The 449,772-nt window shown below is 44.6% G+C and overlaps 11 protein-coding genes and 1 pseudogene across 45 annotated transcripts; 6 read left to right on the forward strand and 6 right to left on the reverse strand.

Annotated features, from left to right (window-relative positions):
• The first annotated feature begins 3,124 nt into the window (after window positions 1-3,124).
• On the forward strand, window positions 3,125-16,454 carry LOC310836482 (uncharacterized protein). Its single transcript, XM_083721841.1, has 7 exons — window positions 3,125-3,281; window positions 6,556-6,780; window positions 8,297-8,390; window positions 11,150-11,259; window positions 12,734-12,804; window positions 13,721-13,850; window positions 14,766-16,454. The coding sequence occupies exons 2-7, from the start codon at window positions 6,572-6,574 to the stop codon at window positions 15,334-15,336; spliced, it is 1,185 nt and encodes a 394-aa protein (XP_083577967.1). The 5' UTR covers window positions 3,125-3,281; window positions 6,556-6,571; the 3' UTR covers window positions 15,337-16,454.
• Window positions 16,455-18,540: 2,086 nt separating this feature from the next.
• Window positions 18,541-33,229, reverse strand: NELFB (negative elongation factor complex member B). 2 transcript variants are annotated; one of them, XM_083721799.1, is made up of 13 exons: window positions 33,026-33,229; window positions 31,986-32,149; window positions 31,442-31,541; window positions 28,837-29,067; window positions 27,737-27,922; window positions 26,836-26,948; window positions 24,406-24,508; window positions 23,053-23,148; window positions 22,167-22,309; window positions 21,447-21,553; window positions 20,747-20,888; window positions 20,183-20,291; window positions 18,541-19,116 (listed from the first exon to the last, which is right to left on the reverse strand). In XM_083721799.1, exons 1-13 carry the CDS (start codon window positions 33,125-33,127, stop codon window positions 18,976-18,978), a joined length of 1,737 nt encoding a protein of 578 aa, XP_083577925.1. In that variant the 5' UTR covers window positions 33,128-33,229; the 3' UTR covers window positions 18,541-18,975. The 2 variants fall into 2 exon arrangements, with proteins under 2 accessions (XP_083577925.1, XP_083577926.1); XM_083721800.1 differs by lacking the exons at window positions 31,442-31,541; window positions 31,986-32,149; window positions 33,026-33,229 and adding an exon at window positions 30,696-31,425.
• Window positions 33,230-46,181: 12,952 nt separating this feature from the next.
• On the forward strand, window positions 46,182-90,777 carry CAMSAP1 (calmodulin regulated spectrin associated protein 1). Of its 10 annotated transcripts, none has more exons than XM_083721586.1 (19): window positions 46,193-46,727; window positions 48,928-49,090; window positions 68,504-68,766; window positions 68,946-69,107; window positions 70,819-70,899; window positions 71,911-71,943; window positions 75,148-75,289; window positions 76,234-76,373; window positions 76,449-76,545; window positions 77,749-77,926; window positions 79,354-79,445; window positions 80,545-80,629; window positions 81,149-83,507; window positions 85,434-85,570; window positions 85,682-85,890; window positions 85,976-86,078; window positions 87,046-87,161; window positions 87,659-87,777; window positions 89,372-90,777. In XM_083721586.1, the coding sequence occupies exons 2-19, from the start codon at window positions 48,928-48,930 to the stop codon at window positions 89,672-89,674; spliced, it is 4,782 nt and encodes a 1,593-aa protein (XP_083577712.1). In that variant the 5' UTR covers window positions 46,193-46,727; the 3' UTR covers window positions 89,675-90,777. The 10 variants fall into 10 exon arrangements, with proteins under 10 accessions (XP_083577719.1, XP_083577712.1, XP_083577716.1 ...); XM_083721590.1 differs by having other exon boundaries at window positions 77,749-77,893; XM_083721591.1 differs by lacking the exon at window positions 71,911-71,943 and having other exon boundaries at window positions 46,193-46,237; window positions 46,365-46,727.
• LOC310836479 (microspherule protein 1 pseudogene) lies at window positions 64,588-66,117 on the reverse strand (annotated as a pseudogene). The gene has a single exon. The product of its transcript is annotated as a microspherule protein 1 pseudogene (transcript).
• An 8,466-nt stretch (window positions 90,778-99,243) lies between the features above and the next one.
• On the forward strand, window positions 99,244-115,519 carry LOC310836507 (uncharacterized protein; the record flags this gene model as incomplete). The annotated part of the gene is made up of 4 exons (XM_083721896.1): window positions 99,244-99,281; window positions 105,702-105,797; window positions 107,352-107,876; window positions 115,317-115,519. Exons 1-4 carry the CDS (start codon window positions 99,275-99,277, stop codon window positions 115,517-115,519), a joined length of 831 nt encoding a protein of 276 aa, XP_083578022.1. The 5' UTR covers window positions 99,244-99,274.
• Window positions 115,520-118,106: 2,587 nt separating this feature from the next.
• Window positions 118,107-132,895, forward strand: LOC310836433 (uncharacterized protein). 5 transcript variants are annotated; one of them, XM_083721673.1, is made up of 8 exons: window positions 118,107-118,681; window positions 121,436-121,534; window positions 122,197-122,350; window positions 125,474-125,602; window positions 126,812-127,660; window positions 128,650-129,198; window positions 129,934-130,794; window positions 131,797-132,895. In XM_083721673.1, exons 3-8 carry the CDS (start codon window positions 122,317-122,319, stop codon window positions 132,597-132,599), a joined length of 3,225 nt encoding a protein of 1,074 aa, XP_083577799.1. In that variant the 5' UTR covers window positions 118,107-118,681; window positions 121,436-121,534; window positions 122,197-122,316; the 3' UTR covers window positions 132,600-132,895. The 5 variants fall into 5 exon arrangements, with proteins under 5 accessions (XP_083577799.1, XP_083577800.1, XP_083577803.1 ...); XM_083721674.1 differs by having other exon boundaries at window positions 118,107-118,478; XM_083721675.1 differs by having other exon boundaries at window positions 118,335-118,353.
• Window positions 132,896-136,260: 3,365 nt separating this feature from the next.
• On the reverse strand, window positions 136,261-332,312 carry KCNT1 (potassium sodium-activated channel subfamily T member 1). Of its 15 annotated transcripts, none has more exons than XM_083721640.1 (32): window positions 331,580-332,312; window positions 301,867-302,061; window positions 207,641-207,720; window positions 202,124-202,220; window positions 201,131-201,190; window positions 199,262-199,310; window positions 198,444-198,503; window positions 198,053-198,127; window positions 196,019-196,102; window positions 193,717-193,811; window positions 192,208-192,388; window positions 189,892-190,056; window positions 188,319-188,455; window positions 185,994-186,057; window positions 184,811-184,919; window positions 179,481-179,589; window positions 175,453-175,602; window positions 173,933-174,171; window positions 167,604-167,820; window positions 163,323-163,428; window positions 161,143-161,315; window positions 159,368-159,439; window positions 158,795-158,929; window positions 155,777-155,888; window positions 154,170-154,271; window positions 151,345-151,428; window positions 150,212-150,340; window positions 148,482-148,502; window positions 147,615-147,921; window positions 141,683-141,745; window positions 137,263-137,347; window positions 136,261-136,707 (listed from the first exon to the last, which is right to left on the reverse strand). In XM_083721640.1, exons 1-32 carry the CDS (start codon window positions 331,771-331,773, stop codon window positions 136,587-136,589), a joined length of 3,870 nt encoding a protein of 1,289 aa, XP_083577766.1. In that variant the 5' UTR covers window positions 331,774-332,312; the 3' UTR covers window positions 136,261-136,586. The 15 variants fall into 15 exon arrangements, with proteins under 15 accessions (XP_083577766.1, XP_083577760.1, XP_083577763.1 ...); XM_083721634.1 differs by lacking the exon at window positions 331,580-332,312 and adding an exon at window positions 323,675-323,828 and having other exon boundaries at window positions 147,615-147,915; XM_083721637.1 differs by lacking the exon at window positions 331,580-332,312 and adding an exon at window positions 323,584-323,607.
• A 7,383-nt stretch (window positions 332,313-339,695) lies between these two features.
• LOC310836494 (uncharacterized protein) lies at window positions 339,696-363,903 on the reverse strand. Of its 2 annotated transcripts, XR_014560093.1 has the most exons (9): window positions 363,605-363,903; window positions 361,276-361,367; window positions 358,766-358,949; window positions 350,437-350,580; window positions 349,304-349,437; window positions 347,191-347,399; window positions 345,673-345,779; window positions 339,874-343,015; window positions 339,696-339,814 (listed from the first exon to the last, which is right to left on the reverse strand). XR_014560093.1 is itself a non-coding variant. In XM_083721869.1 (8 exons), the coding sequence occupies exons 1-8, from the start codon at window positions 363,625-363,627 to the stop codon at window positions 342,913-342,915; spliced, it is 996 nt and encodes a 331-aa protein (XP_083577995.1). In that variant the 5' UTR covers window positions 363,628-363,710; the 3' UTR covers window positions 339,696-342,912. The 2 variants fall into 2 exon arrangements, 1 of the variants encoding a protein (XP_083577995.1); XM_083721869.1 differs by having other exon boundaries at window positions 339,696-343,015; window positions 363,605-363,710.
• Window positions 363,904-366,959: 3,056 nt separating this feature from the next.
• B3GALT9 (beta-1,3-galactosyltransferase 9) lies at window positions 366,960-381,285 on the forward strand. Of its 2 annotated transcripts, XM_083721857.1 has the most exons (3): window positions 366,960-367,012; window positions 376,448-376,627; window positions 379,695-381,285. In XM_083721857.1, the coding sequence occupies exons 2-3, from the start codon at window positions 376,622-376,624 to the stop codon at window positions 380,802-380,804; spliced, it is 1,116 nt and encodes a 371-aa protein (XP_083577983.1). In that variant the 5' UTR covers window positions 366,960-367,012; window positions 376,448-376,621; the 3' UTR covers window positions 380,805-381,285. The 2 variants fall into 2 exon arrangements, with proteins under 2 accessions (XP_083577983.1, XP_083577984.1); XM_083721858.1 differs by lacking the exon at window positions 376,448-376,627 and having other exon boundaries at window positions 366,965-367,012.
• A 568-nt stretch (window positions 381,286-381,853) lies between these two features.
• Window positions 381,854-397,962, reverse strand: PSMD5 (proteasome 26S subunit, non-ATPase 5). The gene is made up of 10 exons (XM_083721807.1): window positions 397,597-397,962; window positions 391,678-391,822; window positions 390,756-390,869; window positions 390,260-390,388; window positions 388,342-388,451; window positions 386,930-387,072; window positions 386,182-386,373; window positions 385,496-385,605; window positions 384,661-384,801; window positions 381,854-383,867 (listed from the first exon to the last, which is right to left on the reverse strand). The coding sequence occupies exons 1-10, from the start codon at window positions 397,911-397,913 to the stop codon at window positions 383,610-383,612; spliced, it is 1,659 nt and encodes a 552-aa protein (XP_083577933.1). The 5' UTR covers window positions 397,914-397,962; the 3' UTR covers window positions 381,854-383,609.
• Window positions 397,963-399,922: 1,960 nt separating this feature from the next.
• On the forward strand, window positions 399,923-413,507 carry LOC310836520 (protein CutA homolog). Of its 2 annotated transcripts, XM_083721911.1 has the most exons (6): window positions 399,923-400,390; window positions 402,416-402,564; window positions 409,872-409,931; window positions 410,066-410,111; window positions 410,468-410,517; window positions 412,054-413,507. In XM_083721911.1, the coding sequence occupies exons 1-6, from the start codon at window positions 400,274-400,276 to the stop codon at window positions 412,127-412,129; spliced, it is 498 nt and encodes a 165-aa protein (XP_083578037.1). In that variant the 5' UTR covers window positions 399,923-400,273; the 3' UTR covers window positions 412,130-413,507. The 2 variants fall into 2 exon arrangements, with proteins under 2 accessions (XP_083578037.1, XP_083578038.1); XM_083721912.1 differs by lacking the exons at window positions 410,066-410,111; window positions 410,468-410,517 and having other exon boundaries at window positions 399,924-400,390; window positions 412,054-412,356.
• Window positions 413,508-415,052: 1,545 nt separating this feature from the next.
• PHF19 (PHD finger protein 19) lies at window positions 415,053-449,553 on the reverse strand. 3 transcript variants are annotated; one of them, XM_083721791.1, is made up of 16 exons: window positions 449,276-449,535; window positions 438,305-438,349; window positions 438,004-438,198; window positions 437,429-437,510; window positions 435,467-435,562; window positions 434,185-434,285; window positions 433,338-433,486; window positions 431,797-431,892; window positions 431,470-431,538; window positions 429,784-429,904; window positions 427,357-427,424; window positions 426,814-426,984; window positions 424,149-424,236; window positions 422,236-422,321; window positions 421,581-421,679; window positions 415,053-420,704 (listed from the first exon to the last, which is right to left on the reverse strand). In XM_083721791.1, exons 3-16 carry the CDS (start codon window positions 438,181-438,183, stop codon window positions 420,356-420,358), a joined length of 1,755 nt encoding a protein of 584 aa, XP_083577917.1. In that variant the 5' UTR covers window positions 438,184-438,198; window positions 438,305-438,349; window positions 449,276-449,535; the 3' UTR covers window positions 415,053-420,355. The 3 variants fall into 3 exon arrangements, with proteins under 3 accessions (XP_083577917.1, XP_083577918.1, XP_083577916.1); XM_083721792.1 differs by lacking the exon at window positions 438,305-438,349 and having other exon boundaries at window positions 415,053-420,701; window positions 449,276-449,553; XM_083721790.1 differs by lacking the exon at window positions 438,305-438,349 and having other exon boundaries at window positions 449,276-449,548.
• Between the last annotated feature and the right edge of the window lie 219 nt (window positions 449,554-449,772).

Consider the following 449,772-nt stretch of genomic DNA (forward strand, 5'->3'; position numbering starts at 1 on the left):
CCAATGACGAGATGGCTGACAAGCTGAGCCACTGCTTGCAAGTTGAGAAGCACAATGGCAAAACCGAGCAACAGCCACAGCCGCCCAAGCACCACCTGGAGGCCAAGCCAGAGCCCGAGCTGCCGGTCTTGGACAGTGGCGTCAACGACAAGCTGAGCACCAAGTTGCAGTGATCCTGCGCAGCTCTCGCCCAGTGGTGGCGCCTGGCAGCGTGTCTTCAACTCCTACACCGAGTCCCCATATGATGTGTCTTGTGCACAACACATCATATGGGGACTTCCAGAGAGGAAAAATAGCGGGTGCCACGGCAGTGAGCAGCTCCTGAAGCCAACCACAGCCAACTGTGCTACCAGGCTGGCTCCATGCTGCTGAGACTGCTGCTGCTGCCACATTTCCCGGGGACATTAGATGAAATTTGGGGATGGAATTTGTCCAGGGACAAATTTGCAAATCCGGAAAACGGGGACATCTGGTAACCCTAGTTTTACATGGAAATTAGTTCCAACCCAAGAGAGCTTTGCCTGTTTAGGAGCACTTGTTGCATCAAGCCACTTGTTATATAAAAGAAAACAGTCTAACTATGCACACACCATTACATATGCCATACCTATAGTACGTATGAAAGAGTTAAGGCCTTTGCTATAATAGACTTCTGCAGTATAAACTGTAAGCATCAATACCTAAGTATTTTGGTACAGCTGTATCTATTGTGGTATGCACATGTTCATGTGCTGGCTACTTCAGGAAAACTTGAATGTACATTTGTATATTATTATATGTATAATAATGTGCTTATAATTACACAGTATTATAACAATGCAGGTAATATGCAGAAAGGGATGTAGGTGGCACTGTGGTCTAAACCATTGAACTTCTTGGGCTTGCTGATGAGAAGGTCAGCAGTTTGAATCCCCGCTATGGGGTGAGCTCCCATTGCTTGGTCCCAGCTCCTGCCCACCTAGCAGTTCGAAAGCACGTCAAAATGCAAGTAGATAAATAGGTACCACTCCAGCGGGAAGGTAAACGGTGTTTCCGTGCACTGCTCTGGTTTGCCAGAAGCAGCTTAGTCATGCTGGCCACATGACCCGGAAAAAACTGTCTGCGGACAAATACCAGCTCCCTCGGCCTATAGAGCTAGATGAGCGCCGCAACCCCAGAGTCGTCTGCAACTGGGCTTAACTATCAGGGGTCCTTTAAAGGTAAAGGTAAAGGTACCCCTGCCCGTACGGGCCAGTCTTGCCAGACTCTGGGGTTGTGCGCCCATCTCACTTAAGAGGCCAGGGGCCAGCGCTGTCCGGAGACACTTCCGGGTCACGTGGCCAGCGTGACATCGCTGCTCTGGCGAGCCAGAGCCGCACACGGAAACGCCGTTTACCTTCCCGCTGGTAAGTGGTCCCTATTTATCTACTTGCACCCAGAGGTGCTTTCGAACTGCTAGGTTGGCAGGTGCTGGGAGCGAGCAGCGGGAGCGCACCCCGCCGCAGGGATTCGAACCGCCGACCTTTCGATCGGCAAGTCCTAGGCGCTGAGGCTTTAACCCACAGCGCCACCTGCGTCCCCCAGGGGTCCTTTACCTTTACCTTAATATGCAGAAATTGTTTGAGTGGAGCCAGTGTGGGGAATGAGTTGCTTCTCACTGATATCTAGTACAAGACAGGAATGTGGGGGGCAGGGGAGTCTGTGTGGATAAGCTGGCCACAGAGATTTTTTTAAAAAAATCCCACTGCTACTCCAGATGCAGGCTGCATTTAAAACATACGAATCTCCCCACCGCCACTACCAATTAATCTTGTAGCTTTTAAAAAGTTGCTCAGAATTGTAGCTTTGTGAAAATAAGCTACACAAGATTCTCTGGGGTAAGCATTTTGCTTAAACATGCCAGATTCTTGCAATGCTTACAGCGTACTTGGAAGGTTTGTTCAGTTATTATGCCCAATATGGGAATGAGGAGGAGGGACTCAAATACAATTGTCTAGCTGAAGCACTACAGAGCCCCAGGCGACACTTGCAGACCCTTCCCATATGTTCAGCAATGTGTGTAATACGAAGGTACAGCCTGAGGTTTTGCCCCTCCCATCCCAACAGGGACACATTTGGAAGCAGATCCATGCGCTGCTGCCACCACTCCCAGCACCACCCACCTGCTCTGCCACTGCTGTTTGCCTTGCTGTGTCTGCTATTGGTAGAGCAGCGGTGCAAATTTCACGCAAGACCATGCTAATGTCAAGTTATCGCCCCAAATCGTGTGAGATATTGCACGCTCCACAAGATCTCATGCAACTTCAGTCAATATCTCAACCAAAATGAATGTGCTGTGGCCCCAAACCAGTGTTTTTTCACTGTTGGTATCAGGGCACCCACAGGGTTGCTGGAACATCAAGCCAGAGGCCTACCTAGTCCAGTTTCCTGTTCTCACAGTGGTCAACCAGATGTCCCAGTGGGGAACACTTGCAAGCAGGACCTGAGTGTAGCAGCACTATCCCCACATGCGAATCCCAGGAATTGGGCATTCAGAGACTGAAATATGCTCAGAGCCAAGAGTGGATTTCATGCTCTTTATTCAGCTCATGGTGGTGAGAAGGAATGGAAGTTCCCCCACAATATCTGCTTTATATACATTATTTACACAATGGGCTGCATGTGATTGGCTAATTCCAGGATTCTCCTGTAGGCCAATCGGGTTGTGGATTCACTTCCACCTGGAGCTGGATTGGGTGGCTCCTGCTGACCAATCATACTGCTGCATTGTTCTAGGACCAATCAGACTGCTGCATTCTGAATCCTATTGTTCTAGGACCAATCAGACTGCTGCAGTTTGGATCCTATTCAACTCAGTACATAATAGAGACCTACTGCCTCCAGTAATGAAGGGTAGAATGTAGCCATTGTGGCTGGTAGTGGAATATTTCATTTCTTTTCCTGCTTCTCCTTTTTTGGGGGTGTGGAGACTTTGTGTGGAAAGGGGGAAAGTGTTTTTTTAAATTAAAAAAATGAATCAAGTATGTGACATTTAAGTGGACCCAACCATATGCGTGGAAAGCAGATAATCCAGAGCAAAGTTTATAAACAGAGAAACAGAGTACCACATGGAAGGAAGTTAGAATCCGGTTCCCATAGCAACAAAGGCAGTTGCCAGGCTACCTGAGAAAGGTATAACTGGCAGCATCCTTGCTCCCATTGTGCAAGTGGTCCCCCTCATGGCCCAGTTCGGCCCATGGATTCTGCTGTTGTTATTAAGTCTCTCCTTCAGTCTTGGCAGTGAAAGCGGCAACCTGCCCAAGGTGAGTTTGGACAGCATCAATATTTTTTTGTTAAACATAGGAAGTGTTCTGCTGCATCACTCCAATGACCCATCTAGTCCAGCAGTCTGTTAACATAATGGCCAACCAGATGCCTTTGGGAATCCCACTAGCTTATAGAATATGATTACTTCACTGAAGTTATGCAAATGTTAAATATCACAATGGTTTGTTGATGCCTCTTCTTTTTAGATCAGGGATGGAGAAGCCCAGAGGCCTCTCTAACTGGCCCTGAGGACTCTCCCTGAGCCACATCCCTTACCAACCCCTGTTTCACACCCTCCTGTATCATTTGAGTAAATTGAACATCTGTGTGTTTGCCCTGAAGGTCCAACCCTGAGCGCACCAGGACCATTCTTAAATGTTTCTGCTTCTACTTCTGGATGTCCATTCGCTCTCACTTGGGCACTATCTGATTTTAAACTCTTCATTCTTCTTTTGAAATAGGGATGGGTGATTCATTCTCCATGTCAGTTTAGCCAGAAAGCAAACAACTTCTCTCAGGAGAGGGGGAATTGGAGTGGCTCATTTTCTAAACAAATGCAGGGGGTTTATGAAATCAGTGTGGGACAGTATTAGTAAGATATAAATGTAGGAAGATGGATGGATGGTCTTGTGATGCAACAGGTCAAGGGGACAGAATGTTCATTGTTAGAAAGCTCTACCCCACTATCTGATCATTCTGGTGCCTTTGGAAGTACGGTACTTTTTCCCTTTAAGCTGCCCCTTGGCACCCTCCCTGGCCACCTTTTCTACACATGAGAAGATGTCTGCTTCTCCGATAAGCCAGCCAATTCTGTTCCTCACAACGGATGCAATCTTAGAATGAGCAGATAGGGACTGAAAGAGTGACTGTCACTCAATGAATCTTAGCTGGTTTATTTATCGGTTGTATTCAACTAAGTCCTGCTCAGACTGAATAAAATTATTCACCCTAAGCTATTCATGCCTATTACCTTTAATGGTCTACTCCGAGAAGGAGCATCATTGAACACCCATTCATTCATTCATTCATTCATTCACAAAGCCAGCTTGCAGTCACGTAACACAGACTTCATTTGCAACAACAGCAATCACGAAACAAACATTTCATAACAGCAGTCTAACTGTGATTAGAAAAGCTAAACAACAGGAGTTAAGAATAAAACCTAGCACCGCACTTGAACTGAAAAAAACTAAATACAGTAATTAACACTGAAACAAGAAGAAATGTAGACCAGTTTTTTAAAAAAACTATTTAAAAATTTTTATTAATGAAAACTTATTTTATTACTTGTTATTTTATTATTACATCTATATTCCACCTTTTCTGCAACACACTTGGTTACACACTTCTCCCCTTCTGCCTTATATCCTCAGAACAACCCTGTGAGGTAGGACAGACTGGGAGAGAATGGCTGCCCCAAGGTCACCCAGTGAGTTTTGTAGCTGAGTGGGGATCTGAACCCCAGTCTCCCTAGTCCTAGTCCAGCACTCTAACCACCACACTGGCTCTCTTATTAATCCGTTTTAACCAATTACATCTGCATTCATTTGCATATGAATCAAGACAAGACTGTTAAGAAATAATGATACGTTCTGTGTTTTTAGACAGTGCATGTATGTCACAGCAGATGCCTGTAGAGAGGGAAGAGTGGTAATCTCTTCTGTTCCATCTGCAGTTTTCAGAAACACTTGTGTTAAAAACAATTAACATTAGCAAACAAAGGATTGCTTCCAATGTTAGTCACATTTGGAATTAAATTAATAGACATTAATAGACAATAGACCTGCCCACTTCAATTGGCCTCCTCTGAGTATAACTTAGTTCAGGGGTAGGGAACCTTTTATTGGACAGGGGAGAATAATAGAATCATAGAATGGTAGAGTTGCAAGGGATCCTGAGGGTGATCCAGTCCAACCCCTTGCAATGCAGGAATCTCAACACATGGGGGCCCATCCAATTTGAAACCATACAGGACCCTGCTTAGCTGGGTCAACTGTGGGAGGTGGACAGGGGCAACTCACTTGTACATCTTCTGACATCATGATGACATCAGGTGGCTATTGGGTGGGCAGTCCCACCCATCTGTGAAAGGTGACCCATGGAAAGTTATCAGCTTTGGTGGTGCATTGCTTGCTAATGCACAGAGACATCAGTCCTGCTCTCTGCTTTGCCAGTGCATTTCCTGCATGGGACCCACTGATGGAGCTGCACCAAGCAGGATTGAACCCTGCCCCGCCCTGCCTATCAGCCAATGTCATCCAGTAATGTTGTCTGATTGACCAATGACAAGTGAGCCTCCTGCCCTAGAGGAGTCCCGACCACCACCATCACTGACTCAGCTTAAACAAAAAAAAAATTCCTTCCAGTAGCACCTTAAAGACCAACTAAGTCAGTTCTTGGTATGAGTTTTCGTGTGCATGCACACTTCTTCAGATTTCTTCATGATTTCTTCTGACTATGGCAGACCAACACGGCTACCTATCTGTAACTGACTCAGCTTAGTACAACCCAAAAGCAACATGTTGCCTGCTGAATTGGAGACGCCCTTTGAGTTGATTACAAAGGCTTTTAATTAATTAAGTTCCATTTATTAAACATTTTGGACCGGATAAGAAGTCAATCGCCCTTTCTGTCTACCCACTGAGTTTGATTGGGTCATGGGCACAGTTCTGAGACCAAAAAGCCAGACCAGTTTTTTCCCATGCTCTCGCCCCCCATTTATGCATTTTTCACCTGTAGTCCCCTTGGAATATCCTGGGGGCCCCTAGGGGGCCATGTGGTCCCCGGCTAGGCCACACACTTATTGCAGGACAGCACAACCAGTTTGCTGAATGGTTTCAGGAGGGTTGTGGGAACCTATTTTCTCTTTCTTACTCCAGGCCCTCTACATAGCAAGGAGACATTCAACCAAACATGCAGAGGAAAGCTCCCACAGAACTACACAGCCAATCAGAGCACATGATACCTCACTAGAGATCATGCTACAAGTCCTGGCTGCTAAGCCATTCCTCCACCACCACTCCTTATGTAGTTTACAGAGAACAGAATTAATACCCTAAATTACAACCTAAACGATCCCTGCCGTTGCATTTCCAACAATAGAGAGGCTGTGAGACCACTCATTCATTCCCTGAGCCTGAGGTTCCCCATTCCTTTGTTAGAAAGCATACTTTTGCCAGAACCTCCTCTTGCCCTATTGTGCTCAGGTGCTCATTTCATTCTAACTCCCCTCCCTGCTGTGCACATAATCACTCCCATCTTTGCAAACAGGTCACTGGGTACCCAAATGTACGGAGGAAGTCAAACGAAAGTTGCCCAGAAGGCAAAAAGCAAGCCCACCACCGTGGAACCCAGCTCAGCACAGATCATTAAGCAGCCACGGAAGAAGAAGAAGTGCATTCGGAGGCGGCAAGTAAAATCCTGCGGCTCCCAACGGCAAAGGACCAAGCGCACCAGCAAGCTCAAAGTGCAAGGCAGAAGCTGCTCAGCCCTTAGGTAAAGGGCCACCTATTGTTGGCTTCTCCCCATCTACAACTCTTCAGAAGTGGCACCTAATACCTGCACCGCATCTGTAAGAACTCAATTGTATCGTGTGGCAGCACCAACCCTTTGGAACTCCCTGCCTATTGATACCAGGCAGGCACCTTTGCTGTATTCTTTTTGGAGCCTGCTGAAGACATTCTTATTTAGACAAGCCTACCCAGATGTTTTAGGGATGTGGGTGTTGCTAGGACTTGCCGATCAGAAGGTTGGTTGTTCGAATCCCCGCGACGGGGTGAGTTCCCGTTCCTCAGTCCCTGCTCCTGCCAACCTAGCAGTTTGAAAGCACGTCAACGTGCAAGTAGATAAATAGGTACTGCTCCAGCAGGAAGGTAAACGACTTTTATCTTCTGCTCCGGCAGGAAGGCATCCACCCTTCCATAATCTCAAAGTGTACCATTATCTGGGGTTTTGGCGCTCATCTCACTTTACTGGCTGAGGGAGCCAGCGTTTGTCCGCAGACAGCTTCCGGGTCATGTAGCCAGCATGACTAAGCTGCTTCTGGCAAACCAGAGCAGCGCATGGAAATGCCGTTTACCTTCCCACCAGAGTGGTACCTATTTATCTACTTGCACTTGACGTGCTTTTGAACTGCTAGGTTGGCAGGAGCAGGGACCAAACAACAGGAGCTCACCAAATCACAGGGATTTGAACAGCCAACCTTCTGATTGGCAAGCCCTAGGCTCTGTGGTTTAGACCACAGCACCACCCACGTGCACTAATAGTGCATTAGTGGTGGGTTTATACTGGACCATCCACATGTCATTCCACTGTATTAGCTGTTCCAGGATGCTTCTTCAGTGTTACTGCATTATTGTTGCTTATAAGCACAATAAAAACTGAGCAAAGTAAATAAAATAAAACGAACCAGAGCATTTGCGGTATGGAAACAAATGCAATAATTTCAGCAGGAAGTTAAAGGACATGCACCGGTTGGAAACAAAGCAGCATGTCTGTCCTGGAACATTTGCAGCTACAAACAGTATTGAGAGCGGCATCATGAGTGCATGGTAAAAAGAGTGCCTGTTGTAATGCCAGGTGAAATATACTCAGAGTCGCAAAGTGATTTCATGCTCTTTATTCAGCTCATAGTGGTGAGGAGGAATGAATGGAAGTCCCCTCAAAGTATCTGCTTTATATACGTTATTTACACAATGGGCTGCACATGATTGGCTAATTCTGGAATTCTACTGTAAGCCAATCAGGTTGTGGATTCCTTCTATCTGGAGCATGATTGGGTGGTTCCTGCCAACCAATCATACTGCTGCATTGTTCTAAGACCAATCAGACTGCTGCATTCTGAATCCTATTGTTCTAGGACCAATCCGACTGCTGCCTTTTGGATCCTATTGTTCTAGGACCAATCAGACTGCTGCAGTTTGGATCCTATTCAATTCAGTACATAACACCAGGAGTAGAGATGAGTCCTAGCAGATGTTTATATGCTTTTTGTCTCTTTTGTCTTGTACAGGCTGCCACTCCAAAGCCAAGAGAGGTGTTGCTGTTTCAAGGGGGCCATAGTCAACTTCACTCCAGAACCCAAAGTTGAAATCCTTCCATTCAAGGTATCCAAACTATATGAATTACAATTGCAGTTTCGACCCCAGAATGTCCCCTATTTTCCCCTGCCAGTGCTGCCAGCACCACAGCCCAGGGAGGAGAATGAGCCAGCGCTTGTCCCTAGCTGTGGCAGCGAGGGAGAATCCTGTGGCCTCTCTGTGGCCTTTCTACGGTTGTGCTTGCCAACTTCCTCCCTTGGGCAGCTTGTAGCAGCTCCTGGGGGGTGAGCAAGGAGGAGGAGAGGCTGCCGCTGCTGAGGCCCAGCCCCATGTGACAAGCTGGCTCTGAGGGGCAGGCAGAGGGCAGCGCTGCCCTGGGCAGGTAGAAAGGGGGAGCGCAGCAGAGGGCAAGGAGCATTTTTCTTCAACCATCTGGAGGTGGTTGGAGGATGGATGGCAGCCAAGAGATTGAGGTTGAATCCTGACAAGACAGAAGTACTGTTTCTGGGAGACAGTGGGTGGGCAGGTGTGGAGGACTCCCTGAATGGGGTAACTGTGCCCCTGAAAGACCAGGTGCGCAGCCTGGGAGTCATTTTGGATTCACAACTGTCCATGGAGGCACAGGTCAATTCTGTGTCCAGGGCAGCTGTTTATCAGCTCCATCTGGTACACAGGCTGAGACCCTACTTGCCCACAGACTGTCTCACCAGAGTGATGTATGCTCTAGTTATCTCCCGCTTGGACTACTGCAATGCACTCTATGTGGGGCTACCTTTGAAGGTGACCCAGAAACGACATCTAATCCAGAATGTGACAGCCAGACTGGTGACTGGGAGCGGCCACTGAGACCACATAACACCAGTCTTGAAAGACCTACATTGGCTCCCAGTATGTTTCCGATCACAATTCAAAGTGTTGGTGCTGACCTTTAAAGCCGTTAATGGCCTCGGTCCAGTATACCTGAAGGAACATCTCCACCTCCATTGTTCTGCCCGGACACTGAGGTCCAGTGCTGAGGGCCTTCTGGCGGTTCCCTTGCTGCGAGAAGCCACGTTACAGGGAACCAGGCAGAGGGCCTTCTCGGTAGTGGCACCTACCCTGTGGGATGCCCTCCCATCAGATTTCAAAGAGAAGAACAACTATGACTTTTAGAAGACATCTGAAGGCAGTCCTGCTTAGGGAAGCTTTTAATGTTTAACATACTACTGTATTTTAATACTTTGTTGGAAGCCGCCCAGAGTGGCTGGGGAAACCCAGCCAGATGGGCGGGGTATAAATAATAAATTATTTATTATTATTATTATTATTATTATTATTATTATTATTATTATTATTATTATTATTTAAAGCTTTGTGTGCCCACAAATAAAATCAGGATTAAGGGGGGGTTTTTTAGGATAGCGGAGGGTGTGTGCGCTGTGTCCCATTGGTGTAGTGGTGGTGGAAATGCTCTGCAGGTGTGGGGAACAAAAAATGGGGGGCAAAGAGGGTCAGTTGGGAGCAGTGAGAAATGTTCCTATCTTCATCTGATGAATGTTGCTGGGTATGATATTATTTTTTGGGGGGGTGTTGCTGCTGTTATTGATACTATTCTTTTATATCTTATCATATGTGGACATTGTTCCATTTGGTTGTGCACTTTTTGAAGTTGTTTTATTTATAGTTTATGACTTCTTTTTGTAATTAAGTTCCCCGCCGCCGCCCCCCCCCACACGTTGTAAGCTGCCTTGAGCATGGCTTTAACTATGGAAAGGCAGAAGGAAAATAAAAATACTGTATTTTCCCATGTATAAGACTATATCCCCGCCCCACATTTTTTTTAAAGTTTAAAATTGGGGGTCGTCTTATACATGGAATGTTGCAATTATTTATTTCTTAATTTTGGGCTCCAAAAATAGGGGCTGTCTTATATATGGGGGCGTTTTATACACGGAAAAATACGGTATGTATGATTTATGTATGTATGCATGTACTTTCCCTTTGGAGGGCTTTAAAAGAGGATCTGACAAATTCACAGAGGAGAAGGCTATCAGTGGGTGATGGTTATGTTCCTGTCAGAGGCAGTATTGCTTCTCAATACCTATTGCTGGGAATTGCAGGTGGGTGGGGGGTTGCTGTTGCATTCAGGTTTTGTTTGTGGGCTCCCCAGATGCATCTGGTTGGCCACTGTGAGAACAATAAGACCAGCCCAAGACATTTTGGCCCTTTAGGTGAGCCGCAAAATGGTGTCTCCCTCTCCGCAAGGGAAGAAGGGGTGAGTGAAGATACTGTACTGGGAACAAGTGGAGAACAACCATCTGCATCAGGATCTGCTGCCCCTGTGGATCCTGCTGCCTGAGGCAGTCATCTCACCTTGCCTCATAGGTGGGCTGGCCTTGACGATGCTGGAGTAGATCCAGCAAGGCTCTTCTTAAAGATTTCACCGTTAAACCATTGCTTTGTTTCGTACACAATCCATTCTATTCCAGATTAGTGACTATAATGGGCGTTGTTTCATTCTGCTTGTATGGTATAATGCATTTATATTTATGTTTTAAATCTAAGTCAGTTGGCAACCTTTGAGTAACAAGCAATTAACAAGTCTAAGTCGCAGGGATAACAATTTAATACTAAGTGTGGCAACACCAGTGCTCTGGAACTCCTGCCTATTGATGCCAGGCAGGTGCCTTGACTACATTGTTTTAGATGCCTGCTGAAAACCTTCAGCATGCCTATCCAGGCGCACAGAGCCATAGCAGCCAATCAGGCTTGAAGCTGGTTTAGATTTGTGATGCAGATGTGCTGTCCTGCTCCTCCTCATGTCTTCCTTTCCTTTGCAAATACAGGGACATTTAAACATTCCTGGGGTGAACGCTAAGGAGACACATGTGCCCAGCAAAAGAGTGGAGAGTTCTGAAAAACGAAAAAATGTTATCAGCATAAGAGAAAACCCAAGGTAATGCAACCACAATACTCTGTTTTGAATAAACGTGTGGTGCCCTCTGGAAACTATTACCCCTATCGTCCTTAGCACAGGTGCATAAGAAGCTGCCTTGTACTGAATATGACCATTGGTCCATCCAGTTCAATACTGACCACACTGCCTGGCAGCAGCTCTCTGGGGTTTCAAATGGAGGTCTTTCCCAGCACTAATTAGTGCCTGAACATGGGACTTTCTGTTTGCAATGTGAGTGTTTTACCACTGAGCTATAGCCCTTGGATAGAAGTTACCCAACAACATCTCCCTATTCTCAATGCTATTCTGAGATTTTATGATCCAAAAATCAATTTTAATATTAATTTAAAATTGCAATCCTGCATACCCAGGATGGGAATGGTGTCCCCTTTCAGAGCCCGGAATTGTGAGAGAGGTGCCTGTACTCTTGTCGCAGCAGCAAACTAAATTTCACAATGTCCAATAAAACTTTTAAAAGTCATCCTTAAAAGCTTTAAGGACATTCCAAACTTCAATTAGCTGCTGTTGTGCAAAATGTGTGTCTGTTTCTAGGTGGCTTTGCCCACAGTGTGTTGCTGTGAGGAAGGACTCTGTAGGTTAAATATTGTACCTGTCTCCTTCTGCTCCACACCCCAGGGCTAACAGCAACTTTGGGGGTGGGTATTCTGAGAAAGAAAACACCAAGGTTACGCACCACCCTCCTCTTGTGCTACAGTTTTCATCAACATCAGAGGCATCCACTGGTGCTTTTAAGATTCTAAAAGCACACTGGGATATCTGATTACAGATCACATTTAACTCACTTCTAAAACCACACATTGTCTGTTGAACCATGATTGACAGATTAACACTCCATGAAGCTGCTGATAACATAGGGAGCTTATTGAGGGTGTTATATGCAGCTCCCTGGCAGGGCTCTTAACACAAGCCTGCAGCAAGACGGTCTCCTGGAGCCTGTACTTAAGGACTCCATGAGCATCTAACTCACTGTCCCTGTGCACAACAGGATTTGCTTTACAGAAGTACTTTTGACATCACCAGCCAGAAATAGCTCTCTGGCACATTTAACACATAGTACGATTGCAAGGGTTCATTCACCTTTCACCTAGTCCTGTGCCTAGAAAGCACAGGGCTGAGTGGTTTTCCGCTTGCCGCATGCTTTTAGACACAGGTCCAAGCAGTTTTGCATTTGCCCCACAGCTTTGCCCTGGAAAACCCACTCTTTACTGCTGAATTGGAATAAGCAGCAAACCATGGGAAACCCAATTGCCATTTGGTCCACTTCAGAAGTAAACCACAGGTTTTCCTGGAGGAAAGCAGTGGCACAAGCTGAGTTGTGGATGAGCCCATACAGTCAACATCAAGAATGAATAGGTGGGCTCAACTTGAATGACAAGTCTTTCAATGTAATTTAATGCTTCCCTTCCTACATTCAATTCAATCCCTTTGTCTCCCATGCTGTCTGGACAAAAAGGTTGAAACAACCCAGCGCTGTGGAGAAGAGGCAATATCAGGCAGTCTCCGAATACCAGTTTATATATCCAGGTAAAACAAAACAAAAAGTAAACCCATTGGCTATCTATAGCTGAAACTGGAATGCTTTACAAAGACTGTCCCTGGACTTAGTATATTAAAAATGGTGATTGGCTGTTGCTGAGAAAACAACTCACAACTTAGAAATGATAAACAGAACAGGGGGGAAATGGACAAATGATACACAATATGATGGCCATTTATTCACTATGCAAATGAAACTGGTCTTTAAGATACTCTCCAAAGTATCTTTGCAGATATGGCTATACTGAGTAGTATGGCTTGAACTGTATTTCCCCCTGGGAAGAACAATTTGTAATGGATAAAACAACTTTCGTGCTGTTCTTAGGATTTTATATGCTGGATATTTGGATTATCTGTATGGATTAATAGGAATAATCTATGTTAATATGCGCCCGGATATTTGTAATGAGTGTGTATTATGTTATATATGTTACTGTATACAGTCATACCTCAGGTTGAAGACATTTCGAGTTGAGCGCGTTTGGGTTGCGCTCCTCGGCAACCCGGAAGTAGCGGAGCACGTTACTTCCGGGTTTCGCCGCTTGCGCATGCGCAGACGCTCAAAATGACGTCACGCGCATGCGCAGAAGCGGCAAAAGCAATGCGTGTGTGTGCAGACGTGCCGTCGCTAGTTACATTTACTTCTAGATACGAACAGGGCTCTGGAACTGATCCTGTTCGTATCTAGAGGTACCACTGTATGTAAAAACCAATAAAGATTGTTATATATTTTTAAAAAACCACCACCCTGTGCAGATCCTTGGATCAACAGGACATTCACATCTACCTCTCTGCTCTGTAAGACTACTAAGTCCAGAGAGTCTCAAAGTCTGCCTTGGTGTCTGACTGTTACCCTTTGAGTATGGCACCCATTATGTTTTATAAATCTGTCTTTCCTCTGCAGGAAAGTCTGTTTACTACTGCACTGGCAAAAATGAAAACCAGCAGCCTGGTAGCCCCTCTACAACAAATGCAAGACATAAGCCCTTGATCCAGAACCCTCAGTGCCAACAGGAGACAAAGAAAGCTCGAAGGTACAGTTAGGATTAGTTTCCATAACCTGAAACCCTGGGGAGCTTCTGCTTGTCAGTGTAGGCAGTTCTGAACTAAATGGACCAAAGGTCTGGCTCAGTATAAGACAGCTTCCTATGTACATATGGCTAAGTAAGGGCTTCAGCTTGGTGGTAGAACATCTGCCTTGCATGCAGAAGGTCCCAGGTTTGTTCAATCCCCAGCATCTCCAGGGAGGACTGGGAATGGCTCTGGTCTGAAACCCTGGAGAACTGCTACCAGCCAGTGTAGACAGTGAGCTAGATTTCTGATGCATTTAAAGGCAGCTTCCTATGTCCCGAAGCCTATGTAATGTTAGTACTGGAATAAAGGCATGTTCATTTCCTCAGCTGCCCCTGCTTCCATTTCCAGTACCCTTCCTCTGCTGAATTTTGGATTGTAAGTCGTTTGGAGCAGCAACTTAGAAAAGTGGCATGTGGGGGCATTGCTGCTTAGTGACAGCAATCCTTCTTCCTAAAAACAGAAGTTGGTTTGTACGGGAGGCAGTGGTGGCTGGTAGCTGTTGAAACTGGTAGGGTGGAAGATGGGGAGCCCAACAGTAGGTGGCGCCAGAGCCAATGATAGGCTGAGCTAACTAATTCTAGCTTTGCCCCATCCTCCTCCCTGCTGAATTTTACAAGAGCAACACTGACACAGAGGAGGAATCCGACACGCACCCTGGATTTGTAAGTATTTGGGCAAGTTGGGGCTGGCTTGGCAGACTGAGCTTGCTGGGATCAGTGACCTATTTGCCCTAATGGACCAGTCCCCACTGATGGGAAGAAGGCATTCTGGCTACTTGTCCTGGGCCCAAATTCAGCGAGCAGTTCACGAAAGAGAATTAGTGCAACTGTCTCTCTGTGGTCCCCACACCCCCTTGCTTCTTCCTCTACACCTAGGGGGAAAGCAAGCACTGATGCCAAATGCCTGATTGGCGGTGAGTTTCTGAGAAGCATGCCCCTGAACACCCTACCGCACGGACTTGCCAGCCTGACGTACAAAATCAATAAACTGGTGCTTGTAAACAAAAAGGCAGAGGCGTCCCCTGAAGAAAACCCTGCAAGCCCAGCAGAGCAACAGCCAGCTCCTGAAAAAGCAGTGTCCCAAGCAGACGTCTTCCATGGGTACCCTGCAAGGAAAGGGGGCAAAGAAGGATGGAGTGGAGATATGGGGTATGACCCAGACTGGTTCATACAAGGAGGTGCTAGGAATGCGCCTACTGAGTCCCACGCGTGTCCAGGGAGCCCCCCGAAGCTGAGACCCGTGTCGGCCAAGGATTGCTATGAAGGCTTTTCTCTGACCCAGCTCTTCAGCAGCAGAGAGAAATGGAATGGTGAGACTTTTGGAGAAGTGGACACCACTGGAATCCAGCCGGGCCTTGGCGCGAGCAGGAGAGCCTCTATCACTCATGCCCGGAGTGCCATTGTCATCCCATATATCAGCCAGGACTCCTCCAGCGAAGGCAACTGACACCATGGGTGCCCAGGTCCCCCCCCCCCCACCCCTGGCATGTAACCATTTCCCAGCCTGCAGTGAGGGAGAATGTGGCTGGAATTCTTGCACCCCACACCCATGAGGGAAAGGGGCAGATAAATTCTTTTAAAGTCATGAGGAGCTGGAGGTGCAAGCCCCCAAGGACTGACACCTGGTGGACTTCAGATGCAGAAATCCCAATTTCACTGTCAGATCTAGCTGAACAAGGACAATGTTGGGGCAATTTTTAAAAATATATATTCTAGACACGTGAAAGCCTTGACAATAGCAGCAACAATAAAATTTTATTTCACAAAACTATTAAAAATATATATATATATATATATATTTGAGAATGAAAGCAAGGAGTCTAGCTCAGTGGTCTTCAACCTTGGATCACTGGATGTTCATGGACTACAACCCTAACCCTGGCTTTAGGGCTAAGCTGGCCAGAGATTATGGGAGTTGTAGCCCAGGAATACCTGCAGACCCAAGGGACCAGAATAGTGGTCCACCTAATAAGAAGGAAATGGGTAGAAATAGCAAGGCTGAACATCAGGAGGGACTTCCTAGTACCACAAGATGTTTGACAGTGGAGCTGCCTACCTTGGGAACTGGAGATACTTAAACTAAAGCTGGACAATCATCTGCCAAGGATGCTATGGCTGCATCCTATATTGGCTTGTACGACTAGGAGTTAATTCTTTGCAGCTTAGCTTAGAATACTTGGCAGAGGATCATCTGTCTATTCAAGGACCACGGGGAGAGAATTAAGAACTATGGTTCCAATTGAGAGGGGTACATGGAACACTGGCAGTGGTGTTGCTTTTTGTGTTTCCTTGCCAGTACCACAAACTCACCTAGGGCTACTTCAAAGCTTGTGGGTCATGACTTTGGCACTTGAAACTGCCTTCCTGCCCTGCATCCAGGAAGATGCTTACATGCACTTCTTACTAAAGATGCACTTCTTTGCCGTTGACTTTGATACCCAAGGTATTTTCAAGGTGACTGATTTAACAGTTCTAAAATACTGAATTTGAAATGGTTGTAACCTGGAGCTGCTGTTGAAGGGCAGGTAATAAACAACACCTTCAAATAAAGGGCTGTCACATGGATGATGGATCAAGCTTGCTTTCTGCTGCTTCAGAGGGCAGGACCTGAACCAACAGATTCAAATCACATGCATGGATTTTCTGACTTAGCTTTAGAAAGAACTTCCTGGGGATCAGAGCTATCTGACACGGGAACACAGACTCCCTTAGAAGGTGGTGGACTCTCCCCTCCATTGAGGGTTTTTAAACCAAGGTGGGTGGTCATGTGTCATGGATTCTTTAGCTGCAATTCCTACATTGTAGTGGGTTGGACTAGATGACCCCTGGGGTTCCCTTCCAACTCTACAAATCCTATGAATAATGATGCCGCCTCCTCCCAATAACCCTCACATGTTTCTAGGTAGGAACTTGCTGGCAGCCTTGTCACTCCCCTGCATTTCTTGCATTTCCTTTGCTTTTTGTGTCTCTAGAGGCAATTGTGGGGATGGTTTGGCAAGAGCTGGTCAGAAATCCAAGCAAATGTTGTTGAGACCCCTGGTCCTGGGATGGGAAGGTCTGGTTCTAATGGCTCAGACAGGTCATCGGTGGTGCAGATCTCTGTTGGGAGGTCGTGCTTTGCCTCTGAGGGCACTCCAGGTCTGTGTCGCGTATTCCACGTGGCGCTTTCAGCAAAACACTAAGAGTTCCAGGTTTTTCCAGTGCAGTCTTTTTTTAATGTGAGCTATATACAGGCATTTACAAAAGAAACAGTCCATACAGAGTACTTACAAACGAATACTCTCCACCACAGCACCACCACACTACAGCACAACCACCACACCCACTGTTAAACAGGCTTTCCTTTTAAAACAGGTGATAGCCAATCACTAATCACACTCCTGCTGAGTCACTCTGACCCAGCAGAGTATTGCATCATCCTGTTGAAGCCTGCAGACTTATCCAGTATCCTGCGAATCCCAACAGTCTGGGCAGAGCTGAACCTGGATGCAGAAATCAAGAAAACCTTTTTCACTGCACCACAAATCCTGGAGGCTGTGCTATGGCCACTGATACTGTGGCACTGTGATCAGCTGTCCCCTCTCTTCATACTTAAGAGGCAAACTGCTCAGACCCAAGAGCAAGCTCCGTGATTGGGGACAGCAATGCGGCCTTAGGGTCAGCTGACAGAATGCTCAGGCAGGACGGTACTGCACCCTAGATGGCACCATGGAAGCAAAGCACAAGCGCTAGGGCTGGAGAACCCTGTAGGCATTGGACTACAACTCTCATCACCCTTGACCTCTGGCCATGCTGGCTGGGGCTGATAGGAGCTGGAGTACCTCCAGCAGTACTCGGAGGGACTGCATGTTACCACTCCGGCCCTGTGCTCAGTGGGTCAGGAGATAACTCTGGTGCATGGAAGCCACTATTAAGAGACCCTGCCTGGTACATTGAGTGGGACTCACCTCCAAACCAAAAGGGGAATTTGTGAAGTAAGAGATTAAGTAAACGGACAGCCTTTGAAACTTATTGTCTTCTCTAAAGACAATGGAAGCTAGCGTGGTGTAGTGGTTAAGAGTGGTGGACTCGTAATCTGGTGAACCAGGTTCGCTTCCTTGCTCCTCCACATGCAGCTGCTGGGTGACCTTGGGCCAGTCACACTTCTCTGAAGTCTCTCAGCCCCACTCACCTCACAGAGTGTTTGTTGTGGGGGAGGAAGGGAAAGGAGATTGTTAACCGCTTTGAGACTCCTTAAGGGGAGTGAAAGGCGGGATATCAAGTCCAAACCCTTCTTCATCATCTTCTTCTAAAAAGAGTAGCCAAGCTAGAAGAAAATGCCTTCACCCCAGTATGGCTCCCCTTTATCACATACTCAGCCCAACAAGACAATGACAAAAATCCACCAACAACATAGAAATCAGTATGGCTAACCTGATCCAAAACACCCACCCACCCAACTCACACATGAAAACAAATATCACCACAGCCTATCACAAATGAACAACCACACAAAACCCCACATATAAATAGAAACATCGCCACCAGACCCCACCCCCACCCCCTTTCCCCCCCTCCACCTCTTTCCCCCTTTTCTTCCTAATGTCTCAACAAATGAAACTGATCTGTAAAAAATGTTATTTGAAAAAAAAGAGAGAGACATTGCACACACTTTTGTAAAACAATAAAATGTTTAATAAAAAAGAGAGAAGCCAAGCTTCACAAATAATTCACTCCCATTAAATTACAAGGCTTCTATATGCAAACATCTAAAAAAAACAACAACAAAAATACACACATGGTCAGTTTCCTTTCCCCATAATACCAAATCTATTATTATGATTACAGCTATTATATTTATTTTTTATACCCCCAGAGCTGTTTACAAATCAAATAAGGACAGCTGTATCAAATTTGCCCCAGAAGGCCAATCCTGAGGGCAGAGCTGTCTTCTGGGGCAACAGTCCAGATGAGAGTTGGCAACCCCATTCCAAAAAACAGGCAAAAGGTTATGACTGGAGTGTTTCAAGCATCAAGACGTGGGTCTGGTCTCTGCTAGGAGATCAACACAACAAACTTTGTCGTATAGGCTCTGGAGAAGCACAGCCTAGAGTGAGGGTGGCGGGGCCGCTGTTGGCAGAGGCAAGTCCACAGTTGGGGTTTCGGCAGCACCTTGGCCAGGGCTGGGCTTGCGGAGTTCCAGTTTCTCAATGAGCTGGTTGTAAAGCTCCTTCAAGGCTTCTCCACTCTGCCCGACAAAAACACAAGTTTTACAAAGGTGAAGAAACCTCAAAACCTGAAGCTGTTAAATCACACTTTAACTCTAGCTGCTACTAGCATTTCTTTTCACTATTTCTTGTAGGCTGTCTGTTTAAACACATATACACACACACTTTCAAAGGTGTGTTTATCCATCAGCTGTGTTTAGTTCTTGAGCTGTGGGCCCGTGCAAAATAATGAATAAAGGAAATGGCACCAGTGAAGGCGGACCTGGAAATGGAGGAGAGAATGGTACGTCTGACAGTCAACGAAACTCTCCTTCGAGAGTGGGGGAACCTATGGATCGGGGGCACTGAATGAATGCAAATTTCACCTTTGTACATGAGGCTATTTTCTCTGCATCTCTTCCCCGCTCCTCTGTATCCTCCATTAAGGCAGGTGGCCTTGAATTTAGGTTTTGAACTCTATGGCCTGAAAGACTGCACCATTCCCTTACTCTCAAGTATATGTGGTATGGATTGCATCATGTCCTTAGTGGTACAGCATCTGCTTCATGCAGAAGTTCCTAGGTTCAATCCCTGGCATCTCCAGGTAGGGCTGGGAAAGACTCCCTGTCTGGAACCCTGGGGAACCACCGTCAGTCCGGGAAGACAATACTGAGCTAGATCTGACACAGAAGAGTGACAGAGACAGGAAGGTCCACTGGCGATAAATGCAGGCCACAATGCAAAGTTTGAGCTTGCCAATCAGGTAAGCCTGAAGTGGTACCTCCTGGATTCAGAACCCACCTCCCACCAGTCTCAGATTCTTCCAAGGTAACAGCTCCCTCTACACCAAAGTTCTCACCCCTTTCGGGACAAGTGAGCAGTGTGGTTGGTGATAGTTGTGAGGCCCATATAGAAAGACCTGAAACACCACATTATATCCCAGGGTGGGGTCTGAGGTTCCCCACCAGAAGTATCTGTGTCCATGTGTACAAATCCAGATATGGCTTCCAGTTCAAAGCATAGCATGCCTTCCAAGAAAATCATTCAGGGCAAAACAAATGACTGTGGTACTTGTGTTCACTCCATCTCTCCCACCCACCACTTTACCTGCTTGGGAGGCTCCAGTGCCTTCTGCAGGGACTCCAACTTGGCAGGTGCCACCTTGTGGTGGAGGTGAAGCAGGAGCCTCAGCACGTGTCTGTGTACATTCTCCTTCCTGTTAAGTAGCAGAAGAGATGAAAAGCCTAGAGCTGAAGGACTCTTGGCTGGGGGTTGGGCAGTCCACTCCCCATCTGTTCCCTCTAGGTACATTGCTGTAGTGGGGAGCAGGTAGCCCTTATTGTGGAGGTCAAACCCCAAACCCTCTAAAATGGCTTGCAGAAAAAAATATCGAACATTCTTAAGAAAATACTAATAAAACTGAACTTTTTTAAAAAAGGTAGATAACTTTTATGAAAAAATAGATATAACCTCAGTTTTAAAAAACCACAAAAACCATCCAAATGAAACAGCATAATCAGGTAGGCTTGCCTAAATAAACAAACAAAAGCTTTTAGCGGGCATTACAAACAGTAGATTGAATACAGCCCAGTTCGTTGACAGCACCAGCCTAACAGGAAGGCCACTCTCTGACTGAGAGCCATGTGAGGCTGTTTCAGAAAAGGACAGTACCTCAAGCAGGTGGGGAGGAAGAAGTCATCAAAAAGGCTAGTGCAGAACTCCTCTTGAACGAACTCATCACTGAGGAGGGTGAGGTTGCTGGTGAACAGGTGCAGGAAGATGTCACCGAAGGCCAGATCATTGAATGTCTCCCCTGCAGGACCAAAGCAGCAACAGAGAATCCCCAGGTGATCCAGAGAGGCAATCCTTTTTACCAGGCACATTTCTATCCCACCTTTCTCCCAGGCAGCTCAGGGAAGGGCCAAAGCATCCACCTTGCACACAGAAGGACCAAGGCGGGATCCCTCTCTTTATGTGTGACATGGTCTAAGCTGTACTGAGCCGTATGCAACCAACTCTGAGACTGCATGCTAGCTCTCTTGTATCTGGTTGTTCTGGGTTACAGCCAAAATCTAATCCTACTCAGAACAGACACACTGAACTTAATGGATGTGACTAACTCAGGCCCATTCACCGGGGTGGGGAGTGGGGTGTCTACTCCAAGTAAAACTGAGTTGGCAATATCGCTCAGCTCTGCAAGCAACTGTTGGCAGTGTTCGGCTGCCAACAGAACACTAAAATACAATAACCTATTAAACATTAAAAGCTTCCCTAAACAGGGCTGCCGTTAGATGTCTTCTAAAAGTTTGGCACTTGGCACTGGACCGAAGTGTCCGGGCAGAACGGCCAATCCTTTGGAAGGGCAACTTACCAAGGGCGGGGAGCATCCGGAGAAGAGCATTCTTGTTCCTCTGCTTAGTGATGTGAAGCACGTAGTAGAGCCCAATCTCGCAGGCGATCCGGTGCTCTTGCAGAAATCTAGGGTGCAAAAGAGTTTTAAGCTGCCGTTCACCACTATTTCCAGGAATGAACAGAGTGAATTGAATTCAAATTTTCATTGCTCTGGCTACAAACATCTTTGGAGTTTAAGAGAGAACTGGTGGTGTCCCATGCTGGTCCTACTCAGCGTAGATGCCCTTGAAAACAATGGGGAAGATTAACTCAGATGCAAGCCAGAGATTCCAAGGCCAGCCAACTGCAGGAAGCACTGGCTGCACATACATGTTAGATTCATAGAATCATATAATTGCAGAGTTGGATTGCTGGAATCACAGTGGAAAAATCCCTAACAGATGGCCAGCCAACATCTAGTTAAAAATCTCCAGTGAATGAGTCCAGCACTAGAGGCCACAGCTTCCTCAAATGTGGAGCCATCCCTGGAGGTGGGATGGAGCCTAAAGCTCTCTTCTGGATAGAGCCACAGGAAACACATTACTTCAACCCGTTATGGTCTTTTCCCTCCATAGCTCTCCACTTTCTCTAGCCACAGAGTTAGTTCCCTTCCTTATGGGTCTTTTCGGACACACCTCCACTGTTTTGCTCGCAAGGAGGACTTAAATGGCAAAACGCTTCAGTGTTTGATATGACTCACTTGGGAAATAAATCTGGGATTGTGGTGGGGTAAGTTGCTGGGCCCTTGTCTTCCAAAGGCAGCTTCTGGTCAACGGTGAACGTGTGGTCATCCACCACGAAAGACATCAACAGTGGTAGGAACCTGGTAATCAAGTCTACTTCCTGAGGAGCAGAGAAGGAAAGTGAGGGTCAATGGACAGAAAATGGAAGGCAGGGACGGGAGGAACCTGTGGGTTTCCAGATACTGTGGGACTCTTAACTCTCATCAGTCAGCATGGCTTATGGTCCAGGATGATGGAAGTTGTAGTTCAGCATCTGGGTCACATGTTCCCAACCCCTGCCCTACAGCCTGAAAACAGATGACCTTCCAAACCAATGGAGAAGCAACAGGCCCTGTAAAGCAGATTTGCTAAGTCTGGGCTGCCACTCTGAGCAACTTTTCTCATTTAGAAGCCATGCAGAAGTGTCATGTGGGGAACGGCTGTGGCTCAGTGGCAGAGCACCTGCTTTGAATGCAGAAGGTCCCAGGTTCAACCCCTGGCATCTCCATGTAGGAGTATCCCTCATCTTAAACCCTGGAGAACCACTGCCAGTCAGTACAGACAAAACTGAGCTAAATGGGCCACTTCCTCTGCTCCTATGTAGATTCTCTCTTCTCCCTCCTGATTTCCCTTGCTACCTGCCCTGTCTCTCCAATCTAGTGCTGTACCTCCAGCTTGTACACAACCACATCTCCTGTCTCTGGCCTACACAATCATTACTGATGTCCAGCCCAGACCTGGGAGAAGCACTCGCAGCCATACGTGTCTGGAGTGGTCCAGCTCTTCTACAGCCTGACACTCTAAGCGAGAATTAGATCTTAGGCATCACAGGCAGCTCAAAGTGATGCACACGGGCACTCTTACCATTCTGGGTTCCTTAAAGATCTGACTGTCAATCATGTCCCAAGCTCCCTGTCCCAGTGTCAACATCCTCAGGAGAAGCAGAAGATCAGGGCTTTCCTGAAAATTCAAGAAAAGCAAAGTAACTCATCATCACCTGTCAGGGGCTCAGGAGCAGAGGCACAGGGGAGAGAGGAAATGGAGAGCGAAGGGGAAGAATCGGAGGGCAGCTTAGGGGAGTATGACAGTGGCCCGAGAGATTCCATGAGCTTCTCCAGCGAATCAGAAGATTCCCAGAAGGGGGCGCCGATGGCCAGGGCAAGGGGGGTCCCAGGGGGGACGCACCAGAAGCAAGGGGCCAGCGGGGACTCCCAAAGCAGCAGCGGGAGATCAGGGCCAGCTCCCCCACCAGAGCGCAGTGGGGGGGGGGAAGAGTCCCATGCATCAGGGCCAGCGTCTCCTCCAGCAGGGAGAGAAGATGAGTCAGGGCTGACCACGCCTCTGTTGGAGAGTGAGGGAACGGAAGGGAGGTCAGGCCCAGCTAGCCCCCCCGAAGGGGGAAGCAGTGACAGGAGCAGTGTAACGGTCAGGAGGAAGGTTGCCGGCTGGGCGCGGGCGCCAAGTTCAAATGTACAGGCACGCGGCACAGCAGAAAACCCGGATTGGGAACCAGGTCCTAAAGCCCGCCGGAGGCAGGGGGAAGACTCAGGGGACTCAGCGTCAGAAGAGTCCAGAAAGGACAAGATCCCAGCGGACAGGCGGACCCAGAGGAGGAAAGAGCAGAGGAAGAGGTGGAGCAGGGCTAGAGTCTTAAACTGGTGCCTGGGGGGAGGAGATTCAGACGGAGCTTCAGCGGTCTAGAGTTCAAGACGTAGACTGCACGCCGCGGCTTTGAAATCAAAACTGGACTTTAATAAAGACTTTTGTATATAACAAGAACTGGCGTTGGTCCTTTGTGAGCTGGGAGCTAGGGCAGCTCTGACATCACCTTTTTCAAATCCTGAATAACTTTTAGAGTCCTGCAGGATATCAGATCAAAGGCCTTCTTGTTGGAAGGGAAGAGCATCTTTCACGCACGTAAAGGTCCCAGGCTCAATCTAAAGCACCTTCAGGTAGGGCTGGAAATGTCCTCAGCCTGAAATCCTGGAGAGCAGCTATATGTTCCCATATAGTCCAGCATCCTGTATCACACAGTGGTCAATCAGGCCAGATCCCCATTCTGACTACAGACTGCTATACAAGTCTTTTGCACATTTCTCTTGGCAACTGGGGGAGATGGAATGGTACACTCTAGTGGGATGTGTAGGTTGTGTGGAGCTGTATCCTGGGGCCTTCAGTTGCTAACTCTATCTGGGAGACCATCAATGTCTCACTCACCCTGGGTAACATATCCTGCCCAATCAGTTCTTGCAGGTGGCGGATGGTGCTCAGAGCCAAGGTGTTGATGGCAAATGGATCACACAGTATCATGGATAAATCCCTGTTGGGGTAAGGTGGACAGAAGGTAACAGAACATCAAACACGTAGGCCCACAACTGAAATAGGTTTGCTCACACAAAATTATTCTGGCTCCTTTTGAAAGCCAGAAAGCCTGTCAAATAATAATGATATTATTGTAGCCATCTACATATGTAGCCTTTGAAAATACGGAGGAAGATCTCTCTGTAAATGTGAATGTTACCAGGCGTACCTTCCATTTAATTAAACAGGTATGGCAACTGGGAGTTCTCAGACTCTTAGCTAAAAGGACACTTTTTAATCACATGTAAATGAGCTTTCTAAAAAGAGATGCTCTGCTGGCTTCTCAGCCTACTTATGGGCAATCAATGATCTTCGGCTAAAGGCCTACAGGTTAGATTGCTGCAATGCGTTATACGTAGGGCTGCCTCTGAAGACAGTTCAGAAACTTCAGGTAGCGCAGAATTCAGCAACCAAGTTGCATACCAGAGCAAGATGGTTTGAGGATATTACACAGATCCGGGTCCGACTGCACTGGCTACCAATTAGTTTCCGGGCCCAATTCAAAGTGTTGGTTTTGACCTAAAAAGCCTTAAATGGCACAGGACTGCAATACTTCAAGGACCACCTCTTCCCATATGAACCTACCCAGACCCTGAGATCATCTTCTGAGGCCCTCCTTCATGTGCCTCCTCCTCAAGAGGTCCGGAGGGTGGCAACACAAGAACGGGCCTTCTCTGTAGTGGCTCCCCATCTGTGGAATGCTCTACCCAGGGAAGTTTGCCTGGCGCCTTCATTATACACCTTTAGGCACCAGACCTTTGGTTGATCTGATTGACATCCTATGCCCTTTTAAAACGTGGGGTTTTCCCCCCGGGTATTATTGGGTTGTTGTTTTTGATTATATATTTTGTGGCTTTATATTATGATTTTGTTCTGTGAATCACCCTGAGACCTTTGGGTATTGGGAGGCACCGTATTTTTCGCCCTATAGGACGGACCTTTTCCCGTCCAAAAATGAAGGGGAAATGTGTGTGCGTCCTATGGGCCGAATGCAGGCTTTCGCTGAAGCCTGGAGAGCGAGAGGGGTCGGTGCGCACCAACCCCTCTCACTCTCCAGGCTTCAGGAAGCTATCTGCAAGCCTTGGGAGCCCATGGGAGTTCCCGCTGGGCTCCCTAGGCTTGCGGATAGCAGCCTGCACCCCGAATCCTGGGGCGCACTGAGCAGCACGCCCCGGGCTTCGGGCAGATATCCGAAAGCCTGGAGAGCCCTCGGGAGTTCCCACCGGGCTCCCTAGGCTTGCGAAGCCTGTTCTGGGGGCTGGGGTAGGGGGAAGCTCTGGCTCCCCCCGCCCCAGCCCCACGCCTGGGAGGGAAATAATTTTTTTTTCTTTATTCCCCCCTTTATTCCCCCCCACACAAGGTGCGCCCTATAGGGCGAAAAACACGGTATATAAATTCAATAAATACAGCTCAAACACAACTCCTCTCTAACAGTGGTGGCCTTAAAGATGTGGTAGGACTCCTACTTCCATCAGCCTCAGCCAGCATGGCCAGTGGGCAGGGATGATGGGAGCTGTATTATGTATTATTTGTTCAATTTATGTACCACCCTTTATCCGAAGATCCCGGGGTAACATACAACATTAAAAACATAATTACACAGAATAATAATACACAGAGAAGGGCCTTGGAAGACAAGTGTGGGGTCTGAGTCAGTTTGTAGGGGGAGAGGAGGTCCTTAAGGTATTGAGATCCTGAGCCTGGAATTGGACCTGGAAACTAATTGGCAGCCAGTGCAATCAGGCCAGGATGGGTATTATAAGCTCAACTCATTTAGCCCAGGTGAGCAACTTGGCTATCAAATTTTGCACCTCCTTATTCTGGCCTTTGACACACGAGATGTGTTTTTTTTCCAGCCCCCCCCCCCCCCAATATTCCTGTGGCTGTAGTCTGTTATAACCATTTTTAATTCTGAATTTTAAATTGTTGTAACCTGACCTGGGATTTGTTGGTGAAGGGCAGACAGTACATTAGTAATAGTCCAGGAATATCTGAAGGAGTCACAAGTTCCCCTTTCCAAAAACACGTTACTACCAAAACAGGTGGTGGAACATTGTGCCTTCTCCCCTCAGGAATATTTCCACTCCTACAACAACCCTTTTCAAAATATTAATTCCTTTAACACCCAGTCTCAGATTCGTGTGGGTAACTCAAAACCTGGTGAACCCACACTATGAAATCTGTTGGTGCTAATTAAAAGCGTTTTCCTCACTCTCTATGAAAATGGGGTGACACTCTGTACAGCGAAAGAAGCAAGGCTGGACCACCTGATTTGCAACGACTTACCCCAGGACTTGCTCTTGCCCTTTCTTCACTCCGTCGAGGAAGCCTTGCAGCTCTCTGGCCCTCTTGTTGTCCACAAACCTCTCTCTAATGCAGGCATCCAGGCACCAGGTGAACTGCCAAAGAAGCAAAAGGTTCAGCACACTCTGTGAGGACACCCACCCTTAGAGAACACACAAGTTAATTTCCTTTCCTAAGGAACAGACAAGAAACCACTGCAGCAAGGTTGTGGAACAGGGGGTGGTGCCAACATGTGGTGCCATTGAGCATGGTGGCCTTCTCAAGATGCCCACAAGGCCTCTGAAATTTTCTCTTTCTCCAAACTGTGCATTTTAAAAAACAACCATCTACTTCCAATACATTGCCTCTTACTTAATAATAATAATACATTTTTATTTATACCCCACCCTTCCTGGTTCAAAAACCGGGCTCAGGGTGGCTAACAACAAATTTAAAACACTTAATTATAAAAGCAGTATAAAATACAGTATAAAAACATGAACAATAAAATTCAAAAATCAATTTAGGGGAAATAAGCATTAGATAACCCCCAGGGCTAGCTGGCTGAATTGGTCCTACTTGGGCCAACGAGGAGACCAGGGGAGAATTAGCTGCGGAATCTCAGAGCAGGTCACTTGTCTTTTCTCTGAACTGAAAAAGCCCCAAATTTATTTATTTATTGTTTATAAAAGTATTTATGCACTCTTCCATTAAAAAATATCAACATGGTTTTCAACAGTAACACATAGAATCATATAAATCGTGGGAAATCAGACATCAATTAACATTGCCTCCTTGGGGAATTGCTCCACCCTTCTGAAAAGACAAGGAGGTGTTAAGAGGTCTTGTTTCTAACTGGGGGCACCCCCCACAACTGCACGCATCCGAGTCCTTGCACCCATACCTTATGACAGGGGTCAACCGAGCAGATCTCGCTGATATCTAGGTCATGCAGGGACATCAAGAGCTCTGCCCGCAATGTGCAGTAATGGACATTGCGTGTCCGCAGGAACAAGGTCCGCAGGAACTGCAGCACCATGTCGTAGAGTTTCACGTTCTTCCCAATCATTTGGGTGAGCTTCTGGACTACCTTCAATCCCAAAGACAGAAAAGAAACATGAGGCTGGAGCATCACCCAAACGTTCTAATGGGGAACACCGGGGCTTAAAATCAGGGCAGCAATGTTGAGTCATTTAGGTTCTCTCTCAGTAGGGAATTTGAACCCAGGTCTCTCCCCAATCCTTGTCTAGTGCTCTAATCATCTATATCACACTTTTTGAGATTTGGCCCCCACATCACTCTGCAAGCTTCAGAGCAGAGCACAAATTAGTCATTTAATTTTTAACAGGCCATCCTTCTAATCTAACTCAATAACATCACAGCAGCATATATAACCTTCCCTCACTGTATTTTATCCTCACAACAACCCTAAGAGGGAGGGTAGCCTAAGTGAGATAGGAACTGGCTGAGAGTCACTCAGGGAGTCTTGAGGTTGAAGGGATTGATATTTGATCTTTCAAATCTTGAGTCTGATACTAGGGCTCACCAGTTATTACAGGGCTGGGGAACACCCAGGGCCAAATGCAGCTCTAAGCTCTATCTGGTCCTCAGGACTCTCTCCAGGCCACACAGATACCAGCCATGCCCCTCTCCCCAGACCACACCCTTCAACTGGCCCTGCTTTGCACCCTTGAGCGCTTATACTTGACTGGAATGCGTCTCTGAACTCCGATATAGCCTTCTGCTTGCACGGATGGAGGACAGAGCTGGGGTGTGAATGTGTGAACAGAAACAAACCTACTGTGCAAAGGTAAAATTCATTGCTCCACCCACTTTTGCCTCCTACCCTGCCGACCACTAGCAAGTGGCCCCCAGAAGGCTACCTACAAGAGAATTTGGCCCATGAGCTGAAAAAGGTTCCCCACCCCCGATTTATTAAAAGAACCCAGTTTCCCACGCCCAGCCTCAATGCTCAAACCAATGCGCTGGGTGCTTGGACTTCACCTCGCCTTGGCGCCTCATTTTGGGAGTAGGGCTGAAGAAGTTGTGCAAGACAGAGAGGTCACAGCTGAACAAGGCATTCTCCTTCTCCAGGATGTACTGCTTCAGCAGAGGAGACACCTCGTCACCAAACAGGGCCTGGTTATCCTGCCAAATCTGACGCTTCACCTCCACGGCACATGCTTTGTACAGGTCCTTGTCAGCCATCACCAACTTCAGCTTCTTGTCTGGCACCTGTGGCCAGACACACAGTTAGGAGAGAATTTCAGTGAGAGTTAATCATAAGGTTGGTCCCTTCATGAGACCCTGGTAACAGCATCCTTTGCATTTAAGAGCTGGCATTTTTATCATAATGCGCTTTCAACACCCCAAATTAGTTATTACTATTACTTAAGGAAATTTGTTGGCTGACTTTCAGGAAAGAAAGCAGTTCTCCCCAATTCCTTTTGCTCCACCTCGATCACTGAGATCTTCTGATGGAGTTTGTGGAGACTGACCCATCTCTGGAACGTAATCAAGCTGAGTAGGTCCAGTAACTCAAAGAACAAACTTCTTTGCCCTTTTAAACAACCCAGTAGTAAAATCAGCAGAAACTAGGCCCCTGACAACCTTCGAAAACTTCCTCCTAACAACAAAGGGACATGGTAAAGGGATGGTATCCGCAATATACAAAATACTACAAAATCCCACCAACTCCCTAGACACAATCAAAAAACAATGAGAGGATGACATAGGGTACGAGATTAACCCAACCCAATGGACCAGAATGTGGTCTAAACCCCCCTTTAAATCCATATCAACAAAAAGAAAAGAACTCACTCTGAAAATCACCTACAGATGGTACCTAACATGAAGAAAACTAGCGCTAATACGCCCAGGAACCTCACCAAAATGCTGGAGAGGGTGCACCTTTACAGGCACATATCTCCACATGTGGTGGGTGGGAGTGTCCCAAAATCCAACTATTCTGGACAACAGTCATATGAGAAATATGTAAAATAACCAAGCAAGTATTAGAAATCACCCCAGAAATGGCCCTACTAAACATCTTCCAAGACAATAATGCCCACAAGAACTCATAACCCACCTACTCTCAGCAGCTAGAAACATCATAACCAGACACTGGAGAGACCTGTCAGGAATAAGCATGGACCAATGGTACCAAATAGTATGGGAAACAGCCTTACTAGAAAAATTAACCAATAAACTGAAACTGACACGGGGACAAATAGAAGTAGATGCCTTCACCCCGGTATGGCTCCCCTTTATCACATACACAGCCCAACAAGACAATGATGAAAATCCATACAAATCAATATGGCTAACCTGATCCAAAACACCCACCCACCCTACTCACACATGAAAACAAAGACCACCACAGCCAACCACAAATGAACAGCCACACCCTAGGCCAACCCCAACCTCTCTCACCACCAAATGAACACAAATGAACGGCAGAGAACCCGCACAAGCAACGCTGACACAAAACCCCACATATATTAAGTAAAATAGAAACATCACCACTTGACCCCACCCCCACTCATCTTTCCCCCCCTCCACCTCTTTCCCCCTACTCTTCCTAACGTCTCAACAAATGAAACTGATTTGTAAAAAAAAAATATGCGTTATGTGGGGAAAAAATACGAGAGAGACATTGCATATACCTTTGTAAATCAAGAAAATCTTCAATAAAAATACATTAAAAAAGAACAAACTTCTTTATAAAAATATTTTAAAGTTCTATTAAAGGAAATTTACAGGGTTAAAAAAAGATTTATGGTAACAGCACAAAGTAAAGTAACTTGGAAGCTTAAAAAACACCAGAGCTTTCTTATCTGGCTAACAACTGAACAAACACTTACGCAGCTACGCAGAGTATCAGTTTTCAATTCAGCAGCATAACTACAGCACGAGAAGGAAGATAACCCGTCAGATTTAAGCAAAACTGGCCCCAATCCCATGACTTGATGTAACCAATCATGATGCTCAAGTGATGGTACCTTCAAGACAGTGAACTCCCACCCCTCCTTATCTTGAGGGAGGAACCACCTGCTTCCCACCAATTTTAATTCTCTGGCCTTGGAAGATTATTAAGGGGCACCTGTGCCTGGCAAAAACTGGTCTTTGTAATACACACAAGTTTTTACTGTTAACGTTACTGACTTTTTATTGTAGCTACTGCTGTCTTTTTTTATGGGATGCAATGCCTTATTATATTTTCTATGAAAGAAACTTCTTGGCTGCCTTTCAAGACATCCCAGATATATTTGCAAAGCAGATGCTCAAGAAGAGTCACAGCACAATGGTAGAGCATCTGCTTTGTACACATAAGGTCCCAGGTTCAATCCCCAGAATCTTCAAGAAGGCCTGGGAAAGACTCTGTCCTGAAATCCTGGAGAACTGTTGCCAGTCAGCATAAACAATACTAAGTTAGATGGACTAATTCAACCAGACTCATTATAAGGAAGCTTCTTATGTTTCTGACCCTGAGCTACAATCCATCCCCATGAGAATACAGAATCTTAGTCCCAATACCAATTTCTAGGCATAGGCAGCCTTCCCCAAAATCAGGCAATGCCAAAGATTGAATGCTAGTGATTCAGTGTACCTTGGGCAGGTGTTTCATGACACACATCACCACAGGTTGGATTGATGGGGCCTTGACCAAGGGAAAGCTCTTCTCCAGGAGGTCTTCCAGCTTCTTGTATCTGGAGTGTGGGACAAGAGAGGCATGCAGAACATGTTTAAAGTTAAGGGACCCCTGACCATTAGGTCTAGTCATGGACGACTCTGGGGTTGCGGCGCTCATCTCACTTTATTGGCCAAGGGAGCCAGCGTGCAGCTTCCAGGTCATGTGGCCAGCATGACAAAGCCACTTCTGGTGAACCAGAGCAGCGCATGGAAACACCGTTTACCTTCCCGCTGGAGCGGTACCTATTTATCTACTTGCACTTTGACGTGCTTTCGAACTGCAAGGTTGGCAGGAGCAGGGACTGAGCAACAGGAGCTCACCCCATCGCGGGGATTCGAACTGCCGACCTTCTGATCGGCAAGTCCTAGGCTCTGTGGTTTAACCCACAGTGCCACATGTTTAGCGCTACTACAAAAAGAACAGGAAGATGTCCTTCCCCACAGAAGTATTCCAAACATACCTTTCATCAACCTTTCCTTCAGAGGCGATGGCTGAGACCCTCTCCAGTAGCTTCTCCCTCAGCTCGTCAAACACAGACTGGTGGAACTCAAGCCTGGGGGTGCCGTGGAGGTCCAGGAATGGCAGGGCGGACTGAAGAGTGGGTAGGAGGATGCCATTTTCTGTCTGTCAATGTCATACACAAACTGTGTCAAGGTAGCATGCTTCAGATCTCATATCTCTAAAGCAAAGGGTGAGGATCTCTATCTGGCCCTTAGAATTCCTGGGTCCTGATGGCAAAGGGTATCTGACAATGCCTCTTACTTGCCTACATATTGGAGAGGGACGTTCAAATGTGTGCAGAAACTAGTCTACTGTACAAAGGTAATTTTTACAATTTTTGTTCCACTCAGTTTTGCATCTGGCCCTGCCCACCACTGGCATGTGGCCGCCAGAAGTTTGACCAGAAAGGAAAGCAGCCCTTGGATTGACAAAGTTTCCCACGCCTGTTCGAAAGAGACTTAATTGTCAAGAAGAAGAGTTTGGATTTGATATCCTGCCTTTCACTCCCTTTAAGGAGTCTCAAAGCGGCTAACATTCTCCTTTCCCTTCCTCCCCCACAACAAATACTCTGTGAGGTGAGGAGGGCTGAGAGACTTCAAAGAAGTGTGCAAGGTCACCCAGCAGCTGCATGTGGAGGAGTGGAGATGCGAACCTGGTCCGCCAGATTATGAGTCTATCGCTCTTAACCACTAGTAGGACCTATTCCTAGGTAAGTGTGCCTAGAATTGCACCCCAAAGCAATTTTTGCATACTGGGTGTTTGTTTGTTTTGTTTTGTATGCGGTTTGCATTTAAAAACAACAACAACCGGGCATGGCCATACGGCCGTTTCCTACGCGAGAGCGTGATTGCACTCTGCACATGCTCCGAGAGGCACCTTCCTTTCTTTTTTATACGAGGCTTGCGCGGGAACACAAAGATGCAACCACACCATCTCTAGCCGGTGCCTCAAAGGCTAAGCCTCCAGGGCCACGGGAGGGACGGAGGGAGGCCCACGCACCTGGAACTGCTCGATGGCCTTCAGAGGCTCCGTGCAGTTGGTCAGCGTCTCTTTCAAGTCTTCCCCGTTAGCCACTCCGAGGTCCTGCAGCCCGGCAAACATGGCGCAGCACCCTCCTCTTTGAATGGGGTCCGCCCGCCCCCTTATGCCTGGGTCTCACATCGCAACCGGCCCCCCAGAGCGCCGCGGAGCACTCCCGTAAGGCGTCCTCCCGCAAACCGCTCCTGTAGCACAAAGGGTTCCGCTCTGGGCGCAGGCTGAAGGTAGGTCTCTCCACGCATCCCTCCAAACTTTGCGAAGGGGACTGCGGCAAGGTCTTGAGAGGGGCTCGCTCTTATAACCACCACAACGGTACCGGTGCTTTTCACTGCCAGTAATTGTCCCGTGGCTCCTTCTGTATATGCTGCCCATCTAACCCAAGTTCTCTGGAATGGTTCCAGAAACAAACACAATTCGGAATAAAACCTTGAAAAGACAACCTTCGTCTGATCTCAAACGCGCAGCCTTATTAATGTGGATTTTCTTTTTTCTTTTTTTTATATAATTTTTTATTAATTTTTCTTTTACAAATTAATCAACACAATCTTGTTCTCATATTTCCAATTTTTGAACTTCCACCAGCTCCTCCACCAATCATCCATATTTTCTATTCATTACGCATTTTTCATGACTTGCATTGCCAGTTAATAGTAACTTATCACTTATGTTTTTTTTTCTTTTACAATACATCTTTAACAATCACAAAGCCTCTTTGAAACCGACTAACGTTGTCTGTACATCACATTATTAATGTGGATTTTCATGAGCCGCCAAAAGAGTAGGATGACGGTGTTTTGTTGGCGTGAGATACACACGTTTCCTGTGGCTGGTGGGTGCATCAGAAATAGAGCCTTAAAATACAACCGTCATCTTTTTTCAAACACGCAGCCTTAATGTAGATTTTCATGAGGTGCCTCAGAAGTAGGATGGCAATGAATAGTTCCCTTGGTTAGAGCGTGGTGCTGATAATGCCGAGGTTGCAGGTTCGAGCCCTGTGGGGGACAGCTGCCTTTTCCTGCATTGCAGGGGGGGTTGGACTAGATGATCCTCAGGATCCCTTCCAACTCTACAGTTCTATGATGAATGTTTCATATGTGTGTTTTTCTGTGAGACACACACACGTCTTGTGGCTGGTGTGTGGAATGGCAGTGGTGGTGGTGAGGCAAGTAATGAATTGTAGGTGGTGCTATGTATGATTTTGTTAATGGTATAATCTAGTTATATTTTTTTAATGTGTTGCAAGTTGCTTGGAGACTTTTGAGTAACAAGGGAAAGAACTAACAAGCAACAATGAAAGTAAGTTACGTAAATGTTTACGTCTTGCATATATAGGAAGTCTGGCAATGTGTTTGCATTATTTATTTATCCTACAAAACTTATACATTTCTTGACTGTAGTAAACCCCCAAAGTGGTTTACAACAAGAAACATATAAATTATTTAAAATATTAATATTAAATATCATTTAATATTTTAAATATTAACATTAAAATACAAAACAAGAGCAGAAAACACGTGAATGTTTTTGCCTGGTGTATAAAAATATGCAGTGAAGGTGCCAGGCAACCCTCACTGGGGAGAGAATTCCATAAATGGAGAGCTACTGCAGAAAAGGCCCATTCTCATATTGCCACCCTCCGGACTTCTTCTGGGGAGGGCACACAAGTTGGGGCCTCAGATGGCGATCAAATAACAGTTAAACTAATTATTTGAAACTTACAATGCTTGATATGGAAACAATCTTTTAATAAAAAATAAAATTAAAAACAATGGAAGGAGGGACGGATTTCAGAAGGGATTTGAATATAGCAGATTGTCAGATGTCACTATGCTACACAGCAAAAGCAATCTCCCTCACACCATTTCCAGGCATTCTCAATACAGTCAGGGCTTTTTTTCAGCCGGAACGCGCTCAGTTCCAGCACCTCTTAGGTGGGTGCCATTGCTATTCTAAGAGAAGGTAGGAGGCGTTCATAGTGAGTTCTGGCACCTCATTTTCTAGAAAAATAGCACTGAATACAGTATTGTTCTATTTTGAGTTGCTATTGGTGTCGATATTTTTAATGTAATTTTTGTGGGTTTGCCACCATGCTGAGCAATCCTAGCCAGACAGGCATATCTCCTGTGTCAGTTAAGCAGTATCCTAATTGCTCCTAGCTAGGGCAACATAGATATTTCTTAATCACAGAATCGTAGAGTTGGAAGGGACCATAAGGGTCATCGAGTCCAACCCGCTGCATTGCAGGAATTTTTTGCCCAACATGGGGTTAGAACCCACGACTCTGAGATTAAGAGTCTCATATTCTACCAACTGAGCTATGCAGATATATCCCTTTGCACCCTTCCACTGACTTCTATGTGATGCCTTGTGGACTGTGTTCACATCCTATGCATATGGCACCCACCTAGCCCCTCTAGCCGCTCTGAGCCCGGCCTTGGCTGGGGTGGGCGGGGTATAAATAAAAATTATTATTATTATTATTATTATTATTATTATTATTATTATTATTATTATTATTAGAAATCTTGGGAACTGTAATTTGTGCTTCACAGAGCTACCGTTCCCAGTACCTTTAACAAAACTACAGTTCCCAGAATTCTTTGAGGGGGAATATACAGTGTGCACACTTTTGGAGGACCACTGAATAAAGAGAGCTAGGATGAAGCATTACAGTGGTACCTCAGGTTACATACGCTTCAGGTTACATACACTTCAGGTTACAGACTAACCCAGAAATAGTGCTTCAGGTTAAGAACTTTGCTTCAAGATGAGAACAGAAATCGTGCTCCGGCAGCGCGGTGGCAGCAGGAGGCCCCATTAGCTAAAGTGGTGCTTCAGGTTAAGAACAGTTTCAGGTTAAGAACGGACCTCCGGAACGAATTAAGTTCTTAACCTGAGGTACCACTGTAGAAGTAAGTGAGCTCAACGGGACTTAAAGGTAAAGGGACCCCGTAGGAATCTTGGGAACTGTAATTTGTGCTTCACAGAGCCACCATTCCCAGTACCTTTAAGAAAACCACAGTTCCCAGAATTCTTTGAGGGGGAATGTACAGTGTGTACACTTTTGGAGGACCACTGAATAAAGAGAGCTAGGATGAAGCATTACTTTTTCCATTGGGATAGTCACTCCATCCCCTCAGTCATTTTGAATGTATTCGGATAAAGAACCATCAGAAGGGAGAGTACCAGAGGCCTTAAAGTCACCCATCAGCAGTCAACTCTAAAGCACAATCTGAGCAGCTACACAGATCCCCTGCTCACTGCCTTGCCAACTGTCTATTTTTACTTTCATTATAGTCATTATCATTTCTTTTTTTAAAAAAAGAAAAAAAGGTGCCAGTACTCACAATGAAATTGTTACATTAAGTGCCACACTTTTAACATTTGGGGCAGGGGAGAAGGATGCCAGTACAGAGTACTCTTGAGTAAAAGGTAAAGGGACCCCTGACCATTAGGTCCAGTCACAGACAACTCTGGAGTTGCGATGCTCGCTTTATTGGTTGAGGGAGCCAGCCCAACTAAGCTGCATCTGGCTAACCAGAGCAGCGCATGGAAACACCGTTTACCTTCCTGCTGGAGCGGTACCTATTTATCTACTTGCACTTGACGTGCTTTTGAACTGCTAGGTTGGCAGGAGCAGGGACCGAACAACGGGAGCTCACCCCGTTGCGGGGATTCGAACTGCCAACCTTCTGATTGGCAAGCCCTAGGCTCTGTGGTTTAGACTACAGCGCCACCTGTGGTACTCTTGAGTACCCCGAGGGGGAAAAGCACTACTCAATATTTCTAAATTTGCACCTTATTTACACATAATTTAGCACATGCAGACTTTATGCAAATCTCTCTTTTTGGGGGTGTCTAAGCAGCCACCCTTCATGCACTCCTCTATTCTACCAAGGCCCCTTTTAGGCTCTGTAGAATCACCAGTGCACAACATCACGTCTGACCATTGGCCTAGAACAAAGTGGAGCACGCCAGGCATCTGGGATGACACTGAGGACAAAGCACATTTCAGGCACAATGAGGTGGGGAGAGTGGTTTTCCTCGTGACACAGAGGGGCTGGGGAAGGGAAGGCCTTTAGAAATATTAATACTCCTTCTTTCAAAGTCTGTTTAACAAGTGATTTATGCCTAGTGAGATTACCTTCGTTGTAACTAGTCTTCAGTGCTTTATCTTCCTTCCTTCGTGTCTGTGTGCAAATTAGGAGCACTAATAAATATTTCATGGCAAAATTCACAAATTAGGAGACTTGGATACAATAGATTGCTGTGCCTCTCCTCTCTCCCCCTGCCCCACTTTTTTTCTTTCGACCCAGAGGGCAGGCGTGTTGGATTGATGAGCCCTTCCACTGAACCAGACGGCTGCTCGGCTCATTTGGAAATGGGGGGAGGGGGGCAGTCCAGACAACACAGTATCACTCCCTGCCTCTCCTTTGGTGTTTTATGCAGCTCTTTTGCTCTTCTTTGGAAGTGTTATGAAATGGCATTGCCTTGTGTAATTCAACCAGTAAGAATCGGTGGTCTGTTGTTCTGTATTATTCACATGACACCTTTGATTCAATAGACACACAGGTAAAGGTGCCACAGCTGACCTGGAGTCTCCAGGTTTGCCTGCCTCCCTCCAGGTGGCAGGTGGACGGCTGCAAATTACTGCATAGACCCTGCTGGAGGGAGGTTTGCTCCTTCCCATCTCCCAGTTAACCTCATTTGTTAGTCTTTGTGTTTTCGTGTGTGCAAATAGCATGCCCTCAGTGACTGTTGTTAATACTTAATGTGCCATGCTGAACGACATCACCGGTGGCTGCTCCATGAAATCACCAGGGGTCGCCCCAAGACGTTGCTTTGGTGGTGGTGATGGTGGGACAACCACATTGAGCCCCCCCTACAATCAATTGGTCGATACATTTTATGAAATAAATATAATCACTGGGGCCAGCCCTCCACCTCAAGTCTGACCCCTGAAATCTCAGGCTCTGGAATGCACCTTTCCTGGCAATCTTACACACAGGTGGTGGGTGGGTGGGCATGGTGGGCCAAATGTGGTCCTCCAGGTCTACCTGGCCATCAAGACCACCCCAGGACATGTCCCTTGCTGCTCCTGTTCTGTGCCCCCTGCACCATGATTTTAACTGGCAATGGGAAGCAAACAAAACCTGATATTGCAAGCCTCACTCCCCCCACTTATGGCTCCCAGCAACAGGCATTCAGAGACATACTGCCTTCAACAGTATAGGCAGAGCATAGCCATTTTGGCTAGTAGCAACTGATAGCCTTATTCTCCATGAATTTGTCTAATCCTGGTACAGTGATATGGCACATTTTCCTCTAAGCAGCAAATTGCAGTTGCTGGGGGGGGGGGGGAGTGTTGTTTCAATAAGGAACGTAGTATGAAAGGGAAAGGGTAGACATCCTCACTCATGTTGCTTTGATTATAATCTAGTTAGTGGTTACTTTGGGGCCACTATTCTTTTTTCCCCTGAAAGAGTCTTATCACAACCCTCCTACATCACATCTGCTTTCACCATCATGTGCAACATTCAAATACGCCTCATACTATTATTACATTCACTCCCTTAAGGCGCAGGCCCTCTATCTCCTTTAATGAATTATTTTTTGTGTGTGAAGGTCATGGGGAAGAAGTGAATGACCAACACTTCCAAGTACAGTGGTACCTCAACTTAATTCGTTCTGGTGGTCCGTTCTTCACCTGAAACTGTTCTTAACCTGAGGTACCTCTTTAGCTAATGGGGCCTCCTCCTGCTGCTGTGCTGCTGGAGCACGATTTCTGTTCTCATCCTGAAGCAAAGTTCTTAACCCGAGGTACTATTTCTGGGTTAGCGGAGTCTGTAACCTGAAGCATCTGTAACCTGAAGCATCTGTAACCCGAGGTACCACTGTATACTGCCTACTTTCTTCTCCACTGAACCCCTTCCCACTAATATTGTATAGCCCCATCTTCCCTTGGGCCTCATTTGCTGGTGACATTTTTTTAATTTCTGAACAGTTGAGATGTCATTTAACATTTTGTAACACCTCAGCAACTCAGCCAGGTAGATAGTGCTGGGAAAGAACTCTGCTAGAAACCTTGGAAAGCTGATGCCCGTCAAGAATAGACAACACTGGACTAGATGGAGAGAAAAGTGTGACATGATGCAAGGCAGCTTCATATGACTTCTCTTAAAAACTGTATTTTACCTCTCTCTGTTTCCTCCATATGCCAAGATTTGGTGGGGTGACAAAAATAAATATTTCCCTGCACGCTGTATATGTGTCCTGCACTTTAATCCAGTCCTTCATCCACCTGTGGCTTGTGCTAACACAGTGGCAGCAGTGTCCCCGTTTGACAAGTGTAACAAGTCTGTCCTGTTAACACTCCCTGTCACTTGTAATCCCATTGCAAATGTGTCCCAGGTCAAGTTTCTTACATTGAGGAGTGTCACTTAAAGGTTAGGGCACAGAGCAGGGAGTAAGAACCTTTTGTGGCCTGGGGCCACACTCCCTTCTGAGCAACCTCTTTGGGGCCACATGACAGTAGTGGGTGGGACCAGATGCAAAAGTAGGTGGAACAACAAATGTAAATTCAAACTTTGCAGAGGTTAGTTTCCGCACCCATCCACCTACTCATCCCTAGTCTCCAGCCAGGCAAGCAAAAAACTTAGATGGCTTGAAAAGAGGATTAGACAAATTCATGGAGCAAAGGGCTATCGATGGCTACTGGCCAAGGTAGCTCTGCTCTCTTTCCATAGTTGGAGGCAGCAAGCTCTTCTTATGAACAGCTGTGCCTGCCCAGCTATTCAATAGGAGAGCATGGGGTGTGGGTCAATTGTTGAATCAATTGTTGGACAACATGGTGACGGTGACAGGTAAGGCTGTTTGTCACTGAGCTCTGTAGTCTGTTCTAGTTTTACCTTGTTTTTATTTTGTTTTTGTTTTTGAATATATATATTTTTATTGGGGGTTTTTAACATATCATTTCCAACAATCATAGAACATAACTTCATATCTTTTTTTAAAAAAATGAATTTTATTAGTATTTTCCACACAACAACACGAAAGATATCAAAAGATAACAATACACAACACACAAAAATCAACATTCGAAAACTAATATTCTTGAAATATTTCAAATTATCCTCCTTACAAAACTTCTTGCAGTCCTACTAGCATAATCTGTTCATTACCATTACTTTTCAAACAGTTCATATATTTACTCCAGTCTTCTAAGAATCTCTGGTCCCGTAGATTTCGAACCCTTCCTGTTAATTTGTCTAATTGTGCATAGTCCATCACTTTCATCCGCCATTCTTCTTTCGTCGGTAATTCTTCTTGCTTCCATTTTTGTGCCAAACACTGTTTTTATTTTGAATCGTTTTAAAGTTTTAAAGACAGTTGGCTCAGTAGTTAATTGCTACATACAGGCAAGGAGCATATCTGCCTATATCACGGTGCTGTGCCATACCTGTGCTGATTTCTTAAAGGAAACCTTTAAACCTACCAGTTGTCGGAATATTCTAGAAGAAACTTGAAAATGGTCTTGAATATGTTGCTAGGCAATGGAATATATGTGTGTGTGACCAGTGTAAAGTTTTGTAAATAATAAAGACTCTGAGAAACAGAACCAAATGGTGTTTACTCCTGCAATGGGAATTTCACTAAGAGATAGCTGGAATGCTGCTGTTGCTGCTATAAAGAAGTAAAAGATGCAGGAAACTTTCTGTAAAAGGAACCCTGCTGCAGAAAGAAATGAAAACCCAAGAATAGATACAGTGGTACCTCTGGATGCGAATGGGATCTGTTCCAGAGCCCCTTTCGCATCCTGAAGCGAACTCAACCCGCGTGTGCGCAGGTCGCGATTCGCCGCTTCCGTGCATGCGCGTGATGTCATTTTGAGTGTCTGCGCATGCGTGAGCAGCAAAACCCGGAAGTAACACATTCCATTATTTCCGGGTCACCATGGAGCATAACCTCAAAATGCTCAACCTGAAACGACTTCAACCCAAGGTATGACTGTGCTCATGCACCAACAGTTATGAGTTAGAAGGGGAGAGCTATGGCAAGGATTCTTCCTAAGACACACCCCCACAACCAGGCCCAGCTTTGCACCCTAATTCAGTGTTTTTCCTGTCTGGAATATCTGTTTCAACTCAGATGCTTCTAGCTTACCTATATGGAGAAGAGAGAGGGGGGTGTGAGCACGTGTGGAAGCACGCTTACTCTACTAGGGTAACTTTGGCAACAATTGCTGGGCAAATCTGAAACAGGGTCCACCAGTTGCTGACCTCTCCTTCTGGGCATTAACTGTTTTCTCAGTGTCAAATTCTTATTTGTCTGTAAAAAGCAGGCGAAATACTCAGAAGGCATTTGGCTGGGGCACAGGGGAAGGGCAGGGAATAGGGTATTTTATCTTTCTTCCCCTTGCCTGATGCATGAATGTGAAGCTGGGGGTGGTTGGTGGGAATTGGGATGAAATAAATTTGGGGCACACTTTCAGAAATAATGGCTAGCAACCAATGAAGTAACAAACTCTAGTTCTTCTTTCTCTAGGGAAGAGAAGGCAGAGCCAGTGTGGTATAGTGATTAGAGTGTTGAACTGTGATCTGGGAGACCTGGGTTCAAATCCCACAACCAGCCATGAAGCTCACTGGATCACCTTGGGCTAGTCACTGCATCTCAGACTAACCTACCTCACAAGATGGTTGTGAGGATGGAATGGGGAGGGGGAGAAATGTGTACACCATATTGAGCTCCTTGGAGGAAATAAGGCAATAATACTATTACTACAACTACTACTACTGTACTAATAATACATCTGGAATGTTGTCTTCATCTGCAAACAGTTTGCTGCTTTGCTCAAAACCTCTGCCACAGTATCCTTGTGAGAAGCTGGTGACAAGGGATCCCTGTAGCTTGTGAGCTGTGGTGCTGGAGTGTGGCGTAATCAACACTCGTTGCTCCAGTTCAGAAATATTGACGGCTTTCCCTCCACCTCTTATGACGTCACACTGGGAAGCTGTTGTCGGAGCTGTTGCCATGGGGATACTAGCAATGCTACTGCGCTTGCTGGCATCTGTCATGCACCTCTCGGTCTTTTGTGTGACTCAGGGAATGCATGCTGCTAGACAGCCCCCCACCCTCCCTTGCCCCATAACACACATCACTGGGCAGCTTGGCAGAAGGACATCAGTGATTCAGAAGGTCACTTGGATCGTGCAATTCCAGAACTTGCACACGAGAGGCCCAGGGAAAGACTGTAATAGATGGGGTGGGGTGGGCATTGGGAAGAACATAGATGAACCTTGCTGGATCAAACCAAAGTGCCAGCATCCTGTTCTCACAGTAACAACCAGGTGTGCCAATGGGAAGCCCGCAAGCAAGAATTGAGTGCAACAGTGCTCTCCCCACTTAGGAACAAAGGAAGGTGCCTTCCACCAGGTCAGACCTTGATCTACGTAGCTCAGTATGGTCAATACTGACTGGTGGCAGCAGCAACTCTCCAGGGCTTCAGGCAGGGGACATGCAATAGCCCATCTAGTCCAGCATCCTGTATGTTTATTTTGTGTGTCCCGATTCTTCCAATGTTCAGCTTCATTGGATAATGATAAAGAACCACCAGAAGAGAGAACACCAGGGACCCTTAAGCTGCCCATCAGCAGCTAGTATCCGACAGCAGACTAAGAAGACACACACTTCGCTTGGACCTTCCCACTATGTGTATGTCTGTTTACATTGAAGTATTTATAAATCTGCATCTAAATGCGTATGTCAGAACGTGCACTTTGTGTCAAACACTTCCTTTGGTGACATTTAAGCTGCCAGCCGAGATGCACTCATTCCTACTGACTATGGCCTCTCTAAAGCTCTGTTAATCTATGATTCTGCAGAGCCACCAGTGTGCAACATCATGTACAGGATGCACCCCTGACCAATGGCCTTGAACAAAGCAGAGTACACCAGACATTGAGGATGACATTCAGAACAAAACACAATTCATACTGTCTTGTGTGCAATGATGTGGCAAGTTCTTAGCACCTGGATAGCAGACAGAGAAAGCTCAGGTCACCTGCATGCAGTCTTTCCCACCATGTGTATTTCTTATTCAGAGTTATTACCTAAATTTGCAACTACACTTATAAATTAGCATATGCAAATTGGTGTCCTCTTTTGGGGTGTTGCATTTTCTCTTTTATTTTTTGGCAATGCATAGGTGGCCACTGAGCTACTAGTTGGCTAGGGCGGGGGAGATTGAGTGCGCAGTAAGTATGGTCTCATGAAATGTGAGCTACAAATTTCACACATCTGTAGATTTAGGATCCCTTCAGACTGGTGTTTTGTTTGTTTCCTTTTTAAACAGGTGTATTCCGCAGCATGCCAAGGGTGTTGCATTAATGGTGGAATTATACTAAACTGTCTGCACATCATTCTGTTTTATTAGCTGTCCTGTAATGTACTCCCAATGTTACTGCATTACTGTTGTCTGGAGGGGCACCTTTATGCTAAAGCACAACAAAAACACCCCTGTCCCAACCCATTTATGATATAAACCTTTACATGATTTCAGCAGGAGGTTACAATGTGTACAGCGACTGGAAATGAAGCTTTATGTCAGCCCCAAAACATCTGCGGGCACAAGCAGTATTGAAAGCTGCCCAATACCATCTTAAGTACATATTGTCATGAATGCACCATAAAAAGCACACCTCAAGGAGCCCTTTAAAAAAAAATTGAATTCCTGAAATCTATAAATCTTTATTCTAATTGCAGCTTAAATTGTGCAATGGCTCCCCCCTCTTTCCTCTCAAGGGACTGTTCACCATACCTAGAGTAAACCCACTCTAGGGGTTTAATGGACCCCCACTCTAGGGGTTTAATGGACACGACTAACCACAAGACCCGTTGAATTCAAAGGGATTTGCTTCCAGGTAAATAAGGTTGGGACTGAAGCCTCAGTGGATCTTGTCCAGTGCTTTTTTCTGGGGGGACGGGGACGCAGGGGTATGCATATCCCTAAACATTTTGTGAATCTTAAGTTTGGTCTCATTGAGGGGCAGTATTTCAGTATGAATAGGAAAATGAGAGTACCCCTAAACATTTTTTTTATTAGAAGAAAAGCACTGGTCTTTCTTGTCTGAGTAGAACTTAGTTGGGTACAAAACAAAAAAATTCCTTCCAGTAGCACCTTAAAGACCAACTAAGTCAGTTCTTGGTATGAGCTTTCGTGTGCATGCACACTTCTTCAGATAGTCTTAGTTGGGTACAGTTCATGTTTTCCTATTTTCTCTTTGCCAAATTTAAATAAAATACTCTGTGTGGGTGGAACCATGGCATATATATGATATACAAAGGAAATTTTTAATTCCGTTGTTACCTTGGTAACTTATTTTTAACATATGGATGTGTGTGCATGTATACACTCCGCTCTCCCACAATATAATGGTTGTGACCGGTTTATTTAGCAATCTGCCCTTCAGGAAGAAAGATCAGATTAACATCCCAAGGAATACGACAGTCATTATAACGCAATTATCAGACGGAACCAGGAATGGCTCTGGCAATATAACACAGTTATCCATAATTGCTTCATTCATAGAGACTGCCTCCTTCCATATGCCCTATTATGATACCTGAGAATGCCTTCATTTTGATACAATTTATGCATTGGACTCTTTCTTTAAAACAAAAACCAATGGCTATTTTCATTTTAAAAATACATACAATTAAAAATGCATATAACTGCAATTGCAATAATTATTTTTACCTGAAAGGAGGGATTGCAATTGGAAGAAATTTAACTGTGCAATCCTCTACCTGTCTCCTCAGAAGTAAACCCACTGAAATTCAGTAGAGACTGCCCTGCTCCTACATCAGGGGCTTTAGGTCTGCAGCCTGAATGATATTTAGGATTGCCTTACATATTTCTTTGCATGTTTTAATTTCATTTCAGTATAACATGAAAGAGTCCCAATTATCCGTAAGCTTGGAATATCTATTGTCCTAACAGTCTTAGAAAGGGAGTAATTTTCATCATTCTCAAAGTATGTCAGGAATTTTGAAGCCAGTCTCCCATTGCAGGGTTTCTTCTAATGCTCTGCAGTGAATATCCAAGCCATCATAAGCATGCTGTTTATCAAACACTGACCCTATTATTAAATATATTATTCCCAGCTAGAAAACTTCACGGTCCTAAGGGGACCATTTCTGTTGTTCTCTCTTGAAATTTCTAACAAAAACCTTGATGAAACATATTACATATTTGCATATGTGTCTAAGCCAGAGGTGGGGAACCTGTGGAGGCTCAGTTCCCATTGCCTAGTCCAAACACTGGGGTTCATCTCCAAAGGACTGTCTGCTCCTGCAGGGTGCTTGCCTACTTTTTGAGAACGGGTTCAAAGGCTTTGCCCTGGACGCCAGCATATTTGTGATATATGAACTAGGGCCTTTACGCTGGTGGCATCCTAGGCATGGGCGTAGCTAGGATTCTTGTGGAGGCCCCCCCCCCGGGCTTTTATGAGGGGGGCAGATCATCAGATTTGTATTGATTTTGATTGATTGTGGGGGCAGCTCCGCCGTCCCCCTACACCCATCCATGATCCTGGGCGCATCATTTGCGGCATTCAATGGAGGGCCTCTTCTCAATGCTGCAAAGCTACCCAAGGCTGTTCGCGTGCACGCGTGTGCCCAGGCTCTCAAGCTGAGGTATCCAACACCAGCAGCCTGCATGGTCGTCCTGACTTCGCTTGAGCAGGAGCTTCTGTGCTTTTCTGCTCAGTCTTTACCATACAGGCTTCCGACACCCTTGACCTCAGTGACAGATCTGGATAGTTGCATGTTACAGTCCACTATCCTCCTCAGCAGCAGCAGCAGCAGCAGCCTACCTTGCAGATCACAACCCAACCCAGGAGGCGGGTGATCCTGATTTACAGTATTAGTTTTCTCCTCTGAACTCCAGGTAAGCTAACCCTTAGTTGCAGGGCACCCCCACCCTCTCTCTGCCAGCTAATCAACCCCTAGCTGTAGACACCCCCTCCCCCCGAGCGCGTACACCCACTCTCTCTCCCCCCCCCTTTTTCCGGGCGCGCGCACGCGCGCGCATTAAAGATACTGAAGCGCGGCTCGCGAGCAGAACGTAGCGGGAGTCAGGAGAGGCGGCAGGGAGAGAAAGGAGCTCCGCGGCACGCGCACGCGCATTCCCTCCCTCCCTCTTTCTTTCTCTCTCTCACACACACGCACTCAACCCTCTACACCTACTTCACCTGGCGAGCGGGCGCATGCGCGCCCTCATTCTTCTCCTCCGTTGATCGAGGCGCGCGAGCCTCGCGGGTGCGCGTCCTCTCCTCCTCCCCCCTTTCCTCCGGTCTCGTTCCCCCCCTCCAGTCTCCCCCGCCCCCTCAGCCGAGCCAGGCTGAGCTGAGGCGACAGAGGCAGACAGCCAGCCCGCCCGCCTGCCCACCAGACCAGACCAGCCCTGCCCAGCCCAGCGGGGGTAGGTGGGTGCGGGGGTTACCCTTTGCCGTTGCCGCCGCCGCCGCGAGGCCTTGGGCCCTGGGCGCGGCCGACGTGGTAGTGGTGGGGGCTCCGACGACGCGGGAGTGGTGAGGCGGCGGCGGTTGGGGAGCTCGGCCCGGCGTTGGCATGAGGTAGCTGCGGCTCGGAAGGAGAAAAAAAGGTGAGGGGGGGCGCGCGGCAGATGATGGCGGGGGGCGGGCGGGCAGCCGCGGGGGGCGGCATGATTTGGGTCTGTCAGAACTGAGGGGACGAGGAGGAGGGAGCGCAGTGGCGGCGGCGGCGGCTTGTATGAGGGACACACGGCGTGTTGGCGGGGGGAGCGGAGAGCTGACATCTTGGACGGAAGGGCTCTGCGGGGAGGGGGGCCTGGCTGTTTTTGAGCGGGGTGTGTTATTGTGTTCTAACCTGTGTTATCATCGCGAGTGAGCGACTGAGGATGAGCAGGGACTGGGGCGTGTTCGGTGTGTGGGGTGGGCGGGCCAGGATCTTTTCATGTTTTTTTTGGGCAGGGTGGGGGTTGGGCGGGGAGGAGGAGGGGAGAAATCTGGTTACGTTGCTTGTGGTTATGAAGAGTTGTGGGGTATCTGGGAGCGGGCGGCAGAGGAGCTTGTGGGTAGAGGTAAAGCTTGGGCCTGGGGGTTTGCCCGGTTGTTGTGCGCATGGGAGACAGCCATGGGTCTTATTGCCGTGTTGTGACGGGTGGGAATTTGGGGGAGAGGAGCTCGGGTGGGGTGGGGGTCTGGTTATTTGTGCGTGGAAGTAACAGGTCATGGGGAAATCGTAGAAAAGTATAGGTTGGGGGATCAGGATTGGGTGTCTGTGGGTGTTTTATCAATAATAATAATAATAACAACAACAACAAATCTACAGTATGATAAGAGTAGCAGGCGTTGAGTGACAGTGGCTTGGACAGCAGGAGGCTGTTTGAGGGACGGGGTGGGCCAATGGGGGGTTGATTATTGTGTGGGGGGTGTGGTAGACTAATAGGAGCTACAGTGGGAGAGGCAGTAGATTGAGATGTAAGTGTGGGAAGTTTGGGCAAGGACTGGGTGTGTTGAGGGGCAGAAACTGGAAGATCAGGAGAGATGGGCTGTGAAGAGGATGAGGAAAAGGTTGAGGCCAGTATTGCAGTACATGGTGGAAGGGAGTAATCTTAATATAGGAAAGGGTAGGATATTAAACAGTAGTGTTGCTGTCTTAATCACCATTAATGTCATATTGTGCTGTGTTTATTGTCCATGCTATTTATTACAAAAATGAATTGTCTGATGGTGTCAGGTTCATGGATATGTGTAAGGCAGTGTCTGCTGTGAAAAGAGACTGGGCTGTTAAGAATCTTGGTGTGTGTTTTTGTGCAGGGAGGTGAAAGTGACATTATGGGGTGAGAACTGGAGCAGAAGCAGGGGGAACAGAAGTTTATGGGCTACTAAGGGAGATGTGGAAATGTATTGGGAAGAGGTTAAGGCAATAGGCAGCACTGGGTTTAATACTCCTACACACACATATAGTTACTGGGTAGAGTGGGAGAAGAACTGAAGGCAACTGAAAAAAGCTAGGGAGGTATTTGGAAAAGGGAGAGGCGGGTGAGACAGCAAAAAGGAAGATGTGACAGATGAGGAAGACGGTGCTGAAGGGATGTCCTTTGTTGTCTTTGTTGGGGAGCAGCACTCTGCCTGGAAAAGGTAGGCTGAGGCACCTTTTGTTTGCTACCTTGGCCCTGCCATGTGCCAGAGTGTGCTGGTGAGGAAGGGTAAGGAAGATGTTGGTGGAAGGACCTTTCTGTTCTGCCCTCTCCCTTTATCCTCTTGCCTCCAGGGTGTCTGGTGCTTCTGTTCATCTCAGCTAACCGATCATCCTTCTTAGGAGTAGGATGAAGGAAAGAGATGAGGCTATGACAAGAATGGGAAACCCTAGGCCATCTGCCTTCTGTTGCCTTCATTCCCTGCTGTGCCTCCTTCATTTCAATTGTTAGAGAAATCATATGAGAATAGGTTTTTGCTTCCAGCAATTTGCCTGGTACCTGTCTGTATTGTTAGGCTGTTAACATGCTGGAGAGGTGTCTGGAGCAAGACTATGACTACAAGTGTGATTTGTATGTTCCCTTTCATATTGTAGGGCTGAAAGAGTAGCTTTAGCATGTTCTCTCTCTCATATATATATATATATATATATATGCAGCATCAAATGAATATTAGAAGGGGGAAAGAATTCAGACTGAGATTTACTGTAATTGCAGAGCAAACCATAGCAATAAAAAACCTCCAGTGCTTCTGGGACTACAGAATTTGTACTTGCTACTGTACATATGAGCCTATTATGTGTATGAGTGCTAGACTGGGTTTCTTTTATTTTTGTTTCAGATGGCGGATGTTGATGTTTGTGCTGGTGGGGATAGCACCAGAAGAAAAATGGATGCTCTAGCAGATAGTGCAGCTGAGATCGTTCCGTTGGAGCTCTATGATTCAGCTCGAGCAAAAATAGCTGCTAATCTACAATGGATCTGTGCTAAAGCCTATGGAATAGGTAAAAATCCCCATTGAGTGATTATTCTTTTATCTCTCCCCTTTTGCTTTCCCCCTGTCTTGCTCTCTCAGCTGTTAAATGGATTTGAAATGATCTGTGTTTTACATATCAATCATGTGCCAAACCGATTTGCCTGCTTGCCCTATTCCCATGTTTTTAGATCCCAGGATATTAATAAGTGCTTGCTAGGAACCTTGTCAGTGTACATCCCTTTTCCTCATTGTGAATGGTTTGTAGAAGTGCATATAACTGTGTTTTTGTTTTTGTTTCATGAAATAGTGCTCTCTCACACAGAACCTAGACCTACAAAGGCTGAGCTCTTGAAGGCCCTTAAATCCTTATTATTGTGTGATTCATTCTGGCAATCCTGTAGATCCTTGCTGCTACCTTTTTATGGAGCATAGCTCAATAGAGAATAAGAATCTTGTGGCTTCTGTATCATATTGTAGATATTTCACTCATCTATTTTTTAACCAAGGCTGCTGTATTCTAGAACATAGCAGTGAGGCAGCATTCATTTCTTTGCATAATATTGTGGGTAATGAATATAAATAGATGGGATAGAAAAAAAATCTTGTTTGAAACTTTAGTTTTATTTCTATGGTCTTCTGAAGCACTATTGCCATCCAGTGTGTTGTATTAAAGTAGATTTTGCTTCGTCTACTTTGAGTTCTTGGTTTTTGTCATTTGTGCCAGGATTTTGGCTTCATATCGGTATTATACTTTTAACTGAAACAAAATGTAACATGTAGAAAATTAGATAGCACTGTTAATCTGACTAATTTGCCAAACTCTAATATGCTTAATGGATTAACATTAGCTTGTGTTGTGTTAGTGCTAAGTAATACACTGTATTCCTGCAATCACATGGCTTTGGTTTGTTTTCAGCGTTTAGAATGGGGACGATTGTTCATGTGGCACAGCAAAATTAGGAGCTTTGTGCAAGTTTTTGGTTCACTTCTTCTGTTTATGAAAGTATACTATAATTTCAATAAGCAGCAAAGTCATATCATAACACAAGCTGTAACTGCAGTTTAAAATTTATAACTGGACACTAAGGTAAATATCTACTATTTCATTTTTGTGGGTTTTTGAATTAGCTTATTTTGGTAAAAATAAGTGCAGCCACTAACTGGTCTACTTTGTGTAGAGCAAGTTTGTTGCATGGCCTGTGTTTGTTTAAAACCTCCATGGGAACTAGGCTTGGGCAGTCATGTGTGATGGCAAGTTCTAGACATATCCATACTTGGCTTCAATATTAATGTCAGATTCCCTTAATTGATTTCCTCACCTTTAAAAAAGTATACTAATTCTGTAAACAAGTATAGAGATTAGGCTAATATTCCTGTGTTTTGCATATGAAACCAGCCATAAGCCGGTTAATATCTTTAAATTTCAGTGTTATCCTCTAATACAAATGAGAAGCCTTCCAGTCCTTCAAGTCCTTAAATGACTTGGATTGCTTCTCAGAATACCTGGTAGTAATAAAGTATTGCCTCAAAATGAGCATACCTGTCAAAAATGTCAATTGTATACAAGGCATATTCATCTGATTTCATATATGCTTACTTGTCAAAAATGTCAATTGTATTCAAGGCATATTCATTTAATTTCATATATGCTCCATCTCATCTAATTTATTTGTAAGGCATGGGTTCTGCTTATGCTGGAGAGCACAGTTGTTCTGTGTCGCAAAGGGCATTAGCACTTAGTGGGGGTGAAAGGAAGGAGATGGAAATATGTAAAACTTGACCAGTGCTAAAGGTCTTCGTAAGTGCCTCATTCTGTACAAACTTCATTTGTATGCAATGTCATCTTCAGGTGAGGCCTTACTTCAGTTTCCTTAAGTATTTGAAGCCAGTTTTATCATTTCCCTTGAAGCTGAACCTTCTCTTTCGTGGTGCCTTTTCTGTGGAGCACCTCAAGAGAGGCCTATTCTGCTGAAGCTTTTAGTATATCTGACAAAACGAAAACATTTCTGCTGTCTTTTGGGAGATAAAATTGACCTGTGTCTTGATAATGGTGATGTTTCTATTTTAGTTAAGTTTTATGGAGTTTTAAGTTGTTTTGACTGGTTCTCTCTTATTGCAGCTTAAACTGCTTTGCATTACTAATATTTAAATTTGTAAGGCATTTTTAAAAAAAATATTTATTAAGGTTTTTTTTATAAAAGAAATACATAGATAATAAACAACATTACTTATATCATAACAAAATTTCATAACTTGTTTGGACTTCCTCACGTCTCCTGCTCCCACTTACATCGTTAAAAAGTTTTTTTCAAGCAAATTATCATCTTTTTTACAATCTTATATCCACTCATTTAAGTATAGTCTAGCAATTCTCCGAAAGGTTTATGTTTTCCTAAATCTCACTTATCATCAAATTCCAGTCTAGTTTAGTGGTGGCCAATTATTTATGATCAAGCATCCTTCTTAACATTCAACCAAATTACAATATTTTTGTAAATAAATCTTAAATTTCTTCCAATCTTCTTCAATCCTTTCTTCTCCCAGGTCTCGGATTCTGCCAGTCATCTCCGCCAATTGCATATAGTCCATCAGCTGCATCTGCCACTCTTCCAGTGTGGGTAGATCTTGTGTTTTCCAATTCTTAGCGATGAGTATCCTTGCTGCCGTTGTTGCATACATAAAAAATGTTCGGTCCTTCTTTAACACCTTCTGGCCGACAATACCCAGGAGGAAAGCCTCTGGTTTCTTAGTGAAGGTATACTTAAATATCTTTTTCAACTCATTATATATCATTTCCCAGAAGGGCAAGTCCACCAGAGGTGAAAGAATGTTCCTTCATTTCCTTTACATTTCCAACATTTATTATCAGACAAATGGTATATTTTGGCAAGTTTAACTGGGGTCATGTACCATCTGTATATCATTTTCATTACATTTTCCTTCAACGCATTACATGCAGTGAAGTTCAGCCCAGTGGTCCACAACCTTTCCCAGTCCTCAAACATAATGTTATGCCCAATATCCTGTGCCCACTTTATCATAGCAGATTTAACCATTTCGTCTTGTGTGTTCCATTTTAACAGCAAGTTATACATTCTTGATAGTACCTTAGTCTTTGGTTCTAACAATTCTGTTTCCAACTTTGATTTCTCCACCTGGAACCCTAACTTTTTGTCATTTTTAAAAACTTCTTTAATCTGAGCGTAATGTAACCAGTCTCACACTTTATCCTTCATTTTCTCCAAACTCTGCAATTTCCAATTGTCTCCATCTTTTTCTAATATTTCCCAATATTTTGGCCATTTGGCCTCCATATTGGGTCTTTTTTGGGCCTTAGCTTCCAGAGGGGAAAGCCACCTCGGAGTTTTATTTTCCAATAAGTCTTTGTATTTTGTCCAGACATTAAATACTGCTTTCCTGACAATATGGTTCTTAAAGGCCTTATTGATCTTAACTTTGTCATACCATAAGTATGCATGCCAACCAAAAGCATTGTTAAAACCTTCCAGATCCAATACATCAGTGTCTTCGAGAAGTAGCCAGTCTTTTAGCCAGCAGAAAGCTGCGGCTTCATAGTACAGCTTTAAGTCTGGCAGGGCAAAGCCCCCTCTTTCTTTCGCATCAGTTAATATCTTAAACTTAATTCTGGGCTTTTTGCCCTGCCAGACAAATTTAGAAATATCTCTCTGCCACTTCCGAAAGCACTCCGTCTTGTCCACAATTTGCAATGTTTGAAACAAAAACAACATCTTTGGCAATACATTCATCTTAATAGCAGCAATTCGGCCTAACAAAGAAAGCTTCAATTTTGTCCAACTGTCCAAGTCTCTCTTAATTTCAGACCAACATTTTTTATAATTATCCTTAAATAGACTCAGATTTTTTGCTGTTATGTTTAGCCCTAGGTACTTTACTTTTTTTACCATAGTTAATTCTGTTTCTCTCTGAAACCGTTCTGACTCTGTATCTGTCAAATTTTTTCCCAGCACCTTAGTTTTCTGTTTATTTAGTTTAAATCCCTCCACCCGACCAAAGTCTTGAATCAGTTGTAATACTCTTTTCGTACTAGATTCTGGCTCCTGCAGAGTCAAAACTAGGTCATCTGCAAAAGCTTTAAGTTTATATTGTTTCGCTCCGACCTGAATCCCTTGCACCAACCGGTCCCCTCTGATCATATTCAAGAGCACCTCCAGAACCGAAATAAATAACAGAGGGGAAATCGGGCAGCCTTGTCGTGTACCTTTTTCAATTTTAAACTCTTCTGTAACCACATAGTTAACTATCAGTTTTGCCTTCTGTTCTGAGTATATTGCATCAATCCCATTCTCAAAACCCCGTCCCGCTCCCATTTCTTTTAGATTTCCCTTCATAAATTTCCAAGAGATATTATCAAATGCCTTCTCCGCGTCTATAAAAATTAACACTGCTTTTGTATTTATGTCTGTTTGCAAAAGTTCTAAAATATCAATAATGTTCCTTGTGTTAGCAAACATGTGTCTACCTGGGAGAAAGCCTGCCTGATCTTTATGAATTACTTCATTTAAAACTCTTTTAAGTCTGCTTGCCAAAACATCAGCAAATATTTTGTAATCCACATTTAAAAGGGAGATGGGACGATAGTTCTTCAGTTGTGTCTTTTCAGTTTCTAATTTTGGTATCAATGTGATAAAAGCTTCCTTCCACGATTCCGGTGCCTTCTTTCCCTCCATAATTTCATTACTGACCTCCATCAATGGTTGTATCAAATAGTCCTTAATGTCTTATAATACTTGGAGGTCAGGCCGTCTGGCCCTGGAGATTTGCCCAATTTCATGTTCTGAATGGCTTGTTCGATCTCTTGTCGTGTTATTTTGCTGTTCAGGAGTGATCTATTTTCTTGTGACAGTTTTTTAAGTCCATTTTTTTCCAAAAATTGTTTAATCTCAACCTCATCCTGCGGCCCTTGAATGTATAATTTTTTGAAATATTTCTGAAAACACCTTCTAATCTCCACGGGGTTCTGAATGTTTCTTCCTTCAATTTCCAGGTTTGTGACTATATTTAACTCTTCTTCAACTGCCAGGCCAGCAGTTTCCCACATTTGTTTGCCGATTCAAAAGTTTTTTGTTTCATTAATTTAATCTTCCACTCTATTTCCTGGTTCATCAGTTTAGAATATTGTGCCTGATGGAGTTTAATTTCTCTCAGAATTGGCTGTGACTTCGGATTTGATCTTAACTTCTTCTCTAACTCTTTAATTTTCTCCAAGATCTTATCTTTCCTCTCATTTTGTATTCTTTTCTTTACAGCATTCTGTTGTATCAAAAACCCCCTCATCACGGCTTTGCTTGCGTCCCAGATAATTCTTTTTTCCACCATAGTGTTCATGTTTATCTCGAAGTAGTCCTTCAAAACTTTTTGGGCCTTCTTAATGGTCTCCTGATCTCTAAACAAATTGTCATTCATCTTCCATCTAAAGGAACTGGTTGGTAATAATGTCATGTCCATTTTCAGTGCATTATGGTCGGAGCAGGTCTTTGGGCAGATTTCCACTTTCCTGACCTTGGGTGCCAGACCTCTAGTTATCCAAATTTGGTCGATTCTTGTCCAAGTCAGCTGGGCTTCAGAGAAGAATGTTCCTTCTTTTCCCAAGGGGTTCTTCGTTCTCCAGATGTCAATCCAGTCCATATTGTCTGTCATTTCAAAAAAGGTCTTTGGTAGTCTGCCATCTTTCGTGACATTTTGACTTTGTGACTTATCCATATTAGTTGATACGACCCCATTCGTATCTCCCATCATAATGATGTTGTCATAGTCCAGATATTCCAGCATAGTCTCGTGCAACTTCTTATAAAATTCCAAATTTGTAAGGCATTTTAGAAGGAGCTTTTCATTGCAATAGGTAGTATATAAGAGCCCCACCCCCCAAAATCAGTAAAGTGGTACCTCGGTTTTCGAATGTAATCTGTTCTGGAAGACTGTTCGAGTTCTTAAACGTTCGAAAACAGAAAACTCAATAGCCAACAGTTAGGCCTCAGGATCTTGCACTCAGCAGAAGCCATGTGGCATGTTCAACTTCTGAGGCATGTTCGAAAACTGAAGCATTTACTTCCGGGTTAACAGCGTTCGAAAACCAAAATGTTCGTCAACGGAGAACCACTGGACAATATTGTACTCTTTGAAAGCACCTGAAACACTTTAGTTCTATATCTCAACTAAAATGTGAGGCTTAAGTTTAGTTTCGTTTAGTTTAGGTTGATCCCTTCTAATAAATTATAGAATCACAGAATTGTAGAGTTGGAAGAGACCCCAAAGGTATCTAGTTCAACCCCTTACAATGCAGAAATCTCAACTAAGGCACCCATGGTAGATGATCATCCAACCTCTGCTTAAAAATCTCAAAGAAGGAGAGTTCACCACCTCCCAAGGGAATTTGTTTCACTGTCAAACAGCCCTTACAGTTAGAATGTTCTTCCTGATGTTTAGTCAGAATCTTCTTTCTTGTAACTTGAAGCCCTTGATTTGGGTCCTATCCTCTAGAGCAGAAGAATAATTATGAAATTAATTAGTTAATTAATTAATTAGCTTAATAAGTTAACTGTTTATATTTGGACAAGTTTTCTGATGTACTTTATTAGAAGAAGAAAAATAATAATTTCCTTAATAATAATTTAAACAATTTATTTAACTAAAACAATAACATTATAGCATATGTATCCATGTTTGTTAACTGATATGGTTAAACAATTTTTCAAAAAAATATATATTTTAAGCACACATGAAAAACTGAAAACAAATCCTTATTTCCTGATGAATAGCCTTTGGACTATAATGTACAGTGGTACGCTTCAGGTTTTTTGGGGGGGATGGGGGGTTACAGGTTACAGACTCTACTAACCCAGAAATAGTACCTTGGGTTAAGAATTTTGCTTCAGGATGAGAACAGAAATCGTGTTCCCGCAGCACAGCAGCAGCAGGAGGCCCCATTAGCTAAAGTGGTGCTTCAGGTTAAGAACAGTTTCAGGTTAAGAACGGACCTCCGGAACGAATTAAGTACTTAACCTGAGGTACCACGGCCACTTATAAAAAACTATCTTTAGAAATACTTTCCCTCCAAAAGCATTTTATTTTTAAAATCCAAATTATTTATTTTTTAAAAAATCTGTTTTTTAAAAAATAAATCATTGATTTTTATCCACCCTGAGTTTGCTCCATCTTGCATATCACAGCCCTTAGGATATTTGAAGATGGCTATCATATCTCCTCTCAGTCTCCTCTTCTCTTGGCTGAATATAGCCAACTCCTACAACCATTCCTCATAAGCCTTGGTCTCCAGACCTTTGATCATCTTGGTTGGCCACCTCTGCACACAATTCAGCTTGTCAACATACTTCTTAAATTGTTGTGCCCAGAATTGGACACAGTACTCCATGTGTGGTCTGACCAAGGCAGAATAGCGGTACTATTACTTCCCTTGATTTGGACTTCTGTTGATGTAGCCTAGAATAGCATTAATTTATTTTTTGCTGCTGTATCACACTGTTGAACTATGTGATGAAGGCAGAAATGATGCTTGGCCTTTGGCTGCTTTTATGAGAACTACTTACTTGATCTGAATGACATCATGCTGGCCAGTATTTTTTTTTAAATTATGATGCGCTTGGATGTTTAGGAATGTTATACTGTGCTTTCTAGTGCAGGAAATGTAGATATTCTGCAGAAGGAAAGCAAAGCCGGGGAAAGGACAGAAAGTTGGAGAAGCAAACCAGGGGATCACTGATGATCCCCTGAAATTGTTGTTGTTATTTATTAAATTTGTATACCATCCTATACTCACAGGTGTCAGGGCGGTTCACAGGATAAAATCATAATATAAAACCACAAAATACATAATCAAAATAAAAACAAGAACAACCCAATAAACCTCCCCACCCCTCAATTGCAAAAGTGAACTTTGCTGTAGTCTCTCTTGTGCAGATGCACTGAGAACAATTTCACTTGGATATAGAGCTGGTGGATAAGGTACAAATTTTAAAATGGATAATAGAATGAGGCTAACACCACATGTTGCTGTGTATCCCTGTTGTGTATAACCTGAGGTTACAAAAAATAATAAATTAAATGCAAAATCTATGTTTATCCAACTTTAAGTACTTCATTTATTGCTCCTAACTGCTATGTTGCTTCCCCCTATTTCTTACTACATTTCTGCTTAATATGGTACGGTTTTTTTAAAAAAGCCTCATGGCAAAACCCTAATAATTGTTACACTCTAAGTATCTTTCAGTGCAGTAAGTACAGGCAACTCCCAATTTATGTGGGGGTTATGTTCCGAGGCACCATGCATTTAAGTGAAATTATGTGTATTTGAAACACCCCACTCTACCACTGTCCTGTTCTGCCCCTTTTTGTGACCTTTTCACCTCAATTCCAGTTTTGGCGCAATGCACATGTTTATGGTCACACACATATCAGACATGCCTAAAACGGTTGCTGCCTATACTGTATCTCTTTGTGCCAACATGTTAATTCTCTAGATCAGCCTTTCTCAACCTTTGGTCCCCAGGTATTATTGAAATACAACTCCCATCATCCACTACCACTGGCCATGCTAGCTAGGAGTTGTAGTCTGACAACATCTAGGGACCCAAGGGTGAGAAAGGCTGCTCTAGATGTTAATAGACTCCAGGTCCCACTAGCCACTGTCTGCATAGCTAATGGTCAGGTATAATTTTATTTTTTCAGTCCCAACAGCTTCTGGAAAGCCACACATTGGCTGCATCTTATTTCAGCTAGTGATATTGCTCACATGATATTTATCACAAGTATTTCTTTTTAAACAAGATATGCCTGTTTGCTTAGAGCCTCATTGAGGAAATAGACCTAACTCACATATAAGTGTATAAGATTGCAGTTTTTGGCTCCATTATCCTGGTTGGCTACTTCAGAAAATGAGAGTAGAAGTGTTTGTGGAAATCTGAGTTAGTGAAGCTTCAGGTTGGGACTTTATTTAAACCATATGTTCTGAGTCTCAGCTCCTTGGTTTTCACATGGTCTAGTTTAAAGTGTGCATGGGGTATAGGGGATGTTAGAGGAAGGGATATCTATGGCGGAAGACATGTCATGTTCTTTCTGGGGTAGTTTGTTCATCTTGGTCCCCACCCTGTACTAAGCTCTCACTTGTGGCTCCTAGAAGCTGTCAGCATGTGACAGCAGACACACTCCGGGAATCACTTCAACCGGCTAGCTAAACCAGGTGAGAGTAGCCGATGAGTGAGTTAGGGACAGGTTCCAGTGGACTGAGGAGATGAGAGCAATAGTGGGTCCAATGGTTATCAAGGCTGTTTCTGCATGTGCTGTAGAGGGAAGTGAGGGGCAGATGGGGCTCTTCAACCTGTGAAGGTAGCCCATCTAGGAGAAGGAAAACTGGGATCCTAAACCACTGCTGTATTGCAGGATATCTTCAAGAGAAGAAACAGTAAGAAGTAAAACCTACACAAATCTGAAGTGCAGTCCCTAAGAAGGTTGGATGGCACCTTGAATGCCTCCTTCCAGCAATTCCTGAAGCTAGGCTGGCACCAAACGTGGTGTTCTCTCTTTTTTTTGAACCACATCAGTGAGGCTGAGGGCTGGGCAGCCCAGGAGTTCCATATACAATGTCCAGGTATGTGCACCCTGGAGAGGTCACTTAGGTGCTGCTAACACAGAGGCTTGGGTGCACTCCATTGTTTCAACACAGATGAATGCGAACAACAAGAAGTTTAAAGTAAGAAGTAGATTTTAGGGCACACGGACTACAGTGCTTATTGGAAGCCTCTTCTAATTACAGTTGTATTCCTTGTAACACTTGTCTGCGCAATCTAGTGTTTTGGATTCTTGGCAGGAGATGAGATTTTGTTTTATGAAAAAAATTGGAAATATAAAAAAGAGTTGCACCCAGTTGATAGCTGCTCTCTGTAGACTGCTTTTCTTCTACTTATTAATATATTATATCTAGGTTCTGACTTCATTGGGACTTTGATAACATAAAAAAGGCTAACAGTATATAGAAGGCTTGCAGTATGTTGAATGCTGTCATATAAACAAAGATACAATAAATATCATATTTTTCGCTCTATAGGGCGCACCGGACCATAGGGCGCACCTTGTTTTAGAGGGGGAGAACAAGAAAAACAAATTCTCCCGCTCTCTGCTCAGCGCCCCTTCAGCGAAGTGGCAGGAGAAACGGAGCCCCTTCCATTTCTCCTGCTGCTTCGCTGAAGGGATGCTGCGCAAAGAGGGGGAGAATTTATTTTTCTTGTACTCCCCCTCTAAAACAAGGTGCATTCAAGTGCGTTCTGTGCGTTCAGCTGTGCTGCCCCCGAGCTTGTGGGGCTGGTGGTGGGGGGAAGCGCTGCTTCCCCCACCGCCAGCCTCAAAGACCAGGTCGGGGAGCAGCGCAGAGGTGGTGCGCCGCCTTCCCGCTGCCCCCAGAGCTTGTGGGGCTGGCGGTGGGGGGAAGCGCTGCTTTCCCCCACCACCAGCGTCAAAGATTCCTGAAGCCTTTGGAGCGCAGCGCGAGTTCCCGCTGTGCTCCGCAGGCTTCGGGTTCCTTTTGCTGAAGCTGGGAGAGCAAGACTCTGCCGGCTTCAGCGAAAGGAACCTGAAGCCTCCGGAACGCAGCAGAAACTCATGGTGCGCTCCGAAGGTTTCAGGCGGCTATCCCTGAAGCCTGGAGAGCGAGAGAGGTCGCTAACCCTAACCCCTCTCACTCTCCAGGCTTCAGCGAAAGCAACGCGAAGCCTCCGGAGCGCGGAGGAAGAGCTCCCTCTGTGCTTTGGAGGCTTCACATCGCTATCGCTGTAGCCAAGGAGCCTGCATTCGCTCCATAGGACGCACGCACATTTCCCCTTCATTTTTGGAGGGGGAAAAGTGCGTCGTATAGAGCGAAAAATACGGTATATGTTTTGGTAGCACAGGAGGATTGTTTGTTTTTAGAAACTGTGATATGTAGGACTTTTGATCCTTATTTTATACCAGTTGGATTATCATTCTACATATATTAAAGGGGAAAGAGAATTTAATCTTGAATACAAATGGAGTTCCTTTGTTGTCTTTCTAAATCAGGTCAATTCAGTTTGCTTTACTTGGTTCTGCTCAAACAATGAATTGGACCTGATAACACTTCACTCTTCAAAGGTTTATTAGGCTTTTAACATTGTTGGTAGCAATAAAGAATTAGCATGAAGACAAAATGTGCTCTACAGATATCTGAAAACTAGAATATATACTGTATTTTTCACCCCATAGGACCAAAAAATGAAGGGGAAATGTGTGTGCGTCCTATGGGGCGAATGCAGGCTTTCGCTGAAGCCTGGAGAGCGAGAGGGGTCAGTGCGCACCGACCCCTCTCGCTCTCCAGGCTTCACGCAGATGTCCGCGCCGGGCTCCCACAGCTTGCGGAGAGTTGCCTGCATGCCGAAGCCTGGGCGCGCTGAGCTCAGCGCGCCCAGGCATCGCGCAGCTCTCCGCAAGGCGCGGGAGCCCGGTGCTGGGCTCCCGCGGCTTGCAGAGAGTTGCTTGTTCTGGGGGCTGGGGTCGGGGGAAGCTTGGGCTTCCCCCGCCCAAGCCCCACGTCTGGGGGGGAAATAATTCCCCCCTTTATTTCCCCCCCCAAAAAAAACTAGGTGCGACTTATGGGACAGTGCGTCCTATAGGGCGAAAAATACAGTACTTCTTGGCTGAAAATAGATTGGTTTTAAAAGGCAATCTTGTGGCTTCATCTACTTATAGCTGAGATTTGCCTAAGATTTGCCTAAGAGGTAAGATTGGAACTTGAGACTGGTAGCTTTCAGCTTATTATCCGAACCAATGTACAGTATTACATTATCTCCAATGTGCATGATATGAGGAACTACTAAGGAGCAAACATAGATGTCTATGCTCACCTGGAACATTGACTTTCTGTGTAATTGGGCAATTAGAATAAGATGCCATTATTTGGATGCAAAAAACTTGTTTGCACTTGCCCTTAGGCTTGTTTTTGGGAAAAATATTTTCATGCTGCTTGTTTCTAATTCAAGGGAACCAGCATTCGTAATTAGCCAGGCGCCAATCACATTTTGTGACTGGCAACCAGCCTTTTGTGAGGCAGTGGAGATGTCCAGGTGCCATTGTTTGGCGCCTAACAACCTGGCTGCCATGGCACCAAAAGACATGCCTCTTTCACTGCTGCCCTGTCCTGCGATTCACCTGGTTGGTGGGGTATTAGGGCACTAGAAGATGCATGCCTTTTGGTGCTGCCGTTCCAGCTCATTGGGCTTCAGTGGCTCCCCTTCCTTCAGAAAGCTGGCACTCTTCACAGCTCCCTTGCTGCTGAAACATTTGCAGTGCCAACAACTTCCTCTTCCTTTTTTTCTCATTCAGTGGAGGCCACCTGGGCCCAATTTTGTTGGGGCAAAGGCAGTGACTCTCGAGCCCCAGAATTAGTGGGCTGCTCCTGGTGGCAGCGGAGAGCAGCAGCAAAGGTGACAGTGGAGGTGCCAACAGCCATGGCAAGAGGCGCAGCCGATGGTGTGCAGGTGCCTGACCCTCTACTGCTATAGATTGGGGTTGCTGCCTGGAGCCCCACCGACACTGCAAATGCGGAGCTGCTTTTTCTGCTGCTCCAACTTCCTAAACAGCTCCCACAGCTTCTGCAGTTCAGTGTAGGCCTGACTCCAAATAACCCTGTGACCCTCTCGTTGCACAAGGCAGCAGCAGGAGTGATACTGCTGTTGCCACCTTCTCCTATTCTCTCTCTGTCAGGTGAAGCTTCCACCCTCACTCTTCTTCTTCCCCTTCTCCAATGCTGCCGACCAGCTGTCTTCCAAGCTGGCCTAAGGAAGGTGAGCCACCTCTACATGGCTGGGTGGGGAAGGCTACTCTCACTGCCACCCTGCGGCTCCTGTCCCAGAGGCCGGGTCCAGTCAGCCAGCTGCCACAGTGTTGGGAAAAGGGAAGAATGTATTATTCTGATGCATCATTCAGTCATAATGTGATCAGCATTTTTGGACTTTGTTCTGTTATTTGAATGTAACATCAAGATACTCAGCTTGAGACATGCCTATTGATATGTGTTTCGTCTGCAGTCTTGTTTTGTATTTGTATTTTTACATGAGATGCTGCTCATAGTTTGAGAAGCAAAACTGTAAAAATGGAAACTATTTTCAAGCTTAAAATAAAATAAAATCAAGTAACACTGAGGCTCATTTCCTTTACTAATGTGGTAAAATGAGGTAGTATCCTGACCATGTGAATAATGCATAATATGGACAATATGGACTAGATAAATTAATCTGCTATATCAGGGCTTCATAAAGCTCAAGTGACTTTCTATTTCCAGCCACTCGCTGCCCCCCCCAAGCCCTGTGTAGAGTTGTGCTTCATTCATTACCACATGGCTTCTCTTCAATTTTGTGTGAAACCTAAACTAACCTATTAGTACATTTGGATTGTTACATCTCTTGCATGGAGAACTGTTTTTTTAAGATGCAATCCTAACTCCACTTATCTAGGAGAAAGCCCCGTTGAATTACTTCTGAGTAGATAAAGTTACAACTACACTGTTAGTGCTTATTTAAAACATTTATGTGCCATCATTCTACCTGATAGCAAGCATTCTAGGCAACTCAAAATGAAACATAGCATTATATTTTATCGCAGTTTAAAACATACAAAGCATTATTACCAATCCGACAATATTTTAAAATAATAGCTATTGAGCTGAGTGGTCAGATAATACTAGGTAGTAGTTGCTGATTTTGCACAGACACAGGAAAACTTGTAATATTGATTAGGTACTTCCCATCTCTATCAAGCTATACACTATCATTTTATTTTCCTTGTTTATAAAACAACTGAATAGATTTGAAAACTTTACAAATCTTTGTTAATGCTGAAAACTATTTTGAAATCTGTTGGTAGGAGTAACAAAAAATATGTAACTTGAAATAAAGTTTTAGTACTGTAACTCGAATTCCTAAAACTCAAAACTGCAACTTCCTTGGGATTTTGGAATAGTATGGATATTGTCCTGCATAGTTGTTGTAGTACTTTCATGAGAATTGGGTGATACTAAGAAGCTAATAGTTTTATGTACATAGCAGTTTCTGAAAACAAATGTAACTCACTGGTGCTTTTGCATTGTACTTATTCCTGGGAAGCTTATAGCAACTGAACACTAATAAAAATAATCTGAGAAGGATGAAATAATGTATAAAAGGTCCTCAAGCAGCAGCTTCCTATTCTTGAATGAGCCCTGCATTGGTAGACTTGGAGGTGGTGAGTCTCTCATAAAGAAATTTTGGTCAGAAATTTTCAGCAATACAGCTTGTGGATTATGCCAGCAGCATAAGAAGATCTTGCTGGATCAGGCCAATAGCCCATTTAGTTCAGGATCCTTCTCTCACAGTGACTGAACAGATGCCTGAGGGAAACCAGCAAGCAGGATTTGAGCACAAGAACACTCCCCCCTCCTGTGGTTTCCATAACTGGTATCAATCTTGTTAGATCTGACTCTGACATTTCAATCAGCGGTAGTCATTCCCTCCATGATTTTCAGAGTAAACCTCCATCTAGAAGCACTTGTAGTCTTTGCCTGCATTTTGGACTTTATGGAAGCATATAGTAATTATTTCCTGTTCCACTACAGCTCTCTAGGGCATAATCTGTTTGTTTGGTAATGGTGTGTCATTTCCCTTCAGGGTAATGATAATATAAATTATGTCTGTATATGTAAAATATGGTATCCTGGGGAAAACCCTAGGATATTCAGCTGGGCTTGTGACCCTCAAGGGGTCATTGGGTGTGCATGCATGTACCTTCAGAAGGTCATCAGTGCTGGGATTCTTGGAATGTCAATGGCTATTGAAAGACATGAAGCATGTTCTGGAATGTGTGCTCTGAAACTGCAAATAGTAGCTCTAGAAGTAATAACAGAAAGCTGCTGAATTCTGATCAAGGCTCAGATCAGTCAGATAGGCTTTATCATTTTCTGGACTAGTGGAATGATAAACTACTTTATGCAGTAAAGTGCTGTTCTCAGTGGGTGAAAGCATAATTGGACTAAAGGTATCCTTGGCAAGAGAAAGATGAGCACTTCTCCTGAAATCTCTGTCTTGTTCTGAAGATTGAGCTTTTACAGCCTGATAATGTGGACAGGACACTTGGTAGTGGGTTAGGCCTACCACATGTCATTTGGCTCTTTGTTTATCATGGTTTGTAAGAGCTAATTAAGAGGGATTGACTGGATGCTCATTGTGGGAGGGAGCAATGCCTACCATTTTGAAAGAGGTAGTGCTGTGCTCCCTCCTTAAGAGGCCTTACCTGGACCCTGAGGCGGGTTAAAAAAAAAGATTAGCAACTATTTTATTAGCTCATTTGACACACACTCCCTAGAGCTTAATCCTCCATAAAAGTTTTTGTCACTCTGTTCCAAAGCAAGGTGTTAGTTTAAGGCTTGGCTCTTTTTGTCATACAGAGATCTGCTGATTGATGAAGCAGAGCTCCTCCTCCTCTGCAAAAGAAAAGGCCCCCAAGAAGTTTCAGTCCTAGCCTAGGAAAGGGCAGGATCTTTGAAGCTGCATCGTCGTCATCAGAAAGCTTGGTGGTCTCTGCTGGCAAAAGGAGTGGGGTGTGAAAAGCCAAACAGGCCCACTGGTGCCTTTGGTTTGATCCAGGCCTCAGAGATGGGCAGTTTGGGCATCCTCTGCCTTAGTAAGCACAATCAGGTCTTGGCTGATGAGGAAGACAAGCCGCAAGCTAGCAATATCCACCATCAAGTTAATTCTGAGTTTCCATTTGCTGCCACAAAACACAGGGTGCCCATCCACGTAAATGGGTCGCTGGTCTTCATTTGCCAGGAAAAGGTCACCATTGTTTTTCAGCTTGATGATGCCTTGCTTGTGGGATATTTTCCAGGCTGGCCCCTGCAGTGCTAGATCCACATCGATCTGATTGTCTTTGGTGGCTCTGCCAAGTGTGATTCCCCAGGAGTGCCTAAGATAATGCACCACCCTTTCATGCAACACAGCCAATGTCTGGTTATCAAAATCAGGGGAAGTCATTCCTGTTATACTGTCCACCAGCACCTGCCACTTATGCAGCTCTTGCTCCAGCTGCTGGAGTTCATGCTTCTGTCTCCAGTCTGCCTTGGTCAGCTCGTGCTCCAACACCTCATCTCAGATATCATTTAGTTTGCTGTCATCTATCATGTATTTGGCATCAGAAAGTTGAGCACCTGATCCCCTTTGGGCAATAGCTGCACTGTTCCCAAGAGGTAGTACTGCTTCATGAGTTGCCAGTGTGTCGGTAGGACCTTGGCAGTGCAGGAGGGGTAGAAAACCCCTGGGTATCCATGGTGGGTTGGCTCCACTGCTTTCCTGAAGAGCACTTTACTCTGCATAGACTATGGCTTCTGGATGCAACTGCTGCATGGCCTATCAAGACAGTTTTGAAATCACAGGGTTATAGAGCAGAGCATGCCACCTCTTCTGGATCTCCTGCAGATTAAAACAGCAGTTGAACCCCCAAGTGCAAAGAGGTCAAGTCATGGTCTGAAACACAATGCTGATCAACAGCAAAACATCAGTGGGTTTCCAGCGGCCCAAATCCTTGGTGACCTTCAAAGGCTGCTTGCACTTCTTCATCATCTGCTTGGTGCTGCTGGGGTTTGGAGCTGGGCTTGGAGTGACTTGTCCAGATTTGGACACCTTCTTCTTGTCACTGGAAGAAGGCTCATTGGCAGAGTAGTGCCCTGGCTCCACCCCACTGGAGTTCTTGGCCTGGCTGGATGATTTTTCAAGACTGCTCTCTACAAGTTCATCATCACACTTCATCATCATGGCACCCAACACCTGTGAGGAGCTCATTTTTTGCCCTTCCAGAGACTTGTCTTCAGAGTGACTCATTGTGCTTGACACCATCAGTCTGGAATCCAGCATGTCATTCCCAAGTGTTATAGGAAAGACGTGCTGGATTCTCCTTTCTCTCTCTGACCTCCATCTTGGAGATGTGAACCTGAGGTGTTTTGAGAAGTACTGCCCAGTTGTGAATATCTCTTTTGAGGCACAAGGTAATTGAGATGGTGGTGGCTGGTTAATTGCAGATGTTCATGGATGAAATAGATTATCTGAAACAATTTCAGTCTGGGCCTGGTTATGGCATCAACAAAGCCTTGGTCGTGCTGATTACCTTTACCAGCAGAGAGCAGGGGAGTGCTAGAATAAGAGCTGCAGTTAGTGCAGAACATGGCTACAAGGTTGCTGAGCAGTGTAGCTAAGTGGAATTGTATAGCACAAATCCTTAGAATGCTGTGCTAGTTGCTTTAACTGTTTTCTGTTGCTTTTACATGTTTTTTATGTACACTGCCTTGATATTTTGCAAGAGCGTAGTATATAAAAACTCTTCCTGAGGCCTCGAATGATCAGATTCTATTCTGATCTAGTGAGGCAGAAATATATAACATAGTGATAGTCTAATAGACATGCAAAAAACGCAAATGGTGTGTTGCTCTTGGTGGCTTGAAGATTAGTGTATGATAGAAATAAAACATTTTGAAGACATTGTAAAGTGGTTGCAGTCTGCTAGTTCACATCAAGCCTTTACTTAGAAATGAGTTTTGCTGAGTTCAATGGGACCTGCTTCCAGTTAAGTGTGTTTAGAGAGCTTCCTGGTGCTTATTTATTATTTGGATTGGTGCTCCTCATGCATGCAGGTTTCTTCTAACTTCCCCATCAAAATACCAGTACTGTACACACACTCCCCACACCTTCATTAATCCAGATTTACCCTTTCCAGGGGAAATCCAGTAAGTGGAAAAACCCTTGCTGCCAATGTTTGTTTGCAGTGTCTCAGTAACTTAGTTGCAAATTAAGCCCCTGTCTGGAAGCACTCTCTGTTACATCAAATTAAAAAGGTTCTGTGCGTGTCGAAGCTATTGATAAACTTCTGCAAACTTTCAGTGATTATCTCTGGTGTCATTAGCAGTATGCTAATTTAAAAGATGTTAGTGTTTTAAATGTACATTTTAGATATCAAGTTATCATAGTGCAATAAAGTTTATTATTTGAATTTGTCAATCTTTACATTGTTAAATGTAAAGCATTTAAACTGTTAAAAAAAGAATAATATCGATATACTATTGGCTACAGTTACAGGTTAGGTTGCTTTTAGATACACAAATGGTCCAGGCACACGAAGTGCTGCCCAGCACTGCTGCCATGTTGTGTGCGTGTTTAGATGGCCGAAAGCAACCTAAAAGTTTAGCACAGATTATTAGTCCTATCATAAGTCTGTTTGGGTTGCCCTTTCTCTTTTTCCAACCTCTTTCAGGCAACCATTGTGGTCTCACAAGGTACCTTAGCAAATGCACCTACTCTTTCTTTGATGGGATGTTCTGTGGTTATGAGAGGTTCAAGATGACCAGAAATAATCTGATGTATGTTCTGCTAACCATTATAGATTATTATTTACCGTATTTTTCGTCCTATGGGGCGCTCTGGCCCATAGGACGCACGTAGTTTTATTTTGGGGGGGGGAATAAATAAATAAAAAATTACCCCATCACCAGAAACGGGGCTGGGGCGGGGGAAGCCTGAGCTTCCCCCGACCCCAGCCCCCAGAACAGGCTGCTGCCCGCAAGCCTTGCGAGCCCGGTGGGACCTCCCGCTGGGCGCGCAAGACTTGTGGACATCTGCCCGAAGCACGGGGCGTGCTCTGCAGCGCGCCCCGTGCTTCTGGCTGCAGGCTGCTACTCACAAGCCTTGCGAGCCCGGCAGGCACTCCCGCTGGGCTCCCAAGGCTTGCAGATAGCTTCCTGAAGCCTGGAGAGCGAGAGGGGTCGGTGCGCACCGACGCCTCTCGCTCTCCAGGCTTCAGCGAAAGCCTGCATTCGCCCCATAGGACGCACACACATTTCCCCTTCATTTTTGGAGGGGAAAAAGGTGTGTCCTATAGGGCGAAAAATATGGTATATAGTGCTGGCTGCACACATAGTGCTTTACAAAGAACAGTTGCAACAAGGCATTGCCTCAGTGGATTTACAATCTGAAATCAACACAAGGAAAGCAGAGGAAGGGGAGAAATGGAGGCAATAATATGTGATTACTTCAATTTCATGTACTTTTGCTTGGTTACAAAAAGGGCTTTCTGGGCTTTTTGTGGAGGAAGTTAAAGGAAATGCGGGAGGTGGTCACATTGAGGTATTGGATGACTGAGGGTAGTAGAGCCGGTTCACCCAAGGTCACAGAAAGGGACGTGTTGGGAAAGAAATATTTTTTTGCAGCTACTAAAGTAAGTTGCTCATCTATGTTCTCTAATATTCTTAAATGCCAGAAAGTAGTTTGCTTCTGACTGTGTGTGTGTTTTGCCTCTGTTCTCAATGAGCTTTTTGTATTCCTTATAATGAACCCCCTTGTTAGACCTCATTCTTCTTTTCTTTCAGATAACATCCCAGATGAACTGAAGGACCCATTTTATATAGATCAGTATGAGGAAGAACATATTAAACCACCTGTCATCAAGCTGTTGCTGTCCAGCGAGCTCTACTGCCGTGTCTGCAGTCTCATTCTGAAAGGGGATCAGGTGGCTGCTCTGCAGGGACACCAGTCGGTCATCCAGGCTCTGTCTCGGAAAGGGATTTACGTCATGGAGAGCGATGATACACCTGTGTCTGAATTGGATCTCAGCTGTGCGCCAATCAAAATGGTTAGTTTAAGAAAAGAAAGCTTAACTTTTCTTTCCCTTAGTACCCATTCTGTCCTTCAGAGTTTTTCACCTTAGCTTCCTCAGTTCTAGCCTGTTTTAATTAGCCAACTTACAAAAATATATATCCCCTGTTTTCTTCAAATATATTTGAATGAAACATGTTCTTATTTGTTCCTTAGAGTCCTCACATGGCAATGATTGATGCCCTCATGATGGCCTACACTGTGGAAATGATCAGCATTGAGAAAGTGGTTGCAAGTGTCAAATGTTTTTCTACATTTAGTGCCTCAAAGGAATTGCCGTATGATCTGGAGGATGCAATGATATTCTGGATTAATAAGGTAAAAAACAATGGTGTAAAACAGCATCTTTAGATGTGAGTAGATTTCAACTCTATTGCATACATTTCCTGTAGGGAAATGGTATTCAGTAGTCATTGCACTATTAATAAAAGTTATCTCCCGCATCAAACAATGAGTAATCAGCATAAACATATTTTATATTAAAGAGTCTAAATTAATAAAACAGTGCTTTTTTCTTCATTTGACCATAATGACATAAGAGCAGCCGTACTGGATAAGACCAAAGGAATCCCTAGTTAGTCCAGCTTCCTGTTTCCCACAATGGCCAACCAGAGGTCTCCAAGAAACCTACAAGGACGGCACAAAGACAATAGTCTTCTCCCACTGTTGTTCCCTTACAACTGAGTTACAGGATATCTTGGTGGTAGCGCACAGCCACCATGACTAGTAGTCCATGATAGACAAATTCATGGAGGAAAAGTCTTCTCTTGGTTGAAAGCTTTCTAAACTGGTGTCTGTCATCACATCTTGTGGCAGAAATTCAGCAGTTTAGATACGTACCGAGTGAAGTATTTCCTTCTGTTGTTCTTGACTTTCCCATGTTCTAGTATTATGAGAGGGGGGAAATCACCTCTACCCACTCATATCCACTCAATCTTTATTGTTTAATATAGTGAAAAGGATCTGCTTGCTACCAAACATGATTTTGGGGAACTTTAATAAAATTATCCAATGTGGGAGGCTTTATTTATGAGGATCCAATAAAAGTTACTCATTGTTCAGACACAGGTTAGCTCACACAGCTACTCTGCTTTATTGTGCCAACCCAGTGTGAAAATCCACTTCTCAAAATTAATTTTAAAACTGTTATTTTTGAAAATGATTATATATGAAACCAGAGATCAGCCTTAATTTTTAAAATAGGTTGGAAGTCATACATGTGAAGTAAATCAGTTGGGGTCTTTATTTAAGTCTAAACACAGCTTTTGTGTAGAGGACTTTTTCACACTAAAGATGCCTCAATTTAGCTGGATTGTGCCCATTTTGCACTGATAGTGTAGAAATCAAGATGTGGAGGATGTGTGCATTGAGGTTGAGAACTTTAAAAGGATATTAACCTTATCCTTCATGATAGCCATGTACTACCTCCAGTGTCAGGCAGTAGGCTTCAGCATGCCAGTTGCTGGGAATTGCTGTTGTGCTCAGGTCCTTGCAGCCGCCAGTAGGCATCTCCTTGGCCCCTGTGAGAACAGAATGCTGGAATAGATGGACCTTTGATCTAAGCTAGTGCAGGGTTCTTAAATTCTTAGACTGTTGGCTGTGAGCCATTTGCAGTGCCATGTCTTTGGAGAATAGCTGGTTGGGAGAGGGGAGAGTCTAGAAAAAAATAGGAAGACATTGAAAAATGAAACAAGCACAGTGTGGGAGAGAACTGACTGGACAAATCCCTGAAGCTGGAATTCCTGATACCTGCTTTAACTTGGGTGTCTGTAATATGTACTAGAAAGCAGAAATGTTTTCTACTGTTTGTTAGCACCTAGAGCCTTAAGATAATGCAAGGAAAAACTGAGTGCAGTACCATTTTGATCATCAGCATGTGAAATACTTTTATGGGTGGCCTCTGTTCCCCCTCTGGTTTGAGTTCAGAAGCATAGAAGACTGATAAGGCAAATGGCAGTTGAACTGAAGCAGTACAAATATTTTTTGGGAAAGGTATTGTAATTGTCATTATCTTTCCCCCTATTTTTAGGTGAACCTGAAAATGAGAGAGATAACAGAAAAAGAGGTCAAACTAAAACAGCATTTACTGGAAAGCCCAGGTCACCAAAAGGTAAAAGACACTTTAGATGAATCATGGATTTTAGTTTATTCACATGTATATTACTTGGAAGTAGATTGTATTACTTTTCAGCTGCCAAGTAAGCCATTGTAGGAAGGCTTACCAAGTAAGCGGTTGTAAGCTGTCTTGCACTTCATTTACATAGAATTCTGTACTGTGTGTAATGCTTCTGGTTTCCTTTCCCTGCATTCTTTGTGATAACTGCAGGTCAATTTGTGTATTGAGCTTCCAAATGCTTGTGCTTTTCCCATGTGTGCCCAGATGTTCCTTGATTTCAAAGTCAATGAGGAAGCCTGTGCATTTGGAGGCTGCTCTGGTATTTTGGATTAGAATAGTTGTCTGTATCCTGCATTTTACTCATCTCTTAAAATGTCAATGCTGTATTTTCATAATATTTATAATGTAACATATTACTTTCAGCATTTATTGTGAAGTTATTCAGGATCTTATTTGCTGTACACATTGATTTGAAGAAATTCAGGAACCCTTTCAAGTACTAATAAAGCATGTGCTAAATAGTCAAAAGAATTATCAGTGTTACATGTGCAACTCTTCCCCTCTTTTCTCCCTTTAATTATTTCAATGCACTAAAAATTGTTAATAAATGCTACACTTTCATTACTGGGGAGTGGAAGTTTTTCCTCAAATATAAATAACTTCAAAGTTGGTCTGATTTGTTGTGAATGTTTTGGCCAAACTGCACTGAGCTAAGTAGCACTAAATACTGCTGTAATGATGTTAACTGGTGCGGAGCAAAAAACTCTTTCAGTATCCTTTACTGCAGAAGGAAGCATTTAAATAACTGCCTATGAGACTTCTTAATTCGATGCTAGCATTTCCTTCTGAGGATACTGTTGGCTCAAGTATTTGCCTACTACTATTTCAAGAACCTACCATGATATGAAAGTGTCTGTGGATTGGGTGCATTTAAGTATTGCTTGTAACTTGCTCTGCTGATGTTCCTCTCCTGTTCCCACATTCCCTTCCCTGCTTCCTGAGCAGTCTCCTTCCAAATGGTATTGGAAATTAGTACCTGTAAGTGAATTAATTATATGTGACAGTTGTCATCTGCAAAACCATGGCTTTTAGTAATTCTTTTATTGGTGTTCGCTTCCATTTAAAATGCTGCTTTCACAACTTACAATATACTCTCTGCTTAAGGATTTTTTTATATTAAAAAAATGTAGATTCCATTACATGAGCCAACATACTGTATGTACAGCATACTCATCACTATACAGCATTTAAGAATTTTGGGGATTCAAAATCTTAATTTGGAGAAGCAAGGAAATCAGTCAAACATTAGGAACAATCTACTGATTGTGTGTTACTGTTCTCCTGTTCAGAAAACTCCTTTTATGCAGTGCTAAGGTGAAGCTGGTCAGTTTAAAGTAATTTGGTGCTTGTATGTCTTAGAAAATGGGTTGTGAGCAGTGCTTTTTTTCTTAAAAAAATGTTTAGGAGTACTCTCATTTTCCTACTCATATTGAAATACTGCTGCTCAATGAGGTCAAACTTAGATTCACAAAATGTTTAGGGGTATGTGTACCCCTGTGTCCCTCCCCCAGAAAAAAGCACTGGTTGTGAGGATTGACTTCCACATTTGAGCTTTAGGCAGGGTGCTGTTAAAATGTTTCCTATACAATGCAAATTTTATTTCTTGTGCTCATGCACATCATGGCCACTTGATTCCATTACTATTAATATTCTGTCTCAAAGGTATAGATGCTTAGTACTTTAACAAAACAAAACAAAATCTTCAGTACAGTGGTGCCTCGCAAGACAAAATTAATTCGTTCTGCGAGTTTCTTCGTCTTGCGGATTTTTCGTCTTGCGAAGCACGGATGCACCCTGGTATTAACAGTTTTAAGAAAATGGAAACAAACTCGCAAGATGTTTCGTCTTGTGAAGCAAGCCCATAGGGAAAATCGTCTTGCGAAGCAACTCAAAAAACGAAAAAGCCTTTTGTCTTGCGCGTTTTTCGTCTTGCGAGGCATTCATCTTGCGAGGTACCACTGTATTTTCTGTTCTGCATTCCTATGGATATGATGGATTCTTATTTTGGTTCTAGAGGCATGTAACTTGATTCATTTGTTGTTCTGATTATGTAATTAATCAGCTAAGGGAAGGCTCTGGATTTGCGCCTGCAGTTGGCTTTAAATGCTCAGGAGAGTCTGGTTGTGGGCAGTGTTGGTGATGGAATATTAAGCTATATCAAGTATTGCTTTGCCCTTTTCTGACAGTGATCATTGAAATAGTAATTCGGGGGGGGGGGAGCTGTTAAATGGGTCTTACATTCTGTAAATTCTTTTTGTGAACCACATTGAGGGTTTTTTGTTTTAAGCTATATAAAATTTTTCTGAAATAAATGAATAACTATTGCTGCAGTTCTGAAACCATATGGATATTATTGATTTTATGCTAACCAGTTCAAAGCTGGTAGCCTAATGCCCTTGATCGTATTCAAGTTGCACTGGCATGCTCTTGCGATACTAGCATAACATTCCTTGCTGTCATCATTGTGCCAGAGCTCCTGGTGCATGGACAGCAGATACCATCCTAAGCATTTATTGGATACCGCAGAAAGTCTTTAAGTGAGAGCAAATGTCCCTAGCTTGTAATAGTTTCTAAAATTGTGTAGGATTTAGCTTCCAGAATGAAGGCAATGCTAGATATCACTCAAAACCAAGGCTTTCAATTTAGTAACACTTAGTTTGCTTTGAAGTCATCCTTCTGGTATTGCTTAGGCAGTGGGGAGATGAAGGTGGGAAGTATGCTTTAAACTAACCAGATCACCTTACTATGTAAAGTAATCTGCTTGATTTGAACAATCATATTCACTACTTAATGGGTGTCAACTAGCTTGAATTTATTATATGATTCTGATTACCATCTTGTATCTTGCTATTTTTTGCGTAAGCCTGATCTGATGCATGCCCTATCGCACTGCATGCTGGAACCAGTGGAATATGCTCGTGTGGTACAGTATGATTCACATTGCATTACATATTTATGGAGAGCTTCAGGCTGGGGGAAAAGCAACTTGCATCTTGTATTTATAAATCTCTTTTAATTCAACACATCTTATATGGCCCTTGCTCATTTTGTATGATATACCTTTATTTTGCATCTTTTTTGTATAATACTAATATTGATATTTGACAAAGCTTTGATTATCCTGCTGGGAAAACTTTAAATTAAACTGAACTGAATAATTCAAAACTAATTTTGTTGCATTGCTTTTTCCCTGTCTTTGGAACTTGTAACCAAGTAATACTTGTTTGCAGAAATAATTTCTCAGCCTATGCTTTCCTCAAATATATACACGTTTCATACATAGATATGGCCTTAAGTAGCTAGCTAGCAATATTGTGTATTGTGTAATATAGTTTAGATAAAAATAATGAAATATTTTTACTATACTGTAGTGGTATAGAATAGAAAGGTATTTAGTCAAATACTATTATTGTGTGATTTATTAGCTTAATACAGTCTCCATGCAATCTATTGAATATTAGGATTATAGCACAATAAGTGAAAATGCTTTCTGTTAGACTGGTAACAACTTCAGTTGCATCTGTTTTATGCTATATTATGCAGTAGCCTTGGGCTTTAGTTAATATATTGAAATCCCTGCTACTGAAGTGGTAACTTACTGAGGTGCTGCTTTGCTTATTAAACTTGCAAGTAATTTTACTCGCTAGCAGAGTACTCTTGATACACTGTCAAAGACTATTGTGTGCTAAAGCAATTATTGATTTGGAGCACAGAAGAACCAAAGAACAGATGATATCTGTTTATGCCAACAACTCGTTACATAAAATTAGTGCATGCCGGTAGTGGAATGGAGTCTGACAAGAAGAGCCTTGTAATACAAGTACCAATTGTTTTTCAGGTTGCCTGTTGGATTTATTTCTAATTCAGCTTACAAAACTTTGGGTCTACCAGACTTAATCTTTGCTTCACTGTTTCTCTAGCATTGGTGGGTTGGTATCACTATTTCAAATTAGGTACAGTTTAACCAACTAAAAATGCCTCAAGGAATTGAGTTTGTAGTTTTGTAGACTATTTATTATGGTCAGCCAACCATTGCAATAGAATATCAGATCACAAGATCAGTGATGAATTATGAGAAGTATCAAGCTGAGGAATGGCAATCGTAACATCACTGCTTCATACTGTAATTATGACAAGACAAGTAGCTTTGCTACAGTGACAAATTCTGCCTTCCTCTATTAGGTACGTTATCGCCGAGATCACCTTTCAAATAGGCAGTTACCATTTTTCCCATTGCTTGAAGATTTGATGAAGGACTGCAGTGATGGGGCTGCTTTATTGGCTGTGATACATTATTACTGTCCTGAACATATGAAGCTAGATGGTACGTGGATAAGAAATTCTAAGTGACCTAGTTTTAAATAATGTCTGAGTAGAATGTTACGGATTTACCAAAATAGCTTTATACAAATCTAATTGCGGTATTCATTATAATCTAATTTAAATGATCCAATAACTTTTAGTCCTACTGTTTGCAGTGGGAGCACATTTTGAAAAATATATCTGAAACTACCTAGACAAAAATCCTTCACTTTGGTTGGCTCAAACCCCTGGTCAACTGTCCTTTTTGCTAATTATGTGTATCTATGATGGCATGTAAACAAGGATGGCAATGCTGCTGCTGCTTCTCAAACAAGGTTGTTGCTTCCAAGTTACCACCTTTGGGGAGTTGTGATGTGTATTCTAGGCTTGTTCTCCATGCAATACTGATCTATATCAACCCAAGAGATAGATGCAAAGCGATTAGAGAAGTGGCATTCATTAGGAAGAGCCCAGGTTGAATATGTATAATGTATGGTGAATCACATTTCTTACATCTAAGTATGGGCATGTTGTATCCAGAAACTACCACCCTTATACATGTTCTAACTTATCACTTTCCCCTCTCTCATGCCCATGATACTCATTTTATCTTTCCTGGCTGAGAATATCTCCATGCTGATACAAACTGGCCTCAGTATCCCTAGTGCAGCCTTTGCTAACCCAGTGTCCTTCATGCTGGCTAGGGCTTATGGAAGTTTTAGTACAGAACATCAGAAGGGCACCAGGTTGGCAAAGGCTGCCCCTAGTGTGCTGTTGGGACTTGGAGCTGCACAGTTCCTGTGCTGTCTTTGAATACCACTCCTGTAGTTTGACTTATAGGCTGAAGCAAAGCACTGTTGGGAAAAGTGTTGACTGTTTTTTCCTACATGATAATTGCATGAGCTGAGGGTTAATCCATTGGGCTTCCTTGTGACACTGATCCTTGATGCTTTTATCATTGGTTAGAGATCTGCCTAAAAGAGGTAACATCGATTGCTGACAGTATCTATAACATCCAGCTGCTTCGGGAATTCTCAAATGAATATCTTAGCAAATGTTTTTACCTCACACTGGAGGACATGCTGTATGCGCCTTTGGTCCTAAAGGTAAGGCATGGAGGGATTCACCCAAATTTTAAAAGACACGTAGATAGCTTATTAATGTTAAAATCCTTTTTCTAGCCCAACATGATGGTCTTCATTGCTGAATTATTCTGGTGGTTTGAGAATGTTAAGCCAGACTTCGTGCAGCCCAGGGACCTCCAAGAAGTAAAAGATGGTGAGATATTTTGAACTTCTGTAGCAATAATAATAGTAGTAATAGTAGTAGTAACAACAACAACAACAACAAAATTTTATTTGTATCCTGCCCTCCCCGGCCAAAGCCGGGCTCAGAGCGGCTAACAACAGGTAAAAATAGCACAGTGTACATAAAATCGCACAGTCAATTAATTAAAATACATTCTAGAATCAAATCAGAATCAAATTAATAGCAACCATCGGGTTAGAGTTCTATGCAGATTACAGAAGACAATTTCCCTGATGTGGCTAGAACGTTTTATATCAAAGCACTTTTTTGTTAGCCTGTGTGGTATTCCTTTGCGTCTCCAGGCTTGATTATTCAGAAGCTTAGGTCTTCTAGTGGATGCACAGAGAGTTGCTAGATGAGTGTCTTTTTTATCCTTCCAGACTAGAGCTTAGTTCTTTTTTAAAGTCTAGGCAAAATACGAGCTTACCCTACCTAGTATGCAGAGAGTCCAGCTTGTTAAGTGTTCCTACACTTGGTCCAGTACTTGGTGGCAGTGGGTGTCTGGAAACTCTTGGCACTTGATTAAAATATATTGAGGTCTGATGCAGGAAATCGAAGTGGCATTGTCCTGCCCATAAATTGACATGGGGCACCATTCATTAAGAGACAGCCCTATGCAGGTCCTGCGGAAATGGATGGAAATTGCACAAGAACATTTTATTTTGTTGACTGGCATTGTGCTCCATGGGCTGGATTTATGTCACTTCCTGCACTCCTTAATCGTTCTATTCTGTAGTCTTCAATAGCCCCCAAAATTGGCTCCTTATCCTTGTCTCATGGAAGCAGTCTATTTTTACGGTCCTTTCCCATCCTTCATTTGTTATACCCATCGCTCATCTCCTATCCTTTTGCAATCACTGTCTGCCTCCACTTCTGGACTGCCACTATGCTTTGGGAATGTTAAAACAGTTGACTTTATATATATATATATATAAGTGCAGGTAAATTTGTTAAAAAGTTTCAGAATCCTTATTAATAGGCATTCTGCTGTTCAAAACATATCTGTTTACTGTGAATTTTATATATGCTTATCTGAGTTTATTGGATTATGATACTGATGATTTGCAATGGCAAGAAATTTCATAGAATCTTACTTTGAGAGTGCCCGTTAGGGCTCTTGATTGGTGGTAGCTCATTTCTAAGGCAACACTAACACTGTAAATGAATGTGCAGCAAAAACAATGTTGCAGCAGAAGAGTAGCCGCCTGCCTGTTCCTATTTCCAACGCAACGAAACGCAGTTTCATGGTGAATCCAGCTGCTTCCAGTTCACCTGATGTACAACTCCCAGTTCAGCTCCCTTTGGAGTCTTGCAACAGGTATTCCCTGCATCCTGAAGAATTTGAGTATCTGTAAGTCTGTCTTTCTATCTCTACATTCAGTCTTGCTTTCCTTACCAGTTTGAGAGCTGCAGCCTATTACTAGTGTTACCTTTAATTGTGTCCAGCAAACTAATTCCCTCCTTCTTCCAACAATTCAAATTAGGCAGCTGTGTGGACTTTGCTCCACAGGTTATATTATTTGGTTTGGGCGAGGTACACAGGCTTACTGAAGGATCCTTATATTTTGGAAATGAAAACATACTATGAGGCCTCGGTTGTCTTTCAGTTTGGTCTGTAGACTTTTGGGATACTGAAGGCAGCAACATTTTCTTTGTTCTGCATTAGGTTCCTCCCACTTGCATGAATAAACTTGGTGAGAAAGTGCTTGAAAGCCACTGATACACGATACATTGCTTGTGATGGAAAATGTAACTCAGTTCTGGTTGGATGGCCGAATCTTGATTGTGCTGCTTATAAACCCAAGTCTCTTCTGTGGCTGAGAGTCTCCTGGCTCTTTTAGTCCCCTGCTGTGAGAAGCTATGGTGGTCAGAGTCAATCTCTTTCCCTCTCCTGTGCATTGGTGCTTCAGCCCCCTTCTCTCCTTCCCCTCCAAAGCTCTGTATAAGATTAAAGAGGGGCAACTGTTGCAGCCTCCCAGTGCAGCATCTTTAATATGGTTCTTAAGAGCATACGTGTCTGAAGAAGCAACTCTAGTTGAGTTTTAGGCAGAGTCTTAAGAGATACACATTTGGTAAAAATAATAATAAAGGAATGTATTCAAGAGCAAGAAATGTAAGAAATAAGGAAGTACAATTCTCTGCTCAGGCACTGGTTGTGGTGGGAACCTTTTGCAAAAATCTGTAAGCTAATTGCACATCCAGTATGAAAAAGATACCATTTTCTGCGACTGAGTCTGTTTGTCATTTATAGGCTTCTTTCTAGCTTTCATGGGGTCCTTTTAACCATCCATGTAAACGGAAAGCTTCTTAATGTAAATTTCAAATGTCTCCTACATTAACTATTAGTTATTCAGTAACACATTATGTACAGTAAGACAGCTTTAAAGTTTCAGTAACTTGAATCTTCCTAGTCGGGATGTAATTAAGTTCTGTAAAGGGCTCGAGACTTAAGTCTCATTATTCACCCTTCTCTTTACTCCTTCCTTCCTTCTTTTCCTTCTGTTTTTTTTCCCCTTTTAAATATGGTTTCCTTTTAAGAATGTAGTTCATTGGCTTAAGCATAGCCTCTTAATTTCAGATAGCTGGTACAATTTTGTGTTGTGAGTCACTCTTGTTGACTGGCTTAATTTTTTTACTTTGTTTTGGCATTTCTGGGCGGGGGGGATGATGGGTGTTGTGTAGTAATGTGTGTTCTTCCTATTGTTTTGTTTTTTCTCTTGCAAAAAAACCTCTCATTAATTGTGTGTGTGTGTGTGTGTGTATGTGTTTTAACAATAGCGGAAAAGGAAACCCTGCCTTCAGCCCATCCCATCCATTGCTGCCTTTGAGACAAAAACAACAGAAGTCCCTGCAGGGGGAGGACAGTTCAGGTAGGCACCTATTTCTCTTGTGAACATAGGAGCCAACTCCTAGGGGCTGAGGGGGCTTTGGCCCCCCCATAGGTGATGGGCATTTCTTTTCAAATGGTGTACTTGCACCACATCATGTGATCAGTTATGCAAGGTGGGGCTTACCTGGACCCCCCAATAATTTATTCAAGTTGATACCCCTGCTTGTGAACAACTTGATGCAAAAGTAATAGCCACAGCGCAGAACACAGTTTTGGGTATTTGGTCCCTCTGAAGTTGACAATAGAAAGGTCCTATTACTGAAAGTTCAGGGTTAGGATTAAGAACACACTGCAACTGAGTTTGCCCCACCAGGTCTCTGAGTCTCTGGAACTGCACCTGGGTCAGGCAATAGTGTGGCTAGTTTAATCTCACTTGTGAGAAAGGAAAGAGGTGGGGATAGTAGTGGGCCCTGACTTGCGTTTCCTTTCCTTCCCCTCCCACCCGTGTGATTCAATCATTGAGAACTCTATTCCTTCTCCCAAGCCAGACAGGGTACCTTGTGGTTACAACAAACTTTTGAAGCTGTTGCTCTAGATTGTTGGATGTTGCTGTGAGTATTTTGGTAGGGGAAGGATGAGCAGTTTTGGTTAATCTGAGCACCATTTGCAGAGAAAATAACTTTGATAGTGAATGCCTTTTGTGGTGTTGCTTGGGCTGATGTGGAACAATCTTCTGACCTTCACAGTTCTACTCATACTATGCATATGTATAAGGTAGAGAAACTCTGGCTGCAGCTGTACTTGGCCATTTTATATCAAGAATTCCCCCTACCAACTACTACTGAGGCTTCAGTCCTAAGCATGGTTATTTGGAATTGAGTTCCACTTAGATTAATGAGTTTTCAATGCCAATCAGCAACTCACGATATCTAGGCTTAAAAACATGTGTACTTGTCATAATAGTGCAACAATTTTGAGCTATGCTATATATGACAGCAGTTTTACACTGCCCTCTAATGGTGAAATCTTGTTAAGAGGACATTCTGTAATAATAATGTAAAAGTGTAAAATAATTAAAATCAAGAGTGTTTGAAAAGTTGTCCAACATCCTTTATATATATCTATATATATATTTGTAGATCAACGGCATCGTTCTAATTCATTGACAAAAGTAGATGGGCAGCCACGGGAGTCAATCCTTGCATGGCCAGAGAAGAAGCAAAGGTAATATATACTGGATGATATTGTATGGGAAAGGCACCTTAATATCTTTGCATGCTATTGACATGTGGTATGACTTTATTGGTAAAAATGTTGATAGTAGTGTTCATGCAGATAGCGTAGTATTATGGCCTGATAAAAATGCAGCAATCTACTGTTGATCCAGTGGTTAGGTGTTGAACCTGGTCATGAAAGAGTTTTGTGCCTTGGTTTCTGTGATGGGGAAGTGCATAGCATCTTCTTTCCAGTCTGTAAAATGGAAATAATAATGTCCTGCCTCAAATAATGGTTGGATTCTATCTATTTGAATACCAATGTGTAAAGAAGTTCTTTGGATATTAGCATATTATGATAATGAATGTCTTTAGAATTAGTCAGCTCTGATTCTTTTCCTTGAATTTCTGCTTCTTATGAAGGCCAAAATTCAATGAATTACCCAAATTCATGTGAATTCCATAGCTAAATGGGCAATTTCTGCTAAAGCACCCTTATCAGTTCTAATGGGCATTTTGTTACTTCTAGACCTGTTTCTCAGCCAACACCATTCGCACTTCATTATGCTGCAAGCAGTGATGCAGACCCCAGTTCTGGTGATAGCATTAGCTTGGCTCGGTCAATCAGCAAGGACAGCCTAGCATCAAACATTGTCAACATCACTCCAAAACAGCAGCCTCAGTCTGCACCAGTGAAAAGCGATGGGAAAAGTTTGCTGAACAATGTAGAAATAGAGGATGAGGATGAGGATGAAGAATTGATCGCAGTAATCTGCCCAGATGCTACACTGAACCATGGCAACCTGGAACTTCAGAGTGTGCCAGCTAGATCACCTAGTCAAGTTGCAACCGCATGGGCTCAGAAATCACAAAGTGAAGCCTCCAAAAGCAAGACAGATAGCTTTTTCCTTGAGCCTCTAATGCCTGCTATTCTGCGACCAGCAAAGGAAAAACAATCAATCAATAAGGAGGATGAATGTGGGGAAGGAAAGAAGAGAGGCTTTGTATCAAAGAGAGTGAGTGAGGGGCCCATGGCTTTAGTCCGTAAGAAAGCCAATAATAATCATGCAGATCACATCCTCAGCAGAACTTTGGTTGCAACTTCTAGTTCAGAATTATCAGCAGTTGCTGGTTCCAGCATGGCAGATCCGTCAGTGCACTCAGAAGTCCGAGGAGAGCCCTTCCATCCCCAGGCAATTAGTAGCTTAGATACTTTATCTCTAGAACAGTCCTCCACCAAAGCACACGAGGATTTGGCTTGCAGTACAAATGTTGGCTACATGAAAAGTCCAAATTCTCGCATTGCAGACACCTCATGGACAATGATCAGGCAAGATTCTGATTCAGACATTCTGGATATGGAGGAAGTCGAACAAGATTTAGTGTCAGACGATCATCCAATAATTGCCAAGTATATAGGAGAAGAGGAATCAGCAAAGCTGCAAGAAGACATGAAGGTTAAGGAACATGAAGATAAAGATGATGCCAGTGGACGTTCAAGTCCATGCCTAAGTACTGTTTCTCAGATAAGCAGCTCATCCGTGACCAGTGGGAGTGCCAGAATGACTAACTTTGCTGAACGGAAGTTTCAGAGATTGAACAACTATGAAACAAAATCCAGCACAAGCAGCTCACAGAAGACCACACCAGATGGATCAGAGTGTTGTCCTGCCCTGTTAACTACATGGAAGCAGAAGAGGGAGCAAAGCCCCAACAGGCAAAACAAAGATAATGTTAACCTGCTGGCTTCTGAACTGGTGCAGCTTCATATGCAGCTGGAGGAGAAGCGGAGAGTTATAGAGGCTCAGAAGAAGAAGAAGGAGGTGTTGTCGGCCAGGCAGCGGTTAAAACTGGGCAAGGCAGCATTCTTGGGTGTGGTGAAGAAAGGGAAAGGGGCTGAAGTTGCTCAGCCACTTAAGCCAGAGCACTTCACAAAGGAGTATTCAAGACACAATGGGGAAGGCGTGGATGCTACTTTGAGCTCTGAATCTGAGTCCATCTTCATGAAAGAGGAAGGGGATGAAGAGACTCTTGATGCTCTTGAAGTGCCCAAAGTAAAGGCCCAAGAAACTGTTGCTTTTGTTGAGGAAAACAATCCAAAAGAACCCACTATACATGAGATAGAGAAAAGCAAAATGATTTCTGCTGCACTTCTAGAAGAGAACATCGAATCTGCTGAATGTGATCTCCCCATTGAGAAACTAAATGAAATGATCAGTGCCCTCCGGCAAGATATCATGAAGATTTCTCGGCAACAAGAGCTTCTCATGAAACAGCCAACAGTATCGTCACTGAGAGGCGTCTCTCAGGACCAAAAGATAAAAGCACCAGTTCATTTTGTCGAACCTCTGTCTCCTACTGACATGAGTAGTCTCCCTAAGCCACCATGTCTCAGTCAAGGTCGGAGTCCTCACTCGGGGAGACCATCTGAACTGAAAGAGGGTAAGGAGCTTCAGCAAGCCATGATGCGCATCAAAACCCTGACTCCTAGCACTGACACCTCGCCACACTTAAGGCAGTTTCCATCAAACAATTCATCCAAGACCCCGACTGAAGCTACTGTCGAAAATAATTTTGACCTGGACAGCACTAGAGAGAAACAGCGAGCAGGATTTACCCTGTCCACTTCCAAAGACACAAATATCCTCTCTGAGGCTCTCAAAGATGTGAATAGTAACATAGAAGACATTAGCTGTGCTTCTTGTGATAGCTCAGGGAAAGAGAACATCCCAACAGAAGAGTCCACGAGAAGCAAAGGTAGCCTTATTGAAGTAGACCTGTCTGATTTAAAAGCTCCAGATGAAGGAGGAGAAGCTGAAAGCCAAGACAACTCCACATACCTGACTGGTGAAATTGATCAGAAGTCAGGAGTTAGTTTTTTCTTTAAGGTAAGAACAAGATAGTGTTGTTGAATCCCTGATTATTTGGTACAGCAGTAATCTCTCCTTAACACTTGCTTTTAACTGGGGTGCGCTGAATAGTTCATTTTGTACACCTCTATATTACATGTGCTGGGTTTGGTGATGTGGGTGGGTGGGAGCATCGTGCATAGTTAGATTTTTTTAAAATTTTAATAGCATAATAATTGAATGCTTAGTGTGTTGGCATCCCTTAATATCTCTCTCTGTGTGTGTGTAGATATTCTGGCAAATGTGGTTGAAGCAAAGGTGCAACAGTCAATTTGGCAGCTCAGAAATAAGTTGCAACAAGGGTGGTCAGCTGTACCCTCTGTTGTCAACGGGATACTTACGTGCATGAGAGGAAAGACCATTGTATGTTGCTTTTTGCTAACAGGCACTACCTGGCAACATGTATTATTATCATTATCGTCATTTATATACCATTCTTTATCTGAAGATCTCAGGGTGGTTTATAGTGACAGGTATTGCTGGACAATCCTACATGGGGTCAGGGGAATGCAGCAGAGGATTCATCACCCACCCCAAGTCCTGATGAGCTGTGCCGGCCATGGCATTAGGCAGTTGCGTAATTTTTCCCTTTCACTGTATCAGCTCCAACTGACTGGCAACAGTTTTGCAACCTCATTCTCCCTGTGGTGGCATTTTCTGCATACTTGTGGAGTACCTGTATGCTACATGCTCTCTTATGATGGTTTGTAATTCCCTTAGTGTTCTTTCATTACATATGTTTGATAACGAAAAGATCACTCAGTGCAGTATATGCAAGCACCTGTCTCGTTTAAGATTACATAGAACTTCTATTACAGGGTGAGCTCCCATTGTTCAGTCCCAGCTCTTGCCAACCTAGCAGTTCAAAAGCACGTCAAAGTGCAAGTAGATAAATAGGTACCGCTCTGGCGGGAAGATAAATGGCATTTCCGTGCGCTGCTATAGTTCGCCAGAAGCGGCTTAGTCATGCTGGCCACATGACCCAGAAAAACTGTCTGCGGACAAATGTCAGTGCCCTCGGCCAATAAAGCGAGATGAACTCCGCAACCCCAGAGTCATTTGCAACTGGACTTAACTGTCAGATGTCATTTTTAAAGAATTTCTCAATAATGATAAAACTCACAGGTGAATACTTTTATTTTTATATATCTTTGTGTGAGTTAATACTTTATTATCCCTTTGGCACTGCATCTTTGTTCCTTTTTTTTTTTTTTTGGTCCTTTCAGTCTGTGACTCTTTATAGTTTACATTTTTTATTCTTTGTTTTCTTGCTTTTCGTTGGCACTTTTCTTATTTTTGTAACAAATCAGTCAAAAGCATTTAACAAAAACGCAATGCAATGAAAAGACAATAGAGAGTGCCTGGATGCTTGCTTCACAGTGTCAATGATATTCAGTGGGATTATTTTATTTTGTGTTTTCAGGGCCCATCTATTCCCGTGATTGTAATATGTTTTAGCTGTTTTAAATTATCAGTTGTTATAACCTGCTCAGGAACTTGCTGTTGAAGGGCAGATAATAACTTTGATGATGATGATGATATGTGTATGTTTATATGTATCTTGTTCCTTAATGGGACTCCAAATGGAGGACTCCAAGCTGCTTTCTTACCCAAGCACTGAACAGATTCCAGACTGGCTTAGCTTTGGAGATGTTGCTGAAATCACTACCTTCAATTAACTGTCCTGGGGTCATACACTGCAGAGTTTGTGAGCTTAGCAAGAGGGCTGATATTTGTTGCAAATATGGAAAATGGCAGCTCCATCGTTAAAGCAGCCAAAAAAAATAATGTTTCTGTGCTCAGATGGAAGTCATGAGATTTTCTTCATAGCCTCATACAGCGTTTGCTATTTATACACCCCACGCTGCAAAAACACAACTTCTCACTTGAATTTTAATTTGACAGGATGGGCAGAAAGCAGAAGATGAGCTTGCAAAGAAACGTGCCGCTTTCCTCTTAAAGCAGCAGCGCAAAGCTGAAGAGACACGCCTTCGAAAACTCCAGTTTGAGGCAGAGGCTGAACAAAAGAGAGATGAAGCCCGGTAAATTCAATGTCTTGCCACACAGTATATAGATGAGTACTTCATGCTTTTATGTTCTCACTTGAGAAATTGGTAATGATGGGATTTGAAGGCTGCCCTTTGCCTTTTTAGTCGTAAAGCTGAAGAAGACCGCATACGGAAGGAAGAAGAGAAAGCCCGGAGAGAGCTCATCAAACAAGAACACCTGAGAAGAAAGCACCAGCAAAACTTGGAAGAACAAGGCCGTGGGAAGCCCAAGCCCAAGCCCAAGCAGCCTAGGCCAATATCTGTTCACCAGGAAGAATCCTATAGCAACTTGGAAAGAAAGTGTTCTTCTATCCGTAAGCAGCAGCACTCATTTTGGTTCCTATAACAGTATAATAAAGTAACTTTTTTCATTGTGTAACACCCTTTTTCTTTTGCCAGCTGATAATCTAAGTAGTGCTCAGTCTGGGTCTAGCCTGTCTTTGGCATCTGCAACAACAACCGAACCTGAAAGTGTTAATTCTGGTGGCGCACCTTCCAAACGGTAAGAGAAAGCATAAAGATTTAGGATTCTGATGTTGAAACATACTTTGGGGTGGGGAACATTGCCCAGATGCCACATCCAGCATTCAATAGTGGGCATGAACTCTCTGCAAAATAGAGATAATTGCAATTTTTAGGTAGCAATAGTGTAGTAGTGACTGTCGAGAAATTGTAATGGTGCACTACTTTTAAAGTACTCACTATTAGTGAATGAGAAATAGTCATTGGGGTAATATAAATAAATTGTCAGTGTCATGGGTACTGTAAACAAGATTAACAAGCAGTTAGGGGTAGAACTGGGATGGGAAAGGTTTGAGCTCCAAATGTGGTTGGATTACAACTCCCATTATCCTTAACAATTGCCATGCTGCTGGAGACTGATGGCGATATGGGTCCACCTATAGGCTCTCAATCCATTGGAAATAATTGTCTCATTTCAGGTGTTAGCTGCTAATTTTGCAATTATGATCATTGTCCACTAATGGAGAGTTTGTTACAGCTAACTCTTGATGGGCTTATTTATTCATGGACTCTCCCCATAAAATTGTGACACACACATAAGCACTCCATTGCTTTTTTGTGGATGTGTGGGTGCTCCATTATGTGTGTGTGTGTGTGTGTGTGTGTGTGTGTGTGTGTGTTTGTCTTTCTACACACCCACCCACCCACCCACCCACCAATTTAAGAGACCATTTCATGCTTCTGACAAAGCAGGCTCTAGCCCGTAAGAAATATTCTAAAATAATTTGTTAGTTGCAGATACTATTTTTTTTAAATAAAGCAACTTAAGCAACTTAGCATGGCTAACCCTCTGAAGCACATCTCTTTTCTGAGAGAGAGAGAGAGAGAGAGAGAGAGAGAGAGAGCACAAAATGTGGGGAGATGGAAAATTGGACACACTTGCTTTCCCCCCAAATAATCTGGTAGCTATGAACACACTGCTCATGTTCTTCTGATTCTTCTGACAGAGTGAAATCAATGGAAACCTTGCCCATATTGAGCAGGAACCCAAGTCGAAACATGGAGAGAGACTGGGAAAGCACCTCAGCAGCCTCTTCAGTTGCATCAGTAGCAGAATATACTGGTAAACCTAATACATTTTATCTGTACCTGTGTAATTAATGATCAGGATTATATAAGTCTGGTTGCCAGTATGTGGAGCAGTACAGTGCAGTCTTCATTCTGTGGTCTCATGCCTCTGAACATACAGCAGGAAGCTGCTTTGAAACAGTCAGACCACTGATTCATCTAGTTCTTCTCAGAGTAGACTCATTCTAATTAATGAACCTTATTGATGTCCATCAATTTTAATGGGTCTACTCTGAGTAGGGCTAACGCTGGATACAATCCTGTTTTATTGGACTTTTATCATGGGATGTAGAAGCTTTGCAAACTTGCAAATTTGCCTTTTTAAATATTGCTAGTGAAATAAGGAAGAAATTTCTTACTTATTTAAGTTTTTTTTTTTAAATCTGCCTTTTCATAGTTGCTCAAGATAGTTCGCAACACTGATAAAGACACATGAGACTTTCATTTTAGCTGAGTTATCAAGCCACTTGTTTAAAAATTATGTTTTATTAGGTCCAAAGATGTTTAAAGAGCCCTGTGGCAAGTCAAACAAATCAATTATCCACAATGCTATTTCCCACTGCTGTCTTGCTGGAAAAGTGAATGAGCCTCACAAGAATTCTATACTGGAGGCAAGTATCTCTGAGAACAAGAGTTTTGGAATTGGTCAGTTGCTGTATACCTTGATTTCTATGCCCATTGTTTGGTGTTTTCCAAGCATAACAGTACAAACACTAATAATATATTAAATATAATTTTAAGTATTAATGCAACTCTTTTAACATGACTGTTAGCATTGGTTTTAAATTTTTTGCTTTTTTTTAATTTTTTTTTAACTTTGTTACTGTCCCATATTGAATAACCCTGATCCCTGGGACACAGTGCATTTGCAGTGTGGATGACTTCATATGGAAAGCTCTTGAGTGGCCAGCTTACTAGTGTGTATTGCAAGTCATGCTTAAATCATAATAGTCTGGTTTATGCATAATGCTAAACTGGTTTATTAAACTGTGGCTTATATGTTTCTTAAATAATAGCTTAGTGTTTTATGTGTAAGGTTTGACCAGCAACTTATAGATTGTTTACAGCAAGGATGGGGAATCTCTGCCCTTCCAAATAGATGCTGCTCAAATTGAAAATTCAAACTCATCAGTGGCAGATCTTAGTATCTCAAATTTCAGTGGTGCCCTGTGCAATGCCAAAATCTGGCACACATCCCCTCCACCTCTTGCTTTCCGTTGGATGTCTTAGTTATGGTGCCTGATGCAACACCCCAGAAGCTCCATGCCCAGTGTAACCAAACCAGATCTTCCTTTGCTCTCTTCAGCCCCAACTTGCATGACCAATGGTCAGGGAAGATGGGAAGTTCCCCATTGTTGACTTACTACCAACAAACCATTGAAGCCATGTTTGTTGTTGGTTTTCAGACTTTAATTTAACTATGGCTTGGTGTTACATTGAATCCAGTAGTCGCTTTGTTTGGCCACTCCACTCCAGAAACTCACCAAACTACAAAAGCATGAGGCAAGAAAATACAGCAGACTTGGGAGGAAAAAGCCAGTGTTTGGTTTATCAATTGTGGCACAACTTGTGGTTAACTCATGACTTGTTTAAAAGAATCATAGCTTAGTGCTGTGCAAACCAGGTCATTGTGGCACTGCAATTTAGAAGTACCAAATGTACCGTATTTTTTGCTCCATAGGGCGCACCTAGTTTTCAGAGGGGGAAATCAAGGGGAAAAAATATGATTCCCCCCCCAGCTCTGGGAGCAGCGGACAAGCTGCAGGCAGCCTGTGCGCTTCTCCCAGACCTTCTCCCTGCTTTTGCGGGAGGTGGGGGAATTCCCTCACCTCTCGCAAAAGCCGCACACTCTTTAAAGGGTGTGTGGCTCCTGTGGGCTTTTCTATGAGGTGGGAGAAGCGACTGATGCAGCCAGTCAGTCCCTTCTCCCTCCTGGGGAAAAGCCCGCAAGAGCGCACAGAGCTTGTGTGTGGCTCTTGGGTGCTTTTCCCGCCTGCCTCCCCCCTGCATTCGCTCCATAGGACGCACACACATTTCCCCTTGCTTTTTAGGAGGGAAAAAGTGCGTCCTATGGAGCGAAAAATACGGTATTTCCTGACCTTCATCTTGGGTATGTTAGACATTGCCAGCAGTGTGCTGGGCTCATTTAGCAGTCTTTGATTTCCTGTGGTCATTGCTCTCAGAATTTTTCTCTTTCACCTCTAGGAGCTCAAGAAATGTGATGCCAAGCACTACATTATTTTGTTCCGTGATGCTGGCTGCCAGTTCAGAGCACTTTATTGTTTCAATCCTGAAACAGAAGAAATCCACAAGCTGACAGGAACAGGGCCAAAGAGCATCACTAAGAAAATGATTGACAAGCTTTATAAATATAGCTCGGACAGGAAGCAATTTAATATCATTCCAGCCAAAACCATGTCTGCCTGTGTAGATGCTCTGACAATTCACAACCATCTGTGGCAGCCTAAACAACCTGTAGTGCCAAAGAAGACTCAAACTCACAAATGACATTACAGTTCAGTGGGAGACTATTGTAGATTTCATCGCTGGGGAGAAATGAGTTTCCTCACCCTCTCTCTGGTTTGGGTATGAAATGAGCAGAACCATAATCCCTTTTTTAAAAAAAGAAAAGAAAGAGGCTTATTAAACGTGGATGCAAGGAAAGAATGAAGGAGCAGCTTCAGTGTTCTTTTTGGTTTTTTTGTATGAATGATAAAACGGCTGTTACACCCATTGATAACCAGAGAGGCTTTTCACATGAGGGAAGGTGCATGTAGCAAGAGTGGATTTCTTTTTACTTGAAGTTCTTCATTGGTACAAATTGGGACATCTTTTCTTGTTCCTCCCCTTCCCGCAATCACTCTTGGAGTTAGCATGTGCTGCCCCTCAGGAGAACAAGAAACTGGGCACTGTGGCAGGCTTTCAAGGAATATCTTTTAGACTCTGGAGACTTGATAACATACAAACATTTGGTACTTCTCCCTACTGCCAACACTAAACCAGGCTCTGACTTGTGGAAGGAAAAGGAAAATACTCCAACCCCACCCCCTTGCTGCTCAGAACCAAGTTTACCTAAAGTATCAAATCATTTTTAAAAGCACTGAAAACTGTAAAATTCGCCTTTTTAAAAAAAGAAAGAAAGAAAATGGAGGACTTATGCAAATTATCATGGCTGAACATTTCTGCAACACAATCATGAAGAGGCAAACAGGTGCTACTTGTTGGAATATTCCCAATTTGAAACTTGAGGCAAGCTGAATGGAGTACAGTCAACATTGCTTTTCTGTTTCGAGTAGTATCCTAACAGGATTTTTTTTGTCTTTTTAATAAAGACAGATTATTGAAATAGTAGAACATCTTCACTCAGAGCATGTTACTCCTGTATAATGGTGCACTTAATGATCACAAATTATAATGCTTTTAAATTATGTCCTGAAATGTAATTTAAATTGGTTTTTTCTTTTTTCTTTGAATGAGTACCATGCTCTAAAATGGAGTGTGTTTTTTGTTGTTGTTTTTTGTTGTTTCAACTTTTTTCTTTTGTGGCAAGAGTATATACTAATAAAGGAGAAAATATACCAGTTTCCATATACTAACAATTTTCAAACAAACCTGCATTTTGTTTTTGTTTTTTGAAGGCTCAGTCTGATGGTTTCAGTTTTCCTTTTCCATCTAGAAATATTAAATCTTAATAATAATAATAATAATAATAATTTATTTATACCCAGCTCATATGACTGGGTTTCCCCAGCCACTTTGGGTGGCTTCCAACAAAATATTAAAATACAGTCCATTAAACATTAAAACCTTCCCTAAATAGGACTACCTTCAGATGTCTTCTAAAAGTCTGGTAGTCGTCGTTCTCTGTGACATCTGATGGGTAGGCGTTCTATAGGGCGGGTGCCACTACCGAGAAGGCCCTCTGCCTGGTTCCCTGTAACTTGGCTTCTCGCAGTGAGGGAACCGTCAGAAGGCCCTCAGTGTCTGGGCAGAACAATGGGGGTGAAGACGCCCCTCAAGTATACTGGGCCGAGGCTGTTTAGGGCTTTAAAGGTCAGCACCAACACTTTGAATTGTGCTCCGAAATGTATTGGGAGCCAATGTAGTTCTTTCAAAACCGGTGTTATGTGTTCTCAGCGGCCGGTCCTATTAACCCGGCTAGCTGCTGCATTCTGGATTATTTGTAGTTTCCGGGTCACCTTCAAAGGTAGCCCCACATAGAGCGCATTGCAGTAGTCCAAGTGGGAGATAACCAGAATGCATCACTCTGGCGAGACAGTCTGTAGGCAGGTACGTTCTCAGCCTGCGTACCAGATGGAGCTGGTAAACAGCTGCCCTGGACACAGAATTGACCTGCACCTCCATGGACAGCTGTGAGTCCAAAATGACTCCCAGGCTGCGCACCTGGTCCTTCAGGGGTACAGTTACCCCATTCAGGACCAGGGAGTCCTCCACACCTGCCTGCCTCCAGTCCCCCCAAAACAGTACTTCTGTCTTGTAAGGATTCAACCTCAGTCTCTTGGCTGCCATCCATCCTCCAACTGCCTCCAGAGACTCACACAGGACCTTCACCACCTTCACTGGTTCTGATTTGAAAGATAGGTAGAGCTGGGTATCATCCTCATATTGATGAACACCCAGCCCAAACCCCGTGATGATCTCTCCCAGCGGCTGCATGTAGATATTGATAAGCATGGGGAAGAGGACAGAACCCTGAGGCACTCCACAAGTGAGAGCCATGGGATCTGAACACTCATCCCCCCCCCCCACCACTTTCTGAACACGGCCCAAGAGGAAGGAGTGGAACCACTATATAATAGTGTCCCCAGCTCCCAACCCCTCTAGACGGTCCAGAAGGATGTTATGGTTGATGGTATCGAAAGCCGCTGAGAGATCTAGCAGAAGCAGGAATCAGCTCTCACCTTTGTCCCCAGCCCGCTGGAGATCATCGACCAGCGCGACCAAGGCAGTTTCAGTCCCATGATTGAGGCCTGAATCCCAACTGGAAGGGATCCAAATGGTCCGCTTCTTCCAGGCATGCTTTGAGTGTTCAGCAACCACTTGCCCAAGAATGGAAGATTTGAGACTGGGTGATAGTTGGCCATATTGGCCGTGTCTTAAGATGTTTTTTTAAGAAGTGGTTTGATAACCGCCTCTTTCAGTGGGTCTGGGAAGGCTCCCTCGCAGAGAGAAGAATTCACCACCCAGTGAACCCCATCGCCCAGCCCTTCCCAGCTAGCTTTTATAAGCCAGGATGGGCAAGGATCAAGGAAACAGGTGGTTAGTTTCACTCATCCCAGCAGCCTGTCCACATCCTTGGAGGTAACAGATTAGAACTGATCCCATGCAACTTGACTAGACAGGACTCCAGCACTCTCCCGCCCCGGCCCTGCTCCCACGGTGGAGTCTACCTCTTCTCGAATCTGAGTGACTTTATCTGCAAAAAACTTTGCAAAATCATTGCAGGAGATCAGATATGACCTTAAGGCTGTTTGTTTTCCCCACTACAGAAAATAACCTGTTTGTGTATATGTCTAATGAGGGCCGTTTTGATTACTGATAATTATAAAACCTGTCTGTTCGTTCCCCACCCCCAAGCTCACTCTGACTCAGCTGCCCAGGAATTTATTTTTAGGTTATGACTCTGGTTTGCACATATTTTACTTCTACTTGAAGTGTTACTTGAATATGTTTAGTGTACGGCATCCCAGCCTGATGGGCTTGGTATAAATAATAAAATAATACTTATTATTCTTAGTACAAAGGATACTATGCCAACATTAGAGATTGAACAGTTGAAACTCCAAAACACAATACAGTGTAATTTTGTAATGAATCTAGACATAACAATAATTGGAATTAATGTGGGTTTTGTACAGAAGTGTTGAGAGAGAGGGTAGTGAATACTAACTAGAGAAAGAAGAATGAAGGTCTTCTATTGCAGTCTTATTGGTTCCATCCCCTTGCAGTACATTTAGGTCAGCTGTACATTTTATTTAATAGCTGGCTACCCTGTAAGAAAGGAGATGCTTTATTATTTCTAAAAGTATTCAGCACTGTCATGAGTGTAACTTTTTTCTGTTACATGCTTTATTTCTGACTGTTTGATATTATACAACATATTTATTTTATGGAAGCACTGAATCTTAATAAAAACCATCACTTAATTTTTGTTATTCCATGCATCATCTTTTTTTGTTTCTGTTGGACGCCTCCCTTATGCTGAGACACAGACACATAGCTTTATTGATGTGCTTTGCATTTTGTTTGAAGTGTTTCTTAAACTAGGGATTGGGAATCTAAGGCCCTCCAGATGCTATTGGACTCCAACTCCCATCCACCCCAGCCAGCATGGGTAGCAGTCAGAGTCAGGGATGATGAGAGTTGTAACTGAGCAGTATCTGAAGGACCACAAAGTTCCCAACCCTGTATTAAAGCAAAGTTCTCTTGACCTATGGGGAGCAAATAGCATGGTATTCATCCCAACTGGCGGAGCTTAAATAATGAGCTGAAAACCAAGTTGACACTTTGTTTTCCATCCTTCATCTGGTAGGACCCTGATGGGTTCCTGTAAAGGAGGTGTCTGAGTCTGCAAGAATCTAGAAAGAATTCCAGAGTTTACTCCCTGAGTAAAAGCTTTATGTTTGTTAGAACTTGTGCCTTTGGCAGATGTCCAGTATGCATGCCTCATAGTGTTCCCCTTATCATGATACAAGTCTTTGTGACATGTCCATGATTTTTACATACCTTTGTAGTTTAAACTCTGGATTCACCTATCAGCTTTATTCCTGAGCTATAATGGGTAGCTGCCCCCCTTTCCTTTTTGGTGTTTGAATTATTGGGGAAAAGTCATGAGGCATGAGTATATATTTGCAACCTTCATATTGCTTTCACATCCAAGTAAGGATTAACAGCCTATTTACAAGAAATAAACCTTTTTCGTATTTGCCTTTACAGTTCAGGTGGAATTCTTGCATGTAAAACAAAGATGCAGCTCATTTTGTGTAGTTGTTAAGCATTGTTAGATTCTAACAATGTGAAATTATTGGGTGGTCTTCGATAAACAGTCATCTCAGTCCTTCTACCATCTGCACAATGAGAAAATCTGGCCTCCTTTACAAAGGAGAACAGGAGAAGGCAACCATATTATACCTTCAGCAAGAAACTTCTGAAACGTGTAAGTGGCTACTAAGATGGCTAGCCATCTCAAAGCTAACTCTAAGCATGTTTTCTCAAAAGTCTCTAAGTTCATTGGAAGGTACGCCTTCATAAGTTCATTTAGGATTACTCTTTCTGAGTACTTTATGAACCTTGAAAACAAATGTGAAGGTGAGTTAGAGTTTTGTGTGTGAAGGCTATGTTTTTAAACACTGGTGATATTAAGTGATCTTACTCTTTGGACAGTGTGATTACTCCCTACTAAATGTCACATACCACTACTTGGTCATAGCTCAGTAGTAGAGCATCTGCTTTGCATGCAGAAGGTCCCAGGCGCAATCTCTGGCATCTCCAAGTAGGGCTGGGAAATTCTGAAACCCGGGGGAGCCAGTCATTGTAGATTGTACTAAACTAGATAGACCAGTGGTCTGATTCAGAATAAGCCTAAGGCAACTTCCCATGTACTTTTTAAAAAAACTAAGGCTGTGATATATCCTTTTATAGTAGCAACTTCTCCAACCCCCTTACCCCTCTTTTTTGGCTTTGTATGCTACATAGGGAAACTTTCTCTTGGCTTCATGGGAAGACTTCCTTCCTTTGTAGCTGCTTAACTTCATACTCACTGGCATTATTGAGAATAGGGACCATTTGAAACAAACAGTTTTTTGGTTCACAAGTATATAGACATCCAAACCACCCTGACTTAGCCCCAAGTCCTGAACACAGCACAGTGGACCTTTGAAAACTTTCTTTTAAAAAAACAAAACCTTCGAAAACCCAACCATCAGATATCACTTGACAATGCGTGTCTATTTCACCAAGGGAAAGGTTAGCTGAGTGGTTGAAAGAAGAAAAGCATGGAGATGACTCTTAGGTTGCTTATTTTGGGCATAGCCCACCATTCAACAAAATTAGGGCTGCTAACAATTACACAGTTTAAAAATATCAAGGAGCAGCCTCAAGGTTAGTTCAGATATTTCAAGTACTATTGGGAAGTGGTGGGTGGCAGGAATGGATTGCAAAGAGATTACCACGGTGGTGTAAGAAGTGGCCAGGGCTTTCCTCCCATTGAGTGCAAGCAGAAGTTTGTAAGAGCCTAGTGGCGTGTGTTTGCAATTCAATGGATGTGCACAAGTGCTTGGGTGCAGTCCTTGGGTGTTCCAAACAGTGCATCTAACCTGCCAAGTTTTTTACTGCTTAGTCCAATCGAGGACTGAATAACAGGTCCTTCATCGAGGTCCCTGAATAACAAAATTCTTCTCTTAAAAACCGGAATAGAGAACCTGTGGCCCATCACCCCTGACCGTTGGCCATCTAGCAGCACCTGAAAGGTCACAGCATTTGCCACCCCTGCTTTATAACAAAGAAAAGTTTGGCTTGCAGGAAGACTTGGCAGGAAGATCTGGTCTATGCAAATATTAAACCAGGTAGCAAAACTGTGATCAGGAAAACATTTTTGTGATACTAGCCTCCTTTAAACCTAGCTTTGCACATGAATAATTTTTCTTCCTGAACTGGACACCACTGTCATAGTTAAAGAGCTGAACTCAGCTGCCTGTTCATGAGAACCATTTCTCATTGGGACAAGTTCAATATCTCTGATGTTACAATGCATTTTTAAAATTAGTTTTTGCACCCTCACATTTCAGTTCAGGCTTGCCAGCGACTTATGCCAAGTTTGCTACTAGTGTAGAGGGAATGATAGGCATCTTTACGTGTTACATATGAAACCTAAAGGATATGCAGCATTAAGAACTTCGGAAGAGCCCTGCTGGATCAGGCCAAAGGCCTATGTAGTCCAGTATCCTGTTGTCACACTGTCAGCCAGATGCCCCACTGGGAACTCCACAAGCAGGACCTAGCTTCATGGGAAGGTACTCAGTATCCTGGAAATCTGATTCAGTGATTGTATGATTTCTAAGGCTGTCAATAGGAGATTACATTATTATTATTATTATTATTATTATTATTATTATTATTATTAATTATTATTTATTATTTGCACACAGTGGCAGCTTTCTAAAAAGAAAGTTGGCAGCCAAGAAAAAGGAGCAGCTGCAATTGGAGACTAAGAATGGGTTTGATGGAGCAGCATTCGTTTATAGATTCCAAACAAATGAATTGGTCAATGACTTAATAATTTCCTTGGTGGCTATTTGGGGTTATGGTGTATCCCTTTGAAGCGAACTGCCTGCAAAAAAGGTCAGAGTTGACATTCCCCTCTTGGCTTAGGACTGGTAGTTTGGGAGGGCAGCGACTTTTTAGCTTCTCATCACTAATCCCTTTATAATTGAGTCATTGGTCATCTGCTGAGGCCTATGCCAATGCAGAGGGCACACTGCCACACTCTGAAGTAGGGGTCACTAATCTGATGCCCACAAAAGCTTTAATTGCTGCCCCAGGGCAAATGCCCCAGACTGAATACTAATTGAAAAATAAAAGTCTCTTGTCCTCCTAGAAAGAAAGTTATGGGGCAAAATGTGCAGGTACCTTCTAAGCGCTTCTGTGAAATTAGTGTGAGTATCATGTGGCCCCCTTGTATATTTTTCCTGGTTTTGAGGAATGGTTCCTGTTGGTTTTGAGGAATCCTTCCTGTTTTGAGGAATGCTTCTGTGTGCATGTCACCAGTATTGTGTGATCTTCACAATCAGGAGCAGCAGGACACAACTAACTTCCCATGGTAAACGGAAGGTTGCGAGGAGTGGTTCGTTTCTAATTTTGTATTCTGCCATGTTCCCTATGGCAACCATTTTGTGCCCACAACACTCTCAAAATCCAAAATGTGCCCACTGGTCCAAAAAGGTTAATAACTCCTACTTTAGAGGCTCCTGTTTCTGGTATGGGCAGTGGTGTTGGGGAGCCTTTTGTACTAAAATCCAGATCTCCTTCTCCTCTGCGTGAAAAACACACTTTGTTTACAAGGCAACCAAGCCCATCGCAAACAAAACACAGCATGGATGAGACCTCAGAAACATTAATTTGTGCAGAGGTATCTACATCTATAGGGTCACAGGTGCCGCTGTGGATTAAACCACAGAGCCTAGGACTTGCCTATCAGAAGGTCGTGGTTTGAATCCCCGCAACGGGGTGAGCTCCTGTTGCTCGGTCCCTGCTCCTGCCAACCTAGCAGTTCGAAAGCACGTCAAGTGCAAGTAGATAAATAGGTACCGCTCCGGCAGGAAGGTAAAACGGTGTTTCCGTGCGCTGCTCTGGTTCGCCAGAAGCGGCTTAGTCATGCTGGCCACATGACCCGGAGGCTGTACGCCAGCTCCCTTGGCCAATAAAGCGAGATGAGCGCTGCAACCCCAGAGTCGGCCACAACTGGACCTAATGGTCAGGGGTCCCTTTACCTTTTTATCTACATCTATCACTTAGCAAACACCCATTTTCTGCAAGTTTGTGTCCTAGTCCTGCTGTTCCAGGCTCTCCTGGTCCCTTACAGTGTCCCTGTTGCCTGCATGCTGCTCTTTCCTGACATCCCTGCCTGTTTACCTGACCTCTCTAAGACTACAAACAGTGAGCGGATGCAGCAAAGACAGCCTCCACTTGTCTTGCTTTCTCCCTCCAGGTGGTGGTGCAGATTTGGCGCCAGAGGAAGAGGGCAAGTGAGTAGGCATCAATGCCCTGGAAATGAGGGAGAAGGGGATCTACTTGGGGGACCTTGCCCAAGGCCCCCATTCCAAACCTGAAGATGTAAAATAGGGATGGCAACTCCCATGCTCAGAGGCCAAATGTGGCCCTACGTGCCTCTCTTTCTGGCCCTTGGAATGTTCTCCCTAGGTCACATCCTTCATAGGCCCTATTTTGCACCACACTTGACTGTTGCTGTTTGACTGGGATGTATCTTTGAAATCTTATAATGACCCCTTCCTTGTTGTTATGTACTTAGTTGAATAGGACCCAGAATGCAGCAGTCTGATTGGTCCACAGGAGCCACCCAATCCAGCTCTAGGTGGAAGGGAATCCGCAGCCTGATTGGCCTACAAACGAATCCTGGAATTAGCCAATCACATGGGGCCCATTGTGTAAATAATGTATATAAGGCAGACATTCTGGGGTATATTTCCGAGTATATTTCACTTGCCTTGATAGAAGATAGGTCGGAGTGTGTGTAGAAACTAGCCTCCTGTACAAAGGCAAAATCTGCATTCATTGCTTCACCCACTTTTGACTCTCGCCTCACCCAGCACCAGCATGTAGCCCCCCGAAGCGAATGCACCTCTCAAGCTGAAAAGGGCTCCCCATACCTGCTGTGAAGCTCTATTGCAAAACAACATTGCAAAAAAGACAGCTGCACAGTTTCTTTTTGGGATATGATTTGGGCGGCATCAGGAGGCATGACTCAGGTTAGACACTCCATTGTGGCTGGGGAAACCCAGCCAGATGGGCGGGGGTATAAATAATAAAATTATCTATTGTACATGTGTTCAGCACGAATGGACAAGGGTCGCCCATAACCCTGTTGTCAGCTTCATTCATGACCCTCTAAATAAAGTTTGGTTTCTGCTGGACAAAAGGATCCAACTCCCAGTGACTTAGTAATGACTGAAGGACCCCAAGGCCAGACATATTCATATTTGATCTATAATTCTCTACATCCCCACGAGACTGTGCTGGGAAGGGGGAGTCTAGGAAAATGGAGCAGGGCTCTTGGTTTATCCTGTAAAATGGTTAACGTATTTACAGGTAATGGGAAGACTCCATGGCGATGCTATGGAGATGATGCTATACTAACCATGCATGAGGCCTCACGGGGGAATGTTAAGCCCCCCACCGAAGGGAAGAGTTCAACACGTAACAGGTTTCGACTTGCCTGTGTCCACCAAATGGAGGCTGCAAGCATCAGCCCTGCAGTTTTATACCTCCCACCTCCCAGGCAAGGTTGCTAGAGTGCTCACGAAGAAGCCCAAGCTGACTGCTTCTCTCGCGGAAAGGAAAAGCCTGTCCAACATGAAATGTAAGTAGGGGACTCTTAGAGTACCGTGTGGATGAACAACAAACTTTTAGTTGCAGGTGCTGTAATTATTTTATTTTGATTTATTACCCGCTCATCACCCTTAAGGTCCCACAGCTGGTCGGAGCAATGTAAAAATACACAATTACAGATGACGTAAAGCAGGCATGTCCAAAGTTCGTATCGGGGGCCTAATCTGGCCCACCAGTTGGTTTAATCCGGCCCCTGTGGCAGTTTATTTCCTGGGTTAAAATCCTAAAAAAGAACTCAGCAACTTCAATCCTTAAAAAAAAAAAGAGCTCAACAACTTGGGGGTAAAATCATAAAAAAGCTCAACAACTTCAATCCTGAAAAAACAATTTTGGTGGCCCTTTGGTCGGCCCTCACGGCCCTTCACTTCATCAAATCTGGCCCTCTTTGAAAAAAGTTTGGACACCACTGCCTTAAAGCAAATGGCAAAACTGCTCTGTATCAGGACCAACACAGCAGCATTCAGGTTGCCCAAAATATCCAGTGCAAGGAGGAAGGGATCAGGAGGGGTTTTTTTTTGGGGGGGGGGATTAGGTGTTTGGGACTGAGAGGGTTGCACTCCATGTGGTATAGTGGTTAGAGGATTGGGATAGTATATGGGAGACCAGGGTTCAAATCCCCATGAAACTCACCGGTGACCTTGAGCCAATTGCTGCTGCTGCTACTCAGCCTAACCTACCTTGTACGACTATTGTGGGGATTAAATGAGGATGATGTATGCCACCTTGAGCTCCTCAGAGAAATAGGTGGGGCATAGAGTAGATACAATAAATAAATAAGAATAGGGTGGGTCCTGAAGTATATATAACTTAAGTGTCAAAGGCTAGGATAGAGATGTTTCTTCAGTATATGACAAAAACTCTATAGTGAAGATGCCAGGAGCACTGATGCTGCCACAGATAATGCCCTCTACCGGGCTGCCACCACTCTTGAACTTCTATGGGTGGTGGAACTACTAAGAGGAACTACTAAGAGTTAATGTACTATATACATAATAGTATTAAGAGGTTAAATAGGGAGGGAGATGGTCTTTGGGGCATTTGGGGCTAAGTCATTTGGGCTTCGAATGTAACTGTGAGCACCTTGAATTGGGCTTGGAAACACAATAGCAATCAAGTGAACTCAAGCGGAGAGTTCAGGCTAGAGATGGAGAGAAAACTGATTCTGTTTACATTATAAAGAAAAAACCGCCTAACTACCACTTCGCAAACCAATCCACAAATTGAACAGCATGTATTCTTTGGAATTCACACTTTCAAAAATTTGCAGTGCAGTTCTCCAATCAGTTCAGTTCATAAGTTTATTGCTCTAGCCAAAGGCCATGGCAAACCTGTAGTAACAGCCTTAATAAAACAACATGGGTCCATAATATAAGCTAATATCCATGATGTAAGAGAGAGAAGATACCAGATACACCAACAAATTCAAATCCATCTTGATTTCAGACTTAACCTTCGAATCACCACAACAATTTGTTTATTAATTTATTTTGCCAATTATTTTTATTGATTTTCCAATATAAACCTAGTTACACAAATTAGTTCCAAATTAATACAGTTTTGTTAAGAGGCTTCTCACACACAGTTCTTGATGGATCTTTATTATCTACTATTACTGCGTTTCATATTCTTATTTATTTCCATTATTATATTCCATTTTTCCAAATTATCACACAATTAACAGTTGCACTTTTAATGATTTCTATTTGGTGTTATTTTATTATTTAACTTCCAAAAGAAAAAAGGCTTCAAGTGAGGACCCATAGCTTTTTCCTTTTCATCCTATGTCCACTACACCCAAAAGTCAGTTGTTAGTCTCTTGGCTTTATATGTCTCTCTGACGTTTTCCTCTTTCCTGTAGCATTTAGGGCTATCTCCTTACTCCCACTGTTGTTGTATTCCAGCCTGGTTGGGGCAGAGTTGAAACTTCAAGGTTAAACCCTCTTCTTTCTCCTGCTCAGCTCCTTCCCATAATACTCAAGCAGTTCCAAATCGACAACAGCAGATCCCTCCGTTCCACTAGCACAGAGTCAACAAGTTCTGAGTTCCAGAGATTTGCCATTTCTTCTTCTGGCTGGGAAAGGGGAGAAAATTCCTCTTCCAACATCCAAAAAGCCCTCATGCAACTTTTCTTTTGCTACCATAGCATTTTAATTTTTTTTTTTAAATAGGTTATATCTCAACATCTCCACAATCTCTTTCAGTCTTATTTTTTTTGGGGGGGGGGGTAGGCTCCAACTCCCAGTGACAAACTTCCAAACAAAACAGCTCTCTCCCTCTTTTAACTCCTTTCAAGCCACACACAGCTTTACATCTTCTTTTAAATCTCAATGTTACATCATGCATCAAACCATCCTCACCTGTATATCTTAAAATTCAATATTAGGAGAGGCTTGCTGAATCACAAACGTAAAATCTTCCATAAAATATAGCAGAGAGCCCCCATCTCCTCCATCCACCTCCAGCACAAGATAGATTCTTCTCCCAATTTCAAACCTCAGTTCCATGCAGCTGGTTGTTTGCAGTTATAATGTACATGTCCTCTTGTGTGTGCACCTATTCTTAATGCCAATTAAAACCCAATTACAAGGAGAACCTCTACATCCAATGGCAGTTTTGGGGGTTTCACATCAGGCAAAGTGAGTAAGCACCCAGCACCCCCACCTGTCCCTGTGCAGGGGCAAGCCATTGAGGTGACAACAGGTCTCCAGTACCTCCTGTACCTCAATAGGTTTATGTTGTTGTTTAGTTGTTCAGTTGTGTCCAACTCTTCGTGACCCCATGGACCAGAGCACGCCAGGCACTCCTGTCTTCCACTGCCTCCCACAGTTTGGTCAAACTCATGCTGGTAGCTTCGAGAACATTGTCCAACCATCTCGTCCTCTGTCGTCCCCTTCTCCTTGTGCCCTCAATCCTTCCCAGCATCAGGGTTTATAGGTTTGGTTTAACCACTTCCATTTTCTTTATTCAGCCTGTGCCTATCTCCTATGTTGAGAGAGTCGTCGCCATGGCATGGGACAGGAACTGGAAACAACCACCATGACATTTATAGAGATTTTTTATAACTCCTTTTTTCCTGATTATTTTATTATTATTTTTCAGTCAATGCATAGAGGGCTACTCTCTGTGTTATAAAGCCATTATTGTCACTCAAAAGAAACCAACCTATTTCTGCCAGGGTGTGGCTACTTGCTTATGTGAATAAAGGTTTCAGAAAGTCTCTGGATAAGAGGCAGGCTAACAGATAATGAGTGATGTCTTACACCTGAGGTTAACTACAAATGCAAACTGTGTCCGCATACATGACCTTGTTTACTGTAGCAGCCATTCAAGATTGCAATAGGCATTACTTGAAAATGCAGCTCAATAAAGGCATTTATTGAGGAAGCTGGTGAGCGTTGGAGCTCTAAAATATTCTGGAGTGGATACCAAGGGAAAAATATGGTATTTCTAATTAGTTGCAGGTCATTTCTGGATTCTGTCCAGAATCCAGATTCTGGGTTCTATCCAGAAGAGCCAGTCTCTTAGTTGACACTTATTCAAGGTCAAACCAGAGCTCAGTTCTGGAATATAATAATAGTTTAAAACATCTTGACAAGCTGCTTTCCAGGGCAGGTTATCGCTCAATTCTATATAGCACAGTGCAGGAAAAAGCTCAAAAGGCATACTAGCAATTTTTAAAATAAACTTTAACTGAGCACAGTTTGCTCTTGCCTTAATTGTTGGCGTCCCAGATTCTGAACAAAGAAGAGCTGTTGATATTCCTGGTGGTAGAGAGTATAGCTTCTAGGGAAAATAAAATATTCTGCCTGGTTTCCAAAACCTTAATGGAGTTCAAATCAGAGCCCCAGATTTCAGTGTCATAAAGAATTTGAGTAAGCACTTTACTATCAAATATTTCATGGCAATCAGCTGTTGTAACAGAACTTCATCAATGCCCCAATAGTTTTCTGTGCTTTAACTTTCACTGCTTCCATCCGAAACTTCCAAGGGAGGTTTCACTAAAGAGTACACGCAGGTATATAAATGAAGGAGTCTGTTTTATACCTTGTCCAATTCTCCATTTTTTTTAGTTTTCAAAAGTATGCAAAAGTGCATATTTAAGTGAGCAGTGTGCAAACAAGTGAATATATTGGGTGAGGGGAGAACATATAAAAATGCATATATTAGTCAAAACTGCATACAAAAGTGTGTCTGTTAAGAGAAATTCACACTCAGATGCTGATGAATTTTCATGAGGATTAAGAGAAACACAATTTCAAATTGCTGCAACAACATTTGGGGGAGGGGCTGAGTTTAAGACAAGAAGGTGACGGAAACCAAAACTGACAGATGGTGTCCACATCTCATTTTGAGAGCTGGGTAGCCAAAGTGGGGCTATTACCAATGTCAGCTTCGTTGGACTGGTCATGTTGTGTGGATGCCTGATTATCGTCTTTCAAAGCAACTATTCTATTCCAAACTTAAAAATGGAAAGTGTAATGCTGGTGGTCAACAAAAGAGGTTTAAAGACTGTCTCAAGGCAAATCTAAAAAAATGTAGTATAAACACCAACAACTGGGAAACACTGGCCTGCGAGCGCTCCAGCTGGAGAACAGCCTTTACCAAAGGTGTTTGAAGACACTTGAACTCAGGGCGCAAGGGAGAAACGTGCTAAGAGGAAGGCACGCCTGGTAAATCCGCACCATGATCAACTCCCGCCTGGGAACCAATGTCCCCACTGTGCCTCCACAGTCACTTACGGACTCATTGTTATAAATGTGTTTATGGAAGACAATCTTACTCAGCTATGAGTAATCGCCAAAGAAGAAGAAGAAGAAGATTACCAAGCAACTGGGGTGGGGGTGGCTTGCTCCTAAACCTTCCTCACCCCCAGGTTTTTAGAAATAGGGAAAAATCTTTTCGGGAAGAGAAAATGAGGGGCAGGCTAAGAAATCCCACAAAACAGCTATGTTTGATAGGTTTTAAGGATGTGACAATGAAGAGTGCATGGTTGGTTCACAAGCTGCATGAAGCACTGAACAGACACACTTTGCACTGCAGCAATTTGTTGCAGTTCCCCCTAGTTTAAATAGCACACTTTTAAGGAGGAGAGGAGAGAAAATTTCATCTAGATAAACTGTTCATATAACAATCCCCAGAGTGGAGCCCAAGATGTGTATTGTGTGATGCTTTGCAGCTTGCAACGGTGGCTGTGTGTGTTATACAATGCTATAGTCCAGTAAGACACTGGTGGATGTGTGAAATAGATACAAGTACACACCGACCCAGAGATGTCTCCCTCTAAGGAAAATGCTTCAATAATACTTGTAAGTGACAATAATGACTTAATAAGACAAACTATGGCCTGGTGGCTGGCTAAATAAATAAATAATGAAACGCTCCCCCAACACTAAGAATTTTTAAAGGCAGACTATAGTTGAATAAAATCACTTTTGATGGACTGAATAAAACAGACAAGAATCATAGAATTGTGGGGTTGGAAAGGTACCCCAAAGGGCCATCTAGACCAACCATCTGTAATGCAAGAATCCTACCTGAAGAATCCCCAACAGGTTGCCATCCAACTTGTTTAAAAAACCTCCAAGGATGGAGAGTTCACTACTTTCCGAGGGAGCCCATTCCACCACAATTCTTTACTGTCAGAAAATTCTTCGTAATGTCTTGATTCCTGTAAATAGAATCTGCTGGTTCAGGTCCTTCCTTCTGGAGCAGCAGACTACACTGAACTTGAAGCAAAATAATCAAACAGGAAAAGATTAAGGAGGAGGAGGAAACAAAAGAAGACAAAAAAACAACAGCAAGATTACACCAAAAGGAATATATGAGGAAGAACAGTAGGGTTTGAAAGAAAAGGCTGGATAAAGGGTGGGCGTGGGTTGGACTCAAGCCTTAAGGACATCTGTTTCATATCCAGAAGGTCATAGTTTCAGCCCCCAGCCTCTCCAGGTAGAACTGGAAAAGACTCTGTGCCTGAATGCTTGGAGAGCTGCTGCCAGCCAGTGTAGACCATACTATGCTAGGCAACTTGCTGTGTTCCACCAGAACCGTTTTATTAAAATTCCTGCGTAGAGACAGAACTTGCAAAAGTGCAAGAAACCCATGAGACCTAGGTGATTTATTTACTTTAACATCCCTTCCCTAAAGGACTGGGATTGGAGGGCCTGGGCAAAATCATTTCCTTTGTTTACAAGGTTGGCCTGTCAGTTGCAAACAGAGTTCTCTCTCCCTTTCCCCTCTCCCTACCCTGGTGCTTTCCTTAGATGGTAGGTTTAGAGATATTAGTTTTGCTTTTAGCAAGGACTTGCCCACTAGAGGGAGAGAGAGACTGAAGGAGTTGTATGTACATTTTTTGTGTGCGTTGGACTAACATAGCCTCTCCTTAATGTTGCAGTGCTCTTTGGACTTATTTTGGTTTGGGTATCAATAAAGCTTTTCAGGTTCCAGTGTGTCCTTGAAAAGGAGTACTTCTGCTCTTCCATTCCAAATGGTGAGTCATCCATCCTCCCAAAGACTTATCTATGCTGGGGCATGATTGTTAGAAAATTGTAGAGGGACAAGCTTCCAAAGTCATCACTTTAAGTTTGGGTTTTTAAGAAGATCCCTGCTGGGAAACTGTCTTGAGGTCACATGCCAGTGGTGGGCAGTAACAGAGGCGAATGTGTGTGGAGCAAATTTTACCTTTGTATGGTAAGCTAGTTGTGATTAAAGGACCCACCACCTGCTTGAGGATAAGAAAGACACATGGACACAGTATATTAGGTTAATGGGCTAAAAAAGGCCACAACTTTATTGATGACAGCATGTGAGAGATATTGGCTTAGGCACTGGATAAAACAACAGAGCGTGACTCCACCCCCCTCAGGGAGGGGTGAGACTATCAAGGGTTAACCACCAGTGGGAAGAGCCTGTTGATGCAAATACAACTGAAAGCTCCCCCTGATGTCACCGGGGGTCGTGCCATGGCCCTAGCCACCAGCAAGGGCATTGGACAGGATCCACAACCGCCGGATTCTTTTACCGGAATACCCATAAAATGGAGGGGTAGGTAATGGCCACACCATGCCCTCCAACACACAACCATATTCCAATGCCTAACCACCAATACCCAAAAATTGTGATGATTTGCTACGAGGTAGGCGAAAAGCCAAGTGGCCGGTGCCAATTTGCCACTTCCTACCAGGTCCATTGGGCAACCAAGGCGACCAACCACAGGTCCATAGCGATGTCAAGAACCAAGCAATGAACTTAAAAAAGAAGACAAGATCTTGTTTCTATATGCTACGACAGCTGCAAGAATTATGCTAGCACAAAATTGGAAATTAGAAGTAATACCCAACATAAGTGATTGGCAGGTTAAAATGATAAATTATGCTGAGCTTGATAGAATATCAGGAAGACTAAGGGACCAAGACAAACAGAAATTTCATGATAATTGGAAGAAATATTTAACGTATATGGAATCTAAATCTCAGGTGACACTGGCGGGGTTGAAATAACTCTAACAGCGGGAAAGGCCTATGTAAAAGAGTTAAAAAGTACGCGACTATATAATTTATTCGATACCTACCAAAGGAGTGGAGGGAAGTCCAAGGCTCAGTTGAGACTAACTCAGTTATGTATTTTATTTATGATTTGTGAAGTGGATATAATTTGTATAAGGTATGTGGTGGATTTTTTGTTTATGTTTTTCCTGTATATATGTGCAATATGAATAAAAAGTTATTAAAAAAAAAAAAGAACCAAGCAATGAACTAAGGGAAGGTGGGTGCGTGATCCGACCAGAAGCAGCAGCACAATGGCTGGGAAACACTGCCGCGGCCGCGTTTGAGCGGCTAAACCCTGCCCCCAAGCCTCCAGTCGATTGGCTGGCCATCTGGGGGCGTGGTGGGGCAGCTGGGCAGGGGGCAAAACACCCCCTGCCCATGCGGGAAACGGCTCCCACTCACAACTCCTTGAGAAGGAGAGGCTTTCCTTTCCCAACACGATCACATATAAAACATAAAGCTATCTCTCAAGCATTTTCTGTTTCTACCACTTCTAGGTTTTCCAGAAGGGTTGACCTCCATTCTCTTTGTGGTAACCAACATTGGAATTCTCAACTCCACCGTCTTCAGTAGCCCCAGCTTGGCATCAGTGTCCAGCCTCGCCCTAGCAAACAGCGGCATAACGAAAATCAAACCAGGAGCGTTCAGCATTTTCCAAAACCTCCGCAAACTAAGTTTATACCAGAACAGTGTGACTGAGGTTAAAGCCTCTTGGCTTTCCAACCCTGGGCGTCTAGAAAACCTGACAGTGGCTCAGAACCTCATTGCCAGTATAGGGCCAAAAGACTTTTCAGGGTTTTCCAACCTTACATCGCTGAACTTAGCAAACAATCAGATCTATCAGATATCCAGCAAGAGTTTTAAGGAGCTGACCAAGCTAACACTGCTTGACCTGTCCGGCAATAAGTTAACAACTTTAGCAAGAGATGTATTTGATGGGCTGATGCTCCCAGTGATGAAGCTGGGTGGAAATCCATGGAACTGCTCCTGTCAACTTCAGGATTTTGGATTATTCCTGCAAGGTAGGTGCCCAAGGTGGCTAACAACCTAGTTGTGAAAACAATACAATTGAAATTATTTGAGAGCAGCTAGAATTCTCTCTGCAACATCTCGGAGGTTACAAATGACACTTAAAATTAAATCATATTTTGATTAATTGTGGGATTTTGCAGCTATGGCCAAACTGACAGGGTTTTTTGGACCCACCTGGAAGGAAGACAGAGACAAAATAATTTGGGGGGTCAAATGGCAGACATACGTTGATTACAAAAGCAGAGATGGTTTAGAACCAAAATGAATTACCGTATTTTTCGCTCCATAAGACGAGCCTAGTTTTTAGAGGAGGAAAACAAGAAAAAAAAATATTCTGAATGAAACAGTAGATGTATGATTTTTGTGGTTCATGCTGTGGCCACAGACATGTGATCTGATGGTGAATTTGGGGTGACCCAATGCAAAATCCTGAGGATCCATGTGGACCTGTGCTTTGTAACCACGTTTTTGCACCACTGCAGCCCCAGGAAACAGTGGCTGCCTGATTTTTTTGGTGCAGGCTGTAGCCATGGACATGCTATGTGATCTGATGGTGAATTTGGGGTGACCCAATGCAAAAATCCTGAGGATCCATGGGCTTTTACCTCCCCCCTCCCAGGCAGCCTCCCTAGCCTCCCTTATCTCTCTTCCGATCCCACCAATCAGCTGTTTCCTTTCAAAACCCCTTCCTCCTTGTTTGCCTTAGTGTCTTTTCCTCAGCTGGAGCAGTTTTTTGCTCCTCCTTTTCTTCTAATTTCTCGCCTTATTACTTTAGTCTTCCTGTTTCCCCCCTTTGCAAGTTTGCTGTCTTTACCTCTCCCCTCCCAGGCAGCCTCCTTTCTCTCTAGCGTCCCTTATCTCTCTCCCTGATTGGTAAATGATCAGCAGCTTTGTTTCAACACCCACTTCGCTCTTTCAAAAAAGAAGAAGCATGAACTGCTTTTTGTTGGGGAGATGGCGGATTCAACATGGCGGCGAAGGTAGTTTCCGAGTAATTTCGCTTACCCTTATCAAAGTTTTAAGTGGTTTTAAGCGGTTTTTATCCTCCCTTGGTTTTATCTGTGAGTTTTAATGATCTGCTGGCTGTCCTTTGGTATCTTTTAGTATCCCGCTACTTGTGTTATCTTTGTTTTCTTTTTATCTGGGTTGCTCCGATGCCCGGACTTGCCGCCACGGCTGCCACCGCCTCCCTAACTGGGAGAGATAAGTGAAAGGTTCTCCTGGGCATAAATCCTCTGCCCTGTCGACCAGCTCTTTCCTTTAGCTTTTAGTTTATTGCATACTACGAAGTGAATTTTGCCTGACTGCTGGAACCGAGCTGTCTCGAAAATCCTAGGAACAAGGAAGAGGGGAAGGAAGAGGCTTGAACTGACTGCCTTACTGTGAGTAATTTTATGGCACCACTCTCCTGGAAATGGTAGTATTCTTGTAAGGAAGACTAAAGGATTTAAGGAGCTCCCAAGCACAGTGCCCACAACGGTTCTCCTGCAAAATTGATTTATGGGCCATGGAAAACGTCCAAGAGACTCTGACGAGGCATTATCCTCTCCGAGGCCTAAGCAATTAAGGAAGGGCTCACCTAAAGGAGGGAGAGGCCCCAAGGAATGTACCTACTCAATAGCAACTCAAAATCGTTTCGATCCTCTAACTGCCCTTGAAACAACATCAGAAGATGAGGCCCCTGAGACGTTACAAATTGGAAACGCTAATGGTAACACAAATGGGGATGGTCCCTATCCGAAGGAGGAGTTGGTAGCCAAATCAGACTGCACAGGATGCGAGCAACTCCATCTAATAATTAGAACTCTAAACTGTATATTTAAGAGAATTGACGGCCTATCCTCTCAGCTGCATAGCCTTCAGCAAAAACTGGATGACCAGCTGGCACAGACAGCCCAAGATGGGGCAGTAGATGTTCCATTGCGCCGGCAGAAAGCTCCACCAAACACTGATTGTATGAAGAACTGCAAATACAATCTCAACCCCGCACTGAATCGCCAATCCCTGATTCTACATCCAAGGAAGATTTCCCTAACCCTCCGGGAAAGGGACCTAAGTTGGACAACGCTACATGGGACAAAAGAGCACCTCAGATGGCTTCTAAAACTCGAGGCATCACAAATAGATCTTTGTGCTGTGCTTCCCTTAGTCCGCCAGAACAGATATCAGAGAACGATGCTGCCTTTCCACTCTGCAAAAATCCCCTCTCTTATTATTAAGCAAAAAGTTTTTTTGAATAATCTTGGTATTTTTCCAACGAGAGTTTTCATGGATTCCAAAATTAGACCCCTCCTATCGGAGGGATTAACCAAGGAGACAGTACAACCCTCCCGCCCTGAACCACAAAAGAGGGCTGAGCTGTACACCCCATGTCTGGGCCAGTCTCATAGTACCTCCACTCCTACAACTAAACACTACGAGTGTGCCAGTAACTCTTTGACACCCCAGGAGGAAAGAGAGCTTATCGCCTCCTTTGGAGAGTTACCAGCGATGGAACAACAAGAAATTATAAATAGGCTGGATTTACTTAAACTTCAGCTCCTAAGGATTGCCTGCAACGGAGTTCCTATGAATAATACCCACTCTAACTTAGCGTGCCATGCCCCATGGTGGTGGAAACAACAATTCCCCAATACCCAGCATATAAGGTGCCTTCTGCAGTAGATGGGAAGGTCCCACTGCTGGAGGCAGACTCTTCTCCTCCCCTTCACACTGATAACTCATCCCTGCTTTTAATAGACTTATCTGTTCCCTCCGTGATTAACCGATCCAAGAATGGAACTCAGGATAACACCCCCCTGGATAAATCGTTGTCCCTTCACCCCTCCATGCCGGACTTGGAATCAACATACATCGAAGACCATCCACGTCCTGAGACGGTAGTGGCCACCTCAAGTCAGGCTTCTCCACCAAAAATCCAACAATCATGTGAGGAAGACACCACAGTGCCGAGAGTCACCACGGAGTGGACTGAAGACCCAGCAGGACATAAACCAAATGATCACAAGTGGATCGGTTAGATCCCCAAAGAGGACGGCTCCAGCGGACTTGGCAGGAGCCTCTTCAGGGCCTAGTTGGGCCCGACAGCTAAAAACGTCAAATATTATCTCTATTCACAATAGCTCAAGAGGCACACCTGCGCCAAAAAGAGAGAAGTCATCTACCATTAGTCAAAGGAAAATTACTGACTTCTTTAAATTTGACAACCCACCAAGATCAGCGTTCCCCCCTTCTCCATTGTGACTACCCAAACCTCAGTCAAATCTTCCCCCGTTCTCCCTTTTAAGCTGGAACATAGCAGGTTGGAAGGGGAAAAAATCTGACCCGGACTTTGTAAAACTAATAAACTCACACCAATTCTCTTGCAGGAAACATGGGAAGAGGGGAGAGTAGATATTAATGGTTTTGATGTTACATCATTACCGGCATGCCCGTCTACTAAAGGAGGCCGGCCTAGTGGAGGATTAGTTATAGCAATTTCCTTGAAAATACAGGCAAAACTCACGCTTGTAAATGCTTCCACCTTTGCAATTACAGCCCTGGTTACGGGGAAAAACTTTGAACTTGTTATAACAAATGTTTATCTTCCTCCTGGAGGCAACATTGCAGACTTATACAATAAATGGGGAATCTTGGAGGAACATCTTACTCTTTGTCACTCCAAATACCCCAATATACCCAATGTTATAGCAGGGGATTTCAATGCTCACATTGCAACCAACTGGGAGTCTTTAATCAAAGTCAAATGGTGGATAACCCCTGCATTCATTAATGACCTCTCCCTCCATAATCAAAGACTCTCCAAAGACAAAAGGGTAAATGAAGCAGGAACCCTTCTTTACCAATTGGTACTACGTCTAAACCTAGTGATTCTAAACGGGAACTGCCCGCCTGACGTACCAGGTGAGTTTACACACATAAGCTCCTCTGCAAACAGTGTCCTGGATTATATGTTAGTATCTCATGACATATTCCCCAAATTCTCCCATTTTAAAGTTGAAAATATTCAATTGACTATAGACTGGACCCCAGATAGACATAATGACTATAGACTGGACCCCAGATGGAGACAGACACCCAACACATCTGATTACAAACTCAGTATTGCAAATCAAAAGTGTAAAATGGTCCGAACTACAGGCCCAAAAATACTCAGCATATTTCCAACAAGGACTAAAACAAGCATATTCAGGCTTAATCGAGGATCATTATGATTATGACCAAACCCTAAGACTATTCTCGAATTTGTCAGAAGATCTAACGTCTTTTTTCTCTGTCCCGACGCATAAAATAAACCGAACACAAAGGAAGATAGGTGCATTGTGGTTTAACAGTGCTTGTGAACAGGCTAGACAACTTCTTGGTATCATCTACAAAGAGTATAAAGCCTCCGGGGCAACGGTCTTGCCAAAAGAATATTTCCAAGCAAAATCGGCCTACAAGCAAATTCAAAAGGAAGCCAGACAGGAATGGCAAGTGAATCAATGGCGGGCAATCATAGAAGCCTCATCATCACGGAACTCCAGACAATTTTGGCTCCTGGTAAATAAAAGAACTAAAAGATACCCTTTGACTATTATTCCTGCCCCGGTTTGGGAATCTTACTTAAAAAATTACTTTGCCACAACTGACTGTATTGCTAACGCAAGAGATGAATTCCAAGATCAGCTTCCCCTCTGGCCCCCCACCGATCCGGAAGACATCCATGATTTGATCGTTAAACTCAAAACAGTGAAAGCACCTGGGCCAGACCTGATCCCGGCAGAAGCTATAAAATACCACGCGGACTGGTGGGCCAAAGTCCTGGCGACCATCTTCGATGCCGTTAACAACTCTGGAATGATCCCGGAAATATGGAAGGACGCTGTTATCGTTCCAATCCACAAAAAGGGCTCACCAGATGACCCGGGGAATTACAGAAATATCAGTCTGCTCTCAATAGTGGGGAAACTGTATGCCCGCTTCCTGCTGAACAGACTTATCCAATGGTCCGAAGAGAAAAAATTAATTGGGCCCGAACAAGCTGGATTCCGCCCAAAACAGTCAACAATTAATCATATTCTAATTTTACAGCATCTTGCCTGGAAATATTCCACCCCAAAGGGTGGCCAACTCTGTGTGGCATTCATTGACCTAAGGGCAGCATTCGATAGTATCCCCAGGAGCATCCTCTGGGAAAAACTCACCCGCTGGGGCATCAACAGAAGGCTTCTCTGGCTAATAATCAAACTCCATGAGAACTCAGCGGCTAGAGTGAGATTCACCCCGGAGGGTGATCTCACCAATTCAATTCCCATTAACAGAGGTGTCCGACAGGGTTGTATATTGGCTCCATTCCTGTTCAATTTGTTCATAAGCGACATGAGGACTCCCCTAATAGAGGCTCAAGAAAGGATTCATGCACCCCGCCTAGCACTTTATCGGCTGCCCTTTGTTACTATATGCGGATGATGCAGTTATCCTTTCCTTTTCTAGAGTAGGTCTCAGGAGGGCCTTGAAAATTTTTGGATCATATTGTAACGCAAATTCCCTTACAATTAATTACAATTAATTATGGAAAATCTAAGATACTAGTTTTCTCAAAGAGCCGGAAACTCCATAATTGGAAAATTGATGGGAGAGCCATCGAACAAGTCTATAAATTCCAATATTTGGGAGTTTGGTTACAACATAACCTTAGATGGAAGGCCCATGTAGCCTATGTTACAAATAGAGCCAAAGCTATCTCCTTGGCGATCTTGCGATTCTTCTTCACCGATGGGGCCCTTCATATCCCATCGGCGTTGAAAGTCTTCAAGGCCAAGGTGATTCCGACAATTGCTTATGCCATCTCAATTTGGGGGACTTTTGTCAATCTATCTCACCTAGAGGTTATTCAAAATCAGTTTTTAAGAGGGATATTGAAACTGCCCAACTGTGTAAGTAATGCAGCGTTACGCATGGAACTTAACACTGTATCCCTGGAAAACGCTCTGTGGAAGCACATACTTTGTCACTGGTTATCTCTATGGCACAATCTCCCAAACTTGTACTTGATACAATGTATGTGGAGAGATGATTTCCAGAGCCCATGGGTAAAAAATTTACAGCTGAAAATTACGGCAATGGGAATCTCCCCATCCAAATTACTAGAGCAGGACATAGTTCCAGCTAAAAGAACAGTAACCTGTAAACTAGAGGAGATGGACTTGCAGCAGAAAATGGTCTTGGGCAATGGTACCTGCTCACCTCTAAACCTTGGTTTATTACCCCTCTTAAGGCTCCCAAACTATTTGAATTCCTTAACTTCTTCGGCTCATAGATATGCCTTTGTAAAGGCAAGATTCAACACCTTCCCATCAAACGTGCTGAGAAATAGATTCTCCAATGTGATTGTAATTGTGGGGCACCGGAATCGTTGCATCACATAATTATTGATTGTGCTTTTCACTTATCGGCCAGGAGCAAGTTTCTTGCTCAATATCTTAAGGGAATTGCCGATGATACGACTGAAGCCAAACTGAGATATCTATTAAATGATGATGACCCCCTAAGATCACTCATGGTTGCCAGATTCTTGATCAGCGTCCTATCCCTAAAGAAGAGAAATGGACTCCTGTGTGGCTCGGATAATCCCTTTAAACCATGATCTATGTTTTAGGATGTAATTAGGTGATATCACCATTGATGTCTTCTATTAATTTATGAGCAGAGGGAGATGTTTATGGAACAAATTTATTGTAATGTATGATGTTGGTCTTTTGTTTTTGTTTTGCTTTGGTTCTTGTCTGTTTTTTGTAAGTTTTGGCGGTTTTAAATTTGGAGGTTCAAGTACATTATGGTGGTATGGGAAACTGTCGTGTGACGGGCCAATGGCCGTAATAAAGATCAATCCAATCCAATCCAACTGCTTTTTGTCCCTGGGCAATTTGGTTCCAGGGACCATGCATTCGCTCGATAAGACGCACGTACATTTCCCCTTACTTTTTAGGAAGAAAAAAGTGTGTCTTATGGAGCAAAAAATACGGTATGTGTTTACAAGGTGTTAGTGAATTAATGCCATAATGTTATTGTGAATATATGTGCTCTCTTAAATTAGACAACCCTTTTTGAAATTGTGCTTTTGGGAGTTTTGTAAACTGTGATCAATGTGATAAATAATATCTTTCTGTTAAATCTTTATAGTTACTGTTTGTAGATTCAACACTTAATGTGATTCAACACAGTTTAAAAGTGGGAAGTGGGCCTCTTCTAATCAGAAATTTGAGAGAGGCTGGCTTAATCCTACAGGCTAACTTTTAAAACCAATTTAAGCAATGCCTTCATTTTTATTTTAAAAAAATAATTGTATAAACCATTGAAAATATAAATGGAACCAGACACAATAGATTTCACCAGTGAATCATTTCCCAGTCAGTTTTTCCACTGTTCAAGACTGTATGTCTTTACAGAGTTGATCAATGCGTCACTGCTTGAAGATGCTGCCTCTGTCATTTGCCGAAGTCCACCAAACCTAGAAGGGATTCCTGTCTGGAACATCTCTGACTTAAACTGCCTGCCAGACTTCTTTTCATCAGCCTTTGAGAACAGCTTCCATAAAGTTGGACTACCAGCTTTGCTGGTATGTTTAGGTATGTTTCTGTGTATCTGTTAATGTTTGATAACATATCTCTGTTGACATAAGAACACAAGAAAGGTCCTGTTGGATCAGGTCCAAGGTCCATCTAGTCCATCATCCTGTTTTCACAGTGGCCAACCAGATACCCCAATGGGAAGCCCTAGATGGGTCATTGGCCTGATCAGACCTGCTTTTCTTACCTTGTTATGTTCTATCTGCTTCTTTAGGAATTCATGTACCCTTTTGAGCTAATATTTCACCTTCTTTTTTTTATTATTACTTTGGGCAGTGTTGATGTCGTTCATTTTGATGCTGCTTTTGATCTGGATGGTGAAACGCAGTAATCAACAAATCCAGCCAAGCAAAGAAGCGACTGATCTAACCACTAATGGTCAACCATCTGACTGTGTTGATTCCATGGCTGAACACAGACTGACTGATGGAAAGATCAGAGTCACAGAGACAGGGGTGATGTCTCACTCTAGGTTGTTGAGAGTTCGTGCCAAGTCTGCCTCAGCCATATTGTTGCAGGCAGAGTTCTGCCCCAGACCATGTCAGGCCACCAATTCGGCTGATAAAAAGCAAGGGCATCTAACAACTCCCTTCACACTGTTAAATGAAAAAATGCACATGAGAAGTGAGGACCTGTGCAACTTTATGGAACTGTGGTATTACCACAAGCTAGAAACAGACAACAGAAAGGAATTTCAGAGGCATTGCAATGTGAGCTCATTCCCGACTGAAGTTTATCTAGAAACTCCAGATATGAAAGTTACTTCAGAAGTGGCAACAAAAAGTTTGCAGGAAAATTGTATTTTGGGAGCATCTGAGAATGATGATAGTAAAGGCTGTGACAGTGTTGAAAATCCTGAACCCTTCTTATATTTAAGTGTTGCTACGACAACAGTTGAAGATCAAATTGATGTCCCACCTAAAAAAGATGGGGTTATAAAAGCAGGTGGAAGCTGCTCAGTTTCTTTGAAGCGCGCTTTGACATGGCCTTATGAGATAAAATGTTTGGGGCAGAGGTCTAATGTGTTAAGTATTAGAGAATCATTTAAAGGACAGTTCCTCCTGCCTACTCTGAACCTTGAAGAGAAACTGGATGTTGGGAGTTCAGAATTGCAGGAAGAGTGGCTAGAGGTTCATCCCAGGAAGGCATGTCAGCCATTCGATAAGGGTCAGCTTGGATTAAACCAACAGGCAAAGTTAGCCAAGGAAACAGAGTTTCCATATCAGCAAGAATCAAGGGCCGAAATTGCCTTAGAGCCAACAGATGTTGGAAAATCTGTATTCACTGTAGATCTGCAAAGACAGCATGACCTGAGCACATGCCCCAAAGAGGGTGATCACCTAGTCAGTGGCAGAACTGAATTAAAGACAGAGGTAAAACCAGCTAACCAACCCGAGTTTTCACTTCAGCAAGAATCAAAAGCAGCAGTTGCCTCACAGTCTGGACTCAAAACAAAAAGGGGCCCCACAGCTGTGAAAAGGAAACAGTCATCAAAACCAGTATCTGCTCAATCTAAAGTCCGTCAGGAAAGTCATCCCTCTCCACCCTCATCAGCTGATGTTGCTTCCACTAGTCTGCCCATGTATGATGAGATCTCACTTGAAAACGATGAGTATAACTATGCCAGCCTCCTGCATGAAGTTGTGGAGAATCGTGGGAGGTGGACTAGGGAAAGATGGAGACAGACCCACAGGAAACGTTCAGTGAATCAGCCCCCAACCAAAGCCAAGTAGATCACATCAGACTTCAGTTTAATGCTTTGTACATTCATCTTTGTAGTAAAAAGAGAGAGAGAGGGAGAGGAGTTGTATCTGTTTAAGTTCTACTGAGAGTAAATCTACTGGAATTAATATTCAAGTTAGCCATAATCATTAATTTCAAATCAGTCTAGAACTAATGTTGGATACAATTATATCAATGAATGAATGAGAATGAATGAATGAATGAATGAGTCAATCAATATATATATATATATATATATATATATATATATATATATATATATGCTTTCGTAGATTTTCACGGGTACAGGAATGCAGGTTTTGGTGTCCTCGGGTGTCTTCCCGTGTAAAAGTTGGGGTGTCTAGGCGACGTTTCGACGAGGTCTCACTCGTCATCTTCAGGCTGGTGCTTTCGGCTTCTTGTTACTGGAACAGAGCGGGATCTCAATGTTTGAGTTCCTATAAATACTGTAGAGGGGGTGTGGTGTCTAGCCTCCAATGTTCTGGGCAGAGAGGAAGTTCCCAGGCTAGTGTGCCTTTTCTTCTTTTGTTCCTTAATTACTTGAGAGGAACTTCCTCTCTGCCCAGAACATTGGAGGCTAGACACCACACCCCCTCTACAGTATTTATAGGAACTCAAACATTGAGATCCCGCTCTGTTCCAGTAACAAGAAGCCGAAAGCACCAGCCTGAAGATGACGAGTGAGACCTCGTCGAAACGTCGCCTAGACACCCCAACTTTTACACGGGATGACACCCGAGGACACCAAAACCTGCATTCCTGTACCCGTGAAAATCTACGAAAGCAAATATATATATATATATATACACACACACACACACACATACACATACACACACACACACACACACACATATGTATATATATATATATAATCTGCATAGCAAGAAGATGAATATGACCTTTGGGATCCCTTCCAACTGTACAGTTCTATGATTCAATGACATATACATATATAATGAAACAGGATTAGTGGACAATGCTGATTTGGCACTGGTAAAAGAGGATGCTTCCTGTGGTTTCATGAAAAAAAGGGCTTCGGAAGCTACACACAATTCCTCACAATGCCATTCTAGAATATCTTGGAGGCATTCTGCAAGCCATGTTCTTGATGGTGAGATGTCCTATGCTGAGCACCTTCAGTGCAACTTTCATGATGTTTCTTGTGATGTGGCTTTTTGGCAGGCTCAATTTTTCATCATGCATCCTTCCAAAATTACCTTCAGAATGGACAGTGAGGTTTAGCCAGCCTCAACATTACTAAAATAAGTTTAAGGGGCATGCTAGACTTCCCTCTGGGTGTGTTGAATGTAGCTGGTGATCCTGCCTGCCCCTTGCAATGGCCATCAGTGGGTATTTGGCAGGGGGAGGGCTTGCAGACAAGGCATTGTGACTAGACTCCTCTGAACAGCGGAGTCTGTGTCTGTGAGATCAGCACAGTGGTGGGTATCTACTAATTCAAATCACTCATGCAAATCTGAGCTATGTACCTAATTTAATATCCTCTTGGATATTGAACTTAGCTAATGTTATGCCCAGTGCTGCTATCAATGGCAGTTGCTCTCCAAGTGCTTCTGGAGTGGGAGAGCATTTCACCAGGGCTGCAGCATGGTAGGTGGTGGTACAAATGGTTAACTCCCTCTCCCTGAGTACTGGGGTCCAGGTCCTGATTGTCTTTCCTTCAAGGCTCCTATGTAAGTTTTAACAAACAGGTACATGAAACAGTTGGGATGCGGGTGGCCCTGTGGGTGAAACCTCAGTGCCTAGGACTTGCCGATTGTATGGTCGGCAATTCGAATCCCTGCGGTGGGGTGGGCTCCCATCGTTCGGTCCCAGCTCCTGCCCATCTAGCAGTTCGAAAGCACCCTTAAGTGCAAGTAGATAAATAGGTACTGCTTTATAGCGGGAAGGTAAACGGTGTTTCCGTGTGCTGCGCTGGTGCAGGCTCGTCAGAGCAGCTTCGTCATGCTGGCCACGTGACCCGGAAGTGTCTCCGGACAGAGCTGGCCCCCGGCCTCTTAAGCGAAATGGGCGCGCAACCCCAGAGTCGGACACGACTGGCCCGTACGGGCAGGGGTACCTTTACCTTTACCTTACATGAAACAGTTACGTGATTAATTCCTGAGGTTTATATCCCCAAACCAGGAAATACAGGGTTTAGCAGAGGTTGTTGGGTGTGTTTTTTTTAAGTTGACTATTGGAAATATAAAGGGACGCAGGTGGTGCTGTGGTCTAAACCACAGAGCCTAGGGCTTGCCTATCAGAAGGTCGGCAGTTCGAATCCCCGCGACGGGGTGAGCTCCCATTGCTCGGTCCCTGCTCCTGCCAACCTAGCAGTTTGAAAATACAGCAAAGTGCAAGTAGATAAATAGGTACCACTCCGGCAGGAAGGTAAACAGCATTTCCGTGCGCTGCTCTGGTTCACCAGAAGCGGCTTAGTCATGCTGGCCACATGACCTGGAAGTTGTCTGTGGACAAATGCCAGCTCCCTCGGCCTGTAGAGCGAGATGAGCGCCGTAACCCCAGAGTTGTCTGCGACTGGACCTAATGGTCAGGGGTACCTTTACCTTTATTGGAAATATATATTGCATCCATGGCAAAAACACCATCCAGAAAGCCACCAAAATATTTATTTGGTTTGCACTGTCTGATCTTTTGATGCATGTTGACATCACATGTTAATTTATGCATGTGATATTGTTGGCACTTAAATGATTGACTTGTGGTATAGTTGACAAGCTGCATTGACAGAAATCTTTATACACAGAAATCCTCTTTGCAAATTTTCTTTTGTGTTGGGGTGCTTCAAGACTTGCTATTTTCTGGTGAAATTCAAACAGTGGCAAATTGTTTAGGAAAGGACTGTTTCTTGGGGGGTGGGGAAGCCCGATTGTTAAAGCTGTATAAAAGTGCTTTAAGTATATGCTGTGGTCTACCATGTTAAGCATGTAGTCTACTCCTCTGTTCAGTCAGCCATAGTCAATAGACTCTTAGTCCATTTTATATTCACATGGGCTCAGTAAACACTGCTGCTTATTTACTTGATATTTTATGATGTCTTGTAATTGAGGATGTATTTTACAATGGAGATGTTTAATCTGTATCTGTTAGCATGCTTTCATGATGAAGAAATGCACATAGATATACATAAATATAGATATATATAGTGTGTTAGGGGACAAATATCTTGTGTTTAATAAAAACAAAGAATGCACAATATCCACCACCAGCATTCTGATTCACAGTTCATTTTTGTGTCTAAAATCTGGCTGAAAATCTGCTTCTTTTCATCATTTCTTATCCTGAATGTTTTTTTTCCCCTTAAAGAGGCATCAATTCAATGTTAAAACAAAGCCATGCACATTCAGCTTAGGTGGCAGAGGAATGAAATGTAGTTTGATACCTTGTTCAAGGATGCAATACGACTTTAACAGATTGGCGAACTAGACCAAAACTAACAAAATTAATTTCAGTAGGGACAAATGGAAGGTTTTTTAGACTTCGGCGGCAATCATCAGATGCAAAAATACAGGATGGTGGCTTTCACTCCTGGCTTGTAAAATGACGTAGGGGTCTTTGTAGGCCACAAGCTTAACATGAGTCAACAGTGTGAAGCAACAGGAAAAAGAAAAATGAAAAACTAATGCAATTCTCTGCTGCATCAAAAGAAGTTTAGTGTCCTGTTTAAGGGAAGTAATATAATATTTGCTCACAGCCTATCATCCAACCAGTTCAGGGCAGACTACAAGGGATTATCTCATGTCAGTGAGAGTGAGAGATAGCGACTGGTCCAAGGTTATGTTATGAGCGTCACTGATGAGTGGGAATTTGAACTCATGTCATCCCTGGCTGCATCTTAATAGAAGAAGGGCACTGGCCCTGCAGATTTTGCTGGACTTCAACTCTGACTTTTGGCCATGCTGTCTGAAGCTGATGGAAGTTGGGGTTGCTTTCCATTACCTTTCACTGAGAGCAGACACAGCTACTTCTTCAAAATTCACACTGCAACCTTTTCAATGAACCCCCCCCCAAAAAAAATCCTATCCCAATGTATAGGATTGAGGTAGCAACACTGGGGGGTAATGGGGTGGGGAAAAATATGTACAAAATTGTGTAAATGCTAAATTTGTGTGCAGACTTTTTGTTTTAATGAATGCAAACTGGTGTGGAAAAAATTGGGGTGAACTCATTTGCAGACTAGGAAAAAGAGAGACCTCAAATTGACAAGTTCGTCCATCGCTGCCTAGGAGTAAACCTCATTGAACTCAGTGGGACAAAGGACTACTCCACTGCTGGTAAGATATTGGCCACATCTGCACCGTATATTAAAAGCACTTCCTATATCAATTTAATGTCATACCTTCCTGTCAAGAACCCTCAGAAGTATAGTTTGCAGGGGTGTAGCACTGTTTGCTGGTGCCTGGGACAAGTGCACACCCATGCGCGCTTGATGGGGGTGGAGCGTGCTCACCCAGCTCTTACCATCAGGCAGGCCCTCACATGTCAGGCAGGGGTGTGGCACAAAATGTGCTCTTCACCCTCTGGGTTCCCTGCCCTCGCCACCAAAAGGCAGGTGCTCTTACACCAGGTGGTGAAGTGCCCTGGACAGCAAGCAACGGGGATCTCTGTGGGGGTTGCCTGGTTTCCAGCCCCTTCCCAATTGCGCGCTTGGGGCAATGGCCCCCCTGGCACCACCCATGCTATGCCACTGGTAGTTTAAGAGTGCCAGGAGTTGCTAGATGTCCCTATTCCTCTCAGGGAACTCTGGGAATTGTTGCTTTGTGAGGGGATAGGGGCCCCCTAACAACTCTCAGCACCCTGAACAAGCTACAGTTTTCTGGATACTTTGTGGAAAGCTATGATTATTTAAAGTAGAATGATATTGTGTGGATGTAGCCATTGCATTCAACATATTTTACCTCCAATGTTAAGTGTTTTAGTTGTTTGGTTTGTTCAGGCATTTGTTCATCAATCATGAACCTTAAATCTGGATGACTTGTGGAACTACAATCTCAGAGAGGCATAAATATTCTGGCATTTGCGAGATCTCCATCATATAGCGAAGCTGAAGTTTGCAATGGCCAAACCCACGGTACCTCCGAGGAAAAGTTGTAAGTTATTGCAGTATTTGTTTTATAAAACACATATTTAGATATTGTTTGAACGTATGGAGAGAGCTGTCCATCTTGGTCCAATAAATGTAGCCCCCCAGGATGTGTAGCAAAATTATAGAGTTTTAATCCAAGATAAAGCTCTAAAAATGCACGTACATAAGTAGGTGACATGATTCTTGGGACACAATTGACTACATCATGACAGGGATGGGCAACCATACCTAGGAAGGGCTGTGGCCAGTCAGGAACCACAACCAATGGTGGGTGAAACCAGAACATAAAAGTGGGAGGAGCCTGAGCACTGCAAGAATGCATCACTATTTTTTTCTTCCTCTTTCTGTGACACCCCAGCCCTTCTTTACCTCTCTCGTACACACATGAACCAGAAACGTATGTAATTATGGACTGCTCTGCCACAAGAGACTAGGGCCCTGTGTGGGACTTGACATCTTTCCGCAGGGCCTGCAAGACAGAGCTGTTCCACCAGGCCTTTGGTCAGGGTACAGCCTGACTCCCTCCTTTGGCAATCTTCAGGGAACTTTAGCCTAATGGTTGCCCTCAATTTGATTTGAATTAATTTTATAATTAAATGATTTTAGAATGTTGTATTATTTTATTGTTGTTAGCCACCCTGAGCCCGGCTTCGGCTGGGGAGGGCAGGATATAAAAAAAAATTTTATTTATTTATTTATTTATCATAGTGGGTGACCCAGGGAGCAAGAGTGGGTGACCAGCAGCATGCAAAGAGCCAGATGATACTGAGGGCACTGACCTCAGCAGAGGCCAGGGTGCCTTGGACAACTTCACACAGGTCTTAGGCCGAATACTACTGTTCATAAGAGCAGAGCTCAGGTGTTGCTTCAGCACCAGTTACTTTTGGACTGAGCTTTATACAGGAGCCAAGGCCCTGTCTCAGTAGGTAGTTCCCTTTTCACTCAGAGGGGCCTCTTCATTTAACGGGGGGCAGTGTCTTCCAATAGGCATTTACTTCAATAGAGTGGTATAGATTCCAATTGCACTGGAGCTTCTGAGATGCAGTCCTCAATGTGATGTCTTTGAAACTGGGGTTCTGGCTCCATGACTCCTTCAAGTACGTTAGATGCTTTTGGGGCTGGCCCTGAGGACAATCCTTCCCCCCACTCTGAATCCTGGTCTCATTCTTTGAAGAAGTCAAGCACAACAAACATTAAATTAGGGGTGCATATGTGGTCTACACATTTGTAAGAATGAGATGCTGGGCCTCTTGAGGTGGCATAATGGACTGTACCACTTCAGGCTACAGGTGAGGGCAAGTCATTTGTGAATTTAAATAAATAAATAAATCCCTGTAAGTAAAATAATCCAGCATGCCAGGCAGCAAAGTTTTGATCCAGCCCATTTCCCTGCTGTGTTTTATATGTAGGGACGTTTTCCTGCATAATGCTGCCTTGCAAAAATGAGACTCCCCACAGCTGAAGGCAAAAGTCATATAATCCAGCCTACTCTGATTTGGCTCCTTGTGTATGTAGACTGAGTTTAAGATTGCACCAGTCTGAGGGATGAGTTGTGCTTTTCCATACTGATATTGAGACCTGGGACATTATTTTTCAACTCCTGCTGGGACACTACTGCTTGTTGAGGTCAGAAATCCAAGGTCACAGAAAGCAATGGTGGCTAGTGTCCGCTGGGACTGGTGGGGCAGGGGCAGGAGGTGGGCAAAGCAACAGTTCTTTATTCTTTCTTTGGTGATCGCTCGTAGCCAAGTAAGATTGTCTTTCATGAACATGGAGCCAACTAATTCTGGTTTTGCTCCCATTCTCCTCCCCACTGCATTCTACAAGGGCAACACTGAGACTAAGTAGGAGGAAGCTAGCAGGTTGTTCTACCCCCTGTGCTGGGCTGAAAGTTAGAAGGCTGGCTGAGGATTAAGGCTGGTGTGGGGAGCTTCCCATTCACTCCAGAGGAGCAGCCTCCACAGACAAAGAGAGTCTACTTTGCAGCTCCTCCTTATGCCAGCACCATCACTCCTGGAAACCAAAGGGACTCTCTGAAGGTGAAGGGAGAAGGAAGGGTTAATAAGGCAAAGAAGCTAAAAGCTGTGGTTAGGCAGAAAACCGCAAATGCGTCAGCTCTGTAGGCCAGAAGCTGCTTCCTGTTTTCAGCTCTGCAGACTGGGAGCTGTTTCCTGTTTTGTGCTATCTGTTTTAGAAATATTTTTAGAAATGCAAGACATACATGCAGGGCATGAGAAGGATTTCTCTCTACCTTCTCTGTACCATTGTACCTTGTAAGGGTTGCTCTCAAATATTTCCTGCAGTAAATTCCTGTACTAATCCTGTTTTTGCAGTTGCGGCAGTTTAGCAAACAATGGGTGTTTGCTAAACTCAGGCAGGTCAAGAGTCCAGCTTCCTGCCTTACCAGCTAGCCAGAAAATTGCAGCTGTTTGCAAATTTAACCAGCCTGCCAAAGAGGTCTCACTCTGTCTTTTATAACATGCATTTGTTTTCATATTTCAAAACTACAAACCATGTTTGGGTGCCTTGGAAAAAAGGTGGTTTCTAGGGGGATGCATACCCCTAAACATTTTGTGAATCTAATGGAAGAAACTAATTTTTAAAACTTTTTAGTTTCTTCCACGGCGAATCATCACCATGTTTCCTGCCATACGCTTCCTGTCTTAAGTAATGCAAAGATAAGAAAAGACACGTATGGGGAAGTGCTTAGCTAGCAGAAAGACACGTATGGGGAAGTGCTTAGCTAGCAGAAAGACACGTATGAGGAAGTGCTTAGCCAGCAGATAGATGTGCCATATAAGGGAATAAGTTGAACATTTGCCAGCTGATTGGGGAAAATTTGAGGAAGGAATGGGAGGGGGGAAATGCTCAAAAGGTATAAGAAGGCTTGCTGAAATGTATTTCTTTACAGCCAGCTTTCAGGAGGTATCCTGCTGGTTGTCTCTATGTACAGATTGTCTCTGTGCATAGATTTCAATAAACTTTTTCTCCAAAGAAGATTTTGCTTTCCTGGTACTTTTGTTCCCTCCAAGGTCCGGGGATGGCGAGGCTGATGGATCCCTAGGTAAATAAGGCTTCAAAGGGACTCCACGAGAGATTTGAGTTTCCTCTGCTTTGTACTGAACAGGTATGGTGGTGTTCGGTGCATTGCAGCTGCTGCTGCTTTCCAAGGAAGCTGCCCTGCTCTGTCCTCCCCGGTGTCAGTCCTGCTCTGTATATGCAGCAAAATGTGAGCAAGTCTCAGCACTCTCAGAAGGTGAGCCTGCCCCACTCAAACCCACGCTTCCGCTTCCTCCTCCCCATCACTTCCTGTAACTGTCTCAGTGGATAAGTCGGGGACGGGGAAATTTTTTAGCACGTGGGACATGTTTCCTTATGGGCAGCTTTCTGAGGACTACATGTCAGTGGTGAGCACAGCCAGATCCAAAAGTGGGCAGAGCAATGCATTTAACTTTTACCTTTGTAGAGTAGGCAAGTTTCTACACACACTCATGTGCCTCTCCAAAGCCTCTGTCCAGGCAAGAAAGAAGCATGATCAGAATTCGAGGATGTTCCAGCCATTGAAGGAAGGTGTGAAGCAAGGCCAGTGTGGGGTGTGGCCTGGGAAGAAGATAGAGTGTGACCTGGGGAGAGTTCCAGAGGACAAGCAGAGAGGCCTGGAGGGCCACATTTGCCCTCCAGGCCTGAGGCTCCCCACCTGTGGGCTAAGCAGTTCTGCAATGCACCAAGTATCATTATCTGGTGCCTGGGACTGCCATGCACCTGGATTTTCCCGAACATTACTGGGATTTCAAAGGCAGAATTGACGTCTGGGGGGAATTTCCGAAATGCACATTTTAAGAGTATTTTGCTACAATACATTTTATTGGTGGTGGTTGTACTTCAAAAACTATTACCATGAGATCCAGTGTGGTGTAATGGCTGGAGTGTTGGATTAGGAATAGGGAAGCCTAGATTCAAGTTGCCATTCAGCCATTGTGACCCCTGGTGACTATGTGCCAGCCACACACATCGCAACACACCTCACGGTGTCGTTATGAGGATAAAATGGGAGAGAGAGGAACTAATGATATAGACATAGATATCTCAGGGCTCAGGAACCTGGGGCACTCTAACTCCCATCAGCCCAAGCCAGCATGGCCAATGACCAAGAGTGATGGGATATGTAGTTTGGCCAGATTTGGAGAGCCACAGTTGCCTGCTTCTTATGTAGATAATCCTGAGAGAAGGAGCAGAATGCAAATGTAATAAACAAAACAAAACAAAAGAGAAGCACCATTGCACATAAGCTTTTTTCTGCATGATGTATGCAAATTGCAGAATCCTGCTTCCCTCAGTGCAGAATGTGAGTTACCATACCCTGTGTATTTCCAGGAAGAAGTAGTAAGTCCAAATGTTGCTTTGCCTTGTAGTTTTCTGTCTAAGTGTCTCCCCACCCTCTCCCACCCCTTCCTTCTGTATTCAGTCTTAGTAGGTTTGTCAAGTTACACAGAGAAGATACACCTACGTCATGGGAACCTTAGTGAGATTCCTCCACTGTCCTTCACAAAATTCTCCAACCTCCAGTTCCTGTCAATCACTGGATTCCTAGTTTCATCCCTGACCAACCTCACCTTTTCCACAATTCATGCCAACCGTCTGAGGGTATTGAATCTCAGCAACAACCGCCTCCTTAGTTGCATGGTTCAGCCTATGGCTTTCTCAGGTCTTCTTCTCCTGGATGAATTGATTCTGACCAACAATAGTTTGGACATATTGAGAAGGTCATGGTTCTCAGAGATGCCAATACTCAGCAAACTCTTCCTTGGGGCCAACAGAATTGCATACCTTCCTCCAAGAACGTTTGAAAGCCTGGCCAAGCTCGATGAACTGGTTGTGTCTTCTAATTTGATCCAGTATCTTCCAATGGACACTTTCTATGGATTGCCTCTGTTGACCAAACTGGACTTATCAAGCAACAAAATCATGTTCATCAACCACGAGGTTTTTCAGCCTTTGCAAACACTCAAACATCTTCTACTGTTCCAAAACAGGTTGAGTGTCTTGCCCATCCTTCCAGGTTCTGTAAACTTCTTATTTCTTCACAAAAATCCATGGGAGTGCAATTGCCAACTGGCAAGATCTATGGAGCCACTGGTGGCCAAAATCCAGTATCTCGATGACATTGTTTGTGATAGACCCCCCAACTTTGCAGGACACCAAGTGATGAGCATCAGGCCTGGAGATTGTGTCTCTCTGTCTCCCTCTCCATCCCCAACCACACACCTCCTGCCATCAGCTCTATTGAACCTCAGCTTTTTTTATGGCTTTCTAGGTAAATGCTATGTAAGCGCATGTTTGAAAGCTGGACCTTTTGATAAATCAAAACGCTTTGAATTGATTAACTTAGTCAGTTAGTCACCTAAATGCTGCAATCCCGCCAATAACAGTAGCAGAATCACCATTCCTGTAACCATCGTTTTCTGACTAAACTATTTTTACAATATTTGCTAAACAGTGTTAGATAGTTTTTTCTTTAAATGTAGTTGAACCGTACAAAGGACATAATGCAGAAGAACATAAACAAAGCCAATGCACACCCTGCCTTACAGTTATTTACAGCTTCAGATTTCAAAATGTAGTTGCATTCCAAATATTGCCTGCACCCAACTTCAAAACAAATAGGCACCTTTTGTGTAATTGGAAGGAGGACAAGTCCGTCACCCCACCCCACTGGGACATTTTTCCTTCTGCTTTGATGTTCTTGCATCAGATAGGAACATAAGAAGCTGCCTTAATGCCAACTCAGGCTGTTGGTCCATCTAGGGCAGTATTGTCAACACTGACTGGCAGTGGCTCTCCAGGGTTTCAGACAGGGAGTCTCTCCCAGCCCTACTTGCAGAAGCCAGGGATTGAACCTGGGACCATCTGCCAACAAAGCAGATGGTCTGCAACTGAGCTACAGACCACTCCCAAGATCTTTTTTGGAAAAGGAAGAGCTGGGATTTCATACTTTGCCCAGTGTCCAAGTCCTTGTGCTTTGTTTCTTTCCTGATGGGTGGGAGGGCACCCTGAGGGCTGGATGAAATCTGCTTGCAGGCTGTGTGAAGCCACAGGCCAGGGCTTCCCAACCCCTGGTCCAGACAATACTGAGCTTGATGGAAAGATAGCCTGACCTTGTCTAGGGCAACTCCTTTCCCAATGCATGCCACTATAAGCTGCTTGGAGGAAGCCTGGGATGCAAATAGAATAAAGTAGACAAAATAAATTGCAATCATGAAGCTGACCATTCATCTCTACCATGCTTTGTCTCCATGGGTGCAGGAGGACTCCTCGTTGGTTTAATTCCAGGCCTGGTTATCTGTTGCTGCATTCCCAACTATTGTAACTGCACCCCCTTTGCAAAGCAGACTAAAGACAAACCACCGTCCCAAAAGAAATCGACCAAAATGTCCTCAAGCAAACAGAGGACCTCAAACGTGGACCCACCGAAACCTTCCAGTTTTCCCATCATGGAGAATGCTGCAAGCCATTCTGAAGGGGTCAACATTGCTAGAGGGCCATTCTGTACCTGCTTCTGTGGAACCTGTAGAGCACAAGATTTGGGACAGGCCAAATCTTTCCTCAAGAGGCCGGTGGTTGCCTTTTTATCAACGGATCCTGTGGGTAAAACTGTTGTGACTCTCCATGAGAAAGGAGACAGCCTATCTTGCTGCCTGGCACACAGGGGATGTATCAACAGGGTGAATGACACCTCTAGATCTACCAGAGCCCATGGCAGTCAGGAGCAATCATTTGCAAAGAGGGGTGCAGGATCCTGCTGCCCGTGCATCCAGCATGCAACTTTACATCAGATGGAGTGGAAGAAACATGGTGAGTGACCAACATAGAACAGAGAAACCATCCAAGACTTGTAAGCATTTTATTATACTATGGATTCCTCCACACTATACATTTTAAAGCACATGGTTTCTCCTAAAGAATCCAGGGAACTGTTGTTTATCCCTCACAGGCTATATTTCCCAACAACCTACAGTTCCTAGGTTTCTTTTTTTTGGGGGGGGGAGCCATGTGTTTTAAATGTATGGCGTGGAAATGACTTGTATCTTTACCAGCAGATTTTCCTGGATGAAACAAGCTGAATAAATAAATCAGGTTCATGTAGTTCAGGGTTTGGTGACTTTGTGTCTGTCAAGGTTACTTTAAATTGGGGGCAATCAGTCAAGGTTACTTTAAATTGGGGGCAATCAGTCAATGCTGCTGGTGGGTGTGGTCAAAGCCATTGATGGGCAGAGCAAGAGCCAAAAATCTGTGGAACTTCCCTTTGTCCAGCTTTCCCCCTTCTCTTTCTCTCTGCTACCCCCTTCTCTCCCTCTTCTTCACTGTCATGGAGAGAGAAATAGACAGAGAGGCAGACAGACAGACAGACAGACAGACAGACAGACAGACAGAGTTAGATAGAAATGCGGCTGAGGGCCTCTGGTTAATGGAGCACTCCAAACAAATTTCTCAAGTTAATTTTTATTGATGCATGTGTGCGTTCCATGTGTCACCTGTATTTGTGATGTAGGATTTGTGTTTTCTCTCTCTGTCTTTTCATGTTTTTAGAGTTGAGGGAAGGAGTCAATCCCCTATTGGGTGGACAGATATCACACCCAGAGACTCAGCTTGGAGGTGTTCAGGACTCCGAAGCTTTGGTCCATATAGATTTTCCAGATGGAAGTGCCCTCAAGATGGAGAGAGACTCTTCCATGTTTCCCAAGACCCCTTCCGAGAGAAAAGAGTTGGCTCAGAGTGGATTGAACTTCTCTACTACCCATAGTTGGCTGGCAACAAAGAAGAAGAACATGTCAATGTCTGGAAGACCTAGTCATCACTACCAGGGTGGTAGTGGCACATCTCGTAGATGCAGAAAAGCCTCTGGAGAGAAACTGTATGGAGAACGCTTCACAGAGGGAAGCCATTCTAAGCACCCAACCAGAAATGGACAGTCATCTTGGAAGACTGATATTTATTCCAAAGGCTATTCCTCCTTGCCAAGCAAGGGCAGAAGAAAACAGCAGAGGAAGCAACCAGGTGATCTGCACACCCCTCCATACTGTGGCATGACTTCCACTTCTTGCCTTTCCAATGTGCCCAGCCAGTCAGAGGATTACAGCCTCAGGTCTCCAAAGGATGCGTGTACTGAAATGCTGTCCATCGCACAGTATCCTGAGGAAGAAGGGAGCAACTCCCAATGCTTGGATACTACAACACAGGCCAGAATCCAGCAACAAGGCCCAGACATTTCCTTGTCAAGGAATGTACCCACCACCACAAGAATGTGGAAACATAGAAGCGATAGAGAGGAACCCAACCAGTATTGGATAGCTCAGAGGCGGCACACTCGACAGAGCACCACCCCTAGGATCTCCAGAAGGCTAGATAAAGCTACCCAATGGTCTTCCACTGACAAAGTCCACCTGAAAGGTAACATTGAGCATGCATTATCATTTTTCAAGTGGGGCAGTTTCGCAGCAGCATGGAGAAAAGCAGGGAGCACATGTCTACTGACCACAACAGCAGCCCTGGCTCATCCTCCTTTGATAATGTCTGGTTAAAATGAGATGCATGATGTGGCATCATTATGCAATGTCACTACAACATGGTATCCCCCCTCCCCTTTTACCAGACCTATGACTAGAGAAGGAAGAGATAAGGGGTTATGGAGGTGTTTTCAGGGGCCACAACACATTCTCCATATTGAGATGCATCTGAATATTTACTTGATTAATTCTTTGATTATGGCTGGATAGACAAATTCATGGAGAATAATGCTTTCAGTGGCTGTTAGCCACAATGGCTATGCTCTGCCTCAGCAGCTGGAGGCAACAATGCATCTGAATACCAGTTACTGGAAACCACAGAGGGGGAGTGTGCTTTTGTGCCCAGGTCCTGCTTCTGGGTTTCCCACAGGCATCTGGTTGACCTGAGGGAACAAGATGCTGGACCCAGATGGGCCATTGGCCTGATCCAGCAGGCTCTTATGATGTTCTTACATTCATCTCCATCATCAGCCTTTACTTCCTAAGTACAGAAGGAGAACTGAGATTATGAGCCCCATTCCCACCCCACCATTGGCCTTGTACTCAAGGCCAATGGCCATTTGGCTCTCGCTCTCCAAAAAGAAGAGGAGCTTAGGGCTTAATTCCCTAATTACCGTATTTTTTGCACCATAACACTCACTTTTTTCCTCCTAAAAAGGGGGAAATGTCTGTGCGTGTTATGGAGGGAATGCCTACGGATTTTCCTCCTCTAAAAACTACGTGCATGTTCTGGTCGAGTGCGTGTTATAGAGCAAAAAATACGGTAAATGTGATTGGGAGGCAGGAGCACGAGATTGTGTGCATCTCTTTATCAGTTGGAAAACTTGGAGCATCATAAACAAATGAAGGAAACATACAATCCCTAATTTTATGTTTCATCCTGCAGAACATGAAGCAGCCCTTGGTCTGCACCACAATGCTGAGAGGTCGAAGTTGGAAGATGTCTGGCAACCAATCTCTTTATCAGCCCTTCACCCTTCCTGTGGCATTCCTCATCATGGGCAGAGGGAAGGTGATTTAGAGACTCCTTCTCCTCTGGCCAACACAACAGCACTTGCCACTGTCTTTCCGCTGACTAAGAACACCATGCAATTGATTCTAAAAGGTCAGGATAGGAGCCTGGGGGTTGTGGGGACATTAGAAGCTAAGATGGTGGTTGACCACAGAGTGGACATGTACCCTCCAAGGGGTGTGAGCTTCAGAACCTTGAGTGAAGAAATCCTGGATGCAGAAGTGCCTTTAGAGTCTTTTGCCATTGGCACTGCCAATCCATGTTTTGCAGAAGGTAAAGAGGATGGTGTTGGTTCATCTTCCAAAGCAATGGATCTGAATTCCTGCTATGACACTCCTATTGGCCTCCTCTTCACGACAGATGAGAATCTGTGGCTGCTGGAGCTTCCTACATCTGATAAGAGCTGCAGCAACATGATTTATTCAAGCTTTCAAGGGGGTGGATATGAAGAGGCCGCAACTGTCACATCAAGCTGCCCTTTGGTTCAGAAAATGTGCCAGATCAATTTCCCCCTTCTGGCTGAAGAGGAAAGCACAAGCTTGCCAGGTGAGCCTACGGAGGCTGACTCAGCTGATATGAGGGAAGACTATGTGGTTGCCTATGAAAGCTCTTCAGGAAATGTTGAGGAGCAAGAAGGCTGCTTAAAGACTGAACTTGATGCCAAGTCTAAAAAGTAGCCCAGTGGGTTCCCCCACCCACACACTTGCTACCAAAGTAAAACTTTGTCAAAGGTGATGAGGCTGCAATCTCTTCCCTCAATGGAAGTTGGTTCCATTTTTCAAAAAGGAATGGATGAATGTGTCAATTTCACTGTGCTCAGTTTCTCATTCCCCCAACACTTGGTATTTTAAGTTCACATTTATGACACTGCAATTTAGAGTTCAAAACATCCCTCAAAAACTTGAACATTTTTTATTTTATTGCCATCATATTTTTTTTTTTTGTCCAAATAAAATAATAAATAAAAACCCAACCATCTCTACAGTCTGAAAAAGTTCTTCAAGATCAAAGTTTTCTGTTTGTGATATAGGGGTATAAATTGATAAACGCTCCTTATATAAATCATCACCCATATATTTGGAAATAGTACAGATAACTTGCAACTTAGGCACATTTAATTTGTGAACATTCAGCTTTAAACACTTGGCAATTAAAAAAATAAGATAAATTAAGACGGGGGTGGAAAGGGGGCAGGAGTATAGGGGGAAAACGTTGGCAATCCTATCTGCCATTGAACCCAATGTATTTCAACTATATGCAATTTTGGCTTTAGGCACAAACCCTGGAACATAACCCCAGCATAAGTGGAGAGTCACCTGTATATAATTTCATAAACAGAACAAATTTGCTCATATCATTAAAATGATACCCAAGTAAGCCAAGAATACATTTCCTTGACAGAACATTTTGTAGATAAATATTCTTCCTTTTTATGAATGTCCACTGGCAGGACAGTTACAAAAATAAAATATATATTTTACATGTGTCTCCTGATTGAAAGTAATAGAAAAATTAAACATTTGAATTCAGTAGTCCATCAGCCATTGCTAAATACATTGTTTTTCTTTGAATGTCTCAGTAGATGTAAATTTACACTTTAGAAGTAATCTATGAATTTTTTTTAAGGTGAGATGTGTTAAGCAAGTAATGTTTCATATAAAGATCGATAGGAAAAAAATGAAACCACCATAATGCCATCACTCTAATTTTAGATGCTGCTTCATCAAATTTGGGCAAGGAAGAGGGGCAAGGAATTTCTCTTCTGTTAAGTCATGTTGGTCCTTTGGAATGAGAAACAAACAAAATCAGGGATGGATAACAGGGAGGGATGGGCAAACTGGTTTCTCTCAGTTTCCCACTTTTCAGTCTTCAGTTCTCTACATTTTTGCATCAATTTGTGCATTATTATTTTTTTAAGTCCTCATGAAAATTCATCAACTTTATGCTGTGAATTTCTCCAAATGGATTGCACTTAATTCCCTCTAACATAATGCATTTTCCTGTTTTTTATTAACATAGGTATTTTTAATGCACATTTTATCCTATCAGCAAAACATTCTGTATGCCTTGCTTGGCTGTAGGAAGTGCATTGCAAAATCCAGAGGTGTGCAAATGTTGGAGAACTGCTCCAGTTTGATTCATATATTGTTTCAGGAGTACTAATTAGGTAGGCTCCCCTTTAAATGTGTACTGAACTAAATTTCTCCCCCCACAACCCCAGTAGCCGCTGGATCTGGCCCCCCAAAGGAACTTTCTCTGGCCCTGCACTGGTCCTATCATATTTTAGTCATGGTGTGACAGAGTACTGTCTCTTTAGTTTCACTCATGAGGAAAAGAAAATGCTACCAAGTTAGAACCAAATGGAATATTCCACTGTTGCAACATCACATCTCTCCTTTGGCTTTTTGCAGACTCTGATGATGTTGAGGCACGTACACTGAAAAATAGGGGATGAAAAATCTGTAGTGCCCCAGATGTTGTTGCATGCCATCAGCCTCAGCCACCATGGCCAGTATTCAGATAGTCCATTCAGTTCCTAAATTGGCATATTGGCAATAACCACAATGTGAGTTTTCTAATAAGGAGGGCTTTAGGGATGCAAGTGGCGCTGTGGTCTAAACCACAGAGCCTAAGACTTGCTGATCAGAAGGTCAGTGGTTTGAATCCCCATGATGGGGTGAGCTCCCGTTGCTCAGTCCCAGCTCCTGCCAACCTAGCAGTTCAAAAGCACGTCAAAGTGCAAGTAGATAAATAGGTACCACTCCAGCGGGAAGTGTTAATTCTTAAAGGTACATCATTAATTTCGTTAAACATGAAAATATGGTCTCTCACATTAACATTTACAGAAATTGTAGCCACCTGTGTTAGAATCTATACTGCCTCTCTGTATAAAAAGGAACTTTGGCCAGTGATTGGATTAACTGAATTAATTTTGTTCCATGTTTCTGTCATACAAGAATATGATATATAAACTTGTTGTTTAATTTGTATGTTGTGTTACTTGGTTTGTATAAGGATTATTTTATATCATGTTTGTTTAATTTAGAGTATGAATGGCTGACAAAGCCCAGTTGGGCGAAACAAGGTATCATCCTGGAATCCTTTTCACCATATTGTGGTTATTGCCAATATACCAGTTTAGGAACTGAATGGACTTTATCTCCTGACCATCCACTGGACTTTGATTTCTCTTGATATGTTCTGTTTGCATGATGTGTTGGTCTATGGAATTACACCTTGTGAGATATTATATGTTGAATTGTGTTTGAAATAGAAGTTACATAGTCAAAAACAGCCTGTTACATTGTATGTGTTGTTACCAGGATTGTATTTACGTAACGTAAGGTTTTGCAGTGTTTTGCATGAAGCCAAACCAGAGCAAAGTCACTGTTTCCTGACCCCTCACTGACGACTTGTGGGTAATTATTTTCTTTAAAACCACCACCACCACTCAGGCCATGAAGAGGTAGAGGCAGTGGAAAAGATGAACAGCAGATATTCATTCTTAGACCCTTACACACACACACACACACACACACACCACGCCAAGTACCACTTTTGAGGCTAGCAAGTTTACTAGCAAACTTCCATCTCCTCTCAGACAAATGCCTCTAAATTATATCACGAATGGTCACCAGTTCATCACTTGCAAGCAGATAAAGAACATGTGGACCTAGAGACACTGTCAGACTCCAACTCCCAACATCATGGGCTGCTATCCATGCTGCCTGGAGCTGATGGAAACCAAAAAGCATCTGAAGGCCGACAGGCTCCCCATCCCTGGTTTATAGGATGAGAATAGACACATGTTTTGTAATGGAGAGGTGCGTTCCTAACTCAAGGAAGATAACTCAATAAGATACTTAGTCAAGGCTCCTTGCAGCTTGACAGCGCTCATCCAACAATGAAGTTGTTGTCCCTTCTGTAAACAATTCTACCCAAATGGACATCTTGAGTCTCCAGCAAATGGTTACAGCCAATTCTCATGACAGTTAAGACCACTCTAATCTGATCCCTTCTGTTTACCAGATTTCCTCTTATAGGACATGGCAACACATGTCTAGAGGATAAAGATACCTAGCAAATCATAAGTAACCATCACTGGAATGCTTCATTGTTTTCAGTTTTGAAGCTCTTTTGCTTTGTACATAAGGTGGCCTTGCTTCTGGACTGGATGGGTGGCTGAAACACCTGGTGCAACAATCACCTGTGGAAACCCTCCAGTCTATGACAATGAAGATTGATTTGGTACATTTTAAAAAAACCCATCCCACCTTCCCTCTCCCAAAAAAGCATTTTAAAAAGAAATGATTAAAACTGAGACTTGTACGAATCATCCATGTCTTCGATTGGACCATGTTTCCTTTAATTCTGAAACTCTCAGGACCTTCCATTGGAAACTTTTCTGGGGGAGACACAAAGCCAGGTTGGGGAGCGGGGGGAGGGAATGTGACTTTTTCTCAGTGCCCTGCGGGTCACTCGGTAAGCTGGTCAGGATCCCCAACCAAGCGGTTGTCTTTGTCTTTTCGATGAGAAGCTCATCATCAATCCCTGCAGAAAACTGTCCATCCCCTTCAGCAAAGTTCATCCATTAAGTTCTGTTATAGTTCCATGCATGGACAAGAGGGGGAGGCAATAGTGTCCGTGCAAAAGGAGGGAGGTTCTCACAGCTGCGTCTCATCTCTCGTTTCGGGGCTACAGGGGTCCAGCTTGTTACTGCAGCTGCTCTTTCGACTGTGGGTCTCATTTTCGACATGAGCTAAAGGATCAGGTCGTATTAAATACCTAGGCAGAAATGATTATGCATTGTTGTTATGTTATTGTATTTCTTGTGCTCCCACCCTTCCTCTCATGAGAACCCAGGGCGGGTAACAATAACAGCACACCATGAAGGCAAAAGCAAAACCACAGCTACATTGGGTTGTATTTAACACAGTGCTATGTAGTGTTTTGCGTGAGCAGAACAACTCTCCTCTCCCCTTTGCACCCCCTAAATTTGGGGATAGGGTGTATGTGAGGAAAGGAGGGGAGGAGAGCCCTGTTGGGGAAATGGAGTTATTTTTCTAGCTGAATACCACCCAAAATATTGTAAATGAAGCAGTAAGATGGGTAACAATAAATTATCCATCTAAAGGCCTGGAAGAACAAATAAGCCTTACCATCTCAAAAGGGTTGGAGTTTCAGAACTGGAGTGCCACCACTGAGAAGGCCCTGCTTCCTCCAGTGGCCCTACCCAGCCGTTTTACCCACACAGAACTCCTGGAGCCAGATATGAAAGGTGTTCTATCTACTCAACTTCCACCATCAATGGTTTCAGTCAACCACATCAAAGGTACTTACACAATGTCATTGAGTTCCAGGCGTGTGTCTGGAGGAGGGTTGATGAGAACATAGGACAACGTGTTCTGATGGTCATTCATTTCGTCTGCAAGAAATACAAGGAGGACTGGTAAAACAGCAATTCCTTTAGTAAAGAATGGCAAACCTTTGAGCCCTTTGGAGTGTTTAAAGCACAACTACAACGGAAAATAAATTCTGACCTACCCACCCACCTTAGTATTTTGAGGCATGCAGGTTTGCAGCATGCAATAATGGCCATTATTATCATCCCAGGAACAGTTCTGGGGCTGACTTTAGCTCAGGTGTGGTGAACCTCAGGACCAGGGCACAAATGTAGTGCTCCAAATCACTTGACCTGACTCTCATAATTCTTCCCAGACCACACACCCCTCTCCTCACTGGCGCTGCCTTGCATCCCCCTGGGGTTTTTTCCTGGCTGGGAGATTATCAATCTGAGTGTTGATAATACCTCTTGCTTGCTTGGAGGGAGGACAGTAAGTGTAGAAATTATCCGGCTGTACGGCAGGCAAAATTAGCATTCACTGCTTCACTCACTTTTGTGCCTGTCCTTTCTCACCACTGACATGCAGCCTCTGGAAAGTTTCCCAGGAAACAATGCAGCTCTTGGGCTGAAAAATGCACCCTCCACCTCCTAAACTAGGCTAGAGGTGTAATGGCAGATCTCTAGCAACTTCCCTTCTCCCCTGGCCTTGCCTTGCACCCACCCACTTGAGCGCCCTTTGCCTGGCTAGATTGTGTCCTTGCCTGGCGGGAGGATTAAGATGGATGGGTGAGTGTGAAGAAAGTGAGCTTTATATTATTTCCTCCACCTGCTTTTGCCCCTGATCCCACCCACCATGGGCATGTGGTCCTCACAAGGCTGCTCCCAAAAGAATGCAGCCTCTGGTCTTCAAAACAAAACAAAGCAAACGTTCTCCGCCTCTGCTCTGGTTTAAAACAACAAGCACAACCCCACTCAGACTGATGAAACATGGCTTTACGCAGCAGCATCTTCTCCCCTTGGAAGTGGGTATGCTTGGCTTTGTGCAAGTCATCTGAGAAACCTGGCCTTCCACAAAGGACCTGGTTGTTCCACAACGACAGAAGCATGCATGAAAAACAGGGTGATGGAAAGGAGGGCCACACGTCGGAGGGGCAGGCCATGGGAGCATGCTCGGAAATGGTTAAAAGTCAGTTGCTTGTCAGATGGATGAATCTGGGTCATATGAATTCCTTTCAGGCAGAGCCTGTCTGTGAAATGTTTTTTTTTTTTTTTTAAAGTGTGCTGATTCATTTGAGTGATGGAGACGTTTCCCCACCAACTTCAGCCAGTCCTCCAGCTGCTGGACTTCTTGGTTACATCCACCCGAGGGGGCAGCCCTATCTGTCAGCTTCCACCTCCTTAGTCTCAACATTGCCCATGTACAGCCTGGCAGGGAAGAGAATGGGGACAAACTAGAATGAGTTGGCGCCCCCTGCTGTTGGCCTCCTTGCCTTCGGTTGCACCAGGCCTAATGGACGGCAGCCCCCAAATGACTCTGAGCACCTCTGTGTGTCCCCTATCCCCACCTGTTCTCTGCAGAAATTCATTGTATGAATGCCTGGAACACCTTTTGACACACACAACTGTGACACTTTCAGAAGGCATTCCTCCAAGAAAGGCTCCTCCATTCACTGCCCTGGCAGGAGCAGTTCTATTAGAGCCAAGCAGCAAAGGGAGGTGCATAAGGTGGGCGGTGGCGGCAGGATCTTTGGAATTGGAGGCTATGCTCAAGGCCAGATAGTAAATCTCTGTGGGTCTGATGGAGCTGCTGGCATGCATTGGCTACCCCAGGTCCAGACATTCCCTGGGAATTTGAGTGTTGTCCATTTATAGATATGGACAGAAGGATCTCTAAATTCAGGGAAATTACTCAAGCCAAGCAAAAAAGAAAGAGAAGAAAAAGAGAAAAGCCTTGATTTTAGCCATTCATCTGGATATTTAATTTGTTCCCCTGGTGACCTTGCGGAAGCACAAGTTTGTTGTGTCTCATATGCTGTGGAAGTCTTTAATTGGAGAAGGGCTACACATGTACCCATGCGGTTGTCTAATACCCTCCTCTCTCTCTTAGCCCCAGTCGCATATACGCAAAATGTTGCATATTACTGCCTTACATTATAGAGCTTTGTAAACAAAACTGCAATGACTTACATTTTTTAATGAACACACAAAAGTGCATACATTGTTTTATTTTCACTTTTAACCAATCAATATTCTTTGATGTTTTAAGAATGTTTTTGTGCTTATATTATTCTCATATGTTGTATTCCACCTTTAATTTTAAAAAAGTACAGATTATAAACAAACAAATATTTTTTATTTTTTTATTTTGGTGAGGTAAGGGATTGACACTCTGAAAACTGAACTCACTGTTGGCATATAGTATTTGCTTAGCTTCCTCTGCTCTGACTCCTGAAACCCACCCAGGCACTTTCAAGCCTCAAGAATTTGAGGACTAGAAACTTGATTTGGAGCAGAGATTCTCGAGGATGCCAAATTATATGCAACTTGTGGGACTGTATCAAACATACATGCACAGTCCTATTAATATCCATGAAGACTCCTTTGAGGCCAGGGATGTGGGTGCTCCAATCCTCCAGAAGTTGTTGGACTCCAGTTCCCATCATCCCAGCTGGGAGTGATGGGAGCTGGAGTCCAAGTGCAACCAAGCTCGGAATATTATCTCAGCTGCATCTATAACTATTCACATTGTCCTTGAAATGGTGGGTTTGACAGGACCTTGGTTTCTTCATTTTGGTACTGCCAGAGTGTGACCCTGAAAATGAGGAGCATTATGACAAAAGCCAGCTCAACAAGCACAGGATGATGAGATGAGAGCCAATGGGATTCTGAGAAACAATAACATGCATATGTGAACCAGCCTATACAGTGAGGAAGTCCATCCTAATGCCCAGCTCAGATTTCTCTCTCTGCAATTTGATCTATCATTCTTCGCCTAGAACTCAGCAGAAGGTGCAATAGAAAGGACCACAGCATTGGGCAAGTGTTGGGAACTACAACTCCCCTCAGCCTCTGCGAGCATGGCCAATGGCCAGGGATGATGAGAACTACAGTTCAGTAACATCTGGAGGGCCAAAGTTTAGGGCTACTGTATGTCCTAATTGCCATTATGTTCACTGTGTGATCTCTGAGTGGGTAGGATCACCCTTGTGGCATTTTTCATTCATAAGTTCAGTTTTCTACAGTTCCGCATCAATCAGTGTTTTCTTTGTAAAGTCCTCATGGAAATCCACCAACACTCCTAGTTTTTGTGCACAAGTTTCCCAAAGTTACTCATTTTTTGCAAAGCAAATTTCCTTACTTTAATGTGTTTCTGTGTGAACTTCACTCATATATGCATATCCATGCACACTTTATCCCAGTATATGCAATTTTTTTTACACATTACATGGCTGGAGAACTGTGTAACAAAATTAAGAGATGTGTTGAGTTCCAAAGGATGGCTGTAATTCAGTTCACATATTGATTCAGAAATTAGATACAGCCACCTTTAAAGGCAATATGAATCAAGATTCTCTCCAATCCTTAGTTGAGACATGGAAGACTATGAGAAAGAACTCTTGCATCCCCAGTCTATTTTGGTATCTATGAACACCTCCATATGACCTGTTTATTGATCACAGGAACATAGGAAGCTGCCTTACACCAAGTCAGACCATTGGTCCATCCAGGTCAGTACTGCTTAACCTGGCAAGCAGCTGCTCTCTAGGATTTAAGGCAGAAATCTCTCTTTTAGCCCAACCAGGAGATTCTGCCATATTGAACCTGGGTCCTCCTGCATGCAAGGAATGTCTTCTACCCCTGAGCAATGGCTCCTCCCAATAATCCAATTCTGATTTGTTCATGGGGAGGTTAGATGGCATTGCATCAAACAAAGGTTATCCCACATTTTCCAGCACATTTCTCCAATATGTTTGATCTTGGAAGCAGGTGGGAGTGGGCTTGATGCTACAAATCAACTTTGCCGCAAGCTGCGTTTTCTGGTACGTGATAGTCACTATCTGAAATAGTGACAGTTTGGAAGCTCCTGATGAGTTATTAGGATTTAAAAGGTCACCCCCCCCCATACAACTGACATCATTTGGAATGTGGTAATGTGGAATGGGGGGTGGATTTTTGAAGAGGAACAACGCATCGGCCATTTACCACATCCTCCTAAAAGGCCACTGAATTTTTGGTGGGTATTTTGGGAAATTTCCCCGAACCTCCCAATTGTTGTGATGATGCAAAATGGTCACCTCTGTGCCACCTCCACCCCCCCACCATGAGATGCATTTAACTTGAGCCTCTGTATGGCATGTTCTCAGTCATGCAGTTTAACCACGACTCAAGCCTGACTCTCAGGGAAAGGAGATTTACCTTGCAAATATCCAAGGTTTACACGATTCATCACATCACAGGCTGTTAAATTTGCTACATCCTCTACAGAACACACAGAGAAGGAAAAACGACGATAACAAAAAAGAAAAGGCACAGACATAAACAGAGAGAAAGAGAAGAAAGAGAAAGATCAGCAAGCAGCGATTTAGAAAGTACTTAAGAGACCAGCATTGGTGATTATATGAGCAGGAATGTAGTAAAAATATATACACACACAAAATAAATAAACAAAATAAAATAAGAAGGAAGCCAGACTTAGGTGTTCTATTCATGGCATTGTGCAGACTTCAGACACCAGCGGGTGATATGGAGTGAGGATGCATTCAGATAACCATTGAAATGATCAGTGATGTTGGTCTTAGATGCCCATCCCTCACTCACTAGGCAGTTCTTTAGGAGAGTAAGTCAGAGTCTCTATAGCAGAAACGGGCAATTTGCAGCCCTTGAACTGATTTAATACAGCCCTCAGGTAATTTCAAAAACCCTCTGCCAGTGATTGCTTCAGACATCTGGCAGGAGGAATGTGCCGCTTCCCCAGCGTAGCACAGAGTGGGAAGGAGGTGAAAGATAGAGGGAGGGAAGGAAGGAAGGAGAAAAGAAAAGAGTGAGAAGGAAGTGGTAGCAAGAGAGAGGAGGAGGAGGAGTGTTGGTGTCAGAAAGAGATAAAATGGTGTGTAAAAAGAGAATGAGAAAGCGCGCGCGCGCGCACACACACACACACACACACACACACTGAGAAACAGAAGTGGTGTCTGAATGAGAAGGAAGTGGTGGAAAGAGGGCCTTGGGAAAAGAGAAGGGGAGTTAGAAAGAAAATGGGGAGTCAGAGAGAGAGAGAGAGAGAGAGAGAAGGGGGCAGGCAGAGAGAGGGGCAGGGAGAAAACTGGTGTAGGAAAGACACTGAGAAGGGAGTGTCTGAGAGAGGAGAGAAGGAGAATTCAGACAGAGATGGAGAGAGGGGTGGCAGAAGGAGACAGAGAAGGGAGTGTGGTACAAACTCAAATTTGAGCTGGGCCAAGCTCAAATTGGGTTTTGGCCCACTTCAGATTTGGGGAAATTCATTCAAAGTGGAAGAGGGAGGGAGAGAGGAGGGGAGGGGTAAAAGGGGCAGGGTGATCTGTCTATTTTGGGTTTTGCCTGTACCTGTCGACACTTTTGGTCCATCCACCATTGCCACTCAGTGCCCCCCCTAACCCTGCAATAATGCTGCTGTTGATGGAAATCTGCCCACTCCAGTCATGCCAGTTCTCAGAACCCACCCCCAAGACACCCTAGATAGAGGAAAAGATTTTGACTCTTGCTATTTTTTCACTCAGCTCCTGTATTCTTGGTTCAAATCTACTACTGCATTTGCTGAGAGCCATCCTCTGTGTCTGCCGATGTGCTTCCTAGTTCACAGTCAATATTACACACGTTCCCTTTAGGCTAATCTTCTAGAACAAGCCCTTCTCAAATGGCAGAGATGAACAGACCTTACCAATACCTAAATTTGCATTCCTCCCTCCATTCCACCAAAATATTTGAATGTCTCCTCATAGGAAAGCCCTGGTTTGAGCCTTACTCTCCCCCTACGTCTACTCAAGTAAGTGAGGACGTGTGTGTATGGGAGCCCTAAAAAGAAATAGCAGCCTACAACCCTCTGAAAAAATATGTTGGTTATAGCTCCATATCACTTTAACCAGTGCAGTGTCCCCACAATGAATCCTGGGAATTGTAAATTTGTGAAGTTTGAGAATTTTGGGCAAGTTAGGGAAGGGGAACCTGTGATCCTCCCAATGCTGTTGAACTCCAGCTCCCTCCAGTGTCAACAATAGTCAGGGATGATGGGAGTTGGAGTCCAGTGACATCTGGAGGGCTACAGATTCGCCCCTGAAAAGTGCTTCTTAAGAATCTAGTTTCTTTCCAAAAATAAAAGTCATTGTGGATTGATTCTGCATTACCCCACAGTGTGTCCATTTGAAAACAGATGTAAGGTGGTCCCAGCAATTGGGGTGATGGCATATCCACAGCATTGTGGGTGGGTGTATACAAAGATTGTGACCACCACTTTCTTCTTCATTCACCTAATAATCATGGATAATCTAATGAAGGGGGAGGTTTTCCAAATTTATATCAAGGAGCCTATGTGGATGGCACCATCTAGTATCAAACTAGATTGAATGCAGAATGTTGAGGATGAGCACGAATGATTCCATATTGAGAAAAGCTACATTTTTGTGCAAAAAATGGGTGTATATTCAGTCTCCGTCTTTTCCTCTTATGGCTATGATCCTTTAACAGTTGCTGAATTGGGGTGGGGGTGGGGATTTGGTGGCCGTCTGTGGATACAGCCAAACAACGCAGTCTCTGGGCATTGTGAACTTGTTACTTGCTACTAAGAAAGGAAAATCACATGCATTCACTCATTTAAATATTTCAGGATGAACTTGCACGTCTCTTTCAAAGCCCCATTGGATCAGTTCACATATTACCCTCTTTAATGGGGGGAAGGGCAACGTACAGAGAAGCCTCCCTAAACCTGTAGTAGCCTCTGATTCTGACAGCTACTACAAGCAGCAGCAGCAGCTGTAAATCCACCTCCCAGCTTTTGCCTCGTCCCCTGCTCCTAGTAAGAAAGGTGAACGTTCCTGTCCGCTCCACCTTGTAGCAACACCTCAATTTTTGATGCCAGAAAAACTATCAAGGAAATTGCTGCATCAGCATTTTCATTGCTTATTATCTTATTTCTGACGGTGGCTACTCTTGCGTGCAATCTGAAGGGGGAAGAGGAGGTAAGTAAATTCCTTTTTCCATTTCTCAAAAAAGGAAAAAGGAAAAAAGAGGAACATCTGTGTAGGTGAGTAGACAGAGGACCTCTTCTGTGCAAGATTTTTTTATTTTTTATTTGCTGTGTGTGCAATATTTATGAAATATTTTTATCACACCGGGGAAAGAGCCCCATAGGCAGAACCTCTCCAGCTGTAGCCATTTGTAGGGATTATTATTACTATTATGATTTATTGAATTTATACACCGCCCTATACCCTGAGGTCTCAGGGCAGTTCACAGATCAAAATATAAAACCACAAAATATATAATCAAAAACAACAACCCAATAACCCCCCCCCCATTTTAAAAGGGCACAGGGGCTGTCAAGCCAGCAGTCATCACTACAGGCTCAGGGAGGCTCTGATATATTGGGTACTCCCTCACTAAATGATGCTTGGAAAGTAAGAGAATAGCCATCTACTGCTTCTTTCCATTTCATTGTTAGCCTGTTGCATTCTAGGCTTTTTGGGGGAGTGGGGGTGGGGGGTGTCAATGGCAAGAAAATGCAACTCCAAAGCCTGGCTGCCTAGCATGGACAGACAAAATGCTACTGAGTCTTTTAAGTCCTCCTATTCCTTTAATCAGACACCCCTCCCTCTTATTAGTTTCTTTGAATAATAATAATTAATAGTGCTCTTTAAATTAATGAAAAGGGGGGAACAATTAGGGGAAATAAGCCATCAAAGCTTTGTCCCACCCATTACAGAAACTGAAATTGAGACAATTAAGAAAGGCAATTCCAAGAGCAATCTACAAGTTCTTTGTCATGAATCCTGTGCCTACACTCATCAGGAAACAATACAGCAATGTAGACATACAAGGAGGAAACTTTTAATTAACATTGCTGGAGACCTTTATCAACTGGGACGATGGTGAGGCAACCATTCCAGGAGGACCTTTGCTACAGATAAGGCTATTACTGGATAAGGGACGCAGGTGGCACTGTGGTCTAAACCACTGAGTCTCTTGGGCTTGCCAATCAGAAGGTCGGCAGTTCGAATCCATGTGATATAGTGAGCTCCCATTGCTCTGTCCCAGCTTCTGCCAACTTAGCAGTGCGAAAGCATGCCAGCGCGAGTAGATAAACAGGTAGTGCGGTGGTGGGAAGGTGAACAGCATTTCTGTGCGCTCTGGTCCTCCGTGCACCAGTAGCGGTTTAGTCATGCTGGACACATGACCCAGAAAAATGTCTTTCGACAAATGCCGGCTTCCTCGGCCTGAAGCGAGATGAGCGCCACACCCAATAGTCGCCTTTGCCTGGCCTTAACTGTCCAGGGGCCCTTTACCTTTTATTACTGAATAATGCAGGGCTTTGAGAAGTAGTGGTGCTGAAACTTGGCTTTAATTCCCCTGCCAGTTTACTTATAGGAAAAGGAGTGCAGCAGTCACAACACTAAAGAGCTCTAATGTTGACTTACTTTGGCTTAAGGATGTGCAAAAAGACCTCTGTAGGTTTCTGGACCTCATTGAATCAAGTCTTCACAAGAGGAAGATTCAATTCTTTTGAAACACTCTTCATTCCTTTGAATACATTGGGCCTGCAGGTAGGGACCAACACTGGCACTTTGATTTGCCTGAGTTGCTTGAGATGCTTACCCGCAAAGCATCACACACCAGCCCTCAAAACTAGCATTTTTGGTTTGGAAGGTCTGGCTCTGTTTTTGGCAAAATGAATGATTAAATAAATCCTGCTTGCAAACAGGTGCAGGGAACCATTTCCTAGGCATAAGAAGGTTTAGTAAGGTATAGAGCATAAGAAGAGCAAATGGCCAACAGCACAGGATGGCAAAAAATAAATCTAGAAAGAAAGGAAAAGGAAAGAAGCAAGAAAGTTGTGTGTGTTTTAATTGTAAGAGTCTTCTTCTTTTCAATATATAGTCAATTAAAAAAAACCATTCCATTTTGTATGGATTTCCCACAGAAATAGCTCTTGGGCTTGAATGGAGTTGCCATTGGCAGGTGTGTCATTGTTTTTTTCTGGGAGAGGAAGGGCCTAAGGCAGTGGAAAGGTTGGTGTTGTGCAAACCGACCAGAAAGAGTGAAGAAGAAGAAGAAGAAGAAGAAGAAGAAGAAGAAGAAGAAGAAGAGGAGGAGGAGGAGGAGGAGGAGTAGTTTGGATTTGATATCCCGCTTTATCACTACCCTAAGGAGTCTCAAAGCGGCTAACATTCTCCTTTCCCTTCCTCCCCCACAACAAACACTCTGTGATGTGAGTGGGGCTGAGACTTCAGAGAAGTGTGACTGGCCCAAGGTCACCCAGCAGCTGCATGTGGAGGAGCGAGGAAGCGAACCTGGTTCACCAGATTACGAGACTACGGCTCTTAACCACTACACCACACTGGCTCTCACAGTGTGAGAGTGGTGGATTGGGTCTGCAGGTCTGTTTGCTTCTTGCCATCTTGCCTCCTCCCTCCTGGTAATCATCACTGACCCATCTGCCAAAGAGCTAGGGTAGCAGCTCTGTCCCACTCAGAAAGTCGCTTCTGATTTCCAGTCCTAACTCTGAGACAGCCTCATTAACCCCTCCATTCTTATGTCATGGTTGATCTCATCGCTCTCTTTAAAGCTTGGTTTCCTGAAGGCAAGGAACCCTGTGACAGTCCCCCCTCCCCCCGCCTGATGAAAAAGGTGGCTGATGGCAGAATAAAACGACCATGGTATTTGCATGGCAACAGCAGTGGTTGCATGATGGTCTGGTTTTGACTCACCGCCATCTCCTTTTATGTATTATTTCATAGAATCATAAGAGTTAGACCTAAGGGATCCTCCAGTCCAACCCTCTACAATGCAGGAATCACAGCTACATAACAACATAGGAACAGCCCTGTTGGATCAGGCCAGTGGCCCACCTAATCCTGCACCCTCTTTTTGCAGTTATCAACCTAATGCTTGTTGGAAACCTGGAAGCAGCACCTGATCAGTAGAGCACTGTCCCGCACTGTGGCTCCAGAAACTATTTATGAGTGGATTTGCTATACAGTTTCCCTGCCTTCCACCACAGAACTCAAGGCAGCGTCTGTGGGGCACAGTGGGCTGAATGTTACATCGTTACATGAAGAGGTGCTGATTGGAGATGCCACGAATGAAGCGGGCCACTACTTACCGTACCCTGTTGTGGGCAAGCCCAGATGTTTCATCCGGTTCTTCACCAGCTCTGAAAGCTCCTGCCGCTCTGATCGCCGGTAGAGGCTCAGCCTCTGCTGGTTGATCCACTCAGCTGTTTTGGGTGTGTGTTTGCTTGCTCCTTTACGACTCAACCGGCGGGCCCACTGCATGCTCTTGCGCCGTAGCAAAGGATGCTCCGATTGGTCAGTCGGGCACGAGTTCCGGTGATGAGGGGTTTTGGTGTTCCAGTGGTCCTTCACCTCTTTTGTATCCTCACAGTCTTCCACGTTGATTGAGATCTGTGACTGGGAACACCAGTAGGCCATGAGGGAAAGCAAAATATGGCTTTTGGTCCCCTGATGGGCCACTGATGTCATTCCATGGAATCATAAGAAAAGAAAGCTTTCATTTCCCCAAAACTAAAAGCAAACTTTTATTGGGAATAGATCATAGTTCGGTGGCATGACCCATTCTTTAATACTGGGGTGAGGAACTTTTTAAGTAGTAATAGTAGTAGTAGTAGTAGTAGTAGTAGTAGTATTTGTTTCTCCCCTCTTTCATTTCTTTCATTATTTTATTTTAGTTTCCTTTTTTTTTTAAAAAAAGAAAGCTGTATAAAGTGTGAGGTCGCATTGGCTGACTTGGTATGCACTATTTTGATGTTGCATATATATATATATAAAATCTTTTTTAATGCAGTTATCTTGAGTCTGCAATTCGTCAAACGCAGGTGAAAATGTTCACTAGTTACCCAAGGAAACTAAGGGCATCCTTATTCTACCTTTAGCTGAAAAGTTGTAGAGCTACAATAACTTTTCTCAGCATAAAGACAAATAAATATTTTTTGACAGAAGCCAATACTCACCTGTGTCCTGATGTCATGAGGCTGGGGTTGCAGGGAGAAAGAAAGACATAATACTTGAAAAACATAATTTGAAAAAGTGTATCATTATTTTGGCCCGGCATTCCTTTGCTGAAACACAACACTGAGAAGATTCTTGTTTAAGTGATGTTTACTTTACCTCTCTTGCTCCCTTCTCAACCTAAACTGTGTAACAAAAATAGTCACCTACTTATCAACTGTGGGCTCTAAGTCAGTGGGGATGGCCAAATCTGTCTATTTCAGTTCCTCTCAGTTACTGAAATTGACAGATTCAAGTCTTAGGTTCCAGTCTTAGGTTTAGTTCTCCACATTTCTGCATCAGGTTGTGATTTTTTTTTTTTAAAGGAAAAGTCCTCATAAAAATTCATCTGCATTTGAGTGCAAATTTCTCCCAATGCACACATTTTTGTATGCAATTTTGCTTGAAGTAATATAATGCATTTCATATATTATTTTCACTAACACATGCATTTTATCATACACGTTCCCCATAACATACACATTTTTGTACATGTTAGTTGGCTGGAGAACTGCAACACAAGACTGAGAAGTGGAAATTGCATAGAATAGCTTTTTTAGTTTTCATATTGCTTTGGAATGTGAGGAATAGGTAGGTTCGCATTAAAATCCTAACCAAACCAATTTTATTTTCTATTCCCTAATAGTCAATGGTGATATTAGTCAGGATTAGGTTTATTATATCGCTATGTCGCTTCCCACTAAAGGTCCTGAAATAATTTAAAGGTAAAGGTAAAGGGACCCCTGACCATTAGGTCCAGGTGGGGATGACTCTGGGGTTGCGGCGCTCATCTCGCTTTATTGGCCGAGGGAGCTGGCATACAGCTTCTGGGTCATGTGGCCAGCAAGACTAAGCCGCTTCTGGCGAACCAGAGCAGTGCACAGAAACGCTGTTTACCTTCACGCCGGAACGGTACCTATTTATCTACTTGCACTTTGACATGCTTTCAAACTGCTAGGTTGGCAGGAGCAGGGACCGAACCACAGGAGCTCACCCCATCACAGGGATTCGAACCGCCAACCTTCTGATCAGCAAGTCCTAGGCTCTGTGGTTTAACCCACAGCGCCACCTGTGAAATGATTTACAAGCAAGTAAAAAACCCAACAAGAAAGCTACAAAAATTAGAATAGAATAGAATACTTATTGGTGGTGGGAGGGAGAGAATCTATTTACCTGGCAGCAAAACAATGACAAGGTTGGTACTAGATGGGCCTCCCTGAGGACAGTAATCCATAAATTGGGGGGCTGTTACAGAGAAGGCCTGCTCTCTCATCAGTACACTCTGGACCTCTTTTGAAGGTAATATGTCTATTGATGGGGTAGGGGTCTTCTAGACCTGGGATGGGGCACCTGTTGCTGTCAAGAAGTTTGTGAACATTCTAGGCCACTGAATGTGTCAGTGGCAGAACCTTCACACAAGGCAGAAGGGGGTCAAATGCTCTTGGCAGAGAAGGAACAGGAGGGCATGGGAGAGTGTGGCTAGCAGAGAACAAAGAGAAAAGATAGAGGTATGGGTGGCTGAAGACAGGTCTGGATTTGATACACTCATTTCTGAATTAATTGCAGCCCTCCCCCCCCCCCCCGGTTGGGAGAAGGAGCAGTAGAGAGAAAGGAAATCTGGATTTGGGTGGGTAGATATTAGGGATTAGGGATTCTGAGGAGAGGCCAAACAGTTTGATTCTCAACTTCTTACATCCATGGTGGAAAACATGTGGGACTCAGTCCTATAGATGCCAATGGGGATCTCAGCGCTGGAGGAACATAGCTTCTGGAAGAGACGCCCGTATGTCCGGATCCACAGGTCATCCTCAGTGATTTTCATCTATCCAATAAAGGAAGGAAAGAGAGAAGGAATGAAAAGTCATTGATGCTCTTTTACAATGGGTGACAAAAACACATTCCTTTGCATTGACAAGCTCCCATCAACCTCCATGCATTGGAATATGGGATGGTGCGTTATGCTGAGGTCAGACCATTGGTCCATCTTACTCAGTATTGTCCACACTGACTGGCAGTGGCTTCCCAAAGTTTCAGACAAGAGTCTCCCCCAGTCCTAACTGGAGATGCTGGGGAATGAACCTGGGACCTTCTGCATGCAAGGCAGATGGCTCTACCACTGAGTCACAACCTTCCCTACTTCGGATCACTGAGATCAAACAGAATAGGGAGGCCTATCACCTTTAGGCATCAAGCTTTTTCTCACTGGTAGGTAAAGGTTGGCAGAAGCTGGGACAGAGCAACAGGATCTCATCCTGTTGCCCGGATTCGAACTGATCAGCAAGCCCAAGAGGCTCAGTGGTTTAGACCACATCGCCACCCGCGTTCTCCCAATGAAGAAGGAGCTTCACTAGCGAGACTAGCGAGAAAATGTTGGGGCTGAACCCTGAAGAATGGCAAATTCTAGCAACTCATGTTATAACATTTTTACCGAGCAAGAGACATCAAAGGTTATCCAGTTTGACCTCTCTACCGATGCAGGAAATCTGATGCTACAGCACTAATATACCTAATACTGGTCCCCACCACTCCCAGAGAACTCTACCCAGCACTGTCAGCTCCATCTTCTGTGTGAAAAACCTTTAGATGTGTGAAGACAGCCATAAAGTCTCCCCTTAACTTTCTTTTCTCCGGGCTAAACATACCTGGATATTTTGACCATCCCTTGTAGGATTTGGTTTCCAAACCCCATCACCATCCTGGGTACCTTCCCTGGATAATTTGAAAGGTAGATCTTCTTCGCTCAGACTGGGCTACGCAGGGAACCTACAAAGCACTATATTTGCCACTTTGGTACCACGGAAAAGAATGCAGAAACTCAACACTTACAGCACAGAGGTAGCCGGACCCTGGAGTGGTGTCTAGACCGAGAAGCAGCCTTGTGATGGTGATCATATAGTCTTTCACGAATGACTGTAAGGGAAGAACCCATCAACAATTGGGCAGCGGCCTCTACCAGGGCAATAGCATCTAATGGATTTTGTTCCTCAATTTGATTGAACAACTGAGCTTGTGAAATCTCCAATTAAGCTAACAACAGGTAAAACTCATTCCCACAGGAGGCAGTGATGATCACCAATTTGGATGACTTTTAGACAAATTCATGGAGAACAGGGCTATCAATGACAACTAGCCACAATGGCTATGCTCTGCTTCCATAGGTGGAGGCAGTATTGAATGTAACGACATAAGAAGAGCCCTGCTGGATCCAGCCAAAGCTCAACTAGTCCAGCATTCTGTTCTTATAGTGGCCAACCAGATGCCTATGGGAAGACCCCAGGCAAGATGCAAGCATAAGAGCTCCCTACTCTAGTGGTTTCCAGCAACTGATATTCAGAAGTATGACTGCCTCTCAGAGCAAGGTGCTAAGATGAAGTTGGGTGCCTCTGCTGTTTATTTCTAAGAACCCAATCTGGGGGGAGATTGGAAAAACAGGAGGGGGGGGGGAAACTTGATGGGGACAATGTTATTGAGATTTGCAGAAGCCAGAAAAAGTACATCACAAGGAACTGAAGAAATATAAATTCAGAACATTTGGGGGTGGGAAGAAGATGAAAAGAAAAGTTATATTGGACTTCCTGAGTGACAGAAGTGGAACACTGGAGACCCATGAAAGAAACTACGGAACACAGCATTAGCAGTTTGGGAGAAAAGCTGATTATCATCAACTATAGTGTCAAATTATTCTGGAATGTATATGCTACATTCCAGTTATGGCGGGTGGGGACATGGCTATTGGGTTGTTCTTGTTTTTACTTTGATTATGTATTCTGTGCTTTTATATTGTGATTTTTATCCTGTGAACCACCCTGCGGGTATAGGGCAGTATACAATGTTTATTATTATTATTATTATTATTATTATTATTATTAATAATAATAATAATAATAATTTGAATAATTGTAATACATACAATTCGCAGATAGAGACATGGAAGTACACCTCTGTTTTTCCCTTCTATGTTTTTCCTCCTCCTTTTATCTTTTTATCTTAGTTCTGTTTGTTCTCTTTTTCTCTTTCTCTTGTTTTCTCTTTGTATTTTTTATTATTTTGTACAGTATTGGAAACATTTATAAAAGGCTTTTTTGGCTGTTGGTACGCGGCAGCAGGTGGAGACGTCCTTTACCATGGACTGAGGAGGACACAAGCAGGAAGGGGACAGTTGTAGGGAGGGGTCCCTGCACGAAAGGCAGGGTGGAAAGGGTTTCCTAGGGTGAGAGAAATAGGCTCCCCAGTGGGAGATGGGAGGGTCAACCTCTCTGTATGTGGATAAATGACAGGGTATATATATGATATAAACATGGCAAAAGGCTTTTTAGGCATTTCCTCCCTCTCCTTCTCTTTTTTCTTGCATTTTTTGGTTTTTTAATATTCTTGTTCTGTAGGCTTCTTATTGATTTTTATTATCAATTTTTTTATTATTATTTATTTTTAAGAAGTATTATTGCCTCTAACAGCAGTTGCCGGAAACCAGAGGAGGGGAGAGTCGTACTCTTGTGCTTGAGCCCTGCTTTTGGAGTTCCCATATGCATCTAGTCAGCCACTGTGAGAATATGATGTTGGACTGAATAGGCTGGATGTAGCAGGATTGTCTTATGTTCTTAATATACGTTTTCTTTTTTTAAAAAATATTTTAATACATGTTCTTCTGAAACTGAAATCACCACATCACCCAAGATGCATTCTGTCCTGTGTGGAAGAGAACAAGGCGATGGAAAAAACGTATCATCTAAATGCAAAGCATTTGTGCCCCCCCTGTCCAACATGGACCCCCTTGAGAACAGTTTTCCCCCTCCTCATACATAGTGTCTACCAATCAATCCATGTACAAAAACTCATACATTAACTAACATTTCTTTAAACTGTGTGACAGCCCTGAGCGACAGCCTTCTGCCATCTGGTGGATTGAAACCTTCCATCAGTCTCAGCCAGTATGACCAACATTAAAAAATTCCTTCCAGTAGCACCTTAGAGACCAACTAAGTTTGTTATTGGTATGAGCTTTTGTGTGCATGCACACAATTCTTCAGATACACTGAAACAGAAGTCACCAGACCCTTATATATAGTGAGAGGGTGGAGAGGGGTATTACTCAGAAGGGTGGTGGGAATGGGTGATTGGCGTGGTAAACCTGCTGACGACTGTTAACGACTGCAATTGATCTTACAGGAAAAAGCAAGGGGTGAGATGGCTAAAAATAGCTATATCGTGTATAATGAGATAAGAATCCAATGTCTCTATTCAGACCAGGTCTCTGAATAAGTTTGGTAATAAGTTGCAATTCAGCAACTTCTCTTTCCAGTCTATTTCTGAAATTCCTTTGTAATAAGACAGCTACTTTGAGTATTACCAACAGTTAGGGATGATAGGAGTTGCAGTCCGATAACAATTCTACACAGAGCAGACCCATTAGAAGGTTGGGCTGAGACCTGGGAGACTGGGGTTCTAGCCCCAACTCAGCAAATTTACATTTCCATTTAGAGAGGTCCAGACAACTCTTTTCTTGAATTGGGTTCCTTCCCTTCCTGGAGATTCAGTATGGCACAGTTTGCAAAAAACAACAACAACCCCAATGCTACAGGGGATCAAATGTTACAGCTAGAAGGCCCTTCTTTTGGAACGAATGGTGGCTCCCTTCTTCCCTTCATTGTTACCTGGTAAAGCAGCGTATCCAACATGCTGATGCTGAAAACTCTGCCGGCAGCAAACGGAAGGCGGAACATGAAAGCCAAGTTGGAACCGTTCTCCCGCTCTTTCTGTGGGGAAAGCAGAGATGAAAATAATAGTATGGCAGCCTTCCTGGATTAGACCAAAGGCAATCTGGCCCAATATCCTGCCTCTAATGGTAGTCACCCCAAAGTTTGCAATAAACAATATTTATTTTTTAAAATAGCAAAGTTTGAAGGTGGAGACCAAGACAGCCCATGGAATACTTAGAAAGTTCATGGCTAGCTATCGCCGCGATCAGGTGTGCTTCACAGTGTAGCACTTTGTTGCAGGTCCCAATTTCTGTTCGACTTTCCAAGGGTTGAATTCAACACTACTCCTACTCAGAGTAGACTTATTGAAATCAATGGGCAAGACTTATTTAGGCTCTTAATTCAATGGGTCTATTCTGTGTAGGACTAGAACTGGCTACAACCTCAGCGCTCGTGGCCTTTTTTATATACTATATTAAGAGGTAGCATGGCAGTGGGCACACACACATCCACAGAACGCTGCTGGATTGCCCTGTGAAAAGAAAGGGCACAATGAGAATTGTGCTTCATCTTGAGCCTTGCAGCCCTAAAATGTCAGCATGGAATCTCATAACAAGGGAGCAGCTGGGATATGACCTGCTTGGTGGGTAGCAATGAAAGTAATGGTGACCACAATGGCATTTTCTTCAACAATCAGGGAGAGGTGAGAGGGCAACAAATCAGCATTCTTTTTAATATATATATATATATATATATGCAGGTTTTGGTGTCCTCGGGTGTCTTCCCGTGTAAAAGTTGGGGTGTCTAGGCGACGTTTCGACGAGGTCTCACTCGTCATCTTCAGGCTGGTGCTTTCGGCTTCTTGTTACTGGAACAGAGCGGGATCTCAATGTTTGAGTTCCTATAAATACTGTAGAGGGGGTGTGGTGTCTAGCCTCCAATGTTCTGGGCAGAGAGGAAGTTCCCAGGCTAGTGTGCCTTTTCTTCTTTTGTTCCTTAATTACTTGAGAGATACCTTGAGTGATTTCTTGAGTGATATCCTGAGTACCACTTAGGTGGGTCATTAGGTGTGGACTAATCCACACCTAATGACCCACCTAAGTGGTACTCAGGATATCACTCAAGAAATCACTCAAGGTATCTCTCAAGTAATTAAGGAACAAAAGAAGAAAAGGCACACTAGCCTGGGAACTTCCTCTCTGCCCAGAACATTGGAGGCTAGACACCACACCCCCTCTACAGTATTTATAGGAACTCAAACATTGAGATCCCGCTCTGTTCCAGTAACAAGAAGCCGAAAGCACCAGCCTGAAGATGACGAGTGAGACCTCGTCGAAACGTCGCCTAGACACCCCAACTTTTACACGGGAAGACACCCGAGGACACCAAAACCTGCATTCCTGTACCCGTGAAAATCTACGAAAGCAAATATATATATATATATATATATATATATATATATATATATATATATATATATAATTTTTCTCTCCAAAGTGCCTCATACCACCACAAATTAGGAATCTAATAACCAAATATACATATTTTTGTTTGTTTGTTACCTTTTCTAGTTTGGAAAGGGCCAATGAGTAGCTATCCTTTGCTCGGAACTGCATGAACCTCATGTTGGATGGATGTGTCAGCTCTGTAATGATGCTCAGGCTTGGGAAAAGCCTAGAATGAAAGTAAGGGGTGCGGGAGAGTAAGCAAATACATTTCTGTTAGACATTTCAACAAATGTAAGAATAGCCCTGATGGGTCACAGCGTGAGATTCATAATTTAGCATCATGTTCCCCAAAACTGGCCAGCTGGTTGCTTCTGGGAAGCCCACAAACAGGGCGCAAAGACAACAGCCCATCAGTAGGGATGAACCAATAAAAACCTAGAACAGCCCAAGAGTGGCCACAGAGTACTATCTTGCCATTGTTATGGAAAACACTGTTGAGATGGAAAACGAGGAAGGGGCATAGAATAGAGTGAATACCTAGCTACCCCATTTCATTTTTGTTGCATATAGAGACAGAGACAGAGATGAATTCCTGGATGCCAAGATCCAACTTTGGGGCAAGTAGTCTTTGGTAAGAGAACCCAGCAGAGATTTAAGGTCACAAAATATGCAGCAAAGTAAAGTGTGGAAGTACAAGCTGTTAGACCATTAAAATATGTTCTTCCAAGTAAATTCCAAGATTTCCTTCTCCTCCCAGCATACCAAGAGACCGAATGTTTGGTAAGTTTAAAAATGGATTACTTACAAACTCTCCAAAAGTCAAATTTATGTGCTTTCGCATACATCAGTCAGGAAAGCTGCACAGTAAGCAATACTTAGTTACAAAGTGGTAAATGTTTCTAGATTATTAGTATAAGAACTCAAGAGTGGCTTGTAAGAGCCACGTGGTTGAGCTGGAGCTGGAATTTCTCATGTAGACTGGGGGTGAACAAAGGTTTGATTTCCTATTTTCCCCAAGGTAAAGGAAAGTGACCTCACTAAGCTTATTCTATGGCCTTAACCCCTTCATGTATTAATTGCACTTAAGCATGTTGGTTATACGATGCTGGTTATCCCACAAGTTTAATTGCTACTCAGTTGGGAATTGCCAAGGAGGACAAAAGAGTCTTGCCTCCCCCACCCTCAATCAAGTCCAGCTGAGAAACAGCCTTCCCATGGCTTTAAGAGCAGCAGATGCAGCTGGAAAGGGAGAAGAGGAATATGGGGGGGAGGGAATTATTTTAAGTTATGTGATCTTGTTGTTAAATTTGATCTGTTTATATAGCTTTTACGCATTGTAATTTTGCTGTTGTTTTGTAATTTAGTAATGTTTTTTTATTTTGGGGGGTGGGGTGGGTCATGGGTGGCGTTGTGGGTTAAACCACAGAGCCTAGGACTTGCCGATCAGAAGGTCGGCGGTTCGAATCTTTGCGATGGGGTGAGCTCCCATTGCTCGGTCCCTGCTCCTGCCAACCTAGCAGTTCAAAAGCACATCAAAGTGCAAGTAGATAAATAGGTACCAGTCCAGCGGGAAGGTAAACGGCGTTTCCGTGTGCTGCTCTGGTTCGCCAGAAGCGGCTTAGTCCTGCTGGCCACATGACCCGGAAGCTGTAAGCCGGCTCCCTCGGCCAATAAAGCGAGATGAGTGCCGCAACCCCAGAGTCGGCCACAACTGGACCTAATGGTCAGGGGTCCCTTTACCTTAATGATTTTTTAAATTCTTAAGTGAATTTCTATTTAATTACTGTTGATATTATTATGTAACTTTATGCCGTCTTAATTACACCACATTGCTTCATGTGCATAGGATTGCTCCCGGTGGTGGGAATAGCTCAGGCTGCATGTCTGAGGACCCATTAAAATATGCTGTAACTTCTCAGCCTTTTCACATTTAACTCTTGCCCTAGTTCTGTCACTGGATAGCTCAGCTGGTTAGAGTGTGGTGCTGATATTGCCAAGGTTGCAGGTTCGATCCCCATATAGGACAGCTGCATATTCCTGCCATTGCAGGGGGTTGGACTAAATGATCCTCAGGGTCCCTCCCAACTCTATAGTTCTATGATATTTTGTGTGTGCTATTATATTACTTTATTTTGTATAAGCTGCTTATTCTAAGTCATATTTTTATTGTGATTTTTTTGCATTGGATCAGATTGTTATGAGTAATCTTTGCTGTATATTTTGTTGCTTCTTCAGCTTGTAAACTGCCTGGTATATCAATATATAGATATATAGAAAGGTGGTATACAAATTTAAAGTGAAACGAAATGAAATGAAAATATGAGAACCCCACATTGCAATGTCGTGTGTGTGTGTGTGTGTGTGTGTGTGGGCAAAACTGTCAATTTTGATTCTTTCTGTTTCTCATTTTTCCTGTCTTAAAATTCGGTTGTCCACATTTCTGCTGCAATTTGCGTTAAAAAAATATCTGGCCAAAGTTTATTCAGCATTTACATGTGAATTTATCCTACTTAACACATTTCTGTATGCAGGTTTGACTAACAAAGGGCATATTTTCAAGAAATTTCCTTTGATATAATGCATTTTGCTATGTTACCTTCACTAATATAGGTGTTCTTGTGCACATTTCCTTGGCTGGTGAGCAACTGATAGCATTATCACTGAATTTGTCCAGTGTTCTTTTAAAACCATCCAACCTGGAACCAGCTCTCCATTATGAGATGCAAGAGAAATAGTGGGAGGGGGGAACTGAGGGGGGAATACAGCTTGCCAGGCCTCTCTATCTGGCCCTTAGAACTGTCCCCAGACCACACCTTCCATTGGCCATGCTTGGCCCTCCAAGTGTGCTTTGCTTGGCTGGAATGTGTCCTTGGACTTTGATCCTGCTGCTTGCTTGACTGGATGGAGGACTGAGAGGTGCCTGTAGCAACCAGCCTTCTGTACCAAAAGTAAAATTGGCATTCATTGCTCCACCCACTCTTCTCTCTGGCCCTGCCTGCCACCGCCATGTGGCCCCCAGAAGATATCCAGAAGGAAATGCAGCTCTCAGGCTGAAAAGGGTTCCTCAACCTGGAGAAAGAGGGAAGATTATCATGGCCAGAGATGCTGGACCTTAAAAGCACTTTGCCTCACCTGAACATGGTTTGGACGTTGACGATGGTCTTGGCATCTGCCATGTAATCCTCTTCGGCGCTCATGGTGCTCTCCTTGTCCACCACCACCAAATTGTCAGCATAAATGATCCCACATTGCAGCAAGCTGTCGAGGCTAAAAGGCATCCCCCCAAACAAGTGAAAATTAGGAGGCTGTTGGAAGGCGGGAGGGGGAAGCCAGCTTTGATGCTCGAAATGTCTCAGGAAATTATGCTCTTGGCAATTTGCTGACAATTTTTTGTTACTGTTTTGAGATCACCCCATCCCAAATTGTTGCATTGGGCCAGCATGGGGAACACTGCCTCAGGATAGAAAATTTAGGAATCAACTTAAGGAGTGTACAAAGGCAGAACCGTTTTGTATGTTTATGGATCTGAGTATGAATTATCAGAGGGTTGTTTTTTTTTTTTAGCCCAACAAAATAAAACACCTCCAAGTTTCTGTCCCTCATGGTGGTCCCTTGGGGTTGTGCCTTGGGGCACTGAACCAAAAGAGACAGAGACAGGTGCAGGGAAGGAGAGAGAGAGAGAGAGAGAGAAAGGGGAAAGCTTACTTATCAATTGTGCCTTCCATATAATAGACCATTGGAAAACAGCAGATGGCTTCCAGGAAATGATGGTCAGGCCTGAAAAAGAGACACTCAGTTTCTCTTTTTTCCAATCTTAAGTCCAGTTTTCCACATCAGTCCGTGAATTCTTATTATGAAGAAGCGCCCATGAAAATTCTTCAGCCTTTTAGTGTGAATTTCTCCTAATGGACACATGCCTGCATGCAATTTCCCCTAAAATATACACATTTTGGCAAAGAAGCTTCCCATAATAAAATGCAGGTTGGTATTCTATTTTCACGAATACGTGCACATTTATGCACACTTTGCCACAGCATATGCATTTTTGTGCGCATCACTTGGCGGGAGAACTGCACTGCAAAATCCAGAGAAATGCGGATTTTGAAGGATGGCTGCAGTTTGATTCTTGCAATGTTTCAAAAAGTGTGAATTGGATAAGTCCACTTTGAAAGGCAAACTGAATTGAATTCCTTCCCGGCCCCCAACCACCAGCCTTGCTTTCTGGTGCTGTACTGTCCAAATCTTTCACCCTTCTTGCCACTCTGATCACGATGACACCCCACCTTCAGTCTCTGCATAGGTCTCCTCTCCTTCCCTGGATCCTGTGCCAGTTCCTCATCCTTACTTTCGAAGTTGTACTTCTCCACTCTCACAATACACCTCCGCCTGTGACCTTTGCTGGTCACAGGCGCTGTAGCTCAGTGTTAGAGAGTTGGCATTTGGAAGGTCCCTGGTTCAAGTCCTGTCTTGTCCCCAAAGTGGGCTGTGAAAGATGCCCACCTGAAACTGTTGCTGCCAGTCAGTGTTTGCGCAATCATTTCTTAAGCTGCTCTAATACGTCAAGGACCACCTCTCCCCACATGAACAGACCCAGATCCTGGTATTGCCATCTGAGGCATTTCTCTGTGTGCTGCCACCATGGAGAGGACTGGAGGGTGGCAACACCGAACAGGCCTTCCCAGCGGTAGCTCCCCAACTTGTGGAATGCTCTCCACAGGGAAGCTCGCTTGGTGCCATCTTCATTTTCAGATATGAGACATTCATTTTTACCTGGGTGTTTGGCCCTTAATTTGAAGGTTTTCATTTACTTGTGGCCTCTTTTAGAAGGCAGGATCCATAAGACTGACCTTTATTTGTTTAGGTGTTGTGTATGTGTGTGTGTGTGTGTGTGTGTGTGTGTGTGTGTGTAATTCGTGTTTGTAAATTGTAGTAGTGTTTGTGCACTGTGCTTGTAAGTCACTTTTGTGAGTAAAGCAACTGTTATGTACTGAAGTTCTCACCCTGGGCCAGCAGGGGGATACTGTAGATAGTTTTCACTCAGGTCCACATATGCAAATAAGGGATTGAAAGTGACGTTCAGTGATTGAATAGTTACAGAAAGTTGTTACAGTTACGTTGTACTGGAGCTCTATATAAGCAGGCTGGCTGAACCCTTCAGTTCAGTTCTGGCCTATGACTAAACAAGACCTGTTTGAAGAATCGCTGTGTCGTCTGATATGTTCACCCACAACTTAACAGCAACAGTATCATCGCGTACAACACCAGCAGAAGCAGTCTGAGTAGGAAGAATTTCAAAGCAGAGCATACCACCATCTTTCTTAATCACTCTCTGAGCATCGGCTTTAGTTAGAGCCTTTCCCCTAAAAGCCTACTTTTCTATTTACAGGGAGTGTGTAGGGTGTGTGGGGGGGGCTCTGATGTAGCCCCAGTATATTTGTATGTTTGTGTGTATATATGAGCTGTAGCGGGGAAGTACTTACTTGTTGTCAAGCAACAGTACGATGGGGTTTAGCTCTTTCCGTGACCGGTAGTAGGCGCGGAGAGGAACAATGAAGTTGTACAAGCCGTTCCCAGCCGTCTCTGCTGACACAATGATCAACTTGTTCTTAAAGCCGTAGGCTTTGGCGTCTTCATAACTGTTGTGCCTGCAGCCCTGGAAAGATGCCGGGAAATGTTTTATTTTACACTTCCTGGCTGGTGCTCAATAAAGGGCCAATGTCACCTATTCTCCCCATAAGAAGATAAGAAGAGCCTTGCTGGAGCACGTCGGTGACCCAACTAGCCTAGCATCCAGTCTCACAGTAGAGCAAAAATGACGCAGAGAATCAGAAACCAAAAGAATACAAAGTTGAATAATGATTGGATTAAATTCATGGCATATATAGAAGGCAATTATAGAAACCTACCAACTACAGCAGGTATATTATAAAACTTCCGATGTATAAACTAATAACCAATATCAGCTGAAAAAACGAAATCTTTAAAACTAGGAGTCCGAAATCAGGAGGGAAGGAAGTCAGATAGTGAGTGTTATGTATTAGTTTAATTTTTATTCAGTCTCACAGTAGACAACCAGATGCCCCAGTGGGAAACTTGCAGGTAGGACCCAGTCACAAGAGGTTGTGGTCCTCCTGTGGTTTCCAGGAACTGGGATTAAGATGCACTGCTGCCTCTGAGAACGGAGGGAGGGAGAACGCAGCCACCAAGGTTAAAAATCCTTCACAACAAGGTGATAAAAGCATCCGCAGCAAGCAGGGCAGTTGGTAAACTAAATCACTTTCCCAACATAATTATCCTCCCTCCCACAGTAACCATTTCCACCTCTCCTGGATATGAAGGAACCACAAAGGAACAGCCAACTGAGAGGATGAAATGAACAGGAAGATGGATGAAGTAGGAAGAAGAGAAGAGCCCCCACGTGAACAAGATGGGGGCAGGGAAGCTGCTTAGATGCAAGACCTGGGGGGGGGGAGAGAAACAAAATCTCCAGCTGTTTCACTTTTATCAGCTGCCAATGTACCAGATGTTTCCACTTTACAGAGAAACCCTGCTGGCCATTCCAACAGTTCCTCCACCATCAGAGACGGTTTGTGTGGCTTTTTAGAAAGCCCAGCCCAGGTAGCAGCTTGTGTACATGTCTGCATCTCCAAAGCTCCCATTCCTACAAACCCCTGGACATTTTGTTTAGCCTGAAGTAGCTAAGCTCTTGCTCTCTAGACACTGCTGAACTACAGCTCCCATCAGTCCTTGGCAGAATGGGCAAACGTCACAGACGATGGGAGTTGTTAGTTCAGCAATACGCAAAGGGCCAGAGGTGAGGCCACCCTGATCTAGACCTTCTCATGCTTCTGATCATTGAGCAGGCACTGCCTGCACACCTTTGCCACAGTAGGGACTAGAAACCTTAACACAAAATAAAACTGGTGATTTTCAGGAAATATTTTCAGTTTCTGGTGTTTCTAAATTAACCTTAAAAGGTAAAGGGTAAAGGGACCCCTGACCATTAGGTCCAGTCGTGATCGACTCTGGGGTTGCAGTGCTCATCTCGCTTTATTGGCTGAGGGAGCCAGTGTACAGCTTCTGGGTCATGTGGCCAGCAGGACTAAGCTGCTTCTGGCAAACCAGAGCAGTGCACGGAAACGGCGTTTACCTTCCCGCTGGAGCGGTACCTATTTATCTACTTGCACTTTGTGCTTTTGAACTGCTAGGTTGGCAGGAGCAGGGACCGAGCAACGGGAACTCACCCCGTCACGGGGATTCGAACCGCCGGCCTTCTGATCGGCAAGTCCTAGGCTCCGTGGTTTAACCCACAGTGCCTCCTGTGTCCCCTGCACCACCCATGTCCCCTATTAACCTTGGTGCCCCACAAAAGGGTAGAAAAAGAAATAACCTGTTCAGAAATGCATGCCTTCCAATATGAAGTGGCCCCTAACTGGGACACCATTTTCAGGGGCTGCACTCCTTCACAAGTCATGCAACACAAGATACCCCCTCCCCCAGTGCTTTTTTTGGGCACAGCACCCAAAAATGAGTGTTTTGGGCTGCCATGTCCAAAAAAATGTGCAACCCTAAGTTGTGCAAGATTACAGTGGGCATTTGGGCTGCTGTCCTCTCACAAGAAGGGGCAGTTGACAGATATGGAAATGTGACAGGTCCTTACCTTATCCAAGCGCAAGCAGCAGAATGGAGCTTTAACGGGCAAAAGGTGGCATAATGTGGGAGAGCTTCCAATGTAGGGAGAGTTGGGAGGGTAGCCTTTCACATACCTGTAGAACAAGGGGGAAGTGGTCAGGATTTGGCCCACCATTTTGTTTGTTGTGGTTTTCCATTTCCACACACAATGCCCCTTGCAATGGGGAATTCCAGGAAATGTAAAATGGTTGCAGCAAGCCCAACAGTATACTCTCCAACATTTCTTCAAGGAAAATAGGGACATCCTATTCCATAATAAAATAAATACTAATAATTTTACTATTTATACCTGAACCATCCGACTGGGTTGCCCCAGACACTCTGGGTGGCTTCTAACATATATAAAAGCACAATAAAACATCAAACATTTAAAAACTTCCCCATATGTGGCTGTCTTCGGATGGCTTTGGGGGTCAGATAACTCCATACCCTCCAACATTTCTCTGATGAAAATAAGGACATCCTACCACACCTTATAACATTTCTCAGATGAAAATAAGGAAAAGCAGGACATTCCGAGATCAGACCAGGATTTCAGAATACTTTGAGTCCACCCCAGGCAGTCCCTAAGGTACCCCTGACCTAAGTTGTCCAGGGCTTTGTAAATTTATACAAGGACCTTGAACCTGGCTTGGTAGTAGATGGGCAGCTAAAACGGATGCTTTAACAATTGCATCACATGTTGTCAGTCAGATGCCCCCACCAGCGTTCTGGCCACTGCATTCTGCACGAGCTGTGGCTTCGAAACCAGGCCCTAGGGCAGCCCCACGGAGAGTGCATTGCAGTCACCAAGCCTTGAAGTTTCCAAGGCATGGACCACAGTGTTCAAGCAAGGCTATTGTATATAGTAGATGCATTTGATGAACACTTTATCCTAATGTATACATTACTGGATGCATTTTATGTCTGGAGCATCACAAAATAAGGAGAAATGCAAACTTTAAGAGAGAGCTGCATTTCAGGTTATGTGTTGGAAGCACAAATTAGGTAGATTCACATCACACAATAAATTGAATTTCTTTCCCAATCCTCTATTCCATGGGTTGGCAAACTAAGGCCCGGGGGCCGAATCTGGCCCAATCGCCTTTTAAATCTGGCCCGTGGACGGTCCTGGAATCAGCGTGCTTTTACATGAGTAGAATGTGCCCTTTCATTTAAAATGCATCTCTGGGTTATTTGTGGGGCATAGGAATTTGTTCATTTCTTTTTCTTCAAAATATAGTCCGGCCCCCCAGAAGGTCTGAGAGACAGTAGACTGGCCCCCTGCTGAAAAAATTTGCTGACCCCTGCTATCCTCAACCACCTTCTGCCACCTGCATACACATACCTTCCAAGTGCCCCTATTTTCCAGGGACAGTCCTGGAACCACAGAAGCCATTTTGGTTTCTGATTTGATCCTGGAATGTCCCAGTTTGCCTTTTCTGCCCCCCCCCCCCATGTCTGTCTGTTTGTGGTGTGTTTGTTTGTATGTAGGTGCAAACACAGAGTCCTGTTTATACTGAAAATAAAATTCCTGCACCAAATGAAGGAAATGGCAAAGCAATCCCTACAATTTTGAAGCGAAAGGCCAACAATCCACTTTAAATTGTTTCATTGCAATGGTTCAGCAGTGAGTCATTTCTTAGGAAACATTTGGAGTGTTTATTCCTTAACTGTAAATGGAGTCTTGCTCTGTCTATTCAGAAGTAAGTCCCACTGTATTCAATAGAGCTCACACCGAGATAACTGAGTAAAGACCCGGCAACCTTACACCACAACCCAAAGTATTTTTTTACTCAGAACTAAGTCCCACTGAGTTCAATAGGATTTCCTCTCTGGTATGTTCCTCATTATTCTCACAGTTTCCGTTCTTGTTCTTATTCTTATTTCTTGTCTTTTTCCTCGACAGGGACTCAAGGCAAAAAAAAATTTTCATTCTGTTTATCTGTGGAAGGTGTTGTACATGACTCCTTCCCTCAAACATTTTTTTTCTTTACTTCTGTGAGATAGGTTTGGCAGAGAGGTTGTAACTGGCTCATAGTGACTGATGTAGATGTGCAGACGATGTATTTAGGTGTGAGGAGACCAAACTTGGGAGAAGCTTCCTGATGAAGAATAGAACATCCCTATTTCCATCTGAGAAATGTTGGAGGGGCTACAAAAGTCTGTGTGTATGGTAGGGTTGCCATACACCCGGAAATCCTGGACACATCCTGCCCATGTCAGCAGTGTTATTTTTGCTGATTTTACTTAGAAATAGCTGGAAAGTGTTCAGTTTTGTAGTTGTTTTTTGCAAAAATCTAATCAGATTTTGGGCAAAACAAAAAGAAGCTCAACAGCTTTTCTGTCCAGATTTTCGCTTTTTGAAATATGGAAACCCTAGTGTTTTTGGTGTTGTTTTTTGAAATGGGGGGAAGAGACATTTAACTCAGCCCCATACTAATTTTGCAAAGCATTTATGGAGTGGAGGAGACTCTTGAGAGTCCCATGGACTGCAAGAAGATCAAACCTCTCCATTCTTAAAGAAATCAGCCCTGAGTGCTCACTGGAAGGACAGATCCTGAAGCTGAGGCTCCAATACTTTGACCACCTCATGAGAAGAGAAGACTCCCTGGAAAAGACCCTGATGTTGGGAAAGATGGAGGGCATAAGGAGAAGGGGACAACACAGGACAAGATGATTGGACAGTGTTCCCGAAGCTACCAGCATGAGTTTGACCAAACTGCGGGAGGCAGTTGAAGACAGGAGTGCCTGGCATGCTCTGGTCCATGGGGTCACGAAGAGTCGGACATGACTAAACGTCTAAACAACAATAGCAATTTAGCTATTACAAATGTGTCCGGAAGATGGCACTGTGGTCTCACTTTAAGAAAACCATGGCAAAGTCCTTCACCTCCTGCTTGCTCTAGTGAGATCTAGGCAGAAAGGAATGGAATAGAAAGCATGCCACCCAGGAACAGAGCTGAAATGGAGCAGAAAACTGTTAATGGGAGGCTAATTTATGCAAATGGCCCATTAAGTGCAGGAAATAACAATAAATTTGCACGGCAGTGCTTCCACAGAACAGCAAGTTGGCATCTTGCTGGGTCCTTTAATACCCAGAACACCATCCTGGAGGCACTTTCCACTCTGCTGCACTCTAAAAGCCACCCCACTCGTTGTATGCGTGTGTCTTGGAAGCAGCATGGCTCTAATCTTGGCATTTCAGCAGAGGGATGCAGCAAACGTCCACCAGGACTTGAGAACACCCTGGTCCCAGGTTAAGAACTGTAAGGCAGGGCTGGACTGAATGATTAAAACATACAGTATACTGGCAAGCCTCTGCAATTCTCCGGCCTTTGTCATAGCATCCTGGCATGTTCCTTATGGAGGAATTAAGTGAAGCTGTTGTGCCCCCTGGCGGGTCATGCGCTTCAATGCATTTTAATGCTGCCCAGCTAGCTAGAATGGTCCTTTGTTGTGGGCAAGGGGAAGATAAGAGGAAGACAAAGGGTGACATAAGCTAATGATCTAGAATTCCCCAGAATTAAAATTCCCATGCATACACAAAACTAATGTATCAGAAAGAAAGTTAGGCTAAATGCTGCCTTCCTGACATGCTAATTGCCCAAGTGTGGGGAGCTATTTAATAAAAAAATGGGAGGGGGGGCATACAATCCGTCCAGCCGTCTAATGTTAGATTAGCTTCAACCAGAGCCAGGGCCTTTTCAACTCTGGCTCCGGCCTGGTGGAATGCTCTGTCTCATGAGACCAGGGCCCTGTGGGATCTGATTTCTTTCCGCCTGTAAGACAGAGTTGTTCCACCTAGCCTTTGGCTTAGAATCAGTTTGATTCCCTCCCCCTCTTTCTTTTTCCTTTCTCCTCCTGTGAAGAGGCTGCATCCTAATGTTTTAATGTTGTATTCTAATCTTTTCTAAATTGTATTTTAATCAACTTGTTTTTATTATTGGTTGTTAGCCACCCTGAGCCCGGTCTTGGCTGGGGAGGGTGGGGTATATATAAATAAATTATTATTATTATTATTATTATTATTATTATTATTAATGTGGTGCAATCCAAGAGCCAGATTTACTACTCTGCCACTTGCAACCAACCCTAAGAAATATATTTCATTTGTTTGTTGTTAAATGTCTATACTGGATCAGAGGATCACAGGGCAGTTAATAATATAACAACACAGAAATCCATATCATAGCAACAAACAAGAACAATACTCCCTCACACACAGAGAGTTTAAAAGGCCATAGATATGAACTAACAGCTCACTGACTCGATAACAGTGAGTCCTTCATCATCCGACTGAGTCATCTCATCCTCGGACTGGTCACTCAGCATGTCACATGGCAAGAGGGAGGAACTGTCGGCCACCTCTAGGACAGGGGCAATACTGGGCCTCCTTTTCCCAGAGCCATTTTCTGCTGGCAAGGTGAGCTTGCTGTTGTTGATGGGGCGGCACTCTGTGTTCTGCAGATCCATGGCCACCGTGCCTGTGGGGACAGAGGGAAGAGGCAGGATCAGGCACTAAAGGCAGCTACTACAGGGAAGCCAATGCCCATATTACACTTAAAAAAACACACACACCTATTTTTAATTTTTGCTCTACATTGCAAGCTGCCTACAGCAAGGGTGAGAAACAGCAGGCCGGACTGTGGCCTGACTGTGGCCCTCCAGGTCACTCAGGCCATGCTCCGCACTGGCCTCGCTTCATACCCAGAGTATTTCTGCCTGGCTGGAATATGCAATTGAACTCTGAACATGCCTCTTGCTTGTCTGGATGTGGGATAGTGTGGGTGTGGGTGTGTAGAGAAATGGGCCCTACTTTATGAAAGGTCAAAATTGTGTTTGTTGCTCTGTTGACAGGAGCAAGCCAGCAGTAAATCACACTGTACACATTGGAGTTAACTCTTTATTAGCAAGAACAGGACTTGGTGGAGTGTCAGGCCTAATGAGCACAGGAACTAATCCCTGGTAGGTCTTGCCCCCATGGATCAGGTGCCAAGACTAAAGATCCCTACCTCCTCACAGCTGTCTATGTATCCTCCTCTTCAGAGTCTATCTTTGCTCCTCTCACTACATGCCTCTTCTGGTTCTGGAAGGTTGGGGGTGGGAGGAGCTTGTCAGAGCAGGAGGGGGAGACATCCATGACTCTTCACCAGCCAAACTCATCTTTGCCTCTCCAGATTCCACCTCTGCTTCTGCTTCAGTACTGCTCTCTGCCACTGACTCTCCCAGCTCACTAAGCCCTGTTACCCTTTAAGCTTGTGATGCCTCCTCTCCCCACTCTTCTCTTTCTTTCTTCTCATTGTTGTCCTACTACCACTCCATAGGCTCTGAGCCTTCTTCCCTTGGGGATTCCCTAGCTGGTGCCCCCCATTCCTCTGCATCCAACCGGTCCATGAACATCTGCCCATTTTAGCCTCTAGCTCCACCCACCACTGGCATGTTGGAAGGTTCCCCTGAAGGGAATGAGGCCCTCAAACCAAAAACAGATTTCCCACCCCCAGCCTAGAGAGCCTTTACTATTAGGTGACCTAAAAACAACCCAGATAAAGAAGTCCATATAAATAAATAAGACTCCTGCTGGAACAGATTAAAGTTTCACCTAGTCTAGCAACCTGTTTCCTACAGTGGGGTGCCATTGGGGAATCCACAAGCAGAGCTAATAGGCTCCCCACTACCATTTTTGCTCCCCCGCAACTGGTATTCACAGGTATACTGCCTCTGAACATGGAGGTTTTCTTTAGCTGTCATGACTAGAAGCCATGGTCCTAGTCCCCATTGTTGTAGCTCAGTGGCAAAGCATCTGCTTTGGATACAGAAGGTTGCAGGGTTGATCCCAGGCTTCTCCAAGTCAGCCTGGGAATGTCATCAGCCTGAAACTCTGGAGAGGCGCTGCTTGTCTGTATTGAGTTGCAGAGAACAATGGTCTGATTCAATATAAGTCTGCTCCCTTCCCCCCAAAAAATCCTTCCACTAGTGCCCCCTCTCCCCAAAATAAGCTCCTGTGGTGTAAATTCTCCCCCAAATTTATGGTAAGTTGTTTCGGAACATCTGAGGAATGTCTGTACAGTGGTACCTCAGGTTAAATACTTAATTTGTTCTAGAGGTCCATATCTAACCTGAAACCGTTCTTAACCTGAAGCACCACTTTAGCTAATGGGGCCTCCTGCTGCCGCTGTGCCGCCGGAGCACGATTTCTGTTCTCACCCTGAAGCAAAGTTCTTAACCTGAAGCACTATTTCTGGGTTAGCGGAGTCTGTAACCTGAAGCGTATGTAACCTGAAACGTATGTAGCCTGAGCTACCACTGTATATTTATTTATTTATTTATGCCTCACATTTTCTTCAAAGGTGGTGTAAATATTTTCTCCACTCCCTATTTTATCCTCGCTACAACCCTGTGAGGTAAGTTAGGCTGGCAGACAGCGATTATCTCAAGGTCACCCGGGAAGCTTCATCATGGCTGAGTGGAGATTTGAACCAATGTCTTCCAGGTCCTAGCCCAACATTCTTACCACTGTGACACCACATTGAGCAGGATGGGTCTAAGAAACTCATTCTTTACATATTCGGCAGCACTAACATCTCCAGCAGGTGTGCGCCTGTGTGCCATTTATGCAGATCTGTTTCAGGTAAAATGCAGACTGCTCTTTATTCTGCAAAGCGACGGTAGGTGGCCCTAATTATCTGGATTGCAGTTTGACAGAAAGCAGCATGAAAAGCCCCATCGCGCCTGGACTTCTGGGTAACATCTTTGCTGAGACGGGTGAATCAGGGCTCCATGAGAAGGCCAGCAACAGATTCTAATTGGTGAACCCGAAGAGAGAAAAGGCAGATGATGAGAAGAACGATCTTTGACTCTGTTTGGAGGAGGAGAGCAGGAAGAGAGGGAGGGGGAGCCTTATAATGAGCTAACAGAGTGGGCGGCAGAGAGGCAAGATTGTATAAGGGAGGAATGATTCAGGAAAGGCATAAATAGCACTCCTGTATTTCGCCTGTGGCGCTCTCTCTGCCTTGTGACGAGACAAAGATGCAAGCGCGCATATTCAAAGGGCCCTTTCAGCTGGAGGGGAAATGCATAGCCACTGAGGATGAGGCTGTGTATTATGGGCTGCAGTGGTAGCTTGTAATCGTTGGGATCATTGGGATGCCATGCGGGGATGCTGAAGGTAGGGGGAGCCAGAGCCAGTATTGAGCAGTTTGGTTTCTTGAGTTGGCAGATGGGCCAGACTGAATGACACCTTTGAGGTCCCTTCCAGAGACTCCATCTCTTAACAGCAGCGCTGTGGTATCTATGGTGCCTGGTGGAGCCCAGCAGCGACAGAACCAGAGCCAGTGGCAGGCTGAGCCAACTAATTCAAGCTTGCTCCCGTACTTCTTCCTGCTGAGTTCTACAATAGGGTTACCAGACGTCCCCGGTTCCCAGGGACAGTCCCTGGATTCACCAATCTGCCCCCGGAATGTCCCCGGATTTTAATTAAGAAGAAGAAGAGTTTGGATTTGATATCCCGTTTTATCACTACCTGAAGGAGTCTCAGAGCGGCTAACATTCTCCTTTCCCTTCCTCCCCCACAACAAACACTCTGTGAGGTGAGTGAGGCTGAGAGACTTCAGAGAAGTGTGACTGGCCCAAGGTCACCCAGCAGCTGCATGTGGAGGAGCGGAGGAGCGAACCCGGTTCCCCAGATTACGAGTCTACCGCTCTTAACCACTACACCACACGGTGTCCCCGGATTTATGCCTGGGGACTTCCGGTGAGGCAACATGGCAGACGCCATGGCAGCAAGCAGCACGGAGGTCCCGGCCATGTCAAAGTTCCAGCCAGCCATTCCGCTGGCTGGGGGGGGGGGGTGATTTAAACCAAGGTGCGAGCCAGAGAGCTTCTTTCTGGCTCGCTTTCTCGATCAATGCTTGCCCCGAACTTGCGCAGAGCTGCCCACAGCAGAAGAGCCCACAGTGCTGAATTTAGGGGTGGGGATGGTGAGCAAGGCGCTGAGGTGGTGAAAAAGAGGAGGAGGTTAGCATAGAAAAGAGCTGTGCCATGTTGTGAGAAAGAGAGAGAGAGAGAGAGAGAGAGAGAGAGAGAGAGGGACGGGGTGTGGTGCCAGCTTCTCACGGGAACAAAGAGGCGCAAAAGTGAAGGCTGAGGGGGAAATGGGGAGGGGAGGAAGGCAGGCAGGTGAACAGGCTCCTTTGCTTTCGCTCCCTCCTCTCCCTCCAATGGCCACTGAGGAGATGGTGAGTTTAATGGGGGGCGAGGAAGGCACTGCGGTGCCCCTTGTCCCGGGCGGTGCCGCGCTGCCTTCCCACTGGGAGTGGGGCGCAGGGGTGGGGTGGGGGTTGAAACACTCTTCCCGCACCATCAGCCTCTCTTGTGAGGAGGGCTGTGTGCGAGTCCACTGTTTCTCCACCTCTGGTCACGAAACACCACCACGCCAGTTAAATCTCCATAGAGACTGCACTCGCCCTCCTGCAGTCTCGCGGTTATGGGATGCCAGTGCTTTGTGCATGTGTGTTTTCCCAAAACCAGCGTGCACCTTTACTCAATCTCCGCCCCCCCCCCCTGCAACCAACCTCTTTTTTGGGGCATTTGTGTGTTTGTACATGGGCTTCTCCACCTGCCTTGTGTCAAGGTGCATGCCCGACAACTTTGGGGTCCCCTCCTCTAAAAAAGGTCAAGAACTCTGGGCAACCCTTTCCTAAAATAAAGCATGAAATTCAAAAAATAAAAATAGTGTCCCCAGATTCCTTGAAAAAAATCTGGCAACCATATTCCACACGAGCAACACAGAAACTAAGGAAGGGAAGAAAGCAGACAAGCTGTGCCACTTCCTGGACTGGTTATAGGTAAGCAAGCAGGCAGGGGCTGGGGCTGGCTGAGAATGATGGGGAAACATCCTCCCTGAATGTTTAAACATCACACTGAGGTCCAGCTCCGAGGGCCTTCTGGCAGTTCCCTCACTGCAAGAAGCGAAGTTACAGGGAACCAGGCAGAGAGCCTTCTCGGTAGTGGCACCCGCCCTGTGGAACGCCCTCCCATCAGATGTCAAAGAGATAAACAACTATTGGACTTTTAGAAGACATTTGCAGGAAGCCCTGTTTAGGGAAGTTTTTAATGTTTGAAGTTTTACCAGTGGCAGGTGGTACCTTTTGAGGTTGGTTGGACAGAAGGCTGAGACACCAACAGTAGGTGGCACCAGAATCCAACCCTTAGACCCTTAGACCCTTAGAGACCAACTCAGTTTGTTCTGGGTATAAGCTGTCGTGTAGTTATCTGAAGAAGTGCGCATGCACATGAAAGCTTATACCCAGAACAAACTTAGTTGGTCTCTAAGGTGCTACTGGACAATTTTAGAACTCTGCATGGTGGAAGATGGGGATAAAACTAGACTTATCTGGTGCCCCCAACCATTGGGCTCTTTGCCTTCTGCCCTGCCAGCCCCAGTGGGCACCAGACAGCTCTGCTTTTATACTTTATGCTAACCATTGACTGATACAGTTATGCAACTAGGGCTTTTCTTTCCCTTCATCAACTGCCAGCTGAGTGCAGCCTCATTTTCGGAGAGATTAATCATTCTGGCACTTATTTTTTTTGTTCAAAGCACCCGTCTGAGAAGGACCAAGTGCAGCAGCGCAACACACAAGAGGCATGTAAATAGCACTTTGCAAATATATTGGCATTGTGCTGTGTGGGCAATAAACTGGAGCAGGAGATAAGACTGATGGAGGAAAAATGGGAACACAATTTGATTGGACTTTGAATTTTTGGCTGTGCCTTTGGATGGATAAGCTACTGCCTGCTTCTGCCCTTCCTGCTACTTCTGTCTGATGGCTCACATGCACTGTCTTGAGAATGAATATTGCCAGCTTTTCACTCCTCCTTCCAAGCTGCTAGCCCTCATGACAGGAGGAAAGGGTAGATGAGATAAGAAAACACAGAAAAAACTAATATGTCCTGATACTGTTTTTACAATAAAGGGCTGGATACAGATTTTGGAAGGCGGAAAAATGGTTAATGCAAAAGGCCAAACTACACATTTTCATGAAGGCACAAGTCTGTAGGGTTCTGTGTTTCTAGAACCAGGGTTTCCAGCAGAAACCAGTTTTCTGTTTCATTGCAAACCTGGTAGACTTGAGACCTGCCCTTTAAGGGTGACAGGTAGGGTGCAGATCTGGCTTGCATGGGCTAAGGGCCAACCCCTGTCCATCCAGTCGTATAGCAGTGTTAGGGAACTTTTTCAGCCAGGGGGGCATCACATTCCCTTCTGGGCAACCTTCTGAGGGCCACATACCAGAGGTGTGCAGGGCAAGAAGCAAAACCAGGCAGAAGAATGAATGCAAACAATAGACTAGTTTCTACACACACACACCTCTCTCCATCCTCCATTCAGGCAAGCAAGAGGCATTATCAAAGTTTGATACATCCCAGCCGGACAAAAACACTCTCTGAATGCAAAGCAGGGACAATATGGCCTGAGGAGAATTCTGAGAGGTAGACAGAGACCTTGCGGGCTGCATTCAGCTGCCAGACCCGAGGTTCCCCAACTCTGCTATAGGGCTATCTTGCAATGCAACCTTGAAAAGGGGCAGACTAACTCACCCATGCTGGCAATGATGCTATGGACTGGCAGCCTTGACGGCCCATCGTAGACGCCTCTCCCTGCAAATCCTTTCTTCTTCTGCTTCTCCTCCTGCTTGAAGATGAAGGCTGAGTTCTCCTCCTTTGTGATGTTGATGTAGAAGCATGTGTCGGAGGCACTCAGGATGTGCCGTGGTCCTGGGTTTAGGAGGATGCTTTTATTCTCCTCCCTCTTCACACCCATCAAGCAGACTCCATACCTGAAAGGAGCACCAAAGAGGTCTTGGATAAAGCCAACGACAGGGGTCCCTTGAGTTACAAACGCCTGAGATTACAAACGCTTCAGCTTACAAACTCTGCTAACCTGGAAGAGTTACCTCGAGTTGAGAACTTTGCCCCGGGATGAGAACGGAAATCGTATGCCGGCACTGCAGTGGCAGCGAGAGGCTCCATTAGCGAAAGCACGCCTCAGGTTAAGAACAGTTTCAGGTTAAGAATGGACCTCCGGAACGAATTAAGTTTGTAACTAGAGGTACCACTGTACTTGGCATGATCCAGTCCCAAGCTGGAAGCCCAGGTTGGTGTGTATGGTTCTCTTCTTCCTCCTTCTTCTCCTATAACCAGTGGTGGAGGAAGGGGGTGGGGGGTCTGCCCCGTGTGCCATCTCTGAGGGGGTTGACAAGAAGGCACCCCGCGGGGGCTCGCCCTGCCACCCCTGGGCGCAGTGGCGCAAGCCACCGCAGCCGCGTACAAAGGATCCCTCTGCCGTCGCTGCCGCCACGAACAGAGTATCACACCGCTGTCCGAGATCCTAGCCCAACACTCTAACCACTACATCACCTTTAAAGCAGCTTTGTAGGCATTCCTTGGCTGGAGAACTGCATTGCAATGTTCGGAGGAGTGTGCATAGGGAAAGACAGTTGCGTTTCAGCTCTTGTGTTTTTTTGGAAACTACAAATTAGGTAGGGCTGCATTTAAATCTGAGCTGAATAGATTTTCTCCCAGACCCCTACCTAGGTGAGAGACAGGGATGCCACAGGGTTAGATGCCATACCTAACCATATTTAGTGTGGGCATTTTCTAATTTTGTAATTTTATATGCTTTCAAGTGATTTTTTAAAAAAAGAAATCACTTAATCTACTTTAACGGCATGCCAGCAGCCTTATACTCAGTGCAGTTTTGAAAGGCTCAGCCCACCATTCTGATTCAAAACAGAGTCCAGCTGTATCCAAACACACATGAAAGCCTCCTCCCTGATCTCAAGAACCATCATGCAAAAATTGCTTACGGTATCTTGAGAGGTGTCCAAAAGCATAGCAATAAGTAAACAACACCCCCGAATATATAATAGATGACCTTTTGTATCAATACTTAGTTCCTCACTTTGGAAAGGGCTTTGTTCCTATGGAATCACAGAACTTCAAAGCTGGAAGGGACCTCCAAGGGTCATCAAGTGTAACCCCATGCAATGCAGCAATCCCAGCTAAATCCTGTGTAAAATAAACCATATAATATCACATTGTCAGGCTTTTCCTCTCACTTTTTGTGGGCATGGAAGGATGCATAGGTGAAACTCTTCCCTTCATACTCCATGAAGAACTTGCTGTCGCCCATCCGGATGTGATAGACCTCATTGCCAGAGCAGCGACCATACATCCTCTGCCACTGCTCTGGTGACTCCTGGCCTTCTCTGGAAACAGATCAGAGGAGGAGGAGAAGAAGAAAAACACCTCTTAGTAACTGGATGGAGTTGGATCCAGAATCCATAGCATGCTCATCATGCTTTATCTGTTTAGACAAAATAGTTTGCTTTGCCAAATGAGTAACAGAACGAATTGGGCAAGTGCAGATGAATGGCAAAACAAATGAGACCTTGAACAAAAAGGAATGGGGGGTAATGCAAGAATAGGGGGCTGTTTTTGGTCTGAGGGCCTTCCAGGAAACTTCCAGGGGCCAGAAGCAAAAACAGGCAGACCAATGAATGCAAACTTTACCTTTGTCTAGTAGGCTAGTTTCTACACACACACACACACACACACACACACACACACACACACACACATAGCTCTCTCAACCTTCCAACCAAGAGGCGCAATCAGAGTTCAAGGAACATTCTAGCCAGGCAGAAAAAGCTCAGGGGAGGTGTGAGGAAGAAGAATGAGAGGTGTGGCCCAGGGAGAGTCCTGGGGACCAGACAGAGGTCTCAGCCTGAGGTATCTCCAACCCTGATGTAACAAAATGGTCATGTTCTTGTATATCTTTATGGCTTCCAGGATAGGCACCAATGCAGAGAAGAAACTTCCTGGAAATTGTGCTGAAAGCCAAGCCGAATGAGAAGTGATGAAGACAATTGGTACAGCCACACTTGGCTAAAGACTGGTGGTATACTAGCTGGTGTTATCATTAGGCCAACCGGGCAGCCGCCTGAGGCACAGCCCTCATAACTGCACAGTACTGACCTCTGAAGGGCGCAGTTTTGTACAGATTAGTTTTTGCTTTATATGTGCTGTGAACTTACAGCAATAGCTCAAGGGCTTCCAATGTCAATGCTGCCACAAGGAGTATTTCTCTTCACATCGCAACAAAAAATTCTGGGTGTGTGCCTAAATCTTGTTTCTCAGAAGTAAGTCCTAGTCAATCCATCTCAGTGGCTGCTCCCAGACTTTGGAACTCCCTTCTTAAAGAAGCAAGACTGGCTCCTTTTCCTTCCACCTGCAGGTGAAGACTCTTTTATTTCTGCAGGGTATTGGGAACTGGCTGCTTTTAAGGAAAGGCTTTTAAGAGTGCTGTGCTGTTTTTATCTGTATTTTAATGGGTTTGTTTTTATATCCATTTAACTTTGCTATATTTTAAATCCCTTTTAAGCAACAGCTGTTATATATGTTGTTAGCTTTCTGCATTTTATTCATGTTTGCTTTAATTTTAGTGAGCCGCCTTGAGTCCTGGTTCTGGGAGAAAGGCGGGATATTATTATTATTAATAATAATAATAAGAAGAAGAAGAATAAGAATAAGAATAAGAATAAGAATAATAAGTTTCCATTGTTCTAAGCATCCTTCTCACACTTCCAGTGTCCGTGGCAAGTGGGGAACACAGTTTCTCAAAGCTCAGACATATAAAAACTTGCATGCATTCAACAATGTAGCAAAAGAGACTAGTTGGCTTGGCAACTATATCAATTAAACATGCCCAGGCATCAGCACTTGACCTGAAAGAATTGGTGACAAAATTTGTGAAGGAAAAATGCGTTCAAGGTGAGATTTTTGATGTGCGTGAAAATGAAACTTTTAAGATGCGTAAATTTTAACATCACAATTCACAAGATTATCCAAAACGATTTGTGCGCTAAACTGTTTTCTTTTGTGTTTGAGCAAGATAAGATTGTTGTATTACTTGCAATTTAAAATAAATTTAGTGGTTTCAAATTTTGTGCTTTTCATATTTTTTGTCTGTTTTTAACAACTGAAGTTAGCAACTTTTTTGCTGGGGTGAGGATGCAAGTAGTTAGCCTTGCCTAGGGCACAAAATAGCCTGGCCCTGGCCCTGGCTGTACTGTATTTTTTGCTCTATAAGACTCACTTTTTCCCTCCTAAAAAGTAAGGGGAAATGTGTGTGCATCTTATGGAGAGAATACAGGCTGCGCAGCTATCCCAGAAGCCAGAACAGCAAGAGGGATTGCTGCTTTCACTGTGCAGCGATCCCTCTTGCTGTTCTGGCTTCTGAGATTCAGAATATTTTTTTTTCTTGTTTTCCTCCTCCAAAAACTAGGTGCGTCTTGTGATCTGATGCGTCTTATAGAGCGAAAAATACGGTATATCCCTCTGTGCCATCCTGTAACAATTTGCTTTAGTTCTTCCTACCCTCAAAGCCTAGCCAGCCGAAACTCCAGAACAGGGAAAGTAACTCAAGATGTCATCATTCATAATCGGCAACAAGATCAGTCACTAAACATGTTTTATCGAAGCTTGCAATGCATGCTTGGGAGAAATTGGCCCAGAGAGTCCATGAATCAAACATCCTTCCATTGAACGTGCAGCATGAATAAGGATGCGTTTCTCTCTCAATGCCAGCAAGCTTTAGGCTGATGGTGTGACCTCCAGCAAATACTCTTTCCATTCCCAGCTATCACGCTTTGTGACAAAACACTGCTTCTTTCCACCTTTCCATTTATAAAAGAGCTTGGTGGAACAATTCAGCATGGCATCATATCAATAAGAGCAGGCATCCCCAACCTTCGGCCCTCCAGATGTTTTAGACTACAACTCCCATCATCCCTGACCATTGGTCCTGTTAGCTAGGGATCGTGGGAGTTGTAGGCCAAAACATCTGGAGGGCCGCAGGTTGGGGATGCCTGAATAAGAAGCTTCATTCCCACTTGAAAATATAATGTCCCAGTTTCAAGGAAGGGGTGTAGTTCAGGGACAAATCATACACTTCACATGCAGAAAAGTCCCTGGTTTGAGCCACAGCATCTTCTGGTAGGGCTGGGAATGTCTCCTGGTTGAAACCCTGGAGAGATGAAGCGTGTCAGTGAAGAGGAAACTGATCTGGATAGATCAATGGGTCTTACTTGGCATAAGGCAGTCTCCTGGGTGAACTAGTCCTTTATTCAGCACCATGAGAACTGGAATCACACTTTGTTTTTAGAGGAAGGGCCATAGCCCAGTGGCAGAGCGGAAAGTCCCAGGTTTGATCTACAGAATCTCTAGGTAGGTCTGGACATTTCCCTTCCTGAGACCTGGACAGCTGCTGCCAGTCAGTGTAGACATCAGTGAGATGGGTGGACCAATGATTTGACTCAATATAAGGTAGCTTCTGTGTTCCTAAAGGTTTTGGTTTGACCCCCAACATTTCTGGGTTGTATCATGCCTTCATATTATATCGTATGTGTTAGCACGTGTATAGAATCATATATTTTTATGCATATTTACATCAGGGCTAGCTAAGTTGTGGCTCAGAGACTGTATCTGACTCCCATCCAACAATTTGTTGGTAGTGAAGAATTGTCTATTTTATTAAAAAGACAAAAACAAAACAGTGAGTTGACCTCCTTGTGGGAAGTGTTGGCGCTAATCTCCACAGCCATGATGGTTTGGGTGGAGATGTTCCAAACTTTCTGCTCCAACCCTGCCTATCAGACTTATTGGACACACCCACTTTCACTTTGACCACACCCTCTGCTATCATGGGGCACTCAGGAGGCTAGATAACAGCAAATGTGAAAAAAGTTAGCCATCTTTTTGATCTCAAGAGGGTGGGTCATTTGAAATCTATCCGCTAAGGAGGGAAATGGTTTAATACACATCTATTTGCAGCATTTGCTTTCAGGGCACAGAATGCAGATAATAATAATAATAATAATAATAATAATAATAATAATAATTTATTTATACCCCGCCCATTTGGCTGAGTTTCCCCAGCCACTCTGGGCGGCTCCCAATCAAATGTTAAAAACAATACAGCATTAAAAACGGATTCAAACCACTTCCTCCCTACCAGCCTTCCCTTGGTGAGAGTGCCCATCTATCTTTACCCTACCTGACACTTGCTGGTCATTCAATTACTTACTGTCCTCTGGATGTATGAACAAGGAGGGTTATGAGCGTTGAGGTAGCTGGGCAGACGCAGTTCAGAGCCAGCATGGCGTACTTACATTCCTCTTCACACACCACGTGATCTGAAATTTAGAGAGGCCTTCCCATTATTCCCAAAGCACAAGGATTTGAGGCACCAAACACAGTATGTTTCCCCTTCCTTCCCACACAAGGGCCTCTTACCCGCCAAAGCCCCTGTTCTTTGTACTGCTGCATTTACAAGAAACCAATGGAAATACTTGTTTTAAAACTCTTCAGACAGTTTACAAGTCTTCAACAAAATTCCCTGTTGTGCTATTGATTTTCAATGTCTGGCTAAAGCTATACAGTACAATTAATTTGCTGGGAATATTTTTTTGGGGGGTAGGGTGGGGGTCCACAGCATCTATATCCTTGAAATAATTTAGCAAAATGATTGCACCAATCTATATCTCCTTCATCCCTGAGGGTGAGTAACAGGTGCATCACATGCCCACGGATACAGAAGGCTTCATAAACCATGATCAAGTGAGATTATGGGCAAAACCGGAATCTCCATTCACAAGAAGACCTGGAGCCTTTAATGTTGAGGTGGAGAATCTGTAACCTTCCAGATGTTGTTGGTTTCCATGTATCATCATATTCCTCTATTATTGTTGTTGTTGTTGTCATCAATATCATCATAAACCCACCACCACCTTCATTTAGGTTTCCTGTCTGCTCTTCACCTTAAGGTATCAGGGTGGGTTACAAGAACAGCAATAAAAAAGTCTCTGGGTAGGGAACAGCTATGGGGCTGCCATAGAGAATGCCCTCATTTGAGTTGCCACCCCAATGAACTTCTGAAGGAGGTGGAGCAATGAAAAGGGCCCCCTCTTCTTATCTTAAGACTCCAGAAGTTATGTAAGGGGTGATTTTTCAGATATTTGGATCCTATGTCATTTAGGATCTTAAATATCAGAGTGAACACTATGACTGAATTCGTTAACAAAATATATACCGTATTTTTCGCTCTATAAGATGCACCAGACCACAAGACGCACCTAGTTTTTGGAGGAGGAAAACAAGAAAAAAAATATTCTGAATCTCAGAAGCCAGAACAGCAAGAGGGATCGCTGCACAGTGAAAGCAGCCTGCATTCGCTCCGTAAGACACAGACACACATTTCCCCTTACTTTTTAGGAGGGAAAAAGTGTGTCTTATAGAGCAAAAAATACGGTATGTGCCACTTGGTTGCAATAGAACTTCAAAGTGGAAACCAGTGCAGTTGTTCTAGAAAAGGGGTCTGTGATCTCTGGATGGAACACCAATCAGTAATCTGGCCACCGAGTTTTGGACCAGTCAAAAATTCCAAATCTTCTTCAAGGGCAGGCCCACACAGAGCACACGGCAACAATCCAGCCTGGAGGTTACCAGAGCATGAAGTACAGTGGCCAAGTCATCTCTGTCTAACAGCGGCTGAAGCAGTGGCTGGTAGCCACTCACAAACTTATCCTCCTTCGCCATGCTCCTTTTGGGCTGCTGGTTCCTCATTGGTTCTCTCTCTCTCCCCCCCCCCCCCCCAATTTCTCCCTGTCTTTCTTTGGCTTATATCAATGCAGAATAACTGGCTATTTCTTCTGAATGCAATTCTCCCTTGCCATTTCCAAGATACAGGAATGGGTCACAGCATGGGATTCAGCCTGTCAGCAACACCCTCCACATGGAGCCTAGAATCTAGTTGTTTGATGCCCTAGTTCCTTTTCAGATGTTGATTACACACAGCCGTTAAAGTACATTATCTTTCTATTCCAGCCCACCCATGTTTCCAGATGATAGAAAGCAAACAAACAAACCCACCCAGAGAACAAGTGGAAAAGAGGATGAAATAAAGGGTGTGAGAGAGTGGGTGGGGGTGTTGTGGGGTGCTAAGAATTGGAAGCTGGCAAAGCAGGATGAATACCAGGGAGGAGAGAAGAGGCAAAAAGGTAGAAGGAAGATCTAGTCTGGCATAGCAAAAGCCTTATCCAACCTGGTGCCCTCCAGATGTTTTGGACTACAGTACCCATCACACTTGACCAATGGCCATGCCGGCTGAGACTGATGGGAAATGTAGTGCAGAAAAGTTCATTTTAAAGCTAAAGAATAATCAGAAGGGAGAGTAAGAGGAGCCCATAAGTCATCCATCAATAGTTAGCATCTGAGTGGCAGACAGCAAGAGAAAGAACAAATATGTAAATTTAATTTTCTTTCCATTTTGTTTTTCAATCTTGCATTAAGTTCTCCACATTATGTTTCAGTTTTTTTCCATAGTCTTATATTTATGGCATTGAATGAATAGTCAAGATTGTCAGCTATCTGTGAGATAGTCTTTAGAATAGAATAGAATAGAATAGAATAGAATAGAATAGAATAGAATAGAATTTATTATTTATACCCCGTCCATCTGGTTGGGTTTCCCCAGCCACTCTGGGCGACTTCCAACAAAGTATTAAAATACAGTAGTCTGTTAAACATTAAAAGCTTCCCTAAAGAAGCTTTTTCCTGCCTTCAGATGTCTTCTAAAAATCTGGTAGTTGTTCTTCTCTTTGACATCTGGTGGGAGGGCGTTCCACAGGGCGGGTACCACTACTGAGAAGGCCCTCTGCCTGGATCCCTGTAACTTGGCTTCTTGCAGTGAAGGAACTGCCAGAAGGCCCTCGGTGCTGGACCTCAGTGTCTGGGCAGAACGAGTGGGGTGGAGATGCTCCTTCAGCATAAATAAGAATGAGTAGCTGGAGGTCTAACACTTAACAGCACATCTGTTTACATAGTTGATACACAGGGACCATGCCTTGTCAAAAAGACCATGTTTAGTTTGCCCTTTAGCAACCCTTCTGTATTACGTTAGATGCTTGAAGGAATCAGATTCCAGCTCTTCCCTTGCCATCTCATCAGAGGTGAGGGGCAGTGGTGAACAGCATTGCAGCACTAAGGTAAAGGTAAAGGACCCCTGGATGGTTAAGTCCAGTCAAAGGCGACTATGGGGCGTGGCGCTCAGCTCACTTCAGACCGAGGAGCCAGCATTTGTCCACAGACAGCTTTCCAGGTCATGGGGCCAGCATGACTAACCCGCTACTGGTGCAATGGGACACCATGACAATGGCCAGAGCACATGAAAACGGTGTTTACCTTCCCACCGCAGTGGTATCTATTTATCTAATCGTGTTGGCATGCTTTCAAACTGCTAGGTTGGCAGGAGTTGGGACAGAGCAACGGGAGCTCACCACTGTCGCATGGATTTGAACCGCCGATCTTCAAATTGGCATGACCAAGAGGCTCAGTGGTTTAGACCACAGCACCACCCAAGTCCCACATCTTTACCTATTGCAGCATTATAAATAAGGGGTGGATGTAGATTGGCATCTATTGACCTAAGGGTTTCCCCCCCTCATGCGACTGACATAAGCATGTAACTCAACAGGTTTCATTGGAATCAATCCATGCTATCTTTCTACAAAATTAAGAAAAAAATCAGTTATTTAACTGAAACAATATTATATTCACACTTAGTTCTATTGTTTTCTATCTGTTTTGGATATAGTTCTTAAATAACCTTTTTCTATGCTCCTTTTCTATGGTTTTTTTGAAACTAGGTGGGTGTTTTTTTTTGTAATTGAGACTGTATGTGAAATATTTTATGTGATGGATTATGTGTTTGGGTTTTTTGTAAAGAGGTAAGGATCCTTCCCCTCACTCTTTTTTGTTTTTCTGTGTAGTTTAAAACTAATAAACATAGTTTTTAAAATTAAAAATACCCTCATGCAAATTTGGTGTAGTATAAGGTCCGTATAGTTAAAGCCATGGTTTTCCCAGTAGTGATGTATGGAAGTGAGAGCTGGACCATAAAGAAGGCTGATCGCCAAAGAATTGATGCTTTTGAATTATGGTGCTGGAGGAGACTCTTGAGAGTCCCATGGACTGCAAGAAGATCAAACCTATCCATTCTGAAGGAAATCAGCCCTGAGTGCTCACTGGAAGGACAGATCCTGAAGCTGAGGCTCCAATACTTTGGCCACCTCATGAGAAGAGAAGACTCCCTGGAAAAGACCCTGATGTTGGGAAAGATGGAGGGCACAAGGAGAAGGGGATGACAGAGGATGAGATGGTTGGACGGTGTTCTCGAAGCTACAAACATGAGTCTGACCAAACTGCGGGAGGCAGTGGAAGACAGGAGTGCCTGGCGTGCTCTGGTCCATGGGGTCACAAAGAGTCGGACACGACTAGACGACTAAACAACAACAAAGTCATATAACGACAGAGAAGAACATGACGGTCAATCTAGTCCAGCATCCTGTTCTCGCAGCCCTATGCCTCACTCAGAAACTTGGAAGCAGGACCTACGCACAACTCCCCTCCTTTGGTTTCCAGCAACTGGTATTCATGAGCATTACTTTCTCTGACCCAGAAGGCAGAGCATAGCCATCATGACTAGTAGTCATTGATAACCTTGTCTTCCACAAAGGCATCTAATCCTCTTTTAAAGCTAGCCAAATTGGTGGCCATCACTGCCTCCTGTGGGAGCTCCATAGTTGTCATCTCTCCCGAATCATATATAATAATAATAATAATAATAATTTATTATTTATACCCCGCCCATCTGGCTGAGTTTCCCCAGCCACTCTGGGCGGCTCCCAATCAAGTGTTAAAAACAGTACAGCATGAAATATTAAAAACTTCCCTAAACAGGGCTGCCTTCAGATGTCTTTTAAAGATAGGATAGCTGCTTATTTCCTTCACATCTGAAGGGAGGGCATTCCACAGGGCGGGTGCCACCAATGAGAAGGCCACGGCCTGGTTCCCGTAACCTGGCTTCTCACAGCGAGGGAACCACCAGAAGGCCCTCGGCGCTGGACCTCAGTGTCTGGGCTGAACGATGGGGGTGGAGACACTCCTTCAGGTATACAGGACCAAGGCCGTTTAGGGCTTGCAAGGCCAGCACCAACACTTTGAATTGTGCTCGGAAACGTACTGGGAGCTTATGCAGATCTCTCAGGACCAGTGTTATATGGTCCCGGCGCCCACTCCCAGTCACCAGTCAACTGCCGCATTCTGGATTAATTGCAGTTTCCGGGTCACCTTCAAAGGTAGCCCCACGTAGAGTGCATTGCAGGAGTCCAAGCGGGACTTCCATCATTCACCTTCATTCCCTGAGTTCTAGTCTTATGAGAGGCACATAAAAACTTTTCTCTACCCAGCTACTCCACGCCATGCATTAGTTTATGAACTTCTATCATGTCACTTCTCATGTGCTTTATCTCTAAAGTAAAATGAAACAAGAAGAAACAGGACAGTGGGGAACCCTACCAGCAAATTTTACATGAAACTTATTCTCTGGCTTCAAAATCTGAACGTAGAGAGGACAATTTGGAGCAAAGTCCTTCACTGCCCAGGCCCTCAGGATAGTCTGATGATCCTACAGAAAGAGAGAAAAACAATAATCAGAAGCCTTCCTTGCATTTATTTTCTGCACTGGACAAATTGTGTTGTGTGAGTTTCACTTCTAAAACTGCAGGGTGTACGTATGCTTGAATCGCGCAAGAATTACAAAGCTTTGAAATGTGGCTTTTCCTACTGAACGTAAAATTTCAAAACTGAAATCCAAAATGTGAATCTCAGCATTTGGAACTGTACAGCATAATTCTATACATGTCTACTCAGAAGTCAGCCCCTCTGAGTTAATTGAGGCTTACTCCCAAATAAGCAGGTGAAGGATTGTAGATGTCTTGGCCAGAAAAACACCTAGTTCCCTTGGTGTTTGTTTGTCTTTGGCAGCCATCCCAGATGAAATCTCATCCAGAGCTGTCAGTGTCACATGCTATACACCAAATGCAATCAAACCCCAAATAACACCACACAAATACAATTAAAAAACAAAACAAAAAAGAGAACAAAAAACAAACCACTTTGCCTATTGACAACTGCAATTCCTAGCTTAAAAGTACTTTGTTTAAAAGTTCTTCCACATTTTTTGATCATTCTCCTCTGAAACGACATTGTAAGAAATTATCAAGGAGTGACAGCTCATTTCCTGCAGGTGAAGCACAGCCACCAGGAGTGGACCCTCCACTCACCTAGGCTCTGTCCTGCTGGGTTCTGCTTTCTCTATTCTACGGGTCAACTATGACAACTGGATGTGATCCAGGGGTCCCCTGATGTCATCATAAGGATAACAGATGATAGACAGGTAGACGGCCCCACTCACATGTCAAAGTATGCCCTCAGGGGTTGGGTTGAGGAGTCAAATTTCTGGCCCAAGAGACCAAAATAGTTCCCCACCCCCGGTGTAGAGAATAGTTCCGGTTTGGGGAGGCTATTGAAAAAGACTATCCCCAATCTCAAAACCGTCAGGTGAGAATTGCAAGAGCAAATGTTCTTCAGCTCTCCTTTGTTTGTCCAGGTATACAAAGCCCATTTTCCCCAACAGAAACTGCTTCATCAGGAAGAGTGTTAAGCCTTGAAACAGCCAAGCTGATTGTCCAGGACTTACAGCAGCTGTGCGGTCCACCTCATTTCGGCTGCTCAGAATGAAACAAGCTTCACCATTGTCCATCCTGAAAGCATAAAAGATTCTGTCAATCAGACCCAACAGGAGGTCAAATTCCAGATAAAAGCAGGAGGGCAGAGTCTGTGTCTCAAAGTCCTTTATCCGCAAAGCCTTTGGCTTAACCTTTTAATCCCCATCCCGATAGCAACAAAATCCAAATATTTGGGTAACTTCCTTTGATCACTTTTGTTGAGCTTAAATCTCCCCACATCCTTCTGTTCTCTCCCACACCCCCACACCAAATTGGAATGTCTACATGCGTGTACAAAACGCCGGATGCAACCCACCAAATAGGATGTATTTCAGGATTACACAGTCTATTAAGTGCTATGTACATTGATGGCAAGGTACAAATAGTGGGTTGTATCCCATGTTAGAGTAGATTCATTGGAACTAATGGGCATGACCAGTGCTTTTTTCCTTAAAAAAAATATGTTTTGACTCAAAAAAAATGATCATTTTATAGTTCAAATCAGGAAAAATAAATACAGTAAATGGACAAAAGTACAAAGATTCACAAAATGTTTAGGGGTATACGTACCCCTGCATACCCCCAGAAAAAAGCACTGGGCATGACTAACTGTGACTCATTAATTTAAATGGGTATACTCCAAGTAGACCTTAGTTGGATACAACTTTCTCTCTCTCTCTCTCTCTCTCTCTCTCTCTCTCTCTCTCTCTCTCTCTCACACACACACACACACACACACACATCTTTACCCAGGTAGCAAAAGTTGAATCCAATTAAATTTTAATCAGAATATGCACATGTTTATAAATTTCAATGGGTTTACTCAGAGTAGGACTAGCACAGGATATAGCTGTCGGTGCAATTCTTCCTTTGCTGACCCCTTCCCTCCAGATCCCTCACCTTTCCTCAGTTGTTCCCTGGGCTGAACTCTAAGACTGTAAGTTTACTGGGTCAGAAACCTGCCTACTTTCACATGGATGGCACTAAGTTAAGAACAACATTACTATTAGTAGTACAGAAGAACATCAGAGGAGCCACTGTGGCCAACAAGATGCCTGTGGGAAACCTGCAAGCCTGAGCCCTCTTTCCACTTGTGATCCTCAACAACACATATACTGAAGCATCACAGCCTCCAGGTGTGCAGGCAGAGCACAGCCATCATGGCTAGTAGCTATCAATAGCCTTATCCTCCATGAATTAATCTACAGGTGAAACTCGAAAAATTAGAACATCGTGGGAAAGTTCATTTATTTCAGTAATTCAACTTAAAAGGTGAAACTAATATATGAGATAGACTCATGACATGCAAAGAGAGATATGTCAAGCCTTTATTTGTTATAATTGTGATGATCATGGCGTACAGCTGATGAAAACCCAAATTAACAATCTCAGAAAATTAGAATATTAAATGAAATCAGCAAAAGAAGGATTGCAAATAGAGCAAGATTGGACCTCTGAGAAGTGGAAGCATAGCTCGCTTTGCATGTCATGAGTCGATCTCATATATTAGTTTCACCTTTTAAGTTGAATTACTGAAATAAATGAACTTTTCCACGATGTTCTAATTTTTCGAGTTTCACCTGTAAACCTCTTTTAAAGCCATTCAAGTTGGCTATCATCATGGCTTCCCATGGGAGCAAGTTCCTTGGTTAAATTACGCACTGCATAAACTGCTTCCTTTTATTCATCCTGAATCTTCCAAAATGCAGAACTTCATTAGGTGTCCATGAGTTCTAGTGTCATGAGAGAGGAAGAAAAACTTTCCTCTATCCTTTCTCTTCATGCCATCATAGTTTTATAAACCTCTACCACACCACCTCTTTCTTGCCTTTTATCTAAACTAAAAAGTCCTAAATGCTGCAACCACTCATCACAGAAGAGTTTCTCCATCCCATAGATCCTTTTGGCTGCCCTTTTCAGAACTCTGCAATATCCTTTTTGAGGTGAGGCAACCAGAATTGTACAAGGAACTCCAAATTGCAGCCACACCATAGTCTTTCCCAACCTTACCTGCGATGCCAGGGATCGAACCTGAGGCCGTCAGCATGCAAAACATGGAGCAGAAGCCCTTCCACAAGGATGGGATAAGAAAGAGCGTAACTCAGTAATTCCAATCTTTAACACACCTTCTTCCACGTGATAAAGGAAGCATGGAAAGGGAGGCTGTCATTCACTGGACTAACACACAGGTATGCAGGTAGACATTGGCAAACAAGTTTAAGCAAAGCATCCAAATCTCACAGATCTCTTTGCGAGGCTGTGCACCTGCTAAGCCCATCTCCCCTTTCCAAACTCACTTTGCTCTCATGAGATCCTGGTCTTTCAGAGCAGAACCCTGGAGATAGATCACCCGTTGAGACCACAGTGGGATCTGCAGGACCCGACGCACTTGAATATCCATCTCTGTCGGGCACAGGATCACCACATAGTAATCCTGAAAGAGAAGCCTAGAAATATTTAGGAGCACATTTACACAAAAACTTTGGGACTGGCTTAACTAGAAAGGCTTCTCACGGGCACCCACACCCCAACAAAAAGTCTCCAAATAGTAGGTCTGCAAGGATGCTGCAATTTTTTTTGTAAGGAAAACCTTCAGATCTTTTCAAAGCTATTAGTTCAATGTGTAATTCCATTTAACACATTCATTCATTCATTCATTCATTCAAAAAGAGGATCTGCAATAGTGCCCAAGCAGGATCAGGACCATGGGATTTGGTGAAGAGGGTTAACCGCTTCTCCATGCACTGTTGTTGGGGGTTTTTTTTTGGGGGGGGGGGGTTCCCTGAAATCCAGGAGGAAGAACAGCTTGTGCATTTGGAGGGGGCAGATTTTCTAAGAATGTTAACTCTCCTCTCCACTGACTTGAAACTGATTTCCCTGATTCCATGGCAGCTACCTTAAATAAGAAGCTACACATCCATCGCAATTGTTTGTATGGGTTTATTTTTAATACTTGCTTTTAAATTGTGTTGATTCTATCTGTACTTTATTTTAAAAAATAAAAAGAAATACTTGACACTATTTTATGCAAACCGTTCAGCAATTTTTCCTTTGCAGTTGATGGACAGCCAGTTTGCTCACCCCTGAGACCGCATGATTGTGAATCTCTAGGCAGACTTTTGAGCCTTGGTGTCTCTCTCTTTACAACGGGGCTGGAGGGCATTTTGCATTTGAGGGTGACATTCAAAGGGGCCAGGTTCTAGGGGGTGGGGGTGGGGGTGGGACCAGAGGCAAAAGCAGGAGGTGAAATCTGAATACATTTCCAGCCATCCAGAAGTGGCTGGTTTCTACACACAAACACACCTCTCTCTATCATCCATTCTGGCAAGCAAGAGGTATCATCACAGCTCAAAAATGTTCCCGTCAGACAAAAGCACTTAAGGAAGATGTGAAGCAGGGCTGGCACACCCACGAGGCAAGGTGAGGTGACCGCCTCAGGTGGCAGGATCCACAGGAGCAGCAAATCCAGGCTCCAAGGAATGCATCACCCACTGCGGCAGCACACTCCTTCAAAGCCAAATCTTTTATCTTCTCAGGACCCTCCCCGCCATGCTGCCTCTACAGTGGCCTCTTGGTGAATAGGAAGCGTGGCTGGTCTCCTCCCACCCTTGCTCCCAATGTAGACCTTTATTGCCCCCTTTCTCCTGATGTAGATCTTCACTCACCCCTTACTCCCTGGCCAGGGGGACGCCATTTTGTGGTTTGTCTCAGGGGCCAAATGTCTTGGGCCAGCCCTGGTGTGGAACAAAGTGAGGGGTGTGGCCTAAGGAGAGGGGGAGTGACTGGAAAGAGAGGCCTGATGGGCCACATTTGGCCTCCAGGATTGAGGCTCCCCACCCCTGCTTTAGAAGCTGATACAAAGGTCTTCACCTGCAGACGAGGGTGGGCATAAAACTCATTAAGGAAGTCCATGAGCAGGTCAATCTTGAGGGAGCTGACACAGAGGACCACGTGCTTCTCTGTCTGGGCTCGGTGGCGACTGTAGTTCCCTCCTGATTTCTGACGCTCCATCCACAGGTACACAAGTTCCTCAAACTGCAGGGGGGGGGGATGAAGCAGGTCAATCAGTAGCATAATGGGCTTCCAAAGGCTGATCCTCCTGTGTCAACTCTGTTTCAGACAGCCCCAGGCTCATTTGAGGGGCATTAATTAAATGGGTGGGGTGAACAATTGAGAGATAGAGCTACTAGAGCTATCAGCGAAAATGTCACTTTCCCACTGAGAACATTGTGATTTGCAATCACTAGCAGTGGGACTACTCAGCCACTCAAGGGTACGCTATATGTCAAGGCAAATATGTAACAATTACCCAACTTTTTTTAGAGAGAGAAAGTTTTGAGACGTTGTGATTTTGATTGGAAAAGTGGTAGGAGAGTATGCTTTACCTTTTACCCTCCCTCCAGTTTTAATGCTTGAATCAGCACTGTGTGGAGGAAACCATGTGGAAAGAAAGAAAGAAAGAAAGAAAGAAAGAAAGAAAGAAAGAAAGAAAGAGGTGGTGGCTGGTGCCCATTAGAACTGGTAGAGTAGAAAGCAAGGAAACCAGCAACTTGTGGTGCCAGAGCCAATGACAGGAAGAACTACCCCGGTTGTAAGTAAAAAGGCAGGCATACAGGGGCTGGCTGAAAACTGAATGAGATTGTTGAGTCAGTGCCCCATTCACCCTAACGGATCAGCCTTCACTAGTGGTTCCAGTGTGCTTATTGGTGAGAAAGAAGCAGAGTAAGCACCTCAGAAGAGCCCTGCTGGTCCCCTTCTTCATCAACCTGTTCTCACGGTGGCCAAATACATGCTTACAGGAAGCCCACAAGCAGGCCCTGAGGGCAGAAGCAATTCTCCCCACTTGTGAATTCACAGCACCGGTATTCTGAGGCATACTGTATCCTGCAGCGGAGGTAGAACATGGCCCTCGTGGCTTGTAAACACTGATAGCCTTCCCTGTGAATTTACCTAGTCCTCTTTTAAAGCCACGGGAAGTTGGTGGCCATTACTACATCTAGTGGAATACCTCTGGTAGTGGATGCTGGAGGGGAGGCAGAAACAGTAGCCCCCTCCCACACAAAGCCACCACCACCTGGAAAGTGGCAACCGCCTCTTCTTTTGCTTTTGAAATCAGTCTTCTGGGAATCGCCTGCCTAGACAGCTCAAGCTGTAAACAATAAAGGCCAGCAAGCTACTGAGGAAAGTGATGGCCTCTCTTTTTTCCTCCCTGGCTCAAGATATCAGCTAGTCACAGCTCAACGAGTCTGTGACAGTTTCACAGCTGAGTGAAAACTCTGGAAGTCCTCCAGCACAGTGACTGCGGAGCAAGCTTGTCTGCCTCAAAAGGTCAACTTGGCAGCCAGCTGGTGGGCAGCCAAGGGCAACATCCCCTGGTGGACCCGTCAGCTCATAAGCCATAACGGGGAACTACGTCAACAGGTCCAGAGACTTGCACACTTCAACTGGAATATGCTGTGGCTAGGGATATCAAAGAATTCTGACAAAAATAGAAGTGGGAGGGGAGCAAAAATTGCCAATGTTCCCTTATTTGTTCCATGCCTGGCACAGAAATCAATCCAGAGAATATCACTAAACGCTGTTGTCTTTGCTTTCAGTTCGCAAATGATACATGACTGATTACACACACACCATTTATGTTTACTTTGCATTGAAAATGGAAAATGCAATGGAAAAATTACATTGGAAAAATGTAACAACAACATAGTTTTTAACAGAAGACAAACTGCAACAGAAAGAAACAGTGCTGCATGCAATGAATATAGGGCAGAGGCCAATGCCTTACTTCATTCCTAGCTGTGACTTCTCTCTATTGAGAGTTCCAGATTGTTGTGTCCTAGAGCTGTAAGTTCCCCAAGAAATGTTAGGGGTGATCATGACTGTACAACAGCGGAGTTTGCTAACTTGAGGCAAAACATCTTGACATATAAAACATGTTGTTGTTGTTTTAAGGAGCTCTGGTTAAAAAGTATTTGCATGAGGGTTGAAAAACTCAGTGCTTATAACTTACTAGCCTCATGGAACCTGAGCTGTTGAGTCAAAGCTGGACTCCTTAACAAGCCCTTTGTAACTCAGCTCTGGTACATCACAAGGTGAGCTGTGTGGTTCAACTCCTGAACTGCTTTGATTCTGCAGGCACATCTTGCTCATGACTTATCTGATAGAACGGCAGGAATCACACCTTACCTGCAATGGCAATACAACCAGGGCCACACAAATCATGATAACCACAAGCAGCTGTGAGGGCCAGATCTTGGGTGTGACATCACCATAGCCCACCGTGGAGAAGGTGACAATGCAGAAGTAAAAGGACTTGAAGAGGGAGAGGTTTTCACCGGCTCTTTCTAAGTGCTGGATGCCGCAGGTTCTGGATGAAATGAAGGAAAGAACCAAAAGAACTGATTCCACACACAGGACCAGGATTCTCCCCCCAAACTGAGGATAATTTCAACCTTTTTCAATTTCAAAGGCACAATATGCATTCCATAACTGGGAACTGGTTAAGAATTGCATTCTCAGTTGTGTCATCACATCAGGCCTCAGCAGAAAGGCTGACCATGTTTTGAAGTAAACAAGTTAATCCTAGGGCTATGTGCCAGCTCTGACTGAATCCTGAATACCAAACTGAATCAGTCCAATTTGAGTCAACCCACAATCAGGTCAGGGAGCCTCAGATCAACCTAGGTTGGATAGGAGAATCATAGAATCATAGAATCATAGAGTTGGAAGAGACCACAAGGGCCATCGAGTCCAACCCCCTGCCAAGCAGGAAACACCATCAGAGCACTCCTGACATATGGTTGTCAAGCCTCTGCTTAAAGACCTCCAAAGAAGGAGACTCCACCACACTCCTTGGCAGCAAATTCCACTGTCGAACAGCTCTTACTGTCAGGAAGTTCTTCCTAATGTTTAGGTGGAATCTTCTTTCTTGTAGTTTGGATCCATTGCTCCGGGTCCGCTTCTCTGGAGCAGCAGAAAACAACCTTTCTCCCTCCTCTATGTGACATCCTTTTATATATTTGAACATGGCTATCATATCACCCCTTAACCTCCTCTTCTCCAGGCTAAACATGCCCAGCTCCCTTAGCCGTTCCTCATAAGGCATCGTTTCCAGGCCTTTGACCATTTTGGTTGCCCTCCTCTGGACACGTTCCAGTTTGTCAGTGTCCTTCTTGAACTGTGGTGCCCAGAACTGGACACAGTACTCCAGGTGAGGTCTGACCAGAGCAGAATACAGTGGCACTATTACTTCCCTTGATCTAGATGCTATACTCCTACTGATGCAGCCCAGAATTGCATTGGCTTTTTTAGCTGCCGCGTCACACTGTTGGCTCATGTCAAGTTTGTGGTCAACCAAGACTCCTAGATCCTTTTCACATGTACTGCTCTCAAGCCAGGTGTCACCCATCTTGTATTTGTGCCTCTCATTTTTTTTGTCCAAGTGCAATACTTTACATTTCTCCCTGTTAAAATTCATATTGTTTGTTTTGGCCCAGTTCTCTAATCTGTCAAGGTCGTTTTGAAGTGTGATCCTGTCCTCTGGGGTGTTAGCCACCCCTCCCAGTTTGGTGTCATCTGAATTTTGGAAGCTGGGGAATTTTGCTGGGGATTCTGTTTCACAAAGAGGCTTCTATTAGCATGATTTACACGGCAACTCCAGTTTTAAAAACAAATATTTGCCAAGTGAGATCTTACCCAGTGAAAACAAGACACAGCAGAGTGCAGATCAAAATGAGCACCTGATTGAACATAGCCGACTGGGTTCTTTGTATCGCTCTGTGTAGGTCATTCTGGGGAAAAACACATAACCTTCATATTTACCAAAACAAGATAACAAAGCCTGCTCCAGATTATGGCAACTGGTGAACATTCCTTCATTAGATGTTTCTCAGCAGAGGCTGGATGGTGGTCTATCAGGAATCCCGCAGCAGCAGAGTCTAAGCATTGTCAGTGGGTTTGGACTAGATTATGGGAAGAGCCGTAGCTCAGAGGTAGAGCATCTGCTTTGAATGCAGAAGCTCACAGGTTCAATCCCCAGTTAGGGTTGGGAGAGACCCCTGCCTGAAACTCTGGAAAACTGAGTATCCACATTGCCAACTAATTATCAGTTTCATGCCCCATTAGAGCTCCCAGCTTTCCACAAAAGAATCCTGGGAGCTTGGTGGGGATGCTGAAATCTTTTCTAAGTCCTGGCTGCCCTCACAGAACTACAATTCTCAAAGCTCCCAGGGAGGGGTGGGAACAACTATTAAATCAATTTAACAGTTATGTGTAGAAAAGACAAAGAAGTGCTATTTACTATTTGCTTGGTAAGGATGTGGGAGAGGGCCTTTCCAGAAGCTGGATTGACTTCCTCTTTGTTGTCCTTTTGCCAGCAGGTGAAGACTTTCCTTTTCTAACAGGCTTTTGGGAACTGACTGCTTTTAATGAAAGAACTGGGGCCATGTTTCTTTACTGTAGCTTTCTGTATGGTTTTAACGGAGACTATCTATCATCTCTCTCTCTCTCTCTCTCTCTCTCTCATCTATCTATCATCTATCTATCTATCATCTATCTATCTATTTATCTGAAGAAGTGTGCATGCACACGAAAGCTCATACCAATAACAAACTTAGTTGGTCTCCAAGGTGCTACTGGAAGGATTTTTTTTTATTTTGTTTAAACAACGGCAGACCAACACGGCTACCTACCTGTATATATCTATATCTCTATCTATCTATCTATCTATCTATCTATCTATCTATCTATCTATCTATCTATCTATCATCTATCTATCTATCTATCTATCATCTATCTATCTATCATCTATCTATCTATCTATCTATCTATCTATCTATCTATCTGTCTATCTGTCTATCATCTATCTATCTATCTATCTATCTATCTATCTATCTATCATCTATCTATCTATCTATCTATCTATCTATCTATCATCTATCTATCTATCTATCTATCTATCTATCTATCTATCTATCTATCTCTATCTATCATCTATCTATCTATCTATCTATCTATCTATCTATCTATCTATCTCTCTATCATCTATCTATCTATCTATCTATCTATCTATCATCTATCTATCTATCTATCTATCTATCTATCTATCTATCTATCTATCATCTATCTATCTATCTATCTATCTATCTATCTATCTATCTATATCATCTATCTATCTATCATCTATCTATCTATATCTATCTATCTATCTATCTATCTATCTATCTATCTATCATCTATCTATCTATCTATCTATCTATCTATCTATCTATCTATATCATCTATCTATCTATCATCTATCTATCTATATCTATCTATCTATCTATCTATCTATCTATCTATCTATCATCTATCTATATATATCATCTATCTATCATCTATCTATCTACCTATCATCCATCTATCTATCTATCTATCTATCTATCTATCTATCTATCTATCTATCTATTCTAGCTATCTAGCTATCTATCTAGCTATCTATCATCTATCTATCTATCTATCGTTTAATTGTTTTTAATTATTATTTTTTCTATGCTTTTAATGGTTGTTATTTTTATCTGTAAGCTGCCTTGAGTCCCGTAAAGGAAAAGGTTGGGTATAAATTAATAAATAATGGTCTGACACGCTACCCACTAAACTAGTCACTGGGAAAGGTGGGGCACTGATTCTCCCTATCGACCAGAAATCTTATTCAGCAACTCCTCCTCCCTGTGGCCATCACCCAAAGACTTTCAAATGCATCTTTGGAACTATCTTTGGAAACCTGTATTTAAAACTACACTCAAGACCACACTGTGCTACTTGCAAGGAAACATGGCATACAGATACACGACGTAGGTTTGGAAAGGGACTGTGCAGCTGCTCTGCTGTTAGGCAGGAACTACACACGGCCTTTCCCAGATCAATCGTGACAACCCAATGCGCAGACAGAAACACAGAACAGATGGAGAATGTTAAAACAATTCTATCTGTTACAAACAAAAATTCCCTGGTCACTTACAATCATGTTTTCCAAGGCGTGTTTTGCCAGCCAGCAGTTCAGAAAAACCGGGATAAATAAATTCCGCAGCGGCGGCCAAAATATCTAGGCAGAAACATACAAACAAACAGCTGTTAACTGCATGTCTGTTGAATTGTAGGCATTTATGCATGGGTACATTTCTGTGCATAGGCAGATGGATAAAGATATACTAGGGGACCTGCACCTCTGCTTGTTAATCTCACCAACCCTGTCTATCCCTTGGTCAACCACCCTTCCCCACACCTGACCATCCCCTCACTTCATCTATCCCCTGCCCTATTCCATCACAGCTTGCCCTAGGCTCTCCCACTCCCCGCAGTTCTGCCCAGAGCTCGACCCTGCAAAATCAAAAGAAAGAGAGGGCAAATGTTCTCCTGAGCCAGTGCAGAATGCTTTCCCTCTTCACCACTGGGTAGCTACCAGAAAGTCCTGATATATTCACAGAATTATAGAGCTGGAAGGGACCATAAGGATATTCTAATCTAACCCCCTGCAATGCTGGAATCTTTTGCCCCATGTGGGACTTGAACCCACAATCTTAAGATTAGGAGTCTCATGCTCTGCTGACTGAGTTTAGATGGAGCAGCTTCCATGCAGACCTGAGTTTCACTGTCTGTATTTTCTAATCAAGCTATCCTTTTACCCTTAATCATGCAGACAAGTGTATGATTTTCACTGACAATGAGGATCTGATTGCAACCAACCTTGGTGACTGCAAAATACAAAATACAGGCTATATAATACAGTTGAAATGGTGGCTGTATAATGATTAGGTCGCAATTAGATCCTCCTTGTCAACAATAGTAATAACGCATAATTAATGCTTAATCCTTCTCCCTCCCGCTGATTTCCCCACCCATATATATCTTTCGGGACGTGGGTGGTGCTGTGGGTTAAACCACAGAGCCTAGGACTTGCCGATCAGAAGGTCGGTGGTTCAAATCCCTGCAACGGGGTGAGCTCCCGTTGCTCGGTCCCTGCTCCTGCCAACCTAGCAGTTCAAAAGCATGTCAAAGTGCAAGTAGATAAATAGATAAGGTAAACGGCGTTTCTGTGCGCTGCTCTGGTTTGCCAGAAGTGGCTTAGTCATCCTGGCCACATGACCCGGAAGCTGTACGCTGGCTCCCTGGGCCTATAGAGTGAGATGAGTGCGCAACCCCAGAGTCGGTCATGACTGGACCTAATGGTCAGGGGTCCCTTCACCTTTACTATGTATCTTTTAGTTCAATGTCATCCCACTAGAGAGCGTGTGCACGAAAGGAGCTCCAAGATTTTGACTGCCTAGGAGGCCTCTGTAGGGTGTGTGTGTGCGTGTGTGTATGTGTGTGTGAGAGAGAGAGATCACCAATGATAGGAAGAGCTGTCCTTGATTGGTCATAAGTGAGAAGGCAGGGATATGGGGGCTGACTGAGGAAAGGCTGAGGTTGGTGGAGTGCTTACCCTTCGAACTGGACCCTAAAAGTTAAGGTTATATTACATTGCTATTTCATCTGAGGATTGTTTCCTTTAAGGGGTTCAGCTTGGCGTATTCCACTCCTCACTGTTTTATCTCACAACAACCCTGTGAGGTAGGCTAGGCTGGGAAATAGCCTAGTGAGCTTCATGGCTATGTGGATATTTCAACCAGGCCTCCCTGGCCCCAGTCCAGTACTCCATATAGGCTTAAGCTCTGTCTCATCAGGTTTCAGTGACAAAGAATGGACATCTTCATGTGTTATTATGGCAGATGATTCCAAGCCTTGTCCTATAATCCTGCTGTAATCTTTGGAAGCCCAGCACCAAATTGCAGTAGGGTGGGCTATTCATTAGCAGCTGTGCTCTTGCAAAGCTCATGTATCTTTTGAGTGAGCTGTTGCTAACGAACCCTACCAGCAGCTGTTTCCTTGCAAAAATCCTTTTTTAAAAATCTGAATGGCAGTGACAACTGTTCTTCCTCTCTCTCTCTTTTTGAATGAACAGGAGGACCTATCAGCAATCATTTGTTTTAGCAATGTCCACCTAACACACACTTACGGTAATAATGAAGGGCACAGTGTTGATCATTTCAAGGATGAAGGTTACACGAAAGATCTGCTCACAAATGTTTCCCTAAAAAGAAAAAGAGATTCATATTTGTTATCCATGCATGCATGCACAACAGGCGTGCCACCTATGTGGGGCCGTGGGGGCTGAGCTCCCCCTCAGTATTTTCACTGAGGGGTGTGTGCCCCCTCAATATTCCACAGCTGGCTGGGCCCTGCCAGGCCCCCCCATGGCTGCAACTAGGTCCCACCAGGCCCAGTTGGACTTCCTCCCACCGTATGACATCACACATGTGTGCCGGGCCCTTGCAATGTTGGTCGGAACGCAATGCACCTGATGCACAATCAGTTTAGCCAACCTACCCTCAAGGCCATAATCTTACCTTGTAGCTGAGATAAATCAGAAGCATCGTCTCGAGAAAGCTAATGATCGCTACGCTGACCTGGAAGTGGTGGTAAGGGGAAAGCAGAGGGATTTTTAGCGCCGCTGTCCAACATGAATGGAGAATTCTGCAATAGTCTAACCCAGGAATGTCTGACTTGAAGGCGACTGCCTTCCTCCGTAGGGTGCTTACAAAGATACATACAATCAGGGTCTCACTGTCAGAGGTGTTTCCCCTGGACCTTTGTAATTTCTTTTGATAGACATGTCAGCCAGCAAATTAATCACCGGTCCTGGGGACACCTGTCGGACACCTGTAACTGACAAGATATACTGAACCATGAATCCAACTCTGATTCAGTTATCTGTCCTCTCCCTACCACAGGTGGGTTGTAATATTTTTATTTTTTTAAGTGATGCTATTGTACATTTATTCAATTACATGGATGTGTGTGTGTGTCTCTCTGTGTGTGTTTAAAAAGTAGAGTAAGCTTGTACTGTTTTGAAAAATTGCTCTGGAAAGGAGAAGGGGGTTAATGATAGCACTGGTCCGGGACAGTCAGTGCTGTGCATAACAAGAACTGATGTAAATAAGTAGAGTAAATTTCCTTCAGTTTTATCTTGCAGAGAAGAAGATTATGTTTAAATTACCAAAACATGGGGATTGTACTTCACCTGTAAAATTATATATGCCTGGATGAAACAAATTTGGCTCCAAGTGGCCCTATCCAATTTTAATCAAGAATATACAAAACTACGTTTCAGACCCTTGACCACTGCATTCATTGGTGTATATTAACATTTTTCTTCTTCACTTACCTGTATTGCCCATAATGGCTTGTTCCGGTCCACCCATATAACTGGAGTCCTGTACAGAATATGTAATAACAAAGACAAAAAAAATCTTGTTGGAGGATTTGATTTCAAAGCAGTGGGCTAATGTTGATTGTAGCCAACTTGTCCTCCTATTGAGCTGTTCAGACTTTGAACACAAAATGTATAAATTTGGAAACAACACTTCTGAATTTTAAATATGACATTTTATCTCAGGATTCAAAATCTGGGAGTTTTAGGCTTGCTGGCATTTCTCCTCTCTTTTGATTTTGACAGGCACAAAACGTGAACTAACAATGCAGTGTCACGGATCAAATCTCATCTAGGCTAGGAGGTAAGATAATAAATTTGCATACTGTCTATAAAATTCTATGCAGGACAAAACGCCACCACATATAAGCAATAAAATACTAAGGGCTGTTCCATGTCAATAACACAACTGAATCAAATATTAAATCACATTACATGTGGAATATAAAATACTTCCCAATACAAAATACTGCTGTATTATCAAATAATAAATACTGTTGTATTTACTATTTAATCTGTTCAGTAAAATATTAAATACATCTCAAGCCAACTATCACATACTGTCTGACACTATGCACCATTGCATGTCAGTTAAAAAACCCAAACACAATTGCATGCTAGCTCTCCAGTAAAGACAAACATAAAATGTTATTGCATATCAACTACCAAGTACTCTTAAATATCAAATATTGAAATAAAAGATCTTTAGTGTCAAATACCAATTGACTATACCAGTTGGGAAGCTGCTTGTTTGTTCCACATTTGGACACCTCTTAAGATATTGTAACCAAACTTTTCATGGTTCCTGAGATCAAGGAGCGGGTGTTTGTCTATGTTTGGATACAACTGGGTGCCATTTTGATTCAAGATGGCAGGCAGAACATTTCAAAACTGCACTACTTTAAGCACTGGTCTCTAAACCACATGGATTTTTCAGTTTCTCAGAATTCCAAAGTACACAAGATGGAGAGCAAAGATCTTCAGTGTCAAATATCAATACCACACACACACACACAGAGAGAGAGCTTATTTCGTTTCAAAAGTAGCAGTGAAAACTTCTGGGGACAGAGGTCAAGTTAGTTCAATTCTTCCTTACACTCAGTTTCACTCAGCTCTGCGAGGCGACGTTCTTCTCTTACCCGAATCATTTCTACAAATGTGCTGTCTGGTCTAGCAGTTTAGTTAAGCAGATTACTAAGTGCATTCCTCCATGGGGGAATGAGCAATTTCCAATGCCCCTCTTCGCTTGCTATGCATCCTAATATCTCACTTACTGGAATTTGCATATTCTCCCTTTTAAGCTCCAATCTGGGAACACAGAGCACTTAACAGCAGCCAAAGGTATATCTCTCCCTGATGTTCAGGCTTTGAATAGGTTGTTGCTTAAAAAGCCCTCCCTCAGAAAATCCCCTTTCCCTGGGATCATCAAGCAGCAGATCTTGTGGAGTGAGTGATAGGGGGCGAGTCCTCCCCACACTGTGAATTGGGATCTGAGGGCTTTTGTCTTGGGGAAGAGATCCACTGCCCCAAAACCTGGACAGAGACTGCCAGCTGGTGTAGGCAACATTGAGCTATTTTGACCAATGGTCAGATTCGGTAAAAGGCAGCCTCCCATGTCCTTTCTATGCACCTGCATAGAGGCTCTGTCTCACCTAGTGCACCACTTTTTGTGCCAGGAAGGGGTATTTAAAAACATTATTACGGGGTGTAAGCAACTCCCCCACTCCCCATCAACAACATGATTTTGCAGATTATATAAACTAGCCTGCCATTTGAGCAAATCCACAGACATATAATCAGAAGGGCTACTGGCCCCCTACTTACCAATTGATTTGTGTTGATGACTGGTTGAAAGTTGAGGAATTGTGTTTTTCGCATTCCCAGCTGAGTGAAAATAGTATAAAAATAAAATGCCTTTTAGAAACAGTACTCAGGCTACAGGAAGCTACAGCAGGGAGGTAGTATTTCAGAACACAGCATGTCTCTTTTAATTGAAATAAGCTATGTTAGGAGCCCTTTGGATTGGTGGGGTTTTTTTTGGAGGGGATTGTCTGCTGCAACATGCCACCGACACAACAACAGCTTACCAACAGTGAATGCATGCAGGGCCATCTACACATTATTCTACTTGTCCTGTAATGCCACCCCATGTTACCACATTAGCGCCATTGGAAGGGGGACTCTTGCATCACAGCATGACAAGGTGGAGACAAAACAAACAAATAAATAAGCCTGGGAACATTTGTAGTAGGAAAAGTTTTAGGATTTCAGTAGGTAGTTATGGCACGTGTGGTGTAAAAGGGACACACTGTGGGTTAAAGCACAGAGCCTAGGACTTGCCGATCAGAAGGTCAGAGGTTTGAATACCCGAGATGGGGTGAGCTCCCATTGCTCAGTCCCTGCTCCTGCCAACCTAGCAGTTCGAAAGCACACCAGTGCAAGTAGATAAATAGGTACCACTCCGGTGGGAAGGTAAATGGCATTTCTGTGTGCTGCTCTGCTTCGCCCGAAGCGGCTTAGTCATACTGGCCACATGACCTGGAAGCTGTATGCCGGCTCCCTCGCCCAATAAAGCGAGATGAGCGCTGCAACCCCAGAGTTGGTCACGAACGGACCTAATGGTCAGGGGTTCCTTTACCTTTACCTAGTTAGTTATAGCACGTGCCCTGAAAGCAGAGAGTCTTCCCTGAAACTTTTTTAGGTGCAAACAATATTGAAAGTGGGATCACACATGACTGCCCCAATACCATCATGAACACAAATAATCATGGATGCACAACAAAACAGGCATGCTGTAGCAGAGAGAAAGGCTCTCACCATCCTATCTGTTGTGGGTCATCAAGCAGAACACGGACAATGTAAAGGAGGCAGGTAAGGAGCTTCAGGGAGAAGTTGAAGAGGCGGATTCTCAGACCTGTAGCAAATGGAACAGATGAGAGCTATTGGGTACCTCTAAAACAAAATACACACAAACCCAAGAGTGCCCCAGACATATTCCTGAGCTTGTGACAACAGCAGACACGTCACTTTCAAGAACCATGGAGCATCCAGAACACAGAATTGTGACAAGCGATGCTAATGCCTTGGAGAAGGCATTTGATATTACCTTAAAATAATTTTAAAATACCGATGTATAATTATAAATTCTCAAAAATGGTATAAAAATAATAATAAAAGATATAATCAACAAAGACATAAAGCAACAGTCCAAATAGCATAATATTAGGTTGGGGTATGGCGGGGGAGGTTGTTGCTGTTGTTGATATTATTTGTTTCAGGTCCTATTGTGATTTATGTGGAATTTTAAAAATTTGGTTGTCTACTTCTGGATGTTTTATTTATTGCTTGTGACTACTTTTGTTATGTTTGTAATTATGTGTATTTTATGTTGTAACCCACCTTGTGGGTTAACTATAGAAAGACAGCCTACAAATAAAACTTACACACCACTTTCACTGTAATAAAAAACCTCAAAGTGGTTTACAAAAAGGTAAAACAATGAAATCAAGAAAAATCCACAGCCATATGTCACTTTACCCCAGAATATTGTGCACAGAGCTACACTGCAAAATTCAGAGAAGTGCAAATTTCAAAAGGTGGCTGGGTTTTGGTTCCTGCACCATTTTGGAAAGTGCATATTAGATAGTCCACCTTTAACTGCAAACTGAATTTACCGTATTTTTCGCTCTATAAGACGCACCAGACCACAAGACGCACCTAGTTTTTGGAGGAGGAAAACAAGGAAAAAAATATTCTAAATCTCAGAAGCCAGAACAGCAAGAGGGATCGCTGCACAGTGAAAGCAGCAATCCCTCTTGCTGTTCTGGCTTCTGGGATAGCTGCGCAGCCTGCATTCGCTCCATAAGACGCACACACATTTCCCCTTACTTTTTAGGGGGGGGGAGTGAGTCTTATAGAGCAAAAATACGGTAATTTCTCTTCCACTCCCCTTAATCCAAATACACTGCTCACAATGCGGGTGGGGGAACAAAAGGGGGGATGTTATCTCCTTATGTTAAAAATGCTTGCTTCTGGGAACATCTGCTTTCAGCAACATTTAAACATCTATTGTCACTTCATCAGGAGAAACAAACACACATAGTAATTTGTGTTGCTTAATATAGCAAGGCTGCTTAAGGATCATTTCTCTGAGCTGTGTTAGCAACAATTGCCCTGCCCCCGATAGATCGACTGCCGTCGGCCCAAGAGCTTTGTGCTGCACCCATCATTATTTATCACCTTTGTGCTTTAAATAAACAAGCACAAATATGATGAATAAAAGTAGCAGGCATATCAGCTTGTTGAAATTATTCCACACTTCATCTTCCCTGCATGGGGAAAAGTTCAGGGCAACTGTTATCAGAAAACCCAGAGTAGAAAGCTCTGAGGATATTGCATTAAATTGTTTTTCCACCCTTCATGATATGTTCATTTAAGAAACTAGCAAAATCCTATCCATTAGTTGTAATAGTAATATTAGCCTTGGTATTATTACAATTTATTGCCTGCCATCAACCTCAACGTCCCAGGACAGGTTACAACAATCAAAACACAACATCAACATTAAAATACAATATTACGCAACATGCAGTGGGGGTAGGGACATAAGAGCATAAGATGAGCCCTGGTGGATCAGAATGAGGCCTTTAATAGGGGTGGGGATCTTGTTCAGTCTGAGAGCCACAGCCCCTTCTGGGGGTCATGTGATGGAGGTAGGCGGGGCCAGAGGTAAAAACAAGAAACAAATGGAAATTTTACCTTTGTCCACCCGGCTGCTTTCTGCACACCCCTCCCTATCCTCCAAGCAAGAGGCATTGTCAGAGGTCAAGGACACATCCCAGTCAAGCAAAAATACTCAAGGAGGGAGCAAAGCAGCCTATAGAGAGGACTGGAGGCAGTAGCGGTGCACCTGAAGTGAAATTGAAAGGTGCCACCCTGTTCATGAGCCAAACAACAGTTCCCTCCTTGCTGCCCCTGCCAAAGCCTTGCTTGCTGGGGTTGTGTGGCTTCTGGGTTCAAGCAAGATCTCACAAGAGCCCCATGACATCTCTCTGGAACCCACTGGAGCTGCTTCCCCAGTTCAGGTGGCAGGGGCATGGCCACAAAGGGGCCTCTTGGTTCCTGCCTCTTGAGGCAGCAGCCTCAATCTGCAGGGAAGACTCAAAGAGTTTGGTCTATAAGCTCCCTGTACCCACTGATTCACCACCACAGTTCCTACCCCAGACAATCCACCACCACCATGGACAGGGATGTTTATTTCAGTTTTGGAGCCTTGCTTAGTAAGAGATGTTATGGGTGAGAAACAGCGTTGGTGGAGGAAGGGAGGGGTGGGGGAGTGCACCACCCACGGCACCATCGGGGAGGGAGGTACCATTGCAGCTGCCCCCCAAACGTGCCACCCCCACCACCACGCCAGGCACCACACCCCCACGGTCAGTGCCACACCCCCACAGGCGGTGTGCCACACCCCCGGGACACACATCACGCCCCCGCGGGCAGCATGCCACACCCCCGGGATGTGTGCCACGCCCCCAGGACATGCGGCACACCCCGGGATGCATGCCAGCCATGCCCCCGCCTGCTCTCTGCCCCCAGTACCGAAGCATGCAGCTTCGCCACCGAGAAACAGTAGCTATGATAATGGTTCAGTGCCCCCTCCCCTTTATTGATCCTTCCCACTAATCCTTTCCATCCGCACACTAGCATAATGAAGCAAAACTGAGTTTGTGGAGTTTTTCCTGAAGCATCAATGTGCTCCTTCATCAAGTTCCCATTATCTCTGCCTAGAAGGAAGACTGTGATTCTAGGGAAGGCACATCAAAGAGCCCTGCCCCACACCTTTAAAAGTGCTTTGGTCAGATTTGTACTAAAATTGAATATGAATTTGCAAGAAGGGTTCCACCCCCCTAAGCAAAACTGGGAGCTTCCTCTCCCCAAATGTGAAACCTAAAACGAAGAAGAATCTTGCTTCTATGGAGATTGGGAAGGGCTCAGAAAATCAGTCATCAGGGCATACAACGCTGTAGCATTTGCAACCAATAGATGGAGCCATTGTTGTCCCGAAGCAGCACTCCAGAGAAGACCTACCCTTATTTGTAAAAGGAAAAGGCTTCAGATGTCAGCAAAGCTGTATTAACAACAATGGATGGCTCAAGTTCAGAAGCAGAAATGTGTGAAAACAGATGAATCACACTCCACATTAAATGATCTGTTACTTCCACCAGCTGTTAAATCACCACCGTTGCAACCCACAATATAAATCAAATAGATCAGCATGGTCAATTCAAGCCCAGCTATTGCAGGATATTAGGGAGGGGTGGGATCTGAAATCACTTTTGCATGCTTAAAAAGCTGTTGCGTGCTTAGTGTCCTCTCTGTACGCCCTGTAGGAGTCACTAGCAATCTTCACTTATGCTGGCACCAGAGTCTGCTTTGTGTCTTGCAGCAAAATATAGACTCCCTGTGCACTCACTCCTCAGCTCATGCATCCCTATTGTCCTCATTTATCGGAGACAATCCCTGTTGTTTTTCAATCAATCAAATTCTATTATTATGATCTCAAATCAGCCACTAGAATAAAGTGAACCATTTGCAATTTTATAGTTTACAGGCAAAAGACTCTTTGGGATTAACAAAAAGCTAGGATATGAGTGTGCATCATCACACATTCACAAACACACTAGAGTGAATTACTGAGGACTAGAATGGTTGGTAGAGCGCTTTAATTATCGGGTTCCTAGCAATGCAGGATTTTGCCACATGCCACATGTTAGTGGAATCTGTCAAAGGGAAGGAAGTGTAAAAATTATCTGGTCTCCCTGGGAATTTTATTAAAATAGGTGTGATGTATAAGTAGCAAATGTCCTTATAGTATAAGCAGTAGAGTAAAACACACTCTACCATTTCAGTGCTGTATTGACAGAAGCAGACATGCTGGTTATATGGAATGTGTGAGTATTTCCCTTCCAGCAAAGCTGATAGTAAGGCATTAAAACAGGCCAGAGTGAAAGTTCTGTGGTATTTGGAAATTCCAAGTATATAAGATAATCAGCGAGTGCTGTTTTTGCTACGGTTTCCAGCTGCCAGTTCCCAATTATTTTGAGGCTTGTTCATGAGTAAACATTGCTACCCATTATTTATTTTATTTATTAAACATTTTTACAAACCACTTCATAGCATAGAGTCATCAAGACAAGGACAAAACAGAATGAAAAACTGAAATACAAGCTCTAAGAACAATAAAGTCAATTAAGCAACATCTGGATGAGTAAAATCTAATTATAAATCATTGGAAGCATTTCATCAAATCTTTCATAAACAGGAGGGGAAAGCTTTCCATACACACCCCCACACCCCACCACCCAATTATTTATTTCATTTTTAAATCACTTCCTATAAAGCATATCAAAGTAATATCACAATCTCTCTCTCTCTCTCTCTCTCTCTCTCTCTCTCTCTCTCTCTCTCTCTCTCACACACACACACACACACACACAAACCAAACATTAAAACAATTGCATATATAAAAACAATTAAAGGAAACATCACATATAACAAAACAATCACATTTATTAAAACCATTGCATATGTAGAACAACTTCAAGTAAACTTAGATACCAGGTTGTATAAAGATCTCCACTATCAATATTCCTTCTAGCAGGCACAGAGAAGACAAAAAAATGCCCCCCTTCTGATATGCAATGGGAAGGAGTTCAATGTTTGACCTGGAATGCAAAACTGGGGGTACGTGCATTTTTAAAAGCTGGGTTAATAAGCAGTTTTCCATAGCAACAAGTGCCCATTGGGACCAGTGGGGCAGAAGGCAGGGAGCCAAACTGTAGATGGCACTAGAGCCAATGAGAGGCAGAGCCAACTCAGTCTAGTCTTGTCCCCTGCCATCCTCCTCTCTGCTGAGCAAGGGCAACACTTGAGACTAAGGAGGAAGTTGGCAGGCAGGGCCACCCCCTGGACTGGATGTAAGTGGGAAGGGAGGCAGGTGGGAGTGGCTGAGGGCAGAATGAGGTCATGGGACAAAGCCTCATTTGTCCTAATGGACCAGCCTCCATTGGTTCAGTACCCCATCCACACCCTTAGTTCTCCTACAGCACTTCTCAGACTATGCGCTAGGGCCCACAAGGAGGCTACAGAGTGATTTTTCAGGGTTAGGTTTTTGCTGCCTCAGATGCCCCCTACCACCATCACCCCACACACAGAAGACTGGGTGCCTTGAATTCAGCATGAGTACATTGACGTATATAGATTGCCTCACATCAAGTATTTTAGTAGTTCTAAACCCATATACACAAAGCAGAACCCAATGGTGCAAACACTTACTTGATCTTTGGTTTTTGATGAAGAACAGCTTGAGGCGCTCCTTAAACGTGTTTTCATTCACATAAAACTCCACTTGGACCCTGCCAAGTGAGAAAGAAGCACGTGAGGAGTTATCCAGAGCTCTTACAAAATCACTACAACCAAGTTGACACTACAGTAGGGTTTGGTTGCCATACGTCTGGACAAGTCCTCTATTAGGGGGGCTACATGTCCATCCGGACAACCGTGGGGTGAAAGGGTGTCCCCCAAAAAGCTCAACAACTTTATGTGTCCAGCACCCATACACTATAACCTATCTGCAATTGCTGTGCAATGGCTAGTTTTGAGGGAAGAAGAAGAGTTTGGATTTGATATCCTGCTTTACCACTACCCAAAGGAGTCTCAAAGTGGCTAACATTCTCCTTTCCCTTCCATCCCCACAACAAATACTCTGTGAGGTGAGTGGGGCTGAGAGACTTCAGAGAAGTGTGACTGGTCCAAGGTCACCCAGCAGCTGCATGTGAAGGAGTGGAGATGCGAACCCAGTTCACCAGATTACGAGTCCACCACTCTTAACCACTACACCATGCTGGCTCTGGGAAACAGATTGACCTTCCCTCTCTCCCCCCTCCATTTATTTATTTATTTGGGGGAAGAGATGGGGCCTTATGAACAGATTTGTCTCTGGGAAAGTAGACACACATGCAACCTCTGCTGGTTCTCTTGCAATGGCCACATGCCATCCTGTTTTGGTGACAGTGTGGCAACTCTCCCGCTGAGTTTGCTGTCAGTGTCGAGGGAATGATACGGACATTTCAGTGTTACATGCAAAATCTAAATAAGAGATGCAGCATTAAGAAGACATGAAAAGCCCTGCTGGATCAGTCTGAAGGCCCATCTAGTCCAGCAACCTCCACAGTGGCCAGCCAGTTGCTCCAATGGGAAGCCCGCAAGCAAGGCCTGAAAGGCAATTTTCCCCACTTCTGATTCCCAGCAACTGGTATTCAGAAGCAGAGTGTCTCTGAAAGTGGGCAAGAACATAGCCATTGTGGCTAGTATCCATTGATATCCTTATTAATATCCCCTGTGAATTTGTCTAATCCTCTTTAAAAGCCACTGCAAGTGGGTAGCCATCATGGGTGCCCCTTCCACAGCTTTGTGAAGACGTATTCTCCCCCCCCCCCCGCCCTGAACCTCCCAAAACTCAGTTTCATTGGATGCCTCTAAGTTATATTTATTATGAGAAAGGGAGAAGTTTCTCCACACCCTTGCCTAATCTTATAGCACTGAAACACAGGGTCCTCACAACTTGCAAACATTTCCTCATAGGGTCGCCAGGGACCAGACGTTGTTCCTTCATGATGGCTAGCTACATGCAGCTCCAGGGCTATCAAGTGGCCACTCCTGCCTTGCACCAAACTTTATATATACACATATATACACAAATTTAACATGGGGAAAAATAAAGTTACACCATCAGCTCACGTCAGCAATAAGAATAATTCATCCCTCCTAATTTCCACACATATATAAGCAGCCCAAAAAGATATCCCAATGAGAGTGATGAGTATATGATACAGAAAGCACAACATTATCATACTTTGCACCAGACTTTTCAGTTTCTGCATAGTGGCCAATGAGAACTTTTTTTGTTTTTTGGCAGAGAGCCAAAAGCTTGGTGTTGACACTTTTCTTTTAAACCTTTGGTCTTATTTAGAAGATAAATAATTTCCATCCTTACTTATTGCAGATTTTTTTAAAAAAAACATGTCTTAAAAACAAGCAGCAATTCGATTTTATTCAAGCAAGAAGCAGCTCATTAGTTACAACCAGTGCTTTTTTCGGGGGGGGGGCAGGAGTGCACATACCCCTAAACATTTTGTGAATCTGAGTTTGACCTCATTGAGGTGCTGTATTTCAATATGAATAGGGAAATGAGAGTACCCCCTAAACATTTTTTTTTGGGGGGGGGGAGCACTGGTTACAACCAACATCTAAACACATCAAACACTAAAAATGAATCAACAATCTTTGTTTATGTAGCAGGCTGAGAAGGAGTGGAGAGAGTGGGGGTGAGAGATAAGAGAGAGTCCCAGACAGTTCAAGCATATTTTGTGTTGTTCCCCCCCAAACATAAATACTCACTGTCCCCCTGGTCCTGAGCAGCTGAGAATGGTTACCTTTTGATCCCTTGAAAAGTACAAGAAGCTGAAGGAGGAAGTTGGAAGAGGATTTCTTTCCCACTTCCTTTGTCAGCTCTATGTACTTTTCAAGGCTCCTATTAGTTCTACTGAGAGTGGAGAGGGGGTGCGACGCCCACAGTACCAGCTCAGAGATGCAAACAAGAGAGTCTGAGACACTTCAAATGTTCATGTAAGATGCGACCCCCCAGCTGTTGCTGCACTTCAACTCCATTTAGTTAGCATGGTCATGACCATAGATACTTCTGATCAATGCATTCATGTTGGGAAGCATCCTTTGAAAACCAAACAACCATTTTGAGCACACATCAATTGCTGTTCTGCCTTTGTCACACTTTAGCTTGGAGTACCTCAGGAGGGAGGAGACCAGTATTCTGTCACAGCTACCGCTCAACAGATTTACATTTGCTAGTCTGCAAGTGTTAAAACAGTAAAAAGGTAAAGGATCCCTGACACTTAAGTCCAGTTGCGGACAACTCTGGGGTTGCAGCCCTCATCTAGCTTTACTGGCCGAGGGAGCCAGCATACAGCTTCCAGGTCATGTGGCCAACATGACTAAGCCGCTTCTGGCGAAACCAAAGCAGCGCATGGAAATGCCGTTCACCTTCCCGCCGGAGCGGTACCTATTTATCTACTTGCACTTTTGGGCATGCTTTTGAACTGCTAGGTTGGCAGGAGCAGGGGCTGAACAATGGGACCTCACCTTGTTGCGGGGATTCAAACTGCCGACCTTCCGATTGGCAAGCCCTAGGCTCAGTGGTTTACACCACAGCGCCACCCATTCACCTCCATGAAAAATATTTGTAATAATAATGGAGAACCCAAAACAAACGAATCCTTCTCAGTTTTCAGATGGGTGGCTGATTGATGGATGGGTCCACAGGGCACTATGAAAATACTAAAGATGGATCAAAGCAAAGGACACTGGTCATCTAGGCTACAGACTCATATGTCAGCTTTTATACCAAGTTTCACATCCCTGGCTTCCACCAAAGAATGCTATAGTTTGATAAGGAAGCTGAGCAGAGTTGGCACCAGGGTTCAGAATCACTGGTCACATGCTACTGTCCACATTCCCACAGTGGGTTCTGCTGATCCTGCTGCTCTTCCTCCTTGAGTACAGCCGTACACTGGCTGTAACAGATGACAGGTGATGATGCAGCTTCCTGTTGAAAGCAGAGTTTGTTGACACGACTTATCAGCTGAGCAGTGACATCCACATATCACTAACATACCACATGGTTTGTTATCAAACTGCCTGGGCAAAAGAAGGTCTTGACATCATAGTGGTGCCCAGGGCCGTCTTACCCATAGGCACTAGGGGTGCAGGGCACCCGGGCACTGGGCTCTCAAGGGCACCAGGCCAAGAGTCCAGGGCCCAAGAGTTGAGTCTGGGGGTGAGCCCACCCATCAGCCAGAGTGCCGCGGCAGGCTCTTCTGCTGTGGGCAGCTCTGCGCCACGAGTTCATGGGTGACTGAGCCAGTGAGATGCTGAGGTGGCCAGCCGCCCTGCCCTCCTGTGCACCTGGGACTGGGCAACTGGGGGGGGGGGCACCAGGCGGATCTTTGCATCCCGACACCGCATATGCTTAAGACAGCCCTGGTGGTGCCAGTTGACTGACAAACGGGTTACCCTGGCCGTGGTCCAAAATGGTCCGAAGAGATTGGGGAAAGTAAGGATCTGGTCCGCTGACTGGGAAATGTTCTGCAGCCCTGCATAAGAGACTATTTGCTCAGATAGAGCAGTGATGTTGAAGCGATGGTTTTCTAGGGTCTGGTGGGCTGGGAGTCAGATAGAATGCTCAGGCAGGCTGGCATGGCAGCCTAGAGGGTGACTTACAAAGCAGGTCTCATTCTGCCAGTCTTGCAGAAAGAGGATGTTGGTGGTAAGATAACGAAATCCTGACTTCTGGAAGCCCCAGCTCAAAAAAGCCACCCATTGGTTAGAGTGTTGGACTAGGCCAGAGGTGAGGGACCCCTTTTCATCCCAGGATCTACATCCCAACACAGACAACCTTTTGGGGGCCACATGCTGGTAGTGAGCATGTCCTGAGACAAAACATACAGAGCAACAAATGTTATTTTTACCTTTGCATAGCAGGCTACGTTTTAGCCATGCACAATCCAGAGATTTTTACCAGGGCTATGCATGCCTCCCTTGATCTGATTTGGAGCCCAATCCAGGGCAGACCCAGATCAGGGCCTTGAAAATAGTTTTTGGGGGCTTGCACAGTATGCCCTTTTGACAGCCCCAGATCACTGGAGATGGACCTGATCTGATCCAAGATGACCCAGGGCAGCCTCAACCTGCTCCAGCCAAATCTCAGGTTGACCTGAATTGGCCCGATTCAGTTTGGGATCCATAATTGGGTCAGAGCCCTAGTGTGATGGCCTGGGAATCGGATTCAAAGGCTGAACCTGAGGAATCCCAGCCTGCACAGGAGTCCCTGCCTCCAGAACCAACTGAGCAGGGGCTGGGGCCTGAGCCTGAAGGGTTCTCACCTGTGCTGGATCCTCAGGTGCAGGCACCAGCTGAGTCTGCTGTGGCCCCTGAGGTGATGGAGGACCCATTGCCTGCAGGTGCTCCACTCTCAACCTCGTCAGGGGAAGGTGAGGTTGCCTCTGGGTCCAGTAACTAAGTTCTCACAGGAGGAGTGCTCGCCTCCAGGCCAAGAGAGGCGAGTCACCTGTGGACCGGGGCTGCCCTATGCCTCAAAGGAGATAAAAGCCAGCCAGCCCAGTCCCAGGTTGCGGGAGCAACTCTGTTGACAACCTGTTCCTGCTGGCACCCTGTCCTGCTCTTCTGCCAGAGTTCCTGACCACATCTGACTCCTTGCCTTGGACGCCGTTTCAGCCTTGACGGACAGCCTCCATACCACACCCTCCACCTTGGACTGGACTCGGACCACGCTGCACGGTAACCCCCCGGGACCAGCACACCTAGTTTCTGTGCACGCACACACATACCACTTTCCATTCTGGCCTGTAAGAGGCATTATTATAGTACAGAGCAAATTCCAGTCAGGCAAAATGAGTCGAGGGGGTGAGAGGTAGGAATGGGTGATCTTGTGCCAGTTCTGTCTCTCACCTAACCTAATCTCCATATTGTTGTGAGGATAAAAATGGAAAGGGGGAAAGCCGTGTACATCACCTTCAGCTGCTCGAAGGAAAGATGCGATACAAATGTAACCATAAATAAAATACATAAGAGGACCCAACCCTGCCTTGCATTAGCTAACATAACATACTTCTACTGATGATACCCATAAAATACATTTGCTTGCACCCCAATCTGTGCAGGGAGAGACTACATAGTTCCCAGCATTTATCTAGGGTGTAGTTTCCTAGGGATGAAGAGTGCTGGATACTGTGGAGTCTTTAAGATACATGATTTTATTTACACATATCTGCAACCTGAGAATAAGATGGAAGAGCTCACAGAAAACACTTCAACAGAACTTGCTTCCTCATTAGGTTTCTAGGGGGCGTTTCCAAGGCCATAGCTTTGGATTCAGCACACAGCAAGACAAGCTTCTGTGTCTCTTTTCCAGCTGCCATCTTCAGCCCAGACAAATGGCAAGCTCTTGTTCACCTGCCTTCATGATGATGTGGTCTCCAGCCAGGTGAGCTGTTAGAAGAAAGTCTCACCTCCTCCTTTTGGAAGCTCTGTCAACGAGTATGACAACATGACCAGCTCTTTGGACATTTAAACAAGGTGATTACAGGCCTGCTCAGAGACACTGACTTAGCTTTGGCCACTCCAGCAGTCTCTTCTACTACAAACTACAACCTTACAAATATGAATTCACAACCTTGGTTGGGACCCAGAGACTTGATCCAGCTCAACACTGCTGCCCCCAGTCCTATAGCAACACTAGCAGCTGTGCCAGCAGCTCAAACCTTAAACTGCTGGTGAGAAAAGATAGGGAAGAAAAGAAAAAAGAGCTATAAAGGAGTCATTTAATGAAGTGCTCAGAGATGACCAGCTGTTGGGAAGCAGCCAGCGGAAGGGATCCAAAATCCTTTCCTTCAGCTATGATTTATTTGTATGGCAAGAGAAAAATATCTGAGGAGTGCAGGAGTGCGGGGGGGGGGGAGAGGGAGAATAAAAGCAGAGGTGGTTTTTTGTTTTGGGGTTTTTTTTGCATATAGACACATGGCTGGGCAGGAAAGCGAAAAGAGGAATGCTTGTGGTAAACAATGTTCACACCTATTTACAATTATGCACCCCCATCCCACCTCTATCATTCAATAAGGATGCTACGTGAACTGCCTCCCCCTCCTTTAAATGGCATTGGGGAGGGAATAGGCAAGAGGGTGGGTGACGTGTTAAGAAGAGAGGGCTGGTCAAGGGAGTTAATGGGAAGTTAACAAATGGGAAGTTAACAAAGTTAACCTAGACAGCATCATAAAAAGCAGAGACATCACCTTGCCAACAAAGGTCTGTATAGTTAAAGCTATGGTTTTCCCAGTAGTGATGTATGGAAGTGAGAGTTGGACCATAAAGAAGGCTGATCGCCGAAGGATTGATGCTTTTGAATTCTGGTGCTGGAGGAGACTCTTGAGAGTCCCATGGACTGCAAGAAGATCAAACGTATCCATTCTGAAGGAAATCAGCCCTGAGTGCTCACTGGAAGAACAGATCCTGAAGCTGAGGCTCCAATACTTTGGCCACCTCATGAGAAGAGAAGACTCCCTGGAAAAGACCCTGATGTTGGGAAAGATGGAGGGCACAAGGAGAAGGGGACGACAGAGGACGAGATGGTTGGATAGTGTTCTCGAAGCTACCAGCATGAGTCTGACCAAACTGTGGGAGGCAGTGGAAGACAGGAGTGCCTGGTGTGCTCTGCTCCAGGGGGTCACGAAGAGTCGGACATGACTGAATGACTAAACAACAGCAAACAAAGAGGGAGGCAGTGTTGGCGAGCAGAGCAAGCAGGAGTAACAGTCCATCTCTCTCTCTCTCTCTCTCTCTCTCTCTCTCTCTCTCTCTGTGTGTGTGTGTGTGTGTGTAGATTGATAGGTCAATAGATCAATAAATAGATATGAGAGAGATTTAACATGAAAATGATAACATAGGCATCTGTGACCATGTACATCCCTGGCTGGCCAGTTACTAACTATAACATCTTTTGGAAAATGAGGTAGGAAGGTAGGAAATGACCAGTATTGGCCCCCAGATGCCCTGATTTGCTCCTGTTGGCCCTGGTGCTGATGAGGGACTTTTATGCTGATGCCCTCTCGGTAGTCAGCTGGAGGCCTTGCTCCAGGCTGTGCCACTTGGATTAACCGTAGATCATCACAATAGGGGGGGAAAGGAAATATGTTCATTACATAATGAATGAGGTGAGGAACAAAAGAAACCCACTTAAGGATAAATGGATTCAAAAATGAAAATCTAGCAATCACCCCAAGAAATAAAATCATTGTTAAGTACAATTCAACAAGTTACATATCTAAATTTAAAACCCCATTACAGGATTTGTTTTTATCAGTAACTACTAAAAAGAACAAGAAAGGAAATGTACAAAGCCAAGTAAAAACTAATTGAAACAACTAAATCAGGGGAGTCTTTTACATCTGCCATATATGCCAGCAACCCGTCTTTATATCGTGACATTCTTACTAAAGAGCATAAAGTATATCTCACTGGTGGAGAATCTGTAGTCCTCTGATGCTATTGTACTCCAACTCCTATCAGTCTCACTCAGCATGGCCAGTGGTCAGGGGTGATGCATGCTGGAATCCAGAAACTTCTGGAGGGCAATGCAAGTTCTCTACCCATGGTCAGTATTTTGACTAATCAGTACAATAATAACAACAACAGATCAGCATGAATTTTCTGCTCCAAAGCCTTGTGTGTAAACAAAAAGATTACACCAATGGTAAGGGATGTTCCTTGATACTAAAAAGAAAGTCATGCCCTCTGAGAATTATTATTAAGCCAGCATCTCTCCTCCTTAATTCTGAAAGCTTGGGTGCCTTCCAAATGTTCCAGGCCTGCCCCACATTTTCAGTCTGCAGCACCTGAACAGCTATTCAAACAGAAATAATGCCATGTGACATATTTTTTAAACAAATGCACCAAGAGTCAAGAACACAAACTGCAAATGTTTTGAATGCAATTGGAATCATACACACCCACATACACATCCATGCAATGGAAGTAAAATCAGTTCCAGACTACATGAGGTGCCCCTTAGGGAAAAACTATCATACCTGTGTGTTTTCCTCTGCAGAACAAAAATGGGTGAGGTTTTTATTACCAGGAAATGGGCAAAGGGGAAAAGGGTTAATATTTCCCCCCATTGTACTGCAAATCCTATCATATTCAAGCCCTCCATCCCAGGTTGCTATTAAAAGTTCTATCACCTCTGTGCAGACAGTACATAAATTGCAGAAAATCAGAAGGAGATTATTCTTAGCTATTGTTTTTAGAAGGCTACCAGGGTTTGGGAGGTGGATGTGATTTGGCTAAAGTTGTTAGGCTCATGGATTTCATTAAGGGCCTTTCTACTTTTTTCTCCATATAAATTCATGGCCTGCCCTGGACACAATAGAAATAAACATGCTGGTAGTTTCAGCACCACAGATAGTTCCAAGTGAGTGAACTGTTCCAAGGAAGGCTGAGAGCTGGGAACTAAGTCTCTGAGACTGGGAACTTACAAGTCTCTGCTTCCAGTGTTGCTGAACTGATAGTTCCTTCCAACCTCCCCGTGAAAATGGAACCCAGGTGGATACTCTGGGAGGGGGAACTAGCAGATTGCAAGAATTCCCCTACTGTGTAAACTCCCTGACCAGATATTCAACTTTCAGAACTCTTAGACCCTTCTGCTTTTAATGCTGCAAAGAACTAGTTCTGACTGTGAGTGCACAGCTCTCAGGTCCTGATAGACAAGGTGGGGAACCTATGGCCCTGTTGATTAACCATTGGCCAGGGCTTGGTAGGAGTTGCCATCCTACCGCATCAGGAGAGCTGCAGGTTCCCCACTCCTGATAGGCTAGAACAGGGATGGAGAACCTGTGGACCTTTAAAATATTGATGGGCCATTGGCCTAGGGCTGATGGGAGTTGTAGTCTTAGGCACTCATAGGAAACTGGAAGAAACTAATATGCCCATGGAGGAGACTAATGGGGCCGCTTGAAAATGAAGAGTCCAGGGCAGCATTTATTTCAAGTAACTGGTAACTGTCTGAAGTCCCTTGCCATATAGCCACATCACCACCAATTTTGTTGAGGACTTCCTTGTAAGTAAAAAATGACACATCATTGTCAAGCCACAAGCAAGGAGCCACATGCAGCAACATAATTATCCCCAGCATTTGATGAATTTATTGGACAATATTAAATCAATGAATCCCCAGATCTGCTTAACAAGGGCTACTTTCATAAATGGAAGTGGTGACATCTGTTCTCCAGCAGTTAATTGCAAACAGCTGCTTTCTCTGGGGATACAATACAGGTATACAGCAACAGCAGGCACTAGTCTTTTCAGATTCGGGGGACCATGTTAAACCACAATCTGCAAGAGATTGTACCTGGGACTTTTTGCATGCAAAGCAGATTTTTTACCACCGAGCTACAGCCCATTCATTTCAAAGAACATAGGAAACTGTCTTATACCAAGTCAAAACATTGCCCTATTTTGCTCACTGTTGTCTCTCCCAATCCTACCTGGTGATGCCAGGGATTGAACCTGCAAACTTCTGCATGCAAAGCAAATGCTCTACCAATATACTATTCTTATGCTCATTTTAGAACATACCCGCAGGCCTGAAAGAAGGGGTCAGAGATATGTAAAGTGGCTGGTCTGATGATCCAACAGACTAACTCCACTTTCAGAACTGATTTCCCTGAGATGAAATGTATTTGAGAGACCATGGTCCTAGTTTCTCCTATATATTTTTTACTTGCTGGGGCTTCAGTCAAAACCTGCAGGCTGAAATTGTTGATGCTTAGTATATATATCACAGTGCAGTACAGACATGAGTAGTCTGGCAAGACAGCTGGTTGAAAGAATATGAGCTTAAGGTTTATTACTCCTGGAAAACAAAGCCATTCTAAGTACAAGCTTTTTTAAGGAAAAAATGGAGTCATAATAACCTTGTGGCACTAACATTAAAGAAGAAGCAGGAAGGAACTAAAGTCGGAGAGCCAAAACAATCCACATAACATAATGGTATCTGAAGAATTGTGCATGCACACAAAAGCTTATACCCAGAAGAAACTTAGTTGGTCTCTAAGGTGCTACTGAACAATTTTTTTTATTTTTAAAAAATTAAATCCACATACAGTTACTCAAGAAAGAGTCAGTGAGGGAAGAATAGGTTGTCTTTCTGTCAGGTAACTTATTGCAAGTGTTGTTGCTTTACTCCCAACAGAAATAACTCCATCTTGAGGGACCATCTGAGAAATGTCCATTGTGGCTGCTGAAAAAGTGCTTGCCTGTGATGATGAATCTCCATAGGCTGGGCATCTATGTTCTCTGAGACACAGAGTTATATATTCCTTGCCAGCCCTGACAGTGAGCAGGGAAAACACACAAATTCTTTCTTACATAATGAATGTAGGCTAATGACTCGTGTGAGAGTTATAGAGGAAAAGTCACTGAAGCTACAGAAAGAAAGAAAAATTGTTGATGGGAGCATTCTCAGGAAAAACTGAGAGAAAATCTACAGTCTGTTTTATGTAAGTTTAGCCAACATGGCTTCCCCCAAAGAACCCTGGGAACTGTAGTCTGGTGATACACTCAGAGTTCATTAGTGATCTCGAAATCTCTTCCACATCATAGAACTAAAGTTGGCAGAGTCCCCCAGGGAGAGGAAATGGGAGTTTGTTTACTTAGCAAGATTTCTATAACGATCAACAAACAAACCTCTAAGCAAGTTTACATGAAACAATATGAAATACTCATTAAGGAAATGCTGATTTAATCAACAGTCTTTGAAAACAACTAGACATAACAAAGTTATCAAAATGTAAGATAAAAGCAACTGTTTAAAAAACAAATATACTGTATATAATAAAATTACATGTCTGAATAGGCTGACCTAAACAAAATGTTTTCAGCAGGTGTTGAAAGTGATGCAATGAAGTGACTGCCTAATATCACAGGCAAGAACTCCCAGAGAGTAGGCACTGCCACACTAAAAGATCCATTCCTCACATGCATGGAACAGACATTACATAACACTTGTAAAAGTCCCAGTTCTGGTTTTAATTGTTTGAAACCAATTTAAGCTTGTGGCCCCTTGCTTAAAAACTGCTCACATTCTGTCACTTTCACTCACAATCCTCGGTAAATAACCTTCAGAAGAATAGAATGTAAATGAGTTTCTCAAATCAGAGTACTGTTGCCATCTTGAAGCGCATGCAGTTTGGAGCTCACTTACTGTGAAAGGGAGGAATCCATACTGAAATCTTCGGTATGTGGCCTACAGACATGGGGCAAAAGGAGTGTTAACAGGTCAGGCACACATCAACAGAACAGTCAGATGGTTATGGGACATAACTGGTGGAACTGGACAGGATGGAGTGGTACAAAAGTCTATTGGCACTGGAAGACAGGGCATATTTCTACCTTCCTACCATAGGCAATACCACCAAGATGACCAAGGAATACTTCAATGGAGTAGCATGAGAGCAGCTTCTCCACAGTCCAGTCCCGCAACCATCTCAGTTATGAGTGTTCAAAGGTTACTAGGAGTTGGAACAATAATAGAGCCCCTTCCATTACCAAACCACAGAAGACAGGAGGTGCCAACTTGTAAAAGTATCAGATTGGCCAAATCCACATTGTCCAATCCTAGAGACATGGCTGGAGTAGTTTGTCAGGAGACTGTGGGGAAGTATCACCCATGTGGCTAAAGAAGTGCATGCCCCACCCTGAAAGTAAATAGAATTGACTCTCTACCTCAAAGAGGGAGGGCCTGTAGTCCTCCAGATGTAGTTGGACTATAGCTCCTACCAGTGCCTGACCAATGGTCATATAGGCTGGGTTGATGGGAGTTGTAGTCTAGCAAGATCTGAAGGGCCATAGCTGCTATCCCTGCTATACAAACTCTTCTTGGGACTTCTGAATATCAGGCATTGTTAATTTGAACTAGCTAATTTGAAAAGTGGTCTTCATATGTAACACAGACAACCAGAGTGAGGAACCTGTGGCCCTCTAGATGATATGGGACAACAACTCCCATCATCATCCCTGACCAATGGTTATACAGTTTGGGGCTAATGGCAGTTGTAGTCCAGCAAAACATCTGGAGAGACGCAGGTTCTCCATCCCTGGCCCACCTCAAATCATGGAATTTCTGTGACCATAATGGACATTTGGAAGAAGTAAGAAGTTTGCGTCCATATTCCTTTGTGACTTTTCTAATGCAGAGAGATCTGGGGTATGTGTGTGGACATTCTGTTTCAGATGGGACAGAGATGTAAGGGAGACAGGAAGTGTGAGGCTCATGTACTTCCTGCTTCCCCAGAATATGCCATGTTAGTATCCATTGTCTTTCAAGTAAGCCCAACCCCAAAGCTCAAATTGGGCTGATGTAGAGTTGACTGTGGAATTAATTTGTCTGATTCTATGGTTCTTCACTAGAAACTGGAAGAGGGGCAAAATAAAAGCATCTGAATTTTGATGTTCAGCATGAGCAGGGCACATCACTTGCATGACTACTGATACCAGTAGTCATATCAGCAACACAGAGAGACAGAAGGGAGTGCTCACCAGCTGCGGAATCTGATGGCTGCCAGGAGATTCTGCAACTTCTAATCCCCAATGAAGGTAGTTGAAGAGCACTACTGAAAACTCTGTAGCACTCGTGTGTGTGTGTGTGTGTGTGTGTGTGTGTATCTCTACTCACTGTAGAAATAATCTTCATAGACCAAGGAACTGCTGCTGAGAGCTGTCACATTCTTCTGCTAGGTCAGCGTGAGTACAGTAAATATTTTATAACTGTACTATGTTCATTTGGGATTGCTTTGACTATTATTCAGGCCTATTGCACTGAAGTTCATATCTCCCTTTTTAGTGAAGAACCATGAAACAGAGGGGTGAGGAACCCTTTTCAGCAGTTCAATCAAGTCCAATGGGGCTTTATTCCAAGATTACGCCCTTGTGCACTGTTCAGATAACTGGAATCTGTGCACAATCAGTGTGTTTGTGTGCTGGGATGTGAAGCAGAAATCATATCAGCAGGCATCCTCTGGGTGTGTTTCACACACTGGTCATGCCTTGCATATATCAAGAGCCTGTCTATATAAAACTGTCCTGGACACCAGAAGTTCTGCATGCAATTATTGGATCAAGGCATGGTGATCCTTGGGGAGTGGGGTTTGATTGCACAACCGACATTTGCTTGGGAAACTGATTGCACACAGCTGATATCTGTGTATGGAGGGCTGCCAAGAGGAAATGGTTTTGCAAGTTCCGTACAGATACAGATACAGGCTTAATAACAGTGGCTTAATGAAAAGTGGCTTATGGGGAACATGTGGCCTTTCAGATGCTGCTGTGCTACAACCCCCATTATTCCCAACCACTGGTTGGGGTTGATGAGAGTTGAAGTAAACAAAATAAAAATCTGGAGGGCCACAGGTTCCCCATCTATGGCTTTTGTCAAAGAGGTCACATAAAAGGTGAATTCCAAGAAGGGATTTGACAGAAGGGGTATTGGTCTTTGTATCACAAGGCTGCAGTACCATGTGAGTCAGTCTCAGGCTTCAGTTTTGGATATTTATTGTACTTTTTTTCATTTGCACAGGCATAATAGGAGGATAAGACGATTCTCCCGGTGCATTTCAGCACTTGTTTCCATAGCAATTAGCATTAGACTTGAAAGCGTAATGTGATTATCATACTCCCCTAAGGAACACTCTTTTCTTTTGTGTTCTGTGTGTTTGGGGCGCCACTTTAACCCCTTCCTCTCACTTGGTTCAGCGTTCATGTATATGTCATCTTGGATGCAATCTTAATACTTGCTTATTTGAGAGTAAGCCACACTGAACTCAGCGCGACTTAGGAACAGAGGAAGTTTGCCTTGTACTAAAGCCAGCCCATTGGTCCATCTAGCTCAGTACTGTCTGCATGGGCTGGCAGGGGCTGTATGGGGTTTCAGACAGAGTTTCTCTCTTAGCCCTTCCTGGAAATGTCAGGAATTGAATCTGGGGCCTTCTGCATGCAAAGCAGCTGCTCTATCACTGAGCTATGGCCCCATCTATCGGATCTTGCTGTCATTCTTGAAGCTTGACAATATACAGGCTCATGGAAAAGTCATGGTAGGGCAAGTGATGGGATTTGTGTTGTGGGTCTTTATATGTCCTACTCTATTGAGCTACTAAAAGTTAAAATTAGAATTTTAATAAAAATGTAAGGAGAATTACATGACTTGAAATGCCTTTACGACATTTTTTTCCAGGGAAGTGCCAAAATACACCTCCCATTCTTATGTTGTCTTGACATGGTTCTTCTCAGCAACCTTCCTCCATTTCCACAGTCCTCACCCTCATTTGCCTATGGTGCTCCTATTGGTTGAGCCAGTCCATGTGATTTTCTGACTGCATACCAATACTGGTATTACTTATATACTGAGGATACAGCCATGGGTGTAGCCAAGGGGGGAGGGCAGGGAGGCAGCTGCCCCCCCCCCCAGTCAAGTAAATCAGTACTTAACTAACTGAGGTTCTGCCCCCAACCATCATGAAGCTTGCCCCTCTAACATAAATCCTGGCTACGCCCATGGATATAGCACATATTCATAAACAAAGTATCATGAGTTGTCACATCCAGCTGGATTCAATGGTAGAGTGGGCAAGTGAGGGCAAGCACACTGAGGGGAAAAAAGGAGGAAGAAAAAGGGGGAGCCTAGATCAGGCCAATAACCCATCTAGCCCAGGATCCTGTTCTCAAGATGATGGCTAGATGGAAACCTGAAAGTAGAACCTAAGCACTTCCCTGCTTGTGATTCGCAGGAACTGGTATTCAGAGGCAAAACGCCTCTGATAGTGGAGGTAGAACACAGCCATGGAGGTTAGTAAAGGTAAAGGTAAAGGGACCCCTGACCATTAGGTCCAGTTGTGGCCGACTCTGGGGTTGCGGCGCTCATCTCACTTTATTGGCTGCGGGAGCCAGTGTACAGCTTCCGGGTCATGTGGCCAGCATGACTAAGCCGCTTCTGGCCAACCAGAGCAGCGCACGTAAACGCCGTTTACCTTCCCGCCGGAGTGGTACCTATTTATCTACTTGCACTTTGATGTGCTTTCAAACTGCTAGGTTGGCAGGAGCAGGACCGAGCAACGGGAGCTCACCCCGTCACGGGGATTCGAACCACCAACCTTCTGATCGGCAAGTCCTAGGCTCTGTGGTTTAACCCACAGTGCCACCCACATGCCTATGGAGGTTAGTAGCCACGGTTATCCTTATTTTCCATGAATTTTTCTAATGTCCTTTTAAAGCCTTCCAAGTTGCTGGTCATTGCTACTTTATGTAGCACAGTGAGTTGCACAGTTTAACTAAGTGCTGTGTGAAGAGGTCCCTTTAAATCCTCCAACATTCAGCTTCATTGGATCTAGTTCTAGTATTATCAGAGAGGTAGGAAAACTTTAATCATGCCATCCTTGACCAACAAGGTTCTTGTCTCTGATTGCTCATGTCAGGGTAATCACAGAAAATTGATGAAATAATGTTTAGTGGGGCCATTTAAAAAAAAATAATAATGGTAGAAAGGCATAGTTCCTCTGCACTAAATGTGCTACTTTGGAAGCAAATAGTGAAACACAGGAGTAACTCTCATTAACAGTACAATGGGACTTACTCCTAGGTGTGTACAGGATTGCAAGTTAAGTTACTGCATTTTTTTTAAAAAAACACTTTAATCTGCTGGGTGGGGGGGCATTCTGCTAGCATGGCAGAGGGTGGGGTTGCACCAAATTTCTTCCATGGACATCCATTTTACATCTTACATTATTTATCCGAGAGAGAGAGAGAGAGAGAGAGAGAGAGAGAGAGAGAAACAAGGAAACAGAAACAGAGACAGGGATAGAGTGATGGACAAGAGATGGATGGACATAAGAAGAAACCAGTATAATCAGAGGAAAGTTTCCATTCCAAATAGTGACAAATATATGTATGTACTGCATATTTCCCAGTGTGTAAGTTTGACAGCTGCTGACATTGTAGAAAATGTCTACTCTTAATGATATTAAGTAATTTCCAGAGAATTTATATGGCTGAGGATGCTCCCTAAAGGCAGATACACACACACACACACACACACACATTTAAATCAAACTTAGGTGGCTCCATAAAACTTTGATGTGCATTACACTGAGAAAAATGTACCAGCTTCTTGAATTCAGGCTGAGCTCTTCTGACATTCTTAAGATTCCTACTGGATCAAAGCAAAGGCCTATCTTGTTCAACTCCCTGTCATGGCCAACCAGATTCCCCACCTGCAATTCCCAACAACTGGTATTCAGCAATAGGCCGTTACCACCAAATCTATTAAGATAAGACACATTTTTCAAAAGCTATTTTACTTTCCTGAATTTACTTGTTTGAGAACTTTGTCACCTACAAAGTCCCAGGACGGGTTACAACCATTTAACCAGATAATGTTAAAAATCTAATGAAACAATTTTAAAAATGAAACCAAAAAGAAACAGAGGCCATTTTACAAGAAACTCAAAAGTAAAGAGGCTGGGCTTTCAACAAACTATGTAAACTTCATAATCAGCAGAGCTTTTTTCAACTGGAACTTGCTGGAACTTACTTCCGGCACCTCTCAGGTGAGCACCATTGCCATTATAAGAGAACAAGGGAGGTGTTTTGGCTAAGATCAAGTGTAGGGAGGTGTTCATTATGAGTTCTAGCACCCCTTTTTCTAGATAAATAACACTGATATTCAGGATCCACTTAAAATGAAGATTGTAATGCAATGAAAAACAACAATAAAGTAATTTTAAGGAGCTTAGTTTTAATCTCCAAATCTTACTGCAGCTGCTACAAGCTACCCTATGGCCAGGTCAGGTGAGAAACACAGCAGAGGTATAGTGGTAAAATTTGAAATGTATAAGCCCATCATAACAGCCCCTGTGGATTTTCCTATTTCCTCTGTGTTGTTCTCTCATGTAGAACTCAAAAGCCTCACTATCACCTCAGTCGCATGCCTATGATAATTTGTCACAAACTGTTAGTGAAAAACTTGAAAGCCTCATTATCACCTCAGTCACTTGCTAGATCAAGAGGAGTCTGTCACTGGCAGATGATGCCATAGATCTTGCTATGGAAAACAACATCAGAGCTTAGTGCCCCCTCTTCTCCACCACTGCCTCCACCACACCGCTGGTGTACAGTCTTCCTCAAGCTTATCCTGTCCCTTCTCTGGGTACACTTTCTTATATACCATGTTTGCTTTATGGCTAAGCAGAAATAATTAAAATAAGAGATCCCTCTATGATATTTTAAATACTAGATGTTTCAAAACTATTTGCTGGTTTATCTGATAAGCAAAGGCAGCTGTGTTGGTGGATAAGAGGGAGAACATACCCACCTCCCAGCTCACAGCTGGCAATACTTGTACAGTGGTACCTTGGTTCTCAAACACCTTGGTACTCAAACAACTTGGAACCCAAACACTGCAAACTCGGAAGTAAGTGTTCCAGTTTGCAAACTTTTTTCAGAAGCCGAACATGCTCCATTTTGAGTGTTATGCTTCCGATTTGAGTGCAACACTTCCGTTTTGAGTATTATGCTGAGGTCTGTCTGTTTTTGCTATTTATTTTGTGTTTTTGTGGATCTTTTTTTGTTTGTTTTGTGTGGAACCCAGTTCAGCTACTGATTGGTTGATTGACTGATTGTGTGACTGCAGTACATTGTTTATTACTTTCATTTTATGGATCAACGCTCTCGTTAGTTAGTAAAATTCATGTTAAATTGCCGTTTTAAAAATCTGGAATGGATTAATCCATTTTGCATTACTTTCTATGGGAAAGCGCGCCTTCGTTTTGGAATGCTTTGGTTTTGGAACGGACTTCCGGAAAGGATTAAGTCTGAGAACCAAGGTACCACTGTATTACAAGGGTGCCGAACTCTCGGACCTGGGGACCTAATGTGCCTCTCCGGCTCTCAGAACTCTCCTAAGGCCATACCTTTCACTGGCTTTGCTCCATGCCCCCAGTGTTTTTGCCTGGCTGGAGTATGCCCTTAAACTCTGATCATGCATATCCGAATGAAAGATAGTGAAGAATGTGTGTAGATACTTGCCTGCTGTGCAAAGGTAAAATTTACATTGTTTTGCTCTGTCCTCTTGTGCCTCTGCCTCTACCCACCACTGGCATGTAGACACCCACATACCCAGGAAGGTCACCCAGATGAGAATGCGGCCTTCAAGCATGTAAAAGAGTCCCCACCCAGCTTTATTTAGGACCAATTAAAATGTTACAAAAATAGCAAGCCAGCTGTTGTGTCCTGATTTTCTTTTCTTTTTAGATATAACTTGCTTTTGCAGGCCCTTTGAAGGTCTATCAAGGAAAAAAATAGGGCTAGAAGAAAGCTAACATTCCCCAGGCATGTAATCTTTTTAATAAAAATAAAAAGTTGTTTTATGGTATTTTTAGGGTGTCGAGCAGACCCTGTTTTGGAAGGAATGTCTGATTTTATCTCTCCCCACCTCCACCCCTGTTGTAAACCACATTGAAACCATGTGTTCAGAGGATAGGTACAAATAAATTAATATATCCCCCCCCCCCCATTCTCATAATAGATAATAGGCAGCACTAGGGCTCCACCAGGGAAGAAAGATGATACTTTTTTTTCCCAATAAAAAGTACTAATCTGAAAATCAGACCTTCCCAACCGTGATTCACAATGCTCACCATAGATATCATTTCCCAAAAAGGCATTATTTAATTTCAAGTGGGAGTTGTAGGGCAGGAGCAGGGATTCAGTGCAGAGTGCTGCTGTTCAGGATTCGAGCCTCCCACAAGTTTTCAACTCCCTCCCTCCAAACTATCAGCATTCCATGCCATCTAAGCCAGGTCAGTTTTCACTGAACTGTTTTTGGGGTTTCCCCAGGAGTTTCAGCCCCCTCTTTTTCTGTAGCTTCCTTCAAAGAATCCTGGGAATTGTAGTTGGAAATTATTATGTGACCCTTGGTCCCCTCTCACAACTACAATTCCCAGAGTTCTCTGGGAGGGAAAGATTGGTTGCTAAACCACTCTGGGAATTGTAGCTCTCCTAGAATAAAGTCTCTTAGTTGCTTAGTTGCTCTACAGCAACTTAGTTGCTTAGTTGCTCTACAGTTCCCAGGATTCTCTGGGGGAAACCACAGCTGTTTACAGTAACATGATAGCGCTTTTGGTGTATAGTGCAGATGTGCCTAAGTTCAGTTTCCCACATTTCCACATCTATTTGATTTTTTTTTTTAAGTCCTTCTGAAAATTCACCACGATTTTAGCATGAATTTCTCCTAATGAGTACAGTCATGCCTCGGGATAAGTACACTTCAGGATACGTATTTTCAGGTTGCGCTCCGTGGCTACCCGGAAGTAACAGAGCGTGCAGACAGTCAAAATGACGTCACACGCATGGGCGGAAGTGGCAAAACACGACACGCACACACACACGCAGATGTGCAGTCACGTCTTATTTTCTGTTCCTGATGCGAACAGGGCTCCGGAACTGATCCCGTTCGCATCCCGAGGTACCACTGTACATCTTTGTTTGCAAGTTTGTCTGATACACATTCCTGCAAAGCAATTCCCACCCCCCAAATAACCCACATTTTGTATGCTATTTTCACTGATATATATCTCTTACGCACACATTACCCAAGTAGCATGCATTTTTTAACACGCTACTCAGCTGGAGAACTGCACTGCAAATTTCAGAGCAGTGCAAATTGCAAAGGATAGCTGTCTTCTCGTTCACATATTGTTTTGGGAAATATGACTTAGATAGGTTAACCTGTAAGTGTGAATTGAATCAAATTCCTTCTCCCAGGGGCGCTGACTTGCCCGCCACATGGAGGGGGCACATCACGTGATGCACCAAGTGACGGGTCCCACCCCTGCCTAGCATATGAGCCCTTGTGTGCTGGGGGGGGTAACGTGCAGGCGCCCCCACCCCACCACCAAGATGCTGGTATTCATGCACCGGGTGAGGAATAGAGAGTTCAGAGCTGGGCTCCACACTTGGCCTGCTTCTCCCCATCAGGGAGGGAGGAGGTGGAGCAGGCCTGAAGGTTTTTTTGGGTGGCCCAGCCCCCTCTTTGAAAATTGAGGGGGGGGCTGAAGACACCCTCAGCCCCCACTACTCAGCATGCCTGCCTTCTCCATCCCTAGTATGTGGCCACACCTGCTTTTGCCTCACCCACCACTGTTGCATGGCCCCCAGAAGTTTGCCCACAAAGGAATGTGGTCCTCAGTCTGATTATTATGTTTATCCCAGTCTGAAATGCTGCCTTCAATTAAAACCACTTCCGGTCTGCTGTGGGAGCTATTATCAAAACTCAGAAAGGCTGAGTAGTAGCTATTTAATCCTTATGGGTTGTGGCACCCAGAAGGCCTGTTTGAACAAACATTGCCACTGGTTGTTTTGTTTTCATTCTTTGGGCTTTTATGGCTCCAGAAGCCAGTGATTATTTCCACAAGTGAATGTTGGTATTTCCATGGGCTCCTGTGCTGTTCTCATTCAGCATATTGCTCCAGGGACATGCTGTTTGTTGGTAAACAGGTGGCCCTAAGCCAATTTGGAAAGAGAGAGAGAGAAAGTGTCTCGGGGGCAACTGAACAGCAAATATGAAGCCTTGATGAAAAGAGACACTGGGGAGTTTGCAGGAATCAGGGACACAGTAAGAGAAAGAGAATGATGCACTAAGGAAACAGGTAAGTGAACTTTTAATTAGCTGTACTCACAAGCTTGTTTTGTAAATCAGATTTGTTTCTGTATTTTTTTCCCTGACATATTTTGTGTGTGTCTTTCGTGTGCTTGGTTTTCGTTAACAAAATAATACCCCTCCTGTGGTTTCCAGCAACTACAAACCCTCAAAGTGTCCCTATTTTCCAGGCGCATTCCTGATTTAGAGAAACTTTCCCAGTTTCTGATTTGACCCAGGAATGTCCTGCTTTTCCTTAGGATGTTCCTATTTTCATTGGAGAAATGTTGAAGGGTATGCCATTATCTGACCCCCGAGCTGTCTGAAGGCATTCCTGTATAGGGAAGTTTTTTTAAAAAAAAATGTTTAATGTTTTATTATGTTTTTATACGTTGGAAGCTGCACAGAGTGGTTGGGACAACCCAGTAAGATGTGTGGGATTTTAATATGGATATAGAACATAATGTTGCATGCCAGCCCAATCCCCAAGAGGTGAGAGATTCCAGGGGTTCCAGGTGCCCACCCAGGCTTTGTGTTACCTTTTGGTAATGCGAAACAGTGGAGACTGTGATGTCTTTTGGTTTGGGTTACAGACACTTCAGGTTGCACGTTTTCGGGTTTTGCACCGTGCCGAACCCGAAAATACCGGAACAGGTGACTTCCAGGTTTCGGCACTCGCACATGTGCAGAAGCTGTAAATCACACTCTGCGCATGTGCAGAAGCACTGAATCATGACCCGCACATGTGCATATGCGGCGCTACAGATTGTGAACACTGTGGGTTGCAAACGTGCCTGCCGCACAGACCACATTCGCAACCCGAGTGTCCACTGTATATCCTGAGCTTATGATAGAGGGATTCACAGCATCAAAACCCCAAAAGGGTCTAGCTTCTCCCATAGCTGCTGCCTGATTTCAAGCAGAAATCAGCCATGCCTCTCTGTGCCTTTCCAGCTTGCAGGTTTTTCCTTTAGGCCACATTACAGCAAACTCTGCCCTCAGATTACGGCTTTTTCTTTCTAACCCTTTTAGAGCTGGAGGAGGGGTCCTACTCATTTGCCATCTGGCCCAGAGGCCGCCGCCCCTTTTGCTTTCTTAATGATCCCTCAACTTTCTCTTAACACTTGCTGGGTCTAGGGGTTGTTTTAAGGTGAAGGGTAAAGGGACCCCTGACCGTTAGGTCCAGTCATGACCGACTCTGGGCTTGCAGTGCTCATCTCGCTTTACTGGCTTTATTTGTCCGCAGACAGTTTTTCCGGGTCATGTGGCCAGCATGACTAAGCCGCTTCTGGCCAACCAGAGCAGCGCACAGAAACACTGTTTACCTTCCCGCAGGAGCGGTACCTATTTATCTACTTGCACTTTGATGTGTTTTCGAACTGCTAGGTGGGCAGGAGCTGGGACCGAGCAATGGGAGCTCACCCCATCATGGGGATTCGAACTGCCGACCTTCCAAGTCCTAGGCTCTGTGGTTTAACCCACAGCGCCACCCGCATCCCAAGGGGTTGTTTTACACTTTACACTCAGTTTAATACCCCAAGCCTTAATGAAATTCCGACATCTTCTGGATCCAGGGAGTCTGCCACCCATGAACTCATAACAATATTCATCAGGGTTAGTAGCCATAGATAGCCTTATCCTCCAGTAATTTATCTAATCCTCTTTTAAAGCCATTCAAGTTGATGACCATCACAGCCTCATATGGGAGTGAGTTCAGCTGTTAAACTATGCAAAGTGTGAAGTCGTGGTTCCTTTTATCCGTCCTGAATCTTCCAACATTCATTCTCATTGGATGTTCATGAGTTCCAGTGTTGTGAGAGAGGGAGAAAACTTTTCTCAGTTCACTGTCTCCATGTCATGCATAGTTTTATGCATATTTATCATGAGGCTGGGGAGCAACAGCAGTTGGCAACAATGGCAGTGAAGGGATAAATCCAGGTCCCCCTCCTTTACCAAAGGGGTAAAATTTATGGAGCTGGCATTGCCATGGAGTCCTGGATAGTTAGCTAAATATCCATCTGAGACCACGGTTGTATCTTCTGTCCATCACACATAAAGAAGTGACATAAAGAAGTATGCAAAGCTCCCCCTCTTCTCTTAACTTCTCTTATGTTCAGCCCGGAAACTGAGATCCAACACCGAGGGCCTTCTGGTTGTTCCCTCACTGCGAGAAGTGAGGTTACAGGGAACCAGACAGAGGGCCTTCTTGGTAGTGGCACCCACCCTGTGGAACGCCCTCCCTTCAGATGTGAAGGAAATAAACAGCTATCTTCTCTTTAAAAGACATCTGAACGCAGCCCTGTTTTTAATATTTAATGCTATATTGTATTTAACACTGCCCAGACTGGCCAGTTATGTTAGGATTGTCCTACTTTCATGTAGGACCCTGGTAGAGACACATGCCCAACCGGCATGTTCTCTCCCTCCTGGTCGATCGTTTGGGAGCTTCAAAAGCTTTCTTCAGCCTGAACATCACAGCGACTGATACCAAGAAGCATCATCACACTTACAATCCTGCAGAGTATTAGCGGTTCGCGTACCAGACTCAATAGCTCAGGATTTTGGCTAATCTACTTTTATTTTACATAAAACACACTCAGAGCATTCTGACTTAGCTCCACACTGTCATGTGATAGACAACAATCTCATGACTGCAAACACGGAGCAAGAATCCTAACATCCTCCCCCTGATTCATGAATCGTGTTGTAGTTATCAGTGTAACTGCAACAACCATACAGATGTCATACACATACACTGGGTCATCCGTTCCACCCTTGGAACTACCTGCAACTGGATTAGCCTTGGGCCTTACCATCTTGCACTTTTGACTAGTCTTGGCGTCATAGCTCTTCTGACTATCAAGAGGTTTCACACCTGGCTTTGTTGGGACTTAATCCTAACAAGTTCCCCCCGCTCCTCAAATTATATCACAGTGTAAAACAAGCATAGAACAAGTACATACTGCAATATGAGCAATAGCAATGTCCAGTCAGTAAAGCATGGCACTCTTAATCTCAGAGTTATGAGTTCAAGCCCCACATTGGGCTGAAGATTCCTGCACTGCAGGGGGTTGGACTAGATGATCCTTGTGGTCCCTTCCAACTCTATAATTCTGTAATGGTATGATTACCAGGCCTACGTCTACTCGCATCACTTTTAATCTTCTTGCCAATTAACCTAGTAAAGCATGGATTCCCATAGGTGTACCGCCTTAGTCACCAACCAGCCATTATGCACACAAAAATAGTTGGGCCATGTGGCACCTAGAGCGCAGTGTTCCAAACTACAAGACTTTGCCTTGTTAGTGAAATTGCACAGGTGGCCAAGAGATCTATCCGAGATCCAAGAATGTTAGATTGCTCCTAAGTGGCTCTTTACACTCAGCACCCCCTGCCCTGGCTTCTTTTGAGTTATTAAAACTTAATTCAGTCACTGCCTAGCCATTGTGAAAGGGGAGGGAAAATCCCCTGGAGGAAAGAGATGAATGAAAATTAAAGAGCACCTGACAGATTCAGGGCCATTATGCAAGCCTCCGTAAAACACAGTGTGTCAAATCACCCAGGGAGGTGATGACCAAACTACAAAGTGCCCCTGCGACAGCCAAGTGAAGGAAATGGGAGCAGTGAGATAGAAATTACCAATTACATCTCCCTAATCTTGTTTTGCAGCTAAAGTGGCATTTCGGAGACTGGCGACCTGCCCACTTCCCTCAGCCCTGCAGGATGCCAAGCAGGAAGGAAAGTGCTTCTCAGGCTGCAGGACATCTTGTTGACAAAACGGGGCTGGAGAGAAGCAGAGCGATACTTGCCAGCCATTTGGACCACCAAATTACAGTCAAAGCATTACACCTGCGGCGTGAATATGGAGGTTTCTGTAAGCCTACCTCTGATCATTGGCAATCCTAAATGCTCTCCTGGGAGACGGGCTAATTGTTCCCGTTCTTCCACCCCTCCCAATTTTCCTCCTTCAAGGAAAACTAGCTTCTGCAGGAAAGGTGAGATAAGCACAGATAAAACAACACAGAGACAGGCAGCCATGAGTACTGCAAGGTCTAACCTAGACAGGTAGAGGAAGCTGAAGAGTGTCACAACTTCCATTCAGTGAAGAACTTTAACCCATGGTGCAGCATCTACCAAAATCTTTACTGCAACACATAGGCAAAACACTGTTCAAAGGCACAGCTGGTGCTACACATAACAACACAAGCAAAGAAGTTGACCCAACTATGACACACACCTTGCAACTTAACATAACAAGCGGTTCTGATCCTTGCACTTGAGAAGCAACCTACAATTTAGCTGACAAGGCTGAACATGCCCCCGTCTGTTCACACCTGCATTGACCTGGGTGATGGAGGAGGCACAACTGCCTCCTCAGAGGTAGATGGGACAGGTGGGGTAACCTCCTCCCCCGGAGAGGAGAGGCTGGCCATAGTTTCTGACAACTCGGAAGGTGGAGTTGGTGGTGTGATAGGCAAAGTGGAAGAGCCAGAACATGCCTCCAACACCTCCAGAGGCAGAGCCCTGGATCCCGACCTGGAGTTTTCTGTTGGTCACTCCTCCTGACCCAGCCAGCCCCCCTGCTCAGCTCTCATGTCAAAGGGGATCCTAAAGACCCTGGCACCTTTCTTTGTCTGTTGTGTATATCTGCAGAGATATTGGCTTACCTTACATTGCTGTTGTAAGGATTACTGAGAAATGCAATAATGATGCATTATCATAATTATCAACCACTATTACTATTATTAGTGGTTAGAGCAGGTGTGGAGAACCTCAGGTCCAATGGCCAAATGCAGGCCTCTCTCTGGTTCTTGCAACATTTCCCAGACAACACACTGGCATTGCTTCATAACATCATTGGGTGTTTTTGCCCGGCTGGAATGTGTCCTTGAACTCTGGGAATGTCTCTACCTTGCCTTGATGGAGGATAATGAGGAGCATGTGAATGTGTGTAGAAACTACTGCACAAAGGTGAAATTCACATTCATTGCTCCACCCTGCAACTTGCATGTGGCCCCTGGAAGGTGGTCCAGAAGGCAATGTGGACCTTCAGTTGAAAAAGCTTCCCTAAGCGTGGGTTAGATCAATAGAACAACCATGTGGCCACTTTCCTGGAAATGCAAAGTGAACAAGAGAAAAAGAAAATAGATGCCCGTAGACATTATGTATGATGATAAATTGTTATGTGGTTGAATTGTTTTTTCCCCAAAGCATTCAATCAATACCAGCCCTTAAGGGCACCAGTTTGAGGAAAACCTATTCTGAAGGCAGAAGGGGTAGATAGCTGAGGGGACTTTTGCCTGGGAGGCTGTTATGAATGGAGGATACCAGCTGTATCTGAAGCTAAGAGCTACAGGCAAAAAGCTCTGTCTGGAAAGAGTTCCTGGAGCAGCAATATGAAGGAACCCAAACTCCTAATAGCCCTTTACAGTTCACATTTAAAAAGAAAGCCTGCTTTGAATAAAGCAAGCAATGGTTTTCCAAATGCATTGCAAAACCGTAATGGCAAGGAATAAATAAATATTTCATTAACTAGGAAACGAGTCTACCACCAATCCTGCCTTGTTCTCCTTTATACCATGGCTTGTGACACAGAGGATACCCTTTCCCCCAAACTGCCTATATCACCCATGCAACTTTTCAAAACCCCAGAAGTTTACAACATCAAGGAAACATAACTAGTTCCATTGCCTACATATCCTTACATCCCGTACTGACACCTGGATTGAGGAGGAGGCTGCTCCCAGCTCTATGTTGGATGATATTATGCTTCTGCTTATGAGAAAAGTTCCTTTGGATATGACTAGGGTAGGGCAGGGAACCTCAGGCCTGTGGGCCATATGTGCCCGCCTTTGCCTCTCTCTGTTAACAGTCTTTCTCAACCTGTGGGTCCCCAGATTTTGTTGAACTACAACTCCCATTACCCCTAGCCAGCAAGGCCAGAGCTCAGGGATGATGGGAGTTGTAGTCCAACAACATCTGGGGACCCAAAGGTTGAGAACTGCTGGGTGGTAGGATATACTGAGCTGAGCTTGTGCTTCAGGTCCTGTTCATTCCTTTCTGGTATGACTGACCCAATCACAATGTACTCAATTCTAATGTCACAGGGTGCTTGACCAGATGGGCCCTTGGTCTGATCAAGCACGACTCTTATTATTTTCTTATGGGAGCAGCTGCTGGAATGATGGTCTGATTTATCGTCCTTGGGGTTTCCTTTGTCTGTTTCTTTTTTAGTGGGTTGTTGTGGTAACCTGCTTTTTCATTTCTGTTCTGCTCTTCAGCACAGTAATTGAATCTGCACCTGTAATGTTCCTAAGCTCCATCTATATAACAAAATAATCCAGCCAGCCAGCAGCAGCATAAATTCAAGGAAAAGCCAGCAAGAATAAATAGGTTTTTTTTAAAGCCTTTAAATAATTCGATGGATTGACATCTCAGTTGGAAGGGAGCTTTGTAGACATAGTTCCATCACTTGACAAGTCTTCTCTTTCATTTCTGCCAACTTGTTTGATTTCTGAGGGTCCCAAATCATATCAGGAGCCTATAGGAGTGGAAGAGACTCCCTGCTGCAGCACAAAATTAGCCCAGAACATATGGAGATTAGTGCAGGGTTCAGCAAACTTTTTCATCAGGGGCTGGACCACTGTCCATCAGACCTTGTGGGTTGCCGGACCATATTTTGAAAAATATAAATACCCCACAAGCTGGTTCCACAGCTGCCTCCTGACCTGGAGGAGGAACACACTTTGCACGTGCTCAGGAGCACATCCTGGCACCGGCCATTCACCAGCTTTGTTGGCGAGCAGCAGCCACTCCATTGGCCCATCTCCACAGAGCTCCCAGGCGGTATGCACCACGCGCTGCGGCCTGTCATCTAAGCCAGGTCAGTGGGCAGGCCACGCATGCAGAGCACCGGGCAGGCGGCGCACAGCTCACCCTCCAGCTGCTCTAATGCAGCCGCCGAGTGCGCCACCAGCAGCAGCACTGAGCCGGGTGCCAGGCATGTGGCCAGCAGGCATGCCAAGCTCCAGCTGAAGCCCCATGATGCACCTGTCGCAATGCCCATGGCACGACCCAGACCCACTGCCTGCCCACTAGCCTCTCTGTCCATGGCCACGCCAGGTTTACCTCAGCCGCAGGCGGCAAGGCTTCAGGTTGGCTGCAGGTACTTCCTCCAGCCAATCTGAAGCCGCGTCAGCGTCGCCGCCTGCCCAGAGCCGTCTGCAGCTTTGGGTTGGCTTCAGGAGCTTCGTGCAGCCAATCTAAAGCAGCGCCAGCAGCGCTGCTCACCCAGAAGCCATGCCAGCATTGTGGAAGTCAGTCCCCATGCAGCGAGGCGGCTGCAACGTAAGCGGGTGGCAGGGTCCACAGGCCAGATTTATGAGGGGCCACATTCGGCCCCCGGGCCTTAGTTTGCTGACCCCTGTATTAGTAGGTGTGTATAGAATTGCACTGTAAACCACACGAAGGAATGCCTCATGTGCTTTCACTTATGGTCAGATCAAAACAATTACTCACCAATTGAGACTAGTTTATTAGGGCAAATGGGGCACTGCCCCACCAAACACAGTCTGTCCTCAGCCAGCTCCCACCTGCCTGCCTCGTTGCTTACAACTAGCCTGGTGGCTGGTCCTGGATGCCAGTTACCTCTGCCTTAACATTACCTTTGTAAAATGATGTCATAGATGAGGATGAAACCAGAATTGGTTGAACTCCGTCTTTCAATGGCTCTGGCACCACTCACTGTTGGCCTCCCTGCCTTCTGCCCTACCAGTCCAAACAGGGGCCTGCCTCCACTGTAAATCCACATAACAGCAATCTCCTTGCCATCCTCACAATTCATCCTAGTTCTTCTTTCTGCCAACTCTTCCTAGACCTTAATAATATAAGAAGAGCCTTGCTGTATCAGGACAAAGGACCGTGTAGTCCAACATCCTGTTACACAGGAACATAGGAAGCTGCCTTACACTGGGTCAGATCATTGGTCCATCTCACTCATTACTAAGTACACTGACTGGCTGTGGCTCTCCAGTGTTTCAGACAGGGGCCTCTCAGTCACACCTGGAGATGCTGAGAGTTGAACCTGGGACCTTCTGCATGCAAAACAGTTGCTTTACCACTGATATCCTTCCCCCAACTAGATGCTTATGGGAAGCTTTCAAGCAGGACCTGAATTAAACAATACTCTTCCCACTTGCGATTCCCGACAACCTATTGACAATGTGATTTCCAGCAACCTATATTCAGCAGCCTATTGACAATGTAGAGTGGTAAGACGTAGCCATCATAACTAGTAGTCGCTCACAGCTTTATCCTCCATGAATTTGTCTAATACATCATGGAGACAAGGCCAGAGTTCCATAGACTTTGCTCAATGGGTCCCATTGAAATACATTTCTTGCAGCAGCATCTCTGGCCCAAATTAAAAGCCTTTATTTTACAGCACTTCAAATGCAAAATAAATAAATAAATAAATAATGAAAACAAAGTAATAATAAAAATGCATGCATTTGCCATTATTGCAAGTTCTTGCTGTGATGAAAGCAATTTCCTAGCAGCGAAAGGCATTAGCTTTGGAATCTTGCAGGTCAGCAGTTCAGATCAGCAGTGCTCAGTTCTCCAGGGGAATTTACATCTGAGAGACTAACTTCATACTTGGCAGGAATGGAGATTCTTGAGAGAGCTAAAACGCACTGAGAAAAATCTCCCTAGAACAGAGAAACAGCAGCAAGCCAACTGCATTCATTCTCTTAAGATACATGGAAAAAACCAACACTCAGGTTAGATTCACACATGTATACTTTCCACTTCAGGACTTCTATATCAAATGGTTGCTTGCATCAAATGCTTGAGACATCTTCCTAGCCCTAGACTAATCTAATCTAATCTACCAGTGGCATCAATACATAGGACAGTCCCATGGAAAAGAATCAATGGACACAAATTGCAGAAATTGCAATATTCAATAAGAGAACATTTAAATCCCCCAGGACTAGGGATGCAAGAAAAGGCATCATATCCCACTCCACCTTGCATCCTTTGCATGCAACACAGCTTCCATTCTACTGCAGTTCGTCTTCTGCCTAAAACCACATTATTCATCTCACTGTCCACTGTGGCAAAATCATATGATGTATAAGTTATATTACTGTTATATTCCCCCCCCCTTCATCTCAGTGCTAAAGAAACATGCAAAAGAAAATGCAATCAATTATTGGCTAATTAAACAATTAATGGCCTTTTAAATGGGGTGGGCGTGTTATTGTTTTGTTTGTTACTATGTTATGTATTTTTGTGTTTTTATATAGTAAACCACCCTGTGATCCTAGGATGAAGGGTGGTATAGAAATTTTAATAATAATAATAATAATAATAATAATAATAATAATAATAATAATAATATCACTTGTTGGCTAAAAGCAAGAGCAGCAATCCAGCATTTGCTGGGTTGATTTCCATTCTTGACATGGAATGTATAAGCAAATGCCAGCAATTTCCACTCCCAATTCTACTTTCTTTGGAATTCTCTGACATCCCTAACCAGGGCACACCGCTACTGATCTTAATGTGGCTCATGATTGGCTGGGAACGCTGAGGAGTGAGAAAAGAATGGGTAGCCAGACTGAACTAATAAGTGTTATAAGAACTTATTCTTGAACTTGCATTTCTCTCCTGACTCCTATTTCCTCAAGTGTTATGTCTTTTTAATGAGTCTGAGGACAGGGACCATTTAAGTACTGATTTTTCTGAGCTTTAACGACAGCCTTTTTGACTAAAGGTGTGGGGGATAAATTAGGGCTGTGTGCTGGCTCCAGGTGAATCTTGGATCCTGAACTGAACTGAGCTGATTCAGGTTGACTTGGGATTCAAATGGAGAGGGTTGAGGTAGTCTCAGATGAAAGCAGGTCTACCCAGAGTGACTTGAGGTTGTCAAAAGGAGGAGGCAGGCAGGCAGAAAGGAGAAGAGAAGGGGATGCACAACCAGACTGCCTGGGTAAAGGTAAAGGGACCCCTGACCATTAGATCCAGTCGTGACCGACTCTGGGGTTGCAGCGCTCATCTCGCTGTACAGCTTCCGGGTCATGTGGCCAGCATGACTAAGGCGCTTCTGGCGAACCAGAGCAGCGCATGGAAACACCGTTTACCTTCCCGCCGGAGTGGTACCTATTTATCTACTTGCATTTTGACATGCTTTCGAACTGTTAGGTTGGCAGGAGCAGGGACCGAGCAACAGGAGCTCACCCCGTCGCGGGGATTCAACTTTCTGATCGGCAAGTCCTAGGCTCTGTGGTTTAACCCACAGCGCCACCTGCGTCCCTTAGACTGCCTGGGTAGCTCACCTAAAATGTGAGAGGGAGAGGCATGCTTTGGGCCTAAACAAGATTCGTGTTTACAGGTGCATGTATCTGCCATGCAGACTGTGAAACCAGAACACACTGTCATTTCTTTTCCGTTCACCTTTGCTCTGAAATTGGATAATCAAAATGTCTGCAACACTATGGTGCTCTTGATGTAAACGAACAAACAAACAAAACACCTTAGAAACTCACAGCCTTGGATCGTGCATTGCTCATTCATGACCCTGCTGGGGATTCTTTCCATTTAAGAGGAATTATACAGCTGCATGGAACTCAACAAGCCATGTTTATGATGTGAGTGGTGCTTATGGCATCTCAGGCAAAAGCACTGACTGAGTAAGGCAATGGCATAACTTCTGGCTGACCTGCTAATCAAGCACCACCTACAAAACCATCAGAGTCAAAAGGAAATGCAGTGAGGCAGGGGTGTCACAATTTTACAGGAGGAGAAAGCAGAGGATGTGGTAAATAGGTGCAGCATTCAACAAAATCTGAGAATTCCTCAACATTCTTTTTTTTAAAAAAGAGCAAGTTACATATCCTCCAACATTTCTCTGATGAAAATAGGGACATACTATTCTATTATTGGGACATGGGTGGTCTAAACCACTGAGCCTAGGACTTGCTCATCCGAAGGTCGGTGGTTCGAATCCCCACAACGGGGTGAGCTCCCGTTGCTCGGTCCCTGCTCCTGCCAACCTAGCAGTTCGAAAGCACGTCAAAGTGCAAGTAGATACAATAGGTATCACTCCAGTGGGAAGGTAAACAGCACTTCCGTGTTCTGGTTTCGTCAGACGCAGCTTAGTCATGCTGGCCACATGACCCGGAAAAACTGTCTTCAGACAAACACCGGCTCCCTCGGCTAGTAAAGCAAGATGAGTGCCGCAACCCCAGAGTCATTCGCAACTGGATTTAACTCTCAGGGGTCCTTTACCTTTACCTTTATTCTATTATTATTATTATTATTATTATTATTATTATTATTATTATTATATCCTGTCGATCTGACTGGGTTGCCCGGCCACTCTGGGTGACTTCCAACATATATAAAAACATAATAAAATATTAAACATTAAAAGATCTCCTTATATTGCTCTCAGGTGTTTTGTGAAGGTTGTATAGGATCAAATCACAAACCAGGATGACTTCTGTAATTCCGGGACTGCCCCTAGAAAATAGGGACACTTGGAGGGTCTGAAGTTACCCTATGATCAACCAAGAGTTGGAGCGCACCCAGACAGGTGCTAAAACTACTAGGAGGCTGGTGAAGGGTGGGTTACGGCTCTCAGAGCCCCTACACAGCTCCTCATTTCCACCCAGGACTAATGGAAGAAGGATAAATGATACAGAATTTGTATTAAACACACACCCATGTATTCATTTGCTTAATGTATGCTGTCTGCGGGATTTCACGTTCCTGGAAAAGAAATTTGGTTTTGGGTTGTTTTGGCTTTACGACATAGGGATGAACCGAAGGGTGGGGGGGGTGGATGGGCAGAAGTGGCACTAAGAGATTGCCAACTGTGTGTCCCAAACTATTGGATCTTTGGGTCCTGATTCAGCAGTCCTATACCAGGCTGCAGAAAAAGGGCCAACGAGAAGCCCCAGCAGGAGTGAGATGCTGTTAGCCTGTAACACCTTTGCTCAGAGATCTGCTACTGGGACAAGTTCAAGGTGTTACTATTAGTATATAGAGCCTGGGACACGTTTAGCTGTAAAATCGCCTGTAAAACCCATATACAGTGGTACCTCGGGTTACATATGCTTCAGGTTACATACGCTTCAGGTTACAGACTCTGCTAACCCAGAAATAGTGCTTCAGGTTAAGAACTTTGCTTCAGGATGAGAACAGAAATTGTGCTCCGGTGGCGCAGCGGCAGCAGGAGGCCCCATTAGCTAAAGTGGTCTTCAGGTTAAGAACAGTTTCAGGTTAAGAACAGATCTCCAGAACAAATTAAGTACTTAACCCGAGGTACCACTGTACCTTCACTCCATTATTTCAGTCTGTGGAACTGGCACTGTTACAGGTGCCAGAGAATACCATACCCTCCAAACCCAAACGTACATACCACACCAAAAAAAAATCCGGGACACAATTTTCCAGGACTGCCTCCTCTTTTTTTCTTGCTAGAGAATGGAGTCCATTGTGTATGCCATAATTTCGTGTGATTTCATGCCATGTCCCTCCGCCCGCCCCCCCCCCCACAAAAAAGTGCATTTTCCGGCATGGCACCCAAAAACACACATTTTGGGACGCCACACAAGATTGCAGCCCCAAAGAAAGCGCCTTGGGGCATGAGGAATCGTATGAGATCACAGTGTACAAAATGGTCACCATTCTTTCATGAGGAAAAAAAAAACAGCATGACCCGTTTTCCCCCCAGGACACTTGCTTTGGAACTCCCTGCCTATTAAGGCAGGTGCCTTAGCTGTATGTTTTTTACACCTGTTAAAAACATTTTTATTTAAGCGATCCTATCTAGATAGGTAGGATGCTGATGGGTGTTTTCATCTGTTGTTGTTTTTTAGTTTATTATGGACTTTAATCTTTATTATTACAGTATTTGACTGTTTTACACATTTTAAATCATTGTTTTATCTTTTTGTAACCCACTTTGTTTATTTACAATCAAGCGGTATACAGTGGTACCTCAGGTTACAGACGCTTTTAATCAGGTTATTTAATTCCCAATTAAATGTACTATCAGGCAAGACAATCATGCTGTCAGCCCCAACCCGCTATCTGCTGGCACCCGGCCACACTCCTCTTGCTAGATCCACACTGCTCCAGTTGGACCTGTTCTGACCCAGGACAATCTAGGCCTGTCTCAGCCTGTTGTGGATGGATCCTGGGTCGACGCAAATAGGCCCACTTCAGCTCGTTACCTGGCATTTGCCAGATCTGCATTCCTAATATGTTACCATCCTCTGCTGTTGTCACTGTAAGTAATGGCCTGTTTATGCTTGCAACAAGTTTCAGATTAATTCTTATGCAGAATATAACTACTACTGTGCTTGCAATAAAATGAACAAATTGTTCAGGGGAGAATTAATTAACAATGGTACTAATGCATGAATCAAGGTGGGGATGGATGCAGTCTTTGGATAGCTGCAATCCAAAGGTGGGGAAATCCTTTTTCCTCTGGGGGCCATGTTCCCTTCAGAGTCGTAGCTACAGGTCGGGGAGGCTAACCAGGTTTCTTGCCCCGGGTGAAGCCTCCAGAGGGGTGCCATTAAGGTTCCCAGCCTGTGTGTGTGTGTGTATGCAAAAGTGCATTGGATGTGTGTGTGCCCAACTGGGTCTTTGACCCAGATGAAATATTGCCTACTTTTGCCCCTGCCTTCCTCTGGAGGCTGCATGCAAGCTTTGATGAGTATCATCAGACCTTGCCATGTGACCTGACCTAGCCAATCTTGATGGCTCTTCTCTGATGCTTCCTTTTCTATGGTCAGTATCCGCCAAGTGACTGTGTAATGCAGCCTCCCTTCTAACCTTGGACCACATCTTCCATCATCCCTGACCACTGACCATACTGGCCCGTGCTGATGGGAGGTGTAGTCCAAAACGTATGAGCACTGTAGGTCGTTTGAAAAAGGTTCCCAACCCCAGCAGTAGAACTTTCTAATATGCCCTTAGTGAAAAATGTAAGCAACTCTGCAGAATTCCTCCTGCTGGGTTAGACAATATCACTCATTAACATGCCAGCACTTTATGGCCTTGAAAAAGATAAGCACCAAGCAAGCAAGCAAGCAATAAAAAAACACCATCTCAAACAGTCTTGGAAAGATTTGAAGTTAGCTTCCAGAATAAACATTCTGGGGTTCAAATCACAAATAGTTGCCCACAGTGCTTTTTTATTATTAAAAAAATATTTAAAAATCTCATTTCCCTACTCATATTGAAATACTGCCCCTCAATGAGGCCAAACGTAGATTCACAAAATGTTTAGGGGTCTGCGTCCCCCCGTGTCCCCCCAGAAAAAAAAGCACTGGATGCCCAACACCAGCCCACAAAACCAGCATTGAAAGCAAATATGAAATTAGTAAACCATTTAAAACACATATGAAATCATTTATCTGGAAACAGAAGAGTTTCCAGCAAATAATAAAAGGAAGGGCACACCTGTTTAACATCAATAAGCAGGGGGTTCTAGAGAGCCTTCTCACACAAAAATATACATTGGGGGGACTGCAGGTGTTTTCATCTCTGCCCTTCCCTGAACACATGTTACATAGGGTTATAAACCCTGGTTAAACATGTGGTCGGAGGAAGAAAAGGAGACTCATGCAGTCCGTTTCAGTTCTTCTCACTTTCCCAATCTTACTTTTAGTGCTTCAAATTTCCACATTAGTTTGCTTTCTTTTTCCTTTCATGAAAATTCATTACCATTTCAGTACAATTTTCTCCTAATAAACACATTTCTTATGTAATTATTCCAAATGTTCATATTTTTGCAGAACAATTTCTGTATGTATTTCTGTATGTGATGTTCCACTATAATATGCATTTTTAGGCATACTTTACACTAGCACATGGGGGGAAAGGCATTGCAGATCTGCAGAAGTGTGGATTTCAAAGGATGGCTATGTTTCAATCTGCGTATTTTTTTCGGTAGGTGTGAATTGGATAGACTTGCTTTTAAATGTGGGTGTAGCAGAATTCCACACCCCCACAATCCTTACACTTCTTCCTACTCACTGGGAGAGGGTTCCAGATTTCCATGACAGGGGGGATATGATGGCAAAGGGTGGCTTGGGAATATAGAACAGGGTTGCCATATTTCAAAAAGCAAAAACCAGGACACCCCAAAAGTAGGAAGACTCCTAAAATTGCCAAGCTTTTTTTTCCTAAAGAAAAACCCGAAAGTTGGGTTGTGCTAAAGGGCTACATCTGGCTCTAAGGTTGAGTACATTTGAGCAATAAGGACCGTTTTGAGGTCCCATTTTGCACACAGAGAGAGACACACACACACACACACACACACACACACAAACAAACAAACAAACAAACAAGCCACACACAACTGCAAGGAATCCCAGAATGAGAGAAAGATGGGCTGCAGTTTCCCAGATCAAATTTCGGAAGCCCACCAAAATTGCATCAAGGCGCATAGCCATTCCCTTGCCATGCCTTGTGTGCTTTCAAACAGTCCATCATCAGGAGCAGCCCAAGATTAATCAGGCAGACACTGGGAAAATGAATCGGCAGACATCTGTAGGACTCGCATCCCACACAAAGAGCTCAATTTAGATTTGTGGCAGCGTTACAAGGGGAAGGAAACTAAAGCAATATTGAGACAGATGCAGAATGGTACTGCACACAGAAGGGGGAGAAAACTGCAGGGGGCACACACAGACACTCCCTCTTTCTCTAGCCCCTGAAGAATCTTGGTTTGGAGAAAATTCCCTAATATGGCTTCGCAGCTACAATATGCAAATTAAGTGAAATAGTGGGTGTCTTAAGTAAGACCAGAAGAAGATCCCTGCTGATTGGGGGAAAGGGCTGTAGCCCCATGGTAGGGCATCTGCCTTGCATGCAGAAGATCCTAAGTTCAATCCCTGGCCACTGTGTTAGCTGGAAATGTCCCATCTGAAATCCTGGAGACCCACTTCCAGTCAGCATATACAATACTGAGCTAAATGAGCTAATGACTCAGAGATAGGCAGCTTCCTTTGTTCGAGGAATTTATTTTCTCTACTATGTTATTTAATATTCCAAGGATGCTGCTTATGGCCTCCAACACCATTGGTTGGCATGTGTCTTTCTTCTCGGGAGACAATGGAGGAATGCTCCCTTGGGGGTGAGGTCAAGCTGTTGGAAGGTCGCTGCGCCTGCTGTGGCTGTAGAGACCAATGCAAGAGGGACATGGTCCAACACCACTCATATTGTAAATTGCTTTGGCAACTGATTCTGAAACTAATAGATAAATAGTACAAAGGAGGAGCAAAGGAAAAGGAAGATGGAAGAGGAGGAGGGAGAAGAGCCTTCCTGGATCAGACCAAAAGTCCACATAGTTCAGCATCTCTACTTCCAAAAGTGGCCAATCAGATACCTTCAAGAAGCTCCCAAGCGCTTCCACACTCCTCCTCAGCAACTTGTAGAAATTGCATGAGAACATAGGAAGCTGTCTCATACCATTTCATACCTTTTCTGGACTTTGCTATCTAGCAGGAAGGACTGAAGCTCAGTGGCAGCACTGGCGGAGGAAGAGGAGTGCATGAGAAGCGCACCGCCCCCAGCAGTGTGATCCCAGTGGGGTGCCATCGCAGCTGCCTCCCTGCCCACGCTGGGCGCCATGCTCCCGCAGGCAGTGCGCTATGCCCCCAGGACGTGCACCACACCCCTGCGGGCGGTGCGCCACACCCCTGGGACACGCGCCAGCCCCCCGCCTGCTCTCCCCCCCCATGCCAGAGCATGAAGCTCCACCACTGAGTGGTAGAGCACCTGTTTTGCATGCAGAAGGCCACAGGTTCAACATCTGCTGCCCCCAGCACCTTCAGGTGCAGCTAGGGCAGAATTAATGCGTGAAATCCTTGAAAGCCTCTGCCAGCCAGTGTAGATAATATTGATCTGGATGGACTGCTTGTCCAGCTCAGTATAAGGCAATTTCCTATGTTCCCATCTATTCCGACTAGCAGCAGCTCTCTGTGGTCTCAAGTAGATGCCTTCCCCATAACTACCAACTGGTTATTTTAACATGGTCCTTAAAAAAATAATCTGACAGGAATCCATTGCAAAGCATTCTGCATACAAAGCACATCCTCTACCACTGAGTAGTGGCCCTGCTAAATGAAGTTGAGTGCATGGGTTGTAGCCAGTGTTAGCCCTACTCAGAGTAGACCCATGACTAAGGCCCCATCTGCACCGTACATTTAAAGCAGTATTACAGACCCTCCAAGTGTCCCTATTTTCCAAGTATGTCCCAGATTTACAGAAGCCGTCCTGGTTTCTGATTTGATCCCAGAATGTCCTTCTTTTCCTTAGGGGCGTGTGTCCCAGGGGCATGGCACATTGCCCTTGGGGGTGTGGTGTGTGTCCCAGGGGCGTGGCGCACCACCGGCGGGGGTGTGGTGTCCGGTGCATGTCCAGGGAGAGGCTCCAATGGTACCCCCTCCTCGATGGTGCCGGGGGAGATGCGCCCCCTGTCCCCCCAGTGTATTCATTTCAACTGAGCAAAGATTAGTTGAATGTGACTCATTAGATGAGGGGAAAATATTTTTTTTGGGGGGGGGGGAATATGCACATTACTACCAGATGGGCAGCATCGAAATCAGATTGATTATATTCTCTGCAGCCAAAGATGGAGAAGCTCTATACAGTCAGCAAAAACAAGACCTGGAGCCGACTGTGGCTCAGATCATCAGCTTCTTATAGCAAAATTCAAGCTTAAACTGAAGAAAGTAGGAAAAACCACTGGGCCGGTAAGATACAATCTAAGTCAAATCCCTTATGAATACACAGTGGAAGTGAGGAACAGGTTTAAGGATTTAGATTTGGTGGACAGAATGCCTGAAGAACTATGGATGGAGGCTCGTAACATTATACAAGAGGCAGCAACTAAAACCATCCCAATGAAAAGGAAATGCAAGAAAGCAAAGTGGCTGTCCAACGAGGCCTTACAAATAGCGGGGGAGAGAAGGCAAGCAAAATGCGAGGGAGATAGTGAAAGATACAGGAAATTGAATGCAGATTTCCAAAAAATAGCAAGGAGAGATAAGAAGGCCTTCTTAAACAAGCAATGCAAAGAAATAGAGGAAAACAATAGAATGGGAAAAACCAGAGATCTGTTCAAGAAAATTGGAGATATGAAAGGAACATTTCGTACAAATATTTCCATAATAAAAGACAAAAGTGGAAAGGACCTAACAGAAGCAGAAGACATCAAGAAGAGGTGGCAAAAATACACAGAGGAACTATACCAGAAAGTAATGGATGTGTCGTATACCCCAGGTAGTGTGGTTGCTGACCTGGAGCCAGACATCCTGGAGAGTGAAGTCAAATGGGCCTTAGAAATCACTGCTAATAACAAGGCCAGTGGAAGTGATGATATTCCAGCTGAACTATTAAAAATTTTAAAAGATGATGCTGTTAAGGTGCTACACTCAATATGCCTGCAAATTTGGAAAACTCAGCAGTGGCCAGAGGATTGGAGAAGATCAGTCTACATACCAATCCCAAAGAAGGGAAGTGCCAAAGAATGCTCCAACTATCACACAATTGCACTCATTTCACACTGTAGCAAGGTTATGCTTAAAATTGTACAAGGAAGGCTTAAGCAGTATGTGGATCGAGAACTCCCAGAAGTGCAAGCTGGATTTCGAAGGGGCAGAGGAACCAGAGACCAAATTGCAAACATGCGCTGGATTATGGAGAAAGCTAGAGAGTTCCAGAAAGACATCTACTTCTGTTTCATTGACTATGCAAAAGCCTTTGACTGTGTCGACCACAGCAAACTATGGCAAGTTCTTCAAGAAATGGGAGTGCCTGATCACCTCATCTGACTCCTGAGAAATCTTTATGTGGGACAAGAAGCTACAGTTAGAACTGGATATGGAACAACTGATTGGTTCAAAATTGGGAAAGGAGTACGGCAAGGCTGTATATTGTCTCCCTGCTTATTTAACTTATATGCAGAATTCATCATGCGAAAGGCTGGGCTGGATGAATCCCAAGCCGGAATTAAGATCACCGGAAGAAATATCAACAACCTCAGATATGCAGATGACACAACCTTGATGGCAGAAAGTGAGGAGGAATTAAAGAACCTTTTAATGAGGGTGAAAGAGGAGAGCGCAAAATATGGTCTGAAGCTCAACATCAAAAAAACAAAGATCATGGCCACTGGTCCCATCACCTCCTGGCAAATAGAAGGGGAAGAAATGGAGGCAGTGAGAGATTTTCCTTTCTTGGGATCCATGATCACTGCAGATGGTGACAGCAGTCATGAAATTAAAAGACGCCTGCTCCTTGGGAGAAAGGCGATGGCAAACCTAGACAGCATCTTAAAAAGCAGAGACATCACCTTACCAACAAAGGTCCGTATAGTTAAAGCCATGGTTTTCCCAGTAGTGATGTATGGAAGTGAGAGCTGGACCATCAAGAAGGCTGATCGCCGAAGAATTGATGCTTTTGAATTATGGTGCTGGAGGAGACTCTTGAGAGTCCCATGGACTGCAAGAAGATCAAACGTATCCATTCTGAAGGAAATCAGCCCTGAGTGCTCACTGGAAGGGCAGATCCTGAAGCTGAGGCTCCAATACTTTGGCCACCTCATGAGAAGAGAAGACTCCCTGGAAAAGACCCTGATGTTGGGAAAGATGGAGGGCACAAGGAGAAGGGGATGACAGAGGATGAGATGGTTGGACGGTGTTCTCGAAGCTACAAACATGAGTCTGACCAAACTGCGGGAGGCAGTGGAAGACAGGAGGGCCTGGCGTGCTCTGGTCCATGGGGTCACGAAGAGTCGGACACAACTAAACGACTAAACAACTACAACCATATTTTTCACTCTATAAGACGCACCTGAACATAAGACGCACCTAGTTTTTGGAGGAGGAAAACAAGAAAAAAAATATTCTGAATCTCAGAAGCCAGAACAGCAAGAGGGATTGCTGCGCAGTGAAAGCAGCAATCCCTCTTGCTGTTCTGGCTTCAGCAATAGCTGCGCAGCCTGCATTCACTCCATAAGACGCACACACATTTCCCCTTACTTTTTAGGAGGGAAAAAGTGCATCTTATAGAGCAAAAAATACGGTATATCAGGAGGCATATGCATGAAAATAAGTATGGGTTTTCATGTACACTTAAAAGAAGTGGTATTGTGGAGTGTGCCGAACTCAATACTGGTAACTACAGGAACTGGGAGAAGCAAAACTTGACACTTCTGTCCTGTGCTGCTACACACACACAAATTTTGCAGGTGGCAAACTTTCTGGTTGAAGACTTTAGCCCTCTAGTGTAGGATAATCTAGTCTATACTCTGCCCTGCCATTTAGGATCATAGGAATGTGCCCTATTCTGAGTCAGACTATTGTCAAACCAGCTCAGTATTGTCTACACTGACTGGCAGTGGCTCTCCAGAATTTCAGGCAGAGATTTCTCCCAGCCTTTACTGGAAACGCCAGAGATTGAACCTCGGACCTTCTGCAAGCGAAACAGAGCTACACTGCGCTACAACCCTTACTTAGCCATTGGACCATCTAGCTCAGTATTGTCTAAACTGACTGGCCACAGTTCTACAGGATTTCAGGCAGGAATCTCTGCCAGTCTTACCCAGAGAGTGCCAGTGAGGACTGAATCTGGGACCTTTGCATGCAAAGAAGATGCTCTACCAATGACCTACAGCATTATCCTGAGTCTCCTCTATTTACAACACTTTTGTGCAACTTACTCCCTTTCTTTCGCCATTATGTGCCTTTAGGTGAGACATTAAAAATGTGTGGAGTGATAAAAACAGCATATGCTTTCAAACAATCAGTTCTTCTGAGTTCTTTATAGAAGAAAACTAATTTGTATTCCTGGGAGCAGTTCGCAAGATGGATTTTCTTTTCACTTCTTACTTCTATTCATCACATTAAGATTCATCTCAGTAAAAAAAAACAACCCCAAAAAAACACCTCTTACAGTAGAAGAAGCACTGGTACGCAGACTAGAGGAACTGAGCTGATCAAGACTAGAGACCTGGAGAAGCTTGATCTGGTTCACATTCAAAGGCAAACTTCCTAACCTGCACTTTCTGAAACAATATGAGAACCTAAACAACCTAAACCCTGGAGAGCAGCTGCCAGTCAGTGTACACAGTAGTGGGCTGGATGCCCTGAACTAGACGCACTGACAGCCTTGGTGCAAGGCAGCTATGTATATTACAGCATTGGAAGCAATCGGGCTGGATACAGAATAGCAAGGTGGAGGGAAGAGTGATTATATTGCCCAAAGATATACCTAGGATAAAAATCAAAATTCTATGGGGGCAGCTTCTTAAGTGCAAAACAGAGAAGTCAAAGACAAGCCTGGTTAATATGTGGAAGGAGGGAGGGAGCCTAAAGCAATAGCTAGTACACCCACCCCCTCCAACACTGAGTGAGTGTATATTTGTGAATACTGTGGGTTTTGTTGTTGTTTTTTGTATTTATGTATTTTTATGTTTTTATATTGTAAACCACTCTGTGATTCTTGGATGAAGGGTGATATAGAAATAAAATAAATAAACACAAACAGACACAGACCAGCCTCCATGCAAGCCCCTTGATTTTCCATCAGTCAGTTATTAGGGCTGAGATTAACATGGGACACTTTCCGTGAACTTTTTAGCAACTAGTGGATTAGGTGGAGGTGTCCTTCTGCCCAGCTCCCCCAGCTAAGCTGGCCTTCTGCTGGCCATCACTGCAAGAGCTCCAGCTCTGTTGGTGCACCACCTCGGCTCCTGCCTGTTAAATGCGTAGGTGGGAATATCATCACAAGAATGGCCATTTGGCAGCACAAGAAGGGGAAAGGCTGGGCTTGTTTCGCTGCCCTTGCTATCTTTCCGTGCCTCCCACTTTCTGCTGTGAGCAATGGGGTTACAGATGTGCAAAGCCCCACCACTGTGGTGGTGCGGAGAGGTAAGTTAGGATTGTGCCCTGTGAAAAGCAACTCCACTATTCTCATTTTTCAGACTGTGTTTGCCTGTTCAGAGTGACAGCAGTGCTGTGGGGCCTCATTCTCACTGCTTTTGTTCTACCTCAGTAATTGCCCTGTGAAACTAAACTTTGTTGATACTACCACTCTTTTTGTGTGATCTCTAATTGGTCGGGGCCATCCAGGAAGGAGAAGCAGAACTGGGGGGGGCGGGCGGAATGTGAGACAGAAATGGTGGCTGTTATTGGCTAGAAGCAGCAATGGGGGGGGGCTGCGTTTTTATGGAAGAGAAGATTTTGGGGCACTACTTTCAGTCCAAAAATTGAATGAGAAACTTTTGGTACAGTCCAAACAATCATTGAGCATTTGATAACTTGCACCTGAATGCATGAATGGACTCCGTTAAGTCTGCATTGATGACAAAGGCTTGTGAGAACACTGTCTCTATAATGTTAAATCTGGGATCACCCATCATACATGCAAGTCTCAACGGACCAATGCAGTAATGAGTGGTGCTGTGACAAAATTTCATTCTACCTTTTTAAACATTCTCTGTCAATTTATCTACTAGGGTGGCCACTGACACATCTCCCCACATCACTCCCCCCCCCCCAAAAAAAGAGAAAGAGGCAGAAAAGGGACAAAGATCACCATAAAATTTGCTAATTTATATGAACAGATACAAATTTTAATATAATGGGTTGTATCCAGTTAAGTTCTACTCAGAGTACACTAATTGAAGCCAATGGGTCTAAGTCTGTTAATTATTCTGAGTAGGACTGGATATAGCTCAATTACTATAATTTAAAACAAAATACTGCTGGTGTGATTTAATACATCTCACTAGCCTAGTGGGGAAGACTGACCAGGTGAGATCCTAACCAGGTGTTGAAGCAATTTCAAGGCTCCTAGTCTCCCTTTCTGATGGGTCTTTATCTTTATAAAACTGGAGTTGGATTGGAGTATCCTTCAAAACAAAGGACTTCTTCAGAGGACCATCCTCTGCCAGATCTTCAAATAGAGGTTCATTTCCTGTAAAACAGGGAGCACAGCCACCCTAATTCCTGGTCCTTCTCTGGTCACCCCCTTATTAGAACTGGGATTTTGTAAGGACAGTCAGTGACATCAGCCCGCCAGAGAGTCCGTACCTTTGGGATGCAATCACAGACAGAAGAACAGGCTGGTTTTGGGAGCCCTGCCAACAGCATATCCCTATGCCTGCCTATACCTGGGATGCACTTCCTAGAGGGCATAATGCATTAGTCATGCCTTTCCAACCCGTGTGAAAATCTTTCAGCAGCAGAGAGCTTGGATGTGACATGAATGCTTGGGAAGAGTACAAGCAATTCTAGATGCCATTGCCCTGCTCCAAAGCCCATTCACGGATTACCCCACTCTTAAGCTTATTCCTGCATCACTACACTCCTAAACCCATTCATGGCAAGGCATGTCACACCAACTGATTTCATTTAAAATATCTGCCATGCCCAAGAGGGAATTCCATCCTGTCCTGCTGGCTTGCTGAGGCTACTCAGGAGGCGAATGGGGATGTGTGGATCACTGCAGGCCCCTAACCCGCAGTAGGTCTCTGTTCCCTGCATTCAGTTCAGCTGCTGGCTTGATTAACACTCCAAAGGCCATATTCCTTTCTGTGGAACATTGGGGGGGGGGCACATGCCCACAGTGGGTGGGGCCAAAAGCAAACATATAAATGTGCATGTACAAGTATGTATGGCTAGCTCCTCCATACATTCATATGCTACTCTCTGTCCTCCATCCAGGTGAGCAAGAGACCTGATCAGAGTTCAAGGGCATATTCCATCAAGGCAAAAACACTCAAAGAGGGTTTGAAGCAGGATCAGTGAGGTGGGTTGCCTGGAGGCCAGATGGAGAGGCCTGGAGGCCTGCATTCAGCCCCTGAGCCTGAGGTTCTCCACCCAATGTAGGACTTGGAAGGGCAGCCCCTAATGGCCAGCTCCTTACATAAAGATCACTTAGGAAACCAGGAAGCTGCATTCTAACAAGTCCCACCATTGGTCCATCTAGCTCAGGACTGTCTACACTGACTGGCTCTCCAGTGGCTCTCCCAGCCCTACCTGGATATGCCATTGGGAACTGAAACAGGGGCCTTCTGCTGTTTCTCGTACTTCTTGATACTGCTAACAACAGGTGATGCAGCAGGATTTGGCATCACCAGCCCTGGACACCCAGGCTCTCTGTCTCTGCCCATTCTTGCCCCCTTGAATATGTGGCACTCAAAACTGCATGCCAATGTCACACCTTCCAAAAAGGAGAACCCAAAGAGTTAAAAAACAAGAGATTACACCAGCAAGAAAATCTACTGGGTCAAAAGTGGGAACAGTGGTCGCTATGAAGAAATGGTAGGGGACATTTTTCAGTCAGGCAAAATGGCTCAAGGCAGAGAGATGGTGAAGCAGGACTAGTGAAGCAACCTTCACATGAGAAAGGTTCTGGCCTCAAGAAGTCCCATGATGGAGATCCCTGGAAGGCTGAGGTTCCCCACCCCTACTGTAAAGCCCATAGCCCTCCAAAGTACTGTTGACATGGATTTTATCTACCCATGTTTAGCGTTGCCATATTTTGAAGAGCAAAAAAGAGGATGTTACTGCAACTGTGATTTTAAATGCCTCTTACTATATGTAGGCTATAGAAGCACTAATATATTGCAGAGGGGGCGGGCAGGAGAAGAAAAGAGTCTTCAACCACCAGTTATGTCTATATCTCTTCCAGAATTTTGGCAAATTTAAAAAATCTGCCTGGACAGAAATTTTACCCCTAAAAAAGAGGACACATGGCAACCCTACCTGTTCAGCCCAGGAACAGCATGTCTTCCAAGTAGAATCACAAGGAATCAGGCTCTGTGGGGTTATTAATTATACAGCATACTTCTTGTGCCCCATAACTTCCACCCACAAGTACATATGTGAAGTTACCCCCACTGACTTTTATGAACTTCACAGGGTGGGAGGAAATGACAACATCAGTACCACCCAGTGCATGTCAAAGCAGAATCAGGCTCAGGGTCTCCCTAAACCAGCAGTTCTCAACCTGTGGGTCCCCAGATGTTGTTGGACTACAACTCCCATCTTCCCTGAGCTCTGGGCACCCACAGGCCTGCCCTAGCTAGTATTTGAATCCACAGTAGTCTTAACAAAAGAAAGTACTTCACACAGTGCAGAGTTAAAATATTAGAATTCACTCCCAGAAGAAGCAGTGGTGGCCACCAATGGGATTCTAGTCATTTTATCAGCTTTGGTTAATATATCAGTGATGAGCCTAGATGGCTGGAGAACAGATTGCCTAAAGGAACATCTCTTCCCATACCTAAGTGTCCAGTCCTCAAGACTCTTCATGAGACAGCCTTCCCCAGGTCCACCACTGCCATCTAATGAAGTGAGGCAGTGTAGCCTCTAGGAAGTGAACCTTTTCAGTTGTGGTGTCCTGGTAATGAGATGTTTTTCCCCAACCAACCACAAATACAATTTCAGCAGGTAGAATTCCCTATTCAAAAAATTGGTGGTCACATATAATACCCTCATGAAAGTCCTGATTCATTGTGGGAGTGCAGTCTCATGGCACAATTAACACATTACATCAGATTAGGGGTCAGCAATTTGACATCTGTTGGGGTCCTTGGGCACACTTGGGGTCTTCCCTTAGTGTCTATAAAACTTGGAGCTTTCTGCACTTCACTGCCCCCTTGGTCATGAGGTATTGAGGGAACTTACCTTGTTTTGCCTTGAAAGGTACCTAGAGCTAAAGGAGAAAGTTGGAAAAGTGGTGTTCTTTCCAACTCCCTCTTTTGGGTAGATTTCCTGTGCCTCACGCAGCAGAATGACCAGGAAGGTCCAAAACTGGTGCAAAACTGGCTTACTGCATTTGGAAGTCAGTGAAGTAATACACATTGCTACCTAATGCATGGCTGACTTTTGCTTCAAGGGGGGTGAGGAGGTGGAGAGAGGAGCTGCAAGTGGTACTCAGCCCTGCTGCTGGCACCTGTCCATCGCCACCCTTGCCAAGAACAGTCCACCAGCCTCAGCTCATCCATTCAGAGAAGCAAACAAGTACCTAGGTGCCTTTTTTGCCCTGCAGAAGAAGACCTGCTATTTCCACAGCTGATTTTCTATGTGCCCCTGCTGTTCCCCCACCGCTGGCCGCCCGCCCGCAAACACACACCAGGTAGATCCCTCCCCTAACAAGGAAATACCCGCCTAATTAGACAATCCTTTTCATGAACTGCCTTGTTTACATGGAGCCCCTTCGCAGTCGGGGAATGAATAAAAGGCACCAGCTCGCCTTACAATCCAGCGATATATGCAGTACATACGGTTTTTCAAGATTTAGAGAAGACAGACAGACAGACAGACAGACAGAGCATGCCGGTAGGCGGGCTGTGGAAGGATTGATGGATATAAGAGAAAGGATGGGAAAGGGATGCCATGGAACAGAGGTAAAGCGGAGAACTCGGTCCTGCATCTATCTGCAATGCTGGGATCATTCATTCAGGCTGTGAGCCGCCCGCCCCACCGCCCAAGTGAAATGGACGGTTTCAAAGGAAATGCAAAAACACCTGCCGATTTCGGAGAAAAGGCTTGCCCATCCCTTGCCTGTTAACAGATGTGTACCCAGAAGATAGTGTTGAATTTTTGATTTGATTATTTCCCCTGGTTAATTTTCTTTTATCTGCATGCAAACCTTGGTGTGAGCGCGAGAGAGGGAAAATTCTTTACGCAAAGGGGTGTATTTTCCAAACCGTGTGCTCCTGCCTCTCCAGACAGCTTCCAAAGATGGTGCATAATAGCACACACCACAAATTGGGAAGACTGGGGGAAAGGGCTTCAGCAACCCCCCACCCCCACCCCTCGCACAGATTAACGCACACTGCAAGTTAACAGGGGCTGAAGTCACGCTTTCGGGGTTTTCAATAACTGGCATGCAGCAGTTTTGTATGTTTATTTGAATCTCATCTGGCTTTGGTTGTTTTGGAATCTTTGGTCTTAGTTAATAATGGCACCCCCCCTCCCACGGGGGAAAAAAAGAAACAGATTTGGGATGTTAAGGAGCATGGGTGTGGGTTTACAATAAAAGGGAGGGGGAATCCAATTTTCCACATTTTTGCTCCAATAAACCCATTCGGCTCCTTGCTATGTCCGAAGTCCACTACGGGGGGTGGTCATCTCCACACTGAGGCATGCAATGCTGCAGTACCTGTGTCCAGTTTCGCTGCCCAAGGACCCCAGCCTCCGCGCGGGTAGCAAGGGGCTGACCCCCGGGACATCCTCGGTCGTTGCCAGAGGCGGGATGGTTTTCTGGTGGGCATTGCTCTCGGATGGCGACTTCTTCAGCTTTGCCCTGGCCATCGCGGAGGCTTCTTCGGAGATGGGGGCTGCCTTCACTTCCCCCCTCAGCAAGAACTCTTCTCTCTTCTTGCTCTTTCACTCATAGCAATCCTTTGCTCGAAATGCAGTTGGGTCGAGAGCGGGAAGCACGTACCATTTCCCCTCTCCCAGGCACACAACACACTCGGCCCCCCCCCAGACAAAGCTGCACAGTGGAACAATCCTGCCCTTGTGGATTTATTGTGGTACTGATGAAGGGAGGCTCTGGCTGGCATGGTGGTGCAATGAATCAGGTGGCATGCAGCGGAACCGTGGCAAGATGAGAAGAGAAAGTGCTTCCCCTGGCTAATAGGATTTATGCTGGTGGCACTTCCAATGCCTTGACCAGTTAATATGATGATAGGTGATATTTTTCAGTGGCTGTAGTGGTAAAATGCTGAAGTGCAGGAGCTCATCACAGAGCACTGTACGAAGAGCCCTAGAGAACCCTATAGCCTTGCACCTGTGGATGGACCCCACATAGAGTAATAGAATTGTAGAATTGGAAGGCGGTCAAAGGGTCATCAGGTGCAACCCACAGCAAAATATAGGCAGGAATTTGGACCGTATGTGTGTGCAGTGTCATAGCTTGTACAGGCACAGGAAATCTCAGGCCCAGGTGGGTTGAATGTGGTCCTCTGATCCTCTCTATCTGGCCCCTGAGACTCTTCTCCAGGCCACACATCTCAATAGGTTTGCTCCACTTCCTTAATGACAGTGCTTTTGCCTGGCTGGATTGTGTCCTTGACCTGTGATAATGCCTCTGGCTTGCTTGAATTAAAGATGGAGAGAGGGGTGTGCTTGAAAGCCTTGTTGTCACCTCATTTTGCCAGTTACCCTGGTGTACATATACATATGGGGATGCAAGTGGTGCTGTGGGTTAAACCACAGAGCCTAGGACTTGCCGATCAGAAGGTCGGCGGTTCGAATCCCCACCACAGGATGAGCTCCCATTGCTCGGTCCCTGCTCCTGCCAACCTAGCAGTTCAAAAGCACATCAAAGTGCAAGTAGATAAATAGGTACCACTCCGGCAGGAAGGTAAACGGCGTTTTTGTGCGCTGCTCTGGTTCGCCAGAAGTGGCTTAGTCATGCTGGCCACATGACCCGGAAGCTGTACGCCGGCTCCCTCGGCCAATAAAGCGAGATGAGTGCCACAACCCCAGAGTCAGTCACGACTGGACCTAATGGTCAGGGGTCCCTTTACCCTTTATGTTTTACCCTTTATGCAACACACAAACACACACACTTTTGGCAACAGAAGCAAGCGAGACAACATGGGAATAGTTGCTAAAGCAGGAAAGGGGAAGCTGAAGCCATTCAGAAGTTGTTGGACTCCAGTTCCCATGAACCCCAGCCACTATTGGTTGTTTTTATATTGTACATCATTTAAAAAAAAACCAGTGGTTTATAAATGATATAAAATAAAATAAAATAAAATAAAATAAAATAAAATAAAATAAAATAAAATAAAATAAAATAAAATAAAATAAATAATAAAATAATAATAATAATAAATTATTAAATCTGCTTTCCTCTTCATTTCCAAACCAGCATGATGTGACGCCTATCTGCATTCATGCATGAATGAATCAGCCACCGATGCCATTAATGAAAGTGGAGTCACCTAAAGAGAATTGCCTCCTAGTGTCTACTTCGGCGGCAGCTGGTGCCTGCTGAGCCTAGTGAGGTGGAAGGCAGGAAGCCCAACAGCAGGGGGCGTCAGAGCCAATGACAGAAGGATCCAACTTGTTTTAGGTTTGCCTTCCCCCTCCTCCTCCTCCTCCTCTTCCCTGCTTGAGTTCTACAAGGGCAACACTGAAACTAAAGAGAAGGCAAAGGCTGACAGTCAGTGCTGACAACCCCTGGAATGGATGTAAGGTTCAAAAGCACATTAAAGTGCAAGTAGATAAATAGGTACCGCTCTGGCAGGAAGGTAAACGGCGTTTCCATGCACTGCTCTGGTTTCACCAGAAGCGGCTTAGTAATGCCGGCCAGAAGCTGTATGCCGGCTCCCTTGGCCAATAAAGCGAGATGAGCGCCGCAACCCCAGAGTCAGCCACGACTGGACCTAATGGTCAGGGGTCTCTTTAAGAAGGGAGGCAGGTGGGGGTGGGGTGGGTGAGCAGACTGAGGCTAGTTTAGCAGTACCACATTTGCCCTAATGGAGTAGCCTACAGTGATTTGCTCACAGTAAGCACACTGGCTTAGCTTTTAGTTAGAAATATAAATGTTTCTAGTTAGGGAAACCACTGAACCAGCCCCTCCAAGATCTACATTTTGCATGCATGCACCAACTGTCTGAGGACTTGCCTTTTTAAGGTCACAGCAGTGGGGTACTTCACACATACCCTATAATTTTGATTTAAATGCACACTTCTGCCGGATTTGCATCCTTGGGAGCAATTTAACAAACAAAAGCCACCGCCCATCATTAGAAGGGACAGCTGTCTTTCCTATATACTTTCGCATCCCCCAAGAGGATAACACACCTGAATCACAGACATAAGATAAGCAAGTGTGCCCTTGGCTCCTGGCTCCACTGATTAATCAGCTTAAAAGCTTTTAGTTGATTAATCTACTCCAGTAACTCCCAAATGGCACAAGTGAGCTAAAATGATTTACAGCCACTAAATAATGCACAATAATTCACACTGCCTAAAAGCTTTAAAAATCAGAGGTTGGGGATCTTTTCCAGCCTGGGGGCCACATTTCCTTCTGAGTAGCCTCTGAAGGGCCACATGCTAGTGGTGGGCAGGACTAGAGGCAAAAGAAGGTGGAGGAATGAATGGGAGTTCATTCACCCACCCCTCTCTGTCCCCTATCCAGGCAAACAAGGGGCATGATCAGAGCTGAAGGGCACATTCTAGATCCTCTGGGTCTGATTGCAAATGAACACCAATACAAGAGCAGTTCTAATTTTTATTGATGCGGAGAAGGCCTTTGATAATATTTCTTGGAATTTTATGAAGAAAAATCTTAAGGGAATGGGAGTGGGACGGGGATTTGAAAATAGCATAGAAGCAATCTATTCAGAACAAAAGGCAAAACTGATAGTTAATAATGTGGAGTCAGAAGAGTTTAAAATTGAAAAAGGAACACGACAGGGTTGCCCTATCTCTCCATTGCTATTTATCTCGGTCCTGGAGGTGCTCTTGAACATGATTAGGAAGGACCAGTTGATTAAAGGAATTCAGGTCGGAGCTAAACAATATAAACTTAAGGCTTTTGCAGATGACCTGGTTTTGACACAACAGGAGCCAGAATCTAGTACAAAAAGAGTTTTAGAACGGATTCAGGAATTTGGTCAGGTGGCAGGATTTAAATTGCTTTAAGCAAAAAACTAAGGTTTTGGAGAAAAATTTGACAATAACGGGAAAAAGAAAGGTTTCAGAAGGAGACAGATTTAAATGTGGTGAAGAAAGTGAAATACCTAGGGATAAATATGACAGCAAAAAATCTGAATTTATTTAAAGATAATTATGAAAAATGTTGGTCAGAGGTCAAAAAAGACTTAGAAATCTGGTCAAAATTGAAGCTCTCCTTGCTGGGTCGAATTGCTGCTATAAAGATGAATGTATTGCCAAAAATGTTGTATCTGTTTCAAACTTTGCAGATTGTGGACAGGATGGACTGTTTCAAGAGGTGGCAGAGAGACATTTCTAAGTTTGTCTGGCAGGGCAAAAAGCCCAGAATAAAATTTAAAATATTGACCGATGCTAAAGAAAGAGGGGGGTTTGCCCTGCAGGACATGAAGCTATATTATGAATCAGCAGCATTCTGCTGGATGAAAGACTGGCTACTTCTTGAGAACACTGACATTCTAGATCTGGAAGGGTTTAACAATGCGTTTGGGTGGCATGCATATTTGTGGTACGACAAGGTTAGAGCTCATAAAGCATTTAAGAACCATATTGTCAGGAAAGCAGTATTTAATGTCTGGACAAAATACAAAGATTTATTAGAAAACAAGACCCCAAGGTGGTTGTCACCTATGGAAGCTAAGGCTTTGAAAAGACTCAATATGGAGGCCAAGTGGCCAAAATATTGGGAGATATTAGAACAAAACGGAGACACATGGAGATTGCAGAGCTTTGAGAAACTAAAAGATAAAGTGCGAGATTGGTTACATTATTATCAAATTAGAGAGGTTTTTAATATGGATAAAAAAATAGGTTTCCAGGTGGAAAAATCGAAATTAGAAACAGAATTGTTAGAACCTAAAACTAAGGTACTTTCAAGAATGTACAACCTGCTGTTAAAATGGAATACTCAGGATGAAACGGTCAAATCAGCTATGATTAAGTGGGCACAAGACATTGGTCATAATATTATGTTCGCTGACTGGGAATGGTTATGGACCATCGGTGTGAAATTCACGGCATGTAATGCCTTAAAAGAAAATATTATGAAAATGATATATAGGTGGTACATGACACCAGTCAAGCTTGCAAAAGTATATCATCTGCCTGATAACAAATGTTGGAAATGTAAGGAAACTGAGGGAACATTCTTTCACCTCTGGTGGACGTGCCCAAAGGTCAAGGCTTTCTGGGAAATGATCTATAATGAATTGAAAAAGGTATTTAAGTATACCTTCCTTAAGAAACCAGAGGCCTTCCTCCTGGGCATTGCCGGCCAGATGGTGCCAAAGAAGGATAGAACTTTCTTTATGTACGCAACAACAGCAGCTAGAATACTTATCGCAAAATACTGAAAGACACAAGATTTGCCCACTCTGGAAGAATGGCAGACGCAACTGATAGACTACATGGAATTGGCAGAAATGACTGGCAGAATCCGAGACATGGGAGAAGAGCAAACGGAAGAGGACTGGAAGAAATTTAAAGACTACCTGCAAAAACATTGCAAGATATTTGAATGTTAAAATGATGCAGGATATAAAGACAATATGGCATTAGTGACATAGCTGAAAGGAATATGTGAAAATGTTTCATGAGAAATAAGGATGAAAAGTTAGAATAACATTATGTCAAACTTAAACAAAAGGTTATAAGGTAAAAAATTGGAGACATAATAGTTGAAAGGTATAATACAGAATAAGATTTGAAAAAGGATTAGGCATTGCTGAATATGATTGTGTAAAAAGGGAACACAGAAAAGGGAAATGTGAGGAAGTCGGAAAAGAAGGATATGAAAATAATGGGTAAGAAACTGGATACTTATGTTTCTTTTTAGGTCTACTTGCTTGTTTTTCTGTTTTTTATGTTCTGTGCTGTATTTTTCTGTTTTTGCTTGACTGATTGATTGTGATGGTGTGTTTTTTTCTTCTCTTTTTTACTCTTTTTTATTTTGGTTTTGAGTGTGAGGTTTGTTGTATTGTTTGAAAACTGCAATAAATATTAAAAAAAGAAAGAAAGCATCATTTCTCATGATGGAGTGGCCAGCAAATGCCTCTCCTGGCTCCAGTAAGCGATCCTCATGGATAATTCACTGCCCCCTATTCTCAAAATTTTTTGCTTGCACTTGGGAAGAGGGAGAATTGACAGGGAAGGCTGCCTAGCAGTAGGGATGGGAATTCCTATTTAGCCTCTCTTGAAATGTAGTGTAGTTTTGGGTAGGGCTTCCATTTTGAGACCCCTCTCCCCAAATGAATCTTAAACACACCCATGCACCAATGCTTCCTTGCCCTCTTGAACTCATATAGGTTTACACACATACAAACACATGGGTGCAGGGGCACTTATTTTGACTGTATTTGGTATACGGCCTTGGCCCAGTATGCCTGAAGGATCTCCATCCACATTGTTCTGCCTGGACACTGAGGTCCAGTGCCGAGGGCCTTCTGGCGGTTCCCTCGCTGCTAGAAGCCAAGTTACAGGGAACCAGGCAGAGGGCCTTCTCGGTAGTGGTGCCCGCCCTGTGGAATGCCCTCTCACCAGATGTCAAAGAGAAAAATAACTACCAAACTTTTAGAAGACATCTGAAGGCAGCCCTGTTTAGGGAAGGCTTTTAATGTTTAACAGACCACAGTATTTTAATACTTTGTTGGAAGCTGCCCAGGGTGTCTGGGGAGATCCAGCCAGATGGGCGGGGTAATAATAATAATAATAATAATAATAATAATAATAATAATAATAATAATAATATCACTTGGGTGGGGAGTAAAAGCCTCAGCTGCCCAGGAAACCTGATGCAGTCAAAATGCCATCTCCACACTGCTTAGAAACTGAAGATGATAAGCAGGAAAAGCAGGAGGATAAAGGAGTGGATATCCCAGGGAAGGGTGGAATTTGGCCAAAAGTTACACGCAACCCATGGGCAAAGGTTATCCATTCTAGATCTTAGATCTTCTGGAAATCTTTGCCTGGGTGAATTTCCATTAGAGGGGGAACTTTCAGCCCTGTAGATGTTGTTGAACCACAGCTCCCATCAGCTTCAGGAAACAGGGCTGATGCTGAGAAATTATGGGAGTTTTAGTCAAATGTCATCTAGAGGACCAGAGTTTCTCCACACCTGCATCAGAGGTTGTTTAGGGTAGCACAACCAGAGCAGTTGCATTGGGTGCCACACTGCAGGGGGTGCCAAAACAATGCTATAGAACGGAGCATGAGAGGTGGGGAGGGGCAACAAATTTTAGCATTGCCCAAGGAGCCACTGAAATATGAGAGACCAAAGTCTGCCATTACCTGCATTAGAGGACTCCGTGGTTACTGTTCTTTCGACATTGTATATAGTGGTACCTCGGGTTATAGATGCTTCAGGTTACAGACGCTTCAGGTTACAGACTCCGCTAACACGGAAATATTACCTCGGGTTAAGAACTTTGCTTCAGGATGAGAACAGAAATCGCGCGGCGGCTGTGCGGCGGCAGCAGGAGGCCCCATTAGCTAAAGTGGAATCTCAGTTTCAGGTTAAGAACGGGCCTCCGGAACGAATTAAGTTCTTAACTGGAGATACCACTGTAATCTGAGTGGATATGGAAGGGGCTATAGAAGCAAGCTGTCAGTCTGAAAGGAACATCAGCACCTTCAAAGACAAAACCACCTTGGGGATTCCCATTAACCAACTCAGAACTCTTTTAGGCCAGCCAGATCAGGTTTCTATCCCCTCCTGGGCAGGTGAATGTGAGGTGTAGCAGTTAACTAGGACCTGAGAGCCCAGGGTTCAAATCCCCACTCAGCCATGAAACTCAGTGGGTGCCGTTGGCCCAGTCACTCACTCTCAGCCTAACCTACCTCACAGGGTTGTTATGAGGATAAAATGAAGGAGGGAGGGGAGAGAGAGAGAAGAATGTATGCTGCTTTGAGCTCCCTAGTGGAAGGATGGAATAAAAATAGATAGATGATAGATGATAATGATAGATAGATGATAGATGATAGATAGATAGATGATAGATAGATGATAGATAGATAGATAGATAGATAGATAGATAGATAGATAGATGATAGATAGATGATAGATAGATAGATAGATAGATAGATATAGATAGATAGATAGATAGATAGATAGATAGATAGATAGATGATAGATAGATAGATAGATAGATAGATAGATAGATAGATAGATATAGATATAGATAGATGATAGATAGATAGATAGATATAGATAGATGATAGATAGATAGATAGATAGATAGATAGATAGATAGATAGATGATAGATAGATAGATAGATAGATAGATAGATAGATAGATAGATAGATAGATAGATATAGATAGATGATAGATAGAATTCCCCCCCCCCCACACACACACATACACACACACTGTTCAGCTGGAGAAGTGCAATGTAAAATTAGGAAAAGTGCAAATTTAAAAGGATAGTCCATGTTTCCCATTTATGCATTGTTTTGGAAAATGTGAGTTCAGTTGTGTCTCATTCAAATGCTAACAAAATCATGGATTTCTTCACTATCCACATCTGTACTCAGTCACATTTGAGAGCAAAAATAGATTCTTGCCTGAGTGCTGAGAAAGAAACAGAATTAGAATGTCAATCATTTAGGCACTCCCAAAGATATCATCATTCCCCCTTATTTGTCTCCCCTTCTCCCCAAGTTTCTGATTTTGTGATGGAGCCATTCATCCTTTTAGCACACACAGGTGCCTCTGGCACAGAGGCAAAAACCAACACACTTTACATGGATTACACACAATGACGCTTTCTCCGTCTATTTTGGAAATGAAACTGACATTCTCTTTGAGTAACCATGGTTTTGGGGACTGCAGGCACATTATTTGGAAGGGCTGAAGCTTCATTTTGTTGCTGCATCTTACAACTAAGCTAAACATCCAGAATGATCTGTGTGGCACAGGCCCCTAGGGACTGTACCATTTATGAAGATAGGGGCAGCAATCATATGTTGGCATGCTCTTCCATGCAGTGGTTTTTTGTTTTGACTCCTTGCTTAAGGAAACCTAGCATATCTGGGAGAGCAGCCTATTCCCCATGAACAGCTAGGTTCCCACAGTCAGGGAGTTTTCAGAGTGCAGTCCTCCACCTATATTCAGGAGTGATACAATCCCAGGAAGCTGTGGAGTCTGGTTCATCAGTGTGAATGGGGCACTGCTGCACTAACCTCATCATGCCCTCGCCAGCCCCCACTGGCCAGCCTTTTTGCTTACAACCAGTCCAAAGGATGGCCCTGGCTATCAACTTACTCTTCCTTTATCTCAGTGTTGTCCTTTGTAGAATTCAATAAGAAAGATGACGGGGGGGGGGGGGACTAGAATTTGTTGGCTCTGTCATCTCTGTAGCCATCTGCTTCTGGTCTCCTTGCCTTCTGCCCTACCAGTCCCAATAGACACAAGACACCACTGCCAGGAAGGCTGTAATTATAAACACATTATTCTGAACTTATAGATGCAGAGGCGTGACTTGTGCCCCACATTGGAGGGGCCCGGCATTGCATGCATGCACATGATGTCATGATGTCATGCACACGCTATGCTGTGCTCTGCACTTGGCCTCCTCATGATGCACGTGTGGCACGGCATGGCCCACCACTGCCACCCACTGCCTGCAAATGCAGGCTGGACTGCCACTGCTGCCTGTTTCCCACCACCTTTCCTCCACTGCCACAGTGATGACTGGGGCAAGGCCTCCACCTCCACATCAAGGCCTCCATTGAGGCTAGCTGCAGCTGCAGATGTACTTCTGGAAGCGTGGTCTAGCTTCTGGAAGTACGTCTGCAGCAGCAACAGGCCTCAATGGAGGCTTTGTTGTGCTGGTGCACTTGGCCAAGTCGCAGTGGTAGAGAGCCAGTGGAGAGCCAGTAGAAGTAAGACAACAGGGGAGCAGTGGTGGGTGGTGGTTCAAGGTGGTTTTGGCCACGTTTGTGGGCAGGAGGGTGGTGGTAGGGCACGTCACACGGTGCACCCATCATCAGGAGGAGGCCTCCTCTTCCCCCACAACATTGAGGCTCAGCCCCCTTCCTGCAAATATTGAGGTGGCCTAGGGGGCCTTGGCCCTGTTGAGATTGTGCCTTGAACAGGGAGGGCTTTTAGGCCATCTATGATCCCAGGGCTTGAGTGTCTCCACTCTTGCAATAAAGGGATAGAACAGGGAAATTCATTTATCCTTTGGCATAAGCAAACATGCAGCATTCTGGTGCTGGGTCCCCACATACTCTGGCAGGAGAACACACCCTGTGTACAGCTGTGTGGTACAAATCCAACAGGCATAGCTAATTTTAATTGGTAGGATGCCATAATAGGAAAATCTCCACCCCTGGAATATCTGTTTCCCACAGAGTTGTTTTAAGGAGCCCTTGCCAGAGTTTTCCTACACTGGGCCGCCACAGCCCATCTTACCCACATTTGGCTAATCACAACCTGTCACTCTTACATTGGGAGCTCAGCTCTGGAGGCTGATGTGCCTGCAGAGAGGTACAATTGCTGGCTTCCAGTTCCACTCTGCCTTAATGGAGGCAGCCCCCATGACAGTGGGAGATCGTAGGCGAAGGAAAAACAAGGATGATCGGGGGTAAATTATCCTTGTAAATTATCCTTGGGGGAGTGGGCTTCACTCACAGTTCATCTCAGTACCTGACTCTTGCTCTGGCATGAAATGTGGGGGAGGGGGGGCAGGGAAGCGCTGAGTCCAAAAGCACTTCACCCGCCGAAAACCCTCCAATGCCGCCATTAAGAAGCAGAGGTCCCCCTGTTAATTAGAGCTTAACTGGACTAAAGTACAGCCACATGTTAGAAGAGATGAGATCACAAACTGCAGAACAAACCAACTGCAAGGACTTTGATGTTTGAATTTGAGATAAGACTTCATTTGGTGCAAAAGACGATGGGGGGAGGAGCCTACGGTTTCTTTATTTAAAGTTTTCTTCTCTAAATTTATGATTCAGCAACCCTCCTCTGAATGTTAATTCAAATTATATTTATACAAGTGAGAATGGAATATAACATCAAATGGAACTGTGTGTGTAAAAAAAACACAGGAAAAGGGAAGTGAAGCTCTAATCTGCAAAGGTTTACGATGGAAACTTAGAGCTGACTCTTCCCCATCCTTTATTATCTATGAACTGAACTTAACTAAGAGGACTTGGAATTTAATTTAATTGGAAGGATAATCAGCTGGAAGGAAGGATGAAAGGAGTCTGTGAGCTGCCAAGGAACTGATAAGGTTCTTTACTAAGTCATGTGCAGTTTGACAGATCGCTCTTCTTCCCAGGCTGAGGGGAGAAAATGGTGACAACTGTTTATTTACTGTGACAGAACTGTTTTGCACCAAGAACTTTAACTGTTGTTAAAGTTCTTGGTGCAAAACAATGAAGCACAGGACAGAGCAACAGAGAAATTTCTGGAACAACAATGGGATATCAGCTCCACCCAAGGCACGACTGATAAGAGCAGCAATTGGGGGAAAGAAAGACATAACATCTTACAAGGACAGGAAGAAACACCACGGACAGAATAATTGCCACACACAGGAAGAACAAGGATATACAGTGGTACCTCGGGTTACAAACAGTTCAGGTTACAAGCTCCACTAACCTAGAAGTAGTACCTCGGGTTGCGAACTTTGCTCCAGGATGAGAACGGAAATTGCGTGCCAGCAGCATGGCAGCAGCGGGAGGCCCAATTAGCGAAAGTGCGCCTCAGGTTAGGAACGGTTTTGGGTTAAGAACAGACCTCTGGAACAAATTAAGTTCGTAACCCGAGGTACCACTCTAGTTTGAGTTCCTCACTTGAAGCTCTTTGAATCATTTAATGTGTCAACATGAATAGAAGTTATTAATATTGAAGTTGTTGTATAAGGGATTATTTTTGTGACCAGAAATTAATGGAAACTAATAAGATTTTGGAATGCAGAAATTAAAAAAAATCATCAAATCATCGAATTTAGCATGCGGGGGGCCACTTTAACTAAATTATATAATTTGGTACTTGAATGATTGGTATTAATAATTGTATTATAAACTGGTATTGTTATAATGAGGTTATTACTGGACTGTAATTGAAAACTAATAAAAAAACTATTTTTTTAAAAAAAAAAAGAGAGGTACAATTGTTGCCTCTGCTGACAGCCTGTTAACCAGATGGTGTTGAGGCCTCCATCTCACTGCCGAAGATGGCTCTATTTATTATTAACACAAGTGCTTCATAAATGCCGCCCCAGCCATTGATCTTCCACCAACAGAATTAATATCACCATCTTTTCTATTACTGTCAATATCTCGGAGAAAGATGAAGCAAGAGGGTTTGGGGGTTGTTCATTCATTGCAAGCTTACATCACTAATACTACTACTTAGGTAAAGGTACCCCTGGCCGTACGGGCCAGTTGTGTCCGACTCTGGGGTTGCGCGCTCATCTTGCTCAAGAGGCCGGGAGCCGGCGCCGTCCAAAGACACTTCTGGGTCACGTGGCCAGCGTGACGAAGTTGCACTGGCGAGCCAGCACCAGTGCCGCACACGGAAACGCCGTTTACCTTCCCGCTATAAAGCGGTACCTATTTATCTATTTGCACTTAGAGGTGCTTTCGAACTGCTAGGTGGGCAGGAGCTGGGACCGAACGACGGGAGCTCACCCCGCTGTGGGGATTCGAACCGCCGACCTTGCGATCAGCAAGTCCTAGGCACTGAGGTTTTACCCACAGCGCCACCTGCATCCAATACTACTACTTACCAGCACCCTAAATCCATCAGTTTCAAGCTGCAACCAGTCTGTAAACACAGTGGAGAAAACCCTGCAGCCAGCCTACCAAGGAGACAGCTTGTGCTTCTCCAATGTCCAGAAAAAGTTCTAATTGACAGAGAGGGGGTGTACTGTGGACCATCAAGATCTCAAGACTTTCTCAGCAAGTTTAACAGGATACATCCTTCCATGAGGTTCTAGAGTGATTGATGACTGATCAAAAGTAGCCAAAGTGATGTGGTTATATGGAGGCAACAATGCTTGCTCAGTATCAGCCAGCAATGGATGGCAGAGGCTGTCTTTTAAAAATGGATGAGGACCAGCTGTTCATGAGTCAACAGTAGAAAGCACTTAGATTTAGGGAAACACATACATACAGCAGATGCCAGATACCCCTCCAGAACTCAAACCATTCTGAGCCTTGGAATAAGATACATTGAAATGTGCTGTGGTTGAGGAGGGTGTTGTGTTTGGAGAGACGGAACAGTGGGTGCTTAGTTGATGGAACATGAAATTAAATAGAAGTTGGAAGCAAGACTGGCCTAAAACATTATGCATCCTGAGATGAAGGACAAAATGGTATCCCCAGTTCATGTAATGAAGGTGACTGGACAAGTTGCTGAATCTTTCTTCAGTGTAGGTGACAGGACAGTATCCTGCCCTGTAGGGAATGAATACACCACCCTGTCTCCCAACAGCTCATTACTGGCCCTCAGCATCTGCTGTCTGTGGCAACTACCTCGATCCGCCCAATGGTAGAGCTGGAAGGGAGCATGGCATGATAGTTATGTTGGTGACAAGACTTTGGCTGATTGACAGCTGAAAAATGGAAGAGGGAGAAGAGTAGAGTGGAGTGGAGGATGTTAGTGAGGTAGGAATGGGTTCAGAAGATGGCTGAAATTTAGAGAAAAGTTTAGTTTACAGAAAGAGAACCAGGTGACATCATTGAAATTTATAAAATTATGTGTGCCATGAAGAAAGTGGAGAAATAAAAGCTTTTCTCCTCTCATAACACTAGAACTCGTGGACATCCAATGAAACTGAATGCTGGAAGATTCAAGAAAGAGGAAAAAACTTTCTTCACACGGCTCATAGGTAAACTATGGAAGTTGCCCCCACAAGAGGCAGTGGTGGCCACCAACCTGGGTGGCTTTAAAAGAGGATTGGACAAATCCATGGAGGACAATGGCTACAAGTCATAATGGCTGTGCTCTACCTCCAGTGTCAGAGGCATTGTGTCTCTGAATACCAGTTGATGGGAAATACAGATGGGCAAAGTGCTATTGCATTCATGCCCAGTTTGCAGGTTTTCACAGGCATCTGGTCAGCCACTTGTAAGCAAAGCTGATTTGCTGTCAGGGGAATCAACAACAGTGGCACATCGCCAGTGGAATTCTCCAAGAAATGTAGTTAAAATCTCTTCCAATAATTAGACAAACAGTGCAACATCAGCATAACCATCATTTTAGCAATTAGCCTAATGATTGTCTCTAGCACAATGCTGTCTTTGGCCTGTCTTCAGATTCTGCGGTCATGGGCCAGAACACACACTGGTCACCACAACCAGACTCAATGGCAAATGCGGGCAAGCAAACTTCATTGAGATGAGCAGTAGTAAACAGGGTGATGAAAAAGGCATCAAGCAGCACTGAAACAACACAAATATGTTTCTAACATGTGTCTTCAAAAGTGATGAAAAGGGGATATGTTTTCCAATGCTGGTGAAAATGAACTGGGTAAGTAGTGTTCAACTCAGTGCTACATGAATCAGTTAGGAGCTGAGCATTCATGGCTGGAATATAGGAACATGTGGAACTGCCAGATATTGAGGCAGACTCAATGGTCCATGTAGTTGTGTTGTCCGTACCAAATGGAAGTTGCTCTCCTGGGTTTGAGGCAACAAATCTCTCCCAGCTCTACATGGAGATACTGAGAATTGAACCCAAGACTCTCTGCGTGCAAAACCAATGCTCTCCCACTGAGCTACAGCCCTTTTCCAAGGCTGCATAGACCAGATGAGGCCCAAAAGACCAATGGTTCACTACGGTGAGCTACACAAAAGCTTAGAGAAAAAAGATAATTTCTCCATTTTTGCACAGTCATTAAAAATTATTTTCATATCCTGTGTTAGGCAAAGGAGAAGCTAAGCTGGTTTGCTCTGCCAAAGACCCATTACAGAACTGACACACTGAAAAGCTCAAATGCAAGGAGATGAGTCAGCAACTCTTTCATGTATTTCTAAAATAGCCAACAGCAAATGGGGTGAGCAACCTAAATAATCATCTGAAAGAGCAGCACAATGCATCTTCATGCACATGGGTAGGCAAACTAAGGCCTGGGGGCCGGATGCGGCCCAATCGCCTTCTCAATCCGGCCTGTGGACAGTCTGGGAATCAGCGTGTTTCTACATGAGTAGAATGTGTGCTTTTATTTCAAATGCATCTCTGAGTTATTTGCAGGGCCTGCCTGGTGTTTTTACATGAGTAGAATGTGTGCTTTTATTTCAAATGCATCTCTGGTTTATTTCTGGGGCAAAGGAATTCATTCATTTCCCCGCCAAAATATAGTCCTGCCCCCAACAAGGTCTGAGGGACAGTGGACTGGCTCCCTGCTGGAAAATTTGCTGACCCCTGTCCTTGCAGAAAACCTTTTTAAGAAAGGGAGGGGAGTCAAAGTTACTCCATCGGGCACCTCCTGCCTCCAATGAAAACCAATAAATGAATAGAAAGGGAATCTACACAAGTGATGCTGATACAAAAACCTTACACATACACTAAGTTTAAAAAGTAAGTTTACCACCCACCCTCTTCCCCCCATCTCTTCTCCCCCAACCTGTGTACAACATTAATGTGTCACATTGAATGTAACTAATCTGTAGAAAAGACTCTACAACCTGAAAATAGAGACAATGCATGTATTTTGTAATCCAATAAAATCTTTAATAAAACTACTAAAACAACCACAACAACTGTTAAAGAATTGGTGGTTATGGCAGATTCTTCTCCTCTCCCTCATCATCCCTTTTCCCTCGTGTTTTTACATTATAAGCCTGCAGACAGGGACTACCTTTTTATTTTAAAAAATTGATTGCCTGGTACAAGAGCCAGTCTGAGAGCCTTTTTGACTGAGGAGCCACTTGCAAATGCTCTAAATAAATCCATGCACAGTTCCGACTGAAATCAGACAGGCCCCTCTTCTTTTGTCACTTGCTGAAAACATTTCTGTTCCATCAAGTGTTTTTAAAGAATTGGTTCAGAATTGGTTTTATAATGCCACGATATTTTAATGGTTTTATTGTAGACCACAATTGCATTATTTAAGAGCTGGAAGTTTGGAAATATGCTTTTATAAATAAAAGCCTAATTGCAGCAAGAGGCTCTTCAGATCCAATGGGTTTCTTCCCTGAAAAGAGATCATTTTTCTTGTAGAAGCCAAATGGGAGAAACCCCAGACACAGGGGAAAATAGGTCCTTCATTACACTGTTTCCTGCACTAGTGACTTAACAGCATGAGGGCTCCTGGGATCACAGAACTGAGCTCTTATCTCCCCTGGAGGGAGATTGTCTTAATTAATTAAGAGCTCTGCATTTGCTTAATTCATCTACTTCAGCCATTTATCTCTCCACTTGCTCTGCTAATTCTACTCAGACCAGCCAAAAAGGATCTAAAGGAGGATCCAAAAATTAATAGGTCTGTGCAAAGACACACACACCACACAAACACAATCTTCCCTGTGGCCCCATATTGGACCAAGCAGTCTTGAGCCAATGAAGGGACCCTGGATCTGCCCCTGGATCAATTCAGTGTCAGGGGGCTGATGTTTAAATTGGGGTTTTTTAAACCCATATTCAACATAAGATCACAAGGGGGAGGAAATGGTGTCTCTGCATCTTCTTCCCCCATCCTGGCCATGAACCGGAGGGTTTGATCCCATGGGGTACTGCTCCTTCACAACTGCCAGTCTGGTGTAGTGATTAAGAGCAACAGACTCGTAATCTGGTGAACTGGGTTCATGTCTCTGCTCCTCCACATGCAGCTGCTGGGTGACCTTGGACTAGTCAACTTCTCTGAAGTCTCTCAGCCCCACTCACCTCACAGAGTGTTTGTTGTGAGGGAGGAAGGGAAAGGAGAATGTTAGCCGCTTTGAGACTCCTTTGGGTAGTGATAAAGTGGGATATCAAATCCAAATTCTTCTTCTTCTTCTTCTTCTTCTTCTTCTTCTTCTTCTTCTTCTTCTTCTTCTTCTTCTTCTTCTTCTCCTGCTGCATGGAAACTCTTCACAAAGGAGCAGCAACCTGCACCCAAAGAATTGAACACTCTCTGTCCTGTGTTGTGGTGTGTGCATTGTGTTGGTGCCATGTGCCAGGTGGGAGAAAGAAGAAGCCAGGTGGGACACCACACTCAAAGACATCCACCACCAACCCTTACCATCTTCCAGGAAAGATGCAACCATCAATATGGTCTCACCTCTCTTTTCGGATATTCACCTTCTTCCTGCCCAAACACCTGCATCTCCTTTCTCCCTGACCCCAGCCCCCTGACAATCCAGCTTCACTTTGAGCCACCTGACCCAACTTGTGGGGATCTGGGCTTGCCTCAGCCCAACTCAAGTAACACCCAGACCCACCTCCGAATCAGTCCAATTCATTCAGGCCTCCACCAAATCTGGTGCACAGCCCTAACAATTATCGTCTCCTTAAACCTAGAGCTGGCACAGATGTTACTGCAGGGCCTAACCCTCCTGATAGTCACTGTTCACACATATGGTCTACTTGCATATCTACTACAGTCATACCTCATGTTACGTTTGCTTCAGGTTGAGTGTTTTTGGGTTGTGTCCTGCGGCGACCTGGAAGTACTGGAAAGGGTTACTTCTGGGTTTCACGGCTCGTGCATGTGCAGACATGCAAAATGATGTTATGTGCATGTGCAGAAGCGGTGAATCATGACCCACAGACGCGCAGATGTGGATTGCATTCTGCTCATGTTGCGAACAGGCCTCCGGAACGGATCCCGTTCGCAACCAGAGGTACCACTGTGCAGTGGAACAGAAAGCTCGTCCAAGAGGAGTGGGAGGAACATGTGGCCCTCCAGATGTTGTAGAACCCCCCCAATCCCACCAGTCCTTCCAGCATAGCCAATACTCATCTGGAAGGTCACTGGTTCCCCATTCCCAGACACAGAAGAGCATATATACCTGGGTTAGCTTTAGAAGCTGGCATCATTAGGCTCCTATTAGATCTATGTCCTAGTTGTGGGTTCTATGTACCTTCCAGGGGAGAAGAAGGTAACCACCCCCCCAACACACACTACTTTGTGATGTTGTAAGCAGTGAAGGGGGGAAGCATCAGATGTTTTGTGTTCAACAGAGAAGACTTCAAGAGTGCTATTGTGCCCATGGGTGCAGCGTTGGTGACCCCTTCACTAAATATATCTATGAGACAGAAAAGCAGGTGCTGATATCCTCAGGTTGTTGACTTCTCCTCACCTGCCACTCCTTTGGCTTCTAGCAGTTTTGAGGACCAGTAGCTTGCTTTCCAGATGAAGAGAGTGCTGATGTTATCAGGATGCCAAATGCTGACCACAACACTCAATTCTGCCTAGAGTACAGCTTCAGATGAAGATGCCATTTCCACTGTCACACAAGGAGGCTTGAGGTATATATGAGTCACAAACAATCGCGGTTAATGCATTAGGAATGGCATCCCAGGGAAATGATGTTGTTATTTTTAGCTGGCAGCAGACACATCAGCCTCCACTGAGTCAAAGACTGTGTGCACACTAAATTTTTGAAGTGCATACAAAGCACATTCTTAACCTCACAGAGTTATGGGCACTTTCCTTCATAAGTTTATTGTTCTAGCCAAAGGCTATGACAAACCAGTAGCAATAGCATTGATAAAACAATGCAGAATGTACATCCATTATATAAGCCAACATCCATGATGTAAGAGAGAGAAGTTATCAGAGGCACCAACAAATTCAAATCTGAATCACCACAACCATTACAGTGATTTTATCTAACTCCTTTCTCTTGATTTTTTTTCTTTTGGAAGCCTGTGCATAAATGGCTATTCTATGAGTTAGGAAGCTATTACTGTCACTCAAAAGAACCCAAACTATTTCTGCTGGGGTGTACCTGATTGCTTGTGCAAGCAAATGTTTTAGAAAGGAATCTCTTGGGTCTCTAGATGGGGGGGCAGGCTAACAGAAAATGAATGATGTCTTCCACCTGAAGTTGGCCACAAATACAAAGTCTGCCTGCGTATGGAACCTTGTTGTAGTGGCGATCCAAGACTGCAGTGTACATCACTTGGAAACAGAGCTCAGTAAAGGCATTTCTTAAGGAAACTGGTGAGAGTTTGATCAGATGCTCTGAGATGCTGTGTTCTCAAGAATGGATGCCAAGCTTGTTGAGGCTTGCTGGGAATTGTAACTGTGATGGGTAAACTGCAGTCCCAGAATCCCTGTGAGAAATAAGGTGCTTCCAATGTGTTTTAAAGTGTATGGTACAAGCCACATCACAGTGCAGGAACTGGTGATTCTCCTACCAAAGGCTCTTTCTCTCAGCAAAACATGAGCATAGCTGTGGGGGAAGCATGGAGGGGCAGCTGCCCCCCATTCAAATAAATCAATACAAAATACTTAACTAACTGCCTGAGGTTCTGCCCCACCCCAACATAAAGGCTGATGCCCCCTAACACAAATGCTGGTGACACCCATGGGCATATAATATTCTGTTTACATGGTGATTTGGCAGAGTAGACTGTCTGCCGATCTGGTCTGAGGGCTTCATGCCTGTCTTCTGCACAACATTCTGATTAAATTACACAATGAAGAGTGGATCTGACATTGGCAGCTGGCACAACGCCACTACTGTTTTCTGTGGGAGCATCTACCCACAAGAAGACAACTACAGAAAATTCCAATACCTCTGTGGGCAGCTGACTTGACCCACAGTGATGGATCTAGTCTGCTTTTACTCATTCTTATACCTGGGGGCTTTTCAAAGTGTGAAGGAAAAAGGGAAGCCTCCCGCCACCGTTAAGCTTTTGCACAAGTTGTGCAGCTTTTGCACAAGTCTCAGCATCCCCGAGAAGATGAAACAAAGCAAGTCACAGGTCGGTGACTCATGGAGAGACACAACAAGCAACTTCTCAATGGGTGATTTTGTCAGGAGGCAGCTGGATCTGCAGCCAGCTCCCCATGTGGTGACCCATTGAACTGCAGACTTCTCAATGCCTTCAGGCCCTGGACTGGTCCAACCCACCAAGGTTGACTATTGGATCCTTCTCAACAGGAAGACTATAAGAGGACTTCTGGTTCCTGCTGAGTCTTGCTTGAACAATCAGGTGTTCTGAGCTGCATCATATTCCTGCAGCCATGGTTCCAGTCTGCAGTTCGGTTCACTGCAATTCTACATGTTGTTTTTTTTTTTAAGTCCTCACAAAAATGCATCAGCATTTGATCTTACTTTGCTTTTCACCTTATGTACCCAGTTTTTCAAACAACGAAATGAATCTCCATCTGTTATTTTTCTTTAACACATGCATTATTGTGCCCACTTTTTGCTAAAATATGCGTTCTTGTCCACATTCTTGGCTGAAGAGCTGCTTACCAAGATTCAGAGAAATGCAAATTTCAAAAGACAGTTGGCAAATTAGATACATTTGCATTAAAATGTGAACTGAACAGAATTTCTTCCCCAATCCCTTAATTTATTCAAAAACATTTCATGTTCGTCTTATAGGCAGGAGTTCATATCTCTTACTTTCCCCAGCATCCTGCCCTTATGAGGTGTGTGTGTATGTGCCCTGATCATGCAAAAGGACATAAGAATGTAAAAAGAGCTTGCCTGGATTAGGCCAGTGCCCCATTTAGTCCAGCATCCTGTTCTCACAGTAGCCAACAAGACACCCATAGGAAGCCTACAAGCAGGAACTGAGAAGCACTCTCTTCACTTGCGATTCCTGGCCACCAGCATAGCAACCCTCACTGGCGCCTGGGATGGAGAGATAGGACACAACCCTATTCAAGCAGGGCACATGCGAGGGACAGTGGCTCCAGCACCCTGAAGCCACCATGCCACCCACCAGCCAAGTGCGGCTGGCACACCATGTCACCCTCCAGACCCCGTGATGCCCTATGCCCCCTCACCCCCTGACTTCCTGCGCTACTGCTCCTGGCAACTGGCATTCAGAGGCCCATCCAAGTCAGTGACCATCACTGCCTTGCGTAGGAGTGAATTCCACAGTTTAACTCTGTACTGTATTAATAAGTACTTCCTTTCGTCTTTCCTGAATCTTCCAACATCCAGCTTCAAGTTCCATTAATATGGGAAGAGAAAAACGTCTCCCTATTTCTTTCTCTGTGCTGAATATGGGGAACCTTTGGCCCTCCAGATGTTGGTCCCATCAGCCTAGGGCAAACATGGCCAACGGCCAGAGATACAGTGGTACCTCTGGTTATGTACGTAATTTGTTCCAGAGGTCTGTTCTTAACCTGAAACTGTTCTTAACCTGAAGCACAACTTTAGCTAATGGGGCCTCCTGCTGCTGCCGCGCTGCCGGAGCACAATTTCTGTTCTCATCCTGAAGCAAAGTTCTTAACCCGAGGTACTATTTCTGGGTTAGCGGAGTCTGTAGCCTGAAGCGTATGTAACCTGAAGCGTATGTAACCCGAGGTACCACTGTAGTGAGAGTTGTAGTTCACCAATCTGGAGGGCCAAAGGTTCTCCACCATTGCTCTGCACCATGCGTAATTTCATACACCTTTAGCATGCCCCTCCTTACTTACCTTTTTTCTAGGAAAAAGAAAAAAGAAAGAGATTGTAGTGGGAACAGTGGGAACCGGGGCCAAATAGAAGCAAGGCAGCAGGAGGGTGTAATCAGAACTAAAGAGGGGCATAAGCTATTCAGTAGCACACAGCAAACCCATCTCCTTCTGAAAGCAAGGCTGCACCACCATGGAATAATGACTTTTTAAGCAAACCTATTTCCCCAAACCAGCTGGGACTTCTGGCACTGAAAAAAATATACTTCATGTTCCCAGGAGTCTTCATTTCTTTCCTTCAGAAACAGACATAACCACTTTTGGCACAGAAAAATAAAATTAAGACACTTGAACGAGCCCCATTCAATGCCAGTTACTGACTGTTCGATGAAGCAAGCAGTGTTCCAAACATTACAGCCTGTTCCAGAGTGAAGGGCTCTGCTTAAGGATGAGCAACTGTCCATTTGCATACATAGCTGAATGGCTTTTCGGTCAACCAGCCAAAAGCTTCTTTCCTTCTTCACAATAATGAATTTGCACTTAGCTGCTCTTTGCAAGCAACCGTCAAAAGGCCAAGCAGAGAGAGTACCTTACTAAACAAAGCCCCTCCTGCGATATTATTTTCACAGATGGCATTTAATACCTAGGTTTAATACCTAGCAGTGGGGAGTTACCCAATCAGCAAGGAAACCAAGACCCAAGTTTGGGGCAAGCACTCTTTGGTAAGAGAACTCCAGCAGACATTTATTTTAACATCAACAAAACATGCAGCAAAGAAAAACATGGAAATATAGCAAGGCCTTGGCCCAGCACTGATCTCCTGGCATTGAAGGAACCAACACTTGCAGAGAGGAGCACCGGACTGAGCCACACTGGGGGTGCTGGAGTGGGGGCACCTGCTTCACCCCCTCCCAAGTGCCCCATCTGCTGGCCACATGACCCGGAAGCTGTACGCCGGCTCCCTCAGCCAATAAAGAGAGATGAGGCGTCCCTTTACCTTTACTTATGACTGATTATACTTCTATATCTCCTGCCTGAGGGTAGAAGATTAAAGAGGTGCTGGCCAGGGTGTGAATCGTCCCTGAGAATTTTTCTCACTCTCCTAAGGCATCGATCCCTTGCGATGTCATCTAGCGGGCTCAGGGGACAGCCCATGATATCATGTGCTGTGTTCACCACCCTCTGTAAAGACTTTCTGTCCGTGGCTGTCAAGCCAACACACCACACTGTGCTACAATATGAGAGGACACTTTCTATTGTGGATCGGTAGAAGGAGGTCATGAATTGTTGTTTAACATTGTTCTTTTGCAAGACCCTGAGGAAGTGGAGTTTCTGTTGGGCCTTCGTAACCACCTGAGTTATACATAGCTGTCAACTTACAGATTTGAAAATAAGGGACCAGCAGCCTTGAAAATAAGGGACCAGCAGCCCAAATAAGGGATCTGCAGCCTCACCTGTTCCCCTGCCTGGCTTTGCACTGCAAAGTTTGCAGCAGCACGTGCAACAAAATGGCATCCAGCATTCAAAAAACCCCTCAGCTTGCATTAACTAGCCACACACAAGGCATGCAAGCTCCACCCGCCCAGTCATTCTTAGACTTCTTATTGGGTGAGCAACCCAGCCAAGCAACACAGTTGGAGCCTCCCTCCTCCCTGGCCGGCAGGGAGGGAAGGAGAGGAGCTGCTTCCTTTGAAATTTAAGGGACATTTAAGGGACATCCATCAATAAGGGACAGCAGTGGGACATGGCGCTGGAATAAGGGACTGTCCCTTCAAATAAGGGACACTTGACAGCTATGGTTATATTGTTTTTCCAAGTGAGGTCTTCACTAAAGTAAACTCCTAGGAATTCAAAGGAAGAGACTCTCTCCACACAACCACCCCCCAGATATACAACGGGGCTGGTGTGGTGTATAAATAGTAAAATTTCCATTATGGAATGGGAGGCCCCAGTTTTCAACAGAGAAATGTTGTAGGGTATGGCATCCATCTTGTGCCGCCTTCACCAAGGCTGCGGCGAGAAAGGTTGTGGGGTCGTGACAGCCATGCACCCTCTGACCCCAACCTAGTGTGAGGCTGGGATCAAGGGGTGCATGACTGCCGTGTCCCCACAGTGCCCCCCCCGAGCGGCCTTGCAAGGCTTAAATCTGGGGAAAGCAGCACAAGAAGGGTGCCACAGCCATGCCGCTCGGGGCTGGTGTCACTCCAGCGGTGGCAGGGACTGGGTGGACATGATGGGCTCTATTTGTCCTCCACCCCTTGCCCATGCCCACCACACACACCACCACCACCACCCCAGGTGGCATGGTGACATGCTCCGCCACGGCATCCAAGTGCTCAGTAAAGCAACAGAGCAGAGCATAAAGACGTGAGATAAGGATCAAAGGCACATCTATTGCTGCATCCTGCACTCACAGTGGCCAGCCGGATGCCTCTGGGTGAACTGCAAACAGGACTCCATTTGTATTTTATTTATTTTTAAAAAATTATATTTATTGAAATTTTAACATTAAACTCAACAATAACAATAACAACAAAACCACTACACATTACAAAAATACAAAACAAGAAAGAAAGATGCACAATCAAACACGTAAGAAAAAAAAGAAAAAAGAAAAGAAAACAGCACATAAAATTATACTTTCCAAAATGTCCTTTCATTAACTTGTTCCTTTGACTTCCTCTCGCCTCCCTTTTTGCATTCTATTTTAATTTGTTGTTTTAGCAAATCCTTCTGACTTAACATTACCTGCTTTTTCATAATAATATATTACACATAATCTTAAAAACAGCTTATGCAAAAGTCAAATTGTTTAATACCTGTCTCTTTCTAAACTTCTTTAATTTTGCCATATTTCTGTAAATAGTCTTTGAATTTCTTCCAATCGTCTTCCACCTTCTCTTCTCCCTGGTCTCGAATTCTGCTGGTCATTTCTGCCATTTCCATGTAGTCAATCATCTTCATCTGCCAATCTTCCCGGGTGGGTAAATCTTGTGTCTTCCAATGTGTATTTTAATCAATTGTTTTTATACCTGGTGTTAGCTGCCCTGAACCTGGTCTTGGCTGGGGAGGGCGGGGTATAAATAAAATTATTATTTATTATTATTATTATTATTATTATTATTATTATTATTATTATTCCCAGCAACCGGCACTCGGAGGCAGACTGCCTCTGACAGTGGAGTTAGAACATAAGATGAGTATGCTGGATCAGGCCAAAGATCCCTCTAGTTCAACATCCTGATCTCACAGGTGCCTCTAGGTAGCACGTGAGCAACACAGTGCAACAGTAGCTCTCCCCAGGAATTGTGATCCCTACCAATTGGTATTTCGAGGTTCACTGCCGCCTTCCTTCCTATTTTCAGAGCACCCCAATTTGCTGTCCGCGGTGGAAGAGGCACTTCATTGTTTATGCCAACAATGCTGCCACCAGTAAATTGGGGTCAGATACCGGTGGGCAAAAAAGAAAAGAAAAAAGGATAGTTTAGCAGGCCAGATTATGTATTTCATCACCCCAGGACCAGAGGAAGGTCACAGACTGTTAGGGGATATAGTCCTGGCTCTCAGGCACAAGCTTGTTATCTTCCAAAATTCAGTTATAGCCATGACATATGCCCAAGAGGAAGACATCTGTGAAAATCAACGGCTTTCCCTTTCTCTTCAAGATGAGTTGCTAAGGGGCTCCTTAATCTCTAGAGGGCGCCATCAGAGTAGGAAACCACAGAAACCAGACAGGGATTGTATAGCAAAAGCTGCCACCTTATGGGGAAAGGTGATCGTTAATAGAAGGCTGAGGTGACTGGATGTTAGCTGGCATAGGATAGACACAGACATATAAGACAAGAGGCATGGTTTGGGGGTTTTCACAGCCAGGGAACAGGGGTAGGAGACAACATCATATTCATGTAACAGTGGGTGGGGTGAAGGGCTACAACGTTTGGTTGACTTATCTTTGGATTTATTGATTTAAAAGCATTTTGCTAGACTAAGCCTGCAATCCGTGCCCCACTTCACTGGGAGTACGCCTAGCGCAGCATCCTGTTCTCACAGTTGCTGAGCTTTTTAAAAAACAAAAACACCAAAAATTGACTTGCCTAAGATCCAGGACAAAGTGCCACCTTTGGGAAATCCTCCCCTCCCCCCAGATGTCAATTCCACCTTTGAAACCTCAGTTATGTCCAGGAGAATTCAGACATATGGTAGCCCTACCAACCAGATACCTGTCGTGAAACCAGGGAACAGCACATGATCACAAGATTCCTTTCCCGTGGTTTCCAGCAACTGGTATTCAGAAGCATTGAGATGGAGCATAGCTATCATGGATAGTAAAGTCCAGTCCTGACCGTTAAGTCCAGTCGCGGACGACTCTGGGGTTGCAGCCCTCAGGCTTACAGGTTATGTGGCCAGCATGACTAAGCCGCTTCTGGCGAACCAGAGCAGTGCACAGCGCCATTTACCTTCCCGCCGGAGCAGTACCTATTTGTCTACTTGCACTTTGACATGCTTTTGAACTGCTAGGTTGGCAGGAGCAGGGACCGAGCAATGGGAGCCCACCCCGTCGCAGGGATTCGAACTGCCTACCTTCTGATCGGTAAGCCCTAAGCTCTGTGGTTTAGACCACGGTGCCACCTGCATCCCATCATGGATAGTATCCCCACTGAATTCAAGTGAAATTGTTTCGCTTGCGCCATTTTTGAAGCAAGTTAGTTGACTGAAATGTGACTTCTTCCCAATTTTTGGCCCTATGGGTTCAAACTCACAAATTACACTATCCATTTAAAAATCACATTTCTTATATTCCCCAAGTGAAGGTCAGCATCGGGGGGGAAAGGGGTGAGTGAAGATCAGCAACAGGATGGGGCGGGGGGAGGAGTGAGGAGCCTCAACTATATATTAAAAAAGCACCCTTAGCAAATTAAAATGGGGGGGGGGGACACACAGCTCTTTCTAATTTGGCTCAGGCGCCAAATTAGGCGCCATGTCTAGGGCTGACTCTGTGTACGCCAACCCTTATGTACCACCTCCTGTTTGTGTGGTGTTCCCTTCCCTTTAGAGCAGCCTTTCTCAATCTGTGGGTCCCCAGATGTTGTTGAACTACAACTCCCATCAGCCCCAGCAAGCATGGCCAGAGCTCAGGGATGATGGGAGTTGTAGTCCGACAACATCTGGGGACCCACAGGTTGAGAACCACTGCTTTAGAGCTTCTTTCTACAGCTTTTTTTTTTTACTTGTGTAATTCTTGGGGTTCCCCCACACCTAGTGATGGCCTGCCGGCCTGCTATTTATGTAGCCCAGTACTTTCTTTGCCTCTCTGCAAAAAGGAGAAAGGAGAATCACCCAACTGCCAGTCTAATGTGGTGGTGGTGGGGGGGGGGAATTGTAGGAAACCTTCAGTAACTTCCATCTGAAACTCACATCCGTTCCCTTGGCAAGAAAGCCCATTTGGCTCTGCAGCTGCCAGGAACACCCTCAGCCGAGCAGAACAAACCCAGCTAGGCTAATCAAGGACGAGTGGCATTTTTTGCAAAAAAAATATAATTATACTCCATTCAGCTGCAGGGAAGTGGGCATCTGTCTCAGAGATGGCGGCTGCTGTCAGTTTCAATTTGAGCATTTTACATGGGCACAGCAATGGCTGGAGGACACTGAACTCCCTCTGACTCCCCAGCTGTGACTTGCACAACCACCACAACCACCACCCCTGCCAAGCCAAGCAAACCACCAGAGCCGGCCCACCCATGAGGCAAGGTGAGCCGACCACTTTGGGTGGCAGAATCTACAAAAGCAGCATATCTGGCCCCTAAGGCATGCATCATCTGCAGTCCCTGTCACTGCTGGCGGCACACTCCTTGAATGCCAGATTTGCTGCTGCTTCCTTCGGAAGTGTGTCTGCTATGCTGTCTCTACGGTGGCCTCTTGGTAAATAGGAGGTGCTGCTGGTCTTTCTCCATCTCTAGGGAGGAAATTGTGGGGGCTGCACTCTGGGATATCCTGGGCTCTCCCACCCTACTTTCCTGTAACAGCTCTTGATTCCCACTTTAATCAAGTATGGTTGCTTTTCGCCCCCCTCCACTTGTCCCTGAATAAATAAAATTTATTATTATTACTATACCCCGCCCTCCGCAGCCAAGACAAGGCTCAGGGCAGCTAACACCAGGTATAAAAACAATTGATTGAAATATAACTTTAAAAACAAGATAAAATACAACATTAAAATGCAGCCTCATTTCAGTAGAAACTCAAATCGAAAACTTTTTTGGAGGTGAAAATGTCAAGTCTTCAACAAAGCTAACTATCCAGCCTGGTCCTATGTGGGCCAGAAAAAAGCCAGGGAAGTCCCCAAATAGGAGCTCCATCACAGAAGGAGGGGGGAAAATAGATCTTCACTCACCCCTTCTTCCCTGGCCAGGGGGCATGCCATTTTGTGGTTCAACTCAGGTGCCAAAATTTATCTTGCCAACATTGACTAACAAACTGCAGGGAGTTGGGAGCCTTCTTCAGCCCAAGAGTCACATTCCTTTCTCAGCAACCTTCCAGGGGCCACAGGCCTGTGTTGGGCAGGGCCAGTTGCAAAACTGGGCAAAGTCCTCTGGTGTCACATTTTAATAACACATTAGAACGTTGTTGTTGTTTTTTAAAAAAGTCATATGGCTATATGATTATCAGAACCCCCTTTAAACTCATTTTTAGCATTAAAAACCATGAGTGTAGATGAGTCCTCTGTCACCCAATAGCATTTCTCCATCTTCTCCACGCAGAGGAGCTACTACTTGCATTTTCTTCTTCTTGCTTCAAACATGGACAAAGAAACCCTTAAAAAATTTTTTTTTAAAACCTCTTGCGCAAGCCTGAGCTCATTTTGAGCTTTGGCTCCAGGTAACAATATGCACATGCCTCAAGATCTTTTGGGGATTATGCATAATAGATGGCAAATGTAGAAAATGCAGTTGAGATGTGCACATTTCATAAGGCCTGTTGGGAATTTATATCCCTTGATCAGGAAATGTGCACAATTCCCTCTTCATAGATTATGTGCACATTCTCCAGAGGTGTGGTGAATGTACACAATGGCTGGTTTTTGTGCACATTAACCACCCAGCGTGCATTACCACTAACACACATAGAACTAAAAAAGGGGCAGAATCATTCATGGAAGAGGGTGGAGACACACACTGATAAAACAGATTATCCACTGTATTATTAGTGTCTGTATACACACACACACACACACACACACACACACACACAAACACACGTGGGGGAGGGGAGGGCATATATAAATACTGTGCCAACTGAAAAATGAAATGCTACAATTCTGAGGAGAATACAAACTTTGTAGGAAGGAGAACCAACTGAATTCACCGCATGATAAACAGCTGGAAAGCATGAGAGAGGAAAAACCTATACATGTTCTTGTTTCAGTGAGATTCCTGCTGTATTAGACAAAGGCCGTTTCCTAGACTCTGTAAAAAAACACACCAAAAAACACCCACCACTCCATATTCTTGGAATAAATGGACCCTGCTGTTCACCAGAAAACAACATCAGTGCAAACTTTAAGTGATGAAAACAGCACCTCACTCCTCCAAAATTAATACAATTATATGAGCAATCACTAGTGCCATTCAGAAGCCGTCAATTTAATAAATTTTAAAAGTCTCTCTTCCCACCTAATCGCAGGCAGACTCCCATTCTTAGCCTTGACGGGGAGCTCATCAGCTCCTACACAAATATGAAGGGGTAGGGAGGGAGAAGAGGAGGAGGAAATCAACTCAAAATGGGCCAACTTGCTATTTTATTTTATTATTTTTAAAAAAAGAGGGAGAAGGAGAAGAGAAGCATTTTCTCTGAAACCAACTAAGAACCTGGAGGTATGCCTTTCTGTTGACCAAATAAGTAAAGTAAAGTAAAGTAAAGGTACCCCTGCCCGTACGGGCCAGTCTTGACAGACTCTGGGGTTGTGCGCCCATCTCACTTAAGAGGCCAGGGGCCAGCGCTGTCCGGAGACACTTCCGGGTCACGTGGCCAGCGTGACATCGCTGCTCTGGCGAGCCAGAGCCGCACACGGAAACGCCGTTTACCTTCCCGCTGGTAAGCGGTCCCTATTTATCTACTTGCACCCGGAGGTGCTTTCGAACTGCTAGGTTGGCAGGCGCTGGGACCGAGCAGCGGGAGCGCATCCCGCCGCAGGGATTCAAACCGCCGACCTTTTGATCGGCAAGTCCTAGGCGCTGAGGCTTTAACCCACAGCGCCACCTGCATCCCTTCTGACCAAAGTATGCAACTGTTATATATATATAACTTTTACACCAGAAATAATAATGATGGTGATAAGATAGAGAGAAAACATACACACATAACATTTTTTCTGGCTATAAGGCTATAGGAAACTGCCTTAGGATGCATCTACATAATACATTTTAAAGCACATAATACTATTTTAAACAAGAATCCTGGGAGCTGTAGTTTGTTTAGGGTGCTGAGGGATGTTAGGAGACCCCAATTCCCCTCCTAGAGCTGCAATTTCTAGTTTCCAGGGAAGAGGAATTGATTTCTAAGCCACCCTGAAAATTGTAGATCTGTGAAAGGAATCTTGCAACACCACTCAGCCCCATTAAAAAAAACTACAGTTCCCACCATACTTGGGTGGAAGCCATGACTATCTAAAGTGGTGTGATGCTACTTTACATATATAGTGCAGATAGGGCCTTGGTTCAATACTGGTAACTGAGGTCCCAGGTTGAATGCCCATCATCTCCAGGTAGGTAATGTACTCTTCCTGAAACCCTATTATGCCAGTCAGAGCAGTCAATACTGAGCTGTTGTTGTTTAGTCGTTTACTCGTGTCTGACTCTTCGTAACCCCATGGACCAGAGCATGCCAGGCACTCCTGTCTTCCACTGCCTCCCGCAGTTTGATCAAACTCATGCTGGTAGCTTCGAGAACACTGTCCAACCATCTCGTCCTCTGTCGGCCCCTTCTCCTTGTGCCCTCCATCTTTCCCAACATCAGGGTCTTTTCCAGGGACTCTTCTCTTCTCATGAGTTGGCCAAAGTATTGGAGCCTCAGCTTCAGGATCTGTCCTTCCAGTGAGCACTCAGGGCTGATTTCCTTCAGAATGGAGAGGTCTGATCTTCTTGCAGTCCATGGGACTCTCAAGAGTCCTGAGCTAGATGGGACCAATTATGGACTCAGCGAAAGACAGCTGCCTGTGTTGCAGCATCTACATGAACTGGCAGCAGCTGTCTGGGATTTCAGACAGGAAAATACCCAGCCTTTCTTGGAGATGATGGGGATTGAACCTGAGACCTTCTGCATGTGAAGCAGCTGCTCTGCCATTGAACTACTGCCCATCCCTAAAGGTCCCCTTTCAAAACCTTTCTGTGGGTGAGAATTAGCACACAAAACCCGGCAATTAGATATGTGGGAAGAATAAACAAAGAGAGAGAGAGAGAGAAAAGCTCTATATTCTGCACCCAGCATGAAGACATGGAAATGACTCACGATATTCTGTTTAAGAAAGGAAAGAAAGAAGGAACCCCTCGCCTGTTTTATTTTTTGTTTTATTTTAGTTTTAAGCATCTTAATGGGTTCTATATTTACTTGGGGTGGAACTGCAATTGCCACTCATCAGGGCTGTCTTCCAAGGCACTTTCAAATGGCAAAAGACACAACAGCAGCTCTTTTCAGGCAAACAGAGGTGGGTAGAATCAGGATTGCACTTGATGTCCTTGCTGCTGACCTCTTCACCTTCACCCAAAGCTGCAATCCTAAATACACTGAATAGGGAGTCAGCAGCTTTGAACCACATGGGGTTTCCTCCAATGCAAACCTGCATAGGATTGCACTTTGTAAGTTCTGAATTAAACTGATGCACACTAAAGCCTGTTCTCCAAGATGATAGGAACATAGGAAGCTGCCTTATAGCTGCTCAGTATACATAGGAAGCTGCTCAGTATACATTGACCAACAGTGACTCTTCAGGGTTTTAGGCAGGAAGTCTCTCCCAGCCCTGCTGGGACCTGGGACCTTCTGCATGCATGCAAAGTAGATGGTTTGTGTGTGTGTGTGTGTGTGTGTGTGTGTGTGTGTGCACGCGCCGCACGCCTGTCAGCATCTACAGCAGTATACTGGTGGTCTTTGTCCAGATCTTTTGGAAGAATGCTTCGAGGATGAAGCCAAGGACCACAAATGTGATCCCACTCCTGATCTCAAACACTATTATGCTAAAAGGGGCTACTATGCTCCTTCAGCACAAAGGTATAGGTTACAGGTAGGACAAAATGGAAAACTGAGAGAAATATAAATTGACCAATTTGCTCATCCCTGTGGGAACGTTAAGGAAGGTAGGAGAGGATATTTTGTTTTGATATTATCCCTTCTCACTCATGCTAGTGAGTAAACAGAAGAGCACATTCCCTTTGCAACTTACTGGAAGCGAGTTGGCAATTCGTTAGAATCCTTTAATTAAGCAATCCAGTCTGCCTTGTCCAGTCTGGATTGTTTCTGGTAAGTTTCCCCTTTTATTTCCTTCTTAAAGTAATAACAACAACACAGTCTTCTGAATAAGAATAAAGTAAGAATAAAGTTTTTCTCACATTCAGTTCACAGCAGTAATCTGAAGGCAGGGTTTATCTTGTTGTCACAGTGAAAAGAAGTCTGAGCTACATCTCAGACTTTCTGTTTGTGGGCTCCATCCTATGTGAAGGTTGAGCCATGCGCTCACTAAAAGTCAGGAGAGTCCAAGAATGAGAGTAAGAGAGAGAGTCCAAGAGAGAGATGGTTGTGTGGCCAGCGCTTTTATCTCGTCAGCTAGGTCACGCACAGAGCAAAGATGCTCTAGAGCAGGTATGACAGGAAGTCCTCCCTGCCTGGAGCCACATTCCCCTATGTGTTCCTTCTAGGCAACAGGAAAATGTTGTACTTGACTGCTCTAGTAATAGTACATCCCACAATCCCTACATGTAAAGGATTGGTGCTGCCACACCTGATTCCGGTATAATCCTGAACTGTAGTCCAAAATGTCTGGAGAGCACCAGATTGCCAAAAGCTGGCCTAAATTAACATTTCAGGCCTTAACAGCAGGACACAATAGCCTCTCATTTATGACCAACAGTTCCAGGCTTTTTCCCTGCCAGATACCCAAAATGTTCCTGCAGACCTGTTCCCCCGCTATCTCCCCAAAAGCTGTTCGATTACCCATATAAAATACAAATTGTGCTGTGATTAAATCAGGCTGCGTTTCAATGTGGGCTGTTGTCCTGCTGATTTCCTCCCCCTGGGGGAGCAATTCTGCAAAGTGATCTTCAATTTTTCCTGACTTTTAAAATGGCCCGCATTTTGTCTGAAGTGGGGGTGGTGTGGGGATCACGAATCCAACACCAGCAGAAATAAAAAGGTCAGACTTCTTAGTCCCATAAGGAGGTGGAAATTCATCCCACCTCTTTGCTGGGCTGCAGCTGGAAAGCCACAGTTTAAAAGTTACTCTCAGTGAGAGTCACGTTGCTTATATGTGGGATTAAACATAAATTAATTAATTTCTTCCCCTCAGTCAGAACCAAAATAATTTACTTGCCTCAAAGAGCAGAGTTACCTAATTATCAAACTGACCCAACAAATCTGTTTTCAGAACCCAAGTGAAGAGCGCCTATTATGGTATGTATTTTTGTGTTTTAATATTGTAAACTGCCCTGTAATCATTGGATGAAGGGCAGTATAGACATTTAATTAATTAATTAATTAATTAATTATTATAATGCAGACCCCCCCAAGAGTGTCTCTCATTGCCCCTCTTATCACTTCAGCAAGCTGGGGCCCAAAGCAACAGTCAGGCATGGCTCCTGTAGCCTCCTCCAGCCATTGGAGTTCTCTCTCACTGCTTTCTTCTTGTTCCCAGAACTCCTTACCAAAAAAAGCACTTTCCCTTCTGTCTGCTCACACACGTTTCTCCAGTGTGACACCACTCCTCCTTTAACCTCACCCTCCCAACCCTTCTATTTCTTCTGCTAACTAACACCCAGCTGGGGGCACAGGGGGGAGGACAACACCTGCATAGTCAAGTGTTATTTAACAGCCCAGTACTTATTTTGTCTAAAACAGGGGTCAGCAAACTTTTTCAGCAGGGGGCCGGTCTACTGCCCCTCAGACCTTGTGGGAGGCCGGACTATATTTTGAAGAAGAAAAAAATGAATGAATTCCTATGCCCCACAAGTAACCCCGAGATGCATTTTAAATAAAAGGACACATTCTACTCATGTAAAAACACGCTGATTCCCAGACCGTCCACGGGCCGGATTTAGAAGGCAATTGGGCTGGATCCGGCCCCCGGGTCTTAGTTTGCCTACCCATGGTCTAGAACATATGGGGCACAGGTTTTCAACCTTTTTGAGTCCATGGTTCCCTTGACCAACTACATTCTTTCTGTGGCTCCCCTGTGGCAAAAAGGCGCTCCAAGCCTCAGAAGTCCTGTAATGTCACCCCTTGCCTGCATAACCGGCAGCCCCTCACCCTCCCTTGTGAAGTGATCCCTCAGCCTCCTCTCCTCTCCCTCTCCTTTGGAGTCTTCCAGGCAGCCACCACCATCCTCACCCAACCCCCAAAAGAGGTGCCTCCTCATGCTGCCCCACAGGGGCCTGCAAAGAGGATGCCCCCAGGCTTGGGGGCCTGACGGAGACTGGCCCAAAGTGAACCTGAGACCAGCACCTTACTCTCCTTGGAGGCAGAAGCTGGCACTGCTGGGCCTGCATGGAGGAAAGCCTCTGCTTTGGTGCCAGACACTCAGCTCTCAGGCAGGCCTTGTACACAGCAAGCGCAAGAAAGGCCAGCACAGTGCCTGCCTGCCTGGCCTCCCACTTGTCGGTCCATTCCCAACAGCAAGGGCTGGTGGACTGGCTGGCTAGGCTCCCCCACCCACTGGCTTGCTTACTCTGAGGCTGCCTCAGCTGCTGGCAACCAGCACCCCCTGGCCAGCCCCAGAGGCACCAAGGAGCGTCTCCACCCCCATCGTTCTGCCCGGACACTGAGGTCCAGCTCTGAGGGCCTTCTGGCGGTTCCCTCACTGCAAGAAGTGAGGTTACAGGGAACCAGACAGAAAGCCTTCTCTGTAGTGGCGCCTGCCCTGTGGAACACCCTCCCACCAGATGTGAAGGAAATAAGCAGCTATCTTATCTTTAAAAGACATCTGAAGACAGCCCTGTTTAGGGAAGTTTTTAATATTTAATGCTGTATTGTTTTTAACACTCAATTGGGAGCTGCCCAGAGTGCCTGGGGAAACTCAGCCAGATGGGCGGGGTAATAATAATAATAATAATAATAATAATAATAATAATAATAATAATTCACATGGGGAGCATGAGGCCAGGGCTGCTGCAACAACAGCTGCACAAGCCTTTGGGAGGCAGAGACGCAAGAGGGCATCCAAGGAGGGAGGGAAGGGAAGGGAAGAGGGATGGATATCAACAGCTGCTAGCCATGACAGCTGAGCTCCGCCTCCATGATCAGAAACAGTAATGCTTCTGAATGCCTGTTGCTGGAAACTGTGGAGGCGAAGGAAGGAGAAACTGTGGAGAGGAAGGAAGGAGAAACTGTGGAGGGGAAGGAAGGAGAGTCCACAACCTGCTGAGAGAGTCTCTTCTGTGATCGAACAGCTCTTACTGTCAGAAAGTTCTTCCTGATGTTTAGTAGGCATCTCCTTTCTTGTAACTTGAAGACACTGGTTCGAGTTTTAACCTCTGTGTCATGAGAGAGCGGCTCCCTCTTCTCAGAACAGCTTCTTCCTCACCCACCATTGATATGCAGACCCAAATTAGTTTGCTTCAAGGGAATTCAGCCCTCTGTGGGAACATGACTTAGGAGGGGAAGCATTGGGTACCCAAACCTACCTTACAGGTTTGTTGTGGAGATAAAATGAAGAGGAGGAGCAGAACCATATATGTCACTATGAGCTCCTTGGAAGAAAAGGAGTATGTAAATGTAATAATAATAATAATAATAATAATAATAATAATAATAAACAACACAGGGAGTGGGAAAATCACATATGTCATCCTGAGCTCCTTAGAAGAAGAGGAGATTACAATGTCATTTTTAAATAATACAATTCCCCCCCCCCCTGCTGAATCTGGAGCATGGATAATGTGAGAAAAGAAATAATATATCACAGTTTTCTTTAACCTAGAAATATAAATGGGGATGAAGTGTTTTTGGCTTTATTTAAAAGTTCATTTGCTTTCATAATAAAATAAATCCTCAAGGCATTTGGTTATGCAATGTCAGCAGAATCCTTCCTTCAAAATAAGGGCTGCTAAATCTGTTTGACAGAAGTTGCTTCCCTTTCGTCTATGAAAATTCCTCTCTCTCTCTCCCTCTCCAACCCTTGAACTAAAGATAAATCCTTTGTTGATTATTAGATGTTAGGAGCAAACATTTAATCAGAAGGGCATCCATTATCTCTGCCGCTATAAGTTGACCCTTGTGGTTTCCAGCTCCAGCTTCCTGGAGAATAGGGCAGATATTTAACTCAAGACAAAGGCAATGTTCCCTCTTAGACCACTTTTCCAAGAGCAGTGTATTCATAAGCCACATCAGGTTCTTACGCACAAAGTGGAAGGATGTAATTTATTTGGTCAATAAAACGAGTCTGACCAGACCATTGAGCGCTTTAAAAAAAATAAAAACTTCACATTTTGCACTGAAAACAAGCACATACCTACGTAGACTTAAATAAGTAAAACAAATCAGGCAGAATCTGGGGAAAACAGACCACAGATACCAAAATACTATCATGGGGTTTGCTAAGAGGTTTTAATGAACAGGAGTATCACAGTCGCCTGGTTTGCACATAGCACTAAACTATGGTTTATAAAACATGGTTTAGGTTGCTCGCCCAAGGCAGGCCCAGAAGTTTAACTATGGTTTACTAACCAACCACACTCATGGTTTGTGGTTAGTTAGCCTTGCTGTTAACCAGAACTTAGTGTTGCACGTGAATCCAAATATTGAGCTGTATTCAATGTTAGTTCTGCTCAGAGTAAGCCCACTGAAAAGAATGGACATGACTAACATAGATACATTGATTTCAATGTTCTGCTTGGTAGAACTTATGTAGCATAAGCTTTGGGAAAAGCATCCCAAGAGTGTTCCGAATAACTCAAGGCTGTGCTTCCATACCATGTGGATTTACTCTTAGAAGCATCAGTTGCACTTTAGAATGAGAAACTTCAATCTTCTCTCATTGCACTGACATCAGTATAAAAACAGGTCTTCATTTCTTCTACACTCATCTGTCTTCTATACAAGAAATGAGTCAAACTTTCCTGACATTCAAATTACTCTGAATCAGCCAGACTTTAATGAAGCTGTTTCATGTCGATTTTTGATTTCCAGATAGGAAAAGTTTAAGGGAAGCTCCAATGCAAGCAAATGTTTGACTTTGGGGTCTGTTCTGCTCTTACCTTGTTAAAGACAGGCTCTTGCCATATAACCCTGCCCACTACCCACTGCATTCAACACTGGAGGCTATGATATGCAACCCATCACTATGCACAATGGGCTGGGGAATGAGATGGGACTTTCTTCCAATGTCCTACTCAGGTTGTACAATCCCCTCCCTAGGGGAGCCTCAGTTCTGCAAGATGGTCACAGTTGGCCACTGGGATGCTGGACCAGATAGGTCTTTGGTCTGGTCAAGTGCAGCTCTTCTGGTGTTCTCCAGCAGGGTGGGGAGAATCTTTTTCATTCACAACTGGGCAACCTTCCAGAGGCAAGGAAACAGTGGTCAGTGCACCCAGGGGCAAGAAAGGTTGGGCAATGAATGTAAATAATTGCCTTGATATGGTAGGGTGGATGCTTTTGAATTATGGTGCTGGAGGAGACTCTTGAGAGTCCCATGGACTGCAAGAAGATCAAACCTCTCCATTCTGAAGGAAATCAGCCCTGAGTGCTCACTGGAAGGACAGATCCTGAAGCTGAGGCTCCAGTACTTTGGCCACCTCATGAGAAGAGAAGACTCCCTGGAAAAGACCCTGATGTTGGGAAAGATGGAGGGCACAAGGAGAAGGGGGCGACAGAGGACGAGATGGTTGGATAGTGTTCTCGAAGCTCCCAGCATGAGTTTGACCAAACTGCGGGAGGCAGTGGAAGACAGGAGTGCCTGGCGTGCTCTGGTCCATGGGGTCACGAAGAGTCGGACACGACTAAATGACTAAACAACAACAAATTCTAGATATGCTCACACACATCCCTCTCTATCCTCCATCCAGGAAAGCAAGAGGAATGATAAGAGTTCCAAGGATGCATCCCAGCCAAGCAAAAACACTTGAAGGTTCAAAGCAGGGCTGATGAGTGTGTGGCCTGGGAGAGGGGGTGTGGCCTTGGTAAAGTCTCAGGGGCTGTGCTGTACCACTGAGCATGCTTTAGATTTTGCATTATCTCTTTGTCTCCAGTAGGCCAAATTATCACTTCTCCCAGTTGTTTCCCCAGACTTTCCAGACGGTGTCAAGCAAACAAGGCTATTCTCCTTTCTCTTGTCCCTTCCACACACAGAGAGAGGTTTGGCACAGGTCTCTCCCTAACATTTTCTTCAAGAGCCATCAGGAAGCTCCCCCAGCTGTCACCCTTGCTCAGCAAGCCAATACAAATGCTTCTAATTATTAGGAGCTAATCACCACCATCTTGTCTTCTTCAACTGAGCATTTCTCCATGGGCCTTTGGAGTTAACTGCACTTCCATTTCAAGTAATCAGGGCATGTTCTCATACCAGGAGAACATTCAGCCAAAATGGGGGGGGGGGGGAGAATGTCGCTGATTTCTTTCTTCCTCTTGATTGGGTTTTTTAAAAATCTGAGCAGATATTTAGAGTCTTTGTATATAACTTGATCAGGCCACAGCTGGAAATTTAGAAGCGCACTCTCAGCCTTCTACATGCTCCCAGAAAAGGGGAAAAAATCAACCTCAGTTCTGCAAGATGGCCACAAATGGGGATTTTCTTCATATTAAAAAGAGGTTAGAACCGTTTTTAAAATCAGGTTCTATCCAAAAGATTTAAGGGTGGGTGACCTTTCACAGGGTTATCTGGTCTTGCAACTTTACTGCCCCTTTTATCATATCATTGATGTATCCCATTGAGGATTACACAAAAGAGGAATTAGAGAAATTCATGGAGAAGGCTATCAATGGCCTTACGAACTTACCATGATGCCTACACTCTGGCTCCACAATCAGAGGCAGTAATGCTTCTGAATACCAGTTCCTCAAAACCACAGGAGGGGAGAGTGCTGTTGTGCTCAGGTCGTGCTTTTGGGCTTTGTACAGGCATCTGCTTGCCCACTGTGAGTGCAGGATGCTGGACAAGAGGGACCATTGCCCTGATCCAGCAGGCTCTTCTCCAATAATAGTCCAACTCAAAATAAAACCATTGACATTGATGAGCTGAAGCATCTCATGTTTACTGCAATAGGCCTACTTTGGGTATTACCCATTGCTTCCTATTACCTGGTGCCATGCAAAATGTCTCAGGTTCACAGAATCATAGAATTGTACAGTTGGAAGGGACAACAAGTGTCATCAAGTCCAGCCTCAACATGGGGCTAAAACCTATGGCCCTGAGATAGTCTAGCTCCAGTGTTTATGTATGTATGTATGTATGTATGTATGTATACACACACACACACACACACACACACACACACAGCTGGTGCTATGGGTTAAACCACAGAGCCTAGGACTTGCCAATCAGAAGGTCGGCGGCTCAAATCCCCGCGACGGGGTGAGCTCCCGTTGCTCAGTCCCTGCTCCTGCCAACCTAGCAGTTCGAAAGCACGTCAAAGTGCAAGTAGATAAATAGGTACCGCTCTGGCAGAAAGGTAAATGGTGTTTCCGTGCGCTGCTCTGGTTTGCCAGAAGCGGCTCAGTCATGCTGGCCACATGACCCAGCCGGCTCCCTCGGCCAATAAAGCGAAATGAGTGCTGCAACCCCAGAGTCAGTCGCGACTGGACCTAATGGTCAGGGGTCCCTTTACCATACACACACACACACAAATCATGATGAGAGGATGGGAAAGACCTCTTGGAGAGCTCTTGCCAATCAGAGCTCACAACACTAGGCTAGACTGGCAAGCAGCCTGACTTGAGAAAAGGCACATTCCTATGTTCCAGTGTCTTACCAAGTAAATTATGAGTATAGCTATCTGGAGAGCTGTGGATAGATTTTGGCTGGCTAAGCTGATGGCTATTCATGGGCTTATAAAAAAGCGAGCTAGAATCATGGGTAGGCAGCCAGTGGCCCTCCAGATGTCGCTGGACTCCAGTTCCCATCAACTCAGCCAGCATGGCTAATGGCCAGGGGTGACAGGGGCTATAGTCCGTCAACATCTGGAAGGTCACAGGCTCACCAGCCTGGGCTAGATGGTCCTTAATGGCTTGGAATATCTCTCCAAAGTTTGTAATGGAATACCTATCAGTGTATTGGGAGTGGGCAGGGACAGAAAGACAGTGAAGGAGGAACGTTTGAAGTCTGGGTGTGGGCAGAGACTATGGGAGAGAGCTGTGAAGCATCTTTAAGGCTGAGTGGCTCTCTTCTGAATCTAAGCAGAGCCTTGCACATCAGGCTAATGTAACACCAGTGCACTGATTCCAGCAGTTATCATCCAGACACTTCCAGAAAGACAACAAGTGAATCTTGAAGGCAGCAATCTTCCCCTAGTCATTTGTAACCAGCAACTTGTATTCAGAGGTACACTGCCCTTGAATATGGATGTTCTACTAAGGGATTCAGGGTGTGGGGATCTAACCTGGTGCAGGATTGGCTATTGTGCTCCTTGCTCTCAGACTCTCACTGTGCTCCAAAGTGCTCTTGGTATATATTTGCAAAATAAAGTAAATGTAACAAAGGTGCCATAAGCTTGGAGGCTTTCTGGTCCAAAGGAAACCAACAGTGCAATCCTATGTCTAACAAGGATTACTTAAATATGTTCAGGATCTCAGCCTTGATCCTTTACCATTGCCCTTATTTTCCCCAACATGCAAAGTATTGCAGGGCATTCATCATATAATTAAACTGACCGCAGAGCAGGAAGAGATTCCCTCTCTTTCCTTAATGAATGAGCAACTGCAGCCTGCCCTCACTCTTAGAATAAAGAAGCTGAGTTTCCGAACAGGAAAATGGCAAGTCTCAAATGCATTGAAGTGAAGGAACATAAAGCACTGCATTCCACAGCCACTGCACCCTTTTTTAAAAAAAAGTCCATAAAAATACACCATACTAGACACCTTCACAAAATTAAGAGGGGAGGAAGAGGGGTGGGGAGAGAAGGCAAATAAAAAACCAAAATCTTACAATTCAACTGAACTTACTCCCTGATCATTATATACTCAGAAATAGCCACCATGATGTTCTCCAGATGTTGCTACTGGGATTTGCCCATCAGCCCTGGCCAGCATGGCCAATGGTCAGGGCTGATAGGAGATGTAAGCATCTGGAGGTACCACATGGACCACCCCAGTAGATAGGACTCTGGTCCTGTAGAATTGTAGAGTTGGAAGGGACCCCCAGAAGAAGAGTCCACCACCTTTGAAGGTAGTCCACTCCAGTGCTTTTCTTCTCGGGGTATGCAAGGGTACTCAGTACCAGTATTTTTTTCCAGATGTTAAAAATTTGGCACTTACTGCAACAACTTCATGGTGAGAACCAGCACCTTTTCCTTTCCCCCCTTTTTAAAAAAAGCACTGGTCCATTCCACTGCCAAACAGCAATTACTGCCAGAAAATATTTCCAAAGGTTTAGTCAGAAACTTTCTTATCTGAATCCATTGGTTCAGATCCTAGACTCTGGAGCAACAGAAAATAAGCTTTGCTCCATCTTCCGTGTGTGGCAGCCCTTCAGATAGTTGAATATGGGTATCATATCACCTATCCATCTTCTCCAGGCTAAACATACCCAATTCATTCAACCATTCCTCATAAGTCTTGGTTTCCAGACCCTTGATTGTCTTGGTCAACTTCCTCCACACACATTCCAGCTTGTTGATATCCTTCTTAAACCATAGTTCCCTGATTTGGACACAGTTCTCCAGGTGTGATCTGACCAAGGCAGAATCCAGCAGTGCAATACATGTTTACATGGTTGTTGGTCCCCCTGAATTCGGTGGGGTTTACTGCTAGGTGAATAGATAAAGGCCTGCAAGCTTAGTATATCTAAATCTATCCCAAGTGAAGAGGAGGAGATGCATATCATACAAAATGTTTAATATATGTTCCACAAGTACATTTCCACAAATCCATACAAGTATCTCCCAGCTGTCACTAGAAAGAGTGGGCTGGCATTTTCTCCATCTCTTGGCATAGGTCCAGTGGCTTTATTGCATTTTCCCTTTGCCTCTTCTCTCCACCTCAGAAGAGAAACTTGTAGGTGATCATCGGTGCTGGAGTCACATCCATGTAACTGCTAGATTTATATTTTCAGCGGAGGGCTGGGGACCACCATTAGTGCTATTTCTTGTCCTAGAAGTCAAACAGGAATTTAGTGCTTCTGCTGGGGGTAGGTTTCTTGACTGTTGATTGCTCTTTGTATAAATAAGCAAAAACAATGGAAAAATCTACTTTTAAGATCAACGTATTTATTATGGGCAGAAGCTTTTCTTGGTCTTCTAAGCAGGGATGAAGAACCTCTAGCCTGCTGGTCAGTGGTCAGTCTTGGCCCTCAAGGCTATCCCCCCCCCTGCAAAAAAAGAACCACATGTCCATCTGTCAATCAGTTGGCATTACTGGGTGACATCAGCTGATGAGCAAGGTGTTGCAGTTCAATTCTGCTGGGTGATGCTATGCCAGCAAGTATACTGTGGGGAATGTACTGGCAAAGCAAACCCCTCCCCCACCCCAACGTTTTATTTATTAAAAATGTCCTGATGTCATCACGACATCAGGTAAGTGACCCTGTACATCTGTCAAAGTCAGCCCATGGGTGGGGTCGAGGAGATAAAGATCTGAGCCACTAGGCCAAACATATTTCCCACCACTTGTCAAGAAAGCCTACCCCATAACAGGCATGAAGGCATGCAGGCTATATATCAGTCTTTCAATGTATGTAGGAGGTGCACACCCAATGTGTTTATTGGGCTCATGATTCCAGTTCAAAAATGGACCAATGGTGCAGTTAGGCAATTTAGATGGCAATATGCATTACTCCAAAATTTGTTACTTTACTCCTCATTCTATTGACCGGAGTCCTGGTCTTCTGTCCCCAAAGCCATAATCTGATGGTATCACTGCAGAACTAGCCACTTCCCTATTGCAAGAATTGGGGGGGGGGGTGATCTGCATAAGAGAAACAGCAGACAGGTGTGTGAGCTTGACCCTTCATTGTCCCCCCCCCCCCATCAACTCCTATTCAACCACATCTCCCTACCCACAGCTCAATGTGCCAAGAAGGAATCTGAGAATGTAGTAACTGAGATGCAGATAGATGGAGGGAAATGGACAGCCGGGGGAGGGTTAAGCATGCCATCTGGCTCTGCAAATTCTCCCCTTTGCTGCTTTGAAAGGGATAAGTTCATTTCATAAGTTTATTCTAGCCAGAGGCCATGACAAACATGTATTAAGCAATAGTACCAATAACATAATACAAAACATGCATAATATAACAATCTACAAATACTTTGTCAAGTTCCTGGGCATTAAAACAGTTTCCCTTTGTGCATCTCTTACAACTCAAATTCTAGCATTATTTCGCCTTTTTAAAATCCAATTTACCAACATCCATTATGTAAGAAAGAGAAGTCACCACATACACCAAGAAACGCAAATCCAGTTTGATTTCAGATTAAACCTCTGAATCATCAAAACAATTAATAGTTATTATAGCTGACTACTTTTTCCAGATTTGTGTGTGTGTGTGCATGCTCAGCCAGTGCATAGAGGGCCACCTATGTGTTATGAAGATACTATTTTCATTTAAAAGAAACCAAACCATTTGTGCAAGAGTGTGCCTGATTGCTTGTGCTTTGTTTCAGAAAGGAATCTCTTGGGTCTCTAGATAGGGGGCAGGCTAACAGATAGAGTGAGGTCTTCCACCTGAGGTTGACCACAAATACAAAGTCTGTCTGCATATGGGACCTTGCTGAAGCAGCCATCCAAGACTGCAGTGGGTGTCACTTGGAAACAGAGCTCAATAAAGGCATTTCTTACAGAAACTGGTGAGATAACTAGCTCTACAATGCTCTGCTTTGAAAGGGAGAAGAAGCAGTCCAAATTTTCCCTGAACACTCAGTCTGATCACCCTGTAGCAAAAATTAGTTGCTTCTTGGAGATCCACAGAACACTTCTTTGCAAGATAAATATTATCTTTGTGGGGAAATAACGTGCCATATTGCAGAACAGACCCCCATTAGCAATAGATTGCATGTCTAATGGTTATGACAACCACACATTTCACCAGAGGGCAATCACTCTGTTATTGCTGTTTGTTTTAACTGACACTTTCTCTGAAACTCATTTGCAGCTAAGCAACTGTAAGCTCACAGCTTGGTTATAACTTTGTAGGAACCTTAATAAATCATGGCAAATTGGGCAGGTGGGAGGGGAGAGGAAGGAAGTTTAAAATCAACAGCGATCCATATCCAAAACTCCACAAACCATTTTCAAATAAAATAAGGAACGTTTATCACAAACACACCCTCTCCCTCTTCAAAGGTTTATTTACATTCACTCAGACTGAGTATCATCAACCATGCAAGTCTTTTCCTATTTACACATGGCCAAGCATGCATGTCTTAAACGAATATGAACCACATTTGTCTTAAGCACAAGGGAAATTTTAGATGAATGCAGCTCTCCAGTTCGAAATCCAAGACCACAGACACAAGGGAAATTTCAGAAATTTGCAATTCTCAAAATACAAATCCATGACCCCAGACACAAAGGTAATTTCAGGTAGGTGCAATTCTCCAATGCAGTAATCATCCATGACTCCCAAAATCACCATCTTGCAAAAATGCCCATCACCACAAGAACCAACCCCTCTCCCACCCCTGAGAGCCGTTGTTGTACCATTGATTCATCCTTGCCTCTAGACTGCAATAGCAGCTACCAGGCATTAACAATTTGCCTCAGAACTTGTCCCCGCCACTACACCAGCTCTCTGAAGGAACTTACAACCCAATGGGATGTTTGACTGGGTGTAGAGAGAGCTTTGCAGTGTCCAGAGCAAGAAAACAGATGACAGGTGGCAACAGGAGCATAAAAGGTTTGGACAACAAAGCAGACAACTTGGACAAAGTCTCAGGGATGCACCCATCCAACTAACATAGAAGGACCACAGCTCAATAGCAGAGCAGCTCACAAAAAGGTCTCTGACTCAATCCCCTGATTGAAACCCTGGGGAGCCACTGTGTAGAGAAGAGTGAGCAAGGAGGACCAATGGTCTGACACAGTATAATGCAGTTTCCCATGTCCCTTTCCTACAGGAAAATAAGAGTGGCTGGTTGTTTTTTGGAGAGCACTTTCACAGCAAGGTAGCAAAGGGAGTAAGGTACAGAGGAAGTAAAAGGGAAGGGTGGTTTGGTGAGGAAAGCATTGGCATTCTGTTTAGCAAGCATGGAAGGCTTGTGGAGAATGGGACACAGTGGGAAGAACCACTCTTTGGAATGTAGCCAATGTCAGTTCTACTCAGAGAAGGCCCACTGAAATTAATGGATGTGCCTAAGTGATGCCCATTAACTTCATTGGGTCTACTCTGAGTAGAACTTCGCTGGATACGCTCCTTTGTAATCCACCTTTGAGTCTGCTTGCAGTTGATCACAGGAAGGTACCTTGTACCAATTCCGCCTAGTCTAGCAGTGTCTTTCCAGGGTTTCAGGGACACTCCCAGTCCAACCTGAAGGTGCTAAGGATTTGACCTGAACCTTCTGCATACCTGGTGGATGTTCTTCTTCTAAGGAGCTACAGCCCTTCTCCAAAACATAAGAGGCTGCCTTATATTCAGTCAGACCATTGGCTCATGTAGTTCCTATACTGACTTGACAGCTCCTCTCCAGAGTTTCAGCCAGGGGAAATTCTCAACTCTACCTGGAGCTTTCTAAACACAAATCAGATTATTCACCACTGAGCTCTGGCCCTTCCCTCAATGTGGGATATATAATCCAAAAAAAGAACTGGCACCCCAAAACACAAAACTGAGCATTTTTACATTTCAGTTTAACTGGGCACTCCTCTGCATGTTTAGTCAGAAGACCCACTAAGTTCAAGGGGGCTTACTTTACACGATCAGTAATGTCTATATTAGCAGGAATGTAATTCAGATTAGAAATTAATCTCTCTTGGGATCTTACTTTCAAAGCAAAAAAAAAAAAAAAATACAAACTAGAAAACGCAAACACGCTCCTGCGAGCAAATGGCTTGCAAGTCTCCCAAATGTGTGTTAAGTATGTGCGAAATACCTCTTTGACAAGGGAGAACGGAGGGGGCTCTTAAGTCTCGAAAGGGAGCAGTTCCGGCGGGCGCCTTTACAGCACACTGGATAGAGGAAGGAAGAAAGAAAGAAACCGGAGGGCCAGCCAGAAGGCATCCGATCCCCACCGCCACCATGCGAACAACGACGACTGGACTGAAGGTTTGGGGAGAGCGGCTTCCACGGGATCAGCACCATGGAGAGAGCTCACTGAGGGCATGAAGTAGTAACAGGACTCTGGAGCCGCTGGGAGTACAACCAGCGACACGGCTGCGCGTAAAAGCGGAACGCAGCGATAAGCACCTTGGAGAGCACCCTAGGCGCCCTCTTACTAGCTGCCGCTATTTTGTCGCCTTTTGACCCAGCAACCTCCAACCAAAAGCATCGCCATTTCGACCCCAGCACTCTTGAAACGCTTCTGTACCCATCGTGAGGTTTCCCTGTGCCCTTGGTCCGTCCTCCTCCCGCTCTGCGCTCTTACCTGTCGTCGTTTTGAAAGCTCTGATCCCCCAGGAGCAGGTCCCGGAACCGGTAGCGAGGCGGCAAGGGAAGCACCTCGGAGTCCAGCTCGTTCATGGTCAAGGAGGAGATGTCCAGGATGACCCCGCTCTTCTGCTTGTTGGCGCCAGCCGTGCCGGTGCCGCCGCTTCGGTAGCCGCCCGTTGACGACTTCAGCCTGCGAGGAAGAGAGGGGCGAAGGAGATGAGAGGATGGAGCCAGGCTAGAGACTGTGCTCTCCTTTCCTACCCGCTGGACGGAAGCCTTGGCGGAGGAGGAAGGCGACTGCCCGCCGCTCAAAGACCTCCTCTGCAAAACTGGCTCCGGAGGCGCGTTCCCCGCGGATCTAACTTAGATTTCCTTTGGGGGTTGTGTGGAGTTGATTCCCTGGACTGCAAATGAGACACCGATCTCTCTCTAACTGGGACACTCCAGCCCACCAAATAAACATGATCTCCCAAGCCCCATCCGGCTTCGCATCCTTCAACCTCCCTTTTTGGTAGAAGGAAAAACATGCTCTCCTTCTTTTAAAGGACCCTCACCAGCTTCCTTGAAGCCCAGAGGTGTATAGGCACAGTTTCTCCGGCAAAGAAAAGAATCCTTCCAGATTGACAGGCAATATCGAAGTAGGAGAGGAATTTGGGGGGGTAAGAGGGAAGGGTATGAGGCACCCGGAGACAGAGCACAGCTCTGACTGACCGTCCTGCCAGCAACGAAGAGGGATGAGAAGGAAAGATCTTGAATCTGGATGTGTGGAGTGTCCACAGAGACACACAAACAAGGCAAACATCTGGATCAGCAAAATGGGGGGAGGGCAGGGAAGAGATTTCAACAAAAGTCAAGGAGAGGTACTGGGTTGGAGCCAACTGATTTCTATTCTGAGTAGACCCAGCTGAAATCAATGACCTGAAGTCTGGGAGGTAGTGTGGGGGTAGACCAGGAGACCAGGGTTCAAATCCCCCACTCAGCTATGAAGCTCACTGGAGGACTCTGGGCCAGTCACTGCCTCACAGTCTAACGTACCTCACAGGGTTGTTGTGGGGATTAAATGAGATTGGGGGGGGGGGGGAACCATGTATGCCATTTGGAGAAAAAGGTGTGACATAAATGCAATAAATAAATTTCAGTGGATATGCTCAAAGTAGAACTAACACTGGATACAACTGCCCTTCTCTAGTGTAAGAATGTCATATATGCACATACATCATGTTCCACTGTCACCGTTGGTGCAATCAATAAGGCTGCTGCTGCCTACCCAGGGATGCATTGCAGGGGTTGGACTAGATGATCCTCGAGATCCCTTCCAACTCTACAATTCTATGATTCTATCCTGCATTACATTCACTGACAAATCAAACTGGAATCCAGCTAGACTTTGGTAACAATTTACAGAAAGGTGGCTGTGTTGGTTGTTGTTTTGCTATAGCAGAATCCTTAAGATGCCACAAGATTAACACATTTATACTGTAATGGCACCTGCTTTTATAGAGCACAGTCAGGGGAATTCTGTAGCTCAGTGGCAGAGCGTCCCAAGCTCAATCCCAGTCTGAAACTCTGGAGACCCATGGCCAACCTGAGTAGGCAATACTGAGCCAGCAGGACCAACAGAGTTGGTATAAGGCACTTACAACTGATTTGGGAGGTGGGACAGGTAACTCAGTGGTGGAAGAAGAAGAGTTTGGATTTGATATCCCACTTTATCACTACCCGAAGGAGTCTCAAAGCAGCTACCATTCTCCTTTCCCTTCCTCCCCCACAACAAACACTCTGTGAGGTGAGTGGGGCTGAGAGACTTCAGAGAAGTGTGACTGGCCCAAGGTCACCCAGCAGCTGCATGTGGAGGAGCAGGGAAGCGAACCCGGTTCACCAGATTACGAGTCCACCACTTTTAACCACTACACCACACTCGCTCTCACTGGAGCATGTGCTTTGCATGCAGAAAGTCCCAAGTTCAATTATTGGCATCTCCAAGTCATACTGGAAAAGATAACCTGGAGGGATGCTGTTAGTCCCTGTAGACCAGGGGTCGGCAACCTAAGGCCCATGGGCCACAAGCGGCCCATGGGGGTCGCTTAACCGGCCCACAAGCTGCCCCCAAACCGAGCTGCTTGTTCAACGAGTCCTCACGCTCTATGCTAAACCAGCGGTGGTGCGGTGACTCACTTCCATGGTGCTGGAAATCACGTCTGCGCATGCTCAGACTCTGAAAATTGCAATTGCGCAGACGCAGAAGCCGGAAATCGTGGCCGTGTGTGCTCACACACGTGCGTGATCTGGCCCATGAAGGGATCTCCACTGGAGTGAACCAGCCCAGGCAAAGTAAACCTTGCCAACCCCTGCTGCAGACAATACTAAGCTAGATACACCAATGGCCTGACTCAATATAAAGGTAAAGGCAAAGGGACCCCTGACCATTAGGTCTAGTCATGACCAACTCTGGGGTTGTGGCACTCATCTCGCTTTATTGGCCGAGGGAGCCGGCGTACAGCTTCTGGGTCATGTGGCCAGCAGGACTAAGCCGCTTCTGGCGATCCACAGCAGAGCACAAAACACCATTTACCTTCCCGCTGGAGCGGTACCTATTTATCTACTTGCACTTTGACGTGCTTTCGAACTGCTAGGTTGGCAGGAGCAGGGACTGAGCAACGAGAGCTCACCCCGTCGCAGGGATTTGAACCGCCGACCTTCTGATCGGCAAGTCCTAAGCTCTGTGGTTTAACCCACAGTGCTACCCACGTCCCGACTCAATATAAGGCAGTGTGTAATGTTCCTATGTCCACTTCATCAGTTGCATGATGTGTAACCCTTAATTGGCCAGCATGTATACATGCCAAAATTTTGTGTTTTCACCAATGCTGTCTAGTCAAATTAATAACTGCAATGCCTTCTTAGTTGATTTTCTAATTTCAGGTAATCATCACCATCTCTCATTTTGCTGTACCCTTTCTACTGAACTCTCTCCATGTGTACATATGTTCGCCGATTCAAGGTTTACACATCATGCAGCTGACAAATGTCTTATCCACGCTTACTTTCCCCCCGCTTTTTCCAGGCACAGTCTGCACTTTAATGCTCTGTGTCAGGGTTTATTTTTTCCACAAGCTGCCTTCTCTCTCTCTCTCTCTCTCTCTCTCTCTCTCGCTCACACACACACACACACACACACACACACCACACTCTTTAAAACTAAATCAGAGCAAACATTAATTCGGGTTTACCATGGATTGATGTTTGCTCCAATTGAGCTTTGAAGAGCGGGTTTTTGTGGGGGAAGTTCCAGAGGAAAAACAAAGGAGGGCACTCAGACACTGAGCTTTAAATTGTGGGCCATGCCTGGAAAAAGCAAAGGAAAAATAAGTGTGGGTAAGTGAGCTGTGCTGCATGAAAGCTTATGCCATTTTAGTGTGTGTGAGTGTGTGTGTGTGTGTGATGCTTCAAGGTACCACAAGTGTCTTTGTTGTTTTAGAAATCCATTGGTGGACTGCAGTCTTTATTGCTGATATGCCTTAAAGCAGTGGCCAATCTGATGAAGCAGGTTTTGGATTCACCTCAACCTAAGGTGTTGGTGCTAATGCTAAATACGTTACATGCATGTATGGAGAGCAACTCTGTAGACATAGTCCCTTGCAACATCTGGGCTAGTGTTTGAACCTGGGTTTAAATCCCCACTTGATCATGGTGCTTCCTAAGTGTCCTTGGGTCACTATCTCTCAGCCTCACCTACCTCACAGGTAGCTGGGAGCTAAAATGGAGTGGGAAGAACCTTGAGCTCTTTGAAGGAAAGATATAAATACAGTAAATAAAGCCATCTAATTTAAGACAGCATCTTAAAAAGTAGAGACATCACCTTGCCAACAAAGGTCTGTATAGTAAAAGCTATGGTTTTCCCAGTAGTCATGTATGGAAGTGAGAGCTGGACCATAAAGAAGGCTGATCACCGAAGAATTGATGCTTTTGAATTATGGTGCTGGAGGAGACTTTTGAGAGTCCCATGGACTGCAAGAAGAACAAACCTCTCCATACTGAAGGAAATCAGCCCTGAGTGCTCACTGGAAGGACAGATCCTGAAGCTGAGGCTCCAATACTTTGGCCACCTCATGAGAAGAGAAGACTCCCTGGTAAAGACCCTGAAGTTGGGAAAGATAGAGGGCACAAGGAGAAGGGGACGACAGAGGATGAGATGGTTGGACAGTGTTCTCGAAGCTACCAGCATGAGTTTGACCAAACTGCCATGATGCTGGAAGGCACTGAAAACATTCTAGATGGACTTACAGCAGCTTGATTCAGCAAAAGTAATACATGTTTTGGGTAAGACTGCATCTGGGCCAGAGCCGGCAATTAGACTGAGAGGAGATATGATAGCCCTGGAGGATGGAGCAAGCTTGTTTTCTTCTGCTCCGGAAAGTACGACCAGAACCAATGGCTTCAAGTTACAACAAAGGAGACTCCGGATAAGCATTAGGAAAAACTTTCTGAGGACTTCTGCTCCATTGCAGAGGAGAATGGCGGTGTGCTAAGTGTCGTCCGCAACACAGAGCCAGCAGAAAGGCTTTGAGGGCAGCGCTAGAGCTCAGCGCACCCCCCCCCCCAAAAAAAAAACCCCACTCGGAAGGTGATGGACTCTCCTTCTTTGGAGGTTTCTAAGCAGGGGTTGGATGGCCATCTGTCATGGTTGCTTTAGCTGAGATTCCTGCATTGCACGGGGTTAGACTAGATGACCCTCATGGTCCCTTCCAACTCTACAATTTTATGATTCTATGAATCGGCTGGTGTTGATGGCAGCCCCAGAGTTTATTCCATGGTTTTGAACCTGGTCTGAGGCCTTGGCACCTACATAGCATCAGCTCTCAACAATACTGGGTGAAAGAGAGCAAAACTGAACAGCCTTTGTCAGCCACATTTTCACCAGGGTAGAGGAGATGAGGAGGAGGAGGAGGAGGAGGCTGTCTGGCTCCAGCAAACTGCTGGAAAGATGCATTCTTGTTTTAGTAGCTGAGGCACCTCCTAATATAGCTTGCCAAAGTGCTAAGAAGTCAATGAATTTGCCTAAAATTGCATTTCCTGGGTTGGTTGAGAAGCAAAGGGCATCTGAAATTTCTGCTGAAGGATGCACTGTGGAGCCTGAGGAAGCTGCTTTTCAGTGCTTTTGAGATCAAAGTTTCACCCACCATGTGCTATTCATAAGTACCATTGCTTTATTCTATCCCCCTTGAGCAAGAGTGGGTAGAATCCTTTTTCTTTCCGGGAGCCAGCCTGTGCTTAAATAATCAGAGCCAACTGAACTTTATCCACACAACCAAGAAGTATTCAAAACCTAAGATCATAGAATTGTAGAGTTGGAAGGGACACCAAGGGTCATCTAGTCCAACCCCTGCAATGCAAGAATCTCAACTAAAGCATCCATGGCAGGTGGCCATCCAACCTCTGCTTTAAAAACCCCAAGGGAGGTGAGTCCACAACCTCCCATGTGAAACTATTCCACTGTTGAACAGCTCTTACTGTCAGAAAGTTCTTTCTGATGTTTAGTCAGAATCTCCTTTCTTGCAACTTGAAGCTGTTGGTTTGAGTCCTTTGCAGGAGAAAACAAGCTTGCTCTGTCTTCCATGTGACAGCCCTTGAGATATTTGAAGATGGCTATCATATCTCCTCTCAGTCTCCTCTTTCCCAGGCTATGCATACCCAACTCCTTCAAGCACTCCTCATAAGGCTGAGTTTCCAGACCCTTGATCATCTTGGTTGACCTCCTTTGCACACATCCTAGTTTTTCATTATCCTCCATAAATTGTGGCACCCATAACTGGACAGAGAACTCCAGGTGTGGTCTGGCCAAGGCAGAGTAGAGTGGTACTATTACTCCTCCCCCCCCTTTGTTAAATATTTTTTATTAATTTTCAGTTACAAAAGTCCAATATGTGCCATATTATATTAACACCAAATAGCAATACCAATTCAAATACAAATCAATTACATAGCCAATTATAAATTTTGTGTGGCTTCCCACATGCTGTACTTCAGGGTTTTATTCCCTTAAGTTCTGCCTCCAGACTGTTGTACTATTACTTCCCTTGATTGGGACACTATCTGTAAATGCAGCCTAGAATAGCTTTGGCTAATTCTGACCTTCTCACTAAGGTGCTCCAAAAATTGGAAATTTATATAGATTTACTAATAACTGATTAGGGTTACCTGATCCAAAGGATGCTGAAAGCTACATATAATCAAAAACATTTTTAAAATTAAAAAACCAATCACTGTAAAGTGATTCTTACAAGTAGACAATATGTTATCAGTATCAAAACCCTCTCACTCATCCACATACCTGGCACCAGGTAAAACAGGTGTGGGGGACATTTGGCCCTCTAGGTGTTACTGAACTACATTTTCCACCAGCTCTAGCAAGCATGGCCAATGGCCAGAGATGTTGGGAACTGCAGTTCAACAACATATGGATGGCCAAAGGTCCCCCAGTAGAAACAACAAAAACATTAGTGCAACTCTGTTGGATGACACCAAAGGTCTGCCAAGTTCATTGTTCTGCTTGTAAAGGCGAGCAACCAAATGTCTCTTGGGCATGTTCTAGGGAATGCAGGGAAGGGTGCTCCATTTGAGCAAGTGGGGCACTGCCCCACCCATCTCAGTCTTCCCTCAGCCATCCCCCACACACCTATCTACAACCAGCCTAAGGTGTGGTCCTGGCTGTCAGCTTTCCCCTCCTTATTGTCTCAGTGTTGCACTTGCAGAACTATGCAAGGAGAAGGATGGTGGGGGAGAGAATAAAGTAGAATGAGTTGGCTCTGCCTGCCACTGACTCTGTGCTAAGTGCACTCTGCCCCACAAGTCCCAAAGGATACTAGCCAGTGTGAGTGTAGTGGTTAAGAGCAGTAGACTTGTAATCTGGAGAACCGGGTTCGCATCTCTGCTCCTCCCCATGCAGCTGCTGGGTGACCTTGGGCCAGTCACACTTCTCTGAAGTCTCTCAGCCCCACTCACCTCACAGAGTGTTTGTTGTGGGGGAGGAAGGGAAAGGAGGATGTTAGCCGCTTTGAGACTCCTTTGGGTAGTGATAAAGTGGGATATCAAATCCAAACTCTTCTTCTCTTCTTATTCTAGCCACCACTAAGGACATTGTCTGAAGACACATGTCCCAGCAACCTTGCTGAAGCTAAGTATAGGAAACTGCTTTATACAAAGTGAGATGAGAGGTCCACTTTGCAGGGGTGAGGAACCCAGTGGTGTAGCATGGGTTGTCAGCACCTGGGGCAAGGCAAGTAATTTGTGCCCCCCCCACCCGTGGATTTGCGCCCCCTAACCCGTGGACTTGTGCCCCCTAACCCTAACCCCCAGATGTTGCGCCCGGTGCGGCCGGCCCCCCCTGCACCCCCCACGCTACGCCACTGGAGGAACCTCAGGCCTGGGTGCTAAATGCAGGGCTCCAAGTCTCCCTGCCTGGCCCTCAAAGATTCTCCCCACCCCGCAGTGCAGCCAGAAGACCTTTTCCTTATTCTTGTTAGTGCTCACATGCTTGGAGAAGGCAGGTGAGCAGGCAGCAACAGCAAAGAGGACGACCAGAAAGAGGCTGGTCAGCAGTGCTGGCCCTGCTGGGCTGTGAGCTACGACAGGTGCCTGGTGGTGCCGATTTATTGATGGGACCCCTGGATACATGCCCATGGGCATAGCCAGAGGGGGCAGGGGGCAGCTGCCCCCCATCAAGTAAATAAATAAAAATACTTAACTAACTGCCCAATCATGCCACAGATAGCTTGGTTCTGCCCCCCCACCTCCCACCCAAAGTCCTGGCAACGGGTACATGCCCACCATACCAAAGATGGGGAGCATTTTTCATACTGAGGGCCACATTCCTTTTTGGGTAAGCCTCCAGGGGCCACATGCCAGTGGTGGTTGGAGCCAGAGTCAAAGTGGGTGGGGCAGTGCATTTTACCTTTGCACAGTGTTTCTTCACACTTGCACAACACACTCTACCTTCCATCCAAGCAAGCAAGAAGCATTACCCAAGCTCCATGACACATTCCAGCCAGGCAAAAACACTCAAGGAGGGTGCAAAGCAGAACTGGTAAGGGGTGTGGGCCTGGGGAGAATCCTCAGGACCAGATAGAGAAGCTTGGAGGCTGAGGCTGAGCTTGAGTGTCCCATAGCTTTCCAAAATATAAAATCCTCAAGCCATTTGGGGGATCTTTGTTTTTTTGGGGGGACACCTAGATTTCAGCTGCTTCCCAGCTATGGATGGGCTCAAGTTACTTCAAATGGAACCGTCATTGCTGATATCTGATCCCTCTGCACTGTATGATCAGAATTACAAAAAAAAAAAGTCAGCAGCCCCCCACTGCATGCTGCAACATTCCTGAAACATCTAACAGCAGAGGCAAAGCATGTTGGCAGATGAAAACTAGAAGCATATTGTGGCACTGAACAGTTGGAAAGCTGTACTATCAAAGCACCGAGGAGTCAGAGGTGGCCTCCCCCAGAGGAAGGGAACACCCCCTGCAATCCACAGCGCAATTAGGCAATTTGAAACTCTGGACTTAGCAGTCTTATGGTGGAGAGTATGGTTTCCTTATATACAGGTGAAACTCGAAAAATTAGAATATTGTGGAAAAGTTCATTTATCTCAGTAATTCAACTTAAAAGGTGAAACTAATATATGAGATCGACTCATGACATGCAAAGCAAGATATGCTTCCACTTCTCAGAGGTCCAATCTTGCTCTATTTGCAATCCTTGTTTTGCTGATTTCGTTGAATATTCTAATTTTCTGAGATCGTTAATTTGGGGTTTTCATCAGCTGTTCGCCATGATCATCACAATGATAACAAAGAAAGGCTTGACATATCTCGCTTTGCATGTCATGAGTCGATCTCATATATTAGTTTCACCTTTCAAGTTGAATTACTGAAATCAATGAACTTTTCCACGATATTCTAATTTTTTGAGTTTCACCTGTATATTGTGCATATTACTTCACTTCCTTTAACACGTGGTATGCCCTCCTGCTCATTATACAGAGTAGGGCTCTGGACATCTGCCCCCAAGTCCTGCTGTTGACTTTAGCACTACTAACTGACCTTCCTTTCTGCATAAATCACTAATCTGAGGAAGGGAAAGGAGAATGTTAGCCGCTTTGAGACTCCTTAAAGGGAGTGAAAGGCGGGATATCAAATCCAAACTCCTTCTTCTTCTTCTTCTCCAAACTCAAACCGGCAGGTCACACAGACATAGAACCGGCAGGTGCTCTGAGAGCCAATCTTCTGCTGGGTACCTAAGCCCGGTGGGGAACTCATGCAGAGACAAAGCAGGCAGTCCCCTTTGAGGGTGGGCATTTCCGCTGCATCACTTACGAAAAGTTCCAATCACCACTGATGCCACAAGAAGGGCCAGAATAGCCACTCCTTGGCAGAGGCTGACCAGGAGGAGGCACAAGGCCAGGCCAGTGGCCTTGGAGGTGATACTCCTAGGTTTGGGGGAAATACCACGTGATAAGGTGTCCTCCATGCTGACATCACTTGCAACAGAGGAAAAAACTGCACTGGGCTCCTTTTAAAATTGCTACATTCACCTTTTCCCAAAAAAGGATGAAAGAGTCACACTTCCAGCTATATCCACACCAGTACCTGGAGCCAGCCAGCGTGTCTCCTCTTCTGGCAGACACTGACCTCATCAGTTCCTGAGCGAGATCATCCCTCCTGGAACGATGACTCAACATCATATTGGGTGCAAGCATGCTGGGTGCTGAGCCTTGGGAATCAGCTGCTCAGCAAATACACTTTTTCAAATCAAGCACAGCAGAGGAAGACCCCACAGCCAGGGAGCCTCTCCCACGCCGACAGGTGGGATGGCTACAGCCCGTTCCAAAAATCCACTTCCTTAAATGAAGGCTCATCTGCCCCCACTTTGTTCTGCACCCAGAAACTGATGGGAAAGCATCACACTCTCTTGTTTCATCTCGGCAGGTCCAGAGGCTGCTGCCACTTTGCCAGTTTCCCCCACCCACGGCTCTCGGCGATCTCCGCTTCTGTGCTGAAGGATGACAACAGTCCTCCAGGCACACGCACAATGAGGAAACAGCAGGGAAAGAGGCTAAGCAGCTCACATGCACAGAGGAGGAACGCATGCCATATCCATCTCCACAAGCCACTCCAATCCCTCACACAGTCGTGTGAGCTGGCTGAGTGACAACGCAAAAAGAGAGAGAGAGAGAGAGAGATTTTCCTTTCTGGCTCATCCTCCTTCCTTCCCCACACGATTCTTGTTATAATCACCTCTGCATGCTCAGGGCTTAGCCATCACTGCATTTCACATGTACTGTGATAGCTCTAATCACAGCAGATCATCTTAGGACAACCTCCTGCTTGGAAATGCAGGAATTCCAGAATGAAGAGCTTTCAGGGGTGCAAAGCCCTGTCGTTATCTAAGTGTACAAACTACCTGAAACCAGGGCAGATGGTATTTTTGCACCCAAAGGGCAGTATTCTCTAAAGAGTAGCCTTGTGGGGCCACAGGTCAGAGGTGGGTGTGGCCAGGGGCAAAAATGGGTGGAGCAATGGGTGTGAATCTTTCTTGTTTATGCTAGTAGGCTAGTTTCTACTCACACACGTTCCTCCAGGCAAACAGGAGGCACCACCAGAGCTCAAGGGCACATTCCAGACAGGCAAAAACACCTGAGGAGGGTGCAAAGCAGGGCTTGCGAGGGATGTGTGTCCAGAGGGTCTGAGTGAAAGGCCTAGAAGGCTGTGCTTGGCCCTTGGACCTGACGTTCCTGACCCCTGCCTTGCAACTACTCTGCAAGGTAAGTCAATATGATCACCCCCTCCCTTTGTCCCAAGTTGCCTTTAGACTGCAGAACTGACCTCCTCCACCAGCCAGCAGAACTGAGGGCTACTGAGAGGCCGTTCCACCAGACTCCAATGAAGGCTCTTATGGAGCAAGAGGGAAATCAGCTTGGGCTCCTCCACTGGCCAGAGAAGGAGCAGGTGCAAGGAGTTTGCTTTCATTCCCTCTCTGTGAGAAAGAACTCTAAAATGCAGATTGTTTTGAATTCCTCCCCATCCTGATTGCCTCCCAGCTTGATCTCATGTCTGGATAAATCACTCTGCTTAGTTGCTAAATAATACCTCCAGACCACCCATCTTAACTGAGTTACAGATAGGTAGCCGTGTTGGTCTGCCATAGTCAAAAAAAAAAAAATCCTTCCAGTGGCACCTTAAAGACCAACTAAGTTAGTTCTTGGTATGAGCTTTCGTGTGCATGCACACTTCTTCAGATACTTCTCCAGGTATCTGAAGAAGTGTGCATGCACACAAAAGCTCATACCAAGAACTAACTTAGTTGGTCTTTAAGGTGCCACTGGAAGGAATTTTTTTTTTTGTTTCATCTTAACTGACTTACTGATAACCCTTAGGGCACCTCATCGAATGATCTCCATTGTTACACTTCCAACAGGAGTAATAAAAGCAGTATTCAGGAAAAGGTACCAGGAGCTGAACAGAAGGCTCTGGAGTGAGATCCAGGCTCACATTAAGCCTCTGTGCAATATTATTCCATATCATAGAATTGTAGAGTTGGAAGGACCACCAGGGCCACCTAGTCCAATAAAGGAAACTTTTGCCCAGTCTGGGGTTTGAACCCATGACAATGAGATTAAGAGACTCGTTCTCTACTGACTGAGCTATGCATTTTCTCTGCTTAATATTTCTCAGCCAGCTTTTGCTCTCAGAAGCATTCCTGTAATGATGGACTGCTTGATGGAAATCTTACTTAACGGCTGCCATGAGTGATTTGGCTTTTCATCCCAAGCCACAATTACCACCATCCTTTAAATATTTCAGTCTCCTTTGGAGGAGCACTTGCCTGCAGGGAGCCCACAAATGCCCATCCCTTTCTAACGAGACAGGGATGAAGAACCTTCTGCAGTCAGGGGGCCACATTCCCTTGCATGAAATCTTCCAGGGGCCACATGCCAAGGGCAGGGTGTGGCCTGGGGCAAAAGCAATCAGAGCAGTAGAGGCAGCTCCAGTATAGTAGGCTATAATCCAGCCACACAATGTCAGGGACTGGCTGGGTGAAGAGGAATGGTTGGAGCCTCCGGCCGAAGAGCCCCCCAGGGAAGCAGCTGGGGAGGAAAGCTCATAGCCAGGAATGTGGTGTTGTGAGTCTGAAAACAGGTCAGAGTAGGAGGGACGCTGGGAGGTGGGAGAAACAACAGGCTCGAGGGGAAAAGAAGGCCAGAGGCAGAAAACCGTTCATAGGCTTGCCAGAAGGAACAACCCCCTGTGATGTTAACATATGAGAGTGCTGGAGGTGAAATAGTTAAACAAGTTACCCAATCAGAACCCAGGGGGGTGGAGTCAGAGGGACTATAAAACCAGCTCTGGGAGGGGTGAAGGAGGAGTTTGTTGGGAGTTGGGTGGTTGGTTGGAGTGGGAGTGAATTGGGATAGAGTCTGTGGGTAGACTGAGTTAGTGTAGTGAAATAAGCTGAGTCAGGAACAGTTAGGAGCTAGGAAGACAAGTAAATAACTGAGAGGTGGTGTAGTGAGTGAGAGCAGGTAGCGGAAGTTATAGGTCTGGATAGGCATCCCATGATTGTAATGGGCTGATACCGTTTATGAAACCACACACTTGTTAAACTGCAATAAATAAACAGAAGTTTATTTTCCAATTTAACCCTGACTGGACTCAGTATTGTATCAGGTAGGACCTGGGTGGTGGCAGCGAGAAATAAAGTGGTGGCACAGGGATCAATAGACCGTGAAACATCCAGGGACCCTGTGTGATCACACACACCCCTTCCCTTACACACTGCTGGGGGGGATCTCTCAACATGGGGGGAAAGGAAAGCCCCATTTTGCCACTTCCACTGATGGGCTTCATTCATGAAATGAATCCCACCCAGAAAACATGGAAAGGATATTCAATACGAGGATTCCAAAGCAGAAAAGCTGGCAACTTGGAAAAGGTCAGGTTTTGGCTCACAGCTCTGTTTAGAAGTTGAGCCCCATCAAGCTTGCCAACCTCCTGAGTTATAGGAGACGGGAGCACAATTTTCTGACTGTGCAGTTTGGATATAGGGAAGCTGAACTCTAATGAACTTTGACTGCCAGATCCATTACTCCAGATGGGTTTCATTCCCTCTTTCCCACCCAACTCAGTATTTCTGATTCCACAACTAGGTCATTTTGCACATAGCTCAGAGTCAATCTTCAAGTCAGCCAATCTCTCTCATGAGAAATGGCACACTCTTGGAATTCCGTAGAGTACGGAAAATATCTTGGGAAAAGCAGGACTTGCTCAGAAGCAAAACTCAACCCCTGGCATAATTTATTTTTTTAATGGAGTCAGCTTTATTAATATCAGCAGGAGATGCCTGGCCTGAGCAGTTATCAGTCCTAATAGAATTTAAAAGAATTAGCTTCAGTCATCAGTTAGACAGGCTGCACAGATGGATGCTTAATAGCTTTCATGCTGAGCCCAGGCCTGGTACCAGAAACGGTTCTCATAGGAACCCCGGACAACCCACAAGTGGAAGACTTGGAGGAGCAAGTAGGTTCCCTGTAACCACTGTTGGTGACCCCCTGAAGGGGCTCCCAGTCCTTGTGAAAGGTTCGGGTCAAAGAAAGGCAACATAGCACGCATCTATGAAGTCACTGCACAGCTCATGAGCAAGGGGTCTCCTCATGAGCAAGCAGTTCATAAAACGGCTTCACTATCAACAGTGGTGGTTTGGGCGTTGTCTTGGGAACCTAAAGTATGTAAGGCATCCTTTGGGAGTCTTACAACAGGTGGAAATAACCAAAGTCCCTGGCTTCTTGGTCAGACGATCTTGCCTAGCATTGGTGCATGTTGCTTGAGCACCTGGTGGTGGTGCCTCACCTTGCCTCTAGATCATGTTTTCATTCTGGACATTGGCTCCTTTGGACAGTGCTGCACATGCAACCTTATTCTGGTTGGTGAGGGTTTTTGTGAAGAGGCTTATAATAAATCATAATAATAGTGTTGTCTTTGTTGTTGTGCTATATATTTTTGTGTTTTACATTGTAAACTGCCCTGTGATCTCTGGATGAAGGGCAGAATAGAAATTTAATTAATTAATTAATTAAAAAACCTCCTTGAAGTGGGACCCCCCCTTCTCCCCAAGGGCACCCACAGGAGTGCTATGCAGATGGTGGCATTACGTACACTTTGCCCAATGACAGCACAATAATTTTGTTCCCTCTAGAGCAGTGGTTCCCAATTAGGGGTCCCCTGGGGGTTTGTGGATCACACCCAGGGGGTCCGCGGCACCACCCCCTGCCAGGGATTCGCTTATCTTGCTAATTGGACAGTGAGAGCCTTCCACGAGTCATCCAGCCTCTGCTCACAACCAGCGCCTGCTTCCTGGTAGGGGAAAAACTTGTGAAAGATTTGCTGAATGGCAAATGAGCTGGGATTGGGCAGAAACCTCTGGCACAGTTTCTTAGGGCTCTTGCAATTGGAGGGGCGAGAGAGAGTGCAAACAGCTCACATGCTTATCGTTTTTAAAAAAGTAAAGTATTCCTTCTCCTCGATCTCTACTTTTTAGAGTCAATCCAGTCTTTGTAAGGCCCTGGTAGCAGGGTTCTGGAAAAGGCTGCCTCTTCCCACACATCCCTTCACAGACCTTGCAATCCTCTTTGGTGCAATCCTTTATCCAGGCGCCCCCTGCCAAGGGAGGTATGGCTAGCAGCTACTAGAGAGGGGGTCTTTTTGGTGTTGGCATCCCAATTAAGGAATGCTCTTCCTATAGGGATTCACTTGGGCCCTACTCTGTAGTCTTTCTGGTGACAGGTAAAGACCCTTTTTATGTTCTCAGGCAGTATTACTATCATCACCATTGATTTATTATTCTCTTTCTATACAGTTGTCTCAAAGCAACAATAAAAGCAGCATAAACAAACAAAACAAAACCCTGATAAAGCCCAAAAAACCAACAGATATTTTTAAAACAAAACTTACATCATACAAAATAGACACTCATGGCAAAGACTCATTTATCCAGCTGAGAAAGCGTAATGGAACAAAAACGTCTTCCATTGTTGATGGGCAATGCTGAGAGTGGGTGCCTGTCATAGCTCAACAGGAATGCTGTTCCACATAGCATATGGTTAACGTCCCCGTTTCCTGGTGACAGTCCCCGGATTCACAAATCTGTCCCCAGAAAAAATCTGTCCCCGGAATGTCCCCAGATTTCATTTAATGTCCCTGGATTTTTTAAGTGTGGTAGATTTATTAGTAGGGAATGAATGTTGCGTGATTGGTTCAACGGCACAAGACACATCATATGGGGAATTCCGGCGAGGTAAAATGGCGGGCGCCATGACAGCGAGCAGCTCCTGAAGCCAGCCAGAGCCAACTGCACTACCAGGCTTGATCCGGGCTACTGAGACTGCCGCTGTCGCTGCCAAGGGAGAACCAGGGATGCCCGGCACGTCAACCCTAGAAAACCCCAGAGCCGACGCAGGGAGAAGGAGGATAGGAGAAGGAGAAGGAAGAGAGAGAAAGAGGAAGAGAAAAAAAGAGGGGAGTCCTGACCTTGACCCGCTGCTACCGCCACTGCCACTAAGGAGGAAAGGTAGGGCAAGAACATGTGGCAGAGCCTACTCCATGGCTGCTAGCGCTCCAAGAGAGCAGACCGGGGCCCAGAGGAAGGCCATGTGACAGAGGAGACCACAGAAGAGAAGATATTACTTCTTCTTTTTTTTAAAAAAAAACTTTTTTTAATAACTTTTTTTCTCTTTTCAGAAAAAAAAGTGTCCCAAGATTCTTTGAAAAAAATCTGGTAACCTTAACATAGTAGGCTTCTCAGCAGCAGCATAGCTAGCCGCTTGGGTGCCTGGTGTGGGGGGCGTGTCCTGCAGCTGGGGGCAGGGCAATCTGTCCATGGTGGCGGGGCAAGCCTCTCCGCTGCCTCCCTCTCAGCTGTAGGGCAGCTGAGGGAGAGACAGTAGGCAGACACAAGTCCCACGCTGCCGTTTCAGGCAGCATGGAACCTGCAGGCACCTAAGCCACCATGGCACTCCTAAAAAGTTTCGTGAGCCCAATTTTTTTTTATTTATTTTAAACTCATTTTGTCACACACTCCCTCTCGGTGATGACACTTGGGGGGGCTGCAACCCCCCCCCCGCGCACCCCCGCTTCCTCCGCCACTGCTTCTCAGATCTTTGGAACTAGCAGGAAAAAATCTCCTACAGGCCACAGTGAACTACGGGGTATAAAAGGAACATATAGGATCCTATATATTAGTACCAACACATTGAGCTTTGTCCAGCAACAGATTGGCATTTTAAAGCTCTTCTTACTGTCCTTACGAAACTTTAAAGTTGTTGAAGTTAAAATATTGCCCTGGGAATTTTTATACTATCCATTCTCACAGCTTATCATCAGGTTGTATCAAGTTCTATTCAAAGCAGCTCTGCTGAAATTAATGGATCTAATGGATCACATTGCTAGGGCTGAAAATCCCTGGAAATCTCTCCCAATATGTGGACTTTAGGGCTTCAGCAAACGTCTCAACCAGATCAACACTGACACACACCGATAAGGATATTTTATTCCACAACAGAAAATAAACAAAGCAATCACACCCTTTCACAGCAAAACATGCAGACTTACAAACTCAGTGGCCAGGTAGAAAAGCAGTGATCTCTCTCAATGAAGGACATGTCTGAATAACAGCAACCATCAAGGATTTGCCTCAATTGCTCAAGGAGTAGGAGCAAAGAAAGGTTGAGTTCTCTTCTTACCTCCTATTAAAGCTTTATTTTATAATTATTGATTTCTGTGCTAGAGCTGGCAAGTCCATTGGTTAAAATTATGTCTCCCTATGGAAAATGACAATAACTGTTGTCATTTTTTCCTCCTTTTTCATCCTACTTTACTTAACCACAGGATGATCTGGGGTTCTAAATCACAGAGAATCCTCTTCAGCCACTGATCGCATCTGTTTTCCTGTTGCAAGAAACTGGCATTGACCTGAAAGCTCATTAAACCTGAGCAAAACTTTAATACAGAGGCTATCAATTCCTTATTTATGCTTTTTAACACTTAACTTTGATTTAACTAAAAAATAATAATTAAGTAATAAGCAATTTCTTAATTACATCAAGTATCCTGAATCAATATATATAATACAAAGGTTTAATATTTAAATCAGCACCAGAGAAGGCTGTTTCCCTAACACAAGCCTACTTCTAATCAATGCGAACATACAATGTGTAGTGTGTTTTCACAAAACTGGTAAACTGAAAACTTTAATAATAATGTTCATTATTTTCAATAGGTCTAGTATGAGTATGACTAGCAGTGGATAAAACTAATTGTGTTTTAATGTTCTCATTCATAGAGAGTTACTTTGCCTCCATGCTGCCAATATTTTGTGGGAAGGCACGAGGCAGAAATTTCGCTTTCCGCCACTGAAGTGGGTTAAAGGGGCTCGGTTGTCCTAGAGCAACAAATTCAGTTTAAAAATAAACTATTTGCAATTAAGGAGAGGTCAAACTGGAAGAATTATTATATTGTGCTGACTGGAGCTGATGGGAGTTATAGTTCAAGGCACCAGGAGGTCACAAGGTTGGCAGAAGCTGATTTTAATCAAAGCACACCTGCCGCACTTCACCCAAACAAACAGAACGATTCAGAATGTAATATGCTGAATGTGGCATTGCAGTCAATTTCAGAGTGCAGAAATGTTCAATTTGAACTCCTAGACTTGCCCTAGCCACTAACTAATACAGGCAGAAAGCTTTTCTTACATGGTGCTGGTGATCCCAAGCTGAGTCTGGACTCAGAGGTCTCTCCTGGCAAACGGGCTCTGCAGATTTGCTTTCCGCTGTGGACTTTCTGGAGTCTGCTAACTCCACCTGAAGACACTCCAGCTGGGGATTTGGGTTAAGCATTTGTAGATCTTAGCTTGTGAAATCATGGCAGTTACCTGGTCAGTTTTCAAGGTGTTGACACAGAGCAGACAAAGGTCAATCCCAACTGCTCACTCAGGAAGGAAGGAAGATTGGGGTCTTTGGTGGGGAGTGTAACAAAATGTCAAACTTACCCAATTCCAGCCTTTTCTATCATCTCTTAACAGGCACAGCCTGGCTGTGGTGATTCATGCACTGGTAACCTCAAGACTTGATTACTGCAATACACACTGTATGGGGCTACACTTGCACCTGGTTTGGAAGCTCCAGATGGTTTAAAATGCTACAGATTGTTGATCAGGAAATATTATTCCTGCCCAGCACATAAATCCAGTGCTCAAAAGCTTGTGATGGCTACCCACATGTTACTGGGCCAGGTTCAAAGTTCTTGTATTAATTTACAAAGCCCTTAACAACTTGACTCCAGGAGAGTTAAGGATCACCAAGTCCTTTATATTCCTGCCCCACACTGTCAATTTAAATGTATCCCTATTGTGTTTCATGACTTCCCTGATTTTGTATGTGAGCTGGAACTGGTCTGTGACCAAAATAATAAATTCATTCATTCCTGCCCCCTAACTGAATATCTGAGGGAGTTTTTGTTATTTGTCCCCCCACCCCATGGCGTAGATACATGGATTGCAACTACTTGAAGTCATGCATTCAGCTTTGTGGCTCAAGCTTGTCAAACTCCCTCCTGATTTAGCAGAGGCATACCTCGGATACCTTGAGCCCTTAGCAAGGAGCTGTATTGGCACAATTGTGTTGGCACCCCGCAGTAAAGTAAAATAAAATCATTTTACCGCAGTAGCCACATTAAAAATGACCACATTTACATGGCCCAAGTACTCAAAATGTCTGGAGTGAGGCTGAGGCAAAAGAGGAAAGGTGAAAAAATTGCACACTTTTGTAGCACGGTGCAAGAAGGATGGGAAGTTTCTCTCACATTTGATCTTTCTGGGAGAGTGGTCGTGCATCACCACAAGAAGAAGAAAAGTTTGGATTTGATATCCCGCTTTATCACTACCCTAAGGAGTCTCAAAGCGGCTAACATTCTCCTTTCCCTTCCTCCCCCACAACAAACACTCTGAGGTGAGTGCGGCTGAGAGACTTCAGAGAAGTGTGACTGGCCCAAGTTCACCCAGCAGCTGGATGTGGAGGAGCAGGGAATCGAATCCGGTTCACCAGATTACGAGTCCACCGCTCTGAACCACTACACCACACTGGCTCACCAAACATATCCACCATATGCTACATAGTCTGGTGGGTGTTTTTTTGGGGGGGGCAGCTGGGCCTGCACTCCTGTCCAGGGCCAGTTTTGCCAATCCCTAGATATGCCTCTGTGACTGAGTTTAGATGGGAACCCTCGTTGAACTTCAGGCACATGACTAAGAGCAGCGGTCGGCAACCTAAGGCCCATGGGCCACAAGCGGCCCATGGAGGTCATTTAACTGGCCCGTGGACCCCCGCTGCCTGCTTGGGGACCCCCGCCACCTGCTCAGTCGGCTCCCGTGCGCCTGCAGCCAATGGGAAGCTGCGCACGCTTCTTCAGCGCCAGAAAGAGCTCCGGAAAGAGTGTTTGCGTGTGCACCCACTCCAGCTCACCACAGCGTCTGCAGGACCGTGAACCGGCCCAAGTCACAGAAACTTTGCTGACCCCTAGATGAAACGGTTAAATCTGCTATGATAAAATGGGCACAAGATGTTGGACATAACATTATGTTTGCTGACTGGGAACAGTTATGGACCACAGGTATGAGGTTTACGGCATGTAATGCCTTAAGAGAGAATATTATGAAAATGATTTACAGGTGGTACATGACCCCACTCAAGCTTGCAAAAATCTATCATTTGCCCGATAATAAATGTTGGAAATGTAAAGAAAATGAAGGTACATTCTTTCACCTTTGGTGGACGTGCCCTAGGATTAAGGTTTTCTGGGAAATGATTTATAATGAAATGAAAAAGGTACTTAAATATACCTTCCTGAAGAAACCAGAGGCCTTTCTCCTGGGCATGGTCTGCCAATTGGTGCCAAAGAAGGATAGAACTTTCTTTATGTATGCCACAACAGCAGCAAGAATACTTATTGCAAAGTACTGGAAGACACAAGACCTACCCACTCTGGAAGAATGGCAGATGAAGGTGATGGACTATATGGGATTGGCAGAAATGACTGGCAGAATCCGAGACCTGGGAGAAGAGATGGTGGAAGAAGATTGGAAGAAATTTAAAGACTATTTACAGAAATATTGTAAAATTAATGAATGTTAGAATGATGTTGGATAGAAATTAAGTGGCTTCCAGCTGTAATGCTTAAGAGAATATAAAAAAAAAGGTTTAGAAATAGGTAAAAATTTAATGGTAGGGATTTGCTGAACTAACAATCTGAATTGGAATACAAAAAAGGGAGGTATGAGGAGGTCCGGGAAATAAATTAAAGGAAAATAAGTAATGGAAACTCTGTGTTTTTAATTATTTTTATTTTGGTATTTTTGGTATTTTTTTCTTTTTATTTTTTTATTGTATTATTATTGAAAATCTTAATAAATATTCTATGAAAAAAGAAACTTTGCTGACCCCTGACTAAGAGTTTCTTATACCTGCAGGCATTTCAAGGAGGGTTTTTTGTTGTTTCTCTGATGATTTTTTTTAAAATGGTTATTATTCTTTGTATTATTATTTTTAAATTATGTGCACCACTCTTCCCTCACTGATGCCTTTTTTTCCAGTAAGACTGTAGACTGTTTCCTTTTCAGGTTTGGTTTCCTTCCTGCTTCTTCTTCAGTATTAGTGTCAGACCTTTCTTTTGCTCGTCTCATGACTCCATGATGGCCACATGTAAGTTTGTGCTCAGAATGGTTTGTTTGCCAGGAGTAATAACCCTTAAGTTTATTTACTCATTCATTCATTCATTCATTCAGCCAGGTTGGCATGCATCTGTCTCAAGAAACCATGGAATGCGCCTCCAGGAATGAAGTCAAACTGCTATGTTAGCAGCACTGAAATTACTTCCTCGGGGTGCAAGCCTGGGCAGTGTGTCTGGAGGTCCTGGGCTGCTCAGGCGACAAGACCCCCCTCTTGGCCTTGCTGATGTGGTCCAAAGAAAAGCAGAAATATTACCATACTATTTACTTACTTATTCCTGCACTGCTATATATGCCAAACTTTACATGGCTAGCCCAATGCCCAGCCTTGTTTGCCCTCTGGAAAAAGGCCGGGGGGGGGGGGACTGGCACAAGCACCTCTCTTAAATAAAGCTTTTAACAGCATTGTTCTGTTTTTATTTGGTTGCTTTAAAAAAAAATCACCAATATACATTGTTATCAGATTCTTCCTAACATGGCATGCCACCGAACTGTATTCTGCATCTCATCATTTTGATACTGAATAAACAAGTTCCAGCTCTGTACAAATAAATCATTTTGTTCTCTTAATTCCCCTAGCAGTGGCGTAGCGTGGGCTGTCAGCACCCGGGGCAAGGCAAGTAATTTGCGCCCCCTAACCCGTGGATTTGCGCCCCCTAACCCGTGGATTTGCGCCCCCTAACTCCCAGGTGTTGCGCCTGGTGCGGCCGCCCCCCTGCACCCCCCCACGCTACGCCACTGTCCCCTAGTTCTTTTAATATTGGTACGTTTAACCATATAGGCCAGATCCCAAATTCTGAGGCAGCAGTCCATGTTGATAAGTGGATCCACCTCTCATCCATGCATTATTTGTATTACACACCAGTTATAAATAGAAAGCTATAAATAGCACCTTTCAGTTCCATCTTTGTGGGAACAAAGTAAAACAGTCGATACGGGCACCCCAATGCCTCTTCCCCAAAAAAGGTGTAAAGCTGAATTACCTCCACTGCAATCAGAGATAAAACTGCTGCCTTTTCTGCCAGATTCCAGTCCACAAAGTACTTCTGAAACTCGATACTGCTACAGAAAATCCTCAGTTCCAGAAGAAGCACATGGAAGGCATTGCCACTTCTGAAATCCGAGTTGCACCTTCTTCCTCCTCCTCTTCCTCCCCCTCCCCCCACCCAACATACAACCTCTTTAAGAGCAGGTTATTTTGGAAAGAGCGTGCCGCCTTCATTCCTGTTCCTTTGCCATCCGGAGTTCCCTTACATGGTCAAGAGAGGGGATTTGACAGGTCCCAGGAGGCTTTTCCCTAAGGCAAACAGATTTCCCATAAGGGAAAGTCAGGGGGAGGAAGGCTGATTTTGTGCTTCTGTCCTGCAGCACAAACATAACATAAGCAAATGCCAACGGGAAGCTGGGATGGAAATTATCTTTGCCACTCATACAGAATAATTCTGCAAGCTCCAAATCCTACTGGGGTGGGGAAGACACTGTACAGGGTGGCAGCAACCTGATTTAGGCACCACAGCATCAAAGTAACAGAGGACCTGCTAATGTAACGTAATATAAAAGGTAAAGGGACCCCTGACCATTAGGTCCAGTCGTGAACGACTCTGGGGTTGCGGCGCTCATCTCGCTTTATTGGCCGAGGGAGCCAGCGTACAGCTTCCAGGTCATGTGGCCAGTATGACTAAGCCGCTTCTGGCGAACCAGAGCAGCGCACAGAAACGCCATTTACTTTTCCGCCGGAGTGGTACCTATTTATCTACTTGCACTTGAATGTGCTTTAGAACTGCAAGGTTGGCAGGAGCAGGGACCAAGCAATGGGAGCTCACCCCGTCGCTGGGATTCGAACCGCTGACCTTCTGATCGGCAAGTCCTAGGCTCTGTGGTTTAACCCACAGCGCCACCGGCGTCCCTTTTCATAAATAATTTGGGGCTCAGGGCAGGGCCAGCCCAATACATTTTGTCACATGAGGCTCACCACAAAATGGCACCTCCTCCACCAGGAACAATGGAGGAATAAAGATCTACACTGGGAAAAAGCAGTGAGTGAAGATCTATGTTGGGAACAATAGGTAAAATCAAATCAACCTTACCTAACAGTTGAAGTGGGAATCAAAGGTACTCATGAAGTGGAAAGGGGCATACACTGAATCACACTGGGCAGACACAGACCCCAGGAGACCACAGAAGACAGCTTCTGTCATTTCCTTCTTAGGGATTGGGAAAGGCCAGCAGCATCTCTGATTTGCAGAGGCCGTGATAATAATAAAAATAATAATAGTAATAGTAATAATAATAATAATAATACCCTGCAAAAGTAACACAGTATACAAAGAACATAAAAACATAAAAACAGGCAATCAATTAATTAAAATACATCTTAAAATTAATTCAGAGCAAATTAAAATCTGGACAGATGGCAGTCCACAGGTAAAATTGAGAGTGGTTAGATTCTCCAGGGCCAGCTGTTACCACTGGTCTTATAAAGGACCTGTGAGTGGACTAGGAGGCCTCTTTAATGCTTCTAAAAGAAAAGAATCAGACTGAACCCAACCAAAGACCTGGCGGAACAGCTCCGTCTTGCAGGCCTCACGGAAAGATGTCAAATCCCACAGGGCCCTGGCCTCTTGTGAGAGAGTGTTCCACCAGGGCGGGGCCATGGCTGAAAAGGCCCTGGCTGTGGTCAAGGCCGGTCTAATCTCCCTGGGGCCTGGGATCTTCAGGGTGTTATGATCTGCAGACCTTAAGGTCCTCTGTGCGGCATAGCAGGAGATGCGGTCCCGTAGGTACGAGGGTCCTAGGCCATATAGAGGCAGCAGTGGGGTGAGGACAAAGAAGGAGGCAGACCCAGCCTCCAAAGAGGTTGTGCCATTGCAGCAGCAGGGGACACACTCCTTGGAAGCCGGATCCCCTGCCCTCGTGGATCCTACCACCTGAGTCCTCCCCTGGCCAAAAGGATGAGTGGGCCATGGCTCTGGATGTTACAAAATATAATAATAATAATAATAATAATAATAATAATAATAATAATAATTTATACCCCGCCCATCTGGCTGGGTTTCCCCAGCCACTCTGGGTGGCTTCCAACAGAATATTAAAAACAATACAGCATCAGACATTAAAAACTTCCCTAAACTGGGCTGCCTTCAGTTGTCTTTTAAAAATAAAATAGTTGTTTATTGCCTTGACATCTGGTGGGAGGGCGTTCCAAAGGGCGGGCACCACTACCGAGAAGGCCCTCTGCCTGGTTCCCTGTAACCTCACTTCTCGCAGCGAGGAACCGCCAGAAGGCCCTCGGCACTGGACCTCAGTGTCCGGGCAGAAAAATGGGGGTGGAGACGCTCCTTCAGGTATACTGGACTGAGGCCGTTTAGGGCCTTAAAGGTCAGCCCCAACACTTTGAATTGTGCTCGGAAACGTACTGGGATCAAAAGATCAAAGCAGACTTTAAAGCAGTGTTTCTCAAACTTGGGTCTCCAGCTGTGGTTGGACTACTACTCACATCATCCCTGACTACTGGTTCTGTTATAGCTAGGGATGATTGGAGTTGTAAGTCCATGTTAGAGAAACACTTGCTTGACGTATTGGCCATTCCACATCAAATAGGTAGCGCTCCAGCAGGAAGGTAAACAGCATTTCCATGCGCTGCTCTGGTTCGCCAGAAGCGGCTTAGTCATGCTGGCCACATGACCCGGAAGCTGATAGATAGATTTATTGCGGCCATTGGCCCATATCGAAAACAATACATCAAAATTTATCCATAAACAATACAATTTAAACAGTTCCAAGTTAAAACACCCATATAAAACCAATTTTACTTCAGTTAAGTGAACACTATACACAATAAGCTCCCTCTATGTAAACCGCAATTCAAATCCATCAGATTTTGGGGGGTATGCGTCTTAGTTCTGGCACTTATTGATGGTTCTTAAGTTTATCTAAGCTGTCAGAGTCATACAGTGATCCATTTCTCCTCTTTTGAAATAAAACATTAATCAGGTATCTAGTGACTGCAAGGGATCTACTTGTATCTTCGTCGTTTAATAAGTATATTAGACCCGGAAGCTGTATGCCGGCTCCCTCGGCCAATAAAGCGAGATGAGCGGTGCAGCCCCAGAGTTGTCCACGACTGGACCTAATGGTCAGGGGTCCCTTTACCTTTAACTATGGAACCTTTTGTTTTCAGTTTTTTTGTGAGCAGGGGATACAAAGGAACTGAACAAGGAAGAATATTCCATTGGTATTGGGGCCATGATTAAAAATCGGTCCTGCTCCAGAGGCATGGGACGACAATCCATCAAAGCTCTCAAAAATATGGCACCCAGAGTGGAGCCTTATTGGCTGCAGTGAGGACTTTGAGGCGTAAGTCCCATCACTCTGTTGCTGGGCAGGGTGATGGGGGGGGGGATTTCCAAATTGGAATCCAGACAATGGCAACAAGAAGCTGTGCACTAGCAGTCCATCACCATCAGCTTCTTCAAGGCAACATGAGCGACAATGAGCTTGACCAATCAGATGCCAGCTTTGGTGCTGGAGCGGGGGGGGGGGTTGGTTCAGCACCTGTTTGGCTGAGCTTGTTGCTGTTGCAGCTGGTGGTTATTGCTTTTTTAAAAAAAAATTGTCCACTCCAGTGCAGAGCAGAATGCATGTTCCAAATGCAAAATTTCTCAGCTTGCTCCTTTCCTGTGGCACATTTTGAGTGTGATTTGCATTCTGGACCAACAGCATTTGCACTTGGAATTCTTCCAATGATACTTAGCAATTATGTTTTTCCAGATCATCATTTTTTAAAAGGAAATCATAACTTTTCCCCAAACTATACAGTTCCTACACTCATATTATAACAATAATAACAATGTTATAACAATATCACTTTTCTTTCCATTTTATCTCTTGGTTCAGAATACCAGTTTCCGTTCTGAAATCGTTCATATCTACACACACCAAAACAAAAAACCCTGCACTCAGTTATCTATTGCAGGCTGTTGATTATCTCCAGATTAAATAGATGCACTGATTAAATCCCAAACCTTAGCCAGTCATGAGCTTTCTTCCTTCAAAGAATAGCATGTCAGCTTTGAGCACAGAAAGCTGTGAGTCCACCCAGCTCAGTCTTGTCTATGTTGAAAGAGCACAACTACCTTGAAAAAGCAGAAATCTGCCCATGCTCTGAGATCTCCTAGAGAAGCTAGATTGGCTTCCTCCTTGCTGGCCTTCGGCTGGCAAGGCTGTTTTAATCTGGCAGGCCCTTGGGAATGGACTGGTTTGTTTTGTTTAAAGAAAGGGCTTCTATTAGTGCTGTGCTGTTTTTATTACCTGTATTTTAATGTTTGGTTTAGCCTTATTAGAAATTAATTACTTTTTAATGATTATCTGTAAATAAATAAATGCTTTTAGCTTTTTGTATTCTATCTGTGCCATTTTAATTTGTGTAATCCACCCTGAGCTCTGGTCTGTGGAAAATGTGGAGTATAAATAAATAGATAAGTAAATGATACACTGACTGGCAGCAGCTCTCCGGGGTCTCATATCCTGCGTATCCTCTATCCCAACATAAATTAGGCATATAAAAAGACACTACAATGGTATATATATTGCACCTGAACCAGTAGGAGAATTTCATTGAACAGTATGATGTATAGGAGAAGGTTTTTGCATTTCTCCAAGTGTATCTTTTACCAAAGTTGTGGTAGGGGAAAGAGACAATGCGTCATCTGTGGAAGCTTAAACTTCAACAGGCAAAGCAGTTTGCCACTGGGGGTCCAAGAAGCTGCACCTGTTTGATTTCTGCCTATCATGCAGCCCAAAACACATTGCTTCTTTTCACCTTCTCTGGGAATTTTAACTTGACTTATGGAATGTTGTCATCAGCTGAGTCTTTTCACAGCTTGGAGATGCAGGCAAGAGACACTTGTTAGACTTCTGGTTTGTGTTATGGTCTACAGTGGTACCTCTGGATGCGAACGGAATTCGTTCCAGAGCCTCATTCGCATCCTGAGCAGAACACAACCCACGTCTGCACATCACAATTTGCCACTTCTGCGCATGTGCGTGATGTCATTTTGAGCGTCTGCGCATGCATGAGTGGCTTAACCTGAAAATGCTCAACCTGAAGCTACTTTAACCCAAGGTATGGCTGTATTTATGTATGCAACAACGGCCGCTCAAATTATATATGCCCAGAGATGGAAAGAAGAAGTAGTCCCAACCAAGGAAGATTAGAAGCAAAAACTGTTGGAGTATGCAGAAACCTACCCAAAGAATAAGAAATCAATAAGATAGACTTTTTTTATTTAGAATGGGGAATACTATTTGAAAAACTATTCCAAACAGCTTAAAAGAGCAGCAGTATTAAAATTTAAAAATGAGCAGTGAAACAAATTAAATAAATAAAGGATAAGTAACAAATGGGTTTAGGGACGCAGGTGGTGCTGTGGGTTAAAGCCTCAGCGCCTAGGACTTGCCGATCGAAAGGTCGGCGGTTCGAATCCCTGCGGCGGGGTGCGCTCCCGCTGCTCGGTCCCAGCACCTGCCAACCTAGCAGTTCGAAAGCACCTCCGGGTGCAAGTAGATAAATAGGGACCACTTACGAGCGGGAAGGTAAACGGCGTTTCCGTGTGCGGCTCTGGCTCGCCAGAGCAGCGATGTCATGCTGGCCACGTGACCCGGAAGTGTCTCCGGACAGCGCTGGCCCCTGGCCTCTTGAGTGAGATGGGCGCACAATCCCAGAGTCTGTCAAGACTGGCCCGTACGGGCAGGGGTACCTTTACCTTTACCTTTAACAAATGGGTTTAAATTGGATATGCAGTGATAAAAGATATGACATAAGCAACCACAGAAAGAGGGGAGGGGGTCAGTATCAATATCTGGTAATTTAAATTGCATGTGTAAATTTGTACTATTATAAGTTTATAAATGAGAAAATGAAAAATAAAATTACAAAAGTGGGAGGCATGAGTATGCTCTCAAACCCCTGGCACCCCAAAGAAAAACCAGCCATCTTAATAAAGGCACAGAGTCTCTTTGAGAAGCAAGGGTGGCAAAGCTGGAAGCAGGGCAGGGGAACAGAAATAAACAAGACTGTCTGCCTGGCAAGGTTGTAGTAGAGGCAATGTGGCCACAAACCTCCTTGATTTAACAGCCAGACAGTTTCATGTATAAGATCCATGGATCCTAGGAACAAACAGGAGATGCCGGCAATTGAACCTGGAGCCTTCTGTACACAAAGCAGAGGCTCCATTACTGAGCTACATCTGTTCCCCTAGCAACAAACTAAGGTTCCAGTCCTCATTGTTCTGAATAAAGAGCTGATTTAAATAAAATCACAGAGAGCTGCCTTCTAGCCTATCAGGCCAATATTTGCCATTGCTTAGTATTTTTCTGGATCACTGCAGGTGGTGACAGCAGTCACGAAATTAAAAGACTCCTGCTTCTTGGGAGAAAAGCAATGACAAACCTAGACAGCATCTTAAAAAGCAGAGACATCACCTTGCCAACAAAGGTCCGTATAGTAAAAGCTATGGTTTTCCCAGTAGTGATGTATGGAAGTGAGAGCTGGACCATAAAGAAGGCTGATCGCTGAAGAATTTATGCTTTTGAATTCTGGTGCTGGAGGAGACTCTTGAGAGTCCCATGGACTGTAAGAAGATCAAACCGACCCATTCATAAGGAAAACAGCCCTGAGTGCTCACTGGAAGGACAGATCCTGAAGCTGAGGCTTTGGCCACCTCATGAGAAGAGAAGACTCCCTGGAAAAGACCCTGATGTTGGGAAACACAAGGAGAAGGGGACGACAGAGGACAAGATGGTTGGACAGTGTTCTTGAAGCTACGAACATGAGTTTGACCAAGCTGCAGGAGGCAGTGGAAGACAGTGTGGTGTGCTCTGGTCCATAGGGTCACAAAGAGTCGGACACGACTAAACATCTAAACAACAAAATATTTTTCTACACTGACTGGCAGTGGCTTTTCGGGATCTCAAGCAGGGCAATTTCCCAACCCTAACTGGAGAGGCCAAGGACTCAACCTGGGTCCTTCTGTATGCAAAGCAGATGCCCTACCACTCCCTTTCATGGAGCTTTCTTGTTGAGAAGCAGTCTACCTTGGAATACCAGTTGCCTTGGGAGCAAGTGGCTTCCCATGATCTCCCAAGGGGGCCAGTGAATGCAAGGACACCTGACTACTATGAGGCATGTCTACCCCTTGTGCTCAAGATCACATACTGACCCATCTCCTGGTTTCACAGGCAGTAGACCTCTGGCTTGGCCACCGGATGCTGTGGACATGCAACACGGGGGAAGCCTGGCTGCCTTTTCTGTGCCACTTGTGTTCTTCCCAGAGAAGTACCAGGGTGATGACTTTTGGAAACAGGATGTCAGACAAGTATCACCTGGTGCACCTTTTGACTGACCCCATCAAGCAGTTCCTACGCTGGAAAGGCTATTGAGATGCCTGTGTGATTTGAACACACAGAGATACAGTTATTTTATGCGGGATGTTGTGCTGGCCCCAGAACAAAAACGTTTGTTTCCCACTTTAGGGCAGGACTCTCCCCTCTGTTGTTAGTCACAAAAATAAATATAGCAGGTTGGAACCCAACTATGGTCTAATCAGACCTACGGAAATTAGTGGACCTTTATTAGCCATCTGCTCACTTCGGTGGGTCTGCTCTGAGTAGGACTAACAGCGGGGTGCAACTCGTTGGTTTTAGCTAACAACCTGCATCCTCCGGGGCTCTGTAGCAAACTTGCCTGAAGTGCCGCTTAACGCTTTGAAAAATAAATAAATGTGCATATAGTCAGCTCATTAAGTAATAATTTATAGACGCTTGACATCGACGCTTGACATTATATACAGCTACATCTAAGTGATAAAAATAAATCTCTTATTCCTTACCTCCGTGAGGTGCCATCGTCAAACAGAAAGGTCTGGTTGGTGTAGCATTCCGGGCAGGATTGGGTCTCTTCCGCTTGCTGGCCACCACTGCGCCCGCAGGTGGGCTTGTAGACCCCGGCCAGCCCTCGTCCTTCTCCGGGGCAAGGCATCTCTCGCGTCCGGATCGGCGCGCCTGCCAGCATCAACCAGCGCATAGGATGGCCGCGGGCGCCTGCTTAGAGATGATGCTCCCGTCTCTCTCTCTCTCTCCCTCCTTCCCCCACCTTGCCTGAGCTCGAACCTGTTCACCAGGAGAGCTCTTGGCCGCCCCCCAGAGCTACACCGGTCGCAGCTAAACCCCAGCCTGGGTGCCGTAACATCAAGAGCGAAGGGCAATAGCCGCTTAGTCTTCTCTCCTCCGGCCGCGCATTGCAAGGATTGATCCCATTCGCCTTTGCCTCGCGATCCTGATCCGGGCGCAGCGAGGACACACACAAAACAATCAACAAGTCAGGCTGGAGAAGGGAAGAAGTTGCCTCTCCACGAAAGACCAGACAATTTCCTCCTAGGAGGGCCATTAAACAGCTGGAGGGGTGTGATCCTTCTCACCTCCCTCCATCCCTCTGGGCGACCGCGGCAGAGGGATCGCGAACAGCTACATCCAAGGAAAGGCGTCTGCAAAAAAAAAAAAAAAGATGTCAGATTCGTGGTCTCAAAAACCACACATATATACAGACAAAAAAGCCTTTTCTTCCTCTTAACTTGCCTTTTCCTGGAGGTCTGTGTAGGGGTGAATGGGATCGGTTTGTTGCGTTGTGGCGGCATCTAGTGTCAGGACGAGAAGCGCGCAGCTTAAGGTAACATCACAGTCTGTGGGAAACCAGCAAAGAGGACCCCGAGCACAAGAGCGCTTCCCCAGCCCACTCCTGTGGTTTCCAGCAACTGGTATTCGAAGCATTGCTGCATCCAAACTTAGAAGAATTTTTGTGCAAAAAATCGAGTTAATTTTAGATGATTGGGTTTAATCTGTATGCATTTGCACATGAGAAATATATAAATATTGCAGCCTAGCCCAAATTCACTCTTAGCCCAAATGTGGTCTTCATGCCACACTCAAATCCCATAATTGTTATGTGCAGTGCAATCTTTTGCATGTTTACTCAGAAGCAGGAAGGGAGAAAGAAAATTCACTTTGTTTGCATTTAAAAGCAAAATACAAATACACAACTGTTCACAAACTGAAACACAGCTATCCTTTGAAACTCATCTTTTCCAAATCTTGCAGTGCCAAGTCATCTCTGGCCAATGTGCATACAAAAATGCATGTACTATGGCAAAGTGTCCATAAAATGAATGCAGAAGTCAAAAATAATGTAAAACATGTATCATGTTGGGGAAAGCCACTTTGAAAAAAAGTTACAGATAGGTAGCCGTGTTGGTCTGCCATAGTCAAAACAAAACAAAAAATTCCTTCCAGTAGCACCTTAAAGACCAACTAAGTCAGTTTTTGGTATGAGCTTTCGTGTGCATGCACACTTCTTCAGATACACACAAGAATCTGAAGAAGTGTGCATGCACACGAAAGCTCATACCAAGAACTGACTTAGTTGGTCTTTAAGGTGCTACTGGAAGGAATTTTTTTTTTGTTTTGAAAAAAAGGTTACGCTAGCAGTTACAGCCCTGCTCGTTCCACTTGACATCCCCTTTGACAACCCCTCTTCCTCCACACCTGTCCAACACCTTCTCCCTTTACATCTCACTTATCCCCTTACAGTCCACCCAAACTGTCACTCTCTTTTAAAGGCGGTGAGAGACACGTCAGAGAGCAAGTTGCCAAACCCCTCTCTGACTTGCCTCCCCCCCCCTGCACTCTGTTAAACAGCTTACCTGGGCCACCTGCCTCCCATACTGCTCCCTCACCTGCCTGCCTCCCTGCCTGTTGCTGTGCCATCATACTGAAGTTGGCATGATCACCTATTGGTGGCCAGGTTAACTGCAGCATGACAACAGACTTACATTTTTAAATATATAGGAAGATCAGGCAAAATAGCATGCACACATATTTCTATTGGGATAAATTTACAGAAAAATGCTGAATTATGAGGACTTCTTTTTTAAAAGTCACAAACTGATGTGAAGATGCAGAGAACTGAACTTAAGACTGCAAGAATGAGAAACTGAAGTTTGGCAGATCCACCCATCCTTGCTTAGAAGTGATCCCAGAGTTCAGTGAGGCTTCTACCCAAGTAAGTGTGCATGCATTTGGAGCCTTTACCATCGCCAGTCAAACCAGTGGAGAGATTCCTCCTTTACTCCCTTTGGGTCTTCCACATAGACCAGAAACAAGTTCATATCCTTTTACTGCTGAACAAGTTACATTGCAGATGGGTGAACAATTCTCAAAACAAGGAACAGAGTCCAGATCTGCTTTCCAAACTTGCAGTCTAGCTCTCAAGTTCCCCCTCGTTTTCCTCTTCTGTGACATTATTGCTCCCGTTGGTTCCAATGTTCAGAAGTGAGTGCAGCCGAAACAGCAACACCCATGCACAAGAGGGACATTACAGTACAGCTGGGGGGGGGGGGCTCCCGAGGGTTGCAGTACAAAAAAGGGGGGACTCTAAGACTAGACTGCTCCCCCCAAAAAACTCCAGCTCAGTGAAGATGGGCCTATCTCAGTGGCCGCAGAATGCAGACCAGCCATTACCAGCATGTGGAGCACACAAAATCATTTTTTTTTTGAATATTTTTTATTAACTGGCCAATCACATCAAATTAAATCACATCACATAAATTCCGAATTACAAAGCCAAATTTTGAATTTTGTTGGGGGGACCCATACTTCAAGATCCAAAGGGGGATTCTAATCATCTTCTTGCTACTGCGTTAATGTCCAAATCAGTCCCAATCAGTCCAAACAGAGTTCATAATTCTATCCAGTCTTATCTTGTTGTTTCCACATCATATCTTGTTCATATAATTTCTCTTTTTTCTTTATGATCTCTTCTGACAGTCTCCTTAAGCCGATAAACACAAATATAATAAATATAATCATTCTGTGTGAATTTCCCGTTCTTCCAATCCAAGTCCAGATGGTTTTCATATATCATCTCCTTCATAGATAACATCGCTCTTTCCATCATAATTTTACGAAGTAGTCGCTCTTAAGTCCCACTGAGGAGTTTGATCCATGATATATAAACAGCTTTGTTTCTCTCTTTCTCCTCCCAGACTCAAGACCTCCGACAGAGCTTCCCAAAATGGCGGCGGCATTTTTAACTGTGTCATTCCAAAACTCTTATGCCTTCCAGATTCGTCTTGAAACATTGCTTTGGTTCGAAAGTTTATCTCCACACAGGAACACACAAATTCAAAAGGCAAGAACAATGAATGGAGTATGTTGAACAAGGGCATTTTGCTGCAGGTCCCCACTTGTGACTGTATTTTTATTGACTATTATATCTGCCCTTCATATTGCTTCAGCTTCCTTTATCTTCACACTGCAATAACATTGTTGCTGTAAACCATCAGCTTGAACTACTGCTACTACTACTACTGCACTGCTAGTTTAGCAAAACATGTTTATGCTTATCCTTTATAGCAAGTTACTCATTTCCACCCACCCACTGAAGTGCTCCTTCTCAGATCTAATCTGTGTAGCTCACAAAGCTGTGGGAGAGATGCAATGGGAGCTAGGTGAAAGGCATCATAACACACCTCTAGAAAGAAGATTGCATTGCTTTTAAGCCTGAGAAAGACATCCAGATAATAATGAAGATAATAAAACAAAAATACCCAACAGCTTAAAATGTTGAAGGGAGCCCTATGTGAATGCTTAAAGTCCTCTATAAAGAGCCAAGTATAACCAACAATGCAAGCCTATATGTCAATGGGAGGGAACCTTACCCCCCAAGGGCCGCATTTCCATCTAGGCAACCATCTGAGGGCCATATTCCAGTGATGGGCAGAGCCGGAGGCAAAAGTGAGTGGAGCAATGGATGCTGATTTTTACCTTAATGTACCAGGTTGATTTCTACACACACACTACTTCCCATCCTCCATCTAGGCAAGCAAGAGGCATTATTAGGGTTCAAGGACACATTCCAAAAGCACTTGCAGTATGAAAAGGGGTCAGTGAGAAGTGGGGCCAGGGGAGACTCTCAAAGGCGAGACAGAGAGCTGCCAACCCTTGGGCTTGATGTTTCCTCTAGGTAAAGGTAAAGGGACGTCTGACCATTAGGTCCAGTTGCGGACGACTCTGGAGTTGTGGCACTCATCTCACTTTATTGGCCAAGGGAGCCAGCGTACAGCTTCCAGGTCATCTGGCGAAGCAGAGCAGCGCATGGAAACTCCGTTTACCTTCCCGCTGGAGCAGTACCTATTTATCTACTTGCACTTTGATGTGCTTTCAAACTGCTAGGTTGGCAGGAGCAGGGACTGAGCAATGGGAGCTCACCCCGTTGCGGGGATTCGAACCGCCGACCTTCTTATCAGCAAATCCTAGGCTCTGTGGTTTAACCCACAGTGCCACCCGTGTCCTGATGTTTACTCTACTTGCCAGTGTATAAGTCCCATTGAACTCAAAAGGGCTTAATGCTTAGCGGTTGTGTTTGGATTGCACTGTAAGTCAAGGGTGGAGAATCTGTGGCTCTCCAGATGTTGTTGAACTCTAACTCCCACCATCCAGGATTATGGGACTTGTAGTCCAGCAAAACCTGAAGAGCCACATGTTCTCCACCCTTTCAGCTGAATTCAGATGCTTTGTACCCTAGATAACATGTTGCGGGGGGGGGGGATTCCCTTCACAGATGGGGGTGTGCAGTTGGATTTAGTCCATGCACATACCATCAGAGGGCTAATAGCATCCACTATTCCTTTTTTGCTCATCTCCCTTTTAAAAAATGTACTGATGGGTTGATTTTCAATAATATGATGTATATAGAGAAACAAGAAATAAACTGGTGTGTTCTTCCTCCCAATCCCCCCCATGAGTGTCTAAAATTCTCAGTAGCTGCATTAAGGCAAGCATAAAATCCACATCTGTTTGGACATTCACGCAGCATTAACATGATTCTCCCCCCCCCCCCATATACATAAAAATGTAACACTGTCTTCACATAGTCCCCACTGGAGGATTTGTAGTGCCGCATCTCAGTGTTGGATTTGCATGGGAAAATGAGGTTGGGAAGGTGAAAAGTGAGGCTAGCCTGGGGTGAGAAGGGGAAGTTCTAAAGGATTAAGGAGGGGAGCGTGGCAGGGGAGTAGTGAATAGAGTGAGGCGAACCCCTAGTATCTTTTATTTATCCAGGGGCGAAACTAGGCTTCTTTTCACTGGTCAAAGACCCAATTTGGCGTGTGCACACACACACCATGCACATCTGTGTACACAAAAAGAGAAACTGGGAGCCTCAATGGCACCCCTCTGGAGGCTTCACCTGGGGCAAAAAACCCCGGCTAACCCCACTGTAGCTATGGCTCTGATTTATCTTAATATGCCCAGACTTGTTTTAAGTAGCAATTAGGCATACATGAAAATATAAATTGTTTTAACTTACATGCTTCTTGTAAGTATAAATTCCACACTTGGTTGGATGTTCAGACAGAGTAACATAATTTATCCTATATTTATCTTAACAGGTCTACCTTCATTCGTTCACTGTTTGGAATATACTGAATAAAGTAAGTGCATGGTTCTTATTTGATTTTAGTTGTTTTAGTTGGATACCTTGGCAGCTTGGGGCCATTTGATTGTCTCTCTGTGGCCATCAGCAGCTCATCGTCTTGGCTTCTGAGCTCGTGCTCTTAAAGGTGGTGGTCCCTGCGGGAAGATCCTCTGACAAGCACTTTGCAGAAGGAAGTAAGCCAAGTGCAAGGAAATGTCAAAAGAGCGAGCAGCAAATTCACAGAAGACAGAAGTGGTGAGTCACCCATCACAGAGAAGCTTTCCACAGTTCCAGCAACATGGAGCACAGTCTAATAAATGGCACAGATCCCCAAGGGGCCAAACTAAGCTCGTTTTAGGGATAGGGAAGAATTTGGATTCGGTTCACATGTTAAGGCAAACTTTCTTAATCTATGCTTTCCCAAACAATAAACAAACTGAGAAACATCCATTCTTCAAAACCTGCCTTTCTCCACCTTTTGCAGTTCTCCCACTAAAATGGAACTAACGTACAAAAATGTATTAGGTTTCGGGAAATTGCTTTGCCAAAAATCTGTGTAATGGGGCAAAAAAATGAACACAAAAGTGGGTCCTTTTAGAAGAATTTTGCACTAAAATGCTGGTGAATTCACAAGAAGACTTTTGAAAAATAAATAAGTGATATAGAAATGTAGAGAACTAAACTTAAGACTGGAAGGAAAAACTGAGAGAAACTGCCTCGCAGATATTTTGTGCAAATGTAGTTACCACTCATGGGACACACTGCAAGGACTACAAACACCAAAAGGTGGTCACTTCCAGGTAACCTGTTTATCAGTTGTTTATGAAGTATCTGTTCTGATTTGTTGGTAGGGAACTTAGATGACCCCACCTGTACATTTAAAGCAATATCATACCACTTGAAAGAGCCATGGCTTTCCCCTAAATAATCCTGGAAACCGTAGTTCATTAAGTGTGCTAAGAGTGGTTGTTGTTGTTGTTTAGTCGTTTAGTCGTGTCTGACTCTTCGTGACCCCATGGACCAGAGCACACCAGGCACTTCTGTCTTCCATTGCCTCCCTCAGTTTGGTCAAACTCATGCTGGTAGCTTCGAGAACACTATCCAACCATCTTGTCTTCTGTCCTCCACCTTGTGCCCTCCACCTTTCCCAACATCAGGGTCTTTTCCAGGGACTCTTCTCTTCTCATGAGGTGGCCAAAGTATTGGAGCCTCAGCTCCAGGATCTGTCCTTTCTGTGAGCACTTAGGGCTGATTTCCTTAAGAATGGAGAGGTTTGATCTTCTTGCAGTCCGTGGGACTCTCAAGAGTCTCCTCCTCCTCCCAGCACCATAATTCAACAGCATCAAGAGTGGTTAGGAGACCCCATTCTCCTCACAGAGCTACAATTCTAGAGTCACTCTTCCCAGGAAACTGTGAATTGTAGCTCCCTGAGGAAAATAGGATTGAATTCCACCTCAAAATAGCAACAGTACAGAAGCACTCTTTGACACAGAGGAGGTAACTAATTCCTTCCTTTTCCTCCCCCACCAATCTTTGAATCCCCTTCTTCAACAGCTGGGGTCAATTGAGGGATGGTGGCAGTAGGACTGAGATGTAATTTGATTTGTTGTTTTTCTCCCCCACCCACTGTTTAGGGGCTGGGTGAGAAATAAACTCAAAATGTATTTTAAGGATATATGCTAACTTTTTAAATTACAAAAAGTCTTGTAATTTGTTGTCAGTTGGTTTTTATCATTGTGGTTTTTTAACCATTTTATTGTATTGTACCCACCCTGAGACCATATTGTTGCAAGTGCAGCAGCAGGGATCATTCAGTTTGTAGTTTAAGGGTTAATTCTATTGGCAGTAAGTCAAGATGTGAATAGATGTGTTCCTTGGCAACCAGGCAGAGTGGCATGAGGTTTACTGAGGTAGTGCATGCCCTGATTGGCTGTGTAGCTCTGAAGGAGTTTTCCCTCTGGCTGAATTGTCTCCCTGATAGGTACAAGGTCTGAAGAAAGAAAGAGGGAGCCTCTCTGCTCTTTTCTCCTCAAATTACACAGACTTTGTCCAGTTGTCTCAGTGAAATGCTATCAGGATTTCTTTTCTCTTTAGACTTATTTCAGCTGCTTATTTAAGCGGCTTTGTTAAAACTTAGAATGAAGGGAGGGTTGGAAATATCCCATAAATCAGAAAATTATATTAACCAGGAATCCTTATTCTGTTTTATATATTTAGTTTCTTTTATTTTTGAACTTGGGTTTACTTATTTTCCTGCTACATTTATACACTGCCTATACAGCCTTGCTTTTTTGGGGAGCATTTTCAAAATCCATTCAAAGTATAAAAACAAACGTAAACAGCCCAAACCATTATAAATATATGAAAACAGCAACAAAAAAGAAAATCTAAAAATTGACATAAGCACAACAGCTAAAGAACATTCTTTAAAACAGCAAAAACCAGCAAGAGGATCTTAAAAACAACCAAACAACAGGTTATTGCAATTATTTATTTGTTTATTTATTATTGCATTTACATTCCACCTTTCCTCCACAGAGCTCAAGGTGGCATACTGTGTTCTCCTCCTCCCTATTTTATCCTCACGACAACAAACCTGTGGTGTTGGGCTGAGAGTGAGCGACTCGCCCAAGGTCACCCAGTGAGGTTCATGGCTCAGTAGGGATTTGAACCCAGGTCTCCCAGGTCCTAGTCCAACACTCCAATATTTCTCTGATGAAAATAGGAACGTCGTAAGGAAATGCAGGACATTTTGGGATCAAATCGGAAACTGAAACGCCTTTTGTAAACATGGGACCGTCCCAAGAAAATAGGGGCACTTGGAGGGTCTATGCTGTAACCAGTACACCACACTGGTGGTTGCTTCAAAGGAGATATGGGAGAACTTCATCGGCATCCTTGATTTAGATACATGCAGTGGAGACTGATCCATGGGAGCAAATAGGGGCATTGCCCTACCAACCTCAGCCTGTCCTCAGGAACTCCCCACCTGCCTCCCTTCTTCCTTACATCCAGTCCAGGGGGTGGCCCTGCCTCCTTCCTTCTCCTTAGTCTCAGAGCTGCCCCTTGTAGAACACAGTAGAGAGGAGGAGGATGGGGGCAAAAGTAGAATTCGTTGGCTCTGCCCATCATTGGCTCTGCTGCCACCTGCTGTTGGGATCCCTGCCTTCTTTCCCATCTGCCCAGTGGGCACCACCCCTCACTGGCTATAAATATAGATACTAGCAATGTTTAAACCAGGGGTCCCCAAACTAAGGTCCACGGGCTGGATAAGGCCCGAGGGACTCGTTTATCCAGCCCGCAGCGACGGCTGCTGCCCACTCTTACCGGTGCTGCACAGCGCAGCTGCCCACTTCTGGGTCGGAGAAGCACCGGAAATAGCTTCCGGTGCACATCTGGGTCGGAGGAGGCCCGTGCACCTGCGCACAAGTTTGCTGACCCCTGGTTTAAACTTTCAAGACGTTGAAAGACACTCAAGGGGAAACAGCATAGCAGGATGGGAATATTTGATTTTCATGCACCACACTAAAAGAAAATAAAAACAGCAGTATTAACGTCCTTAAAGAACACCGTATACTGATCTCCCTAAGCCTCAGGGCCTAAGGTCACAGCAGCAGAGATTGCAACCTAGTCTGCTTTGCGTTAAACAGAATAATAGACAGGGGTGGTTTTGATGATTGGGATAAAGACTAGCAACTCCACACCCTCATTCTGAAATATCCCTTCTATCATAACCCTCTCCCTAAAAACAAATCAAAACAGAATAGAACCCGCCTTTCCACTTAAAAGGCAATAGGAATTCAGAGCGTAACCACGAAGGCAAATTTGGGTGAATCTACTAATGCAGCAGTGCCCTCTAATGAGTGGTGAGCATGAGACCAGCTTCTAATTCCACCCTTTAATAAAAATTTGTTTATTATGTTTAGCCAAACAGCAGAGCCTCGCCACTTGGGGACTAACAATAATGCCTGTTCATTTGCGCCTAGTTTCCAACAGCACTCATAAATTTGCTGCTGGGCTATTTCTCTCTTGCGGCATAGGAAAGTTATAAGAAATACCTGCCTCCCCTAATGTAGCTTGTATTTACATTAAAAGTTGCCGACTTTTTGGAATCTCTGGGCACCACCCAAGCGCATGGGCCACTTATTCTATGGGCTAAGGGGAGGGCTCTAGCTCAGCGGAAGGACACCTGCTTTGGATGCAGAAGGTCTCACGTTCAGTCCCCAGCATCTCCAGGTAGGGCAAGTAATATGCCATGCCCAAAACCCCTGCAGAGCTGATACAAGTCAGTGTAGTCAATACTGAAGCATGTCATCTGACTCGTTGTAAGAGAGCTTCCCATGTTCCTGCTTAATTCAACCCTTTGTTCATAACCATGAGGGCTGGAATCTTACATTAGATGTTAGAGACGGACAGGAGCTCAGTGCCACAGCAGAAAAGATGCCAGGTTCAGTTCTCAGCACATCTAGGTACACTCCTGCCTGAAATCCTGGAGAGCTGCTGACAGTCAGTGTAGACAGTACTGGGATAGTTGGACCAATCATCTTACTCAATGTAAGGTAGCTTCCTATATCCCTGGTAGGGAACTAATTGCATCTGGAAGATGGGCAGCAGAGGGGACCCTGTGGGCACCATGGAAGACTTCTGTGGGTGCCCATGAGACCATGTTAGTGACCAGTGCCTTATATTAAGTCTGTCTCCCAATGCCTTTCTGAAGATAAACTCAGGAGGCATATTCAGTGCGCCTGGAAGTGAACGTGTTTGTTCATTTTGTGGTTTAGGGCAGAGGAGAGGCATTCAATAATTGTTGGACGGAAAAAGATGAGTCTTCCTCCTCCAGTAAACTGTTAGAATTCCTGCTCCATGGTTGCAGTCATGGGGTTTTTGTCTATCACATGACAGTGTATGTTCTGACTCCACAGTGGGAAGCGATGGAGACAGGATGTTTGTGTTACTGTGTTCCGTGAAGTGGAACTATTGTCCTTTCTTCATTCTCTTTGCCGCCTGATGCTAGAGAGAGAGGGAGCCATGTTGCAGTGCTCCGTGTGTGTTTATATGTAAATAAAGTAGATTAGCCAAAATGCTGAGGTCTGTTACGCAAGCTGCGAAGACTCTGCGGATCCCTAAGTGTGCCGGTGTCTGTTGGCATCAGTTGCTGTGATGTTCGAGCAGAAGAAAGCTTTTGAAGCTCCCAAACAATTGGCCGGGAGGGAGAGAACATGCCTGTTGGACATGTTTCTCGGCCAGGGTCCTACTCGAGTGTAGGACAAGCTCCTAACAACTATGTAACACCTCTCCAAATTAAACAATTGAAGCATAGGATGGTAGAGTTTGTATGTACTCCCAAGACATCTAGTTCTGAAGCAAAGCTTCAGCTACTTTCAGGCAAAGGACAAACTAAATATATTCTGGGATACACAGAACTAAGACTTAAAACATCAGCATCCTGTCATTGTCTCCTGCTTATTATTGATATAGGGGCATCAATGGGCATGGGCATTTTGCAGCCTAGCAAGGAGTCCCTGCCCCAAGAAGCTTACAATCTAAAATTTGACACAGGTGACACAATCAAAAGAGGAGGGAAGAGCAGGAAGAAGTCAGGCATGTAGTTTAGTAATGAATCGTGTGTCAATTGTATACTGAAGACCAAACAAGGAAGTCCAGAAATTGCTGCTGTTGTGTGTTGCTGTTTTTTTATCTGCTCCAAGGCGACTCAGAAAGTTCCAGATAATCAGGAGCCGTTTTGATGACAGCGACACCTCCACCTGGATGACAGGTCTGCGTGTTTCCAAAACGTCTGCAAGAGAGGAGAGGGGCTGTTAATGGAGCGGAGACTGTTGATGCAAAGGCAAGGGTTGGGGAACATTTTTCTACCTGAGGGCCACATTCCAGTCTTCGTGACATGGCAGGGGCCACATAGGTGAGGCCACAGGCAGAAGTGGTGGAGCAACTAATGTAAATGCCACCTTTGTGTAGCAGGCCGGTTTCCACACTTACTCACAGATTCCTTGCTATCCTCATTCCAGGTGAGCGAGAGTTCAAGAATACGTTTCAGCCAGGCAAAAACACTTGAGCCAGGCCCTCCAAGGTCATGTGCTATGGGGGGTGGGGGGATATAACCCCCCCTCAGCCGTCTCACCACACCCTTTCCCAACAGGTGGCTCCCACCTCCCAAGTCCAGGCTGGGGCTCGGGGGACCTTCCTGATGCAAGGTGGGCTCTGCAAGTTTCTCCACTCCTGCTTCTGGAGGCACAGCATTGATCAAGGAAGGGGAGGCGGCTTCTTTCTTCCAAAAACCTGTTCCTCCCTCCCCATGCAAGCAGACAGTTAGAGACGCAAGTTACTGTATTAATAATAATACTGAGGAGTTGGTGGAAGCGTCTGCCTTAATAACGTGTGTCATAAGAAGACCCTGTTTCGTTATTCGTTCTGCTTGTGTTGCACGTTCCTGCCCTTTGGGAAATCAGAGGCTGCCTCACAAGACTGAGAGAAATTACAGCTTAAGCCAAGTAATAAACTAGCAGCAACTAAAGGAAATTGTGCATAAAAGGCAAAATAACAGGCCCCCCAGTAGCAGCCAAAGATATCCCTCCCTCCAGACTGTGGAATCTGGAACAGTCTTCCACTCTGAGGTGAGGAGGAGGCCCCCCCCCACCCTGTATGCTTCCTCCTCCTCCTCCTCCTCCTCCTCCTCCTTTTTCATGGGCTGTATTTATTTACGGGCTCCACAAGAGGCTCAAATCCTTTTGACTAGAAGCCTTATAAAATAAATTACTACTGCGGAACTTGACATCTTTCCGCAGGGCCTGCAAGACAATTACTGTTCCCCCTGGCCTTCGGTTCAGACTCAGTCTGACCCTTATGTTGCCCTCCCCCTTATGGTTTTGATGAGGCTGCATTTTAAATTGCATTTTAACCTGTATTTTAAATTGTTCTTGTTAAATAGTGGGTAGACATGGCAGACAAAACAGAAATTTCTCCAAAGCAGCTCTTTATTTTGTAAACTGGAATAGAAACTGAACAGCAAACAGCTCAGCCGGCCTGCTTTTATAGGCAGCCAGCTGTCAACATTGTAGCAACAACCACCCAGGGTTTCCCGCCTAAAATAACTGACGTGGACCTGAGTGAAAACTACCTACAGTATCCCCCTGCTGGCCCAGGGTGAGAACTTCAATACATAACAGTTCTTTCCCCCCTATTATGTTTTTACTGTAATTTTACTGTTGTTACCCGCCCTGAGCCTGGCTCTGGCCGGCAAGGGTGGGCTTTAAATAAAATTTGTTATTAAAATTTATTATTATTATTACTACTAATACTATAAAAACGTAAAGGTACCCCTGCCCATACAGGCCAGTCGTGACCGACTCTGGGGTTGCGTGCTCATCTTGCTTAAGAGGTGGGAGCCAGCGCTGTCCGAAAACACTTCTGGGTCACGTGGCCAGCGTCACGAAGCTGCTCTGGCGAGCCAACACCAGCGCAGCGCACGGAAACACCGTTTACCTTCCCACTATAAAGCGGTGCCTACTTATCTACTTGCACTTAAGGGTGCTTTCGAACTGCTAGATGGGCAGGAGCTGGAACCGAATGGCGGGAGCTCACCCCGCCGCGGGGATTCGAACCGCCAACCATACCATGCCTTTTTATCCTGACAGGGACTCGATGTCTGTGTTGTTAACGAAAGTGCATATAGAATCATAGAGCTGGAAGAGACCACAAGAGCCATCGAGTCCAACCCCCTGCCAAGCAGGAAACACCATCAGAGCACTCCTGACATATGGTTGTCAAGCCTCTGCTTAAAGACCTCCAAAGGAGACTCCACCACACTCCTTGGCAGCAAATTCCACTGTTGAACAGCTCTTACTGTCAGGAAGTTCTTCCTAGTGTTTAGGTGGAATCTTCTTTCTTGTAGTTTGGATCCATTGCTCCGTGTCCGCTTCTCTGGAGCAGCAGAAAACAACCTTTCTCCCCCCTCTATGTGACATCCTTTTATATATTTGAACATGGCTGTCATATCACCCCTTATAACCTCCTCTTCTCCAGGCTAAACATGCCCAGCTCCCTTAGCCGTTAGTCTGTTCGTGCATAAATAAATATATTAAATCTATTAAGTGTGTACATGTGTGTGTGTGTTCAGTTAAATATATGGTGCATATTAAATATTATTTAATTTAATGATAAATAATATCATTTTCTTGCGTATATTAAATTACATTAACTACACTGCATATTTACAATATGGAAATGTAATTCTGTGTGTGGCCCCCAGGCTCTGTGTTGAAGTACTCTTGCAGCCCACTTGGACTGAGAGGTTGGACCGCCCTGGCTAAGATCTTGGGGGGCTCCTCTCCCCACCCCCCATCCTCAAGGTGGCGCCATGCAAGGTCTCAAGAGTTGTATTGCTGGGAGAGGAAACTCCCATAAGAGCAGCTTCACTGAAAGGGGATGGTAGCTTACCTCCATCCATTTAGCTCCACGTCAAACGCTTCCACAGTGGTTACGTGGACAGTGCCGTCATAACCCCCGATGGCTAAGAGGTAACCATTGGCAGCAACCAGGCTTACCTTCATTGTTAAAAGTAAATGGAGAATTCTCAGTTTTGCCACCACACACATAAATTTTCATGCAATGACTGTGGAAGGCCTGCAGCTGCTTTGTGTGCAGAACATTCCAGGTTCAACATATGGAATCTCCAGACAGGGTTGAAGAAAGACTCCTGTCTAGAACTCTAGTAAGCCGTTGTGTAGATAGTCAGGGTATTATTACTATTACTACTAAACGTAAAGGGACTCCTGACCATTAAGTCCAGTCATGACCGACTCTGGAGTTGCGGCGCTCATCTCACTTTATTGGCCAAGGGAGCCGGCGTACAACTTCTGGGTCATGTGGCCAGCAGGACTAAGCCGCTTCTGGCGAACCAGAGCAGCGCACGGAAACACCATTTACCTTCCCGCCGGAGCGGTACCTATTTATCTACTTGCACTTTGACGTGCTTTTGAACTGCTAGGTTGGCAGGAGCAGGGACTAAGCAATGGGAGCTCACCCCATCGCGGGGATTCGAACCGTCGACCTTCTGATTGGCAAGCCCTAGGCTCGGTGGTCTGACCCACAGCACCACCTGCGTCCCACTATTACTATTACTATTTATTAAAATTGAATACCACCCTATACCCACAGGTGGTTCACAAAGTCACAATATAAAAACACAAAATACATGATCAAAATAAAAATGACCCAATAACCCCCTCCCAACACATTTTAAAAGGGTGTCAATCAGCCAAAGGCCTGGTTAAAAAAGAATGTTTTTCCCCTGGTGCTTAAAGGTGCAAAACGAAGGCACCAGATGAAACTCCCTGGGGTAGACAATGCCTATTTAGATGGACCAGTGGCCTCACTGGGTATAATGCAGATTCCTGTCATTTTAAGGGGAAGGACCATAGCTCAGTGGTAGAGCAGCAGAAGATCCCAGGTGCAGTCCCCAGCATCTCCATGCAGGGCTGAGAAGGACCCCTGTCTGAAATCCTGAAGGGCCCCTGCCAGTCATTGTAGACAATATTGAGCCAAATGGACCAAGGGTCTGGCTCTGAGGAATGTTCCCATCTTCCTAACATTCTGCCATGGGTTGATCTAGTCATGAAACCAAGAGGCCAGATAAAAAATAAATAAAGCAGAGCTGCAAGTATCGTTTCAAGCAACAGTCTGATTCTATACCTATCTACAATGTAAATATAAATCCTATACATATCTATTGAGTTCGGTGGGACTTGCTTACAGGTAGGTGAACACTGGGATGGCAGCTTAAATAGATTGAAGGTTTAGGCCACTATCCTAAACACACTCATTTGGGAGTAAACTGCTCCATCCCTTATGCACCCAGTAGATCGCTATGGCCTGCTGGAGAATTTCTCCTACAAGTTCGGAAGGCGTTGAAAGAAGTTTAGACATTACTGTTATGAGTTCCCACAGCACTGATACCTTGCTCCTTCTTGACTTCATGGGAGTGACAGCAGACCATTCATTGGCAAGAGGATCAAATCGCTCAACACTGCACAGCTCAGTGAGGTCATCTCTCCCGCCAACCACATAGATATTGCCTTGAAAGGTAACACAACCCAGGTTCTCTCGACAGGTCTTCAGGGGAGGGCAGGGAGTCCATCTGTCTTCCAGGGGGTTGTAGCGCTCCACTGGAGGAGGCAATAAAATTGAGACACAGGGTACATTCAGGAATGGGAACTATTGCATTAGTTCCCCTATTTGCTCATGCTCCTTTGGCAGCCCAGTACCTGTTGTGTAATGGAACTGTGGCTTCTTGACTGGTGTGCCGGCATGCCATACTAAATATCATTCACAGTTTTGGGCATGGTTACTGGCAGAGGAAAAGGAGTGCAGGGGGAGCACACCACCCCCAGCAGTGCGATCCCGGTGGGGTGCCATTGCGGCTGCCCCCCCTCCCTGCGCTGGGCACCACGCCCCTAGGACACATGTCACACCCTTGTGGGTGGCGTGCCCCACCCCCAGGATGCGCGCCCCGCCCCGCCTGCTCTCCGCCCCCCCTGCCCCCAGTGCCGGAGCATGAAGTTCCGCCACTGGGCATGGTGTGACACAACAACAAACATCACTAGACAGCATTGCTACTCCCATTCCCTTTCCACATTTGTGCTTCTGTTCTTCCATGGTTCCCCCATGAAAACAACAGGAAATAACTGTTGTCACTTCACTCCCAAATATTTTCCAGGTTAAGGAAGATGCAATTGGGGGTGGGGCACTTCCACTAGGCTCCACTAGATTTCTGGAAGTGGCTTTTATAGCCCCAAAAAATAATGTGAAAATTAATAGCTAGGGAAATGTCAGGTAAACAGGGGGGGAAACTACCATGTGAATGCAGCCACGTCTAGATCAGAACTTTCCAAACTTTTTCATGTTGGTGACACACTGTTTAGACAGGCATCATTTTGCAATACAATAATTCACTTTTACTAGCAAACTAACCCCTTTCCGGGAGGAGAGCAGGGAGCATTTGCATGGCACACCTACACACTACAGCTGACACACTAACGTGTCATGACACACCGTTTGGAAAGCTCTGGTGCAGATATTCAAAGCTTCACATTTGCTCCAGTGTGCATGTGGTGCTCTCTCAGGACTGGATATCGCCACTGACTTCAGCACTGGGGGCCAGTTAGGGATGAGAGAGAAATTAGACTCAGCTTACATTTGAAGGCCAACCTATCTAATCCACACTTTCTGAAACAATAGGCAAACACAGCTCTCCTTTGAAATTTGCACTTCTTTGGATTTTGCAATGCCATTCTCCAGCCAAGCAGGGGTGTACCAAAATGCTTATGGTGGTACAAAGTGTGCTTTAAAAGGATGCATATTTTTATGACAATAACATACAGAAAGTGTGTTTGGGGAAACCACTTTGCAAGAATGTGTATATTAGGCAAAATCGCACACACAAAATGTGTACATGAGGTGAAACTCAAACTTAAAATGCTGATGAATTTTCACCTTTAAAAATAAAAATCACACACTCACATGGAAATGCAGAGAACTGAATTAAGATTGGAAAAAAACAGAACCTGAGAGAAACCAAAGTTGGCATATTTGCCAGTTTGTACGCAACCAGTAGCAACAGCCACAGAGATCTAGTTTACACTTGCTGATTCATGCTGTAGAAAAACAAATACAATTGCTTCTCACTGAGCTTCATGTTAATGCACGTGTTACTTTAAACCACATGAGGGCACTGTTTGTCTATCAATCTAGCCAGCACTTGGTTGCAATGTCTCTGTCTAAGTGAATTCTGCCCCTAAAAGCTGAACCAGTTGGTTTTTCTCTCTCCCAACAGGTTGAGACAAGATGTATATTTCTCTCTTTCATCTCTACTCATCCTGTAAATAGTTCTTGCCCAGATGAACCTGTTTCTGCATGAATAAAGCCTTTGAACTCCAGAAACTGTAAGTGATCATTCCAATCTTATTCATTCCATTCTAATTCTAATCTTTCCTAACAGTTGGAAGGTGGGGTTTTTTTTGGGGTGCATCTCCTCTTCAGACTCCTGTCTACAACCAGAGCTTCTTGTTACCTGAATGTAATGTAGAGTATCCATCAGATCCTCCAACAGCATACAAGTAGCCATCTAGTACTGCCAAGCCTAAGCCCCTCCGGCAACGATTCATAGGTGCCATCTTGCACCACCTGTTGAGTAGTGGATCATATCTAGAAACAAATATACAATTGTGAGAATGCTTAGAGACTATTGAACCAGTGTTTACTTCACTGGACGGAGGGTCGTCAAGGGGCACAAGGGATGCAATGGAAAGAATAAGATGGATGCAAGCAGAATATAATTTATTGGAATTGACTTATGCAAAGAAAGTACCTGTATATTTAAGAGAGTTAATATTCTAGATGACTGTTGCCACTAGACTTGGTTATGCCAAATACTGGAGATGGTCCAACATTCATGTTGTTAACTGGGAAGCAGAGTTGCATGGGTTGTATAAAGTACCGGTATGTCAAAGGTTACTGAGTATTAACAAAGGTCCACAGAAGCAAAATTTGAGAGTTTGGAAACTTCCTGTAGCAGCCCCAAATCTGTGAGATTCCTTCCACATCTGGAAATCTTTGTTGTATAGTTTTTGCCGTATGTTGAAGATGACAAAGGCTTCTTTGACGTGTGTGTGTGTGTGTACCCACCCTATTCTTCTGATTACACATTTGAACTAATTTTAATATTGTATTTTTACACTGTTGTAACCTTATCTGTGGCTTTATGGTGAATTAAGAAATAATTAACAACCACCACATCATAACAAAATAACAATAATGGTGCATTTCTAGACAACAGAGGAGCCTTTTAAAGTTTCTAGTGCACTAAAGCTCCTTTATAATATGAAGGTTGTGTTTTTTTTAATGGTGTTAAATACATACTTACTAAACGTACATGAGGCTATATAGATTACCAAACTGGTTATATGAAATTAATCAATAAAGAAAAGGGACCATTAAATAATTATTTGTATCAAATGTTCATAGTGTTCCATTTAATTAATTGTTTCTTTTTAGGACTGATTCAGTATAAGTCCCACTGGAAAACCCCTATTCGAAAGGCAGGTTTATCTTTTTAACGAAAGCCAAATAAATGAACAAATGTACAAGAACAATCATCATCTTGCCATCATCACACCCAAAGGGCATTCATTGGATTCAGCTTACCTCTCAGTGGTGTTGACACAGAGGAGCCCATCGTAGCCACCAACACAGTACAAGTAGCCTCCTAGCTCAGCCACGGCTGCATCCTGTTTGGGTTCACGAAGCGGCGCCACATCCCTCCTCCATTCGTTGATTTCAGGATCGTACCTTCAGCAGCACAAGAAGGAAGATGAAACAGAGTTGCAGTGTTGTTGTTCTTTATTTTACTTTCTTTATTGAAAAATAAAAAGTACAAAATTACAAGTGCACAGAGATAAGATAAGACACAAAAAAAGAAGAAACAAGAAACAGTACCCGTGAAGACATATGTGGTGCTGTATCATTCAAACTGATGAAATTCTTTCAACAACATCTCAAGTGTTGATGTATTTAGAACCGAGTGCTACCCATCTTTGCAGAGGTGCTACGTAACAGTATTCCAAGGATGCCCAATTTGGACAGTTATTATTGGTTGCAGATTTCCAGAACTGTGTAAAAATAAATGTAAAGGGACCCCTGACCATTAGGTCCAGTCGTGGCTGACTCTTTATTGGCCGAGGGATCCGGCGTACAACTTCTGTGTCATGTGGAGCAGTACCTATTTATCTACTTGCACTTTGATGTGCTTTCGAACTGCTAGGTTGGCAGGAGCAGGGACCGAGCAACGGGAGCTCACCCCGTTGCGGGGATTCGAACCACCGACCTTCTGATCAGCAAGTCCTAGGCTCTGTAGTTTAACCCACAGCGCCACCCGCGTCCCAGCGCCACCCACGTCCCTTCCAGTACTGTGTACTTGACAGTAAATGGGCATCATTATATACTTCTAAATCTGGGATCCCAAATCCTCCTTCCTTTATTTTCTGCATGGATATTCTCGGGGTTTAAGACCCTCAAAGGCATTTTCTAAACAAAGATTTGATTCTTTGAAAGTATTTGCTAGGAATATATGCTTTGGAACAGAGTTAGAAGCTGCTAAGGCAGACCATGAAGGCCCACTGGGAGCAGGAGGGCAGAAGGCAGGGATGCCCACAGAAGGTGGAGCTAATGACAACCACAGCCAAGGAGAGACAGAGCCAGCCAACTCTGGTTTTGTTTCTAAAATATACCAGTACTCGGAGTTGAGTGTTGATTTCATGCCTTTTATTTCAGCTCATGGTAAACAGTGAGTGCTTTCCCCCAAAACCTCTGGCTATATATACATTATGTACACAATGGGTCCCGCGTGATTGGCTGATTCAACTTCCCTCTTGGAGCCTGATTGGGCTGCTCCTGCAGACCAATCAGGTTGCTGCCTTCCAGAATCCTACCTGCCTATTGTTCTACGATCCAAGCTTAGTACAGTAGAACCTCGACTTACCACCGCCCCTACTCGTGAACAATTTGACTCACGACCATGGCAACCCTGGAAGTAAATACCGGGCTTGCCGCAATTCGCGCATGCACATAAGCGACTTCTGCCATTTGCACATGAGCAGAATAGCACTGCCGCCGAATGAGCATGCGCAGAATGGTGCCTCTACCAGTGACCCAGATCGACTCACGAACGGACCTTTAGAACGGATTCCGTATGTGAGTAGAGATTCCACCGTACATAACAGTTTCCATAGGAGTTCTACACATGAAACACTGAAGCTAAAAGAGCAATAAGGGCAATACAGTGGTACCTTGGGTTACATACGCTTTAGGTTACATACGCTTCAGGTTACAGACTCAGCTAACCCAGAAATATTACCTCGGGTTAAGAACTTTGCTTCAGGATGAGAACAGAAATATTGCTCTGGCGGCGCGGTGGCAGCAGGAAGCCCCAATAGCTAAAGTGGCGCTTCAGGTTAAGAACAGTTTCAGGTTAAGAATGGACCTCCAGAACGAATTAAGTACTTAACCCGAGGTACCACTGTAGCCCACTGGACTGGCTATAAGTAAGACGATGGGCTGGCTATGGGCAAAGTGTGCTTGGTGGGGCTGGGTTTCGCTCAGATGAAGACCACTCACCCATGCCATGTAAGGACGTTCCAATGCAATGCTAAGGCTAAGCAAGTCCCTCCATATAGCCAAGAACCTGACTTAGCAACCAGAGATAGCAACAATTTTTTTTAACCCAGCTATCCTTCTGTCTTACATCATTGGATCCTGAGCTAGCCTTGCAGTAAAGCAATCTCTTTTGGGAGACAGGCAGCCTGCTGAAGCCAACCGCAGGCTGCAAATACGGCATGACGCATTACTGGCACCCCCCTGCCCACTCAATTAAGCATATATTTAGCTGTGGGATTCCAGCCCTCCCTTCCTGGCAACACTTGCAAAATGAGCCAGAGGCACTGAGTTTGCCTTTAGCGAGAAATATCACATAGTAAATAGGTTGTCAAAGCTATCAATCAGAGGAAGCAGTAACCACATGGGTGGCTAAAGAGGTGTAGGGGAGGCCAAGTACGGCCTGTTTTGAAAAAACATTCATTCCACTGATGAGATGGATGCTGCTGGCAAAACTCTGTTGCAACAAGGGAAAGGGTCCATATATTATTTCTCACCTGTTGCCTTGACATCTCTATGCATTATGTTTGCATGCATGTGTACTGGACAGAAAAAAACATCTGCTCCCTTCTCTTGAGATTTTCCATTTTAAAGCCACTTGAGAAGATCTGGCACCATAGGGGCAGGATTTGGGGGCATAAATCTAGGACCCAGCTCAGGAGTAGGAGGGCCTCCAAAAGCAGCAGGACTGATTTGCCATGTTTCTAAGGAAGTGAAGTGATGCGGGTGGTGCTGTGGGTTAAACCACAGAGCCTAGGACTTGCCAATCAGAAGGTCGGCGGTTCGATCCCCGCGACGGGGTGAGCACCCATTGCTCGGTCCCAGCTCCTGCCCACCTAGCAGTTTGAAAACATGTCAAAGTGCAAGTAGATAAATAGGTACCACTCCGGCAGGAAGGTAAACGGCGTTTCCGTGCACTGCTCTGGTTTGCCAGAAGCAGCTTAATCATGCAGGCCATATTACCCGGAAGCTGTACACCGGCTCCCTCGGCCAATAAAACGAAATGAGCACCGCAACCCCAGAGTCGGCCACGACTGGACCTAATGGTCAGGGGTCCTTTTACCTTTAAGGAAGTGAAGTAGTTTGAGGGGGGAGCAGCAGTGGAGGCTTGAGCCATTAGGCCCAGATGTGGTACAAATGAGGAACTGCCCCACCAGCCTGAGTCTGTCCTCAGCTCCCTGCCTGCCTCCTTCCTTACAACTGGTCCAAGGGGTGGCAACTTGCTGTCAGCTCCTTTGTCTTAGTGTTGCCCCTTGCAGAGCTCAGCAGGAAAGAGGACACAGTTAGATGGAGGTGGCTTCACCTCTCATTGGCTCTAGCACCACCTGCGGTTGGGCTCTCTGCCTTCAGCCCTACTAGTCCCAAGGGTAGCCAGCCACCACTCTCCAAAATAGGGCTATGAGGTTGTTTGCTAGGACTGTGGGTGCTTTTATCATATTTATGCCAGGGTGTCATCATCTGCAGTTCCTTCCAGTCCATCTTTGAGGCTGACTGGCTTTGCCTTTTTAAAGGCCCTTTGGGTCTTCCAAACACTTGAAAGATCCCCTCTTCCCACATGTCCCTACCCAGACCTTGCAATCCTCTTTGGCGGCCCTTTTCCATGTCCCCCCAGCCAAGGGAGGTATGGCTAGTGGTTTCCAGAGGGGGTTTTTTTTGGTGTTCCAGAGGGGTTTTTTTTTGGTGTTTGGCTTTTCAGTTATGGAATGCTCTCCCTACAGAGACTCCCTTTCACAACCCTGTAGTGCAGCCTTTCTCAACCTGTGAGTCCCCAGATGTTGTTGATCTACAACTCCCATCACCCCTAGCCAGCAAGGCCAGAGCTGAGGGATGATGGGAGTTGTAGTCCAACAACATCTGGGGACACACAGGCTGAGAACTGCTGCTAGTCCTTTTGGATCCAGGTAAAGATATTTTCATTTTCTTAAACAACACTTTCATCACCACCACAATCAATTTATTAATTTCCGTTACGCAATCGTTGCAAGCTGATTGAAAATAAAAACAGCAAAAGCAATTTAAAACATGCAACAACAACAAAAGGTTCACATGTTTAGGACCGTTTAAAGGTAAAGGTAAAGGGACCCTTGACCATTAGGTCCAGTCGCAGATGACTCTGGGGTTGCGGCGCTCATCTCGCTTTATTAGCCAAGGGAGCTGGCGTACAGCTTCCGGGTCATGTGGCCAACATGACAAAGCCGCTTCTGGCGAACCAAAGCAGTGCACGGAAATGCCATTTACCTTCCCGCCAGAACGGTACCTATCTATCTACTTGCACTTTGACGTGCTTTCGAACTGCTAGGTTGGCAGGAGCAGGGACCGAGAAATGGGAGCCCACCCCATCATGGGGATTCAAACTGCTGACCTTCTGATCAGCAAGCCCTAGGTTCTGTGGTTTAGACCACAGCACCACCCGTGTCCCTTTAGGACTGTTTAGTCTGGATTAAATAATGAAAGACATAACACTAGAATAGCCTGCTGAATCAGGCCACTGGCCCATCTAGTCCAGCATCCTTGTCTCACATTGGCCAACAAGGTGTTTGTGGGAAACCTGCAGGCAGAACCTAAGCACAACACACTTTCTGCTTCTGTGATTTCTAGCAACTGGTATTCAGAAGCACTCCTGCCTCTGACTGTGAAGGCAGAACAGAGCCATCATGGCTAGCAGCCACCAACAGCTTTCTGCTCCAGGACAGGAAGGTGTTCCCTGTGGTATGATGGAAACTAACATTTCATACTACAGTGGTACCTTGGGTTAAGAACTTAATTCGTTCTGGAGGTCCGTTCTTAACCTGAAACTGTTCTTAACCTGAAGCACCAATTTAGCTAATGGGGCCTCCTGCTGCCGCCGCTGCACAATTTCTGTTCTCATCCTGAAGCAAAGTTCTTAACCTGAAGCACTATTTCTGGGTTAGCGGAGTCTGTAACCTGAAGCGTATGTAACCTGAAGCGTCTGTAACCCGAGGTACCACTGTATTATTTTTTTTAAAAAAAACATTTCTTTGTTAAACAGGCCTTCCAAAGACAGAAAATATAATGACAGTGGTTTATGAGGGGCAGGTCCTAGGAAATAAGGTCAGTCATGGTGCATGAAATCAGGTGAGAAATAGCTCAGGAGCAAGAGGGAAGTGATGGGCTCATTCTGAATCAGCTGGAGAGGGGAGAAAGATGTCAGCAGAGAAGGATACTCAGTTTGGCCTCATTTCTATAAATGAGAGATTGGAGTCTAATAGGGTTCATTAAACAGATATTTTTGTTCTTAAGCACCCAGCCACAGAAGCTCAGCTTTTCCACCCTGGGGGGCACTGCCCAGTTACCCACCCTATGTTCCAAGAGAGCAAGAAACTGGTTTTTGATGTTGTCACAAGGGAGCAGTCACATTCCTTGGGAGTTTTCATAGAATCATAGAGTTGGAAGAGACCACAAGGGCCATCGAGTCCAACCCCCTGCCAAGCAGGAAACACCATCAGAGCACTCCTGACATATGGTTGTCAAGCCTCTGCTTAAAGACCTCCAAAGAAGGAGACTGCACCACAAAGAAGGAGACTTTCCTGTGGCAAATGAGCACCCTTCAGTCATCTTTAAAAAGAAAGGCAAGTGAAGAAGTTCTCACTTGGCCCCTCCTTTTGGCATGTTGGGGGGGGGGGTAGGCATTCCAGTGAGGTTGAAGGTGAGCGAGTCCCCAGGGTTAGCCAAAAGGAACAGAAAACAGAAGTAACTGAGGAGGAAATTGGAGAGATGGGGAGAAAAGGGCTGAACTCATGAGATGCAGCAGTTAAAAACTTACCAAAAACAAATACAGCTTTTATGGAGGGAGCACCAAAATACTCATTCACCCCTGCAGACGCCTGAGACACTTGTCACTAGAACCATAGCAGGTCACTTTACCCTCCCCCAGAGTATTTCCAGCTATATTGTGGGGATTTAAAGACATGATTTAGGATGCGGACTGAATTAAATTCAGTTTGCATTTAAAGGCTGTATCCCATTCAGTCCTACTCGGGAGTTGAACCGCTGAAATTAAAGGATCTAAGCTTATTGTTTCCATCATTTTCAGAGGGTGCACTCTGAGTAGGGCTAGTATTGACCAATCCCTAATTTGCAAAACAATATGCAAATGTCATAAAATCTTCCAGCATTGGTATCTCAGTGCTTCCTCCAAGTCAGCATAGTGTAGATGCAATCTGGTGTAGTGGTTACAGTGTTGGACTAGGACCTAGGAGGCTAGGCTTCAAATCTCCATTCAGCCTATGAAGCTCACCAAGTGACCTTGGGGCTGTTGAACTCTCTCCATCTAACCTACCTCACAGGATTGTTGTGAGGGCAAAATGGAGAGGAAAGGGGACCATGCATGCCTCCTTGAGATCCTTGGGCGGGGGGGAGGTGGAATACAAATGTAAGACATAATTAAATAAAAACATAAATTAAATTACACTTTCCCTAAGGTCTTCAGGTTGGTACAGCAATTTCCCCCAGTTTATCCTCAAAATAAGCTGAAAATTAGGCTATGTTGGCCTAGGATTACCCAGAAAGTTTCTTTCTCAACAGATAGGGATTATGAACTCTGGTCTAAGTTCAACACTCTGTTCAGTTTCTTGTGTTGTTATTTTTTTTAATAAGAAAAAGATTACACCAAAGTTGCTGCATTGCTAATGGTGTAACCATCTGGACCCTTCATGAAGGTAGTTATTTATGGCCAAGCCACCCTCCTTTCTGGAAAGTCAGTCCTATTTGTTCCTCCTGCTTAGGGTCATAGCTATTTTACAGTCCTTCAACGACTACTTTAGTCTCTTCTCATGTTTCTGATTGAGTAGCCCTGGCTGGATGGTTCAGATCTGCCAAATTCTGAGAACTCAGCACTTGCACTAAGGATGTGATTGGTGTATCCATCCACCTCTTTCAGATTATTGTTAAACCATTGTGGACTTGAAGGGAGCCTTAAAGGATGGAGATCCAAGGGCTGGAGGCCCAATTGTGACCCTCCAGGCCTCTCTCTGTCTGGCCCTCTGGCTCCTCCCCAGGCTACAGCCATCACCAGCCTTGCCTTGTACCCTCTTAAGTGGTTTTGCCTGGCTGGAATGTGTCCTTGAACTCTAATGATGCTTCTTTCTTGCCTGCATGGAGGGTAGAATTCACTCCAACGAGAGGCTGTGGTGGCCACTTACCTGGTTGGGTTTTAAAACAGGATTAGATAAATTAATGGAGGATAATGAAATCAATGACCACTAACTAACCCTGCTCTTCCTCGTCTGTTGGAAGCAGCATGTTCCTGAACTCCAGTTGCCAGAAATCGCAAGGATGGAGAACGCTGTTGCCCTCAGATCCTACTTTGCAGACTTCCCATCAGGCAAGGCAATCACCTCAGGTGGCAGATCTGGCCTCTGAGAAGCATACCACTTGCCATGACTACTACCTGTGTGGTCACCCACTTACATTCATCACCTGCCTCTCTCTGGCCCTTTATACCATCATCACCACTTTCGGCAGGGGAGGGGGGCTGCTGCCGAGGAGGAGGTGAGGGAGTGCTGTGGGAAAGGAGATAGGGGGCTGCAAAAGAGGAGAAGGTGAGGGCATTTCCTGTTTTGCCCAGGCAGCAAGATGTCCCTGCTCCCCAATTCATGCATCTAGTGGTCAGTCACTGTGAGAACAGCATGATGAACTGAGTCAGGCTTTGACTTGATCCAGCAGGGCTCTGTGCTGCATAGGACAATATAGTAGTTCTGGGGGAATGGGCATAAAAGAAAAATGCCAAGCAAGCCCCAAAGCCATCTTGCCCTTCTTAAAAGGTAAAGGTAAAGGGACCCCTGACCCCCTGACCGTCCAGTCACAGACGACTCTGGGGTTGCGGCACTCATCTCGCTTTATTGGCCAAGGGAGCCAGCGTACAGCTTTCGGGTCATGTGGCCAGCATGACTAAGCCGCTTCTGGCGAACCAGAGCAGCGCATGGAAATGCCGTTTACCTTCCTGCTGGAGTGGTACCTATTTATCTACTTGCACTTTGACGTGCTTCAAACTGCTAGGTTGGCAGGAGCAGGGACCGAGAAACAGGAGCTCACCCCGTCATGGGGATTCGAACCGCCGACCTTCTGATCAGCAAGTCCTAGGCTCTGTGGTTTAACCCACAGCGCCACCCGCGTCCCTTTCTTGCCATTCTTACTTTTACACAAATGAAAGGGATAACCACATGCAGAGCCACCACAGAAACTGCATATCCTAGTCAAAGGAAGTTTCCTCTTCAGTTAGCTCCTTCCCATCGCATTTCCGGTTTGCCCCACCCTCACCAGCCCCACAAAGGTCTAAAACAACCCAATCACACGGCAGAATTACCTCTCAACACTGCTGAGGCACACCATGCCATCATGGCCTCCCACTGCGTAGATGGAGCCATTGAGGGGAGCCACTCCAACTCCAGTCCGATGCCTTGAGACGGAGCCCAGAACCTTCCACTCATGTTCCAGCGGGTTGTAACACTCCACACCACTGACATTGCCCTTAGGGCTCAACCCCCCAACTATAAGATGAGAGAAGAAGGGTGGAAGGAGATTAGAACAAAGAACTGAAATCTTAAGTGTGGATAGTCAAAGGCCAGAAGGAAGTGATGGCATCTGTCTCATCAGTGCCATTTCCATCAGCCTAAAGCAGAGGTGGTGAGGAGCAAAGCTGGGTTGTGTCCAGTTGACTCTTCTGGGGAACCAGCAATCAATAGGCTTACCCCCCATGAATTTGCAGCAATTTAAAGCCATTCTGTAAGGTGTGGTGTCAGGAGGGGAATTTCCCCTGATGATATAAGTGATGTTATAGTTCTGTGTAGGGGAGGTGGTCTTTCAGGTATACTGGAAGCCTGACTCCAGAACTAGAGATACATTTGTGCTTGGTTTATTCCCCCTCCTATTCCTGTCAAGCAATTATTTAAAAACTTTTGCCTTCCCACCGCTAAAGAGCTTTTGGAGGAAACAGATGCATGGCTGAAAGCGCTCTGCCAACTGTAAAGCAGCAATAGATTTCCTCATTAAATGACTCTATTTCCAGAGACCGGTGTGAACTTTTCTCCCTCGTTGACTGACAGCCTGTCAGCCTGCAAAGCATAATCTTTCCCTGGTAATCAAGGGGTCTCTGTGCTGAAGTCATTAACAGAACTCATGTTGGGGGTGGATTTTTAACTGGGTTGGGGAGGGATCCATTAATCAGCTCTTCACAATTTTAATGAGGAGGGTCATGATCCTCTACCACCCTATACACAAAATTGTGGGCCATTCTAGAGCTTTATTGACAGGAAAGGAATCGGCATTAAAAACAATCCTTTGAGAGCTCCCCTAAATAGACTTTCTGACAAAATGCCCATTATGTGAATCTTATCAGATACAAAGGGAGTGGTGTTATGTATAACAGGCCCAGAAGGCTATAAGTATTGCTTTTATATTTCATATTTATTATTATTATTATTATTATTATTATTATTATTATTATTATTATTATTAAGTTTATTACCCACCCTTCACCAACAGCTCCCAGAGCAGGGTCCTCACTAGGGGTGGGAGAGAAATCTGTTTCAGTTCACAATTAAAGGTGAATCCACCATGAGGAAGTTGTGGGGATTAAATGAAGAGGGGAAGAACCATGTTTGCCACCTTCAGCTCCTTGTGTGGGAGAGGTGGGATATAAATGCAATAAACAAATAAATGAAACAAAATAAATATAATGACGGTTTCCACATTCGAGTCCAATACATGGATTTAAGGCAGGACCAGATCCTGGCATTTCGCAACTGCCTGCTCTTTTAACTGGCATCTGCAGATAGGCATGGATGAGTCAAGCCTTCTCTGTTATTTTCCACCCATCGCCACCTGTTTCCAGAGGAACACAACCTCTTCTTCACTTTACAGAGTTAGCAGGCATGGGTCACAAGATCTTAAGAAAACTTCAATGTGATGAAAACATCTCTTCCAGTAAGTACGAATATAGGCAATTTGCAAGTGGGTTTTAAAGCTTGCTGCCTGTCTACTATACTATTTTTATAAAGCTACATATAACTTCGGTAAGACAAGAACTGTTCTCCTTACAAAACAACATGTCCCACCCCTGCCCCACATAAATTTCTTAATAAAATATAAAAAGTAGGAGTGGTCAGCCTCTGGCACCAGATTGGTGAGATTGGTCTTCTTCATTCCAGTTTGATGACACTAACGATGAATAAGTAATGGAAGGGAAGAGGGTGGCAGGCAGATAGGGAGGGAGAGAGGAGGTGGGAAGGAATGTGGCAGAGAGTGAACAGGATTTGCTCCGACAAAATAGACATTCCTTGCCTCTACTAAAGAGCATGGAACACAGAAGGGCCGGAGCTCAGCGGAAGAACATTTGTTTGCATGCAGAAGGCTCCAGGGTCAATCGTCAGCCTCTCCAGGGCTGAGAGAACAATGCTGTCTGAAATCCTGGACAGCTGATATCAGTGTTGGCCAGTGGCGTAGCGTGGGGGGTGCAGGGGGGGCCGGCCGCACCGGGCGCAACATCTGGGGTTAGGGCAAATCCACGGGTTAGGGGGCGCAAATCCACGGGTTAGGGGGCGCAAATTACTTGCCTTGCCCCGGGTGCTGACAACCCACGCTACGCCACTGGTGTTGGCACACTGACCTAGATGGACCAGTGGTCTGGCACTGCATAAGTCAGCTCCTAGCTGCCAGGCTTGAGAATGATACTAGTGTTCTGCCTCAGTGCCTGAAAGGAGCCAGATGACTTACCTGAGTTTCATTTCTGCCCCTGCCCCCACTGGATCCAATGCCAGAGAGAAAATGATGGATGTTTCCAATGGGATGCTAGAAAGGACGCCGTGTTATACTTACTAGCATAAACAAGTTCCAGGGGACGTCCTCGGTTGGACACTGCACATTTGGTTCTCCAGCTAAAGGGCTTCCTCTTCGGTTCAACCCGTTCCCTGGAACAAACCAAGACCTCCCTGTTATTATTCTACCCTCAGGAACATCTCAGCTTCCAAAAGCAAACATGCAAGCTGCCATTCTATCCCAGAGAAGTTTGGAGATGTTGACTTTGAGAGTATCAGCCCTTGCAAAGGGAATGCCACGTGAGAGCACGAGTCATTCCGAGAAGGCTTTAAAAAAAAGTTAATGGCTTGATCTATCCTGACTCCAAATAGGAAGCAGGGGTATTTTAGAAGCATCTAGCTAGAGCATGTCCTTGATTCAGGGCACATCTGGACAATATGCTTATTGAGCATCATAGGAGCCAAATCCTAGGGGCCAAGGTCATTTCAGGTGGCTATCCCACCACCAAAGATAATGGGCATTCAAATGGTGTGTGTGCACCACATCTTGTGATCATTATGCAAGGTGGGGCTTACCTGCCTTCTCCCCAATATTTTGTTCAAGTTGGCACTATTGTGGAGCATCCATCCTGACTGGTTTTGCAGAGGGGGGTTAGGTTGTGCTCTCTCCACCCACTTCCGCATCTGGCCCTGCTCACCACCAGTTTAAGGTTCTAGGAAGGTAGTCCTCAAGGAAATTGGGCCCTCAGGCTTGAAAAAGGTGTCCCGCACTCCCCAAGAGCTACTGCCAATCAGACGAGACAATTACTGGGGAGATTGACATATAGCATGACCTGACCTATGTTGCAGAGATGAGAGCATGGGCACACTAATGCACTTCTACTTTTTTCATTCAGCGTGCAGAGCAGTGGCCATAAAGTTGAGGGCAGGTGTGGAGAACCTGGGCCTTCCAGATGTTACTGAATGGCAATTCCCACAATCCTTGCCCATTGGCCATGATTGCTAGGGCTAATGGGAGTTGTAGTATGGCTATATCAAGAGAGCCAAAGATTTGCCACACCTGCCTTAGAGCTTGTGCATTGCTCTCTCAGCTTACCCCTCACAGGTTTAGGGAGGCAGGATACAAATTTAATGAATGAACTATTAAAAACTAAGGACTCCTCCAAATGGCATATTTATTGAACGTTCACCATGATTTGCATGCAATTTTTTTTTTAAAAAGCAAAGGTTAGATTGCATCTGGGCTTTATTGAGCTTTGTTCTGATTTGTTTGTGAGGAGGTCATAGGTTGATGAGCATTCATTTTGATTTGCTTCCATGTTGTTTATGTAGCTTTCCATTAGTCACACATTCATTCTGCACTTTTTGATGCACAAAAGGTCCATTGTCGTCTTTTAAGTGGATTTGTTGTGCTATGGTTACAAAGTGCTTTAATGCACTTCACTTGTGCAAACCTCAATTTCCTGGTATGCACTTGAATCCTCACACAAAATATATTGATATAACTTGAGGTTCCCTTAGGTCCAGATCCAGGCCCAATTTCACTAGGCATCCATGTCCAGCTCAGACTCCCACAATGCTGCTCCCCCACTCATCTTTCAGATCCAACAGCTTCCAGTTGTTGCACACATCTGTCTTAGCTTCTTCCCTCAGTCCCTATACACTATGATCATCATGCTACTTCCATCTCCACTAGAAGAGCCAGTGCAGTGTAGCAGTTAGAGAGCTGGTCTAAAACCTGGGAGACCAGGGTTCAAATCCCCACACACCAGGTGACCTTTGGCCAAGTCACCACCTCTCAGTCTAAACTACCTCACAGGGTTGTTGCGGGGATAAAATGAGGAGGTGAAGAACTGTGTACACCATCCTGAGCTCCTTGGAAGAAAAGTGGGGTATAAATGGGAATAAAGAATAAAAATGGCCCACAGCTCTGAGGGAATCACATATCCAGTTCTTTGGATTTTTAACACACATTCCATGCTAGTGTCTCCTCTGCTCTCCAACAGGATGGAAAACACACCCAATTATTGATAATAATAATAATAATAATAATAATAATAGATAAAAGGCAAAGGACCCCTGGATGGTTAAGTCCACTCGAATTCGACTGTAGGGTGTGGCACTCATCTCTCCTTTCAGGCCGAGGGAGCCAGCCTTCTGGCACATGGAGGACTGTGACGAGTGCTAGAGTGAATGGAAACACCATCTACCTTCCTGCCACAGCAGTACCTATTTATCTACTCACACTGGTATGCTTTTGAGCTGCTAGGTTGGCAGAGCTGGGACAGAACAACAGGAGCTCACCACTGTTGAGCAGATTTGAACCACTGACATTACAATCAGCAAGTCCAAGAGGCTAATAATAATAATAATAATAGGTAATAACCTACCCTCTTTCTTCATAGATGCCCATCCTCACACTCTGATGATGCTACTTGTCCAACAAAGAGAGGGAGCCGTGTGTCTAATTTAGAGGCAAGGCGGCAGGCTTATATGCAAACTCAGAAGCCAAAAATAGGAATGCCTGGCATAGCTCCAAGCTAGAGGCCAACGATTCATGTGTCTCTGTGAAATTCCACTCAAGCCATTGTTCCCATCCCTAGCCATGAGCCTCGCTCAGCATAACAAGACACCTGATATCCAGCCAGAGCTATCTATTCCAGCTCAGGACTTGGTGGCCAGTCTGGAAATGACAGCCAAGATCATCTGTTTATTTCCTGATTGCCTCCAAATCCCAAATAGAACTCAAGTTGGCAAACAAACGCACAGGGTTCCCAAACCAGCTTTCCATTCAAGCATTGACCAGACAGTGGAGGCTGGTCCATTAGGGGAAATGGGGCAGTGCCCCACCAACCTCAATCTGCCCTCTGGCAGCCCCCGCCTACCTGCCCTCTTAATTACAACCACTACCTGTCAGTTTTCTCCTCCTCCTTAGTTTTATTATTTATTTATTGAATAAGCCGTATTTTCCGCCTATAAGACACCCCCATGTATAAGACGCTCCCTATTTTGGGGGACTCAGATTTAATAAAATGGGGAAGATGTATCCGTGTATAAGATGCCCCCTAGTTTTGACATTATTTTTAAGGGGGAAACCTAGTCTTATACATGGAAAAATACGGTATATATCCTGCCCTTCTTCCCCAAGGAACCCAGAGAGGAAGATAGATATACAGTGGTACCTTGGGTTAAGTACTTATTCGTTCTGGAGGTCCGTGCTTAACCTGAAACTGTTCTTAACTTGAAGCACCACTTTAGCTAATGGGGCCTCCCTTTGCGGCTGTGCCACCGGAGCACAATTTCTGTTCTCATCCCGAAGCAAAGTTCTTAACCCGAGGTACTATTTATGGGCTAGCAGAGTCTGTAACCTGAAGCGTATGTAACCTGAAGCGTAAATAACCCGAGGTACCACTGTAATATAAAAACAAAGCAAAGAAGAAGAAGAAAAGGTTAAATAATTTAAAAACAATTACAGTTAAAAGCATCTAAAAACAGTTGCTGTTAAAAACATTTCTAAGAACTATTTCAGTTCAAAGCATACTTGGCCACGGCCTGAGCAAAAGTGAGCCACTTGCCCTATGAATATAAGCAAAATATTTATACACATTGCTCACCCCCTACCCCCACCCCCACTTACACCTCACGAATAAGTTTGTTATTGTACTGTATTCTGCAGTGTCACCTGTTGGCAGCCACACAAACTGCAGCACGCGACGACAGGCTTACGTTTGTATGTATATAGGAAGATGTTAAGTTGGTTCTGAAATATGTGTTTGCCCAGGATCCTTGTCCTGAAAAGGTTGCAGACTATTTCACCCAGGGCTGACCCCAGGTTTGAGAAGGAGGAGAAGGAGGAGGAGGAGGAGGAGGAGGAGTTTGGATTTGATATCCTGCTTTATCACTACGCAGGTGGCGCTGTGGGTTAAAGCCTCAGCGCCTAGGACTTGCCGATCGAAAAGGTCGGCGGTTCGAATCCCTGCAGCGGGGTGCGCTCCCGCTGCTCGGTCCCAGCGCCTGCCAACCTAGCAGTTCGAAAGCACCTCCGGGTGCAAGTAGATAAATAGGGACCGCTTACCAGCGGGAAGGTAAACGGCGTTTCCGTGTGCGGCTCTGGCTCGCCAGAGCAGCGATGTCACGCTGGCCACGTGACCCGGAAGTGTCTTCGGACAGCGCTGGCCCCAGGCCTCTTGAGTGAGATGGGCGTACAACCCCAGAGTCTGTCAAGACTGGCCCGTACGGGCAGGGGTACCTTTACCTTTACCTTTATCACTACCTGAAGGAGTCTCAAAGCGGCTAACATTCTCCTTTCCCTTCCTCCCCTGCAACAAACATTCTGTGAGGTGAGCGGAGCTGAGAGACTTCAGAGAAATGTGACTGGCCCAAGGTGGAGGAGCGGAGACACGAACCCGGTTCACCAGATTATGAGTCCACTGCTCTTAACCACTACACCACACTGGCTCCCATGCTGTCGCGTATGCCTCAGGCTTTTTGCATGGCAATGGAAGCAGCCACAGCACTTGAAGGGTGGCTTAAGAGCTGACATTTTCAAATTTCTCTGGAGGGCCCTAGGCCATGTCGTAGCAGAGTATTGTGGTGACTTAAAATGTGCGTCTAGGTAGGAGAGCCTCCAATGTGGTACAGGCACTGGTGGATCCTGCTGGAGCAGTCAGGTGATGACACCAGACCTGACTGCACCTAGATCATTCCCCCACCAAAATGCTACATCATCATCATCATCATTATTATTATTTTGCTATTATCATCACCATCACTACTATTAATTAATAATTAATTAATTACCTGCCATTCACCCCCACCCCTCATCTAAGGTCCCAGGGAGAGTTATAACACTATAACATTAAAACACAATATAAGAGTTTAAAACAACTTTATACACATATATATATATACATATACATGTATATGTATAATCCCTCTCCCAACACTACCTTCTCACTTGTTCTCTTTTCTCATTGGGGATGGGGGGGTGGAATGGAAATTGCAAAGTGGGAAGAAACACCTCACGAAGTTGCACATCTTGGCCTCAGTATGAGCGCCATTTCCACAAAGTAAGAATCAGAGTCAGAGCATACGCTGAGAAGCTTGAAATAACCACTTAAAGGACCTTGTTGTAATACATCCAAGGGCAGAGACGACGCAACTCTTTGAAGTCCAGTAACTGAATTAGGAGAGAATCCCTCTATAAGAAGGTGACCCGATTAGGCAGTAATCCCATTGCCATGGCAACCCAATTCTCTTGTGGAGTTTAGTTTCGGTTTCAATGTCTGCAAGAAGGGCGTGCAATTGACCTCCCTGAGCCGAGGCATCACCTCATCTCCTCCTCATACTGCTGTGGCTCTGGTCAATGCAAAGCAGACCTCAGTTGCTGCTGTTTCGTTTAATTTCCTTAAAGCACAATCCTAACCATGTTAATCTGAGTATTTATTGAATTTATATCACACCTTTTTCTCCGCATTGTTTTCTCTCCTTCCTTATTTAACCCCCTCAACAACCCTGTGAAGTAGCTTAGGCTAAGAGGCAGTGGTCAGCCACTTTAACCATTGCACCACACTGTTAAGTCCTGTTGAATCCAGTGGGGGCAGTGATGGCTGGTGCCCATTGGGACTGGAAGGCAAGCAGCTCAACAGCAGGTGACGCCAGAGCCAATGACATGGAGAGCCAACTAATTCTAGTTTCACCCCCATTCTCCTCTCTGTAGAATTCTACTTGGGCAACACTGAGAGTAAGGAGGAAGATGAAGCTGACAGTTAGTTCTGCCACCCCAGGAATGGATTTCGGTAAGAAGGGAAGTAGGGGGCGGGGGCTGAGGTTAGACTGGAGCTAGTTTGGCAGTACCTCATTTGCCCAAATGAAGTAGCCTCCACTGAATGGGGCTTACTCCCAGGTAAGTGGGGTTAGGATTGCAGCCTTGAACACTCAAGAATACTTTCACTCATAAAATATGGATTTTATTGTACCCCACCTTCATGGCCCAAAGGCCCACAAGGCAATTTACAATTAGTCATGTGGAAACTATACAGTGGTACCTCAGGTTAAGTACCTGGTACTTAATTCATTCCGGAGGTCCGTCCTTAACCTGAAACTGTTCTTAACCTGAAGCACCACTTTAGCTAATGGGGCCTCCTGCTGCTGCCACGTTGCCAGAGCACGATTTCTGTTCTCATCCCAAAGCAAAGTTCTTAACCCAAAGCACTATTTCTGGGTTAGCGGAGTCTATAACCTGAAGCGTATGTAACCTGAAGCGTATGTAACCTGAGGTACCACTGTATATGATAAGAAACATGGCTTCAAAAATTAAGCTACAGTATTACAACTATATCCACTTTTCTTTCAAGGAGCCCAAAATAGCATGCCTCTATCGACTTTATCTTCACAGCAAGGTAGATTAGGCTGACAGTGGTGCAGTGCCCAGGTTTACAGAGGATGGCCCTCAATGTGGAGATCTATCAAGTCAAAGGAGAAATAGACAAATCTGTCAGATTAGTCTCTCAACTGCTCATTTTTCCAATCAGCACATTTCCATATCAGAGAGACCAAATTCTTTTTCTAATACTTTCCCCCCCACCATCTTCTCCCTTTTGCATTTCCTCAGCCTCAACCAGGTTCACTTTGCTTTATTGCATGGGTCAGGAACCTTTATGGCCCAGCAGCCAAGATCTTTACCTCCTCCCCACCCAACAGGCCAACTGAGACAGGTGGTTGGGTGATTGGCAGGCAGGTAGATATGAACACTGACAAAAGCAGTGAAGGTAGCGGGCAAGAGAGATTGAACTCCCCATGTTCTACAGGGTTCAGATGTAGGAGGGAATTCTCTTTAGATTATTCCCTTATGACCTCCAACTGAGCAACACTGAACTCCCCACACCAGGTCAGTTCAGTCCTACACATGCAGGGAACTAGGGCATGTAGATGAACCACCCCACATGTACCTATTGGGCTAATGCCACTTTATTAGCAGGTGGGTGAGGTTTAAGGGAAAAAATGGCCCTGTGGGCCAAATCAAAACCTCTGGTGGGTCAAGACTGTCCCATGGGTCGGAGGCTTCCCACCTCTGCATTACTGTACAACAATTGGCATTTGTAGTAATTAAACTATAACAATTAGATGTGATACTTAGAAGCACGGAGGCCGAGAAAGAATCTCCATCACATCGGAAGAACTGAAATCAGCCTAGCGACTCATAAGGCACGCTGCCATCTGTGGACACCAGTCTCTCATGTTGTAGGTATTCCAAACTGGTTAGCACATCAGTGGACATTGCAATCACAGCCTCCACTTGGCAGTGCACAGAACAGGCTGAGGCAATAGGGGAGGCAAGTTGAGCTGTCCAGAGAGACACAAGAGCAGCTGTTGGAAAGTTCAAATCGCTGAGGCGTCGGCTCGCGCCAGGCTGGTTTTTGCACCTGTGAGGAAAGAGATCCCTTCCACATTCCATAAAAACATTGCATTCTTGGCACGATGACCAATCCTCTTATTCTAATCGGGGAATTTAGATGGGGGTTTGTCACAACAACTGTCACTTTTACCTCTCAGTGGCCAACACAACATGTTCAGCATAAAACAGAGCAGGGTTGAGGAACTTTTTCAGAGCACATGCCATTTGTGGGCAAGTCCGGAAACGAAAGTGGGCAGAGCAACAGGCAAATTTTACCTTTGTGCAGCAGGCTAGTTTCTACATAACCCTCAACAGATTAGCTTTGGATCCAGTTGGATCTGGTTGGAATGTGTTCCTGACCTCTGCTAGTCTGAATGGATGGGGGTGGGTGGCAGGTGTAGACAGTAGTCTACTGTGCAAAAATAAACAACTACATCCCCTTCTCCACCCACTGTTGCCTCTGGCCCTTCCAACCAATAGCATGTGGCCCCCAGAAAGTTGCCCCGAGGCTAATGTGGCCCTCAGGCTGAAAAGGGAATGCATCCTCTAGGGGAAGCACCACTGCCCTCAAGAGCTGCTTGATGTTGCTTGTATCTGTCACCATCTCAGAAGAGGCATTCATTACCACAAGTAATAATAATAACAGCAAGAACAGCAGCAAGGGCCTGCAAGTCAGAGCATTCCAAACTGTGTGTTGTGATATGTTGATGTGTTGGCTGCAGTGTGTAGGTGTCTTGTGTGAATACTCCCCACACTCCTCCCAGGGGTTAGTTTGCTAGTGAAACTGAATTACAGCCATACCTCATGTTACATCCGCTTCATGTTATGTTCTTTCAGGTTACGTCCCGCGGTGACCCGGAAGTACCGGAAAAGGTTACTTCCGGGTTTCACCACTCACATATGCGCAGAAGCAGTGAATCACAACCCGTGTGTGTGCAGACGCACTGCTGCGGGTTGCGCTCTTTTCATGTTGCAAACGGGCCTCCGGAACGGATCCCATTCACAACCAGAGGTACCACTGTACTGTGTCGTGATGCATGTCTAAAAATGTTGGCATGTCACCAACCTGAAAAGTTTGGAAAGCTCTGCTGTAAGTCATTTGAGGCTCTTCTCCAGGTGCGTACCCCACAGGAGGTCCAGAGAATGGCAACACATGAATGGGCCTTTTCTGTGGTGGCCCCCTTCTTGTGAAGTGCTCTCTCCAGGGAGGTTCACCTGGCACCATCATTACTTACCTTTAGGCTCCAGGCAAAAACATTTCTTTCCCACCAGTCCTTTAGCTTTGAATGATCTGCAGCCTGCTTCAGTGGATGGGATGTTTTTGTCCTTTTAAAAATATGGAGTTTTATATTTTTCTCTGTTTTGTTTTTGTATTGTTATATGTTTTGTTAATTGCTTTGAGTTGCATTTGTAAAAGGGGGGCCCTAGTTAGTACAAGCAGAAGGAGGCTGATATAAATCACAGAGTACTCAGCTAGCAAAGGTAAAGGGACCCCTGACCATTAGGTCCAGTCGTGACCGACTCTGGGGTTGTGGCGCTCATCTCGCTTTACTGGCTGAGGGAGCCGGCGTACAGCTTGCAGGTCATGTGGCCAGCATGACTAAGCCACTTCTGGCGAACCAGAGCAGTGCACGGAAACACCATTTATCTTCCCGCTGGAGCGGTACCTATTTATCTACTAGCTACACAGCTGCAAATAAAACGTTTAAAGTGCAGTATGCAAATATGACACAAATGGCGACAGTGATCTATGGAAAATTCAATGTATTTTTTCAAAACATTTTTTTAAAAAGCATTTTCACCGTGTTTTTTTATATGTGTGTAGATTCCACCTCAGAGATGGGAGAATTGGTTGGTTTTGGTTTCTTTCAGTTTCTGTTTTTTCTCTCTCTCAGTAATAGTAATAGTAATAGTAATCAATAAGCCTTGATTTTTAAAATAATAATAAAAATATTTACTGAATAAAGCTTTTTTTCCCCAAAGAAGCTTGTAAAGGCTTCAAGCTGCAAGAAAGGAAATTCCGACTAAACATTCGGAAAAACTTTCTGATAGTAAGAGCTGTTCAGCAGTGGAACAGACTCTCTTGGGAGATTGTGAACTCTGCTTCACTGGAGGTTTTTAATCAGTGGGTATATAGCCACCTGTCATGGATGCTTTAGCTGAGATTCCTGCATTGCAGGGGGTTGGAATAGAGGACCTTTGGAGTCCCTTCCAACTCTAAGATTCTATGATTTTATGAAAGAGAAATCCCCAATCAATTGCACCGTCCAATTGAATTAATAGGAGGTGATGCTATTGGATAAAGCAGTAGTGCTACTGTATTCTTCCATGTATGAGATGCCCACATGTATAAGATGCCCCCTACTTTGGGGGACCCCAAATTTAGAAAATGGGCATATATGTACTATCCGTGTATAAGACGCCCCCAGATTTTTAACCTTATTTTGAAGTAAAAAAAAACCCTAGTCTTATACATGGAAAAGTACAGTAATTTTGTGTGTTTGTGTGCAGGTACTAGGCTACATAGCCTAACTTTACCAAATTAATTCACATCTCTGTTCTGCAATGAAACACTGACCTCTGCTGGACCTCACTGTGCATCACAAGCTAAAATCCTCTTTTCTTTTTTTAAACTCATCCTCCTGTTTTGCAGTAAAGAATAATGGAATTTTAAAGTTGGAAGGGACCACAAGGGTCATCAAGTCCAACCCCTGCAATGCAGAAATCTTGTGGAGGTTGAACCCACAACCCTGAGATTAAGAGTCCCATGGTCTACTGCCTGAGCTATCCAGGAGTTATTATTGTTCCCTCTAATTTGTTCTGGATCATTGCAAGATACAACTGACATTGCTCATGTTGCCAAAATGGCAGCAAGAGAGAGGTTGTACCCAGTGGCGGAGTTTTATGCTCTGGGGGGGGGCGGAGAGCAGGTGGGAGTGGGGCGTGCTGCCCTGGGGGCGGGGGGCACTGCCTGCGGGGGCGTGGCAACCAGCGCGGGGGGGGGGAGCTGCGATGGCACCCCACTGGGATCGTGCTGCCGGGGATAGTGCGCTCCCCCTGCACTCCTCTTCCTCCTCCAGTAGTTGTACCAGGGGTTTTTCGGGAGCGGGGAGCCCAAGGTTTGCAGAAATACAATTTTTATTTAGTTAAATATAGATATATATCAGTGGAAGAAGAACCCCAAAAAGAGTCCAGTGGTGACTGAGCAATGTGCTCAGCAGCTACAGAATACTGGCTATGGCTTTCTCACCTGCCTTGCCCCACTATGCAGCCCTGGGAGCATTTTCGAGACCATGATTTTGAAAACAGCAAAAGCTGCTGGGAACAGAGGATTTCAAGGATATCTTTTTTTAAAAAAAATAATTTTGTAAGTTGTGCGTTCTTGTTTCTGATCCTTTTACACGGTTTTGTATGTCATGTCATATTTTATGCATTGTGACTTGCCGTTATTTTTCTTGATTGTCATTGATAAGTGTAAACTGTTTGATTTTTATTTGCTGATGTTTAATTTTACTGTTTGCTATTATATTCTAATGGATTAGTGAATATTGCTTTATTTGATATAATTTGTTCATCTTAAAAGTTATCGTGACCTTTTTTGTGTTGGATCAGATTGTTATTATTAATGTTTGATGTTTTATTGTGTTTTTATATTATTAGTAGTAGTAGTAGTAGTAGTACCCCACCATCTGTCTGGGCTTCTCCAGCCACTCTGGGTGGCTTCTAACAAAGATTAAGAATACATTAAAATGTCACACATTAAAAACTTCCCTGAACAGGGCTGCCTTTAGATGTCTTCTAAAAGTTTGGTAGTTAGTTTTCTCCTTGACATCTGGTGGGAGGGCATTCCACAGGGCGGGCGCCACTACCGAGAAGGCCCTCTGCCTGGTTCCCTGTAACTTGGTTTCTTGCAGCGAGGGAACCGCCAGAAGCCCCTCGGCGCTGGACCTCAGTGTCCAGGTAGAACGATGGAGGTGGAGACGCTCCTTCAGGTATACAGGACTGAGGCCATTTAGGGCTTTAAAGGTCACCACCTTTAATTCCGAATTGTGCTCGGAAACGTATTAGGAGCGTACGTATATGTGTTGGAAACCACTTAAAGTGGCTGGGGCAACCCAAGCAGATGGGCAGCGTATAAATACTATAATCAAATTATTATTACTAATATTATTATTATTGGTGCAGCGGCGGGGAGAGACAGAAATCTGAATGGGAATGGAAACAGAATCCGATATTGTTAAGGCAGCCACAGTGGATAACAATGTGGGGCCTCTGTGGTGTAGCAGTTAAGAGTATTGGGTTTTCGTCCCTGCTCAACCATGAAGCTCATTGGATGGCCTTGGACCAGTCACTGTCTCGTAACCTAACCTACCTTGCAAGGTTGATGTGAGGATAAAACTGGGAGAGGGAAAGAACCATGTATGCCGTTCTTGAGCTCCTGGGAGGAAAAGCTGGGATATAAATGCTACTGAATTTCCTGCCTCCCCTGCAAATATAGCGGGCAGCATTATAAACTTGCAACAACAGCGTGCCATATTGTGCCTCAGGCTGCTTCCAGATTGCCGCTATATTGCAGGGGAGGCAGGGAATTCCATCACCTACCAGCAAATTCAGGTTATGCAGTTATGGTTGGTTATTTATTTTATTACTTTTATAGTAGTAGTAGTAGTAGTATTACTTAAACCCCATCCTCTCATGAGTTCTGAAGCAAAGCTTTTGAACCTTATTTTGGGGGCGGACAATTTTTATTTCCAAAAAGAGACTGTTTTTGTTCATCCAAACAAAACATTCCCAAACTGCATTATGAATAACCTCAATACAGCCTCCCTACGAACAAAATCAGGATGAACGCTTGATAAACAGGATCAGTGGAGGCTGCTCCATCAGGGTATGTGGGTTACTCATCTGGCCCCCTCCTCCCTCCTTATACCTAGACTGGTTTTGTCTGGGTTGTCAGCCTGCTCCCTCCTCCTCATAGTCTCCCTGCAGGAAGGAGGAGGGGAGGATAATGAGTTGGCTCTGCCAAAACACCAATGGGAAATTTGAGTATTTTCTCCCATGCTAGAAGGCTGTGGTAGTCAGGTACCAGATCGAGAAGCTCGTTTATTATTTAGGCAGCCTTAGAAAGAAGCAAACAAAAATAGAGTTGTGCAATGGATTTGGCCCAAACCCAAACTGACTCAGGGTGATTCGGGTTGACCAGGGCTTTGCCAAATTGGGTTGATCTGGTCCACCCAGAGCTGTCTAAAGAGGGTAATAGCCTACAGGTGGGTGGAGGGAGGAAGAGTAGATGCGCAAGCAGCCAGCATAGACCTGTCTTTCCCCACCACCAACCACACGTTTAATCAGGGTTTAATGGGGAGCAACTGCACAGCCTCAGTTACTACACACTCACCCAAAAATTACAAGCCTCACCAAAGGTTAGTAGTCTGCAGTCTGTAGAGGACATGAAAACTCCTTCTCTGAAGCCAGCATGGAAATGCAGGTTACTAGCCTGTGGCACTGTGGGTTAAACCACAGAGCCTAGGGCTTGCCGATCAGGAGGTCGGCGGTTCGGGGTGAGCAGTTAGCAGTTCGAAAGCACATCAAAGTGCAGGTAGATAAATAGGTACTGCTCTGCGTTTCCATGCGCTGCTCTGGTTCGCCAGAAGTAGCTTAGTCATGCTGGCCACGTGACCCGGAAGCTGTAGGCTGACTCCCTCAGCTAATAAAGCGAGATGAGCACCGCAACCCCAGAGTCGTCCGTGACTGGACCTAATGGTCAGGGGTCCCTTTACCTTTACCTTTAAAAGCCTTCTATCAAACAGGCTGATGGAGGAGTGATGGAGCAATCTGTTTGAAATCTACTAGCCTGATGGGTTTTTGAGTTGATTATGATTTTTCTTCCTCTGCATCTAGTGCAGAAGCCAAGCAGACCGACAGAGGAGTGTGGAGCGACCTGGTCCTCCACCACCACCAACTGGTTTACTCTGCTACATATCATTTTTGGTTGCCAATAGTTAGGAATAGAGGAAGCTGCCTTATGCAGGATCAGACCTCTGTTCCATTGGTCCACCTAGCTGAGCATTCCCTAAACTGACTGGCATTGGCTCTCCAGGACTTCAGGGATCTCTCCTACTCCTTCCTGGAGATTCTCAGGATGGAAGCTGGGTCCTTCTGCAAAGGAGATGCTCTACCACTGAACTATGATCCTTCTCCCATTAGTAGGCAAGTTGTTAAATGGCTTAGCAGTAGGTCATCTGCCCTGAATATAGAAGGTCCCAGGTGGAATCCCCAGCATCCCCCTGCCTGACATCCTAGAGAGGCACTGCCAGTCAGTGTAGACAATATTGAGCTAGATGGACCATTAGCCTACATCAATATGAGGCAGCTTTCTTGCATCCTCTGCTATAGCACTCCTACACTATAAATCACTTAGAGGTTTTACTACAATTGATTGGTGTGCTAATTAAATAAATAAAATACATTAATAAAATGTATTAATTTTGTTCAATAAATAAATGTTTCTATGTATGTTATAAGGTTGTATTACATTTTTATTCCATCTTGGCTGCAAGGAGCTCAGGGCAACTACAATATCCCCTCTCCCCTTTATTCTCACAATAATCCTGAAATGCAAGGTGAGACTAAGAGAGGGCACTCACCCCTAAGTTATTCAGGAATCTTTATGGTCCAAGAGAGGATCTGAACCCAAGTCTTCCTGGTCCCATATAATGCATTTGCACTGGTTCAGCCATAGCAGGAATTTCTGGTAGAAACCGTACGCTGTACGCCTAGGGCTTGCCAATCAGAAGGTCGGCGGTTCGAATCCCCGCAATGGGGTGAGCTCCGGTTGCTTGGCTCCTGCTCCTGCCAACCTAGCAGTTCGAAAGCACGTCAAAGTGCAAGTAGATAAAAGGTACCGCTCTGCGTTTCCGTGAGCTGCTCTGATTCGCCAGAAGTGGCTTAGTCATGCTGGCCACGTGACCCGGAAGCTGTAGGCCGACTCCCTCAGCTAATAAAGCGAGATAAGTGCCACAACCCCAGAGTCGGCCACGCCTGGACCTAATGGTCAGGGGTCCCTTTACCCTTTACCTTTATAGTATTTTGATATTTGATCATAGTTCTAGAGGTGTATCATGAGGAATGGTTGACTGTTGGGACTGTTTAAGCTGGAGAAGAGAATACTGAGAAGTCATAGGATAGCCATCTTAAAATAAATTAAGGGCTGTCACACAGAAGATGGAGCAAGCTCATTTTCTGCTGCTCTAGAGTGTAGTACTTGAACCAATGGATTCAAATTACAAGAAATGAGACTGCGACTAAACCTTAGGAAGAACTTTAGGATGTTAGGAGCTCTCCAATAGTGGAATGAACTCCCCTGGAAGGTGGTCAACTCTCCTTCATTGGAGATCTTTAAGCTGAGGTTGGATAGCCATCTGTCAGGGATTCTTTAGTTGTTGTTCCTGTATTGCAGGGGGCTAGACTACATGACCCTTGTGGTCATTTCCAACTACAATTCTTGGTCCTATGTGACTCATTGAAGAAATCCCATTAACAAAAATAAATACTTTATATGTGTTGTTAAAAAAAACTTACAGATGAAGTTCTGCTTAAATGAAGTCCTTTGTATTCTACCTAAGAAAGCATATTTGAGATTCATTGTTATAAAGTACCTCCAACAATAATGACACTATAGTTTGAAGAAGTGTCATTCATACATTTTAATATCACATTTGCACAGCCCCGCTTTTTTTTTTCGTGTCAGAAATTAATGAAGTACAGAAGGATAATTGGCTCGTTTTGATGCCACTGTAATACAATCACCACCCTCTGGAATTACATGTCCTTTGCTCAGAGGCAGAGCTGAATGGAAAAAAGAAAATCGAACTTGATTGTTAACACAGAGGTAACTTTATCCAGCTGGACCTACATGCCCAACACTGCTTCAAGTGCAGAAATACTGCCTATCTCTCCAAAACTGCACGCGATCTTCAAGGCTTAGAAGATTCAAGCATAACCTACCAGCATCATGCAGGTAAGTCTTGAACTATATTTTTATCGGCAGCCCCCTGGACTACCATGTCAATACATGAAGACTGTTCCAAATGTTAAACCTCACTTTATAAGTGAGGAGAGACATGAAATTAACTTCAACATCTATGCAATATGGAGGGCAGGTCTGCTACGCAAAATACCAGTCTAAGAAAATGCCTTATCCTGTATCAGACCATTGGGTCCATCTAACTCACTGCCCTCCAGATGTCTTGGGATACAACCCCATCAGTCCACACACACACACACACACACACTGATTGTAGCTCCTGGAAGTTGTAATATAAAACATCTGGAGGACACAGGGTTGGCAAAGGCTGATCCACATTGACTGGCAGTAGCTTTCCAGGGGTTTCAGACAAGGACCTTTCAAAGTCCTGTGCTGGAGGTTGGACCCAGCTTTCACATGTGAGGCAGATGCTCTACCGCTGAACTACAGCCAGTGGTTCACAGTTACACAGGGTTGGTGGTCTGTTATTATTTCTGCAGAAAAATCGCTAAAGGCTCTCAGTCTCCAGTGTCCTAGAGCCACCCTACCAACAAAGAGAAAAGGGTGAGTGTTCCAAAGCTAAGCATCTGGTAACACTGAAAACACAAGGCACCTCAATTTCAAGAAAATAGGGTGCACGTTCTGTCACATACAATGGAATTTTTGAAAGAAGATATTGGGAGCACACCCAGTCATTTGCCCATGTATCTACACATAAAATAGTAGATTGAGCTGAAAGACGAACACATGATGTACATTGATTGTTGCAATGCACCCCTAATTATTATTGTTGTTGTGTAAGATTGTATAAGAAAGTTGTATAATCTTAGAAGGGGCATGGCTGTAACGATCATGAAGGGGACCCTGCATGTCTGAATTTGCCCCTTTCCTAAATATATAGGGTGAATACTAGGGTTACATCTGTTTGAATCTGTAATCAGCTTGAACTGGAATATGTGACCACTTACGTAACTCAACAGGGCTTGCTTTTAAGTATAGATACAGGATTGCACTGAAAACTTTTAACTACTGTAATTGGTGGGGCCAAGAGTTGAGGACACACATTTCTTCCAGGGCCATCCATCCTGGCATCTGGAATGATACTGCAGATTAGTGAAAGGGGAAGAAATTAGATTTGGTTTACATTTAAAGGCAAACCTACCTTATTTTCACTTTCTGAAACAGTATGTGAACAAAAACAGAACCATCCATTGACATTCATATTTCTCCCAATTTTGAAATGCAGTTTTCCAGCCAAGTAATGAGTACAAAAATGCATGTGCAGGCAACTGCCCATTTAAGTGTGATCACATACATGCACACCGAACCCAGGTGTAGCCCCCAAATGTCATGAAAAGGGATTGAATGAGGGGAGGCTTATGCACGCTCCATTGGCATGCATAGGAGTCCAGAATGGAACCCCTGCACAAAACAAGGATTGCCCGATAATGCATATATTAGTGAAAATTGCGTACAAAGATACATTGGGTTGTATCTAAGTTATACTCAGAGTAGACCCATTGGAATTAGTGGGCCAAACTGAGAACAGACTCATAGAAAGTAATGGACATGTGTGAGTAGAAATAGCATATTACAACCAGGCCTTTTTTCTCAGCTGGAACTCAGTTCCAGCATCTCTCAAGTGGGTGCCATTGGCATTCTAAGAGAACAAGGGAGGTGTTCCCAGTGAGTTCCAGCACTTTTTTCCTAGAAAAATAGCACTGAGTACAACTCAGTATATCTGAGATTGCTTTGCAAAAATGTGCATATTAACATAAATTCACACTAAGACTAACATTCACAACTTTATTTAAGTAGAATATGAAGAAAGACAGCGCAACAACATGTATAGTTATTTAACATGCAGAAGGTAACAAACAATGTAATAAACCAGAAAGGCAAGATGAGGGAAGTCAGTGGGAGGATGGGGATTGTAAAATACAAAATTTGGATAACTGTATTTGCAAATTGTTATAACAAAGAAACCCAAGGTTTTTTTAAAAAAAAATCTGTATGTTTTTAAAACCTACCACTCTCCTCCCAAAAGAGGGTAAAAGCACATAGCTTTAGTATGCATGTGAAAATAAGAATGATGCAAAATATAAAACGTGTCTGGTAATCTTAGGCACTCATATTAGGATCACAGAAGGAAGGAAGTAGTCCATATACAACTATGAGAGGAGGTGTTATTATTATTATTAATTAACTTTCTATACCACCCTTCAGCCAAGGATCACAGGGTGGTTTACTATATAAAAATACTTAACACAGTAATAAAAACCACAAACACACACTGTTTAAGCCGCCATAGATTTTTTAATTAGCCAAAGGCCTGGGAGAAGAGGAACATTTTAGCCTGGCACCTAAAGATGTGCAGTGAAGACAACAGGTGAGCCTCCCGGGAGAGAGGATTCCAGAAGTTGGGAGCCACCATAGAAAAGGCCCATTCTCATTTTATCACTCTCCGGACCTCTCACGGGGGGGGGGGGGGCACATGAAGAAGAGCCTCAGATGACGGTTGAAGGATGCGAGTTGGTTGAGTATGATTATGTTTCCAAGCACAATTCAAAGTGTTGGTGCTGACCTTTAAAGCCCTAAACGGCCTCGGCCCAGTATACCTGAAGGAGCGTCTCCACCCCCATCATTCTGCCTGGACACTGAGGTCCCGCTCCGAGGGCCTTCTGGCAGTTCCCTTGCTGTGAGAAGCCAAGTTCCAGGGAACCAGGCAGAGGGCCTTCTCGGTAGTTGCGCCCACCCTGTGGAACGCCCTCCCATCAGATGTCAAAGAGATAAACAACTACCAGACTTTTAGAAGACACCTGAAGTTTAGGGAATTTTTTAATGACTGATGTTTTAATGTATTTTTAATATTTTGTTGGAAGCCACCCAGAATGGCTGAGGAAACCCAGCCAGATGGGCGGGGTATAAATAATAAATCTATTATTATTATTATTATTATTATTATTATTATTATTATTATTATTATAGTGGAAGAATCACTGCACAACACACTCTTGAAGAGGAAGCAGACACTAAACCTCTTCTCTTTTTTGCCCTGCAGCTAATCTTCTGCCGGCTAAGGACCCACCAGTGGTGTTTCATTCTTTTTAATGTTGTTCTTTTCCACATTTTGTTCTTCGGAGCTGATCTCGTAGAAGAATACTTCTTGCGAGCACTCCCCAACACCTACACAGACATGAAGGTCCTCGAAGCCAGGGAGAGAGCACGGAAGCTGGATATGACCCCCTTGAAGGCCAATATCTCCAAGGCTTATGTAGCTAGCAGATCAGAGGCCTGCTCCAACCAAGACATCTTCCTCCTTGTCCTAGTCTTTGGCAGCCCTGAAAACTTGTCAAGGCGCAACATCATTAGAGAAACATGGGCCAACCAGACACACGTCAGGGGTTACGGTACTCTCGTTTTGTTTGTGTTAGGGAAGCCCTCTTCAGAAGGCACCCAGCTGGAGGTAGTCCAGGAGATGGAGAAGCATCAGGACCTCATTCAAGGCTCCTTCCTGGACTCTGTAGAGAACCAGACACTGAAGACACTGATGGCTGTGGAGTGGGCCATAACATTCTGCTCCAGGGCCCGGTTCATTCTCAAAGCAGATGAGGAGATGTTCATCAACCTCCCAAGTTTGGTCGAGTACTTGCTCAACTTAAGAACCCATCCCGAAGACATTTACCTTGGGAGGCTGGTTCATCAAGAGAAACCCAACAGAGACCCTCAAAGTCATGGCTTTGTCTCCCAACAAAAATACCCAGAAAAATATTATCCCGATTACTGCAGTGCGACTGCTTTTGTCATCTCACAGGATGTGGCTCGGAAGATCTACGTAACCTCTGGAGAATTTCCTCTTTCACTGCCTCCTGGTGCCTTTGTGGGACTCTGCAGCAAAGCAGCTGGTGTGGTGCCTGCTCACAGTTCTCGATTTTCTGGGAAAAAGCACATCCGCTACAACCGCTGCTGCTACAAGTTCATTTTCACCTCCTTCACAGCAAGAGATACCCAGCTGCTCCAAGAATGGGATGAGATCAGCAATGGTAAGGACTGCACTGTACTAGAAACTTATTATGGGTTGGTATCCTGCAAAGTCATGACATACCTGGATGGATTTAAACACCTAAGTGTTGATGCCTTACAGAACGAGGCTCTCCATTTTGCTGATTAAACTGACCCAAAAAACTCACATTCAAATGTTTGATTTTAACCATGGATTTTCTCTGCTGAACCATTTGTGCTAGGAGCCATGGCCAGCATCCTGTTGCAAGGAGTTCCACTGACCACTTGTGCTTTAAGTTTTTCTCTATTCTGAACTTCCCATTTAAAACATGCACACAACAGGAGAGTATAGTTGATGAACACTCAAAGAACATGAGCAGGAGTCACAAGGTCATGTGAACTAGTCCACTCCACTAGTGGATGCAAGTTCTTTAAATGATGCATCTATGCATGGTGTGGATGGTAATGTGACAGCCAGGTGTGGCAGCAACCAGCTCCCACAGCATTCTTTGGACATGTATAGATGATTTTACCCACCCAAACACTGAATAGTCAGGAGCTCATCACCTCTCCTCCCTTCCATGTTCCAATATCAGTGATCAAAGGATAGACCAATCCAACACTTATTAGCCTTTTCAAGTAAGTTAGGGTAACAGCCAATCAAGAACAGGAGAGGCTGTTGTTGCTTTTACACTTTCTTGCAAAATTCAGTGGCATCTGGTAAGTCACCCTTTCCCAACCCTGGGTCCTCAGATGTTGCTGGACTTCAACTCCCTCAGCCTAGGCCAGCATCCCCCAATGGGCAGGAGGAATGAGAACTGCAGTCCAATGATATCTAGGTATCCAAGATTGTGGTAGGTGACTTATCAGAAGCAGAACAAGATTAGAACTGGGGATCTTGCGCAGCCCTCTAGATGAGGTTGAGGAGGCCAACTCCCATTAGTTTCAGCCAGCATGGTCAATGGACAGGGATGATGGGAGCTATAACACAACATCTAGGAGGGCATCAGTTTATCATCCATAGAGTAGACTGTCCTCTGGGTCAATTGAGCAAATCAGTTCTCTTATATTAAAACTGTAGCTCTTTGTATAAAGTTGCTCTTAAATTTTAAAGAATTCTCCTCTCTCAGAATGAATCACTAGTTGACCAGCTGTGTTTTCGTATGTATTCCAGTCTTGCCTGGCCCACTTTTTCATGTTAAGAGCATCATTTTCATGTTCAGACTAAATCTCTTTATTTCAAATGAGCCACAAAACATAATTGGGCAGACATACTTCAAACAATTGAACCTATTATGTTTTCCCCATCCTGGATATGCAGTGTGAAACAGCTCTCACAAAACAGTACTAATATAACCACACAAGTCATTTTTCTTTCCAGTGACATAAATTATAGCAGGGGCTCAAAGAAACCACAGAACAAGCCCAAGAGAAAACCTCTCAGAGAGAATCCCTTGTCTGTGTATATTTCGATTTCTAGTTCAAAACACACTTTCTGCTTATTTCCTAGCAAGCACCTTCACTAATAACTCCTCTTAAATCAGTCCTCAGGTCATATTTCACATGAGCACTTAAATGGATGTGTAAGTAACTTCTGAATTAATTTATAGATGTAGCTTCAAAGGTAGTTAAAAAACAGAAGGAAAGGGGGAATCGCAGGTCTTTTCACTGGAATAATCTCAGCATTTTAAGTGCTCCTTGGGCCAATGTTGAAATTCTTTCCCACTCCCAGATCACTCACCCAACAGGATTTCTCTATCCCTCATTGGCGGACATTCCACTCCAGAATTTCTGGAGATTAATTCCCTATTATCTGACTGCAAAAATAAGACTGTAAACAAATAAATCTGCTGTTGAACACCACTTAATAGTGACTTTCAGAGCTCTACCGGAAGCTCCTGAGAGCTGGGACAGACCTGGATAAGCTCCTCCCAGGAAGTCCTGAAGGATTGATTTTTCTAAATAGCATGGGATGGAGAAAAATTGCTCAACCTCTGAAGGTAGTGGGGAAAATAAACCCAGATCACTTCACCTCAAAGCTTTGGTCCCTCTGCAGAAAGTGTTAACCTTTGAAGTTTAGTCATACTAACTTTTGTGTCTCTGCAGCTGCTGTTAACAACTAAGAACACAAGCCAATACCTTCTGGTGGTGTCCCTGTCTAAGACACTACTGCACTTGGTAGAAAAGCTTAAGATGGATAAGAAGTAATAATAACAACAATAATAATAATAACCCCCAGTCATGTAATTCTTGTTACTGGGCTGTACCAGTTCACACTGCACACAGTGGAGAAAATCCTCCTGATTTCCTGTAAGAGCCAGGATGCCAGGAGATCATAGTCTAGCCTTCTCAAAATTCAACCTTTATTTTATGTCAGGGAGCATTCCTCACTACAATCTGAATTGGAACAACCCAGCAACCTTCCCATTTTACACCCGTAGCAGCCAGATCTCTCCCCCTCTGCCCTTCACAGGTCCAATATTTTAAAGGGTTTGCTCACCTTTCCTGTAAACAACAATTGGGGCAATTTATATGCTGGAGAAAGCATCAATGAAGTACAGGCAAAGCATTTAAGATCAAGGCCAAAAGACGCAAAACACACACACCGCTGAACTGCTTTCACCACTTTTAGGAGTCTGGCTACCTTGTGGTGTTCAACTATGTTAACAATGCATCTCTCACTGAGGAATTAACAGAAGGCAGAAAAACCACTGTTTATAAAAGGATCCCATGATTTGTAGGCCCTATGCCAGCTGCTGACTAAGCATCAACTCTTAAATAAGAATAAACTTGACTGGCATAGTCCTTAACGTGGTCCTCAACATTATTTCCCAGCTATGTGAAATTTCTGAGTTAGAAATGCAGGGAAAAAAATGACCAAACCAATTCCTTCCTCAGATATTTTCCCCCCTCCACATCCAAAGCGAAATCCTATCTAGAAGTCCATTATCACCAGAGAGCAGCTGTTCCAATGTTATTCAGCTCCTTCCACAGCTGTGGTCGAAACAGCCTTGACATAATAAGGCCCTTCGCGCAGGTATGCCCTGAGCCTCAAGTAATGCTGGTTTCCAAAGATTTCAGCGATGGTCTTTGAATTGGCCAGAGCCTTCACAAGTTCGTATTTGGCCTCCTTTGAAGATTTGTCTGGTTCCACTGATCTGTCTACGATGTATTCCACAAAGCCTGGACTACTGAGCATCATCCTCTGGGCCCAAGGTTGACTAGCAATGGCCTACAGCATTAACAAAAGAGAAAGATTTAAGACATTATTCCTGTCCTTCTGTTCCAAAAATTGGATTTCCAGGGCAGTGAATGTTCCTACTAAAACAACCATTTAAAAGTAAAATATAGCAGCAGCAAAACAAAACCACCAACAGCAATTCAGCCTGGAGGAGAACAAACTTAATACATCATAGCAACGTTTTTGATTTTCTTCAGAAAACATGAAACAAGTCCACACACTTCATGGGGAACACTGATCTAGAGCCTGGGTGACTTCAACTCACCGTCACCATGGGCAGAGCATAGATCAAGAAGAATTAGAGATAGATGTCCTAATCGTAGCCAGCATTAATCATGTGAAATCCTGGGGTGGATCTTAGCTCAGGGATAGGAAACCTGTGGCCTTCCACATGTTGTCGGACTCCAGTTCCCTTCAGCCTCAGCCAGTATAGCCAATACCCAGGGATGATGGGGGTGGAGTCCAACAGCATCTGGATGGCCACCAGTTTCCCACCTTTGCCACTGAAGACAACCTGTATGCCTACAGCAGACAAAGACTTTCTCCCACAGCCCATTTACTTAATGCCAGTTCATTCAGTTTCAGCTCTGCTTTTATCTCACAGTTAAATCAACTGAAAGGTACAGTCTGAGCAGAGCTCCAGATTCCTCAAAGTCTGGTGTCCCATACAGGATTTCATTAAATCTGCAAGGACTAGACAACTCAAACAATGGGCTTGGGTAGTGCTGTGGTTTCCAAGCTCTCTCAAAAGGACTATTAGATACATTCATTCAAAAGCACTTACAGTGAAGACCTTTAAGGCACCACAGTGGAGATCAGGGAAGGGCTGGGTACTGATGCTCCTGAAGAGTTCCAAGGGCTGGCTGGACAGAGAGGAGAACCAGGATTCTGTCATGCCCAGGTGGTCTTCTGTCTGCTGGTCTGGCTGTATGCAAAATATAGCAAATGAGTTTTGCAAATGCAGCTGATAATTTGCTGTCTTGAGGGGAAAAACAAGGATGGTCAACGTGGTACCCTCCAGATGTTGTAGGACTCAATTCTCATCAGACCATGGCCAAAAGTGTGGATGGGATGATGGGAGTTGTAGTCCAATATCCGGAAGGCACCACGTTGGCTGTGCCTAGGTCAGAGGAACACATTACCCTCAAGCCATCCTACAATTTACTACACCTACACACATGAAGTGTGTAAAACTTCCATGCATGCAAAACCTTTATAACAAAGGCAGCATAGTCACATTCTGCTTTTAAGCAAGTCTGTAAATGCACATTTCAGACACTGATTTGTCCTGTGCACAAATGTTTGAATTTGAGTGGAAACACAACAATTTTTTCCTTTAACTGTTTATTTATCTTTTAAAGGTATTATACAGAACCATAACGTTCAATAAACTCTCGAAGCACTTAATTTTTGTTCATACTTTTGATAAGTCTGAAAGGCTGACAAACAAGTCAGAAAAAAATGTGAGTTATACTTTTCTTGCTTTAACTCATCACTAGTGGATATCACAGATGCAGAAAGCTACCCAATTGTTATTGCTTTCTTCCAAGGACTGATTCAAACCTTTAATGCTCCATTTTTCACAAGAAACAGAATGTTTTCAATTCCATAAAACTTACCTGCAGATACAAAAGAGATGAAATTGCCTCAAGACACCGGACTCTCATCTCTGTTGGGGCATTCTTTGCTTGATGTCCTATTCTGTTTAGCACATGATGAAATCTACTCCCTGGGAAGACAAACTTTTTTTAAGCTTTCCATTACATAGGAAGTTGCCTTATACAGAGACCAGACTATTTCTCCATCAAGCCCAGTATTAGACAATACCTGCTTTGGAGAGTAATATCTTGAATTAACAATCATTTTTGCCTGTGGACATAGATCTGTTGCTTGAGTAACAACTAAAACCAGAAAATCTCTAACCACAGTTTGTCAGTAAAGTGGCTCCAGATCTTAAAACCAAGTTTTAAACCATGTTTTGACTCTCCCTCCCCAGCCTAGCTGCTTATGCCATGATAACAGCAGCACTGAAGAAGGTTCTGCCCGCCATGTGTCCCAGCCAGCATGGCCAATGCCAGCAACACCTGGAGGCTGACAGATTCCCTACCCCTCCCTCCGGAGACTATTACATTCATTAGCAACCCTTGTACTTGAGATGAATCATTTTCCCACTTCCAATCAAACCTCCTTTCAAACTGAAGTTTAGAATTATGCAGGGTACATTTATAGCCTTCCTACATTCCTGTGACAAACTCTTCAGACCGATATGATTATAGCTACACATACACACAAATGTTGTACAAACCCTTCTTCTGTAACACTAGCTTCCCTTCCACAGTTGACCCCAAGATCCCAAGTGTGTCCACTGCCACGCCAAACATGGTTGGGTCTTGGCTTTCAGCCATACTGAATACTTTCTCCACAAATGCAGGGTATCGCTCACATAACTGCTGAGGACTGTCAACAATAGCCAAGTTGCCAAAAAATTTCACAAAGCCTGAAAAAAACAGAAAATAAAACAAGAGGAGTCTCGTCACACCATACATGGAACATAGCATCTGGAAAGAAAAATAAAGACAGACTGGGACATTGTGCACAAGCAATGTATGTAGTGAAGAGAAAGCCTACCAAAAACAAAAAGGAGCAGATGGTCAAGGCCGGGAGGTTTTGTTTTACATGCCAAGCAGACAAGTTTTTAGTACAATGTCACCTGTCAGAGTAAACTTAAGTCTAGGATTGGGGGTGGGCAACTCAGGGTCCAAGGCCTACTATTCTTCCAATGCATTCTATCTCAAAGTCACCAGGGTTAAACTCAAACCTGCTTTCCTCTGGGCTGCTCTAGCCATGTCTCTATCTGCTGTTGTTCGGTGTGGGGCAGGTAGGCACAGTTTGGGGAAAACAGCCTGGAAGGCCAAACAGGGAGGCCTAGGAGATCGAATCTGGCTCATGGGCCAGAGGCTGCCCATCCCTGAACTAAATAGTGAATTTTTTTTAAAAAATACCAAAATTTTACCAAAGTAAAATCATGCCAAGAAGGAAAAATTTTTAATCACCTGGCAAGTAGAAGCTTGAGAAGGGATCAGAATCAGCTCCGATGATTATGTTGGAAATCTTATCAATGATTCCTTGTTGGGCGAGATATTGGCGTCCGTGGTAACTATGGGCGAGAGAGGTCACCATCTCTATACACGTAGCTCTGCAACATAGACAGAACATGCAGGTGTATCGTTTAAGATTCCTTTCATCCTCAAAACATTCCATCATTAATTCCTGGAGGAGACTACTACTTAATTAACTGGTAACGCTTTCTAGGTACTGTGCCAAAGTTTTCTATTTTTGTTTTAAGTGGCACAGGCCCTGCCCTCAGGCTTACAAACCAGGACAGAGTATAAAAGGAAAGAAGAAGACAAAATTATAAGCATGTTCAGCTATTAAGCCTCCCAGTTAAATAGCAAACTGGAAAAATAGCTACTAAGCTGACAGCTCAAGGCAAGAAGCCCAAGTGCAGCTGCTCTCAGTCTAACAAATTGAGTGGACTGTGCCATCTCATCTCTGAAGCCTCTGCTCTTTGAGGCATGTCTGAGAAGTAGGAGGTGGAAGGGAGGCACGGTGTATTTTTATACTAGCCATGCATTTGTAATAATGAGGTAAAACTAGTTTTAAGAGTTTTACTGGTATTATTCACTGCTGAATCACTGTTATAACTTTGTGGTTTTAATGATGGTTTTTTTGTGATAGTTTATCAATTGGTTCTTAGCCACCCTGAGTTTCTGATTGTATGGCAAGAGGAAGAAAAACTGTGCAAAGAAAGCCCCTGCATGATTAGGCACTATTGTGCTGAGATATTTTGAGCTGCGTGGTAAGAAGGGAAGGCTACTTTCTTGCTCCTCTAGCACGTAAGCACTGGGTCAAACAATCAATCATTTTATTTATATGCCACATTTCTTAAGTTGAAACCATGCTCAAAGCGGCTTAAAAGTATAAAAAATATTACAAAAAAGTAGCCTTAAAAAATAAATATTAAAGTGTACACAGTAAAATCAAACTATCTAAAGTAAAGATACAAAATTTAGTATCAGTAACAGCAACAATATCCCCGCTCTAGAGTCTGTTCAGCAGTCTCAGCTTTTGTAGCTGGAGTCAGTCAGTCAGGGCCCCACCATCCTAGACCAAGTGGAAAAAAGGCCTGCAAGACAGACAGCAGGTCTTCCAGGATTCACAGCTTCCAGCCACTTCAGCAGCCTCAGCTTTTATATCCAAAGTATGAATGTATGAATCAGGGCAGAGACAGGCAGGAGGCAAAGCATGCAGGGTTTGGGTACATGCACAAATGTGCACAACTCTCAAAACTCTGGCATGCCAAGAAATAAAACCTTCTACTAACTCAATAGAAACAGGATTATTCCAAAGCCATACATAATATGAAACAATCTAATGAGTGCCCATGACTGCTTCTGCCACACACCTGAGAAGCACATCATTCCCCGTCAGCTCCCCGATCAGCTCTGATATTAATCCGCTGTTCACGCAGTAATTCAATGAATCTGCCGACACCAAGGAGATATTGATAACCAACTAAGACAGAAGCACAGGAGAAAAGGACACTGAGATTTATTTCTTTTTTAAAAAACAGAACATCTACAACAAACACATACTATATGCCATTCATGCATGAAACTGTGCTTGCTCCACTTATACCTTCACTCACTGAATGAGGCTGTAGCAACGTTCAAGTCATAGCTACAAGCCTTGTGGTGGCTGCAACAGGACGTAAAAGGAATCAACATCATATATCATGACCAATATATCATGGGCCTATGGGGAGGCCACTGCCACCTCCACACCCTGGACCAATGTTCCCCATAGTGTCCAATTGCTCCAAGGGGCATCTGTAGCCCCATTGTTTATTTACCTATATAAATGTGTTTTATTTCATAGCATCATAACTTCACATTAAAGGATTAACAATAACAAACATTGGCCTATTGTGGTTTATTTTACAGAACATGGCATTTAAAAACAATACAGCACAAGTGGATAAAGCAACATCTACACACACAATCATAATCATAAAGAGGGGGCATGCAATCTCAGTGTGCTCCCCTTCAGGTGGTGGTGGTTGCACCAGCACACTAAAAAGACCGAGGGGGGTGGGATCTTAATAGCAGCTTTCAGAAGACCTTGTAGGATTTTCATGTGGATTTTCCATAATAAAGATCACATATTAGTGCAGAGATAGGAAGGAACGGACTTAAGACTGACTGCATAGAAAAGTGACACAGAACAGAGTGCACAGAACAGAACAGAACAGAACAGAACAGAGACTGGATTCATCCATCCATATCCTTTGCTTATTTTTTGTTTATATTTTACTGCAGGATCTTTTGAGAGTCACCTTTTGTGCCGCATTGTGAGGCAGAAAGGCAGGGTGCAGGCATTTTGAGGCAGACTACTGTCTTGTTCATGCCTGGTACATGCCTGGTACATGCCTGGTACCATGGACCAAGTCAATGCTCATAACTCCAGTTGAGGATCAAACTGTTCAGGGTACAACCATACCCTATAGGCAGTAAAAGAGCATCATGACCTGCTCAGATCATATTATTTAGAGCAACTGCCAATGGGACTATTAGCAACATGTATCAGGGCACAAGCTATTGACAATGAGTGTCTCCCATTTGAGGAAGGAAGATGCAGTTAGGAATGGAGGTTAGACAACGTGAACCCAATATAAGCTTTTAAGACAATCATGTTCCCATGGGAATGAATTGGATGGGAGAGCTGCCAGTGTTATGATAATAAAAATAACTGTAGGTAAGATAACTAACTCACTTAAACCTCCAGGGAAACTGAGGAAGACTGTACCCAGTTTAGCCATGTGTTAATGTAAGACCATATCAGTCCAGAGACTCACCCAGGTGATTCTAAGCAATACTACACAGAAACTTGTGAACTTTATGCTATTAGTTCACATTGTACTTCTGCTATATTTGAGGGGCAGGGAATCTTAGGTCCAGGGCAAGGGCTAAATGCCTATCTATCTTGCCCTTGGGAATCTCCTAAGCAGCTAATTCAGTGTCTCTCAAACTTGGATCCCCAGCTGTTGTTTGTCTACTACTCCAACCATCCCTAGCTAGCAGGACCAGTGGTCAGGGATTATGGGAGCTGTAGTCCAACAACAGCTGGAGACCCAAGTTTGAGAAACACTGAGCAAATTGCATTCCCAATCTTTTCTTGGCAGCTGTGGCTATTCCACATCTGATGTCACATGCTGTCAGGCAAGTGACAAGTTGGCATGGCTGGCAAAAGCTGCCAGAGGCTCCCCACCCAATGAATTAGAATTAAAGGAGCAGCTAGAACACTATGGGAAAAGGGATGCTTACCTCATACACACGGCAACGAACAATGTCACTCCTGGTCATGACATTTTTCAAGTCAACTAGCAAGTTGCCCGCAAGCAGTGCCTCCAAGCTCTCTGCAGTTTTTGCTACCTTTGTCAGCGACATGATGGCCTAGAAAACAAAGGGGAATAGCTATGTGAACCGGAGAAAATTAGACAGCAGAATTAGTCACAAAGTTAGACCAGTTTAACAAAAAACACACAAAATTAAAACCACAGATCACCATCTAATTATTACATTCCCCCTTAATTATCTGCATGAGTCTGACAGCGCAAAAAGCCTTCAGCATGCATTTAAATATTCCTACAGAAACAGCTGGTAAACCTCTAATGTAAGAGCATTGCCCACCCATGGCTGGGCCAATAACGCTGAAGGCTCAGTTTTGCGCTGAGATCAGAGGAACCTCACCCACTTGATGATTATGCTGAAGGCACTGTAGTCAGCTGCTGTTAAACAGGCTCCAGTTTAAAGCTCTTACCTCTTTTGCCACTGCTAGTTTCTCATCAGCAATGCAATAAATGACCTGCCTCAGCAACTCAGGAGTGTTGAGGATTTCTCTAGCAGCACTGGAATCTTCAACTATCTTCCCAACCTACAGATTCAACATGGTGTTGAAAGGCATTAGGCAGTTTCCAGCAACTACTCAGTGCACAAATTTAAGTAGTTAAATAAAGGTTCCTTCCATTCCCACCCCCACTACCAGCCTTTTTAAACAAAGAAAATGTTGAAGAACTGTATCATTTTAAGGAACTAGTGAATAAAAAAAAAACTGAAGGGAAGGTTTATACATTTGCTCCTCTCACTTTGTTGTTGTTGGGTTTGTTTTTAGGAGAGTGGTATGCAGACAGAGGAAAGTTTTATCCACTCCCTCAATGTGAACTGCTCTTGCTAATCCAATGATTGGATTGAAAAAAATTAAAGCTGCCCCCCCCCAAAAAAAAAACTACCTGGAGCACTTAAAAAAATCTGTATCACCCAATGATAGCTTCTGCAACAAGTGTGTGGATCATCTAAAAACAACACCCACAGAATGGTTTATCCTGAGAACTACTTTATTCCTATGCAAGTTTAGCAAATATAAATCTATTAAATTCATGATCCAAACACCAGCCATACAAATTTTAAGGAGTCATTAAGATTTGCGCCCCTAGCCTGGTTCTCCCTCCTGGCTGATGTCCTCTGAAAGTCACAGGTAGCTCAGGGTCATTAAACCCAACTCACAGCAATCCATAGATGTGTCCCAACCCATCCAGAGCCTTCCAAATTTGACTGATTTGGCTTAGGACTCGCCAAATCCAGAGCCCTAATGTATATGTATGTACATTATAAATAAGAAATCTCCTCCTTCTTGATAAAGATCTCCAAAAATGTCATTTTAACAGACAAGTAATCAAGCATACCTGAGCTATTGTTAGAATTTTGACTGAATTATCTGGATGGAAGAGCCCTTTCTGAAGTTCTTCACCAAAGTTTTGGATTACATACAAGGGATCCATGATCTGCAGTAACCGCTCCAGGATGGAAACACATAAAGAAATCTGCTCACTGTTTTGAAGGGAAAAAATAAGTTAGTTGAAAAGCTTTTTAAAAACCAAAACAACAACAAAACAACCTTTACAACCCCAAATAGCTTAATACGTGGGTATCTGCTTCTTTACCAAAATCCACACAAGGGATTACTGATTCAAAAGAAAAGGTAAGAAAGTACAATAAACAAGACCCCTTTCTGCAATAGTATCCAGAGTACAGTCATACCTCGTGTTGCGTCCGCTTCATGTTGCGTCCTTTCGCGTTATGTCCTGTGGTAACCCGGAAGTACCGGAACGGGTTACTTCTGGGTTTCACCACTCACGCCTGCACAGAAGTGCTGGATTGAATTGCGCTTCGCACATAGGCAGAAGCCACAAATCATGCCACACGCCTGCACAGACACAGCACTTCGAGTTACGGGCATTTCACGTTACGGCGAGGCCTCCGGAATGGATCCCGTCCATAACACGAGGTACCACTGTACATTAACAACCTGTCCAGGCTTATTAATTCAGCACCAAAATTTGCTCTTTTTAAAAGCACCAATTAAAATCTGTGATATTCTTGTTTATAATGTGAAGTTTCAGAGTGGCTAGTCATTTGCTTACATTTATTACAGTGGACACTCGGGTTGCGAATGTGATCTGTGCAGGATGCATGTTCACAACCCGCAGCGGCACTTCTGCGCATGCGCAGGTTGTGATTTGGCACTTCTGTGCAAGTGTGCTTTAGCGCTTCTGCGCATGTACAACCCCCAAAACCCAGAAGTAACCCGTTTCGGTACTTCCGGGTTTCGGCGGGTCCATAACCCGAAAAAGGCAATCTGAAGCGTGTGTAACCCAAGGTATGACTGTATCTTGTATCACTATTTTATTCTTATTTATTCATGAAATGTACAAACCATTTGATTGTAAGGGGGGAAAGCCTCTAAGTGGTTTACAAAGGAAAGTAAAACAATATAATCACCACTAGAAAATATACAGAATGTTAGAACAGCAATAAAATAGACTAAAACAAATTAAAATTCATGTCACCTTCTAAAAAACTTCTAACAAAAAAAAATGCCCCAAAAGCCACCTTGGTGGATTAAAAATGTTTGGCGCTACAAAGTGTTTTAAAATTAAAATATAAACTTTTTAAAATAATAACAACAACAAACCACATCCCAAGATGTGGTAAATGTTAACCTCACCCCAGGGCCGGATTTAGATGAAGATAGACCCTAACCTACTCCACTTGTGAGGCCTCTCCCAATCCCCCACCCTCACAACTAGAACAAAATGGAAGTGTTATAAACAAAATTGAGTGAAGCCAAGGATGATGGTACACAGTACTTCTTTTTAAATTGGCTTCAAGTGCATCTAATATAGGAATAAAGGATTTTATCCTAAACTTATCTCTTGAAGAAAGTGCATCTAAGGCATCAGGTGCACTTCCGTCATTTCTTTGCCGTTCCCTCACTCTTTGTCTCCTTGTTTTGTAGTTAACATTTGGCAAGGTGGCTTTTGCTCATTTCTCAAGCTTATCAAAATCTTCTCTAATTTTCCTTTAAAAATCCAGAAGTGAACTGTACAAGCTTGCACAAGAACTCAATAACAGGTCTGATTTCTGAAGGGCTTTGCTGACATTGTGAAAGTGACCTAGCACACGGATTTATATCTCTAAGATTCGGCAGATTTTGGCTGTGAACTAGGGCCCCACAGAATTTTTTAAATTTGGGCACTAGAGTTTCAAATTGGACCCCACTGGTTGCCCTGAGTCTCATAGTTGCCGGGCCCAAGTTGCCCTGCCCTCACATGAAGTCTTGGGTTTGCAATTTTGGGAGAGGGGAGACTGCCCGCTGAGGGGTGGTCAGGCTGGGGAGGCCCCCTAGATTTAGAGGCCCTAGGCTTCAGCCTACGTAGCCTATACATAAATCCGGCACTGCCCCACTCTTTTCTTCCCAAACCTATATTGATATAACACCAATGTCTCACAACAAATGTAACTGAAGAACCTGAAGAAAGAGACAATGCATGTGCTTTTGAAAAGAGGGGAAATTATTTTAAAGAAAAGGATTGTGCGGCAGCCCCCAGTATTTAAAGAGCCCCCACCCCATTACATCATTAGAACCAGAACATAAACCTATGAAACTAGGAAAGAGCAAAAAATATAAATGTTTGGTCCAGATCCTAGGTACTGCACCCTCACCAAAGGAGACTGTATGGATGATTCACTAAATGATTGTAGGATGACGTGTGTAGCTGAGCTTATGGCCTCAAATTCTCTTTATCTTATATGTTGCTTTATTCCAAAAATGACGACTAGATTCCTGATCCTAAACTGAATAGTTAGTTGCCCAACCACCCCCTCCAGAACCTACTGCCTCTCAACTGCCTTGCATTCAAACTCCCTTTCAAATCCTCATCCAATCATCACTCACCACCAGAATTCCACACTCTTTCCCCTCCCTCCTTAACATTCCCATAAAACTGTAATTCTGATACAATTACCTTAATAACCCTATTACATTCAATATTTTATACACACTGCTCCCTATAACCACACTGTTAGCAGCACTTGAGCTTCCCATTCCTGGTTCCTAGGAAATGGGGGTAAGCAAACTGCAGGACTCACTGGAAGGACAGATCCTGAAGCTGAGGCTCCAATACTTTGGCCACCTCATGAGAAGAGAAGACTCCCTGGAAAAGACCCTGATGTTGGGAAAGATTGAGAGCACAAGGAGAAGGGGACGACAGAGGACGAGATGGTGGGACAGTGTTCTCGAAGCTACCAGCATGAGTCTGACCAAACTGCAGGAGGCAGTGGAAGACAGGAGTGCCTGGTCCACGGGGTCACGAAGAGTCGGACACGACTAAACGACAACAAAAAAACTGCAGGTTTTTCACTCCTGTTCTAATAACCAGATGTCTTCCCCCAAATGATCCTGGGAATTGTAGTTTGTTAGGGGTTTGGGGGATTGTAGGTCTGTGAGAGGGAAGCCACAATGGCACAAATCATTTCAGGGGAAGTCATGTGCATTAAAGGCACATTGGGCTCTGCACAAGATATGGCGAATCCTAAGCCAAATCAGGCATATTTGTAAGGCGCTGGATGGGCTAGGACACATCCATGGATCATCTAGTCATCTAGTCCAACCCCCTGCAATGCAGGGATCTAAACTAATGCTCCATGGCCAATGGCCATCCAAGCACTGCTTAAACACCTCCAAGGAAGGAGAGTCACTGCTTCAGGCCCTAAGGGCCTCTGGAGCAGGTGAAAACAAGCTTGGCCCACCCTCCATGTGACAGCCCTTTAGACTTTAGTTATTGAAAGGGCTGCATTGTGTGGATCTCATATCAGTGCTATGAGAGTGCAAGCAAACATTTCTCTCTCCCCTTTCTCTACACCATGCAGAATTGCAATGGTAACCAGAAGGCTGGAGTTTGGAGCCCATCCAGGGCTGGCTGTGGGCAGGATCCTTGCATTGCCGGGGGGGGTGGACTAGATGACCCTTGGGATCCCTTCCAATTCTATGGTTATATCAAGCAGCTAAAGGAACAAAAAGATGCTTCTGGAACATTTGGGAATCATAAGAACACTCTCCCCACCAGTGGCTTCCAGCAAGAGTTTGCATCTTCCTTAAGAAAGAGACAGTCCAGAACAAGGAGGGGGGAAGGCTTAGAGCAGGGCTCAGCAAACTTTTTCAGCAGGGGGCCAGTCCACTTTTCCTCACACTTTGCGGGGGCAGGACTATAATTTTTTTTGGGGGGGGGGGAATGAACGAATTCCTATGCCCCACAAATAACCCAGAGATGCATTTTAAATAAAAGGACACATTCTACTCATGTAAAAACACGCTGATTCCCGGACCATCCGTGGGCTGGATTTAGAAGGCGATTGGGCCAGATCTGGCCCCCGGGCCTTAGTTTGCCTACCCATGGCTTAGAGTTCAGGTAGGTGGAAATGCCAATTGAGCGACGTGCAGAATAGGAATGCTTCCTTCCCATGTCTCCCACCCTCATGCGCCAGACTGGTGCTAGCATGGCTGGGAGCCAGGCACCTGCTGATCGCTCCATTTTCTTTGCAGGGAGGGAGCCTTTCCCCAACGTATACTTTGTTCTGGCTAAATCGCTGGAGAGACGTGATGACCCTCAGGTACTGGAGAAAAGGGAAGCAAAGGGTCCTTGTGAAACACGTTTGGGGAGTCTGTGACTTCCAGGAAGCGCTTTTCAGAAGCATTGCTCCCTCCAACAGGGGAGGCTGAGCATAGCTATCACAGCCAGTTGCCTTTGATAGGCCTCTCCTCCATGCAATTGTCTAGCCCTCTTTGAAAGCCATCCCATCCAAGATGCTCTTGTAGTGCATCTGATTCTCCTATGCTTCCTTGCTCCTGCAAGGAGATGACTATTCTGAGATCCTTTGGTTAACATCTATCTGGGCTGGAAAATATTAAAGAATCAGAGGATTGGTTAGCTTTCCTTGAAGCACAACTGATCAAAGGCAGGCAGATCCATTAGCATCTTGATAAAGATGTTCAGAAGACAAAAGATGCTATCATACCCTGCAAGCATCTCAGAAAAAGCTCCCAAGCTGATGGAGCAGTTAAGTAGTCAGTGGGGCTCCAGGTTGCCATTTCTGGATCCCACCACAGCCCTTCCAAGTTGCCCAAGAAATGTCACAACAGTTTTTTCCTCGCACCTCCTCTCCATGATCCCTCGTGTGGCCTTCTCAGACATATGCTGTGTCTGAACCAGCAGATCCCACCAAACCAAGTAATCAAGGACCCAGTCAGAAAGTAGTGTGTACAGTCATAGCAGAAATAAGCAAAATAACTAAACATGTACTAGAAGTCACCCCAGAACTAGCCCTACTGAACATCTTCCAAGATAACAATGCTCACTCACACTACAAAGAGTTCATAACCCACTGACAGCATATGATTCAATATGGCTAACTTAACCCAACAAACCCCACGCAGAAAACAAATCCCACTGCAGCCAGCCAAAGACACACCCTAGGCCACCCCAACCTCTCTCACCACCAAGGAAACATAACAAGCAAATAGAAAGAGAACTTCCCCAAGTGATGCTGACAGAAAAAAAATCAAGCATACACTAAATACATGAACTTAAGCTTTGCCACCCCAGCCCCTCTCTCCCGTCCCGTTCCGTCCCCGCCTCGCCCCCACCCACACCCCTGCAATTCAGAGACAACAGGCTATCGCCAGAGCTGGCCCTACTCCAGAACAAACTTGCTGAAATTAACAAACATGAGCAACTTAGGCCCAGTTTCATGGAGTCGAGGGGCAACAGAGCAATGAAAAAAGACACAGCCCGGAAAGGTGCACGATCTCCTCCACTATTAGACGTTTGTGGAGCGGAGCGGAGGGGCAGTTATTAGTTTGTGCCTTGCTCTGCCGTGTATTTTGGCGACCTCGTTTTCTATTTTTATGTTGTTAACCAGTCCTGCGATCTTCTGGGTTAACGAGGGAGGTTCTTAAAAATCGAATAAACAAAAATGGAGAGAGAAATAGAATCCCCGCTCCCTCTTTACACAAACACCTTTAAACAGGCGGCTGGGTCTGTTAAGCGCCACAAAATCATAGACACGTAGAGTTGGAAGGGACCCCCAAGGGTCATCCAGTCTAACCCCCTGCAGTGCAGGAATCTCAACACGCGTTCTCCGTGGCCGGCATCCTCCCTCCCCCCAATTATTGTTTATTTTATACCCCGCCTTCCCTTCCCCCCTGACAGGGATCCGAAGCAGCTTAATAAAAAGCAAGAGCCGACCGATCTCTCTCCACTCACCTTCCCCCGCGGGCCGTCAGAGCGAAGAGTCCCGCCAAGGGGAGCTCGGACCGCCGCTCCCGCAGAGCATTGAGAGGGACGGCGAGCAAGGCCAAGTGCAAAGCGCGCAGCTCCTCGAGCGGCTCCTCAAGCAGCGGGACCCTCGCGAGCAGGTCCAACGCCTCATCCACCTCTGGCGCCGCCATATTTGAATGTCTGGGAGAGCAGAAGAGAGAGCCTGGGGGCGGGGCGGAGGAAGAAGAGGAAGTGAAAGGAGTCTCGCGAGACGTGGGCCCGTAGCAACCGAAGCGGCCGCGTAACCAAGGCCGGCGCCTCATCACGGCCGCGGCTCTCAAGTACAAAGGCAACGCCTCCTATGTCTTGAGAGCCCCTTGTGACTTAGAGCTCGGGTTTCTGATTGGCTGAAGGAGGAAGAAGGGCGGGGCACGCTTCATTTTTTTCCCCCCTGGTAAAGAGTTAGAAGGGTCAGTTTTTAAGGCTCGCTTCCGTGTTGTCACATGAAGGACATGCGGGGCTAAAACGACTATACAGATAAATATAGATTTCGAAAACAGAAGGGGGGAAGAACCGAATTAGAATAGTGTAACGAGATTCTTCGCGTTGTTACGCGCTGCTCGAAACACAAGTTCTCCGCGTGCTGCAGGCAGGCAGTTTGAGCTCCTGCCCCATAAATGATGTCTCTTCCCTAGTCAGACGGTGAACGGAAATGATGTGGTGTTAATCTTTGCACTGAGTGCCTTCCGTTCTTCGCTCAGCAAAAGCAAATGTTTGCAGCCTGAAAGAGCGACAGAAGCAGCCATATTAGAGTTCCTAAAGGCGCCTCCGAGCATGTGCAGAGTTCCCTTCACACTCGCCCCGCCGCAGCCATTTAGCAGTATCAGGATCATAAAGAAGTGTTAGCATTAAAACATGACGCGCAAATCCATAAAATAAATTATGGATTAGTTGGTTAAAGCGTGGCACTGATAACATCAAGGTCACAGGTTCGATCCCCAGGTGGGACAGCAGCATATTCCTGCACTGCAGGGGGTTGGACTAGATGGCCCTTAGGGTCCCTTCCAATTCTATGGTTCTATGATACTATGAAATCAACACACCGAGAGGTTATGAATATCAAGCATTCCCAAAGTCCCATTTTACAGGAGGGCAAACCTCTAGACCAAAAGACGGTTGCCAAGGTTTGACTGTGTATGCACTAGTGTAGATATTTAAAGCACACATTTCATCCCTCCAGAAAATCATGGGGAACTGTAATTTGTTAAGGGTGCTGGGAATTGTAGCTCTGTGAAGGGTAAACTACAGTTGATAGAATTTGAGATGTAGGAGTTGCACTTTAAATACTCTTGTATGCATCAAATAAAGGAATGAATGAATGTGCAGGGTGTCTTTGTTCAAAGGGATTTATCAAAAGGGGAAAAAAAAGATTTAAGGGCAAAGTTTGGCCATATACCAACAATACAGGGAGATATCTAGTACTCACAATATTAAAGTTGGTCTGCTCTTCATCACTTGGGATAACATTTGGGTTTCACAGCTAGTTTACCTACGAGATTGCCTTGTCCCAGACATTCCCACTCGACTGCTTCAGTTGGTGGATTTGGCACTACAGGCGCCACATAATAAATACCCTGGCTATTGAGATCATGTAGGCACCTTCACCTTTACTCTTTTTCGGTGCCTGCTTAAAACATCATTGTTTAGGTAAGCCTACCCAGATGCGTAGAAAGTTGAAGTAATTTAAATTTGTTTTAGTATTTTAACTTTTGGATGTTTTGAAGTAGGGCTTGGAATTTTTCATCATTTTACTGCTTCTTATCTTTTTGTACACCACTTTGAGGGGGGTTTTCTCCATTTTAAGGAGTAGATAAATTTCATCCAATACTTAATTGAATAATATTTATATATATATCATTTACAAATTTATAATCTGCACTTTCATAAACACATAGCAAGACAGCATACAACATATAAGGATAAAAATGATCCAAAGATCCATAAAAACATCAAGATATATTAGAATTGGGTAAAGGAAAAATGGAAATCATACTGCAAAGGCCTGTCTAAACAAGTTTTCAAAGGATGCCTGAAGGAAAGGAAGGATGGTCATTATTATTATTACTATTATTTAAAAAGTTTGTTTATTATTCATTGGATTTGTATATGGGCTTTCTTCCCAGACAGTTTCAAGTACAAAGACATAATATAACATTCAAAACTGGGGTGGCGGTGGAGACTTCCCTTGCGTATTGGGTAATTATTATACAAAATCAACTAATGTACTGTTTATATTTCGGATAAGTTTTGCAACAAGTGCGAATCTGGTTTATCCCCGCGGATGTCAGGCACCCAAACCAAACCGCTTCAGTGTCCCCAACCAAGCAAAATACGTACTTTGAATGCCTTAGAGACGCTGGAGCGGGTTCAAACGGGGGAAGATGTGCAGAGGAACGAGCCAAAAGGCAGGGCATCGGGGCTCTCAGAGGGGCTATGCCAGGGAGGCGGGCACCAGCCGCTAGGAAGGAGGAGTTTGCCAGCCGTCAGTCGGCTTTCCTTTGCAAGCAAACACACCATTTATTTTTGTTTGCTTATTTCACAGCGATAGTCACATCTGGAAAGGTGGCGAACAAGTGGGCGAGGAAAGGGAACCGCAGCCTTGGAGCAAGGGCTAGTAGCAGCCATGGGCAGGTGCGCTAAGATGGCAAAAATGCCGATGGAGTGGTTTGTTCAGCTTTGCCAGGCTCTCCTCGCGGCGTCTGGCTCGGCGTTGCGCCAGGGATACTTGACTTTGCCGCTGGTAAGTTTGACATCACTACGTTGCAAAGTTGAAGAGCGAAGGGAGAGCCGAAATTGAGCAAAAGTAGGCGAGAGCCACAGGGGAATTCCCACAACATGACGTCGCACCTCTCTTCCCCGGCATTAAAAGACAAACTTTAAACTTGGCGGGGCGAGGGTTGGAGAGAATGTGGCTATCATATGGGTTTAAAACAAACAAAAATATTTTCCTTGAATTTAATGATCGTGGGGTTTTCTCAAGTTAAGTTTTACTCAGGAGTAGATCCATTGAGCTAGGTTAGTTGCGTCCATTTTCAATGGGTCTACTCTGAGTAGGGCTGCTAACATTTGGATGCAGCCTCATGAGCCAATGTCTGAAATAAAAAAAAATATAGCTTCTCTCTTTGGAAGAATAAAACTATCTCAATGCTTTTGGCAAGCAACACTGGTTCTAACGTCTTGAAAAATTAATGCTGTTTCTTGCAAAGATGATGTTGGCTAAGGACGATGCATCTCTGGCAAATTGCCATGGACACAGTGGCGTAGCGTGGGGGTGCAGGGGGGCCGGCCGCACCGGGTGCAACATATGGGATTGGGTTAGGGGGCGCAAATCCACGGGTTAGGGGGCGCAAATTACTTGCCTTGCCCCGGGTGCTGACAACCCACCCTACGCCACTGCGTGGACATAGTTTTGTTTTACAGTGCAATTTCTCCTCGGAAATTAGCTGGGTTTTATAGGGTTTGTTCCCTGGGTGTGTTTGGCTTGTGCAAAAGTTCACTGCGAATTGCAACTTTTCTTTGGTGTTGTAAAAGGTAAATAAGCTGCCCTGTCAATAATAAACTTGAAAACTATTTTAATGCATCAGAAGAATTCCTGGTTTAATTTTTACCGAGGTTTTAATGATTTAGCAAAACATTAAATTGCAGTTAATTTTTGTGTGTCTCTTTCTCCCCATTGGGGATTATGCAGCTTATAAATGAGCTTAACGCAGAGGTGACCCACCCCACAGCATCAGGGACAGGACTTTGCAAGCATGCATAAGGGTGGTTATGCTGGATGTATTTAAAAGGTTTCAGTTCTGCCTCCCCATTTCTGTGGTGGAATAAGAAACTCCTGTGTTGCTCTATGGCAGGGATGAGGAACAACAGATATGGTTGCAGTACCATTCTCCTCATTCCTGTCACTGGCCGTGCTGGCTGGAGCTGTTGGGAACTGGAGTCCTAATACATAGGGAGGTTAGAGCTGGAAATGGATCGAAAAAGGACAGCCAAAATGAGGAAGTGGGCAGAGGAAAGGTTTGTTGAGACAAAAGACGAATAAGTAGCAACATGATAGAGGTGTATGGCAAGGAGAAAGTGGACAGAGAATTTCTCTCCCAAACACACCATACTAGAACTCAGAGACATCCCAGTGAAGCTGAAGATTGGAAGGTTCAGAACAGACAAAAAAAAAAAAATAGTACTTCTACACTCAGTGGTTCCCAAAGTTGGGTCTCCAGCTGTTGTTGGACTACAACAGCATCCCTGACCACCGGTCCTTCTAGCTGGAGACCCAAGTTTGAGAAACATTGATTAGAATTTGCTCCCACAAGAGGCAGTGATGGCCACCAACTTGGAAGGCTTCAAAAGAGGAGTAGACACATTCTTGGAGGATCAAGCTATCAATGGCTACTAGCCATACTGGCTATGTGTTGGAGGTAGTATGTCTCTGGACAGCCATTGCTGGGAATCACAAATGGGGAGAGCACTGTTGTACCTGGGTCCTGCTTGCAGGCTCCCATCAGGCATCTGGGGTTGGTCACTGTGAGAACAGGAAGCTGAAGTAAATAGACCTCTGGTCTCATCAAACAAGGCTCTTCTTATGTTTTTATGTCACAAGTTCTCCACTCCTGTGGTGTTATTAAACAAGCACTGTTTCCCCGTCTCCCAGACACATTTCCTGCTTTTCAGAATACTTCAATGACCTGTATTTACATTGTCTAAGTTTGGAGGCCTATTCAGCTGATGTATGATCTGGTTTCTTCTCCCCACCCCACCCCTCCTCCAGGTTATGAGCTTCTCTTTGCTAATGTATCCAGTGCTGAGAACCCTTGTCCTCCATTTGCACTCTGCTGTTACTGGTAGCTATATTCCTGGATCTCATTCAATTGCACTCGTCAATTGCCCCAACGAACAGACTGCTAGAGACATTGCAAGGTAGGGTGACTTGACACATTCTTGGCCCAAGCGGGTCAATGAATAATTGAAATATACTAGTTTGTTGAAGTATTGAGTGGCTTGTTTGTGCTGTTGTTACATACAGCTGAGAACATTCCACTCTTTATTCAGAGGTTAAGAGATCAAGGTGGGATGGGAATGAGCTTCTACAGAGCAGAGTCATATTTCTCTTATACAGAGCTAGACCATTTGTCTATCTAGCTCTCAAGGATCAGAAGTGAGGGGAGTTATAGGCCAAGAATAAAGTCTAGGTCTGTGGAACAATATTCCTGTCAAGACATGACAGGAACCCACTATCTGCACCTTCCAGAAACAATTGAAGATATATATTTTTTGTTGCTACAGGATTTCTCAGCAGGATAAATGGGTCTTTACCATGAATGTCCATTTGTTAGTGTTTTATTCTTGTTTTAAATGTATTTGAGTTTTGAGTTTTATATGAATTGCCTTCAGATGGTGGTTTAGAAGGTGATTAATAAATTAGGAGGAAGAAGAGCTGGAGGGTCACAAATTCATAGCCCTGCTCCAAGACTTCACCCTATCAAGCCAATATTCATAAGGACTAGAATCTTACTTCTAAAAACAAATGTGAATTTGGCACTTGTGTGGTATGGTAGCTGAAACTTAAGACACAGATTCAGCAATCAGACCACATAAGCCTTGCCTGTAAGTTCTATAAAGGGGACGTGGCAAGCAGCTTTGAAAAGTCAGAGAGGGGAAATTCCACATGTCCAAAGTCTAGCATGATGGGATTACACCCAGCTTCTGTTTCTGACTTTGAATGGTTCTCTGTTTCAAGCACTCTCTGCCAATGAAATGTTTACCAAGCAAAGCAGAGTTCCCTGGAGCACCTCTGTATAAATAGAGAAACTTCTCTCCACCCCACCTCTTGCCCCATAAGCAGAAAGGAAGTACGAACAGCCTGTTTTGCCCAGAAAATACAAACATGTTGTGGCAGCCTCTCCTTTCCAATATGAATATTCATCCCTTTCTGCTACCAGTCATGTTTGCTTGCAGTTAAGAGTGAGGCTTGATGTGCAATAGTAGAGCATCGGCTTTGCATGCAGATGGTCCCTGGTTCAATCCCCAGCGCCTCCAGGTGGGGCTGGGAATGACTTCTGCCTGCCTGAAATCCTGGAGAGCTACTGCTAGTCAATGTAGATAATAGCGAGCTAGATGAATGCATAGGGATAGGGCCATAGCTCAGAGGCAGGGCATCTAGAAGTCCCAAGTTCAATCTCTCCAAGCAGGGCTGAGAATGATTCTTCTCTGAATCCATGGAGAGCTGATGCCAGTCAGTGTGTAGATGATGCTGGACCGATGTTCTAACTCAGCAGAAAGCAGATTCTTGTGTTCCTGTTCATGTGTACATGTCAGGCACAGTGAGCAACTCCTGAACTCAGATGGTGAGCAATGATAAGTCTGGCTCTCAGAAACTAGGGTTCCAGGTGGAGAAATCGAAGTTAGAGACAGAATTGTTAGAACCAAAGACTAAGGTACTATCAAGAATGTATAACTTGCTGTTAAAATGGAACACACAAGACGAAATGGTTAAATCTGCTATGATAAAGTGGGCACAGGATATTGGGCATAACATTATGTTTGAGGACTGGGAAAGGTTGTGGACCACTGGGCTGAACTTCACTGCATGTAATGCGTTGAAGGAAAATGTAATGAAAATGATATATAGATGGTACATGACCCCAGTTAAACTTGCCAAAATATACCATTCGTCTGATAATAAATGTTGGAAATGTAAAGAAAATGAAGGAACATTCTTTCACCTCTGGTGGACCTGCCCTAAAGTGAAGGCCTTCTGGGAAATGATATATAATGAGTTGAAAAAGGTATTTAAGTATACCTTCACTAAGAAACCAGAGGCCTTCCTCCTGGGTATTGTCAGCCAGAAGGTGTTAAAGAAGGACCGAACATTTTTTATGTACGCAACAACAGCAGCAAGGATACTCATTGCCAAGAACTGGAAGACTCAAGATCTACCCACACTGGAAGAATGGCAGATGCAGCTGATAGACTATATGCAACTGGCAGAGATGACCGGCAGAATCCGTGACCTGGGAGAAGAAAGGATTGAAGAAGACTGGAAGAAATTTAAAATTTATTTACAAAAATATTGTAATTTGATTGAATGTTAAGAAGGATGCTTGATCATAAATAACTGGCCACCACTAAACTAGATTGGAATTTGATGATAAGTGACATTAAGGAAAAGACAAACCCTTTGGGAGAACTATTAGATTATATTTAAACGAGTGGATATAAGATTGCAAACAAGATGATAATTTGCTTGAAAAAACTTCTTAACACTGTAAGTGGGAGCAGGAGACGTGAGGAAGTCTAAACAAGTTATGAAATTTTGTTATGATATAAGCAATGTTGTTTGTTACTTATGCTTTTCTTTTACAAAATCTTAATAAATATTTATATATTAAAAAAAAAATAAGTCTGGCTCTCAGAAGGAGCCACTGAGAAAGAGGAGAGAAGAATCAACATGTTTGGAGCAACTCTGAGGTTCACAGGATTACAACAAATCTAAGGTTGTTGTTTCTTTAAGCGATGGGTGGCAAAATCAGTAGCCATGGTATTTGGAGCATCCTGGGACTTTGCCTGAGTAAATCCATCCTCTAGGAAGGTGTCTGAAAGAGAAAATCCACTGGAGGAAAAGAGGTCACAGTACAAACAACAGCTGCCTTTTTATCCTACCCTTGAAAAAGGTCCCACTCTTCACTGCTTCTGTGTATGGGAAAGGAAATAAACTTATTTCCATGCATCCCCCACTGTGGAGGTTTTGACTTACTGGACTTTGCTCTTAAATGGTGTGCTAAGCGCAGCTCTGATCATGATCCAATATGTGGATTAAACATTATTCAGTCCTTTTGGGAACAGGGTGTTTTTGCGAAATAACTTTGGTGCATCCACTGTCTGCTTAAGTAATGGTGTGTCATGACACTCCCCTAAATACACAACCTAAAATTGCATAAAGGGCACACACAGAAAATGTCTGTCAAGACTGTTGTTTATTATCACTAAGGACAAGTGTTGTTTATTATCATTAAGGATCAGGCAGGACTACTGCAAAACAAAGAACTTTGTTTAAACAAGCTTTCTTTAACTCCTCTCTTTTTCTGACTCTCCTGCTCACTCTGCATACTTTCTGAGTTGAATCACTTCCAGGTAGCTTTCTCTTAACCTATGTTTTCCTTTTGTGTCACTAAGTTTCGCATGCTGACCACTGTCCTAGCTCTCTTACTTAGTTCCACATACATTAATGCATATTTCCTTTTATAACTTTAACCAAATAAAATTATTATTACAGTTAACTATATAGTTTAAAAAGTCCATAAAGCCCCGTGAATATGGACCCTAAATCGGCAACGTACAGAGAGTTGTTAATTGAGATAGAAAACCAGTTAAAATTGAAAGACTTTAATGAAGTTAGAGAGAACGTAACAGATTGGTAACAATATTTTCAGCTAAATGAAATGTTTAAGAATGATAAAAAGATGGGATTTGAGTATGAAATTTCAACTTTTCAGACAGAAATAATAGAAAATGATATGAAATTATTATCTAAAATGTACAATCTGTTGCTGGAACGGGAAACAAAGGATGAAGAGGTCAAATCAGTCATGAAAATGATATATAGATGGTACTTAACTACAGTTAAATTAGCAAAAATGTATAAAACTAGGGAAAGCAAGTGTTGGAAATGTAAAGCAACAGAAGGGACATTTTTTCATATGTGGTAGGATTGTAAAATTATAAATAAATATTGGGAAATGATTTATAATGAATTGAAGAAGATGTTTAAAATAACCTTTCTCAAAAAAACCAGAAGCCTTCTTACTAGGTATTATAGGAGTTCACTTACCAAAATCACAAAAAAACTTGTTTATGTATGCTACAACAGCTGCACAGACTTTATTAGCACAATATTGGAAAGACGAAGGTGTTCCATTCAAAGAAGATTGGCAAGTTAAACTAATGCACTATGCTGACATGGCAAAATTGATGATGAAATTAAGAGGAAGAGACAACAATGAATTTAAGGAAGAGTGGAAGATGTTTATTGCATATATACAGAAGCAATGTACACAGGCTAATACATTAGCAGGGTTTTAAGTTTACTTGTAATTTTACAATGAATGGCTAATAGGTGATTTAAATATGTTATAAATTTAACAATGGACATGCAGCATGTTGATAAACAATAGAACCAAGGAAGGGATTAGACTGAGGGAAGTCAATCTGGTTTGTTTGGTTTTTGTGTTTTTGTTTTTGTTTGTTTTTTTGGAAAATCAATAAAATATTATTTTATAAAAAGAAGAGCTGCTTCGTTCCATATGCATTGATACAAAGGCAGTGGTGACTGGTGCCCATTGGAACTGATAGGGTGCATAGGAGACAACTATGCATGGGCACCCACAGTAATATAATGGTAGGGGCTGGGCACCCACACAATCAATGAGAAAAGCCAGCAGGCAGCAGCGGTTCTGCCTCTGAAAGAGAAGCAGTTCAGTTCCGCCTTCTGCAGTCAGCGAGATGCACACTTTTCCGGGGGGGGGGGGGCTCAGACGCAGAGGCAGAGTCCAAGCCCCTCTGTGGAAAAGGGTGGCTCACTGGCTGTGAAGAGGGGGAGGAAGAGGAGCTGCCGCTGGTCGCCACATTGCAGACATTTGATGTCATACGTAATGCAGACGTTTGATGTCGTACGTACAGGCCTGCATGTAGTGCATGGGACATCACATGCACCATGTGCAGGTGTGTGCATGTGATGTCACACGTCTGCATTGTGACAGCGGGCACACAGAATCCTGAAGGTGAGATGGCATCCCTGATAGGGTGGAAGCCCAGCCGTAGGGGGTGCCAGAGCCAATGCTAGTCAAAACCAAATATTTATTCTTTTGTCACCATCCTCCTCCCTGCTGAATTCAGCAAGGGAACACTGAGACTAGGAGGAGTAAATTGGCGGGCAGTGCCATGCCCTAAGTTGGTTGTATGAAAGCAGGTGCAGGTAGGTGGAGTCTGTCTGAGAGCATACAGAGGCTTTTGGGATTGTTCCCCATTTGCCCTAAGGGACTAGCCTCTCTGTAAGGTCCCACCCACCTGTCTGACATGCTGGTTGTTCAGATGCGAGTAGCATGCGTTTTATTTTATTATCAGGGAGCAACTTTGAAAGGGCCTTAACATTTAACTTTGCAGAGTGGGCAGTACCAGCTTTGTGTTTCAGAGGTGGGCAGCAGTTTCCTATAGAAGGTGTTTCTCCCTAACATTGAAATCTGATGCCTATCTCCCTTCAGTGGGGAGTAAGCCCCACTGAACACAGCAAGAATTACACCTGAGTGAGTTACAAATAGACTTAGGATGCACAGTGAATGGCGTATCCTTCCCAGTCTTCTGAGGTGGGCCGAACGGCATGAAGCTGTTGTCTGTCGCCATTCTGGGTCCTTGGGTCCTGGAGCTGTAGCCTGGATGTGTGGTGCGATGCTGTGGTGGCTGTGTGCAGTGCGCGGTGTACAGCTCAGCAGGATCCCATCCTCGTCGCCAGTGAAATATACTCGGAGTCCTGTAGTGATTTCATGCTCGTTATTGCAGCTTGTAATACAGTGGTTGAATTGCCCCCCCCCCAAACCTCAGACTTTTATATACAGTCATACCCCGGGTTGAATATGCTTCATGTTGAGCGTGTTCGAGTTGCGCTCCGCGGCAACCCAGAAGTAACGGAGCGCGTTACTTCCGGGTTTCGCCGCTCATGCATGCACAGACGCTCAAAATGACATCACGCGCATGCCATCATCCGCTCCAGAACGGATCCCGTTCACATCCCAAGGTACCACTGTACATTATTTACGCAATGAGACCCGTCTGATTGGCTGATTCTGCTTCCCTCCTGGAGCCTGATTGGTCTTCTCCTGCAAACCAATCAGCTGCTGCATTCTAGGATCCTACTTGCCTATTGTTCTAGGATCCAAGCTTAGTGCATAACACCCAGGGTTTAATGTCTTGCTTACACCTTGGATATTTTGAATCTAACTTTTTCCTTCTGAGATTTGTGGCAGAGGAGACTGTACCATAGCGTAGGCTGGACTATTAAGATACTGCCCTGTCAATTCCAGTCTTTCCTCACCTGCCTGCTTTCTTACATCCAGCCCCGGGGGTGATACTAATCATCAGCTTCCTCCTCCTTAGTCCCTTTGCAGAACTCAACATGAAGGAAGATGAGGGCAAAACTAGAATTATTTTGTTCTGACCACTCCCTGCTTTCTGCCCCACTGGTGTCCTGATCACCACTCCTCAGGAGGAGCTCAGCAGCCTGACTATGGTTTAAGCCATTTGCCATGCAGCACAAAGTGTGCCTATTTATATTCCCCAGGCATTCCAAGATGCAGCATTGCAGTGGGAGTATTAGAAGCCAGTACTTTCTTGATCATCTGACTGTAAATGGTGGAATATAAAATGCCCTGAGAACTATAAATAGAATACAGAAAGCAAGCTTATTCAACTCTGAGTGAAGTTGAGAGAGAAAAGTGGGAGAAAGCAAATTCCAGACTAGAGATTATTTGGGAAGGGATTGCAAATAATTCCAGGCTGCATAATAGCATTATATAAATGAATGCTGAGGCTGCCTTTGAAACACTGTGCCCAGTTTTGGTTGCCCAATCTGAAAAAGGTTATCACAGAGCTGGAAAAGGTGCAAATAACAGCAATCAAGGGGTCAAAAAGAAAAATGTAGCCCCTAAGAAAAAAGGCTACATTAATATTTTTTCCTTAGTTTATTTAAAGTAACATGAGGATCGTGATATAAAACAAATGTGGGGGAACTTTTTCAAGCTGAGGGCCACATTCCCTTCTAAGCAATCTTTCGGAGGCCACATACCAGTGGAGGGAAGGGCCAGAGGCAAAAGTAGGCAGAGAAATAAATGCAATTTTTACTATTGTACAGTCGACTGCTTTCTGCTATACACTCTCACACACCTCTGTATCCTCCATCCAATAAATCAAGAGGCGTGTTCAGAGTTCGAGGACACATTCCAGCCAGGCAAAAACACTCAAGGACATTGAAGGCAAGGCCAGTGAGGGATGTGGCTGGGGAAAGAGAAGGTGACTAGAGAACCTGGGGGATGTCCAGATAGAGAGACCTCGAGGGCCACATTTACCCCTCGCCAGGCCTGAGGGTCACCACCCCTGTCATATCACAAAATTGATGACACTGGGAAGCCAGCTGCAAGGATACTTACCTGCCGATTAACCTCTTCTGTTTCTCCTAGGGCAATTATGGAGAGAAAATTGGCTGCTTGCGTGAATATCCTCCCCAAGGCCTCGTCCATGTGAGTCAAGAACCAAACCCATTTAACCACTCTGGAAGAATCATGTGTGATTGTACGTCTCTGAGGATGCCCTGCATGTTTTGTTTGGTTGTCTGTAATTTTTAAGCATACTTTCTTCTTGGCTTTTTGTATAGGTATATTTGGAATGGAGAGATAGAGGAAACTACAGAGATACTACTGGTAAGTGCAGTAGTGGCTGGTCCATTAGAGTGAATGGGCACTGCACCACCACCCTCATCCTGCCCTCAGCCAGCCCCCACCTGCCTGCCTCTTTCCTTACAACTAGTCCAGTTTCCTCCCTCTCCCCTTTAATCTCACTGTTGCCCCTTGTAGAACTCAGCGGAAAGGGTGGGGGACAAAACTAGATGGAAACAAATTATTTTGAATCCCAGTATCAAATTTTACCATCATTCATTATTTCATTTCAGCTTTGTCCATCTACAAAGTGGTCCGCTTGGCTACAGCTTCACAAATAGACCTTACCATTAATGCATTGTGGTGATGCCTAATCCACATATCTTCCCTTTCTGTTACAGCTAATGAAAACAAGGACCTCCAAAATCAACGAGTTGTCAGAATATATCAGGTGAGGTTTCTTATGTGGCTGGTTTTGTTTATTGGTTTGTTTTGTTTTTGCAGAGGGGCAGGGACACGACACAGCTTAAATCTGTCCCAAAGAGTTGCTTGCAGCTAGTGATGACTGGCTCCTATTAGGACTGGTAGGACAGAAGGCAGGGAGCCCAGCAGCAGGTGGCGCCAGAGCAGCAGAGCCAACTGCCATCCTCCTCCTTGCTGAACGCTACAAGGGCAACACTGAGACTAAGGAGGCAGAAGCTGTAAGCCAAGGCCACCCCCTAGACTGGTTGCAGGTAAGAAGGCAGGGCTGGTTGAGAGCAGGCTGAGGGTGATGGTGCAGTGCCCCATTCACTCTAGTAGACCAGCCTCCACTGCACTTATCAAAAGTATCTCTGTAGCTTCCTTTTTATCTCCATTCCAAATACAGTGGTACCTCGGGTTAAGAACCTAATTCGTTCCAGAGGTCCGTTCTTAACCTGAAACTGTTCTTAACCTGAGACACCACTTTAGCTAATGGGGCCTCCCTCCTGCTGCCGCGCTGCCACTGCACAATTTCTGTTCTCATCCTGAGGTAAAGTTCTTAACCCAAGGTACTATTTCTGGGTTAGCAGAGTCTATAACCTGAAGCGTCTGTAACCTGAAGTGTCTGTAACCCAAGGTACCACTGTATACCTATACAAAAAGCCATGATGAAAGTCTCAGCTTGGTGAAGCAGTGCTCTGTAAATAGAAGCTGCTGTGTGACAAGTTTAAAAGTCACACACACAAAGTTATCAGATGGACAAGCCAGTCCTCAAAGTAAGTGGCCCACCCACTGGGCACACTCTGGTTGTGGCCCTCTATGCTGAATACCAAATCTGCAGCTGGTTGCAGTTTTTTAGGAAGTGACAACAGCCTGAAAGCACTCCCAAGCAGCTGCTGACTGCCATTGTGATTTCCCACAATGCAGTGTTACTCCAGGGCATTGTGGGAAATGAAAATGGCTGTTTGTTGTAGACCCACCTGAGGAGGTGGGTGGGGCCCACATTGACACAAGTGGGCACTGCCATGATGTTGGGGCCTTGTCAGCTGCCCTAGGATACCAGGAGCCTACACCAGGCCTGACCAGATCCCACACATTCATGGTACCATTGAGTGAAAAACACAAGCACGGTTTTGTCACCCTGCAACCTTCTAATACAACAGTGGGAAGCCCACCAGCTGTGGGCCAGATTTGGCCCACCAGTCCCCCCAATTTGGCGCATTAATCAGTTTTGCCCAAGTCATACCCACCAGCCTCATATCTGAGGTCATATGGGTGAGGTAGAGTTGCAGGGAGTTCAATCCTGCTTAGTTACTGTCTTCCCACTCCTGTTGGCCAACCGTCCATCAGCTGACATGATTGACAAGTGCGTGGGCCTGCTGGCTGGAGCTTTATCTTCCCCTACTATCCCAAAATGCTCCTGCACGCCTGTTCTCATATGTGGCTCATATACCCCCTTTACCTGTAGGAATTCCATTCTTGCTTCATAGCAAGATGCAGATAATCTGTGCATTTCTTCCCGCAGCTCCTTGCATCCATTTGCAATTCCTGAATTTATCAGCCTGCTCATTGACCAGGGAAACCCGGCCTATTTAAAATGAATGGAGGAGAGTATCCCATATGATTAGCCATCATCATCCAGAAGATGCTTCTGGACAGACTTTCCCAAAGGACTTGTGGATATTGCCAGCTACCATAGCATGACAGTCCTCTCTTTTCGCAGACATGGTCAAGGTGGAAAAGCAACTGAGAATGTTCCGTTAGTGGTTCTGAGTTGCATGAGAGTGGGATCCTCTCTGGAAGAAACAGGATCTTTGTGTTGCAACTTGCTCAGTCTTGCAGTTTTGGTTTAACATTTTGTGGCTATAATTCTCCAAAGAAAGTAGCTGTACAAGAAGCAAAGTCTGAAACATCTCCTAACATCCAGACAGGCTTGCACAGTTGCCTCTGTCACATTTTCGCTGGTATCTCAGAAACCAAGTAAATGGAGTTTTAAGGAATTCAGTGAACAAGAAGTAGCAGTGTGAGCCAACCCTAAGATTTGGTTTGGACCCTGATTGGGTGCTTCGGAAAACAGCTCAGTCTGAGACACTTCATGGGTTGCCCAATTTGGCTTGGGAGGTATGCAAGTCTCCTTCATTTCCATCCACTCCATTCACTATTTTGGGGTGAAAGGGGAGGGGAGGCTATAACTTTGTTCGCTTTTTTGCAAAAGTGGGTGAAATTTACAGGCATTGCAATGGATAATTTACAAGCATTGCAATACCAAATTACAAGTAAAGAGGTCAAAGGGCTTTCGTACTAGACACTGTTAAAGACTGACTTTTAAAAACAAACAGAAACACCTATAATTTCTTATTTTGGGGAGAACTGAGTGAAATTTGCAGCCATGATAATCCCTTATGAGTGCATGACACTTACTCAGAAGTGGTTTTCCTGCAAGGACAGCTGCCACAGGTTGGGGGTGTGTAAAAAAGGAATCAAAACCCTGATGTTGGGAAAGATGGAGGGCACAAGGAGAAGGGGACGACAGAGGACAAGATGGTTGGGCAGTGTTCTCGAAGTTACGGACATGAGTTTGACCAAACTGTGGGAGGCAGTGGAAGACAGGAGTGCCTGGCGTGCTCTGGTCCATGGGGTCACGAAGAGTTGGACATGACTAAACGACAACAACAAAAAGGAATCAACCTTCTTTGGTGTTTTGTCAGCAATTGGGTCTGAAAATTGCAGCCAGGAGATAGGTGACTCTGAATCAGAGATCTGCCAAATTGCAGACAAATAGGTTCAGGGGTTTGGTGGTTTGATTTTGGGGTGGGAAGAATGAAAAAGGATTATCTTTCTAGTGGGCTTCAGGAGTTCCCACTTCAGCTCGCATCCACCTCTGTGGAAAATATTAATCACCTCCAAAAAAGCTAAAGACCTCCCCATTCTTTAAATTCCCTATTCTGGCTTCTCCCTAAAAATAAAAATATATAAGCACCTCTCTCTCTTTCTCTTTCTCTCTCCTCTGAAAAACACTACTCACTTCCAATTCCATTTGCCTAGACATAAATGGATTTTGTCTGTGCTCCTTGCACACAGACTCATCAAATTCAATGGGTGGCTGCAAATAGCTTCCATCTCATTCCAAAATGGCAGCCTTTCCTGGCCTGGTGTCCTCCAACATGCTGTCCTTCTTCATGCTGGCCGAGGCTGGGAGTTGTAGTCCAAAAGATACTGGAGGACACCAGGCTGAGGAAGGCTGGCACAAAGGCTTGCACGATCATTTTAAATGCATGGGAAATTCCTCTTTAATCTGCTGTCAGTCCATTATGTGATAAAGCTCCTACAACATCTGGAAATGGATTCTGCTCTCTTCCCCTCCTCAAAGTTATTAGAGCTATAGTAGCTAAAGCAAAATGTGTGTGTGTGAAACTAATCTGTTTATTCCTCCACCCCTTAAAATGCAGTTGTCATTCTCCACTCAAAAACAGAGAATTGAGGGGCAGAGGATTTTTTTTTCTGGTTCTGCTACCAGGAACAAGCCCAGTTGATTTTTTCAACTGGGAAGGGGGGGGGGGCTTCAGTGCAGTGGAAAACTGGCAGATGTGCAAAGGATTTACCCATGACAGCCCTACAATCCACCTTACCCCCTGCCACAAATGTGTTTCTATCCCACCTTTTTGTTTAGAAAGCAAACACTTCAGACCACTTATGGCACCTGAGAATTTAAATACTGTAGCCAACAAACTATCTCCCTGCCTGCCAGTGTTGGGCAAGAAACACATGTATCCAACTAACGTCTGAATAATGCTTTCTGAAGCACAAGGGTAGAGATCTTGAAACCTTTCAGATATTGCCATGCTAAAGCTCCCACCGTCACTGGAAGCAGAGTCCCATCAACATGCAGGGGAACATTTTCTCTGCCCTTTTGTCTACCACAGCTCAAGAGCTACATGCCCTTGTGGGCAACCTCACAAGGGCCATATGCCACTGGTGGACAGGGCCAGATGCAAAAATGGATGGAACAATGTCATCTTTGTGCAGTCAGCTAATTTCTAAGTGCACTCACAGATATCCTCCTGTGTCCTCCCCATCCAGGCAAGCAATATGCATTATCAGAGCTCCAGGACGCACTGTGCCCAGGCAAAAACACTCATGTTATGAAACGAAGGTGTGGTCTGAGCATAGCTGTCAAGTTTTCCCTTTTCTTGCAAGGAATCCTATTCAGAATAATGGTATTTCCCTTTAAAAAATGGGAAAGTTGACAGCTATGGGTCTGAGAAGAATCCCAAGGGTCAGAGAGAGAGGCGTGGAAGGCCGCATTTGCCACTTCCCCCACCCCACCCTGGCCTACATTTTCCCTTTGTTTATGCCTTTGCCTTGTTCCTTCCTCCCCACTCAACCCAGGATCTCCCCCCTCCCTTCTGGTCTCCCCCCCCCCCCGTGAATATCCCCACCCCCAAATCCATCACCTCTGCCAAACATCTCACTTTGCTTTGTGCGGCAGAACCGTCTCCATCCCAAGAAACACGAATGCCGTGGTGAAGTTGAAAAAAAACAAACCACTTTATTTTTAATAATAATCGCACATCTGTCATATTAATTACAACTTGAATACAACAAAACAAAAGGTCAGTCATTAAAGAGCAGCAAGTTGAAAGACTGAATCTTTTCTCTCTGGTTTTAATAAGAAGGTGCACAGAAGCATTAAGAACATCAATCCAAGCTAATGTAAAAAGAGAGAGAAAATCCCTCGGGAGGGGGGAATGATATTTTTAGAGCCCCGCCTTCCCCCCCCCCCTCCTCTCACTATGGCAGATTAGTCTGCTCTGTTGTGGGGCCTAGATTTAAGTCGTGCAATGAGAAACGTGCAAATGCAACCACATTCAGATCTCTCTGCAAATTACTGGTAATGATAACAGATTCTTAACTTCAAAACAAAACAAAAAAACAAAACAAAACAAAACAAAAAGTCAGTGCTTGGTCATTTCAATGTGTCATCCACAATGCTGTGCCCAGTACTTTTTTCAGGTAGAACTTGCCAGAACTCAGATTTGGCACCTCTCAGGTGGGTGCCATTGCCATTCTAAGAGAATGAGGGTGAGGTTCATGGTGAATTCCAGCACCTCTTTTTCTACAAAAATAGCACTGGCTGTGCTATTGTCAAGGAGAATGTTAGGAGACAGAAGCAAGTCTCTCTTTTTTGGTCTCCCTCATTTTGAGGAAATGTCCCCTTTTCAAATCTTCCCCGTAGTCAAGAGTATATTGGATGGTGTGCATACTAAACCTCAGGTGTCAGTGGCAATTCCCCTCCCCCTCCCAGAGCTACAATTCCCAGAGATCCCTGTGTAGAGGGGTTAATTGTTGAACACTCTTGAGAACTGTGGCTCTGGGAAAGGAATAGGTGTCTCCTAATCGCTCTAAGCCCCCTTAATAAACCACAGCTCCTAGAAATCTTTGGGGAAAGTCATGGCCATTTAAAGTGGTATCAGCATGAATATGGCCTGTATTTGAATTTAGAGGTGTTCTCCCGAGAGAGCCTTGCGGGATGGAGAACTCTTGTTGGAAACTGAAGGGAGTTCAGGTAACTCCAAAATGGTGGTGTTTCTCCCCTGCTTTGTTTTAAAATCCCTGACAGAGATCATTCTGTCACACCTGCACTTGAATTATTAAACCCACAGACATTGGTGCAAAAGCCAGACGTGTGTTTAGATGCACAAACTGGCCGGCCATCAGTGATTTGGCTCCATAACAACATTAGCACCGCCTAGTGGTTCACAGTTAATAGCACAATGAGATCCACTGTGGGCAGTGGACACCAGACAACACTGAAAATAAAATATGTAAATATCAAGGCTGTAGTTCTAAACATGCTTCCTTTGGAGGAAGCTCCAAAAGTAAGTTTTCCTCGGAGTAAAACTACTGAAGTTAATGGTCCTAGTTTAGGACAGAACCCTAACCCGAGATCCATCAGACTACAATGTGGCTGATCTCTGGCTCGGCTGGGCTATGCTGGGATAAGCCCCCAGCCCCAGCTCAGCCAGAGATACACCAACTTCGTAAGTCCCTCACCCCAGCTGAAATGCACACGGTGGATCTTAAGCCAGCATGAGACCTGAAAAGAGGTCATTCTGTGAGGGGGGGGGGCTCAGTGCCAGCAGGGAGGATTTGAGAGTTTGGTCACACAACCTGGCAAACTGTCGTAAGGTAAGCTGGCAAAACTCAAACTCTGTTTTAAAGCCTCCTATCTCCTGCGCCTTGGCTTAGACTGGCTCAAATAGTGGTAGCCTTGCTCCCAAACAGAGTCTGGATCAGGCTTACTTTACACCACCTTCCCAGACACACGATTGCTCCCTTAGTCATGCTCATTAATTTCAATGGGTTTACTCCGAATCAAACTTAGTTGACTACCTCCCAGTGGGTCTTACCACCAAGTAGACTTGCATAGGACTGCATGGCTCTCATGTGGTTTTAGATGCTGTTGCTCACCCAAATCTCATTTGGTTACATGGTGTCTTCATGAAGCTGACTCAGATCAAAGGAAGGAACATTTGCCTACACTCAGATTTGGCTTCAGACACTATTGCTCAACCAAACCTCACCAGCTTATGTGCTGTCATCATGAGGCCTAATCGCTTTATTTCTGACCCCTTTTCATATGAGAGAAAGTGTGGACATGCTTTTAGTGTACTATTTGATTAAAACTGGATAAGACTGCCAAGGAGCAGATAAAAATTGCTTCAGGGACCAGATCCAACCCACAGGCTGGCAGTTGATAATACTAATAATAAATTTTTTATTTATACCCCGCCCTTCCCGGTTCAGAAAACTGGGCTCAGGACGGCTAACAACAAATTTAAAACACTCAATTGATGCAACAATAAACAGCATAAAATACAGTATACAATGTGAATAACAATAAATTCAGGATTCAAAAATCAATTTAGGGGAGAAATCCATCCAATAAACATTAGATGATCACCAGGGCTAGCTGGCTAAATTAGTCCTATTTGGGCCAGCAAGGAGACCAAGAAGAATTAGCTGTGGGATCCCAGAGCGGGTAATCTTCATAAAAAGGGGAAGGGGAGGGAAGGAAGGGGAATAAAAGATCAGGCTAGGTTCAAATTGAAAGCCTGCAGACCATCCCGCCTGCAGAGCAAGCAAATAGTAAAGTAATAAATTTGATCCTTCCTGCCTCATTGGGATTTGGCTCCATAATAACCCCATGCAAGCTAATGAGGTTTGGCTGAATTATGACACCTGAAGCCAAATCAGAGCAAAGGCAGCAATGCCCCCTGCCATCACTCTGATTTGACTTCATCACAACACCATGTAAAGCAATGAGATTTGGTTGAAAAATGACATCTGAAGCCAAATCAGGCTTCCTCTTCCCAGACTCAGGAACTGCTGGTTTGAAAAATGGCTCCTTGCGGCAACAAGGAACACACTTGCCTGGCAAACTTTACGGTCCCCACCACAAAAATCAGATAAGAGTCCCAACTTTTCAGCCTACAGACAAGGTGTCAGATTTGAGATGGGGGGAGGGACTTTTGGCTCAGCCCTAGCTAATACTGCTTTACCTTCATGGATGACTATGTAAGCAAATACCATCAACTTCCACACATATAATAGAAGGTGACATACAAGAGAGGTTGGGTTGCGCCACATTCACCCCCAAGTCTCCTCCTGCTTCCACCTGAATCTTTGTAGGATGCTCGGAATGGAACGTTCCCCCCCCCCCAGTTGATTCTACCTGTCTATTATTATTGCCTCTTCCTCCCTGCCTCCTCTTTCCCTGCCCATCGAGCTCCTCCTCAAAGACTTGTCATATTGCACATACATATCAGAGCTATAATCTCAGGCCTTGCTTGCACACACACAATAGAATCAGAGTGGTCCAGTTGCAAGGCAGAAGAATTAACTGGACCACTGCAGGCATAGAGTGAATTCCATAAAAAATAATCCCATATGTTCTATATCTATATTTCCCTCAATATATCTCCCCATAAGTAGAAAACTAGCTGGCTAAGACTCCCTGATATTCTAACTTTCTGCTTGGATGGAATTGTTCCATATGGGGAAGCATTCAAACATGTGTTCATCCCCCTGTCTTGCGGTCTGTATTGGTACAGCCACATGACCTGAAAAGCTGTCTGTGGACAAACACTGGCTCCCTCGGCCTGAAAACGAGATGAGCACTGCACCCCATAGTCATCTTTGACAGGATTTAACTGTCCAGGGGTCCTTTACCTTTTTTATCTTACAGTCCATCCTACCACATTAAAGTTCTACCACCTCATTCTCCTGGATATGCAGACCAGGCTTCATTTGTGACATTTTCTCACAGAACACGTGGAACCTCGTCTTCCAAAAAAATCAGGGTCAGCCAGTTATATTCACAGCAACCAAGCACATTCACAACCAGTGCCGGATTTACTATAAGCTATAGCTTAGGGCCCCACTCTCTTGGGGCCACCCAAAAAAAAAATTAAAGGAAAAAACCTGGATGTACATTTCCAAAAAATAAAATAAAGTAAAATAAAATAAAATAAAACTTACATACAGCAACAGTGGCAAATGGCTTTAGATACCTATTAGGTCCATAAATTACAATATAGCATATATTCCACACAAAAAACAGTGACAATTGGTTGTTGACAAAGGACAGCTCGACATATAAAGGGCCCCATTACCTTCAGTAGCTTAGGGCCTCAGATCCAGCCCTGTTCACAACACAACAGCCCTCACCGGCTGAGATTCCTGCATTGGAATAGATGGCCAGCTCTGTGATTCTCTGTCATCACTGACCAACTATACCCTGTTCTCCCATATATCCCAGTTAGTCCCCTCAGCACAGCCAAGGGATTAGATAAGCTTTAAGCGAATATTTATTGAACGTCTCCTCAACTCTACAAGTTTAAACCAATTTAACTCTCCACTAAGGAACAGAAGTCCTGCATGGGACTATGAACCTTCAACAAATATTCCCTCACTGCCTCTCAGAACTACCACCCGCAAAGTTGGGCAGAGGAGAGTTATGGCTGTCAAAACTGGTTTTGAACCAGTTTCAAATGCATAGCATAGGTAAGTGGGTTCAAGGGACACTGGAGCCTAAAAGCAGCTTTGGCTGGCGCCCAGCTAACCTGTACCGACATCAAATGCAGGGCAGTTAAAAGCATGGCTGGGCTAAAAGCTTTTTTTGCAGGCACCACCAATCAGCTGTATTTACAATGCACTGTGCTCTGTGGGCACTGATGCTAATTGGCCAGGGCTTGCAAAGTATCACCCAGAGTTATGCAATTCCCCAACAATCAGCTGATCATTGCATTGGCAAGAAACAGGTCACCAGTGGGAGAGACTGCCCACTTATCAAACTTGGCTTCTGTGGGTGGATCTTTCCCCCACCCCCATTCTTACATCTTTCTGTCACTTCATCTTCCCTGCCAAGAACAAGGACCCACCCCTGCTTGGTTAAGCAACCTGGACAGTTTCGTCCCATCCCAAAATGGCAGCATCAGTTTCCCTCTGGAAGAGTCCTTCTGGAAATGGCAGGTATTGTCCTTCTTTCGCCAAATAAAATACATTGTTTGTACCCATTCACTCCTTCTCTCACTCTTTTAGAGAAGCAGTGTTACAAAGCAACATGATTCCATTTGATCTGTAGCTTAAAAAAATCGTTCTTTCAACGAAGCCTACTTGAAGGCACCTCATCGAAGTATTACCCAAACCCCACCCCAGAGTGCCCAAAATAAGCATAACATAGCTTACATCTGATCGCACGACTCCTCTGAGTTTATTTCCCCCCAAAACTCTTTCTTTTCTCAAGGGCAAACCACCCCAGACACTCAGTAGGGGGTAGTGCCCTCCCATTCTATCAGGTACTCAACTTTTCCATTTAGGTTCACCCTACGGGCTAACACTTTGTACTTCTCCCCACACACCATCCTGCCAGCAGCGCCAAAATAGTTGTTGATTGATGATCTGAGGTAGGACGGTGAGTTGCCTTCATTCAGGCTCCCGAAAGCATGACCCTGGGTGGGGTTATCTGGGCGATCTGGGCCCCCAGTTGCCTCACATTCTTCTGAGGAGCAGCCAGGTGTGACCTTCTGGGGGCCCTCCGCACATCTCTGCTTGGTCTCAATAGGTGTGTAGCTTCTGCATGTCATCTTACGCTTCCGGCTGCCCAGGTTCCTTCTAGGTAATATGCAATAATATTATTAGAATAATAATAGTAATTTTTTATTTATGCCCCACCCTTCCCAGTTCAGAAAACCGGGCTCAGGGTGGCTAACAGCAAATTTAAAACCCTTAATTGATGCAACGAAAAAACAGCATAAAATACAGTATAAAACGTGAATAACAATAAATTTAGAATTCAAAAATCAATTTAGAGGGGAAATCCATCCAATAAACATTAGATGATCACCAGGGCTAGCTGGCTAAATTAGTCCTATTTGGTCCAGCAAGGAGACCAGGGGAGAATTAGCTGTGGGATCCCAGAGAAGGTAATCTTCATAAAAAGGGGAGGGGGAGGGGAGGAAGGGGAATAAATATTAGAATAATATTGCTAAGTTACGGCTGTGGTTGTTTAGCTGACAGATGGTTTGGAACAGAGATGGGGACTCTGTGGGCTGCCAGATGGACTACAGCTCCCACCACCCCTCCAAATTTAGAGCACATCTTTCCATAATAGTTAGCTGATCCCCCATTTAAAAATTGTTATATGGTTTTTGTTGCATGGTTTTATGTGTGACTGTTGTTAACTGCTCTGATATGTTTTCAAGAATAGCTGTCTAGAAATACTTCTACAAATAAATACATATAAGTATCTGGAGGGCCACAGGATACCATTTGCACATTAAATGAATCAATTAAAAACCATTCCAAATTACGAGTCCCACTTAAGTAAGTGCGTAACTCTTAAGTAAGTACATATACATGTTGCATTTTGATGGGCAGATAGACGTGCTTATAAAAACAGCAGGTGTCAAGCGCCATCTTTAAAGTAAATAGAAGACAGCCCACATTGAACCCAAAAACGAAAACAGAAGATAGCCCCTGGCCTCCCACCTTGTTTCATAGGACACGCTGGTTGCGGCTGAACCTGAAGTACTGGCGGCATCTGTCGCCGTATCCACGTCAGAAAAGAAATTCTGGCTCGAGCTTCCGCTGGGGAAAAAGCATAAAAGCATGAGCAAGGAAACAGTCAAACTGCACAGAGCAACAGCTTAAGCAGAGGCTCAGTCACACAGCGTATGTCATCATCATATAAAAGAGTGCTTCTGAGCAAGTGTCTGCAAACCTTGCTTTGCCAAGTTTTCACCTGGGAATGGACCTCTCTCTCCCCCAACCCCCATTTGTGGAAAGCCTTCCTGCAAGATATGCAGCTGTTTCCATCATTATCAACTTCCAGGAGGAATTTGAAAACATTCGTGCTTATCTGGGCATTTGGTGGCATACACAGGCATCAATCATACTCTTCTTGGGTACCCAGGAACAACATTTTTAATCATAAACTGCAATTGTTTTATGCACGTTTTAACTTTTTTGGGGGGTGGGAATTGCTTTTAAATTGTGGGTCTATTTTCTCCCTAGGCTCCTTTGGGAGGAAGGCTAGGATATGAGTTTAAAAAGTAAATAAAAGCAAAGCATGTGGTCTTCCACTGGGCTATGCCTCCCCCCGCCTTCCAACAGACTTGCTCCAAGCCTCGCCTGGTCCTGTTACCTTTTCGAGCTCTGAATTTCGTCCACGTTGAAGTCAAAGATGCTCGCCAGGTGATGGTTTGTGCTCCAAGCAGAGGCAAAATCAGTCTGAGAGTCGGGATGTGAAGAACAGAACGATGGCAAAACAGAAACCTCCATTACAAATATATACAGATATTATCAAGCAGAGAGGTGGGGAGTTTGATTTCAACGACAGACTGGACGCTTATATCTCTCACTCCTCATGGGCTAATTTTAACAGATGGATGGGGCTGCCCACTTGCTAATCCAGATGTCATAGTGACACCAGGTGTACCTTTTTGTGTGTGTGCATGATCAAAGGCATGGTGTTTTGCAATTGCCACCAAACAGCTAACAGTCAGCCCTTCCAGAGCTTTGCAAACACTAACCATCTGATTGGTTGCAAAGCACCATGAATGGAACTTTGTGGGTGCTTGCAACCCGCCCCCTTTTGACCTAGCCATGGCTTTATTTGCCCTCACGCCTGACACTGCATGCAGTATCAGGTGCAAAGAGCTGAGCTGGAATGGCCTGCTGGGTCAAATGGGGGTGAGGGAGAGGGCTACAAGCCAAAGGTTCCTGACCAGTGCTCAAGCAGCATAGCATGGCCAAAGGTCAGCTCTCTCTCTTTCTCTCTCTCGGCTAGATTCCTCCACCCTTTGTGCCTTAAAGGTAAAGGTAAAGGTACCCCTGCCCGTACGGGCCAGTCTTGACAGACTCTGGGGTTGTGCGCCCATCTCACTCAAGAGGCCAGGGGCCAGCGCTGTCCGGAGACACTTCCGGGTCACGTGGCCAGCGTGACATCGCTGCTCTGGCGAGCCAGAGCCGCACACGGAAACGCCGTTTACCTTCCCGCTGGTAAGCGGTCCCTATTTATCTACTTGCACCCGGAGGTGCTTTCGAACTGCTAGGTTGGCAGGCGCTGGGACCGAGCAGCGGGAGCGCACCCCGCCGCAGGGATTCGAACCGCCGACCTTTCGATCGGCAAGTCCTAGGCGCTGAGGCTTTAACCCACAGCGCCACCTGCAGGTTTAAATAGCCTGAAACAGAAGCAAGCCAACTGCTGCTCTGAAGCCTCTGTCCCCCCCCCTAAAATTGTTCCCCAGCCCTGCCCCGCCCTTGTGAAGCCATTGGTCCAAGCATACAAGACCCCATCCCATTCTGAAACACATCTCACATATGTGCAATCAAACCAAACACATGTTCTTCCCGTTCACCCTTGCTTGGTATCCGGCTTCTGCCCCCTCCCTCGGTCATCTCCAGTGTCAAATTTTAGACGGTAAGCTCCTCTAGGCAGGGAGCTAAATTGTCACCATTCTGCACTGTGCCAGGCAAAGTGGTGGCACTGTCCTGTATGCTAATAATAGCAAGCTCATTCTCTGAGCACTGATCTTTACATGCCCAAAACAGCAGAAGAGGGAGATAACAGCAAGCTCAGGGGAACCTGAAATATTTGAAGAAGTATGAAAAATATTGGGTAAGAGGGAATCTTAAGAGGAACCCATAAACAGCTCAGTGAGAAAGCATGCTGAGTAGGTATGGAATGATGCCTGAGTGCTGGAAGGCAAGGGGAATGGAAAACCAAATAAGAAAAGAAATTGAACAGAGTAACTGGAACACTGAACAGAAGCACTCCACACTGCAACATTTTACTGCAGGTTCCACTTGTTTTTATGCGGAATGCTGAAGTATAATGAGGACTGAGCATGCTCAATGGTCATAGGATGCTGACTGACTATGGAAGCAGGGCAAGGTTGGGGAGGAAATGCAGTGAGGTGCTTTGGAAAAGGGCGTATCTAACTGGCACTGTGAACAGCCCTTAGCTGCTGCTAAGAAGAACACCATTATTCAACCACTCTGGGCTGAGTGAGGGGCAGTTTCTTTTCTTCAAAAAATGAAAATAAAGAAACTAACACTGGGAATCGCATCATCCAAGAGGAACTTTGCCTTTTTCCCCTTCTTCTTCTTCTTCTTCTTCATCTGTACATTGTGCGGTGTCGAACTGTGGAAAAACAATATTGGAAGAATTGACATATTTAGTATACTTTTGATGTAAAGTTTTTGGTTTTCCTTTCCCATGCTGGTTGCGTTCTCATTTTTCACCTCCATAATAGCTGGGCAAAATGGCAAGATTTGCACCATTCCTTCTCTGCATATCCAAATAACCTCCTTCCCTACAGATCCTTGCAGCTGCTCTGATCAACAGGCAGAAGACCTTTTTAGTACTTCCACCACCCTCAGAAGTTCAGAGAGGGCCTTCTTTGCAACAGCCCCTGAGTTGTGGAATTCCCTCCCCACAGAGGTGCAGCTGAAACCTTCATTACATAGTTTCCATCATATGCTGAATGGCCTTCAACATATATATAGGATGCACCCTACTGTTGTGACTGTAATTTGCAATAGCAAAAATACTACTGTGTTTTTTAAATTGTTGTAGCCCACCCTGGGACCTTATGGCAAAAGGCAGGTAAGAAATATAATTAGTAAGATTAAAAAGACATCAGTAATGATGCTGATGACTGAATACACATAAAGGGATTCTAAGTTTGGAAGCAGAGGGTAATAGCTATTCATAGTGACAGAGGAAGCACCAAGGTGGGCTCTCCAGATGTTGTGGGACTCCAACTCCCATCATCCTTGTCCATTAGTCATGCTGGGTAGCGCTGAGGGGAGTCAAAGTCCAACAATACTTGGGAGTAGCACCAGTCGCTGATCTCTGATCCAGTTACAGATAGGTAGCCGTGTTGGTCTGCCATAGTCAAAACAAAACAAAATTCCTTCCAGTAGCACCTTAAAGACCAACTAAGTCAGTTCTTGGTATGAGCTTTCGTGTGCATGCACACTTCTTCAGATACACACAGTGTTGATCTCTGATCGACACTGACTGGCAGTGGCTCTCCAGGGTTTCAGACATGGAGTCTCTGTCACAAGAGACTAGGGCCCTGCGGGACTTGACATCTTTCCACAGGGCCTGAAAGACAGAGCTGTCCACCTGGCCTTTGGTTTGGACTCGGTCTGACCCTTATGTTTCCCTCCCCTTACGGTTTTGATTTATGGGCTACTTTTAAAATGAGGCTGAATTTAAAATTGCATTTTAACCTGTATTTTAAATTGGGGCTTTTTCCTATTGTGTTTTTATTAATTTTACTAGTGTTAGCCGCCCTGAGCCCAGCTCTGGCTGGGGAGGGCGGGATATAAATAAAATTTATTTATTTATTTATTTATATTATTATTATATCTCCCAGCCCAACCTGGAGATGGCAGGGATTGAACCTGGGACCTTCTGCATGCAAAGCAGGTGCTCTGCCACTAAGCTATGGCCTTTCTCTGACATTCATGATCCTAGAGTAAACACAGGGAAAGGGGCACCTGTAGGCCTGGGCAATATGGTGACAGATAAGTGAGGTGACAATATGGTGACAGATAAGTGAAATCCACATCGTAATCACTGGTTCAGAATATTTGCCCTGACTATAATATAAACTGCTCAAAGCCAGAGAACACTTTTGTCTGTTGCCCTTCCTGTTAGATCCTGCAGATGGCAGCAAACCACAACACAGGCACAAACCAGGAATTTTCCTCCGGCTACAATGCCATGAGATTCTCTTGCAAGCAGGCTGGCAGGTGCTGGGAGCCTCTTTTTCCCCCATGGGGTTATTCTGAACTCAAAAAACAATGAAATAAACCTTGCCCTGTTGTTTAAGCCTCTTCTTTCCCAAGTTCCCTTCCTCCTTCCCTCCTTCCCTCCTCTCCCTCTCTTTCCCTTGTGTCCATACCCTTTGCTTCTCCTCTTTTGCAGAGGGTGGGATGCACACTTTTCTGTCTCTCTGTCTTCCCCCCCTCCCAATTATGCTCTCCCATTTTAAAGAAGGCCCAACCCCCGGCTCATGTGAGCAAGAGCGACAAGGGGGCTCACTCAGCTGAGGCACAGAAAGGCTTCCTGTGCCTCAACTGACCCATTTAATGAAGCCCCCCACTCTGGTAGAGCTAAGTGATGTATCTCTGCTGCTGCTGCTCCCCCCCCCCCCCCTTATTTCCAACATTGTCATATATTGCCATATTTAGCTGTAAACCAGATATTACCCAGTCCTAGTCACCTCATACATTGGTCCCTGCAAAGCAGTTATCCACTGCTTGGCTTCACAGTTACAAAATGGTCCACAAATTTCCTGGCCCCGCTTGCCAGCAGTGAACCTATTATATGTTTTTTACTGTATTGTTTTCTGTGCAATTGTTGAAAGCTTTTAATGAACAGCAGTACTGTATATAAATATTTTTACATAGAACAAAACATCCTGCTAGATTTTTGGAGGTGGAGGAGAGGGAGGGATGGCTAGCTGGCTTACTCATTCTGTTACCTGGAAGTATGGTGTAGTGGTTAAGAGTACTAGACTTAGACAAGGCAGATTCAAATCCCCCTTGGGCCACAAAACTCGCTGGGTGACCCTGGGCCACTGATCATCTCTCAGCCTAGCCTACCTCAAGGAGTCTTTCAGAAGGCTCCCTGAAGGAAGGGTGAGATACAAAAATGTATGAGAAACAGTTCTGGTCACAAGCATCACCCTGCTCAAGTGCAGACCTGCTTTGGTTGGAGGAGTTGGGGTTCTCTGTTTCCTTCGGCTCAGGAGGTTTGGCATCAGCCGGCCCTGGGACCTTCCCTGGCAAGAGTTTGTCTGGTGGGCTTGGTGGGACCCGGACCCGCAGTCGGAAAATGCACTTCTTCTTCTTGATTTCCTTCCCACTCAGAAATCTGAAAGGCAGCAGACAGTAAGGTTTGGTATTGATTTTTCAATTGGTAGTGATCCCCCCCCCCCCCGAAAATGCAATTCTAAAAGCCACCCTGACTGGTTGCAGATTGGCAAAATGTTTTTAGCACTTGCAATGTCTACTGTGCTTTTAATTAAAAGCTTTTCTCCTGCAGGTTCGGCAGCATTTTGGGAAATGGTTTTCCGAGACTTTTGTCAGCCTCCATGCGATGGCTATCTCACCCTTTTCCTTTCCAAACTCTGACTTCCAGGTCAACCAAATGGAAATTGACATCAGGAATGACTTTCCAAAAGATGTTGATTACAGGGAACACAATAAAAGTGATGTGGAGAAACAGCCCTTTTATTACTCTTACCTGCTTTTGTAGCTGTTTAGTGCGTTAAGGAGGTGTTCGGCTCTCTCTGCCACGGGAGTGTTCTTCAGCTGAGAGGAAGAACTTACTTAGTTATTTTCAATTTCTTTTTAAATGATGCTTTAAAGGGTCAGAAGCCCTCTCAAGGCAGCCTTCCTCAAACTGCATCATAACATTTAAAACATAAAAACACAAGTATTAAAACTCAGACAGCGAAGTACAAACAACCTGTTCCAGACCAGCAGCCTGCATAAAACATTTCAGACAGTTCAGAGTAATTTATAAAACAAAAAAGCAGCTGCTAGTTTAAAAACAGGGACCTGCACCATCGATTAGAAGCAGACTGGAACAAAGAAAAGGCCCATTTAAAGGCGCCAAATGCATGTTGGTGGAAGAGCAGCTTCCTTGAATGCAGAAGGTTAGAGATTCAATCCCTGGCATCTCTGCGTCTGAAACCCCAGAGAACTGCTGCCAGTCAGTGTAGGCAGTGGTAAGCTAGATGGACCATTGGTTTGAAGCAGCAGAAGGCAGCTTTCTGTGTTCCGCGGAAGGGAATTCTTAGGACCAGGGCCAGCACCAGAAAGCTGCCAGGGATGAGGGGCTCTGTGGGTCCCCATCATCCTTGATCATTGGCCATGTTGGGCAGTGGGGCTGAGGGGACCTGGCAGCCCACAAAATCTGGATGTAAGTGAAAATCCAAGAGTTTCAGGCCCCAACCCAGTTAAAGTGACTAAGGCTGCAATCCTAACCCTATATACCTGGGAAGTCTTCTGAGTAAACATGGTTAGAACCAGTGATCTTGGGGGGGGGGGGAATGGCATGCAGTACCACCACCCTTGGGACGCGGGTGGCACTGTGGGTTAAACCACAGAGCCTAGGACTTGCCGATCAGAAGATTGGCGGTTCGAATCCCTGCGATGGGGTGAGCTCCCGTTGCTCGGTCCCTGCTCCTGCCAACCTAGCAGTTTGAAAGCACCTCAAAGCGCAAGTAGATAAATAGGTACCGCTCTGGCGGGAAGGTAAACGCCATTTCCGTGCGCTGCTCTGGTTCACCAGAAGTGGCTTAGTCATGCTGGCCACATGACCTGGAAGCTGTATGCCGGCTCCCTCGGCCAATAAAGCGAGATGGGCGCCGCAACCCCAGAGTCGGCCATGACTGGACCTAATGGTCAGGGGTCCCTTTACCTTTACCTTCACCTTTTGGGGGGGGTAAGGAGGCGGGAGGGCTCTCGGACTCTTTCAGAGCATTGCAACTCCCTCCCCAAGCCCCGGAAGCATTTGCCCAGCTTAGGGAAGGAGGCATGATGCTGTGACAAGATCCTGGAACCCTACTGCCTCCTACCCAAAGCCAGGCAGGGGAGGTCTCTTCACTTGGGTGGCAGCGCCCTGGTAGGTGGGCAAGGGAGCATCAAGCAGCTAATCTGTCCTTACAGCCCAGCCTTGGCATCACCCCACACCCCTCCCCCACACACTGGCCTCTCCCCCTGCTTGCTGGTGAGTACTGGAACTTTTTTTCCTAGGAAAAAAGCACTGGTGCAGCCTAAGTCCCACTGAAGCCCAAAGAATAAGCCAGCCTGGTTGTGATATTTTATTAGCTCATTTGAAGCCTTACTATTCTAATTAAAAATTTAAAAATCAATAAAAGTTTAATATTGCTAAGGGGGGGCACGCAAGGCTTTGCACAAGCCCCCCCTGGCCCCACATCATGGCTATGGGAAGCTGCCTTGTGAAGAGTCAGACAATTGACCCATCTAGCTGTGTATGATACTGAGTGCCATCAGCCCTCCAGAGTTTCAGACAGAAGTCTTCCTCAATCTTACTTGGAGATGTCAGGGACTGGACTTGAAAATGTCTCTACATGCAATGCATGTGCCCAAGCACTGAGTTGCAAGCCTTCCCCCGATGGAAGCTGAAAGGGGCAGGGGTATTGCAAGTGGCTTCTGTGGTTTCTTGAAGCGTTGGCCAAACATTATTCTTTGGATCCTTGAGGGCTAGCAGCTTAAAAAAAAAAAAGGCTGAGATTCTGAATTCCTGAACAGCACACAGCTCCTCATTTCCCCAAAATATTAATTTAGCATTTACTGTTATTTACTATTTTTTATTCAAACTGTGTTTATTTTAAATTGAAATGGCAACATATATACTTATACCAGTGAACATTCTGATTACGGCCACAAGGTGGAGCCCACGTTCCAGCTTTGAAGTTGTAAATGGAACCAAGCAGAGTTCTCAATGACTCTGTCACCCTCCTTCTTTCAATGCAGAAGTCGGAAACTTTGACCATCCAGATTGCCAATGGGTTCTAACTACCATCAACCTCAGCCAGCATGCTCAAAGTTCAGGAATTATTGGAGTTGTAGTCCAGGAACATCTAGAAGGCTAGTAGTTCCATGGCCCTGCTTTTACTGGTTTGACAGCCCTGCCACTTACCTTCCCAAGCTGCAGAAGGTTCCAGCGCTGATTGACAAATGTCAAGATTTCACCAAAGTCAAAGTATTTCTTTTTGCTTTGGACACCCAGGTTGTAGAGTACAAGATGCACAAGATCCACCCTGTGCGTGGTAAAAGGAAACAGAATGACCAAGGTTTCCTGCAGAGGACCTGTTTACAGAGCATTCATCCTGATTTTGCTAGCATAAATACTATGCGGATATTAGACTATGGCCACATTAACACCATAGATTTAAAGCCCAGTGATACCACTTTAAACAGTCTTGGCTTCTGCCAAAGACTCCGGGGAGTTTGTTGAGGCCGCTGAGAGTTATTAGCCGGCCCCCAATCCTCTCACAGAGCTACAACGTCCAGAGTGGTTTAGCAGTCAACCTCTATTCCCAGAGAGATTGTAGCTCCAGGAGTCTATTTTCACTTACATGTGCATTCTTAACCATGCTTTTATTCCAGCATATGAATTCTCGTACACATTACCTGGCAGGAGAGCTGCATTGCAAATTTCAGAGCAGAGCAAATCCTGAAGGTGGCAGTGTTTCACTTCCCATTTTGTTTTGGGAAGAATGGATTAGGTAGGTTCACCTTTAAGCGAGACCTGAATCGAATTTCTCCCTCATCCCTTGCATAATTGCCACGTTCTTTACCGCTACCAGTTTACAGATTGCCTCCCATAAGAAAGACTCCAAAGGACATCTCTGACACCTTGACTCTTTTCAAGCCCCTAACGCAACACAGAAGGATTGTTAGTTCATACTAAACACGGTCATTTCGGTAAGTGCCTGTAAATAGAAGGGGGGTTAATGTAGATCTCTGGCTGCTCATGCTTACTTATGAGGAGGCCATTTCACAGACAGCTGAAGCCTTGGCAATGCATTCAATGATCTAGTTATCTGACAGTGTCCCTGATCAGTTTTCTTCTTATGCGCTATTGCCTTGCAGGTCTTTTCCACCTGGCCTGGGAGGGCAGGTGAACAGGGCTTTTTGTATCTTTTCTTAAGATCTTGTGATTTATGTTTTTTGATGTTTTATTTACTGTTTATGGCTACTATTGTTATGTTGCAGTAATGTATTCTTGTATGTTGTAAGGCCCATTGAGCATGGTTTGACTGTGGAAAGGTGGCATATAAATAAAATGTATGTCTGTATGTATGATATAAGCATGTCACACCCTGTAGCAGGGGTTCCCCAAAGTGAGCAGTGCCACCTCCAAGGGGACCAGTGGGAGTACCTGGGAGGGTGTTAAGAGGCAAGGCAGCAGTAGCAGAGCTCTGGAGATGAAAATGACTATCAAACTTTGAACAGCTAGTACCACTGGATGAAGTTCATCAGTTTTGTTGAATTAATTAAACTAAATAGTTTTTGTTTTATTTTGAATGAATGTGCAATTGATGATTACTGTTCGGAATGTTATTATGTTATTGCCTTCCTTAGTGGCGGAGGGGTATTATTTCTGAATAATGATTTATACAGGGTGGGGGGAGCACTCAGGATGAGTTTATAGAACCAAACAAAGGTGGTCCACTGCTCTACAAGTTTTGCTGGAACCGTATTTATTTCACTACAAATAAAATATTCTATAAAAAAATAGAAAATAAATATTGCTGCTTATATACAGCTGATTTCCATCGCAATAATAAACACTGAGAGTGTGCTTCTTCCTCTGCCTTACCATCTCAAAGACAAACGTTTGATGTACTCTGGACCCTGGTTGCACACCGCGCAGCAGAAAACATAAAACCTGAAAGTTAAAAAAACAAAAACAAATAAATGAACACGCAGGACTTTCTTTAACTCAGATTAGCAGCATTGTATACCTGGTGTTGCTCTGGTATGAAGCCAAAAAAAAGATGTCAGTAAAAGTGCCAGGCTGGGGAGAACACTGCACAGATTGTAGCCACCACCAGAAAGGCCCTCTCCCTTTATCATTCTCCTCCAAGCCTCCCTCCGAAAGGGGACCCTAACACAGCAATCCAAAGAAGGTGAGGGAAAGACGTACCGGTCTCCATACATCATTGGGCAGCTAAGGCACTGTGTGCAGGCTTCATGGAACCATTGTTGGCAGCGGTAACATTGCAGCATCTTCAGGTACCACCTGGAGGGGAAAGAAACCTGGTTGGATCGGGAGAGAGTTGCAACACCTGTGGAGTATTCCCTACTCAAGTCTGCCAACCACAGTACTAGCATGGGTTTCCCAGAAGGATGCTGATGAGGAATTGCGGCCTTTGGGCTGAAAAAAAATACCCCACTGGTGAGTTAGATTAAATCAGTCCTTCACAACCTGGGACCCTCAAGTCGTTGTTGGACTCCCAGTTACCATCAGCCCCAGCTAGCGTGGCCAATGGGCAACGATTATGGAAGTTGTAGTCTAACATCTGAAGAGTGCCAGGCTGAGGAAGTCTGAATTAACTGAGAAGAACGTAAGAAAAGCCTCCTGGATCCGCAAAATGGCTCAGCACCCTGTTTTCTCACAGTGGCCACAGAATAGCTATCATGGCTAGTAGCCATTGATAGTCATCTCCTCTATGAACTTGTCTAATCCTCTTTTAACGCCATCTATCTATCTATCTATCTATCTATCTATCTATCTATCTATCATCTATCTATCTATCTATATCTATCTATCTCTATCTATCTATCTATCTATCTATCTATATCTATCTATCTATCATCTATCTATCTATCTATCTATCAATCAATCAATCAATCAATCATCTGTCCGTCTGTCTGTCTGTCTGTCTGTCTGTCTATCTATCTATCTATCTATCTATCTATCTATCAATCATCTATCTATCTATCTATCTATCATCTATCTATCTATCTATCTATCTATCTATCTATCTATCTATCATCTATCTATATCGGCAAGGGATGCCTCTTCCAAGCCAGTGGCACACACATGCCTCATCTAAAAGACAAGAAACTTGCTAACTGCTGTAACTTATTTAATTTAACTGGTCCACTATTCATCTGCAATTTAACTGATTTATATTTCTGCAAAGCAGGTTGAAGTGGGCATAGCTCGATCGATAGAGCATGAGACCCTTAATTTCAGGGTTGCGGGTTTGAGCCCCAAATTAGGCAAAAGTTTCCTGCATTGCAGGGGGTTGGACTAGATGGCCTGTGTGGTCCCTTCCAACTCTACAATTATATGACTCTGTGGTTCCAGCCAGGCAGAAACACAATGGGAGTGCAAATCAGGGCCCATAAGGGGTGTGGCCTGGAGAGAGTCCCAAGGACCAGACAGAGAGGCTTGGAGGGCCGTATTAGGACCCCAGGCCAGTCATTTCCCAGTCGTGGTGTAGGTAAGCCTCTCTATCTATCTAGCTGTGCGAGACACACACATTTTAAAGCTTGCATGTGCACCCCTGCAGATGTGGACCACCACATGATTCAGGAGCTTAAATTTCCAAGGGAAGACCCCCACAGAAGAAAAGGGCAGGATAGATTTGCTCCCTATTGTCAGAGGTCTTCAGAAAGCTCCATCTTCTCAGACATGCCCCTGGGTGCCCCCTTTGTTTTCGTTTCGGTTTCTCTTACTCGCCAGGGCCGCCACAGTAACAGTAACACTGCTGGTGATTGGTTCTGTGGTGAGAGTCCCATTCCAGCTCCTGCAGGTTATAGGACAGCACCATCTTGATCCTTTGCAGTGTCTTCGCAATGGTGCCTTTCCTCAGGGCTCCACCATTCTGCAGAGGCAAAAAGCAGCAAGAGGTTCAGACCGCAAAAAGTCGTCAGGGACTGGCAGGTGCTAGAGGATGAATGGTGGCGGGGGGCGGGCGGGATGCTGAGCAAAGCTGGGGTAGGTATAAATAATGAATTATTATTATTATTATTATTATTATTATTATTATTATTATTATTTCATTGACAAGAGCACCTGCTTTGCATGCAGAAGGTTCCATATCCAGGAAGGGCCAGGAAGGACCCCTGTTTGAAACTGTTTTTCTTTCTCTAATACTTTTTAATCTCCTCTCTTGTTTTCTTTCTTTAGGTTTTCCTATTTCTTTCATTCTTCCTTCCTACGTTCTTTTACAGATTAAGTAGCTGTTTGTATCAGTATATTATAACATGATACTTTGTGATGGATATGCAATTTTGTATATCTCTGAATACGTATCAATACATAAATTAAATAGAGAGAGAGAGATCTTTAAGAAATGGTGTCAGCATAAACAAAGCTTAAACTGGATGGATCAATGGTTTGACTTATAAAAATAATAATATTCTGGCTGTCCTCTGGCAGAGACAGCACACTAGGTTTGATCCACCACTAGCAATTACTAGGTTTTCACATAGGGGCATCCATAAAGAAGCATCTGCCCAGAGATTGTATGCTCCCGAAACGAGAGCTAGCAGAAAGCATTCCTTGAATCCTATCACTCACCCGTACAGCCAGGGCAAAGATGCATCTCCGACAGAACCAAGATGAATCCAAGGAACTCTCATCGCTGCTCACTGCTGGGATATGGCATTGCTGGTGGAAACCTGAGAGGCAAAGTTTTGCAACTACGTCCAGAGGCTGAGCACTTTCTACAGGGTTGCACTAGGCTGAATCCATCACACCATACACTGAAAGTGCATAGCTCCCCTCCCAAAGATTCCTGGGAACTGTAGCTTGTATAGGGTGCTGGAAGTTATAGCTCTGCAACGGGCAAACTACAGTTCTCAGGATTCTTGCACTTTTGTAACCCCTAGGCTACAATGTCGAGCTACAGAATGATAAACACACACACACCCCTAACAGAAATTTTCAGTCCTTGAACATTGGAACAATCCAACCCATAGTGGATTGATTCACTGTTTGTAAACAGGGCCATGAAATCTGGGGGGTCATTTTGGGAAGGGGTCTAACTGTGAGGCTGAGGACCAGAGAGTTATTTGCAGGGACCAACATTTGCGACAAACCCCTTCCTGCATTTACTCTGGGATCATGAATGTTGTAGAAGGGCCATAGCTCAGTGGCTGAGCACCTGCTTTGCATGCAGAAGGTCCTCAGTTCAAATTCCCAGCATCTCCAAGTATGGTTTGGAGAGACTCCAAAACCCTGGAAAACCATTGCCAGGAAATGTCAACACTGGGAAATACTGAGCTGGATGGACCGATGAGATGGACCAATGATCTGACTCAGCTTAAGAAGATTCCTATGTTCCTAGGAATGTCACTCAGCATGCCACTGCCAAGCTCTGACCAAAGGAAAGAAATGCAAGATGTCCACCAGGGAAGCTTCTTGACACCAGCAGGAGGCTGCAGCCATCTAAGGGCCACTCGGAGGCTGCTCTCCTATTGAGGCAAAGGAGTCTGGCCCCATCCACCAACCAAAGAGCAGCAGGAGGGAGCTTGCTTTCCAGTCTCCTTGACAGAAAGAAAACTAAAGTGCATAACATGAAAGGAAAGGGTACTGGGAGGGAGGAGGAAAAAAGCAAAATTGGGGCATCAGACAGTTGCGGGGGGGAATCATCTTATTATTATTATTACATGCCACTCTAGGAACCTTTTCGATCTGGAGAGCAGGGCTTTTTTTTTTTTTAAGAGACTTCCTGCTAACCTAATAATGATACACCAAGCTTGCTGAGCGATAAGGGCATTCTCGTTGCTGCCATTTTCTGCCTCACCGCCCCCCAAGCCCCTAACACAGGGTGGTGGAACTTCCAGGACATTCTTCTTACCAAGTCCACATTTCCCGCATATCAGTATGTCATTCAGAGGGGATTTTGTCTTTTCCATACAGATGTTACACATTGATTCTTCACCAGGGAGACCAGCTGAAAAAGAAGACGAATGTCAGCAGCAATTGCCACAACCACTTGGGAAAAGGATGGAGTACCATTGTACTGTTGAGAGTGTATTAACCCATAGTCTGTTTGTGTGGTTTGGGAGCTGCATGGTCAGGGAAAAAACAATGCTGTCCAGGGTTGTGAAGACTGCGGAGAGAATAATTGGGTGCACTCTTCCCACCTTGGATCAAATCTATGCTTCCAGGTGCTATAAGAAAGCTGCAGAGATAGCGCAGGATAGTGCACACCCCGGAAATGATCTCTTTCAGCTTCTGCCTTCTGGAAGAAGGTACAGGGTTATAAAGACTAGGACTAGCCGCCTAAGAAACAGTTTTTATCCAAATGCGAGTTTGGTTTTAAAGGCAGTGTAAGGTAGTCTCTGTTGGAGTATATTGTATTTAATTATGGGGTATCAGAGTTTTTAGAGGGTTAACCAGGCTGGGATAGTAAGCTTGTTGGTTTTTGAATGTCTGATGTAGATTTTTTTCAATTTTGTTGTTCCGTAAGGGACAATGACAATAAAGATTATTGTATCGTATCGAAGCCCAATCCTACTGTCACTGGAGGTGGGAGATTTCCACCTCATATACAAAGATGAAAAAGCCTTATATCAGGGTCCCCTCCAGAAATACATTTTATATAACGCCGGTGGTGAGTTTTCTGCTCATGGTGGTATTGGGGCGCTTATATGCAGGCCACCTTCACACACATAAAACACTATGATGCCACTTTAAAGCAGAAGAGCTACAATTCTCAGAGTGGTTCAGCAATCAATCCCTCCTTCACAGGGGACTCGTAGCTCTGGAGGGGGGCGTGGATAACAATTATCAGCACCCTTAATAGCTCCCTTAATTCTTTGGGGGAAAGTCAGGACTGTTTAAATGTAGCCATAATCTTGTGATGCACTGTGATGCAAGAGCTGCCTCTCTTCATAAGCACCAATGCAGTAATAAAGAGGAATGGTGTGTGGCCACACCAGTAAATTTACCACTATTACACTATTATTGTATCAACGGCATGTTGCAGAAAACCCCAAAGTGGGGGGAAACTCCCTGTCTGGAACCCTGGAGAGCAGCTGCCACTCAGTGTGGACAATATTGAGCTAGGCAGACCAATAGCCTGACTTTGTATAAGGCAGCTTCCTATGTTCTAGCATCAAAAACTCCTGTAAGTTGGGAGCACAGGAAATTGCCTTATAATCAATCTGACCATCGTCCACAATGAGCTGAGCAAGTCAAGGTTGGTATGTGAAGGTTGTGTTTACAGGAGAACCATGGGAGAAAGACAGAACAGGACGTAAGCAAAGGATTGTTATTAGAAGTTGTGGTCGGGCAAGAGATAAGGAAGCTAGAAGCTTAATGTTATGACTCACAGAAAAACTATTAGAATTTAGCTGAAGGTGAAAGTAATGCTATAGATGGACATTGCTGCTCCATTGCTTATAAGTGCTGTTTTCATATTTGGTGTGCCACCCACTGTCTCCCTACTTGCTGATTGCGTCAGTTGTGTCACACCAGCCTTGGAACACCTAAATAAACATCCCGTTTTGCTGACAATCAGGGGTGGGTGGGTGTCTGGATTCTCTTGACCATTCCAGGGCATTGGGCTTGAAACCCAGTATCTCTCAAACACTATGATCCTTCAAACCTAACACATCAGGGAGAAGCTCTGCAGTAGAGCCATTTGTTTCAGGAAGTCTCGTTGTGTGTTTCAAAATGGCACCCACCTACCCCTGAAATTTAACATGGTACATTCTGCTCCCACACTTCAGGATCCCCCTCCATTGTTCCACTACCACCAGCATGTAGGCTGGGCCCATGCAGAAGTCCCAGAGAAGACTGCAGACTCACTCACCGTGCTGGATGTCTTTCCAAAGCACCCAGTATTTGGAGTTGTCTTCAAAGGTCATCAGGCAACTCTGTTTGGAACCGCTCACCTGCAAATATGGAAACCAGGGGGCAGAGAGAGAAAAACTGTTAAGAACCAATGGTTCACACAAGATATTGACACAAGCAAGAATGGTACAATAATGAGGTGGAATGAAACAATTACTTCAGCTGGTGGGCCTGGAGGGCAGAAAACGGATGTCCCATAAGCACCCCATTCACTTCATTATTACATTGGCTTGGCACCCCCTCCTCACTGCCTCACTTTGCTCTGAAATTTCAGTGGGACTATGACTGACGTGTTCTCAACCTCTCATTGAAATCAACAGCAATATAAGGTGCTTACTTTTGATTTGATTTGCACACACTCTGTGCAGAATATGAATAAAAAGTGAATATCTTCCTAATGTTCCCAAGAGCATAAATGATGTTTTGTTACTCTCCGTGAGAATAGGACCCAGCATTCTCTGTCTCAGGAAAATGATTTATTTTTTCCAATAAAGAAGCTTTTTTTTAATTTTTTTTAAAAAACGCTTTCTTTACCCTCTTGATCTTCCCAAGGTAATAGAGCCCATCGGTCCAGCAGCACAAGACGTTCTGTCCTTCCATTAGCTTGAGCATCAGTTCTTGACGGCTTTTACGGTTCTGGGCGACTGTATCCGCCCTGGATTGGTCAACAGGTCTGCTGCCCGCAAGCACAGGCTCAACACTGGCACTCTCCATGACCCTGAGTGGACACTGGTGGTAAAACATGAATTTTTAAAAAAATATTTTTTACATTTTAAAATTCAGCTTCATTAATGAAGGTCAGGGGATACCAAACTTTTCCAGCTGGCAGGCCCACCTGGAACTCGAAGAAAGTGACAACACACGAAGCACAAAATGGTAGCTGCATATGATATGAAATAAATAATAATAATATCTGGGCGGCTTCCAACATAACACATAACACAAAATGGCCATTCCCAGAGTTCCATGAGGAAAAGGGTGGATTCTTAAACCACTCTGGGAATTGTATACCTATGTAGGGAATAGGGGTCTCCTAACAACTCTCAGAGGGCTGAGACGTGGGTGGCGCTGTGGGTTAAACCACAGAGCCTAGGACTTGCCGATAAGAAGGTCGGCGGTTCGAATCCCCATGAAGGGGTGAGCTCCCGTTGCTCGGTCCCAGCTCCTGCCAACCTAGCAGTTCAAAAGCACGTCAAAGTGCAAGTATATGAATAGGTACCGCTCCAGTGGGAAGGTAAATGGCGTTTCTGTGTGCTGCTCTGGTTCTCCAGAAGCGGCTTAGTCATGCTGGCCACATGACCCGGAAGCTATATGCTGGCTCCCTCGGCCTATAGAGCGAGATGAGCACCGCAACCCCAGAGTCGACCACAACTGGACCTAATGGTCAGGGGTCCCTTTACCTTTTAACAACTCTCAGCACCCTGAACAGACTATAACTCCCAGGATTCTTTGGGGGAAGACACAACAGCTTAAAGCAGCATGGCACTGTTTTACATGTATAGTGCAGACGGGGTCCATGTGGAGGCCAACGGGCTGTGGAAGCCACCATTTACTGAGGGTGATGTTTGCCCTGATTACATCACAAAACCACAACCCCCTCAAGGAACTCTTTTGGTTCAAAAAACAGGAGGCCCAGCAAACAAGCCAGTAGCATGGACCGCCCGCACCATGATCTATTTTTATCTCTTTGTTGGCGGCGGATGCATTTGCTCAGCAGAGACTATGGAATTGAAAAGCCTACAAGATCAGCTGAGCCAACAACATCTAACAGGTCACTCTCCCAACGTCTGGCAAGCAGATGCCTTGCACAATCTATTGGAGCATGACCCTCTGGTCACGTGTTGCTGCTGGCTGATCAGGATCCAAGGGTTGTGCGCAGAACACTCTGCAACAAGGCCTGGGTGTCAGTATCTGCCTCACTGAGCTCACACTGGACAGCAGCTCAAAAATGCAGGGCAGCAATGGCGAGTCTCAGGGTTATGTATATTCCCAGTTGGTTGAAATCACCTCAAACTGGGACTTCGGTATTAGAAGGCAATCAAATACAGGTGAGTGGGATCATCTTGGGAACTCTGGTGGCTTCAGCTAGGAATTGCATGGTTTATAAAGGGAACCTGGGATAGGAGGCATCATGTAGCCTGAGCACTAAAACACAATGATTACTGCAATGCACTCTGTGTGGGGCTGCCCACAATTTTTATTGCACTCAGGCAACCTCTAGGAGCTACAGGTGAGAGCTGAGTGCAGGGTAGGGACCAAAGATGGACAAAATAGGGGCATCACATGTTCTCCACCAGAGGTATTACTCCTCCACTAACACTTCCCTCTACAATACAATGAGCATCAACAAAAGACCCAGATCTGGTGAGGAAGCACAATTCACCCATCCCTCCACAAAACCAGAAAACTGCTCATAACTGCCAACATGTCCAGTGTGTGACAGCACCACACCCCAGGAAACAGCTTCGAATGGCCAGTTAAACCAGGGTAGCCAAGGGGTCTCAAACCCTCAGTGAGTTAGGGTTGTATGCGATGATGGGCTCTGGTGGATTGAACGGACAAGACCAAGAGTGGGTCCAATGGTCAAGAAAGCAGTTTCTGCATGTGCTGTAGAGGGAAGTGAGGGGCTGATGGGGCTCATCAACCTGGAAGTTAGCCCATCTAGGATAAGGAAAACTCTGATCCTAAGATATGCCTTGTGGGATATCTTTGGGAGAAGACGAGGCTAAGTGGTAAACCCTACATAGATCTGGAGCGGAGTCTCTAAGATGGTTGGGTGGCACCTTGTACGCCTCCTTCCACAACTCCTGCAGCCAAGCTGATGCCAAACGTATTGCTCTGCTTTCCTTTGGACCACATCAGGGAGGCTGAGAGAGGGGTCTTCTCATCTGGGGAGCCCAGGACCTCCATACACACTGCCCAGACTTGTGCCCCAGGGAGGTCACTAATGCAGCAGTCTGACTTAGCACTCCATTGTCTCTTGAGACAGATGGATGCTCATAACATTGTATTCTTTTCTGCTTTGTTGTATAGATTTATTTAGCCACCTTGGGCGGGTTTCTCAGAGACAAAAAAATTGGTTGTATCCAATTAAATTCTTCTCAGAGTAGACTTAGCAAAATTAATGGACCTAAATGAGTCATGTCCTTCATTTTATTCCAAAGTGAGTAGGACTAACACTAGATACAATGGATTATCATTGAATCATTATTAATAGTTTTCATGGATATTATTTAGTTGATCTTCAATTCATTACTGTGGTTGGGCATATACACATTATTGTCTTGAAAGAATCTTTGTTTGGAAAGGCAGGACATAAACTGGTTTCAAAAAAATTAAATGAGCTTATTGTTATTAATTTATATACTATATTATTAATTTTAAACATATTTAATATTTATCAAACTAAATCCTGCTCAGATTAGACCCACTGAAATTATTGGACCTAAATTTCTCATGTCTATTTTTAATTGCTCTACTCCTCATAGTCTAAACTGGAATATAAACTACATAAGTTAAAGCACCATCTATGTACATGGTGCTTTACAAAGAACAGGTTGAAGAGATTTCTGCCAGCATTCCAAAATTAGCCGGGCACCAGTCAATTCTGCAACTGGCAACCGGCATTTTGCAGCTGGATGGAGATGTCTGGGGGGCACCCTTGGTGCCTAGCATCTCCCCCTGCCTGGCTGCAGTCAGCTGGTCTTCTGGGCACTGCAGCAGCAAAAAAGGGGTGCCATTTGCTGCCACGCTACTCTGCAGACCAACTGATTCACCTGACAGCAAAGAAAAAATATTTAATTTTTTGCTGCCGTACTGCCAGGCAAATCACCTGGTATGGTAGCGCAGCTGCAGCAAAATAAAAAATAAAAAAAATGCCTAGACATTTTGTTTTTGCATCCACAAACTACCGTATGTTTTGCTCTATAAGATGCACTTTTTCCCTCCTAAAAAGTAAGGGGAAATGCGTGTGCGTCTTATGGAGCAAATGAAGGCTGCGTAGCTATCCCAGAAGCCAGAACAGCGAGAGGGCTCACTGTGCATTGTGCTCCCTCTCGCTGTTCTAGCTTCTGGCTTAGCCAGGTGCAACCTCTTCAGGGCAGCGGGGAGCCTTCATCCCGCTGCCCTGAAGAGACTGTGCCGCTCTTGGGGGCTTTTCCAGGAGGTGGTGGAAGGGACAGAGCGCGCAAGAGCCGCGCTCCCTTTAAAGAGCCACACAGAGCCTGTGTGCGGCTCTTGGGGGCTTTCCCCATCAGTGACAGGCTGCCCTTCTCCCTCCTCAGGGAAAAGCCTGCAAGCGCCGCACACACGCTCCACACGGCTCTTGAAAGGGAGTGTTGAGCAGAGCCTGGCATGCATACAGGCTCTGCTCAGTGCTCCATTTAAGGAATATTTTTCTCCTTGCATTCCCCCTCTAAAAACTAGGTGTGTCTTATGGTCAGGTGCGTCTTTTGGGGCGAAAAATACGGTAGGTCCCAGGAGCCACATGGCTCCTTGGTTTTTTTCCTATCCCAATTTCTAACACTGGTTTCTGCCCCTGGGGAGCTTACAATTAAGGAAGACATCAGAGGAAGGGGGGGAAGGGGGAGTAAGATAACAGGAGGACATATGATTGTTTCAGGAACTAATTGTCTGATTGGGTGTAAGGCTACTTCCTAAGGAAGTTTCTTTGGACAGCTGTTCCTTAACTTTATTTTGCCAGCTGAGGAAGCCAGCGCCAATTAGCAGCAGGATACAGCAGGCGCAGTCTGTTGCTTGTTAAATCAGCGCTGGAGATTGAGGCAGGTCAGGTTCCAAGGAAGCTCATTCTGTGTTCGGTTCCAAACTATGAGAAACCGCCTCTGGTTTTCCAAGAAAAAGGTCTGGAGTTCATTGGATTTGCTTCTCCAGCCTCACAATTACACAACGCACAAACCCGAAGGGACTCCAAATCTCCTTAAACAAACACATAATCACCACCCATCTTTACCAGGAAGCCTTTGGCACAATATTGCCACATGTCTTAACAGCTCTTGATTTCATTATTGATCCTATTGTCAGCTTGAGCCCCACAAGGGGTGCTTATCTTAAAAGGGGATGTGTAAATCTATGAAATATATAAATAAAGCCATAGTGCATTGGGATGTAGCCAATGCTAGGCCTACTCAGAGTAGAACCACTGAAATTAATAGCCAAGACTATGGCCACATTCACACCATACATTTAAAATGATATGCTACCACTTTAAACAGTCATGGCTCCCACCCCCACAAATAATTCTGGGTCCTAAGGGTGCTTAAAGCTGCTATCAGACCCCCGCTTCATAGACTTCTCTGTACAGAAGAGGAACTAATTGTTAAAGCCCCCTGAGAATTGTATCTCTATGAGGGGAATAGGGGGGGGTCCTGTTTCCAGCTCCCAGCACCCTTAACAAACTACAGCCCTCATAATTCTTATGGGGAAGCTATGCCGTTTTGCAGTGGTATCACAGTACTTTAAATAGGAAATGATATATGACAGCCACATTCAAATCTCTCATGGAAGATGGAGAAAGCTTTTCTCCTTTTTCTCCTGCTCTGGAAGGTAGGACCAGTACCAATGGATTCAAGTTACAAGGCAGGAGAGTCCAACTAAACATCAGGAAGAACTTTCTTTTCTTTCCCCTCATAATATTTTATTAAAGCTTTTTCATAATACAATACAATAAACTAATCTAATAAACAAAAACAGAGGAAGAAAAAGAAAACTCTCAAGGGTAGTTCTTAACCCTTTTCTCACAAAGAAAGGGATAGACCTCCAAGCCTCTCACCTGGGAGCTTCCATTTCTTCTCCCAGATGTTTCTAAGCAGAGGTTGGATGGCCACCTGTCACGGATGTTTTATCTGAGATTCCTGCCTTGCACGGGGCTGGACTAGATGGCCCTCACAGTCCCTTTCTAACTCTGCAATTCTATGATTCTAAGAAATGTATGGTGTGAACATGATATTACTTGAGTTCATTAAGTTATTTGGGTTTATTCTGGGTAAAACTTAGTTGGGTGCAACCCATCATAACTAGAAGAGATGCGTGTTCCTCTACATAGTTTATGCTGCTTCTATTTCCCTCTTCTCTCTTTGTCATCTCCCCCCCCCCACACACACCCCTGGTCACATTTTACACTGCAAGCTCCTCAGGACAGGGACCTGTCAACCAGAGCTTTTGCCAAAGGGCTCTGCACATAGATAAATAAATAATGGTTCTTGAGAACAATAAAAATAATCAGTAGCCCATGACACGGAGGGTCACCACTGCTCACCTGACCTCCAAGCAGTTGCTTTGATGCTGCCTACCAGGAGGAAACAGGGAGGAAGTGGTGAGATTGGCACAGTGCAAATGCACCGGAATAGCCAATCGGGTACTCCTGCCAACGCATTTGCACCACTCTGACCTCACCGCCCCTCCCTCTCCCAGTAAGCAGCAGCAATGCAACTGGCCAGAGGGGCAGGTGAGGGGCAGGTTCCCAAAGATTATCATTATTATCATTTTGTGTGCAGGTGTGGGTGTCTGCACATATGTGTATATTTGTATGCAATGTTTGGCAGGAAATAAGACAGTAAATAACAAATAACAAACTGAATATTGATGTATGTAATTTTTATTTCTTTTAGCGGTAGTATGGCTGTATTGTTTGTTTTAACATAAAATCATTCAATAAAAATTATTTGAAAAAAGAAAAAAGAAAAAAAGAGAAGCAGGTTCCCAAAGTCAGGTGAGGGGCAGGTTCCCCACCATGCCTTCTGCTGCTGGAACTTACTATTCCACAAAAAGGCTAAGGAGTAAACCATATACAAATCTGGAGTGGAGTCCCCAAGGCAGTCAGATGGCATCTTGTATGCCTCCTTCCGGCAACACCTGCAGCCAACCTGGTGTCAAACGTCTTGTTCTGCTTTGGCCCACATCAGTATTATTATTATTATTATTATTATTATTATTATTATTATCATCATCATCATCATCATCATCATCATTTATTCATTTCCCATTTGACACATTACATCCATACAAGCTTTGCCTTAGTCTTATATAGACTTCCCAACTTAACTTCCATCGACACTCTATTTCAAATTTTTAGTTTGCTACAACTCTTTACGTTTTCTCTCCCCCCCCCCTTATTATTTCTCTTTTCTTTTCTTTGTCTTGTCTACTGCTGCTCATAGACTTATCCTACTTGCAAGTTAACCTTGATACCACTCTAAAGTATTCTTCGAAAAGCTCCCACTTGCCTCTTTTTCTTTTCATCACAATTTCTTATTTTGGTTGTCGAACTTGCTAACTAAACAAAATCTATTAACTTCTGCAACCATTGATCCTTTGTTGGAACAATAATTTCTTTCCAATTTTTTTGCATAAGTTTTCCTTGCGGCCACAGTTGCATATAAAAATAGGTTCCTTGTTTTCTTAGGTATATCTTCCCCCATTATTGCCAGCAATAAGGCTCCTGGTCTTTTTGGGAAGGTGAATTTAAGGTGAGTTCCTCATATATCATTTCCCAACCCCCAAACTTACATTGCCACCACATATGATATAGAGAGCCTCCTTTTTCTAAACATTTCCAATATGCATTAGATCCTCTCTTGTGCATTCTGGCACGTTTACTTGGCATCAGATACCATCTATATACTATTTTGAAGATGTTCTCTTGAATTGCATAGCAGGCCGAAAATTTTACTGGCCCATTCCATAATTTTTTCCTTGCCAAAAGTTCAATGTTATATCCAATAACTGATGCCCAGTGTATCATCGCCTCTTTCACTTATTCATCTTTAGGTTCCCATTCAAGTAGAGTTCTGTATACTTTAATTTTTTGTTATTTCCCAATATTATTTTCTCAAATTCCAATCCACCTTCTACAAATCCTTTTTCTTTGCCTCTTCTAAATATCTCATTTATTTGGAAATACTGGAATCAATCTGTGACTAGTCTAATCACTTCTTCTTCTTCTCTCTTTTTTTAAAGTCTTACAGAGTTATCTTTAAATTCAAGAAGGTCTTTATACGTTCCCCGGTTTTTTTCCATGTTCATTTTCTTTACCACAACCGCCTCCATTGGAGAAATCCAACATGGGGTCTTCCTTTCTTAACATTTCTCTATATTTTGCCCAAACATTGTACACACTCCTCCTGATCACATTATTTAAAAAACTCTTGTGCACTTTGGCCTTATTATAATACAAATAGCTATGCCACCCAAACCTTAGGTCAAATCCAAGTCAAAGGTTCCTTCATCCTTTAATTCTACCCACTCCTTCACGCACACAGCCACAAAGTACAGTCTCAAATCAGCAAATGAGAAACCCCCTCTATTCCTCTCATCTCTTAGTATTTTATGCTTAATCCTTGGCGTTTTTTCTTGCCATATAAAAATTGTTAACAATTTTTTGGGAACATTGTTTAATTTGGACCACATCAGTGAAGCCGAGAGGGAGGTCTTGTCACTTGGGCAGCTCAGGACCTCCATCCGCACTGCCTAGGCTTCCACTCCGAGGTCACTTCCAGGCTGCTAATGCACACTTTGTCTCTTGAGACAGACAGATGCCAACAATAACGCCACCTTTCCTCTGAAAAAAAGTCCCCCCCCTTTTTTTTTTGTCTAGAGGATGAGGTAGAAATGCCACACAGGAATAAATGAATAAACACCCAAAGGAAATTACAAAACACCAACACCACACACACCTGTAACACAGCAATCTGCTACTACTTGCCTCAATGTCCAGCAGCAGCAACAGGAACCAAAATCACTTAACTCTGCCTTCTGTGTCTTGGAAAGGCTGTCAAATATCCCGGCACTTCAGGGTGCCAAGCAACGGTTCCATCTTTCTAGGACTTTGCGGCAGATGTCCAGAGCCCTTCTTAGCAGAAGGAGCACAAAGGTCTCTAAACCCATCAGGTCTGGACTGCAGCGCAGGTGAGCCCGTCAGAGCAAGTAGGGCACATCCCCACCAACCTCAGAAAGTCCCCACCTGCCTGCCTTCTTACTTGCAACCAGTTCCGGGAGTGGCCCAGACTGCCAGCTTCTCTGCCTCCTTAGTCTCAGGGGTGCCCTTGTATAAGTCAGCAGGGAAGAGAATGGCAGGGGGACTAGACCAGAATTAGTTGGCGCTGCCTCTCATTGTCTCTGGCACCACCTATGACTGGTCTCTCTGCCTTCTGCCGCCACTGGACCGTGGTGAGTGAAGGAACACATAATACCACCTAAAGGGGCACACAAACCCTGCCCTAAGAATCACACTAGACAAGAGTTTCAAAAAGCATGGGGAAAATGCAGAGAACACTTCACAAAACAGTGCCCTAAAATGCATACCTGGACTTGTTCCGATTAATATCTGCAGGAGACTTCGTGGATATTTAAGTTATAATTAGAAAAATCTTAATAATTATTCATAAAGGAAACAGCTTATAAGAAGTAAATAAGGAGGCCAGATACAGGATAAGGGAAGTCTTTTATTAGGTTGTTTTAATTGTTGTATGTTATGCTTATTGTATTTCTGTATTGGGGGGGGTATGTTATGTTGTAAATAAAATGTCCAATAATTTTGTTAAAAAACAACAACAACAAACCTGTCCTAAGAAGAGCAAGTCTAAAACAACCTGTTCCACCGAATGGGGTGCAGGTGAGGGGGGGTGTGTGATAGGGCAGCCCAACCATTTCCTTTCCTTTCTTTCTTTTTCATCTCTAATTTAGTTGCCACAATTCGAATGCGAAAATGTAGCATGGTGGTCAGAATTTTTAAACAATACAGGTGGACTTCACACACATCAGCGGGAGCATTTTCATTTTAGCCTACATGCTTTACCTGAGCATAATAATAATGCAAGGGCAGCCCTGCTGGATCAGACAAATCTAGTCTAGTTCAGCATCCCGTTTTCACAGTGGCCAGCCAGATGCCTGCAGGAGACCAGCGAGCAGGATTTGAGCACAAGAAGGCTCTGCCCTCCTGCATTTCCCAGTAACTGGAATTCAGTAGCATTGCTGCCTTCAGCCGTGCAGGTAGAGCATAGCCTTCATGGCTAGAAGCCAAGGATAGTCCTAAACTCCACAAAGGTGCATAGGATATCAGGTGCTTGGAGCAGCCTGAGTATGATGCACCCCTTTCCCCAGGTTACACCTGCTCACTGTCCCTCGTTTGCAGTCTCCATGAAAAATTCTACATGGCTGAAATGTACCCTTGATCAGTGATAATGCTACTTGGATGAGAGGCTTCCGCGTGTGGGTGAAAACCCCTGGCTGGAATGCACCTACTGACCATTTGGAAGAATGCAGAGAGAGGAATCACAGGCGCATCTGCAGCAGCACAACCAAACTCTCCAAAGGTTTGCCTTCACCCCTGAAGATGCATTCCACCACTGTCTCCCAAAGCAGACACATGTCAACAATATATATATATAGTAAGAGTCACACCTGTAGCACCATACGCTTTTGGCTCTGGCCCTGCCCACCAGAGGCATGTAGTCCCTAGAAGATTGTCCATGGGGGGAAATACAGTACAGCCTTTGAGTGAAAGAGATTCCCTGTCCCTGGTAGACTGTTCCTGAAGATGGAGGTTCCACTGAGTCTAATACTATTCGACAAACCTATTCTACAAGCCCCATGCCAATTTCCTCCCTCCTCTTCCACGAACTATCAAGACTGTGCCCTCTCTCTGCTCAGAATAATCCACGGGGCATCACTATCTAGGGGGGTGGGGGGGCTCTCACTGTAACCAAAGGGAGAGAGTAAATCTCCCGCGTGTAGTTGACTAAGAGCCGGCTACTCACCGCGCTCTGATTGGCTGATTCAAAAAAAGACCCGTGTAAAAAAAATTTTTTTTAAAGAAAATACATTTTTAGGGGGGGTGTTAACAACACACCGTCTGTCTATTCAAACCGAAAGAAGTCAAAGGATGCGGTTAATAAAAAAAGCGTCGCGCGCACAGGGTATCTCCGCAACTAAACGTCCCCTATTTCTTATTCATCATATTTACCCAAGTTTGCAAGCAACTGTCAATGAAGTATCTGCACAGTCAGGCGCGTGCACAACCCCCCTTGCGGAATCCCAGTTTTTATCAGGGTTGCTGCAGCCCTACTCGGAGTAGGCCCATTGAAACTGGTGGGCATTGACTCACACCGGCCCGTTCATTCTAGTGGGTCTGCTCTCGAGTAGAATTCAGCCGGTTACAGCCCACAACACGAGACTTTTAGTTCCCAAAGGAATACAGAAGCGGTTACACTTTCATTTTTGATAGCAAAACAGGCAGCTTTCTTCCTCTCCGCCCCCACCAACCCGGTACCCTCAGGCGGCTCGATCTTCTACCCCTTAATTCGGCAGTAGCCCGCACCACGTTCAACTTAAGCGAGCAAAAGGGACACCTTTGCTTTGCATGGGACGGAGTGCGTGGGCTTGCAAGCGCAACGTGGTTGCGACCCCAAATACACGTTTTACTCGGAAGCAAAGCATCTCTCGCCGAGTTCAATAAGTGACTTGCTCCCTAAGCGAGGATCCACAGCCTAAATAACCACAAACGTAACGATCTTGTCCCGGTTCATCTTTATTATTATTTTTTTTAAAAAAAATGAACATGCAAGCTGCGTGCCTTAGGTTTTGCAAAATCCTGTAATCCCCCCCCCCCACCCACACACACACAAAGTTTAGGAAATAAATAGATAGAAAACTCTGCAACTCTCTCTCCTAAGGCACGCCGCCGCGAAAGTTTCTCTGCAAACCCGCTCGCTTGGAGACCTGCCGGACACCCCCTTCTCTGCAACGCGCGCCCCCGCACGCCCTCGCGGCGCCGCCAAATACAAAACCTTACCGGTTTTCTGTATCAAGAAAGTTTTCTTTTTTCAGTTCCACTCCTGCTCCATTGGAAAGAAGAAAGTGCCAAAAGTACGGGACGCAGTGCGCGCAGGAAAAGCACTAAAATGCCTCCCGAACTCACTGAGAGTCCCGCAGCGGGGCTCACAGAGCGGACTCCCCGCTGCACCCCGTGGCCCTTCCCACCAGGTTCAGAAAGGTGTCTGTCTCTCCTCAGGCAGCTGTTGCAGACTGAAGATGCTGAGGATGTGAGGCGCCATCTTCTTTTTTTTCCTCTCTCCTTTTTCCCGCGAATTATTTACGTTTTGCTTATGCAATTAGCGCAGGCTGCTTCCCTATTCCCCGCCCACCAGACCGCCCCCGGCTCCTCCTCTGGACTCCATCCCGCCGGTAGCAGAGCCCTCGCTTCAACTGAGCGAAGGGGGGGGGGAGGGATACGTTGTCTCCCCCCCCCGCACTGCCCACCCCTCCAAAAAAGAAAAGAAAGAAAAAAAT

The sequence above is a fragment of the Podarcis gaigeae genome, assembly GCF_964106915.1.
Source record: "Podarcis gaigeae genome assembly, chromosome: Z".
In the NCBI taxonomy this organism is placed as follows: domain Eukaryota; kingdom Metazoa; phylum Chordata; class Lepidosauria; order Squamata; family Lacertidae; genus Podarcis; species Podarcis gaigeae.

What these genes read in the sequence shown, in the direction of transcription:
- LOC310836482 (XM_083721841.1), top strand. Translation starts at nt 6,572, where the DNA reads ATGTACGGAGGAAGTCAAACGAAAGTTGCCCAGAAGGCAAAAAGCAAG. An exon ending in AGAAGCTGCTCAGCCCTTAG is followed by an intron (nt 6,781 to 8,296) that starts GTAAAGGGCCAC and finishes TGTCTTGTACAG; the next exon opens with GCTGCCACTCCAAAGCCAAG. An exon ending in ATACCAGTTTATATATCCAG is followed by an intron (nt 12,805 to 13,720) that starts GTAAAACAAAAC and finishes TTTCCTCTGCAG; the next exon opens with GAAAGTCTGTTTACTACTGC.
- NELFB (XM_083721799.1), bottom strand. Translation starts at nt 33,127, where the DNA reads ATGTTTGCCGGGCTGCAGGACCTCGGAGTGGCTAACGGGGAAGACTTG. An exon ending in GAAGGAAAGGTTGATGAAAG is followed by an intron (nt 31,542 to 31,985) that starts GTATGTTTGGAA and finishes CCCACACTCCAG; the next exon opens with ATACAAGAAGCTGGAAGACC. An exon ending in CGGTTGACCCCTGTCATAAG is followed by an intron (nt 26,949 to 27,736) that starts GTATGGGTGCAA and finishes CTTCTTTGGCAG; the next exon opens with TTCACCTGGTGCCTGGATGC.
- CAMSAP1 (XM_083721584.1), top strand. Translation starts at nt 47,133, where the DNA reads ATGAAGAGTTGTGGGGTATCTGGGAGCGGGCGGCAGAGGAGCTTGTGG. An exon ending in AAAGCCCAGGTCACCAAAAG is followed by an intron (nt 70,900 to 75,147) that starts GTAAAAGACACT and finishes TTCCTCTATTAG; the next exon opens with GTACGTTATCGCCGAGATCA. An exon ending in AAGAAAGTGTTCTTCTATCC is followed by an intron (nt 85,891 to 85,975) that starts GTAAGCAGCAGC and finishes TTCTTTTGCCAG; the next exon opens with CTGATAATCTAAGTAGTGCT.
- LOC310836433 (XM_083721673.1), top strand. Translation starts at nt 122,317, where the DNA reads ATGGCCAAACCCACGGTACCTCCGAGGAAAAGTT. An exon ending in GGTACCTCCGAGGAAAAGTT is followed by an intron (nt 122,351 to 125,473) that starts GTAAGTTATTGC and finishes TGTACTGAACAG; the next exon opens with GTATGGTGGTGTTCGGTGCA. An exon ending in CTTTTTTTATGGCTTTCTAG is followed by an intron (nt 127,661 to 128,649) that starts GTAAATGCTATG and finishes CCATGGGTGCAG; the next exon opens with GAGGACTCCTCGTTGGTTTA.
- KCNT1 (XM_083721631.1), bottom strand. Translation starts at nt 302,673, where the DNA reads ATGTTTGCCTTGTTTGTGTGTCTCTGTGGACACTCCACACATCCAGAT. An exon ending in TGGTTGTATTGCCATTGCAG is followed by an intron (nt 190,057 to 192,207) that starts GTAAGGTGTGAT and finishes CCCCCCCTGCAG; the next exon opens with TTTGAGGAACTTGTGTACCT. An exon ending in ATGCCCACCCTCGTCTGCAG is followed by an intron (nt 188,456 to 189,891) that starts GTGAAGACCTTT and finishes CTTCTCTTTCAG; the next exon opens with GATTACTATGTGGTGATCCT.
- LOC310836494 (XM_083721869.1), bottom strand. Translation starts at nt 363,627, where the DNA reads ATGGGCATCTATGAAGAAAGAGG. An exon ending in GGCATCTATGAAGAAAGAGG is followed by an intron (nt 361,368 to 363,604) that starts GTAGGTTATTAC and finishes GGTTTGTTCCAG; the next exon opens with GGAACGGGTTGAACCGAAGA. An exon ending in GTGGAGCTAAATGGATGGAG is followed by an intron (nt 343,016 to 345,672) that starts GTAAGCTACCAT and finishes CCTCTCTTGCAG; the next exon opens with ACGTTTTGGAAACACGCAGA.
- PSMD5 (XM_083721807.1), bottom strand. Translation starts at nt 397,913, where the DNA reads ATGAGGCGCCGGCCTTGGTTACGCGGCCGCTTCGGTTGCTACGGGCCC. An exon ending in GGGAATGATGTGCTTCTCAG is followed by an intron (nt 387,073 to 388,341) that starts GTGTGTGGCAGA and finishes TCTATGTTGCAG; the next exon opens with AGCTACGTGTATAGAGATGG. An exon ending in CTCAAGCTTCTACTTGCCAG is followed by an intron (nt 386,374 to 386,929) that starts GTGATTAAAAAT and finishes TGTTTTTTTCAG; the next exon opens with GCTTTGTGAAATTTTTTGGC.
- LOC310836520 (XM_083721911.1), top strand. Translation starts at nt 400,274, where the DNA reads ATGGGCAGGTGCGCTAAGATGGCAAAAATGCCGATGGAGTGGTTTGTT. An exon ending in CTCCCCAAGGCCTCGTCCAT is followed by an intron (nt 409,932 to 410,065) that starts GTGAGTCAAGAA and finishes CTTTTTGTATAG; the next exon opens with GTATATTTGGAATGGAGAGA. An exon ending in AAACTACAGAGATACTACTG is followed by an intron (nt 410,112 to 410,467) that starts GTAAGTGCAGTA and finishes TTTCTGTTACAG; the next exon opens with CTAATGAAAACAAGGACCTC.
- PHF19 (XM_083721790.1), bottom strand. Translation starts at nt 438,183, where the DNA reads ATGGAGAGTGCCAGTGTTGAGCCTGTGCTTGCGGGCAGCAGACCTGTT. An exon ending in ATGCGGGAAATGTGGACTTG is followed by an intron (nt 434,286 to 435,466) that starts GTAAGAAGAATG and finishes TTTGCCTCTCAG; the next exon opens with GTTTCCACCAGCAATGCCAT. An exon ending in TCTTTGCCCTGGCTGTACGG is followed by an intron (nt 433,487 to 434,184) that starts GTGAGTGATAGG and finishes TTGCCTCTGCAG; the next exon opens with AATGGTGGAGCCCTGAGGAA.